Below are 539,216 nucleotides of genomic sequence, written 5' to 3'. Positions count from 1 at the left end.
AGAATTGCTTGAACCCAGGAGGCGGAGGTTATAGTGAGCTGAGATCATGCCACCGTACTCCAGCCTAGGCAATAGAGCAAGACTCCATCTCAAAAATAAATAAATAAATAAATAAATAAATAAATAAATAAATCTGATAAACTGGTTGGGCACGGTGGCTCACGCCTGTAATGCTAGTACTTTGGGAGACTGAGGCGGGAGGATCACTTGAGCCCAGGAGTTTGAGACCAGCCTGGGCAATATGGCGAAACACTGGCTCTACAAAAAATACAAAATTAGTCTAGTGTGGTGGGATGCGCCTCTAGTCCCAGCTACTCGAGAGGCTGAAGTGTGGCTGGGCGCGGTGGCTCACACCTGTAATCCCAGCACTTTGGGAGGCCGAGGTGGGCAGATCATGAGGTCAGGAGTTTGAGACCAGCCTGGCCAACACGGTGAAACCTCGTCTCTACTAAAAATACAAAAAAATTAGCCAGGCGTGGTGGTGGGTGCCTGTAGTCCCAGCTACTTGGGAGGCTGAGGCAGGAGAATTGCTTGAACCAGGGAGGCGGAGGTTGCAGTGAGCCAAGATTGCACCACTGCACTCCAGCCTGGGCAACAGAGCCAGACTCTGTCTCAAAAAAAAAAAAAAGAGAAAGAAAAGAGAGAGGCTGAAGTGGGAGGATCACCTGAGACCAGGGAGGTTGAGGCTGTTGTGAGCTATGATTGCACCACAGCACTCAAGCTTGAGTGACAGAGTGAGACTCTGTGTAAAAAAAAAAACAAAAAAACAAAAAAACAAAAACCACCACACTGATAAATCATAATATTATTTCATATTATGATGATAAGTACCAGAAAAAAACAGCTAGGCCTAGCAAGGTGGCTCATGCCTATAATCCCAGCACTTTGGGAGGCTGAGAAGAGAGGATCACTTGAGCCCAGGAGTTTGAAATCAGCCTAGTCAGCACGACCCCCATCTCTACAAACAAACAAACAAATAAATAAAAATAGCTAAAAGAAGTGAAAGTCTCTGATTCTGGGAAGCTAGTCTAGAGGGTAGGCTGGGGTGAAGAAGAGGATTGCTGTTTTTGTCACATAACTTTCTCTTCATTTTGATTTGATTTAATACAAAGTAAAGGTAATTTAGAAACAAATCTTCAAGTTTCCCACTCCACTTTTAAAAATTAAGAAATGATAAACATGCCATACAATTCACTCATTTAGTATACAATCAAATGGTTTTTAGTATATTCATGAGGTCGTGCAACCATCACCACTACCTAATGTCAAAAAATTTAAAAAGTTATTTATTTTTAAATTTTTAAATAAAAATTACATATATTGATGGTATACATGATGTTTTAAAATATGTATACATTGTAGAATGACTAAAATAAACTAATTAAAGAATTCATTACCTCACATACTTTTCATTTTTTCTGATAGGAACACTTAAAATCTACTCAGCAATTTTCAAGTATACAATACATTGTTATTAGCTATAGTCACTGTGTTGTACAATAGACACTTGAACTTATTCCCAAGTCTAACCAAAACTTTGTATCCTTGGACCAATGTCTTTTTTTTTTTGAGACAGAGTCTCAATCTGTCACCCAGGCTGGAGTGCAGTGGTGCGATCTTAGCTCACTGCAACCTCTGCTTCCCGGGTTTAAGTGATTCTCCTGCCTCAGTCTCCTGAGCAGCTGGAACTACAGGCGTGTGCCACCACGCCTGGCTAATTTTTTGTATTTTTAGTAGAGACGGGCTTTCACCATGTTAGCCATGATGGTCTAGATCTCCTGACCTCGTGATCAGCCCGCCTCAGCCTCCTAAAGTGCTGGGATTATAGATGTGAGCCACCGTGCCCAGCCCAGGCCCTTTGACCAATATCTTACCAAACCTGCCCCCGCCCTCCACTTCCAGAACATTTTCCTTACCCCAAAAGAAACCCCTTACAAGTCATTCCCCCTTTTCAACCACTTATCCCATCCCCAGGTACTTTTTTTTTCTTCTTTGTTGAGATGAAATCTTGCTTTGTTGCCCACTGCAACTTCTACCCCCAAGGTTCAAGTGATTCTCCTGCCTCAGCCTCCTGAGTAACTGAGATTACAGGCACACACCACCATGTCCAGCTAATTTTTGTATTTTTAGTAGGGACAGGGTTTCGCCATGTTGACCAGGCTGGTCTTGAACTCCTGACCTCAAGTGATCTGACTGTCTTGGCCTCCCAAAGTGCTGGGATTACAGCCATGAGCCAATGTGTCCGGCCAATTAATCTATTTCCTTTCTCTTTCTTTTTTTTTTTTTTTTTTTTGAGACTGAGTCTCACTCCGTCGCCCAGCTAGAATGCAAAGGTGCAATCTTGGCTCACTGCAACTTCTGTCTCCTGGGTTCAAGCAATTCTCCTGCCTCCTGCCTCAGCCTCCCAAGTAGCTAGTATTACAGGCACGAGCCACCATGCCCAGTTAATTTTTGTATTTTTAGTAGAGACTGGGTTTTGCCATGTTGGCCAGGCTGGTCTCGAACTCCTGACCTCAAGTGATCCGCCCACCTCTGCCTCTCACAGTGTTGGGATTACAGGCTGCATCTCTGAATTTGTCTATTTGGACATTTCATATAGATGGAACAATATTCCAGTCTTTTGTGACTGGCTTCTTTCATTTAGCATAATGTTTTCAAGGTTTATCCATGTTGTTGCATATGTTAGTAGTACTTCAGTTTTGGGGTTTTTTTGCTTGTCTTAAGAAATGGGGTCTTTCTCTGTCACTCAGGCTGGAATGCAGTGGTACCATCACAGCTCACTGCAGCCTCAAATTCCTAGGCTCAAGCAATCCTGTCTCAGCCTCCCAAGTAGCTGGGACTATGAGTACAAACTACCATGCCCAGCTAATTTATTTTTTGTAGAAACAGGGTCTTGCTAGGTTTTCCAGTCTGTTCTCTAACTCCTAGGTTCAAATGATTCTCCTTGCCTCAGCTTCCTGAGTTGCTGAGATTACCGGTGTGAGCCACTGGGCCTGTCCTACGATGGCCTCTATCACTGCTGCAATTTAATTTAGTATGGAAATACTCAATGCTATTTAAAAAAAATAGATATGAGGAATGAAAGCGAAGAGATCAAACTGTGATTATTTACAGATAATTTGATTGTCATTGACTAAAACAGACAGGAATTTTTTTTTTTTTTAGACGGAGTCTCACTCTGTCCCCCAGGCTGGAGTGCAATGACATGATCTAGGCTCACTGCAACCTCCGCCTCCCGGGTTCAAGTGATTCCCCTGCCTCAGCCTCCCGAGTAGCTGGGACTACAGGTGCGTGCCACCACGCCCGATTAATTTTTTGTATTTTAGTAGAGACAGGGTTTCACCATGTTGGTCAGGCTGGTCTCCAACTCCTGACCTCGTGATCTGCCCACCTCGGACTTCCAAAGTGCTGGGATTACAAGCGTGAGCCACCGTGCCCAGTCCAGATAGGAATCTTTTTTTTTTTTGTCTCCTTTTGTATTTAATATTATTGAAGACTCTATTAATGTCTTAAAAAACACAAAAAGTTCTTGAACATACATTTATTATCTGGAGGAATGAATGCACTCCAAATGCTTATTATCAGAACTCTGGAAAAAGACATATAAATTCTCTCCAGTATTTTAAAAATTGGTATCTAAATTTCATTTTGAACTAGGTTAGTTACCTAAGCTATCTTCATTCAGCTTTTAAAACTGAAAAAAAATTTAAGTTTCAAATATAATAAAGACTTAAGTACATATTCAACATTTATTTTCTATTACACTTTTCTGGCCAAAAGGAGTTGAAGAGTTTTTTTCCTTATCTTACTTATGACAAACGTTGTCAGATTTAAAAAAAAAAAAACAAAATATAACAGAATAGTAGTTGTGAAGACTAACTCTATATGAATGGTTTTAATCATAATGCAGTTAAAATAACATTTAATATAGATTCATTTCACTGGATGATGTCACCTTTTAAAACACCAGTATTTCTCATATCATTTCTGTATGGTCTTGACACATTCTTATATCTTCTTCAACATGACTTCTTCACTTTTTTCTCTAGAGTTTTCTTGAATTAAAATAATGGCTTGAAGAAGATCATATGAGATTTAGTGGCCCTGTGATATTTCTTAAATGCTGGGCAAAGCTGGTTGATAATGTAACTCATTAAAATGAGCTGTATTTTCAGTGCCCCAGGCTGGCCGGGCAGTCTGATAGAAGGCCTTAGTTCCTCTTGCAGATAAAGACTAGAGTCCATTCTTCCACTAGTCCAGGGCAGTGGCCTAAAAAATACAGAAGGCCCGGTGCGGTGGCTCACACCTATAATCCCAGCACTTTGGGAGGCTGAGCCGGGCGGATCATGAGGTCAGGAGTTCAAGACCAGCCTGACCAACATGGTGAAACCCTGTCTCTACTAAAAATACAAAAAAATTAGCCAGGCGTGGTGGTGCACGCCTGTAATCCCAGCTACTCAGGAGGCTGAGGCAGGAGAATCACTTGAACCAGGGAGGCGGAGGTTGCAGTGAGCCAAGATTGCACCACTGCACTCCAGCCTGAGCTCCGTCTAAAAAAAAAAAAAAAAAAAAATGTCCAGGAAAGGCATTACACGGAATGCCATTGTTTAGAAGAGATTTGGATTTAATGGTGTTGTTATAGGTAAAGTATTTCCGGAGCAAAAATCTCATTCATTCAGTGTTTGGGGGAAGGTTAAACTTTATAATCACAGTTGCCTTTCTCTGGGGAAAAGATTTATTTTTATTTTTATTTATTTTACTTTAAGTTTTGGGAGAAAAAGGTTTCTTTAATTTGCTATGATCACTTCCTCTCAATTTCTTTTTCTTACAGTCATGCATACTCTGTAATCTAAATTTCTTAAGTTTATTTAAAAATCAGAGGAAAAAAACCTAAGGAGATAAAAACGAGCACAAAGTAAACAAAGAAACAAATAATTTTGCCATTATACTTTCTCCTGGATAACTGCAGATATTTCTTGTCATTTCCATTCTGTTTCAACACTACAGAACAATATACTCATGGCCCAATGGTGAAGCAATGTGCACATGAGTGACAAAACATGGGAACTAGAAAAGGAATATAAATGTAAATCAAGCTTTTAAAATCCCAGTAATGCAACAACTTCTTTCCTTATTTATTGGATCAAAGTCCATTCCACATGAATTCACATTTTGGTTCCAGGAGGCCATGCACCATAAGCCCTAATAACAAAGACCACTATTTGTAGAGCCTGTGACCAGTATCTACTGGTGGCAAGCTTGCAAAAGTCTTCTGGAAGACTCATAAGATTATGTTGTACTTGTTTTCTGGATTCGGGGGACCATGGAAATAGAAAATGATAGAAACGAGGCATGCTTTTGAGGTTTCTTGGGCTGGGTAGTAGAAAAATAGGTGTTTTCCTGTGGGATTTTTTTGCAGCTGAGAATACTTCGTCATTTTCCTCAGTCTTTAAGGGAGTGGTAGGCTTTGACAGTCCAGCTGTTGACAAAATCTGTCTTCTTAAACTGAGCCTTCTTGTAGGCATGATGGAGTTCCGTGTGTGCCTACAGAGAATACAGGAGGATGGAAGCAGCTTTACTTGCTTTGTTGGAGGCATAGGCATCGCCTGCACTGATGGTCATAATTTTCTGGATGCCCCCGGTATTCGGAAGGCGCTGTGCATTCTGGTAACTGTTTTGGATTACGTTGTTCAACATGTAACAGGCAGAGGCTGTAGTTTCAATGAGAAGGTCAGTACTCGGGACTGTATCAGGAATGATGGAGACCAAACTGGGGAGAGTTTCTTTGGCAATTTTATTCTGCAGAGAAAGATTCTGGGACAGATTCCTCAGCAGCAAGTTGGCTGTCTTTTTCACACTTGGGTCACTGACATGCACCATCTTTCGGGTGTGCTGCAGGCCATTTTCCTTCTGGACGACTGTCTGAGCCACTGATGTCGGCATTGGTCCACTTCCGGCTGTGAGGTTCTGGAGAGCGCCTAAGGAGGCTTCCTGTGTGTAGTTTGGGACACTCTTGGCGATCAAGGACAGATACATCCTTATCACAATGGAGTGTCACAGCCACTCCACGCCCTTGGGGTTGCTCTTTTCCTCTGGCATCGGCATGTCCTAGTATTGCTCTTTTAGTTTCCTGCTTCGACTGCCAAAACATCCAATACTTTTGTTGTTAGTCTGGACATTTGGGTTTTGAATATAGATATTCTGGGAATATTTCTCTGGGAGCTCTACCTCCAGCTGGTAGGAGAGGTTATGAAGAATGTGCACACAATTCTCCGTGGCCTTGTCATCTGGCTGGTAATCCGCAATGGTTCCTCTGACATAATGGACCAGTGAGTCAATGAGTCGGTCACATCTTCTCATTGCTTTTCTCCTATCAGGGCCAGCAGCACTCATGTTTCTTAGACATCCAGTGGGTTGTAGACTGTGTCAAAATCGAGCAAACCATTCGCTTTTGGGTAGTCTCCTTCAGGCCATCCAGAAAAGGAGATGATTATATTCTCGGTCAGCATAAGCAATGCTTCTGTTATCATGAGATTCTTGAGTTTGTCATTAGATGACAAATTCCACAGCAAACCTGTTAGTTGTTTTTTAGTCTCCAAGACTCTGGTTTGCTTCAGCACCTGGAGCAGCCGAGTTACCCCATTTAGTTCAGCCACCTCCAATTTGTTGTCATTGTCTTCAAATAGTAAGTTTCTCAAGGCCCCCCACACAGCTCGCTGAACATCTTCATTCTGAACTTTTAGGAGCTGCAGAAGCTTGGGGATGCCACAAAACTGGTTAACCCTCTTCCCAGCTTCAGATTTCTGGAAGCACTCGTGCTGTATGAAAGTGGCTGCGGCAGAAATCCTGGACGGCGGCATCTGGTCTGCATCGAGCATACTCCCTGCTCGCTCCAGAGTCATCTCCATGTCTGCATTCCCCAGCTGGGAGTCAGTGCTTCTCTGGGTGAGAAGATTCCCACTTCCCCCTGCCGCTGCCTGGCCGACGGTCAAGTGCGCTCTCCTCCCGCTGGAATCCACGGCAACACTGGGCCCAGCTTTCCTCGGTGTGCGGGTGCTGTGGAAGGAGCTCCGGTGCCAGGAGGACCTGGAAGCCCTGTTCTGAGTGAGGGGCCGCAGGGGCACCAGCGGCCTGACCTGGCCGACGGTGAGCCCTGCCCTCAGGTAGTTCTCTTTCTCCAAGAGGTTGCCCATGCTGCGGCTGGTCCCTGGCCTGGGGTACGTGAGCAGGGCCGGGTTGGCAGGGATGCTGTCAAAAACGGTGTCACTAACAGAGCCACGCTGGTACTGCCTGTGGTGTCAAAGTGGTGCTGCCTGCTTGTGGTGCCAGTACGGCGGACCCCCGCGATCTCAGAACGATCATATCTCGGTGGCACCAGGAAGGCGGCCCGCCTGCTTTCTTGGTGGTGCAGGGTGTGCCCAGCCTGGCTTCTCTGGCTGTACTGGTAATCGCTGTGCGTGTAGTGAGCCCTCTCCGGGCTGCTGTCAGGAGAAATCTCCAGTCTCCTCAGAGGATGCCTCAAATACCTTTCTTCCACGGACTTCTGGGAGCTGTACTGTGCTGTTCCTCTTCCCCAGCGACCTTCATAAGTGGCAGTTGTGCCAGCCTTTAGCATGTAATAGGTTTTAGGAACAGGGGAACGGCCTCCAACAAAATCATTTTCAACCAAGTGTAGGTTGTAGACATACTCAGGAACACTGCTGGTTCGGTGAAGATTTCCGTTGCCCACGGAGCTGCGGCCCTTCCGGGCGAGGATCTGCTGCACCTGCTCCTGGATCCGCAGGCTCTTGACTGGCTGCCGCGGCCGCTGCTCCCAGCCAGCTTCAGCTTGGCCTCAGAGGGCAGCGCCAGGCTGGAGCTGTCCAGTTGTCCCAGGATCTGCTGGCCCAAGATGGTCCGGATGTAGCCGTACTCAGCTGGGGCCCCGGGGGCTGCCATGGGGCCGGTGGGGGCGACCCAGCCGCTCGCTTGCCTTGGGACTCGCGGGTGAAGCCGCCGCAGAGCTGGGGGCTCTCCAGATAGGAATCTTAAAAAATACAGAAGGCCAGGCATGGTGGTTCACGCCTGTAATCCCAGCACTTTGGGAGGCCAAGGCAGTCGAATCACGAGGTCAAGAGATCCAGACTATCCTGGCCAACACGGTGAAACCCCGTCTCTACTAAAAATACAAAAAATTAGCTGGGCGTGGTGGCGCACGCCTGTAGTCCCAGCTACTTGGTCGGCTGAGGCAGGAGAATCGCTTGAACCTGGGAGGCAGAGGTTGCAGTGAGCCGAGATTGCATGACTGCACTCCAGCCTGGCGACAGAGCAAGACTCTGTCTCAAAAAAAAAAAAAAAAAAATCAGATGCGCATATTTGTAGGGGTCTATTTCTGCATTCTCTCATCGGTGCCATCGATCTATGTGTCTGTCCTCCCACCAATACCACACTGTCTTGATTACTGCAACTATATAGTAGTAAGCATGAGATAGTTATTCCTCCTATTTTATTCTTCTTTGTTCTTCTATAGATAAAATCTATTTATGAGTTGGCCTGAGAGTAAAGACTATTTAAACACGAAAAACTAAGTGAAAGCCAGTAACCAGGGAAGTTGCTGAGTCCCAAAGACTATTTTGCTCTGAGGGTATTTGCTATAAAGTTTAATATGAGCGTAGCAGCCTCACAGGCTACCACTGTGGCACAGGAAATAAAGCCCAGGGCTTACCCAAGGTTGGAAATCTAATAGAAAGTCCTTACCATAAAGTCAGAACCCCAAAGGACTATATCCTCATCTAAGAATGAATTACGAATATACTAGAACCCAAACTGCCCCAGAGCACTCCGTGGAATGTTGTTTGTCTGGAACCCAGGTGCCTGCTGGAGTTCTTTTATTTTTTTCTTTTAAGTATTTGCAGAGAATGTATAACCACAGGCTGTGGTGTTTCTGCCTGAACTCTTTGTTGATCCTAAAAAGAAAATGGCAAGAATTTAAAGTGGTTTTGGATTGACAGTACCACCAAGAACCCAGCAGAAGCAATGCAGATCCTTTCTGGATGAACTCATCTTTAATCTAGGCCTCGGGGAATTTCCACAGATACAGTTCCAAGAAAAATAAATTGTGGTCAAAAATTCCAAACAAATAAGGAACAAGGCACCAAGAACAAGAACCAGCAGAGATGGAGACAGGAAATAAGAAAGATAATTAGAAAATTAAGCCAAATAGTCCAATATCTAATTAATAGTCCGATGTCTAAAAAGAGAAAACAGGATATGTGAGGGAGAGGGAGAAAAAAGGGTGTGTGTGAGATTGATTTTAAAAGAAATACAAGACTCGCGCCTGTAATCCCGCACTTTGGGAGGCTGAGGCTGGCAGATCATCTGAGGTCAGGAGTTCGAGATCAGCCTGGCCAATATGGTGAAACCCCGTCTCTACTAAAAATACAAAAATTAGCCAGGCATGGTGGCAGGCGCCCGTAGTACCAGCTACTCAGAAGGCCTCGCGAGGTGCCGGGATTGCAGACCAAGTCTTGTTCACTCAGTGCTCAATGTTGCCCAGGCTGGAGTGCAGTGGCATGATCTCGGCTAGCTACAACCTCCACCTCCCAGCCGCCTGCCTTGGCCTCCCAAAGTGCCGAGATTGCAGCCTCTGCCCAGCCGCCACCCCGTCTGGGAAGTGAGGAGCGTCTCCGCCTGGCCGCCCATCGTCTGGGATGTGAGGAGCCCCTCTGCCCGGCTGCCCAGTCTGGGAAGTGAGGAGCACCTCTTCCCGGCCGCCATCCCGTCTAGGAAGTGAGGAGCGTCTCTGCCCGGCCGCCCATCGTCTGAGATTTGGGGAGCGCCTCTGCCTGGCCGTGACCCCGTCTAGGAGGTGAGGAGCGTCTCTGCCTGGCTGCCCCGTCTGAGAAGTGAGGAGCCCCTCCGCCCGGCAGCTGCCCCATCTGAGAAGTGAGGAGCCCCTCCGCCCGGCAGCCACCCTGTCTGAGAAGTGAGGAGCGTCTCCGCCTGGCCGCCCATCATCTGGGATGTGAGGAGCCCCTCTGCCCGGCTGCCCAGTCTGGGAAGTGAGGAGCACCTCTTCCCGGCCGCCATCCCGTCTAGGAAGTGAGGAGCGTCTCTGCCCGGCCGCCCATCGTCTGAGATGTGGGGAGCGCCTCTGCCCGCCCGTGACCCCGTCTAGGAGGTGAGGAGCGTCTCTGCCTGGCAGCCACCCCGTCCGGGAGGGAGGTGGGGGGTCAGCCCCCGCCCGGCCAGCCGCCCCGTCCGGGAGGGAGGTGGGGGTCGCCTCTGCCCGGCCACCCCTTCTGGGAAGTGAGGAGCCCCTCTACCCGGCCACCACCCCGTCTGGGAGGTGTACCCAACAACTCATTGAGAACGGGCCATTATGACGATGGCGGTTTTGTGGAATAGAAAAGGGGGAAAGGTGGGGAAAAGATAGAGAAATCAGATTGTTGCTGTGTCTGTGTAGAAAGAAGTAGACTTGGGAGACTTCATTTTGTTCTGTACTGGGAGGGGTTCTTCTGCCTTGGGATGCTGTTGAGCTGTGACCTTGCCCCCAGCCCTGTGCTCTCTGCGGCCTGTGCTGTGTCCACTCAGGGTTAAATGGATTAAGGGCGGTGCAAGATGTGCTTTGTTAAACAGATGCTTGAAGGCAGCATGCTCCTTAAGAGTCATCACCACTTCCTAATCTCAAGTACCCAGGGACACAAACACTGCGGAAGGCCGCAGGGTCCTCTGCCTAGGAAAACCAGAGACCTTTGTTCACTTGTTTATCTGCTGACCTTCCCTCCACTATTGTCCTATGACCCTGCCAAATTCCCCTCTGCGAGAAACACCCAAGAATGATCAATAAAAAAAAAAAGAAAATGGCCAAAAGACATGAACCAACATTTCATCAAATAGGATAATATATACAAGGCAAACACTTTAAAAGATATTTGATATCATTAGCCATCAGTGAAATAAGAATTAAAACCACAATGATAGCACTGAACACATATTAGAATGGTTAAAATAAGAAAAATACAGCTGGGCATGATGCCTATAGTCCTAGCTACTTGGGAAGCTGAAGTGGGAGAATTGCTTGAGCTCAGGAGTTTAAGACCAGCCTGGGCAACACAGGCAAAGGCAGTTTCTTATAAAACTAGAGATGCAATTACCTTACTGCCCAAGCATTGCACTCAGGCATTTATCCCAGAGAAATGAGAATTTATGTTCACACAAAACCTGTATGAAAGTTCACAGCAACTTTATTTGTAATAGCCCAGTGCTGAAATCACTCCAAATGTCCTTCAGCAGGTAAATGGTTAAATGTACCACGGAATATTAATCAGTGGTGAAAACTAATGATACACACAATAACTTGGATGGTTGAAAAAGTAATGATACACACAATAACTTGGATGAATGAAAAAAGCCAATCTTGAAAGGTTACGTGATATAGAAAAAAGCATGACTACATTTACATAAGGCTCTTGAAATAAAGTTACAGAGATGGAGAACAAATTAGTGTTGCTAAGGTTTAGGGATGGCGGTGGGTTGGAATATAAAGGGGTAGCACATGGGAGCCTTGCAGTAATGTGAAAATGCTGTATCCTAACTGTGGTTGTGGTTACACAAATCTACACATGATACAATTGCATAAAACCACTCAAACACACACGAACACAAAAAGAAGTGTTTGGTGGTACATGCCAGTTTGGAAAATCGGTGAAATTTGAATAAACTCTGGATTTTGCTAATGATAATTTCCTGGTTTTAATATTTTAATAATTTTAAACTGTATTTATACAAGATGTTACTGTTGGGGGAACTGGGTAAAGGGGTTTAGGGGAACCTCCCTGTATTGTATTTTTTTTTTTTGGCCACCTTATATGAATCTATAATTACTTTAAAATAAAAAGTTTAAGGCCGGGCGCGGTGGCTCACGCCTGTAATCCCAGCACTTTGGGAAGCCGAGGCGGGTGGATCATGAGGTCAGGAGATCGAGACCATCCTGGCTAACACTGTGAAACCCTGTCTCTACTAAAAATACAAAAAATTAGCCGGGCGTGGTGGCGGGTGCCTGTAGTCCCAGCTACTCAGGAGGCTGAGGCAGGAGAATGGCGTGAACCCAGGAGGTGGGGCTTGCAGTGAACCGAGATAGCGCCACTGCACTCCAGCGTGGGCGACAGAGGGAGACTCCGTCTCAAAAAAAAAAAAAAAAAGTTTAAAAAATGCCACCCCCTCAACCCCGTTTTTTTGAGACAGGGTCTCACTCTGTTGCCCAGGTTGGAGTGCAATGGTGTGATCATGGCTCACTGCTTTCTTGACCTCCTCAGGCTCAGGTAATCCTCCCACCTCAGCCTCCCAAGTAGTTGGAACTACAGGTGTGTGCCACAATACCCAGCTATATTTTTTTGTATCTATTTCTTGTAGAGACAGGATTTCACCATGTTGTCCAGGCTAGTCTTGAACTCCTGGGCTCAAGTGATCCTCCTGCTTTGGCCTCCCAAAATGCTGGGATTATAGGCGTGAGTCACCATTCAATGATTTTAAGTTTTTTTTCAGGGGAAAGTTGGTGGGAATAAATAGGCATTCATGCTGCCAGAAATATTTCCTCCCATTCTTTTTTCTTTTCTTTTTCTTTCTTTCTTTCTTTTTTTTTTTTTTTTTGAGACAGTCTCATTCTGTTGCCCAGGTTGGAGTGCAGTGGCAAGATCTCGGCTTACTGCAGCCTCCGCCTCCCGGGTTCAAGTGATCCTCCTGCCTCAGTCTCCCGAGTAGCTGGGACTACAGGCGTCCATGCCCAGCTAATTTTTGTATTTTTAGTAGAGACGGGATTTTGCTGCGTTAGCCAGGTTGGTCTTGAACTCCTGGCTTCAAGTGATCCGCCCTCCTTGGCCTCCCACATTGCTGGGATTACAGGTGTGAGTTACTGCGCCTGGCCCTTTTTCTTTTCTTTTGGAGATAGGGTCTCATTTTGTCACCCAGGTGGGAGTGCAGTGGCGTGATCTCGGCTCACTGCAACCGGAACATCTGGGCTCAAGCTGTCCTTCCGCCTCAGCCCCCCAAATAGCTGGGACTACGGGAGTGAGCCACCACGCCCGGCCCCATTCTTTTTGTCTTTGGGGGCTTATAATTTTTTGCAAATTTTCCCAAATTGTCATTTTTCCCCCTAACTTGCCATTTTGATGTGGTTTCAGGAGGAGAATGGGATAAACACATATGATGAATGCATTATGTTTCCAAGTGCAATTGTTTCCTTAAGAAGACTTGTGACATTTGGATAGATAACTTTGGTGGACTTTTTAGAGAATAGATGTAAAGGATGGCAAGACTGGAAGCAGAATGATGTATCATTGATCTTAGGAGGCACTTGGGTTTTTTGTGTGTGCTTGTTTGTTTGTTTTTTTGCATTTCAATATCTTCTAATTGGGATGTTTCACTTTAGCTATTAGTCAGACAGCAGTCAAACTATATTTGTCATACCTGCTCATGAGCATCAAAGCTTGCCAAATGGGTGTCTGAGGCTTGGAAGAAAACTCTAGAGCCTGGAGAGGAACACTCTTAGGAAATGCTGCATCACCAAAGCCCTTATGAAATGCACAGAGGACTACATTGCGTGGAAATTAGTGGACATCCAAGACTGAGTCAAAAAAGTGAATCATTAACAATCAGTCTCTGTGAAGTTTTAGGGATAGTTACCATGTTATTGTTTTCTATTTCCCTTTTTATGCATGCACAAGAGTGAAATATAGAAATCGGTATGTATATAAACCCATATTTTCAATACATGTAAAACAAAAATGCTAAGTGGTAAGGAAAGCATTTGTCACAGATAATTTGCAACCTTTTTTCTTTTTTTTTTTGAAACAGGGTCTTGCTCTGTTGCCCAGGCTGGAGTGCAGTGGCGTGATCTCGGCTCACTGCAACCGTCGGCTCCCGGCTTCAAGCGATTCTCTTATCTCAGCCTCACGAGTAGCTGGGATTACAGGCGCCCGCCACCATGCCTGGCTGTTTTGTATTTTTAGTAGAGACAGAGGTTTCGCCATGTTGGCCAGGCTGGTCTCGAACTCCTGATCTCAGGTAATCTGCCTGACTCGGCCTCCCAAAGTGCTGGGATTACAGGTGTGAGCCACTGCGCCCGGCCTTGTAACCTTTTTTCTTAGCGGGACATAAAATAATGGTGAATTTTCCAACTGATGGAGTCCAGGAAAGGGATAATAGTGAGCAGAGGGGAGATAATCACTGGAATGCCAAGAAGGAAAAATCAACTCGATTTGGCAGATTACTGGGGGAGAGGTAAAGGTGAAGGGGAGGAAATCTAGGATGGTTTCCACGTTTCTGGTCTGGGCAACTGAGTCGATGTGGTAACCTCGACTGGAGCAGGTTTGGGAGGGAGTTCAATTTAGGAAGGCTATGTTGAAAGAAACGAATGAACGAAAGCTTCGTGCTTGCTTTGGTGGGACGGAACCCCGCATCCGGTATCTGGCACCAGGAGCTTGTGGCTGTGTCTCGAGGCTCCTGCACCCTCTCAGAGCGTTAGTTAGAGGCGGGGCGGTGGTGCGGAGCGAGGGCCAGAGCAGGGCACCAGGGCTGGGCGCGCACCAGGAAGCCGCCGCCTCCAGCTGAATGCGCGAGTCCCGGCGCGGGGTGGGGCAGGGGCGGGCACGGTCTTCAGTAACTGCCTAGCGATTGGTTGGGAGGCACCACAAATGCCTAACAAACTGCTGAAGCGCCCTCCGAAGGGACAGACCTCATCTCCACCCCGCCCCGTCCCTCCGCCAGACTGGAGCGCAAACTATGGTCGCATTGATCACTGAAGGATCCTCACAGCAACCGCTCCTTTCCGGAGTCGGATGAGAGGAGAGTTGTGACTGGCAATTGGCAGGGGCGGGGCGGGCTAGGCCTGTAGCGCTGGGCGACCGTCCTGGGCATGGATTGGGCCGCGGGGTTGTCACCGTTATCCGGGAGGCGTGGTCAGCACTAATAAAGGCGGAGGCCGGCGCGGCAGCTGCAGTAAGTTCCAGCGCAGCTAGACCGCGGGGTAGTCGGCGCGAGGCGGAGCTTGGCAGTTCCGTCCACTTCAGCCGCAGCGTCCCTCACCGGGTGTCTCGCCGCAGCCTCCGGAGAGGAACAGACCCTCACTCTCTCTGTCAGAAAAATGTGAGTTGACTCTGGTGTGGGGGCTCGGCACCTCCTTGACAACTCTCGCCCCAAGCTCCCGATTCTGCGGGACGGAAAATGGCGCAATGCAGCAGCTGCAGCAACGCGGGGAACTACCACCGCGCGCCGCTTCCGGACCGGGCCACCCCCAGGGAGGGGGGCCAGCACCCCATTCTCGCACCAGCCACAGCTAGCACCCCACGGGCGGGGCAGGGGCGCAGGGGTCCCACAATCATTGCACCCTCTCCTCTCGTCTGAGTGGCGCCTCATTCTGGTTTTGGTATAGTGGAGACTCGGAGAGGGCGGGGGCTGGGGGTGGTGGATGGAGACAACTGGGCAGGGGACTCGAAAGGTATTTCTGTCATCTGGCTAAATCACTACTCAGCGCCTCAGGAAAGACAGTCATGGGTGCAACTGCCAGTTGGTAACTTATGTTGCCCTACAATCTCTGGATTTGTTTACCCCTCACCCAAAGTGTGATGTCTAGCCCCCCTCATGGCAGTGAGCAAAGCTGCAGAAACTTATCTGCCAGTTCTCTGGCACCAGGTGAGCAGCTCAGAAAGACTCAAGGGGTAGTGGGATAGTGGCCTGTCATCCCAAGCGGCTGTTCATACCAAGGCCATTCGTATAGGAGATGTTTTTCTATCACCGAGTCTTACCAAATAGTTGGAGGAGAAATAGGGAGAGCTGAGCTTTCCCCCTTTCCTCCAACACACACAGTTTAGTCTCCAGCAGTCTTCAACATCACCCCCTTCGCATGATCTTGAGGGAAAACTACGGCTAAACAAACGAAGTACTTCTCTGTCAAGACCTCAATATGTCTAATACAGATTTTTCTTTCTGATTACTACCCTGGCCTGGTCCTAGATGTATTTATGTTGCTTCTCTAAGTGACAAAAAAGGGAAAGATTTACTTGTGTTACATAAGGGTTGTAATTATCCCTAGATATTTTACTGTTGAGTGTTTCCAACTCCCAACAAGTAGTAAGTGAAATTGGCCTTGCAAATACTTCATAGCCATTTCACTTTTTCTTTTTGATTTCTATGGTTTTAACCAGATATGAGTGTTCTATGCATTTTGGGCAAGCCGTAGAATTCCAGTTGTTTTCATTTTGGGGAGGGGGCTTCCAGATAGTATCTACGTGGGATGAACAGAAGGCAACAGAAAAATCGTGGTGGCTAGCGGGGCATCACGAGGTCTCTGACCTTAATCTTGTCATTGGTGCTACCATCCTGGACTGCTTCCAACACTGGCTGCTACCTACTCATTGAATTTTCTGCCTTAAGTCGAGAGCTAGATTGCTTAGCTAGCTCAGTGGCAGGACAAGAGTCTTGTGGCTCCCATGACTTTGTGTCTATCTTTGCTTTACCTCCTTTGCACCTTAGAGGGAAATGGAAAAGTGATTCTTCAAATGGGGAATGAGTCAGGTGTAATCTGCTACCATAGCCTCTCTGAGGAGTTATTCTCTATCTTTTTAGACTAAAAGAAATTCACTTAATCAAGGAGAATGAGCTTCTGGGTATTAGTTCTATTGTAATTAGTCAAATAATTTCCTTTTAGGTGACTTTGTGGTTTCATTTTTGTTGCATTTACTCTTGGACTGCTCCTGTGAAGTATGTTTGGTGAGATTCTGCTTCTGTTTGAGGAGTTCTTACTGTAATTTCTATTCTCCATCAAATTTGAGAGATCTCCCCCCTGCCTGTGGGTGCTTCCTTGGCCGAGAACATCTCATGACTTAGGTTATACTTCTGGGAATTCTTTAGGAGGTGAGTTTAGCCTCCATGTTTTGGGACATGGAGAGGAGTTTGTCTTGAAGACCACACACTAACTTTGAGTGGTACAGAATGAGAGAACATTCTCTGTGTGTATAGTACAGTAAACCAAGATCTCTCTTTGGGATGTAAGTAACCAAGGGAGTCATCTGAGACTGTCAAATCCAGAAAAGGAAGGGACAGAATGTCTATAATGCATGCACATTGAGGACAATTTCTAGCATTTTTGCTTCCTGTCTATGCTCTTGGAACAGTTTCCATAACTAATGTAATTGCTTTGGGCCCCAGATTCTATCTAAGTGAAACCCCCATTTTCTCTGCCAAAAACAAAGCAAACAAACAGTCCTGACTCACTCCACCTACATAGACTTTGCCTTTGGTGATTTTCCAAGCTGCCCTTATGGCAGCCCTGATTTCCTCATCTTGTGTGAAGCATAACCAATAACTGGGCATATAAACCAATAACCATAACCAATAACTTGAATATAAAAAGGGGTGAGCTGACAGACATTACAGTGTACAGCCTCCCTCCTGGCTCCCTTCACGGACTGGCATTGAGTGTCTGTGGCTTTTCCAGGCGCACGGTGCAAGCTACCAGTGGATCTACCATTCTGGGGTCTGGAGAATGGTGACCTTTTTCTCATAGCTCCACTAGGCAGTGTTCCAGTGGGGACTCTGTGTGGGGGCTCCAACCCCACATGTCCCTTCTGTACTACACTAGCAGAGGTTCTCCATGAGGGCCCTGCCCTTGCAGCAAACTTTTGCCTGGACATCCAGGCGTTTCCATACATCTTCTGAAGTCTAGACGGAGGTTCCCGAACCTCAGTTCTTGCCTTCTGTGCATCTGCAGGCTCAACACCATGTGGAAGCTGCCAAGGCTTGGGGCTTCCACCCTCTGAAGCCACGGCCCGAGCCCTGCATTGGCCCCTCTCAGCCACAGTGGGAGCGGCTGGGACACAGGGCACTAAGTCCCTAGGCTGCACACAGCATGGGGACCCTGGGCCTGGCCCACAAAATAACTTTTTCCTCCTGGGCCTCCAGGCCTGTGATGGGAGGGGCTGCTATGAAGGCTTCTGACATGGCCTGGAGACATTTTCCCCATGGTCTTAGGGGCTAACACTAGGTTCCTTGCTACTTATGCAAATTTCTGCAGCTGCCTTGAATTTCTTCTCAAAAAAATGGTTTTTTTCTTTAGTACTGCGTCTTTTCTTCTGCCAGATACCCTAAATTATCTCTCTCAAGTTCAAAGTTCCACAAATTTCTAGGGCAGGGGCAAAATGCTGCCAGTCTTTTTGCCAAAACATAACAAGAGTCACCTTTGCTTCAGTTCCCAACAAGTTCCTCATCTCCATCTGAGACCACCTCAGCCTGGACCTTATTGTTCATATCACTAACAGCATTTTTGTCAAAGCCATTCAACAAGTCTCTAGGAGGTTCCAAACTTTCCCGCATTTTCCTGTCTTCTTCTGAGCCCTCCAAACTGTTCCATCCTCTCCCTGTTAACCCAGTTCCAAAGTCGCTTCCACATTTTTGGGTATCTTTTCAGCAACACCCCACTCTACTGGTACCAATTTACTGTATTAGTCTGTTTTCATGCTGCTGATAAAGACATACCCAAGACTGGGAAGAAAAAGAGGTTTAATTGGACTTACAGTTCCACATGGCTGGGAAGGCCTCAGAATCATGGCGGCAGGTGAAAGGCACTTCTTACATGGCAGCAGCAAGAGAAAATGTGGAAGAAGCAAAAGCAGAAACCACTGATAAACCCATCAGATCTCATGAGACTTCGTCACTATCACCAGAATAGCACCGGAAAGATGGGCCCCATGATTCAGTTACCTCCCCTGAGTCCCTCCCACAACATGTGGGAATTCTGGGTGATACAATTGAAGTTGAGATTTGGGTGGGGACACAGCCAAACCATATCAGCGGGGAAATGCCATTTAGGACAAGGCTAGGCCATATGTCCCTGTAGCCATCATGGCAGAGGACTTGTTTGAGTTGAGTCAAAGGATAGCCCCAGATGAGATGTCTTGATGCCATCCTGGATGTCCCTGAACCCCATCCAAATGTTGTTGCAGAGTCTTTCATCTTTTACTTCTTGCCTCTATGGTTTGTCTCCCTACTTCAGATTGCCAAGGAGCAAGAATCCATTCTAGTTTTGTATAGCCTAATCATAATTGTTTAAGTGGTTTGGGGTGAGGATGCATGTGAGTCCTTTCTTTTTGTCTGTTTTTTTAGAGATGGGGTCTCGCTATGATGCCCAGGCTGGCCTCGAACTCCTGGGCTCAAGCGCTCCTCCCACTTCAGCCTCTTGAGTAGCTGGGACTACAGGTGTGTGCTACCACGCCCAGCTCCTTTCTTGTCTTGGTCACTTTGTGTACTCTGCACATGTCTTTCCACAGGTCTGCTCCAGCTCAGCCACCTGCTGAAGGGACAGAAGGGACTGCCCCAGGTGGGGGTCCCCCTGGCCCTCCTCCTAACATGACCAGTAACAGACGACTACAGCAAACCCAGGCACAAGTGGAGGAGGTAGGTAGATAGCTGTTTCTCTGAAAGTTTCCAAATCTAGGAGTTTGGAAACAAAAGGGAACTTCTTATCTTTTCTCCTTTTTTCGTAGGAGAATAGTCAAAGGCCCTGAGAGGCAAAGCACCCTTTAGAGTTGCACAGGGCCAGACTTGTGATTCTCTGGTTGTTGTCCTTTCCTCTGTCTCTGGCAGGAAGCTTAGCTGCTTTGTTTCTGTGCCCTCCTCAGGTGGTGGACATCATACGTGTGAACGTGGACAAGGTCCTGGAGAGGGACCAGAAGCTGTCAGAGCTGGATGACCGAGCTGATGCCTTGCAGGCAGGAGCATCACAATTTGAGAGCAGTGCTGCCAAGCTAAAGAGGAAGTATTGGTGGAAAAACTGCAAGGTGAATTTTCTTGTCCCCTCCTCCATCTTTTCCTGGGCTTCCACTGGTAGAAGGCAAGAAAACCCTCAGCTTCTACATTTCTTCCCTCTAATGGTGCAGGATCTCTCTGACCAGCATAACGCTTGGGAGGAAATCTGGAAAGCCTCCTCTTGAGATTGCATTACCCAGAATTGGCCACCAGGGTAGGCTAGAGTATTTAGAACCGCTATCAGGGAAAAAGTGATACCCTGAGGAGTTTGGAATGGTTAGTTAAGGAGCTTTACCCCAAAGGAGTTGCCTGCAAAAAATTTCACCTGTCTCATCCTCAGACACACCCAACATCAGCACAATGGCTCAGGCATATATACATACACACACACACACACACACACACACTATATATACACATATGTATATATACATATATATACATTTATATATATATATACATATATATACATTTATATATATATATACATATATATACATTTATATATATATATACTTTTTTCTTTTTCTTTTAAATCAGCTTTCTCAGATTGAAATATATATTTTTAAATAACTGCAACTTTTGAGAATGAGCTGAACACTTCACAGTGAAAATTGAACTAATTGGTTAAATATCCAGAGTCTGTATCTCTATTGGAATGCCTTCTAAAGCCCCAAGACACCAGGAACTAAGCAAAAAGGAGCTCAATGCAGGTCCTGTGATGAATCTGAAAAGCTACAGACATACTGTGGTTATGATCCCCTGGGAAGCAGAAGGGTAGGGCCTCTCTAAGAGGCCTGCAGGTCTCCTGGGTGATGGGTGGTTTTTTCCATTGTCCCAAGGATGGAAGGAATTCTGTTTCCCACTAGAGATGTGGCTCTTTTCCTCATTCCTGAAATCCAAGGGCTCATTTTTTGTCCATGTTTCCTCAGATGATGATCATGCTGGGAGCCATCTGTGCCATCATCGTGGTAGTTATTGTAAGTAAGTATCGCTGAAGTTGCTGGTGGGGTGAAGAGGTGGGAAGGTCCTGGAGTCTTCTCCCTGCCTGCCTGCCTGCCTGGGGAGTGGGGCTGCTCTGACTGAGGTATGGAGACCGCTGCTATGGGATCGTCACCTGGTTCGGGACGGGGGAAGGGCAGAGACAAGGGATTTCTTTGATGGACAAGCCTTCCCCCTGCAACGCATTGCAGGGAGATGGCGCCTCCTGTTCTGAGGAAGTGGGGCTATGCTGTGTGTCACTGGCTTGGGTTGGAGGGAGACCATGGGGATGGGGCACTTAACAATGGAGAGACCTGAATGTCTGGTAACTTGGTGTAATTCACCCTCTTGTTTTCTCCTGTCTCTTTCTCTTTTCCGTCTGGGACTTCCTGATTCCTGTGTCCAGTCTACTTTTTTACTTGAGAATGTACCACCCCTTCCCTGTTGTCCATTGCCATCCACATTCATGTCCTCTGCCCTCTGTTTGCTCTCTCAACACACTTCCCCACCCACCGTCCTCCATTCCAGCCCAGGCTTCTCCATCACCCATTCCTCCTTTTTCGTTGCGTTCATTTGCACTCTGTCCCTCAACACTAGAAATGCTGCTCGTGGCACAATCTAAGTCATTACCCGAAGAGCAACAGCTGGCGCCTCCTCCCTGCCTGCTTTTTCTGTACTCTCAAGTTCCCCCAAAGCCCCAAAGAGTTGGAGGCCAAGGGAAGGGGCAGGGAGGGGAGTGGCTGAGGCGAAGTACCCATGAAGCTGCCCAGACTTGGGAGGAGAAGAGTATCGGTGCCCATGGTGACTTCTAGAAAACCTGGCCACTGGTAGGAGCTAGGGAGGGGCTGGGAAGATGGCAGCTCACTCAGTACTGCCTGGTCATGTGGAGCTTTCCTTCCTGGACCAGGCCTGAAGAGGGTCCTGGGGGTGGACCAAAGTCCAACTTGGTTTCAGTGCAGTACCCTTTTCGAAAGTAAAAACTTGTTTTTTGTAGTTATTTCTAATCTGTTCGTCCAGGATTTTCCGTGTCTTTGGGGATCTTACAACTTTACTTTGTTCTCCAGAGGCCTGGAGAACACTTAGGGATTGTGAAAATAGCAGGACTTGTTTCCATCCTAGAAGCAGTCCCATGTGCTTCTAGCTGGAAGGAGCTTTCTCTTCTTTACATTTTCTACAGCATTCTGTATGAGGGCACCAAATAAATCCATCTAGCTGGTAGTTTTATCTAGCCAAATAATTTAACCTAGCTCCCAGTTAATTGTTGGCATAAAGAGAGAGATTGCCTGTTAGTTATAGAGAAACAGTGAGTCAAGTGCTTAATTTGAAAGTAACAAGCTCAGAGGAAGCCACTCCTTGCCCTCGTTAAAGAGGGTCCTGTTCCTCTCTTCCTGTTGATGAAGGAGCGTGAGGGTGTTAGCAGTGTGAGATCTTTGGACACCCATGGAATCCTTTCCTCCACACCACCCGTGCACTTGCCAAAGACAGGGATGAGGCAAGTGGTTCTTCCTGGGGCCCGGCCGATCCTCAGGATGCAGAGAAGTCATGTAGACCCACCAGCCCCACCTTGGGGGGAGGCGTGCCAGCCTGTGTCAGGTGTGCTTGTGTATTGCTGTGCTGTCATGGGGCCCTCTCCTTGAGAGCCGCCTCTCTGTTCTTCCTGTAGTATATTCCCCTTTGAACCACCCTTTCCTGTCTGAATTCTACTTTGCCTCCTTTCTCTTCCTCCTCTTTGCATGGTTTGTGTGTATAGACAGTGGAACCTGAGGATGGGATCTGCTCAGCCTATCTTCGGGGCAATTGCTGAGCTTCAGGATGGGCTATTAATGTGGGATAAGCCCAGGTGCAAGGGGAGGAGGGCAGGCTGGGAACAGAGCGGAGAATGCCCATGGCCCTTTATTCCTTCTTCCCTCGGTCCACGAACAGGAAGAGGCTGAGGCCATGCTGGGCAGGGTCTGGATGCCCACTTTCCATGCAGCAGCATTTCATTGCTCAAAACCATCCTTCCTTTCCTTTCGCCCTTGTTTCCCACATTCCCTTCGTCCTGCCCAAGGGCGGGACTGAAGAGCTGGAAGAAAGCAGTCAGTACCCTCCCAACGGCCCCCCTCGAAGGTCTCCACTCTCCTCTGGGCTCCTCCTTGCCTAATGCAGGGGGTCACCGCTGGAGAAGAACCACCACTGTCCTCGATGTGTCCCAAGCCTGGAGCGAATCCGTCCTCTTGGCTCTCCCAGCCCTATCACAGGAATCATTCCTGGGTTTCTGTCCCTCTGAGGCTCACCAGGTGTAGTTGGCCTTGTTCTTTGGGGGTATTAGCCCTTCTACTTTCTTTCTCACCCACCCTGTACCCTCTTCTGTGTGTCTCTGCTATCCCCCTTTCCTCCCACCACCCATGTGCATGAGCAAATGTGCAACAAAACCCTGGGACTTTGCAGTCAAATGAAGCTGAGCTTCCCACATCCCGTTCTTCGGTTTGCCATGAGACGATGTGGGGTTTCCACTGTGTGTCTGTCATCACCTCTTTGTCTTTTTTTCCTAACCCTGATCTCATACTTGTATAGAGTAATAACAACAGTTGTACTTCCACCAAAGGCATGTGGCATATTTACCAATGTCATGTATTCTGAACAAAGGCAAAAAATACAAATTCCTACCATTAAACTGGCTTGGTTGTTGTTTGGGTTGGAGTAGCTGTGGGGGCTTGGGGAAGGGTGTCGTTTCTTTCTAGTAGTCTCATGTCGCTTTAGGTCAGCTGGGCTGGCTTACACGCGCTGTGCGGTCTTCATGGAGATGGGAGCTCTGTGTGTCAGCACAGGAAGTGGTCTCCCAGCGTTCAGCCTGAAGCAGCCCAAGTCCTGTAGGTGCTGGTAAGAGGAAGTGAAGACAGGAAGTTGCGTGGGCATCTCACACTGGCAAACAAGCACAGGTTCCCTCAGGCCTCTTCCATCTGCCTCCTGTGCTCCTTCCTAGGTCCTTGGCCTGCTTGTCCTGTCCCAGGGGATGTGCCCAGATAAGGCTGTCAGTGAACACCCCCTTACCCCCTTTTCCCCATCATCCTCACGTACAGTTTTGGTATGCTGAGTTCCACCGTATTGATTAGGCACATTTTAGAAACGAATAAAAAGGAGAAGTCTCTCCTTGCAGCTGAGGGAGTGAGGCATTTGCAGGTATCCTGAACCTCCCAGCAGTCACCCGAGGGAGCAGAACCCTAATTGCAGCTGAGGTGCAACTGAGATGGAGCCACGGGGGTGCCTCTGAGGGCCTTTGTTTCATACTTAAACACTTTGCAAGTTGGAGCCGCTAGGCTTGGTGACAGGGCTCAGTTGGGACCAGTGTGGAGAAAGACAGGAAAGTGGAAAAGCTTGGTCGCAGCAGACACAAGGGCCTTTTATTTTGACAGAGCTGAGTTTGGGAGGGGTAGCCCAGCCCCAACCCATGCCTCATTGTCCCTCACTTGTTCCTTCTCCATTTCCTCCAGCTTTGTTTTCCTACCGTCACACCACCAACCTGGCTCTTTGGTCTTATCCTCCATCTGGACATTCTGCCTTCTTCTTGTCCCCTCACTTCTTCCTGTTCTCTGCCTTGGTGCATGAGCCCAGGGTGCACAGTGAAGGAAGGCAGAGGCCTCTGCAGAGCCAGGCCCAGTGCCCCATGAGCTGGTGCCACCTTCATGTATTTTTAGCTCTGTGACTTGACTTAGAGTCCTTCTGGGAGCACGTGACTACTCTTTCTTTCTACTCTGAGGCAGGAGAGTGACAGACTTTAGTGAGGTAGCTAGGAGAAAACGAGGGAACACGACTGGTTTCATTTTCATTTAGGGCAAACTCAAAAGCAGGAGGCTGTGATGGGTGGGTGGCTGGAGCTTGGGGCATCTGGGCTTCCACCCTGGTCTGGGCGGGGGGGTGGTTAGAGTGGGTGAGGTGGGCCAGGGCCAGAGCCAAGGGCACCCAGGCTCTTACCTTGCCGTCTCTGAAGCCCCAGGAACATCAGTGCAAGAAGGAAGAGACTGCTGGCAAAGATGACTCCCAAGGCTGTTCTCCGCTCTGTAGGTGAGAGCAACGTGGGCGGGGATCATCGTGCGCAGGAATCATGAGCTGAGCCCTCACCTGCAGTGTCCACCCCAGGGAGGAGGAGCTAAGGATTGTGTGTGTGAGTCCCTGGTTGAGGAGCCTGGAACAAGGCACTCAGCAGCATTTGTTCTTATTCAAGGTTGCTGGATACTTGTGAGTTACTCCACACAGAATTCTCTACCTCTTCCCACCTAAGGACAAGGTTTTAAAAATTGCTTTGCAAGTGAGATTTAGGTGGGTTTATTTGTTAGCACTTAACTTGCCTGGACACAGTGGCTCATGCCTGTAATCCCAGAACTTTGGGAGGCTGAGGTAGGTGGATCACCTGAGGTCAGGAGTTCGAGACCAGCCTGGGCAACATGGTGAAACCCTGTCTGTACAAAAAATACAAAAAATTAACTGGGCATGTTGGTGTGCGCCTGTGGTCCCAGGTACTTGGGAGGCTGAGGTGGGAGAATCACTTGAGCCTGGGAGGCAGAGTTTGCAGTGAGCTGAGATCGTGCCACTGCACTCCAGCCTGGGCGACAGAGTGAGACCCTATCTCAAAACAAAACAAAATAAAACAAAGCAAAACAAAAAACCACCAGTTAACTGGGATTTTGTAAATAGTTGGGGAATGATGTGAGCTGAAGTGAAACCTCAGTTTTGGGGAAGTTCACAGTCTAATGAGCAACCAAATAATGCCCAGTGCTCCTGGATGTTTCCACTTCAAGTTGCGGGTTCTTTCCTGTCCCTTTCCTGCTTAAAACCTCTCGACAGGCAGGGTGCGGTGGCTCATATCTGTAATCCCAGCACTTTGGGAAGCCGAGGCGGACAGATCACCTGAGGTCAGGAGTTTGAGACCAGCCTGGCCATCATGGCGAAACCCCATCTCTACTAAAAACGCAAAATTAGCCAGGCGTGGTGGTGCGCGCCTGTAATCCCAGCTACTTGGGAGGCTGAGGCAAGAGGATGGCTTGAACCCAGGATATGGAGGTTGCAGTGAGCTGAGATCATACCACTGCACTCCAGCCTGGGGAACAGAGCAAGATTCTGTATCGAAAAAAAGTAAAATAAAATAAAATAAATAAATAAATAAATAAATAAATAAATAAATAAATAAAACCTTTCAACAGCATGCTATGGCTCTCAGGAAGTTCCAGCTTGAAGGCCCAGTGAGATCTACAGGGTTTAATTAAGCCCGTAAGGGGAATCCGGTTGCCTGTTTTTCACATTCTCTCTTTACCATTGATTGATAGGTGACCTTGGGCAAATTCATTGACATCTGCAAGTGCCAGTTTACTCACCTGTAAAATGGGAGTCATGATCCATGAAATCATACATTTAAGTGCTTTCTACACTGCTTGATTCATGTAAATGCTCAATAAATAGAATTACCTCCGAAGCTTCAGAGCCACTTTCCCTTTTTCCCATATACCCTAAGCTCTAGCTGTGCTGAATTACTTGCAATTCTCCAAATTCTCTTTAGGCTGTTTTATGATTTGGCTTTCATATATGCTATTGTTTCTATCTTGAGTGTTCCCTTCCCTCTAAGCTAGTTAACTTGGCTCAAATGCCATCTTCTCTGTCTACTTAGTCTTGTCTCTATTACTGGACTAAGCTCCTGGAGGGCATGATCAGGAATTATTCATCTGTGATCTCCAGCCTTAAGCACATTGCCTGACACCCTGGAGGCTGGAGTATAATGAAGTCTCAGGGGATGTGTGGTAGAAGCTGTGGCAGCTGCCGCCTTGGGAAAATAGTCAGGAGCAGAGGCAGGAGCATGAAGCCAGGGCTGCGAACAAAGTGGATGGGCAGCAGAACAAGGCCATAGATGAGCTGGGGCAGGAGAGCCATGAGCCCTAGTGTGGAGGTGGGGAAAAGGAGGACACTCCCAGTACCTGGTGGGACAACCTGGGTGCTGGCCCCAAGGGGCTCCTCCAGAGAGATGTGTGTGACCTGGCAGGTGTAAGTGGCACCTGCAGAGCCAGGTTCTGCGGTGAGAGAGGAGGAGATGCTGTAGGTGCCTGCCACGCTTTGCCTGAGGCTGGAGAAGGAGGCACCAGAGACTTGGGCTGGGGATCCACCCAGCTCCTCTCGGGTCCACGTCACCACCACATCCAGAGGGTAATAGCCAGCAATGTCGCAGATGAGGGTGGGCAGCAGAGCTTCGTTTGCCAAGCTCAGTCGTACTTTAGGGGAAGCTGGAGAAAGAATGAGGAATAAGATTACACATGGATCTAACTGGGGACAGCGGAGGAGCCTGAAGCCTTTTCTTCCTGCCAAGATGAGAGTAGATTGTGGAGGCTACAGTGTCCCTTGGTGGTGTACCAAGGCGGGGGTGTGTGAGGGGCCCACCTGGATGCAGGCCGTAAGGGGGCAGGGTTACATTTTCCAGAAAACAGATAGTAAAGCCAACTAAAGATTGGCTGGCTTCTTACTGTCATTCTAAGCCAGTTTTTTTTTTTTTTTTAAGATGGTGTCTTGCTCTGTCGCCCAAGCTGGAGTGCAGTGGCATGATCTTGGCTCACCGCAACCTCCACCTCCGGGGTTCAAGCGATTCTTCTGCCTCAGCCTCCTGAGTAGCTGGGACTACAGGCGCGCACCACCATGCCTAGCTATTTTTTGTATTTTTAGTAGAGACGGAGTTTCACCGTATTGGCCAGGCTGGTCTTGAACTCCTGACCTCGTGATCCGCCTCCCAAAGTGCTGGGATTATAGGTGTGAGCCACCGCGCCCGGCCTCTAAGCCAGAGATTTTAAAGGATAGCAGTGATAATGGTCAGAACCGCTTCCACTGCTCTGCCTTGGTTTGCTGCTGCTGCTCCTCAGGATGTGGTCCAAAAGGACTGGGGTGATGGAGACAGCCAGCCACAGCAGGGCAGCAGGATCCTGGGCTGGAAATCTCTTGGTGGAATTATCCTGGAGTCCAACGGGACTCCTTATCTGATGCCATCTGTGCTTCCATGGTGAAGATGGCATTTAAGTTGTGGGATTGAAGCCTGCTTCTCAGGAAATCATTCTTGCATTTGGGTCCCAATCTGGAAACGCTCCCAGTAGACATGTTATATCCCCTTCCCTGGGATAACCATGTCCTGGCCTCACCTTGGATGTTGAGCTGGATGATCTGCTGAGCTCGGTACAGAGAGGTGGTGATCTGGCAAATGTAGGTCCCCTCGTCCTGTATAGTGAGGCCGGGCAGGGTGAGGGAGGCATCCCTGGCCATGCCCAGTTGTGCAGGCTCCAGGGTAGCGCCCTTCCGCACAGCCTGCCCCTGCCCTGCGGTCCAGCTGTACACCAACTGACCCCTGCCCTTGTGCTGCAGTCGCCACTCCACACTGATGAGGTCCAAGCCCGGTGCCATGGAGAAGCCACAGTCCAAGGAGGCTGAGGACCCCAGCAGGAAGCTCAGGGATTGGGTCTGTGTCATCACCTGGAACTCCACTGTGAAGAGGAAAAGAGGGGTGATTTGTGGGCTACTTCCTCCTTGAGGTCACCTGATCTCCAAGCTGTGGGCATGTTGTGGGCATACACCTGCCTCTTCCTCGCCTGACAGGCCGGTTGAGCTTATTTTCCATCACATGGAACCACAAAGAAATGGGGCTCTGGAAAGGTAGCATGGTACACATGATGGCCATCACCATTTTGGGATCACTTACTCTAGGATAATTTAGTGAAAGCTATGGATCTCCCACCAGGAAAAATACACATGCAAAATTAAGAGTTACCATCAATCTTCAGGTAAGAACTACTAGAGTAGCAGAAAAAGCTCTGAAACCCTGGTTGTTCCACTTACTGGCTCCGTGACCTTTGACAAGTCACTTGGTGTTACCAAGCTCACCTGCTTAAGCAAGGATGCTGTGAAGACTAGAAACAATAGTTTAAAAAGTACGTGGTGGCTGGGTGCGGTGGCTCATGCCGGTAATCCCAGCACTTTGGGGGGCCGAGGTGGGTGGATCACCTGAGGTCAGGAGTTTGAGACCAGCCTGGCCAACATGGTAAAACCCTGTCTCTACTAAAAACACAAAAATTAGCCGGGCATGGTGGCAGGTGCCTGTAATTCCAGCTACTTGGGAGGCTGAGACAGGAGAATTGCTTGAATCCGGGAGGTGGAGGTTGCAGTGAGCCAAGATCGCGCCATTGCACTCCAGTCTGGGCGACGAGTGAAACTCCGTCTCAAAAAAAATGTAAAAAACAAAACAAAACAAAAAAACACACGTGGTATTGGGAAGCCCAGGCGGGTGGATCACCTGAGGTTGGGAGTTTGAGACCAGCCTGACCAACATGGAGAAACCCCGTCTCTACTAAAAATACAAAAATTAGCTGGGTGTCGTGGCGCATGCCTGTAATCCCAGCTACTTGGGAGGCTCAGGTGGAGAATCACTTGAACCCAGGAGGCGGAGGTTGTGGTGAGCCAAGATCGAGCCATTGCACTCCAGCCTGGGCAATAAGAGTAAAACTCCATATCGAAAAAAAAAAAAAAAAGCATGTGATAGTAGTATCTGTGCCAAACATGCTTAACCTAAATCCAGTCATGAGGAAATGAGGAAAACAATCAGACAAATCTAAATGTTGGGATACTCTACAAGACCACTAGCCTGGACCCTTCAAAAATGTCAATTCTATGAAACATGTTCTAGATTAAAACAAGGAACAGCACAACTAAATGCACTGCATGATTCTTGTTTGAATTGTGTACTTAGAAAAAGCAGTAAAAAAAAAAATATTGGGACAAGTGGAGAAATTTGAATTTGGAGACATTTAATTATTTTTTAAAGAGAAGGGTCTTAGGTTGGGCACAGTGGCTCACGCCTGTAATCCCAACACTTTGGGAGGCCGAGATGGGTGGATCACCTGAGGTCAGGAGTTCAAGACCAGCCTGGCCAATATGGTGAAACCCCATCTCTACTAAAAATACAAAAATTAGCTGGTGTGGTGGCGGGCGTCTATAATCCCAGCTACTTGGGAGACTGAGGCACAAGAATCACTTGAACCTGGGAGGCAGAGGTTGCAGTGAGCCAAGATCATGCCACTGCACTCCAGCCTGGGAGACAGAATGAGACTGTTAAAAAAAAAAAAAAAAAAAGAGGGTCTCGCTCTCTATGTTGCCCAGACAGGACTCAAACTCCTGGGCTCAAGCAATCCTCCTGCCTCAGTCTCCTGAGTAGCTGGACTACAGGTGTGCACCACCATGCCCTGGACTTTATAGTTGAGACTATTATCATATCAATTAAAAAATATCTAAAAGTATGAAGATCTGTGGCATACTAGGCAGTCGTGTGGGGAGATAGGGACAGTCTGCCCTAGCAGAGAGGAGTATTTTATCACTGATAATATTCAGAATTGCCAGTGTCGGGAGATGGTGAGACTATAAAGCCATCTGACTTTTAGCTGATTTTATTTTTGTTCTGAAATATTTTACAGTCTGCACTCCCTTATTGCCTGCGCTACGGGTAGACTACTTCCCCACTTTGGTTTGTTTCTGACATGATGGCTTTGTAACTATGAAGGATTACATCCTTGTCCTTCATTGTAAACTAATACATGCTATGGATGTATTTGGGGTTTAAACATGCGTTTCGGGGTTCAAACATGCGTTTGGGGTTCAAGTGTTATCTTCTGCAACTTACTCTCAGTTCAGAGGAAAATACACACGTACACATATACACACATGAGGAGTCGGGGGAGAGAGAATGTGGCAAATTGTTAACAACTGGTGGATCTAGGTGTAGGGTATATAGGTGTTCATTATATTATTATTTCACCTTTTTTTGTAGGTTTGGAATAAAAAGAGAGAAATACCTACGCATGCCAGGAGTATGGTAGACACTGGACAGACATGAAGACCTTTTTCTAATGGGTCAGGATAGATTTAGGTTGGACCACAGAGAGGTTAGAGTGTTCTGGGGTTTTCCAAGGATAGGACGGTTGCCCCTAATTTTCTCTGGACTTGGCTGTTTCTTCTTGGAGACTCAAAGAAGCAGGGCACAGAGTATTGGATTAATGGGCTCTGGGGAACCCTGTCATCATGTTCTCAATTTCTTGTGCCCTCGAGGATGTGCTGAGCTGGAGAGGGCAAGTACTGGGTTTACTAATAAGATCATGAACAAATGATGCATCCCTGAGCTTTACCCCTGAAGCACCAGAGCAGCCTAGCATTTCACTGGGAGAAAACCGGGTTTTGGCTCGATAAGACTACAGTGGACAGCACCCATGTACAGAATAGCATCATGTGTCTTATTTCCTCATGGCAGCCCAGTGAGATGAGAACGATCTCCATTTTGGAAATAACACAGGTTGTCTGTGTGCCTGGGGACGTTCAGGTAGGGGCTGCGAAGCATTCTCTTGTGGACTCAGGGTTTTTGTTGTTGTTGTTGTTTTTGAGACGGTGTCTCACTCAGCTGCCCAGGCTGGAGTGCAGTGGCGCAATCTCGGCTCACTGCAACCACCGTCTCTCAGGTTCAAGTGATTCTCCCGTCTCAGTCTCCTGAGTAGCTGGGATTACAGGCACCTGCCATCATGCCCGGCTAATTTCTGTATTTTAGTAGAGAGGGGGTTTCACCATGTTGGCCAGGCTGGTCTTGAACTCCTGACCTCAGGTGATCCACCTGCCTTGGCCTCCCAAAGTGCTGGGATTACAGGCATGGGCCTTCGCACCTGGCCTGACTCAGGGGTTTTTAGGAAGAAAGGACCAAGGCCTAGGGGTGCCCTGAGGTGACCAGTGTGGATGGAGGTGGATTTGTTCCCTTTCTTCTTCTGTGCCCCATATCTTACCACTTTAGAAAAGCAAAACTTTCTGTGACTTGCTTTTCTTTTCTTTTCTTTTTTTTTTTTGAGATGGAGTTTCGCTCTTGTTGCCCAGGCTGAAGTGCCATGGTGTGATCTCGGCTCACCGCAACCTCTGCCTTCCGGGTTCAAGCGATTCTCCTGCCTCAGCCTCCCTCGTAGCTGGGATTACAGGCACCCGCCACCATGCCCGGCTAATTTTGGTATTAGTAGAGACGGGGTTTCACCGTGTTGACCAGGCTGATCTCAAACTCCTGACCTCAGGTGATCCACCGACCTCGGTATCCCAAAATTCTGGAATTACAGGCGTGAGCCACCACACCTGGCCTTGCTTTTCATTTTCTTACCTGCAGTTCGCACAGTCCCCTGGGGGCTCAGTGGCAAGTTCAGCGTCGGGTGCCAGAGCGCCTCATTCTTGGTGACCCTGGGAGTCTTCATCACCAAGGAGATGCTAGGTCCCCCTCCAGAGACCTGCATGTTGGCCATGAACCAAGCTGCTGTCTTAACAGTGGTCTCTGTCATCTGGAGAAAGTAGCGGGAGATCTCACAGGTCACCTCCTTCCCACTGCAGTCAGCATGGAGCAAGGCCTCGGCCTGGGGAATCTGGACCAGGTCCACTGGGGAGAAGCAGGGCACACACAGAGGGCAAATTAGCGTGAGAACACCAGGGCCAACGGGAGGCAGTATGTGTGGCTGTAATCGGGACCTGGGCTGTCCTGGTGGAGGGAGCCCGGGAGGACCAAGGACACAGGTGGAAGGCTTTTACCTGAGGCCTCAAAGATAATAGGTGGGTCATCTTGGGCCAGTGTGCCCCCTTGGAAATCGGTGAAGTCCTCCAGGGAGCCATCGTCCAGCACTGGCACCTGCTTCAGCACAAGGGAGGCCCTTGCCCTGTCCTCACTGCTGGCGAGAGCTCCACGGTGCGCACCGTCCTTCGCCAGGAAGCAGTCTAGGACCACGTCCACTGCCCGCCACTGCCCCTCTGCTGGGTGGGGCTCTGCAGACAAAGGCTGGGGTGAGCACCGCCTTCCCCAGAAAGCTACTCCACACTTGCTTCCTGCCCCCGCCCTCAAGCTGTGGAGTCATCAAAGGGTAAAAGTTGCCATCCAAGATCCTAGCTGTTTCTGTGTCCCTCTATTCTCCCGTCATCCCCAAACCAGCTTTCTGGAGAGCACCTGCTAGTCCAGGCAAATACTTCTTGGTGAGAGTTAAAGTCCTGGATTTGCCTTGCTCAGAGGAGTTTATGCTTGCATTTCCAACTGTTGAATAAAAGACTATCTTTTCAGTCAAAGGAATTCTCAGAAAACAAGCAAGTGCCACCGCAGAGAGAGGAGACTGGACAGTTACTGTTGCTGGGGCACTGACAGCCTGCACTGCTTTCTCCCATTTCGGGTAGCCTTCCCCTCCCCCGCCTTCAAGGTCACCTTCCAAGTGATTTCCTCACCTGGGGAGTCCTTTCCTCTTCTGAAGTGTCAGCTCCCAGGCCAGTGCCCTCTCTGTAGGACAGTGGCTCCTGACCACAGCCACAGAGGCAGCCCCTCTTTAGCATTTTCCCTGTGGAGTCCCCACCCTCCCTCCACACACACTATTGGTTCCTTCCTTTGCCAGCCGCTGAGCCTTTCCCCTGTTGGGCTTAGAAGGCGATGGGGTCATCCCCGGCCCCTTTGCTCTTCTGGAATCTCGGGGAGGGTGGCACCCTGGGGCTTCAGTAGCTCTTCTCCCAGCCAGCTCTCCCCGACTCCCAGACTCACTGGTTTCTGCTGCTCCAGATAGAGCCAGGCAGAGCAGCAGGCACCAGCCCTCCTGTGTGCCCATGGAGGCTGCTCTCGAGTTCCCTCCTTGCCCACCGCCCTTCTCCACAGTCCTACGCTGCTTGCGAGGCCCGGCGGAAGAAGGGGGCTCTCCAAGCACACCTGGCAGCCTGCAGCCTTTAGGTTTCTTCCCTGTTCCCTCTGCTGCCGACTTTTCTTTCACTTTCACTTAGAGCAAGATGGCAGCCCGCGTCCCTGTGTGAAGCCGTCTGCAGCAGCTGCCAGAGCCCTGCTTGCTGTTTCCTTTCTCACCACCCACCTCACCCGGAAATCCCCTGGTGATTTCAAGACCTGACCTCTGCACCCTTTTGCTCCCCACCTGTCCCAAAAAAGTGGAGCTATAACTGTGGGAAAAGGGGATCTGAAGTCAGACACAGGATCCACAGTAGCCTGGGGACCTTTCTCACCCCCGCCCTTAAGCAGGCCCCAACATAACCGGCTGAGAAACCTCCTCTGCCAGATCCTGACCTGAGCCAGGAGGCGGCCAGGAAACTGGATTTTGGGACTGGGATTTCAGAGAGGAAGCTGGAGAGCTGCAGGGTGGTCATCTGTCACTTTATTTTGCCCGTCTTGTAGCATGTGGGTCTTTCGCAGCAGGAAGTGTGTTTTACAACCAGAGCCCCCGCCCTCCTGCAGCGCAGGCGCAGCTGGCTGGGCTCCTGCTTCCCACTCTCCACCTCATCCATATTTGTCCTCGTCCCTGCCAGTCTCGAAAAGGCACTCTGTCACGTGTACACAGGAAAGGGCCCTGACAAGAGGATGGGACTGCAGTTGTGGCTGCCAGGTCTCACTCTCCCTTGGATGGTCGGCGGGGTGGGGGTGGAGGCCAGGGCTGTAGTGCAGCTCCCGCAGGTGCTGGCTCAGGGGGAGCAGGCAGGCTCCGGTTTTCGGTAATCCTCCTGGATGGGGATGGTGCTGCCCTCCTCCTCCCTGGGGCAGCTGTAATGACAAGGCTCTGCAGGCTCCACAGGACTTTCTCCTTTGTCTGCAGAAGGAGATCCGATGAGTCTTGGCCAGCAGTGGGGGCAGGGGGAGACGGGAGAAGGAGATGGGTAGAGGCGGGTGCGCTTGGGGGAGGGGTGTCAGGAGCACGCCAGCTAAGGGGAGAGAAGGGGTAGGACCAAGGCTGGTGAAGTGGAGCTGGTGGGTTTCAGTGAGATTCCAGGCGTGGGCAGTGGGGTTGAGCCAGTGGGGTGTGGTGCAGGGGCAGGACCGGAGGCCTGTGTTCTGTCTCTTACTTGATCTATATTTCCTTCGTTGATGGAGGAACAGGGCCCCGGCCAGGGTGAAAACAAGGAACATTCCAGAGAAGATCACAAGGATGCGAATAAAATCGGAGCTGCACAGGGATCTTTGGGCTGTAATAGGAGGGGACACACAGGGGTTAGGGGAGGGTCTAGCCCTTGGCTCCCTCAGCCCAGCCCTCCTGTCACCTTGCCTCTCCCCTTTCCCCCACCTTATTCTATCCCACCCGCCACCGTTGGCCAACTCCTCTCCTAAACAGTGGACTCTGCTTTTTCCCCTCCTCTTATCCCTAATCCTAGGAGCTTTCTGTCTGGCTTCCCTCCTGGCCCCTCGTGTATGCATTCTCTCTAGCGGTGGGGATTAAGGAGAAAACTCACGTGGCCAGTGGGTAGAGAGAGTCCGGGCAGGCAGCTGCCTGAAGTCAGCCAGAGTCTGCATGTGCCCAGCTGTCCTGGCCTCCAGCATCTCTGGAAAAACAGAGACAGAATGAGTAGCAGCAGGGGACCCCATAGGGCACATCTGAAGGCCTGAGAGGTGCTGGATGGGATGGGAAGGCAGAAACAGGCTGACCTTATCTAGGGGTAGGAGTGGGGAGTACTGGTTGGGGTATCACCGCTACCCCACGTGATGGCACAGAGAGTTGCCTGGAACTTACCACTGACATAAGGTAAGTGGGTGGGCTGAGGGTGTGGGCTCAGGGCCTGAGACGACCGAGCGGTCAGCGAAGGGTTTGGAAGAGGATCACACTCGGTGCACTCCTTGTCCCTGCACTGCCAGCCATTGCGACAGGCACACTCAGCATTGGCAGTGATGGTGCAGTTGCGAACGAGAAGACCTGGGGGAAGAGAGGCCCAGGGAGCATAGGACACTCAGACCTGTGGAGACCTTCAAGGTCCACTTGCTTCATCCCCCAACCCCCATCCCAGGCCCACCTCTAGGGACGTGCTTCCCTTTCCATTCCCACCCCTGCAAAGGCCTGCCCTTTGCTCACGGTCCCCCAATGCCTTTGCCATTATTATTGTTATTAAAGAAGAAAGTTGGACCTTTCAGAAGGAAGATTCATGGGTTCAGACATAGAAACCATGAAAAGTAGAAAGAGCTTATATGACTTTCTCTTGTACTCCCTGATACATTTTTTATTTTTTATTTATTTTTTTGAGATGGAGTCTCGCTCTTGTTGCCGAGGCTGGAGTGCAATGGCGTGACCTTGGCTCGTTGCAACCTCTGCCTCCCGGGTTCAAGCAATTCTCCTGCCTCAGCCTCCCAAGTAGCTGGGATTACAGGTGTGTGCCACCACACCCGGCTAATTTTTTGTATTTTTAGTAGAGACGGGGTTTTACTGTATTGGCCAGGCTGGTATTAAACTCCTGACCTCAGGTGATGCACCAGCCTCAGCCTCCCAAAGTGTTGGGATTACAGGCGTGAGCCACTGTGCTCGGCCCCAATACTTTAATAACTTTTAATTAAAGTATAATATACGTACAGAGAGGCACGCATGATTGTAAAGCTTAAGAATTTGTACAAATTTGGCTCACAGGCATAACCAGCAGCAGATCAACAAATATAAAATAGCCGGGTGAGGCAGGGAATTGCTTGAACCCGGGAGGTGGAAGTTGCAGTGAGCCGAGATCACGCCACTGCACTCCAGCCTGGGCAACAGAGTGAAACTCCGTCTCAAAAAAAAAAAAAAAAGAAAAGAAAGAAAGAAAATAGCCAGGTGCAGTGGCTTACGCCTGTAATCCCAGCACTTTGGGAGGTTGAGGTGGGTGGATTGCTTGAGCTCAGGAGTTTGAGACCAGCCTGGCCAACATGGTGAAACCCCGTCTCTACAAAAAATACAAAAATTAGCTGGGTGTGGTGGTGCACACCTGTAGGCCCAAGCTACTGGGGAGGCTGAGGTGGGAGGATCGCTTGAGCCCGGGAGGTGGAGGTTACAGTGAGCTGAGATCATGATACTGCGCTCCAGCCTGGGTGACAGAGTGAGATCCTGTCTCAAACACCACCAACAAAAAACAAAACAAAGTATATTAGGGATTCCCAGGGGCTGGGGCTGGGGCTGGGGTTGGTTGGGGGGAAGAAATGGGGAGTCATTGCTAAGGGGTACAAGTTTCTCTGGGGTAACGAAAATGTTATAGAATTAGATAGTGTTGATGGCTGCACAACCTGTGGATACACTAAAATAAATAAATAATAAATAGTTACTTGATTACAGTTACTTAGCCTTTATTTTGTTTGTTTGTTTTTTGACAGAGTCTTGCTTTGTCGCCCAGGTTGGAGTGCAGTGGCACGATCTCGGCTCAGTGCAACCTCCGCCTCCTGAGTTCAAGTGATTCTCCTGCCTCAGCCTCCCTAGTAGCTGGGATTACAGGTGTGTGCCACCACACCTGGCTAATTTTTTGTATTTTTAGTAGAGACGGGGTTTCACCGTGTTAGCCAGGATGGTCTCAATCTCCTGACCTCGTGATCCGCCCGCCTTGGCCTCCCAAAGTGCTGGGATTACAGGCGTGAGAATTTGCCTTTAAAATATACATTTTGCTCAAGTGTAGAGGTCCGATGCTGGGTGGCTGGGTGTTAATTATCCTGGGGGCGGGTGTGGTAGGGCACTAGCTGGGCTGGGCTGGGCTCGCTGGCGGCTGGTTTGAGAGGAGGGTGATTCAGAGGAAGGCAGTGACACCCAGATGTGGGACAGGCTGCAAGAAAGCCTGGTGGGCCTTAGGGCAGACACTTGTGGGGACCCGGGGAGCCCTAGGTGCCCTGACAGGTGGAAGAGGGGTGCAGAAAGGGAGGATGTCAAAGAGAGAATGTCAAAGGTCATAACCAAACCTAACAATTTTCTTCTACTTATGCCTTTTGTCAGGACAAGGAGAGGGACAAATTCCTTCTTGGCATCCTTATGGCCCTGTGACCTGCTAATGAATGCTGACTCTGAGTTGCTACTAGAATTTGGTTTCCTTGTGGCTTCCCAGGAATTGTGAGCCATGTTGGATAAGGACCTGCAAGGGAAGAATGAGGAAGCCTGGGACAGTGCAGGAGGGGAGAGCACTGGTGGTAGAGAGGAGTGATGACAAGGGTCTCCGCCAAAAGGGAAATGGAGGGGTTAAAGAAGCTGCTGGGGAGGGTTAAAAACAATGTGTTCTCACTCGTAGGTGGGAATTGAACAATGAGAACACTTGGACACAGGAAGGGGAACATCACACACTGGGGCCTGTCGTGGGGTGTGGGGAGGGAGGAGGGATAGCATTAGGAGATATACCTAATGTAAATGATGAGTTAATGGGTGCAGCACACCAACATGGCACATGTATACCTATGTAACAAACCTGCACATTGTGTACATGTACCCTAGAACTTAAAGTATAATTAAAAAACAAAACAAAACAAAACAAAAACAATGAGGTGCTATTGTTTTAGTGGTGAGTATCCGGAGACCTGGGAGTTCTATTTACCAGGTATAACCTGGGCTCAAAATTCCAGGCTGACTTCAGGCATGTCCTCATCTCATAGATGCCAGCACTAAGGCCCAGAGAGGGCCGAGCTCATTCAGCCCACCCATCTTCTCACCCCTGACTGCATTTCCCGGGGGTCCTTCTGCAGCCAGGTGCTGCTGTGGTACTTTGGGATCTATTGGCTGAGCTCCCAGAGAAGGGTCATGGATTGGGCTAGTTTGGAACAAGTGAAGGGACTGAAGATGGGCTCAGTATGGGGCGAAGACCTTCAGGAAGGGTCTGCAGAGTGAGTAGGGGGGTTTTGACTAGGAAAAGTTCCAACCCTGCCGGGGCCGCTGTCAAGAGAAAAGCATCTATTACAGTTACATTTTTAAGTTAAGTAGACTGAAGAATATTTCTTGTGTATTAAAGACGTTCCTTTTTGGTTGATTTGCAATGGAAAAGCTTTTGTTTTCTTTTTTTTTTTGGAAACAGGGTCTCACTCTGCTCACTCTGTCTCCCAAGCTGGAGTGCAGTGGTACAGTCACGGCTCACTGCAGCCTCCACTTCCTGGACTCAAGTGATCTTCTCACTTCAGCCTTCTGAGTAGCTGGGACTACAGGTTCGTGCCACCACGCCTGGCTAACTTTTTGTATTTTTAGTAGAGACAGGGTTTTGCCATGTTGCCCAGGGTGTTCTTAAACTCCTGGGCTCAAGGGATCCGCCTGCCTTGGCCTCCTAAAGTGCTGGGATTACAAGTGTGAGCCACTGCTCTGGCTTTTTGTGTGTGTGTGTGTGTGTGTGTGAAAAAGGGTTTTGCTCTGTTACCCAGGCTGGAGTGCAGTGATGTGAGCAGCCTGGACCTCTTGGGGACCTCTTGGGCTCAAGTGATCTTCCCATCTCAGCCTCCCAAGTAGCTGGGACTGCAGGTGCACTACCATGACCAGCCAATTTTTTTAGAGACAAGGTCTCACTATGTTGCCCAGCTGGTCTCAAGCTCCTGGGCTCAAGTCTCTACAAAATATGCAAATACCCTTCTGCCTTGGCCTCCCAAGTGCTGGGATTATAGGCATGAGCCACCACATCTGGTGTTGGTTTTTGTTTTTGTTTTTACGGGACCAGGCACTACAGCTCACACCTGTAATCCTGGCACTTTCAGAGGCTGAGACTAGAAGATTGCTTGAGCCCAGGAGTTCAAGGCTGTGGGGAGCTATGATTGCACCACTGCACTCCAGCCTGGGTGACAGAGCTAGACCTTGTCTCTAAACTAAACAAAACAAAACCCAGTACCAAGAGACCCAGTGACACCAAACACGTTTTGCAAGTAGGTAGTTTAATAGTTACAGTTACCTGGTTCTAAAAAGTGTCTTGCTAGAGAACATTTGTTCAAAGGGGCCACTTTAAAGCCTGCTATTCTAGTGTATACTGGCCGTAGTTTCTGAAATTGTAGCGAAGATGGAGAAATAATAACAGCATTCATAAGCACAACTGCAGATATTATACTTCTTAGTTTAAAAAAAACCTTTTTTTTTGGAACTATAAAATAAAAACACAGGCTACATACATACTCATTTTCTCAAATTGGCTTTTGTGCAAAAAAAGGTTGTTACCTATTGGGTTGCTTTGTTATTTCCTTAGAAAGATGTATTCCAAATTCCCAATGGCCAACCTGCACATGTGCACTCTGGGAACACAGTCAGTTTATTGGTTGGGGGTTGCTTGCCCGAAATCTGGGGTCATAGAGCCACTTCTCTCATTTTATTGTCTTGATCCTATCCATAGACCCGTTCTCACCAATCCCTCAAATTCTATTTATCCCTTTCCTGGAATACTAGATGTCTGCCCACGTTAATTCATGCCCCACCTAGGGTGCCGCATTTCCCAGCATTGGCTCCACTTGCTGTGAGCCTTGAAGAAGGCCAAAGCTTTGGCCCCGTCATCCTCCTTGCACCCCCAAACCCGTCACCAGCCTTGCTCCCCCAGATGCTTGTCCATCGTCCCCACCTACACACCCTTGCCCACCTCACCAGAGTTACAGTGCCGACAGCTCTCACAGTGGGGCCGGGTGTGGTGGTCAGGAGAGAAGGAGACCCCCGGTATGCAAGGATCACACTGAGCAGCCTTTCTATGCTGGTCACAGTCCTTCACGAGGAATGTTCCTGGGAGGAGAGGGTAAGGGATCAAGGCCTGAGAAGGGCTGGTTCTCTGCCCTCTTCAAGGTGGTGCCTCCCCACAGCTGCAGGATTTCCCTCCTTGCTTGAGCTCAGTCTCACCCTGCGCCTATTTACTGTATTAACCCCAGTCCTCTCTCTTTCGCCACTCACCTGGCCCTTACCAAGGCCCCCTCTTACCTGGCTCACACATCTGGCAGCACAGCTTTCCCTGAGCCCAGTAGTGCCTCTCTGGGCAGCTCTTGGGGGCTGGAGTAGCTGAGAGCCCCACCAGGGTCCCCAGAACGCACAGCCACCAGGGATGTGGCCGTGCCATGGTCCCTGCCCAGGCGGCTCCTTTCTGTGCCCAGTTGCTGATGCTGGCCTCTGGAGTTAGCACCTCCAAGCTGGGCGCTGCTGTCTCTTCTTTGCACCCCCTGGGCAGTGGCTGCTTCAGGTGGCAAGCCAACCTTTGAAGGCAGAATCTCTATTGTGGCTGTTTTTTTTTTCTCTCTCATAGCAGCAACCTCCACCCCCTTCCCCTTCCGTGTGCTGGGGAGAGTATTAAAGAGCAAACTCTGTGAGACCTGCTGCTCTTCAAACATGCTTCCTCCAACACATGAGCCTTCCTTAGTTTCCGCCTCTCCTGCTCATGAAGCACGTAGCCCACTGACTCCTGCTTCTTTGACAAAAAGGTGATGGACACACAGTTGCTCACCCCTCCTATTCATGCACTTGTGCACAAAGGTGCCCACGTTACCCCCCCCCACCCACCCCCCCGTCCACAGTTTACAGACGAATTCGCAGGACTCCTGTCTCCCATACCTGCATCCCTCCTTTCACAGACAACAGTTGAAAGAAGGAAGGAGAACCAGAATTGAGCACAGGTCCACAAGCTCTTATCTGAAACTTTGGGGGTCAGATAAGTTTTGGAATTCAGAATTTTTCAGGTTTATACAGAAACCAGCACCACAAAACACCCTTGGGGAGTTGGGGTAGTCTCATAATCAAACGCAACATTTCTGCAGCAAAACTATTGAATATTTACACCAACTGGGAGGAAGCTTAAATAGCCTTGTCTCAATTGAGGTCTGGTTTGATGGCCAAACGAGTTTGCTACAGAATGCTCAGAATTGCAAGCAAGGGGTGTAGAGCTGCCTCTCTTCTGTCACACTCTGACCGATCACCTATGCTCTCCTTTAATCCTCATGTCAGTCTCTGATGTGGGTGCCACCTACTGCCCACATGGCCTTCCCTCTCAGACCCTTGCTCACTCCTCACTTTTGTGCCATCTTTATCCTCCCCTTTCCCACCTCTGGCTGTGTCAGTCACTGGTGTCCTGGATCGCCTGGAGCATCTTCTCTCCTAGCCTTGGGCACTTGGGATTAAAGGTAGCTTCCTACGGGGGTCATCTCTTTTTTATTTTCCCAGTTCTCCCAGCAAGACTGATTTCGGGATATTGGAAACAGCTAGACTTTTCCCTCTTTGAGTCATGGGGACACACACGGGTCAACAGCCTCCTCCACTCTTTCCTCAGCAACCGATATGTGGAGTGGCTTATTTCCCCAGGAAGTTTTTAATTTAGGGGCTTTGCCGTTGTTTCCACACTGTTCATAAATGTCACACTGCTGTGGTCACACCTGTCAGATCTGTTCTCTATCTCACTCTGTAGTTTCCTTTCTCCTCATTTTCTCCATTCTCTTGTCTTTTCCCAGCCCCCTCTGCAGCTCTTCATGGGGGTCCACTCAAGTCAGAAGCCACATTTGGGTGTGATTCAGAGAGCTGTTTATGCAAAACCAGCTTTGTCACCATCAGGCAAGGCACCTGAATTCCCACCGCAGAGAGTGTTGTGGCCGTGAGGACTTTTCTGTCACCAGCCATTTCCAGGTTGTGGTAAATGTGTTCACTGCAGGCATGGGGCAGTGGGGTGGCTAGCTGACTGCAGGCCCTGGGAGGGTGGATGAGACCCTCAGAAGAATCATGAGGAACTGGGGACCTTTAGGAAGAAACTTGTCGAACAGGGACTTGCAGTTCGCTGAGCCTAGCAACCTTGAACCGACTGGGAACTGCTCACTAGCCTAACGCTGCTGTCCTCTGGGCCAAAGCCCATCTCCTCTTTTCTACATATCACTTCTCCAGGGGGTCAGAGCAGGAGCAGGGTCTGCCTGGCTTTCCTGGAGGGCCTCGGCCAAGAGGAGGAAGGCCAGGTTTCTGGACGTTTTTCTTTCCTAGGCAAATAGAATGAGCTCATCTCCAGCACTCTTTGCATCCACTTCTGGTGAGCCTTCCCCATCCTAGGCTGGCTCCCTGGACGGGACCTTCCTTTTTTTTTTTTTTCCTCCCTCCATTTCACTCTGTCACCCAGGCTAGAGTGCAATGATGCAATCTCAGCTCACTGCAACCTCTGTCTCCCAGGCTCAAGCCATTCTCACGCCTCAGCCTCCTGAGTAACTGGGATGACAGGTGCGTGCCACCACGCTCAGCTAATTTTTGTATTTTTAGTAGAGATGGAGTTTTGCCACGTTGGTCAGGCTGGCCTCAAGTTGATCCGCCCACCTTGGCTGGGATTACAGGGGAGAGCCACCGCGCCCAGCTTATTTTTTGTATTTTTAGTAGAGATGGGGTTTTGTCATGTTGGCCAGGCTGGACCAGAACACCTAGCCTCAGGTGATCTGCCTGCCTCGGCCTCCCAAAGTGCTGGGATTACAGGCACGAGCCACCATGCCTGGCTGGGCCCTTCCTTTTGTCTAGAGGCCCTGGGATGCAGCCCGCTGACATCTTCCTTGAAATCTCACACAACCACTTTCTCTTTTGGGGTCAGCCTCTCCCCCATGCCTGGCTGGGGCATAAAAACATATGGTATTTTCTCAACAGCTCCCTGCTTTTCTTTCCTTTCCAGAAACAGGCCCACAGCAGCCCTTCTTGAGAACTCTGAGGACTCTCATGACTTTTTTTGGTTCTTTTTTTTTTTTTTTTTTTTGAGAAAGGGTCTCTCACTGTTGCCCAGGCTGGAGTGCAGTGGCATGATCTCAGCTCACTGCAACCTTTGCCTCCCAGGTTCAAGCGATTCTTATACATCAGCCTCCCAAGTAGCTGGGATTATAGGCACCGGCCACCATACCCGGCTAATTTTTTGTATTTTTAGTAGAGACGGGGTTTCACTATGTTGGCCAGGCTGGTCTCAAACTCCTGGCCTCAAGTGATCTGCCCTCCTCGGCCTCCCAAAGTGTTGGGATTACAAGCGTGAGCCACTGTGCCTGGCCTCTCATGACTTTTGAGAGGGCCTGACCAACCCTCCACCTGGCCCAGTGACTGTAGCCTAGATGTCAGCCAGGGGCACCCTGCTCCTTAAAATCTAGATAAGATGCTCTTTGCTTCCCACTCAGGGCAAGTCCTGGGCAGGCTGTCCACCTGCATGAGTTCCAGTAGGTTGGGTGTTCTTGTGGCTGCCTCTGGCTCTGATTTCTCTTTCAGCTAAAGTCTTGTTCTTGCCTCCGTGTCTCCTGTCTGTTCCCTTACCTGTACCCTGCCTCAGGCCCAAATTGTTGGACACAAGACTTGCTTAAAGTTTCCTCTAAACCAGCTCTAAACAGAAGGCTGTTAGGTGTGGCAGACTTTGTCTTTTTTCTCCAATTTTTATGAATCAATAACCTGTTAAAGCGCTCAGCAGGACCAGTCTCTGCAAGACCTTTCCTTAGGAGGAAGTTCTGTTATGGGACAAAGATGTCCGCAATCACTGTTCCTGACTTAGGCTTCCTGAGTCTCATCACCTGAAGCTCTGAGTTTGTCTGGCCCTCTTTGTCCCCTGCTCCCCATTGCTTCCTCCCCGACTCCCACTTTCTTCGATGACCACCACCAGCACTGCTGCCCCCACCACCTTAAAGCCTCCTTCCCAGCAAGGCTTTGAGAGGCCACCTGGTCAGGACAGTGAGTTAAGCTCATTAATGAGGTTCTGGGTCCTCGCAGCTCTGTAATTTTCATTTCTGCACCTCCCCAGTCTGGGTGACACAGGAGACTGACCAACTATGGGTATTTCCAGCCTCTGCCCACTCCTCAGAAGCCCAGCACAGCTCCCAGTGTCTCCTAGCACGTAAGGCACTGGCTAAACATTGGATGGTCCAGCTCAGCTTTGTGCTGTAGCGGCTCTGTCCACAATTATAAAATGGAAACGTCAGAGGGCTCAAGGCCCCTTAGACCTCCTCATTCATTTGACAAGCGTTTTTTGCACATTCATTTTGTGTTAGGAACCAGCCAAGTAATGGGGCACAAAGATGAAAAACAAACAGACAAATATGTGGTTTCTGCCCTGACGGAGTTGACACACCAGTGTGAGAGTCAGACATCGATCATATAATCTCAAAGACAAATGTAAAATTGGCCAGGTGAGGCGGCTCACACCTGGAATCCCAGTCACGTTGGGAGGCCGAGGCGGAAGGATTGCTTGAGCCTAGGAGTTTAAGACCAGCCTGGGCAACAGAGTGACACCCCGTCTCTACACATAATAAAAATAAATTAACTGGGTGTGGTGGCACGTGCCTGTGGTCCCAGCCACTCGGAAGGCTGAGGTGGGAGGATCACTTGAGCCCAGGGGGTCGAGGTTGCAGTGAGCCATGATCATGCCAGTGCACTCAAGCCTGGGAGATAGAGCAAGACCTCATCTCACAAAACCCAAAAAACAAAACAAAATTAAAATTAGTTAGTAATGGTCATTATTGCTATGAAGGAGAGAGTTGGGGTGCAATATAGGTGTCTATACCCCTAATAGGGGGATTTAAGGGGTAGGGAGTGCCTCATCCAGGAAGCAAAGTTTAACAGAGATATGTGGGATCTGGCAGCTCTCCACCTACATGAGAATTATTACTTCCCTTGGTTTCTGTGACACGATTCTATTTTCCTTGCTTTGACCACTTGTTTTTTAAGTGCTATTTTTTATTTTTTTATATACAGATTATATACAATAGGGATAATCTGTTCCTTGAAAGCCTGGTAGAACTTGATTTGCTTGTGTGTAGCTGTTTCACTGTTATTATTATTATTTTTTTTAGGCTGTCTTGCTCTGTTGCCCAGGCTGGAGTGCAGTGGCATGATCTTGGCTCACTGCAACCTCCTCCTCCTGAGGTCAAGTGATTCTCCTGCCTCAGCCTCCTTAGTAGCTGGGATTACAGGTGTGCGCCACCACACCTGGCTAATTTTTGTATTGTTAGTAGAGACGTGGTTTCACCATGTTGGTCAGGCTTGTCTCGAACTCTTGAGCTCAAGTGATCCACCTACCTTGGCCTCTCAAAGTGCTGGGATTACAGATGTGAGCCACTGCACCCGGCATACTTTGCCATTCTTTTTCTAATGTATTGGATGCTTAATTAATTTAGAAATTTCTTATTTTCTAATATATGCATTTAAGGCTATAAACTTCCCTTGAAGATCTACTTTAGCTACATCTCATCAGCTTTGCTATATTGTTTTTTTCATTATTGTTGATTTGCTTTTCCCGTTATTATTTATTTTTACCTATATTTCATTTATAAATGCATTACAAATTTTCCAGATCTGTGGGGCTTAACTTTTTGTTGTTTATTATTTTAATTTTAAATTTATTGTGGCCCGAGCACTCTGTCTGTGTAGCATGGCAGGCAGCACGTTGGTCCCCCGAGGACATCTGCGCCCCTGAACTGCATGTTAATATGGCAAAGGGGAGTTAAGGCTGCAGATGGAATCAAGGTTGGCCTTGCAATGGGTGATTATTCTGCATTATCCAGGTAGACCCAGTGTAATCACAAGCATCCTTGTAAGTGGCAAAGAGGCAGAGGAGACAGCGCCAGAGAGGCAGCTGCATGAGAAGGATCAAGATGTTGCTGACTTTGAAGTTGGAAGAAGAAGGCCATGAGCCTCAGTATGTGGGCGGCTTCTAGAAGCTGGAAGGGGCAAGGAGATGGATTTGACCCTTCAGCCTCCAGGGGCAGCTGTACCTGCCATCACTGATTGTAGCCTGGTGAGGCCTGTTTTAGACTTCTGACCTGTAGAGCTGTAACATAATACATTTGGGTTGTTTTCAACCACTAAGTTTGTGGTAATTTGTTGTAGCAGCTGTAGAAAATGAATACATATGAATCCTCTGGCATTTGTTTGAGATTTGCTCTATGGCCTAGTATGTGGTTGTAAATGTTCCATCTGTGCCTGAAAAAATGTATATTTCTAATTCAGTAGTCTCTGCTTTTTTTTTTTATTTTGTACCCCATCAATAAAATGATTTTCAGCATGTATCCCCAAATAAACAATATTTTATTTATTGATTGATTGATAAACAGACATGTTTAATGATAGCTTGCTTTTCACAGAGGTGACTTCGGAGACTTCTAATCTATAATCCAGGAGTATATAACCATGCAGCACAGACCAATTAGTCACATGTAAAATAAACTAGATTCTTACCACAACTACCCTGTAAACATGGCAACTATTCTTTCCAAGAGGACCCTAATCTTATGTGAAAACACCTACTGTGGGGGAACCAGAAACCTAGCTATGTGGCCAAAAGTAAAAACCAAAGGAAAAAATAGCAATTCAGTGGTTAATTGGTGAAAGCAGGGAATTTGTGCCCTTTACTGTGCTGCTGCTTTGGTCTTTTTCCTTTTGCTCTTTTTGTCCCTCTTCTCAGCCCGTCCATGTTAGCTCTCAGTAGGTTTGAATAAGCCATCTGAAACTTACTCACTTCCTTGGAGTTCACCACAGTGCTCATCTTCTTTTTCCCATCGATAGCTCTTAACAGACACTTGTTGTCTGAGGGCTCAAAGCCCTCCACAGAACCTTTCTTTGGAATGGGTTTGGTTCGACCATCATACTTCTTCAAGGTGATATAGACGCTGCCCAACGTCCGGCACTTCTGGTAGAGTCTGGTCAGCTCCGTCAGGAATTGCTTGCTCTCCAACGACATCACTGCGGCGACGCTGGCTCGACTCCCCACAATATTTTAAATAAATTAATCATATATTATATACTCAAATAGGTTCTATGTAAGTATATGTAGACATTCTAAAGTTCTAAAGGATGAGATCGAATTACATAGTCACATACAGAAACATAAAAAGGATGAGATTGGCTAGATGCAGTGGCTCATGCCTGTAATCCCAGCACTTTGGGAAGCTGAGGTGGGAGGATCGATGAGCTCAGGAGTTTGAGACCAGTGTGGGCAACAACAACAAAATAATAAAAGTAAAATAAAAACAATGAGATAAGGATAGGAAAAACAATTTTTAAAGATATCACATTTACTTATTTGCAACATAAAAGATCTAGTTGCTCTCATTAAAATATTAATAGGTAACAAAATTTTCCACAATATAATAAAACATTAACAGTAATATATTTAGTAAGAGCAATATGATTTAATGTGTTTTGTTATTAAAAAACTTTCCTCAACACTTTATATAGATTGATCTGAGTCTAAGCACAAATATTTGATTTTTATGACTGACTTAGATGAAAAAGTTTCTCTAGGTCAGACTGTTTCAGGTGTGTTTTCTAATTTTGAATCAAAAGTGCATCTTCAAGCCCATCACAGTGGCTCACACCATAATCTCAGCACTTGGGGAGGCTGAGGCAGGAGGATGGCTTGAGGCCAGGAGTTTGAGACCAGCCTGGGCAACACAGTGAGACCCCACTGTACTCCAGTGCCGGTGACGGAGTGTGACCCCATCTCCATTAAAGAGAGAGAGAGAGGGAAAGAAAGTGCATATTCAACAGGCTTTTTCTGTGGGCCACCTTGGTGGTTGGGTTGAGTACATGTCCCTTCAGTGTTTTTGCAGTTGCTTTTGTCAGACGCCCCAGGGATGTCACTGGCTTGAGACCAGTTTTCATGTTCTTTTCTTGGGGATAAAGGAGGTTTCCCAACCACGTGGGTAATATAAATTTTACCCCCATACCTGGCCGAGCACAGACCTATAGTTATGTTTTTGTTGTTGTTGTTGTTTTTTTTTTGAGACGGAGTCTCGCTCTGTCACCCAGGCTGGAGTGCAGTGGCGCGATCTCGGCTCACTGCAAGCTCCGCCTCCTGGGTTCAGGCCATTCTCTCGCCTCAGCCTCCCAAGTAGATGGGACTACAGGCGCCCGCCACCACGCCCGGCTAATATTTTTGTATTTTTAGTAGAGACAGGGTTTCACCGTGTTCATCAGGATGGTCTCAATCTCCTGACCTCGTGATCCGCCTGCCTCGGCCTCCCAAAGTGCTGGGATTATAGGCGTGAGCCACCATGCCCAGCCTCTTTTTTTGTTTGTTTGTTTGTTTGAGACAGGGTCTCCCTCTGTTGCCTAGGTTGGAGTGCAGTGGCAACACAGCTCAATACAGCCTCAATCTCCTGGGCTCAAGCAATCCTCTTGCCTCAGCCTCTCGAGTAGCTGGGACCACACCTGGCTAATTTTTTTTTTTATTTGTTATCTTTTTGTAGAGACAAAGTCTTGCTATGTAGCCCAGGCTGGCCTTAAATTCCTGGGCTCAAGCAATCCTCCCACCTTTGCCTCCCGAAGTGCTGGGATTACAAGGCGTGAGCCTGGTCACACTTTCTTTTTTGGGACTTGTCACACTTGTGATTTTACGTGATCTGTGATTTATAGGATTAATTTTGATCTGAGGTAAAGCTAATTTCTGAAATCAGATATTATGTAAATTGTTAGGTGTAAGGTTTGAGTGCTGACTACTGAGGTTTTCTGACTCTCAGTCTATGTAGCCAGGGAAGGGCAAGACCTATAAAAGGAATTTCTCAGATACCAGGCAAGGGGAGAAACAGTGAGGGAAAGATGTCGCTATGAAGGGAGCAGTCTTGACCTGGAACTGAAGGGTGGTTCCAGGGCCCAAACCCACTGAGACAGGAGGATCCTGGGATAGGTGGAGAGAGCTTGACTTTCACAACCAGACAGGTTGGTGGTCCAAATGCCTCTCTGCCGGCTACTACCCGCATCATGTCCAGCATGTCCCACAACCTCTTGACTGAGTCCTCATCTGCTTGAGGATAGTGTCGTGCACTTTGCAGCATGTTGGGACAATTAAGGGTAACAATAGAAATGAAATGTCTGGTCTTGTCTTGTTTGGGTACTCAATAAATATTCATTCCTCCTCTCTCTTCCTTGGTATTTGAGGCTGCAAGTCCCAAGAAATGGGGTTGAGGGAACAGCTAGTTAACCTGGGAACGAAACCAAAGGAGTGTGAAAGAGACAGAACGACTCACTAAATTGAACAAGCTGTGCATAGGCGATATGTCTGCTCTGTATGTATTATTCATACTCGGTTCTTCATCACGCAGAATCATGATTTCACAAGGCGACGGGACGTTTCCTCTCACAGTAGGCTCCTGGGCCCCTGGCATTTTTTTTCTTTCTTTTTTTGAGATGGAGTCTCACTCTGTCACCGAGGCTGGAGTGCAGTGGCAAGATCTTGGCTCACTGCAACCTCCACCTCCCAGGTTCAAGCAATTCTCCTGTCTCAGCCTCCCAAGTAGCTGGGATCACAGGCATGCGCTACCACTCCTGGCTAATTTTTGTATTCTTAGTAGAGACGGGGTTTCACCATGTTGACCAGGCTGGTCTGAACTCCTGACCTCAGGTGATCCACCCGCCTTGGCCTCCCAAAGTGCTAGGATTAGAGGCGTAAGCCACTGTGCCCAACTGCCCCTGGCATTTTCTACTCGCTTTTTTTTTTTTTTTTTGAAACAGGGTCTTGCTCTGTCACCCAGGCTGGAGTGCAGTGGCACCATCTCGGCTCACTGTAGCCTCGACCTTCTGAACTCAAGCAATCCTCCTGCTTCAGCCCCCCAAAATATCTGTGACTATAGGCATGCGCCACCAAGCCCAGATAATTAATTAATTTATTTTTTTTGAGATGGAGTTCCGCTCTTGCTGCCTAGGCTGGAGTGCAATGGCGCGATCTCTGCTCACTGCAACCTCTCCCTCCTGGGTTCAAGCGATTCTCCCGCCTCAGCCTCCAGAGTAGCTAGGATTACAGGCATGCGCCACCACGCCCAGCTAATTTTGTATTTTTAGTAGAGACAGGGTTTCTCCATGTTGTTCAGGCTGGTCTCAAACTCCCGATGTCAGGTGATCCGCCAGCCTTGGCCTCCCAAAGTGCTGGGATTACAAGCGTGAGCCACCGTGCCCTGCAAGCCCAGCTAATTTTTGTATTTTTTGTAGAGATGGAGTTTCACCATGTTCCCCAGGCTGGTCTCGAACTCTTGAGCTCAAGTGATCTGCCCACCTTTGCCTCCTAAAATGCTGGGATTACAGGTGTGAGCCACCGTGCTGGGTGGCTGGGCCATTCTTGCTCTTCTGAGTGACTTCCCTTGCTCACCAGATGAGGGAAATGGCTCATGGAGCCAGTCTGGTGATCCTCCCTGTGGCGGGGAGGGAGGCACGCCCCACTTTCCCCAGCTGTTTCTGAGCCTCATGACTGTGAGCCCTGAGAGGGACCTAAGACCTTTGTTTCCCCTGCTAGTCCGTGGTGCGGTGTCTGAGCCTGAGCTCTTAGGGCAGCTTCCTTCCTAGGGCCGTGCTGGAGCCTGCTAGTACTGCCTAGCCAAAGCCCGATCCTTACATTTTCAGGAATTTTGTGAGGTTACTCGTTGGTAGCTTGAAATTGGCCAGCTGGCCATAGTAGGAATACTTACAACCACATACATCAGCAAACGCCATAGATCAAGGGCTTCCCACTCCGAGAGCTGGCTGTTAACCACCGCACCACCACTACTGACTTACTGGGGTGAGGCCCAGTCATTACTTTTAGTCATTTTTTGGGTCTTGGAGAGACAGAGTTCTTTCCTATCTGGGCTCCTGTCCCCTCCTCCTGGCTTCTAGGTAGAAGGTCCTGTGGGCCTATGGGGAGCCCCCATCTTACTGCTCCAGCCAGCTTAGGATTTCAAGCCAGCAGGGCTGGAAAATGATTCCAACCTTCGGCTTTACCCTCTCACTCTACAGCTATCAGAACCGTGGGGTGCAGAGGTGAAATGACTTTCCCTGTGTGGCAGAGCTGGGAGAGAACCCAGGTCTCCTGAACCCCAGTCTACTGTTGACGAGCCCCTACAGAGTGGACGCCTCAAAGGTGCTCATTTCCTGTGCCGATCTGACTGTGTACTCACAGTACCTTCCATGCTCAGCCTGCAGGCATGGCTCAGCCGCCCTTCCTGCCTGTCTTCTTCTGGTCTCATAGACCGTTCCCTGCCCTTTCACTCTATGAGCCCATCCCAACTGCTTTCTCTTCTTTTTTAAAATTGAAATTTAATTATAAAAGCAATATTCATATCACCTCCTTATAAAAAATTAAACCAGCAAAATCCATCATTTTCATCAGTAGGTAAATGCACTAAGAGTGCTTGTACCTGTGCCCCAGGAGACATATGCAAAAATATTCAAGCACTACTGTTTGTAATTCCAAAAGAAAAAGCAAGCAAGCAAGCAAGCTGCTGTGGTGTCTCACACCTGTAATCCCAGCACTTTGAGAGATGGAGGCGGGCAGATGGCTTGAGCCCAGGAGTTTGAGACCAGCTTGGGCTACACGGCAAACCCCCATCTCTACTAAAAATACAAAAATTAGCCGGGCGTGGTGGCACATGCCTGTAGTCCCAGCTACTCTGGAGGCTGAGGCATAAGAATAGCTTGAACCTGAGAGGCGGAGGTTGCAATGAGCCGAGATCGCGCCACTGCAAAAGAAAGGAAGAAAAGAAAGGAGAAGGGAGGAAGGGAGGAAGGAAGGAAGGAAGGAAGGAAAAAGAAAGAGAAAGAAAGAAAGAAAGGAAGAAAGAAAGAAAGAGAAAGAAAGAAAGGAGGAAAAGAAGGGAGGGAAGGAGGGAGGAAGGAAGGAGAGAACGGTAGTTGGATAATAAATTGTTGTATATTCACCCAATGGAATGCTTTAGAGGAATGAATATGAACCACCTGCATGTAGCCATGTAGATTAATTTGCATGAATGTCAAAAATATAATATTGTACATCGTGAATGTACTTCATGCCCCCTGAATTATACATTTAAAAATAGTTTAAATGGTAAATTTTATGTATATTTTACCACAATATAAATAAATAAATAGATAGAAAAACATGTTAAGTGATAGTGCACAAACACACAGAAGCAAGGCATAGAAAAGTACATACGATTCCATTTATAAAGTTCAAAAACAGGCAAAATGAAGCAGTTTGCTGTTCAGGGTGCACACAGATGGTAGAACTAGAAAGGAAAGTGAGGAAGTGATAGACACAAGCCAGAGCTGCTTCCCCCGGTGAGGAGGGAAGGTGTGATCAGGGCGCTTCGAAGGTTCTACTAATCTTCTGATCTGAACGTGGGTTTTCAATGTGTTATTTTTATGTACTATTTTACATATCTTAGTTCACAATAAAAAGTACAAATTATATTTTAAAAATTGGAGGTGAAAATGAAAAAAAATGGAAAATTATAGAGAAGACTCAGGTTCCCTTTGATCAATCTCCTCCCCCAATCCCTGGTCCTCTCCCTACCTCCTTAGTGTAGGCACTGTTTTCAGATTATTGAGTATTCTTCCAGAACTTTCCTAGACAAAAAAGTTATGTGTGTTGTTGTGGGTGTTTTTTGTTTTTTGTTTTTGTTTTTGTTTTTTGACAGAGTCTCTGTTGCCAAGGCTGGAGTGCAGTGGCACATTCTCAGCTCACTGCAGTCTCCACCTCCTGGGTTCAAGTGATTCTCCTGCCTCAGCCACCCAAGCAGCTGGGACCACAGGTGTGCACACCCGGCTAATTTTTGTATTTTTAGTAGAGATGGGGTTTCACCATGTTGGCCAGGCTGGTCTTGAACTCCTGACCTCAATTGATCCAGCTGTCTCAGCCTCCCACAGTGCTGAGATTACAGGCATGAGCCACTGTGGTAGGCATATGTTTATGTTTTTAAAAATTATTTTCTTTCCTTCTTATTTTTTGAGGTGGAGTCTCGCTCTTGTTGTCCAGGCTGGAGTGCAATGGCATGATCTCGGCTCACTGCAACCTTCACCTCCTGGGTTCAAGCAATTCTCCCATCTCAGCCTCCCGAGTAGCTGAGATTATAGGCGCCCCCCACCACATCTGGCTAATTTTTATATTTTAGTAGACATAGGGTTTCACCATGTTGGTCAGGCTGGTCTTGAACTCCTGACCTCAGGTGATCCGCCCATCTCGGCCTCCTGAAGTGCTGGGATTATAGGCGTAAGCCACTATGCCCGGCCTGTTTGTTTGTTTGTTTGTTTTTGTTTTTGTTTTGAGACAGAGTCTCGCTCTGTCACCAGGTTGGAGTGCAATAGCATGATCTTGCCTCACCGCAACCTCCGCCTCCCAGGTTCAAGCGATTCTCCTGCATCAACCTCCCGAGTAGCTGGAATTACAGGTGCATGCCACCATGCCCAGCTAATTTTTGTATTTTTAGTAGAGATGGGGTTTTGCTATGTTGGCCAGGATGGTCTCGATCTCCTGACCTCGTGATCCACCTGCCTCAGCCTCCCAAAGTGCTGGGATTACAGGCGTGAGCCACCACGCCCGGCCAGCCTGTTTTAAAAAATTATTTTATTTTCTACTTAAAATGTTATTAAGCAATAATCAAATATTTCTTACTCTGATTTCTTGGCCCCACTCCTCCTGAGGATTCTCTGCTTGAATTTTTCAGAGCAAGGGCGACCCCTGTCTTAGGAGAGGTAGGAGAGTGCCTCATGGACAGCATCTGGTTGTTCCTTCTCCCTGGCAAGGGGCCTGCCTCTCTTTTTCATACCTGAGATGACCGACAGCAGTAACATCTGACTTTGTCTTTTCCTTTCTTATTTGGGGCATCGCAGGCTACCTATATTTGCTGAAGGAAATCTTACACAAAGCTGCGATAATTCTAGCACAGAGCAAGAAATAGAGCCTAAGGAACAAACCACCCATTTTCTCTCCACTCGGTAAAAAATTATCTCTGGGAAATGAAATAGCCCAAGTCTGGCAGTTCCATGTTCTTCTTCTTTTTGTGTTTTAGAGACAGCCTTGCTTACTCACCCAGGCTGGAGTGCAGTGGCACAATCATGGCTCACTGTAGCCTCGAATTCCTGGGCTCAAGAGATCTTTCTACCTCAGCCTCCAGAGTATCTAGGACCAGAGGTGCACACTACCACGCCTGACTGATTTTTAATTTTATGTAGAGACTGGGTCTCTTTATGTTTCTCAGGCTGGTCTCAAATTCCTGGCCTCAAGAAATCCTTCCACCCCAGCCTCTCAAAGTGCTGAGATTACAGGCATGAACCACTGCCCCTGGTCCATGTTCTTCTTATATTGCTTTTCTAAAGTACTTCTTTTTGCAGATAGAGAAAGGCTTGTTAACTGGCCTCATGACTCAGCCTGCCAGGCACAATTGTCCATCGGCCCCAGCACAGTTGTATTTTTGTGTTTGTTTTGTTCTTTCCATAAATGATATACAGTATGTATCCTACGATTTGCTTTTCGTGCTTTTAATCCAGTTATATGTCTTGGAGATCATTTCATTTTATACTTCTAGAACTACTCGTTTCGTTAAATAGAGAATGGATGTGCAGAGGCTTTTTAGCCATTCTCCTGGTTCCCGAATACTTAGGTTGTTCCCAACAATGCACTATCGTAAGTGGTGTTGCATAAACATCTCATACTTCGCTGTGCATGTGGGAGTGTCTCTCTAGAATAAGTGCGGGGCATCGGAATCGCTGAGTCACAGGGTGTGCACATTTTTCACTTTAACAGATGCTGGCGAGTTGCCCTCCAGAGTGGCCCTACCAATTCACACTCCCACCAGCAGTGGAATGATAGCACATATTTCCTCACGTCCTGCCAGGCTTTCGTATTAGCAAACTGTTTTTGAGCATCTCATTGGAGGAAAGTGCTGTCTCATTGTTTCAGTGTGCACTCTTCCCATTCCCGGGGAGGCTGAGCGTCTTTCCATGATCGCGCTGTTTGTGTTTCCTCTTTTGTGACCAAGGCCTTTTTACCCTTATGTCACCACCAGTGTTCTGAAGTCCACCCTTGGCTCTCCCCCACAGCAATCTTGTCCTCCAGACCCAACCTGCATTGCCTCTGCCAATCACAGGGGTGCCAAACATGGTATACACTTGCCATCTGCCCTGGGGGCTGAAAAAAGCCTCGTGGTGACAGGGGAGATCTCTGCTGTCCCTCCCTTACTAATGTCAGGGGACTTCAGACCTCCACAGAGGGTGTGTCCTTTACCTCACTTGTCACACGGCAGCTGGGACTTGCGTGACCCCTAAACTCCTTCTGCTTCAGCATTTGATGACCCCCCAAACTGCACTGACCTCCAGCCCAAACTGAAGGGATCCCTGGTGCCTGTTGACTTTTACTGAGATGAAATGAATCATTTTAATAATTTAAAAATGTACAATTCAGTGGCTAGACTTTTACTGAGATAAAATGAATCATTTTCATCATTTAAAAATGTGCAATTCAGTGCTTTTACTATATTCACAAAGATGTGCAAATATCACAGATACATTTCTATTTTTGAAAAAGTTATAACTACCCTAGTTGGTGTGAAGTGGTATCTTATTGTGGTTTTGATTTGTATTTCACTAAGACTAATGATGTTGAGAATCTTCTTATGTGCTCATCGCCATTTGTATATTTTCTTTGGAGAAATGTCTGTTCAAGTCCTTTGCCCGTGTTTAAATTAAATTATTTGTGTCTTTTGTTGCTGAGTTGCAAGAGTTTTTTTTTTTTTCTTTTTGATATTATGAATTCTAGACCTTACTAGATAAGTGATTTGAAAATATTTTCTCTGGCCCGGGGCGGGGGCTCACACCTGTAATTCCAGCACTTTGGGAGGCCGAGGCGGGCAGATCACGAGGTCAGGAGATCGAGACCATCCTGGCTAACACAGTGAAACCCCGTCTCTACTAAAAATTAAAAAAAAAAAAAAAAAAAATTTAGCCAGGCGTTGTGGCGGGCGCCTGTAGTCCCAGCTACTCGGGAGGCTGAGGCAGGAGCATGGTGTGGAACCCGGGAGGCAGAGTTTGCAGTGAGCCGAGATCGCACAACTGAACTCCAGCCTGGGCGATAGAGCGAGACTCCGTCTCAGAAAAAAAAAAAAAAAAATTTATCCCATACTGTGGGTTGTCTTTTTACCTTCTTAATAGTGCCCTTTGATGCATAAAAATTTCACATTTTGGGCCGGGCATGGTGGCTCATGCCTGTAATCCCAGCACTTTGGGAGGCCAAGGCGGGCGGATCACGAAGTCAGGAGATGGAGACCAGCCTGGCCAATATGCTGAAACCCCGTCTCTTAAAAATACAAAAAATTAGCCGGGCGTGGTGGCGGGCGCCTGTAGTCCCAGCTACTCGGGAGGCTGAGGCAGGAGAATGGCGTGAACCCAGGAGGCGGAGCTTGCAGTGAGCAGAGATCACGCCACTGCACTCCAGCCTGGGAGACAGAGCGAGACTCCGTCTCAAAAAAAAAAAAAAAAGTTTCACATTTTGATGAAGTCCAGTTTATCTACTGTTTCTTTTGTTGCCTGTGCTTTTGGCATCATATTTGAGAAACTGTTGCCGAATCCAAACTCATACAGATTTTCACTTATATTTCCCTCTAAGAGTTTTATAGTTTTAACTCTTAAATTTAGTTCTTTGATTTATTTTGAGTTAAATTTTTTATCTGGTTTTAGGTAGGGGTCCAACTTCATTCTTTTACTTGTGGATATGCAGTTGTCCTAGCACTGCTTCTTGAAAAGACTATTCTTTTCACACAGAATGGTCTTGGCACCCTTGCTGAAATTAATTGACAATAGATGTATGGGTTGATTTCTGGACTCTAAATTGTATTCCATTGATCTGTATGTCTGTCTTTAGGTCAATACCATGGTTTTGATTACTGTAGCTTTATAGTAAGTTTCGAAATTGGGACTTCAACTTCGTTCTTCTTTTTCAAAATTATTTTGGCTACTCTGTGTCCCTTGCATTTGCATGTGAATTTTAAGATCAGCTTGTCCATTTATGCAAAAAAGAAGGCAGTTAGAATTTCGATGGGGATTGCATAGAGTCTGTAGATGAAATTGGGAAATATTGTTACCTTCAGTCCATGAACACAGATGTCTTTCCATTTATTTAGGATTTCTTTAATGTCTTTCAACAATGTTTTCTAGTTTTCAGTGTATGAGTCTTGCACTTTCTTTGTTAAATGTATACCAAGTTTTTTTTTTTTTTTCTCGAGACAGAGTCTCACTCTGTTGTCCAGGCTGGAGTGCAGCGGCCCAATCTCAGCTCACTGCAGCCTCTGCTTCCCAGGTTCAAGCGATTCTGCAGCCTCAGCCTCCCGAGTAGCTGGGATTATAGGTGCCTGCCACCACGCCTGGCTAATTTTTTGTATTTTTAGTAGAGACAGGGTTTTATCATGTCGGCCAGTCTGGTCTCGAACTCTTGACCTCAGGTGATCCGCCTGCCTTGGCCTCCCAAAATGTGGGAATTACAGATGTGAGCCACCGCACCTGGCCAATGTATGCCTAAGTATTTATTCTTTTTGATGCTATTGTAAATTGAGTTGTTTTTCCTAATTTCATTTTTTTTTTTTTTTGAGATGGAGTTTCGCTCTTGTTGCCCAGGCTGGAGTGCAATGGCGCAGTCTCGGCTCATTGCAATCTCCACCTCCTGGGTTCAAGTGATTCTCCTGCCTCAGCCTCCTGAATAGCTGGGATTACAGGCATGCGCCACACATGCCCAGCTAATTTTGTGTTTTTAGTAGAGACTGGGTTTTACCATCATGGTTAGGCTGGTCTCAAACTCCTGACCTCAGGTGATCCCGCCTGCCTCGGCCTCCCAAAGTGCTAGGATTACAAGCATGAGCCACTGTGCCCGGCCCCTAATTTCAATTTCATTTTCTTTCTTTCTTTTTTTCTTCTTCTTTTTTTTTTTTTAGACAGTGTCTCGCTCTGTCACCCAGACTGAGTGGGGAGTGCAGTGGTGCAACCTCGGCTCACTGCAGCCTGCACTTCCCGGGTTCAAGTGATCCTCCCACTTCAGCCTCCCGAGTAGCTGGGACTACAGGTGCATGCCATCATGCCTGTCTACTTTTTGTATTTTTTTGAAGACATGTGGTTTTGCCATGTTGCCCAGGCTGGTCTGGAACTCCTGGGCTCAAGTGATCCACCCGCCTTGGACTCTCAAAATGATTACAGGTGTGAGCCACTGCGCCCAGCCCCGAATTTCATTTTCAAGTTGCTCTTTGCCCATGTAGCAGTTGACATTTGAAGAAGGCAGTTGTTTTCTCCAGAGTTGGAAGGTGGCACCTTGAGGTGTAGGCGTGTTGCTATGACACCCTGTGGGCCGTTGCTGGGGCTCTCTTGTGACTTTTCTGAAGTCACGGATGGAGAGTTTGACTCTGTGACACAAAGGGAAACATGTCTGACTAATCTTTCCCACACTCCCTTTGCCTCTGATGGCTCCCTCGGCTAGGAGAGGAGAGGAAGAGAGTGGGTTGGTGGGGCCTCACCCTTTATTACAGGTGCTTCCTCTGACCCTTCTCTTCTGCAGGATTTTTGGGGCAGCTACTGAAGGGACAGGCACTCCCAAAGGGCAAGGGCTGTGGCAGCCTTCTCTTTTACCCATAAGTTGGCCAGAATTGATGCTGTCTACTTGTTTTTTTTGTTTGTTTGTTTTGTTTTGTTTTTTGGGAGATGGAGCCTCCCTCTGTCACCCAGGCTGGAGTTCTCTCACCCAGGCTGGAGTGCAGTGGCGCGATCTTGGCTCACTGCAACTTCTGCCTCAGCCTTGGGTTCGGGTTCAAACAATTCTCATGCCTCAGCCTCCCAAGTAGCTGGGACCCCAGGCACACACCATCATCCCTGCTTAATTGTTTTGTATTTTTAGTAGAGATGGGGTTTCGCCGTGTTGGCCAGGCTGGTCTTGAACTCCTGGTCTCAAGTTATCTGCCCACCTCGGTCTTTCATTGTGCTAGGATTACAGGTGTGAGCCACCGCACCCGGCCTGATGCTCCCTACTTTGATGTGCATAGAGGAATGTTGCAGGCCACAGGCATAGGCAGGGTCCTGGTGGCTGGTGATGTCAGAGAAGCCTGGGGGGGAAGTCCAAGGATCAATCAGCTGGTGAAAATCTGAAGGAGCGGAGGATGATTCGAGTAAATCTGTGCTGCTTGGCCTGCGTCCAAGGCCGTCTCTCTGCTCAGTCACTTGCTGGCTGCCCAGTTGCTCAGGCTCCGTGGGTTTGTTTCCACTGTCACATGGGGATGCAGATGCTGGCCTCGGAGGGCGGGTGTGAGCAGCCATGTTTGGTAACTCGGGTGAATGCCCTGCTAGGACTTGATGCAGAAGAGGTGCCAGTCAGTGTTCACTGGAGTATGACTTGATCACCAGCAACTTCCTTCTTGACTGGGATAGGGCAACATGAGAGCTGAGAGTTCCTTAAGTGGGGCCGTGCTCAGAATGGAAGGGAAAGAGTGAAGAAATCTACTAGGAAGAGGTGTATGGGAGGCGTATGCGACAAATCTCACCTTTATGAGAGCTCAGCTAGTCAGTGGGAGCTTTAGGTTGAACGGTGTGGGTGCTTCTAGGGCTGAGGAGACCCCATCATATTTTCACGCCAAAGGAATGGGGTGGGCCGGATGGGGAGAGCTGCAAGAAGCAGGATGTTGCAAGTTTGTGTGGTTTGTTTGTTTCTTTTGTTTTGTGAGACAGGGTCTGGCTCTGTTGCCCAGGCTAGAGTGTAGTGGTGTGATCACGGCTCACTGTAGCCTCGAACTCCTCGCCTCAAGCAGTCCTCCCACCTCAGCCTCCCGAGTAGCTGGAACTACAGGCGCACGCCATGAAGCCCAGCTAGTTTTTGCATTTTTACTAGGGACAGGGTTTCACCAGGTTGTCCAGGCTGGTCTTGAACTCCTGGGCTCAAAGCGATCTGCCCGCCTCAGTCTTCCAAAGTGCTAGGATTACAGGCATGAGCCACCATGCCCGGCAATTATACATTTTAAATATTAATATAATAATGAGGCTAATCTATAATACTTCTATGTCAAATTGTTTAAAATTTTTTTAATTTTTTTTTCTGTAGTTTCATGCATTTCCTATTTAAGTATTAATATATGTCAGATTCTTTTAAGCATTACAAAAACTTTAAGTACCAAATGCATGCAGTGGTTAAAACCTGTTTGAAACTTAGCATGAGTTTGATTTGCTTCATCACTTTTGATTTTTATCAGTTAAGGTTTGACCAGAGAGTCAAAACCACTATGAGTGTTATGGAATAAGGAACTTATTTTAGAGATTAGACCTTAATCAATCATGGCAGCTGGGGAAGGAGTCTTTGGAGGCCTCCGTATCTGTGGTGGACCTGAGGTCACTATGGGTCAGTTGGGAGAAGCACTGGATGTGAAGTGGGGGCAGGGCAAAGGCCATCCGGAGCCTGCGTCTGTGCCTCACCACCACCCACCCCGATGGTATGGGTGTCTGCAGAAGGACCTAGCACTCCTTGCCACGGAGTTGCACTTGTGTGGCCAAGAATTAGAGAAGCTGAAGGAGGCGATCTGACGGGAGCTGGAAGAGCTGCCAGTCTGGCTGCCATCCGTGCAGACAAGGTGAGCCAGCAGATGACTGTCACCCCATGCTGGCCTCAGAGCACGACGGCCGCTCCTATTCTGTTTTCCTACCTCTCAAATCTTACATTTCTCTTGTGGCCAACCCTCACCCAGAACCATACAGGGATTAATTTCCAAGAAATATGGTTTCGTCTTAGCTAAGTTGAGAGGGTAAAAGCCATCATAAAGATTGATTCCAAACCTTCTTGGGGTTAAAAGAACACTCGTCCCCAAGGGGAACGGTTTTACTCAAGTGGGCAGTGTATGACCGTGATCTGTGATTACCGTCTCAGGAAGGCTAACCTTATTTATTTGCCAGATTTGAGGCTAGGAAGCCAGACTTGGGCCTGCGTACATCTATATAGTTCTCAGTTTAGTACAATGTTCCCTTAAATGTTTCAAACTACATTATAAATTTAATAGTTCTGAGTTTGTCTAAGTCTATACCCTTTTTAAAAATTAAAAAAATTTTTTCGCATTGACAACTAATCAAAAGAAGAGTCCATATGCTTCTGATGGGTTTAGATTTGCAACCTGCCTCCTGGGTCCAAATCGTACCCCCACTAGAGTATCTGGAAGTCTGGAATCTCCACCCTCAAGCTGCAGCCCTTCTTGGTGCCTCTTCCTTTTGGCCTGGCTACTGGATCCTTTCCTTATTCTTTCTGTCCGAGTAGGTCACCACTCCATAGCCATATGCATACCTCTGCAGGGCTCTGCTCACAACCCTGAAGTCATGCTCATGCCTGTGAGCACTGGACAGGATCCTGCACGGCCTCAGGAGGAACTCCAGGGAGTGGAGAACAGAAGCGCATGCCACGTTCACGCAGGGTCAGGATCTTACCCATCCAGGGCAGAGATTTTCCCCAGGGAGGAGGGATTACAGGTGCATATGCTGGCACCTGTAATCCCAGCTACTCAGGGTCACCTCTACGGGAGGGACTGAAGCCAGCAAGAACCATACACAAACTCTGTCCTAAAAGGAGCTGGTGAAGTCCCCTGGGGAAGGGGTAGAAGGGCCTTGGGGCCAGTTGCATAACTGGGACCTTCAAGCTGTGGCTCCCTGCCCAAGGAGCCTCTGCTATCCAGTCATGCGCTTGATTCCAATGGAGGCAGGAAGCGCGTCGTCCCATCTGTCTGGGCTTTGGGTGCCCTCTTGTGGCAGAATAGTGATTTCGCTCTTCACACTGTCTCACGTGGCCCTCTCAGGAGCCCAATTAGGGCTTCAAGGCTGTTATTTTGAAGATACGTTTATCGCAGCACTGTTTACAAGAGCAGGGATATGGAATCAACCTAGGGGCCCACCAATGGATGATTGTATAAAGAAAATGTGGCATATTTATACCATGGAATACTACTCAGCCATTAAAAAGAATGAAATTACATCTTTTGCAGCAATGTGGATGGAACCCTTAGAGGCCATTACCTTAAGTGAAATAATTCAGAGACAGAGTCAAATACTGCATGTTCTCATTTATAAGTGGGAGCTAAATAATGTGTGCACATGGACACAGAGAGTGCAATAGTAGACATTGGAGATTTGGAAAGGTGGGAGGGTGGGAGGTGGGTGAGGGATGAGAAATTTCCCAATGGGTACAATGTACACTATTCGGATCGTGGTTATACTAAAAGCCCAGACTCCACCACTACTCAATATATCCATGTAACAAAACTGCACTGTACTCCCTACATCTATAAAAAGAAAACAAAATGGGATTCTAACAGAAAAAAAAGGGACATAAGGGCAGAGGTGCCAGGCGTCGGGTATCCTCCCAGGGCTTCTCTTGTGTCAGCACAGCAGGCTGGGTTTCAGCAAGTTCAAAGAATTTGAGGAACCCCCTAAGGGAGGGCCACTGGTGGGGGCAGAGGGGTGATCCCAAGTACTCCTATCTGTGACTTGAAGAATCTATCTTTAACATAACCTAAAAGAATATACCAAAGGCTGGGCGTGGTGGCTCACGCCTGTAATCCCAATACTTTGGGAGGCTGAGGCTGGCGGATCACGAGGTCAAGAGATTGAGACCATCCTAGCCAACATGGTGAAACCCCATCTTTACTAAAAATACAAAAATTAGCTGGGCATGGTGGCAAGTGCCTATAGTCCCAGCTACTCGGGAGGCTGAGGCAGGAGAATCGCTTGAACCCGGAAGGCAGAGGTTGCAGTGAGCCGAGATTGCAGCACTGCACTCCAGCTTGGGTGATAGAGCGAGACTCCATCTCAAATAAAAAAAAAAAGAAAGAAAGAAAAAAAGAATGCACCAAAGTATGACCTGATCTTGTTTTCTTTTTAAAATTAAAATAGGGGCCGGGTGCGGTGGCTCACACCTGTAATCCCAGCACTTTGGGAGGCCGAGGCATGCGGATCACGAGGTCAGGAGATCGAGACCATCCTGGTCAACATGGTGAAACCTGTCTCTACTAAAAATACAAAAATTAGCTGGATGCGTTGGCACGTGCCTGTAATCCCAGCTACTTGGCAGGCTGAGGCAGGAGAATCGCTTAAACCCGGGAGGCAGAGGTTGCAGTGAGCTGAGATCATGGCATTGCACTCCAGCATGGGCAACAGAGCAAGAATCTGTCTCAAAATAAATAAATAAATAAATAAATAAAATTAAAAAATTAAAATAGGGACAGAGTCTTGCTATGTTGCCCATGCTGGTTCCAACTCCCCTGGCCTCAAGCAATCTTCCCACTTCAGCCTCCCAAAGTTCTAGGGTTACATGAGTGAGCCACCACGCCTGGTTATGATCTGAACATAAAAGCTCCTGTGGCTGGGTGCGGTGGCTCACGCCTGTATTCCCAGCACTTTGGGAGGCCAAGGTGAGTGGATTACCTGAGGTCAGGAGTTCAAGACCAGTCTGGCCAACATGGTGAAATCTTGTCTCTATTAAAAATTAGCTGGGCGTGGTGGCGGGCGCCTATAGTCCCAGCTACTCGGGAGGCTGAGGCAGGAGAATGGTGTGAACCCGGGAGGCGGAGTTTGCAGTGAGCCAAGATCACGCCACTGCACTCCAGCCTGAGCGACAGAGCGAGACTCCGTCTCAAAAAAAAAAAAAAAAAAAAAAAAAAAAAAAAAAATTAGCCAGGTGTAGTGGCAGGCGCCTGTGATTCCAGCTACTCGGGAGGCTGAGACAGGAGAATCGCTTGAACCTGGGAGGCAGAGGTTGCAGTGAGTCAAGATCGCGCCACCGCACTCCAGCCTGGGTGACAGAGTAAGACTCCATCTCAAAAAAAAGAAAGAAAGAAAGAAAGAAAGAAGGAAGGAAGGAAGGAAGGAGGGAAGGAAAATGCACATGCAGGCTGGGTGTGGTGGCTCACACCTGTAATCCCAGCACTTTGGGAGGCTGAGGCAGGCGGATCACTTGAGGCCATGAGTTCGAGACCAGCCTGGCCAACATGGCAAAAACCCATCTCTACTAAAAGTACAAAAATAAGCCGGGCATGGTGGCAAGCACCTGTAATCCCAGATACTGGGGAGGCTGAGGCAGGAGAATCGCTTGAACCCAGGAGGCAGAGGTTGCGGTGAGCAGAGATCACACCACTGCACTCCAGCCTGGGCGACAGAGCAAGACTCCATCTCAAACAAACAAACAAACAAACAACAACAACAAAAAAAATAGTGCACGCATGCATACGATATTGTGAATAGAATTTTAAGGAGTTTGTGAACTTTGGGGATGCATGAGCCCATATGGTTTGTAAAAGTTCCACTTCTAGATCTCTGGTCCTATTAGTTTCTCAGGGGCTTGAAGCCCTCAAACAGAATTGCTACTCTCTGAGGAGGTTGACAATGTCCACTTAAGGACAGCCTCTCTGGAGAGGAAGAAAGGACACAGGGTAAAATTTCTTCTCATCAGAGAAGTAACGTTAGCGTTAGCCTCAAAGATGCGTAAAGAGTTGCCTTGTGTCAAGAAACAGACGTTTCTTTTTTGAAAATATCCGAGAAAGACAAATAACAGAGATGGGTAATTTACATAATTTCAAGACAGAGATTGTCTCCAAATTGCCTAATTTGAGGAATCTGAATGAGATGAAAGACAAGACACTCTTTGGAAGGATTTCCTAAAGCAATTCTTCTTAAACTCTATTTTTGGCTGATCTCAGATGGTCTCTGAAAGTTTCCAGAGGCAAGGCAAAACATTTAAGAGCTTCCAAAAACTCATACCAAACTGCTTCTAGAAGAAAACTCAAACAAATTGATTCATGTTCTTTCAAGACACACCTTTAAAGGGATTTTCTTTTGGTGGGTATTGCTTATTTACTTAACTAATATTTACTTAATGCATACTGGAAAAGAGTATTTTAGAGTTGGCAGGAACTTCAGGCATCTTGTTCTGATTCCTTTATTCTCAGACAAGCAACATGAAAGCTAGAGAGGAAAACTGTCCCTCATTCTTTCAACAAGTTTATCAATCACTTCCTATGTGTTAGGAACTGGGCTTTGTATAAGAAATAAAAGAGGGCCGGGCGCAGTGGCCCACGCCTGTAATCCCAGCACTTTGGGAGGCCGAGGCAGGCGGATCACAAGGTCAGGAGTTGGAGACCAGCCTGACCAACACGGTGAAACCCCGTCTCTACTAAAAATACAAACATTAGCCGGGCGTGGTGGTGCATGCCTGTAATCCCAGCTACTCAGGAGACTGAGGCAGGAGAATCCCTTGAACCCGGGAGACGGAGGTTGCAGTGAGCCGAGATTGCGCCACTGCACTCCAGCCTGGGCAACAGAGTGAGACTGTCTCAAAAAAAAAAAAAAAAAAAAGGAAAAGAAATAAAAGATGAAAATACATTGAGGATAATCTCATGAGGTAAGGAGATATGTAGGGGAAACCACAATTCCTTTTTTTTTTTTTTTTTTGAGATGGGGGTCTCATTCTGTCACCAAGGCTGGAGAGCAGTGGCAAGATCTTGGCTCACTGCATCCTCTGCCTCTTGGGCTCAAGCGATCCTCCCACTTCAGCCTTCTGAGTAGCTGGGACCAAGTGCACCACCACGCCTGGCTAATTTTTTGTATTTTTGGTAGAGATGGCGTTCTGCCATGTTGCCCAGGCTGGTCTCGAACTCCTGGGCTCAAGTGATCTGCCCGTCCCAACCTCCCAAAGTGCTGGGATCACAAGCATGAGCCACGCACCTGGCCAAAAGCCACGATTCGAAAAAGATAATTGTTTTAATGGAGGCTGTTTAAAAAGCAGTGGAAGCTTAGCAGAGAAACCAGCGAAACCTGTGAGGGTATCTGAAGATGACTTCACGGAGGCGGTAGCAGCTGAGCTGTGGCTTGATGGATGAGGAGGGGTTTGCTGGGTGGACCAGCGTGTTTGCTCCAGGCTATGTTGAAATAGTATGCAGGTTGGTCAGGGCAGTATGGTGCCAGTCAAGGGATGAGTGGGGTCTGGAATCTAGCCTCACGAGGGGGATGTGGCACCTTTTCCTAATTTCCACAAAGGCACAATATGGGCTACCAGTCTTGAGAAGTGGGTGAGGGCATGCAAATGTAAAAAAGTAAGGTGTGTTCTGGGATCTACTAGTTCTTGAGAAGCACAAGTTCAGAACTGCTGAAGAACAGAGTGAGAGGTGATGAGTTTGCCCAGGTAATGGGGCCAGGTCATGAGAGGCTTTTCTATGACCGTGTGTAGTGGGCAGGTTGGGAATGGAACCTGGATGCCTTCCTTCCTGGCCGTTACTCTTCCTGTAGCACCAACTGCCCCTGGCCTGGACGCTGAGCTCTGTGCTGGGTGCTGGGCAGGATGCGGGGATGAATATGCATAGGCCTTGCCCTCAGGGGTTTATAACTAGGGGTTTATAATATGCAAGACCCATGGATTAATAGTGATAATAAAGTAGAATGTGATAAGTAGCCAAATAGAGGGACAAGGAGGAGTACTGGGCACACGCACAGTACCCGGAAGTGGTGGGCTCAAGGCCACACGCCATAAGCCAGGAATTCAAGGTCAGGTCTGTCTAGCCTCAAAGCCAACGTTCTCATAGGTTTCAAAGGCTTTAAAAGTGCTCACACTCTTTGACTTAGCATTTCCACTTCTAGGAGTCTATCCTAAGGAAATAAAATGTGTGCAAAGATTTAGTTACAAGGATGGTCTGTGAATTATTTTTCTTTTTTTTTTTTTTGAGACAGTCTCACTTTGTTACCCAGGCTTGAGTGCAGTAGCGTGATCTCAGCTCACTGCAAATTCTGCCTCCCAGGCTCAAGGGATCCTCCTGCCTCAGCTCCTTACAGGGATCCTAAGGGATCCCTGCCTTACAGGTGTCTGCCACTATGCCCAGCTAATTTTTTGTATTTTTAGTAGAGATGGGGTTTCACCATGTTGGCCAGGCTGGTCTTGAACTCCTGACCTCCAGTGATCTGCCTGCCTTGGCCTCCCAAAGTGCTGGGGTTATAGGCTTGAGCCACCACGCCCAGCCGTGGCTTATTTTTATCTAACTTCTTTTGCCCAACATAATGTTTTGAGATTCAGCCATGTCATTGTGTGTACCTGTGTGTTACTACAGCGGAATATAGTAGGTCACTATTGTATGAATAGACCACAATTAATTTATCCAGTCACCTGTTGATGGACATTTGGGTTGTTTCCAGTTTTTGACTATTATAAATAAAATCTGCTGTGAACATTCTTATACAAGTATTTTGGATATTTGTTTTTCTGTCTCTTGGATAAATACCTAGGAGTAGAATAGCTTGGTCATAGAGTAAGTGTATATTTAGCTTTATAAGCAATCCTAAAGAGTTTTCCAAAGTAGCTGTAACATTTTAAACTTGCTGCGGTGTTATGATGTATATTGGATATCATCCACGGTTCCTGGCTCATAACCCCAAAAGCCCCTGTTACAGTCTTTTGTTATAATGTTGGGTGCGTTGGGCCTCAGGGGCAGGCCTCTGACCTCCTGCCCTCTTTTTACCTGTTCCAAGGCAGGACTCTAATGTTCCCCCTCCTTTCTGATTGTGGGTCTAAATACCTTCCAGTGAGAGGGTCCCACCCTATACCCTGGGAGAAGGAATGCTGATGTCTTGAAGCGTCCATAAAAACCCAAGATGACTGGGTGCAGAGAGCTTCTGGGTAGCTGAGCATGTGGAGGCTCCTGGAGGGTGATGCCCCCGGGGAGGGCATGGAAGCTCCATGCCCGTTTTCCCATACTTCACCCTGTGCATCTCTTCACCTGTATCCTCTGCAATATCCTTTATAATAAACCTATAAACATAAGTAAGTTCCCTGAGTTCTGTGAGCTGCTTCAGCAAATTAGTCGAACCCAAAGAGGGGGTCATGGGAACCCCAACTTGAAGCCAGTTGATCAGAAGTTCCAGAGGCTTGGGCTTGTGACTGGTGTGACAGGGGGCAGTCTTGCGGACTAAGCCCTCAAGCTGTGGGAGACAGCGTCGGGAAGACAGTGTGGGAACTGAATTAGAGGACAGCCAGCTGGTGTCTGCCACTTGGTGTGTAGGGAACCCCCTGCAACACATTTGGCTATAGAAGTCTTCTTCTATGTTGAATGTTGCAGTGTGAGAGTAGAGGAAAAACACAGTTAGAGGGAGTTTCCCCCACACACTTGCACCAGCAATTTATGAGAGTTCCAGTTGCTCCATATCTTTGCTCATATTTGGTATTGTCAACAACTGGACCTCTGTCATTGTAAAGGAGGATGTTGAGTTTTTTGGTGAAGATGGGTTCCATGTCATCTGTTGACAGCAAGAGCATGATGAGGTAGCATCTGGAAATTTGCATAGAGGAGGTGTGAGCACTCATTGCATGGAGGGAAGGAGCAGGTTGGTCACTGGGATGTAGCAGGATCGCCAGGCAGTGTTAAGGCCCTGGTGGGACCGTAAACTTGAAGTCACAACATGTGAGACTGTCCGTGGTACTCAGAGATTCACTGCAAATGTGAAGAAGGAAATAGTTCAGTTCATCCAGAAGCGGGATGTTTCCATAAAGGTGTGATTAAAGTTCAGAAAAGCAAGGGACTTTATAGTATCAACAAAAGTGACAAAAACAGTGGACTATAGGATGTAAGATGGACAGAAAGGGAAGTGAAAATGGAAGGAGCTGATGCCTGCAAACCAAGCAGAGGAGGCAGAGGACTGGCAGTCCTGAGCGAGGGGCTGAGGCATAGTGGGAATGGTTGAGCAAGAATTGAAGGTTGTGGTCAAAGAGTTTCCACATCTGAAAAGTGGAGGAAATGGCGAGTTGTAATGAGGATTAAAAGTGATAGAACTTGTGCTTCATATGCTGTTACACATTGTATCAATGTTTGTTTGTTTCAATAGTCTACAAGCTTCTTGAAGGTAGGAATCATGTCGCAGACATTCCTGTCCCTAGCATGGCACCTGATGCCAGCAGGTGCTTAGTGAACCTATGAGTGAATCTCTTAGAAGGATGAAGGAAAGAACTGATTTCCCTATAAGACTTTAGTGCTGTGAGAATTTTCTGGACTCTCTCGTTTTAATTTTCTGGACTCTCTAATTTTATTTTTATTTTTATTTTTTATGTTTTTGAGACAGAGTCTCTCTGTGCTGTCCAGGCTGGAGTGCAGTGGCACGATCTTGGCTCAGCACAACCTCTGCCTCCCAGGTTCAAGTGATTCTCCCCTCTCAGCCTCCCAAGTAGCTGGAATTACAGGTGTGCACCACCACACCCAGCTAATTTTTTGTATTTTTAGTAAAGACGGGGTTTCGCCATGTTGCCCAGGCTGGTCTTGAATGCCTGAGCTCAGGCAGTCTGCCTGCCTTGGCCTCCCAAAGTGCTATGATTACAGGTGTGAACCACCATGCCTGGCCAATTTTTTTTTTTTTTTTAATTTTTAGTAGAGACAGGGTTTCACCATGTTGGCCAGGCTGGTCTTTAACTCCTGACCTCAAATGATTCACTCGCCTCGACCTCCCAAAGTGCTGGGATTACAGGAGTGAGCCACTGCACCCGGCCTTTCTTGATCTTAATTGATCTAACAGGCAATAGTTTGTTCAAAATAATAATAGCATCGTGTATTTGGTCATATATATATATGTTACACATAAGTAAAATGAATGATGGTAGTAATACAAAGGATGGGGGAAGTAATTAGGATTATTTTGTTATTATAAGGTACTTGCACTACATGTGAAGTAGTATGGTGTTATTTGAAAGCAGACTTGGATTAGTTTTAACTGTATATTGTAAACTCCAGAGCAATCACTAAAATAAAAGAAATGGAAAAAAAACAAGTATAGCTGATATGCTAAGAGCAAGGAGAGAAAATGGAATAATACAAATGCTCACTTAAAATTACAAAAGCCAGAAAAAGAGCGGAAGATAAAAGTAGGAACAAACAAGAGCAACAATGAGAAAACAGTAACAAATATGATAGGTATGAATCCAACTATGTCAATAATCACCTCGAATGTCAGTGGGGTCTGAATGCATCAATTAAAAGACAGAGACTGTCAGAATGAATTTTTAAAAAGCCCCAACTATATGTTGTCTACAATAAACCCATTTTAAATATAAAGGCACATACAGACCAAAAGTGAGTGGATGGAGAAAGATATAGTTAGCATTAATTAAAACATAGTGGGGCTGGGTGCAGTGGCTCACATCTGTAATCCCAACACTTTGGGAGGCTGAGGCGGGTGGATCATGAGGTCAGGAGTTCGAGACCAGCCTGCCCAACATGGTGAAACCCCATCTCTGCTAAAAATACAAAAATTAGCCAGGGCTGGTGGCGTGTGCCTGTAATCCCAGCTTCTTGGGAGGCTGAGGCAGGAGAATTACTTGAATCCGGGAGGCAGAGGTTGCAGTGAGCTGAGATTGCGCCATTGCACTCCAGCTCTGGGAGACAGAGCAAGACTCCATCTTGAAAAAAAAAAAAAAGGAAAAAAAAACAACAGTGGGCGTAGCTATATTAATTTCAGATGGAGCAAATTTCAGAGTAAGCAAAATTATCAGGCAGAAAGAGGGGCATTAGTTTCAGATGGAGCAAACTTCAGAGTAAGCAAAATTATCAGGCAGAAAGAGGGGCATTACATAATGATAAGGGGGTCAATTCTGCAAGAAGACATAATCCTTGCTGTGTTGCACCTAATAACAGAGCATCAAAAATACATGAGGCAAAAATTGTTACAATTGCAAGGAGAAATGATGAATCCACTATTAGAGATGGAGACTTCAACATCCTTCTTCCAGAAATGGACAGATCCAGCAGGCAGAAAATCATTAAGGATGTAGTTGAAATCAGCAACACCATAAATAACTGGATATAATGAACATCTGTAGACTGCTTCACTCAGCAATGCATTCTTCTTACAGTCACATGGAACATTCACCAAGATAGACCACACTGTGGACCATAAAGCACACCTTAACAAATTTAAAAGAGTAGAAATTATGCAATGCCTGCTCTCAAACTACAATGAATTAAAGTAGAAATCAATAACAGAAAGATAGCTGAAAAATCTCAAAATACTTAGAAATTAAACAATGTGATTCAAACAACCCGTGGGTCAAAGAAGAAATCGCAAGAGAAATTTTAAAATATTTTGAACTAATGAAAATGAAAACACAACTTATCAAAATTTGTGGGATACAGCGAAAGTAGTGCTTAGAGGGAAATTTATAGCATTGCATGCATTATAGTAGGAAAGAAGAAAGATTTATTATACAATCAACTACCTTAGAAACTAGAAAAAAAAGAGTAAACTAAATCCAAAGCAAGCAGAAGAGAAGAAATATAACGATTAGAACAGAAAGCAATAAAATTGAGAACAGGAAATGAGTAGAGAAAATCAACAAAACCAACAACTGGTTCTTTGAAAAGCTTAATAAAATTGGTAAGCCTCTAGTGAGACTAACCAAGAAAAAAATCAAGACAGAAATTACTAATGTCAGAAGTGAAAGAGGGGACATCACCACAGAGCCCATAGAAATTAAAAGGAGAGGACCGGGCACGGTGGCTCATGCCTGTAATCCCAGCACTTTGGGAGGCCGAGGCTGGTCGATCACTTGAAGTCAGGAGTTGAGACCAGCCTGGCTAACATGCTGAAACCCCATTTCTACTAAAAATACAAAAAATTAGCCGGGCATCTTGGTGCGCACCTGTAATCTCAGCTACTCGGGAGGCTGAGGCAGGAGAATCCCTTGAACCTGGGAGGCGGAGGTTGCAGTGAGACGAAATCACACCATTGCACTCCAGCTTGGGCAACAAAAGCGAAACTCCATCTCAAAAAAAAGGAGAATAAAGACCAACTTTGTGTCCACAGATTTGATAACCTAGATGAAATGGATCAATTCCTTTAGGATACAATCTGCCAAAACTCACACAAGAAGAAATTGACAATCTGAATAGGCCTATATCTATAAAGAAATTCAATAAATAATAACCTTCCAAGACAAAAAGCATCATGCCCAGATGGGTTCACTGGTAATTCTATCAAACATTTAGTGAATAAATTATACCAATTTTCTACAGTCTCTTCCAGAAGACAGACACAGAGGAAATATCCTAAATCATTCTATGGGTCCAGCATTACCCTACTACAAAAACCAGACAAAGACATTACAAGGAAATACAACTACAGACTAATACATATATATTTTTGAAGCAGAGTCTTGCCTCTGTCGCTCAGGCTGGAGTGCAGTGGCACGATCTCCACTCACTGCAACCTCCGCCTCCCTGGTTCAAGCGATTCTCCTACTTTGGCCTCCTGAGTAACTGGGATTACAGGCACCCACCACCACGCCTGGCTAATTTTTGTGTTTGTAGTAGAGACGGGGTTTCATCACATTGGCCAGGCTTGTCTTGAACTCCTGACCTCAGGGGATCCCCCTGCCTCAGCCTCCCAAAGTGCTGGGATTACAGGGCTTGGTCCACCACGCTCAGCCCCAGTAGACAATTATGGCAAGTTTTCAGGATACAAGGTTAATACACAAAGGTCAATTGCTTTCCTAGATATCATCAATGAACAAATAGACTTTGAAATTAAATACACAATACCAAGTATATTAGAAGCCTCCCCCAAAAGAAACACTTAGGTATAACAAAATATGTACAAGATCCACATGGGGGATGGGTACAGTGGTTGACTCCTGTAATCCCAGCACTTTGGGTGGCCAAGGTGGATGGATCACCTGAGGTTAGGAGTTCTAGACCAGCCTGACCAATATGGTGAAACTCCACCTATACTAAAAATACAAAAAATAGCCGGGCGTGGTGGCAGGCGCCTGTAATCCCAGCTACTCGGGAGGCTGAGACAGGAGAATTGCTTGAACCCAGGAGGCTGAGCTTGTAGTGAGCAGAGATCGTGCCACCACACTCCAGCCTGGGAGACAGAGTGAGACTCCATCTCAAAAAAAAAAAAAAAATCATCTATATGAGGAAAACTACAAAATTCTGATGAAAGAAATCAAAGAAAATAAATGGAAGGATATTCCATGTTCCTGGAGAAGAAGACTCAATATTGTCAAGATGTCAGTTCTTTCCAACTTGATCTATAGATTCAATGCAATCCCAGTAAAACTCTTAGCAAGCTATTTTATGGATATTGCCAAACTGATTATAGAGTTTATATGGAGAAGCAAAAGATCCAGAATAGCCAACACAATATTGAAGAAGTTCAAGACTAGCCTGGCCAACATATAGTGAAACCCAGTCTCTACTAAAAATACAAAATTAGCCAGGCGTGGTGGTGCACGCCTGTAATCCCAGCTACTTGGGAGGCTGAGGCAGGTGAATCACTTGAACCTGGGAGGCGGAGATTGCCGTGAGCCGAGATCGAGGCATTGCACTCCAGCATGGGCAACAGAGCGAGACTCCATCTTAAAAAAAAAAAAAACATATCTGAACATTTCCTTTCCCTGCTTAAAGTCCTTTAGTGGACTTCTGGTCCAAACTGAAACGATGGCAAGAGTGTTGCTCCCAGCTATGCAACAAGAAAAGAGCTGGAAAAGCTGCACATGAATGACTTTTCTGGATCTCCTAAGAGAATTGAGGTCACAGGGCAGACAACCTGAAACCGAGAGAGAGACAGGTACCTACAGGGGGAAACAGTACCTGAGCATTCCTTACTTAAGTAAGAAAATTAAGCTGGACATTTTTAACAATTAATAGTGGCCTACTGTTGGTGATTAAGAGAGTATGAAGTCCCTGGAAGCTGCAGACAAAGGGAGTCTTGCGCTTTCTTTCAGGCTTTTCTTTCAGGACCCCCATCAATCACCCACAGGAAGATAGGTGAAATGGGAGAATTCTGACACCCTCTGCTCCATGGTGCTTGCTGGGGGTGGGGAACGGAACAGCAGCTATGGCCAAGACTCCATTCCTTTAGGACAAGACTTCATCTGCAAGGGGAAGGTCATAAAAACTTACAGGCAGGCCGGATGCTGTGGCTCATGCCTATAATCCCAGCACTTTGGGAGGCTGAGGTGGGTGGGTCACTTGAAGTCAGGAGTTTGAGACCAGCCTGGCCAACGTGGCGAAACCCCATCTCTACTAAAAATACAAAAATTAGCCAGGTGGTGGGCACCTGTAATCCCAGCTACTTAGGAGGCTGAGGCAGGAGAATCGCTTCAACCCATCACGCAGAGGTTGTAGTGAGCCAACATCGCACCACTGCACTTCAGCCTGGGGGACAGAGTGAGACTCTGTCTCAAAAAAACAGAAAACACAAAACTTATGGGCAGAGGGCATTGGTGGAAACCCACTGAAATTAGGGGAAGGGAACAGGGGAAAAAAGAAGAAGTTCTTCCTTTTAGTGAGGACCGGAATAATTGCCAGGCCAACCATTATACCTGGAGGAAGGGCAATTATGAAGGCCACACTCCCAAGATCCAGGTTCATAGTGCCTACCTAAGGCTGAGCCTCAATCATAACACAAGGGAACACATAACCTCCTTCATAGCCTACCACCACATGACAGGCCTCCAGTGAAAAATAATACAAGAATGTATCTGGGAGAACTTGCAAGAGACAGACTTTATTTAGGGAACAGTGCAAAAGGAAGATACAAATCCAAGAGACAAAAACAAGGCACCACTAGAGGAATTTTAAGCCCCTGATGCACTGAGGATAATAATATATGTTGGTGCAAAAGCAAACTTCAAACCCAGCCCTCCTGACTACATTAATGGAAATCTCTATACTAGAGAAGTAGCAGAAAGAAATGAATGCTTATCTTCAAGAATACAAAATATTTATGTCAGTATCTGTTGTGTTATACAGCATATCCAGCTTTCAATGAAAACCACAAGGTATACAAAAAGGAAAGAAAAAACACAATCTGGACTGGGCATGGTGGCTCACACCTGTAGTCTCAGTACTTAGGGAGGCCAAGGCAGGCGGATGACGAGGTCAGGAGTTCAAGATCAGCCTGGCCAGTATGGTGAAACCCCTCTCTACAAATACAAAAATTAGCTAGGCATGGTAGCGCATGCCTGTCAACCCAGCTACTGGGGAGGCTGAGGCAGGAGAATTGCTTGAACCCAGGAAGCAGAGGTTGCAATGAACAGAGATCATGCCACTGCACTCCAACCTGGGTGACAGAGCAATACTCCGTTTCAAAAAAAAGAAAAAGACACAATCTAAAAAGACAAAAAAAAAAAATCAGAACCAGACTCAGATATGACATCAGACATGGAATTTAAAGTAACATGATTATGTTAAAGGATTTAATGGAAAAGGTAGACAACATGCCAAAAGAAGATGGATAAATTCAGCAGAGGAAACCATAAGAATAAAATGGAAATGCTTGAAATAAAATCGTGGTGACAGAAATGAAGAACACCTTTGACTGGTTCATCAGTAGACTCAGTATAGCTGAGAAAAGAATCAGTGACCTTGGGTGTAGAGGTCAATAGAAATTTCCCAAACTCCCTTTCCAACTTGGACATGGCAGAATGGCTCCCACAAAGAAGGGTGGCGAGAAGAAAAAGGGCCGTTCTGCCATCAACGAAGTGGTGACCCGAGAATACACCATCAACATTCACAAGCGCATTTGTGGAGTAGGCTTCAAGAAGCGTGCCCCTCGGGCACTCAAAGAGATTCGGAAATTTGCCATGAAGGAGATGGAAACTCCAGATGTGCGCATTGATACCAGGCTCAACAAAGCTGTCTGGGCCAAAGGAATAAGGAATGTCCGACACCGAATCCATGTGCGGCTGTCCAGAAAACGTAATGAGGATGAAGATTCACAAATAAGCTCTATACTTTGGTTACCTATGTATTTGCTACCACTTTCAAAAATCTACAGACAGTCAATGTGGATGAGAACTAATCGCTGATAGTCAAATACATCAAATAAAGTTATAAAATTGCAAAAAAATAAAGAGGAATTACCCAAACTGAAGTGCAAAAAAAGAGTGGGTAAAAAACAAAACAGAACAACAACAAAAAAGAAAGAAAGAAGACACCATCCAAGAATACCAAATGAGTTAACATGCCCATAATTGGAATTCCAGAAGGAGAAGAAAGACTTGGACAGGATTTGTCTAATCAGACTTAGTTAAACAAACAAACAAACGAACAAAAAGAATAAGACAGGAGAAACATTTGAAGAGATAATGGCTTAGAATTATCCAAAATTAGTAACAGACAGAAAAGCACAGATCAAGGAAGCTCAGAGAACACCAAGCAGGATAAATACCAAAACAACACAGCCCCTCACCAAACCCATGCATCTAGGCATATCATATTAAAACTGCTGAAAACCAAAGAGAAAGAAAATCTGGAAGTCAGCCAAGGGGGAAAAAACATAATATCTTACCGAGGAGCGAGGATAAGAATTACAGCAGACTGCTAGTCAGAAACAATAAAAGCAAAATGAAATGGAGTAATATCTTTTTTTTTTTTTTTTTTGAGATGGAGTCTCGCTCCATCACTCAGGCTGGAGTGCAGTGGCATGATCTTGGCTCACTGCAACCTCCGCCTCCCGGGTTCAAGTGATTCTCCTGCCTCAGCTAGGTGCCTGCCATCATACCCAGCTAATTTTTGTATTTTTAGTAGAGACGGGTTTTCGCCATGTTGGCCAGGCTAGTCTCAAACTCCTGACTTCAGGTGATCCACCAACCTTGGCCTCCCAAAGTGCTAGGATTACAGGCGTGAGCCACTGTGCCTGGCCCAAATTAAGAGTTTTCTATTTTTATTTTTATTTTTTTAGAGACGGGGTCTCACTACGTTTCCCAGGATGGTCTGAAACTCCTGGACTCCAGTGATCCTCCCACCTCAGCCTCCCAAAATGCTGGGATTACAAGCATTAGCAACTACACCAGGCCAAAATTAAAAGTTTATCAGACAAACAGAAACTGAGGAAGTTGATTGCCAGCAGACCTACTTTATAATAAATGTCAAAGCAAGTTCTCTAAGAAGAAGAGGCTGGGTGTGGTGGCTCACGCCTGTAATCCCAGCACTTTGGGGGGCCAAGGCGGGTGATCACTTGAGGTCAGGAGTTTGAGACCAGCCTGGCCAACATGGTGAAACCCTGTCTCTACTAAAAACACAAAAATTATCTGGGCGTGGTGGTGGGCGCCTGTAGTCCCAGCTACTCAAGTGGCTGAGGCAGGAGAATTGCTTGAACCCGGGAGGCGGAGGTCGCAGGGAGCCGAGATTGTGTCAGCCTGGGTTGAACAGAGTGAAACTTCGTCTCAAAAAAGAAAGAAGAAGAAGAAATATAATCAAAATCTTGGATCTATACAAAGAAACAACGTACTGTAGTTTATAGAATACCATTTACAATAGCAGCCCCCATGAAGTTTTTAGGTATAAATATAACAAAATACGTGGGAGATATGTGTGCTAAAAACTACAAAATACTGACGAAAGAAATCAACATGGGGCCGGGCATGGTGGCTCCTGCCTGTAATCCCAGCACTTTGGGAGGCCGAGGCGGGCGGATCACTTGCGGTCAGGAGTTCAAGACCAGTCTGGCCAACATGGTGAAACCCCGTCTCTACTAAAAATACAAAAATTAGCCCAGTGTGTTGGCACACGCCTGTAATCCCAGCTACTTGGGAGGCTGAAGCAAGAGAATTGCTTGACCCCAGGAGGCGGAGGAGGCGGTGAGCCAAGACTGCACCACTGCACTCCAGCCTGGGCGATGGAGATTCCGTCTCAAGAAATAAATAAATAAATAAATAAATAAATAAATAAATAAAAGAGAAAGAAAGAAAAGAAAAACTGAATGCTACAAGTTCAGCCCATTACTAACCAGTTCCAGACAAATTGGCTTTTTTCTTTTTTCTTCTTATTTTCCTCTGGCTTTTCCCCTCATTTTAAAAATGGAGAGGTAATCGTGCCTCTCATGAGCGAATAGTTTTAGTATGCTTAGAACACTGTCCTGTACATAGTAAGCATTCAACATATGTTGGCTAATACTACTGAAGCCAATTGTAACAGTAGTATTAGAAGCCGTAATAATATTACCCCAGTCAAATATGTCCATAATTGGCAATAGGGAAAGAATTGCTGCCACTCAGCAGTATTTGGAGTATTGAATGTCATTGTTTACTTTTTCTGGAAGGAGCGTGACCTAAGACACTGATCTAAACTGAATGTGCATGGCTAATGGTGTGGATAGACAGAGATTTTAAGTGGGCAAAAGTGAAGGTTGTGTTGACAAGAAGTTTCAGGAAACAGTGATGTGGATGAATTTCCCAGAACGGTCCCAGAATATGAGAATAATGTCCCACGTGAATGCTAATCGAAATTCCCACTCTTCAGAGGAGGCTATCAGCAATCAGGTACACATCAACCATATGGCTGTCATGTAGTCTCTTCGTATCACCCCACTTACTGCCCAAGTGATTTATTTGTAAACAATGTGGCCAGCGTGGTGGCTCACGCCTATAATGCCAGCACTTTGGGAGGCCGAGGTGGGTGGATCATCTGAGGTCAGGAGTTTGAGACCAGCCTGGCCAACATGGTGAAACCCCATCTCTACTAAGAATACAAATATTAGCCGGGCCTGGTGGCGGGTGACTGCAATCCCAGCTACTCGGGAGGCTGAGGCAGGAGAATCACTTGAACCTGGGAGGTGGAGGTTGTAGTGAGCTGAGATCACGCCATTGCACTCCAGCCTGGGTGACGGAGTGAGACTCTATCTCAAAAAAAAAAAAAAAAAATGTGACTAGGGTGGCAGGCAGTGGTAGAGGTTATACTTGAGCTCTATAGTATAGACTTAGCTCACCAAGGCTGACCTCTGGATGCTGATGCTGCTAAGTGTCCCATATGTCAGGGGAAGTATTCTTGTATTCTTGCAAGTATTTTGTCATGGATGGGGCAGGGATTTGTCTTCACTGAGATAAACACTTACTCTAGATTTGGATATGCTTCACTTACATGCTATTGCTAGCAGGACCATCAATGAACTTACTGAACACTTCATACCTCATATCTCACAACGTCTTTTTGGACCCATTTCTATAAGTTATACAAAAAGGGTAAGGTAATGCATGGATGACCATGGGACTCAGTAGTTCTAATGTGTACCACATTCCTTATAAGTAGAAATCTCAATTTTTGGAAGCCTCAGTTAAAGTGGCATGTAGTCATTTTGCACCCTCTTGGAGTACTGTTCAATTTTCGACATTGTATATGTGCTTAATAGTGACTAAGAATAGGCATAATTTCTTCTGTAGCCAAAATGCATTGGTTAAAGAAAGGAGAGGTAGGAGTGGAGTGGTGCCTCTCCTATTACACTTAACAGCCAACTCGAGAAAGTTATGCTTTTCATGTTTGCAACTCAGGGCTCTCTGCTGCCTTGAGTTGTTTTAGAACTCCTTGTTTTAGAAAAGGAGGAGTACATGCTGCCACCAGTCGTCACGGAGATGCCTCTGTTTATCGATTTACTAAAAAGGATTTATTTTTGTATGACGTTTAAAGCAGTTTAAATTACATTCATTTGCTGACTTAGAGAACTGTGGGAAGTCTTGACTTATGGGAGTTGGGCTTTTGGACTTCTCCTCTGTTTGCCAGTTTTCTTTTTGTTTCTGTCTCCCCTTTTCTTTCCCCCGTCTGTCTTGGGCTATCTCTTTTTAGGCGCATAGGCAAGGAGCTGTGACCGACAATTTGAATGTTTTTAAAAATACTCTCATAAAAAACACACCTTTGGCCGGGCGCGGTGGCTCACGCCTGTAATCCCAGCACTTTGGCAGGCTGAGGCAGGCGGATCACAGGAGGTCAGGAGTTTGAGACCAGCCTGGCCAACATGGTGAAACCCGGTCTTTACTAAAAATACAAAAATTAGCAGGGCGTGGTGGAGCGCGCCTGTAGTCCCAGCTACTCGGGAGGCTGGGGCAGGAGAATTGCTTGAATCTGGGAGGTGGAGGATGCAGTGAGCCGAGATTGCGCCATTGCACTCCAGCCTGGGAGACAGAGTGAGACTCTGTCTCAAAAAAAAAGAAAACAAAACATTTTTTTCTGCAATACTTTTCAAAGAATGGTTTAAAAGCAATGACAATCCATGATCAGTGAGAATTTTCACTCAGATTATGGTCTCTCAATTCCTTTTTCAAAGAGCAGACAGGCTACTTGGAGACTTGGGTAAATTTATGGATTATAATAGATTTAAGAGGAACAGCCATCAGATGCCATATTTGGAGCTGGTGGGACCTCATTCAGACAAAATCAGTATAAAAAATATTTCAGACAATTCAGGATTTCCTTTCTTTAAGGGCTAGGTATTGGATAATGTTATAAGTCATTTTTAAAATTTTCTTAGGTGTGAAATCTTAGTGTATTTTCTCTATATTCATATCTGTTAGGATGTTTGTGAAAATATTCATGATTAAAATCACATTTTTGAGATTTCATGTTTGGGATATTTTTTAGACTCCCTCATCCACCATTGTGGGTGCAGATAATGAAACAAAATGGCAAGTTGTTGGTAATTTTTGAAGCACGTGTGACGAGCCCTGGGAAGTGCAGTATTCTCTATATTTTTGTGTCTACTTCAGTATGTCCATGACCACTCCCTTTCCCCTCCAAAAAAAAGTTAAAATTTAAAAAAAGCTGGCTAAATTAAAAAAAAGAAAAGAAAAAGGAAATCAACAAAGATATAAATAAATGATTAGGTGTAGGCTGGGTGGGGGCTGGGTGTGGGCTGGGTGTGGGCTGGGTGCACCTGTAATCCCAGTGCTTTGGGAGGTTGAGGCAGGGGGATCACTTGAGGCCAGAAGTTCGAGACCAGCTTGGACGACACAGAAAGACGCAGTCTCTACACAAAATAAAAAATTACTCAGGCATGGTGGCATGTGCCTGTACTCTCGGCTACTTAGGAGACTGAGGTGGGAAGATCACTTGAGCACAGGAGTTCAAGGTTGCAGTGAGCTATGATTGCACCACTGCACTCTAGCCTGCACTCTAGTCTGGGTGACAGAGTGATACCTCGCCTCAAAAAAAAAAAAAAAAAGGTATAAATAAATAGAAAGATATACTGTATTCATAGATTAGAAAATTCAATATTGTAAATATGTTAATTCTCCCCAGTTTGATCTATAGATTCAATGCATTATCAATCAAAATCATAGGAAGCTTTTTTTTGATAGAAATTGACAAACTGATTCTAAAATTTATATGAAAAGGGAAAGAAATGAAAAGGAACTAAAAAAATAGTAGGAGAAATTACTCTACCACTTATTAGACTTATTAGAAAGCAATTAGTGTGGTATTAGCGAAAGAGTAGACAACTTAGGTGAATAGAGCCAATAGAGAGACCAGAAATAAACCCACACAAATAATGTCAACTGATTTTTGACAAAGATGCAAAGGCAATCCAGTGGTGAAAGAACAGTCTTTTCAACAAACAGTGCTGGAAAAATTAGACATTCATATGTAAAAACAAAACCAAAAAACCTCAACACGTACCTCACACTTACACCAAAAAATGGCTCATAAACTTAAATGTAGAAAGTAAGACATCTAGAAAAAAGCACAGGAGACCCTGTGTGTGTGTAACCTTAGGTTTGGTGATAAGTTTTCTGGTACTGGAAACACAATTCATAAAGAAAAAAATGATGAATTGTACCTTATCACAAATAAAAACTTTTGTTCTGTGAAAGATAGGTTGAGAAAATGAATAGACAATCCACAGCCTGGGAGAAAATATTTGCAAATAATGTATCTGATAAAGGACTTCTATCCAGAATAAATAATTCTTCTTTTTCTTTCTTTCTTTCTTTCTTTTTTTTTTTTTTTGAGACAGAATCTCACTCTGTCACCCAAGCTGGAGTGCAGTGGCGTGATCTTGGCTTACGGCAACCTCTGCCTCCCGTGTTCAAGCGATTCTCCTGCCTCAGCCTCCTGAGTAGCTGGGATTATTACAGGCACGTGCCACCACACCTGGCTAATTTTTGTATTTTGCGTTTTTTTTTTTTTTTTTGAGATGGAGTTTTGCTCTTGTTGCCAAGGCTGGATTGCAATGGCACGATCTCGGCTCACCACAACATGTGCCTCCCCGGTTAAAGTGATTCTCCTGCCTCAGCCTCCCGAGTAGCTGGGATTACAAGCATGCTCCACCATGCCCGGTTAATTTTGTATTTTTAGTAGAGACGGGCTTTCTCCATGTTGGTCAGGCTGGTCTTGAACTCCTGACCTCAGATGATCCGCCCACCTCGGCCTCCCAAAGTGCTGGGATTACAGGCGTGAGCCACCATGCCCGGCCTAATGTTTGTATTTTTAGTAGAGATGGGGTTTCGCCATGTTGGTCACACTGGTCTCGAACTCCTGACCTCAAGCGATTCAGCCGCCTAGGGCTTCCAAAGTGCTGAGATTATAGGCGTGAGCCACTGCACACTGCCGAATGATCCAATTTAATAACAAGCAAAATATCTAAAGAGACACTTCAGAAAATAAAATACCTGGATGGCAAATAAGCATATGAAAGTTGGTTAACAGCATTTGTCATTAGAGAAATGAAAATTAAAACCACAATGAGGTACCACTGCTCACCTACTACAATTTCTAAAACACTGCCACCAACCACCAAATGCTGGTCTTACTAGAATTTCTAAAACACTGCCACCAACCACCAAATGCTGGTCTTACTAGAATTTCTAACACACTGCCACCAACCACCAAATGCTAGTCGTGCTACAATTTCTAAAACACTGCCACCAACCACCAAATGCTGGTCTTACTACAATTTCTAAAACACTGCCACCAACCACCAAATACTGGTCTTACCAGAATTTCTAAAACACTGCCACCATCATCACGAGGTCAGGAGATTGAGACCATCCTGGCTAACATGGTTAAACCCCACCTCTATTAAAAATAAAAAAAATTAGCTGGGTGTGGTGATGGGCGCCTATAGTCCCAGCTACTCAGGAGGCTGAGGCAGGAGAATGGCGTGAACCCGGGAGGCGGAGCTTGCAGTGAGCCGAGATCGCGCCACTGCACTCCAGCCTGGGTGACAGAGCAAGACTCCGTCTCAAAAAAATAAATAAATAAAATAAATAAAAATAAAAAATAAAAAAAAACACTGCCACCATCACCAAATGCTGGTCCTACTAGAATTTCTAAAACACTGCCACCAACCACCAAATGCTGGTCTTACTAGAATTTCTAAAACTGCCACCAACCACCAAATGCTGGTCTTACTAGAATTTCTAAAACACTGCCACCATCACCAAATGCTGGTCTTACTAGAATTTCTAAAACACTGCCACCATCACCAAATGCGGGTGAAGATGTGCAACAGGAACTCTCATTCATTGCTTTTGGGAATGCAAAATGATATAGTCACTTTGGAGACAGGTTGGCAGTTGCTTTTTCCTTTTTCTTTTCTTTTTTTTTTTCACTTTGTGAGACAGTCTCGCTCTGTCTCCCAGGCTGGAGTGCAGGGTGGGATCACATCTCACTGCAGCCTCGACCTCCCGGGCTCTAGAAATCCTTTCACCTCAGCCCCTCAAGTAGGTGGGACTAGAAGCACACATCAGCACACCAGGCTAATTTTTGTATTTTTTTTTGTGAGACAGGGTTTAGCCATGTTGCCTAGGCTAGTCTCGAGCTTGTGGACTTAAGCGATCTGCCTGTCTCAGCATAAGGAAAGACAGAAACTGTCACAGATCAGAGAAGACTAAATATTAAGGGATCATAATCACTAAGTGCAATGTGGTATCCTGGATTGGATTCTGGAACAGAAAAAGGATTTAAGGAAAAAAACTGGTGAAATCTAAATAAAATCTGTAGTTTAGTTGATATGTTAATTTCTTAATTAGTTTTGACAAATGTATCATGGCTATGTGAGATATTAACATTAAGGGCAGCTGGGTGAAAGGTATACCAAAACCCTCTGTACTATCTTTGCAACTTTTCTGTAATTCTAAAATTTTTCCAAACTAAAAACTCATTAAGAAAAAAAACCCAAATGAGCCAGGCGTGATGGTTCATGTCTGTAATCCCAGCACTTCGGGAGGCCGAAATGGGCAGATGGCTTGAGGCCAGGAGTTCAAGGCCAGCTTGGCCAACATGGCGAAACCCCGTCGCTACTAAAAATACAAAAATTAGCCAGGTGAGTGGGCGCCTGTAATCCCAGCTACTCGGGAGGCTGAGGCAGGAGAATCGCTTGAACCTGGGAGGCAGAGGTTGCAGTGAGCCAGGATAGCACCGCTGCACTCCAGCCTGAGCGACAAGAGGGAGACTCCATCTTAAAAACAAACAAACAAACAAATACTAACTGATGGGGATATAAGTCAAAATAGGAAAGTGGATATCTCTGGGATGTCATATGTCTGCCAGAATATAAACTGGAACTCAAGCAGTAAGCATGACTGAGTGGAAAGTGGCATGAAGTTATCTTCTAAGGAAGTAAAATGTTGCATATCTTCTGTGATGGTAACATGGGTATATACCTATGTAACACTTCTTCAGGCTATACACTTAAGATTAATATACTTTATATACTTTACAGGCCGGGTGAAGTGGCTCATGACTGTAATCCAAGTACTTTGGGAGGCCAAGGCAGGTGGATCACTTGAGGTCAGGAGTTCGAGACCAGCCTGGCCAACATGGTGAAACCCCATCACTACTAATAATACAAAAATTAGCCAGGTGTGGTGGTGCACGCCTGTAGTCCCAGCTACTAGGGAAGCTGAGACAGGAGAATCTCTTGAACCTGGGAGGCAGAGGTTGCAGTGAGCCGAGATTATGCCACTGCACTTCAGCCTGGGCAACAGAGTGAAAAAAAAAATATATATACACACACACACACACACACACACACACATATTTTATATATATGTGTGTATATATACACTATATACACATATTTTATATGTATGTGTGTATATATACACACACACACACATATAACATATATATTTATATATATATACTTTACTACACTGGAAAAAAATTTTACTGGTTTCCTATTGCTCTTAGGGTAAAGTTCAAAATTGCTGTAGTCTGTAAGTCTGAATGACGTGTTACCCGCCTACTTCTCTAGCTTCATCTCTCTATTCCCAAGTTCCAGCCAAACTATTCTTCCTATCACAGGGCCTTTGCACGTACCATTTAACCCACCAGCAGAGCTCTCCTCTCCAACACCCCTTCAATTTGGCTAGCCCTTATTTATTCTTCAGGTTGTATCTTAAATTTCCTCAGGGAGGAATTTCCTCATCTCCAGACCTAGAATCGGTCACTGGTTATATGTTGTGCTTCTCTTTTGTAGCACTTGTCTACAAAAGCAATAATTGTGATTATTTTACAAGCTCCAGAAGTTTATGTATCAGGTCTGTCTCGTTGGCTGTTGTATCTTAAGATGACTAGTACATAGTAAATTCTCACTTAATGTTTACCAAATGTTAATTTGAATGTGAGGCTCAGATTAAACAAACTAATACCCAAGGCCATAAAATATGAGCTGGGACCCACGCCCACCAATAAATCCTGTTGACTCTATCTCTAAGGCATATCTCCAACCTTCCACCTTTCTCCATCTCCCTATTGCAGTAGCCTTTGATCTGGTCTTTCCGTTTCTATTATTTATTCATTATCCATTGGATTATTATGAAATAATAAGATATGGATACTTCCTTAGCATAATAAAATAAATATACGTATTTCAACTGCTGCTTAATGAGAAAATACTGGAAGTATTGCCCTTAAAATCAGGATTGAGACAGAGCTGTCCATTACTATTTACTATTGTTCTGGAGGTACTATGAGATGCATTTAGATGAGATTTAAAAATATTAGGGCCAGGCGCGGTGGCTCACGCCTGTAATCCCAGCACTTTGGGAGGCCAAGGTGGGCAGATTGCTTGAGCCTAGGAGTTCAATACCAGCCTGGGCAACATGGCAATAACTTGTTTCTAGAAAAATTATTATGAAATTAGCATTATTTGTAGGTGATAACCTAAGAAAATTAATTGAAAAACTGTTATAGGCCAGGTGCGGTGGCTCACACCTGTAATCCCAGCACTTTGGGAGGCCAAGGTGGGCAGATTGCTTGAGCCTAGGAGTTCGGTACCAGCCTGGGCAACATGGCAATAACTTGTTTCTAGAAAAATTACTATGAAATTAGCATTATTTGTAGGTGATAACCTAAGAAAATTAATTGAAAAACTGTTATAGGCCAGGTGTGGTGGCTCACACCTGTAATCCCAGCACTTTGGGAGGCCAAGGTGGGCAGATTGCTTGAGCCTAGGAGTTCGGTACCAGCCTGGGCAACATGGCAATAACTTGTTTCTAGAAAAATTATTACAAAATTAGCATTATTTGTAGGTGATAACCTAAGAAAATTAATTGAAAAACTGTTATAGGCCAGGCGCGGTGGCTCACGCCTGTAATCCCAGCACTTTGGGAGGTCGAGGTGGGCAGATCATAAGGTCAGGAGATCGAGACTATCCTGGCTAACACGGTGAAACCCCGTCTGTACTAAAAATACAAAAAATTAGGCGGGCGTGGTGGCGGGCGCCTGTAGTCTCAGCTACTAGGGAGGGTGAGGCAGGAGAATGGCGTGAACCCGGGAGGCGGAGCTTGCAGTGAGCTGAGATCACACCACTGCACTCCAGCCTGGGTGACAGAGTGAGACTCTGTCTCAGAAAAGAAACAAAAACAAAACAAAACAAAAAAACTATTATAGATCATGAGGGAATTCAGTAGGTGGCTGGGGAAAAAGAAAGAAAACAAAACTAAAAAATCCCATTTTTATAGCACTTATAAAGGTAAAACACCAAGGAATGACTATAATGAGAAATGCCCATATTAAGGAAACATTAAAATGCTACTGAGGACACAAAGAGGAGGGTATCAACAAATAGAAGGGTATATCATGTTCTTGAAAAGAAGACCCGGCCCGGCACGGTAGCTCATGCCTGTAATCCCAGCACTTTGGAAGGCTGAGGCAGGTGGATCACTTGAGGTCAGGAGTTCGAGACCAGCTTGGCCAATATGGTGAAACCCCATCTCTACTAAAAATACAAAAATTAGTCGGGCATGGTAGCATGCACCTGTAATCCCAGCTACTCAGGAGGCTGAGGCAGGAGAATCGCTTGAACCCGGGAGGCGGAGGTTGCAGTGAGCCGAGATCGCACCACTGCACTCCAGCCTGGGTGACAGAGCGAAACTCTGTCTCAAATTAAAAACAAACAAACAAACCCAACACACTAATTGATTTGTAAATTCAATACAATCTCAAAACACATCCTCAAAGGAGCCTTTCTTTTGGAGGGGGAGTGAACTAAATAAACAGGTCCTAAAATTCATGTGGAAAAGGAAGAAAATATAGTTAGAAAAATTCTTAAAAACAGAGAATAAAAGGAGCTACTGGCCCTAATAGATATTAAAATATAAAGCTAAAACAATTGAAAGACTGTAATGTTGGCAAATTGAAAAGACGGATCAATGAGAGAGAATTGAAAATCCAGAAGTAAATTCAAACTTGCACAAAAACTTGGCTTATCATAACAGTAGTTTTAAATTAGTGAAGAAAAAATTATTGTTCAATAGATGACTGGAGATAAAAAGATAACATTTGAAAACTAATAGAAATATAGGAGGCCAAGTGTGATGGCTCACACCTGTAATCCCAGCACTTTGAAGACTGAGGCAGAAGGAGCTCAGGAGTTTGAGACCAGCCTGGGCAACATGGTGAAACCTCATCTCTACAAAAAATTTAAAAAGTAACCTGGCGTGGTGGTGTGTGTCTGTAGTCCCAGCTACTGGAGAGAGGCTGAGGTGGGAGAATCACTTGAGCCTGGGAGGTGGAGGCTGCAGAGAGTTGTGATTGGGCCACTGCACTCCAGCCTGGGTGACAGAGCAAGACCCTGTCAAAAAAAAAAAAAAAAAGAAAAATAGAGATATGAACAGTCAGTAGAAAATAAATTACAACTGGCTCTTTAACATATGAAATGTTCACTCATATGAAATGAAATACTCATTCACAGTGAAGTGAAAAACTTCACTCGCAATAAGAAATCCAAATAAAAATTACACTGAGATAACTTTTTTTTTTCTATCTTTCAGTTTGGCAAAGATCAAAATATTTGATAACACATCAAAGTTGGTGTTTATGTAAGGAAATGGACACTTAAAAATTTCCGATGTTCGGCCGGGCACGGTGGCTCATGCCTGTAATCCCAGCACTTTGGGAGGCCGAGACGGGCGGATCACAAGGTCAGGAGATCAACACCATCCTGGCTAACACGGTGAAACCCTATCTCTACTAAAAATACAAAAAAATTAGCCGGGTGTGGTGGCAGGCGCCTGTAGTCCCAGCTACTCAGGAGACTGAGGCAGGAGAATGGCGTGAACCCGGGAGGCGGAGCTTGCAGTGAGCCCAGATTGCGCCACTGCACTCCAGCCTGGGTGACAGAGTGAGACTCCATCTCAAAAAAAAAAAAATTCCGATATTCCATCTCTATGGAAGACAAATTAGCAACATTTATCAAAACGAAATGTATGTACCTTTTAACCAGGAAATTTTATTTCCAGCAATTTTTTTTGTAGCAGTACTTCCACATGTGCAAAATGACATAGGTTATTACTGTAGTGTTGTCTGTAATAGTAAAGGTTGGAGATGAATTAAAAATTCTCAAAAGGGATCCAGTTAAATGGTACAGCCAGGTGATAGAATACCACACAGATAGAAAAATGAATGAGAACTTTTTTTGGTACTAATATGGTATTATGGCCAAGCTCTTTTAATAAATGAAAAAGGCAAGGGGAAGAACTTACAGAACATCGTGTACAGTAGTCCACCCTCCTCCAAGGGGGATACATTCCAAGGCCCCCAGTGGATGCCTGAAACCGTGGATAGCACTGAACCCGATTGCTGTCAGTCAAAACACGTTTCTGTTCATGTCTTCCACCCAGAAATTTGATGCCTTTTCCAACTTAACTAAGCACTTATCATGCACCATGACTTTTGCAGTTTAAGGTGTGACAGCAAAACTAGTTTGAATTTCTTTTTTTCTGCTTCACAACTTCATGAATAGAAGGTGCATTGTTATGCAGATCTTAGCAAAGTCATCAAAGGAAGCATATTATGGCTTCTCTTTGGCATATCTGAATGACCAGTATCACCACTCTTGCACTTTGAGGCCATTATGAAGTAAAATAAGGGTGACTTGAACACAAGCATGCAATATCTCAACAGTTGGTCTGATCACTGGGAAGGCTTGTAAGTGACTAAGGGGTAGGGAGCGTCTGCAGGGAGGAGATGCTGGACAAAGGGAGAATTCATGTCTTGAAGGGACAGGAGTAGTGTTACCAACCACAGGGCCTTGGGGGTTGTTAATGCAATAGAAGTTAACATGAGGCCAAAAGAGTTTTCCCAGACAAGGCTTTATTAGAGCTTATGCAGGGCATAAGGGAGGCAGCACGAGAGAGAGAATTCTCTGGCTGGCTCCTGGAAGAGACTCAAGAGAACTAAAGGAACTAAAGGAGAATTAAAGGAACTAAAGTGGGAAGGGAGTGAGTTTGAGCAGGTAGAGATGAGGAAATTTTGGCACCTGTTCAGTTTGATAACATGCTTCTTTATGCATCGTGTGTCTCATTAGCATGTTAAGTCTCCACCCCGGTGTGATTTTTAGTATTATAATGAAGATAAGGCAAAGGAGCGCTCATTCTTCTGGTCCTGTGGTATACATACGGGAGATAGGGTTAACTCCTTTGAGTAAGATTCAAGGTGGGAGCTGCTTATTTTAATTTCTACAACTAGTGGGTTTGGCACCTGGAGTAAGATTTATGGTGGGACGTTGTTCATCTTAGTCTCTCTAAGGGTCTGCGATGAGTGGGTATAGTACCTTGAGCAAGATTCATGGTGCAAGGTCTGGACAGTCTGGTTGGGGTCCTCACTGGCCACACACCCCCACCCCAGCTTACAATAGAGGTTCTTGGTAGGGCACGAGTGGGGCCCGAGTCCCATCCCTACTCTGTCTCAGTAGGACAGCTTGAGGTTTCATCATGCTGTTCAGAACAGTGCACAATTTAAAACAGATGAATTGTTTCTTTCCGGAATTTTCCATTTAATATTTTTGGACCACAGTTGACAGCAGATAACTGAAACCATGGAAAGCAAAATCACAAACAAGAAAAAAAAATAACAAACAAGGGGGGACTACTGTAGTACCATCTGTAGAAATAAAAAAGCAAAGGAATCTATTTATATATATTTGTTTGAATATGCATAAATTACCTCTGGAAAAGCATCAGAAACAGTAACATTGGTTGCTTCCAGAGCAGGGACCTTGGTGGTTGGGGGATAGGAGTGAAAGAGAGACATTTCACTGTTTACTCTTTGATACTTTTTGAATTTTGACCCATGTGAATAAATCAACCATCCGAAAGAGAGGAAATAAATACAATTAAAACTAAAAAAGAAAAGGAACACCAAACACTATGATTTACACAAATGGGAACTTTTTTTTTCTCTCATAAAAAGAAGCCCAGGAGTAGGTGCTGTGCTTACTTACTGTTGATTTGGGTCTCAGTGATGCCTTGGGAGCCAGGTTCTGTCCTTTCTTCCAGGTCCTCAGAGGACTGGCTTTTTATCCCCGTGGCGGTTTCCTCATGATGGTAAGATGGCTGCCACAGCTCAGGAGTGATGTTGTCACACGCAAAATCCCCAAAACAAAAAATAAGGGCCAAGGCAAACCAAAAACTTTCTCCTAATGGTGCTTTATACCCTGGAAAGGAAGACTTCCCTGTGCATGTCATTGTACAATTGCAAAGAAGAATGAGTTTATTGGCTCCTGGGATTGGGGGAAGGGCCTCTTCTCCTGATGTCACGGAATCTCTGCTCTAGTACAAAAATGCGGTTCTGTCCTTAGGAAATGTGCAGAAGTCTGTTGGACAGGCAGCAGAAAGAGTCCACCACAGCTGTCTATGTGAACCGCTTTATCTTTTGAAAAGGGAAGTTCTTACTGACCCTTGTTGGGCTGACCCTGCCGGTACTCACAGTGCTTCCTGCGGGAAAAGACTAGAGTGAGTCTCCTGTGAAGTCTCAGACTGGTGGGGAAGCCGAACGCCCACCTCCCATCCACTGTGTCCACTGGAGAAACCGAGCATCCAGGGACTCCTCTGCGTGTGGCACTGTGCGGGCTTGGGGAGGAGTGGCGTGGTCAGAAAGCAGCCATCCCCTTACCGTCCTCATGGTTTTTCTTGGCTCTGCCATCCCAGGGGATGCAAAGCTTCACTCCAAGTTCTGGGATATTCAGGGTGGTAAACTTGCCACAGGATTGTTGCTAGTTGAAATTCTGTTGGGGAGGAGAGAAGCCGGAGAACTCCTACTTTGACATTGTGTTGATGCCACTCTCAAAAAGGGAAATTCTGAATTACCCCATCCTCCCCCATCTCCCTGTGCTACTGCTCTGTCCCCAGTTCCATCCACCTTTCTTCTGGACTACAGCCTTGGCCCCCTAACGGGTGTCCCACCCCCGTGTTGATGTGGGTTGGACTTGGTGTTAGCTTTCTCCTCCCTGTGGTAGAGGATTAGGGTTCTCACAACCAACAGTTACCCCATTGTCAACTGCCATTGCATCCTGTTGCATCTTTTGAAGACCACCATCAAGAGGCTGTCTTTGTTGGTTTTCTGCCAGCTTTTCCTTGTAGACAGGAGCTCCCCTCTACGTGGCCTGTGCTCTGTGGATGTGTCCTGGAGCCTGTACTGACTCCACACTGGCAAAATAGACATGGGTAATGCTGTGGGTGGAACTGTGTCTCCCTCCAAAATCCACGTGCTGAAGCCCTAACTCCCAGGACCTCAGAATGGGGCCTTATTTGGAGACAGGGGCTTTAAAGAGGTGACTAAGTTAAAATGAGGTCATCAGGATGGGCCCTAATCCACTAAGAGAAGATTAGGACACACTCATGCACAAAGGCAAGACCATGTGAAGACATAGGTGGCAGGAAGGCCACCATTAGCAGGCCAAGGACAGAGGCCTCAGAGGACACCAACCTTGCCAACACGTTGACCTCTGACTTCCAGCCTCCAGAGCTGTGAGAAGATAAATCTCTGCAGCTTAAGCTATCGAGTCTGCAGTACTTTGTTATGGCGGCCCTAGAAAATTAATTTAGGCAGCCCAGGTGCAGTGGCTCATGCCTGCAATCTCAGCTCTTTGGGAGGCTGAGGTGGGAGGATCACTTGATCCCAGGAGTTTGAGACCAGCCTGGACAACATAGCAAGACCCCACTTCTTAAAAAAGAAATTAAAAAAAAATTAGCCAGGTGTGGTGGCACGCATCTGTAGCTCTAGCTACGTGGGAGGCTGAGGTAGGAAGATCATTTGAGTCTAGGAGCTGAGGCTATATGAGCCACGATTATACCACTGCACTCAAGCCAGGGCGACACAGTAAGACCCTGTCTCTAAAAAAATACAGGCAGGTATAATTATAAATTTGAATGGTGTCACAAAGGGCTGTGCTTCAGCATCATTTCTTTCAAAATATTTTCCTCCTTTTATTTTGTTGAAAAAAATGTATAAAATTTGTTTTTTATCTAAACACATTAGAACAATTATTAAGAATTCATGAGGTCTGGCCCCAGCATATTGCAGGGGCAGGAGGATTTAACTTTATTTAAAGATACAGCTCACCATTATTTACTTTTCAAAAAAGGAAGTTGGATGTGATATTTTCACAGTCAACCTTAAATGACCCATCCACTCCATTGGATCAGACGCCTTCTGAGGTGTGTGTTTTGCAGCCGCCCCACCCTGATGAGCTCCAGCGACAGAGTTCCTCATATCAGACCCATGAGAGTGGCCTTTTATGGAAGGAGCAGCCGGCTGGCAGCAGCTCCCTAACAATCCTGCAAGCTAAGATCCTCTCGACCGAGCACAGGAGAGAATTCAGGGGCAGGGAGGGGCAAACATTTACTAATAAGAGGGCTTGAGAAGATTTAAAGTCCTTTTTGGGGGTAAAAATAAAAGAAGACAAAAAGAAACCAAAAAAGTAAAAATCATAAATACTCTTTCTGAACCAAAAGGAGGCCAGCCTAGATTTCTGTTCACCAACAAAATGTGAACTTGGCCTCTCTCATTTTATGTCTAAAGTGCACACCTCAGGTCAGGCACGGTGGCTCTCACGCCTGTAATCACTGCATGTTCAGAGGCCAAGGCAGGAGGATTGCTTGAGCCCAGGAGTTCGAGACCAGCCTGGGCAACACAGGGAGACCTGATCTCTACTAAAAATACAAAAAATTAGCTGGGCGTCGTGGCACACACCTATAGCCCCAGCTACTTGGGAGGCTGAGGTGGGCGGATCCCTTGAGCCAGGAGTTCAAGGTTGCCATGAGCCATAATAGTGCCACTGCACAACAGCCTGAGTGACAGAATTAGATCCTGTCTCAAAAAAAAAAAAAAAAATTGCACACATTTCCCTTCAATCAACCTTGGAGAACATTTTTCACTTCGCGTGTGGCTAGATGTTTGAGAGTTGACTGAAAAGTAACACCTGCGGAACATGCAAGAGATCTGATTATTTGAGAAGGCCAGACCATTCTACCCGTTCAAAGAAATTCTGGAAGGGCGTGGTATATGAAGGCTTTTTTTTCCCCAAGAGGCCTCTAAAAGCCAGACGAACTAGGTGCAAATCCCAGCTTTGTCATTTGCAGCTGAATTGGGAAAGTTACCGCTCTGTGCCTCAGTTTCCTCATTTGTTAAATGGGAATCATATCTACCTTAGGGAGTTATTGTGAAGATTAAGTAAGTTAGTACTGTAAAGCATTGAGAACACTGCCTGGCACGTTGTCAGCCATCACTGACGAGACTGTTATTACCTGGACTATACTCACCAGCTCCTCACTGAAATATCTTTATGGGATTATATTTTAGTGTCTTGACCTTTGTCTTTGAGATTGTCTCCATGGAATAGTGTTTCTGTATAAATCCCAAGAAAATAAATTATCTAGGTCCCATTCTTTTTATTTGCATGTGGTTACAATATAAATACACTTGCCATTTTCCTCCCCTTCCAAAACTCTTCCCCATACCTAGGAATCCTACCCAACCCCCTAGTTGTTAATGACTCCCTTTCCTCTCCTCTAGGAGGGGAGGGAAGGAGCGTCCTCCCTATAATTTCATCTTCATGCAGGGTCTACCTCAGTCCACGTGAAGTGTGGAACCCCAAAGGGTCTCTGAAGCTTGGGGATGAGCACCACGAATCCTTTAGAGGGGCCCGTGACGTCCTTGCAGGTGACCGTGTGGCGGCTCCCTCGGTGCCGTGCTCCGGTGCGGCGTGCCGTAGTGGGCAGCAGTTGGTATCATGTGCCCTGTCCGTGCCTGAGGCTGAGCAGCCCCAGGGGGTGGGTGGGTCTGCCGGGAGGCCTCAGGTTTGCTCAGGCAGTAGGGAGAGTCCTGTGGAGGGCACCGTACCCAGCCAGTGCCCACCTGCTCTCAGAGGTGTCTGAGCCTTAATCCCTTAGGGCTCTGCTTCCCCGGGCCCTACTCAGGCCCCTGTGAATCCCACGTGGGCAGGGCAGCCTCAAGGGAGAAGGTGCCCTTGTGCCCCCCTTCTTCTGCCTTTTCTCAGACTCAGTCAGTCATGGGTGATAAATTGGTTCCTTGGGCCCCTGTTAGAGGGTGTGGCACCACAGTGCTCTGTCTCCGCTAGGTGCCAAGCCTTGCCATCTTCCTGGTGGGGTGTAGAGAGCCCGGGAGGGCCAGGGTCCCCCTCTTCGGGAATGGGGTATGGAGGTTCGGGGGTAGCTGGGAGGTCTCCAGGACCCGGTGGTCCCCCCAGTACTGGTCCATTGTAGATGTAGATGTTGCCAGTGATAGTCATAGACCCGCCGGTGACATGAATGCCATTGGTACCTGTAGGAAGGGAGGCAGAGTGTTGAGGAAGGAAGGCCCCCAGTTCAGGCCCGCTGCTTCTTGAATTCTTGCCTTCTTCTCGCCTTTCCCCTGGCCCCGCCCCTCTCCTGCTTGCTGCTGGTTTATTGAGCTTCTGTGTTCATTTCTCTGCTTCTGGGTTTTCCAGTCTCTTCCCTCTTCTCTAGTTGTGACACTGACTGGCAGCGGAGTCTCTGTCTGCCTCTGTTTTGGTCTTTTTATTTCATCTGGCCCACAGTCTCTCCCTGCCAGCCATCCCTCCCTCCCCATCCTTCCTCTCTTCTCCCTGCCCCAGGCTCACCGTGGGCCACCTGGCTCTGCTCCCCGGGTTCCAACTGCGGCTCCCTGGTCAGGTCCAGAGGACTCTGCTGTTGCGGCACCCCTGCCTCCAAAACTGGGGCTGCGGGGAGCCCAGTGGATACTGGGGAAACATCTCCAGAAATGGGTAGCAGTGGCTGTACCAAGTCAGGGAAGTATGGATGGGCCTTCGGAGGCTCCCAGCTTCCAGCTACAGGATTGGGTCCCTCTCCCTGCAGGAAAGAGATGGAGACCCAAACAATGATGAGGGCCCCAGACCCTTTTTTCTCTCTCCCTCCCTCCCTCTTCTTTCTCTCTTTCTCTTTCTTTCTTTCCTTCCTTCCTTTCTCTCTCTCTCTCTCTTTCTCTCTCTCTCTTTCTTTCTTTCCAGACAGGGTCAGGGTCTGTCACCCAGGCTACAGTGCAGTGGTGCAATCATAGCTCACTGCAGGCTCATGAACTCTTGGACTCAAGTGATCCTCTAGCCTCAGCCTCCTGAGTAGCTGGGACTGTCTGGCTAACTTTTTTTTTTTTTTTTTTTTGAGACAGAGTCTCACTCTGTCACCCAGGCTGGAGTGCAGTGGCATAATCTCAGTTCAACTGCAACTTCCGCCTCCACGGTTCAAGCAATTCTCCTGCCTCAGCCTCCTGAGTAGCTGGGATTACAGGTGCCTGCCACCACGCCCAGCTAATTTTTGTATTTTTAGTAGAGATGGGGTTTTGCCATGTTGGCCGGGCTGGTCTCAAACCCCTGACCTCAGGTGATCCACCCGCCTTGGCCTCCCAAAGTACTGGGATTACATGTATCATGGATCGGCATGTTTGGGGGTGGTGCGGGTGCCCTCCTGTTCAGAGACCAGGATTGGGCAGGCTTGTGCGTGCAGGATGGGAGCTTGGGCGTGAGCCACTGCACCTGGCCCTGCCTGGCTAACTTGGAACAACATTTTGGGTAGAGATGGGGTCTGGCTGTGTTGCCCAGGCTGGCTCATCTTTCTTTAGTTCCCACACCCCACCGCATGCTTTGGCAACTCACCACTTGCCTCTGCTCCTCCCCATGCCCCCTGCCTCAGGGTCTTTGCACTGGTTGCTCCCTCTTCCTGGAGCACTTTCTCCCCAGATAACCCCATGGCTGGCTCCTTGCTTCTTCAGCTCTCCGCTCAAATATCAGGTTCTCAGAGAGGCCTTCACTCTCCACTCTGTCTAAAATACCCCCATCCTTTGCCACTGTCACTCATTGACCCCTTCCCTGCTTTGTTTAGCAATTATACCACCTGATATATAGTTTAACTTATTCTTGCTCCATGGGCATGTGAACTCCAGGAAATGAGGTACTGTGTTTTGCTCACTGCTGTACGCCCAGTGCCTAGGACAGTGCCTGGTACGTGGCATGTTCAGTAAATCATCAGTTGAATGAATGAATGAGTGTGGAGTCAGCCTGCATACTCTCTTCCTGTCTGCTCCACCTTGTACCCTCATCACCTCTTCCCCTTCTTGCTGCCTTCTCAGCCCCCGCCATTACCTGCGGACGCCTCTTGAGCAGCGATCCTGCAATGGAGAATGAAATGGGTGTAGGCTCCCCGGCAGGCCTCAGACCTAGCCTTTCAGCCTCCACATCCCAGCACAATGTGTAGCAACTTGACCACCCGGGGGCCCAGAGGAACAAGCCACTGTCACTCTCATCTCCAGCCTCAGAATAAGCAGCTGGATGAAGATAAGGATGTCTATGTTGGGGGTAGGCATTGGGAGTCTTGAGGGTGTGGAGGGTTGCACCGGGGAAGTTGAATATTCCTCCCTCCGGCTCCCATTGCCAACCATCCACTGCATCCAACCCTTTCCTACCCAGTTTCCTGCAGAGAGAAGGGTGGCTCTTCCAGATGCAGGAGAAGACGGTGGCAAGGAGCAGAAAGAAGGCCAGTGGCAGCAGAACGGCCAGCATCAGCATGGTTCCTGCCAGGACAGCAGACAGGAGGGTGATCACAGCCCCAAGAAGGGCAGAGGGGAGGAGGAGAAGGAAGAGCTTTCCAGATCCCTGGGCAACCCAGACAGAGAAAAGGGAGCAGCTTTTTTCCTTCTAGACACAATGCAGCTCCTAAAGGCAGAATGAGAGAAACTTCCCTTGGGTTATAGAGAAGGGGAACTAAGTTGGACTTGAGGACCTCTTGGCAGCCAGGAGAGACTGTATCATGGATGGGCATGTTTGGGGGTGGTGTGGGTGCCCTCCTGCTCAGAGACCAGGATTGGGCAGGCTTGTGTGTGCAGGATGGGAGCTTAGGCAGTTGATTTTCAAGGTCTGGAAGTGGGATTGGGAGACAGTAGGGAAGGGTGGGACTTGGAGTTGTAAACAGACACAGGCTAGAGCCACATTTCTGTGGCCTCAGCCATTGTACAGAGGGGCTGCTGTAGAGGAGCTAGGGTTGCCCTGCTGTACCTGTACCTGTGGGGGTGTTTACAGGGGTGAGAGAGTAGGGAAACTTGCTTCGGAACTGCCTGTGGCCGCCTGGTAGAGCAGGGCTTGCAAGTTCTCCACCCCCTTGCTCAGGGCAGGTTCTAGGAGGGGAAGAGAAAGAGAGGCTGGAGTTCGGCTTCTCCAGCTGTGATCTGTAGCAGTGGGTAATTTCTCTTTCTCTGGGTACCAGTGCTGCCAGCAATAGCATGGAGCCTCCAGTGTCCGTCAGCTACGCCTGGGGAAGGGCGGGAGGACTCCCGCATTTCTATGCTGGGCATTTTGCCTCTTCTCATTCATGTAAATCTGTAGCCTAAGGGAATATGGGATGGGAGGCCTGGGGAGAAACTGGACTGGGAGTCTGGGCCACGGTTTCCTGCCCGGCTGTGTGACTTTTAAGTCATTTCACTTCTTTGGGCATCAGTTTTTCATATATAGGATGAGGTTAGCTTACATACTCTCTAAAATTCCAGCTCTAAAATGCCAGTTGTATTTGATACATAGTTAAAAATTAACAGGGCACAGAAAAATACTTAGATTGTGGAATGAAAAAATCAGGTTACGAAATATTAAAATTACTTCACTTTTAGTAAACAACAACAAAACCCAGTATGTATAAACATGCATAGAAAATGTCCGGGAGGATATATACCACAATGTAACGAGTGGATATTCTAGGTAGTGGCTCTGTGGGTGAGTTTTTAGTTTTGCTTATCTGAAGTCTCTAATTTTCTATAGTGCATGCATTATGACATGGGCTCTGGAGTAAGAAAACCTGAGTACAGGTTCTAATAACACCAGTGACCACCTGTGTGGGTGATCTTGAGTATATCACTTAACCTCTTTGAGCCTCGGTTTCTTCCTTCAGTCCATGAGGATGATAATAGAATCTACTTCATAGCATCATTAAGAAGATTAAATGAGTTAGTAAATGTAAAGTGGTTACAGAGTGCCCAACACACACAGTGAACCTTCTGCCAATTAGTGATGTTACAGTCATTAGAAACAATAGTCATCTACTAGGCTAGCAAGCCAATCAGTCCACAGGAAACAGTCAAGAAAGAGTCAAATGGGAATCTTCTGTCTAATAATAAAAGTATATAGTCTAATAAAGAGGTGTTTGGTCTAGTTAATGGATTGTGTGAAAAAAAAAAACGGATTGTGTAATGTTGGTAAGCCCAAAATGATGACAATAGTAGTTATCATTACATCTCAGTGTGGGATGTGTTCCTTGACATAGTATTACAGTATATATAATTTTAAAAGTGTGTGTGTGTGTGTGTGTGTGTGTGTGTGTAAACTAGCCTAGAGATACTCCAATTTTTTCTGTAAGGAACTTTCTTCTTGCCCAATTCTGGGAGGGAAGTGTTCATCTTTTCCCCATTTTTTTTAAGATGTGGAGCATTAAGGCATTTTCAGAGGCGCCCCCCCCGTGTCCCTCAGCCCTGGTCCCTCACCTGACATCTCTGGGGGCAGTGGCTCTAATGGATTTTTGCAGGTTGTGTCGGACTGGGCAGTGCCTGGAGCTGCCTCCACCAGACCTTGGTTCTCACACCTGCAGAGGAAAAAAAGATGATGACCTTTTCACGCCCTGGCCCACCAGTGTCCCGACTCCACTGGGCAGGCGGGGAGGCTGAAAGTGGTGAGTCGAGTCCGTGGTGTCAAGGATAGGCGCTGGGGGTTGTTAGCAGCTGAGGCTTCTCAGAGGGTGGAAGGAGCTTGGGTGGGGCTGCACTCACCTGGTGTGGGGCTGGCAGCGGGCGCTGGGGGAGGAGGTATTCTGGAAGTGCCCGGCCTTGCAGGGGACGCAGTGGTTGTTACCCTTCCCAACTTCATCTGGCAAGAGAAAGGCAGGCCAGCCAGGGTGAATGGGCAAAAGGGAGGGGCCCTTTGCCGGCCTGTGAGTTTCCTTTAAGCCTCAGGATGCCCATCCACCCCATTGCGTAGCTCTCACCTTTCCCAAGCTCTGCTTTGCTGCCTTTTTTTTTTTTTTTTTTGAGACGGAGTCTTGCTCTGTCGCCCAGGCTGGAGTGCAGTGGCGCGATCTCGGCTCACTGCAAGCTCCGCCTCCCAAGTTCACGCCATTCTCCTGCCTCAGCCTCCCGAGTAGCTGGGATACAGGCGCCCACCACCACGCCCGGCTAATTTTTTGTATTTTTAGTAGAGACGGGGTTTCACTGTGTTAGCCAGGATGGTCTCGATCTCCTGACCTCGTGATCCGCCCACCTCGGCCTCCCAAAGTGCTGGGATTACAGGCGTGGGCCACCACACCCGGCCTACTGCCTACCATTTTGCCCAAGCTTCCCAGTACTGAGAAGAACCACCTCCTGTGTCCCCTGCACCTGTCCCAGTTCCATGTCCCTCCAGAACCCTTCTGTGAGCCTCTGCATGGAATGAGAAGAGGAATTTTAAGCCAAGGATCTGGGGGGTCGCCGTGGACACAGTACCATATTCCCTGCTCCCACTTGAGATCCCTGGCACCCAGCCTCCTTTTCACATCCAGCCCCTCAGGGACCTCTGACCTTTGAGCTCGGCTTCAGTGCCAGGCGGGCAGTCAGAAAGTAGCTCGCAGTGTGTACACTCGAGGGCCCAGGCAGCACAGAACATTCCCGGCTGGCAGCGGCACTGGGTCTTCCGTTTGCTTGTGCAGGGGGCAATCTCCTCGAGGCCCATCACTGGCGGGGAGACGGGAGGGCTCAGGGAGGGGCCAAGCTCCAGGGGATCCAGCCCCCCCGCAGGCACATCCCCACTCACCTGGGTCACAGGGGCGGCACAGCTGGCAGATGGTCAGGTAGTTCCAGTGCTCGTTGTAGGAATTCTCGGCACATGTGGCACAAACTGTGTCCCGGATGCGGCTACATTTAGCTGAGACATAGGTGCCTAGAACGTGAGTGGAGCAGTAGAGCCTCAGGAGACGAGGCTCCACCCTCACCTCCGCTGCCTGTAGTGTGACCCTGGCCTTTCCCTCGGTCTCTCTGGCCCCCCATCATCCTGCCAGTGGCCCTCCGGCTCCCTCTCAGTGAGGTAAGGAAAGAGGAGGCCCAGTGGGGAGGGCCAGTCCCATCTCCTCCACGTGATGTCCAGGGTTTCCCACGCTCGTCTCCAGCAGCCAGTTTTCCTGGGGGACAGTGCCCACCTTCCCTCTGAGGCCGCGAGGGGGCTGGAGCCCCCGTGACCCACTTCCGAGGCCCAGGTTCGTCCTGCCATTGCCTCTCACCTGGCGGGCAGCGGGAGCAGCAGATGCGGTGCTGGGGCTCATAGTATTCCTTTTCCTGGTCCCTGCAGGTCTGGTTCTCCGACGCATATGGAGGCACCTTCAAAGGGAGATGGAGAAGAGGAGAGAAGAATTAGTCAGGGGTCAGCTTGGGAGGGCAGAGGGAATGGAGCGACGGCTGCCCAGATCCCTCTTGCCCACCCTCGCCCACTCCTACCAGGCCCCTTCCTCACCGCCTGGGGCTGCGATGCTGCCAGGAGCCCGAAGAGGCCCAGCACCAGAGGCCCCCAGGCCAGGCCGGGGGCAGAGGTGGCCCAAGGCAGGAGCATGGCGGCCACTCGGCCAGGCGGCCAGCAACGTGGGGGCCTGGGAGGAAGGCAGGAGGCCCGACGTCCTGGGCAGCGGTGGCGGCGGCTGCCCGAGCCCAGAGCCTGGGACGGGACTCAGGGCCGATGTGCACCCCAGGGCCGGGAGCGGCCAGGCCGGGCCTCCAGGGCTCCCATGGCGGAGCTCAGGAAGTGGGAGTGGAGCGAGCTGGCCGCGGGGCGGGGACAGGGAGCGCTGGGAGCCAGGCCGGCCTGTCGCAATCGCAGCCCAGGGAAGAGGAACAGGCTTGTCTGCCTCGATGCGGGGCGGGAGGGGCGGCCGGGAAAGCACGTGAGGGCCGCGGGGCCGGAACCGGCCTCCTCCCTTCTTCGGAAGCCCGATCGGGAGAGCGGACTGCGGACAGCCCTGGCCCAGCCGAGGGAAGGGCGGCGGGCCCGGGGTCAGCCCTTGGACAAGCCTCGCAGGGAGAGCAGAGGGAGTTCCAGAGAGCGCAAGGGACAGCTGGGTGCGGGATCTGGAAAGCGAGGGGCCCAGGACGGGCAGTCATGGAGAGGGCAGGGCGCGGGGACTGCAAGGCCGCAGAAGCAGCTCTGAGACCGAGGAGAACCGGCTGGCAGATGCCCGGGTTCCTCCCCCGTTGTCCTGCCCTACTGTGGGAGTTTTTCAGACAAATTACAAGGGACTAGCAAATCAGCCAGCCCCCCACGCTACCAACCCAGCCCAATCCGCACAGGAGTGGGCACAGGTCACCTAGGAGACCCTTGAGAGCTGTGCAGCTTGCCCTGCTCCCTGTCCTCAGGGAACCTCCCTCCCAAAGAGAGGGGGAGGATATGCGGAGGGGAGTCCTGGGGCCAGCAGGCTGGACCTGGGCACTCAGTCCCTCTGCTCTGGCTTCTTTGCCCATGAACCTTCAAACCCCTTAGAACTGGAGAAAGCTGAGAGCCCACGCAGTCCAGCCCCCTCACCTTAAGCATGGAGAGGGAGGCTAAGGGTGATACATAAGGGAACCGGGATTCCAGGGTGGCCTGGTCTCGTTCCTGCCCTGTTTCATCCTCCCATCTCCCTCAACCCAACACCCCACCCACCCGTGGAGTTACTTGCAGCTGCCCCCTTTTACACGTGGTTCTCTGGTCCCCAAGTTTCCGTCTTCCTAACTCCCACCTGTCCTTGAGGCTTCACTGAGGCTCTGGAAGGCAACCTCTGCCCTAGGTTGCACAGTCCCCGTGAAGACTGCCCTCTGTACCTGGCTGTCTTGTTTGCTTCCCACCAGGCTGTGAGTGCCACCATGGCCCAGGCTGAATCTTCAAGTCTGTGTTCCCCATGCTTAGCAGAGTCTGGCACATACCATGTGCCCAATAGGTATTTATGGAATAAATGAGTGATGGCCACATCACAGAGCCAGTCCACCGCAGAGCCAGCTACAATCTGGGTCTCCTGATGTCTAGGTCCCAACTCATTCCAGCAGTCCTGCCAACTCCTTGTGGCTCAGGGATGTCTCCCTTGGGATGAGGGGCTAACCTCTCTTGAGATAGGTCACTTGGGCACTATCCCCCTCCCTGAAGGACTCTGTTCAGCACTCGTCCTTACACTGGTCTGTCTAACTTCAGGTCTGATGTCTGGACAGGTGCAGGTGATGGGAAGTGTGCATGGGGAGGAGAGGTCACAAAAGGGGGAAAGGACCTGCCTAGGCTGTAGGCATTTCACTCTGTGAGGCTCTCTCCCCTCACCTGGTGCAGGCAGCTCACCGTACAGATGGGCCAAAGATGGCTGGAAAGGGCAGAAGTATCAGAACAGCATGCACTGCGCGGGGCTGCTGAGCCTTCCAGGGCCCTAGCGCTGGGGGCTGGGATGAGAGTCCCTGCTGAGCTCTTAAACGCGTAAAGGAATGTGTGTGTAGCGACCCTAGGTCCTTTTTTCTCTCTCTTCTTTTTACTTTTTACTGTGGAAATTCCACATGCAAGATAATATACCAAAAGAGAAAAAGTAATATTGGGAGTCTCCCATATACTCCTTACCCAGCTTCAACTCACTGTCAGTTTCATTTATTCTGTATACCCCCTCCCCCACCAACGCACACACTCTTCAAATCCCTCATTATTATTTTGAAGTAAATCCCAGACATCATATCATTTCATTTGAAAATATTTCAGGATTTTACCCTAAAAGACAGGGACTCTTTCTCTATTCTATTTTTCTTTTTTTCCCCACCCTGTCTTATGCTGCTGAGACCCTTTCTTTTAATAGAGGTGTAACATATAATACAATGAAACCGTAAGGTACACTGATCTTACAGATACAGCTCAGAGAGTCTTCACTTTTGTGTATTCTTGCATATCCCCCAACTGGTCCAGAACACCTCTTCTCTTCTCTTCTTTTCTCTTTTCCTTTCCATACAGAGTCTCGCTTTGTCGCCCAGGCTGGAGTGCAGTGGTGCAATCTCGGCTCACTACAACCTCTGCCTCCCAGGTTCAAACAATTCTCTGCCTCAACCTCCCGAGTAGCTGGGATTACGGGCGCCTGCCACCATGCCTGGCTGATTTTTGTATTTTTAGTAGAGATGGGGTTTCGCCATGTTGACCAGGCTGGTCTTGAACTCCTGATGTTGTGATCCACCCGCCTTGGCCTCCCAAAGTGCTGGGATTACAGGCGTGAGCCACGGCACCCGGCCCCAGAATGTTCCTTGCACTACAAATGTTTGCTACATGCCCTTCCCAGTCAAAGCTTCCTGCTTCACAGGTAACCACTATGTCCAGACCCCTTTTAACCCCAGCTGGCTGGACTGTATGTTTCTTTCTGCTGCCAGCCGTAAGCTGGCGCTTCAGCCCTCATGGACTCTCTACACCCTAAGGAACGAGCCCTGAGATCTGGGTTTTGATCCTGGCCCCATCACTTTATCTCTGTGTGCCTCTTTATTGTGTCAGTCAGCTACTGGTTTGCTTGCAGGTCTGTGGGATGGAGGTGGGATGGGAGGAGTGAAGCAGCCAGGCTATTTCTCTCCTCTCTGCTTTCTGGCTTCACCTGCAGTTGGTTGTCTTCCTTCCTTCCCCACTTCCATAATCCCATCTCCTACCAGTAGTCCACACTATTTAGTTCCTGCCAAATGGCTCTGGAGGCTTCTTGGTCTTTGATGCTACATCACCCTGCCATCTTTCCAGGCCTAGAGATGGTAGCTGCTTCCCGCTCTGCTGTTTTCTGAGCTGCCTCCCATTGTCTTCTCAGCTCCTCCATCACCCATGTACCAGTTAGTTCTCTGTGTTAAACTTCTTCTGTTTGAAAGACTTAGAGTGTTTCTTGTTTCCCAGCTGGATCACGAAAGACAAATCTTACCAATAAATGGCTACTATAATGCCCAGCCATCCCCAGGAGGATAAAGGGAGACTCCAGGGGTGAGAAATCCACAGGTTCACCGCGGGCAGGGCATTGTCTTTACTCCTGTCCTTTTGTGTTTTTCACCAGAGCCTCCTGAGACTGATTTCCACTGGGCAACACCAGACCCAGACCGAGCACCCCAGGACGCCTAGAAGGTGTGTGAGGGTGGGACTCTTCTCCCAGGCCTTCTTCCGAAGGAGCTGCTGAGAGAGCCTTCTTTCCACAGGCCCATTAGGCATCCAGAAAGGGGGCTGATGGAAATGGATTCTTCTTCTTCTTCTTCTTCTTTTTTTTTTTTTTTTGAGACAGAGTCTCAGTCTGTCGCCCAGGCTGGAGTGCAATGGTGCAATCTCAGCTCACTGCAACCTCCGCCTCCCAGGTTCAAGTGATTTTCCTGGCCTCAGCCTCCCAAGTTGAGTAGCTGGGACTACAGGCATGCGCCAACAGGCCCGGCTAATTTTTGTATTTTTAGTAGAGATGGTGTTTTGCCATGTTGGCCACAGGCTGGTTTTGAATTCCTGGTCTCAAGTCATTTCGCCCACCTTAGCCTCCCAAAGTACTGGGATTACAGGCACGAGCCACTGTACCCGGCCAGGAATGGATTCTTCTAAATACTTTTTCTTTCTCTCTTCTTCTCCACTCTGCTCTTAGCTGACTAGTGCTCTTGGAAATGGTCTGGCAAACACCCAGAAGTGCATAACAGATGAGGGTTGTCCTTTTCCAGAGTATTTGCATTTTCAGTGGTGACAATGCCTTAACCCAGTCTTTTCAACGGGGGTGACTTTGCCCCCCAGAAGTCATTTGGCAATATTTGGAGATGTTTTGGTCACAATGACTCAGGAGGTGCTACTAGCATCTAATAGATGGAAGCCAGGGATGCTGCTGAACATCCTGCACAGGATTGTAGATAGGACAGAATCATCCTGTCCCACCACAAAGAATGATACAGCCGAAAATGTCAATAGTGCCAAGGTTGATAAACCCTGTCTTCAATCAAAGTGATAAACTTCTAGTAGTGAACTTCTTTTTTTGTTTTTTTTTTTGTTTTTTTTTTTTTTGAGACAGAGTCTTGCTTTGTCTCCCAGGCTGGAGTGCAGTGGCACGATCTTGGCTCACTCCAAGCTCCACCTCCCCGGTTTTATGCCATTCTCCTGCCTCAGCCTCCCGAGTAGCTGGGACTACAGGCGTGCACCACTTATGCCCAGCTAATTTTTTTTGTAATTTTAGTAGAGACGGGGTTTCACCATGTTAGCCAGGATGGCCTCGATCCCCTGACCTCATGATCCACCCGCCTCGGCCTCCCAAAGTGCTGGGATTACAGGCGTGAGCCACCATGCCCGGCCAACTTCTAGTAGTGAACTTCTAAGTAAACTGCCAGGGGACTAGATGAAGAGTGGCATTTTTCTGGTCCATCATTTTAAATGAAAGAGAAATCTGTACCACATAAGGGCAGCTGAAAGGACTGTTGTCTTCCACAGTGGGCAGCCCCCAGTGTGAAGTGGCTAATTAGCTCCAAGTAGTAAGAATAAAGAGTTGCATTTAACTAAGTAACTGATTCTTATCCTGGAAAGGATAGAAGTGAACAGGGAAAAGTGAAGAAAATTTAGATAAATTAATAGACCACAAATAAATGGGTTGTCAGAGGAAGTTAGGATGTTTGAAGTTTTGCAGATGCTTTTTCGTAGCATATCCCGCTCTGTCAAAGATAAACTAGGAAAGACGCCAGTTCTGCTGTCTTCTGCAGACTGGGTCAGCAAACAGTGACCGCTAGACACTGAGGTCACCAAGATGAATACGCCTGGTCTCTGTCCTTGTGTTGCGGGAAGTCAGGGACCCCAAACGGATGTATACGTACAAACACACATACATCAGGATAATAGTAAATAATAATAATAAATAATAGTAAACAGTGGTAAGTGCAGAGATAGGCTCTCCCTAGGAGGGTGGAGTGATTACTTCCGTCATCTCCTGTCCGCGGAGAACAAGAGGCAGGAAGACCCTTTGCACTCATAACCCTCATCCCATGGCAGCCCCTCTGGTTTCACTTCTCTCCCTGCAGCCGTGCATATTTTATGGCCACACCACAGGGTTAGAGGATAGCTGGTGTTGGGAGGGGAAGGCAGCCCTGGGTTGGCGGGAAGGGCTGGGGCTCTGGGGGAGTCTGGGGGTAGTCCTGGGAAGGCAGGGGGTCCTTCCAAGACAGAGTCTACAAAGCTCTTGACTTCTTATAGAACAAAACTGTACTTCTCTCAAAGTCAGAGAAGGAGAACTGGGCTTGGAAAGGAGTGGCCTGGTTTTCAGTCTGACCCCACCCCTAACTCCTGGGTGACTGTGGCCAAGTCACTTTGCTTCTGTGGGCCTCAGTCCCCTCATGCATGAAGCAGGGGGCTAGATGCAAGGTCAGCTGGAAAAAGTCTTTGTCCATCTGGGTTGCCTTACCCACCCCTTCTTGCCCTTTCATTTTCTCAGGTAAGATCACCGGGGCCCATAGAGGTCAAGTGCCTTTCTCAAAGTCACATAGTTTAAAAGCAAAAATAGGGGCTGAGTATGGTGGCTCACACTTGTAATCCCAGCACTTTGGGAGGCTGAGGCAGGAGGACTGCTTGAGCCTAGGAGTTGGAGGCTGCAGTGAGCCATGATCATGCTGCTGTACTCCAGCCTAGAGGATAGTGCATGATCCTGTCTCTAAGATAAATAAGAAAATAAAAGCAAAAATGGAAGTTGTAGAAACATACCTATAGCATGGTCTCTGTCATAAAAAAGAACTATATATTTTGTTTTTTAAAAATACATGTAAGTTTATAAAGGCACACAAAAAGATATAGACAGATATACAAATTATGGTGGCTCCCCTTTGGGGAGGGAAAGGAAGGGGACTAAGGGAAGCTCTATATACTTCTGTATTGCTGAAAAATTGTACTGTGACAAAAACATATTTGTGTATTATTTGTACACTTTAAAAGATCATCTTTAAAATGGACTTCTGACCAAAGTCCAGGTCTCAGATTTCTATTTTCCTCACAACACCAAGCCTGTTCTAGCCCGCTCCAGGTCTAGAATGCTGCAGCACTAGGCTCGCATTGCCACTCCCATACCCGGCAGGACGTGGCAGGGTCACCACCCTTTGGCTCAGCCCAGACCAGGCATTGCAATTCTTCTCACAGAGCCCTTGATATGAAAACTATTTGCCATGCTGCCTTAAGCTAGTGGTTGGATTTCAGGCATGAGCTGGCAAATAGAAAAGGCAGGGAGGTGCTTTTCAGAACCTTTGAGATCAAACAGCCAGGGTGCTGAGCACCTTATTGCAGGGAGGACCATGCCCAATGTAAGGACCTGGCTCAAGGGAGACTGGAGTTTCTAGGGGTCTCTGGGATATGTGGGGCAGTGGGGACAGTGCAGAGACCTTTTCACAGAGCCAAGGAGATAACCCAGCACCCAGAGAGCAGACGAATCCACGGGCTCTGTGTGGGAGTGAGGGAGGCCTTCCCGGCTTTCACATCCAGGTGCACCTGAGCCCCGATCCCCCATGAGTCTGTCTCAGGAAGTAAATGGCAAAAGCGCTAAGTAGATAGCCCCAGAGGAGGAGGAGAATTCTGAATTCTGTTTATAGCTCTGCTCCTATTTTGTTTTCTAACCTCAGAAAACTGATTTATCCTTGGGAAGGGTCAGTTTCTTCATTAGGACAATGAAGAAAAATCCAGCTGTCCCTTCCAAGGGGAGGTATCATGAGCAGTATCAAGGTAAGCAAGGGAACCTGGTTTGGAATCCTGGTTGACACCGGCTTTCACTTTAAGAAGTCGCAAGAGACTGCCGCAAGAGAGGAAGCCACAGACCAGGTTGGACCCTGAGCCTGGAGTACTGCCTTTTCTCTTCTTTGCCTGCTAAACTCCTTGCTTGTCAAGATTCAGCAGAGATGACACCTTCTCTGGGAAGGCTTCCTGAGTCTCCTGCAGTGAGCCCCTAGGCTCCCCTAGCCCTTGGCTCTTATGTCTTATCTCTGAGAAATCTGAGATCTGCACTTTTGTTAGAAGTCCGTTTTAAAGACAATCTTTTAAAGTGTACAAATAGAAACCTTATCTTATTGTATTGCAGGCCTATCTCCTCCCCCGGTGTGTATCAATGCTCAGGCTGGGCCTTTGTCTGCTGGCTTGTGGAGGGAGGCAGGACAAGCCAGTGACCACATTCCTGCACTCTGGGCTGCCTCCTGTGGGGCCCGTGAGGAAGCGGCAGCCTTCCCTGCCGCGTGCAGGGCCTGGGTTGTGTGGGTGGCTCTCCCGAGTCTCCTCCAGCCCTTTTTGGGTCTGATTCTCTGACCCTCCTCTCTCTCCTTGCTCACCACTTGGCACTCCACTCCTTATCCTTTTGCTGCATTAAGTTTGGAAAGAGATTTTGGAGAAAATATAGCCCATCAACGAATTTCTCCTCCTCCCAGGGCCTGTCTAGGCGTGTGCCATGCCCACCCTCTTCCTTTCCAGCGCTGGCCACATCCTCCCTGCACCTTCAGTGCCTGCTTTCCCTGCCTCTTCCTGGGCTCCGGGTCTGTGTCCACAGTGTCCTGCGTGGCCCTCGCGCTGCCTCTGGTTGCCCACATTCCTGCAACTCTGTGACCACAGCAGGGGCGATTACACATTCCTGGCCTGGCAGCCAACAGTGTAAAAAAGAACAGAATGTCCTAGGGCCCCGCCTAGCCCCCAGCTTCACCTGGGCCCCTCCCGGGTCTGGACAAGGTTGGAGGGGGTGGCGAGGAATCAGCAGGAAAGAGGAGGGACCAGGAGGAGGCAGACGCATCCCACCTGAGTGCGCTGCTCCCACTTAGTGAGCGGGGAGGAGACCTGCAGAGACCTCTTCTCTCTTCTCTGCAGGGCCTGAGGGTGAGGCTGACCTGTGGGTGCCCTTGGAGGGCTGCCCACTTGCTGAGCCTCTAGCTCCTGGAAGCACACTTGGGACTCCCCCCTTGCTCTCCTTCCTGGAGACAGACTCCCTTTGGTGCTGGCTCCTTCTATTTGCCCCCACCACTGCCCCCCACCTGCCTCTACTCACTCAGTGCCCCTCCTCCATCCCTATCTCTCTGTCCTTCGCTGTCCCTCTCTATTGTCTCCCTCTTTCTGCCCTCCTGTCCTCCCGGTTCCCCACCCAGGCCCTCTCAGCCTGGCTGGCCCCTTCTCCTTGTGTTGCCCTCCTAGCTGTGGGCTCAGGATCCTTCTACTTGTTCAGATCTTTGCCCCTCACCTGCCATCCTGTCCCCCAGCCTCCTTGCCTGTCTGCGTCTAAAGCCCCTGCCCAGAGTCCGCCTTCTCAGGTCCAGTACTCCCAGTTCACCTGCCCTCGGGAGCCCTCCTTCCTTCGGAAAACTCCCGGCTCTGACTCCTCCTCAGCCCCTCCCCCCGCCCTGCTCACCTTTAATTGAGATGCTAATGAGATTCCTGTCGCTTCCATCCCTGGCCGGCCAGCGGGCGGGCTCCCCAGCCAGGCCGCTGCACCTGTCAGGTGAGGGGGAGGAGAGGTTTGGCTGCCAGATTCAACTGGAAAGGAACCAGTCCCAGTCCAGCCGCAACCTGGGAGTGGGAAGCTGGAGGCAGCCCAGACCTCCTGGAGCCCTGCAGTCCTGGGGCAGAGACAGAATCAGGACACAGCTCGAGGTCAGGGCCAGAGGCTGGAGCTGAGGGCCTAGAGTGAGAGGGGGCAAGGCAAGGGGGGGAGAGGAAGAGAGGCAGGATTAGAGAGAGGAGGCAGGCCAGAAAGAGGAGAGCAGGAGAGACCCAAAGAGAAACAGAAGGCAGATAGAGAGGGAGTGAGAGGCAGGAGCTGAGACACAGATCCTGGAGGAAGAAGACCAAAGGAAGGGGGCAGAGACAGAAAGGGAGGTGCTAGGACAAAACTCGAAAGGTGGCCCTATCAGGGAAGCAGAGGAGAGGCCGTTCTAGGGAAGCCCAGCTCCGGCACTTTTGGCCCCAACTCCCGCAGGTCTGCTGGCTCCAGGAAAGGTGGAGGAGGGAGGGAGGAGTGGGAGAATGTGGGCGCAGGGTGGGACATGGGCATGGCCAGGGGCAGCCTCACTCGGGTTCCAGGGGTGATGGGAGAGGGCACTCAGGGCCCAGAGCTCAGCCTTGACCCTGACCCTTGCTCTCCCCAATCCACTCCGGGGCTCATGAAGGGGAACAAGCTGGAGGAGCAGGACCCTAGACCTCTGCAGCCCATACCAGGTCTCATGGAGGGGAACAAGCTGGAGGAGCAGGACTCTAGCCCTCCACAGTCCACTCCAGGGCTCATGAAGGGGAACAAGCGTGAGGAGCAGGGGCTGGGCCCCGAACCTGCGGCGCCCCAGCAGCCCACGGCGGAGGAGGAGGCCCTGATCGAGTTCCACCGCTCCTACCGAGAGCTCTTCGAGTTCTTCTGCAACAACACCACCATCCACGGCGCCATCCGCCTGGTGTGCTCCCAGCACAACCGCATGAAGACGGCCTTCTGGGCAGTGCTGTGGCTCTGCACCTTTGGCATGATGTACTGGCAATTCGGCCTGCTTTTCGGAGAGTACTTCAGCTACCCCGTCAGCCTCAACATCAACCTCAACTCGGACAAGCTCGTCTTCCCCGCAGTGACCATCTGCACCCTCAATCCCTACAGGTCGGTTAGTCCCTCTGCCCCTTCCCTGGTGCCTGCGCCTGGAAGGGTGGTCCAGGGTGCTGAGGTGCTCACTGGGCAGGCAGAGCCTCAGACCTGAGGGTGGGAACTGACACCCCTGTCCCAGGTAGAGCTCACTGCTGGCAAAATGAGGAGCCTCCAGCTTACTGGACTGGCGTCCCTGCCCAGTGGAGCCATCCTAGCACCCCAGGCTCACCCAGAGTGTGGTTGTTGGAGCAGCATTGCCCTCCCCTGCCCTCTCTTCTCCTTCCCTCCCATTCCCTTCTCCCTCCTGCAAGTGGGAGGGAGTGCTTGCAAAAGGGCAGGGGTGTGCTCAGCTGCATCCCTTTTCTGGAGCAAGATGCCAGCAAAGTATAAGACCTCGTCCACCTCAGCAGGAGAGTCTGATGGAGGGGTGAGGCTAGGTGAGGGGAGGCGAGACCGTGCAGGTGCTGTGGAGGTGGTGCTGTCAGTCTTTGTTTAGAAGGGGAATTTATTATGGAGAAAGCAAAGAGGGGGATCGTGGAGGTTAGGGCTGCAAGTGAGCCCAAAGGCTGGGGGCAGGGGCCTTACAGAACAAGGAGAATGGGTCAGGCTAGAGAGCAGCTCCTTGTGAAGCTCTTCCCCCAAAAGACCCAGGCTAAAATGCTGCACTGTTGACCTGCCCAGGTGCCTGACCTTTACGTGCTTGGGTGTGTCCTGAACTTTTGGGTTTCATCGGTGCTCTTTGCCAATGTTGGGTCTGGAAACCGGAGCAGGTGGTAAGCGTGGAGAAGAGAGGAGGGCAGGGCTGAGTGCTTTTGTATACCTTTTATTTGTATTCACTCAGCCATGCCACACCTTGGGAACACCTGCTTCAAGCCAGACACAGGGCTAGGCACCTGGCAAAATGGATTCATGAATAATTCATAAGCCCTTTATTGAAGGCCAGGTAGTTTGCTGTGTTGTGGAGACAGATAAAATAAGATAGCAGAGACAGGCATATAAGCCAGTAACTGTGGCACACTGGGATAAGTATGATAAAAATGGTGAGTTAGTGTACCTTCAAGGAGTGCAAAATCTTTATGGGTGTGGGTGTGAGTGTGTGTGTGCACATATTGGTATGTGTGCGATTTTGGATGCTGGGGATTGGTCATGCTGTGGGTGGAGGCCCCTTCGTATATTCCATCATGTCCAAAGGTGCGTTACGGACTAAGAAAGGGTGGGACGTCCTGTCCTGGAGAGAGAGAGAAAAAAAAAAGCCAGGTCATTTCGTTGATTAACGTCTGTATAATGTCCCAGGTAGGGACCATTTCCTTAGGAAGCTGCCGTGTGCACAGACGCTGCGAAGGTGTCTTGGGTATCTCATTTCATTCTCACATCTTACAAGCCCGGTGCTATTGTTATCCCTATTTTACACTTGAGGAAACTAAGGCAAAGAGAGGCAAGTCACAACATCACAGAGAGAGTGACTGAGCTGTGACTCATCCTGTTTACGCCTAATCCCAAAACTCTGCCTCTTTTTAATACCCAAGATGTGGGGCTTTGAGTGAATGAAACTTCCAGTCAGATGTGGCTTCCGCCTCATTTCAGAGCTCTCTTGGGTCCTTCCTCTTAGCCTCATTTTTCTCCCCCTGCTGCCTGCAGACATCTTCACCCCTTTAGGCCTTGGTGGAGGGGAGGGACCCAGCAGGAAGGGGAAGGACAGCAGGCGGGGCAGTGGGCACTCAATAAATATTTGTGGTTGAAAATATGTCAGTGAGAGATGGAAAGGGAGGGCAGGGGTGAATCGGGTGAGGCCTGCACAGTTCTTAGGTTCTGCTGGATGCGGGGCCCTAGACAGTCCAGGAAAAAGCCGGGGAAAGGAAGCCATAAGCCCTGCCTCTGGGGCCTGCAGGCTGGGAGGCAGCCATCTGCCCAGAAAGAATCCCTCCTTCTTGAAGGGCTGCTGTGGGAGTCGGGAGGGAGAGAACACCTAGGAGAGGAGAGGAGTCGGGGAAGGGCTCCCCAGCACAGCGGGAGGAGATGCAACACCCACCAAGCACTACACACTTGACCTTGTAGTCACATTATGTGCTACACCCTAAAGCTGGGTGCTTTATAGACACTCTCTCATTTAATACTGACAAGTCCAGGGAGGTGGGCAGTATTATTCCCATTTTTTTAGATGAGGAAATTAAGGCTTGGCAAGAGGAAATAATTTGAGCAAGGGAACATACATTATTTATTTATTAAATTAAAAAATAACCGCTGGGCATGGTGCCTCACGCCTGTAATCCCAGCACTTTGGGAGGCCAAGGCAGGCATTGAGGGATCTGGGATGGAGCTCAAACAAGGTTGTTTAAAAGAGCCCCTCACTTGAGGCCAGGAGTTCGAGACCAGCCTGGCCATCATGGTGAAACCCCCGTCTCTACTAAAAATACAAAAATCAGCCAGGTGTGGTGGCGCACGCCTGTAGTCCCAGCTACTTGGGAGGCTGAGGCAGGAGAATCACCTCAGGAGGCCGAGGCTGCAGTGAGCCGAGATCACGCCACTGCATTCCAGCCTGAGCCACAGAGTGAGACACAGTCTCAAAGGAAAAAAAAACAATAATAATGTTTGTATATATTTATGGGCCAGACTTTTTACAAATGAATCTAAATCAAATGATTCTGCTTTAAATTATTTAATTCTCACAACACACCTTGGAAGTAGGTCTCATGATGACTCTTATTTTATGGATGAGGAAACTGAGTCCCAGAGAGTTAAGTAACTGCCTCAACTTCAGACAGACAACAAGTGGTGAAACTGGGACTCAAAAATCATCCCCCGCCCCCCGCCCCACCCCCACCCCCACCGTCCACCCTCACCCCCACCCCCCGCCCCCCCGCCACGCTCCAATGGAAAGCCAGGGCATCTCAGGTTAGCAGCTGAGTCACAAACCTAGTGTGTTTGATTTCAAAGCTCTTTTACCCATTACACTTTAAGTAGGGATCAGGCAAAGACCTCCCAGGGTCGGGGGCAGCTGGTGGGAGCCCAGCGGGCAGAGCAGCAGTCATTGGAGGACAATTTGTCAGGCGTGCAGGAGGGAGGGATCCAGGGCCACTCCTACTCAGGAGAGTGGCAGGGAGGTAAACAGGTTAATGAGCCCCTGTGAGTGAATCACCGGGAGCGCAGTGAATGACTCCTACCGAGGAGATCGGTTGATGAGCTAGAGGAACTGGAGTGAGGCAGAGCTGCCCAGGGCTGCCTACCTGCTGAGGGTCGCCACCAGCAGAGGGAGAGGAGGAAAGTGGACATGCAGGACTCTGTGCTGCTTTCTAACTTCAAGGAAAGGGGACAAAGCACTGAAGACCTTTCAGACTAAGCAAGGAAGTGCTGAGTCCGAAGGGAAGGGTTGGCCACTGCAGCCCCTTTCTCTCTGGTCAACAAAGGGCTTCTTCACTGAAAGGAGAGGGCCAGTCATACCTACAGTCATGGAAAACAGAGCCCACAGACATATTTTTCATCCAGTCCCAGGAACGGTTTAGGCTGGACCCAAGAACTTGGGGTTCTTGAACAATGAAGGAGGTCATGGTAGCTTCTTTCCTGGAAATGGCACAGCAGGAGGCCAGGAGTGGGTGAAGCAAGGGGCAGTTTCCCAGAGAGAGCTCCTGTGGGGAGGATGGGAAAGCCCTGAGCTAGGGAGGCCGTCCCTGCCTGTGGTCCCCAGACGTGGCGGGCAGACCCTGCATTCCCTGGGCAGTCTGGACACCAGGCTGTGCTCAGCAGGGCTGGCAGGAAAAAAAGCCTGGACTGTTGAGAGTTGACATCCCTCTAACCCTGCCATGGTGGTTGGATCCTTCTCATCCCAGGTGGGATGGGGCCTAGGCGGCTCCCACGGCTGTTAGGATGAGCATGGGCTCTTCTGTGAGAGGAGGCCACCGGGGTAAGAGGGAGGGAAGAGGAGGAGAGAGCAGAGTGTCAGCCTCCAAGTCTCCCAGGGTCCTTGCACCCTGCTGCTCCGTCCTGGACACGGAAGAGGGGCTAGAGGGGAGAGGGCCAGCTGCAGGGAAAGGAGATTTTGCTGCCTGATCCCAGATGCTTCAGAGCTGGGAGGCAGACACAGTGGAAAAAGCAGGGGCCGTGGAGTGAACAGGCCTGGGTTCACATCTTGGCTCCAGTCCTTCCTGGCTGAGTGACCCTGGGGAATTTGCCTAGTTGATAGGCCTCAGTTTCCTCAACTGTAAAATGGGGATAATAATGCCTGCCCGATGGAATTGTGTAAGGGTTGACTCACCCTCCAATGTAGGGCTGCCTGCCAGAGCAGATGGGAGTGAGGGCAGTGAGCATGACCTGAGGAGGAGGTCAAGGCCAGAAGGGCTGGACTGTCTGGAAGAACCCACTGTGGGCATTCTTTATCCCTTCCCTCCAGCCGCTGGTCTCCTCAAAACAAGATCGGATGTCTTCAATGTGCTTTCTGTTTAGTGGTCAATTCTCTTAGCTCTAGGTGTCAACTCAAAGGCTCTGCCTCCTGCTATAGGAATTTCTAGTATCACGGGGTCATGGAGGGAGAGATTTTTTTTTTTTTTTTTTTTTTGAGACAGAGTCTTGCACTGTTGCCCAGGCTGGAGTGCAGTGGTGGGATCTTGGCTCACTGCAAGCTCCGCCTCCCGGGTTCATGCCATTCTCCTGCCTCAGCCTCCAGAGTAGCTGGGACTACAGGCGCCCACCACCATGCCCGGCTAATTTATCATACTTTTTTAGTAGAGACGGGGTTTCGCCGTGTTAGCCAGGATGGTCTCAATCTCCTGACCTCGTGATCCACCATCCTCGGCCTCCCAAAGTGCTGGGATTATAGGCGTGAGCCACCGCGCCCGGCCATTCCGTCTTATCTTATGCCAAAAAAGAGGAGCAGTAGACCTTTTGGGAGAGTGAAGGTGGGGCCCTATGGAACCCAGCCTCCTCTGGAGGCCTTGTCACAGGTTTGTGTGTGTGGGATCAAGGGCTGGGAGCCCAGGCTGTGCTCAGTGGGGGGGCTCATCAGTGAGGCCAGGCAGGAGGGAGGCGCGTAGGGTGGCAGGAGGGAGGTGCGTAGGGTGGCAGGAGGGAGGTGCGTAGGGTGGCAGGAGGGAGGTGAGTAGGGTGGCAGGAGGGAGGCGTGTAGGGTGGCAGCATGGAGGAGGAAGCCGGGCACAGAGATGGCATGGGGGCTCCCCAGGGGAGAGGAGTGTGGCCAGAGAAGTGACAACCAGATTGAAGTTGGTGATGAGAGAGAGGGAGGGGCAGGAGGCAGAAGGGACTTGAGCCAGCCTGGGGAAGGAGTGGAAAGGGAGGCCCAGCCAGGATGTGGTGGAAATAACTCCAGGCAAGTGGGGGATCTGGATTCTTCCTGTGTGACCTTGAGAAAGGCAAATTCGCTTTCCTGGGCTCCTGGCTCCTCTGTGTCTTCCTGATAGTCGATGGTCTCTTCACTTTGTGTCACTGAGTATTTTCTCACTTAACCCCCCAAGAGCTTCATGCGGTAGGCAGATCTAGTGTTATGCCCATTTTACAGATAAGGAACTCAGACTGAGAGTCAGAAAGGCTGGGTCACTTACCCCGAGTTACACAGACAGAAAGTGTGTGGCTGGAACACCAGGCCCTACATCTCAGAGAGGTTCTGGCTTGGGTGCTCTTTCTGGGGCACCATGTGGCCCTCCTAAAATAGCCAGAGGTAGCAGGGACGGACCAGAGGGCAGTGTGGTGGTTGGAGTGCTGTCTGACCCATTTGCTAGCTGTGCCAACTGGAATAAGTCATCATGCCTCAGGTTTTTCACCTGGAAAAGGGAATGACAATTGTGTTAGCTAACAGTGGCTAACGGTATACTGTGTTACACTGAAGATTAAATCATGTTAAATAAGTTTTAGCCTAAAGTTGCCTCTTTACATTTTTAAAGTTTGTCCTAAAGGTTTCTTCATGCATAGTGAACTGCCACCTAACTAGATATGTAAACACACTATAACCTACCTTTATAGCAATCACAGAGTTTTGGCCAATGAAAGGCAGCCCACTTGTCAAACCTTGTCCAAATAAGGCAAACGCCGGGGGTGTAACCAATCCGGGTGTTTCTGTACCTTACTTCCGTTTTCTGTGGGTCACTTTCCTTTTCCTGTCCACGAATATTATCGAATCATGCAGCAGCCCCCAGAGTCACTGTGAATCTATTCTGGTTGGGGGCGGGGGGCACTCGATTCGAGGTTCATTGTTTGCTCAGTGAAACTCAAGTTAAATTTAATTTGTTTAAAGTTTTTCTTTTAACAATTAAATAATGTACATTCTAATACCACAGTGCCTGGCTCATAATAAGTGCTCGATAAACGCTAGCTATGCTTGCCATTCTTTTAATTATAAATAACGAGCAAGTCTCTTAGAATGCCAAACACACCTTCAACCAGAGCTACATTTTCTCCTGTGAGAAGTTCAGGGGCTGCCAGAGCTGATGCCTAAGGCCCAGCCAGCTAGACTTTTCTGGTAGAGATGGAAATAGAGCTGAATGGAAGAGGAAGTGAAGATCTGGACTAGACGGTGGTTAATGTAGCTGCACGTTAGGACCACGTGGGGGCTCTTTCAAACAACCTTGTTCTGGCTCCAGCCCAGACCCATTAAATCTGAATCTGGCAAGTAAGACCCTGCACTGGTATTTTTTTCTTTAAGTGAGGCATAATTGATGTACAATAAAATGAACAAATCTTGAGTGCCCACTCAGGTTTGACAGTCGAGATGTTGAACACTCCCATTACCCGGTGCCCCCTTTCCATCAATTCCTCTTCCTCTCCCACTGTCATTTTCTGAATGCTATCTCTATCAACTGGTTTTGTCTGTTCATAGAATTCGTATAAATGGGATCATACAGTATGTATTTTCTTGTATGTGTGTCTGACTTATTTTGCTTAATGTTTCTGGAATTCTTCCCTGTGTTTTTTGCACGTATCAGTTCCTTTTTATTGCTGAGTGGTTTTGATGAGCCTATTCTGGTTGAGGGGCTGCCTGATTTGAGCATCGTTCTTTGCTCAAGTCAACTCTGTTAAATTTAATTTTGCCTAACGTTCTTCTTTTAACAATTAAATAATGCACATTCTAATACCATAGTTCCTGGCTCATAGTAAGTGCTCAATAAATGCTAGCTATGATTGCCATTCTTTTTTATTTTTTTAAGACAGGGTCTTGCTCTGTTGCCCAGGCTGGAGTGTAGTCACACGATCACGGCTCACTGTAGCCTCAAACTCCCAGGATCAGGCAATTCTTCTGCCTCAGTCTTCTGAGTAGCTGGGACTACAGGTGTGCACCACCACATCTGGCTAATTTTTGTATTTTTTGTAGATACAAGGTTTCGTCGTGTTGCCCAGGCTGGTCTCAAACTTCTGAGCTCAAGTGATCCACCCACTTGGCCTTCCAAAATTCTGGAATTACAGGTGTGAGCCACCATGCCCCGCAGATTACCATTCTTTTAATTAGCAGTAATGAGCAAGTTTTCTAGAATGCCAAACACACACCTTCAACACACCTTTGAGTTGCTTCAGGCTTTTTGGCTATTATAAATAAAATGGCTATGAACATTCATGTACAAATCTTTTTCTTTTTTTTTTTTTTGAGATGGAGTTTCGCTCTGGTTGCCCAGGCTGGAGTGCAATGGCGAGATCTTGGCTCCCTGCAACCTCCGCCTCCCGGGTTCAAGCGATTCTCCTGCCTCAGCCTCCCGAGTAGCTGGGATTACAGGCATGTGCCACCACGCCCGGCTAATTTTGCATTTTTAGTAGAGACAGGGTTTCTCCATGTTGGTCAGTCTGGTCTCGAACTCTTGACCTCAGGTGATCCACCCACCTTGCCCTCCCAAAGTGCCGGGATTACAGGTGTGAGCCACTGCACCCAGCCTCATGTACAAATCTTTATGTTCTAATGTGTTTCGGGTGCGGCCTAAACACCGTAAATTAAACACAGCTCACTGTAAATCCCTACATTCCTTCTTAATATGTTCATCAATTGATGGACATTTGGGTTATTTCTACTTTTTGGCTATTAGAAATAATACTGGTATGAACATTTGTGCACATTTGTGTGTGTATGTTGTGGGGGCATATGCTTTCATTTCTCTTAGGAGTGGAATGGATGGGTTATATGGTAACTCTATATCTAACTTTTTGAGGAACTTCCAGATTGTTTTCCAAAATGATCGTATCATTTTATATTCTCACTAGCTGTGTACAGGGTCAGAATCTTTTAAAAATGTAGGTCTGTTCGGCTGGGCGTGGTGGCTCACGACTGTAATCCCAACACATTGGGAGGCCGAGACGGGCGGATCACGAAGTCAGGAGATCGAGACCATCCTGGCTAACATGGTGAAACCCCGTCTCTACTAAAAATACAAAAAATTAGCCGGGCGTGGTGGCACGCACCTGTAGTCCCAGCTACTAGGGAGGCTGAGGCAGGAGAATGGCGTGAACCCGGAGGCGGAGCTTGTGAGCCGAGATCACGGCACTGCACTCCAGCCTGGGCAATTGAGACTCCGTCTCAAAAAAAAAAATGTAGGTCTGTTCATAAAGTGCCTACTACATACGGTTGTTCTAGGGATTATTTGTTAGATATTTTTCTTACAAGAGAATTTTGCCTACCCCAAGGTCAGGAAGATATCTTCCATCTTCTAGAGTGTTTATGGTTCTGAATTTCATGTTTACGTTATGATCCATCTTGAATTAATTTTTGCCTGTATAGCATAAGGTAGAGATTGAGGGTCATTTTTTTTCCAATACAGTATTCAGTTGTTCTAGCAGAACCTGCTAACAAATTTTATTTTCTACACTGAATTGAATTGGTGTTTTGGCCAAAAATCAGTTGACCATCTATGCATGAGTTTATTTCTGGACTCTATTCTATTCCATTGATCTATTGTCTCTCCTTACCAAGAACCGCATTGTTTTGATTACTGTGGCTTTATAGTAAATACTAAAGTCAGGAGGAATACATTTTCCAACTTGGCTCTTCTTTTCTAAAATTTTCTAGCTATTCTAGATTGTTTGCATTTCCAGATAAGTCTTAGAAGCAGTATGTCAATTTCTTTAAAAATACCTGCTGGGGCCGGGTGCAGTGAGTGGCTCACGCCTGCAATCCCAGCACTTTAGGAGGCTGAGGCTGGTGATTGCTTGGGCTCAGGAGTTGGAGTCCAGCCTGGGCAACGTGGTGAAACCCCCTCTCTACAAAAAATATAAAAATTAGCTTGGTGTGGTGGCACACTTTTGGTCCCAGCTACTAGGGAGGCTGAGGCGGGAGGATTGCTTGAGCCCAGGAGGAGGCTGCAGTGAGCGGCGATTGTGTCACTGCACCCCAGCTTGGGTGACAGAGCAAGATCCTGTCCAAAAAAAAAAAAAAAGCTGGAATTTTGATAGGGATTGTGTTGAATCCATATATATATATATCTCCACTTATTCTGATCTTTGATTTATTTCAGCAGGGATTTCAATATATTTTTCAGTCTTGCACATCTTTTGTTACATTTATTTCTATGTATTTGATGTTGTTTATGTTATTTAATATTGCTGTTGTATTTCTGGTTTTCCAATTTTCTGTTGCCAGCATGTAGAAATGCAATTAATTTCTTTTTGAGACGGAAATGCAATTAATTTTTTTTTTTTTTTGAGACGGAGTCTCGCTCTGTCTCCCAGGCTGGAGTGTAGTGGCGCGATCTCGGCTCACTGCAAGCTCTGTCTCCCGGGTTCACACCATTCTCCTGCCTCAGCCTCCCGAGTAGCTGGGACTACAGGCGCCCGCCACCAAGCCCGGCTAATTTTTTGTATTTTTTTTTTTTAGTAAAGACGGGGTTTCACCGTGTTAGCCAGGGTGGTCTCGATACCCTGACCCCGTGATCTGCCCACCTCGGCCTCCCAAAATGCTGGGATTACAGGCGTGAGCCACCACACCCGGCCTAAATGCAATTAATTTTTTTTGTGTATTTGTTGTGTACCCTGCAACCTTGTTCAGTTTGTTAGTTCTATATTTGTTTTGTTTTGGTAGATGACATCCCTCAGGCCCTGCTACTCTGGACTTTCATGATGGAGATGGTAATAGGAATTGTATTAAGAAGGAATGTAGGGATTTACAGTGAGCTGTGTTTAATTTACGGTGTTTAGGCCGCACCCGAAACACATTAGAACAGTCTTTGGAGGAGGGAGGCGGGGTGGGTGGGGCATCCTGTATTTTTAGAGTTGGAGATTCTAAAAGTTCAGTTGTGAACTCTTGATTTCGGTGCCAAGCGGCACTCAAGCCGAAAGGCCACCGACACTCGCCTGCGGGGATCAGGGCGGGATGACCTGGGTACCGCGGTCACGCCAAGGCCGAGGCCCTCACCCTTCCCCTCTTTGGGAAAGGGCAGACAAGTTCCGGGTTCCCTTCTAGGTCCGGGCGAGGGGGAGAGCGCCCCACAGACGACAGGCGCCTCCTGCCTCTCTCCTTCAATAAACAGTCCACAGTGTCCCGGCTGGGCTCGCCGTGGCCTCCGCCTTCCCGGCGGACACACCTGTTTACCCTTCACCGCCGGACGGCCAGGAGGCGCCACGACGACCCCAGCCCCGCCCAGGCTTCTCCGGGATGGACCGGCCTCCCGGGGCACAGATGAGGACCCTGACCCCGGAGGGGCCAGACACTCGCTCCAGGGCCCCTGGCCTGACCCTCTTCCCCTCGCCCCTTCAGGTACCCGGAAATTAAAGAGGAGCTGGAGGAGCTGGACCGCATCACAGAGCAGACGCTCTTTGACCTGTACAAATACAGCTCCTTCACCACTCTCGTGGCCGGCTCCCGCAGCCGTCGCGACCTGCGGGGGACTCTGCCGCACCCCTTGCAGCGCCTGAGGGTCCCGCCCCCGCCTCACGGGGCCCGTCGAGCCCGTAGCGTGGCCTCCAGCTTGCGGGACAACAACCCCCAGGTGGACTGGAAGGACTGGAAGATCGGCTTCCAGCTGGTGAGGCCCGCAGCGCCGAGGGGCCCGCCCCGCCCCTCGCCGGCCCCTGGCCCCGCCCACCCATGGGCTCCGCTCCTTTCCTGACCCGCCCGCGCAGCCCAGTGACACCACGCGGGGCCTCGTGGGCTCGCGGGCAAAAAAAAAAGTAAATAAATACAAATAATAACTAGATAATTAAAATAACACCTCTTGGTGCCCAAGCTTTTGGGGCCTCCTCCCTGGGGTCCTATGTAGAAGCATTTCAGGGGTAGGAAGTCAAATTTATTATGGAAAATGAACTTTTATTATTATTATTATTATTATTGTTTTACTGTTTCTGGTCCTTGATTCAGGAAGGAAAATGCAACTTTCTGAATTCCAGTGCCCACTAGTGGGACTCAGTTAGGACCCTCCAGCGTGATGGAGAACTGGGCTAACAGCCCAAGATAGAGAATAAGGAGACAGTAAAAAAAGGAAACTTAGCTGGGGGCGGTGGCTCATGCCTGTAATCCCAGCACTTTGGGAGGCCTAGGCGTGCAGATCACCTGAGCCCAGGAGTTTTAGACCAGCCTGGTCAACATAGTGAAACCCCATCTCTACAAAAAAAAAATACAAAAATTAGCCCATGTGGTGGCACAAGCCTGTAGTTCCAGCTACTTAGGAGGCTGAGATGGGAGAATTGCTTGAACTCGGGAGATGGAGACTGCTGTGAGCCTTGATCACACCACTGTACTCCAGCCTGAGTGACAGAGTGAGCTCGTCTGCCAAAAAAAAAGAAAGAAAGGAGCAAGGGAAAATGAGGGAGGAGCCAAGGAAAGGAGACAGGGAAGTTCCCATTAGTAAGAGTGGGCTGGGGACTGGAGTCCTAGTCCCAGCTCTTGCTGGGACAAATCTCTTGATCCCTCAGTCTTCCCATCAGTGAAATGGGAGGGAAAGTCTTGCTCCTTCCACCCTAGGCAGGGGAGGTATAAATGAACCAAAACCGTGTGTGTGCAGCTACTGGTCTCCTTTCCTGGCCTGCAACTCCCTTAATCCCATGCTCCCCTGGTCCATGCTCCTAGGGACTTCTGCTTCTCTTCCACTTCTGTCTTTCCCCACTCCTGGCTTCCGACTCCTGTCCGTCAGTCCTCAGAACCCCAGATCACTCATTCTTTGCCCTTGGCCCTGCCAAGGGGCTTATCCCCGGCTGCGTGTCCCCTCTGACTCTAGTCTCTGTGTCCAGTGCAACCAGAACAAATCGGACTGCTTCTACCAGACATACTCATCAGGGGTGGATGCGGTGAGGGAGTGGTACCGCTTCCACTACATCAACATCCTGTCGAGGCTGCCAGAGACTCTGCCATCCCTGGAGGAGGACACGCTGGGCAACTTCATCTTCGCCTGCCGCTTCAACCAGGTCTCCTGCAACCAGGCGTGAGTCAGTCCTGCCTGGCTCCTTGCTCTCCGCGGGGTCCGCTTCCCTGGGTCAGCCTCACGCCCTGCATGGGCAGGGCCCAGGAAATGCTTGTTGACTAAAAAAATGCCAGTGCCAGCAGGCCAGGGGGAAGCACTGGCTTTGGGCCCACACCCTGCCCCAGAGAGCGCCCTACGAACTCCTGCTGCTCCCTGCACTGCTGGATCTGAGGGAAGTGGCCTCACAGGATGCCTTGGGAAGACTGGGGCTTTGAGAAACCAAAGGCTGGAAGCATGGATCTTGGTCTTTTTTGTTTTTCTTTTTTTTGAGATGGAGTTTTGCTCTTGTTGCTCAGGCTGGAGTGCAATGGCGCGATCTCGGCTGTCTGCAACCTTCACCTCCTGGGGTCAAGCAATTCTCCTGCCTCAGCCTCCTGAGTAGCTGGGATTACAGTCATGCGCCACCACGCCTGGCTAATTTTTTTATTTTTAGTAGAGACGTTGGTCAACGTCCATGTTGGTCAGGCTGGTCTCCAACTCCTGACCTCAGGTGATCTGCCTGCCTTGGCCTCCCAAAGTGCTGGGATTACAGGCGTGAGCCACCATGCCTGGCCAGGGTCTTGGTCTTTCTAAGGCCCCTTTCTCCCTAGCATCAAAGCTCAAAAGGGCCTAGGAGATCATCTGTCTCATACTCTGTTCCCTGAGCTGAGGCTGGCAGTAGTAGTGAGGTGGAGTGGCATGGGTTGAGGGACTAAACCTAAGTTCCCACTCTAGCTCTGTCACTTCCTGGCCAGGTGACTCTGGATGTATCACATCATCCTTCAGAGCCTATTTCTTAGATTGTAAAATGGAAGTAAAACAAAAAATGAGATTCATTCAGTGTTCGTTCAACAAATAGTTTTGACTATCTGGGCTATGTGCCAGTCACTGTTCTAGGCATTTGGACTACATCAAAGGAAAAACTATATAATCCATGCTCCTTTGGCACTTTTACTCAAGTGACGAAGATGATGACGATAACACTCATCTCAAGAGCTGTACCAAGTGTGTGAGATACAAACGTGAGGGCACTTTATAGACCACAGTAAATGATGGGTTTCATTACTCTTGTACTCAAACAGGTGAAGTGACTTGCCCTTGGGAATGGGCCGGCCCTGGCTAAGGATTCTTCCCACCCCACTACCCCTCGGGTATTCATTCTGTGAGGACCCCTGTTATAATGTCCTTGCAAGCAGCTCATAGCAGCTGCAGGTTCTCTGAGGGCTGGGAGAGGCTGAGGCGAGGGGGGGGTCCCCTTCTGTAACCTCTGGCCCCCTCCTCCCCTGCCTTCTCCTCCTGCTCGTTTATTTTCCGGAGCCATCTCCCTGCCTCTGCCTGGCTCCACTCTACAGGGGGCATTCCCTCCCCTGTTGCTGAAGAATGGCCACAGGGCAAGGTGTCACTTCTTACCCTTCACACACACTCTGCCCAGTACACGATTTTGTTCTGTTTTTAGTCTTTGCATTTGTTTGAGGACAGAAACTACCAGCTGGGAAGTAAGATGGTAGCAACACCTAAGCCTGAGTCCGCCCACACCTGTCACCAAGTTCCTCTAACTGTCACCTGGACACCTGTGCTTTCCCTATGCCCTCACCCGATGCCTCCCTTTGCTCTGTGTGCCTGCCTCCCCATCAACAGAAAGTCCATGGACACCTGTGCTTTCCCTATGCCCTCACCCGATGCCCTCCCTTTGCTCTGTGTGCCTGCCTCCCCCTCAACAGAAAGTCCATGGTTCATCTTTATCTTGGCACTTAGGCGCTTAGGTCAGCTCAGAGCCTCATTGCTCGCCTGGGTTGTTATACCCACCACTCCACCCTACTGCGTTCTTTTGCCTCCAAATCCTCCCTTCCTTCTGCAACTACAGGAACCTTTGTACTTCAACCTTACTTCACGTCACCACATGTAACTATTCCAGTTAGTCCTGTGTGTTAGTCCATTTTGTGTTGCTATAAAGGAATATCTCACCGGGCACGGTGGCTCATGCCTGTAATCCCAGCACTTTGGGAGACCGAGATGGGCGGATCACCTGAGGTCAGGAGTTAGAGATCAGCCTGGCCAACATGGCGAAACCCCATCTCTACTGGAAATATAAAAATTAGCCGGGTGTGGTGGCACACATCTGTGGCCCCAGCTACTCAGGAGGCTGAGGCAGGAGGATTGCTTGAACCCAAGAGGTGGAGGTTGCAGTGAGCCGAGATCGCACCACTGCACTCCAGCCTGGGCGACAGAGCAAGACTCCATCTGAAAAAAAAAAAAAAAAAAAAAAAAGGAATATCTGAGTCTGGGTAATTTATAAAGGAAAGAGGTTTAATTGGCTCAGGGTTCTGCAGATTGTACAAGCATGGCACCAGCATCTGCTCAGCTTCTGGGGAGGCCTCAGGAAACTTTTACTCATGGTAGAAGGGGAGGAGAGGGGGCAAGAGAGAGAGAGACCAGGCACTTTTAAACAACCAGCTATCGGGTGAACTAATTAATAGTGTGAGGATTCACTCATTACTGTGAGGAGGGCACCAAGCCATTCAAGAGGGACCCACCCCTGTGACCCAAACACCTCCCAGCTAGGATCACCTCCAACATGGGGGATCACATTTCAACATGAGACTTGGAGGGGACAAACATCCAAACTGTATCCTCCTGTTTAAAATCGTTCAGTGTCTCTCACGGCCTCCAGCATCAAGTTGGTACTCCTTAGCATGGCTTTCTCACCCCTTTCCTCCCCGATAACTACACCCTTTTCCCCCACCCTATAATCTTTTTTTAATAACACTTTTATTGAGATATAATTTACAAACCATAAATGTATTCTTTTAATATGTATAATTTAGTGATTTTTAATATATTTGGAGTTGTGTAACCATTACCACTACCTGTTTTTAGAATATTTTCCTTACCCCAAAAAGAAACCCTGTACCCATTAGCAGTTCTTCCCCATTTTCTCCCCTCCTCCAAGCCCTGAGAGCCACTCTTCTGCTTTCTGTCTCTATGGATTGCCTGTGGTGGACATTTCACATAAGTGGAATCATACAATATGTGGTCTTTTGTGAGTGGCCTCTTTCATTTAGCATAACGTTTTCAAAGCTTATCCATGTTGTAGCATGGATCAGAACTTCATTTTTATGGCTGAATACTATGATATTGTGTAGATACACCACCTTTTTTTTTTTTTTTTTTTTGAGACAGGTTCTCACTCTGTTACCCAGGCTGGAGTACAGTGGCACAATCAGACCTCACTGTAGCTTTGATTTCCTGGGCTGAAACGATCCTCCTGATTCAGCCTCCCAAGTAGCTGGGACTACAGGCTCATGCCACCATGCCCAGCTAATTTTTTTTAATTTTAGTAGAGACTAGGTCTCACTATGGTGCCCAGGCTGATCTCGAACTCCTGAGCTCAAGCCATCCTCCTGCCTCGGCCTCCCAAAGTGCTGGGATTATAGGTGTAAGCCACCACGCCCGGCCCACATTTTTGCTTATCCATTCTCAGTTGATGGACATTTGGATTGTTTCTACTTTTTGGCTGTTATGATTAATGCTGCTATGAACATTCCTGTACATGTTTTTGTGGATCCTGTACATGGATCTATGTTTTTATTTCTCTTGGGTGTTTACCTATGAGTGGAACTGCTGGGTCATGTGGTAACTCTATATTTAACATTTTGAGGAGCTACCAGACTTTTCCAAATGGTCACACCATTTAACATTCCCAACAGCAATGTATGAAGGTTCTAAATTCTCTACCTCCTCCTCATGCTGTTGTCTGTCTTTTTGACTTTAGCCATCTTAATGAATCCCTGTAATCGTACTAGTGAGCTAATACAGCTCTTACTAAGGCTAGACACCATTCTAAGCATAATTTCATGCTCAACACCCCTGTGAGGTTGATATTTTTATTATCCCCATTTTACAGCTGAGGAAACTGAGGTACAGAGAGATTAAGTAAGTAACTTGTTTGGTCCCACATCTAATACTTGTTAGAGCCCCAGGATTCAAATACAAGGAATTTAATTCTGGAGTCTGTGCTCTTTTTTTTTCTTTTGGAGACGGAGTTTCACTCTTACTGGCCAGGCTGGAGTGCAATGGCGCAATCTCAGCTCATGACAACCTCCACCTCCCAGGTTCAAGTGATTCTCCTGCCTCAGCTTCCTGAGTAGCTGGGATTACAGGCATGTGCCGCCGTGCCCGGCTAATTTTGTATTTTTAGTAGAGATGGGGTTTCACCATGTTGGCCAGGCTGGTCTCAAACTCCTGACCTCAGGTGACCCCACCCGCCTCGGCCTCCCAAAGTGCTGGGATTACAGGCGTCAGCCACTGCGCCTGGCTGAGTCTGTGCTCTTAACCATCACATTATACTGATTCTCATAGGCCACTATAGTAATGTGCTTAGTGTGTATCTCTATGTGTTTTTGCAAAATCTGTATTTAATTTATATAAATGGTATTGTGTTATAGATCTCATTTCACCTCTTACTATTTTTTTTTTTGAGACAGAGTCTCGCTGTAGTGTGCAGTGGTGCAATCTCAGCTCACTGCAACCTCCCAAGTTCAAGCGATTCTTCTGCCTCAGCCTCCCGACTAGCTGAGATAATAGGTGCCCACCACCACGCCTGGCGAATTTTTGTATTTTTGGTAGAGACGGGGTTTCACCATGTTGGCCAGGCTGGTCTCAAACTTCTGACTTCAACTGATCCACCTGTCTCAGCCTCCCAAAGTGTTGGGATTACAGGCGTGAGCCACTGTGCCCCACCACTTTTTTTTTTCGAAGCTCTATGTTTTAAAACCCATCCGTGTTTCTCCACCGCTGATGGAACTTGTGCCTGCTTTCCATGGGGGCAGCACCCACCATTATACTTGTCCCCTCTCTGTGTGCGAAGGGCTCACCAGCCTTCAGGACTGGCCACCTCTGTAGCCTCTCCTTCAGTCCTTCCCTGCATCTAGCCTGGGCTCTAGAAGTGCTGACTTCCCAGTACATCCTAGAATGTGCACCAGTATGTCACGCCTCTGTGCCTTTGTTCTTCAAGGCCAGTGGAATATCCCGGATCACCTAGTTCCAATCTCCTCATTTTACAGAATCATCCTACATTTTACAGAGGAGGAGAATAAGCTTAGAAACAATGACCTGCTTGAGACCGTACAACCAGAACCCCACCCTTTATCTCTGGCCAGCCTCTTCTCCCTCTTCTCTTTAGTCCTCCTCTGCTGCTCACTGGCCGAAGTCCCCTTTCCGTCTTTGCCTGGCTCCCGTCGCTAGCTCCAAGATGGCAGGGTAGCAGAACACAGATCCTCTCTGTGCCGTGTGGCACATGTGCTGTGCTACAACCCACACAGCCTCCCTGTTCTGGAACCTGTGATTTGCTGTGAAATTGCAGTCCTACTGCAGCTGTGTTGCCTCTGTGATTGCTTTCTCTCTGTCCCCACACCTGTCACAGATGAGTTTTGGACCTACCATTCTGAGACATACTGATGCAAGAGGCTCCCAGGAAACACTTGGTACTGATCTTCCTCCCCTCAGCTCCGTGCTCACCACTGGTCACACTTTCTCCTTTAACCCTGCTCCCCTCCTCCCCTTCATTCATTCATTCATTCATTCATTCATTCATTCCTCACTCAACAACTATTTATTAATCATCTCCTCTATCTCCTAGATGACAGGATCTATGCAACTAACCCAGAGATGACACAGAGATGAATGAGATGTGGCTCCTGTCATCAAGGAGCTCATGATTCAATGGGGAACTAACACTTAGATGCATGGGCAGTTAGGGACATGCAAGAATCTTTGTAATGCAACAAGAGAGAAGTTACAAGGCAGCACGGAAGTCAATGCCGGTGAACCCAGATGGCCTGGTGAGAGGAGCCTGGACTAGAAGGTAGATGTGTGACCTTGGGCCAGCTGTTTGAGCTCTCTGAGCCTTAGCTTCCTCCTCTGTGATATGAGGATGAGACTCTCACAGGCTGTTGGTTGGAGTGACTGAGGGAGTGTGAGTAAAGCTCTCAGCATTGTGCCAGCACATAGTAGGTGATCAGGAAACAAATGGCTCTGAAAGGCACAAGTCCTGTAGGAGTTTAAGAGAGTGGACATTTCTCTCTGCCTCATCTCCCTATTCCCTGCACCACCTACACTTTCCTCTCTGACCCTACTCTCTCTTTCCTGATAAGGAATTACTCTCACTTCCACCACCCGATGTATGGAAACTGCTATACTTTCAATGACAAGAACAACTCCAACCTCTGGATGTCTTCCATGCCTGGAATCAACAACGGTGAGAAGCTCCCTGCTTGCTCCATGGCGCCCTCTGCTTCAGCCACTCACCTGTACTTACCTTGAGCTCACCTCCTAGAGCTGCTGGGAGGGGTCCTGCCTGCTGTCTCTCCCCAATAGGTGCCACATAGTCCGTTCCAGGCATGAGAGGAATCCCGTCCCAGGTCTTCCTCCTGCCTCCAGATTCCAGCTCAGGGGTTGCCAGGTCCCTTTGCGGGTCTTCCTGAACTTGCTTCTCTTGCAGCTTTAGAGACTGGGCAAGGAAGGGAGAGTGGATTTCCATCTCCTAACTCTTTTCTAGGATTCCCGCCTCTGCCAACTCTGCTCTCTCTGCACCCCTAGGTCTGTCCCTGATGCTGCGCGCAGAGCAGAATGACTTCATTCCCCTGCTGTCCACAGTGACTGGGGCCCGGGTAATGGTGCACGGGCAGGATGAACCTGCCTTTATGGATGATGGTGGCTTTAACTTGCGGCCTGGCGTGGAGACCTCCATCAGCATGAGGAAGGCAAGGATGCTGACTGGGAGGCCTGGAAGGAGCGCCTCAGATTGCAGAGGGGCAGCGGGGAGGCATGGGAGGCTGGAGAGGGAGAGCATGTGGGGTGGGCCTTGAGCATGTGGAGGTCTTCAGGAGCAGGAATGAGGGGCAGAGGGGCTGGCACTGGGAAGTAAAGCCCTGCAGGGTGGACCCTGGGGGACAAGTGCTGAGAAGGCATTCAAGGCATGCTTAGGGTTTCTGGGGATGCTCTGGGCCTAGTGGCCTTGAAATGAGCAGTGGGTGGGCATGGGGGTGGCTGGAAGCATGTATTGAGAGGGCGAGGCCAGTAGGAGGGGCTGGCAGGTGTGAGATACAACCTGGAACTGAGGGAAGGCAGAGAACCCAGAGGCACTTGCTCTGTCCTCTGATCTCTTGGTGTATGTGGGTTCATAGGAAACCCTGGACAGACTTGGGGGCGATTATGGCGACTGCACCAAGAATGGCAGTGATGTTCCTGTTGAGAACCTTTACCCTTCAAAGTACACACAGCAGGTGAGGCCCAACCTGATTCCGTGGCAGCCACTCCCAGCCACTGCCCTGGCTGGCCCTGCAAAGCTGGAGGGGTTGTGTATGTGAGAGAGAGAGAGGGAAACTGGGGGGTGGTGGAAAGAGGATGGAGGCTCTGTGCAGAGAACTGCTGAGTTCAGGCCTGAACCCCCTCTCCTCTCCACCCTCCTCCCTTCCAGGTGTGTATTCACTCCTGCTTCCAGGAGAGCATGATCAAGGAGTGTGGCTGTGCCTACATCTTCTATCCGCGGCCCCAGAACGTGGAGTACTGTGACTACAGAAAGCACAGTTCCTGGGGTGAGACTCCAGGGAGCCCCCACCCTGCCCCACTGACCCCAGTACTCACTGAGGCACTTTTTCCTCTCAGTCCCCTGTTTGTGGGGATGACTTCTGGCTCCCACCTGCTGGGATGAATCCTTCCTTGCTCTTGTTTTTCAGCCTTTAGTCTCTGCCTCTGTCAGTTTCCCTCTCCCTCAGTCTCTCTCTCTTTTTTTCTATTTTTTTGAAATGGAGTCTCGCTCTGTCACCCAGGCTGGAGAGCAGTGGCGCGATCTCGGCTCACTGCAAGCTCCACCTCCCGGGTTCCCACCATTCTCCTGCCTCAGCCTCCTGAATAGCTGGGACTACAGGCACCCGCCACCACGCCCAGCTAATTTTTTGGTATTTTTAGTAGAGACGGGGTTTCACCCTGTTAGCCAGGATGGTCTCAATCTCCTGACCTCATGATCCACCCGCCTCGGCCTCCCTCTCTCTTCTATCTCTGTTCCTCCCTCTCAGTGTTGCAGTCTCTCTGTTTTGGCCTTTGTGTGTTTGTCAAGGAATTGTCCCATTTAAAAACAACCTGCAGGCCGGGCGCGGTGGCTCACGCCTGTAATCCCAGCACTTTGGGAGGCCACGGCGGGCGGATCACGAGGTCAGGAGATGGAGACCATCCTGGCTAACACGGTGAAACCCCGTCTCTACTAAAAATACAAAAAATTAGCCGGGCGAGGTGGCGGGCGCCTGTAGTCCCAGCTACGTGGGAGGCTGAGGCAGGAGAATGGTGTGGACCCGGGAGGCGGAGCCTGCAGTGAGCTGAGATCACGCCATTGCACTCCAGCCTGGGTGACAGCGAGACTCGGTCTCAAAAAAAAATAAATAAATAAAATAAATAAATAAAAATAAAAATAAAAACAACCTGCAGCAGAAGGAAGGAAGAGCACGTGAGAAAACCTCCAGCGGTTCCTCAATGGCTCCTAAGGTTTCAGTGCATGCTCTGCCCACAGCTTCCCTGCTCAGTGCCCAGGGCGCTTAGCTGGGCAGGCTCTGGAGGGGCTGGGTGGGGTACACAACACTTCCCTGGGGAGCAGGAAGAAAATATTAGAAGATACATGGGTCTGTCTCATTCCTTCACATTTTCCATCTTATGTGCTTTAGAATGGACATACTGTATCCATTCAATAGTAGAGGTATATAATTTATAAATCAAATACATGTATTGGACCTGTTTAAGATTTTTTTTTTAACTGAACAAGGGCACAATCAGTAAAGTTTGGAGCACCTTGGAATCTCCTCCTTATCCTGGTATAGGACTAGACAAATCTCTTTCCTTTTGACTACAGTTGAGTTGTTTGGCAGGGAAGTCGTGTGCCAGGAAGCTGAGAGAGAAAGAAAATCACAAAAAGAAAATATGTAAGCTGCAAGGGTTTGCATTCCTGGAGTTCATGCTCTTCCCTGGCACAGCTGGCCTGTTCCCCCTGCAGTTCCTCCTCCCAGGGCTCTCCCCTGGGCCCAGCTGTCCCACAGGGTGGGCGGAGGGCCATCACGGGAGGGGACATGGTAGTGGGCACTGGAGACACAGAGGCCCTCAAAGGCAGCGGATTGTCTCACCCCAGAGTTCAGCGTCCATCCCTACCTTGTTCCTGTCTGTGGTGACTTTTCCACTTCTGTCCTTCCCTGGGCTGGCTCCGCAGTTCTCTTCTGCCTGGACTTTCCAGTCGTGGCCTCCTGGTTCCTGTCTCTCTGACCTTAGAGGATTGTAGCACATCAGAACTGGGGGAAACCCAAAGGCCATCTGGCCTCATCTCCTGTCTCAGATGAGCAAATTAAGGTCCAGGGGGAGGATGTGACACGTCCCAGGGTATACAGAACTGGGATGGAGGAGATGCCACCTGTGATTTCTCCCTCCCCTCAAATAATTATTTCTACTTTGTGGGTTTGCACATCTGTGAGTGAAAAATAACAATATTGATTGCTGAGAAGTTGTGAGGATGAGAGAGGAAGTAAGGCTAAAAGCACAGTCTGTTGCATTTCCTAGGGCTTACTTCCCCGGAGAAGAGGGCCAGCTGCTTCCCCTTCTTCCTAAAGATCTCCAGCCCTGGTAGGGATTTGGGTCAGAAATGAAGAAGGACTTCAGACTGAGGAACTAAAAGTAGCAATAATGACAAAATAACCTTACTTAGAATTTGGGAAATAGGGGAGGAGGTGAATCTACAGTTCCATTATTATTATTATTATTTTGGTAATAGCTTTATTGAGATAATTTATATCCCATACATTTCACTCATTTAAAGCATACAGCTTCATTTTAGTCAAATTTTAGTTTTAATTTTACGTTTTAAGTATAGTCCCAGAGTTGTGCAATCATCATATAATCAGTTTTGGAATATTTTTAGTGTTCCCAAAAGAAACCCTGTACTCACTCAAGCCAGGCACAGTGGTTCATGCCTGTAATCGCAGCACTTTGAGAGGCCAAGGTGGGCAGATCACTTGAGCCCAGGATTTCGACACCAGCCTGGGCAACGTGGCGAAACCCTGTCTTTACAAAAATTAGCTGGGCATGGTGGTGCACACCTGCAGACCCAGCCACTTGGGAGGCTGAGCTGGGAGAATCACCTGAGCCCAGGAGGTCAAGGCTGCAGTGAGCCATGATCAGGCCACTGCACTCCAGCCTGGGCAATGGAGTGAGACCCTGTCTCAGATAAATAAATAAATAAACCTTGTACTCATTAGCAAGTCCCAAGCTTCCCTCCCCTCCTCCACCACTGCCAGCCCTTGGGCAACCACGATTCTTTCTTTCTCTCTCTATGGATTTGCCTATTCTGAATCTTTTTTTTTTTTTTTCTTCTGGAGACAGAATCTCCCTCTGTCGCCCAGACTGGAGTGCAGTGGCGCGATCTTGGCTCACTGCTACCTCTGCCTCTCAGGTTCAAGCAATTCTCCTGTCTCAGCTTCCCGAGTACCTGGGACTACATACAGGCGCATGCTGCCAAGCCCAGCTAATTTTTGTATTTTTTAGTAGAGATGGGGTTTCACCATATTGGTCAGGCTGGTCTCAAACTCCTGACCTCAGGTGATCCGCCCACCTCAGCCCCCAAGTGCTGGGATTACAGGCATGAGCCACTGCGCCCGGCTATTCTGAATCTTTCATATAGATGGAATCTTAGAGTGTGTGACCCTCGTGTCTGCCTTATTTCACTTAGCATAATATTTTCAAGGTTCATCCGTATGGTAGCAATAGCAGTGCCTCATTCCTTTATATGGCTGAATAACAACACTCCCTTGTATGGATAGACCACACTTTGTTTACCCATTTATCAGTTAGTGGACATTTGTGTTGTTGCCACTTTTTGGTTATTGTGAATAATGCTGCTGTGAGCATTTGTGTACAAGTTTTTGTGTGGACGCATGTTTTCCATTTTCTTGGGTATATACCTAGGAATGGAATTGCTAGGTCATATGGTAATCTATGTTTAACCTTTTTTGAGGAGCTGCCAGGCTGTTTTCCGAAGTGACATCACCATTGTACATCCCTAGCAGCAGTATAAGAGGTTTTCAGTTTCTCCACATCCTGCCAGTTCTTGTTATTGTCTTTTTAAATTTTTATTTATTTATTTATTTATTTATTTATTATTTATTTTGAGAAGACTCTCACTCTGTTGCCCAGGCTGGAGTGCAGTGGCACGATCTTGGCAAACTACAACCTCCACCTCCTAGGTTCAAGCAATTATCCTGCCTCAGCCTCCCAAGTAGCTGGGATTACAGGTGTGCACCACCACACCCGACTAATTTTTGTATTTTCAGTAGAGACTGGATTTCACCATGTTGGCCAGGCTGGTCTCGAATTCCTGACCTCAGGTAATCCACCTGCCTCAGCCTCCCAAAGTGTTGGTATTACAGGCGTGAGCCACCGCACCCAGCCTATTGTCTTTTTTTAAATAACACACATCTTAATGGGTGTGAAGTGGTATCTTATTGTGGCTTAATTCCCTTATTCTTATACAATTATTGTTCCCATTTTTCTTTTCTTTTTTTTTTTTTTTGAGACGGAGTCTCGCTCAGTCGCCCAGGCTAGAGTGTGCAATGGCGCGATCTCGGCTCACTGCAAGCTCCGCCTCCCGGGTTCACGCCATTCTCCTGCCTCAGCCTCCCGAGTAGCTGGGACTACAGGCGCCCGCCACCACGCCCGGCTAATTTTTTGTATTTTTAGTAGAGACGGGGTTTCACCGTGTTAGCCAGGATGGTCTCGATCTCTTGACCTCGTGATCCACCCGCCTCGGCCTCCCAAAGTGCTGGGATTACAGGCGTGAGCCACCACGCCCGGCCTGTTCCCATTTTTCTTTATGGCGTTTATGTTTTTGTCCATAGCATATATTTCCTTACACTGGTGTATCCTGTTTTGTTTTTCGCCTGACTTAGCTTATTTTCTTTCTTTATTAATTTATTTTTTAGGCCAGGTGCGGTCGCTCACACCTGTAATCCCAGCACTTTGGGAGGCCGAGGCGGGCAGATCACGAGGTCAGGAGATCGAGACCATCTTGGCTAACACAGAGAAACCCCATCTCTACTAAAAATACGAAAAATTAGCCGGGCGTGGTGGCGGGCGCCTGTAGTCCCAGCTACTCCGGAGGCTGATGCAGGAGAATGGTATGAACCCGGGAGGCGGAGCTTGCAGTGAGCCAAGATTGCGCCACTGCACTCTAGCGTGGGCAACAGAGCGAAACTCCGTCTAAAAAAAAAATTAATTTATTAAAAATTTTTTTTTTTAGAGACAAGGTCTCACTCTGTTGCCAGAGTTGGAGTACAAAGGCACACTCATAGCTCACTTGCAACCTTGAACTCCTGGCCTCAAACGACCCTCCCACCTCGGCCTCCCAAAGTGCTGAGCCACTGTCCCTGGCTTAGCTTAATTTCTTAAACGCTTCTTGGTACTGCCACTCATAAGGCATCATTATAATGCTAAATAATGCTCTTGTAAAGTGGGTACCCAGGGATCTTGGGAGACCTCTTGGGTGTGGGGTAGAGAAAGCTGAGGTGCCCTAGGAGAACAGGCATCTCTCTGTACCCACAGGGTACTGCTACTATAAGCTCCAGGTTGACTTCTCCTCAGACCACCTGGGCTGTTTCACCAAGTGCCGGAAGCCATGCAGGTTAGTGTCCCCTTCCCCGGGTACAGGTTGGGTAGAATACAGGTTACCGAGCCAAGCATTTGGGAGAGCTCTGCCCCAACACTGAGCACCTTTCTCCATCCCCAGCGTGACCAGCTACCAGCTCTCTGCTGGTTACTCACGATGGCCCTCGGTGACATCCCAGGTAGAGTGTGGGGAAGGGATGGGTGGGGGATGTGTGTGCCCATGTAATGCTGTGGCCTTCTCTGGGTATTATGTGTATGAGTGTGTTTGACACAACCCTATCCCTGTAAGCCTGAAGCATATGGGAGTGACCTTGATGACACCCCCATTCTTTCCTAGGAATGGGTCTTCCAGATGCTATCGCGACAGAACAATTACACCGTCAACAACAAGAGGTCAGTCCTGCCCTGGTCCCAGCCACAAGAAGGGAATCTTTGGGAGGGAAAATAGACCTAAGAAGAGGGATCGATATGGTTGATTAGAGGAAGGTCCAGGAAATTCATCCTCTACCATTTCTTCCCACCCTCTGCCCCACACCTAAGAAATGGAGTGGCCAAAGTCAACATCTTCTTCAAGGAGCTGAACTACAAAACCAATTCTGAGTCTCCCTCTGTCACGGTAGGTCGTGCCTGGATGGAGCCTGTGATGCTCTGGGGGTCTTACTTAGCAGGGCGGCTGTCGGGGAAAACCAAAAGGTTGTCTCTGTGGGCCAGAAGGCTCTGAGTCTCAAAGGCAGGGGACCAAAGAAGAGGGTCAAGGGAGAGGTTGGGAGGGTTGGAAGAAGGAGCTCGGCCGGGGCATAAGGTCTCTGGGGGTGGTGGGAGGGACAGGCATGCTAGATGCTGGGGTGAAGGCGCTTGACCCATGCCCCCATTTCAGCTGCCCCTAACTGTGGGCCAGTTATCAGTTTTCTCTGGGTGACACTGGCCAGGAGCAGAGACAAAGAGCCCAGGGGGCTGCTGAGAGGCTGAGAGGACTCGGGGGTCTTCAGGGATGAAGGGAGACAGCTTGGTGAGGAGGGAAGGGGGCTCCTCTGCCAGAGTCCATCCAGAACCCTCTGTCCCATCGTCAATGTACCTCTCCTCTCACAGATGGTCACCCTCCTGTCCAACCTGGGCAGCCAGTGGAGCCTGTGGTTCGGCTCCTCGGTGTTGTCTGTGGTGGAGATGGCTGAGCTCGTCTTTGACCTGCTGGTCATCATGTTCCTCATGCTGCTCCGAAGGTTCCGAAGCCGATACTGGTCTCCAGGCCGAGGGGGCAGGGGTGCTCAGGAGGTAGCCTCCACCCTGGCATCCTCCCCTCCTTCCCACTTCTGCCCCCACCCCATGTCTCTGTCCTTGTCCCAGCCAGGCCCTGCTCCCTCTCCAGCCTTGACAGCCCCTCCCCCTGCCTATGCCACCCTGGGCCCCCGCCCATCTCCAGGGGGCTCTGCAGGGGCCAGTTCCTCCACCTGTCCTCTGGGGGGGCCCTGAGAGGGAAGGAGAGGTTTCTCACACCAAGGCAGATGCTCCTCTGGTGGGAGGGTGCTGGCCCTGGCAAGATTGAAGGATGTGCAGGGCTTCCTCTCAGAGCCGCCCAAACTGCCGTTGATGTGTGGAGGGGAAGCAAGATGGGTAAGGGCTCAGGAAGTTGCTCCAAGAACAGTAGCTGATGAAGCTGCCCAGAAGTGCCTTGGCTCCAGCCCTGTACCCCTTGGTACTGCCTCTGAACACTCTGGTTTCCCCACCCAACTGCGGCTAAGTCTCTTTTTCCCTTGGATCAGCCAAGCGAAACTTGGAGCTTTGACAAGGAACTTTCCTAAGAAACCGCTGATAACCAGGACAAAACACAACCAAGGGTACACGCAGGCATGCACGGGTTTCCTGCCCAGCGACGGCTTAAGCCAGCCCCCGACTGGCCTGGCCACACTGCTCTCCAGTAGCACAGATGTCTGCTCCTCCTCTTGAACTTGGGTGGGAAACCCCACCCAAAAGCCCCCTTTGTTACTTAGGCAATTCCCCTTCCCTGACTCCCGAGGGCTAGGGCTAGAGCAGACCCGGGTAAGTAAAGGCAGACCCAGGGCTCCTCTAGCCTCATACCCGTGCCCTCACAGAGCCATGCCCCGGCACCTCTGCCCTGTGTCTTTCATACCTCTACATGTCTGCTTGAGATATTTCCTCAGCCTGAAAGTTTCCCCAACCATCTGCCAGAGAACTCCTATGCATCCCTTAGAACCCTGCTCAGACACCATTACTTTTGTGAACGCTTCTGCCACATCTTGTCTTCCCCAAAATTGATCACTCCGCCTTCTCCTGGGCTCCCGTAGCACACTATAACATCTGCTGGAGTGTTGCTGTTGCACCATACTTTCTTGTACATTTGTGTCTCCCTTCCCAACTAGACTGTAAGTGCCTTGCGGTCAGGGACTGAATCTTGCCCGTTTATGTATGCTCCATGTCTAGCCCATCATCCTGCTTGGAGCAAGTAGGCAGGAGCTCAATAAATGTTTGTTGCATGAAGGAATGTCTGGAGAGCTGGATGGGGCATCATGAAGAGGGTAGGGGGTGGATACAAGTCATCACCCAAGCTTCTGGGAGGTCCTGGGGCTGGGAGAGGGTACAGACTCCCATGCCCCTTGGCTGCACCATGGAAGTGACCATTCTTCACGGGGTCTTAAGAGGGACAAACGTTCTGGTGAATTCCTCCATGGGTGTTGCTGAGCGTCTGCTATGTGCCCATGGCCATGTTAGGGTGGAAGGGGGAAGACATGATGCCACCCCTTCAGGGGACCTACCTCACAGTGTTTGGGGAGACTTGCCCTCTCCACTGTCTGAACCTCCTTTTCCTTCTCTGCTTTAGTCACCATCATCACTAACCTCCCCATCCCCCACTCCACTTGCTGAGTCCCACTTACCACCTGGCGGCAATGAACCCTCATCTGCCTGCCTCCCATCAGCTGTCTGGTGGTGGTGGAGGATGATGAGGCTCAGGCCAGTTTCTCCTGGAAATGCAAAGCCTTATATGGTCTTATTGGTACATGATTGCAGAGAGGGGCACAGGGAATCCTCCCAGCTTTAGTAAAGGAGAGACTGAGGTCCAGGGAGGGGCTGAAGGATGTGCGAGTGGAACTCCAGCTCTCCGATCCTTGTTTCTCCCCCACTCCAGCATAAGACCTGGAATCCAGAAGTGACCCTTTCTCACCATCTTTGGGGATTCTGTCCCTGCCACCTTAGTCTTATTCATCTTAATTGCAGTCTCCCTGTTCTGAGGAGCCAAAGGAGGAAGAGACTTTCGGGGAAAGAGGAGAAGGAGCTGGTGACAGGGGTAGGAAGGTAGACAGGGTCATGACCTGAAACGGTGTGACGACTGCTGACTTCCCTTTCCTGGACTTGAGCTGATGAAGGGGAAATGGTGTTGCAGTCTCCTCTGTCAGAGCCCTCAGGTGCAGACGGCACTTGTCTGCCCCCTCAGCCTCAGCCTTGGCCCACCTGGTCCCCAGTGCCCTCTCCTCTGGCTGGGGCAGGAGGACCTGCCGGACATAGCCAGATGTATTACGGATGACTGCAGTCAGCTCCCCCAGGCTCCTGCTTCTCTTGCCTCCTGCTTTTTTCCCCAGAGCTGTCTCCTTATCTCCATTCACTTGTCTATGGGTTACTCCTGGACCCTGGGGTTAGGAGTTGGAATCAGGCTGTTAGCGATAAAAGGGTTCAAGTTGACTCATTTTCCTTATCAGGCTTAGTAGTTGAAGTGACTTGCTGAGCTTCATAATTCTTAGAGAACCTGCCATGAACCCAGCTCCCTTTCTATGACTCACCCTGCCACCCTGTGACACATAGAGTCTGAATGGCAGGTCTGGGGCTAGAACCCACGTCATCTGGACTTGGAGTCCAGTGACCCTTTGGGTTAAGCATGTGTGTGTGTGTGTGTGTGCCATGATGCGGGAGGAAGGTCCCTGCTCTCTGTAGCTGTTTTCTTCATCCTTTGCTCTACAAGCCCTAACAGCCGATTCTGTCATCCCTAGTCTGCCCCTCTCCTGTTTCTCCATCTCCTCTGACCATGATTTTTTTCTGTCCCTGGAGGGATGATGGTCTCATTCTCACCTCCTCCACGAAACGTGTTAGCTTTTCATATTCCTAGATCCACTCACTTCTCATCATCTTTTTTTTTAAACAAAATTTTATTGAAAAATGTAATATGACGTGTCAAAGTTGTAAAGTTATTGAGTAAATAAGCATGTATCCTAAATATTGAAAAATATTCTCCTTTTGTACCAGGCTATGTGTCACGGCTTTGGCGCTTTGCACAGACTATTAGAAATACCTTATAACATTAAAAATAGGACATTGAGGCCGGGCGTGGTGGCTCATGCCTGTAATCCCAGCACTTTGGGAGGCCAGGGTGGGTGGATCACCTGAAGTCAGGAGTTTGAGACCAGCCTGGCTAACACGGTGAAACCCCGTCTCTACTAAATACAAAAAATTAGCCGGGCATGATGGCACATGCCTATAATCCTAGCTACTCGGGAGGCTGAGGCAGGAGAATTGCTTGAATCCGGGAGTCAGAGGTTGCAGTGAGCCGAGATTGTGCCACTGCACTTCAGCCTGGGCAACAAGAGTGAAACTCTATCAAAAAAAAAAATAGGACATTGAAGTTGGTTTCTTTTTTTGATACAGAGTCTCGCTCTGTCACCCAGGCTGGAGTGCACTGGCAGGATCTCGGCTCACTGCAACCTCTGCCTCCTGGGTTCAAGCAATTCTCCTGCCTCAGCCTCCTGAGTAGCTGGGATTACAGGCACGCGCCACCACGCCTGGCTAATTTTGTATATTTAGTAGAGACAGGGTTTCACCATGTTGGTCAGGTTGGTCTCGAACTCCTGACCTTGTGATCCGCCCACCTCAGCCTCCCAAAGTGCTGGGATTGCAGGCGTGAGCCACCGCACTCTGCTTTTTTTTTTTTTTTTTGCCGCCCTCTCACATACCATACTCCCCTGTATCACTTATCCTTCTGAAGTTGTTATTAATCATTAATACAACTAGCTGGGCATAGTGGTGTGCGATGGTAGTCTTAGCCACTCGGAAGGCTGATGTGGGAGGCTAGCTTGAGGCCAGTAGTTCTAGGTTAGGTGAGCTATGATTGCACCATTGCACTTTAGCCTGGGTGAGAGCAAGCTCCTGTTTCAAAAAAAAAATTAATTGCTACCACTTACTAAATGCTTAATATATGGCAAACACTTGCCAAACACTTTATATGCTTGATTTAAGCATCAAGCTAGCTCTGTGAAGGGTACCAGCAGGTTTCCCATTTTTTAGATGAGCAGACCGAGGTTCTTCTCGCTGCTTCATACTGGAAACTTGCACTTGATTCTGAGGCTCCTGCTTCTTCAAGAACACTGCTTTGGGTTCGCTTCTCCTGTCCCTGGGGTCTCCCTTTGTGATGGTGGTGAGCTGCTTCCTTTCTGAATCCAGCTTCAACCCTACAGTTCTCCAGAAGCTGGACGATGGGGTGGAGTAAAGTCAGCTCCCCCCGCAGTGAGGGACACTGAAGCTCCATTCTCATCTGCGGATCACAGAGGGGAAGCCAGGAAGAGCCAGGGGACGGTGGACTTGGGGCTGGGAGGTCATCTCAGAGGGATAAGGGGTGAGGAGCTCTGGTTTCAAGTTCCAAAGCCCTAGGACCTCCCTCTTCTCTGTCTGCCTGCATTTCTAGCAGCCTCAGCAGCTGCAGGCCCTTGGGCGGGGCTGGATGTAGGGAAGGTCATTGTACCAAGAAGATAGTTGGGTAAATGTGGTACCTTTGTTGTAGGATTCTCTTGGGAGATGTCTGCATCAATGAGGATGGCATAAAGTAACCAGAGTCAGGATGTGGGGTCTGACTCAGTGACAGAAAAAGTGGCAGTGTGTCTCTCATAGCCAAAGGGGCCCTTGGACCGGCAGTCGGGAGTCTGGGGTTCTCTGTTGGCTCTGCCTCCTGGCACATTGGGTTTCTGGACCTCAGTTTTCTCCTCTATAAAACCGGGCAGTTGGGTGGGCACGGTGGCTCACACCTGTAATCCTAGCACTTTAGGAGGCTGAGGTGGGCAGATCATTTGGGCCCAGGAGTTCAAGACCTGCCTGTGTAACATGGTGAGACCCTGTCTCTACAAAAAATACAAAAATTACCCAGGCGTGGTGGTATGCACCTATAGTCCCAGCTGCTTGGGAGGCTGAGGTGGGAGGATTACTTGAACCTGGGAGGTCGAGGCTGCAGTGAGCTGCGATGGTACCACTGCACTCCAGCCTGGGAAACGGAGCGGACCCTCAAAACAAAAACAAAAATGAAAAACAAGCAAACGAAGAAATAAAAAAACCTAGGGGGTTGTAGTCGATGATCTGTAAGGTGAGTTATAATTGATGTATTGGAATATTTAGGAAAAGGGCACTGGGAATATGCTAGGAACACCTGATGGAGGTATCTTTATTTCCACGGCAGCTTCGTGGATACGTCTCATTGATTCTCATGGCATCACTTTCCCCATGTAGGTGGGCAGACATTGTTACCCCTGTTTAATAAACAAGGAACCAACAGAGGCTTAGGAGAGGAGTTGCCTGATGTCGCATGATTGGTGGCAGAGCCAGGATCAACAGTGGGGCAGGGTGGGGGGACCTGGCCAGGCAGAGACTGGATGAGACCTGGGGTGAGGAATGGCAGGCACCCAGTCAGGGCAGAAAACGAGGGTTGGGACTTACTTTGAGTTTTGGATTGGATCAGTAAATTCCCAAGAAAGAGGGAGACTAGGAGGCTAGTGAAGAACTCTGGAGTAAAGGGGAGGATTACTAAGGGACATGGAGTACCTATCATGTGTCGGACGCTTATCTATATCTCTCCCATCTGAACAAATCCTTACAGGAACCCCAGGAGACAGGTTATCTCCACTCTGCAAATTGGAAAACAGATCCAGACAGTTTCAGTTATGTGTCTGAGAAGTTCATTTATGTGTCCAAGACACATTCTTAGCTAAAAAGCTAAGCATTCTGAATTGGAACCCAGAGAATTTGACTCCCAGACTCTGGATCTTTTCACTGCTGTGATCCATCTGGGAAAGGCTAGTGATGTGGGCAAGGGGCTTATTGCCCCTTGGTGTTTGGTTGGGAGTGGTCGGATTGGTGGGTTGGGGGCACAAGGCAGCCAGATCTGGGACTCCTGTGCTTGTGACTGGACTACAAAGAGTTAAAGAACGTTGGGCCTCCTCCTCCCGCCTCCTGTGGCCTCCTCCTCCAGCTCTTCCTGTCCCGCTGTTGCAACACTGCCTCACTCTTCCCCTCCCACCTTCTCTCCCCTCCTCTCTGCTTTAATTTTCTCAGAATTCTCTGGACTGAGGCTCCAGTTCTGGCCTTTGGGGTTCAAGATCACTGGGACCAGGCCGTGATCTCTATGCCCGAGTCTCAACCCTCAACTGTCACCCCAAGGCACTTGGGACGTCCTGGACAGACCGAGTCCCGGGAAGCCCCAGCACTGCCGCTGCCACACTGCCCTGAGCCCAAATGGGGGAGTGAGAGGCCATAGCTGTCTGGCATGGGCCTCTCCACCGTGCCTGACCTGCTGCTGCCACTGGTGAGACCAGGGACAAAGGGAAGAGTGGGCTGGTGGGCGAGGCACCTTCCGGCTGGCGTGGGCCCTCTCCGGGAGGGGGCCGAGCCTCTCCTGCCCGGGCCTGGTCCTGGCGCCAGCCTCAGGCCTGCAGGTCCTAACCTCAGCCACTGCCAGTGTGGGGTTCCCCATTCATCCGCCTTTTGGAGTAGGGGCTGCGCTGAGGCAGGGGAATGGGAGAAGTTTGAAAGGGAGAGAGTAAAAGGAAGCCCTGGCCCCTGACAGCGGTGGAAGTTTGTGGGCGGCCAAGGGAATGTGGGCAGGAGATAGGCCCAGGGTGGGGCAGATTTGGCGGGGAAAAGAAGGGAGTGGGAGTAGGAAGATTAGTGCTCGGGGAGTCCAGACGGTTCTGAATTCTGTCCCTCCGGTCAGCTGGCTGGCCTGGAGGGTGTTGGGCCGTGGGGAGGCGAGGCTGCCTGTGGAACTTGGTGGAGCACACCCTGTAGGGCAGGATTTTGGCGGCTGGTGAAGTGGGGGAGTGAGTTGAGGAGTGGGGATGGGCTGGTGTGGTGGGTTTGGGATGCTCATGGTGGGAGGTATTTGAGAATGGGCTGGGACACTGGATGGGGCAGGGCAACCCAGTGGACAGTGTCCCCAGTGCCCTGGCCAAGCCCCGGCCTCTCACCTGGGGACATTCTTTACCCTTTTGCCTGCTGCTAGGCAGGTAGCCGCTGTGGGACTGAGCCTTCCCAGGGAGCTAGTCCTACCCCCACCTGGTCAGTGTCCCTGGGCCTGTCCTCCAGCTTCCCCTCCCCGCTGCTTCTCACAGACCTAAACAACAATCCCTTGGTTTCTTATTCTACAGTTCAGTTTGGGGAAGTTGGTAGAAAGTTGTTTTCGTCACTGGAAAATGTCCCTTTCTCTGGCCTCAGCCTTGTTTCAATGTATCCTTGATCGTCCTCCACGTCTTGGTCCGGGAATCATCCTGTTCAGATGTCCTGGGCCCATCTAGTCAGGCAGATTTTCCCTGCCCTGCCCGGCCTCTGAAGGCTGCGCCTACCTCCCCTCTCTTTAGTGCCTTATACTCTTCCTCTCCTACCATTCCTTTCTTCCAGCAATCTCCCCAGACTCTCCTCAGACTTCTCAGAGCCTCTTTTTTTGAAATCTTTTCTCGCTAATCCTCCTTCCCCTCCTCTCTGCTCCGCTCTGGTCCCGGCCCCAGGTCCCCAGGCAGCACGTCTCTGGTCAGGGTCTCACTCTTCTTCTTCTGCCTCCTCCTGCCTCCTTAGTCCCACCCGCTCTTCCCTTCTTCCCACTGTCCTTCCCCCACGGTCTCCCCACCAGCCAGCTGCCCTGACATCCTGCTTCTGTTTTCTGTTTGGGGGCGGCCCCTGGCTCCCTCACATACCTCCTGCATGAACAAGAGCAGCTTATATAACCTAACCTTCCATGCCTTCGTTTCTTTATCTCCAAAATGGGTGTCACAGTCTTGACCTCATACTGTTGTTTTGAAGATTGAATAGACTGATACATGTTAAGTGTTCATTTGATTTATTAAGTGTGCGCTCTGGGCTAGACACTGTGATAGGTGCTGGGATTACAGCAGAGAACAAAATCCCTGCCCACAGCTTTGACAGTCCATCAGGGGAATAGGTTGTAGCAAATAGAAAGCACTCAATAAAGTTTTTATATTGCTGTGACTAGTAGTAATTACTGGGTGGCTACCTGTGTTGGGAAAACAGAGGGTAAAGGTAGCCTGAACAGGTAAAGGGAAGTGCCTGCGTCCTGGGGTGCTTCAGCCCAGGTGGGATTATGTCTCCTAAGGGACAGAAGCCTGGCCTGGAGCTGGAGGAAAGGGAAAACAAAGGGAATGCAACATCCTTCTGAATTTCTCACCATTCAGTGGGCAATGCAGAGCTCACAGTGTGTGTGTGTGTGTGTGTGTGTGTGTGTGTGTGAGAGAGAGAGAGAGAGAGAGAGAGAAGTGGGGTAGGGGAGTAGGGAAGAATGATACAGGAGAGACTGTGGCAAAGCAAACAGGATTTTGCTGCTCTCAAAGAGCTTACAGCCTAGTAACCAAGATGGCTTACAGTGAAAAATGATTTCAGAGCAATCCCGAGGAAAATATCCACAAATGCATTGTGATGTGGTGTCCTGGAGCACCAGTTGGGAGGAGGAGGAACTGGGGAAGGAGGTGAGCCTTAGTCCACTGCCTTTCCTTGCTTAGCAGGTCTCAGCTCCTGCGCTCAGCTCCAGAAAATTCAGGAGCTTCCCCACGCTGCTTCAGTGTCCTTCACTGTGCAACTGCAGCACTCCCTGTATAGATCTCAGTGCCTACAACTGACTGTCTTTGACTCAAGTGAGAGCTCTTGAGAGCACGAGCTGTGTATTATCCACCTCAGCATCCCTAGCACCCATACGGGACCTGTCACATTAACTGTGCCCCTTAACTATTTGCTGAAGGAATTAAGGAACAAGAGATGTGTCAGATGGGATGGCGGAGGGAAAGCCTCATAGAAAAGTGGATGTGGAGCTGACATCTGAAGTCACTGCCTGTCAGGGTAGCTATAAAGGAGGGAAGCAGAGTTGGATACTGATGTGAGGAAGAGGAGAGGAATGGAGAGATGGGATTTTGTGTTGATGGGCAGGGTGGCAGGAAGCCAGACACCTTGGTTCGGGAGTGGAAAAACCATGTTGAGAAACACTAAGAAATGTGAATGGGAGAATTAGAGGGAGTGGGGGAGAGGATGGAGGAAGAGTGTTGAATATGGTTCCAGGTGGAGGAATTCATTCATTCGTTTATTCAGAAGCTGTTCTCCTAGGGCACATTCTGTGCCCAGACTGTGATTAGAAGTGAGGTGAGGCATCTCAGATGGGTGCTGTGGTTCATGCCTGTAATTCCAGCACTTCAGGAGGCCGAGGTGTGTGGATTGCTTGAGTCCAGGAGTTCGAGACCAGCCTGGGCAACACAGCAAAACCCTGTCTCTACAAAAAATACAAAGATTAGCGGGGCATGGTGGGGCGTGCTTGTCATCCCAGCTATTCGGGAGACTGAGCTCGGGAGGACGGCTTGGGCCCAGGAGGTGGAGGTTGTAGTGAGCCCTGACCACACCACTACATTCCGTCCTGGTGGTGAAGGTTGCAGTGAGCTATGATTGTGCCACTGCACTTCACCCTGGGTGACAGAGTGAGACCCTGTTTCAAAAAAAAAAAAAAAAAAGTAGTGAGGCATCTGTGGAAGTCTTCAGATCATTTCCATGACCATGGAAATGCTGTTTGGAGCCAGGCCCTGGAGATGGAGAGGAAGGTTCACACACTTGTGCGTGCAAGTTAAAGCCTGAATGAAGATTTAAAAAGTGTGTAGGACGGATGGGAGCAGGAGAGAGGCTAGAAGACACTTGCAATAACCCAGGTGTGAGGCAACCCAGGAATGCGGAGAGGACCGAGAGATCACAGGGGGAGGCCTCGCAAGATGAACTGACACATGGGATGGCGGCAGGGATAGGGATGGGGCCCTGGGGAGAGAGCGTGGCAAGTTCTCAGCATTCGTCCGGGAAGTCGATGGTGTGTCATTTGTCTAGGTGAGGAGATGGATGAATTCCGTCTGGGGCATGTTAAGGGTCAGGGAAATGGTCATGTGGAAGGGTGCGCCTACCAAGCTGGAGGAGAGGTGCTGCAACTTCTTTCTGCCTTTGTATCATTCAGACACACTGTGTTCACTCATCAGTGGTTCTCAAAAGGAGAGGAGCACACCAGACTCTTAAGTAAGGGTGTGTGTGCTTGTGTGTGGGGAGGTGGGGGGATGGTCTGAAAACTCTCCCCCGGAGATAAATATATTCCTACCAGGGGTGCTGTCTCCTCACCTCCCTCTTTGGGAATCACTGGCTTCTACTAGAGTGGAAGACAGATGTATCATTAGATCGATCAGTTGATCCATATTTATCTGCTCCCAGTCTGGAGGTCTGGTTCTGGGAGCTGAGAGGACACCAGGGGAGGATAAGACACTTTCTGACCAAGACATTTTTTGATCTCTCATCTTATAAGGTTCGTGGTCACTTTGGGGAGATCATATCTGTCACCCAACATAACCATATTATGATAAGAGCCAAAAGTAGATAGGGTCAGTTCACGTGCTTCGAGTTCACAGGGACTATGGGTCTAAGGAGCCGGGGTGGAGGAAACAGACATCGTCAATGGTGGCTTCACGGGAGGGAGATGGGATCTCAACTGGGCCCTTGGAGGAGAAGCTGCCACGACCTCCCCCAACACCTTGACATTAAATGAACAGACACATGAATGAGGGGGAAAGGAAGACTAATTGGGTCCCTGCAAGGTGGCTGGATCGGGGTCAGACCACAAGGCCGATCTCAGCGTCGCCTCCCCACTCTGCAGCCCCAGCACAGGAAGTCACACTTTAAAGCCTCCTCTGGCGGAAATTGTGGGGGAGTTGGAGGGGTGTTGGGCCACCCCCTCAACTGTCTCTCCACAGGCACCCCAGCTTCCTGCCCTTCTGCTCCAGGCTGGAGTCTGGGCCTAAAGAGCTCACCTCCTGTTTCTCCTGTTTTGCTTCATTTACGCAACTGCTGAGGACTGGGCTTACTGGGGCCAGCTGGTGCCAGCAGTGGTGCCCAGTGGTGGGGAGTCTGAGGGCCCTGGCTCCTAGGGATCAGAGAGGGCTGACCTGGAGCATTCTGGGGGCCAGGGGAAGCCTAGGAAGCAGGGCTGGTTCTTCCATCCGGCATCCCTTCTTGCCTGCTCCCTCGTTCCTGGAAGTGGGTGTTCAGGGCTCTGGAGGCTTTCCTGTATTGCCAGTGGGCTTGGGGAGGGTCTGTGGAGACTCAGAACTGGCCTTGTTTCCTAAGGATTGTCTGGGGACCCCAGGGAGGCCCCCAAACCCAGCACAACTGGTCAGAACCAGCCAGGCTGTGGGAATGCGGTGAACCCAGGGTGGGAGGGCAGCCTTGGCTTGCTTCCTGCTGGGACTGGGGAGTGTTGGGGGATGGAGTGAGAGCTCACGGAATGGGTTTAGCTGTTGGAGACTTGTTGAACTGGGAGGAGGAGCTGGGGCGGGGCCTCAGCTAAAGGCCGCTGAGGGGCTAGGAGGAGCCAAGTGGCCCTCAGGGAAGGGAGGGCACAGACCTGATGGGCGGAAGCCAGGGTCGAGGGAGACTTCCCTTCGGGATGGAATGGGGAGAGGGAGGCATTTCCCGGAACATGTGGGCCAAGTGGGACAAGGGTCTGTGGCCTGGCTCTTTGCATGGGGAGGGGATGGATGGGGGTTGAGTGGGGATGGGAAGGAGGGACTTGGCCATAGGAAGAAGGGATTAGATGGAGTCCCACTTGCATGCAGGCTGGTGCCTTCTGCCTTTCTGCTGACTCATGACCCTTGAGGAGCTGGGGAAGCTGCTAGTTCCCTCTCCCCTCCCTAGGTCTCCCTCCCTCTGGCCTGAGTCACTGGGGCGGAGTTGCTGGGAAAAGATTTCCCTTTCCCGGATCTGACTTAACCCCCAGAGTGCTGGAAAGAGAAGGGAACACGTGGCCTGAGAAAGCCTCTCTCCCTCCCTCCCTCCAGGGAGGCTCATCCCCCACTGGCCAGAGGTCCCTGAAAAGCTCCCTTTAAGGCTGTCTGGGGCTGGCGTCCCCCAGTTCTTCATCATGACTCTGCCTCAAGCCCCCTGGATGGGATTCAAAGTACCAGTGACCTTAGGTGCTCCAGTGGCTTCTTCGGGGAAAGGAACCACACTTTCAGGACTGGGAAGTTCTTCCCATCACCACCCCAAACCCTTCCTGTTGCCCTGGAAGCCCCAGTCCTGTTCTCAGCAGAGGTGGCACGGTGTTGGCTGGTGCGGGCAGGGGAAGGTTGTTGTCCTCTGAGCAGGGGCACACGCCTCCACCTGCGGGGGCTGCTGTTGTGTTTCTGTGTGTGGCTTCCCCTGTTTGCGGCTGAGGCTTGAACTTCCGGGCCTGCACAGCTTACAGCTGCAGCGTCTCCCCGTGGCTGACTCAGGGTGACTGGCCTCCTGCTCCGAAATGTGGAGTTGGTGAGGCTGGGTGGCTGTGGGCTGCCTGACCCTCCTTCCCTGCCCTAGGGTTTCTGTGATCTGGTGAGTCAGTTGCTCCCCAGTGTTTAACAGACATTGAGGACACCCTCTTATCTTTACACAAAGTGTCTCTTATAGTAGAAAAAAAAAATGAAGCCCAGGGAAAACCAGAAATGAAGCTGGCAGAGATCAAAGTCCAAGTTAGAGCTAAATATTCACTCCTGGCTTTGCTTTCCTGGCACTGATGCCGGAACAGGACAAGCCATTTAGCTGCTGTGGGGTTGGCCTGAGACTGCAAAGCACACCTTCCAGAATGCCATGGTGTGCAGGGGGCTCCAGGACTCCCCAGCACGCCCTCAGCTCTGACCTGACAGTCATCCAAGCTGGGTCGCTAGCCTTGGCCAGCTCTATTTGCCTATGTCCTGCACACCTTTGCCCACTCCTGCCCCCGTCTCAACTTTGTCCCCCGTCTACCCATGCAGGATCCCCAACCTTTCCCTTTTACTCTCCTCCCCATTTGTCCTTGCCAACCCCGGGTGTTTGTAAATTTTGAGGTGGAGGGGATGGGCCAGGGAATGTGAGGGCGGAGGCAGATTGAGGTTTGATACAAACATGTAAATAAACTTCCTTCTTCTGTCCACTCCCCAGGAGTGGTGCTCACGGGAACATCACTCGCCCCCACCGCCAGCTGACTTTTTCAGAAAGCTTTTCATGGTGTAACATATTCCTGGGATGTGCATAGATCCTCATTGTTTACCTCTGTGAATGTTCGCAAAGCGATCACACGGTGAACCCAGCACCCAGATGGAGAAACACCGCCCCAATCTTTAGGGCTGCTTGTTGGAAGAAGGGGCCATCACTGAAGTAACCTGCCAATTCCCAATCAAAAACACATCCTTTCAACATCTGCCCTGTGTCCAGCACTGTTAGCTGCTGTGGGGGATTTCACAGTAAGGATAAAATACAGGGCTGGGCTCACGCCTGTAATCCTAGCACTTTGGGAAGCCAAGGTGGGAGGATCACTTGAGCCCAGGATTTTGAGACCAGTCTGAGCAACGTAACAAGACCCTGCCTCTACTAAAAATAAAAAAAAATTAGCTGGGCATGGTGGTTCACGGCCGTAGTCCCAGCTATTCAGGAGGCTAAGGTGGGAGGACTGCTTGAGCGTGGGTGGTGGAGGGTGCAGTGATTGCATCACTGCACTCCAGCCTGGACAACAGAGCAAGATCCTGCCTAAAAAAAAAAAAATACAGCTTAGATCTGGGGCCTACTAGCTTTGAGTTGAGGGAACAAAAATGAACACACAGGACAACTAGAGAACAATTAAGCATCAGATTGTATGGCCCCAACTGTCTAAGTTTCAAGGAAGAACTCTAAACTTAGTGAGTGGCGTGGCCTGGGCGGAATGTTTCACTGAGGAAGGACTTGAGCCAGGGAAGTTTTAGATCTGCTACCCCTAAGCTTCCCATCCCTCCCTCTCTTGATGGTGTCTCCTCTATCTGATTCTTCCCCAGGTGCTCCTGGAGCTGTTGGTGGGAATATACCCCTCAGGGGTTATTGGACTGGTCCCTCACCTAGGGGACAGGGAGAAGAGAGATAGTGTGTGTCCCCAAGGAAAATATATCCACCCTCAAAATAATTCGATTTGCTGTACCAAGTGCCACAAAGGTAGGGGCAAGTGGAAACGGTGAATGCCCTCAGGTCTGGGGTGCTGCTTCTTTCTCTGCTTCTTCCAGTTGTTCTTCCCTAACTTTGCTGTCTCTCCTGGGCTGGGATTTTCTCCCTCCCTCCTCTCCTAGAGACTTCAGGGAATCGGCCCTGGCTGTTGTCCCTAGCATGGGGCTCCTTCCTTGTGTTCTCACCCGCAGCCTAACTCTGCGGCCCCATTCACAGGAACCTACTTGTACAATGACTGTCCAGGCCCGGGGCAGGATACGGACTGCAGGGAGTGTGAGAGCGGCTCCTTCACCGCTTCAGAAAACCACCTCAGACACTGCCTCAGCTGCTCCAAATGCCGAAAGGGTGAGTGTGCACAGGCAGGAGAGTCAGGCGGGTCTTGAGTGGTGTGTGGGTGCCTGTCTATGTGCAGGCTGGTGGGTGTGGGCAGGAAGGTGTGTGTTTTGGTGGGACACTGCATGGATGTGAGTGTGTATTACAGAGACACACACTTAGGGGTATGTCAGGAAGGGGATGCAGGGACAGGAGGATGCAGGACTCATACCCCATCTTCTCCCCTCACCAGAAATGGGTCAGGTGGAGATCTCTTCTTGCACAGTGGACCGGGACACCGTGTGTGGCTGCAGGAAGAACCAGTACCGGCATTATTGGAGTGAAAACCTTTTCCAGTGCTTCAATTGCAGCCTCTGCCTCAATGGGACCGTGCACCTCTCCTGTGAGCGCAGCTCTCCTGAGGCCAAGCCCTCTCCCCACCCCAGGGGTTGGCCCCTTCCCCATGCGGTGGCACTTCCTTTCCTTCCCCCTCCTGTATTCTGTGGGTCTGACAACCAACTCCTCTCTGGCCGCCCCCACCCTGTCCCTCGTCACTTCCTCTGTCCTGTGGGGTGGGGGTGCAGGCGCTTCTCCTTTAGCTGTGCCGCACTTCTCCCTACAGGCCAGGAGAAACAGAACACCGTGTGCACCTGCCATGCAGGTTTCTTTCTAAGAGAAAACGAGTGTGTCTCCTGTAGTAAGTGAGTATCTCTGAGAGCTGCTGGGCACTGGATGGTGGCATGGGTTGGGACGGGTGACTGGTGGGAACCATTAGCTGGGCAACAGATGCCAGGATGCCCCAGAGTGCTCAGGGTCCTACTGGCTGAGTAGGAGACACTTCGTTAAGACACCAGGCAGTCCTTCCCCTTGCTCTTCAAATCTGAAGAAGTCTTTGAGGATGGAAGATCATGCCCCAAGGGCTGGCAGCCCTTCCAACTCAGATATGTAGATTCTTGGATCTACGATAGCTCATTGGTTCTAGGACATACACTCTTATAGCTCTGAAATCAAACCTCCTATAACTGGTGACTCATCATGGTTGAATTGGCAGCTCTGTTTGCGTCTGGGTAGTAATGTAAAGAAAAGTGCCTTTTATTCTTGATGGCGTCTTAGGTTTGATGCAATATGGTATTTCCTCATTAGTCACTGTCCAGGCCTCCTTACTCCTGGCTCCACAGAGGCTGTTCTTGTCACTCACTTGCAAAGAATAAACTCTGAGGGCTCTCAGAGTTTGAACCCCAGCATAGCCACTTACTGGCTATGTGACGTTGGGCAAGTTTCTTAACATCTCTGAGCCTGACTTTTCTTTTGGTGTTTTTTTTTTTTTTTTTTTTTTGAGACAGGGTTTCACTCTGTCACCCAGGCTGGAGTGCAGTGGTGCAACCGTGGCTCAGCCTCCACCTCCAGGGCTCAAGCCATCCTCTTGCCTTAGCCTCCTGAGTAGCTGGGATTAGAGGCACACACCACTACACCCAGCTAATGTTTTACTTTTTGTAGAGACAGGGTCCTACTATATTGCCCAGGCTGGCCTCGGACTCCTGGGCTCAAGCGATCTTCCGCCTCAGCCTCCCAAAGTGCTAGGATTACGGGCATGAGCCACCACGCCTGGCCTGGGCCTTAGATTTCTTATATTTAAAGTAAGCATAATGACATTCATTTGGTGAATTTGTGAGAACCAAAAACAAAGAAACAAACAAAACCTACAACACGTCTGACACAAAACTATTTATTTTCCATTAATCTTCTTTTTTTTTTTTTTTTTTTTTTTTGACACAGAGTCCTGCTCTGTCGCCCAGGCTGGAATGCAGTGGCGCGATCTCGGCTCACTGCAACCTCTGCCTCCCAGATTCAAGCAATTCTCCTGCTTCAGCCTCCCAAGTAGCTGGGATTACAGGCACGTGCCACCATGCCTGGCTAATTTTTGTATTTTTAGTAGAGATGGGGTTTCACCATCTTGGTCAGGCTGGTCTCAAACTCCTGGTGATCCACCTGCCTCTGCCTCCCAAAGTGCTGGGATTACAGCCGTGAGCCACTGCACCCAGCCGGCTTCATCTCTTCTTGAAATCACTTTTATACCATTCTATGTGGTTCTCACCATGAGCTTGAGTGGTGGGCTAAAGTGCCTCTCCCTGCTTTCAGCTTCCTGCTGGGAACTCACTCTCTCAAGTTCCTTCCAGCACCACCCCATAGAGTTCCCATCACTCCACACTGTCCAGTGACAACTCCCAACATGGAAGATCTGCTAGTTCTACAGGGTGCTCTCTGGCTGCCCCAGTAACATGTGTTTTTAAATTTTTCACATGCATGTTTGACCCCGACTCCCCGAAGTCAGGTACTGTAACTAGCAGTGTCATTTAAGAAAAAGCCCTTTAACCTCTCTTTGCCAAAGGATTCTTATCAGCAAAACAGTGATGAAACAACAATCCCATAACAGCTAGCTGGCTACCTTCTCAAGCACTTATTAAATGAGGCATAATGATTTTGCTTAATCCTCAATCCTGAGAGGTGGGCGATCCCTGTGGTGATGAGGAAACCGAGGCTTGGGGGTTAATGGCTTGCCTAGATTCACACTGCTAGCCAAGGAATGAACTGGAATTTACACCCTGACCCTGACTGCTTTTCACATTTTCTACACAGCCTTTTCAAGATCCCTGCCAATTCTAAAATTAAATGATTCTATGATTAACTGTGTTTCATTCTTCTGCATCAGTTCCCAAAACAAATTATATCAAGAGACAGCAAAAATATTTGTAAAGAAAGGATGTCCAACAATCTGTGTGGTTGTTTTTCTGTGTTCCTCCAATGGTAGGGCCTCTGTTCACCAGTGCCGTCTCTTCTTTTAGCTGTAAGAAAAGCCTGGAGTGCACGAAGTTGTGCCTACCCCAGATTGAGAATGTTAAGGGCACTGAGGACTCAGGTGAGGAGAAGTGACCTGGTGCCCATGCTCACCTGCCCTCTCCCTCTTCTTGCCCCCACCCGTCCATCCATCCCACCCATCCATCTATCCCTGCGGCCCCCCTCTGCCCGCTCCTCTGACCAACACCTGCTTTGTCTGCAGGCACCACAGTGCTGTTGCCCCTGGTCATTTTCTTTGGTCTTTGCCTTTTATCCCTCCTCTTCATTGGTTTAATGTATCGCTACCAACGGTGGAAGTCCAAGCTCTACTCCATTGGTGAGTGGGGGCTTTGGGAGGGAGAGGGAGCTGGTGGGGGTGAGGGAGGACATGGGTGGGTGCGATGGACATGTGTGGAGGGAGGTGAGGAGTGTCCCCTCAGTTCATACCGCTGGGGACTCTGGGCAGAAGGTGGCCCTGGATGGCTGGGGAGATGTCGAGCTGCATCAGTAGCTCTCTCGTCCCTGGGGCCACATAGGCCCTGAGGCATGTCACCACAAGTCCCCACTGCCAGCTGAGTCCAGGGTGCCAGGGCTGAGAGAGGAAGTGAAATTTATGATGCTTTCTTTCTTTTTCCTCAGTTTGTGGGAAATCGACACCTGAAAAAGAGGTGAGATGAAATGAGAGAGTTACTCCCAAATGTCCCTGACCATTCCTTATAATTGCCTAATGCTCAGATCCCCTGGAATCATCCTTCACTTTCCGGGGGCTCGCCTCATTCCCTCTAAGTCCCAACCCCCACGTAGAATAAAGAGGGCCGGGGCTGGTTTTCGCTGCCGCACTAATGCTGCGCCACCTTCTCTCTTTCAGGGGGAGCTTGAAGGAACTACTACTAAGCCCCTGGCCCCAAACCCAAGCTTCAGTCCCACTCCAGGCTTCACCCCCACCCTGGGCTTCAGTCCCGTGCCCAGTTCCACCTTCACCTCCAGCTCCACCTATACCCCCGGTGACTGTCCCAACTTTGCGGCTCCCCGCAGAGAGGTGGCACCACCCTATCAGGGGGCTGACCCCATCCTTGCGACAGCCCTCGCCTCCGACCCCATCCCCAACCCCCTTCAGAAGTGGGAGGACAGCGCCCACAAGCCACAGAGCCTAGACAGTGAGTTTCTCCCGCGGCTGGAGACGAGGAGGCTGGGGGAGGGCCGGGGGAGCGCGGGAGGCGCTCCCAGAGGGGACCACGAGAGGCGGAGGGCGCGGGATGCGGGGCGGGGCCTGGGGTTGCCGCCCGAGGCTCACCGGCCCGCGTCCCCGCAGCTGATGACCCCGCGACGCTGTACGCCGTGGTGGAGAACGTGCCCCCGTTGCGCTGGAAGGAATTCGTGCGGCGCCTAGGGCTGAGCGACCACGAGATCGATCGGCTGGAGCTGCAGAACGGGCGCTGCCTGCGCGAGGCGCAATACAGCATGCTGGCGACCTGGAGGCGGCGCACGCCGCGGCGCGAGGCCACGCTGGAGCTGCTGGGACGCGTGCTCCGCGACATGGACCTGCTGGGCTGCCTGGAGGACATCGAGGAGGCGCTTTGCGGCCCCGCCGCCCTCCCGCCCGCGCCCAGTCTTCTCAGATGAGGCTGCGCCCCTGCGGGCAGCTCTAAGGACCGTCCTGCGAGATCGCCTTCCAACCCCACTTTTTTCTGGAAAGGAGGGGTCCTGCAGGGGCAAGCAGGAGCTAGCAGCCGCCTACTTGGTGCTAACCCCTCGATGTACATAGCTTTTCTCAGCTGCCTGCGCGCCGCCGACAGTCAGCGCTGTGCGCGCGGAGAGAGGTGCGCCGTGGGCTCAAGAGCCTGAGTGGGTGGTTTGCGAGGATGAGGGACGCTATGCCTCATGCCCGTTTTGGGTGTCCTCACCAGCAAGGCTGCTCGGGGGCCCCTGGTTCGTCCCTGAGCCTTTTTCACAGTGCATAAGCAGTTTTTTTTGTTTTTGTTTTGTTTTGTTTTGTTTTTAAATCAATCATGTTACACTAATAGAAACTTGGCACTCCTGTGCCCTCTGCCTGGACAAGCACATAGCAAGCTGAACTGTCCTAAGGCAGGGGCGAGCACGGAACAATGGGGCCTTCAGCTGGAGCTGTGGACTTTTGTACATACACTAAAATTCTGAAGTTAAAGCTCTGCTCTTGGAGACAGTGGTCTGTCGGGATGGGAGGTGGGGGCAGAGGCCCAGATCCTGAGGGGTGAGATGGGAAAAGCCCTGCACTAGGGCCAGGTAGCCCATCACCATCACGCCAAGTGACAGAGGAGTAGCAGGTTCTTGTTCTGAACACCGTCATCTGTTGCCCAAGCTGGAGTGCGCTCACTGCAGCCTCCAACCCTTGGGCTCATGGGGTCCTCCCGCCTCAGCCTCCGGACACAGGCACACCACCACACCTGGGTAATTTTTAAAATTTTTTTTTGTAAAGACAGGGTTTCCCTATATTGCCCAGGCTGGTCTGGAACTCCTGGGCTCAAGGGATCCTCCCACCTCAGCCTCCCAAAGTGCTGGGATTACAGGCAGCCATGCCCAGCCAGGGCAGTCATTTTTATGCACAACTTTCTGTGGGGCTCAGGTGCACCTATGATACATAAATTTACAGTTCTTGATCCCCAAACAGAGCAGGAGGCAGGGTGCCTGGGCCAGGCTTCCTTTGGGAAATGTGGTCCTTGAGGTAGAGTCACAGATGCCGGAGGGTGACCAGCACTACTGGGGAGAGATCTCCTCTGGGAGAGATGCATGCCAAAGGTCCTCTGCATTCCTCATACCTCTCTGAAAAGACAGGAGGGGGTGTTAGGCGACATTCAGTGGCAACGGGTGAGGGTCAGGTGAAGAGTGAGGCGGAGAGCCCTTCCTGCCTCAGCCCCTGTTCCTGCTTTGCCCTCTTTCTATACTACACCCCACCACCATACAGACATCCCCGTCTGCCCCCTCCCAGGCCAGCTTCCCTCCAGCACTTACGATGCGGACAGAGGGGTGTCCAGCTGAATGATGTGGGGCCCCCGCATCCTCTGCAGCTGGGCCCGAGTCAGCTTCCGTGGCCTGCTGTCCCGGGGCTCCTCGGCCCCCTCAATCCTTTGGCTGGCCAGCTCCTCCCGGATCTCTCTGAGCATGTCCTCAGCCCGCATTGGGCGCAGGGATGTGTGGCCAGCTTTCAGGAACAGAGGCCCCTCTTCTTCCTCCTCCCCTGAGGACTCCCAGGGGCTTTCCCCGGCAGAGTCAGCATGGGTTGGGGAGGAGGGAAGCTGGCCCCGAAGCCGGGCCCTGTGGAGTGTTTCCACCACCACATTCCCTCGCTCGGAGGCCCCATCTTCTTCCTCAGACCAGGTTGGTGGGTCTTCCTGGGGAAGACTGCCTCCTTTTAGGATTCCTTCCGGCAGTTCGGGGGCGCTTCGGCGTTGAGGAGCTTGGGGGTCGGGAGGGTGGGGACGCAGAGGGATGTCCCGGAGTTCCAGGGTGGAGAAGGTGAGGCGAGGGTCCCGCCGAAGGGCTCTTTGGCGTAGACGGCTCAGTGGGGAGCGGGACCCCGTGGGGGTGCCTGGGATCAAAGTGCCGTAGCCAGAGTCTGAGGTATCATCTGGCACAAGGGGAGCATCTTCATCTGTGTCTTCTGTCACCACCAGGTGGGGGATAATGGTCGAGAACTCAGGAGTCCTACAGTTAATGGCAAAGAGTCAGATGCGTAGGGGTCAAGTTCAAGTCCAGGGAGTTTCCCTTGATCACTACATCCAGAAATGGCCCCTCCTCCAAACTTATTTTGGTATCATCTTTCCATCGCACTGTGATTGTTTTTCTCATCTGGCTGGCTAGATTTTAAGCTCCTAAGAGAGTACGGGCTGCCTCTATACTGTTTTATCCATAGCATCTGGTCCAGGATCTTGTATCGAGTGGGTAGTCAGGTTTTTGCTGAGTGGTTCCTGAACTTACCTGATATTATCCTCAATGATCGATTCTTCTTTTCTCCTTAAGCTGCTGCCAAGCAGTGGTGCTATCCTAGACGAACCTCACACTCCCCGGGGATTTGGCAGCTCTAATATTCTGCAGATCCACACCTACCTTCACTCTCGAGCTTGCTCCTCTCACAGTGCTCCTGTGTGACTCTAGGCAGGCTAACTCTGTAGGCTGTCTGTGCCCTATCCCCCACCTCCAACCCAACACGGCTGGTACCAACCTTCCGACCCAACACAGCTGGTACCGAGCTTCCCTACCCTGCCCTACGCCTGCGTTCCTCTATCTATTCCCAATTCCACCAAAAATGTGCAGTAATGCCATTTCTCAGCCTTATGGCTCCCTCCTCCTGCTCGGGGAGACCTTGTAGTCCGTGTGAGCCTTACCTCCCCTCTGCGCTGCTCTGAGAGCCCTCCAGGGAAGGCGTGGAGGGCCTGGTGCTGGGGGACTCCCTGTCCTGGTCCCGATAGAGGGTCAGGAGCTCCCTCTTCTGTTGAACATACTCCTCTGCCTTCAGCTTCTGTAGGGCGGCCTGGGACAGGACACTTTCGTTATTAAGAGCTCTCATTTATTGAGCACTTGCTGTTTGCCAGGCACCCTGCTAAGTGCGTTACATATATTACCTTATTTTATTTTATTATTATTATTATTTTTTGAGACTGAGTCTTGCTCTGTCACCCAGACTAGAGTGCAGTGCCACAATCTTGGCTCACTGCAACCTCCACCTCCTGGGTTCAAGCGATTCTCCTGCCTCAGCCTCCTTAGTAGCTGGGATTACAGGCGCCCGCCAACGTGCCCGGCTAATTTTTGTATTTTTAGTAGAGATGGGGTTTCACCATCTTGGCCAGGCTGGTCTCAAACTCCTGACCTTGTGATCCACCCCCCTTGGCCTCCCAAAGTGCTGGAATTAGACGTGTAAGCCACCGTGCCCGGCCTACATTACCTTATTTAATCTTTACAAAAACCCCATGAACCAGATATTTTTACCCCACCTTACTACTGAGACATGGAGACTCTAAGGTTAAGTAACTGTCTGAGGGGGTACTTCTTACCATAAGAAAGTGGGGTGGTGCCGGGATTTGGTGGCACCAAACTCTGGAGCTAGTGTTGGGGGTGAGTGGGGTGAACAGAATGGCCCTTTTCCTACCTGTACAGGTCTTCCTGCTTCTCATGTCCCATTGGCAGACCTGTTATCAGGTCTTCCCCCTCCTTCAGGAAGCCCTCCCTGGTTGGTGGTGATGGTAGAATAAGTGTTCTGAATTGGTACTGGTTGCTCCTTCAAGAGCATCCCTCTCCTACCACCTGGGCCTCTGCCCTGAAGCTGGGAGGAGCAGGAGGGCAGAACGTGGGCAGAGGTGGGCTTTGTCCCAGGCTGAGGACTCTGCTGTCCTTCAGAGGGAGGAAAGTTCCTAGAAGGCTGAGGAGAGGACGCATTATATTATCTGCCTTCTCCCTCCCTCAGCGATTTCATACAGGTACCATCAAAAGGAAATAGCGCCACCTGAGAAAAAATTTTCAAAGCACTTTTGCACATGTGGTCATTTGATACACATCATTGCCCTGTGGTGTGGAGAACATGAATGTTAGCCCATTTTACAGACAAGAAACCTAGACCTAGAGAGGTGAAGTGACTTGCTCAAGGTGCCACAGGTATGGAGAAGCAGAGCTGGGACAGGGCCTTGCTCTTTGAGTCCTAGTTCAGTCACTGCAACACTTTCAAGGACAGCCTTGAAGGGTAAAGAGTTACAGAAGGTCGGTTGTTGGCTTGGGGAGGGGGAGGGGGAGGGAGAGGGAAGAGAAGGTGGCAGAGCTGAGGTTGGAGGCGGAGGCAAGCCTTGGCAAAAGGGAGGTACTGGTGGCTGCTGTGGGCAGCACTGATATCAGGACTTGCTGGTATGGCCATATCCTTGTTAAAATATTGAAGTCTTCCATGCTGGTAAGGGAATGGCTGCTGCCTGGGCCTCAACCACTTCCCCCATCCCCATGATCTAGCAACTAAGGGAGATAACCTCTGGCACAGCAGAGGACCTCTAGTGCAGCGCTCCTTTCTGATTGGTTGATGCCCATGCTATACTAATTGTTAAATATTTCCACTATCTCCCCAGCTTGAAGTATATGAGCCAGCAACTCCTGGGCACCTGGACTTTCCCAAAGCCTCTCAAGAAACCCGGGGAGCAGCTGGGTCAGGACAAGAGACGAAATGGATGAACAGGGATAGGAAAATGACACCAGGCTTATAGTTCCCATTCTGCTTTTTCTGGCTCTCCAGTCACTTATTCCCAAGGCTGACAGCATTCTCATAAGATGTGGTCTGTTGGCCGGAGCAGGGGAGGGTACCTGGGGGTAGGAAACCTGCCAGGGCCGGGACCTGGGGCAGGACTCCCTCTTTCCCAGGCCTCATCTCCCAACTCCATGTGAAGGGAGGGAAGAAGTGAGAAAAGAGAGGGTGGAGGCGCTGGGCCGATCTGCTTGTCCTGCTGGGGTGCCCTTTTGCCCCACAGGACCCAAATTCAGGTTTGTGTTTCGGGTGCCAAGGAAGGGATGTTACGGGAAAGAAGAACTGGAAGGAAGCAGGGTTTCTGTAAGGGACGTTCAATGCCATCATCTCTGCTAAACTTGCCCCTTGCCCGACCCCAGGAAGAGGCTGGAGGAGGCGGCGGGGGGGGGAGGGGGGCGAGGGGGAGCCCCGAGTACGGGGTAGGGGGTCGGGGGAATGGGCGGGATGGGGCTCTTGGAGGTGCCTCCCAGCGAGCCCAAAGCCTCTCCAGCAACCCTGGGAGAATTTTCTCGGCTTGGTTAAGAGGAGAGACACATGGGGGCAGAGGGGACGGGAAAGGAAAAGGAAATTGGCGCTTAAGCCAGAATGTGACCCCCCTACAAAACTGAGAAGAGGAAGGGAGGGCCCCTAGCAGGATTCTTCTTCCTTTGTACCCATGGAGAGGAAATGCCTCCTTTCCCTGCTGTCTCTGGGGTGGCTCCTAGATTCACCCACTCTCCTCCCAGAACTCCCCAGTGCCGGACTAAAACCGAACTCTGAAACGTGCCCACTGACTTCCTGAGCAACAGATGCGGATGCGTTTCCCCAGTCAGCAGCAGGCCCTACCCAGGCCCCAAAGACCACCCCTTTCTTCTAATGATGACAACGGCAAACATTTATGGAGTGCCCATACAGTGCTGGGCCTTGTGCCTGGCCACTTGCGGACTGTCTGTCCTGCGTGCACTGCAACTCCCCAAGAGGTGAAGTAACTCCCTGACAGCTGCTCGGGCCTCTCCTTCAGACCCTGGCTCTTAGCCTCGGCTGCCTCCTTCAGTCTCCCTGCTTTAATTTCTTGGTCGCCATCTCTGACGGCTCTTTCTGTTCCTGTCTCTGTTCCTTTTCCTCTTCTCAGTCCCTGGGCATTCCCCAAGATTCAGTCTCTTCTCCCTGGAGAAGCTTACTTTCTCTAAAAGTGTGAGTCATCACAGCTAGACCCGCTAGGAATAAATCTGCAAGTCAACGTTTCTGCCAGGGTGAGAAAACAATAGTCTGCCCCCTGGGGATTGCTCTATGAAAGGGACCAACAGAGTTTCTACTGCCCTCTTCAGTGTATAAAGACTGATGGCTCTAGAGAGGATTCCCTAATAATCTGGTGTGAGACAATAGCAGGAAAAGTCATTTCAAAGTTTCAGTTTTCTTTGTTTTGCTAAGGAAGGCCAGGGAGCCTTGGTGCATATCTTGGTTATAGATCTTGACAGATCTTTCCTGTTAGCCTGGAGTGAGACTACCAGGGGACTGAGTTGTTTTGCATAGTAAAATACCCGTAATTTTCAGTAGCTCTTGGGATTCTGAAAGGGAGAAGGTGAGAGTCTGGCTGTTGTTCTGTGACTAAAAACCAAAAAAAAGAGGAGAAAGTTCTGAAGGTGGAGGTGGCAGTTCCGAAGGAAAAAAGGCAGCCTGCCATTCACTGCCAGCCCCACTGGCTATCCTGGGGAGTTGGGGCTCTAGGGACACCGATGCCACTAGCTTGCGCTTTTGTCCCTGGGCTCCCCCTTGAGCCTCTAGCCTTCAGGAAAATGTTTTATTTAACTTTTTTTTTTTTTAGACAAGGTCTCACCCTGTTGTCTGGGTTGTAGTGCAGTGGTGGGAACATAGCTCACCGCAGGCTCTATCTCCCGGGTTCAAGTGATCCTCCCACCTCAGCCTCCCGAGTAGCTGGGACTACAGGCATGCGCCACCAGGCCCAGCTAATTTTTGTATTTTTTGTAAAGATGGGGTTTTGCCATGTTGGCCAGGCTGGGTCTTGAACTTCTGGTCTCAAGCCATCTGCCTGCCTCAGCCTCTCAAAGTGCTGGGATTAGAGGAGGTGAGCCACTACGCCTGGCCAAGAAAATTTGATTAACCACCAGAATGATGTCACTTGCCAGTCAGTCCAGCCTAGTGGAAAGTGTGTTTAGGCTTAGGTGGAAGTGGTGGAGAGAAGTCCCTGCCATGCAGAGGGGACAGTGAACCGAGCCGGAAGCAGGGGACAGGGCAGATGGGAGACCACTGTCATCACAAAACCCACCTGCCTCCCCTTGGGGTGTGTTTTTTGTCCTCCTCTTTCACTTGAATTCCAGGTCTTTGTTTCTGTTTCTTTTGTTCCCAAAGCCCCTAAGATATCTCCACTAGGTTATATCTTGGCTGCCTCAATTTCAAAGCGCTGCTGTTTAAATATTCCTACAGTAAAGCCACCTCACTGAGGAAGCAATAACTAAACAAACACATTTCCCTTTCCCTTTCTAATGACTGCATTTCTGTCTGGGGTCCCATTGCCAATGCAGTGTTCCAAACTGAAGCTTCGGGAGGCCAACTGTGCTCTTTGCCGCTGGGTATCTGGAGTTCCTGAGCCTGTGCCCAGTGCTGGCCCCAGGCTGTGTGCCTAAGCCGAATGACAGCTTTGAATCTCCCTAGGAAGCAGGTAGTCATTGTGTATATCTGTTTTGCAGATGACGAAATTGAAGTTGAGGGAGGTCATATAACTTACCCAAGGTCACATGGCTAGGACCTGGTAGGACCGGTGTCTGAACCTGGATTTTTCTGAATTCAGTATAGACTTTAACCAAAGTATCCCTAAGGCTCCCCCTTCTCTTCCCTCTTCTTTTTTTTTTTTTTTTAAGACAGAGTCTCGCTCTGTCGCCCAGGCTGGAGTGCAGTGGCGCGATCTCGGCTCACTGCAAGCTCCGCCTCCCGGGTTCACGCCATTCTCCTGCCTCAGCCTCCCGAGTAGCTGGGACTACAGGTGCCCGCCACCGCGCCCGGCTAATTTTTTGTCTTTTTTAGTAGAGATGGGGTTTCACCGTGGTCTCAATCTCCTGACCTCGTGATCGGCCCGCCTCGGCCTCCCAAAGTGCTGGGATTACAGGCGTGAGCCACCGCGCCCGGCCTCTTCCCTCTTCTTTAGGTCCTTTCTTCTCCTTTGTTTTTTGTCCCTTTTTGCAATGTCTCCCTAAGGCTGTGGCACTAAACCTTCCATGTTTCACACCCAAACTAGTACAATAAACCTCCTGTCACCAATTTCTCCCTCCTCCAGCCCACCCAGCACACTGCTACCTGATTTCCTGAAAACCTAATTCAAGAGGAAACACACTGATTTCACCCTTGCTCAAGAATTCATGGCAGGGCTATGCACGGTGGCTCACGCCTGTAATCTCAGCACTTTGGGAGGCCGAGATATGCAGATTGCTTAAGCTCAGGAGTTCAAGACCAGCCTGGACAACATGGAAAGACCCTGTCTCCACAAAAAGATGCAAAAAATTAGCCAGGTGTGGTGGTACACACCTGCAGTCCCAGCTACTTGGGAGGCTAAGCTGGGAGACTCACTTGAGCCCAGGAAGTTGAGGCGGCAGTGAGCTGTGATCATGCCACTGCACTCTAGCCTGGGTGATGGAGTAAGACTCTGTCTCAAAAGAAAAAAAAAAAGAATTCACGGTGGCTGTCTCTTGTTGACCCTATTTAACTCAAGCGCATCCAGGCCACAGGGTTCTGCAGCTCTGAGATTCTGCAGAATCTGGCCTCTTACCACGCACTCACACAAACACTGTGCTCCATACTTAGGCAGATATGGCCGTCATTCCAGAAATATATCCAGCCCAGCTGGTCCTCTGATTCTGCTGCTCATGGTCTTCCTATCCTTAAAAGTCTAACTCAAATCTTCACTTCTCTTTGGCCATTCCGTTCCTGTGGTGGGTTGAATAGTGGCCCCCCCAAAAGATAGATATATCTAAGTCCTACCCTCTGGAACCTGTGAATGTGACCTGATTTCGAAAAAGAGTCTTCGCAGATTTGCAGAGATCCTAAGAGCTCAAGATGAGTTCTCCCTGGATTTAGGGTGGGCTCGAAATCTAATACTCACATCTTTGTAAGAGAAAGGAGGGGGAAATTTGGACACAGAGACATACAGAGAGGAAGGCCATGGGAAGACAGAGAAAGAGTTTGGAATTTTGTTACCACAAGCCACGGAACGCCTGGGGCAACCAGGAGCTGGAAGAGGCAAGGATGGATTCTCCTCTAGAGCCTCCAGAGGAAACTCAGCTCTGCCAACACCTTGATTTGAAACTTCTGGCCTCCAGAACTGTGAGAGAGTAAGCTTCTGATGCATTTTAGGCCACCAAGTTTGTGGGACCTAATACAGCTCCATTTGCATCTCTCTTCTTTTGAACTCCTCCTGCTTTTTATCTGCTCACATCACTCCCCTGCCCGACTCCTTCACTGGCCCTCTGTCATCCAAAGGACAAAGCTCATCTATAGGATGCTTTATCATGACATGCAGAGATGGGCATGACCTGGTGGCACCTACCCCCTAGCCTCTCCCTGCTGCGTCTACTCTTGTACTTGATACTGTAGCAATACCAATGGGGGCAGTTCTCTCAACACACACAACTGTTTCACAGTTCCCGCCTTTGCACGTTCTGCTCCTCCATGTGGAATGCCCTTCCCTTCCACCCTGACTCCCTGACATACTCCTAGGTATCCTCCCAAATGGTGCTCAGACATCAGCTCCTCTGTGTCCCTTCCAAACAGACCCAGCAGACAATGCCTTGCTCCCTTCTCTGTCCCAGCTTCATTCTACATAACTTCTCTCTATTGTTTGTATACTAATTACTCAACCAGGCTGCAGCACCTAGGCCTTGAGGGCAGGAATGGTGGTTTACTCTTTTCTGATTCCCTAGCACCTAGCTCTAGTGCCTGCCGTACTCAGCAAGTGCCCTGTAAATGTCTGCGAATGGAAGATGACTTCTAGAAGTTAATCATTTCAGGCTGTACAAACCTTCAGGGGATGCTGTATCTTGGGCTCTCCCAGTGGCTGGCACAGTAGCTGGCCAAAGGCTTTTTCTGTCTTCTGATGGATGGTGGAGGCTCTGCCTCCCTCTCTGGGGCACATCAGATTGTCCAGTCTGAAACTGAATCCACCCCAGCCTCTCTCCTCCTCCCCTCTGCGCTCCCATGTTCATTCGTTCCTTCCTTCCTTCCTACATTCTTTTTTTTTTCCTTCTTCTTCAGGGTCTCACTCTGTCACCCAGGCTAGAGTGCAGTGGCACGATCTCAGGTCACTGCAACCTCCACTTCCCGGGCTCAAGTGATTCTCCTGCCTCAGCCTCCCAAGTAATGGGGACTACAGGCACACACCACCACGCCCGGCTAATTTTTGTATTTTTAGTAGAGACGGGGTTTCACCATGTTGGCCAGGCTGGTCTCAAACTCCTGACCTCAGGTGATCCACCTGCCTCAGCCTCCCAAAGTGCTGAGATTACAGGTGTGATCCACCACTGTGCTCCCATTTCTGAGCTCCGGGGACCCCTGCCCATGCCTCCCCGTTGCTGGCTTTCCCATACCTGGGCCTGCTGGGTCTTCTCCAGCCACTGGGCACGGTCTGTAGGACTGGGACAGTGCACAAGGAGGGCGCTGGAGACACACTGGAATTCAGTGAGGTGGATCAGCAGGAAGCTGTCTGGATGGAGGAGACAACCTTCAAGAGGCCAGCCTTTATTTGATCTCCGTCCCAGCTCCTCCTTCCCCTCGCTGAGAAGAGGGAGAAGAAAAGACTCCCTGAAGGAAGGACGTACTGGGGTCTCGCAGGGGTTGGCACACGAGCTTCTCCAGCATGAGAGGGGGTCGGATGACCTTGGCTTTGTCCGCCTTGCGCTGGGGCTTGGTCACAAGGAGCACATCAGAGAAGAGGAACAGGTACACGTCCAGCTGGGGGTGGGGGCGTAGGGGAAAGAGACAGGGTCAGCTGGAGCCAGGGGCAGGGCTGGTCCGGGAGGAGGCTCAGGCATGGTGCGCAGGCACACAGGGACACACGCAGAGCCCAAATGCGGGAGTGGCCAGGGGCGTCGCTTTGGTCACATCTCTCACTTTACAGGCAGGCAAAGTGGCTGGCTCAGGGTCACACAAATGACTGGGGCTTAGCCAGAACCACATCCTCTTCCCCAAACCCCTCTTCTCCCACTTCCGGCGTTTCTGCCTCTTACCTTCTCCCACCGTGCCCCATCCCCTCCACTCTGTCCGCAGCACCCTCACCTTCCCTTCTCGTCCCTCCTTCACTCGCACAGGCCCCTCCAGCAGCAGCTGTCTGGTGTGCTCAGATGCAACCCCCAGCATGGGGGACGTCAGGTCCAGGGTGGAGAATGGGCGCAGGTTCTGAGGGACACAGAGGGGAGGGGTCAGGGCGCTCGGCAGTCTGCCTGGACTTCCTGGCCAAGGGCGGCTCCTGGTTCTGCCACCAACACCTTTCTGTTTGTATCCTTCCCCCATGGGCTAGAGAAAGCCTCCCAGGGCCTCCTTTTTGCTCTTCTGACCTGTACCCCTTGGACTGTCACCACCAGGTAGGAATGATGGACACCCTTGTAGCACCCAAGTACGGGGTGTTCTGGCCTTGCAGCCCTCCCCTTCACCAGTATCCCTGGGACCTTGCTTTTCCTGGGTCCCTTCCCTTTGCCCTCTCACCTTCTCCACCTCATCACTGGGTGGCTCCAGCACCTCGTAGGGCCCGATGCGTTGTGCTGCAGCCGCCAAGCTCTCTTGCTCTTCGCCCTGGCGGACCTGCCCATTGATGTGTCGCAGGAATGACTCCACGGCTTCAATCTAGGTGGGGTTGGGGGTGTGGGAGGAGGGACGGCTCAGCCGTCCCCTCCCAACCAATGCCAGCCACAGCACAGCGCCACACTGTCACAGACACACTAAGAAAGAGACCCCCCTCCCAGTCCCCGATTCACCAGAGTCCCAGCCCCACTGGGGCACCTACCATGGCATTCAGGGCCTCTTGGGCTCGTGCCTCGGGGCTCCTCTTGAGCACAGCATGGAGCAGCAGTGGGTACTTGGTGATGCGCTGGTGGGGCTTGATAAGCAAGTCACAGAGCATCTGCCTCCCAGAGCGCTTGTGCTTCTCACACCACTGCAGGGAAGGTGGGTGGGGCTCAGGGTTTGCTCCCTCCTGCCCTGCCTAGTGGTGAACTCAGCCTCAGGCTCAGCTGGAGACCGGCCGGCTAAGATGCACCCGTCCCCCTCCCCAGCACCCCTTCTCCCACCTGCACGAAGGCATGGAAGAGAGGGTTAGTTTCTTGCTGTTCTCGGGCGTAAGCCATGGTCTGCTTCACTCGGAGGCAGTACTGGACATAGGGGTGGAACCGCTGGCCAAACTGGAGAGACAGATACGGGAGGTGGGGAGCAGGCATGGGGAGAAGGCCATGAATACAGGCTCTAGCTGCAGGACCCAGGAGCAGGTGAAGAGAGCCTCGCAGGGGCCCTTAGCCCAGCTCCTGACAGTCCCTCCCTCCCAGGATCCTCCCAGGAATGCTCTCGAGGCTACGCCCCTTTCTCTGGATTCCACGAAGGAGCCTGAGGTCCCGACACTGACCCAGAGCTCTCTGAGCTCCCTCTATCCACAGTGCTACTGGGGCCTGCTGCTCTGGACTTACTCTCCCACCATCGATAATTCAGCTGGACCGTTGTCAGGACATTGCAGATCCCATTTCACCCTGGGGGTGGGGTGGCGACCTAAGAGTTGGCTCAGAAGCCTTGCTCCTATGGAGGGGGTACCTAAGGCTCCCAGGGGCAGTACGCCTACCTCTCTACCCCACTGCAACTTTTTCCTGCAGGGCCCACATTTTCCTGGCTAGGTAACATTGTAGAAGAAAGTCGGATCCTAGGCCCTCTTGCTTTCTCTTGTCACTCTTCTCCGTGCCCCGGGTGCCTCCTGTGGCCTTTTACACCCACCCAGGTCCTCCTAAGGGTCCCCTCACTTAGGCCTCATTTGCTGCACCCAGCTTTTGTAGTTGATGGGAGCCAAGGTGTGACCCTTCTCTGAGACAGCTGCATTTTCATTTCATAAAGGCCTCCAGAAGAACAAGGAGCCTGTGGCACAGAGGTCAGACTTGTGGCATGAAGGGAGGAGGTGAGGTGATATTAGGGGTAGGGGCTGTGTCCTGCGGCCCCTCAAATCACAGAGATTTGCATACTGTGGGCATGCCCTACACACAGGACCCCCGAGGGCTCCGAGTCCTGCCCCATCCAGACACAGCCCTTCACAGGCCTCACCGTCAGGAAGCCACTTTGCAGACCAATGGGGTCCAGAGGCTGGCCCGAGGCCCGAGTCTCCTCCAGGGTGGGCCCCAGCACCTCATCCCAAAAGCTCCGGTGGGTTCGAATCAGGCTGGGGACATTTCCAAACAGGGTCTCAGCTGACACCTGGAGGAGGGAGCAGAGCTGAGCAGCACACTTTTGGAAGGTCCCCAGGGGTGGCACTGGCTGAGGAAAGGTGAGGACCTTAAGCTTGGACAGCAGGGGCGGGGGTGAAGAAGGATGAACTGGGCACTGGGCCTGGAAGATCTCAAGGATGTCAGTCTGAGAAATGGGGGGCCTGTGGCCTGCTTGGAGTCCCCAGTAACAGGGAAGTAGGGAGGGCAAGGCATCCCAAAAAACGGGGCAGTGGGAATTCAGACAGGGATGGCTGGAGGGCCCACCCTCATCCCCAGGCTCAGAGGTCGGGCTGTGCCAGGGTCCCCTCCTGAGCACCCACTCACTTCCATCAGCAGTCCCACTCGCTGCAGGTTCAGCAGGCCGGCGGCTAGCAGCTGCAGGGAGGGAGACGAGGGTCTCAGGACCCAGCGCAGCCCTTCAGTGTCGTCACCTCCCACCCCCCACCAACTTCAGTACTGCTGACCTATCTCCCTGCATCCCAGACTGGCCTGAAATCCTGCCCCTCCCTCCCCCAGTGACCTGCCTTCCAGTCTGGGAGGATGGGGGCTCATGCAGGGAAGATGGGGCCGGGGCTGGGGCTGAGGGGGGCTCACATCAGTCATGATCTTGAGCTTTCTCACGTAGATCAGCTCGGTGGTCAGGAGCTCCCACAGGGCCTCCTGTTGGTGGCAGAGCTCCTGGCTCATCTCCTGGGGTGGGGAGAATGCTGGTTCAGTTGGGGAATGATAATTAGAATGGCAAGTACCAGCTGTTAAGTGCGACCGGATCCACTTCATAGGTTCTAGGCACTTTGTGCATGACCATGACCTTTTAATCCTCAAACCAGTGCTCTGATGTGTAGGTGGTATTATCCCCACTTTACATATGTGGCAACTGAGGCCCAGAGAACTTTACTGTCTTGACCAAGGTCTGACTAGTAAGTGGCAGAGCTGGGATCTGAACCCAGATCAACGCGTTTCCAGATGTTTTTTCCACATGACCCCACTTCCCAAGGCCTTTCCCTCCTCTAGAGCAGAATCTGTGTGTGCATTCACGCCGTGGGGACAGACTCACCTTGTGAGTTTCAGGCTCACCTTGTGCCCAGGCACCAGCTCCCTCCAGGACTTCTCGATGGTCAGGCCACTGTCGCCACCCTCTCCTATCTCCCAGTGCCGCCGGTCCTCAGGGGGCAGCCGGGGCATCCCAAACATGCTGAAAGTGTGCAGCCTCACCTCCAGCTCATGGGCCTTGGTGAGTTCCTGGGGGAGCCGAGAAGGGCATCAGCTCTGGTCACATCCTTGGCACCCAGCCACAGGGCCCCGGGAGGGCTGTGTGTGTGTGCATGTGTGTTAAAGTGTGTGCGTGTGTCTGTGTCTGGAATGGGAGATGGCAAGCAGCACTGAGTATGAGTGGGGACATGGAGGCCTAGAGAACAGGGGTCGGCCCCAGCTGGAATTCCAGGGAAAAAGGCATTGCTGGAATGTGGGTGAAGAGGCACCCTGGTCTGTGGAAAGGTCCCTGGAGAGGGGTCTGATCTAGGCTCCCTGACAGGAAAGAGGCCTTCCATGGGTCTCCTGAATCAGAATGAGGTGGGGGAGGGACAGAAACAGACACTTCAGAGGGACCTTCAAGTGAATCAGAACAAGACTTAGAGAACCAGTGGTCTCAGGCACCACTTTGACATTTGCCTATAAAATGGCATTTTTTATGAAGCAGCATGGCTTACATTTTACAGGTTTCTTTTTTTTTTCCTTTTGAGACAGAGTTTTGCTCTTGTCACCCAGGCTGGAGTGCAGTGGCGCAATCTCGGCTCACTGCAACCTCCACCTACCGGGTTCAAGCGATTCTCCTGCTTCAGCCTCCTTAATAGCTGGGACTACAGGTGCCCGCCATGACACCCAGCTAATTTTTTTTTACATTTTTAGCAGAGACGGGGTTTCACCATGTTGGCCAGGCTGGTTTCGAACTCCTGACCTCAGGTGATCCGCCCGTCTTGGCCTCCCAAAGTGCTGGGATTACAGGTGTGAGCCACCACGCCCGGCCCATTTTACAGGTTTCTTTGGTACCAAGAATGTGAGCAATAGACACTCCTGACCCTCACTCACTCCATCTGGATGTGGCTTGGGAGGAGAGGTGAGGCTCACAGTGGCAGTGAAGGATGATGTGGCACTGAGGATAGAGAGAGCATACCTGACTCTCAGCAACTTGGTAATTTGACTTGGTAGTTTTCAAAAACTGAAAGCTCAATATCAATCGTTTATCCACATTTAATCAAAGTGTCTCAAGTCAAAGTCCCTGGTTGCCATGCATGGACCAAAGAGAGATATATCCCTGAGAGGTCCTAGGCAGAGCCATGTCTGACTGGCAGGCAGCAGCCTCCTGGACCTGTGTTCTCAGCTCCCGGAGCTTGCTGGTCATCTGCGGAGCCATCACAATTGGGGCCGTATGTGTGGGGATGGGAGGAGAGGGACCCCCTTACCTTGAGTTTGGGGGAGTGAAGCAGGCCAGCCCCCACATGGCCCCCGTGCCTCTTCTCGGGCTCTGGATCTCGCAGTCTCATGGGTGACAGGCCTCGGGCCTGGCCAGAACCCCTGGCAAAGGGGACATACTGCTGGAGGCGTCGGCGACTGGGATCCTGGGAGAGGAGCAGGGGAAGTTCTGGGGGTGCCTCCCTTTCCCCAGAAACCCCAGAGAGGTAGTAGGGGGGCAGGCTTGGCTCTAGATGTTGTTCCCCCACCCTGGTAAGTCGGGCTGGCTCACTTCTCCCTGCAAACCAGTTTGGTGTGGACTGCTCCTGCCCTGAGTCACAGCGGCCACTGCCGGCAAGGCTAAGCTGAGTGGGCAGAGGCAAGACAGCCTGGCTCCCTGAGTGGGCCTGGGGAAGAAGTGGGGCCTCCTGCCGAGCAGGTGCACAGCACACACATGCCTGGGCTCTGGTGTGTGTGCCCCCACTGCCTCCTGCTCTCCGTACCATGGGGGGTGCATGGACAAGGCGTGGTGCACACAGCATTCTGGTCTCTCGTAACTCTCCTTGTCTATGACCAGCCTCCCTCACACATGGGGACGAGGGCACTCACATGTGCAGCCTTCTCCCCAGGGGCGTGCAGCCTGCATCCCATCCAGCTGGGAGTGGCTGCCCTTCTGTGTGAAAGGCTGAAGCCACAGCCACACAGCTCCTCCCAGGGCAGGCCTGGTCACATTCCTTCATTTGCCTGTGGCCTGAATTACCCCACATACTTTCTAGTCTCCCTTCTCACCCACAGCCTAGGAAAGTCCCATCTCCAAAGGCAAAATTATCGTGCATTGAGGCAGGGGATGTCCCAGCCACAAGCAGAACTGTCCTCAAGGTGGAGGGGAAACCTGCAGGCTGAGGGACAGACCTGGCTTCCACACCCCTCTGCTTGGTTAGGACTGGAGGAGAGCCAGGCAGGTGGAGCCAGGGGTGGAGCCAAGGCAGGCACCCTCCTGTCCCTACCCACCACTGGAGGAGTAGGGACACCCTGAACCTTTGCTCATCTTCATCCTGACTCAGGGAGAGGCAGATCTCAGGAAGGCCTCAAACTCCTGCCAAGCAGAGGCGGGAGCCTGGGAGGCGCCAGCTCTGGGGTTTGATGACCTTACCCGCAGCTCTTTGTCTGAGACCTGTCTAACAGCACTCCTCGGAGGGCCTGGCTTCTCCTGGCTCCGCCTCTCCTGCCCAGCTGCTGGGACTGGGGTGTGATATCCCTGGAGCCTGGCCCTGTCACTGCCCTCCTCTTTCCCGCAACCCAGGAAAGAAGAGTAGGGTAAGGGGCAGGAATAGCTCAACCTCTGAACCTGTAAGGGGACAGAGACTCCACAGCCTAGGTGTCTTCCCTCCTGCCCCACCAGGTCACTTTTGGGGCACAGCCTGGACTCACCAGCACAGGGTATCCTCGGGGATAGAGTCTGCCAGCAGTGCTCTGAGCAGAGGCTCGATGCCGGCCCCCATAAGTCTCAATGCGGGAGGCCACGAGTCCTTGGAGGGGGCCCTCATGTGGAGGACCAAAGGCCTTCATCCCTTCTCTCCTGGGTCACCTCCAAAGGGCCATATCTTCAATGTCCAGGAGAAAGAGGTCCCCTAGGGCTGCAAGAGAGAAAAGAGGAATGGAAGGGCCATCCCCAATCAGTGAATGGCACCAGGCGGGAGACCAAGGCTGGTAGGGGGCCTGGGAGGGAGGGTATAGTGGGGGAGGAGAGGGCCAAGGGCTTGGTCACTTGTTGGGGGGAACATGGCTGCCTCATCTATGACTTGGTGGGAGTAGGGTAGGTCCAGGTACATATTGGGTAGGAAGCCCCTTGGAGATGTACCTCCTCTCTCACATGTGTGCATATTTGGGGTACAAGCTCCTGCACTGGTCTCAAATGGGAACAAGGGTCACAGACAGGTCTCGGGCTTTCTGGATACACCCAGGTGGGAGGGTTCTCCTTGCACCTAGATATAACCCCATCCCCTTCCCCATATAAAGCTTGGGAAAAAGCTGGAGGGAGGCCATGGTGGGTGGGGTGGGCTGGGAGTGGGGGTGGCTGGAGACAGCCCAGTCTGCCACCAGTTTTTGTACAGCCTGTAAGCCTTTACATATTTACATAGTTGAAACAACTGCTGCCCCCCCTGCAAAAAAGCCACCAATATTTTGGGACAAGTAAATATTACATGATATTCAAATTCAGTGTCCATAAACACAGTTTTGTTGGAATCCATCCTCTTCTGCTGGTCTCCTAATAACCTGTGACTGCTTCTTGCTAGTTGGGACAGACGGTGTAGGCCGCGAAGTCTCTAATCTTTACTGTCTGGCCTTTACTGAAAGGCTTGCCCATCTCCTACCTGAACCCTCCTGACCACAGACAGGGAGGTGAGTGGGGCCAGCTGTCCGGCCACTGCCCTTAGAGACCAGCCAAATAGAATTAGAGTTTCTCCAGTTTCGGGCTATATATTTGGTCCTCCCCAGACTCTGGGAATACCACCATGGAGCTGGGGGCCAGGCGTGGGGCTCCATCCCTCCCCCCTAAACCTGGAGGGAGGGCCCGCCCTCGAGTGGGCAGGGCCTGGAAGAGGAGAGGCCTCCTAAGGGGCGGTGGGCTCAAGAAGGCTGCGCAGGTGTTTGTGCCCCGACCGGGTGGGCCTGAGGTCCTGCCTCAGCCCTCCCTTACCTTCCTCCGATTCAGGAGCAGAGGAGGAAACGTTCGCTGTCCCTCCTGCCGCCTCCCAATAGTCCTCCCTCTGAGGGCGCTGTCTCCCTCGCACTGCTCCCTACCCAGGGTCCTGTCTCAGCCCAGCCCCCGGCTCCCCTCCTCCCGCCTTCGGGAGGCCAGGCCTTCCTTCCCCTTCGCCCCGGCTTCCAGGCCCCGGGTCCCGGCCGCCCCGCCCCCGGGCCGCGTAGCCCTCCCGCCGCTCACCTGTGCCCACAGGTGTCACCGCACCCGCTGCCCTGCGCCGCCCTCCCCGCCCGCGGGGCTCCCCGTCGCCGTCGGCTCCCCGGCGATGCCAGCCAGCCCCGATGCCCAGCCTGGGACTGGGATCGAGCGGCCCGCGGGAGCCGGGCAGCGCGGGTCCGGGCGAGGAGGGCGGGGACCGGGCTGGCCCCTCCCTACCGCCAGCACCGCTCGGGGCAGAGGGGCAGAGGGGCGGGGCCCTGGGGACCGAGCAGCCCCCGCCCTCACGCAGCCACCGCCTTCCCCGGAGAGGACAGCTCACGTGGCGGTGCCCTCCTTTCCCCTTTTCGGTCGCACCTGAACTCGACACCCGCCGGCCGAGCGGGAGGGCTGGGACCGCGCGCCCTCCACTCCGGGCCAGACCCCCGCGAGGCGCTGCAGTAATGAGGGCTGAGTAAGGGGCGGGGCGCCGCCGGGGGAGGCGGCGAGGGTGACAACCTGTGGCAGGCACCCCTCTCTCCTGCTGGTCGCGGCGAGTGGCCGGCCGTCCGGTCCTCCCCCTGCCTCGGCCTAGACCCCTAAGCAGGCAGGGAGCCCGCCTGCCAGCTGGAGGGGCAGGGGGCCCCGTCGCTGTGTGGAGTCCAAAGTGTGAGCCTTATCTCTCAGAGGACCGGCTGGCCTGCCTGGTGGAAGGTGATACTGGAAGGCTATCCTGGACTTTGCCTTTGCTCCAGGGATAGGCAGCTGAGGCCTGACCCGCACTTCTCCTATGACCTAAGACTCAGGTGGGGGCACCCTCCCAGTTCACCTGCAAATAAGCCCACTCCCGGCTACACCAGGGTCACCCAGCCCTTGCGGTGGCTGCTAAAATAGATGCTGTGGGGCCAGGCGCGATGGCTCACGCCTGTAATCCCAACACTTTGGGAGGCCGAGGCGGGCGGATCACAAGGTCGGGAGATGGAGACCAGCCTGGCCAATATGGTGAAACCCCGACTCTACTAAAAATACAAAAATTAGCTGGGCATGGTGACGGGCGCCTGTAGTCCCAGCTACTTGGGAGGCTGAGGCGGGAGAATCGCTTGAACCTGGGAGGTGGAGGTTGCAGTGAGCCAAGACAGCACTACTGCACTCCAGCCTGGGCAACAGAGTGAAACTCCATCTCAAAAAAAAAAAAAAAAAAAAAGAAAGAAAAAGAAAAAGATGCTGTGGAAGGACTGACACATGCTGGGCATTGCATGAAAGGACCATACTTTATTTTCTTTATTTTTAAAATTTATTTTTTAAAAAGAAAATAGAGACAATATCTTGCTGTGTGGCCCAGGATGGACTCCAACTCCTGGGTTCAAGCGATCCTCCTGCTTCGGTTTCCCCACCTTTTCACTTCTCCAAATCATGGCACCTCGTCTGACAGAAGCACTGGATATTTGAGATAGAAGTGTCCTGTGGATGTGTGGTCATTATAATCTCACAACCATGAAACCCAAGACCCTGTAGTTGGCAGGTGGCAGGTCTGAGGCTCCCAGCCCCTCACCCTGACTGTGGTCTATTTCCTGCCAATGAACTCAACAGTGATTGATACGGCTCCTTACTTCTTCAGAGCATCCTGAAGTTCAGGAAACACTTTCAGAAGCAGAATCTCCTTGAGTTGCCAGGGGAAAAGGCCTCTATTCCCTTTTCCCATCTAGGCTATGAAACGCATACATGATCAGAGTGTTCTAGTCCTCACTCGGACTCTGGTGACTCTATTTTGTTTGGAGGAGGAATCTATATCTTTGGGCAGTTTCTAATTTTGTATTCCCTGTGTCCATCCTCAAATCTGCCCTCTGGGATTCTCTTTCTCTGAGCTTGCTGTTGTGTGATTGCTCTGCTGGTTCAGAAGTGTCCTCTGTTCCTCCAGCTCCTTGAACCAGCCTGTCTCCTGCTCCTGGCCCAGCTGGTGGTGGGACTAGTTTTCGGGGGTGAAGTCAGGTGGGAAAGGAACTGCAGTGGCAAGAAACCAGAGTGTGCCTAGTTCCTAGCCCTTCCCTCTTCCCATTCACTGTGTGTGTGTGTGTGTGTGTGTGTGTGTGTGTGTGTGTGTGTGTGTGTGTGTGTGGTGAGAGCTAGACAGAGATAGAGAGATGTCCAGGGATGACAAGAGTAGCCATGAGGGAAAGAGTTAATAAGCCAGGAGAGGAGGTGGTGATTACGGACAGTATTAAATGACACCCCAGAGACAGCTGGTGCCAATGGCCCCTAGCTTCTCCTCCCAGTGTCTCCCAGAAGGAGTGGGAAGGAGGAATAAGAGGGAAGATGAAATTGAGAGAGCACCAAAGACAAGCCTGGGCTTACAGTGCTCTGGGGTGAGCTGGCTAGAGGGGCCCAGTGGCAGGTGGTGGTGGGTGGCGGGGTGGTTAACCCTTTCACTTCCCTCTAGGCGTTGAGGTCCAGTCTCCACCCACTACTGCCCCAGGGCCTGTCTTCAGCCTCCCTGGGAGGAGAGGTTCCCAGGGCAAGCTGGAGTCTAGAAGCCAGAGGTGTGGCCGGGCACAGGTGTGTGGCCTAGGAGGCAGGCCTCCATGTTCTGTTTCTTCTCTTCTGTCACTCTCACAGTCTCCACTTCCATGACTCCTCTGTGCTGCGGAGAGCACACTCCTATGGCAGGCTGAGGGGAGCATTCTCAGGGAGCTGAATGAAATGTAAAGAATTGGGAGGCTGGAGGCTTGGCCTCTGCCAAGTGAGGCTAGGGGCCATCTGGTCCTTGGACCAGAGTATGCCATCTGGATACTTCTCTTTATTCCTGGTTATCCTAGCCTTTCCTCACATGTCTAGCTTGAGTCATATGCCTCACTTTCTCCCAGGTAAGATGCTCCTCATTAGGCCCCTGGATTGACCCCATAACTGATGGTAAAGTGTGTGTCCACGGTCAGAGCTCTGAGGATCAAATGCTTCTGTCCAATAGCAGCCTGAGGATAACTGCCTGGGGTTGGCATAAGGGGCTCACCAGGCAGGAAGGTCAGGGAAACTCATTTGTGCCTCGACCTCTGCTGAGCCCATATCTCTCAGGGCAGAAGTGGGGACCATCTGGGCTAATGAGGGGCTGGCAGGCACTAGCAACAGGAGGCAGCTAATGGGAGCTGTGTCCTCCCTGCCCAGAGCGAGGCAGAAACTGAGGGTTCAAGCTAGGAGGCGCCAGGTCATGTGAGGCAGATGAATACCAGGAGGACAGGCCACAGGGCAAAGCCTCTGGTGCCTCAGGCCAGAACTGGTGCTTCCCGTTTCTTCTTTCGTCCCCTCCCCCTTCCTTCCACATTTACTGGCAATGTGTAAGACAGTAGGAATATAGAAAAGAATAAGAGGCCCTGACTTCTAGGGGCTTACAGACTAGTGGGGAGGCAGATGGGCGAAAAGAACATTGATATTTAAGTTAGACCAAGAACGACTAAGTCAGGAGCTGTGGGAACACTTTGGAGGGACCGGTTACTACATAGGGGAGCCAGGGATGGCTTCTAGAGGAGGCGAGCTTTGTGTTGGGACTCGAAGGATGAGTAGCAGTCAGCTGGGCTGAGAAGGAGGAAAGGACATTTCTGGAGGAGGGAAGAGCATGTTTAAAAAGAAACTGGGGAAGGGCAGACTTCCCTAAAGGCCTCCTGAGGGTCTACCCTGTTGGCTCCCTGGGAATATCCCAGCTTCCGAGCCGAGGGTCTCTGGGTGGTGGCTTAGGAGGACGAACCTTCTTTGTGGCCTTCCAGGACCTCCGCAGTTTGACCTCAGTTATACTTCCCTACTCAATCCCTAGATGTGTCCCCATTCCCTGGGTCGGCCTCGACTTTCCTGACTCCATGCCTTTGCTCAAGCTGTTCCCCTCAGCTGGGTGCCTTGTCCTCCGACTCCACTTACCTCCTTCGAGGTCTTTCCTAGGACTGCCTCCTTCACGAAGCCTTTCCTAATAATCCCGCAGCCAGGCTGATCACTTTCCTCCCTGCTTGCAGCTGCCTTGACCGCTATGTTTCTTTAAAAGGCACCACTCTTGTTCTCCCTACTAAGTTGATATTAGCATGTGCCACCTATGCCTGAGGGCAGAGACCAGCCTAACACAAGACTGGCATGGTGTTTGGGAATTGAACTGGATTGACTTGCTAGAGGACCCAGACAGAATGACTTGCAGATAGACTGGCCTGTACTGTTCTGTCCCTACCCAAAGGAACCACATTTGCTTTTTAGATACCTGGAATTCTTCCATAATTTCAGTTTCCTTTCCTGCTTGATTACTGTAGCATCAGGACATCTGTGATGCACCTAAATGTTCCTCTCCATTAGGGCAAACATACCATGTAAGTTTACCTTGCAGGCCAATTCTTTTCTCTTTTTCTTTTTTTAAAATTCCAGATTCTCTCAGATCCTGAATTGCGGGCTAATTCTGATAGGTGGTGGGTTCCTGGAACATTAACTTAAGAAGGATTCTGTGGCTGGCTCAGCAGAAAGAATGCTAAGATGGCTTAGCAATGTCTGCCCCAGGGGAAAGAGGGCTCTTTCTGCCTTAGCGTGAGGTTTATCAGTCACTTGTCTTGCACTGAGCCAAGACTGGGACACTGAGAATGTAAGGCCTTTGCCTCTGTTGGAAGCTGATGGCGAAGGTGACTAGAAGACAATCGGGTGGATCTACCTTCTTGGGATTTACGGTGGCATATCTTCCAGTCAGATGTCTGGATGTCCAGGTCTGTGCTCCGAGGCACCCTTTTGACATGCGGCCCCAGAGAGGCTGTGGAATTTTTTTTCTTTTTTTGAGACAGGGTCTCACTCTGTCAACCAGACTGGAGTGCAGTAGCGCCATCACAGCTCTCTGCAGCCCAGACCTCCGAGGCTCCAGTGATCCTCGCATCTCAGCCTCCCGAGTAGCTGGGACCACAGGCACATGCCAACATGCCCTGTAGTGAACAGAACACTGGATGAACAGATGGGTGAACAGAATATTGATATGGAAGTTAGACATAGAAGGGATAAACTGGGAGCTGCAGGAACACTTTGGAAGGACCAGTTACTACATAGGGGAGCTAGGGATGGCTTCTAGAGGAGGCAAGCTTTGTGCTGGGACTTGAGGGATGAGTAGTAGTCGGCTGGGTAGAGAAGGAGGAAAAGGTGCTGGACCAAGAGCTGTGGAATCTTTTTTTTTTTCTTTTTCTTTTTGTTTGTTTGTTTGTTTTTGAGATGGAGTCTTGCTCTGTCGCCAGGCTGGAGTGTAGTGGTGGCGCAATCTCGGCTCACTGCAACCTCTGCCTCCCGGGTTCAAGCGATTCTCCTGCCTCAGCCTCCCAAGTAGCTGGAACTACAGTAGCGTGCCACCATGCCCAGCTAATTTTTGTGTTTTTAGTAGAGACGGGGTTTCACCATGTTGGCCAGGATGGTCTCGATCTCCTGACCTCGTGATTGGCCTGCCTCCGCCTCCCAAAGTGCTGGGATTACAGGCATGAGCCACTGTGCCCAGCCCATTTTGTGTCGGTTTCTACCTTAATTTTGCATTAATCATTTCTGCCTGCCTAAATGACGGATCTCTGCCTCCCTTACTGCTCCTGCACTTGTTGGTTTGTTGTTTTTAGAATACAAATGCACTGTGCAGGGCTCAGAGGCTTGGAGCCATCTCTGTCTCATGCCAGGGTCTTGGTTCATAGGGAAGCCCTTCATCGGGCTTTGGGGGCAGCTGGATTTGATTTGTCTATATCTCCATCCTTGTATGTAAAATGAGGATAAAGTAACTAAATTTTGGAATCATTGGATCATTACAATAATAACAATAGCTAACTTTAATTAATTAATTAATTAATTTTTTAAGAGACAGCATCTTGCTCTGTCATCCAGGCTGGGAGTACAGTAGTGCGATCATGGCTCACTGCAGCCTCAACCTCCTAGGCTCAAGTGATCCTCCCACCTCAGCCTCCCAAGTAGCTGAGACCACAGGTGTGTGCCACCAAACCTGGCTAATTTTTAATTTTTTGTAGAGAAGGGGGTCTCCCTCTCTGCCCAGGTTTGTCTTGAATTCCTGGCCTCAAGGGATCCTCCTGAGTTGGCCTCCCAAAGTGCTCAGATTACAGGCGTGAGCCACTGCGCCCAGCCAGAGCTAGCTTATTAAAGCAATAACTATGTGCAAGGCACATAGTTTATATGTTTTATTTTATTTAATCCTCACAAAAATCCTATGAGGTAGATACTATCATACTCCTATCACAGGGGAGGAAACAGGCTCAGAGAGGTTCCATGACATGTTCAAGATGACAAATTTAGCAAGAAAAAAAGTCAGGATTTGAACTCAATTGCCTCATTCCCAAGCTGGCACCTTTAACTACTATCCAATAGGCAAATAAACAAGTTGCTCTAGGTAAGCCTAGTGTATGGAAAGGAAACCAGATAAAACTGACTGCCTTGTTTCAGCCCTAAATGTCATCTCAGCATTTGAAGACACAAGAAATCTAACTCCTAAAGCTTTGAGAAGTATTTACTGAAGGCTGCTGGCCAGGGCTGGTCTTTACTGAGGGCTGTTGGCTGGAGCCCGAGCCCAGGGCTCTGTTGCTTATTACACGGCATCGTTTCCTAATAAGCATCTTCACTCCGCTCTCCCCAAAATATTCTTCCTCATAGTATCTATTCAGTCCTCTCCTCTCCTGCTCCCTCTTCTGTCTCCTTCCAACCCCTCTTCCTGATCTTCCCCCTCCCATGGCTCCATTCCCTTTCCTTTATGGAGCCATCTACTCTTGTCCTCCCTTTGGTAATCTCGTCTGCCCTTCTGCTCAGTAAAACAAAGATGTTTCGCCCACGTCCTCAAAAGGAGGATAGTAAATCCATGTAACAATGAAATATGGTTGTCCTCGGCATGCTGGGCTGTCAATGCATGGCCAAGGCAGATAAAAGGAAACCCTAAGGGGCTGAGGAGACAACAGAGAGGGGATTTAGAAAACTGCTTTCCTCAGGCTGGGCGCGGTGGCTCATGCCTGTAATCCCAGCACTTTGGGAGGCTGAGGCAGGCAGATCACGAGGTCAGGAGATCGAAACCATCCTGGCTAACACGGTGAAACCCTGTCACTCCTAAAAATACAAAAAATCAGCCAGGCATAGTGGCACGCACCTGTAGTCTCAGCTACTCAGGAGGCTGAGGCAGGAGAATCACTTGAACCCGGGAGGTGGAGGTTGCAGTGAGCTGAGATTGCACCACTGCACTCCAGCCTCGGTGACTCAGAGCAAGACTCCGTCTCAAAAAATTAAAAAAAAAAGAAAAGAAAAGAAAAGAAAGAAAGAAAACTACTATCTTCACAGGCCCTGCATTCTGTCTCTTTTCCTTCCCTTCCCTCCATCAGTACCAGGGGGAGGAGGAGGAGGAGGTGCGGGTATGAATCCCTCCTTACCATCTGACTCAAGTCTGCACATTCTCCAAGACCTGTATTAATCCCTGCCCAGACCCTCCTGGACCAACGTGGTCCACAGTACCTCCTCTGCCCCTGATTCCTGCTACATATGCCCCTCTTACATTTGCCTTACCTTTCTTGTTACCAAACTTTCATGGTGGGTGTCTCCTCTCCTTATCTAGGCCGTAAACTCCTTAACAGCAGGACCTTGCTCTTTCACAGTGCCAGGCTAGGTGGAACTTGACATAGATACTAATTAAAGATTTGCTTGGGAGATGACTGTGGAGTAAGACCTCTAGGAGTGAGGTCTCTGGAGTTTGTATTCGGGCTCCATCACTATGGTTGCTTGTCCCTGATTTTTCACATCTCTGAGTGTCTATGCTATTTGGTAAGATCCTTCCGCACTGACTCTGCGCTTGGCCTTGTGATTTGCTTTGGCCAATAGAATGTGATAGAAGTGATGATGGACTCGTTCTAGTCTTGGAGCTCCAAAGGCTTTGTCCACATTCATTGTCTGGGAAGCTTCCCACCATGATGAGGAACAAGCTCAGGAGGACAAGAGACCACGTGCAGGAGAGTAAGTCATCCTAGCTAAGGCCATCCTAGACCAGGCAGAGGAAAGCTGACCCATAGCCACAAACGTACGAGGGAGCCCAGCTGAGATCTGACTAACTTGGACCAAATCAGCAGAATGACTTAGCCAACCTGGTTGATTCATGTGCAAAAGTACATTTTTATTATTAGCCTGTTAGTAGTTTTGGGTGCTTGTTATGCAGCACTAATGTGGTGTTGGAGAATGGATACAACCATTTACCAGCTCTGTGATCTTGGGAAAGTTATTTAATTGCTATACTCTTTTTTTTTTTTTTTTTTTTTTTTTTTTTTTGAGACAGGGTCTTGCTTTGTTTCCCAGGATGGAGTGCAGTGGCGTGATCTCGGTTCACTGCAATGTCGGTCTCCCAGGCTCAGGTGACCCTTCTGCTGCAGTCCCCCGAGCTGCTGGGAGTACAGGCGCGTGCCCCCACGCCTGGTTAATTTTTGTATTTTTAGTAGAGACAGAATTTCACATTGTTGGCCAGGCTGGCCTTGAACTCTTGACCTCAAGTGATCCACCCACCTTGGCCTCCCAAAGTGCTGGGATTACAGGCGTGAGCCACCACACACAGCTGATTGCTATATACCTCAACTTCCTTGTCTGTAAAATGGGAATGTGGTGGATACTGTTGACAGCTTCAGCTGTGTCTCCTCTCCCAGCAATTGCTTCAGCTGAAGAACTGCTTCACCCAAGGTTCTGCTCCTTTTCCTGGGGCTGCCTGTATCCACTGGCTGGCTGATGTGGAAGTATTAAAGTCTGGGCCCCTTGTTCCAGCTGGGGGCAACTCTGCAGGGCCATCCTAGCTGCAGAGCTGCCTGTGGCTGCTGCATCATTCGCCTACCGCCTAATCCCTCTTCATTTCTCCACAAGGGTCAAATTCAAGAGACTTCCAAATCAACCTCTTACCTTCATATCCCCATCTTAGAATTTGATTTCCTGGAACTATCCTGTGGGGAGTGGATACAAGTGACTACGTAGCAAGATCTGGCCAATGAGATAAAAGCAGGTATGTTCCTTAAAACTGCCTGTGGCCAGTGGCTCACGCCTGTAATCCTAGCACTTTGGGAGGCCGAGGCAGGTGGATTGCCTGAGCTCAGGAGTTCATAACCAGCCTGGGCAACACAGTGAAACCCCGTCTCTACTAAAATACAAAAAATTAGCTGGGCGTGGTGGTGTGCACCTGTAATCCCAGTTACCCTGGAGGGTGAGACAGGAGAATCGCTTGAACCTGGGAGGCAGAGGTTGCAGTGAGTGCAGATCACACCACTGCACTCCAGCCGGGGTGATAGAGCGAGACTCCATCTCAAAAAAAAAAAAAAAGACTGTTTTGCCTGCAAACTTTGGATCTATTACTACTATCAATAGCATTTTGAAAAGCTGCATACATCTGTGTATATTTTTGAATCTAAAATCTTTTTTTATATTTTAAAATGTAACGTTTACCATATTATTAATGTTAACATTTAAGATGAAATAATTCCCTTTAACTTTTTATTTAAAAAATTCAAAGTTTTAGAAATTTGCAAGAACAATGTAATGACCTTTTGTATACCCTTTACCTACGATTACTGATATTTTGCCCCATTTGGTCTCTCACATTCTCTCTGCGTATCACTAGAATTATTGATATATAATTAAAACAGAAATTTTATATATATATATATATATATGTTTTTTTTTTTTTTTTGAGACAGGGTCTTGCTCTGTTGCCCAGGCTGGAATGCAGTGGTGTGATCATGGCTCACTGTAGCCTTGACCTCCCTGGACTCAAGTGATCCTCTCACCTCAGCCTCCCAGGTACCTGGGACCACAGGCACCTGCCACTGCACCTGGCTAATTTTTGTATTTTTTGTAGAGATAAAGTTTCACTGTGCTGTCCAGGATGGCAGAAATATATCTTAAATATATATTCAACTTAAAAAGAAAAAGTTAATTGAGATTGTACTCTTCCCCAGTGAGATGGACAGAGCTACCTCTGTACCCCCAAATTTTTTCAAAGAGAGGCAATATGTGCGGGGGTTTGGCTCATGTGTGGATTTAGGCAGCCTTGGTCTGAATCTTGGTTTTGCTGCTTATGGGCTGTGTGGTCTTAGACAGGTTATTTAACCTCTTTGTGCCACAGAATCTTCATAATATTTGTGTCTACATCATATGGTTGTGGTGAGGACCAAATGAGTTAATATATAAAGTACTTAGTTAGAACATTACCTGATATATTGTAAGTATGGTTTATGTTTATGATATAATCGAGTGTATCAGTGGATGAATAATTATTTATTGCTAGAATAATTAGGGTGCAGAGCAAATTAACAAGAAGATATATCACCAGTAAGTCGGAGGTTTCCAAAAGATGTATTCATGATCATTGTTCAATGCATTACTTACAGTAGAATCATTTCTCAGTGGTAAGTTAATCTAAGAACATGGTAGGAATAAATAAATGAGCAGAGACGTGATTGATAAATGATAGCAAATTGGAGACGTGTAAAAAAAATGTTTTTTAATGACTGAGGTAGGCTCCGTGGCTCACGCTTGTAATCCCAGCACTTTGGGAGACCGAGGCAGGTGGATCACTTGAAGCCAGGAGTTCGAGACCAGCCTGGACAACATGGTGAAAACCCTCTATAAAAAAACAAAAATTAGCCGGGTGTGATGGCTCCTGCCTGTAGTCCCAGCTACCTGGGGGGCAGAGGTGGAAGGATCACTTGAGCCTGGGAGGTGGAGGTTGCACTGAGTCATCATCCAGCCCCCTACACTCCAGCCTGGGTGACAGAGTCAGACCCTGTCTCAAAAAAAAAAAAAAAAAAAAAAGTGACTTTCCATTATTCAATAATTGGGAGCAAAAGGGAAAGAAGATTTTTTTCCTACAAGTCTTAGTAAATATAGAACACTAAAGTGCCTTTGATATATGTTTGTTTAACTGGAGGAGGCAATGTTCATCTATTGAAAGTAAATGTGAAACTTTTCACTTCCCCCTTCTTTTTTTTTTTGGAGACAGAGTCTCGCTCTGTTGCCCAGGCTGGAGTGCAGTAGGTGTGATCTCGGCTCACTGCAACCTCCACCTCCTGGGTTCAAGCGATTTTCCTGCCTCAGCCTTCTGACTAGCTGGGATTACAGGTGCCCGCTGCCCACGCCCGACTAATTTTTGTATTTTTAGTAGACATGGGGTTTTACCGTGTTGGTCAGGCTGCTCTCGAACTCCTGACCTTGTGATCCGCCTGCCTCAGCCTCCCAAAGTGCTGGGATTACAGGCGTGAGCACCACACCTGGCCTCACTTCCCTCTTCTTGAAATTGTGCAAAATATTCAGAGAAGAGCAGTCCCGCCAGGGTGGCAGACAGCCTGGCCCTGGGCTCTGTGTGAGCTTCACAGGAGATCGGCCTTGTCTGGGTGCTTTTAAGAATCATGATGATCTTTAAGATAGATAAGGCATGGAGCTCTGCCTCGAGCTTATCACATACATGACTTAAGGTGCTATCACTATCAGTGTTTACTACCTGACTCTCCCTTAGCACTCAAGTATTCCTGGGGAGCTTTAGGGATATGGAAAGTAATACTGTCCCTACTCCTGCTTCACCCTATCTGAGCCCACAACATCCCAACACATCTTCTTAACTTCACATTTTGCCCTTTACAAAAATATATATAGGACAGAGAAGACACGAAGACCTACAAGAGGTTTGTGGTGATTTCATTAAACGAAGACTTGCCCACACTGATATTATTATTTATTTTTTAAAATTTTATTTCAGTAGATTTTGGGGAACAGGTGGTGTTTGGTTACCTGGATAAGTTCTTTAGTGGTAGTTTCTGAGATTTTGGTATACTCATCACCTGAGCAGTGTACACTGTACACTTTTATCCCTCACCCTCTCCCACCCTTCCCCCTGAGTCCCCAAAGTCCATCATATCATTCTTATGCCTTTGCACCCTCATAGCTTAGCTCCCACTTATAAGTGAGAACATACGATGTTTGGTTTTCCATTCCTGAGTTACTTCACTTAGAATCATGGTCTCCAACTCCATAATATATATCACATTTTCTTTATCCACTCGGTTCAACTCAAACCGATGTTATGAAGCATCCTTTCTTCGGGGCCATGAAGCTTTTACGCTCCAAGCATTCTATCTTAAAATTTGGGAAAGTTGAGAGGTCGTGTGGTGCCTGAAGTGTTCTATGTGGCATGGGTTATTATTATGATTGTTCTTAAGAGAGCCACCTGCCTGGCCTCCCATAGTGCTGGGATTACAGGCATGAGCCGCCACGCCTGACCAGCGTGGATTATTTCTTAACGCACCCCCTTCCTCTACAAAAGTTATTTTCAGCAATAATCATGAATTGAAGTTTTCATATTGGCCCTCATAAAACAAAAATATTACAACTTGTAATTTGCCTTCTATCTCACTGCTTTTTTTTTTTTTTGATCACTGAAACCTCCGCCTCCTGGGTTCAAGTAGGTCTCATGCCTCAGCCTCCCGAGTAGCTGGGATTACATGCGTGCGCCACCATGCCCAGCTAATTTTTGTATTTTTAGTACAGACAGGGTTTCGCCATGTGGGCCAGGCAGGTCTTGAACTCTTGGCCTCAAGTGATCCTCCCACCGTGGCCTCCCAAAGTGCTGGGATTACAGGTGTGAGCCACCACACCCGGCCTCCTTTTCACTGTTTTGAATTTTTAACACAAATACAAAGTCCAAGTAGATAAGAGAAAAATAACTCAAGTTATTCCTTTGTCTTTGCAATCAGGGCACTATCATTGTGTCTTTTGAATCTACCTTTGAAAGGCAGAGATAACGTGGTTCTGTTAGTGGAAAAAAGGGTCTTGATCCAGAGCCCAGAGGGTTCTTGGATCTCGTGCAGGAAATAACTCAAGGCGAGTCACAGAGTGCAGTAAGAAGAAAGTTTATTGAAAGCTATCCTGTTACACAGGAGGGCGTCCTCAGAAAGCCAGCAGAGGACTGCCCCGGCTTTGTTTTAAGTTTTTCTCGTATAGGGGTCTTGTCGATGTAAAGGTTAAACTAAGCTGTTTCTACATGTGGGTGAGCAGACTGCATGAGAGAGTTTATTACTCTGTTGATTTAAAGAAAACTGTCCTTGACGTTTTAGTGTGTAAGTATTAATACATCAAGGTGTAACTATGATTATCTTCAGAGCATATGTTGATACGAGTATCGGGACATGTGGACTCTCCATTGTTGTCGGAGGGTGTCTTTGTAGGCATCTTTAGACTGTTTCCTCAACTGTAAACACACCATGACTATAGGCTGTGACCAGCAAGGAGTGTGCCTTTCTAGCTTTTTGTGTGTGTGTGCCTTTCTAGTTTTAAGATGGGAGTTGATTGGCCAGGTGCTGTGGCTCATACCTATAATCTCAGCACTTTGGGAGGCCGAGTCGGGAGGATTACTTAAGACCAGGAGTTGAGACCAGCCGGGCAACACGGGGAGACCCTATCTCTAAATTAAAAAACAAAACAAAACAAAAAGATGGAGTTGAGTGTAAAATGGTGTCACTCTGGCTCTCCCAAGCTCCTGCTTCCATAGCAGCTCCACACGAACGGAGGCACTGACCAGCCAGAAGTAAGAAACACATGGAGCTGAGTCTGCGGGTGTCGGGGGCCCACTGAATAACGAGTTTTCAGCTTTCATTTCTGCATAGGAGATAATGTTATTTATCTTTTTTTTTTTTTTTTTTTTTTTGAGACTGAGTCTCACTCTGTCGCCCAGGCTGGAGTGCAGTGGCGCGATCTCGGCTCACTGCAAGCTCCGCCTCCCGGGTTCACGCCATTCTCCTGCCTCAGCCTCCCGAGTAGCTGGGATTACAGGCGCCCGCCACCACGCCCGGCTAATTTTTTGTATTTTTAGTAGAGATGGGGTTTCACCGTGTTAGGATGGTCTCCATCTCCTGACCTCATGATCCACCTGCCTCGGCCTCCCAGAGTGCTGGGATTACAAGCGTGAGCCACCTTGCCCGGCCGATAATGTTATTTAAATGCTAAGTTATAAAAACAAGTTAAATTGAAGTTCACATTTTATTTATTTATTTATTTATTTTTGAGATGGAGTCTCACTCTGTCACCCAGGCTGGAGTGCAGTGGCCTAATCTCGGCTCACTGAAACCTCTGCCTCCTAGGTTCAAGTGATTCTCCTGCCTCAGCCTCCTGAGTAGCTGAGATTACAGGCGTGCACTACCATGCCTGGCTAATTTTTGTATTTTTAGTAGAGATGGGGTTTCACCATGTTGGCCAGGCTGGTCTCGAACTCTTAACCTCGGGTGATCCACCTGCCTTGGCCTCCCAAAGTGCTGGGATTACAGGCGTGAGCCACTGTGCCCGGCCGAAGTTCACATATAATTAAAACTCAGTGGTAATGACAGCATTTATTTAGATTTAGAACTTAGACCAATAAAATACTTTTTCAGGGAGGAATGTTTTATCACTGACATTGTTTAGGATTGCTGGCCCAGGGGATAACAAAGAACTTTCGGTTGCTTACTCATTTACAATTCTCTAAGGACAATGCAGCCTCTATTCCCTGCCTTGGCGGTGGTGGGGAAACGGTTTTCACTACCCTGCTATTGCCTACCACTGATAAGAGGCCTACCTTTTTTTATAAAGTGGCGGAAGGGTGACTCGTGTCAAAAGGCTGGCGGGATGCCAGCATGAGTCCTTGGCCCCTCTCCTACTTCGTTCCTATCCTGTCCTGTTCTCCATCTTGCTGTTTGGACAGATGTTGCCATCCTGGACCTTGAGGCTGAGAGACTTGTCCGAGGGGTGGCACACCAGAAGGAGCCTAGGACCCTGGCACTTCATCAGCACTCCATGGAAAGTGCTCCGTCTTCAGACTATGTGAGGGAGAAATAAGATCTCATCTTTTCTGGGGTCTCACTCTCCCACCCAGGCTGAAGTGCGGTGGTGAGATCTCGGCTCACTGTAACCTCCGCCTCCTGGGTTCAAGCAATTCTCCTGCCTCAGCCTCCCGAGTGGCTGGGATTACAGGCGCCTGCCACCACGCCCAGCTAATTTTTGTATTTTTAGTAGAGACAGGGTTTCACCATGTTGGCCAGGCTGGTCTTGAACTCCTGACCTCAAGTTATCCACCCACCTCAGCCTCCCGAAGTGGTGGGATTACAGGCATGAGCCACCATGTCTGGCCCTCTTTTCTGAGGTTTCTGACACTTTCAGGGATCAGGGACATTTATGCCGGAGTCCTGACCTTTAAGCCGAGGTCTGAAGAATGAATAGGTATTTTGTGAGTAAGAAGAGGGAAGAGAATTTCAAGGAGTTGGGGGCTTGGGTAGGAAAGCTAAGAGCCAAGAGACCACATGGTGAGTTTGAGGAACGGAAAGAAGCTTTGGATGGGGGAGCTCAGAGTGCCAGAGTGTCTGGAATAGGAACCCCAGAAGGACTTACTTGTGCAGATGATTGATCTGTGCTCATTGGCATTACCTAACATTCTGTCTGGGAGTTCTGGGGTGCTAGGAGGTTCTCAGAGGCCAGACCAGGAAATCCAGGGCCTCACCTTCCCAGGGTTGCCCCAGGCAACCTCTGTTTGTAAAGAATCCTGTTTATTATCTACTGACTCATGGTCATCTGTGGTTGCTATGGTTCCCACCAACAATGAAGCATAAATCCATTCCTAGAGGGTGGGGTCTGCAAGGTGGGGCTGTCCTCTTCCTTTTCTGGCTCCCAGCTCCTCGCAGCTTCCCAGCCTACAGCAGCAGGGTTGGGGGGTGGGGGGGTTGGGGGAGTGTCTTTGTCTATGGAATCTCAGATGTGGGGCTCCTTGGAAGGGTGGGACAAGGAGCTCAGTGGAGTGAAGGGACAGATCTCTGCAGTCAGGGCTGGGACCACGTCCACTGAGTGAGAGAGAACCGGGCAGCTCTAAGCTGATCAGAAGCCCTGTTCCCTCTGCATAACTAGAGGAGGAGCCCAGGAGATGGAGAGAGAGAGACTCCAGGAAGAGTTAGAGCAGGATTAGGAGACCTGGCCCCTTTCTCCACCAGGGACAAGCAGAGTTTGTTCCCCAAAGTGGTGGCAGATACATAAATGTGAAGCTGGGAGAGGCAGTTGTTTGGCAACAGGCAGAGATGTATATATGTTGTATAAAGGAACCAAGAGAAAGGGAAGCTAGAGGGACAGGTGGACTTTGGAAAGATTATTTCATTTCACACATTTGCACAAAGTCTTATAGGTTACAAAGCATTTGTGCATCTATTTTCTCATTTGCTTGTCACAGAAGCCCTGTGAGGAAGCCAGGGCAAGAAATATCAATCCATTTGAAAATGAGTAAACACTGGCTTATAAAGGTTGCTTAACACAGCCAAGGTCAAAAACAGGACTAGAATTTAGAGCTCCTGGCTCATAGTTCAGTGCTTTCTTTAAACTTTTTTTTTTTTTTTTTTTTTTTTAACAGAGATGGGTCTCTCTGTGTTGCCCAGGCTTGTCTTTAACTCTTAGACTCAAGCAATTCTCCTGCCTTGGCTTTCCAAAGTGTTGGGATTACAGGCTTGAGCCACCACACCTGGCCCAGTGCTCACTCTTTCTTTTCTCTCTTTCTCTCTCTCTCTCTTTCTTTTTTGACAGAGTCTTGAGTCACCACACGTGGCCCAGTGCTCGGTCGCTCCTTCCTTCCTTCCTTCCCTCCCTCCTTCCCTCCCTCCTTCCCTCCTTCCTTCCCTCCTTCTTTCCTTTCTTCCTTCCTTCCCTCCTTCTTTCCTTCCTTTCTCTCTCTCTCTCTCTCTCTCTCTTTCTTTCTTTCTTTTTTTCAGAGTCTTGCTCTGTCACCCAGACTGGAGTGCAATGGCAGGATCTCGGCTCACTGCAACCTCCACCTTCTGGGTTCAAGCAATTCTCCTGCCTCAGCCTCCCAAGTGGCTGGGATTACAGGCACCTGCCACCACGCCCAGCTAATTTTTTTGTATTTTTAGTAGAGATAGGGTTTCACCATGTTGGCCAGACTGGTCTCGAACTCCTAACCTCAGGTGATCCACCCGTCTCGGCCTCCCAAAGTGCTGGGATTACAGGTGTGAGCCACCACGCCTGGCCACCCAGTGCTCTTTCTATCAAATAAATGTCTCAAACTTGGGCTTTCGTGGGTCATTTTAATGGGTGTTTAATACACACAAAGTGCCAAAATTTTGGGTCAACTTAAAAAATTGTCAGCTAGGCGCCACCAGTGGGTCATGCCTGTAATCTGTGTGCTTTGGGAGGCCAAGGTAGGCAGACCACTTGAGGTCAGGAGTTCGTGACCAGCCTGGCCAATATGGCAAAACCCCATCTCTACTAAAAATACAAAAATTAGCCGGGCATTGTGGTGGGCGCCTGTAATCCCAGCCACTTGAGAGGCTGAGGTGGGAGAACCACTTGAACCCGGGAGGCGAAGGTTGCAGTGAGCCAAGATCATGCCACTGCACTCCAGCTTGGGTGATAGAGTGAGATCCTGTCTTGGAAAAAAAAAAAAAATTGTCACTGCTGGTGTGGTGGTGCACCACCTGTGGTCCCAGTTGCCTGCAGAGGCTGAGGTGGTCGGATTGCTTGAGCCTGGGAGGTCAAGGCTGCAGTAAGCTATGATGACACCACTGCACTCCAGCCTGGGCATCAGAACAAGACCCTGTCTCAGAAGAAATTTTGTCTCAAATTTTAAAATAATGTATTAAAACACGAAAAAAGTAACAACAGTGTCTCTGTTTTAAATCAAGGAGAAGGACATTGTCATCTTCATTAGATTGTTTATATTCAGCTTGGTGTCAGACTACTGTGGTGGACATTCTTGGGGAAGGTGATTTGCCACACCACCAGGAACTACATCTGTAAGTACACTACATTCAAAATTTGGAAGATTGTTTTAACCCTGGGTGATGGTGGAAAATAGATTTCTTATCCAACCTTTGGCTTCGTTGGAAAGTACTTCATGTTCTGATGTTGAATTTCAACTGTTTTTTTATTGTGGTAAAATATACATAACATGAAGTTTACCTTTTAATCTCAGTGGTTTTAAAATATACTCAATAATATGTTTTTGATTTCTTTCTAAAAAAAAATCCAATGTTGGGAAATAGTAAAGCGTTGATGTTGCAACTGTGCCAGAGTTCTAAGTTCAAGAAATCCTGGTATTTTATTTCTAACATTAAGGTTGTAAAATGCTGGTCCTGAGTCATAGGTTCTGGTGTGTCACTAAGATACACTACTTGAACAAACCCTTTGCAATTAGATGAATGCTCTTCGTTAGCATATCAATGTCACAAAGTGTCATCCTGCATTTAGAAAAACTTGTGTGATGGAAAGGAAAAAGTAAAACTATCTCTGTTTGCAAATGACGTGATATTATATATAGAAAACCCTAAGGAATCTACAAAAATAATTAGAATCTACAAAAAATAATTAGAGCTATAAAACAGTTCAGCAGAGTTGCAGGATACAAGATCACTTACATTACTAGTTCCGGGCTCTTCTATGTACAAAAATCAGTTGCATTTCTATGCACTAGCAATGAATAACCTGAAAATGAAATTAAGAAGACCGTCTGCTTAGAATAGTATCAAAATGAATAGAATACTTAGGAATAAGCGTTTTTTTTTTTTTTTTTTTTTTTTTTTCTGGAGACGGAGTCTCACTCTTTCGCCCAGGCTGGAGTGCAGTGGAACCATCTCGGCTCACTGCAAACTCTGCCTCCCGGGTTCACGCCATTCTCCTGCTTCAGCCTCCCAAGTAGCTGGGACTGCAGGTGCCCGCCACCACGCCTGGCTAATTTTTTGTATTTTTAGTAGAGATAGGGTTTCACTGTGTTACCCACAATGGTCTCAATCTCCTGACCTCGTGATCCACCCGCCTCAGCCTCCCAAAGTGCTGGGATTACAGGCGTGAGCCACTGCGCCCTGCCAGGAATAAATTTAACCAAAGAAATGCAATAATTGTACACTGAAAAATATTGTTGAAAGAAATTAAACAAGGTCTAAATAAAATCAAAGGACAGCCTATGTTTATTGTCTAAAAACTTAATATTGTTAAGATGTTGATACCAAATTTATCTACAGATTCAATGCAATCTCTATAGAAACTGTCCCCCCAAACCCCAGAAATGGACACGCTGATCCTAAAATTCATACAGAATTGCATGGGACCTAAAATAAACAAAACAAACTTGAAAAAGAACACAGTTAAAGGATTCATACTTCCTAATTTTCAAAACTTACTACAAAGCTACTGTAATCAAGACGATGTGATATTGGCATAAGGATAGATAAACAGACGGATGGAACAGAATCCAGTCCACACACCGACAGAACAGAATCCAGTCCACACACGGACGGGAATAGAATCCAGTCCACACACGGACGGGAATAGAATCCAGTCCACACACCGACGGAACAGGATCCAGTCCACGCGCCGACGGAAGAGGATCTAGTCCACACGCCAACGGGAATAGAATCCCGTCCACACACCGACGGAACAGAATCCAGTCCATGCACCGACGGAACAGGATTCAGTCCACGCACCGACGGGAATAGAATCCAGTCCACACACCGACAGAACAGAATCCAGTCCACACACGGACGGGAATAGAATCCAGTCCACACACCGACGGAACAGGATCCAGTCCACACACCGACGGAACAGGATCCAGTCCACGCGCCGACGGAAGAGGATCTAGTCCACACGCCAACGGGAATAGAATCCCGTCCACACACCGACGGAACAGAATCCAGTCCATGCACCGACGGAACAGGATCCAGTCCACGCACCGACGGGAATAGAATCCAGTCCACACACCGACAGAACAGAATCCAGTCCACACACGGACGGGAATAGAATCCAGTCCACACACCGACGGAACAGGATCCAGTCCACACACCGACGGAACAGGATCCAGTCCACACGCCGACGGAAGAGGATCCAGTCCACACACCGACGGAACAGGATCCAGTCCACGCGCCGACGGAAGAGGATCCAGTCCACACGCCGACAGAACAGAATCCAGTCCACACACGGACGGGAATAGAATCCAGTCCACACACGGACGGGAATAGAATCCAGTCCACACACCGACGGAACAGGATCCAGTCCACGCGCCGACGGAAGAGGATCTAGTCCACACACCAACGGGAATAGAATCCCGTCCACACACCGACGGAACAGAATCCAGTCCATGCACCGACGGAACAGGATCCAGCCCACGCACCGACGGAAGAGGATCCAGTCCACACACCGACGGGAATAGAATCCAGTCCACACACCGACGGGACAGGATCCAGTCCACACACCGACGGGAATAGAATCCAGTCCACACACCGACGGAACAGGATCCAGTCCACACACCGACGGAACAGGATCCAGTCCACACGCCGACGGAAGAGGATCCAGTCCACACACCGACGGAACAGGATCCAGTCCACGCGCCGACGGAAGAGGATCCAGTCCACACGCCGACAGAACAGAATCCAGTCCACACACGGACGGGAATAGAATCCAGTCCACACACGGACGGGAATAGAATCCAGTCCACACACCGACGGAACAGGATCCAGTCCACGCGCCGACGGAAGAGGATCTAGTCCACACACCAACGGGAATAGAATCCCGTCCACACACCGACGGAACAGAATCCAGTCCATGCACCGACGGAACAGGATCCAGCCCACGCACCGACGGAAGAGGATCCAGTCCACACACCGACGGGAATAGAATCCAGTCCACACACCGACGGGACAGGATCCAGTCCACACACCGACGGGAATAGAATCCAGTCCACACACCGACGGAACAGGATCCAGTCCACGCGCCGACGGAAGAGGATCCAGTCCACGCGCCGACGGAACAGGATCCAGTCCACACACGGATGGAATAGAATCCAGTCCATGCACCAACGGAACAGAATCCAGTCCACTCATCTATGGTCGATTGACTTCTACCAACATTACCAAAACCATTCAGTGGGGGAAAGAATAGCCTTTTCAACAAATGATGCTGAAACAAATCGATGTCCACATGCAAAAGAATGAATTTGAACTCATATCATACCATACGTAAAACTTAACTCAAAATATATCAAAGATCTAAATGTGAGAGCTAAAACTATAAAAATCTGAGAAGGAAATATAGGTGGAGACTGGGCAACATAGTGAGACCCTGTCTCTACAAAATATAAAACAAAATTTGCCAGGCATGATGGTGTGCTTCTTGGGAGGCTGAGGTGGGAGGAGCACTTGAGCCTGGGAGGTTGAGGCTGCAGTGAGCCGACGTCGCACCACTGTACTCCAGCCTGGGCAGCGGAAGGAGACCCTGTCTCAAAAAAACAAAAAACAAAAAACGGAGAAACAGGTGAAAATCTCTATGATTTTGAATTAGGAAATGGTTTCTTAGAAATAAGCACAAGAATCAAAGAAAAAATAAGATAAATCAAACTTTACTAAAATTAAAAACATTGTAGGTTAAAGGATACCAACAAGATAGTGAAAAGACAATCCACAGAATGGAAGACTATATTTGCAAAATATCTACCTGATAAGGGCCTAACATCCAGAATACGCAAACAACTCTTTTTTTTTTTTTTTTTTTGAGATGGAATCTCGCTCTGTCTCTCAGGCTGGAGTGCAATGGCGCAATTTCGGCTCACTGCAACCTCCACCTCCTGGGTTCCAGTGATTCTCCTGCCTCAGCCTCTCGAGCAGCTGAGACTGCAGGTGCCCGCCACCACGCCCGGCTATTTTTTGTTGTTGTCGTTGTTGTTGTTATTTTAGTAGAGACAGGGTTTCACCATATTGGTCAGGCTGGTCTTGAACTCCTGAACTCAGGTGATCCACCCGCCTTGGCCTCCCAAAGTGCTGGGATTACAGGCGTGAGCCACCGTGCCCGGCCTATACAAAGAACTCTTACAACTCAACAGTCAAGACAACCCAATTTGAAAAATGAGCAAAGCATCTGAATAGTCTTCAAAGAAGATATAGAAATGGCTAATGAACACATGAGAGGATGGTCAACTTCATTAGTTATTAGGGAAATGGAAATCAAAACCACAATGAGATATCCCTTCACATCCACTAGGATAGCTATACAATAAAAAAAAGGAAAACAGGCGGGCGCGGTGGCTCACGCCTGTAATCCCAGCACTTTCGGAAGCCGAGGCGGGCAGATCACGAGGTCAGGAGAACGAGACCATTCCTGGCTAACACACAGGGAAACTCCATCTCTACTAAAAATACAAAAAAATTAGCCAGGGCGTGGTGGTGGGCACCTGTCGTCCCAGCTACTTGGGAGGCTGATGCAGGAGAATGGCATGAACCCGGGAGGTGGAGCTTGCAGTGTTGCAGTGAGCCGAGATGGCACCCCTGCAGTCCAGCCTGGGTGACAGAGCGAGACTCAATCTCAAAAAAAAAAAAAAAGAACCAAAAAACCAGTGTTGGTGTGATTATAGAGAAATCGGAGCCCGCATATACTGGTGGTGGGAATGTAAAGTGATTCAGCTGCTGTGGAATACAGTCTGGCAGCTCCTCAAAAAGTTAAATATAGAATCACCATATAACTCAGCAATTGCACTTGTTGGTATATATCTGAGAGAAGAGAAAACATGTTCACACAAAGACTTGTACATACATGTTCACAGCAGCATTATTCATAATACCAAAAAGTAGTAACAACCCCAACATCCATCAAGCAATGTGATGAATGAATGAACTAAATGTGGCATGTGTAGTCCCAGCTATTTGAGAGGCTGAGGCGGGAGGATCTCTTGAGCCTGGTAGGTTGAGGCTGCAGTGAGCCAAGATCACGCCACTACACTCCAGGCTGAGCAACAGAGTGAGAACCTTTCTTAAAAAAAAAAAAAAATTAGCCAAGGTAATTCAAATGTCCATCCAGTGATGTGATTAATGAATGAACAAAATGTGGCATAACCATACAATGGAATGTTATTCAGCCGTAAAGAGGAATGAAGTTCTGTTGCATACTACCACATGCATGAAGCTTGAAAACATTTTGTTAAGAAGCCAGTCAGATATTGTGTGATTCCATTTATATAAAATGTCCAGAATAGGCAAATCCATAGTGACAGAAAATAGATTAGCAGTTGCCAGGGGACAGCATAGGGAGAGAATTCGGACTAACTTTTTTTTTGTTTTTTAAATACGGTCTCACTTTTTCGCTCAAGCTGGAGTACAGTGGCACAATCAGAGCTCACTGCAGCCTCAACCTCCCAGGCTCAAGTGATCCTCCCACCTCAGGTGCACACCACCACACCGGGCTAATTATTTTATTTTTTGTAGAGATGGAGCTTGGGCATGTTGTCCAGGCTGATCTCAAACCCCTGAGCTCAAGCGATCTGCCTGCCTTGTTCTCCCAAAGTGTTGGTATTACAGGTGTGAGCCATTGTACCTGGTCTTTAAAATGGTGACTTTTTTTTTTTTTTTTTTTGAGATGGAGTCTTGCTCTGTCGCCCAGGCTGGACTGCAGTGGTGCGCTCTCGGCTCACTGCAACACTGCAAGCTCCGCCTCCCGGGTTCACGCCATTCTCCTGCTTCAGCCTCCCAAGTAGCTGGGACTACAAGGTGCCCACCACCATGCCTGGCTAATTTTTTGTATTTTTAGTAGAGACGGGGTTTCACCGTGTTAGCCAGGATGGTCTCCAACTCCTGACCTCATGATCCGCCCACCTCGGCCTCCCAAAGAGCTGGGATTACAGGCATGAGTCACCACGCCTGGCCTAAAATGGTGACTTTTAAATTATGTGAATTGTATCTCAATTAAAATGCCAAATTAAAACAAAACGCAGTTCACCTTTGCTCTCTAGGGTCAGAGTAGCTCATGGTGTGTGTGTGGGGTGGGGCGTTGGAGTGATGGGGAAGCATTCCCTTGTACATGCTGCCTGTTTCCACAAGACCATGTTGAAAGGAATGTGTCCTTCATGACTGCAGCCTGAGTCACACAAAAGCCATTTCAGTCTGTACATCAGGAGTTTTGCAGCCATAAAGAGGACTCTCGCTGGGCGCGGTGGCTCACGCCTGTAATCCCAGCACTTTGGGAGGCCGAGGTGGGCGGATCATGAGGTCAGGAGTTCAAGACCAGCCTGGCCAACATGGTGAAACCCCATCTCTACTAAAAATACAAAAAAAAAAAAAAATAGCCAAGCATGGTGGCACGCGCCTGTAATCCCAGCTACTCAGGAGGCTGAGGCAGGAGAATCACTTGGAGGTTGCAGTGAGCTGAGATCATACCACTGCACTCCAGCCTGGGCAACAGAGCGAGACTCCGTCTCAAAAAAAAAAAAAAAAAAAGGACTCTGCTAGTACATACACATCATGGTGATTGCTCTTGTGTGCTGGTTGCCATGGTTATGTGACATGCAACAGTGGCATTTGATAAAACTGCTTCTCTGTAAGTATTAATGTCATTAACCTCCCAGCTGGTTTGTCTGACTTCTTTGCCATCCAGTGACTTGCAGCTGTAAGAGTGAGGGCAGTTTTGAAGGATATGCTATATTCTTGCACAAAATTAAATTTTTATTCTGGGAAATGTTGCTTTCTGCTTATTCTGGAAAAAAAAATAAATCAGTAGACTCTGATTGTGACTGATACAAAAGATCTGATGACTTCGAGCCAAGATCTGACATTTCATAGCAGATAATTCACTGAGGACAAGGAGTGAATAGCCAGTAAAACCCAGTTTCTAGATACTCTCTGAGGTAGCTCTTCTCTACAGTTTCTCTTTGCTGCTTGGGCTAAATAATCATTTACATTTTTCCTTCTTCCTAGCACATACAGCTATTTTATATTCCCAGTGAAATCCTGTTCACTGTTTATGTGGATGACATTATTCTGAGCTGTCAGATGTATATTTTCATTTTCATTGCTACTCTGATGAGTCAGTGAAGCACTTTTGAGCCATTTAATAACTTTTGTAATTTGCAGATATTGCACAAGCATATGAATGCATAAAGCATATTTTAAAATATAAACAACAACATGCATAGGATGGAAAATAAGATTAGCCCAGGTGGCTGGGCACAGTGGCTCATGCCTGTAATCCCAGCACTTTGAGAGGCTGAGGTAGGAGGATTGCTTGAGCCCAGGAGTTGGAGACCAGCCTGGGAAACATAGTGAGACCTTGTCCCCACAAAAAATAAAATTAGCCAGGCATGGTGGTACATGCCTGTGGTCCCAGCTACTTGGGAGGCTGAGGTGGGAGGATCTCTTGAGCCCCGGAGGTTGAGGCTGCAGTGAGCTGAGACTGAGCCTCTGCACTCCAGCCTGGGCAACAGAGTAAGACCCTGTTTCAAAAAACAAACAAGCCAACAAAAGGATTAGTCAAGGTAATTCAAGCAGTCCTGGAAACCCCTTGTGCCAATTTTAAGATTGTAATAATTATTAAAAACATAATCATTATTAGAACGTAATGATATTTCTGTCACAGCCATAATCGCTGTCATTTTTCAGATCTGTGAAAAGTAGAGGAACAAAATTGTTGATCACTTTGTCCTCTGAAACTATCTGTCTACCTGAGGACCTGTTGAGTAAACTGTCCTTGGGCCTCACTCTGAGAAACATTTCACTGCCTTAAGAGATATCAAATTCCTAAGAGATGGGCTGTGGGGAAGATGACTGAAGGACAGATGGGTGTACAAATCTGGAGGCTTGAGGGGAGACAGAGTGGACTCCGGCATTTTCCGAGTCCTACATTTCTTCCTCTGGCCTGGGAGTACGCAGCAATGATTATGATCTACCACCAGAGGGCACTGTGGCACTAGGGACGCCAGCCTTGGACCCCCCTGGGTCTGGCGTTCCTATTCTTCTCCACGTATTCTTGACGGCTACCCAAAGAGCTTTCAGCTCTTTAACCACATTAATTTCGTTTCTTTCCTTACATTCAGGGTTCTTAACCTGGCAACCATGGTAGGACTTTTTATGGTCAGTGAACCTCAGAATTTATATATATATGTCTGAGTAAGTGTATATACCTCTATCTAGAGGTAGTTTATAGTTGTAATCAAGTTCTCAAAGGTGTATGTGACCGTCTTCTCCCACCAAAAGTCAAGAATTATTGCCTAAGTAGTAGTATCCCCTTGAAGGGGTAGAATACAGTGATGTTAGGGACCAGTTGGTTGACCAGGGGAAAACACTTTTTATAGGTTATTTAATACAAGCCTCAAACTACCTTGCAAGATGTCTCCATTTTACCAATGAAGAGCCTGAAGTTCAAAGAGGCTAAAGATTGCCCGGGTCACACAGCTAGGAAGTGGTGAGGCTGGGGTTCAGTTCCTGGAGTGTCCAGCTCTGCGCTGTTGCTGCACTGAGAGAGAGCCTCACCCATTCATCAGCAAAGATGTGGAAGGCACCAAGGACATGTCCAGAGCTGTGCTGGGTGCTGAGGACAGTCTGGCGACCAAGCAGCGTTGGTTCCTGCCTTCGGGGGGCTTCATGCCTGGAGGAGGTGGTGACGGCGGTCGTGGGGGTTGGAGATAGACACTAAACACACAAGCGTGTAGCTACACACTGGGAACTGTGCTCCAAAGAAATGAACAGGGCACAGCAGAGACGGTGGGGAAACCTGCAGGTACACTGGCTAGGGGAGGCCTGTCCGAGGAAACAGCATATTAGCTCAAGGTGAAGCCGGGACTGTCTTCAGGGAGGGAGAGCCCGGCCTGGCTGGGCAGGGGGTGCAGTCAGCAGGGCTTTCTAGGCCAGGTCAGTAATTCAGACTTTATTCTAAGGGAAACAGTACACCATCGTGGAGTTTAAAACAAGGGAGAGGCTGGGCCAGTGGCTCACGCCTGTAATCTCAGCACTTTGGGAGGCCAAGGCAGGTGGATCACCTGAGGTCAGGAGCTCGAGACCAGCCTGACCGACATGGTGAAAGCTGAGGCGGGAGAATCACTTGAACCCGGGAGGCAGAGTGAGCCGAAATCACGCCATTGCACTGCAGCCTGGGCGACAGAGCAAGACTTCCTCTCAAAGAACCAAAAAGTAAAAGCAAGGGAGAAAGAAACTTGAGCTAATTTATGGGTTTTTCTTTTTAATAATGGCAAAAAAAAACAACATAAAATGTACCATCCTAACGTTTTTTTTTTTTTTTTTTTTTGACGGACTTTCGCTCTTGTTGCTCAGGTTGGAGTGCAATGGCGTGATCTCCGCTCACCACAACCTCCGCCTCCTGGGTTCGAGTGATTCTCCTGCCTCAGCCTCCTGAGTAGCTGGGATTACAGGCATGCGCCACCATGCCCAGCTAATTTTGTATTTTTAGTAGAGATGGGGTTTCTCCAGGTTGGTCAGGCTGGCCTCAAACTCCTGACTTCAGGTGATCCACCCGCCTCAGCCTCCCAAAGTGCTAGGATTACAGGCGTGAGCCACTATGCCTGGCCCCATCTTAACCATTTTTAAGGGTACATTTCAGTTGTGCTAAATGCGTTCACACTGCAGTGCAACCTATTTCCAGAACTCTTTGCACCTTGCCAAGCTGAAAGTCTGAACCCATTAAACAATAACCCCCCATTCTCCTCTCCCCCGGGCAACCGCCATTCTACTTCTGTCTCTGTGATCTTGACGATGCTAAGTGGAATCATACAGTGCTTGTCCTTGGCTTATTTCACTTTGCATAATGTCCTCACTGTTCATTCATGTTATAGCATGTGTCAGAATTTCCTTCCTTTTTAAGGCTGAATAATATTCCACTGTATGTAGCATTTTGTTTATCCACTCATCTGCTGATGGACACTGGGAAGATTCCTTTTTTTGTTTTTTTGTTTTGTTTTGTTTTGTTTTTGCAGCAGAGTCTCACTCTGTTGCCCAGGCTGGAGTGCCGTGGCACAAACATAGCTCACTGCATCCTCAACCTCCTGGGCTCAAGTGATCCTCCTGCGTCAGCCTCCCGAGTAGCTGGGACTACAGGCAAGCACCACCACACCAAGCTAATTTTTTAAATTAAAAAAAAAAAATTTTGTACAGACAGAGCCTTGCCATGTTGCCCAGGCTGGTCTTGAACTCCTGGGCTCAAGTGATCCTCCTGCCTTGGCCTCCCAAAGTGCTGGGATTATGGGTGTGAGCCACTGTACCCTGGCAGATTCCATCTTTTGGCTGCTGCAAATAACGCTGCTATAAACCTGGGTGTACAGGTATCTCTTTGATACCCTGCTTTCAAGTTTTTTTTTATTTTTAATTAATGTTTTAGAAATTATAAAATACATGAACATGGTACAAATTCCAGAATCACTCTGGCTGGGGTGGAGGAGAGATTGGGCGCAGTGAAAAGTGCAAGGGTGTTCTGTGGTGTGGGTCACAGTGGGGCTGGCCTGTCATGTGGTGTGGGCCTGCTGATGGGACGGGTGGACAGTGAGGCTCTGTTTTAAGGTCCTGGAGGCTTTCAAGTGGTGAGGTCAAGTAGGCAGTCAGGTATGAGTCTTGAGCTGAATGGAAGTCTGTGCCGGAGAGAGACTTTGGGAGTCAAGGTGCTGGGGATGGTATCTAAGGTAAGCGATGGCCTAGGCCTAGGCAGATTGCAAATGGAGAGGAAGGGGGCCGAGACCAGCCCCTGATGCTTAGAGTTGGGTGGAGGAGGCACAGAGTGGGAGGAAAAGCAGGAGGCTCAGTGCCAGGAGCTGACTGAGCAGGGAGCGGCCTACAATGGAGGCGACCACTGTGAAGGACGATGGGGAGAGGACGAGGCACCCACTGTGCTCGGCAGGCAGCGCAGAGGCTGTTGGTGACTTGGACAAGAGCAGTTTCAGCCCAGCCGGGAGGGAGTGGCAGAGGCCAGAGGGAGTGCAGCCTCGTGAGCAGGCAGCTCCGGAGAAGCTGGGCTCTGAAAGACAGCAGAGAAACGGGGCGCAGTCGTGAGTGAGGGGGAGGTGGAAAGGAGGGAGCTTTGGGTGATCGTTTTGGCTTTTTAAGATGCCCGTGTTACCAAATGCATGTTTTTTGTTTGTTTTGTTTTGTTTTGAGACAGTCTCACTCCTTCACCCAGACTGGAGTGCAGCAGCACGATCTCGGCTCACTGCAAACTCTATCTCCTGGGTTCAAGCGATTTTCCCGCCTCAGCCCCCAGAGTAGGTGGGATTACAGGCGAGCGCCACCACGCCCGGCTAATTTTTGTATTTTTAGTAGAGATGATTTCCCCCCGTTGGCCAGGCTGGTCTCGAACGTCTAACCTCAGGTGGTCTGCCCGCCTTGGCCTCCCAAAGTGCTGGGATGACAGGTGTGAGCCACCGCACCCAGCCCCCAAATGCATGTTTTGATGCTGAAGGGAAGATCTGGCAGGGAGAGGGTAAAGATGCAGTCAGCAGAGTGGGGACACATGAGAGGACAGAGTCCAGAGTGCCTGTGGACAGCTGGCTTTTGGGGGCCCCTCTTTTGTGCTATCAGGAAAGAAATAGGAGGCGGGGTCTCATGTAAGTGGTGAATTTGGCCTTAGGAAGTTAAGAAAGTTCTTGTCTGATGACTCTACATCCCCCACGAAGGGAGCAGTGTGTCAGCTGAAATAGGGGGCGTGGTTGGGGGAGAAGAGTTCTAGGCCACTGGAGACTGTGCATGGTGGCCACAGCGGAGAGTGGGCGAGAACCAACTTCACAAACATCTTAGGTCTGTTGGTGCCACTGGGAGCCCACTGGAGGGTGACGACAAGAAGTGACAGTGCCCTCATCTGCTCTGGTGGTTGTGTTTCCTCCACCAATGCTGGGCGCTGTTGGTGTGGCCTGGAGCGGTTCATCTGGGGCAAGGCTTTGTCAGGAGAGTATGACGGGAGGGAGAGAGAGGGAAGGGAATGGGGGACTTCTGCAAAGGAGTGGCTCTCATGAGGAACCCTTGTCTCTCTACTGGTTGAAGTGAGAGGAGAAACCAGAGGAGGGATGGCCTTGGGGGACAGGTGGACAGAGAGGGGGATGGAGACAGGGCCTCGGAGGTAGGTCAGTTTCAGGTAAAGGACAAGGTCAGGATGTGCCCCAGGAGTGGGAGGCTGGGGTGGAGGAAGTGGTCAGCAGAGCAGAAGAGGACAAGGAACAAGGAGGCCCTGGTGGCAGACAGGTCCCCCGCGCGGATGAGGAGGCTGCCTAGAATAATGAGAGGAGTGGGTGCAGAGCAAGACGGGAGCCAGGGGCCGAGCAGGAGGCCAGAGGAAGACAGCGACGAGGAGAGAGCGCTGGAATGGGATGCCCTGAAAGGATGTTCATGAGGGGGTGCGGTGGGGGTGGGGGTGGGGCGTAACTTCTGGAAGCAGCCATGTGGAGCCTGGAGGACACCAACCTCATTTCCTGCCCCTAAGGTGTGTGGGGAATGTGAGAATAAGATCAAGGCTAGATTTGAGGAAGAATTTTCTGACCCCATAGGATATGAGGCATGAAGACTGGCCACTAAAGGAACGCTAGGAAGTATCTCTTTTCTTTCCGGGGAGGTTTAGGACCAGAACTGACTCCCACCCCCACTCCTTCACTTCCTTCTCCTCCAGTCTTTTGGAGGTCTGTTAGGCACTGCCTGGCATCCTTTGGTCTAGGTTTCGTTCACTGAACAAACCTATTGAGCCCCAGGAGCTGGCCATTCTAGGAACTGGAGACACAGCAGGAACAAAACAGAAGGAGGAGTTCACCTCCCAGCAGAGGGTTTGTTTAGGTTTGTTCTTGGTGCAAAGCTATCCAAAGGGAGAGTTACTCATGGGTGCTGGAATTGGGATGTGGAGTGAGTTCAGAGAGTGAGTCACTCTTGCTGCCTAGGGGTGGGGAAAGGTGGAGTGGCAGTGGCCGGAAATGGAAAAAGGCCAGAACTTGGTGTTTGAGGACTGGGGCTGTGTGGCCTTGAGCAAATCATTTGTTTTTCCTGTTGCTGACCTGGAAAGCAGGGAAGAGTCCCTCATTCCCCACATTGCTGTGGAATTAAATGAATGTGTTGCTCAAATAACTAAGAGCTATGCAAATGATCCTTATGCCATTCCTTAAGTCTTCACTCCCTTCTCCTAGTATGGGCACAACAATAGCAGCCCCCTCCCGCCCACGGTAGGTGTATTAAATACAAAACTATGCACAAAGGCTCAGCACAATGGTAGGTGGCACCGGGTAAGTGCTGGTCACCCTCGTTAGTCCAGTCTCTGTTCAACGCCAGTGAATTTGCCACCATCTCAGGACCCAGCTCCACCGGGAAGGAGAAATGGGTAACTGTCCCAGGCAGAGGGCTGTGAGTCAGGGTGCTGGGGCCAGGCATGGATCTGCTGGGCACTCACATTCAGGACCTTAGTCCCTTGCGGATGACAGTGGAGGAGGAAGCCCCCCGATGAGGAAGGCTTTTCTGCCTGCTTCCTTCTCCCTTGCACCCCAGAGCCCCTCATCCATCCATTCATTTCGTACATTGTGGGACTATGCGGGCAAACGGGGCTTACAAGTCAGGATCGGGTGGAGAGCAAGACAGAGGAGGCCACTGCTCTCAAGGGCCTGCCGACCAGGCGCAGGATCAGGTCACTCGCCATCTCCCTGGAAGCTAAGGGCTATTTCTGGTCTCTCCTCTGCAGGCTGGGTGGGTAGTTGGGCTGTTCCAGCTTCCAGTTCCCACTTGGCCTTGGCTTGGGGTACCAGGAGAGGGCCCTGAAACTCATTTTTTAGAAGCAGAAGTGGGCGCGGGGGCAGTGGCTCATGCCTATAATCCCAGCGCTTTGGGAGCCGAGACCGAAGGATGGGCTGAGGCCAGAAGTTCCAGACCAGCCTGGACAACACCGCAATACCCGGCCTCTACAAAAAACGAAACAATTAGTCGGGTGTGGCGGCGCGCCCCTGTGGTCCCAGCTACCCAGGAGGCAGAGGCGGGAGGATCGCTTGAGCCTGGGACGTGGAGGTTGCAGTGAGCCGACATCGCGCCACTGCGCTCCAGCCTGGGCGACAGAGCGAGACCTCATTATCTACAAGAAAATGGAAAAATACTCCAATGCACCCCATATGTCCTTGGATTCCCGGGTTGCCGCCGATTGGCGCTTTCTCGCCAGAGCTCAAAGCCAGCTCGGCGCTCCGAGGAGGGCGCGGACGGGGCGGGGCGGGGCACCCCGGCTGCGCTTCCGCGCGTGGCCGCGAGGGGGCGCGGCAGGACGGGGCTGCCAGGGCGGCCGCGGGTGAGTCAGGGCGGCGCCAGGATGAGTCAGCCCTCCGTGGGCTTACCGCGCCCCCTCCGCCCCTGGCTTCCCCGCCCGGCCGCGCCCTGGCCGCCGGCTCGCCCTGACCCTCGGGGATCCCAGGCTCTGCGCCGCCCTGCGCCCTCCCGGGACTCCCCTGCCGCCAGGAGACCGCGCCTCCCGGGAACACAGGGCAGGGCGCGCGGGCCTGGGCCAGGCCGTTCCCGCGGGCCCTCCCGTCGCTCCTTTCCTGGGGCCGGGCGTGGCTTCCCTCCCAGAGCGGGTTTCGGGGCCGGCCCCGGCTCGGCCCGGATTCGAGGGACAGCTCTGCCAAGGCCCGGCCATGGGCGGCCGCCGCGGGGGAAATGTGCCCCCTGGCTAACACGTGGGGAGAAAGCCCTCTCCGTTCTTGGGTGTACCCCGGTGTTTCGGCCTCTTCTCAGAGCAAATCAGGAAAAAATAGGAACTCCTGGGTGGGTCCCCGCTTGGCAGGTTGAAGAAGGTGTCCTGACAGGATCTGGCTCAGAAGCCGAGTGTGTTAAAGCTGCAGAAAACTTGCCAAACCTGGGCCACCGGCCTCACCTTGGAGATCCCGCCCACGGACGGACGCAGGGACTCTCCAAAAGTCCCAGAACTCACAAGTCAGCTCTGCTGGGCCTCCCACTCACAAGGTGCATGCAAAGTGCCTAAAATAGTGCCTGGCGTATAGTCAGCGCTCCACTAAGATTGCATTTTACAGATACAGGTGACCCTGAGCAACAGGGCGTTCAACTGCGAGAGTACGTTTATTCGAGAATTTTCTGCTGTCTCTGGGACAGCAAGACCAACCCTCCTCTCCCTCCTCCCCCTCTTCCTCAGCTTTTATGCCTGATCTACTTCCATTTATGAATAGTAAATACACTTTCTCTTTCTTATGATTTTCCTAATAATATTTTCTCTACCTTCCTTTATTGTAAGAGTGCAATATATAATACATATAACATCAAATACGTGTTTACCTACTGTTTATGTTATCTGCAAGGCTTCTAAGTCAACAGTAGGCTATTGGTAGTTAAATTTTAGGGGAGCCAAAAGTTATACTCAGGTGTGGGAGCCTGTAGTCCCAGCTACTCAGAAGGCTGAGGTTGGGGGATTGCTTGAGTACCCGAGTCCAAGACCAGACTGGGCAAAAGCGAGAACGCTGTCATTGAAAAAAAAAATTATGTTTGACTGCTTGAGGATTGATGCCCCAATGCTTGCATGTGCTGTTCAAGGATCAACTGTATTTTATGTGTATAATTTGAGGTATATAATTATATTTATAGATGCATATTTATATAAACACATATGGATATTTATATATCTATGCCTACTAGCTGATCTTTATGTGTGCCAGGTACTGTTCCAAGTGCTCCTCAGGCATCAATGATCTCATTTGATTTCACAACCACACAAGGACATAAGGTGCTATTATTTATCTGCATATGGTAGCTGAGGAAACAGAAGCTCAGAGAAGCGAGGTAACTTTCTCAAGAGCACACAGCTAGGAAATATAGTGCAGGAGTTCCCCCGACTCCCTAACTTTAGAGGCCGTGTTCAGATATTGGTGGAGTCTGGTAACATACTTACTATCAAGGGTTCAGCCCTTCACAGTGTCTGAAGAGCAAAGTGTTAAACCCAGCCCTGGGAGGAGGAGCCGCTTTCCTTATGGAAATCTGCTGCCCTTGCTTGCTCTGCTCCTGCCACCAGAGGACCAAGCTCTCTGGTTGTTCCCAGGTGCCAAAGGGCCAGAAGAGACTCACTTGCCACTCTTTTCTCCTTGTTAGCTCTCCATATGGCCCCAGGACCTGGTCTCTGGCGCCCGCCATTCCCTTTGCTGGTTTGTTTTTTTGTTTGAGATGGAGTCTCGCTCTGTTGCCCAGGCTGGAGTGCAGTGGTGAGATCTCGGCTCACTGCAACCTCCGCCTCCCAGGTTCAAGCAATTCTCCTGCCTCAGCCTCTCCAGTAGCTGGGATTATAGACGCGCACCACCGTGCCCAGCTAATTTTTTGTATTTGTAGTAGAGATGGGGTTTCACCATGTTGGCCAGGCTGGTCTTGAACTCCTGACCTTGTGATCTGCCTGTCTTGGCCTCTCAAAGTGCTGGGATTACAGGCTTGAGCCACCGCACCCGCCCCCTTGCTGGTTTTGTAGACGACACTTGATGATTTGGGATGAGTTATCTTTAGCAAGGTTTCCCATTTACCTGTGAGCAGAGCAGGGCTGACCTGGGGTTCATTAGAATCTCTTGAGACACGTTCAACACACGGATTCCCCCGGCCTTTTGAAAGCAGTGGTTCTCAACCTTGATTGTACAATGATACAGTGGACTTAAAGGGAATGCTCGTGCTTGAGCCCTCCCAAGAGATTCCGATTGAGTAAATCTGTGCTTCTCCCTGGGCATCAGGATTTCCACAAGCTAGGCTGAGGTAGCCCTAGGAATCTATACTTCGAAGAAACAATTCCTGTGATTTTCCTGTGCAGCTATGTTTGCAAACTTCAGGGTGGACTCCCTTTCTTCTCACTGGTAGAGTGTCCAGGATTTTCCCACTAGGGTGGTTTTGGAATAGAGGTTAGAGGTGAGTGCTGCTTTTGGAGTCCTGTCCCTTCTCAGCCTCTTCTGGCCCCTGCCTCAGTTTACTGGATTTCTCTCCTTACCAGGCACCAGTATTCTCCCCCTCCCAGTGGCGTTCATTCCCTCAGAGGTTCTGGGCAGAGTAGACCCTCCTCTGAGCTTTTCACCTGGGGTTGGACCCTTGAACTCTGAGGGCTTAGAGCGGCCATGCTGGCAGCCCGGGAACTGTCATGAGCTCTCACATCTGTCTGCTTCTCCATGCGTGTGTCTGCTTCCCTGTGTGAGCTGGAGGGAGGGATTGCATCTCCCCTCTTCTGGGGCAAGTTGTTTCTCCCTCTCTTTCAGTATTGCTTTCCACCCTGGAGTAATGTTGGGTCTGGTATCTGCCAGCTTCATAGCATTTATTTTTTTTTGAGACGGAGTCTTGCCCTGTCGGCCGGGCTGGAGTGTGGTGGCGCGACCTCGGCTCACTGCGACCTCGGCTCACTGCAACCTCTGCCTCCCAGGTTCAAGTGATTCTCGTGCCTCAGCCTCCTGAGTAGCTGGGATTACAGGCATGTGTCTCCATGTCCGGGTAATTTTTTTTCATTTTTGGTAGAAATGGGGTTTCACCAAGTTAGCCAGGCTGGTTTCGAACTCCTGGCCTCAAGTGATCCACCTGCCTCGGCCTCCCAAAGTGCTGGGAGTACAGGCGTGAGCCCCCGCGCCTGGCTTGATAGCCTTTTTTGTTCTTCTTTGGATAGCAGGTATTTTTCCTGGGTTCCAAGTGTTAAGCTAGGTGTCTAGGGACCTGTGTTCTAGACTCACTCTGTACCCTGGGACATACCGTTTAACCTCTTTGACCCTCAATTTCCTCACCTGTTAAATGGGTACCTCACAAGATTGCAATGTGGTTCAAATAAGATAGTCTGCAAAGACGTGCTTTGGTGACTGTGAGTGACACCAATGTGATCCTGATGGAGCTTTCTCTTGCCTCGTTGGCAGAGTGAGGGGTAATTGCCCTTTTTAGGGAACCCCCAAGATGTCAGCAGCTGATATTAAAGTCTCTGACAATGGGAGGTCCTAGAATCTTGCCTCTGCTCCTCATTGAATCCGAGTGTATGCACTGAGTGCCTGCTGTATGCACCCAGCATGGAGGTGGGTTTGAGGCAATTCTGGGCTGTTTGTAGGGCAGTAAGGCAATCCACATAGGAAGGTAACTGCATCATGCTGGGTGAGAACTGCGTGCTCTAAGCAGTGAATGTGTTGGAATTTCACTGGGGTAGTGCAGCCTATGTAGCCAGCGATCGAAGACTTTATGCAGAGGAGGAATCTGAACTAAATGAGCTCAGGGGGGCAGGTTGGAATTAGGAGGGCGGAGAGGAGGATTAGAGCAAAGTGGCCCTGAGAGGGGCTGCAGAGCAGGGCTGAGGGGAGGCCTGTGGGAGAGGAGAGTGGCTTGGCAGGCCGCCCTCGCCCTGCTTCCTGGGGTAACCCCGCCCAGCAGGACTGACCAGCATCAAAAGCCTGTGTCACAATGAAGTCCCCTGAGTGAGGCTATGGCCCCCTCCCTTCCCACCTTTGCCTTTCTAAGCAAAAAGGAACATCCTTCTTCTAGGAGTCCCTCCTGGAGGGAGACCTGGTGCCCTGTCTGTCTAGAATCTGCAGCTCCCTGGTAACCATTTTTGGTGCATTTACAAGGAGGGAATACTAAAATCCCCTCCCATCCTGGGCCTTGCTCCTTGTCCCACTGGCAGGGGCAGGGGCAGGACAGAGTTTGGTATGCTGTGGTGTCACCACACCAATGAAAGCTGCTTGCTGACCACAGGCTGAATGTTCTAGGTGGCAGGTCACCCCTCCTGGACAGCGGCCATCTGCCGCAATCCTCCCTCCTTCGCTCTGGGTTATCTGGTACCCCCTGTGCCATCTCCCTCTGTAACTTCTTCCCCTCTATTTTCCTCCCCCCACAACATGGTATGCCAGCCCGAGCTTATCACCCTACCCTGAGCCAGCAGCATCCATTGTTCTCATGCTTGGGAATGGAGCAACAGGGGAAGTCACTCTGTTTGGGGCCAAGGAGGAAGGAAAGAGGGATGGGACTGAATGGGTAGGTGATGGAAAAAGTGACTTCCAGCCATTCCCTGGCCTGACCTAGATGGCAGCTTAGCGTGGTTGCCATGGTGATAGCCAGACAAACACCCACACCCCTCCCCACCAGCCCCAAACTGCATAATGGTGGTTGTGCCTTTTCCCAGCTCGAACCCCTCAGGCTTCTGCCTGGTGTGAAGTTCAGATTCCTCAGGCTGAGCTGCTCTTGCCTCAGTTTCCCAGCCTGACCAAAGGAAGCAGGTGGGGCCTCTGGGATAAAGAGCGTGTGCTGGCCCTTCCCTGTGTGCCCCGCAGACACACACTCCACCCCACTCCCCATGCCCCAGGGCCCACCAGGCTGACTTCTCCGCTGCTTCTGACGGGCTCCCTTGCCCTCTGGGTTCCAGTCAGCCAGCAGGAGGCACCAGCAGGAATCGGAGGGTGAGAGGGGAGTAGATGGGACACCCACTCCCTGCTGGGCTGCTGGTGGGCAGTGGCTACCTCCCTCTCCTGAAGGCCATAGCTCCTGTCAGCAGCTCCCACTGAAGCTCCAGGTCTCCTGGCTCGGGTTCCCTGCTCCTTCCCCTGCTCCCCAGCCCTGGAGGGGAGGGGCCTCGGCTCTTGCTGGCTGCAGTGGGCCTCACTGTCCCTTGTTCCTTGTGGACTTCCCTCAACCCTGCCCACCTCTCCACAATAAGCTCTTCTGTTGAATTCTCCTTGGTCACCCCTTTTGGATACATTCTGTTTGCTGCTGAGACCCTGACTGCTACTGAGAATGTCTCAACAATGAAGGGGGAGGCTGGATGCGGTGGCTTATGCCTGTAATTCCAGCACTTGGGGTGGGCAAGGTGGGCAGATTGCCTGAGCCCAGGAGTTTGAGACCACATGGCGAGACCCTGTCTCTACAAAAACTACACACACACACACACACACACACACACACACACAATTTAGCCGGGCGTGATGATGCATGCCTGTAGTCCCAGCTACTCAGAAGGCTGAGGTGGAAAATCACCTGAGCCCTGGAAGCCAAGCCGAGCTGAGCAGTGCTGAGCTGAGCAGTGAGCTGAGGTCACGTCACTGCACTCCAGCTTGGGCGATGGAGTTTGTCTCAAAAAAAAAAGGAAGGCGGGCGGCTGTCTCAGGACACCTTTTTTTGTGGTCAGGGCTCTGGCAGGCTGAATGTGTGGGTGGGGTGGCCTCCCAGGTGTAATCTGAGATGCACCCAGAAGGCTGCCCTGCCTGGAAATAGCCAGGCTGAAACCTGAAGTTTAGAGGGCCATTCTTGTGGTCTAAAAACTTTCGGGAAAGATTCCACATTCCCCAGGAAGGGGGGCGTCATAGCCAATCATTCATTTCTCTACCTGCCTTAGTTTCGTCAGATAAGAAGCTTGACTGCAAACTTCAGAAATGCAAAGACTGTGTCTGTCTTCACTGTGTAGACATGGGGCCTGGTGCCAAGTAGGTTGAAATAAACATCTGTTGAATAAACTTATTTACCACTCAACAATGAGTGGTGAGTGCCTACTGTGTTCCCCTATGTTCCAGCTGGAGTCATTGGGAAGCAGGATTTTTCACTCTGCTGAGGTTGCTGGGGAATATGGAGTTGGGTGGGGAGCTGTTGCTGCATGTCTCAACACTGCACCTTTCCAGGTGCACAGAGCCAAACCCCTTGCAGCTACCTTTGACTCTGTCTCACACCAACACTCAATCCATTAGGAAATCCTGCAAGGCAGATCCGAACCCAGCCACTCCTCACCCCGTCCACGGCTGCCAGCTGGCTCTCCCACCTGGAATCCTGCTTGACCTCCTCCCTCCTCACTAGTTTCCTAACTCCCACCTTCCCCACCTCCCACAGTCTATGCTCAACACGAGTCAGAATGACATTTATTTATTTATTTATTTATTTAAGACCGAGTCTCACTCTGTCGCCCAGGCTGGAGTGCAGTGGCGTGATCCTGGATCACTGCAACCTTCCCCTCCCGGGTTCAAGTGATTCTCCTGCCTCAGCCTCCAGAGTAGGTGGGATTACAGGCACCTGCCACCATGCCCGGCTAATTTTTTTTTTTTTTTTGTATGTTTAGTAGAGACAGGGTTTCACCATGTTAGCCAGGATGGTCTCGATCTCCTGACCTCGTGTTCTGCCCGCCTCCACCTCCCAAAGTGTTGGGATTACAGGCGTGAGCCACTGCCCTCGGTCTCAGAATGACCTTTAAAAATAAGTTGGGCTGGGTACTGTGGATCACACCTGTAATCCCAGCGCTTTGGGAGGCCGAGGTGGGTGGATCACGGAGTCAGGAGATCGAGACCATTCTGGCCAACATGGTGAAACTCCATCTCTACTAAAAATACAAAAATTAGCTGGGCGTGGTGGCGCGTGCCTGTAATCCCAGCTACTCAGGAGGCTGAGGCAGGAGAATCACTTGAGCCCGGGAGGTGGAAGTTGCAGTGAGCCGAGATCGTGCCACGGCACTCCAGCCTGGCAACAGAGCGAGACTCCATCTCAAAAAAAAAAAGTAAAGACATAAGTTGGATTATGCTATATTTTTACTCAAAACCCCATAATAGCTTCCCAGGACACTTAGAGTGAAACTAAAGTTCTTGCACTGGCCCCTGAGGTAGGCAGCCTCAGGTGATCCCTGCCTCGTGGTGGTCACGCCCTTGTGTAATCCCCTCCCCTGAGCGTGGGCTAAATCTGGTGACTTACTTCTAACCTACAGGATACTGCAAAACTGGGGGGCAGGTGGCTTGCGCTTGTAAATCTCGATATTTTGGGAGGCTGAGATGGGGGATTGCTTGAGCCCAGGAGCTTGCGATCACGCTGGGCAACATAGTGAGACCTAGTCTCTACAAAACATACAAAAATTAGCCAGATGTGGTGGTGCACGTCTGTAGTCCCAGCTACTCGGGAGGCTGAGGTGGGAGGATCGTTTGAGCCTGGGAGGTTAAAGCTGTAGTGAGCCGTGACTGCACCACTGGACTCTAGCCTGGGCAACGGAATGAGACCCTCTCTTAAAAAAATAAAAATAGGCTGGGCGCGGTGGCTCACTCCTGTAATCCCAGCACTTTGGGAGGCCGAGGCGGGTGGATCACGAGGTCAGGAGATCGAGACCATCCTGGCTAACACGGTGAAACCCTGTCTCTCCTAAAAATACAAAAAATTAGCCTGGCGCGGTGGCGGGCGCCTGTAGTCCCAGCTACTCGGGAGGCTGAGGCAGGAGAATGGCGTGAACCTGGGAGGCGGAGTTCACAGTGAGCCGAGATCATGCCACTGCACTCCAGCCTGGGCGATAAGGAAGACTCTGTCTCAAAAAAATAAATAAATAAAAAATAAATAAAAAAGACTATGTGGTAAAAGCAGTGGATATTGCTCCTGAGATTGGGTTATGAAAACCTGTGACTGCTGTCTTGCAGCCTCTCTGTCTCTCTCCTTCTTGGCTTGCTTACTTTGATTCATCAAACTGTCATGTTGGAGAAACTGTGCGAGGCCTCTGGGCAATAGCCAACAAGGAACTGAGACCCTCCGTCTAGCACCTGGTGAAGAACTGAACCTATCAAAGCCCCGTGAATAAGCGTGGAAGTAAGTGGCTCGTTCCTTCTCCAGTTGAGCCTTGAGATGACAGCAGCCCTGGCCAGCACCTTGCAGCCCATGAGGAATCTTTTTTTTTTTTTTTTTTTTGAGACGGAGTTTTGCTCTTGTTGCCCAGTCTCAAAAAAAAAAAAAAGAAAAGAAAAGAAAGAAAAAGACACCACGACTCCAAGATGGCGTCAGTCATACCAGTGAAGGACAAGAAACTTCTGGAGGTCAAACTGGGGGAGTTGCCAAGCTGGATCTTGACGCGGGACTTCAGCCCTAGTGGCATTTTCGGAGCATTTCGAAGAAGTTACTACCGGTACTACAACAAGTACATCAATGTGAAGAAGGGGAGCATCTCGGGGGTTACCATGGTGCTGGCATGCTACGTGATCTTCAGCTACTGCCTCTCCTACAAGCATCTCAAGCACGAGCGGCTCCGCAAATGCTACTGAAGAGGACACGCTCTGCACCCCGTACCCCACGACCTTCTAGGCCTGAGCCCCTCCGTGAGGAACACAATCTCGATCGCTGCTGAATCCTTTCATATCCTAATGGGAATTAACCCCCAAATAAAAGATGACTGGTAAAAAAAATTAAAAAACATAAAATAAAAATAAAATAAATAAAAAAGAAAAGAAAAGAAATATTTGATAAATGAATGAAGGAAGAATACACCTGAAAATGAGGGAAGCAGAGCTGGTAAATGTCCAAAGCCAGACCAACCCCTGGTGGTACCGTGTGTACCCTGGAGCCCAGTGTGCCTGGATGGTTCAGGTCCACAAAGCCAAAGACTTTCCTTTCACTCATTGGCCAGTCTGAATAAGGTTTACCGTCACTTGCAAGCAAGAGTCCTGAGTAATATATGGGATTAATGAGGAATATAGTGTGGCTGCGATGCTGAAGGAGGACAGGAAAGGAAAATGTAGGGGGCCGGGCGTGGTGGCTCACGCCTGTAATCCCAGCACTTTGGGAGGCCAAGGCAGGCAGATCACAAGGTCAGGAGATCAAGACCATCCTGGCTAACATGGTGAAACCCCGTCTCTACTAAAAAATACAAAAAAAATTAGCCAGGTGTGGTGGTGGGTGCCTGTAGCCCCAGCTACTCGGGAGGCTGAGGCAGGAGAATGGCGTGAACCCGGGAGGCAGAGCTTGCAGTGAGCAGAGATGATGCCACTTCACTCCAGCCTGGGCGACAGAGTGAGACTCTGTCTCAAAAAAAAAAAAAAAGAAAGAAAATGTAAGGAGAAAGGGAATGGTGGGGCAGCCATTTGTGAGCCTGTACTGTGTGCCCCGTAGTGGGCTGGCTTTGTCATGTATATCTTCGCTTTTCATTCTCCTGACAACCTTGTGAATTAGGTGTTGTCCCTCCCACTTCACAGGTGAAGAAACTGAGTGAGGTTAAGTGCCTGATCTAAGATCATAAAGCTAGCGAGTGGCAGAGGTAGAAGGAAATCCAGGTCTTTCTGATTTTAAAATCCCATGCTTTCTTGGTGGTTTATTTTGCTCTTTTTTTTTTTTTTTTTTTTTTTTGCTTCGTGGGTTGGCCAAAATCTCCAAATATTTTCACTACTGCTGGAGCCCTGGCAAAGGCAGCAAGTGGGGTGGCTGCCAGAGGCTGGGGCCGAGGAGGGAAGGGAGGAGGGGTACATGTGAGGGCCCTTTGTAGGCAGGTATTTATAAAGCTGGGGCTTCTCCCTTGTAACAAATATCAGTGATATTTCTCCTGGCTCTTAGATGGGGGAAGGTATCTTCGCCTCTGTTCGCAAGTACACATCCAGGGAAGGCAGTGCCTGGAGGTCAGGTGAGGCCAGGCTGGCCTGGAGAGGTGAACTAAGGCTGCTGGACTGAAGGCGTCCTGGAGGTTTTTTGTCCACCACATGAATGCCCCGCCTACAGCCCCCTCTGAGAGAAACTGAGCTTCTCCCGGCTCCCTGCTGCGCGTTCCTAGGGTGGGCATTTCCTGTCCTGACCCACATGGCCCTGTCCCCTCTGACCTCAGCTGACTGGCCCAGCATTGGGCACCCTGCCCAAGGGCAGCCCCACCACAGCTGACCAGGGGTCACTGGGGGGCTTTGGTGTCTGAGCGATGTGATGAGCTGGGCCTCCTGGTAGAGGGGGCAGAAGCAGGAAGACACATTGAAAAAGCAGAAAAAGAGGTAGCCCACCAGAGGGATGACCATTTCGGGCCTGGCATGGGTGCCTGAGCGCTGTCTGCTCTCTGAATTAAGAGGCCTGCTGCATGGCTGCTCCTGGGGCCTGGAACGCTTCAGTCCCTTTGTGTTGTCAATTCTGGACAAGAATCCCGTGCTGTTTTAAAAATTTTTTTATTACTTTTAAATTAATTTATTATTATTTTATCTTATTTTTAAAAATATTAACTTCCCATACTACACTGATGTGTATTTTTGAGTTTATACTCTTTTGTTTTTTTGAGACAGGATCTTGCTCTGTTACTCAGGCTGAAGTGCAGTGGTGCCATCTCAGCTCACTGAACTCCTGGGCTCAAGCAGTCCTCCTGCCTTGGCCTCCCCGGTAGCTGGGACCACACCTGTGCTCCACTGCCCTATTTTTATTTATTTATTTATTTGAGATGAAGTTTCGCTCCTGTCACCCAAGCTGGAGTACAATGGCACAATCTCGGCTCACTGTAACCTCTGCCTCCCGGGTTCAAGCAGTTCTCCCTGTCTCAGCCTCCCGAGTAGCTGGGATTACAGGCATCCACCACCACGCCTGGCTAATTTTTGTATTTTTTAGTAGAGATGAGGTTTCACCATGTTGGCCAGGCTGGTCTTGAACTCCTGACCTCAGGTGATCCACCCACCTCGGCCTCCCAAAGTGCTGGGATTATAGGCATGAGCCACGGCTCCTGGTCTCCCCTCTTTTCCAGTCTAGCTTGAGTGGGTGCGATTGTGGTCACCCAAAGAGGCAGACAGGACAGTCTAGGCTGCAGAGCCTGATGTGGTCTGCCCCCCCTCATTCACAAGGATCATGACGCTCGGGCCTGTGGCCTCCCACAACTGGAACCGTGGGGAGGGAAAGGAGGGGCCAGGGGGGAACATGGTTTTCAGTCATGACATGACAACATACCTCAGTCGTGGGTGTGTTTTAAGTAATCTGTTATTCATCATAACCAAAGCACTTGCGTGTATTTTAAAGCACATATTTGCTTCTGTAACCACATCAAATTTCCAAAGGCCCAGAAGGGTACACGCTGAAAAGTCCCCTTCCTTCCCTCTGGGCAGCTCCCTCCCTTGAGGCAGCCATCCTTACCAGAATTTGGGCATCCTTCCAGAAACATTTTGTGCACCTATCAGCAAACACTCTTGTACACATTCCTCCTTTCCCTTATTTAGTACCCAAATGTTAGCATATTATTCCCATTACCCTGTACCTTGTTTTTTTCATTTGTGAATAATTAACTAACTTTCCCCCCAGTGAGAGCAGGTTTGAGATCATCCCCACAACAAAGTCACTTCTGCCACTTGCCTTCCAGGGCACCTTTCCGAGCGGGAGAGGGGGTTAGTGAGCAGGGCCCGGGACCCTTTGGGAGGGTGTGTGTGTATTCATGTGTGTATGTGTGTGCGTGTGTGTGCGTGTGCATGTGAGACCTGCAGGACAGCCTCACTTGGAAGACCTGGTTTTAGGTCTAAGACCCCACGAACAAGCCCAGGGCCTTAATCCCCCTCCGGTTCAGTTTCCCTCCCACAAAGAGGAATGACAAGCCTGTTCCCTGGGGCTGTTGAGGTTGGAATAAGGACGTGTTAAGAAACTGTCTTGTGAATTGTCTAGTCCTAGGCGGTGAGCGGTTATTGTCAGCCAGACAGATTCAAAAGCTTCTCATCCATTTTCCCTTAAGGATGTGTCTGGCCTTCTCTGCTTACTCCCAGCCACCTCCCTATTCCCAGCTGAAGGCATCATCTCCTCTTGGAGCTTCCCTCCCACATGGACCTGCCTGTTTATGGGCATCTGCTCTCCACCTCACCTGCCTTCCGCCACCTGCTCTTGGGCACCTGAAACCACTTCTGCTGGAGTGCAGCGGTGCAAATACAGGTCACTACTGGCCTTTTTTTTTTTTTTTTTTGAGATGGAGTTACGCTGTGTCACCCAGGCTGGAGTGCAGTGGCGTGATCTCCGCTCACTGCAACCTCTGCCTCCCGGGTTCAAGTGATTCTTGTGCTTCAGCCTCCCCAGTAGCTGGGATTGCAGGCATGAGCCACCAAGCCCAGCTTTTTTTGGTATTCTTTTGTAGAGACAAGGTTTCCCTATGTTGCCCAGGCTGGTCTTGAACTCCTGGGCTCAAACGATCCACCCACCTCAGCCTCCTAAAAGTGTTGGGATTATAGGTGTGAGCCACTATGCCTGGCCCCTTCATATGTGCTTGCTTTTTTTTTTTTTTTCAAGACAGTATTTCACTCTTGTTGCCCAGGCTGGAGTGCAATGGCACAGTCTTGTCTTACTGGAACCTCTGCCTCCCAGGTTTAAGCAATTCTCCTGCCTCAGTCTGCTGAGTAGCTGGGATTATAGGCATGCACCACCACGCCTGGCTAATTTTATGTTTTTAGTAGAGATGGGGTTTCACCATGTTGGCCAGGCTGGTTTCAAACTCCTAACCTTAGGTAATCCGCCCACCTTGGCCTCCCAAAGTGCTGAGATTAGAGGCGTGAGCCACCGCACCTAGCCTCTTCGTATATATATGTATATATATATATATATATATATTTTTTTTTTTTTTTTTTTTTGAGACGGAGTCTTGCTCTGTTGCCCAGGCCGGAGGGCAGTGGTGCAATCTTGGCTCACTGCAACCTCCGCCTCCCAGGTTTAAGGAATTCTGTGCTTCAGCCTTCCGAATAGCTGGGATTACAGGCGCATGCCACCACGCCCAGCTAATTTTTTTGTATTTTTAGTAGAGATGAAGTTTCACCATCTTGGCCAGGCTGGTCTTGAACTCCTGACCTCATGATCCACCCGCCTCAGCCTCCCAAAGTGCTGGGATTACAGGCGTGAGCCACCACGCCCGGCCGCTTCTTCATATATTTTAATTGAACATTTAAGGAACCTTTTGTGTCAGTTGTTGTTCTAAGCACTTGGATGTGTTAACTCAATTTTCCCAACTACAACCCAAAGAGGCAGGTACTATTACTATCCATTTTGTTGTGTTTTGTTTTGTCTATTTCTTTTTTGGAGATGGGGTCTCCCTATGTTGTCCAGGCTGGTCTTGAACTCCTGGACTCAAGTCATCCTCCTGCCTCAGTCTCCCAAAGTGCTGGGATTACAGGAATGAGCAGGCTTACTAGCCATTTTACGATGAGGAAACTGAGGCTGGAGAAGTTAAGTGCAGCTGCACTGAGTGCATCAGGCACAGGCAGGCAGTGCTGGTGCTGGTTTCAAAACCAGGCCGCCTGCTCTAGAGCCTGTGTGGATGGCCCTCCCTCACCCCCTGTCTTCCTTCCTTAGGTAACTCCTTTGTAGTATTAATACCTTGGTCTCAGCTTAAATGTCACTTTCTCAGGGAAGTATTTCCTAAGGCCCCTCCTGCAGTGTAAGTGGCCTTCTGAGGGCTCTTGGGTCCTCTTATGTATCTCTTGATCACTTCTTGTTTTGTACTGTAATTGCTTATTTATTTGTCTGTGCTCAGTAGTCCCCTGGGTTTGGGTATGTTTGTTTGCCCTTAGATCTGATCTGCCTTGCATACAGAAAGCATGTCATGAATGTGAGCTGAGTGACCTTTCCATGATGCAGCGCTGCCTGGAGCTGTAGGAAGAAAAGAGTCCCCAGTGGTGGTTTGGCCCAGGAGGGAGGAACGTGAAACTGGAAACAGACCGGGAGACGTAGCCGTGCCGATACATGTGTGTGTTTGGGTGTCTCAAGCGGTGGTAAAGAGAGCATGGGTTTCAAAGTGTGGTGAACCTGGTTCAAATCCCCACTTCAGCACCTGCTGCAGTATGATCTAGAGAAAGTTCTGGAACCTGTTTGTTTCTCATTGACCTAAGTTACCTGAAAGGGCTGGCACGACGCCAGTGGGCCCTGCTTCTGCTGCTGCTGCCAATGTCCTTATGCAAATGGCCTCCGCCTTGTGCACTTCTGTTCCCATCTGCAAAACAGGAGCCTTGGCCAGGGCATTTCTAAGGCCACTTCCCTGTTTAAGCCACTTTAGCTTGATGGAAGCGTCTCAGGTTTTATACTCTGGAACATTTGGATATAGCTGGGAATTTCTCTCCTGGAGGAAGCAGAGGGTGATGTTTCAGCCAGCAATCCTGCACCCACAAGAAAGCCTGCCCCTGGTCAGCAGAACAGCAATCAGAGAAGCTGCTTATGAAGATGGAGTGGCCTGTACCACAGAGGTACCTTTCTAAAGCTGCTTGGGAATCAGATTACAGTGCTTCCCTCCTGCTAGCAGGGAGGCTGGGAGTGCTGATAAGACCTCACATGTTTCTGTGCAAAACTGATCTCCATTCAGCTTCACAACAGCCCTGGAGACAGTGACCTTGACTAACCACCGGCCCATGCTGGCCACAGTGAGGGGCTGTGTTAGTCAGGGTTCTCCAGGGAACAGCCAATAAGATACGCGTGTGCATGTGTGTAGACATATATATGTATATATTCAGAGATTTACTTTAAGGAATTGGCTCGTGGGTTATGGAGTCTTGGTGAGGTCCCAGTCTGCAGGGTAGGCTGTCAGGTGGGAGACCCAGGGAAGACCCCCTCTTGCAGTTCACCACAGAATTCTCTCCTGCTGTGGGGGGGTCAGTCTCTCGTTCTCTTCACGCCTTTGACGAGTTGGATGAGGCCCATCCACATCATAGAGGACAATCTGCTTTACTCAAAGTCCATCACTGAAATCTTTTTTTTTTTTTTTTTTTTTTTTTGCTTGTCTTGCTCTGTCACCCAGGCTGGAGTGCAATGGCACGATCCAGGCTCACTGCAACCACTGCCTCCTGGGTTCAAGCGATTCTCCTGCCTCAGCATTGCGAGTAGCTGGGACTACAGGCGCCCGCCACTGCACCCGGCTAATTTTTGTATTTTTTTTTTTTCAGTGGAGACAGGGTTTCACCATGTTGGCCAGGCTGGTCTCAAACTCCTGACCTCAAGTGATCTGCCTGCCTCAGCCTCCCAAAGTGCTGGGAATACAGGCGTGAGCTACTGCGCCCAGCCTTAAATCTTATCATCCAAAATCACCTTCAGGGAAACATCCAGAATGTCGGACTAAATATCTGGTCACTGTGGCCCAGGCAAGTTGACACATAAAAGTAATCATCATGGGGGCTTCCTGTTTAATCCCTAAGACCTGGGAGTAGGTGCCAGATTCCCGTTTCCGATGAGGAAACTGAGGCTCCAAGGAGTGGAGAGGTATCTCAGGGCACGGAGTTGCGGTGCCATGCCATCAGAAGGCAGGGCATGAGAGTGCTGCCTGCGTGTCACCTGGGTGACCAGAGAAGAGGCGTGTGAGTTCACCCACCAGAACCAGGTGGAAGTATGACTGTGCATGGAAAGGGGATGATGGGCAGCTGGGGTCTCCCCACCCCTCAAGATCTGAACAAGAGTGGCTCAAATCTTCATCCCCCACTTGGCAAGTCTAATGTCTTCCTAAGGTGCTTAAGTTGTCTGGGATATGCTGAAATGTGTTTTCTTGGTCATTCTGGCCCCTGAGTTCCTGCCTCTGCCCAGAGAGCGATCTTAGCCCATTTGTCCACCCAGCAACCTTCTTCCTTTATTTCAAACTCCACCCACTCCTTGCCCCATCACGTTGCACCTGTGTTTGTGGCAAGCTTTGCTGATGGTCTGGAGAGATGAAGGGAAATTACAGAGCAGCAATGACAGCTGCAAATGAGATAGTAGACAATGTGCTCCTGTAAAACCAGCCTCTCTTGAACATTTGCACAGCTCTGGTGCCCTGTTACTTGGTGCTCCACCCCTTTCTTCTTCCTTTCTCTGCCCTCTCTTATTGTTACCCTCTTCCTCTCAGAAATGCAGTCAAATTCCTCCCATTTTCCTTTGCAGTGAAGTTCTACCTTCTCTCGTCCAGAGTCCTTATCTTGGCTCCAGGCTCCCGCTGGGTGTCCTGGGGGTGGGAAGGTGTTCTATGAGAGTTCTTTACACCAAGAAGCAGGCCTCCTCCTCCCTAGGTGCCCTTTTGAGGGTGGAGTCTGGTTCCTTCTCCCACAGGAGTGGGAATGGGGCAGTGTCTGAGGCCAACTGCAGCATTGCCCTTCCCAGGACTGGCCAGGTGAGGCCCTCTCCACCTGTCTGGCCTGAGGCAGGTGCCTGTGTTGTGGGGACAGATCTCAGTCACCTCAGCAGCAGACTCCAGGCTCTGATCCCAAATAGCCCTGCGATTCATCCTGCTCTGTGACTTGTCCACAGGGAGTGGATGCCCTGGCCAGGGGCAGGAGGGTCTGGTCTGGAAATTGTACTTGACGCTGGTGTGTCTCAGTCTCTGAGCTCAGGTGCACTCTGACACCCATCCTGGAGTCCACAGTGTGGCCCTCCACTCGGGATGCTTTGGGTTCTTGGATTCTCAGCCCCTCCTATTAAAAAAAAAAAAAGATCATTTATCCCTCTGCTCAAAACCTGGGATGGTGCTTTGTCATAGTGGCCTGAACCAAGACAATGATTATTAACTCCTTGTGGACCTGATTTGCATTTCCTGATTGCTAATAATAATTTTGGGTGCCTGTAATCCCAGCTACTTAGGAGGCTGAAGCAGGAGAATCGCTTGAACCCAGGAGACGGAGGTTGCAGTGAGCCGAGGTCGTGCCACTGCACTCCAGCCTGGGTGACAAGAGCAAGACTCTGTCTCAAAAAAAAAAAAAAAAAAAAAAGAGTAAGCATCTCTGGCTTGTGCCTGTAATCCCAGCACTTTGGGAGGCTGAGGCCGGCAGATCACTTGAGGTCAGGACTTTGAGACTAGCCTGGCCAACATGGTGAAACCTCATCTCTACTAAAAATACAAAAATTAGCCAGGTGTGGTGGTGTGTGCCTGTAATCCCAGCTACTCAGGAGGCTGAGGCAGGAGAATCGCTTGAACCAGGGAGGCGGATGTTGCAGTGAGCTGAGATCGCACCACTGCACTCCAGCCTGGGCGACAAGAGTGAAAGTCTGTCTCAAAAAAAAAAAGAAGAAAAAAAAAGATTCAGATTAATCTCCATCCTCATTGGACTTGACCCCATCCACAGCATTTGACCTGGGTCCTCACTCTTGCATTTGGGAAACCCTTTCTTGCATCTCTGGAGCTTTCACTCCTAATTCTCTGCTCACCCCAGTGACTACTCTCTATTGGTCTCCTTTGACCTCTCAGCTCCATCCTTGGACCTCTTTCTCCTGTTTCACTTGTTCTTTAGGTCTTTCATCCAGTCTCATGGCTTTACTATCAAGCATATGCTAATATCTTCCATTTTATAGCTCCTTCACCGAAGCCTCTGCCTGAACGTCATATATTGAACTTCTGATTCCATATTTCTCTACTTGGATAGCTAACTTGATATGGCTAAAATTCAACTCCTGAGTCCCTCACCCCCAAACCTCCTCCTGAAGTCTCCCCATATCCATAAAAGGCAACTCCATGCTTTCTGCTGCTCAGGCCCCAAACCTTGAAATAATCCTTAAGTCTGTCCCATCAGTAAGTCCCACTAGCTTTGTCTTAAAAATTTCATCCAGCCAGGCACAGTGGCTCACACCTGTAATCCCAGCACTTTGGGAGGCCAAGGCGGGCAGATCATGAGGTCAGGAGATCGAGACCATCCTGGCTACACTGTGAAACCCCGTCTCTACTAAAAATACAAAAAAATTAGCCTGGCGTGGTGGCAGGCGCCTGTAGTCCCAGCTACTCGGGAGGCTGAGGCAGGAGAATGGCGTGAACCCGGGAGGCGGAGCTTGCAGTGAGCCGAGATAGTGCGACTGCACTCCAGCCTGGGCAACAGAGCAAGACTCCATCTCAAAAAAAAAAAAAAAAGTTTCACCCAGAATCATACCACTTCCTATTCCTCCTCCCCTGCTAGCTTGGTCCAAGCCACTATCATATCATCTCTCATCTTGATTAATCCAACAGTATCTTAACTGATGTCCTCCTCTGTGACCTTACAATGTACTCTCCAGACAGAGAGCCTTTTAAGACATAAACAAGATCAAGACACTCCTTCTGTTCAAACCCTGCAATGAATGACTGCCCATCTCCTTCAGAGCAAAACCCAAAGTTCTTGGAATGACTTATGAGATGATCTTGCCTGTCACTTCCCTTCTGATCTCCTCTCGATTATTCTCTCTCTTTTATATGTGTATATATATATGCACACACACACACATACATACATATATATACATATATATATATGTCTCTGTGTGTGTGTGTGTGTGTGTGTATTTTTTTTTTCTTTTTTTTTTTTTGTGATAGAGTCTCACTCTGTCACCCAGGCTAGAGTGCAATGGCATGATCATGGCTCACTGTAGCCTCGTCTTCCTGGGCTCAAGCAGTCTTCCCACCTCAGTGTCCCGAGTACCTGGGACTACAGGTGAGAGCCACCACAGCCAAGTAATTTTAAATTTTTTATAGAGACGGGGTCTCACTATGTTGCCCAGGCTGGTCTTGAATTCCTGGCCTCAAGTCATCCTCCTGCCTCAGCCTCCCAAAGTGCTGGGATTACAGGCGTGAGCACCGTGTCTGGCCTACTCTTCCTCCTGCTCACTCTGTTTCAGCCTATTTGGTTTCTGTGCTGTGCCTGGGACCTGCAGGCACCCTCGTGCCTCAGGCCTTTGCATTGGCTGTTATGAGCACACCTCATTTTATTGTGCTTTGCTTTATTGCACTTTGCAGATATTACTTTTTTTAAAATTTTTTTTGAGAAGGAGTCTCGCTCTGTCACCCAGACTGGAGTGCAGTGGAGCAATCTCGGTTCACTGCAAGCTCCGCCTTCCAGGTTCACACCATTCTCCTGCCTCAGCCTCCCGAGTAGCTGGGACTACAGGCACCCGCCACCGCGCCTGGCTAATTTTTTTGTATTTTTAGTAGAGACGGGATTTCACTGTGTTAGCCAGGATGGTCTCGATCTCCTGACCTCATGATCCACCTGCCTCGGCCTCCCAAAGTGCTGGGATTGCAGGCGTGAGCCACTGCGCCCAGCATTTTTTTTTAATTGAAGGTTTGTGGCAATCTCGTGTCCAACAAGTCTATTGGCACAATTTTTCCAATAGCCTGTGCTCACTTCATGTCTCTGTCACATTTTGGTAATTCTTGCCATATTTCAAACTTTTTCATTATTAATATATCTGTTATGGTGACCCATGATTAGTGATCTTTGATGTTACTATTCTGATTGTTTTAGGGCACCACGAATGGTGCCCAGATAAGATGGTGAACTTAATCAATAAATGTTGTGTGCGTTCTGACTGCTCCACTGACCTGACCCTCCATTTCCCTATCTCTCTTCCTCTCCTCTGGCCTCCCTAGCCCCTAAAACACAACAATATTGAAATGAAGCCCATTAATAACCCTACAGTGGCCTCTCAGTGTTCAAGTGAAAGGAAGAGTCACACGTTTCACACTTTAAATCAAAAGCCAGAAACGATTAAGCTTAGCGAAGAAGGCTGAAAGCTAGGCCTGTTGTGCCAAACAGCCAATTAGTGTATTAAAAATAAAAGTTCTTGAGGGAAATTAAATGTGCTACTCCAGTAAATACACAGATGATAAGAAAGCAACACAACCTATTGCTGATAAGGAGAAAGTTTGAGTGGTCTGGATAGAAGATCAAATCAGCTACATTTCCTTAAACCAAAGCCTAATCCATACAAGGCTCCAACTCTCTTTGATTAAATTCAGTGAGGCTGAGTAAGGTAAGGAAGCTGCAGAAAAGTTAGAAGCTAGCAGAGTTTGGTTCATGAAGTTTAAGGAAATAAGCCATCTCTGTAACCTAAAAATACAACATAAAGTAACAAGTACTGATGTAGAAGCTGCAAGTTATCCAGAAGATCTTGCTAAGATAACTGATGAGGTGGCAACACTAAACAACAGGTTTTAAATGTAAACAAAACAGGTATCTACTGGGAGAAGATGCCATCTAGGACTTTCTTGGCTAGAGAGGAGAAGTCAACACCTGGCTTCAAAACTTCAAAGGAAAGGATGACTCTCTTGCTAAGGGCTAAGGCAGCTGGTGACTTTAAGTTGAAACCAATGCTCATTGACAATTCCTAAAATTACAGGGCCCTTAAGAATTGTGCTAAATCTACTCTGCTGTGCTCTATAAATGGAACAATGAATCCTGGATAACAGCATGTCTGTTAACCATTATACTATGGTTTACTGAACATTTTAAGCCTTCTGTTGAGACCTACTGCTTAGAAAAAAATATTTATTTCAAAATATTATTGCTCATGGACAGGCACTTTGTCACCCAAGAGATGTGATGAAGACATACAAGGAGATTAATGCTGTTTTCATGCCTGCTAACACATTGATTCTGCAGCCCATGGATCAAGGAGTAATTTTGACTTTGAAGTCTTATTATTTAAGAAATACATCTTACAAAGCTATAGCTGCCATAGATAGTGATTTCTGTGATGAATCTGGGCAAAGTAAACTGAAAACCTTCTGGAAAGGATTCACCATCCTAGATGCCATTAAGAACATTCGTGATTCATGGGGGGAGGTCAAAATAGCAACATTAACAGAAGTTTGGAAGAAGTTGACTCCAACCCTCATAGATGTCTTTGAGGGGTTCGAGACTTCAGTGGAGGAAGAAACTGTAGATGTATTGGAAATAGCAAGAGAACTAGAATTAGAAGTGAAGCCTGAATATGTGACTGAATTGCTGCAATCTCATGAGAAAACTTTAATATTAATATTTAGTAAACCATTCAAAGTAATGGCAAAACCACAATTACTTTTGCACTAAACTAATAGATGAGGAGTTGCTTCCTATGGATGAGCAAAGAAAGTGGTTTCTTGAGACGGAATCTACTTCTGTGAAAATGACAACAAAGAATTTAGCATATGACACAAACTTAGTTGATAAAACAGTGGCAGGGTTTGAAAGGACTGACTCCAATTTTGAAAGAAGTTCTATTATGGGTAAAATGCTACCAAATACCATTGCAGGCTACAAAGAAATATTTTATGAAAGGAAGAGTCAATCAATGCAGAAAACTTCATGTTGCCTTATTTGAAGAAATTGCCATAGCCACCCCAAACTTCAGCAACCATCATTCCGGTCAGTCAGCAGCCATCCATTAAGGCAGAAAGATATGACTTGCTGAAGGATCAGATGATTGTTAGCATAATTTTTTTTAGCAATAAAGTATTTTTAAATTAAGATATGTACATATTTTTTAGACATAATGCCATTGCACATTTAATAGACTACTGTGTAGTATAAACATAATTTTTATATGCACTGGGAAACCAAAACTTTGTGTGACTCACTTTATTGCAATATTTATTTTAATGCAGTGATCTGGAACCGAACCTGCAATGTTCTCTGAGGTATGCCTGTACGCTGAAATAGTTTAAATGTTCTTGTTTATTTTCCTTTTTTCCTTCTTCATTTTTTTTTTTTTTTGAGACGGAGTTTTGCTCTTGTTGCCCAGGCTGGAGTACAATGGCGCGATCTCGGCTCACCGCAACCTCCAGCTCCTGGGTTTAAGCAATTCTTCTGCCTCAGCCTCCCGAGTAGCTGAGATTACAGGCATGCACCACCACACCCGGCTACTTTTGTGTTTTTAGTAGAGACGGAGTTTCTCCATGTTGGTCAGGCTGGTCTCAAACTCCCGACCTCAGGTGATCTGACCGCCTTGGCCTCCCAAAGTGCTGGGATTACAAGCGTGAGCCACTGCGCCTGGCCCTTGTTTATTTTCTTATTGTCTGTTTCCCCCCAATAAAAACATGTTCACAGGCCAGTCTTTTGTTTTGTTCACTCCTGTATCTTCAGTACCTTAGAACAGTGCTTGGCACAGAGTGAGCCCTCAGTAACTATTTTTTTTGTTTGTTTTTTGAGACAGAGTTTCACTCTATCACCCAGGCTGGAATGCAATGGCGCGATCACCGCTCACTGCAACCTCCACCTCCCGGGTTCAAGCGATTCTCCTACCCCAGCCTCCCTAGTAGCTGAGATTACAGGCGCCCACCACCACACCCAGCTAATTTTTTTGTACTTTTAGTAGAGACGGGGTTTCGCCATGTTGGCCAGGCTGGTCTTGAACTCCTGACCTCATGCGATCCGTCCACCTTGGTCTCCCAAAGTGCTGGGATTATAGGCGTGAGCCACCGCACCTGGCCAGTAACTATTTATTAAACAAATCAAGTAATGGATTGTTATTATTATTATTATTATTATTATTATTATTATTATTATTTGAGATGAAGTCTTGCTCTTGTCCCCCAGGCTGGAGTGCAGTGGCACGATCTTGGCTCACTGCAACCTCGGCCTCCCGGGTTCAAGCGATTCTCCTGCCTCAGCCTCCTGAATAGCTGGGATTACAGACGCCTGCCACCAAGCCCAGCTAATTTTTGTAGTTTTAGTAGAGACAGAGTTTCACCATGTTGGCCAGGCTGGTCTAGAACTCCTGATCTCAGGTGATCCACCAGCCTTGGCCTCCCAAAGTGCTAGGATTATAGGCGTGAGCCACCGCACCCAGCCCAAGTAATAGATTATTATGCCCTATGTAATCTAAATCAGATAAAGGGGAAGTGACATCAGGAGGATGTGAGAGACAAGGAGAAGGTGGTAAGGTCAGTGGATGAGAGGTTTTGGGTAGGGTAGGACTGGAGTGAGTTCGAATGACAGAAAGGGATTGGAGACTGTGATGCTTGGATTGAGCTAATGAAGGGTCTCTTTTTTCTACTTTATTGGCTACTTCATCTCAGTCTTCATTGCTGGTTTCTCCTCAACATTTAAAAAATTTAAAAAGTTTAAATGTAGAGATGGGGTCTCAAACCCCTGGGTTCAAGTGGCCCTCCTGCCTCAGCCTCCTGAGGGTCTGGGACTACAGGTGCACCTTTGTAGTGTACACCAGTGCACCTGGCTCCCATCAACATCTCAATCTCTAAAACTGGAGTGAAGTAGTAAAAAAAAAAGTCTGGGACAGTGTTTTTCAAATTGAGAGACACAGCCCATTAGTGGATCATAAAATTAAGTTAGTGGGTTAAAACCAGCATCTATAAAAATGAAATAGAATAGAATAGAATAGAAAATAGCAGAGCACATTGCATGCAGCAAGGATATGTATCATATCATAAAACTTTCATTTCAATTTTATATATGTAGATGTGGATTTTTTGTTTTTGTTTTTGTTTGTTTGTTTTGTTTTTTGGAAATGGAGTCTTGCTCTGTCGTTCAGGCTGGAGTGCAGTGGCACGATCTCAGCTTACTGCAGCCTCCGCTTCCCAGGTTCAAGCGATTCTCTTGCCTCAGCCTCCCGAGTAGCTGCGACTACAGGCACCCGCCACCACGCCCGGCTAATATTTTTGTATTTTTAGTAGAGACAGGGTTTCACTGTGTTAGCCAGGATGGTCTCGATCTCCTGACCTCATGATCCACCCACCTCAGCCTCCTAAAGTGCTGGGATTATAGGCATGAACCACCGTGCCCAGCCAGATGTGTGTATTTCTATATGGTGCCTGTGTGTACTGAGTCACACATATGGTTGGGTCATGGACAAACAAGTTTGAAAGCCTTTGGCCACAGGAGTGAGTGAGGAGGTCAAAAAACTGAGAGGCCAGGTCATTGGAAAGATTTTATCGTAAATCCTGAAATTACCAAGACTTTCTAGGGGTAGTGCTCAAATACAGAAATTTTACCGGGCTTGAAAATCTTCAAGACATGTCCCAGTGAGTCTGTAGATGGTTGCAACGGCCGGTGCTTAGTCCTTTCTCCAAGATCTCTAATTGTACCCTTTCCTGCCCATTCCTGGACTTTGGCCTGCTGCCAGCTCTTTCCTCACTAGTGCACCCCAAACTGCCTTAGTAGCCTGAGCAACCCGCCTCCAACACTCTGGGTCCAGCCCCAGTGCCGAGTTTCCTCATTCATACCTCCTGCTGTCTCCAAGGGCACCTCGTGATCATAGCAGCATAATGACAAGGCTGGCCATCATTTACCGGGTCTCTCCATATGCTCTGTTTGGTAGGAATTGCCCCTCATTTTATTTTATTTATTTATTTATTTTTTGAGATGGAGTTTCGCTCTTGTCGCCCAGGCTGGAGTGCAATGGCACAATCTTGGCTCACTGCAACCTCCGCCTCCCAGGTTCAAGTGATTCTCCTGCCTCAGCCTCCCAAGAAGCTGTGATTACAGGTGGCTGCCACCATGCCTGGCTAATTTTGTATTTTTAGTAGAGTTGGGGTTTCACCATGGGGTCAGGCTGGTCTCGAACTCCTGACCTCAAGTGATCCACCCGCCTCGGCTTCCCAGTGCTGGGATTACAGGCGTGAGCCACTGTGCCCAGCCTGCCCTTCATTTTATAGAGGAGAGCCAGGAGTTTAGAGGTTAAGTGATTTGTCCAAGATCACTCAGTAAGTGTCAGAGCCAGGATTTGATCTCAAGTCTGTCTCCCTCCCTACAAGGCCTTTGCAATGTACCCCACAGCCTCCCTCACCAGTTATCTGAGTCACTCTTGCAGATTCTCACAGCATGAAATTCAGATTTCACGCTTCGATAACAGCTACGAATCACTCCATTTCATGAAGAATGGGGTCTCTCACAGAGTTGAAAATGTTAAAATTCTTTTTTTTTTCCCCCAAGATGGAGTCTTGCTCTGTTGCCCAGGCTGGAGTGTAGTGACACGATCTCGGCCCACTGCAACCTCCACCTTCTGGGTTCAAGCAATTCTCCTGCCTCAGCCTCCCGAATTAGCTGGGATTATGCCCAGCTAATTTTTGTATTTTCTTAGTAGAGACGGGGTTTCACCACGTTGGCCAGACTGGTCTCGAATTCTTGACCGCATGATCTGCCTGCCTCGGCCTCCCAAAGTGTTGGGATCATGGGCATGAGCCACTGTACCCGGCCTGAAAATGTTAAAATTCTTGAATGGCTACTGTCCACACTGCATGTCAACCCTGCCCCCAGAGCTGTGTTGGGGACATAGAGAGAAAGTGAAGACCTGAAGACCCAGCTCCTGGCCTCAGGAGATTACAACCAGAGTACTGGAGACCTTAGAGATTAGACAGGTTATCTGCATTTCACAAATGCCAGCACGGAGGCCTGCGTCACAAAGCAGGAAAGAACAGACGTCTTGGAGCACGAAGTAAGAATCACCTTGTTGCAATTATTTACTGACTCCTGGGTCACTCCCCATCATTTCTTGAAGGTTTTAGTGTCTGGTAAAATATCACTCTCTCTCCAACCCTCTCCCTATAAAATCTTCAAAATACAGATCTCCTGCCCAGCAGTTTATACCTTTCACAGGTTGAGATGATGAAAGTACAATGTGGGGGATAGATGAGTCTGGCTCACAGTGTTAGGGCCACTAAATTGCTGTGTCCCACTTGACTCCGGGTGTCTGGAGGCCACGTGCTCCAGGTGAGGCAGGACCCTCCCAACCCTGGGTGTTGGGGAATGAGTACTGCTTTGCCTGACCTGCCGTGGTAATTCCTCCCACCCTACTTGCCTGGTTTAAGAATGGGCATGTGATCATATCTGGCCAACAGGATGTAAGATGTCTTCTGTGGGAATTCTTTTCTTTCATATTCTTTTCTTTTTTTTGAGAGGGAGTCTCACTCTGTCGCCCAGGCTGGAGTGCAATGGCGTGATCTCAGCTCACTGCAACCTTTGCCTCCCAGGTTCAAGCCATTCTCCCGCCTCAGCCTCCCAAAATGCTGGGATTACAGGAATGAGCCACCGCGCCCGGCTCATGTTCTTAAAAAAGAGACACACTGAAGCTTTTAGACATAGATATCATGATGACATGAAGGCTTGAGTTGTGGTAGCCACCTTGTGTCTTTGAAAGGATAAACACAAAGTCAAAAACCGATGTGCTAAGGATGGTCAACCATGGAACTCCCCCTCCTCGGACCTTCCTGTATGTGACAGAAGTTCCTTATTGCTCAAAAATGTTTGGGTTGGGTGCGGTGGCTCATGCCAGTAATCCCAGCACTTTGGAAGGCCCAGGTGGGTGGATCACTTGAGCCCAAGAGTTCAAGACGAGCCTGGGCAACACGGTGAAACTGTCTCTACAAAAAAATACCCATACACAAGAAAAGTACCCGGGCTTGGTGGGACACGCCTGTAGTCCCAGCTACTCAGGAGGGTGAAGTGGGAGGATCGCTTGAGCCTGGGAGGAGGAGGCTGCAGTGAGCTGTGATTTCGCCACTGCACTCCAGCCTGAGTGACAGAGCAAGACTGTGTCTCAAAAAAAAGTTTGACTTTGGGCTTCTGATGCTTGTCACCCAAAACATCCTCATGTAACGTGCAGCATCAGATGGCCATAGAAGGCCAAGCAAAGTAGCAATGGGTTGCAACGAGGGGTGCAATGCCGGCTGCCGGAGCAGACAAGCCCAGGATTCCTAGTGTTTAGTACAAGATATCCTGACCGGGCGCGGTGGCTCATGCCTGTAATCCCAGCACTTTGGGAGGCTGAGGCGGGCGGATCACGAGGTCAGGAGATCGAGACCATCCTGGCTAACATGGTGAAACCCTATCTCTACTAAAAATACAAAAAATTAGCCAGGCGTGGTGGCAGGTGCCTGTAGTCCCAGCTACTCAGGAGGCTGAGGCAGGAGAATGGCTTGAACCCAGGAGGTGGAGGTTGCAGTGAGCCGAGATCATGCCACTGCATTCCAGACTGGGTGACAGCACGAGACTCCATCTCAAAAAAAAAAAAAAAAAAAAAAGATACCCCTCCCTGCATCCCCGCCAGTGCACAAGCAGTCTTGCTGAGGTGCCTTTCATAAGGCCATTCAGGGATCCAAGATCATTTCTTCCTTCCTCTAGATTCCTCCATTGATCTGTTAGAGGAGAAAGAGCCGAGAAGACACACCTGCTTCTGTGCTGGAAGTTACGCTCACCACTTCCACTTTTATTCCACCAGCAAGAAGTGGTCCCATTATCCCTTGCAGATGCAGGGAGACTGGCTGGGCAGCCCCTTCCAGCACTGACTGCACCCTCCATAAAGGGGGCAGGGCCTCTGACGATCAGCAAGAGGTCTCTGCCACAAGGTCTGATGATGGGTTGAGGAGGCTCTGAGCTGGGCCTTGGAGGGAAGGAAGGACCTCATGAGGAAGAGAGGGAGGGACTCTAGGTGGGTGGTGGTGGGCACAGTATGTGTTAAGGTAAAGAGCTGATTCAGGCCTGGCTCAGTGGCTCACGCATGTAATCCCAGCACTTTGAGAGGCTGAGGCGGGTAGATCACCTGAAGTCAGGAGTTCAAGACCAGCCTGGCCAACGTGGCGAAACCCTGTCTCTACTAAAAATACAAAAATTAGCCAGATGTCATGGCAGGCGCCTGTAATTCCAGCTACTTGGGAGGCTGAGGCACAAGAATTGCTTGAACCTGGGAGGCGGAGGTTTCGGTAAGTCGAGATCGCGCCACTGCACTCCAGCCTGGGTTACAGGGCGAGACTCTATCTCGAAAAAAAAAAAGCTGATTCAAAGGAGATCCAGTTGGGGTAGGGTCTGCATTTGGTGTGAAGAGGTCTATAAATTTGGGTAGAAAGAGAAGACCCAAATATAGGGGCCCTGTGTGTCTGAGTCAATCTACCCTTGTCACGTGTTCCCTGGAGTTAACTTGGAACCGTTGTGCAAGACGGGCTCTATCTGGGTCCCCACCTGTAAAGCATCAGGGATGAGGATGAATCCCACGATGTCCAATGGCATGGGTAAAAGAAGACCTTTTATTTATTTCCGAGGAGGTGGAGTAAGAGAAGGGAAAATTTACAGGTCCAGCAAGGCTCGGCAAGACAGAGTTGTCATGTTCCAGAGAAGGGACCCTGGCATTTATTTGCAGGGCAAATAATGAAAGTAGCCTTATTAAGGGAAGGACCCACAGACTGCTTGGGGCCAGGCAGTCTGGATTTAAGTGCTAACTGGTGACAGCTGCCGGAACAAGCCCAGGCCCCGGAGACTCCTGGACCAGGGAATGCTGCAATTCCCTGTTAAGCTACTAGTTGTGGGAAGCTGAGCTTGGGGTGGCTCCTCCCACTCAGAGAAGGGGAATCCTGGATCCCAATGAGCTCTCCGTGCATGCAACCCAGCTCAGAGTCACTTTCGGACAACCCTGCTCCTGGCACAACTGGAACCCGAGGATTTTGTAATCTTTTGGTGAGGTGGAGTTCAACACTCTTACATTTCAGTCAATAGGATTCCATAGGAAAAATGCCGTGTATTTTGTGTTTCCTATGTGCCAAGCATGTTGTATTTGCATCTGGTAGGTGGAACAAGCAGGGTTTGTGGGTTGCGATCTTAAAGCACCTTTCTTCTGTCTCACGTTTTTCCTAAATTGTGGTCAGTAGGGGTAGTTGTTCCCTGGCTCAAGATAGATATGTGACCAGTCTCAGACTTTCTTGATCCCTTTTAGGGTGAAGTCCCATAGTGACTTCAAGCTGCAAAACACAGTCTTAATTCTAGAATGATGATGCTCAATTGTAGGTAACTGTCAAAGATTCCGATTATATTCAAGTTATGACAGCTTTCCCTCTGCTGGGAGAAGCCAGGCTGTGGGGAAGAGGAGGTGGCCAGCTTTTCCTTTCTTGCTTGCTCACCTCAGGAAAGTTTTAAGAGTCGCCTCTCCACAGCCCCCAGAGTCACCAGCAACAGCTGGGACATGCCCCCTCCTCAAGGTCTGAGCCCCAACTCTGCAGAGCCCCTCCTCTGGGCTTCTAGAATCTGATAATCCCATCTCTTCCTTCTGTTCCGCAGCCCTAGGGCTGCCAGCTGTTTTCCCTGGCTATGATTTCTGCATTACTTCTTTGTTCTCTTAGTGGTTTTTCAATACTTGCTTAACCAGTTTCCTATATTAAATTCTCTCTGATGAATTACCTGTTTTGGATTCTGTTTTCTTGGCTAGACTGTGTTTATACATTGGTTATTCAACAATTTCCAACCTACTACAATTGTAAGGAGATATAAATTATACTAGATATAATAGCTAACTCTTATTATAGAGAAAATGATGAAACATTTGCTTGTGTCAGCCAGGGCCGAAAACATACTCCTCTCCTTGGGAGAGAGAGATTTGAAATAACTGAAGTGCTATTACCCTCCTCCTCTGTATTTGCTTTAAACCCAGAGAGTGGTCAAGATGTCATTCGTGACCAAACGCCTATTACACCTTCCAACACTTTGGTATCTGCAGGAGGATCTGGGAACATGGGAGGTGATGGGGGACTCCGTGCTGGTCCAGAAGGAAATGAAGGGCAGCCTGATATAAAATGGTGGTGGCCACTGAATTTGGGTCTAGGTTTTTCTAGGTCTGGCTGGGGCAGGGTGCATGGCAGAAGAGTTAGAAGTTCCCCTGAGTCTCTTTCAACATCAGGGGATTGTGATGGAGAGGTATCCATGCCAGTGAGGGCTCCCGGAGAAGCTAGAGATAAAGTGTTGCTGATTCCAGCACTGATGGGGACTTGAACTCCTATGTGCTTTCCATCTCCAAGAGCTTAGAGAAATGTGGATCTCCAAGCAAATACTCAGGAAACCAGCTCTCTTGTTTCCAAGAGATTCAGGGGATTCCTAACTTTAATTTGCTGAATACTGTCTTTGCATTTCATCTTCATTCTCCTGCTCATTTTCTTCATCACTGATAACTCTTTTAAGAAAAGATTAAGAAAAGTGGATCAGGGTCGAGTGCAGTGGCTTATATCTATAATACCAGCACTTTGGGCTGAGGTGGGTGGATCACTTGAGGTCAGGAGTTCGAGACAAGCCTGGTCAACATGGCAAAACCGTGTCTCTACTAAAAATACAAAAAATTAGCCGGGCGTAGTGGCGCATGACTGTAATCCCAGCTACTCAGGAGACTGAGGCAGGAGAATTGCTTGAACCCGGGAGGCAGAGGTTGTGGTGAGCCAAGATTGTGCCACTGCACTCCAGGGTGACAGAGTGAGACTCCATCTCAAAAAAATAAATAAATAAATAAAAATTTAAAAAAATGTTGGGATTACAGGTGTGAGCCGCTGTGCCCGGCTCTAATGCTTCTTAACCTTAACTGACTTTCTTTTATGTGCTCCACATTTTTGGTCAGAAGCTTCGGAAATGTCATCAGTTTTAGTGCAGTCTTAAACAAAGCTGTGACTTTACCATAAACCTTAATCAAAGTTGTATCATCTCATGTCAGCATCGTGACTCTGGCCCGCATCCCACTGAGCAACCCCAACTCCTCATGGGAGTTCATGGAAGCCACGGCCACCCAGCATTGCCACAGCAAGAAGGCTCAGGAGGTGCATAACTGATCTGCAGATGAACCCAGCACCTACTCAGGTATATGATCTCTACTGTCTCTCTTTTTTTTTTTTTTTTTTTTTTTCTGGGACAGAGTCTCACTCTGTTGCCCAGGCTGGAGTGTAGTGGTATAATCTCAGCTCACCACAACTTCCACCTCCTGGGTTCAAGTGATTCTCCTGCCTCAGCCTCCCAAGTAGCTGGGACTACAGGCACCCACCATCATGCCCAGATAATTTTGTGTATTTTTAGTAGAGACAGGGTTTCACCATATTAGCCAGGATGGTCTCGATCTCCTGACCTCGTGATCCACCTGCCTTGGCCTCCCAAAGTGCTGGGATTACAGGCGTGAGCCACCACGCCTGGCTCTGGCCTGATATGTTTTATTAGCTCCAATTTATATGAGGAAACTGAGGCCGAAGACACGCTAGTCGAGTGTCTGAGACATAAGTTGTACATAGGTCTATTTCCCATGTCTCTGTGCTTTCTACTGTAACCATGCTCTTCTCCAGGCTGGCTGGAGCTTTGTGGTCCCGGCATCAGTGACCCTTTTCTTTGGCCCTGTTTCTCCATATGTTAAGAATAGAGAATGATCCCCATGCCTCCCCAGCTCCCAGTGTGGTACAGAGGATCAGTTGTTCAGCCCAAACTATGCTGAGGTCTATGAGCACCGCTGCCTGTCCTTGCCGGGTGTGTTAGCCTCACTGGGTCACACACTGCCTTGCTTGGCCAGGTCAGCTCTGGGTCCTCGACTCCTTGCAGAGTAGTGGAGATTCTATACTGGAATAAGAGCTGATCCTCACCAGGCATGGTGGCTCACGCCTGTAATCCTAGCACTTTGGGAGGCCGAGGCGGGTGGATTGCCTGAGCTCGGGAGCTTGAGACCAGCCTGGGGAACACGGTGAAAACCTGTCTCTACTAAAAATACAAAAAATTAGACGGGTGTGGTGGCATGCGTCTGTAATCTCAGCTGCTCAGGAGGCTGAGGCAGGAGAATGGCTTGAACCTAGGAGGCAGAGGTTGCAGTGAGCTGAGATCATGCTACTGCACTCCAGCCTGGGCGACAGAGCAAGACTCCGTCTGAAAAAAAAAAAAAAAAAAAAAAAGCTGATCCTGCCTGCATTTCCACAGTGGAAGCAGATGGTTTGGGGAAATCTAATTTAAAAGGAAAGAAATCAAATTAGCTCTCCAGGGGTCTGATGGCCAAGACTTGAGTGAAGACAATTACATTAGATGCTGAGGCCTCACCAAAGCGGCCTAAAGACTGAAGGTGGGTAGGGTGGAAGCCACCCCGGGGTCCCTTATCCCTGGGTGGGTTCAAATCATGGCTGAAGGGGACAGGAGAGAGCTCAGATTGGTGGAATAAAGTCCTTAGACTCTAATGATGCCTGGCTTGGGAATGGTGAACCTGTAGCTGACTCTGCCACTTGACTTTCTATGGCTCACAGACCCTCTTGGTAACCTCTCTTTCTCAAAAAGCCCCACACACAGTCTTACCTCTTTTGGAGTGTGGTCAATTTAAGGAGAATGATTAAGAAAAACAGCTCTCATCAGGTGCTGTTTGACAAGAATGTCAGGGCTATTTACTCTGAGACACCAAAGCCCCTTGGGGTATCAAAACTACCATGTGGGGCTGGCGCAGTGGCTCACGCCTGTAATCCCAGCACTTTGGGAGGCCGAGGCGGGTGGATCATGAGGTCAGGAGATCAAGGCCATCCTGGCTAACATGGTGAAACCCCATCTCTACTAAAAATACAAAAAATTAGCCAGGCGTGGTGGTGGGCATCTGTAGTCCCAGCTACTCTGGAGGCTGAGGCAGGAGAATGGCGTGAACCCGGGAGGCGGAGCTTGCAGTGAGCCGAGATAGCGCCACTGCACTCCAGCCTGCTCAACAGAGCGAGACTCCGTCTGAAAACAAAAACAAAAACAAAAAACAGGCCGGGTGCGGTGGCTCACACTTGTAATCCCAGCACTTTGGGAGGCCAAGGTAGGTGGATCACCTGAGGTCAGGAGTTCAAGACCAGCCTGACCAACATGGAGAAACCCCGTATCTATTAAAAATACAAAATTAGCCGAGTGTGGTGACAGATGCCTGTAATCCCAGCTACTCCAGAGGCTGAGGCAGGAGAATCGCTTGAACCCGGGAGGTGGAGGTTGCGACGAGCCAAGATCCTGCCATTGCACTCCAGCCTGGGCAACAAGAGCAAAACTCTGTCTCAAAACAAACAAACAAACACTACCTTGTGAGCTCAGTCAGAATGGCCGTCCCAGGCAGTACTTGAGCCCGTCAGCTTGAACCAGAAATGTGTCCCAGGGTGTTGGGAACAAGCCCTCCAAAATCTGGCCATAAACTGTCCCCAAAACTGGCCATAAACAAAATCTCTGCAGCACTGTGACATGTTCATGATGGCCATAACGCCCATGCTGGAAGGTTGTGGGTTTACCAGAATAAGGGCAAGGAACACCTGGCCTGCCCAGGGTGGAAAACCGCTTAAAGGTGTTCCTTACACCACAAACAATAGCATGAGCGATCTGTGCCTTAAGGACATGCTCCTGCTGCAGTTAATTAGCCCAACCTATTCCTTTAATTCGGCCCATCCCTTGGTTTCCCATAAGGGATACTTTTAGTTAATTTAATATCTATAGAAACAATGCTAATGACTGGCTTGCTGTTAATAAATACGTGGGTAAATCTCTGTTCGTGGCTGTCAGCTCTGAAGGCTGTGAGACCCCTGATTTCCCGTTTCACACCTCTATATTTCTGTGTATGTGTCTTTAATTCCTCTAGTGCCACTGGGTTAGGGTCTCCCCAACCGAGCTGGTCTCGGCACCAGGGCGTTCTTTCTGCCTACATTTTTGTGCTTGGAAGGCTGTGGAGCATCCCGAACATCAGTGCTGTTCCCTGGCCACAGGCAATTGGACCAGGGATTGGTAGTGTTCTGCCAAGGGGTGCCAATAAGGCTGCGTCTTATTGGTTGGAGACAAACTACCTACTTAGATCCTTCCTGCTAAAGGAGCTTGCCTGTGAGATGCAAAGAGAAGTGGAGATGCTGGGGCAGATGCCATATGCAGGACTCCCATGAACTACTGTCTCGGGTCTCTGCAGAATTCAGCTTAGAAAGTGCAGAAACTCCTGAGTGGTGGTATAGCTGTTGAGATGATGAATATCCTTCCACCAAGCTCATTTAAGGCTTTGAATGCTCTCTTCCTTGCATCTTAAAGAGCCCAACCATGGCATCGAATATTAAAAAAAAAAAAGCAACAATTTCAGAGATAAAATATTATTTTGAAATATTTTGGGGTTTCCCATAAAAATGTTCACTGTTCCTATTACTTAATTTTTACTAGCGGTCCTTCCCTCACGCCCACCCCGTAAATGAATATAGAGGGGGAGAGAGCTGCTTTTCCTGGGTATTTGCTTGCAGACTCACATTTTTATAAGCTCCTAGAGATGGAGGGCATCAAGTTCCCATGGGTGCAGGAATCAGCAACATCTTCTCTGTAGCTTTTCCTGGAGTCCCCTCTATGTCCTGGGGCCCTCCACTCATGGGGAGCATTTTCTCTGCTGGACAGCCCTGGTTTAAAGGGGTTTCCTTTATGTTCAGCCAAAATCTTACCGGAGAGTTCTGCCCATCAGTTCTCATTCTGGCCTCTGGGACAACATACATTCTGGTTCATCTTACAGCCCTTAAGATATTTGAAAACGAAGACAGTTGTGTTGTTGGATGACCCCTCCCCCAGGCTACAATCCCCTGGTGCTTCACTCTCCTCTTGGGTGACAAGGTTTTTAGGCAGGCCGCCTACCCTCCCAAAAAAGTTCTGTCCTCTCCAGGTGTCTGTAGATGGTCAACTTTCTTCTTGAGGAATCGCCCCAGAACAGAGCACCATATTCCCCTAGGGCTGACTATCACATCTGTGGCTCAGTTGTCTCCATCTGGACACTTCTCTGGATGCATCCTCTCTTCAGTTTTGGCTTCTATTAAGTTTGTGGCAAGCTAAATTTCCACATCTTTTTCAAATGAAATTTTTTCTTCATCCTGCATTTATGTAATGGGTTCTTCCACTCAAAAGATGTTCCAGGATGTCCCTGTCAAGTTTCCTCCTGTGATATTAATCCTGGAAGGCAGCACTGTGCGAAATATGCAGTGAAACTGGGAGAAAGATAGTCCTGGATTCAAACCTGTATCCAGCCTATTAACTATACGATATTGGGGCAAATATTTAACTTCTCTCAACCCTATGTTTTCTCCAAATGTGAAATGGAATACGATACCTTTAACTCACTTGTCGTTTTCCAAACTTCACTATAGACTGAAAAGAAATCTAAATGCTCATATTTTCCGTCTCCCTTATAGCTATGAGTAGCCATGTGACAGATTTCTAGTCAATGATGTACAAATGTGAGTTGACTTCCAGCTTGCCAGGGGAAGCTTTTGCATTTGAGATAGAAGAGATCATTGCGGCTAGCAGTTGTTCTTTTTTTTATTTGGAGATGGAGTCTCACTCAGTAGCCCAGGCTGGAGTGCAGTGGCATGATCTCGGCTCACTGCAAGCTCTGCCTCTTAGGTTCATGCCATTCTCCTGCCTCAGCCTCCCAAGTAGCTGGAACTATAGGCGGCCGCCACTATGCCCAGCTAATTTTTTTGTATTTTTATTAGAGACAGGGTTTCACCACGTTGGCCAGGATGATCTCGATCTCCTGACCTCGTGATCCACCCGCCTCGGCCTCCCAAAGTGCCGGGATTACAGGCATGAGCCACCGCGCCCGGCCTTAGCAGTCGTTCTTCCCCTACCTCTACCTGTGAATGTAGGAATGGCTGGAGCCGCAGCAGCTACCTTATGACCGTGGGATACAAGCCAAGAGAATCACAGAGATGCCATCTTCCACAGAGCAGAGCTGCTAAATCAACACTTCTAATTCCCTCCAGACTTAACATATGAGAATTCGGCTGTTACCCAACCAGCCAAATGTATGCTTGCCCGGCTAACTTAAAGTGCTGTGGTAAGGACGAAGGGCTGCTAAACGTATTGTATGGATTGCTTGATTTTGTTTACTTATTCCTGTTGAGATATATCCTTTGGGTGTCATATTCTATTATTCCAGTCTCTGAGATCTCTTTGAACTATACGTCTGTTACTCAAAGTACTGGGTATTTCTCAGAGCCTTGTGAAATATGCATATAATAATACAGTATTTAGTAAAAGTCTTTTTTTTTTCCTTTTTGAGACCTAGTCTCACTGTTGCCAGGCTAGAGTGCAGTGGCGCGATCTCAGCTCACTGCAACCTCCGACTCCCTGGTTTTAAGCGATTCTCCTGCCTCAGCCTCCTGAGTAGCTGGGATTCCAGACACGCACCACCACGCTCAGGTAATTTTTGTATTTTTAATAGAGATGGGGTTTCACCATGTTGGCCAGGATGGTCTCCATCTCCTGACCTCATGATCCGCTTGCCTCGGCCTCCCAAAGTGCTGGGATTACAGGCATGAGCCACTGTGCCCCGCCTGTTTTTTTGTTTTGTTTTTGAGACAGAGTCTCACTCTGTTGCCCACGCTGGAGTACAGTGGTGGTGCGATCTTGGCTCTGTGCAACCTCCACCTCCCGGGTACAAGCGATTCTCCTGCCTCAGCCTCCCGAGTAGCTGGGATTACAGGTGCCTGCCACTATGCCTGGCTAATTTTTTGTATTTTTAGTAGAGATGGGGTTTCACTATGTTGGCCAGGCTGGTCTTGAACTCCTGACCTCAAGTGATCCACCCACCTCAGCCTCCCAAAGTGCTGGGATTACAGGCGTGAGCCACTGCGCCCGGCTGTATTTAGTAGTATTCCAAGTTATCATTTAAAACATTGACCAGGAAAGAACATGGCAGGACTGCACAGGCCACTGGTAGAGACCTCTCCCCCTTGTATGGTTGTGTTCACCCAACCACGATATGCCTAATTGTGCTGGAATTCCACCCATACCACTCCAACTTGTGCCCAAGAAGCTTATGAGATATCCTGGCCTGTCTGTCAGTGAAACAATTCCCTGTACACCTGGAGGACTCTAGGAAATGAGAGCATCATGGAATGAGCCCCTGGATCTATGTGGAGTCTTGGCCCCACCCTTGGCCACTCAACTCCCTCTGGAGGACGTGGTTTTGGAGAGTAGGGCCTTGGGAGGAGAGTCCGGGGGGTTTATGGATATTAAAGCACTTTCAGTCCTTGAGGGCACTGGGTAAAGTAATAGCCTTTTACTAAATCCAGCTGCTTTGATTCAAATTTGTTGCCCCTGGGCTGCTTTTCACAGTTGAGCCAAGAGGCCAACACCTCCATACAACTGCTTCTCTTATGCTCAAGGAGATTCTTTCTGGACCCAAAGCAGTTGTTGCTTTTGGCAGTGTCTGTTGCCTTTTTGTGACCTAAAACTTCCTAAAGGCCTTTGCTCCAAGGCCCTTCAGGACCCGAGAGCAGCAGGCTGTCCTGGTTCTCCCTAAACTGCAGAGCTACACCTGGCCCTGTCCGCCAAGAGTCAAGGGAGGCTCGTTTCGGCCTGATTGTGGACAGCCAGCTCCTTTTGGGATGTCTGCCAGCTTTCAATGATCCCTTGTCTTCTGGCGCTGGGCCCAATCAGCAGGTCACAGAGGGTGGCTGAGTGTTTCCTCCACGCACCCCTCCCTGCCCGCTGCTAGCTGAAGGAACAGAGGTAGACATTTGACTCAAACTGGGTCAAAATTTTCTCTCCTAAAACTTCAAGTGGGGCTAATGGAGGTTGCCTCTGTGTAAGCTTGGGAGCTGGGGGGCAGCCGGTCGGGAAGCGGCTGAGTAACAAAGTTGGTCTCCTCGAAGAGCAAAATATAGTAGCGCAGAAATGGAGAGCTGTAGGAGTTCTTGGTCCATGTTTCTGGAATCTTCCTAAGGCTCAACCATTTTCATTCTTGCGTTAATTGCTCACTTTTGCTTAAGCTAGCCCATTTGTCCTTACATTATTAACAACAAACAGAAAGGCAGGATATAGATAGCCCCGAGGTGTTCCAGGATTTAAGTAGCTGCAGTCTGTTCCACGCTAACCTACCCTTCAGCAAAGCTGCAGCATGGAATGTGCTCGTAGCCTCTGAGACCTGCTTTCTCTAGAAGGAGCTGGAGGTTACACGCAGGGGTCTCCTCCATTCCTATATAAAATGAATGGTTGGCCAGGCGTGGTGGCTCACGCCTGTAATCCCAGCACTTTGGGAGGCCAAGGCGGGTGGATCACCTGAGGTCAGGAGTTCAAGACCAGCCTGGCCAACATGGCAAAACCCTTCTCTACTAAAAATACAAAAATTAGCTGGGCATAGTGGTGGGTGCCTGTAGTCCGACCTACTCGGGAGGCTGAGGCACGAGAATGGCTTGACCCTGGGAGGCGGAGGTTGCAGTGAGCCGAGATCATGCCACTGCACTCCAGCCTGGGAGACAAAGCGAGACGACATCTCCCAAAAATAATAAAATAAAATAAAATTAATGGTTGACCTGTTACTTCCACAACGGGAACAGTCGTCAGCCGTCAGATTAATAAGGGACCTAGGGCCACAGAGCAGCAAGGACACTCAATAATGCCAAACCAGCTATTTTTTTGTGTGTGTTTAGTAAAATATAATACACAATTTACCACTTTGACCCTTTTTTTGTTCTTTTTTTTAGACAGCGTCTTGCTCTGTTGCTTCGGCTGGAGTGCAATGGTGAGATCCTGGTTCACTGTAGCCCTGACCTCCCAGGCTCAGGTGATCCTCCCAACTCAGCATCCCAAGTAACTGGGACCACAGGTGTGCACCACCATGCCCAGCCAGTTTTTTTTGTTGTAGAGTTGCAGTCTCACTATGTTGCCCAGGTTGGTCTTGGACTGGGCTCAAGCAATCCTCCCACCTCAACCTCCCAAAGTGCTGGGATTACAGGTGTGAGCCGCTGTGCTCAGCCCATTTTAACAATTTTTAAGCATATAATGTAGTGGCACTAAGTATATTCACAAAGTTTTGCAACAATCACCACCATCTATTTCCAGAACTTCTTCATTATCCCAAACAGAAACTCTGTACTCATTATACCATAACTCCCTATTTTCCCTTCTCCCTAGCCTCTGGTTACTTTTAATCTACTTTCTTTATAAATTTACCAATTCTAGGTACCTCCTATCAAGGGAATTGTAGAATATTTGTTCTTTTGTGTCTGGCTTATTTCAATGAACATAACGTACTCAAGATTCATCCATGTTGCAGCATTTAAGGTGGAATTCTAGCCCATCATATGGATAGGCCACGTATTGTTTATCCATTTATCTGTTGAAGGACACTTGAGTTTGCACCTTTTGGCTGTTGTGAATAATGCTGCTATCAACTTTGGTGTTCTGATGTTTGAATGTAATGGCATTCAGGGACATTTTGATCCTTCTTTCCTGGTTTTCTTTTTGTAATGTTAAGGAGGAACCCAAATGGAATCAAGGAGTGGAACATAAAAATCGGTTTCTTATGCCTCTGCACTTCACCTTTCTCCTGTTCATCCCACTCTGCCATCATTGCCTGCTTGCCTCCGAATTGCCCACGACAGTGCAGTCTGGGCACGGATCACACCTCCCATGCAGCGGTGGCTTTGTGATCTGTCCACCTGGGTAAGCTGAACCACACTTCCCAGAATTCCCTTCCCGTGTGTTTCCGGTTAGAGTGGAGCACAGAGGAGAAACTTGTGGAAGGTTTGGAGGTGGGAAGTGAAGCAGCAGTCATTTTACAGCTCACACGAATTGTGGCTTCTCTGCTGGCTCACCTCAGCAGAGGCAGGAACTGACATGGGGCCGGGTGCAGTGGCTCACGCCTGTAATCCCAACACTTTGGAGAGGCCAAGGCAGGTGGATTGCTTGAGACCGGGAGTTCAAGACCAGCCTGGGCAACATGGCAAAACCCTTCTCTACAAAAAATACAAACATTAGCCAGGTGTGGTGGCTCATGCCTGTAGTCCTAGCTACTTGGGAGGCTGAGTTGGGAGGATTTGCTTGAGACCAGGAAGGTCAAGGCTGCAGGGAGCTGAGATTGGGCCATGACACTCCAGCCTGGGCAACAGAGTGAGACCCTGTCTCAAAAAAACAAAAAAGAACTGACACAGACGGATGTGTCTGCCTTCAAGGGCTTCCACTTGGGCTTGTCCTCCCTTACTTTATATCCGTCTGTCCTTCCCGATTGTCTGCAGAGCCTGCTTAAGCAGCCCCAGTGCCAGTGACTGTGTAAGGTCAAATTCCCACAACAAATCTCTTCAAACAAGTACCTCTTAGTGGTTCTGCTTTTCTGATGAAACCCTGATGGGTACACACTCATTTATTCATTCAACCAAAAAATATTAACTGATAAAAAATACTGAACACTACCATGCACCAGATACTAGGTGCTAGGTAGTGAATAAAACAAAGTTCCTGCCACCATGGTGTGAGGTGTACTGTCATATCCCCAAGATATACCCCACTGCTGAATGAGCGTCTGAGGACCAGGTGCTGGTGCTGACTCCTCTGTTGACACCTGTGTGACTTTGGATCAGAATCCTTTAATCTCTCCACATCTAGATTTCTTCATTAGTAAACTGGGGTGAGCAACCTCCCAATCTACTTCTCATATAAATGCAGGTGGGGCCGGGCACGGTGGCTCACGCCTGTAATCCCAGCACTTTGGGAGGCTGAGGCGGGCGGATCAACTGAGGTTGGGAGTTCGAGACCAGCCTGACCAACACGGAGAAACCCCGTCTCTACTAAAAATACAAAATTAGCCGGGTGTGGTGGTGCATGCCTGTAATCCCAGCTACTCAGGAAGCTGAGGCAGGAGAATTGTTTGAACCCAGGAGGTGGAGGCTGTGGTGAGCCAAGATCGGGCCATTGCACTCCAGCCTGGGCAACAAGAGCGAAACTCCGTCTTAAAAAAAAAAAAAAATGCAGGTGGAGTTAATAGGAGTTGAAAGACATTTGCAAACCAAATAGCTCTCAAAATAATTAAACAAAACAAAAACCAGTCCAGGACATTGTCATAATTTTTTATTATGTATCAAATTGTCTTCAATATAAGTTACAACTTGATTAAAGTTGATAGACATTTGTATCTATTTAAAGACAAAAAAATTCTTTTATGTACAATATCTTGTCTAGAGTCTAGCAAATATAGTACCTTTCATTGCAGGATTTCTGCTTAATATAACAAGCAAAAACAAACAACTGAAAAAATATAAACCAAAGCAAACCAAACCCCCCGCTCAACTACAAATGTCAATATTGAATGAAGCATTAAAAGACAAACATAAAGTAACTTCAGCTTTTATCTAGCAATGCAGAATGAATACTAAAATTAGTGGCAAAAAAACAAACAACAAACAACAAACAAAACAAAACAAACAAACAAAAAATCCCACCAATCTTCATGGGTAAACTTTCCTGCTCAGGGATGTAAGCTGACTCTAGACCATCTCGCGGTTCCTGCGGATAGCACAGCACAAGATCATACTGAAGATCATGCCAAATATCTAGGAGATAGGAAGAAACATGAGGATCAGGGTGGTTTGATCTGAAGGAAGGCTGAGGGAAAGGGAGAGACATGGGTCACCCAGTCCAAGAAAAATGACAAGGAGAATGGCATCCAGGAGGCCAAACGAGTCAGAAGGTGCTGAAGCAGGAGAGATGCAGGCCAGATAATGAGAAGGGTGCGGGACGTGAGGAATCTGGGGGGGTTGGCAGTCAGCTGCACAAGCATTTTCCTTGGAGAACTTTCAGGGTGGGAAAGTAAGCTCAGAGCCAAATTTAATGCTCAAATTCCAGGTTTTCCTATAGTCCTAGTCCATACAGGTTAGTACTTTTGCATTTGTCTTTGTGTGTATGTTATTTAATACTCTTTTTTTTTTCTTTTGAGATGGAGTCTTGCTCTGTTGCTTAGGCTAGAGTGCTGTGGTGCGATCCGCCTGCCTCGGCCTCCCAAAATGTTAATATTCTATTTTAAAACGTATTGTTATATCTTGGCTGGGCACAGTGGCTCACGCCTGTAATCCCAGCACTTTGGGAGGCCAAGGCAGGCAGATTACCTGAGGTCAGGAGTTCGAGACCAGCCTGACCAACATGGTGAAACCCCATCTCTACTAAAAATAATCAGCTGGGCATGGTGGCACACGCCTGTAGTCCCAGCTACTCGGGAGGCTGAGGCTGGATAATTGCTTGAACCCAGAGAGGCGGAGGTTGCAGTGAGTCGAGATCACACCACTGCACTCCAGCCTGGGCGACAAGAGTGAAACTTCGTCTCAAAAAAAGAAAAAAAGAAAAAAAAGAAGGTATTGTCGTATATTTTGCTGAAAGGTGCTTCATGCCTTTCTTAAGATGCCGGTGAAGGGTGCAAATAACCACTAAGAAAGGAGGCGATTCTCTCTTTGGGGGCAGTCTGGCAAGAGGGCAGAGGCAGGCGGGGGTGGGGGAAGACTCAGTGAGCCAAGGCCATCCCAGCGAGGACCATGTTCCGTCTGGGGCTGTCCCTCATGGGAAGAGAGGACATGACCCCAAGGAACCTGGTTGGCCCTTGTTGGTTTCTAGGGGCTGATTAGCGAGAGACCTCCTTCTGGCTGCCCATGTTCAGATGCACTTCAGGAAATGGAACAATTCCCACGCCGGTAGCCTCTAGTGAACGACTTTCTTAGGGAGAAGAACAGCAGGTGCGTGAGGAGACATGCTCCGAGGACTAGCAGTGCCAGCACTGCCACCCATGTGCCCTGAACCTTAACGGCTAAGAGAGTCGACTCTTTAGAAGCCCAGGGGGAGCCTCAGATACTCCACTCAGGAGGTGAGAGGCTTTGATCAGAACATCGGCCTCTCTGTCTCTCCATTCCCTAGTGGTAAAATGGAAATACTAAGGGCACGAGGACAAAGTGAGTTGACAAATGCACAGAGTGCGGCGGTGTCTGGGTAGAGCATGGGCTGAATCAATGTGAACTCCTCAGTCCCCCTCCTGGGACGACGTCCTGCCACTCACCATGACCACGGCAATGCCGATGCCCACTGCGCCGATGATGTGGAATTTATTGTCGAAGACCTCTTTGATGGCATCAGGACAGGACTTGGGGAGACAAACCAAGACCTGGGTCACACACAATCCTTCCTCCCAGGGCACCTCCTCCCTCCCATGGCCCCCGTCTCACCCGGGAGAACTGGTGGGCAGAGGGTGGGCTGGGGACAGGAGTGTTCGGGGATAAGAGAAGTTCTGGCTGGTGGATGGAAAGGGGAACAAAGGGATGGCTATGCTAGTGGATCCCTAAAATCTGGGCAGGACGTCAGGGAAGGAGGAGGGACAGGCCCTGCTTGGGGGTCTATTTCTGACATGGTTGTAAGGTCACCTTTTACTATTCTGGAGTTGGACATTAACTCTGGCTTACAGACAGGAGCCACTGACAAAGTCAGAGTGGGAGTCCAAGACTCAGAAGCACGCCTGCCCTTGAGAGCTTCCGGGCTGGCAGCAGTGGGCGGTGCCAGAACACTTGTCATTCCCCTGGTCCGGCCTTTGTTTTATTGCCCTTGAGTAAACAGAGGGCCCAAAGTGGGAGAGAAAGAGATGGGTGCCCTGGGGCCCTTTCACAGGCAGAACGGGTCTTGCTGAAGCAGCACTTGGCTGCTGTCACTTTCATGCTTGCAGGGTTTGTCCAGAGCAATGGGGGCAGGGACACCAGGATCCTGGTCTGAGTTTACCTTCACGGTGAAGGTTTCGAGTACGTCCTTCTTGGGGCAGATGTCTGAGATAAACTGTTCCACGCCCCCAGCCAAACCACAGCAGTTCAACTACAGCGAGAAGGCAGGGATGGGGATGAGAGAAACAAATTGTAAGAAGACGATTAGAATGTTTGCACTGGTCTGGTGCAGTCAGCACCCTGTGTGCAGACACAATCCGGAGAAAGCGCAGGAGGGTGTCTTTGCCAAGGCGACATACCGCATAGTGGATGGCTTTCAGCGTTTCCCGCTGGGGCTCATCCTTGGTTTTCAGCTTGTTGTAGGTGTCCTTGTAAAACTCCTGGACTTCCTTAATCACCTACAATGGGCAGACGAGAGAGGGGCAGAGACGGCATTTTCACATCTTCCTCCACGAACAAATGTTATGCGTTCCATCTTGTTCTCTCTAAGCTCTCAGCCACCAGATGCCTGTGCTTGGACAACGTCACTGGGCAGATGGCAGCTGCTAGCACTGCCTTCTCTCAGGGCCTTTGGGCACTTCCCATCTCCTCCCACATCCTCCAGAAACCCACTCGGGCTGTTTCTCCCTGTCCCTTACACTTTGGTCAGTCCTTCAGCTCTACTTGGCTCCTAACTTGGCTCCTAAATTGAATCTCTATGATCTAGAGGATGATAATAATTGAAATACTACTCCTGACCTGACTATTTTCTCAGGCTTCCATCTTGTTTTTCTCTTCACTTAGGTATGAGTTTTGGCAAATTACTAAGCCTCTCTGTATGGAGTTTCCACATTTGTCCCTACAGCTCATAGATTATTTGTGAGAATTTAAATGAAATATTGCATGTTAAGCCTTTACCACTATGTCCAGTACAGAGTAAATCTGGAGCACGTGCCAGCTATTGTATCATAATATAGGGGATGTATTATTATGTGCCTGCGCCTGGCGCATCCCAATTTAATGTCTGTCTGCCCCTTTGATGCTCACCACATCCAGTTAACAGACCAACAGCCAGCATTTTTCCTTCAGCATCTGTCTGACATTTTTCACAATGATCCCCTCCTATTTCTATGGCTGTAGCTGTTATTGCTTACAGACATGTTTTTTTTTTTTTTTTAAACAGAGTTCCCTTGGCTGGGCTAAAAGTAGTGAGTTATCTCAATGGATTGCTCACGTCAGTTACAGATGGAAGTCCTTGTTCTACTCTTCCCTGTTTCTCACTACCGCGCTTGACTAGTCTCAAGAACAAAACAAAACAATAGGGTTCCTGCCTCCAGCATCTCAGCATCTCTCTTCCTTCCCCCTTCCTGCTGAACATGACAAGGCAGCCCTTCCAAAAACACTACTCTGATATGGCCCATCCTGGTCCAAAACTCTGCAGGGCTCCCCACGTAAGCCCAAGCTCAGCCATGCTCAGCCCCTTTGACTGGAAGTCCCCTGCCTCCACTAACTTTCCTCCTGAACGCATCTCTCATTCAAGGTTTAGGTCACGGCTCCCTTCTCTATGAAGCCAAAAGAGATTCCCTTCCCAGCCCCACCTTTTCAAATCCCATAGTACTTTGGATATAAATCACCTCTATGACCCTTATCAATTTCATGTCTTTTCCCCATACTAGATGGCCAAGTCTCCGGATGTGGGGCCCATAGTTCAAACATCTGTGGACCCTGCACAGGCTTGGGGGCAGCACTTGGCTCATGGGGGCAGCACTTGAACATGTTATTTATAGATCAGAGGAGGAGGCAAGGGTGTCCAGCCCACAGAAAGCCTGTATTTCCTGAGTAATCTTTCTAAAAGTTGTGGGGAAGGGCTGCTGAGGTGTGAGATGGACAGACAGACACACGCACAGGCCCAATGGGTAGTTTCTGAACATCTACTATGAGTCAACACCATGGCTGGCACAATCTCGGACAGGACAGTAAGCGCACTGACATTCCCTGCCCCGAGGAGGGCACATTCGCTGGCACACAGGGACGCGATGAGATAAGAGGCCTGGTCAACAGCTGAAAGCTGAACAAAGTGCCCAGCCAGGACTTGCCCCCTGCTTCACTGTCCCCCATCCCCCAACTCCCAAACCCAAGAGATCTCATGGGAAAAACCTACCTCATCCTTGTGGGAATATCCCCAGATGGCCGCAGCTATTTCAATGGCGAATATCACCAAGAGGAAGCCGAAGAACTGGAAGGCAACGAGGGGACGGGGTGAGAACAGTCCCAGCCAACCAGCCAGGAAAATCAAAGGGTATTTTGGGACAAGGAAGAAGGACAACTCCCTGGGAACAGGCATCTGGTGACACAAATGAATAGCCTAGCAGGGGCAGGGAAGAAGTTCACAGAACAGGCAGTTAACCAAGCCCAGGACAGAGGCCACAGTGAGGCAAGGTGCCCGGACATGAGGAAAGAGCTGAGCACAGCTGAGCCCAGAACTAGCATTTACAAGGCGTTAGTTAAGAGTCAGTGAGCAGGCAACTACTATTGTTCACAAAAGACAAGAGATTTGGGCAAGTAAAGGGAGCGAATCCACTCCGTGGAGTTCGGAAAAGACCAAAACAGATTTTGAAACAAGAAGGAGAAGGCAAAGGTACCTGTGGATTCAGGGAAAAAAAGCAAACGTGGTCCTCGAGAAAAGGGGGAAACATAGTCCTTTTAGTTGCCTAGGGGAAGCGATAAGACAGGCTCCAGAAAGGAAGAGGGGCGACGCCTCACATCGGGGAGGGGCCCAGGCTGAGGACAGCTCATGCCCTTTGGGTACCTTCCTGACCCCATCCCCCTCCATCTGTTCTGTGGTCTGGGTCTGGGCCTGCTGAGGTTTTTGTTGGTGGGAGTCAGGGTGGCTGTGGGGATGCCGAGGGGATACTCACCAGTCCCAGCATGCACTGGGACTCCTGCACAGCCCCGCAGCAGCCCAGGAAGCCCACCAGCATCATGAGGGCGCCGGCTCCGATCAGAATATAGACTCCTGCGGGAGGACAGAGGAAGCACACACGCGTGGAGACATCAGTTCAGAGGCCCAGGCATCTCCGGCAATTCCTGTTTCCCTCTGCCTAACTCCTGCCTCCCCACCTCCTTATTCCCCTCATCTCAGGGAAGAAGTTCCCTTTCCTTAAAATACAGCCTCCTCTTCCACCTCTGCCCCAGGTCTCCTTCCCACCAGCCTCTCTTGCATGACTCTGCTTCATCAAGCTCACGCTCCTACCTTACCCTCAGCCCTTCTGGAAGGTGCCCATTAGCCCTCAATCCAGGACAGAGAATATCCACGGGAATCCCTACATTCGGAATGCAAACTGGTCCAGTCTGTCAGCTCTTTCCAGCAAGATGAATCCACTCAAGCTAGTTAGCATATACCTTCCACACTCTGGCTAACTTCTGGGACCCTGCCTTACAGAGGACGCTGTCAGAGCAGATTTCCAGCAGGAAGGGGCCGTGCACACCTAGGCACCCCCCTACCCAGGGGTGGGGGGAACCAACTCTGCCTGTTCCCAGAAGGCGGGCCTCTTTGCCCTGTTGCTGGGTGGTGGTTAGGCACATACAGTTAGGAACACCCAAAGGCACCTCTTGGCAAAGGTCCAATACCTGACTCTAGTGCAAAGGACACAGATCTGGGTGTCAGAAGACCCTTCTTTTGGCCCTAACACTGATGCTAATTGCTGTGTGACCTGGGGTAAGACATTTTCCCTCTCTGGGCCTCAATTTCCTTACTAGTAAAATTAAAGAGGTATGTTCCTGGAAATTTCAAAAGATCTCTATAGCATGCTAACAAGATCTTAACAGTCATAACTCAGTTATTGCAGGTTAAGGGTGAAGAGGCTCCTCCTTGCTAAGGAGAGGATGAGTGACACCATTACTAAGCCCTTGATCTGAGTGGCTCATGGAAAGGAGGTGAGAGAAGGGCAGCAACTTCTATAACTTTTGCCCAAACCCAGAACAATGCAAATTCCTGGGACACAAACAGTAGAGCAGCACTGGCCCCATTCGTTCCACAACCCACCAAAGGAATGCCCAGAGGGGCCACCCCACAGTTCTATTCTTGAGAAGCCACAGCTGTCCTGCAGGGACTATTCCCTTAATCAGCACCCCAGCCCTACATGGGTCCCAAAGGAAAACCAGCAGCAAAGTCTCTGTGCCTCCCTGTCTTGCAGGCATGTTCTATCTAGCCTTGGGAGAGGCTACTGTCACATGTCGAGAGCACCAGATCTGTGACTCTGGGGAAGCCACTTAACCTCTCTGTGCAACAGTTTTCTATCTGTAAAACAGGAGTAGCAATAATGCCCACTTCCAGGATTGCTGTGAGGATTAAGTGATATAATCCACATGTGCACAACAAATGCTAGCTGTTGTTAATCTCAATTATACCAAGCATGAGTAACAATCATTAATAATCACCATGGTGAATTTTAACCTGCTGCTGTATCCCTACTGTCCTTTCACTGGGACCAGAGAGATATCCTTGATGTAGGGGCTGAAAACACGCACGCGAGAGAGAAAGTCTGTGATGTTTCCCCACAATACACAGCAGGACACTCGATGAGAACCCTCGGCAGGTGACACGCTGACTTCACTGTCCCACATCTGCACCCCGAGCAGGGGTGAGACTTTGCAGGCAACAAACCATGCAGTCTGCCCGCAGCTGAGGCTCACGGGCAGCACAGAGCAGAATGCACACAGAGAGCGTTTGTTCCTCCCCCTTCTCCCCCACATCCGTCGTGAGGTCAAGTCACGTGGGGTTACTGGCAAACCCCATGTTGCAAGAATATGGGTATTGTTCTTGTGCATGCCTGGCCCACACTGGGCAAGGGGACAAATGTAGCTTGTCCTCAAGTCAGGTCGCATCTTCCTGGGCAGTCAAACGCTGTTGAGGCCACAAGCTGGGCTTGGGGAGGCTGTGCAGCCCCATGCATGGAGCACTGGGTAAGAGGGCAGCCTCCTTTGGTTCTCTCACATGGGGACAGTAGAAAGGCCCCAGTTTCTCCCCATCTAATGGGGGCAAGTCAAGGAAGGATGAGGTCACTCCTTTGAGCTCCATAGCAGGGGCTGAATAAACAGGAGGTATTAAGAGATCAAAAGGATTTACAAACACATGAAATACCGTGGAGTGGGAACGAACAGGCAGACATGTTTTCTCTAAGTCCAGATCCCAGTTCTTGAACCTGGCGGTCCTGGCAGAGGCCAAGGGAATTGGATTAGCTGCAAGTGAGCTACTAAAGAGAAAGTATTTCCCACGCAGAGAAAGAGAACATGCTCCTAATGGGGCTTGTGGTTAATATTAAATATTCATGCTAGGGCTCAGCAGAGGAAGATTTTAGGATCACGGGTTTTGTGGGCTTTAAATCTTGCGTGGATGGCTACGGATCTGCAGTGCCTAGCTTTAGCCCTCTCTAGTCACGGGAAAAGGGAAGCGATCCCCTGGCAGCTGTGTTCGGGGACTCAGCAGCAGCCGGCAAGCTACAGGACAGCTCATCTGGAAGCAGGCCCCATGGAAGTCACGGAACCACTGCAGGGCTCGGGCTGGTTTTTACAAGGGCTATTCAGTGCTTCCCTTTGGAGAAGCTACTCATCGCTTACACCCCAAGCTTGTTAGCCAAGGCTGCTGTTGATAAATGACAAAGTGTTCCCCTTTATAAAACAAGCGAATGTTAGCTTGCTGTCTGACTCATGGAAAAAGTTATCCATCACAGAGCCTTCTCTAGGATTACGGTATTAATTTGCTTAAGGGTTGTTTATTCTGCTTTTTTCAGGCTGACATTACAGGCCCAGAAAAAAAAAAAAAAAAGAAAGGCTGGTGTAGCAGCAGTAGCATATGCCAGCGTGTCCTTTACACAAGAAATGGAACAGTGTTTTTCACTGTTCACCAGGGCTCTCAGTTTAGCCCAGGGAGAGGACACAGCAGGCTCCCGTCCCTACACCAGCTCTGTCCTGCAAACAGCACTCACCACGCCCGTTTGTGTGAAGGAGAACAAAATCCGGTAGGGCCTCTGGCCTGCAATAAAAGTTTATTATATCCAAATAACTCCACCAGGTGTTCAAAGGAGCCCTACCTCTGCCCCGACTGGTTTCGTCTTGGTTCCCGCCCTCCCGAGTTCACGGGAATAAGTGCCACAATGGAATTCCATTTGCCACACGCTGTACTTCTTTGCCCCAGAGGGGAGTGGGTGTGTAAGCTGTGCTGTGGTTGTGTAAGCTGTGCTGGTTTCAGGAGGGAGAAAAATGAAGCCCAGAGCAATAAAATGAACTGCCCCAGGTCACAAGCCAGGATGGGGATGCCAGCTTACTAAGGCCAAGTGTCGCGTGTCCTGAAAATCACCAGGCACCTCATCATGGATAGGGGGCTGGCCGAGGAAGGGGGGGCATTCACGGCCTCTGGCTGGAGCCCCCCTAGATGCCCTCATTCAGCAGCCATGGTTCTGGAGGGACACCAGGGAGCTGGGAAAGGCTGCTGGCCTAGGACCAAGAAAATGAAGTTCCCCAACAAGTTTGCAGCCTGGGATTAGGGATCTTGCTGACGGGCTGAATCTCCAGGCCTGGATTGGAGAGAAGGCCCATATAAGGCTGTCAGCTGCTCTGGACTTACCATAGACTGTTCTGAATGTTGGAAAGGTTTTCACTTGCTTTTCTGCCTGGTTATATACTCTTTCTCTACTTGGTAAGCTGTGGCCCCACTGGAGAAAAGACACCCCTGGGCTGTTCAGGTTTCCTGAAAAGTCAGCTGCATGGTCAGGCTGGCCTGTGGGTTGCTCTGCAGACAGTTGGTGGCCCAGTGCAAGGGGCGGTCACCCCATGACTATTCCTTGGAAAAGTAGCCAGGGTGTGGCTGGCACTCCAAGCTCATCTGCTAGGAGAAGGGCTCTGGGCCAGTACAGAAGGCTGGTCTCACAGCCTCGTGGGGAAGGGGACACAGAGCGACGCCTCCTTGGCCCTTTGCCCATGGACGACAATTATTATTTCCTAAAGCGTTCAGTGACGTTCAGGGCATAGCTCAGACCTAAGCAGTGCTCAGAGTGCTGTGCTGCTGTTTTTTTTTTTTTTTTTTTTTTTGAGATGGAGTCCCGCTCTGTCTCCCAGGCTGGAGACAGAGCCTCAGTGGTGTGATCTCAGCTCTCTGCAACCTCTGCCTCCCAGGTTCAAGAGATTCTTGTGCCTCAGCCTCCCGAGTAGCTGGGATTATAGGTGCACGCCACTACGCCCAGCTAATTTTTGTATTTTTAGTAGAAGTGGGGTTTTGCCATGTTGGCCAGGCTGGTGTCGAACTCCTGACCTCGGGTGATCTGCCTGCCTCGGCCTCCCAAAGTGCTAGAGGCTGAGGCGGACGGATCACCTGAGATCAGGGCTGATCACTGTGCCCAGACACAGTGCTGCTGTTCTAACTTTACCGTGCATCATCCCCCTTGCCGGCGCTTCTGCAGGCAGAACGAAGTCTTCAAAGCTCCGCTCTCTTCCCCGAATGGGGTGTCGCTGCAAAGGATCTGTATTTCCCTGGCAGAGCTAAGTGGACAGTGGCCCTTAGACCCCAACTAGGGGATCTGTGTCTCTTTGGGGTTGTGCCTTCAAATCACCCTCCTGGTCACTTCAGGTAGGACCACCGGCCACCAGCAGGGCCCTGCAATGACCTGCAGGATCTGAATCCTGTGAGGTTCCCAGAGGTGAGCCCCAGCTCCTCTAATGGCACTCACCATTCTCCTGCCACCCTGCAGCTTTCCCACCTGTCAGCTGCTGGCTGGGCCACCGACGCAGGGGTTTCTCTCCCTGACTGCAATTTGGGTGAAGTAAAAGGGCCAAGACAGCGCCACCCCATCCCTGCCAATGGGGCACATTCAGCCAGTACAGACCTCTTCCATTCCTACAGAGGGAGACCCCACAACCTGGCAATGACAACCCGAGAAGCAGCTCTTTTAGGCCTGGGTTCAAAACCTGGCCCTGCCTCTTGAGGGAATATAAGCTTAGACAAGTTATTTCAGCTCTCTAGGCCTCGGTTTCTGCACTTGTGAGATGAGAATCACTCCACACTCCTCGTAGAGCTAAGGGGATTAAATTATATAATACACACAAGACAATGAATGACACACAAAGAAGGGGGCTCAAAAATGTTAGTGTCTTCCAGCCGGGCGAGGTGGCTCACGCCTGTCATCCCATCACTTCGGGAAGCCAAGACGGGAGGATCACCTGAGGTCGGGAGTTGGAGACGAGCCTGACCAACATGGAGAAACCCCGTCTGTACTAAAAATACAAAATCAGCTGGGCATGGTGGCACATGCCTGTAATCCCAGCTACTCAGGAGGCTGAGGCAGGAGAATCGCTTGAACCTGGGAGGCAGAGGTTGCGGTGAGCCGAGATTGTGTCATTGCACTCCAGCCTGGGCAACAAGATTGAAACTTCGTCTCAAAAAAAAAATAAAAAAAATAAAAAATAAAAATGTTAGTGTCTTCCTCCCAGTTCCATCCTCTTACCCATGAGATTCTTAACTCCCACATCTAAAAATATAAAGAATCAGCCATAGAGGCTTTGGGTAACAGAAAAGAAAAAGTGGGTTGTTAGAAGCAGCCAGGACAAGGGAGGACTGAGTCTCTCTTTGGAGACACACGCGCCGGCCACAGGGCTTTTGCTTAGGAAAGCAGGCCTGACTGTGCCTGCTCCTGCCGGCAGACCTGCTCCCCCAGCACAGGGCTCCCTTCTGGAACACGGCGTGGAGTGTGGAGAGTCTTCCCCAGCACCCGCACCCGGCTCCTCCCTCCTGCTCTGCAGGACAGCATTCTAAGCCTGTCACAGACTCCCAAAAAATGGTCTGTTGCCAAAACAAGTCAGGGCGCTATAGAAACCTGTTCCCCAAAAACTCTGTGTGTATGTGTAGTTTTTTTTCTAAACATACATTGTGCTTTCTCTCACTTTCTTTCCGATAATAGAGAGACACACCCCAAAAAACCCCAGCTAACAATAAAAAGCAGTAAACCCAGCAAAACTATCCACAGGGCTCAAATGTTACGCAACCAAAGGAGCTGTTTTTAAAGACTCTCCCTACCCAGTTCAAGAGGTGGGAAAGGGAAGGTCTACGTGGCTGGCCAGCCTTGCTTCTCCCTGAGGGACTGGGAGATAACTGTTTTCTCCCTCGTTTGTAAAAATAACTTTTTTGGTGGGTGGGAAGGAAGTGACCAAACTTACATTTTGAGCCTGACAACATGTCAGCGTCATCCTAAAAATAGGAGGTTTCCTTTGTTCCTCACAAATGAAAAGTTTCCTACCTCCAAGCCAGGCAGAGTACAGCCGCAGAGTCTGAATTCACGCAGACGCGGGCAACTGCACTTGGCAGGCACCAGGCTCCCCCTCCTCTGAAGGGAGCTTTGACGTGGTGATACGGCAACGAGAGGGATAGAATGGTCTAGCAAGGCTGCCAAGAAGCCTGAGTGTAGAAAGAAACCTGCCAAGTCTGTTCATGTTCAGAGGATCCCAGGCAGGTTTAAACTGGAAGCCTCTCTCCCAAAGCAAAAGTCGTGTCAAATACAAACAAATAAAACTAAACACTACAGCATTTACCCCAGTACCAGGGGTCCAAAGGACTGGGCAGAGTCCATTCTAGTCTCTCCTATTGTTGCTGTGTTTTCCAGGAGGCTGATGTTTTTCCCAGTCTCAGAGTCCCTATCTGAACAGTGAAGAGGAAAGCTGTCTATATCTTCTTCCAGCACTGCAGATCCCCAGGACAAAGCTTTTTGAATTAAGGAAATGATGCAGGATAAGAAGACAATCAGGAGAGAGCATCAGAGATGAGAACAGAGGTTCGTAAACCCTCAAGAATGAGTACAACTTTGGCAGAGGCTACATCACATCAGAGAACCATCAACATGCCTGACTTGGCCATCAGGAAAAGAAACCACATCAGTTAAACGCAAATTCCCAGGCACAACGACACACACAAAAACTGCACAACTTGAAAGGGACACGACTGGCCAGCGTGGCTAGAGCAAAAGTCTTTCCCAAGCCCAAGTCCCTGGGTCAACATGGGGCCTCCAAAGTTGCAGGAACTTTGTTGGAGCCAGGGTCTGAATTCACTGAGCCTTCCCCGTCCCTCACCTGTGTAGAAGCTGGAATTATTATTATTAGTTTCTTGCTCGAAGATGCTCTTGGTCTGAGAGTCGAATCGGAGCCATAGTCCAATGGCAAGGACAGCAATCCCGGCAAGCTGCAAGACATACAGGACATCAGCATTAATTCTGGCTGCCAGCAACAACACAGTCCCCACGCGCTTAAGGGTGAGACTTGCAAAGGACTTTGTGACCACCCTTGGTCTCTGCCCCTCATATACGCCTGGTAGTTGTAGATGCCATTACGGGGTGTGTTTGATTCATGCAGGTACTAAAAATACCAGCAAGCGAGGAATAAACAGTGACCTACCTGCCGCCCATTGGCTGAAGGGGTATTTTATAGGCAACAGAACACTATACAGCAGTGAAAACGAGTAACTCTAGCTACACGCAACACCATGAGTGCATCTCACAATGCTAAACCAAGAAGCCAGAGCCACAGGCACACACACAATATGATTCCATGTAGTTAAAAACGCTATGCTGTTTAGGGATGCACACAGAGCTAGACGCTTACATGTGCCTATAAATGATAAAGGAAAAGCATTGTTATCAGGTGAGTGGTGATGTTTAGGTGGAGGAGGAAATTATGCTCAGGGAGGTGCCATGTGGCTGGGGGTGTCGTATTCTAACTGTTGACTTGGGTGATGGTTACACAGTTCCGGACACACATGCACCAGGGAGGGCAGCTGCAATGTCCCTGGAGACCTGCTGCTCAGTAAATGACATGCCAGGGCCTCCCCTCGCTGGCACTGCTGAACTAGATGCTGTGCAGGAGGCCTCCTGCCAAGTCCCCCCAGTGCCAGCTGAGCTCCCTCGTCGTCACCCGTACCAGGGCTTGCCGGGGGAGTGACTCACAGGCCTCCAGTGTGGTAGCCGGCTGGACGCAGGAGTGGGTGGGCCCAGGTTTTGCTGGTCCACCCTCCTCAACAGAGGCACTCTTATGTCAGAGCCCGCTCATCAGGGACCTTGGTTCTCGGCTCCAGGAGCTATTGATAGCCCATGGTGTGGACAGGCCTCTCTTTCCTTCCTCCTTTCCTCCTCTCCTTTCCCTTACGATATGGCAGTGAGTGTGGGCATGTTGGGTGGACAGCAGATGTGGCAATAGTGGGAAGGGCCACCCAGACCTCCGCCTGCAGCAGTCACAAACTCACCTACCCCCCAGGAGCATAAGGGGATTTGCTCCTGCCAGGGAGGTGTGCTTCCACCACGAGGGGCTGCAGAGTCTAGCTTCATATTCTATTGCTTCAGTGTTCCCATCTGTAAAGCAGGGATTGTGAGATGCGGCCCTTCCCTGCCTTTTAGGTATGGCTAAAGAATAAAGAAGATAATATCAGAAGTGCATCTGAAGAGGAAGGTACCAAATGGGCTCTGGGAGAACCACCTCACTTTACCAGCATGAAGCCCCACCAGCCCTGCACTCCCAGCCTGTGGACTGTCACTCAGCATCTTCTCAGCCTCTCAGCCGCACCTTAGGGCAGGCAGCTCCAAACATTGGTAAGGACTGTACGACGCCACATGCCCCGCGGCTGGACAAGGCAGAGGAGAAAAACTCACACAGGCACAAGAATTTGAGAGTTCAAATGAACTTGAGAGTTCTGAGTTCAAAGACGAGTCTGATTTTCTTTCTTAATAAAAGGCCAGTGAGGGAGGGTCTCCTGGCCTAATCCAAAGGCAGCAAGCAGATCACTGTTTGGTTGGGGAGAAGCGTGAGTCTCCACCGTCCTGGACCCAGCAGGGTACTCGCATTCAGACCATGGGTTCCCCGACCAAGAGCACTGCAGTTAGCTTAGGCGGGGAGGCGGGCCCTGCTGGGAGCGTGCTGGGCTAGAAGAGTTATGTGGCTTGAATTCACGTACACAAGGGACTAGACAAGCACACACTGGGCGGTCTTGACTCTGTACATGGCAAGTCCTGGCCTGGGTCCCCCCCCAGGTCCCTGAGCATTAAAAGTACAAAGGTGGGCTGGGTGCAGTGGCTCACGCCTGTAATCCCAGCTCTTTGGAAGGCTGAGGCGGGTGGATCACGAGGTCAGGAGATCGAGACCATCCTGGCTAACACAGTGAAACCCCGTCTCCACTAAAAATACAAAAAATTCTCCAGGCGTGGTGGCGGGCGCCTGTAGTCCCAGCTACTCCAGAGGCTGAGGCAGGAGAATGGCGTGAGCCCGGGAGGCGGAGCTTGCAGTGAGCGGAGATTGCGCCACTGCACTCCAGCCTGGGCGACAGAGCGAGACTCCCTCTCAAAAAAAAAAAAAAAAAAGTACAAAGGTGATACCTTCCCTCCTTCCACCCCAACCCCAGGGAGGCCCAGTCAGTCCCCTGGGAATGGAAGACTGAAGCTGCTGGCCTCCTGGACATAAAAGCGTTAACCTGAAAACTGTAGGCCGGTGCTCAATTTTGGTCCACGTTTAGCCACAACCTGTTTCTCACCCTGGTCCTCCCTCTCGCCCTGGTCTTGTGATGCTCTTGCGCGCATAGGGAGATAGCGAGACAGTGCTCATTACTGTCCTTTTTGCTCTAGGCTTGTGCTTATCAAGCAATTATCTCCCAAGTCATCTTACTTCCCCTGATGAGTGAAGTTATGACCCCACCCCTTATCTGCTGGGAAAACTGAGTCGCAGAAAAGAACGAAAACAATCCCAGGTCTGCCAAGGAACTAAGCTGTAAGATGAGGTAAAGCTACGCTCTGCACAGCAGCCTCTCACGAGCAGGAGCTGCGTCTCTCTGGGAATGTTCCACGCTCAGATAATGACAGGGTACCCCAGTGGAACCTCCAGGGGTAAGGCCCCTTCCATCTTATAGAGAGCCCCAATGTCGAGGACCCTGAGCCAATATGTTAAGTCCAGTCATTGATCCGGTCTCTGTGCACAGGTGGTAAGAAGGATGCTGGGCTGGAGAACTGGAACCACGAGGGAAAAGGAAGCATCTCAGGTCTCTTATCTTGGCCAAGGGCCAGGCCAAGCCCGGAGTCGGGAGTCCCCCGCATTCGGACCCCACCTTAAACCTTACATCATGCGGCTTGGTTGTCAAAGCTACAACATTTCACTACAACCAGGAAGGAAAAGCAGCTGGCTCTGGAGAAATGGGAAAAGCTGCCATAGGTCTCGGTCTCACAGGCTTAACAACTCACAATAAGAGAGGAGAAAGGTTCAAGTAACCCAGAGAAAAGGGAGGGCCAGGGGCATGACTGGGAACACTTGGACAAAAATCAGGAGTGAACCCTGCTGCCTTTTCTGACAGAATGACTGAGTTCACCGGCCGGGGGGGATGCTATGTGAACCATCAGCTGCCCCATTTTCTGTAACGCTGTTGGAGACATTGCTCCAGTTGGCTGAGTCACAATGGCTTGGGGTCACAGGGTCACAAAACTTGTATAACCAGTGCCACCCAATAATGCCTTTCATGGTTGTCAGGCAGCGCTATCTAAGGCGCTCTGAAGTATTTTCTAGGAGAACTCACTTTCTGGTGTGGCATAGAGGGGCTCCCCTGTCCCCATCCGGCTTTCACCCCAGCTGCTTTATTTTTTGAGACAGGGTCTTGCTCTCGTCACCCAGGCTGGAGTGCAGTGGTGCAATCATAGCTCACTGTAGCCTTGGACTCCTGGGCTCAAGCCATTCTTCCACCTCAGCCTCCTGAGTAGCTGGGATTACAGGTGCATGCCGCTAATCCTGGCTAATATTTTAAACCCTTTTTTTTTTTTTTTTTTTTGTAGAGCCAGGGGTCTCGCTATGTTGCTCAGGCTGGTCTTAAATTCCTGGCCTCAAGCAATCCTCCTGCCTCAGCCTCCCAAAGCACTTGGATTACAGGTGTGAGCCACTGCGCCCAGCTTCAGCTACTTTAATAATAGGAGAAACTAAATGGGAGGGGCCAGGAGCAAGAAAAAAAGAGAGCTTTAACCCTTAAAAGAGGGTGCCAAGTCAATTATTCAGGGACTCCATAAATGAGAATATAGGAGTCCGGGAGGCCAAGGGGTCGATGGCTTCCACCCAGGTTAATTAACAGACATATGGCGGCATGCTGACCATGTAATTTCTTCGATGGCTGCCCCACCCCAGCCTATCATCCCAGGAGCAGAGCAGGTTTGATGCGGATGCTGAATGAGACAGTGCCCTGTTCCCAGGGCTCTGGAGAGAGGATGGCAACCTGTAGTATGCCCAGCTGGTCGGGCGGGGATGCGGGGATGCAGGAGAGAGCCCATAGCTTCTACTCCCAGCTCGCGGCCCTGCCCATGGTTTCCTCTTTTGTTTCCAAGAAAAGCCAAATGGAAACATTCTGGTTTTGCTGGGAAAAGCTCCTTTGCTATCTGGCCAAAAAATGGTTCCATCCCTTTGAGAGGGCCGAGAGGAAAAGGGTCATTTTTTCCCATTGTTTTACTGGAAATTTCTTCGTTTCTTCACTGGTGCTAGGCCCTGAGAAAAACATGAGCCAAACCTCAACTGAGCACAGTCTACAAAATACTTGCCTAGCACTTCTCTCCAAACTGTCAAGGTCATGGAAAACAAGGAAAGACAGAAACTGTCACAGCCCAGAGAAGACTGAGGGGGCATGACAACTGTCCTGTGGTGTCCTGGATAGGACCCTGGAACAGAAATAGGACGTTACATGAAAAACTAGTGAAATCCGACTAAGTCCAGAGCTCAGTTAACAGAATGTACCAACGGTGGTTTCCTAGTTGTGACAAATGAAACACAGTAATATGAGATGGTACAATAGGGGAAACTGGGGAGGAGGATGAGGGAATTCTCTACACTATCTCTGCAACTTTTCTGTAGATCTAAAATTATTCTAAAACAAAGTGTATAAAACAATAATAAAGAAGCAGGGGTCTCTCTCTTTCAAAGCTTCCTGTCTCCTTCAAGAACCTGCTCCACTAATTAACCTCTTTCCTGACTATGCAGGTCTGCCTCTGCCACTTTTTTGACCTTTGCGAAGACACAGACAGGTCTCCCTAACCTAAAAATCCAAACAGAAGAAAACCAGAAATAGAACCCTTTTTTTCTTCAACCTCGCAGCTCCTTCAGGGTGCTCTCTGCTTTCCTTTCACCCCTGAGCTGGCGTCTTAACCACCTCCAAGTCCTCACTGGCTCGTCACTGCATCTCTCCCAACCCGAAAGGGGTGGTGAGTCTTAAGACTTTTGCTGAATCCTTATGTCTTGGGATCCCACAGCAGCTGACACCACTGAACCCTGCCTCCTCCTTGTCTGCTCCTTAGATGCAATCTCTCCAAGTTTCCCGAGTTCAGCCTCGTGCATTGTGCCTCTGCTAGTACAAGTCCCTCTTAGAATGCTGTCGTGATCGCCTAAGCCAAGCCTGCTGCTTCCCCACCCATTTCCTCCCATTCCTCCCATGCAAATGGCAAATGCAACCCCTGAGCAAGCCAAGCACGTGAGCAGGCCAGTGTCGCATCCATCCTGTCCTCTCCAGCATCCATGCTCCACACTCTCTGCCCTTCCTCTATCTGGGGTTTGCCTCCCATCTCAGCAGAGCACAAGCTCCTTGAGGTCCAGGGGACCTCTGAGTCATTCTTTTATCTCCTTTGCCCCATCCATGCTTTGGACGGATGGTCATTAGTAAGTAATTACTCCATAAATGAATGACTACTTCAGTGAAAAAGTATTTGAAATCCACCCAGATCTCCTCTCCTGTGTCCTCTTCATTTGGACCAGCTTCCTTTCCCATCAGGCCTTTTATCCAGATCCATCTTCAAATGTCTCACAAGAGTCAGAAACCACAAAGAGGCCAGGCGCAGTGGCTCTTGCCTGTCATCCCAGCACTTTGGGAGGCCGAGGCGGGCGGATCATGAGGTCAGGAGATGGAGACCATCCTGGCTAACATGATGAAACCCTGTCTCTACTAAAAATACAAAAAATTAGCCGGGCGTGGTGGCGGGTGCCTGTAGTACCAGCTACTTGGGAGGCTGAGGCAGGAGAATGGAGTGAACCCGGGAGGCGGAGCTTGCAGTGAGCCGAGATCACGCCACTGTACTCCAGCCTGGGCGACAGAGCAAGACTCCATCTCAAAAGAAAAAAAAAAGAAACCACAAAGAACAATTATTTGCCCAGAGTAAATACTAAGGAAGCCCCATTAAGGTTGGTTGGGGAATATTTGGGGAATGACAACAATTTCCCTTTCTGTTGGTGAAGCATGTCCCAATGTGACTTACAGGCAAATCCTTATACAGACTTTGGAAAACCAAGTTTACAAAAAGCCCATGCAGGCCGGGTGCGGTGGCTCATGCCTGTAATCCCAGCACTTTGGGAGGCCAAGGCAGGCGGATCACTTGAGGTCAGGAGTTTGAGACCAGCCTGGCCAACATGGTGAAACCCCGTCTCTACTAAAACTACAAAAATTAGCCGGGCGTGGTGGTGTGTGCCTGTAGTCCCAATTACTTGGGAGGCTGAGGCAGGAGAATCACTTGAACCCGGGAGCCAGAGGTTGCAATGAGCGGAGATTGAGCCACTGCACTCCAGCCTGGGTGACACAGCGAGACTCCATCTCCAAAAATAAAAACAACAAAAAAACAACCCATGCATTGCTGTCCTCGGTCTTTATCTGCAACTCTGCCAGCACCCCCATCCCTCAAAGAAGTCCAGTCAAACACTCTTATGTTTGACGAACACAGGTAAGCTGGTCACCTGGGGCTTATGTGAGCCTCAGGAGACATGAGAACCCAAGAGTGCCCCAAACTCAGGCCCACAATGAATGGTGTCCTGGTCATCCCTTGCCACACCCACTCACCACTGAGAGCACAATTCACCCAAGGCTCCCACGCAAAGATGAGAATTTCAGTGACTCACACTGCAAAATCTTGCTGCAGGGACAGGTTCAGAAATCTTACACTGAAACACACACCTGGAGTTACAGGAAACATTTCCAATTTCAAAGGAGGATTAAACAAAAAACATCAAAGTGTAACGGAGCTTAGGGGCACCTGGCTGCTCTGGGGACTCTATGCCAAGTGTGCAAAACCAGTTCCAGTTAGAACCTGGGGAGGTTCGTATGTACAGCCTGGCCTCCTGATGGAAATTCTTGAAGTAGGTGTGCTGAAAAAGAGGAGGTAACCCAGAGGAAGAGGAAAAGAGCAGTGGGTTGAACGTGGTTTCAGTGTGGGGGAGGGCATACTGCATGCCACTCCCCGGGTGGGAGAAGCCAAGTTTGCCTATGGGACAAATCCTACTGCAAAGAAAAATCCTTTGTGGTCAAACAAACTGGGTGCTCTTGGCGTGGGCCCCCTTTTCCTCCAGGTCCCATCTTCTGTAATATGTACTGACTGGCCATACACTTTTTTTTTTTTGAGACAGGGTCTCACTCTGTCACCCAGGCTGGAGTGCAGTGGTATGACCATGGCTCACTGCAGCCTCGACCTCTCTAGGCTCAGATGATCCTCCCACCTCAGCCTCCTGAGTAGCTGGGACTACAGGTGTGCACCACCACGCCCAGCTAATTTTTAAAAATTATTTGTAGAGATGAAGTTTCCCCATGTTGTCCAGGCTGGTCTCGAACTCCTGGGCTCAGGAGATCCACCCAGCTTGGCCTCTCAAAGTGCTGGGATTACAAGCATGAGCCACTGTACCCAGCCCATTTTTTAAAAAGGACAAAATATTTGTTATGCTTCCTCTATTCAGCTGCCTTGGAAAGCCCAGAAAGTGGAGAGCAGATCATTGCTCACAGTGATTTCTTGCTGAGGATGCCTTGGCCTTGAGGTGGCCATATCTACCACTTTGGGAGGGGTTGGAGGTGGGCAGTGGTGAGTGGATGGAGTCCAGGAAGGAGGGAGAACTTTCTTCCCAACTTCCCATTGTCCTCCTGGAAAAGCAATGGCTACTTGGTTACTCTGCTGAGCCCATGGTCAAAATGATACACAATTTTCAACAAGGGACAGGTGGCTTAATAGAAAGAATAGTGAGCTGCTGCCTGCACAGCTGTGCCACCTAGGGCCTGCTTCTTTATGGGGTGGGCATCAGAATCATCTGGGAAAATACTTGTTTTTTTGAGACAGGTCTCAATCTGTCACCCAGGCTGGAGTACAGTGGCACAATCTTGGCTCACTGCAACCTCTGCTTCCCGGGCTCAAGCGATCCTCCTACTTCAGTCTCTCAAGTAGCTGGCACCACAGGTGGAAGCCACCATACATGGCTAATTTTTTTTTTTCTTATTTTTTTTGTAGAGACAGGGTTTCACCGTGTTGCTCAGGCTGGTCTTGAACTCCTGAGCTCAAGCAATCCACCCACCTTGGCCTCCCAAAGCTTGGGATTACAGGTGTGAGCCATGGCACCCAGCCTACCTGGGGGATTTCTAAACATGCACCTGCCTCAGCAATCCCAGGGGACTCTTTGTGCTCCCAGGGATTCTATTGCACGCCTCTGTTGAGAATGACTGGACTGTGATGGATATAAACTTGGGCTCTAATTCTGGCACTGCTACCTAGGAGCTCTCTGACACTACACACTTTCCTCAGCTTCTCTGAACGTTACAGTCCTCGTTTGTGGAAAAAAAACAGTATGATACCTGTCCTGCCTTCAACGTAGGTTGAAGGAGAGGATTAAATAAAGTGATGCATGTAAAACATTCTGAAAACTGTGAAGTGTTACAGCCAGCCGGATTCCATAGGGAAAAAAAATGACAATAATAATAAACCCTGAGAAAGACGTGAGGTGACACTGGGTCAATTCATGGGCCCTCTGTGGACGGCTGTTGTGTCCTCCTGTGATCGGAGAAGGCGGCTGGGTGGCAGCGGGGGAATTTAGGACACTGGGGTTCTGTTTCCTGGTTTGTGTGGGAGTCTGTGTGAGCGCTGGGTAGTGGAGGAAAATGGATAAACTTATCTGCTTCACACCTGCAAACTGCCATCCAGAGCTCCACTAAGACTGGATGGGAATGGCCAAAGGAAAGTGGGGAAGGAAGGCTAAAGGGAGACTGTTGGCTCAGATTTTAGGCTTCTGTCCTTCCTTGGATCACAAACTGCTTCCGTGGGCAAATTAACCCTGCTGAAAGGAGTTATTACAGCAGCAGATAACAGAGAGAGAGGGGATTTTCCTGGGTTGGGCAGGAGAGGAAACCTTGGCCTCTTTATCACCCTCCTTCAATAAGATGCTTGTCAGCCCTGGTTTTTGTTTTTGTCATCTACTAAACTTGGGAGAGCATTAGTCATAGTTGTCCATAGCACCCAGGAAGTAAGCAACACACCAAATACTGGGGATGCAAGTTTCCCACACCAGCAGTTTTCCAGGCCCCAAAATACCAGTCACGCTTTAAGAAAGCCACAGAAGTGGAGATAGGCCCTCCCTCTTCGCACAGACTTCAACATTTAAAAACAAGTCAGGCCACCCAGACCTGTGGGCTCTGGGCCTCGCCCATCTCCATGGCAACCCTTGGCTCACTACTGCATGCCAAGCCTTGGATGGGCTGATTCACTCCTCAGGAAGCCGGGCCAGGCAGTGCCAGCAAGAACAAACAGGATCCCGATGCCCACAGCCTCCTCCAACCCTCTCTGTGTCCTCCTCTCCCACCTCCAAATGAAGGCTGGGGCTGTTGTCTTTGGAAGGGCAAAGCCACTTGGGCAGGACTAGAGGCTTTGGGGTGCTCCCTTATCCAGCTCCACCACACAGTAAACACCGGGAACAAGAAAACCAAAACTCCGCTGTAATCAGCAGAAGAAATTGCCACGACTTGCTCTCCTTAAGCGTCCCAACTAAACTACTGTAATAGCTCATGGCGGAATTTCTAGATGACAACAGGGCATATTACTAACTTTAGTTTTACTACAGCCAAGTTGAAAAGCCCCAGAGATCACAGCCCTAGAGAACCAGAACTCCCTTTTGTAGGTATGACTGGTTGGTCAGGCGCATCCTGGGGGCCATCTCTCCTCTCCAGACAACTTCTGCTCTTGGGACTTCTACCGAGCCACTGTCTGAAGGCAGTGCTCAAACCTTCAGAAATTCTTATCTTCAAAGGCAACCCAGGAAACTCTTCTCTATGCCAGTCCAGCAGCTCTCGAAATGACCCCAGACCAGCAGCAGGATGACCCAGGAACCTGGACATGCAAATTCGCAGTTCCCTCCTAGACTCACTCAGTGAAACTGGAGTGGGACTGGGCCGGCACTCTGTTTTCCAACACCTCCCCAGGTGACTCTCATCACGCTCAAGTTTAAGAACCACTACTCTAGGCCTTCATTTACACACCAATAATCAGGAAGGACAGAGAAAAGCTCTCTCTGGGGGTTCTGAATCCAGAGAATAGCTTTCTAAATGCCAGTGCCGAAAAGCCTGAAGGCATGGATGGGAGGTGTGAGCTTCCTCTGAGCTGGAGGTGCTTTGTGTGTGTTAGGGAGAGCTCACTGCCCAGCCCCACGAGGGAGCAGGACTGGCACCTACTACTTTACACTCCGATCTGGAGAGTGGGGCATTTGGGGGCTCAAATGCTTTGACCAGCACTGTGAGCCACGGGGAGGGAACCTGGGGTCACCCTGGAAATGCGGCATTGTGACCATTAAGGGTGAGGATGCAGAGAGGTGGGAAGGCAGGAAGAGGTAAGAAAGGAGAGAGAACGGCTGGACAACTCTGTGCTGAACCCACTGAGCCAGGAAGTCATGGTAAAGGGCTCAAGTTGGAACCTGCGTTTGGCTCCCAAATGCACATCCACCACCCAGGCCCTGCCTGCGTGAACTCTCCTCTGGTAACAGGCCCTGGTGACTCAGTGGGCCCGTGAGAGGCTCCCACAACCTGCAGCAGGGCACTCCTGGTAAGAACCTCCCCCCTGAATTCTGCAGCCGGCTGTGCTCCCTAGGCCAGCTCGCTGTTATGCATGAGACTGGACTTCTCCTCAAACCTCCCCGAACTCTAGAAAAACAATTTTTTAAAAGAATACACTCAGAGGCTGATGGTCAGGCCTCTGACCTGACCTAGCACTTTGGGAGGCTGAGAGGGGGGCGGAATGCTTGAGCTCAGGAGTTGGAGACCAGCCTGGGCAATATGGTAAAACCCAGTCTCTACTAAAAAATACAAAAACTTAGCTGGGAATGGTGGCACACGCCTGTAGTTCCAGCTACTTGGGGGGCTGAGGAAGGAGGATGGCTTAAATCCAGGAGGTCAAGGCTGCAGTGAGTTGACACTGCGCCACTGCACTCCAGCCTGGGTGACAGAGACCCCATCTCAAAAAAAAAAAAAAAAAAAAAAAAGAGGCTAATGGTCAAGTTGCAGGTTGTCTAGCTTAGGGAAAATAACACCACAGTAGCAATTTAACAGTAGAAGTTACTATGTACAAGGACCCACGCCCCCGACACATTACAGGAGGTGGTTTATGTACAGTCTCTCACTGAATCCTCTCATCACCCTCATTTTATGGATGAATCAGGCTCAGAGATTTTAAGCAACTGACTCAAAAAGACACAGCCAGGAAGAGGCAGAGCTCAGATGGAACCAGCTCCACATAGACGACTCAAAGCTATGCTCTTCTCGATGCACGGTGCTTCCTCACTGGCCAGGGGGTGACTGGGAAAGATGTGAATCCCTGAGAAATTTTCTTGGGGGACAAGTGGGAGGCTTGGACGTGTTGAATTTGGCAAAATGCTCTGACTTAAGCCTTAACCTGGTGACAGGGTTTCCCTGCCTGCTGCAGCTTGACAACAGATGCTTTCAATTTGGGGTGTTGACCCTAGCCCTGGTGGGGGCCAAGAGGGAGGGAGGGAAGATGCTGGCCCGTAGCTTCTCCCTTGGGTTTGTTCTCTCCCGCCATTGAGGCTGGGAGAGGTGGTGGTCCCTGGGAAGCTGCACCCTCAGGCGCTACCTTCCTTCCACTTCCTACCCCTGGTGTCTACACAAGCAATGGTGACCGTGGCTCTGCATCTCTCTGGGACCTGGTTTCTGGGTGTAGGTGTTCTAGGTGTCCAGAAAATTCTACATACGAAGAATCAACTTCCTTTTGGAAGGCACAAGGAGTGAACTGAAGGAGAGGCATTGAGGCCACCCTTCTTGGTGTGGACATGAAGTAGATTTTCCTTCAATTTCCATTGTAAATTAATTTCCAAGTTGAGCTCCACAAAGCGAGTCTCTGCCAATGGGGCATTCTTACAGGCGCTTCCAGCAAAGTGCAAAACTGATTCCCTTCTTTATCCGTCTTCCCCAAACTGGGGAAGTCTCAGAAATGAGTGTTTTATAGACAGGTGGAAAGATACGTCCTCCAATTCGTGTTCGAGAGGGAGAAAGACTGGAGGTAAATTTCAGCATTGACTGATCTTGTGTGATGTGGTTTCATGAACTGAAGTGAGAAGATATGGATGAATGTGAACACTTAGACAACCTCAATCTGTGAAAAATGTTAAGGAGAGGTACCAGTAGCAGCAACTACAGCAACAGCAGCAGAAGCTAACACAGAAGCTCTGCCTGTGAGCCAGGCCCATATAATAGCTTTACATTAAATATCCCCTTAGTCCCAGTAACAATCGTAAGACGCTGGTTGTGTTATTACCTTCATTACACAGATAAGGAAAGTAAGGCTTAAGGAGAGTGACTAATTTGCTGTCTCCCCACGGGAATCAGCGTTTCTATCAAGACAACTCCTTGCCCGCTCCTGGCCCACTCCCCCCAACCCCAGCAATGTCCCTGGGTCATAAATGGCCCCTGCTATTATATGTCACTCTTTTATACCATAAGGGCAGGCTGGGGAGAGGGGTCCACACATACACTTAAACCCAACATTCCATGACAAGCTGGGTCCCTGGGGAGGCCAACTTCTGCCTTCTGTGGCCATTTAGTGCTCTAGACACTGAGATGATTATGGTACCTACCCCACAACCCATACAATTCAACATAAAAAAAGTTGAACTTGTAAGATAAAGCTCAAAAAAAGTGCCTATTTCCCTGGATTCCTTGAGCTGCCTGCATTGTTGGTGCCCTAAGCACATGCTTAGCCTGCCTACTGACTCTGTGGCCTCCCTTTCCAGGGGTGCTAGTGCAGCTGGGGGGCTCCTGGGTGGAAGGGTGAAGGTGGCCCTAGACAGCTACAGCCTGGGGGTGCCACCACCTTGCTATGCCTGGCTCGTTGTGTGTAAATGTTCGAGCCTGGCCTCAGGCTGGTGCAGGCCATTACTTTACAAGAGAACATTCCCTGTGGGAGCAACAGTAATGCAATGCATGAGAGGTTTCCCAGGGAGGAGACTAGAATTACACTACAAGGCCCTGCTGCCCCTTCTGATTCTTAGTGGGCTGCCTTAGAGCCTGAGAGCTAGTTAGAATCATCCCTGTGAGAGATGAAGAAACAGGCTCCGAGAGGTAAAGCGACTTGCCCGTGGTCACAGAGCAGGCATGAGTGACCCAGCTGTCAGCACTCTTCCTCTGACGGTGCACAGCACATGCCATGCAGAGATCGGTTACTTGCTGACCTGTCTCCTCCCTGATAGAAGGGAGACAGCTTGGTCCCCTCTCCAGGGTGTGGCAGAGGATGAGGAACTCCGTAAGCTTTTTCTCAGCATATCTTTCTGGAAATTAGGCAGCTACCTGGTCTGAACAAGTTCGAGTTGAGAAATCTTCCCTCCTTTCAAGGACAAAGTCAGCATCATTTAAAAACCTGGAGCCCTTCCTCTGCCCTGGAGAGGAGAAAAGCTTCAGTGAAGTGTACTGGCGTTAGGATGTTGGGGCTGATTGGGAGGGAGGCCCCAGCCCAAGGTAACCTCTTTCTAAACAAGAAATCCCATTTCAAGTTTCCACTGCCTGCTTGCCAGACGCGTAGCATACACTGGCCAGCCCATAAATCCCTTTTCCACTGAAAGCAGGCATTCTGATCTTAACCAAAATCATCTGATGTGGGGGATTGTTTTGGATGTTTTGCTTTAAATTCCAGAATACCACACATTTGTTTTCCGTTGTGTATGCCTCGCCGAGCTGTCTGGCGATGACTGCACACACTCTTGCTGACACACTCTAGCCACTTGCAGCAGCTTGCTCTCATTCCATCTGCAGAGTTGGCCGCCACGTGCGTGCGTGGCCCTGAGTGGTGGGAGATGCTCCTTCCTTGACAGTTTTCAAGCAATGCCAGGTGGTGCCTGGAGTGGCAGGGTCGGCTAAAAGCACTTCCGGCACCGCTTGGTGGAACGGCCCTCCTGCTCCAACATGGGATCTTGCAAACCCCAAGCCAGCAAGGGAGGCCAAGATCCCCAAACTCTTGTCTAACCTATCAACCTGCCCTACCCCTCTGCCAGGAGCTCCTTCTTCATATTAGGTCACCTAATTACTAGCAGCAAGTACTCAAATATTTGCTATCTATGTTCCACAACCCCACCCTAAGCACTTCTCCAGAACTATTTAGTTTTCAGAATAGGCCCACCAAAGAGGTAATATTGTCTTCTATTTTTTAGATGAAAAAACTGGGGCACAAAAGTTAAGTTGCTCGGGCCGGGCACGGTGGCTCAAGCCTGTAATCCCAGCACTTTGGGAGGCCAAGGCGGGAGGATCACAAGGTCAGGAGTTCAAGACCAGCCTGGCCAACATGGTGAAACCCCATCTCTACTAAAAATATAAAAAAATAGCCAGGCATGGTGGTGCGTGCCTGTAATCCCAGCTACTTGGGAGGCTGAGGCTGTTCAATCGCTTGAACCCAGGAGGCAGAGGTTGCAGTGACCCAAGACCACGCCACTGCACTCCAGCCTGGCAACAGAGCGAGACTCCTTCTCAAAAAAAAAAAAAAAAAAAAGTTGCTCAACTGAGATCACAGGGCAAGTAAGTGGCAGAGTTAGAACTTGAACCCAGAATGGTCTGACTGCAGAGCCCCAATTCTCAATTATTTTGTTAAGCTGTTTGTGTTTTTGATCCATTTCTTCTATTCTGAAGCCAGAATTTTTTCCCTTTTGCCTGTTTCCCCCCCATTCATATCTAATCCCATTTCAAAGTGGTGTTTTCGATCTTTAAAGGCCACAAGGGAGCCCATCTGCACCGGAAGGAAGGCAGCTTGCAGACGCGCCTCCTCCCTGACAGCAGGGCAGCTGCATGGCCACCTGGGCTGGAGATGCCACCTACACCTGGCCTCGCTTGGGGGCAGTGGGGGTAGTGGGTGCTCGAAGAGAGTCTAAAAAAAACAGCCGGTGCTTCCTCTCCCTGGCCTTTGTCCTGAGAGCTTCAGCCACACCCTTGGTTCCACTGGTCATATAGTCAGGGTGGACAGAGGCGGCGCTCTGGGAAGGGACTCTCCAGGGCAACTCGCACATCCTCCTTTCCCCTTGGCTGCACTGTTGCAGCTGCCCATTGGCATTGTGTCCATAGACGGGACCGCAGCCCGTTCAGTGGCCATGGTCCTTCCATCCCCCGTGAAAACAGCCCCAGAGTGGGACCCGGAGCCTCTGCCCTTCCCCAGAACCACCCTGCCAGCAAAGGGCAGAACAAGATGACATCAGCACAGGCCTCTCTGTGTTATAGCCCTGGGCACGAGCTCTCAAGACACACCCCAGGGTCCTAGAGGAGAGTGCCAGCCTCCCATGACAAAGAAGGCCAAAGTGTCCCTCCTCATCCTAGAAGATAATCTAATTTCTATTTGAAATGAGCAGTCCCAGCTGGGCGCGGTGACTCACGCCTGTAATCCCAGCACTTTGGAAGGCCGAGGTGGGCGTATCACCTGAGGTCAGCAGTTCGAGACCAGCCTGGTCAACGTGGCAAAACCCCATCTCTACTAAAAACACAAAAATTAGCCGGGCATGGTGGTACATGCCTGTAATCCCAGCTACTCAAGAGGCTGAGGCATGAGAATCGCTTGAACCCAGGAGGCAGAGGTTGCAGTGAGCCGAGATTGTGCCACTACACTCCAGCCTGGGCAACAGAATGAGACTCCATCTCAGAAAAAAAAAAAAAAAAAAAAAGAAATTTGCAGTCTGGGTCTCTAAAGGGTTGTGTCTTAGGGAGCCAGGGCTACAATTTGACTAGAGAGGAGGAAAGGAGAGTATGAAGAGATTTTCTCAGGCTTGTAGACAGGAAGCTTTAAAACATCTGAGCTTAGCAATAATAAATTTAAATCCACAGTCCCACATTGTGAGAAAGAAGATGTTTACATTGCACCATGGAGAGCAGGAGGAATATGTCTTAGTGGGAAGGGCCTCCCGTCTCTAGGAACGGGGCCGCTGAGGGAGGTATGGATGACTCCCCACCCAGAAAACATCCAGTGGAGTTGGGCATAAATCTGGGGTGTGCATGCACACTACACACTGCAACTGCCCACCTACAAGGGAAGACATGATGTGGATTCAAACACCAGATTTCTATTGACTTGAAAAGCTACGACGAGCCCGGTGCGGTGGCTCACGCCTATAATCCCAGCACTTTGGGAGGCAGAGGTGGGTGGATCACCTGAGGTGAGACCAGCCTGGCCAACATGATGAAATCCCATCTCTACTAAAAATACAAAAATTAGCTGGGCGTGGTGGCATGTGCCTGTAGTCGCAGCTACTCAGGAGGCTGAGGCGGGAGAATCACTTGAACCTGGGAGGCAGAGGTTGCAGTATGCCAAGATTGCGCCACTGCACTCCAGCCTGGGTGACAGAGCGAGACTCTGTCTCAAAACAAACAACAAAAAAAGCAATGATGAGTTCACAAATAGTATGATTTTGCTGATCATTTCATTTAGAGTTTTAATAAATCAGTACACTGTATTATCATACTACATTCAATCAACTTAGGTTTAAAAGACATTAAACTACACACCTGTAATCCCAGCACTTTGGGAGGCTGAGGCGGGTGGATCACCTGAGGTCAGGAGTTCAAGACCGGCCTGATCAACATGGAGAAACCCCGTCTCTACTAAAAATTAGCCGGGCATGGTGGCACACCCCTGTAATCCCAACTACTCAGGAGGCTGAGGCAGGAGAATGGCTTGAACTCAGGAGGCGGAGGTTGCGGTGAGCTGCGATCGCACCATTACACTCCAGCCTGGGCAACAAGAGTGAAACTCCACCTCAAAAAAAAAAGAACAAAAACAAACAAACAAACAAAAAAAACTAAAATCCTTGAATAGGTTTTGAATTAATAAATTCATAATTAATAAAACTGCCTGATTAACTTTATGGTATTTTTAGCCTCAGTCGAGGTTCTTCTCCTATGACCCATGTATTGTGTTGTTTCTGAACTTGGAGACTAACACACAGCTTAGACTGGGAGTGTCAGCAAGGGACTGGCACCTGAAGCTGTGAAGCTCAGTTCCGAGGAGAGGGCTTGGCAGGAGCCACCAGCTGCTTAGCCTGCTCAGAGGTGTCACTGGAAACTTGGATGTGCATTGGGTAAGCTGTGAAGGGTTACTTTTCTTTTCTTTTTTTTTTTTTTTTGAGATGGAGTTTCACTCTTGTCGCCCAGGCTGGAGTGCAATGGCACGATTTCAGCTCACTGCAACCGCCGCCTCCCAGGTTCAAGCAATTCTCCTGCCTCAGCCTCCCAAGTAGCTGGGATTACAGGCACCTGCCACCATGACTGGCTAATTTTGCATTTTTAGTAGAGAGGGGGTTTTTCCATGTTGGCCAGGCTGGTCTCAAACTCCCAACCTCAGGTGATCCGCCTGTCTCGGCCTCCCAAAATGCTGGGATTATAGGCGTGAGCCACCGCGCCTGGCCTGAAGGGTTACTTTTCTAGCAGAGCTCATAAGAGCCACTATTTCTTCCCTCAGGCACAATGCCTGGCTTAAGGATTGAAGAGGAAGGGCTCTTAAGACCCGGGTTTCTGATTTTTCTCCAAGTCAGTAGTCCCCAAACTTCTCTCTACCGGGACCTCCTCTGGAATCACATTAATCCGGGCCCCTCTCCAAGTCAGGCTGCTTTGCCTTTCCCAGTTACTCAACCAGGCTGCTTCTCAACTCCTTGGGAGTGCAGCTCCCCAAATGATCCCTCCTGAGACATTCCTCCTTTCTGCAAGTCCTCAGAGGACGAGACTTTCCGTCTGCATTTGGAGGGAAGGAGAAGAGAGACAGACCTCCTTTCTTCCTGAACAAAGATGAAGCACCAAGCTCTGGGAAAAGCTAAGCCAAGAGGCCCAACCTGGCTGGAAGATCATACAGTTGCATTTTTCGTGTGTACTAGAAATACAGAGCACTCATTAAATTAACCGAGTGAAAACCACTCCTTAGGCAATGATTAAGCTGAGAGTCAGAGGGATGGGTGGGAGGCCAGCTGTCCCATCTGAGCTGCACTTGATCACTAGGGAATTTATCATTTCTAATGCCTTTCACAAAGTCCCCTGTGATGCCCCCATTGCAGCCCCCGGGGAACGGTGAGGCAACCTGCTTCTTATGGCAGAAATATGGGACTCAGGACAGAGCAGGGGTTGTCTGGAAACTGAGGGAGAAAAACCAATATGGGGCATTTATAGCGTGAGCTCAGGCTGGGCGTGGTGGCTCACATTTATGATCCCAGTGCTTTGGGAGTCCGAGGCTGAAGGACTGCTTGAGCCCAGGAGTTCAAGACCAGCTTGGGCGACATAGAGAGACCCTCTCTGTACAAAAAAATTAGCCGGGTATAGTGGTGTGTGCTGTAGTCCCAGCTACTTGAGAGGCTGAGGCCAGGATTGTGTAAAGCCCAGGAGTTTGAGGCTGCAGTGAACTATGATGGTGCCACTATACTGCAGCCTGGGCAATGGAGAAAAAGGCAAAAAAAAAAAAAATGTCTATGGGCCTCCAGAAACAGACATAACATTTTTCTGGAGGCAGGTCGTACTGATTCCAAGGAATTCCCTAAAAAGGAATTTCCCTAAAAACGTTAAGATGTATTAGTCTAGGATGACAGGATATAGCACTTAAAACTATCCACAACTAAGTATTTTTGGAGAGGCGGGGGGAGGAAATTACCAGATAGATACAATTATTATAAAATTATCACAAAAAAATTATCTCATCTGGGGACAGGATGTTGCTTTCTACGGCTGCATGCCATCACTTGATGGAAAATGAGAATGTCCCTGGACCAGCATGACTTTTTCCATGGAATAAAACAGGCAAGTAATCTGTAGTCAGGCCTTAAAACATAAATTTAAGAAATGTAGGCCAGGCGCGGTGGCTCATTCCTGTAATCCTAGCATTTTGGGAGGCCAAGGTTGGCAGATCGCTTGAGCCTAGGAGTTTGAGACCAGCCTGGGCAACATAGTGAGATCCTGTCTCTACAAAAAAATTAAAAGGTTAGCTGGGTGTAGTGGCACATGCCTGTAGTCCCAGTTACTCAGGAGGCTGAGGTGTGAGGATCGCCTGAGCTGGGAGGTTGAGTTTGCAGTGAGCCATGAGCCATGATTGTTAACACTGCACTCCAGCCTGGGTGACAGAGTGAGCACCGTCTCCAAAAAAAAAAAGAAAGAAAGAAATGTATAAAGACTAGCCCCCGCCCCCTATTCCCCTGCATTTTTTTTTTTTTTTGTCTTCTGAATTTCCTTCCCAGTTGCAAAGGATTTTTCCTGCTCTCTGAGGCCATGGGTCTGACAGGCTCTCACCCAGATTTTCAGACTCTTAACAAGGAAGTCGTTGCTCTTCTGTGTGTATGGGGTAAAGCCTGTTTCTGCAAGGCTTTGGTTGAAAAGACCTGTGGTGGATCCAAATAAAGTCCCGCTGACCCCAACCTGGGGGAGGGAGGAACACAAAACATAAACATGCAGCTTCCTCAAACTTCTCCACTCTCCTTTCCCCAGCTCCACACAGGTCTGTCTAGAACATGCTGCCAGTAGGACCACAGAAGCTGTGGTTGGGGTGACCTCAGGCCCCCTACCCTCACAGCCAGGCTCACCCAGGTGAGAACCACACCCAGGCAAGAACCATCAAGGTTTGTGTTCTTTAGAAGAAAAGGCGCCTTTGTCAATCCAAGGTATTATTAAGTTCCAAACCCAACCCTGCAACCAAGTCCAAAAGCTATGCCTCCTTATAAAATTGAACAGAACAGGAAAACAAAAACAAACAAACAAACAAAAGCAGACAAAACAAACACAGGATCTATGTGTGTAAGGGGGAGATTCTCATCCAACACTGCTCCTGGAGGAAGGGGTGAGAAGGCTGATTTGTGAGCCCAGCAGCCGCAGAGGGCTCATCTAGAGTCAGTACTGGCAGGGCCCCAGAGAGGGCTGCATATCAAAGCACTCCCAAATTCGGGCTGGAGCCAGCAGCTGCTTCCTCTGAGCACAATAGAGCAGGGTCTGGAATCGTGCTGTGGGCCACGTTGAAAAGAAGGGGGTAGAGAACGTGAGTGTGAGCGTGTGCAGAGGAATCCTCACCACCATCAAAAGATTGGGTCTTTGTTGTTCACACCCACTGTGGGTGTAGGGGAGAGACCATCAAAATCCTGGGCAAAGGAAGCAGATACCTGGCCTCAGCTCACCTCTCCCCAAGCCTGCCAGCTTCAGTGCACGTGTAGCCAGCTTCACCCCAGCGCAGGCTGTCTGGGCACTGGAGGTGGGAGCCATTTTATGCAACAGTCCCAGCAACTTGCTTCTGGGGGAAAAGGCAGACCATGGGGAGGGGCTTTTGCCACTGCCACCCAACTTGTCCATGCCCTGCCCAGATCCGGAATCCTGATCCTTAGGGTTTCTCTGACAGGCAATTTTATTTTCAGAAGCGGGGCCTTCCCGCAGCCAAATGAGCAGTAGCAACCCATGAAATGGAGTCAGGGTTTTGATGCACAGGACAAAGTTGGCACTGATACAGGAAGGGGCAGGGAGGCCAGTGTGTGGATTGGGAGGGTCCTCCTGGCCACATCTGCGGTTTAGACTTCCACACTTCTTAGAGAACTGCTCTCACCCTCCCCAGGGCCTCATTCTACTCTCCACTAGTGAATAACAATAGCTACTGTTGGAAGATATGTCTGGTGCAATCTACTATGCTAAGTGCACTACACATACTCCCCATTTAACTCTCACAGCACCATGTGGGGTGGTCACCAGCCCCATCTGGTGATGAGACATGGAACCCAGGACTGGTGCTTTGATCACTAGGCCAAGTACTAAGGTATACGGGCAATGAACACCCCTGAGAGAGACCCCACCCAGGGTGAGGAGAGGGAACTGAGAAGCAACAGCAAAGAAAAGCACCAGCTGGGCTCTTGCTCCAGAGGTAAAGGCCAAGAAAAGCTAAGTTCTGAGGACTCAAGCCTTGGTATCCATCTCCCATTTCCAATTCAGGGCTTGTATTTTGTTTATTATATTATTATTTATAGATTTAGGGGACACGAATGTAGTTTTGTTACACATGGTGAAGTCTGGGCTTTTAATGTGACCATCACCAACATAGTATACATCGTACCCAATATTGGTTCCTATTTTGGGTTGTGTAGGAGAGTTCTATTGTTGTATGTGGTATGTGTAGGGGTGTTGGGTTCATAGACTGAGCTTGAAAGGACCTTTTGAGACCATTTGTTCCAAGCTATTGTTTTACAGATGAGGAAACTGAGGCTTAGAGCACAGAAGTGACCAACCCAAGGTTTCAAAGTGAGTTGAGGACAGAGCTGGGCTCACATCCAGGTCTCTGAATTCCCAGTGTAGGTCTCTGTGTTTCGCACCAGCCTCCCCTAGGTCTAGGGGATATGGTTTCTTGGGAAAGAGACCTCCCAGCCCCACACTGCTGTTTCCATCAGTGAGCGAGGCATGAGAGACAGTAAGCAAAGGGGCTGAGGGAGGTGGGGAGGGGATTGGGCTCTGTCAGTATAGCCAAACCTTTCCCTCTTTTGCCCTAAGGAGTTCCTCCCCTTCTCTGACCAGAAAGAGGGCAGACATGCATGTGTCAGACTGGACTGGCCCTAACCCTGGTTCCCCATTTCAGCTGGAGAAATACTTGTGTGTCTACCACATGGACATCAGCAAGATGTTTTCCCTCTCAACTGTTTTTTGGGGGGTGGGCAGGCGGGCAGGGAGGTCTGAAGGAAATGTAGAAACAATCAAAATAGAGCTAGGAGGGCCGGTTCTGGAGGTGGTGGAAGAACAGACTGATTTGCTGGTTTGGCTGTGGCCATCAGGGAGTGACCCACAGGGATGAGATCAGGCCAGGGAAGAGGCACAGCCCCCCAATAACCATCCTACTCCACTGAGGTTGGCCTCTCTCTGGATGCCTGTTGGACACCCCCTCTCAGCAGCCTCTGTGCAAAGTGCTGCTGGGCACTGGCCTCACAATTCCTGCTTTTCAAGGCCCACATCAGGTTCCGAATGCCAAGTTTATAAATGTCTGGTCTCAAGAGAGAAACGGACGTGGTGACAACATAATCACCCAAGCAGTTCCCTTAGGTTACACCTTTCCTTAAGGGAGTCTTGGGAGCTTCTTCCCACCCTTCTCCCATTCCCACTCAGCAGCCAAAACCAGTTGGGTAAAGTAACCTAGTTCTGAGACCACCCTGCCGCATCACCTTGGATAAGTCACCTAACCTCTCTGGGAAATGGTTTCCTGATCATCAGTACAGTGGGGACAATGCTTCCTGCTCTTGGCTACATCATGGGACTAGAACAAGAAAGGCTCTAAAGACTAACACTCTGCACAAGTGGACCGACCACAGTCTTCCTTTTCATTACATCATCTCCTAGGGATGAGGGCTTCATCTCCACAGGGACCCAGATACAGGACAAATGAACAGTAATTCAGGAAAACATAGCTACTGCCCATCTTCCTGCCTCTGATGAAGATGGAAGAGGACAGAAGTAAAGTAGGGGCCCCAGGAATTGTAATACTGGCTCTGTCTCTGCGATCCTGGGTAAATCACCCCATCTCTCTTCCTCTGCTGCCTCACTATGAATAAGAGAGCTGGACTGCATGATCTTCAAAAGTCATTCCAAACATTTCCAGTGTGAGTGATTTCTGTTTCAGACTACATAGGTCATCAGCTGCACCTAGGCTGGGGCCAGGCATAGGGGGTTCTGAATACGAGTGGGGTGGCAGGCTGAGGACAGTACGGACAGATTGCAGGCCAGCAGGCCACAGACAGAGTAGATACCAGTGGCCCTGTGAGCCTCGCATCAGCTTCCTGCATATGCCATGGGGCAGATGGGGGTAGGGAGGCACACTGTGGCAGTCTGTGTTTCCCTGCAGTCCCAAACCTGGATGCAGTCTAGGCAGACAGCTGAGGACTAACCAACACACCAGCCGGGAGAGACTGTACCTGGGAGGGGAGAGGAAAACTCCCAAAGTTCAAGGGTGGGTGAGGCCAGCTGCCTTCCCGCATACTTTTCTGCTGCCAGGGATTGGTGAAAGAAAGAAGCTAAGCGTGGCAGCTGGGTGGTTGCTGGGGTGGGTGGCAACACAGGAGGAGGGGTGCCCACGGCCAGCAGGGTCTTTTTAAAGCAAGTCAAGGGTTGGGAAGGAGCACACCTATATGCCGTCCTCACTGGGGTGTGTGTTATGGTGACTGATGCACTGGGGGAAGTCAGTCTCTGCAAATTGGAAAAACTGTTCAACCACCCCTTCAGCTCTGGGGAGGAGTGAATCTTAGAAGATTTCCCTAAGGAGGCTTGTGGGGACCTCAGTGACCAGCTCCAGGGGGAATAAGTGCATTTGTTTCTTTTCTACTTTTTTTGAGACAGGGCTCACTAGGTCACCCAGGCTAAGTGCAGTGGTGCAATCATGACTCACCGCAGCCTTGACCTCCCAGGCTCATGCCATCCTCTCATCTCAGCCTCCTGAGTAGCTGCGATCACAGGTGCATGCCAACACGCCCAGCTAATTTTTTATTTTTTTGTGGAGATGGGGGTCTCACTATGTTACCCAGGCTGGTCTTGAACCTGGATGAAAGCGATCCTCCTGCCTCAGCCTCCCAAAGTGCTGGGATTACAGGCATGAGCCACTGTGCCTGGCCAAGTGCACTTTTTTGTTACAAGACTCTGGTGGCATGCACCTGTTTCTACATCCATCTATCTTGAGAGTGGCATAGAGACTCTCTTCCTGCCTGCAGAGCGGCAAGTATTGTCATGTGTGTGCAGGGAATGTGGCTATAGAAACAAGGACACAAGGGTTTCCTATTCCTTGCTTCTGTCGCCTCTCAGCCTTCCCATTTGTAGAGGCTGAGTGGCCTGCAGCAGGTGTCTCTGGAGCTCCTGGCCCCGCTGGCCTCTCCAGATGAACGTCCGCTCTGCGCCCTGCCTGGCCTTGGGTGGGCCGCCTGGGCTGGCGGGGAGGGGAGAGGGCAAGGCCAAGGCTCTCCTGGGCGGGCAGCTGGCTGGCACCTGATCTCTCCCGGAAATGCACACACAGGACTCATCCCACTAGAGGCGCAGATAGGTATCTGCCCCCTCCTCTCCCGAACTCTGAGTTCTCTCCAGTGAAGATACTTATCGTCCTTGAAAGAAATCAAGACAAGCTAGTCTTTCAGGGAGCTACCAGGGAGTTCGGCGCTCTCACGGTGGCTCAGAATCAAAGTCTGAGGGAACGGGGGCCTGCGAGGTTCCTCCTCAAGGGTGGAGGGGCCCCCGACTCTCAGGGACTGGGTCCCGGGGCCGGACCCGCGGCCGAGGCACCCCTGCCGCTCCTGCGTAAAAGTGAGAGCCGCTCTTGGCTGAGCTCTCGCCGTGCCCGCACCCTCCCTTCCTGGCGCCCCCTACTACCTGGGAGACCCCACCCGGTCACAAGCCATACTGCTCACCACAGTCCTCCTTGGCCTTGGCCCAAAGAGGGGTGCTCCGCTTCTCCCTGCCTTCCTCTCTGGCACTCGGAGGGACTTGAGCTGGGAGCAGACACACACCCCAGCTCAAATCCTAGGCGAGCTAAAGTGCTCAGGACCCTCCCGCACGCCTCATCTCAAGAGGGCCCGGCTCCCCACGCCGGCTGGGCGGTGATGAGCCCCCACCCGAATGCGCCCGTCGCGGCCGTCCCGCCCGGCTCTGGACCCGGCCTTGGAGCCAGCTGGCAGCCGCAGGGCGCTCTCTCTTCCCGCCCGGTGCCTGCCCGGTGCGGGCAGTGCCAGCTGCCGGCACTCGCGGCCGCGGCCAGTGTCCGGGGCCCGCGAACAGGTGGGCCCTGAGAGGAGCGCGCGGCAGTCGCGCTCACTCACCCAGAAGATGAAGTTAAATCCGAACAGCAGGTATTTGATGCACTTGGTGCCTCCTTTGACCGGCATGGTGAGGGCTAACTTAGCCTGGGCCGAACGGGTGCGGGACTGGGGGGCGCGCGCAGCTGGGACTGGCGGGACCTGGCGCTGGATACAGATGCAGGCGGCTGTAGGCTGGTCTCCGGCTGCACTTTTAAAAAGTGCCACTCCTTAGGGCGCGCGACCCGCTGCGGTGCGCATGTGCCGGGAAAAGCCGCCCCCACTCCCCCCGCCGGCCACGCCTCCCGCCCCACCGGCCCCGCCCGGGCCGCACCCCCCCCGCCCCCCGCCCCCGCCCAGGTCGGCGAGCCCCGGCCCCAGCTGCCCCGCGGAGCCCGACCCTCTCCCTGTTTCCCCGCCTAGTCGCCCTAACCCCCACCCGCCACCCACTCCTTCTTCAAGCCGTCTTGGGGTCTTTGCAGGCAGCCACTCCCTGCCACTTTTACCGCGGACTTACGTGGAGGCCTCGCCCTTCCGGTTCCCCCGCGTTTGGTCTGGGCGCCGGACCGGGCGTTCTGCTTTGGGAGACTCTTCCCCGGGTCGTCAGGGCTAAAGGCCCCTTGGCCAAGGCCTGCTGCCAGAGTGAGGGGCCCTTCTGCTTTGCGAGGATTTAAAGGGAAGCCGCCTGGCTTAATTTCGCCCTCGTCTGTCTCCTTGCAAACCTTCGCTCGCTGACCATACTTTTCATTGGGCACAGCATGTGGGGTAGGAGGAATTAGAAGCGCGCAGTCTGGGTGGGATGACAGATGGGAGGCTTTTGGAAGTAATTAGCAAATACCTATCACCGAATAATAACACAGCTGAGGGCTGGGCAGTCCCCAAGCGCTTCCTGCACTTGAGGTTTAGTTGCCCCAGAGGGAAAAAGGGTCTGTAGACGGCTTCTGTTTTCTCTCTACTCCTCCACCCCACCCTCCCTCCTGCGTCTTTGGACTTGCTCGCTGCTGCCTTGAACTGCTCCAGATGCCGAGCTCGGAGCGCTTCTCCTGAGCTCACAAACTTTCTGTAGCTCTCCAGATTCAAGGACCTAAGTCGAAATTCCTCGTCTTGCCCTCAAGGCCCTGTACAGAGCACTGATCTGACTTCTCCCGGACCCAGAGCCCACCCCACTCGCTGGCCGGCATGCGCCCTGGCTGGCTGGCCCCCCCCCAACGTCACTTGTAGGAATTCTGTGGGTCTTTAAACACTCCTTTCCTGATTCTCTGGAGTGGACGAGGAGAGTCACCTTCTTTTGAAGTCCCCGAATCCCTTTGTATTATTTTCAAAATGAAGTTTCCTTTACTGTCCTTTATGATTACAAAAGCAAGATACAGTCATTACAGAAACAACCGAAATACCAAGAAGTGAAAGGAACAGACCTCAAAATTCTGCTCACCAGAAACAGCCACTGTTAGCACATTGCTGTTATTTGCCTGTTTATTATCAGTAGACTTGTCTCATTGGTTCAAAAACATTTTTCAGTATCTATTAGGGTATTTCATTAGGGGTAGGAGCTGAAAAACATGGATTAGTCCTTGTTTCTGCTCAGGGACCAGTGTGGGAGGAGACAGGCAGCCAGACAATGGTTTGAGGGTGATAGGTGCAGTTACGGGGAGAGGCTTGGGGGCTAAGAGGCTAAGGAGAGGCCTCTGACCCAGACTGGGAGATGATGCTGCAGAACCACAGGGAAAGTTGCCGCCAAGGGAGAATCCTGGGCAAAGGCTGGGGCAGGGGCTGTCCGGGCTCTGGGCTGGAGCCTGGAGTCACGGGGTAGTTTGTGGGAAGGTGAGAAAGAGCCTTGTGCTCCTGGACTTTGCACTCTGAGCATTAGGGGCCACCGAAAGGTTCAAGCAGGGGAATGGTTGGATCTGCTGTGTTTTCAGAGGTTCTCTGCCTGTGTTTTAGGTAGTTGGGTGGGGGAAGGCCGGAGGGGCAGGTAGGAAGCCCCTTGAGGACCAGGACCATTGTTGGCATCTCCAGTCCTTGGCTCAGTGCTTTACGGGATTGCATGGAACATGGAGATGTTGTATTTGGGGAGACGCAATCAGGTAATATGAGGGGAGCAGTGGTAGATGAAAGTTGAGCTGAGGACCAGGTGCAAATCTGCTAGGAGGCTGTGGAGTAGTTCAGGTGAGAGAAGAATGAATGAAGGCGGGGCAATGGGATAAAGCCTAGAGAAGGCAGGGCAAAACCCCATGAGGTGTCAGGCCGGGAAGGGGAGGGAGAGATCAGAGGCAGAGCAGCAGAAGCTAGTAACAAGTAGGGGCACAGGGCACATCCCCACGTCAATCTGAGTCCGAGAGGCTCCCCAGAGCAGGGGACATTGCAGCAGCTGACTTGACTTGGGAAGGTGGAGTCAGTAGTCAATGCGGAGGAGGGAATTCCAAGAGGGAACTGGATATGCAAAGACACAGAAGCGGGCAGCTGGCTGCACTGGGGAAACAACCGATAGTGGTACATGGGGAGGAAGGAGGACAAGGAAGGAGAGGCAGGGCCTAAACTGAGCCTAATGCCAAGAGGACAAGCAGAGGAATTTTGGTGATGCTTGACTTTACACATCCTAACCAGTGTCCAGGATGATTCCAGCACAGGGGAGGAGTGTGAAGCACCCTGGAGGGTGGGAAGGAGGCCGGAAAACAGTCAGTGTTCCATTGTGCCCTTTTGGGCCTGCGTCCATCTATCTTGGGAGACAGGTCTTAGGAAAAGAAAGATTTTATTGCATCTCCCCCTTCTCCCAAGTTAACAAGTACTGGTGGGAGGAGTTCAGTAAATATTTAAGTTTATAATAGAAATTACTTATTAGGGTAAACGTGAGTGTTGACAGAGGAAATCCACAGGGAGGCCTTAGAACCTGCCTGCCACAGAAGCGCTGCAGAAACGCTGCCTGTTGCTCCTATTCCTATTATTGTTTACACTGAAGAAAGAATTGGGGTCAGCCTATATAGTTCAGTGCCACATTCGTATAATCAAGGCATCCTTTTTATGTGATGAGAGCATTGGGCCTGAAGTGAGGGGGTCTGAGTTCTACTCTTGGTTCTGACCCTTTGGTCTATGTTAGGCAGGCAGCCTCCTCTCTGGGCCTCAGTCTCCTCACCTGTACAAGAGTATTGTGAAAGGAAAATAAATCTTAGGACCCCAAAATCAATAAGCCAAAGGAAAAAATCAAGCTGGGAACTGCCACAGGCAAACCTGCCTCCCATTCCTAAATAAGATAGCTACAAAGATTTTTTAAAAAGCTATGCACTTCTCGGCCGGGCGCAGTGGCTCACGCCTGTAATCCCAGCACTTTGGGAGGCCAAGGTGGGCGGATCACGAGGTGAGGAGATCGAGACCATCCTGGCCAACATAGTGAAACCGCATCTCTACTAAAAATACAAAAATTAGCCAGGCATGGTGGCGCATACCTATAATCCCAGCTACTCGGGAGGCAGAGGCAGGAGAATCCCTTGAACCAGGGAGTTGGAGGTTGCAGTGAGCCGAGATCGCGCCACAGCACTCTAGCCTGGCGACAGAGTGAGACTCCGTCTCAAAAAGAAAAAACAAAAAAAGCTATGCACTTCTTGTTGGGCGCTGTGACTCACACCTGTGATCCAAGCACTTTAGGAGGCCGACGCGGGAGGATCATGAGGTCAGGAGATCAAGACCATCCTGGCTAACACGGTGAAACCTCGTCTCTACTAAAAATACAAAAAAATTAGCCGGGCGTGGCGGCGGGCGCCTGTAGTCCCAGCTACTCAGGAGGCTGAGGCAGGAGAATGGCGTGAACCCGGGAGGCAGAGCTTGCAGTGAGCCGAGATCGCGCCACTGCCCTCCAGCCTGGGGGACACAGCCAGACTCCGTCTCAAAAAAAAAAAAAAAAAAAAAAGCAGCTATGCACTTCTTTCACAATTTGCCCATGAGGAAATTTCTGGTGGACCCTATGATATTTGCCCTAAAACAGTTCTGTTGAATTTCACCATGACAATGTAAATTGATAGCATATCTTCACAGGTACAGAAAAAAGGACAGAACTCAAAGTCATCCCTCTGCTCACCTGAGACAAATGCATATCTGATTGCTTCCTCCAATGTAAAAATGAAGATTCGCTGTGCTAGACAAGGCATAAGTGACTTATTTCTCTACCCTCCTCTGCCATGTAAATTGTGCATTCAGTGAGAGGATGATCAGTGACTCAAAAGAATGCAACCGTTTGTTTCTTACCTACCCACACCTTAAAAAAACTTTCTTCCTCTTTCCCCACCAGCCGCCTTTTAAATATTGAAGCCCTCAAAATCATCTTTGCAGAAGGCACAGATCTGCCTCCTGGGCGCCCATCTGTAACCTTGGCAAAATAAACTTTCTAAATTGATTGAGACCTGTCTCAGATACTTTTTGGTTCACAGCATTTTGGATCAGGAGGTGTCTTTCATTCCTCCTGACATTCTGTGTCACAATAAACCCCTGGGCCAAAGTGCATTTGTTACAGACAGTTAGTGCTACAGGCAACCAGGAAGGTGAGCGATGGAAAAATTATGTTTTGCCTTAACCGGAAGAGGAAAATATGGGTAAGCCCCTGAGTCAGAAATCACATGGAAGCAGCCAGGCCTTCCAGGCTTTGTGGTGCTGGAGTGGGAAAGCTTTTCCTCCCTTCCCTCAAGGCGTCCTGTCTCTGGGAAAGAAACCCCAGCTCAGGCTCAGGGTCCACTTTGGCTCTTGTGCCCCCCCTGGTGGTAAGATTTGAACACGCAGAGGCCAGGTGACCTAATGAGCCGTCACACCCATGCCCCAGGTCCCTCCAGCTGTGGGCAATGGCTTTGTAAGGCAACAGGTAGGACCCTCGCTCTCACAGGCCACCAAGGCCCTTCCAGCCACCACACCAGTGGCCATCTTGATTCACCTCCTTCACTTCTAGAAGCTTCTCTCCTGTTCCTCTTTCTAAGCTCAAATACACCACCTTATGAAGCCTTCCTGGAGCACTCCAGTCTTTTTCTCCGTGGATTACCTTGAGTCTCGCATGTGTGATTCTCTGGTCATCATCATCTTCCTTTATGTGTCCACTTCTTGGTAGTGAGCTCCTCGAGGGTGCACTTGCATTTGATTAATTTCTGTGCTCTCCCTAGCTCCCGGTCCCTTCCTGGCCCAGAGCAGGCCCTCTGCAAACATCTGCAGAATGACGGCTGGGCGTGGGGCTTTCTCAGGCCCCTGCCCTTCTCTCTCAGACCTCTCCTGGAGCACTCATCCCCTTTTGTGCCTTCCACCATTTTCTCTGTTTAACTCATCTCTCTGTAAATGCAAGTCCTGATATCCAAGAGCCTGCAGATTTTTTTTTTTTGAGACCAAGTCTCGCTCTGTTGCCCAGGCTGGAGTGCAGTGGCTCAATCTCGGCTCACTACAACCTCCATCCCTGGGCTCAAGAGACTCTCTTGCCTCAGCCTCCCAAGCAGATTGAATTACAGGTGTGCGCTGCCATGCCCGGCTAATAATTTTTTTTTTTTTAGACGGAGTCTCGCTTTGTCACCCAGGCTGGAGTGCAGTGGCACGATCTTGGCTCACTGCAACCTCTGCCTCCCGGGTTCAAGTGATTCTTCTGCCTCAGCCTCCCAAGTAGCTGGGACTACAGGCGCACACCACCATGCCCAGCTAATTTTTGTATTTTTAGTAGAGACGGGGTTTCACCATATTGGCCAGGCTGGTCTTGAACTCCTGAATTCGTTATCTACCCACCTCAGCCTCCCAAAGTGCTGGGATTACAGGCGTAAGCCACCGTGTTTTTTATATTTTTTATATTTTTTATATTTTTAGTAGAGATGGGGTTTCCTCCTGTTGGTCAGGCTGGTCTTGAACTCCTGGCCCCAGGTGATCCGCCCACCTCAGCCTCCCAAAGTGCTGGGATTACAGGCGTGCGCCACCGTGCCTGGCCCGTTTCCACTTCTAACGGCCCTCCAAATAGGCCCACGTTCCAATCCCCAAAACTGTGAATGTGTTACTTTCCATGGCATAGCCTGGACCATCCCAGTGGGCCCAGTGGAATCCAAAGGGTTCTTATAAGAGACAGGTGGAAGTGTCAAAGCCAGGGAAGGAGATGTGACGACAGAAGCAGAGGTCGCAGTGATGCACAGCTGTGTGTTGGGGAACAAGGACAGCCTCTAGAAGCTGGAGAAGGCGAAGAAACGAATTCTCCCCTGCAGCTGCCAGAGGGATCCAACACAGCCCTGCCCACCCATTTTAGATTTCAGACCTCTAGAATTGTGAAATAGTAAATATGTGTTACTTTAAGCCACTAAATTTGTGGTTGTTACCGAAGCAATAGGAAATATAGTAATCTCAATGTAAACATCAAGATCAGAATTCATAATCTCCAAGGGCTTTCTAGGCTCGCAGCTGACTTTCTCCTCAGCCCTCCCTGTCTCTAATCAGTCAGCACCAACACCTCCCATCACCTGGGGCTCCTCCTTCCCCCAGCCTCACAGCTGCTTAGTGAATGTGATTCCTGTTTCTTAGCTGTTCTTACGTCATTGCTGGGAGGCACCAGGGCTAAGGCGGGTTGTAGTGATTGAGTGGCAGAGCACAGATCAGACCTCAGAGCTTCTGGTTTCAGTCCAGGGTTGGATCCTGATCTTTTGTTCCCCCTGATGCCCTGCCATCCGCAAGGGGGCTGCATCCTGGAAGCTCATCTGCAGCCCAAACGGCTGTTCTACCCTTGCCCTGCCTCGCTGCTGTTCACCTGCCCAGGATGGACACAACATTGGACCCAGAGAGTCTTGCTGCGTGCGTCCTTGGGGGTGGGCTGCCCTCCTCTCACCCATCACTTCTTTTCCTTGCATTAAGCACACACACACTCAACCTGGAAACTGCCTATGTCCAGTGTGGATTTTATGAAGGTTTCACGGATAGGTGGATGAGGGGTTCCCTCTCATATGCCAGAGAGAACCATTCTAAGAATCCCTCTGGATAGCTCTTCTCAAACGTCCAATCTGTGGCAGCCACCCCTATCATCTGCCCCCCAGCCCAGCCTCAGCCAGCCCCCTGCCCTGTGGATGTCCTCTGCATATGTCTGTGTGGAGCAATTTAGCTCTAAACTTGGCATTTTCCGTTTGTGTCCCCACCTCCCCTCACCCTGCTCAGCAAAACAAATCATGGCTCTCAGGGTCTGTCCTCCTTAGTATATGGGGGTTGGGGGCAGGCGGGGAGCAATTCTAAACAAGCAATATTTAATATCATCCTTTCATCAGACTCCTGAAGCTCAGCTTTACTCTTTCCTGCTCAAAGATCTCCCAACTCCCCTTACCCCTGTTCTACTTCCAAACAATGCTCCCATAGCATTTACCTTCTCACAGAGTGGAATGTTTCCTTGGTATGTGCATTGCTATTTACCTGTCTCCTCCAGCTAGAATGCAAAATCCGCATGGCTGTTCTGTTCTCTATGTATCCCAAGGGCTTTGAACAGTGCCTGACATACAGTAGGTGCACAATATTTATTGAATGTATGGAAAGCCGATGTCTCAATTGTAAGATCATCATACAGGCCCTCTGCTCTCTCGCCTTAACCTCTGTTTGCAAATCTGTTCACTCTTTTGGAATACCACATGCATCCCCAGCTCTATGCCTGGGTCCCCACCTCTTCTTTCCGAAGCCCAAGCTCTTGGCACTTCCTCCTTTCTGCCCTTCAAGCAGCCTGCACCATCTCTGAGGCCAGCCCAGCCCCTGCCTTCCCCAGCACCCTCAGTCATCTTAGTCTGCTCTGATCCTCTTTCTCAGGACACTCCTGTAGCAACTTCTTTCTGAATCATCCACTAGACTCTTACAAGATTTGTCCTGGGTGATAATTTCAGGTTTCATGCATCTGTTTAAAAGAGTTGGCTGGGCGGCCGGGCGCGGTGGCTCACGCCTATCATCTCAGCACTGTGGGAGGCTGAGGCGGGCGGATCACGAGGTCAGGAGATCGAGATCATCCTGGCTAACACAGTGAAACCCTGTCTCTACTAAAAATACAAAAAATTAGCCAGGCGTGGTGGCGGGCGCCTGTAGTCCCAGCTACTAGGGAGGCTGAGGCAGGAGAATGGCGTGAACCCGGGAGGCAGAGCTTGCAGTGAGCTGAGATCACACCGCTGCACTCCAGCCTGGGCGACAGAGCGAGACTCCGTCTCAGAAAAAAAAAAAAAAAAAAGATTAGCTGAGCGTGGTGGCAGGTGCCTGTAATCCCAGCTACTCAGGAGGCTGAGGCAGGAGAATCGCCTGAACCCAGGAAGCGGAGGTTGCAGTGAGCTGAGACTGCGCCACTGCACTCCAGCCTGGTGAGAGTGAGACTCCGTCTAAAAAAAAAAAGATTAGCTGGGCATGATGGCGGGTGTGGGGAAAAGAGAGATCAGATTGTTACTGTGTCTATGTAGAAAGAAGTAGACATAGGAGACTCCATTTTGTTCTGTACTAAGAAAAATTCTTCTGCCTTGAGATGCTGTTAATCTCAATGTCAAACTCAGGGTTAAATGGATTAAGGGCGGTGCAAGATGTGCTTTGTTAAACAGATGCTTGAAGGCAGCATGCTCCTTAAGAGTCATCACCACTCCCTAATCTCAAGTACCCAGGGACACAAACACTGCGGAAGGCCACAGGGACCTCTGCCTAGGAAAGCCAGGTGTTGTCCAAGGTTTCTCCCCATGTGACAGTCTGAAATATGGCCTCGTGGGAAGGGAAAGACCTGACTGTCCCCCAGCCCGACACCCGTAAAGGGTCTGTGCTGAGGAGGATTAGTAAAAGAGGAAGGAACACCTTTCTGCAGTTGAGACAAGAGGAAGGTGGGCAATGGAATGTCTCGGTGTAAAACCCGATTGTATATTCCATCTACTGAGATAGGGGAAAACCGCCTTAGGGCTGGAGGTGGGACATGCGGGCAGCAATACTGCTCTGTAAGGCATTGAGATGTTTATGTGTATGCATATCTAAAGCACAGCACTTAATTCTTTACCTTGTTCATGATGCAGAGACCTTTGTTCACGTGTTTATCTGCTGACCTTCTCTCCACTATTATCCTATGACCCTGACACATCCCCCTCTCCGAGAAACACCCAAGAATGATCAATAAATACTAAGGGAACTCAGAGGCTGGCGGGATCCTCCGTATGCTGAACGCTGGTCCCCTTGAGAGGTGACAGCGTGCTGGCAGTCCTCACAGCCCTCGCTCACTCTGGGGGCCTCCTCTGCCTGGGCTCCCACTTTGGCGGCATTTGAGGAGCCCTTCAGCCCGCCGCTGCACTATGGGAGCCCCTTTCTGGGCTGGCCAAGGCCGGAGCCGGCTCCTTCAGCTTGCAGGGAGGTGTGGAGGGAGAGGCGCGAGCGGGAACCGGGGCTGTGAGCGGCGCTTGCGGGCCAGCTGGAGTTCCAGGTGGGCGTGGGCTTGGCGGGCCCCGCACTCAGAGCAGCCGGCCCGCCCTGCGGGCCCCGGGCAATGAGGGGCTTAGCACCCGGGCCGGCGGCTGCGGAGGGTGTACTGGGTCTCCCAGCAGTGCTGGCCCACCCGCGCTGCGCTCGATTTCTTACTGGGCCTTAGCTGCCTTCTCGCGGCGCAGGGCTCGGGACCTGCAGCCCACCATGCCTGAGCCTCCCACCCACTCCGTGGGCTCCTGTGCGGCCGAGCCTCCCCGATGAGCGCCGCCCCCTGCTCCACGGTGCCAAGTCCCATCAACCACCCAAGGGCTGAGGAGTGTGGGCGCAGGGCGCGGCACTGGCAGGTAGCTCCACCTGCAGCGCTGGTGCGGGATCCACTGGGTGAAGCCAGCTGGGGTCCTGAGTCTGGTGGGGATGTGGAGAACCTTTATGTCTAGCTCAGGGATTGTAAATACACCAATCGGTACTCTGTATCTGGCTCAAGGTTTGTAAACACACCAATCAGCACCCTGTGTCTAGCTCAGGATTTGTGAATGCACCAATTGACACTCTGTATCTAGCTGCTCTGGTGGGGCCTTGGAGAACCTTTGTGTCGATACTCTGTATCTAACTAATCTGGTGGGGAGGAGGAGAACCTTTGTGTCTAGCTCAGGGATTGTAAACGCACCAATCAGCGCCCTGTCAAAACAGACCACTGGGCTCTACCAATCAGCAGGACGTGGGTGGGGCCAGATAAGAGAATAAAAGCAGGCTGCGTGAGCCAGCAGTAGCAACCCGCTCGGGTCTCCTTTCACGTGGTGGAAGCTTTGTTCTTTCACGCTTTGGGTCTGCACTGCTTTTATGAGCAGTAACACTCACCACGAAGGTCTGCAGCTTCACTCCTGAAGCCAGTGAGACTATGAGCCCACTGGGAGAAACGAATAACTCCTAGACTTGCTGCCTTAAGAGCTGTAACACTCAACGCGAAGGTCTGCAGTTTCACTCCTTAAGCCAGCAAGACCACAAACCCACCAGAAGGAAGAAACTCCAAACACATCTGAACGTCAGAAAAAACAAACTTCAGACGCGCCACCTTAAGAGTTGTAACACTCACCTCACCGCGAGGGTCCGTGGCTTCATTCTTGAAGTCAGTGAGACCAAGGACCTACCAATTCCAGACACACCCTGGGCCCCCTTTTTTTCTTTCTCTACACTTTGTCTCTGTGTCTCTTTTCCAAGTCTCGTTCCACCTAATGAGAAGTGCCCACAGGTGTGGAGGAGCAACCCATCCCTTCAGGCAGGTGCCTGTAATCCCAGCTACTCAGGAGGCTGACGCAGGAGAATTGCCTAAACCCAGGAAGCGGAGGTTGCAGTGAGCTGAGATGGTGCTATTGCATTCCAGCCTGGGCGACACAGCAAGACTCCTTCCCCATAAATAAATACTCTCCAGCTAGATTACCAGCTCCTGTTGTACCCACAGTAGGTACCTTCCAGACACTTAATGTAGTAGGTCTGAAGAACTAACACTTGCATGGGTACATAAGATGTAACTAATGCTGTTCTAACTGCTGTATATAAACTCAATCCACAAACAACCCTTTGAGGTTGATAGTTTTACAAATGGGGAAGCCAAGTCACAGGCGGTTCATGCTCTTGTTAGGAAGCAGCAGAGCCGGGATGTAAACCCAGGTGGCCTGGTTCCAGAGCCCAGGTGCTAAGCTGCTGCTTCCTGTGGTAGGTAAATGTGGACTGGCACTACACTGCCGTTTTTGCCCTTTGACTGTAGAGGTGGGTGAAGGGGCTGCAGATGACTCCTCAGCAGTTGTGCCATCTTGAAGGTGCCTCCCTGCAAGGCGACTCTGAGTCTTAGGGCTGCTGACAGGTGGTGAGCCTGCAATTGGGTCCTGCCTTTGCTGGTGCTTGTCTGTTCCTCTGAGGCTCGCTTTCCACAGCTGCAGAGCGAGGATGATTACTGCTCTTTCTCCACCATGAGGGGTGGGGATGGGCGGGTATGTGCCCAGGCAGCCTGCCCCTGGCTCAGTGGTAGGCAATGCCAGCCCATGGGTAGCAGCTGCAGCTTCTCTTCACTCTGTGGCTGCTGGCTTCTGTTCTGGTTGGTGGTTCTGGCTTCAGGTGGAGGAGCAGGGACTCTGGGGGCTATGTATTTGTGGTATTTCCTGCGTAAGAGGGTAGAGAAGCTGTAGGCAATTAGCATGGGGCTTGAAATTAGAAGTCACAGGTGCAAGCCCTACTGCATACTTACCTGGGAGCAGAGATGACCTGAGCAAGTCTCTGCTTTTCTGAGACTCCATTTCGTTATCCACAAAATGGGCTTAGTAAAAACTCCTACTTTGCTGTTGTAAGAGAGTCAGATGAAATCCTGGATGTGTAAGTGCTTTGTAAACTATAAGGGTGCTTATAAACTTGATTTTCAATTTTAATCTCAGTACAGGAGTAGTGGACTTGGTTGTTATAAAATGCTAAATAGCCCCAAGGCTTGGAGTCTTGGAGAATGTTGGCAAGATGAGCATTTTCAGCTCTGTCTTCTGAGTGTCTTTGCCCAGCATGCTAGGTCCTGTTCACCCCACATTTACTGAGCACCTGAGTGCTAGGCTGTGGGAGGTGCCCAGGATAAGCCACGCCCTAGTTTTGCTCATGAGAAACTCACCTCCTAACTGGTGATATAGGATGTGGTGGACGCCAATCATTAGATGGTAACAAGGCGAGGAAGAGTTAGGGAAGTGAGGAGTTGCAGGGGTCCAGATATCTGAGAGCAGGACTGACCAGGCAGCCGTAGCAAGACACAGGTGGGGACAGGGCAGTGCTGGGGGCCACTGGGCTCAGCTCTATGCCTGCTTCCCATTTCCACACAGCTTAGCCTAAGCTGGTCCTGAGAAGGTTTTATTCATATCAAAGGGCAAACGAAGTTGCTGAATCTATCTTGCTGACAGTTTCTTTGTGTCTCATATAATGTTTGGCTGATGCTCCTGAAACTATAAGCACCCAGAGGCAGGGTCGCTGTCTCTCCCAGCTGTATCTGGGGTGGGTTGGACAAAGGTCCCCCTAGAGGGCCAGTGTGTGTGTGCACACGTGTCTGCATGTGTGTCTGTGTATAAGAGATGGGACTTTCGTCTGTAGGTTCAGGTAGATATGGGCAGGTAAAATACAGTGAAGGTAAGAAGCTGTCACTAATGTCTACCTGTGGCCTGTGGGAAGGGTTTAGAGAGAGGGAGAATATGGCCATGGAGTCACTGCCTAAAGACAAAGGAAGTCTGAACCTCATTGTGTGGCACGGGCCTTTGTAAACCAGCCTCTGCTGACGTCCAGCACCTGATTTCCCACTCTGGCACCTTATATGCTCTAGCTGGTTTTATTTGTTTATTTTTGAGACAGGGTCTCACTGTGTCACCTAGGCTGGAGTGCAGTGGTGAGATCATGGCTCACTGCAGCCTCGATCTCACAGACTCAAACGAGACTCCCATTTCAACCTCCCAAGTATCTGGGACTACAGGTGCACGCCACCACCCCCAGCCAATTTTTGTATATTTTGTAGAGATGGGGTTTTACCATGTTGCCCAGGCTGGTCTCCAACTCCTGGACTCAAGGGATCTGTCCGCCTTGGCCTCCTGAAGTGTTGGGATTGTAGGTGTGAGCCACTATGCCTGGCCTGCTCTAGCTTTTAACAGCTCTACTTCCCTAAATACCTCGAACTCTCTTTCTTTCCCTCCCTCCCTCCTTTCCTTCCTTCCTTCCTTCTTCTTCCTTTCTTCCTTTCTCTTTTCCTCTTTCTTTCCTTTCTTTCCTCTCCCTCTGTCACCCAGGCTGGAGTGCAGTGGCATGATCTCAGTTCACTGCAATCTCCACCTCTTGCCAACCCTCTTTCTTAATAAACTTTTAATTTTGGAATAATTTCAGTTTAAAAAAAGTTGCAAAGATAGTGCAGCTTCCTTCTAATGTTAACGTCTTATATAATCGTGGTATATTTGTCAAAACTGAGAAATCAACATTGGTACAATACTGTTAACTAGACTGCAGACTTTATTTAGATTTCATCAGTTTTTCCACTGATGTCCTTTTTCTGTTCCAGAATCCAATCCAAGTTTCCACATTGCATTTTGTATTTTGCATTTTTTTTTTTTTTGGACATAGAGTCTCGCTGTCGCCCAGGCTGGAGTGCACAGTGACACGATCTTGGCTCACTGCAACCTCTGCCTCCCAGGTTCAAGTGATTGTCCTGCCTCAGCCTCCTGAGTAGCTGGGATTACAGGCACCTGCCACCAGGCCTAGCTAGTTTTTGTATTTTTAGTAGAGACCGGTTTCACCATGTTCGTCAGGTTGGTCTCGAACTCCTGACCTCAGGCAATCTGCCCGCCTCAGCCTCCCAAAGTGCTGGGATTACAGGTGTGAGCCAATGCGCCCGCCCTGTATTTTGCATTTTTTTAAATTCTCTGGACTCACTGGGCTCATTTCCTATTTCTCTGTTTTTGACCCTGTCATTCTCTTTCTCTACAATAACTTTCTTGTTTCCAGCAAACTCCTATTCATCCTGCAGAACTCCTCTCTTAAATTAGGGATAATGTTGGGAACTTGGTAGGATTGGGGTTTTGGGATCTGGCTGTTAACAATATTAATTGACACTCCCTTTTCCATACCCAGGATCTCATTTGATGCTGCTTCGGTTTTTATTGTGCCCTTCTTTATGCAAATACAAGCAAACACTAATAGATGTTATTCGCCATTCCACCTCTCCCAGCCGTGGTTACTAGAGGGAATGTGTTTAGAGGTGGCTCTCACAGGACTGTGCAGGTGGCTGGTGGCAGAGCTAGAGTAGGACTTGGACCTCCCGACTTCCAGTTTAGCCAACCCCTCCCCCGTCCTGCACATTCTGCGCATCTCCATTTTTCCCGGTTGTCCAATCTGGGCACGCTTTGGTTTAACACCTGGGTCTAGGAGTGTGATATGGCTCTGATGGAGGGATGGTGGGTTTCCTGTGGCTCTCCCACCCTACCCACATAGAGTGACTGCAGCACTCTTGACTTTGGGGACTTTCCTCAGGGCTAAATTGTATCGCTGGCATTCCCACCACTTCCCCACCCACCTCCAAGCAGGCCAGGAAGCCAGAATGTCAGAGCCTAGACTCCCCAAGTCTGTTCACCACGTGTAGCTTTGGTGGGGCCTTCTGCCTCCCATCCGCTCCAGCCCAGAGCTCCACTGAGGCTTCCCCTCACCCACCACTTTTTGGGACCCCTTGGGAGCCTTATCTCCATGAAGCATTAGATTTTTATTTTAAATTTCATTTAAAAATAGATCATTTGTTTATATAACTGAAAAATAAAGATACAAGAGAGGGAAACGTGTTTCTCCTGGAAACTGTTAATCTGTAACAGAGATTTAGGAGTTCTGTCCACCAAGGGCAACGTGTGGGCCTGATTCTTGAATCCTGATGCAGACAGACCAGTTATTAAAAAAAAGGTTTTGTAGGCAGTTAGGGAAATTTAAATATGGACTAAGGACTAGATGATGTTAAGGAAATATTGTTAACTTTCTTACGTGTGATGATGGCATTGTGGTTATGTGTTTTTTGTTTTTGTTTTTTTTTCTCTCTGAGACGGAGTCTCGCTCTGTCGCCCAGGCTGGAGTGCAGTGGCGCGATCTCGGCACACTGCAAGCTCCGCCTCCCGGGTTCACGCCATTCTCCTGCCTCAGCCTCCCCAGTAGCTGGGACTACAGGCGCCCGCCACTACGCCCAGCTAATTTTTTTGTATTTTTAGTAGAGACAGGGTTTCACCGTGTTAGCCAGGATGGTCTCGATCTCCTGACCTCGTGATCCGCCCGCCTCGGCCCCCCAAAGTGCTGGGATTACAGGCATGAGCCACTGCGCCCGGCCATGGTTATGTTTCTGAGAAAACCGTATCTCTTAGAGATACACGCTGCAGTTTTTATGGGTAGAATGATATGATGTCTGGGATTTGCTTTAAATTGTTCAGTCCCCTTCCCAAAAAGTGGAGAGATAAAATGCAATAAGAATGCAAAATCGTTGATGCTGAGCGATGAGTATATGGGATTCATTATACTGTTCTCTCTACTTTTGCGTGTGTTTGAACACTTGCATAACGACAGCAAAAATCTCCATCCAGTCTTGTCCCCATCAGGCTAGCTCTTCCCCAATACTGGTTCCTTAATGTATCCTTCATTATGCAAATACTAGTATATATTGTTATTCTCCCCATTTAAGAATTTTTTAACACCAGAAGAAGCACCTTGCTACTGATTCGGCACCTTGCTCTTTTCTCTCTCTCTCTCTTTTTTTTTTTTTTTTTAGTAGAGTTTTGTTTGTTTGTTTTTAGTAGAGACGGGGTTTCACTGTGTTAACCAGGATGGTCTCGATCTCCTGACCTTGTGATCCACCCGCCTTGGCCTCCCAAAGTGCTGGGATTACAGGCGTGAGCCACCACACCCAGCCAATTTTTTTGTATTTTTAGTAGAGATGGGGTTTTGCCATGTTGGCCAGGCTGGTCTTGAACTCCTGACCTCAGGTGATCCGCCCGCCTCAGCCTTCCAAAGTGCTGAGATTACAGGTGTGAGCCACCGCGCCTGGCCTCTTTTCTCTCCTTTTTATATGGCTGGCAGGATAATGGCCCCCACAAAGGTGACCACACCTTAATCCCTGCCAGGTGTGCATGTTACCTTACTTGGCAAAAAGAACTTTGCAGATGTGATTAAGGACTTTGAGATGGGGAGAGTATCCTGAATTATCCAAGTGGGCTCAATCTAATCCTATGGATCCTTAAAGTCAGATAATCTTTCCTGGCTGTGGTCAGAGGGAACTGGGACAAAGGGTTAGAGAGACATGACAATGGTGGCTTTGCAGACAGAGGAGGGGCCAGGAGCCAAGGAATGCAGGCAGCCTCTAGAAGCTGGGAAAGGCAAGGAAAGGGATTCTCCCCTGCAGCCTCCAGAGGGGAACACAGCCCTGCCCACACTGAGATTTTAGCCCAGTGAGACCCACATGTCAGACTGCTGACCTCCAGAAGTGTGCAATAAATATGTGTTAAACTTGTGATAATATGCTATAGCAACAATAGAAAACAACGGCATGATATCTCGGAGAGATTTCCGTATCAGTGCAGAAATTGAAGCAGCATCAGTTCCTTATGGTTCTACACGGGGTCTGGAGTCCAACAGATCTGGGCTTGAGTCCAGGCTCTGCCACACACTAGTTATATAATTCTGGGCAAGTTACATCACCTCTCTGAGCCTGCCTCCTCATCTGTAAAAGGGGAATACTAAGAGCTCCTGCTTCATAGTGTTGTTCTAGGATTAAATCATACAGTGCATACAAAACACTTAGCCTGGCACATAGAGAATGCTCACGAAAGAACAGCTGGTAATATGAGTTACATAACTGTGATGATTACAACAAGGAGTGTTCCCTGAGTTCTCCTGGCCTCACTGTCCTCTCTTCTGACTCCTTGCAGACTGAGAACGCAGCACATAAATGAGCCCTTGGTTTCTGCGGTACACACCCTCTCTCGTCTTGTGTGCTTGGTTCCGTCTGTGTGCAGCCCTGTCTCCTAGACTGTGGTCAGCAGGACCCTGTTTCCAATGTCCTGGGGCTGGTCATTAGGATTGCACACCGCCCGAGGGGTTGCTCTATTAACAGACGGCTTCTGGGAGTGGCTGGACATCACTGTGCCCTCACTCTTTCCAAAGTTGAGGTTCCCTGCTTCCCACGCTAAAGGCACGTCATGGGTCCAGTGGACCCTGGCATCCTCCCACACAGCATTGATTCAGAGTGGTGGTGACCTTCAGAGTCCCTCCCAATGTCCCCAACAGCCAGCTTTTGCATGAGCTTACCCCTCCTGAGGCAGGCCACTCCACTCTTGTGCAGTCTGGTTATTGGAAAGTTTCCCTCCCTTCCCATAACCTTTGTCCATGTCCTGCCCTCTGAAGCCACATGGGATGAGTCTGCCACCCCTTCCTAGTAGCAGCCCTTTGGCCTTCCAGAGGAGACTTGCAGGGGCCTGTCCCAGCCCTGCCTCTTTGTGGCTGGGTGGCCCCAGGGTTACAAGAGTTTTTGGTTTGTTGGTTGGTTTGTTTTTGAGACAGAGTTTCACTCTTATTGACCAGGCTGGAGTGCAGTGGCGCAATCTCGGCTCACTGCAACCTCTGCCTTCCGGTTTCAAGCGATTCTCCTGCCTCAGCCTCCTGAGTAGCTGGGATTACAGGTGCCCACCATCACGTCCGGCTAATTTTTGTATTTTTAGTAGAGACAGGGTTTCATCATGTTGGCCAGGTTGGTCTTCAACTCCTGGCCTTGTGATCTGCCTGCCTTGGCCTCCCAAAGTGCTGGGATTACAGGCGTGATCCACCGCGCCCGGCCCATGAGTCTTTTTTGAACGCTGTTTTCACAATCTGCAAAAAGGGAAGGAAAACGCCTACCTGTCTGGATCATCATGGGAGCCCGGAGAAGGCATCCTGCACTTGTGAATGCCCCACACATGTTGCTTCCCTTCTCTCTGCTCCAGGCCACGCCCTCTGGATCCCTTAACTGCTCCTTATAGGGGAGGTTTGGAGGCTGCCCCAATGCTCTGTGCTGTTTCAGATATGCAGGAGGACCCACATCTGGCCTCACGAGATGGGCAGCCCGTGACCGCCTGGAGGCTTTTTCTGCTGCGAGTTGGGATGGCCTTCGCCCTCAGTCCTTCCCCCGCCCATCCTGGGGCCTCCCACCCAGGCCTGGCCTTCCCTCCTACTGTTCTGGTCACACTGCGCCTGGTTCAGCTGAAACCACACTCTTCCCACCACGCAAACCCCACAGATGCTAGCGCTCTTGCTGGGCACAGAAATACTGTGTTATTTTTAGTTCTGGACCTGGTCCAGCACACGGCACCCCTCCCTACGTAAACATGCCTGGATCTGCAAGTTGTTTTCCCAAATCCTTAGAGCCGCGAGAGCGCACTCACTCACGACAATTGCATGAGCTCTGCTCACATTTCTCCCCGCAGCCACCCTGTTGCCTCTGTGACTCGTGTGCCAGCCTGTACACACGTGTTTCTGCCACACTCTCTGAAGGGTCTCCCCAACTCCTCCTCCATCCCCTGTCCCCATCCCCTGTCCCTTCCTCCAGCGGAGGAACTGTCCCAGGAAAACCAAGCTGCGGGGAAGCTGGCAGAAGGAAGACATTATCTGCTTCTTGGCCTGTGAGGCCAGCTGGGGAAGATGTGTTTCTGCACCTCACAACACACACCCTGCCAGGCCAGCCTGCCTTCTGAGGCAAAAGCCGTTAACCTCTCTCAATTTAAACTTAAGATGAACAAGCAAACAAGCGACTCCTTCTGGGACAAAGAGTCTTCAACCAACCCAGACAGAAAACCAGGTTTCTCGACTGGGACCTGCTGGCTTCCCCATGCCCTGCAAAGCACCTCTGTCTCTCCAGGCCAGCTGGGTTCACGCGTCTTCCGCGTGAATTCACTGTCAAGATGGCTCCTTCCTGGGACTGCCCCACTTCTAATCCTGGACTAGACGTTCCTTGAGGGCATGGGATGTTTTGCTTTTATTCCCTCTTTTACCCCCAGTTTCTTGGGGGTAAAACCCAAACTCATTAAAGCCTAAAACCCAGTGTCTCCACCATATAGTGCACCTGCCACTGCCATTTCCCAACACACACACACACACACACACACACACACACACAGACACACAGACACATATATAGATACACACACACGTACAGACACACACACATAGAGACACATAGACACATCATACAGACACATGCACATACAGACACATACACATATAGATACACACACACACACATATAGGTACACACATACAGACACACACCCAGGAACATAGACACACACACAGACACACACACATAAAGACACACAGACATCATACAGACACATACACATACAGACACACACATACACACATAGATACACACAGACACACACATAAAGACACACAGACATCATACAGACACATACACATACAGACACACACATATAGATACACAGACACACACACATAAAGACACACAGACATCATACAGACACATACTCATACAGACACACACATATAGATACACACACACACACACACACACACACACACACACACACAGACCCTGGACTCGTGGGTGTTTCTTGGAAAGGATGGGGGCACTCCCGCTCTCGCCTGAGCCCTTGCTGCTTCCTCAGCCTGGATCCTCTCCCCCAGGATCCACATGGCTGGTTCTGTCCAATCCTTTGGGCCTCTGCTCCCAGGCACCCTTGTCAGAGGTGGCTCACGCAGCCCAGCCCACCGGGGCCTTCCCTATCCCCTCCCCTGCTGCTGTGCCTCCTTGGCCCTCATCGCCATCTGACAGTGTGCACTCGACTGTTGTGGCCTTTCGTCTGCCTCCTTCACTTGAATGGGAGCCTCCTGGGGCAGGGGCTGCTCCTTTTGCTGCTGTTGCATCTCCAGGCCTGCAGCCAGGCCTGCCCCGCAGTGGGTGTCAACACGCTCTGTGGAACGAGGGACGGAATGAGGGACGTGAGTGATCTGTGTGGATGGAGGAGTGACTTGCAATGGAAGCCTGCCAGCCAAGACAGCTGGGCCCCTGGGTAAGTGGGCACGGTCAGGGGAGGGTGGGGCATACGTGGCTGCCCATCAGCCAGGCAGGACACACCGAGTGGTGCCGGGAGGGCTGGTGTGCGGGGGCTCCCCAGGAGGCTGTGCCAGGCCCGGCCAGAGGTGAGGGTCCCTGGCTCATCGGCCTGAATTCCTGCCCTTCCTTTTCCTGTCCAGTGAGTCAGCCGGGCTGGGGAAGCACGCCAGGGAAGTGGCTCCTGTAGGGAGTACAGAGGGGTTAAGGGTCAACAAAACAAGAACTTGCTCATCACCCCTCCCATGCTGCCTGTCAGGGTGGCTTTTTCTGTTCCTCCCATCTCTGTCTCGGTCACGGCACACCTGTTGTGTTGTGTCCCCCCAGATTCCTATGTTGAGGTCCTCATCCCCGGTGCCTCAGAATGTGAACTTAGTTGGTGATAGGGTTGCTGCAGAGGGAATTAGTTAAATTAAAATGAGGTTGGACTAGAGGAGAGTGGGCCCCTAGCCCTCTATGATTGGGATCCTTTATAAAATAGTGCCATGTGAACATGGATGAAAACGGAAGGCATTGTGCTCAGTGAAATAAGCCAGTCACATCAGGACAAACTGTGTGATTCCATGAAGGAGCTGCCTAGAATAGTGAAATTCATAAACAGATGGTAGAATAGATGTGAGCAGGGGCTGGGAAATGGGGTATGGAGAGTCAGTGTTGAATGGATGTGGAGTTTCCGTTTGGGATGATGAGAAAGTTCTGGAGATGGAACGTGACACAACATTGTGGATACACTCAAGGCCACTGAACTACTTAAAAATGGTAACTTTTAACACACACGTGAATGCCATGTGTAGAGGGACACATACAAAGGGAAGCTGATTGAAGACAGGGAGAATGCCATCCACAAGCCAGGAATGCCAAAGACTGCAGCAAACCCCTAGATGCCAGCGGAGAGGCATGGGACGGACCCCCTCACAGTGCTCAGAAGGAGCCTGGAGGCTTCTGGCTTCCAGAGCTGTGAGACAGTACATTTCTGCTGTGTAAGCCCCCTAGTCTGTGGCATTCTGTTACTGCAGCCCCAGAAAATGAATACAATGCATCTCTGTGGCTCATTGGTGCCTCCTCTCCAGGCCCTCTGGTTTCTGGAATGCAGGGAAGAGTGGGGAGGGGCTGGCCTGTGACGCCTCTTTCTGCTTTTGCCTTTTTCCCTTCGTTTGTTCTTGGTTGCTCCTTCCCTCCATGGCCTCCTTTTCCTTCTGTCTTCCCTATAGCCTCGTCACACTTGTTATTACTTGCTCAATGTGTCTCTCCTGCTGGACTGGAAGTCCGGGAAGCCAGTCCTGGGCCCTTGGGAGCACTCAATACCTACGGGTAAATGAATGGATGGGGAAGGAAGGAGGAGGGAAGGAGTGGCTGGCCCTGGGGCCTGCTCAGAGACGTTTTGACAAATTGCCTGTTCTTGGAATAGCCAGGGGCAGTTGCAGCCTCTGACCAGCCTCTGACCAGGATGAGCAGTGTGGCGTCTCCTGGATGAGACGGCTCCCACTGCAGAAAGTCTGGCTGGGGCTGCTTCAGGCAACCCTGGTTCTGTGGGGTCAGGGCAGGCATTCTGGGGGATAAAGCCTTTTCCTCAGGTCCCCTGAGTCAAACCTGGTACCGTCCAGCAATAGAAAGGCCAAGGAGAAAGGTTCCCTTGTTGTATAAGGCAGAGCCTGGAACTGGATGGGGAGAGGAGAGTATGGAGTGAATATGGGGCACACATTCCTCTTTCTCTTTATTCCTGCCCCATGACGCTTCTCCATTGTGAGAGTGGGGGAAAAAAGGAATGGGAAACAAAGACACAAAAGTCTTCTCTTTTATTCATTGGTTGATTCAATAAATATTTATGGGCTGACTATGTGTCTAGTACCATTAGGCCGAGGATGGAGAGATGAATAGACCCAGTCTCAGACCTCAGGGAGCTTGCGGTACGGACAGGGAGACAGACAAGTGAACAGCCTTAGAACAAGGCCATGGCTGCTCCGATGAGGCCTGTGTAGACGGCTGTGGGAACAGAGGAGATACTCTAAGTGCAGAACTTGGTGAAGGCTGAATGAAGGAGATGCCATCAGAAAAAAGCCTTGAAGGGTGAATAGGAGGTTGACATGTGAAGAAGGGGAGAGGGTGGAATAGGGAAGGTGTGATACAAGCAGAGGGAATAGGGTCTGGCAAGGTGGGAAGTTGTGAGAGGGCTATGCAGGTCTGGGGGTAACTGTCACTTGGGCATGGGGATGGTGGGAGGCCACTAGCAGGAACCAAGGTCGTAGGGAGAGAGTGTGTCGGCTCATGCGTGCCTGGTATGCCATGCCGGAGAACCTGGGCTTGCTCCTGAGAGCATGGGGAGTGAATAGTGGCCTTAAGTGGGTGTGCTGGCTATTTAGTTTGCCCTGTCTCCCCTAGCCCCTCCATTCTCTATCCTCCTCTGACATCTCTACAGACTGCTCCAGCCAGGCTCCTTTGCCCACTGGTTGGCGGGCAGGAAGAGAAAGAGACAGGGATGTCTGTCTCCCACTGCCTTGTCCCATTTCTGACGGCAGCTGCCTTCCTCTGCGACCACAGCTCCTGTCGGGCTCCCCCTCCCCTGGCTCCAGGTGGCATTGACTCTGGTGATAGATACCAGGCAGGCGTAGGTGGTAAAGGCTTCAGCTGTGGCTGGTCCTTGGGTGCTTCACCACTTCTACCCCCATCACTGTAAATCATCCCTGATTTAAGCTCTCTTTAGAAAACCCCTTTGGGTGTTTCACTTCTCTCTGGAATCCTGCTTGATGCAGTAGGAGTATGGCTTAGTCAGCATTTGGTGGGGAAAATCATCCTGGTGATGGTGGAGACTGGAGCTGGGGAGAGATGGAGGCAGCAATGCTAGCAAAGACACTGTTAAAAGTGCAGGTCAGGGCTGGGCACGGTGGCTCACACCTGTAACCCCAGCACTTTGGGAGGCCGAGGCAGGCGGATCCTGAGGTCAGGAGTTCAAGACCAGCCTGGCCAACATAGTGAAACCTTGTCTCTACTGAAAATACAAAAAAAAACAAAGTGCGGGTCAGGGCTGGTGGGCCGTCATCGAGGCAGTGGCAGTCGGGCTGGAGAGCAGGGTCAGAGCTGGGAGGAGTTCTGAATTAGAGCTGTAGAGCTCTGGTGATTTATTGGGTAGATGGGGGAGTGAGCGGTAGGGGAAGATGAATCCCTTCGATCGTAAAAGACCGATGGTATCGGTCCACAATTGCTACATAACTAACCATAAAATCTGATATTTCCAATTCAAACTCAAGACTATGAAGTTCTTACTTAACCTCTTCTATCTCACACCTGTGTCCCCTTTGTCTCATGTCAAGAATTTCAGTCTTAAGTACCCTAAGGATGATAGAACATACGCAGGCCTTTGCTTTATCCCGCAGTACATACTCGGCAGTTCCGGAATGACAATACCAGCATTATCTTCAATGATATGATCATTGAAAACACTTACAATTTTCCCCATGTCTTCTCTTCCTTGAGATAGAATGCACTAGGGATGTACAGTTGAATTTTGTACTTTCAAGTCACTTGGAGTACTGCTTCTCTAGTCACCAAGAAGATTACAGTTAAGTTTATTTGTTTTATTTTTAATTTCAGAGCTTGCTTTTTATTATTTTACTTTTTTTTTTTTTAGACAAAGTCTTGCTCAATTCCTCAGGTTGCAGTAGAATGGCATGAACAGGACTCACTGCAGCCTCGACATCCTGGGCTCAAGTGATCCTCCTGCCTCAGCTTCCTGTGTAGCTGGTACCACAGGTGAGTGCCACCACATCTGGCTAATTTTTTTTTTTGAGATGGAGTCTCGCTCTGTCGCCCGGGCTGGAGTGCAGTGGCGTGATCTTGGCTCACTGCAAGCTCCGCCTCCTGGGTTCACGCCATTCTCCTGTCTCAGCCTCCCTAGTAGCTGGGACTACAGGCGCCCACCACCACGCCTGGCTATTTTTTGTTGTTGTTGTTGTATTTTTAGTAGAAACGGGGTTTCACCGTGTTAGCCAGGATGGTCTTGATCTCCTGACCTCGTGATCCACCCGCCTCGGCCTCCCAAAGTGCTGGGATTACAGGCATGAGCCACCGCGCCCGGCCACACCTGGCTAATTTTTAAAATTTTTGTAGAGATGGGGTCTCAGTATGTTGCCCAGGCTGGTCTTGAACTCCTGGGCTCAATCCTCCCGCCTTGGCCTCCCAAAGTGCTGGGATTACAAGTGTGAGCCCCCACACTTGGCCCCGAGCTTGTTTCTTAAAAAAAACCTATAAGATACTTAATGATTCCAGAGTGAAATCTACAAAATGAAGTATTAATGCATTGATTAAAATATTAGCTTCTGTCTTGGTGTCTCTTCTCCCTTGCTTCCTTCATCTCCTTCAATTTAGTTTATGGTTTATTATTTTATTATCTGTTTTATGAAATGTAAGATATCTATCTATATCTATATCTATATCTATTTTTTTTTTTTTGAGATAGAGTCTCGCTTTGTTGCCCAGGCTGGAGTGCAGTGTCTCGCTCTGTTGCCCAGGCTGGAGTGCAGTGGCGCGATCTCGGCTTACTGCAAGCTCCGCCTCCCGGACTGACACCATTCTCCTGCCTCAGCCTCCCGAGCAGCTGGGACTACAGGCGCCCACCACCATGCCCGGCTAATTTTTTGTATTTTTAGTAGAGACCGGGTTTCACTATGTTAGCCAGGATGGGTCTCGATCTCCTGACCTTGTGATCCGCCCGTCTCAGCCTCCCAAAGTGCTGGGATTACAGGTATGAGCCACTGTGCCCAGCCCATATCTATATATTTTTTACCCCTCTTTTCGTGGATAAGTGGAAACATTTTGCACACATCTTTCTCCATCTTGCTTTTTTCACGTAGGGATGAAGGCAGCCCTCATTTCTCTACTTCTTTATTCAGTTGCGTGGTATTCTACTGCTTAGTTGATTTAACAGTTCCTTACCAATGGATATTTGGGTTATTTCCTGTCTTTTGCTATTACAAACCTGTTCATATGTTTTTCTGTTTTTTAATACACAGTATCTATGGGATAAATGCCCAGATAAATTCTGAATCAATGGTTAAATGCATATATAATTTTGCTACACATTGCCAAATTCCTGTAATGGTTATACCATTTTGTATTTCCTCTAGCAACATATGAAAGGGCTAATCTCCCTGTAGCCAAAAGAGTATAGTGTCAAACTTTTAGATTTTTGACAATCTAAAAGTTATCTTAGTGTAGTTTTTTTTTTTTTTTTTTTGAGACGGACTCTCATGTCTCGCACTGTCACCCAGGCTGGAGTGCAGTGGCGGGATCTCAGCTCACTGCAGCCACCACCTCCCAGGTTCATGCCATTCTCCTGCCTCAGCCTCCTGAGTAGCTGAGATTACAGGCACCTGCCACCATGCCTGGCTGGGTTTTTTTTGTATTTTTAGTAGAGATGGGGTTTCACCGTGTTGGTCAGGCTGGTCTTGAGCTCCTGACCTCGTGATCTGCCCGCCTTGGCCTCCCAAAGTACTGGGATTATAGCCGTGAGCCACCGCGCCTGGCCATCTTAGTGTAGTTTTAATTTTTCATTTCTTGTATTATGAGCAAGGTTGAACATTTTTTTCATAAAATTGAGAGCAGTTGTTCATTTTGCCAGCCCATTTATTTCTACAGGGTTACTGGTTCTTTTCTTTTTTTTGAGACAGAGTCTCACCCTGTCACCCAGGCTGGAGTGCAGTGGTGTGATCTCAGCTCACTGCAACCTCTGCCTCCGAGGTTCAAGCAATTCTCCTGCTTCAGCCTCCTGAGTAGCTGGGATTACAGGCACACACCACCATGCTGGCCAATTTTTGTATTTTTAGTAGAGATGGCGTTTCACCATGTTGGTCAGGCTGCTCTCGAACTCTTGACCTCAAGTGATCTGCCTGCCTCAACTTCCCAAAGTGCTGATATTACAGGCGTGAGCCACTGTGCTTGGCCTCTTTATTTTTAAAAGTCCTTTAATATTTGGGACAATGACCCATTCTCTATGAACTTGGTTGCAACTGTTTTCTCCATTATTTTCTTTTTCTACTTTGTGTATGGTATCTTTGGCTATATTACATATATATATATATGTAATTAAATTTATTTACGTTTTCTCACAGAGAAATTTACCTATCCTTTCTTTTTGTTGTTGGTTTTTAAAACTCAAACAACATGGGTTGAATACCCATCCTTTCTTCTAACACTTGTATCATTTCATTTTTTTATATTTAGATTCATGATCCATTTGGAACTTATTCTGGTATATGGTGTGAGGAATGGATCAAATTTTGCATTTTTTTCCATATGGCTGTCCAGGCATCTGGCTCTTATAGTTGCCTTCTGAGGTTGTGGTGTATATACTAATAAGGTGAAATTATCCAATGAGAGCAGGTTCAGGGAATCACAGACAAAGCCACTGAATCCACTTGAGGCAGATTACAGTGTTTAATTCATTTTTACATATTTTATTACCTTTTCTTACAGGTAGCCTACTTAGTTTTTATTCATTTTGCTGATAAATCAATTGGTAAATGAAAATAAATTTATTAACCAACTACTACGCATTGTTGCAGTGGATGGCTACACATGTGCATAGTTGGGCCATTTAGCATCTGTTCACCCTCTGGGTAAAAGAGTACCCAAATTTCCCTTAATAACCTATCTGGTCCCACCCTCCGCCCTTGTGGTTTAGGGGGATTGATCTAGCACTGTGAGTTGGCCTCAATTAACCAAAGCCATATTCCGCCTTCACAGTAACAGTAAGGGGTTCCTGGAGGGGCTTGGGCTTCTACTGGAACCCAGGGGACTGGAGCTGAGCCTTCTGAGAGGGAGGCAGGGTTCTTCCCCGTGGACTTGAACCTGGAAGCATTGAAGCCGGAACCACTATCTCCATTCTGTCATCACCTGTGGGCTGAGAAGATCTCAGCTCCAGGAGACCATGAAAGCTGAGCGGAGAACAGGAGAGAAATCAGGTCTTTGTTGTGTATGAACCCCAGACAGGATGCGCAGATGGTGGTCCAGCCTGATGCTGGGCTTCTCAGCTAAAAACCCAATACTTGGTTTCTATGTCTTTGTACTTGCAGCTGAGAGGGCCCTAAATGAAACAGTAGTCATCATTAGGTTTTCCTGATGTCCTAGTGTTTTAGGGACGATGCCTCAGGTAGAAAGTGTAGTGGGATGCCAGCAGAATATCATTTCTCCCAGGTAGCCTAGCTCCTTCCATCGGAGGTCCTCGTTTGTGAAACAGCGTCAATAACACTGCCTATCATTTTGAAGAAAAAGTGAGAGAAGGTGTATTAGTCTGTTCTCATGCTGCTATAAAGACACACCTGAGACTGGGTAATTTACAAAGAAGACAGTTTTAATTGAGTCACAGCTCTGCCTGGTTGGGGAGGCCCTCAGGAAACTTACAATCATGGCGGAAGGCGAAGGGAAAGCAAGCACCTTCTTCACAAGGAGGCAGGAAAGAGAGTGTGAGGGGGGAATTGCAAAACACTTTAAACCATCAGATCTTGTGAGAACTCCTTCACTGTCACAAGAACATGTGGGAAACCGCCCCCATAATCCAATCACCTCCCATCAGGTCCCTCCCTCAACACGTGGGGATTACAATTCAAGATGAGATTTGAGTGGGCACACAGAGCCAAACCATATCAGAAGTAAAGGTGAACTGTAAAGAGATCTTCAAATTTTAGTGACTGTCATTATATGATAGGCTCCTTGAGGGCAGGGACAGTGGGCTTTTGTGTGTGTACCCCTGAGGTGGCTAAAGTGTCTCACACAAAGCAGGTGCAGTGCTTCAGTTTGAATCAAATTGAATGCTTCTCATGCTTATTCTTTCCATAGACAGCTAAAGAAAACAGAGTCACAGAGAGATGAGAGATGAAGCCACTGGCCAGGAGCACACTCAGGGATTCTGTCCCCTGCCTCAGGCTGAGTCCCGCAGTCAAACTCTGTCCCTCTGTGAGGCTGAAAGACATGGGAGGAGGAGGCTCGTCCAAGGGCCAGCTTTGTCACTCACCTGCTGGGTGACTTTGAGCAAATCCCTTCCTCCCTCTGGAACTTCAGGAATCACTTCCTTGTCATTCACACAGGGTCAATCTTCACCTTATAAGTACCCGCGGGTTCTATATACCGTCATTTGAAGAGTAGAACATGCCTTGCAAGTGTGTTTGCTGCATCACACGGGTAGAGGCCAAGCTGCAGGCTGCCTTGCAGGCCTGCTTAGACGCTCCTGTGGGTAACCAGGGGCGGTGATTCAGGGCGTACCAAGTACCTGCGTCAACGTGATTCGCTTTGATTTTCCCAGGCCGTGAGATACTTCAGACAGACACAATTTCTCCCAGCGACAGGGGAGGAAGCCGAGGCCTTGAGAAGGTGAGTGACTTACTCAAGGCCATCCGGCTCATTAGAGAAGGAGGCAGAACTCACACCCGTGTTTTATGACTTCCAGTTCAGGCCCATCACAGACCTCCATCCATCTGCAGGAAAGCAAGCGGCCCTCAGGGACTTGCTCATGGAGAATGCTCCATATATGCCGAGGGGATGGGCTCCGAGGAAGCCAGATTGTCCCAGGGCAATGCTGGCCTGGCCACTCTGGATGGCCGTACTGGGGCCCAGCTGGCGGGGGCACTGGAGGCCCGTGTTACCCTGCACTCTGTTTGTGGGGTGGTATGCCCAGCATTCCTGGCAAAGGTTGCGATGCCTCAGCAGGGTTGGGTGAGCAGCTGTCTGGGGCGGCGAGGGGAAGCGGACAGGCACGCCGTCTGTTTTGCTGGGCCGTGCGTGGCTTTTCCGGGCATTGTGCTCACCAGCGTGCCCCGGTCATGAACACTGAGACCAGGATGTCTTTGTAGCGATCACAGCAACACCCTGTACTTCCCCAACATTCCAAGGAGGCCCCAGGCATGGCACTTACAGGAGGTATCCCAGACGCCGCCTTCCTCCTCCTCCTCCTCAACTCCATCCTCCCCAGGAGGAGGCAGCCATCTTCATGGCGTGATGTGTGGGACCTGGAGGGCATCCGGCCAACAGAGCTCTCCCGTAAGGCAGTCCTCCTCCCACAGGTTCTTATCTCTGAGCCATGTGTTCTTAACCCCTATATTCTGACTTGGACACTGCACTAAGAGTTTTAATTACGTTCTTGATAGTTCTGTGACATAAATGCTATTGTTATCACCTGCCCCCCCTCCCCCCCCCCCCATTAATATAAAGGAGACGGAAGCTTTGAGGGGTCTATATCAGCAGTAAGTGGCAGAGTCAGGACTCAAACCTCACGGGCCAGAGGCTGGCATCTGTGCTTCTTTTTTTTTTTTTTTGATATGGAGTCTTGCTCTGTCACCCAGACTGGAGTGCAGTGGCGTGATCTCGGCTCACTGCAAGCTCCGCCTCCCGGGTTCACGCCATTCTCCTGCCTCAGCCTTCCGAGTAGCTGGGACTACAGGCGCCCGCCACCACGCCCGGCTAATTTTTTGTATTTTTAGTAGAGACGGGGTTTGCACCGTGTTAGCCAGGATGGTCTCGATCTCCTGACCTCGTGATCCGCCCGCCTTGGCCTCCCAAAGTGCTGGGATTACAGGTGTGAGCCACCACGCCTGGCCGTGTCTGTGCTTTTGACTTCGCTGCTGCACTGCCCTGTTATGTAAACCTGGTGGGTTGTGCTTTGGAGATGGGTAGGGATGGAACACAGCCATTCATTCAAGAGTATTTTCTAAAATAATAACTTTCTTACTTTAGAACAATTTTAGAGTTATAGAATTATAGTGCAGGGAATTCCTGTATACCCTGTGCCCAGTGTCCCTATTATTATTAATTTTTTAAATGTTTTCCTTTTTTTTTGGAGATGGTCTCGCTCTGTCACCCAGGCTAGAGTGCAATGGCTTGATCTCTGCTAACTGCAACTTCCTTCTCTTGGGTTCAAGCGATTCTCCCACCTCAGCCTCCCAAGTAGCTGGGATTACAGGCACCTGCCATCATGCCCAGCTAATTTTCGTATTTTTAGTAGAGACGGGGTTTCACCATGTTGGCCAGGCTGGTCTTGAACTCCTGACCTCAGGTGATCTGCCTGCCTCGGCCTCCCAAAGTGCTGGGATTACAGGCGTGAGCCACTGCGCCCAGCTCTATTTTTCTATTTCTTTTTCATCCCTTTTCACCATTCCTAATGTCCCCTGTCATTAACATCTTACATTAGTGTGGTACATATGTCACTGTTAATGAACTAATATTATTAACTAAAGTGCACACTTTATTCAGCTTTCTTTTTTTTTTAACCTATTGCCCCCATTCTGTCCCAGGATCCCACCAGGATTCTATATTACATTTAGTCATCATGTCTCTGTAGGCTCCTCTTGGCTGTGACAGTTTCACAGACTTCCCTTGTTTTTGGTGATCTGGACTATTTTGAGAGGTGCTGGTCAGGATTTTGCAGAATGTCCTTTAACTGGGATGTGTCTCATGTTTTCCTCTTGAGTAGACTGGCGTTTGGGTTTTGGAGAGGGAGACCACAGAGGTAAGTGTCATTCTCATCCCATGATATCAAGGGCACTATCAACGTGACTTATGGCTGTTGGTGTTCACCTTGGTCACCTGTTTCTTTAGTGTAAAGCTATTCTTTTCTTTGCTCCCTTTCCATGATGTTCTGAAGAATCATTTTTTGAGCACCAAAAGAAGAAACTGGTGGCGGGGCGCAGTGGCTCACACCTGTAATCCCAGCACTTTGGGAGGCCGAGGCGGGCGGATCACCTGAGATCAGGCATTCGAGACCAACCTGGCCAACATGGTGAAACCCCATCTCTACTAAAAATACAAAAATTAGCCGGGCATGGTGGTGCATGCCTGAAATCCCAGCTACTCAGGAGGTTGAGGAGGGAGAATTGCTTGAACCTGGGGGGCGGAGGTTGCAGTCAGCCGAGATTGCACCACTGCCCTCCAGCCTGGGTGACAGTGAGACTCCATCTCAAAAAAAAAAAAAAAAAAAAAAAGAAGAAGAAGAAGAAGAAACTGGCAACTCTGGCAACTCTCCTAAGAGGGAGGAAGAGAGGAGAAAGGACAGGGCAGGGCGGTGACAAGTGTCCTGGAACGGAAAAAGAAAAAAGAAGAAAAAAATTGCACCTGTGTAGGAGGAGATGCTGGTGGCCCTTGGAGTGCCCATGTGAGAGAAGAGCCAGTTCCAGGATTCCAGTGAGAGCAGCCAGCTCAGCGTGGCTCAGCAGCGGGGGACAGCCGTCTAGGAATCCCTGCGGAGCACCCCAGAGAAGGAGCTTCACCTCGGGACCTGGGTCTCATTTTCAGGGACTTCATCTCCCTGAAAAGCAATGCTGCATCAGACACAGAGACGCCCCGACAGAACGGAAAACAATATGCACTGTTCAACATGAAACTCCCATTCATCTCACTGCTGCATGACTTTGCCTAAGAGTTCAGGATAAAGTAATGTTTGCAAATACATCCTGAAATTGCTTTTGTGGGTTAGCATCATTAGATTGCATTATGCTTTGGGATTAAAAGCGTTAACTTTGCCATGTAGCTATTTCAAATAGATCACAAGCTCTTTTTTTTTTTTTTTTGATGATCACCACTATACTAACGAGGATCAAATAGACCACAAGTTCTGCAACCCTGTTTAGATGTTTCTTCATTTCATAAAGTATAGGTACCAAGAATCTCAGTACCTCCTCCTCTCCCCCCAGACTTTCTCTTGTTATTCTGGGATCAAAGGGGCCTCATGTCCCCTCTGAGGGACCTTACCCCTATCAAGCAGGCTGGCAAGCGGGAGAACGGAGGCCTGAGAAGCTGCAACACAGCTACACTGAACTCCCCAGCCAAGCCATGTGCTTGCATCTGCCCGTCTACTCCAGAGTGTGAGCCAAACATCTGAGACTGTGAGAATTCGGAGAGCTGACCCCAGACGTTGGTTCCAGTGTTGGGAGGAACCTGGGAAAATCAAGGGATGCTTTGGTCCTGTCATTGTGACTGACAAGCAATTAGAGGTGAATATCTGTGAATATTTGGGGGTTTAGAATGTACCTGTTGAAATGAAATGCCCCTGGGATATGAAATAACTTTAGCTGTTGGCATCTAAGACAACAGAGGCAGCTGGACGTGGTGACTCACGCCTGTAATCCCAGCACTTTGGGAGGCCGAGGCGGGTGGATCACCTGAGATCACGAGTTTGAGACCAGCCTGACCAACATGGTGAAACCCCATCTCTACTAAATACAAAAAATTAGCCGGGCGTAGTGGCGCATGCCTGTAATTCCAGCTACTTGGGAGGCTGAGGCAGGAGAATTGCTTGAATCCGGGAGGCGGAGGTTACAGTGAGCCAAGATTGCACCATTGCACTCCAGCCTGGGCAACAAGAGTGAAACTCCATCTCCCCCCCCACCCCGCAAAAAAAGACAACAGAGGCGTTCAATCAGTCGGCCGCGGTGAGCAATGTCCCGTGAGAATGGGGCCCAAGACAGAAGTCTAGGAAAGGGTGTATGTGGGCGAGGTAGACACAGATAGGGGCTGTGGACGGAAGGACTCTAGGACCTGCTTGCAGTCTGTCATGAGTCTTTGGACTATTTATAGCTGGTGACCTCAGATGAGTCACCCCCATGATTCAGTTTCCCCATTTCTCTGAGATATGGAGACAGCAGCTGGTCAGGAAGGGACCCTTTCCCTCCTCTCCGCCTCTCCACCGCCACCACTGCCGTCACCGGCACCCATGTTCTGCCCACACAGTAGCCCAGGATGCCAAGGGCTAAAGGCTTGACATAGACGACACCTAATGTAATCTCACAGCCCTGGGACACAGCTCTTGTTATTGCCTCCACTTTGCAGAAGGGAAAAGTGAGCCTTATAGAGGCTGAATAACATGCCTGATGTCTACACTGGGGATGGGTGGATGTGGGCTGGTGTTCGGGCCACCCTGACTCACACTTGGTTGGCCAGGGCTTCCACTGCTAAATCCATCTGGGTCAGGGGCTGGCAACATTTTCTTCATCAGGTAAATATTCTAGGCTTTGTGGGGCATATGATCTCTCTTCCTCTCACCCCAGATTTTCTCCTGTTACTCAACACTTTAAAAATGTAAAAACCATTCTTAGCTAGTGAGCTGCACATAGGAGTCTGCTGGCTGGATTTGGCCTGAAGGCCAGAGTTTAGTCACCTCTGATAACAGGAAAGCAAAAAATGCAAATTGCTGTGGGCTGTCATATCTCCCCAGATTTCAGAGGCGTTCTAAAACTCACTCAAAGAATCCTGGGCCCTGGAGGGTGGCAGGGCTACCTGTGCGGCCCAGGTGGATGTTAGTTTTACTGAGGACCTACTGGGGTGTGGGCACCACGGTGTCTCTCCCATGGCCACTATTCCTACGGGCAGTTACTGCCCCTCACACTTGTCCCTCTGTGTCCTACCCTCTGTGGGGGCTCACTGGGGGCCCAGCTTCTCCACCCTGTCACCATCCTGGCCTCACTTTCCTTTCTCCTGGGACTTCGGTTCTTGGTCAAGTGAGGCTGGACAGGCCCAGCTGTGGCCCCTGGCTGAGCTGCAGAGGAAGCTGAGAGGACCTGCTATCAGCTCCTTTTGGCCAGGCTGCCTCAGTGGCCAGCGTGGGGTGGGAGATGCTGAGGCAGAAATGGGGGAGAAGAGGTGGGAGCTCTGCAGCCGGAGGGAGGAGTTCCGTGGCCTGGGCAGGAAGCTGGGAAACCTCTGTTTCTTTCTTTCTTTGTTTTGTTTTTTTTTTTGAGACGGAGTCTCGCTCTATTGCCCAGGCTGGAGTGCAGTGGCACGATCTCAGCTCACTTCAAGCTCCGCCTCCCGAGTTCATGCCATTCTCCTGCCTCAGCCTCCCAAGTAGCTGGGACTACAGGCACCCGCCACCACGCCTGGCCAATTTTTTGTATTTTTTAGTAGAGACAGGGTTTCACTGTGTTAGCTGGGATGGTCTTGATTTCCTGACCTCGTGATCCACCTGCCTCGGCCTCCCAAAGTGCTGGGATTACAGGCGTGAGCCACCACGCTCGGCCACCTCTCTGTTTCTAAGGCTCCTCAGAGTTAAGGAGGTTTGTGAAAGGAGTAAACACAGGAATTCTGCTTGTGTGTGGGGCCTGCCTGTGCGTGTGTATCACATACAACCCATGCCTGTGTTCCTGTGGAGAGGGAGCATGGAAGGGGCCCGTGTTCTAGGCAATGCACAAAATAGTTAAACCAGGTCTGAAACTGGGATCAAGTCCCAACACCACCACTGACCAACCATGGGAACCAGGTCCAGGTCTTTAACCTCTTGGACACTCACTTTCCTCATCTGTAAAATGGAAATAGCAATATCTCAGCAGATTGCTGTAAAGCTTACAAAGTAACACGATTTATCGAATGCTTCCTACTGGGCAGGCACTATTCTAGGGGCTTTCTATATTCAGTTGATCCTCATCACTCATACATTCTGTATTTAAAGATTTGTCTACTCTGGCCGGGTGTGGTGGCTCATGCCTGTAATCCCAGAACTTTGGGAGGCCGAGGTGGGTGGATCACGAGGTCAGGAGATCAAGACTACCCTGGCTAACATGGTGAAACCCCGTCTCTACTAAAAATACAAAAAAAATTAGCCGGGCGTGTTGGCGGGCGCCTGTAGTCCCAGCTACTCGGGAGGCTGAGGCAGGAGAATGGTGTGAACATGGGAGGTGGAGCTTGCAGTGAGCCGAGATAGCACCGCTGCACTCCAGCCTGGGCAACTGAGCAAGACTCCATCTCAAAAAAATAAAAATAAAAAAATAAAAATTTGTCTACTCCATACAATTTACTTGTATTGCCAAAATCAATACTCACAGTGCTTGCATGGCCATCCATGAACACAGAGCAGAGAAAAATTTGGCAGGATGTGCACATTCCCAGCAGAGGGTGAACAAGGTGACAGTCTGCCTTCTTGTTTCAGCTCATACCACAAGCAAGTGTCCTTTTCAAGGTCTACTTGGTACCATGTGTTTTGCATTTTTCTGCTGCGTGTTGGTGATTCCACTGTTTAAAATGGTCCCAGCATCATGCTGAAGTGCTGTCCAGAGTTCCTAAGTGAGAGAAAGCTGTGATGTGTCATGTGGAGAAAATATGTCTAGTAGTTAAGCTTCGTGCAGGCATGAGTTATAGTGCTGTTGGCTATGAGTTCAATGTGAATTATTCAGCAATATATATTGAATAAGGTGTCGTTAGACAGAAACACACATAAGAAAAAGTTATGCATTGATTTGTTGATGAAAATGTGACCAGAGGCTCACAGGAACCTCCCCTTGTATCTCCCCTAGGAGCACTGGTTTGGCATTCACTAATTCAGTGTTTGCAGTGACTCCATAAAACACAGCCACTATGAATAATGAGAATTGACTGTATTGGCCAGGCACAGTAGCTCACACCTGTAATCCCAGCACTTTGGGAGGCCAAGGTAAGCAGATCACTTGAGGTCAGGAGTTTCAGACCAGCCTGGCCAACATGGTGAAACCCTGTCTCTACTAAAAATACAAAAAATTAGCTGGGTGTGGTGGTGGGCACCTGTAATCCCAGCTACTCGGGAGGTCGCAGTGAGCCGAGATTGCACCACTGCCCTCCAGCCTGGGCAACAAGAGCAAAAGTCCGTCTCCAAAAAAAAAAAAAAAAAAAAAAGAAGAAGAAGAAGAAGAAGAAAAGAAGACAAGAATTTACTGTATTAACTCATCTTTTGAAAATTTTATTTACTTATTTTTATTTTTTATTGTTTTGAGACAGAGTCTCGCTCTGTTGCTAGGCTGGAGTGCAGTGGTGCGATCTGGGCTTACTGCAACCTCTGCCTCCCGGGTTCAAGCGATTCTCCTGCCTCAGCCTTCTGAGTAGCTGGGACTACAGGCGCCTGCCACCACACTTGGCTCATTTTTTGTATTTTTAGTAGAGACGGGGTTTCACCATGTTGGCCAGGATGGTCTCGAACTCCAGACCTCGTGATCCACCCGCCTCGGCCTCTCAAAGTGCTGGGATTACAGGCGTGAGCCCATGCCCGGCCTATTTATTTACTTTGAGACAGAGTCTCACTATGTCACCCACGCTTGAGTGCAGTGGCACGATCTCAGCTCTTTGCAACCTCCGTCTCTCAGGTTCAAGCGATTCTCCTGCCTCAGCCTCCAGAGTAGCTGGGCCTACAGGCGCATGCCACCATGCCCGGCTAATTTTTTATATTTTAGTAGAGACAGGGTTTCACTGTGTTAGCCAGGATGGTCTTGATCTCCTGACCTCGTGATCTGCCCGCCTCAGCCTCCCAAAGAAAATTTTATTTTTAATTAATTAATTATTATTATTATTTTGGGTGGAAACAGAGTCTTGATATGTTGCACAGGCTGATCTCGAACTGGACTCAAGCAGTCCTCCCGTCTCGGCCTACCAAAGTGCTGGGATTACAGGCATGAGCCACCATACCCGGCCGTATTAACTCATCTATTCACCACAACCACCATACTGGGTGGGTGCTCCGCTGTCATTATTGTCTAGATTTTACTGAGGCACTGAGGCACAGAGAAGCTGCCTAATTTGTCTGAGGCCATATGGATGGCAGAGCTGGGATCAACGCCAGGCAGTGGGGCCTCGAGGGTCCCCTAGCTACTCCTGAATTAGACAGGGCAACACGCAGAAAGCCTGAGGGCAGCCCCCTCTGTGTCATGCACATTCATCAAGGCTCTGCCACTCGGGGGCCCCATGGCCGTGGGATTAGACAGTCTCTGAAGTTCCTTCCACTTGGATATTCTAAGGCCCTGCAATTTCTGCCCGCTCTCCCAAGCTGCTGTGCACTTAGGAGTGGGCTGCAGCCTACTCCTACTCCTCCTACTCCAGGAGTGGTCTGCAGGCCTGCAGTGGGGAGCTGCAGCTACAGGACTGGAAATTGGGATGGATGAGCTGTGGGTATGGCAGGGAGGCTGTTGAGGTGGATGATGCCAAGGGCTCAGGAGGACCTTTGATGTCACCTCTTTTGGTTGTGCTGGTGTGCTTCGAGCTGGGGGTGGCTGGGAGGGGAAGGTTTGCTTCTTCTTTTTTGTACATGTGGAACTGAAGCTCAGAGAGCTTTCTCAACACAACAGGACACTATGGGACCCACCAGGAACAGATTCACCAGGGATGATATTAAAAATATTAAACAGGCCGGGCACAGTGGCTCATGCCTGTAATCTCAGCACTTTGGGAGGCTGAAGCGGGAGGATCACGAGGGCAGGAGATTGAGACCATCCTGGCTAACACGGTGAAACCCCGTCTCTACTAAAAATATAAAAAATTAGCTGGGCATGGCGGTGGGCGCCTGTAGTCCCAGCTACTCAGGAGGCTGAGGCAGGAGAATGGCGTGAACCTGGGAGGCGGAGTTTGCAGGAAGCTGAGATAGCACCACTGCACTCCAGCCCGGGCGACAGAGGGAGACTCTGTCTCAAAAAAAAAAAAAAAAAATTAAACATTGGTGTGGCACAGACACAAGCTGATCATCACAGATGCAGTTTTGGACATGGAGGCTGTCTGTACGGGGGGATGTTGGCTGAGTCAGGCCTGGTCCCAGGCCTGGTCCTGGCTGCTCTGCCCTGTGCCTTTCCCTCCATATCACGCTGATTTGCAGGGTTGGAGCAGATTTTTCTGTGTCTGTGAGAGTGATGGGATTGTGCTCTATCAAGTCACACCTATCTTTAGCTGCTGTCTTTCCTGAAAGCTTCTGGTGGTGGTGGTATAAGTGGTAGAAATCCACTCACCCTCACATTCACAATAACCCCATTACTCCCTGCTAGTGAGGGGTGAGAGCAAATATTCTGGAGAGAAGGTCTGAGTTCAAATCCCAGCATTCATCAGCCTGTGGCCCTGTGCTAATCGCCTCACCTTGCTAAACCCTGCTTTTCTTATGGGTAAAATTGAATTAAACTACCTACCTCATGGCATATTGTGAAGACCAAGTACAATTATGTGGGTGACAATGCTTTATATGCTGGAAAAGTCTGTGCGTAAAATGAAGGGGATTAACCCATTTATGCCGGATGTTGCAATTTTTTTGAATTGCAGACGTGTGAAAAATCAGACCTTGGCAATGACATAGAGCAGTGGGATATAAATAACTCCCGCATGCTTAGCGTTCCAATAATGGAACACTAGGCATAAAATTAAGCTGGGCTCCATCCTGAGAGGCTCACACAGGGAGTAGGAACCTAACACTAAGGTCAAATGCAACTGCGTTGGACATCCCTGTGCCAGAGCAGCTAGCAGTCTCCCTAATTTTTTTTTTTTTCTGGACAGGTTCTCACTCTGTCATTCAGGCTGCAATGCAGTAGTGTGATCTCGGCTCACTGTAGCCTTGACCTTCCAGGCTCAAAGTGATCCTCTCACCTCAGCCTCTCTAGTAGCTGGGACTATGGGCACATGCTACCACACCCAGCTATTTATTTTTTATTTTTTGTAGTGACGGGGTCTTACTATGTTGCCCAGGCTGGTTTTGAGATCCTGGACTCCAGTGATCCTCTCTCCTTAGCTTCCCAAACTGCTGGGATTACAGGTGTTAGCCACCATGACTGGCCCCAAATTCGCCTTTCCTTCTACCATAGTCATTGATTTAGTTGAAGACATGACTCCCCAGAATAAAATCTCTATTTCCCAGGCTCCTTTACACCCAGGGTAGCCACAGGGACAAGTTCTGGCCAATAGGATGTGAGTAGAAGGGGCGGAGGCAACCTCTGGGCATGTCCTTAAGCGGCAGGGGCCTCCCTCCTTCATTCCCCGGACCCGCAGCTCCATCCCCGCACGCCCCTGACCCAGCTTCCTCCTTCTGGCCGTCCAGAGGGCAGATGTGGTGATGGGCTGTCTGAGCCCATGAGATGAGGCCAGCCTCCCAGGGTGGAACAGCTGGGGCTGGCTCTCTGCCCTGTGGAGCTGCTGAGCAGCCCTGGACTACTTACGTTCAGAGAATTCCATGAGGGAGAAATGCATCCTAGCTCATTTCCTCCCGGGTGTTTGGGGCTGTTGCAGCAGTCAAGTTCATAGCCTGACCATGTGATAGTGAATCCCACAGTGACCTATGTTACTTCTCAACCAGCAGGTTACTAACGTGCTGCTTTTGTTCAAGGATGGGAGTTGAAGCTGGGAAGTGTGGAGGGGAGGTGGGTGCAAGAATTCCCTTGAGAAGGGTCAGGAAGTCATCACTCGTCAGATTAGTCCCACAGACTTCGTGGGGGAGGCAGGACTTTAGGAATGTTCACAGTGTAGATATTCCTTCTTCCCCTACCGGTTCCCCCATGTCGTCTTTTTGTCCTTGCTCCCCTCCTCTCTCCCTGATCATCGTCCTGGCCCGGCACCCACTCCACATTCCTGAGGATATGGTGAGGAAGAACGAGACCCATTTTTGCCTTGCAGGCTGGTTATGATACAGACTCAGGCCTCTCAGGTCCAAAACCTGGGCCATCCTCCACCCTTCTCTCTCTCCCACCCCATGTAGACTTCGTCAGCAGATCCTGCCAGAGCTATTTCAAAATATGACCGGATCACCCCTTTCCATCCCTCCTCTCCTGCTCTAAGCCCCCATCATCTTTGGCCTAAACTTTGCTTTAGCCCCCTAATGACTCTCCATGCTTCCACCCTCATCCCCACCCCCGCTAACGCAGTCTGTTCCCAACAGAGCACCCAGAACGATTTCCTTAGAACGTAAATCAGACCATGTCACTTTTCTGCGCAATTTTCCAGTGGTCCCCATCTCTCTCAGAGGACACTCCAAATTCTTTTCGTGGCCCCCAGGGCCCTAACTGATGCTCCCACCTTGCCCCTCAGCATTTCACTTGGGTGTGCCTAGAGCACAGCAGGCGTGTTCCTGCCTCACGGTGCTGGCGTGCAGCCCTCTTTGTCTAGATTCTCCATGGCTTGTCTGTCACACTGTGTCTGGAATTGGTGGGTTCTTGGTCTCACTGACTAAGAATGAAGCCGCGGACCCTCGCGGTGAGTGCTACAGTTCTTAAAGGCGGCGTGTCTGGAGTTTGTTCCTTCTGATGTTAAGATGTGTTCGGAGTTTCTTCCTTCTGGTGGGTTCGTGGTCTCACTGGCTCAGGACTGAAGCTACAGACCTTCGTGGTGAGTGTTACAAGCTCTTAAAGCGGCGTGTCTGGAGTTGTTCATTCCTCCTGGTGGGCTCATGGTCTCTGTGGGCTTAGGAGGGAAGCTGCAGATCTTCGCAGTGAGCGTTACAGCTCATAAAAGCAGCGTGCACCCAAAGAGAGAAAGAACAAAACTTCCACATTGGGGAAGCCAACTCCAGCGGGTTGCCACTGCTGGCTCGGGCAGCCTGCTTTTATTCTCTTATCTGCCCCCACCCACATCCTGCTGATTGGTAGAGCCGAGTGGCCTGTTTTGACGGGGTGCTGATTGGTGCGTTTACAATCCCTGAGCTAGACCCAAAGGTTCTCCTCCTCCCCACCAGATTAGCTAGATACAGAGTGTCCACACAAGGTTCTCCAAGGCCCCACCAGAGCAGCTAGATACAGAGTGTCCATTGGTGCATTCACAAACCCTGAGCTAGACACAGGGTGCTGATTGGTGTGTTTACAAACCTTGAGCTAGATACAGAGTGCCGATTGGTGTATTTACAATCCTGAGCTAGACATAAAGGTTCTCCAAGGTCCCACCAGAGTCAGGAGCCCAGCTGGTTTCACCCAGTGGATCCCGCACCTGGGCTGCAGGTGGAGCTGCCTGCCAGTCCCGCGCTGTGTGCCCGCACTCCTCAGCCCTTGGGTGGTCGATGGGACTAGGTGCCAGTGGAGCAGCGGGCGGTGCTCGTCGGGGAGGGTCCGGCCGCACAGGAGCCCACGGAAGAGGGGGGTCTCAGGCATGGCGGGCTGCAGGTCCTGAGCCCTGCCCCGCGGGGAGGCAGCTAAGACCCGGCGAGAAATCGAGCGCAGCGCCGGTGGGCCGGCACTGCTTAGGGACCCAGTACACCCTCCGCAGCTGCAGGCCCAGGTGTAAGCCCCTCGTTGCCCGGGGCCGGCAGGGCTGGCCGGCTGCTCCGAGTGCAGGGCCCGCCAAGCCCACGCCCACCCTGAACTCCAGCTGGCCCGCAAGCTCTGCGCGCAGCCCCGGTTCCCGCTCGCGCCACTCCCTCCACACCTCCCTGCAAGCTGAAGGAGCCGGCTCCGGCCTTCGCCGGCCCAGAAAGGGGCTCCCACAGTGCAGCGGTGGGCTGAAGGCCTCAAGTGCCGCCAAAGTGGGAGCCCAGGCAGAGGAGGCGCCGAGAGCGAGCAAGGGCTGTGAGGACTGCCAGCACGCTGTCACCTCTCAATATCAGGTCTCTTCTCAAGTGGCACCTGTCGCAGAGGCCCTCCGGGGCTATTCTGCATAAATACCACCCACTCTTGTCACTTGCTGTCCCCCTTACATTACTTTATTCTCTTGCTAGCCCTTATCACCATCTGATTTATATTTGCTTTCTTGTTTTTTGGCTTTTTCCCTCCATTAAGTGTAAGCTCTTTGTGTGTCTTGTCTGGCAATCTGTACCTCCACTTTCGACAGCAATGCCAGCAAGCACACAGCCGGGGCTCAGTAGACGCTTATAGGACGCTGAGTGGCGTGTGCTGGATGTGCTGCTGTGCAGAGCCCAGAAGCCAAGCTGCCCCTGCATGGCGTTCAGAGGAGGGATGGCTGGACCTGATACTCGGAGAGTGACGGGGAGGGAGTGCTTGGCCTGGGTCTGCTCAGATGGCCGCCGGGCCAGCCAGGCCATTGCTCTGACCTCAGTTCTGGAGAGTTCGGATTGGTGGCAAGGGAAAGGGCAGGAGCTGAGGAATGGATGGTTCCATTAATCATGGAACTTTGCCCAGAGGGGTCAGAGGAGTAAGGCAGGGGATAGAGGGAGAGATAGCATTAGACAGAAGGTTCTGGTGGCAGGGGAGGGGCTGGGGGGGAGAAAAGGGATCGGGGTGTGGGTTCTGGCTCAGCCTTTTCCAGACTTTGTGGCTGCTGCTGCAGTCCCAGAGTCTACTGGGGCCCCGCTGTCTGCTTCCTGGCCTGGCTGTTTGTTTATTTGGCCAGTAGTTTGGGCAGCCGTGGGCCTCTCTTGCTGACCTCCAGGGGAGGAGTTAAGTACATACTGCCTCTCAGGTGCAGCAACTAAAACCGTACAGGAAATGTTGAGGTGCCAGTCAGCAAGAGGGCCAGTCCTGGGCTTCCCCTGCCAGGGCCCCCTAGGAGCAGATACCCACCCCCACTCTTTCTCATCCCCAGCTCCTGTGGGAGTGAAGTGGGCTTCCTGTGCTTTCCAACGGAAACTTTACTTGGTTCTCTTCACAGCCAGCATTGATTCATTCTCTTAGTTGGCAAATACTTGTTAAGTACTCCATGCTACCAACGAGCTAGGAATACAGACAATCTTGGTGTAGAAAAATTCATCTTTAATGTTCATAGCCTTCCTGGTCAGCACCCATTCCTCCTCTCACTCATAGAACCTTTCCCCACATTGGGGAGAGGCTGGTTAATGGATACAAAGTTACAGCTGGCTAAGCTGAGGGGAATAAGCATTAGTGTCCTGTACCACTGTAGGGTGAAAGTAGTTAACAATAGTTTCAAGTATAGTTTCAAAAAGCTGCAAGGTAGGATTTTAAGTGTTCCCAGCACAAAGAAGTGATCGGTGTTCAAGATGTTAGATATGCTAATTACCCTGATTTGATCAATATACATCATATGCATGTATCAGAATACCACTTTGAATCCCATAAAAAATGGACAATTATCGTCAACAAAAAATAAAAGGGAAAAAACACCAAATATCTTTCCCCACATCAATTTCGTGTCCTAGGCTGGTGCTGTGTGCCTGGGAGCAGTGGTGTGTTGATCAATGTTTAACAAGTGACTCTTTGGAAGAAAAGCCATGATCTGTAGTGTCTGCCAATTTCTGTGGTGTAACTATTTCCAGCGTGTCAGATTCCATGCCACCCATGTGATGTTACTCAATGGAAAACTGGGAAGACTTCACAGTAACACACCATTATGTGTCATTTCCATCACACAGATACAGACATTGGTATGTATAACCTCAAGGGTATAGATAATAGTAAAATATAAAATAATTAGGAAGTATGAGTTTTGAGTCGTTATCTCTGTCTTAAATGTAACTTGTTTTACGATGATTATATATACTTTAGTATTTAATAATGAATGTATTTAACAACAGAGCCACAAAATTCCTGAAAATGTAAAAACTGGCTCTGCAAGCCAGGATCACTGCCTGTGAGCTTGTTGGAAATGCAGATTCTTAGGCCCCACCAGCTCTACTGAATCAGGATCTGAATTTTAACATTTTTAACAATACCCTCAGGTAATCCATATACATTATACATTTAAAAAGCATGCCCTAGGGGAAATAACTGTTTATTATTTCATTGATATCTTTTCAGAACTTTTCCACAACACAGATGTGTGTATTTTTAAAAATTTTGTTTTTAACAAAAATAAGATCACGCTGTAAATGTTTTGCAAGGTTTTGTTTTGTTTTCAACTTAGTAACATGTCTGATATCCTTCCATGTCAGTCTGTAGAGATCGCGTTATTTTTAATGTCTCTGTAGTATTTTAGGACATGAGTAAATCATGATAAAAAAAAATCATCTCTTGCTGGGCACAGTAGCTCATGCTTGTAATCCCAGCACTTTGGGAGGTTGAGATGGGTGGATCAATTGAGACAAGGAGTTTGAGACCAGCCTGTGTGACATATCAAAACCCTGTCTCTACAAAAAATACAAAAAAATAGTTGGGTGAGGTGGCTTGTGCCTGTAGTCGCAGCTGCTTGGGAGGCTTAGGGGGGAGGATCGCTTGAGTCTGAGGAGGTCTAGGCTGCCGTGAACCGTGATACTGCCACTACACTCCAGCCTGGGTGACAGTGAGACCCTGTCTCCTCCCCGCTCAAAAAACCTTCTCTGAACAAACACATATTGTTTTCCCCTTTTGCTTCAAGAAACTTTATAATTAAAAAGAAAGTTTCCTTGAACTGTCTTTGAATTTCCTTAACAAAATATACCTCAAAAAAACTTCTGAAAGCTAATTTATACCAAAGGGTTAGTGGCTGGCAATAATAGTTTTACAGCGTTTTCCTTCTTCCCCAGATTTAAACAGTTTACATTTTATCAATATTGAGATATTTTATGCATAATATTCTGAATAAGCTGCTAGGGAATAAAAAGAAGTTAGACGGGCTGGGCGTGGTGGCTCAGGCTTGTAATCTCAGCACTTCCGGAGGCTGAGGCGGGTGGATCACCTGAGGTCAGGAGTTCAAGACCAGCCTTGCCAACATGGCGAAACTCTAGTCTCTACTAAAAATGCAAAAAAATTAGCCAGGCGTGGTGGTGGGCGCCTGTAATCCCAGCTACTCGGGATGCTGAGGCAGGAGAATCGCTTGAACCCGGGAGGCGGAGGTTGCAGTGAGCCGAGATCGAGCCACTGCACTGCAGCTGGGTGATGAGCGAAACTCCGTCTCAAAAAAAAAAAAAAAAAAAGAAGTTAGACATGGGCCTGACTTTCACACGCTGACAGCCCTCCAAAGGGAATGCAATAATCATGAAATGAGGCAAATAATCATAAAATGAGGCACGACATATAGATACAGAACTGTTCCCAGCATCTGTAGTGCCATAAGAACATCGGAGAAGGGAGGGTAGAAAAACCTAAACTAGACACTGGGTGCTACCGATGACATTAGAGAAATTGATGGATAAGTGGGAAGGTGTCTGTCCTGTCCTCAAACCGCAGCAGGCAGCCTTAGGCTAAGGGCTGGTGGATGTAGGATAGGATAAAAAGAGAGCCCCAAGGGCAGTATTTCTACAGGGTGAACCTGGTACCCTTTTCTTCACAACCACCCTAAAGGGAAATTTTTCCCCCCACCCTTTTTTTTTTTTTTTTTTTGAGACGGAATCTCGCTCTTGTCACCAGGCTGGAGTGCAGTGGTGCGATCTAGGTTCACTGCAACCTCCGCCTCCCAGGTTCAAGCGATTCTCCTGCCTCAGCCTCCCGAGTAGCTGGCATTACAGGCGTGCGCCCACCACGCCCAGCTAATTTTTGTATTTTTAGTAGAGACGGAGTTTCACCAGGTTGGCCAGGATGGTCTCGATCTCTTGACCTAGTGATCCGCCCGCCTCAGCCTCCCAAAGTGTGGGAATTACAGGCATGAGCCACAGCACCCGGCCCCCACCCTTTTTTTCTCTAGCCCTAACATCTGGTTCCTTAATCTTCAGGAACCCTGATCCGCAAAGATGATAGCAGTTCTGCTTGGTTCCTGTCTGAGCCTGGATCTGGATCTGGGAGGTGCTGGCGGGGTCCTGTTCTTCCGCTCTGGTGGGAATCTGATTGTGATCAGCATTGGGCCGCATGCCAGAGACGGCTGCAGTCCTGTGCCTGGCCTGGCCGGCCTCGGTGCTACCCGCCACCCCTCACGTCTTCCCTTCTGGCTCCTTGTACGTCACTGGTCAGTCCGCGAACCCTGACTCTCCATCAGTGAGCTGTGTGGCACTGGGCAAGCCTCTGCCCTTCTCTACTTCCCAGGGTACAGAGTGAGCTTCCACCTTTTGGCTTGATTCTCCTTCACATCTTGCCCACCCAGGCTTCTGACCGAATCTAGCAGCTCAAGTCAAATTCAGCTGGAAATTGGCTGCTGAAGAAGCTGTCTTTCACCCTCTATAACTGAGGACTTACTGTTCCTAACTGTTGCTAAGTGGGGGCTGTTTTCTTTGAGGGAGTTTTTTCTTCTTTAGCAATTTTATATATAAAATAACAAATGCAAAGTATGTATTATGAGACATGCTAACAAAATGAACATCTGTGAACCCACTACCCCATCTAAGAATTAGAACATTATCAACAGGGTTGTATGTGCCTATGTGTTCTTTCCTGTTCTGTATGCCTGTCTCCCTTGAAGAGATAGCTATTACCCTGAGTTTTGGTGTTTGTTATTTCCTTGCTTTAAAAAAGTAGCTTCATCGGCCGGGCGTGATCCCAGCGCTTTGGGAGGCTGAGGCGGGTGGATCACCTGAGGTCAGGAGTTTGAGACCAGCCTGACCAACATGGTGAAACCCCATCTCTACTAAAAATACAAAATTAGCTGGGTGTGGTGGCATGCGCCTGTAATCCCAGCTACTGAGGAGGCTGAGGCAGGAGAATCACCTGAACCCGGGAGGCGGAGTTTGCAGTGAGCCAAGATCACGCCATTGTATTCTAGCCTGGGCGACAAGAGTGAAACTCTGTCTCAAAAAAAAAAAAAAAAAAAAGCTTCATCACATATGTTTGTATCTACAAACTTTACTTGTTTACTTTTGCTTGTTTTTGAGCTTTGTAAAAATGGTGTCATATTGTATATAGTTTTTTTTTGGTTGTGATAAACGGTAATGCTGTGAGTATTCTTGCATAAATCTCTGTATGCAGCAGTTCCCATGCACCAGCGTTTCTTCTAGAGAAGTGCAATCGATGAATTCTAGGGCATGTAAATGCTCAAGTTCACAGATTGTTTTGCCAATTTCCAATCCCACCAGCAGTATATGTAAGAGTATATGCTAGAATAATCATCGTTTATTGAACAGCCCAACTTTTTCCAATTGACCTACAATTGATCTCTGTTATCTAAAAAATTTCTATATATCTGTGGGTCTGCTTTTTGGCTTTTAACCTAATTCATTGATCAAGTTGTCTAAACCTGCACTAATATTATTCAGTCTAAAATGCTATGGATTTATAAGAAGTCCTGATGTTGGGTAAGTCCTGCCATCTCACTGTTTTCCTTGAAGAGTAAATTGACTATTTCTGGCCCATTGCATTTTGGCCTGTTGCATATATCAGAATCAACTTGTAATTTTGATTGGCATTGTATTGAGTCTATATCTCAGTTTGGACAGTGCTGACATTGTTGTGATATTGAGTCTAAATATCCATGGTATAACTCTCATATTAGTTAGGTTTTAATTAATGCCTTCTAATAAATATTGTATTTTTTCTTATGTATCCTGAGCATCTTTTTTTTTAGATCTGTTATTATGTAACTTATAGTTTTGTTGTGTGTTACATGAGTTTTTTTTACAATTTTTTACAATTATATTTCTGTTGCTGGTATATAGAAATGTAGTGGATTTTCAAATATTCATCTTATATCTGATGTTGCCAAAATGTCTACTGATTTCCAATATTTTATGTGTAGATTCTTTTGGGACAATGATATTGTATGTCATTAATGAGAGTTGTTTAGTTCTGGTCTTTTTTTTTTTTTTGAGACGGAGTCTCTGGAGTGCAGTGGTGTGATCTCGGCTCACTGCAAGCTCTGCCTCCTGGGTTCACAGCATTCTCCTGCCTCAGCCTCCTGAGTAGCTGGGGCTACAGGCGCCTGCCACCACGCCCAGCTAATTTTTTTTGTATTTTTAGTAGAGACAGGGTTTCACCGTGTTAGCCAGGATGGTCTTGATCTCCTGCCCTCATGATCCGCCCGCCTCAGCCTCCCAAAGTGCTGGGATTATAGGCATGAGCCACCGCGCCCGGCCCTAGTTCTGATCTTTATGATTTTCATTTATTTTTCTTCTCTTGTTTCATTGCCCAGAATTTCCAATGTAGCTTGAATGGAAGTGGCAAGAGTTGGCATCTTTGTCTTTTTTTTTATTTTTAAGGGAACTGATCTTCTATTTCTTACATTTCCTTATTAGAATGATGAGTCACACGTTTTGTTAATTAGGTTAATTTTTTTTTTTAATTCCTAGTTTACTAAGAGTTTTTATGATGAATAAGTAAATCTGGCAAATGCTTTTTCTGCAGCTATGGAGATGCCTATATTTTTACCCCTTAATTTGTTAATGTAGTATATGATTATGATACAATTTTAAATGTGAAAACCACCCTAAATTTCTGGAATAAATAAAACTTGGTCATAACGCACTCTCTTTTTTAATAAAACGGTTGGATTCACTTGCGAGTATTTTGTTTAGGACTTTTGCACCTATGTTCATGAGTAAGTTTTGCCAGGGATTTTCTTTTTCTTATACTGCTCATGTCTGGTTTTGGAGTCAAAATTGTATTGGAGACATCATCTGAATTAAAGCTAATTTTCTTTGTGGCAGAGTCCACTGATGGTTCTCTAATGGTTATTCTGGCCTTCTAACTTTTAACAACAAAACCCCAGTTTTTAGCTGGATACAAAACTGAAGATTATATTTCCCAGCCTCCCTCATAGGTAGATATGGCCATGTGATTAAGTTTTGACCAGTATCCCTTCATCAGCACCATCGTCAGTCAATTCTTTGTAGTTTTGAGTCCTGAGATTTACGATTCCAGCTTTGAGAAATAGGTCTTTGAGGGCATTTGTTTCTAATAGTGATTAATTTCATTAAAACTAAAAACATAGGCAGGGCGGGGTGGCTCACGCCTGTAATCCCAGCACTTTGGATTGCTGAGGAGGGCAGATCACGAGGTCAGGAGTTCGAGACCAGCATGGCCAACATGGTGAAACCCCATCTTTACTAAAGAAAAAAAATTAGCTGGACATGGTGGCGGGCACCTGTAATCCCAGCTACTTGGGAGGCTGAGGCAGGAGAATTCCTTGAACCTGGGAGGTGGAGATTGTAGTGAGCTGAGATTGCACCATATCGCTCCAGCCTGGGCCACGGGACGAGACTCCATCTCAAACAAACAAACAAAACTAAAAACATGATCTAGTAACTAGATTTCTTGATTTTTTAATACATCAGGGTAAAACAGAAATACCTTCATTGCTTCTTGACCTATATTTGAAGCTTCTGTAGATACCTTCACATAGTAGGAAGTCTAGCAGTTCTCAAGGCCCTACACCAGCCATTATATGCATGAAAGAAGATCAACTGTGAAAAATTTTTGGCTTTTAAAAATGTATTTACCAGGCGTGGTGGCTCACGTCTGTAATCCCAGCACTTTAGGAGGCTGAGGTGGGTGGATCATGAGGTCAGGATATCAAGATCATCCTGGCTAACACGGTGAAACCCCATCTCTACTAAAAATACAAAAAATTAGCCGGGCGTGGTGGCGAGCGCCTGTAGTCCCAGCTACTCGGGAGGCTGAGGCAGGAGAATGGTGTGAACCCGGGAGGCGGAGCTTGCAGTGAGCCAAGATCACGCCACTGCACTCCAGCCTGGGCGACAGAGCGAAACTCCGTCTCAAAAAAAAAATGTTTTTAAAGGTTTCTTCAATTATCAGAAAGTTTGCACCTATGTATTAGTTCATAATAGGAACTAATATGACTTTCATATTAAACTGATAATATTCTGCATTTTATATGCATTATAGCAGAATAGACTGAATTTTACATTTTTCATGATGATTTCTTCTTTGACCATGAATTGGAAATATATTTAGAAGTTTCTAGCCATATGGGAATAAAACATAATTATATTTTGTTATTTGCTTCTAATTAAATGTATTATGCAGGGAAACACATTGATACTGATTCTTTGAAATCTGTTGAGAATTGCTTTGTGGTTTAGTACTTAGGCAGTTTTTTTTTGTTTATTTTTGTTTTGTTTTGTTTTGTTTTAGACAGTCTCACTCTGTCGCCCAGGATGGAGTGCAGTGGCGTGATCTCGGCTCACTGCAAGCTCCACCTCCTGGGTTCATGCCATTCTCCTGCCTCAGCCTTCTGAGTAGCTGGGACTACAGTCGCCTGTCACCATGCCCGGCTAATTTTTTTGTATTTTTAGTAGAGACGGGGTTTCACCGCGTTAGCCAGGATGGTCTCGATCTCCTGACCTCGTGATCCACCTGCCTTGGCCTCCCAAAGTGCTGGGATTAGAGGCGTGAGCCACCGCGCCCGGCCTGGTCAGTTTTTATATATGTTCCAAATGTGTCATCCCTAATTGCTGGGTAGAGAATTCTATCTATGCCCAATAAATCAAGCTGATTAATTGTATTGTGCAAATTTTCTGTCTTTTCTAATTTTTTGTCTCTTTGATCTAACAGTAACGGAGAGAGGTGTGTTGACATCTCCCACTATGATGGCAAATATGGCAACTTCTCCCTGGGTTCTTTTAATTTTTATAATTTATATATTTTAAACCTATTTTATTAAGCTTATTTTTTAGTTTTATAATCATATCTTCTTATTTTACTAGGTTTATAATAATCTTAGTAGATTGTATTTTTTGTCATTATTTAATGTCATTCTCTAGCCATAATAATGCTTTATTTCCCCAAAGTCTATTTTGTCCCATATTACTAACAACTACTCCAGCTTTGCTTCAAACACTTTCATGTCCTTATATTTTAGGTATGTCGTTTATAAACGTCATGGAATTATGTGGTATCCACCTTTCAAGATAGCCCTCCAGTGAATCTTATTTCACCAGTCCCACCCTTGTGTAGTCTGATGTTGAGTAGGGCTGACTTGTATAACCAATAGGATATTGTGGAAATAAGACTCCTGAGGCCAGATCATAAAAAAACCTTGTATCTTTCATTTTTCTCTCTCTTGGACTCTTGCTCTGGGAAAATCTGGTCACCCAGTGCAGCAGGGAATCCAGGCCTCCTGCCAGCTACAGCACCAGCTGGGCAGCACCGTGCATGAGCCGTCTTGGAAGTGGATCTTCCAGTCCCAGTCGTGCTGGCGCCTTTGGCTGACTGGGCCTTAGCCAACCTCTGCGGGATCCTGAAGCCGAACCACTGAGGAAGCCAACCAATTGCAGAGGAATATTCTTCAGCTTCTACAAAGAATCCGGCCTCTTATTTTTCTTGAAACTTACAGCTGTCTTGGTGTGTCTTATTTTTTTCCCCTCTTGATAGAGAAGTGCTACAAAGAAATGTTTTTGTACTTCAATAAAAAGACGAAGTAAGTAAAAAGATAAATGACAACTGGTTTGGACCTCATGTTGGAGATGTGATAGGGTGTAGAAGGGACTGGAAACTGGAGAGAACATGCCCATCCCAAGAGAGAAGACCCGCCTTTCCAACAACTTCCAGTCTTCCAAGTGAAGCTGGAAATCCACATTTAAAAACACAGATAAGAATTACACACACACGACTGGATGCGGTGGCTCACGCCTGTAATCCCAGCACTTTGGGAGGCCGAAGTGGGCGGATCACGAGGTCAGGAGATCTAGACCATCCTGGCTAACACGGTGAAACCCCGTCTCCCCTAAACAAAATACAAAAAATTAGCCGGGCATGGTGGCGGGCGCCTGTAGTCGTAGCTACTTGGGAGGCTGAGGCAGGAGAATGGCAGGAACCCAGAAGGCGGAGCTTGCAGTGAGCCGAGATCTCGCCACTACACTCCAGCCTGGGCGACAGTGTGAGACTCCGTCTCAAAAAAAAAAAAAAAAAAAAAAAAATTACAAACCACACACACCCTGGCTACTTTGGGTAAAAGAGTGCCAGAGAGGGTCAGTCACTTTCTCAAGATGGAGGAGGAAGCAGATAGAGCCTCAGACCTCCAGGACTCTATCTGAGACTTTTTTTTTTCTTTTTTCTTTTTTGAGATGGAGTCTTGCTCTGCCGCGCAGGCTAGAGTGCAATGGCGCAATCTCCACTCACTGCAACCTCCGCCTCCTGGGTTCAAGCAGTTCTTCTGCCTCAGCCTCCTGAGTAGCTGGGATTACAGACGCCAGCCACCACGCCCAGCTAATTTTCGTATTTTTAGTAGAGACAGGGTTTCACCATGTTGGCCGGGCTGGTCTCAAACTTCTGACCTCAGGTGATCGCGCGCCTCGGCCTCCCCACGTGCTGGGATTACAGGCATGAGCCACTGCGCCCAGCCCAAGACTTCTGTCATTTCCAAGATTTGTGATAAAATATATACGCTATTAGTTCAAGTCAAGAGTGTGATTATGTCTCACTGTTTGCTTGCTACAGGTCAGTATCTTAAACACTTTGGCTTTCTTCTTTGAGCAAGAGGTTCCATCCTTGGTGAATGGCTTGAAGGTGCTTGAAGGTGGCAGCTTGCTCAAGGCCCACAGTGGGGGATGCATTACATTTTCTGTGCAAATTATAGCAGGTAATTCAGTTTCACAGAGAGAAGCCAAAAATTTAGAACAACAGAAAACTTTGTCCTGTAGTATTTGAGGAAGAGGAATAAGATAAGTGTATTTTCCTTAAATCAACTCACCATCTGTAGTATGAAAGTCCATTTTAAATAGTTAATGATACTTATGTTTCAGGAAGGCACAGAGACAAGGAGAAAGTTCTCACGGCGTGTGAATGTGTGAGTAAAAGCCTCCTGTGAGAGGATGTGGCCTGGTTCACAAGAGAAATTTTCTGTGTCTCAAAGTAGAAGCCTGGAACTGTGGACTAATGAAATTATAGGCAGGGATTGCTTGGTCCAGCTCACATCATCCCAAGGCCTTTCCCCACCAATCAAGTCTGAACTAAAAGGATTTTGCTTGTATCTTAGAGTAAATCAGGAAGAGCTCAGCCAGAGACCCTGGGGTCCTTCAGTTTTGCAAGATGCAAATTGGGAGAATCCTAGAAGAGGTGTCCTTCCCTAAAGTCCTTTCCAACTGTGAGACCTGATGCCTTCACTTTGGGATTTGGGAGCTGAACCATAAGGAAGACTGAACAGGATCAGGAATAGGCAGTGGGAGCAGAGAGCACTGGGCCAGGAGTTGGAGGGCAAGGAGTAAGCATAGGCTGTTTGACTCCCTCGCTGCGTGGCCTCTGGCAAGTCACTTTGTTACAGGACTCCACCATTTACCCAAAGGTAGCCGTTGGGTCAGGGTTTCTGTACTATAGTGCCTTCTGTGTTCGCCAGAAATATGTTACAGGAAAGGGGGTCCCGATCCAGACCCCAAGAGAGGGTTCTTGGATCTCGAGCAAGGAAGAATTCAGGGTGAGTCCGCAGTGCAAAGGCAAAGCAAGTTTATTAAGGAAGTAAAGTGGTGAAAGAACATCCACTCCATAGACACAGTAGGACGTTCCCGAAAGTAAGAGGAGGAACGCATCCAACCTACGTACAATGCTTGTATATATGGGGAGATGTGCTCTGCTACAAGGTTTGTGATAAAGGATTAATTTTCTTAATTACTATATTTTGCAGGAATTGATATTATTATCTTTAAAGCAAAATTAGGAATACCTTTGTTCAGCTGGGCACAGTGGCTCACGCCTGTAATCCCAGCACTTTAGGAGGTTGAGGTGGGTGGATCATGAGGTCAGGAGTTCAATACCAGCCTGGCCAACATGGCGAAACCCTGTCTCTACTAAAAATACAAAAATTAGCCGGGTGTGGTGGTGGGCGCCTGTAATCCCAGCTACTTGGAAGGCTGGGGCAGGGAATTGCTTGAATCTGGGAGGCAGAGTTTGCAGTGAGCCGACATCGTGCCACTGCACTCCTGCCTGGTCAACAGAGTAAGACTCCGTCTCAAAAAAAAAAAAAAAAAAGGAATACCTTTGTACCAGGTTATCTGGACACTCCCAAGTCTGGGCCTGTTCAGTAAACACGATTAATTTGTTCCCTTAACTGTAAACATGCAGAGGCTAATAATGCCTAACTTTCTGAGAATGCAGCCCAGCAAGTCTCAGCCTCATTTTCCTAGTCCTCACTCAAAATGGAGTCATTCTGGTTCGAATGCCTCTGACAACTTTGCTGAGCATTCACTTCTTCATGTGCAAATTGGGAACAATACTGCCTGCTCTTGCTAACTCATGGTGGTAGCGTAAGGCTCTAATGAAGTCTGGTCTGGGAAATTGCCCTGAAAACCAAAATGCATCGCAGAAAGGAGTAACGTTTCATCTGACCCCTTCCTACCTCTCCAGCCCTGTCGTCCACCATGCTTCCCCTGATCTGTGTTGCAGCCACAGACTGTCTTTCAGTGTCTTGGTAGGTAGCCTCCTCCTGCAGCTGGGCCTTTGCACGTGCTATTCCCATGGCCTGAAGTGTGCCCACCAACCTTTGCCTGGCTTTACTCCTACTCATCCCATAGAACTCAGTTCAGTTGTACCTCTTCAGGGAGGACTTCTCTGCCCACACCCCCCGGCCCTCTCAGTTTGGGTGGGAATCTATTACTTGTATGCCTCCCTGGCACCACGTGTCTTACTCTCATCACTGTTTGTAGTTATAATTTGTTTGGATTAATGTCGGTCCTGTCAACAGATCATAAGCTCCATGAGGGCAGAGAATGGTGTGTTTTTTCACTCACCTTCATATCCCAAGAGCCTAGCCCAGATACCAAATAAATACTAGCGGTTGTAGAGTAGGTCCGGGAAATCTAGGTAGCAGGGATTCTGAATTTAGGTTTCTGGATGAGGGTGCTGGGAATGAGACACCCAGCAAGAGAAGTCTCCTCTCTGAATTAGCCTGGTGTTTGCACCTTTTTTCCCCTCCCTTTAGGCAAAGCTGTGCTACACTATGTAATGTCATGCTGGTGTCTGTCTGTCTGTATGTATTTATTTGAGAGTGAGTCTCTTTCTGTTGCCCAGGCTGGAGTGCGGTGGCGTGACCTCGCTTCACCGCAACTTCTGCCTCCCGGGTTCCAGCAATTCTCCTGCCTCAGCCTCCTGAGTAGCTGGGATTATAGGCATCTCCACCATGCCCGGCTAATTTTGTATTTTTAGTAGAGACGAGGTTTCTCCATGATGGTCAGGCTGGTCTCGAACTCCTGACCTCAGGTGATCTGCCTGCCTCAGCCTCCCAAAGTGTTGGGATTAGAGGCATGAGCCGCTGCACCTGGCCAGAAAAAAATCTTTAATCCTGCAGCTGAGGAGTGGAGATGGGAGCCCAGTCTCAAACCCATCTCCCTGACCTACAAAAAGTAAGGGTTTATGTAGCAGGGAAGAAATGTAACAATGCCTACGAAAACAGGAACTAGGGAGGGGCAAGGAAACAATCATGATGAATGAGGGGTCTGGGCATTTCCTTGTCTGGATGTGGTGATCTGGTGAGTTTCAGTTCTTTGATACTTTTTTTTAGAGGCCTGAAGGTCTTTTCCTGAGGAGGGAACTCAGATAAAACAAATTAAGTTTTTCAAGCTTTAAGACTAGAAAAAAGGCCGGGCGTGGTGGCTTTAAGACTAGAAAAAAGGCCGGGCGCGGTGGCTCACGCCTGTAATCCCAGCACTTTGGGAGGCCGAGGCAGGAGGATCACGAGGTCAGGGATCGAGACCACCCTGGCAAAGACGGTGAAACCCCATCTCTACTAAAAATACAAACAATTACCCGGGCGTGGTGGCAGGCGCCTGTAATCCCAGCTACTCGGGAGGCTGAGGCAGGAGAATGGCGTGAACCCGGGAGGCGGAGCTTGCAGTGAGCTGAGATCGCGCCTCTGCCCTCCAGCCTGGGCGACAGAGCGAGACTCCGTCTCAAAAAAAGAAAAAAAAAAAAAAAAAAAGACTAGAAAACAAAGACTAGAAAAGTCAATTTCGATGCTTATCCAAAAAAAAAAAAAAAACCTATCTATGGGATGATTGGGTCGGTTTCATTATAAACACAACCACACTCCTCTCATAGTCCCTCAGCCTCTCCCCTGTCCCTAGCCCTAATCTGTTCTCCATTTCTGTAATTTATATAAATGAAATTATACAGGATATAACCTTTGGGGATTGGCTGTTTTTCACTCAGCATAATTCCCTGGAGATTCATCCACGTTGCGTGTATCAGTAATTTGTTCTCTTTTTTTTTTTTTGAGACGGAGTCTCCGTCTGTCGCCCAGGCTGGAGTGCAGTGACGCGATCTCGGCTCACTGCAAGCTCCGCCTCCCGGGTTCACGCCATTCTCCTGCCTCAGCCTCCCGAGTAGCTGGGACTACAGGCGCCCGCCACCACGCCCAGCTAATTTTTTATAGTTTTAGTAGAGACGGGGTTTCACCGTGTTAGCCAGAATGGTCTGGATTTCCTGACCTCGTGACCCGCCCGCCTCGGCCTCCCAAAGTGCTGGGATTACAAGCATGAGCCACCGCGCCCAGCCTCTTCCAGTTTTTGTCATTGCAAATAAAGCTTCTGTGAACATTTGGCCGGGCGCGGTGGCTCACGCCTGTAATCCCAACACTTTGAGAGGCCGAGGCGGGCGGATCACGAGGCTAGGAGATCGAGACCATCCTGGCTAACACGGTGAAAACCCGTGTCTACTAAAAATACAAAAAATTAGCCGGGCATGGTGGTGGCGGGTGCCTGTAGTCCCAGCTACGCAGGAGGCTGAGGCAGGAGAATGGCATGAACCGAGATCGCGCCACTGCACTCCAGCCTGGGTGACAGAGCGAGATTCTCTCTCAAAAAAAAAAAAAAAAACCTTCTGTGAACATTCACGTACAATATTTAACATGAAACTATTTAGATTTCTCTGGCATAAATGCCCAAAAATGCAATAATAGGGTTTAACCATTGTTTTTTGTTTTTGTTTGAGACAGAGTCTCACTCAGTCACCCGTTCTGGAGTGTAGTGGCACTATCTTGGCTCACTGCAACCTCCGCCTCCCAGGTTCAAGCAGTTCTCCTTCCTCAGCCTCCCAAGTAGCTGGGATTACAGGTGCACGCCAAAATGCCTAGCTAATTTTTTTTTTTTTGTATTTTTAGTAGAGATGGGGTTTTACCATGTTGGCCAGGCTTGTCTCGAACTCCTGACCTCAAGTGATCCGCCCACCTCGGCCTGCCAAAGTGCTGGGATTACAGGTGTGAGCCACCGGGCCAGCCCGTTTGTTTGCTTTTTGAGACAGGGTCTTACTCTGTTGTCCAGGCTGGAATGCAGTGGTGCTGAGGTAGGAGGCAGGATCTTACTCTGGACCAGATTGAAGATTGGCTGAAACAGGGAAGAGGCGGGGAAAACACCTCTCCATGACATGCCCACCAGTTGGCTGGGCATGGTGGCTCCCGCCTGTAATCGTAGCACTTTGGGAGGTAGAGGTGGGCGGACCACTTGAGGTCAAGAGTTTGAGACCAGCCTGGCCAACATGGTGAAACCCCATCTCTACTAAAAATACAAAAATTAGTAGGGCGTGGTGGTGGGCACCTGTAATCCCAGCTACTCAGGAGGCCGAGGCCAGAGAATCACTTGAACCTGGGAGACAGATGTTGCAGTGAGCTGAGATTGCACCATTGCACTCTAGCCTATGAGACAGAGCAAGACTCCAGCTGGGGGGGGGGGGGGGGGGGAAAGACCTGACAACCAATTCCATGTCAGTTTACCATTGCCATGGCAACACACAGAAGTTACCACCTCTTTTCATGGCAACCACGTGAAAGTTACCACCATTTTTCTAGAAATTTCTGAATAACCCATACTGCGTCTGGAATTGGTGGGTTCTTGGTCTCACTGACTTCAAGAATGAAGCCACAGACCCTCGTAGTTAACAGCTCTTAAAGTGGCACATCTGGAGTCTGTGTCTTCTGACTTTCAGATGTGTTCAGAGTTTCTTCCTTCTGGTGGGTTCATGATCTCCCTGGCTCAGGATTGAAGCTGCAGACCTTTGCGGTGGGCGTTACCACTCTTAAGGCAGTGCATCTGGAGTTGTTCGTTCCTCCCGGTGGGCTCGTGGTTTTGCTGGCCTCAGGAGTGAAGCTGCAGATCTTCACGGTGAGAGTTACAGATCTTAAAAGCAGTGTGCACCCAGAGTGAGCAATAGCAAGATTTATTGCAAAGAGCAAAAGAACGAAGCCTTCACACTGTGGAAGGGGACCGGAGCGGGTTGCCAATGCTGGCTCCGGCAGCCTGCTTTTATTCTCTTATCTGGCCCCACCCACATGCTGCTGATTGGTAGAGCCGAGTGGCCTGTTTTAACAGGGCGCTGATTGGTGCGTTTACAATCCTTGAGCTAGATACAAAGGTTCTCCACGTCCCCATCAGATTAGTTAGATACAGAGTTTCCACACAGAGGTTGTCCAAGGCCCCAGCAGAGCAGCTAGATACAGAGTGTCGATTGGTGCACTCACAAATCTTGAGCTAGACACAGGGTGCTGATTGGTGTGTTTACAATCCCTGAGCTAGATATAAAAACTCTCCACGTCCCCACCAGACTCAGGAGCCCAGCTGGCTTCACCTAGTGGATCCCGCACCTGGGGCTGCAGGTGGAGCTGCCTGCCAGTCCCGCGCTGTGCGCTCTCATTCCTCAGCTCTTGGGTGGTCGATGGGACTGGGCGCCGTGGAGCAGGGGGTGGTGCTCGTCGGGGAGGCTTGGGCCACACGGGAGCCCATGGAGTGGGTGGGAGGCTCAGGCATGGCAGGCTGCAGGTCCCGAGCCCTGCCCCGCGGGAAGGCAGCTAAGGCCCGGCGAGAAATCGAGCGCAGCGCCGGTGGGCCAGCACTGCTGGGGGACCCAGTACACCCTCCACAGCTGCTGGCCCGGGTGCTAAGTCCCTCATTGCCCGGGGCCAGCAGGGCTGGCCGGCTGCTCTGAGTGTGGGGCCCGCCAAGCCCACGCCCACCCGGAACTCCAGCTGACTCGCAAGCGCGGCACGCAGCCCTGCTTCCTGCTCGCGCCTCTCCCTCCACACCTCCCTGCAAGCTGAGGGAGCGGGCTCCAGCCTTGGCCAGCCCAGAAAGTGGCTCCCACAGTGCAGTGGGGGGCTGAAGGGCTCCTCAAATGCCGCCAAAGTGGGAGCCCAGGCAGGGGAGGTGCTGAGAGCAAGCAAGGGCTCTGAGGACTGCCAGCACGCTGTCACCTCTCAATACCTTAACTTGCAAGTAATTGAAAGTGGGTATATGTATGACTGTTGACCTGCCCCTGAGCTGGTGCTCTCAACACATTGCCTAGGGGTTAGCCCTGCTCTGCAGGAGTAGTCATAAAGTTGTCACACTGCTGCCTCCATAAAGCTGTTTTCTTCTACCACCAGCTGGCTCTTGAATTCTTTCCTGAGCAAAGCCAAGAATCTTCCAGGGCTAAGTCCCAATTTGGGAGCTTACTTGCCCTGCATCAGTGCAATCATAGCTCACTGCAGCCTGGAACTTCGGGGCTCAAGCAATCCTCCTGCCTGAGCCTCCTGAATAGCTAAGATGACAGATGTGTGCCACTACACCTGGCTAATTTTTTCTTTTTTTTGTAGACATGAGGTCTCACTTTGTTGCCTAGGCTGATCATTGTTTTTAAAATTTCTATCTTTACTGATTTTTATCTGCCTGACCTATGGATAATTGAGAAAGCCTTTTTGAAGTCAATTGTCAATTTATGTATTTTGAAGCTATTTTGTAAGATGCATATAAATTTGAGTTGCTGTAACTTTCTGCCTCTCAAATTAGAACCCCAGGTCTTGAGATAGTGATTCTGGGGTCAGGAATCCTGCTGTGCTACTACTGGGGCCAGGAATGCCACCAGATGTAATGGTCTGAGTTCTCTGTAGCTCGATAGCAGCAATAATGTGGTGTCATTGTTCCTGAGAACCAGGGAAGATGAGTCTGAAGCTGCACCATTCTTCTGACATTGTAGCGTGGGTGGGTCCTCTCTATTTTGATGATTGTGAAGGAAGTGAGCATGTTATTCTTGCACAAGATGTTTGTCTTTAGAAGAGAGGAAGTAGAGGAGGACAGCTTCCTCTCCGCTGGGGGCTACAGCTTTATGCTGGGAGCTGGTCGTCTGGCCTAAGAAATACTGCTGTGTTTATTTATTTGGCGCATACTGCCAAGAAAATTCTCTTTCCTGCAGAATTTACGTAAGAGAGATGCTACAAATATACAAAGAAAAGACAAAGATGGGTCCTCCTAGAAAACCTTTCCTCCCCTGAGGTTCTTTTGCTTTTGTACTAGTTACCTGGAGAACTTACTCCTCAGACAGGCAGAGGTCAATTTACCCATCCCCCTGCCTCTGAGCAGCCCTGCCCCATGCGCCCCCAGAGGTCACGCACCCTTCCCATTTGTACTTAATGCTGTTTACATCAGCCCAAGTTCTAATGGCTCTCATACTGTGGTCCTCAGGGATCCTTCTTCCTTGAGCCTCACAGCACTAATTGTCCTCTAACTTATTTGGCAAAGCTGCCTTGGGACACCCTCCATGAGGGCAAGGGAGCAGGTTGTGTGGCATGATATCTTGGCCTATATTAGTTTTCTATTGCTGCAGTGACAAATGACCACAAGCTTAGTGGCCTGAAACAACACAAATTTATCTTACAATTCGTAATTGTAAGAAGCTCGAATTGGATCAAAATCAAGGTGTGTTGGAAGAGCTGGATTCCTTCTGTAGGTTCTATGGGAGAACCTGTTCTTCGCCTCTATCCACTTCCAGGGGCACACATTCCTTGCCTCGTGGCCCCGCGTTGCATGACCTCTGCTCGCATCATCACATCTCCTTCCCTGATGCTGACCCTCCTGCTCCTCTTATAAAAACTCTTGTGATTATATCGGCCCAGCAGGATACTCTGGGGTAAGCCAGGATCATCTCCCCATCTCAAGACCCTTAACTTGCTCACATCTGCAAAATCCCTTTTGCCATGTAAGGTAGCATTCAGAGGTTTGAGATGGGATGTAGACATCTTTGGCTGTTCTTCTGCTACCGTAATGTGTTACGTGGTTGGCTGTATCTGCTCTTCTCTTGTCAAACCCATGGTCTCCTCCAGGCCCTCGTCTTCCCTGTCCGGGAAGGTTCCACCAACCACTAATGGATCTCCCTTTCTCCATCTGACCTCTCACAATACATGCCACTGCTGCCAGAGGGCCTCATCTGGTGTCACAGGATGAACATAAACCCCTACACTGGTTGAAGGTCCCTGAGGACTTGCCTCTTATTCCTCTCTTTGGTCTCTTTTCCTGTGAGTCTCCTTTATAGGCTGTAACAACTGGCTTATTCACCTACTTACTGATTTAGCATCTCAGAGCTTGCCTGCTTCTAAGCTTTTACTTCCTTCCTTGCAGCTGATGTGCCTTTGCCCTCATTTTCACCTGGCAAAATCCTACTCAGCAAATGGGTAATTAAACCATTGCAACCATTATAAACCATTGCAATTTTTCAGGGGGGCCATTTGGCCTTATTGTCAAAGGCCTCACTGAAAATGTGGACGGTGGCTGACCCAGTGCTCCACATGTAGGATTTCATCCTGTGGGAGTAATCCTGAGGGTTGTGCATGGATATAGCTTCAAAGATGTTCACTGCAGCATTGTTAATTAAAAAAAAAAAAAAGTAGGCCGGGAGTGGTGGCTCACGCCTGTAATCCCAGCACTTTGGGAGGCAGAGGCGGGCGGATCACGAGGTCAGGAGATTGAGGCCATCCTGGTTAACGCGGTGAAACCCTGTCTCTACTAAAAATACAAAAAATTAGCCGGGTGTAGTGGCGGGTGCCTGTAGTCCCAGCTACTCGGGAGGCTGAGGCAGGAGAATGGCATGAACCCAGGAGGTGGAGCTTGCAGTGAGCCGAGATTGCGCCACTGCACTCCAGCCTGGGTGACAGAGCGAGACTGCATCTCAAAAAAAAAAAAAAAAAAAAAAAAGTAGCACTAACCTAAATAAATATCCCATAATATGGAACTGGTTACATAAATTGTGGAATATCAGTAAGTGAACTATTCCAGCCAAGTGTGTTATACTCTGATAAAACAGACACTTGAGTGTTATTTAGAAATAGTGCCAGAGTGTCATATGAGTTACAGGCGCAGAATACCACATGGGAACGTGACCCCAGTCTGATGTCCCTGCCCCCTTGCAGAGCCATCCTGTGACTTTCACCGTGCAATTTCCCCAACCACAGTGACGAGTGCTATCTTCTGTGCTGATGATTTGGAGAGCAGGCAACAACTTCCTTGGGTATTAAGCAATTTTTTTTATCTGCAGTTTCAGTTCTGTAGCTACATTTTAATATTATATGCTAATTAACCCACATCATTGTTCTACTAGCAGGGAGTTCAACAGACATTTATGGAGCACTTACCATGTGCTATGCTCCAGACAGAGCACTTTGGAAGATACAGAGATGAGTAAGGCAAGGTCTTGTTCTAAGGAGAGCTCAGACTGGAGGAGATAAGACAAACAAAAATGCATGAAAAGGCTGGGAGCGGTGGCTCATGCCCATAATCCTAACACTTTGGGAGGACGAGGCGGGCAGATCACGAGGTCAGGAGATCAAGACCATCCTGGTAACACGGTGAAACCTCGTCTCTACTAAAAATATAAAAACAAAAAATTAGCTGAGTGTGGCGGTGGGCGTCTGTAGTCCCAGCTACTCGGGAGGCTGAGGTGGGAGAATGGCGTGAACCAGGGAGGCAGAGGTTGCAGTGAACCAAGATCGCGCCATTGCACTCCAGCCTGGGCAACAGAGCGAGACTCCGTCTCAAAAAAAAGAAAAATGCATGAAAAGATGAGAGGGCCACAGAAGCACCCAGAGGTGGTTCAAAGGCAGGAAAAGCGGGGGTGAAGGGTGGGAGGAAAGGAGAAAAGGCTTATGGAAGAGTTATAGGTATAGTGGAGAAAACACGGACTTTGTAATCAGGTAGATTCAGATGCTGGCTGCCTTTGGTAGCAGTGTGATCCTAGGCAAGGCCCTTACCCTGTCTGAGCCTCAGCATCCTCAACTATAAAATGAGAGTAACGCTCTCTTTCCCTCAAACGGTTGTTAGAAGGTACAGTGGATTGAATGGTGACCCCCAAAAGACATGTCCACATTCTAACTCCTGGACCCTGTGAATGTGACCTTACTTGGAAAAAGGCTTTTTGCAGATGTAATTAAGGATGTCAAGATAGATCACCCTAGATTACTAGATCCTTAGGCGGGGTGTGGTGGCTCACGCCTGTAATCCCAGCACTTTGGGAGGCCGAAGTGGGCAGATCACTTGAGGCCAGGAGTTTGAGACCAGACTGGCTAACATGGCAAAACCCTGTCTACTAAAAATACCAAAAAAAAAAAAAAAAAAAAAAAAGGCTGGGTGTGGTGGTGGTGCCTGTAATCCCAGCTACTCGGGAGGCTGAGGCAGGAGAATCACTTGAACCTCGGAGGTGAAGGCTGCAGTGAGTCAAGATTGTGCCACTGCAATCCAGCCTGGGTGATAGAGTGAGACTCCACCTTGACAAAAACAAAGAGGCTGGGTGCGGTGGCTCTCGCCTGTAATCCCAGCACTTTGGGAGGCTGAGGCGGGTGGATCACCTGAGGTCAGGAGTTCAAGACCAGTCTGGGCAACATGGTGAAACCCTGTCTCTACTAAAAATACAAAAATCCGCTGGGTGTGTTGGCACGTACCTGTAATCCTGGTTACCTGGAAGGCTGAGGCAAGAGAATCACTTGAGCCAGGTAGGCAGAGGTTGCAGTGAGCTGAGATTGCACCATTGCACTCCAGCCTGGGTGACAGTGAGACTCCGACTCAAACAAACAAAAAAACCAAAAAAAGATTACTAGGTCCTTCCAGATTACTTAGATTCAATGTCAGGTGTTCTTATAAGAAATATACAGTGGGAGACACACAGGGAGATGAGGAGAGAGCCATGTGAAGACAGAGGCTGAGATTAGAGTGATGCTGCCACAAGCCAAGGAAAGTCTGAAGCCACCAGAAGCTGGAAGAGGTGAGGAAGGTCTCTCCCTTACAGCCTTTGTGGACACCTTGATTTCAGACTTCTTCCTTTCAAAACTGTGGGAGAAGACATTTGTGCTGTTCTAAGCCACTCGGTTTGTGGTGATTTGTTACGGCAGCACTGGGACACTCACAGAGGAGGATGAAGTAACACAGTGTTCACAAGCAGCTAGCAGAGTATCTGGTACTTGCAAGGTGTTCACCAAATGACAAATTCTCCCTCTGCAGGAGGGGGACATGGAAGGATGAACAGGAGAGAGGAGGAGTGGGGAGGAGGCAGGACATTTGGATGGTGGAACAGTGTGAGCTGAACACAAGAGGTGTCTGGGAAGCAATGCCTCCGGGGACCAATCAGACATTCTGGGGTGCAGGGTGTGGGGTCAGGGTGGACGTGGGCGTGTGCTCAGCAAGGGTGCAGGAGGAAGGCACGTGTGCTGACTGTTGGATGGGAGGTTGGAGAAGAAGGGCCCACCGAAAGGGAAAGAGGCAGGCTGCTGGGGCTCCTCCTCGCCCTGGGGCCTTCCACCTGGGCTGCTCCTGCCTGGCCTCTAGTGCCTTGGTGCTCCTGGTGGAGCTGAAGCAGTGCTTGAGGCCATGCCAGAGGAAAGTCGCTGGGCTGCTGGTCATTAAAGGAGTCATAATGGGCTTGGGAAGAAGGAAGCAGCAAGTGGGATGGAGTGAAGATTTCAGATCCTTGAGTTTGTTTACTGAGCACCTGGTAACCCCCTGGATTCTTCTGTCAACCTGGCTATGAACATGTAATCAAGGATGGCAAGATAGATCATCCTAGATTACTAGATCCTTAGGTCAGGCATGGTGGCTCACACCTGTAATCCCAGCACTTTGGGAGGCCGAGGTGGGCGGATCACCTGAGATCAGGAGTTTGAGACCAGCTTGACCAACATAGTAAAACCCAGTCTTTATTAAAAAGTACAAAAGTTAGCTGGGTGTGGTGGCACATGCCTGTAATCTCAGCCACCTGGGAGGCTGAGGCAGGAGAATGGCGTGAACCTGGGAGGCGGAGCTTGCAGTGAGCCGAGATCTCGCCACCGCACTCCAGACTGGGTGACAGAGCAAGACTCCATATCAAAAAAAAAAAAAAAAAAAAGAAAAAGAAAAAGAACATGAGATGATTCCTCAAACTCCTGTACATCAAAAAACAAACAACAAAAAAAACCCTCATCAATATATATTAAAGTGAAGAACTGAAAAAAAAAATCCTCATATCAATGTGAGAAAACACTAACATTTTTAATCTTTAAAGAGCTTTTATAGATCAATATAGATAAGCATCTCAGTTAAAAATGAGCTAAAGACATGAACAAGAAATTCACAAAAGAAGAAATACACATCGACAATGTTAGAAAATGTTCTCCCAATAATGAAAGGAATGAGTATTAAAGTAACAATCTTTTTTTTTTTTTAAGACGGAGTCTTGCTCTGTCGCCCAGGCTGGAGTGCAGTGGCGTGATCTCAGCTCTCTGCAAGCTCCGCCTCCCGGGTTCACGCCATTCTCCTGCCTCAGCCTCCCGAGTAGCTGGGACTACAGGCGCCCGCCACCGTGCCCCGCTAATTTTTTTTGTATTTTTAGTAGAGACGGGGTTTCACCGTGGTCTCCATCTTCTGACCTCGTGATCCACCCACCTCAGCCTCCCAAAGTGCTGGGATTACAGGCGTGAACCATGGCGCCTGGCCTAAAGTAATAATCTTATAATAGTTTTTGCCACTTACATTACCAAATCTGTAATAAAAAATAATAATGCTATAGAAGGGTAAATTGGTAAAGTTCTTGGGAGGATATATAAAAGGCTTAATTTTTGTGCCCTTTGACCGAGCAATTTCTTTTACTTCTAGGAATTTGTTTCAAGGAAATGGGCTGTGTGTGTGAGGATTTATGTACAGGATGTTGGTCACCCTGCTATTTGTAAGGCAAAGCCAATATTTCCACGTCACTTGGCTTCAGAGCTTTATCTTTTAAGTGAAACTTTCAACCACAGAGAAAACTAAAGAGGATAATGCAGAAACACCCATGTTCTAGCCAGCTTGCTGCATGTTAACATTTTGCCATATTTGCTTTATACTTTTGAAATAATTAACAAAATATTTACAGAGAGGTATGGCCCCCTAGGTCCCACTCTCTGGATTCCATCTTCTCTTTTCTTCCCTAGAGGTAACTAGTATCCCGAATTTACAGGTTATCACTCCACCTGCATGTTTTACTGTAAGTAAACGTATTTATTTATTCATTTATTTTTTGAGACAGAGTCTCAATCTGTTGCCCAGACTGTTGTGCAATGGCATGATTACGGCTCACTGCAGCCTCGAACTCCCGGGCTCAAGTGATCCTCTTACCTTAGCCTCCCGAGTAGCTGGGACTAGAGATGCACACCATCATACCCGGCTAGTTGTTTTTTTTTTTCCCCATAAAAATGAGGTTGCTGTATGTTACCCAGGCTGATCTTGAACTCCTGGCCTCAAGCAATCCTCCTGCCTTGGCTTCCCAAAGTGCTGGGATTACAGGTGTAAGCCACCATGATTAGCCAATTAAACATATTTGTAAGCAATAATATATAGTTTTATTTTACATGGTTTTTACCTTTATGTAAATGGTACGTATCCTCTGATCCTTGCTTTTGTTTTTTGTTCACCATTATTTTGGGGGGTTTTCCATGTTAATACATGTAGCCTAGATTATTTTTAATTGCTATTTGTTATTTCACTGGATGAACATACAATTTATTAATTCTTCTATTGAAGTATATTTAGCCTGGTTGTTTACACATCTCTGACTGCAGACTCTGCTGCAGTAAACATTCTGTGCATGCTGGTTGGTGCACATGCGTGAAAGTTTCTCTAGGGGATACGCCTATGCATGCAGTCACAAGACTGTGGGGAAGAGCATCTTTACATTTTATAGATATATTTCCACACTTTCTCCAAAGTGCTTTACCTGTTGTCCTCAGCAACATATAGGAATTTCAGGAGCCCCTCCTTGCCATTCTGAGAAGTGGGTAACTAATTGTGGTTTTATTTTAGATTTCCCTCATGACCAGCAAAGTTGAACAGGTTTTGGGTTTTTTTTTTTTTTTTAAAGATGGTGATTTGCTCTTGCTCTTGTGCCCAGGCTGGAGTGCAATGCTGTGATGTTGGCTCGCTGTGACCTCTGCCTCGCGAGTTCAAGTGATTCTCCTGCCTCAGCCTCCCGAGTAGCTGAGTCTGTGTCTGGAATTCGTGGGTTCTCGGTCTGGCTGACTTCGAGAATAAAGACGCAGACCCTCGCGGTGTTTGTTACAGTTCTTAATGGCGGCGTGTCCCGAGTTTGTCCCTTCTGATGTTCCAATGTGTTGGGAGTTTTTCCTTTTTGGTGGGTTCGCAGTCTTGCTGACTCAGCAATAAAGCTGCAGACCTTCGCTGTTGAGTGTTGCAGCTCTTAAGACAGCGCATCCAGAGTTCTTCGTTTCTCCTGGTGGGTTCATGTTTTCCGTAGCTTCAGGACTAAAGCTGTATATCTTTGCAGTGAGCGTCACAGCTTATAAAGGCAGTGTGATCCCAAAGAATAACCAGCACTAAAATTTATTACAAAGAACAAAGCACCTAAAAGGTGGAAAAGAATCCAAACGGGTTACCAGGGCTGGAGCTGGCAGCCTGCTTTTATTCTCTTATCTGGCCCCACCTACATCCTGCTGATTGGTCCATTTTACAGAGAGCCGATTGGTCTGTTTTACAGAGAGCTGATTGGTCAGTTTTGACAGGGTGCTGATTGGTGCGTTTACAATCCCTGAGGTAGACACAAAAGTTCTCCATGTCCCCACTAGATTAGCTAGATACAGAGTGTGGATTGGTGTATTTACAAACCCTGAGCTAGATACAGAGTGCTGATTGGTGCTTTTACAAACCTTGAGCTAGATACAGAGTGCTGATTGGTGCATTCATAATCCCTTAGCTAGACATAAAGATTCTCTAAGGCCCCACCAGATTAACTAGATACCGAGTGCCGATTGGTGCATTCACAAACCCTGAGCTAGACACAGGGTGCTTATTGGTGTGTTTACAAACTTTGAGCTAGATACAAAGTGCTGATTGGTGTATTTACAATCCCTTAGCTAGCCATAAAGGTACTCCAAGTCCCCACCAGATCAGCTAGACACAGAGTGCTGATTGGTGCATTCACAAACCTTGAGCTAGACAGAGTGCTGATTGGTGTATTCTCAATCCCTTAGCTAGACAAAAAGGTTTTTCAAGTCCCCACCACACTCAGGAGCCCAGCTGGCTTCACCCAGTGGGTCCCGCACTGGGGCCGCAGGTGGAGCTGCCTGCCAGTCCCGCGCAGTGCGCCGGCACTACTCAGCTCTAGGGCGGTCGATGGGACCTGGCGCCCTGGAGCAGGGGGCGGCGCTCCAGGGAGGCAGCTAAGGCCTGGCGAGAAATCGAGCACAGCACCTGCTGGCCCAGGTGCTAAGCCCCTCACTGCCCGCGGCTGGCCGGCCGCTCCGAGTGGGGGGCCCGCTGAGCCCACGCCCATCCGGAACTCGCGCTGGCCCGCAAGCGCCGCTGCGCAGCCCCGGTTCCCGCCCGCGCCTCTCCCTCCACACCTCCCTGCAAGCTGAGGGAGCCGGCTCCAGCCTTGGCCAGCCCAGAAAGGGGCTTCCACAGCGCAGCAGCGGGCTGAAGGGGGGCTCCTCAAGTGCGGCCAGAGTGGGCGCCAAGGCCAAGGAGGCGCCCAGAGCCAGCGAGGGCTGGGAGGGCTGCCAGCAGGCTGTCACCTCTCAGGACTACAGGTGCGCCACCACGCCTCGTTAATTTTTGTATTTTTACTAGGTGTTTCACCGTGTTGTTCAGGCTGGTCTCGAACTCCTGACCTCCGGTGATCCTGCCGCTTAAGCCTCCCAAAGTGCTGGGATTACCAGGCGTGAGCCATCACGCCCGACCTGGTTTTGGTATGTTTACTGGCCAACTGCGTTTCCTCCTTTTCTGTAGATTGTCTTTCCATATCACTCTCTATTGCCACTGGGTTGTTTGTCCATTTCTTTTTCTATTTTTTTTTTTGATACGGAGTCTTGCTCTGTCGCCCAGGCTGGAGTGCAGTGGCACAATCTGGGCTGACTGCAATCTCCGCCTCCCGGGTTCACACCCTTCTCCTGCCTCAGCCTCCTGAGTAGCTGGGACTACAGGCGCCCACCACCACACCCGGATAATTTTTTATATTTTTAGTAGAGACAGGGTTTCACCGTGTTAGGATGGTCTCAATCTCCTGACCTTGTGATCCGCCCGCCTTGGCCTCCCAAAGTGCTGGGATTACAGGCGTGAGCCACCGTACCTGGCCATTTTTTTTTTAGACGGAGTTTCGGTCTTGTTGCCCAGCCTGGAGTGCAATGGTGGGATCTCGCCTCACCCCAATCTCTGCCTCCCTGTTCAAGCCATTCTCCTGTCTCAGCCTCCTGAGTAGCTGGGATTACAGGCATGCACCACCACGTCCGGCTAATTTTGTATTGTTAGTAGAGACAGGCTTTCTCCATGTTGATCAGGCTGGTCTTGAACTCCTGACCTCAGGTGATCTGCCCTCCTTGGCCTCCCAAAGTGCTGGGATTACAGGCGTGAGCCACCGCGCCCGGCCACATTTGAAATTGTTTTTAACTATTCTTTTTTTTTTTGTTTTTGAGACAAGAGTCTCGCTCTGTCGCCCAGGCTGGAGTGCAGTGGCGCAATCTTGGCTCACTGCAAGCTCCGCCTCCCGGGTTCACGCCATTCTCCTGCCTTAGTCTCCCGAGTAGCTGGAACTACAGGCGTTTTTAACTATTCTTGATATTTTGCTTCCCATATGGAGTTTAGGATCAGCTTGTCTAATTATATGAAAAACCCTGTTGGATTGAAATTGTATTTAATTTATTGATTAATCTGAGGATATTTGGCATCTTTACAATATTGTGACTTAGTAAATATGAACACAGCATGTCTCTTCATTGGGTTTTCTTTTATGTCTTGGGACAAGATTTATGATTTTCTCTGTAATATTGGACAGTTTTTTTTTTGTTTTTGTTTTTTTGTTTTTTTTTTTTTGAGACAGAGTCTTGCTTTGTTGTCCAGGCATGATCTAGGCTCACTGCAACCTCTGCCTCTCTGGTTCAAACGATTCTCCTGCCTCAGTCTCCCCAATAGATGGGATTACAGGCATGCGCCACCACACCTGGCTAATTTTTTGTATTTTTAGTAGAGACGGGGTTTCACCATGTTGGCAAGGCTGGTCACAAACTCCCGACCTCAAGTGATCCGCCCACCTCGGCCTCCCAAAATGCTGGGATTATATGTGTGAGCCACCACGCCCGGCCTATTCTATTTATTCTTAAGTATCTGCAGTAATTGCTACTTTACTAATAGGGCCACTTCAAAGATTGTATTTTATAACTATATGGGAACATAATAGATTTTAAAAAGGAATCTTGCGGCAAACTTCTAAACTCTTAGGTAGATTCTTTTGAATTTTTCTATGTACACATTCATATCTTCAAATAATAACTATTTTGCTTTTTCCTAAGCTCCATACCTCATATTTTCTCTTCTTCTCTTACTTTGCTGGCCTGGGCATCTGATCCAATATTGACTAGCAGTGATGACATTGAACATGCTTGTCGGCCGGGTGCGGTGGCCAACGCCTGTAATCCCAGCACTTTGGAAGGCTGAGGCGGGTGGATCACGAGGTCAGGAGATCGAGACCATCCTGGCTAACACGGTGAAACCCCGTCTCTACTAAAAATACAAAAAAATTAGCCGGGCGTAGTGGCAGGCACCTGTAGTCCCAGCTACTCAGGAGGCTGAGGCAGGAGAATGGCATGAACCTGGGAGACGGAAATTGCAGTGAGCCGAGATCGCACCACTGCACTCCAGCCTGGCTACAGAGCGAGACTCAGTCTCAAAAAAAAAAAAAAAAAAAAAAAAAAAAGAACATGCTTGCATGTTCAAGTAATTATCCTGCGTCACCCTCCCTAGAAGCTGGGACTACAGGCGCGCGCCAGCGGCATGCCCAGCTAATTTTTGTATTTTTAGTAGAGACGGGGTTTCACCATGTTGGCCAGGATGGTCTAAATCTCTTGACCTCGTGATCCACAGGCCTCGGCCTCCCAAAACGCTGGGATTACAGGCGTGAGCCACCGCGCCCGGCCTTGTTCTGGTTTTTAAAGGGAAAGTGGCTTCCATTTTACCATAAGTATGAAATATGCTCTGTGTCTCAGGCCAAGGACCTTCCCTTCTTTTTATAGGTTACTTAAGTGTTTTGTTTACTTGTTTTCCATAACTGGGTGTTGTTGACTTTTACAAAACTGAAAGCTTTTCTGCTTTATAATTTAATCGTTTTTAAAAATAAATTTTAAGCTTATATTATGAAGTGCACATAAATCTATAGATTCCATCTTCCTGGTGCATTGATCTTTGTATCACCTTTTTCTACTCTTTGGTGCTAATGATGACTTTGATCTTAAGGTCCACTGTGTGTGATAGTGGTATAAAACGCTTTTCCTTGGCCATCACTTGCCTCTCCTTTCTTTTCCTTACGGTCTTTGTGTGTTTATATTTTAGGACTGTCTCTTGAACATTGCTGGATTGTGTGCCTTTTTAAAGAAATCCAATTTGATAATCTCTACCTTTTTATTATTGATTATTGATCTGTTTGAATTTTTTGTACTGTTGCATTTACATTTTATACTATTTGTCTTGCTTTTTCCATTTTTCTCCTAGATCAATCTAGTTTTTAAAAATTTCTTGTTTTTTTTCGATAGGTTTGGAAAACATACATTCAATTCTATTCTTTCAGTAGCCTCCCTTAAAATCTTACTATGCAGTATAGCCTTAACTAAGTCTAAAGTGATCATGACCTGTTTCTTCCTTCTGAGCCATGCAAGGACCTTAATACACTTTCACTCCTGTCTTACATGTCATTGCTATCTGGTATTTTGGTTCTAATTTTTAATAACTCTCCAACTTATCATTACCATTGTTATTGTTTTATATAATGACTGCCTGCTCATATTTACCCCCAGATTTACTATTTTATTTATTTACCTTTTCTTGGCATCCTGTTTCTAGGCTGAATTTTCTTCTTCCTGGCAGGGCGAGGTGGCTCACACCTGTAATCCCAGCACTTTGAGAGGCCGAAGCAGGAAGACTGCTTGAGCCCAGGAGCTCTAGGAGTTTGAGACCAGCCTAGGTAACATGGCAAAACCCTGTCTCTACAAAAAAATACAAAAATTAGCCAGGTATGGTGGTACATGCCCATAGTCCCAGCTACTAGGGAGGCTGAGGTGGGAGGATCGCTTGAGCCCAGAAGGTTTAGGCTGCAGTGAGTTGTGACTGTGTCACTGCGCTCCACCCTGGGTGACAGAGACCCTGTCTCAGAAACAATAACAAAAAATGTTTTTTCTCCCTGAAATTCCTTCTTTAGTAGTTTCTTCAGAAAGGACTGTTAATGTTAAGCCCACTCTGTTTTTCCAAAAAAAAAAAAAAAAAAAAAGTCTATGTTTCCTCAACTCTGAACAATAATTTACAGGTAGACCAGATGTTACAGTCCCTCTGCCACGGCCCTCTAACCCCATCTCTCCGTTTCTTCTAGACTACCAGTGTCTGCTCCTCCGTGCCTGAGGGCCAGAAGTGTTGAGGGCTGAATGCCTCCTGAAGCAGCCTTGACAATAACTGACAGGAAGGAGTAAGTGTAGAAACTCTCCTGCTCCCTGACCCAAGAGTGGGAAGATTCAGAGGCATGGATCTTACATTTTCCCAGACTTCCCTCCAGAAGGAAGCTTTCTTGTCCACTTGGTGGCTGGCATAATAAACATCTTTTATTGACTGCTTTCCCTGCCCCGTATCACATTCCCACTTCCCTGCCGATGCTTCCTGTCCTCCCAAATCAATTATCTACACTAAAATACTCAGGGTCTGCTTCTGGGACTTCAAACTAAGACACTGCATATAGAATTCTCCACAAATGGACTTCTTCTCTCAGCACTTCTCTTTGGATCTTCTAATTCTATCATGTTTCTTAATTCTGCCTCCATTTTTTTTTTTTTTTTTTTTTTTTTTTGAGATGGAGTCTCACTCTGTCACCCAGGCCAAAGTGCAGTGGTGTGATCTTGGCTCACTGCAACCTCTGCCTCCTGGGTTCAAGCAATCCTCCTGCCCCAGCCTCTTGAATAGCTGGAATTACAGGCATGCACCACCATGCAAGGCTAATAGTTGTATTTTTAGTAGAGATGGGATTTCAACACGTTGGCCAGGCTGGTCTCGAACTCCTGACCACAAGTGATCTGCCTTACTTGGGCTCCCAAAGTGCTGGGATTACAGGCATAAGCCACTGTGCCTGGCTGCTCTTCCATTTTTTCATCTCTATATTTGAGTGATTTCTTTAGAACCATTTTTCAGCTTTTTTTTTCCCAAAAATATCTGGTGTTTTTGAATTTTTCAATTAATTTACTATATACATTTCTTAAAGTTCTTTTTTTTTTTTTTTGGGACAGTATCTCACTCTATTGGCTAGGCTGGAGTGCGCGATTATGGCTCACTGCAACCTCAACCTCCTGGGCTCAAGGGGTCCTCCCTCCTACCTCAGCCTCCTGAGTAGCTGTGACCACAGGCATGCACCGCCAGGCCCAGCTAATTTTTTATTTTTATTTTTTGTAGAGATGGGGTCTTGCTGTGTTGTGTAGGCTAGTCTCAAATTACTGAGCACAGACAATCCTCTTGCCTCTGCCTCCCAAAGTGTTAGGATTACAGGTGTGAGCCTCCACGTCTGGCCTTAAAGTTCTTTTTCAAGTTTTCCTCCTGTTCTTTCTTTTTTTTTTTTTTTTAACGGACTCTCACTCGGTCACCAGGCTGGAGTGCTGTGGCATGATCTTGGCTCACTGCAGCCTCCGCTTCCCGGGTTCAAGCGATTCTCCTGCCTCAGCCTCCAGAGTAGCTGGGACTACAGGTGCGTGCCACCATGCCCAGCTGATTTTTGTATTTTTAGTAGAGATGGGGTTTCACCATATTGGCCAGGATGGTCTTGATCTGTTGACCTTGTGATCCACCCACCGTGAGCCACCGTGCCCTGCCTTGAAAAAAGTTTATTCTTTGTAAAGACAGGGTCTTGCTGTGTTGCCCAGGCTGGTCTTGAACTCCTGGTCTCAAGCGATTATCCCATCTCAGCCTCCCAAAGTGCCAGGATTATAGACATGAACCACCGTGCCTAGCCTCTATTATAATTTTAAACACTCATTTTTTTCTTTTTATCTTTCTCTGATGATTTTATTATCTGAAATTCTTAGGGATTTAATTCTTGCTCATGGTAGATTGTTTTCTCAAGTGTTGAAAAATTTGTGATTTTGAATTCATCGTCAAGAGAGCTTTATTTGCATGAGTGCAAAGGATGAAAATTCTAGACTGGGCGTGGTGGCTCACGCCTGTAATCCCAGCACTTTGGGAGACCGAGGTGGGCAGATCACGAGGTCAGGAGTTTGAGACCAGCCTGGCTAACATAGTGGAACCCCATCTCTACTAAAAATACAAAAAATTAGCTGGGTGTAGTGGTGTGTGCATGTAATCCCAGCTACTTGGGAGGCTGAGGCAGGAGAATTGCTTGAAGCCGGGAGGCAGAGGTTGCAGTGAGCCATGATTGCATCACTGCACTCCAGCCCAGCGGACAGTGCGAGACTCCATCTCAAAAAAAAAAAAAGAAAGAAAAGAATATTCTAAAAAAAGACTTAATTCCCCCCGCCACCCCACCCCAAAACAAGTGGAGACAGGCAAACTTCCTTATCTTCTAGGTTGGGGGATGGATTTTTTTCCTGGTCCACTGTTTGGAAGATGTTTCCCTTCAAACTTTCAGCTTTTGCAGGGATCTCCGTTCTAGTTCTCCCTCTGGGTCAGGCCCGTAGCTGCACTGCCCATTCTTGTAATGTGCGGCCTCCAGTCTGGAGGGTTCCCAGACTGGCCTACGCTAGGCCACCCATGGGCCTACCCTGCCTCATGCTCATTTAGGCTCCTCTTCCTCATTGACCCTTTAAGATATTCCTTACTTTCCTCCCAGATCAACTGTGGATTTAAAGAACATTTGTTGTATTTAGCACAGCATTTAAAGATATTTTGTAATGAAAGGGTTTTCAGATTAGTTATTTAGTTTTTTTAAATAAGAGCTGGAAGTGGAAATCCCGATGGCCTTTTCTTTTCTTTTCTTTTTTTTCTTGAGACGGAGTCTTGCTCTGTCACCCAGGCTGGAGTGCAGTGGCTCGATCTCAGCTCACTGCAAGCTCCGCCTCCCGGGTTCACGCCATTCTCCTGCCTCAGCCTCCCGAGTAGCTGGGACTACAGGCGCCCGCCACCACGCCTGGCTAATTTTTTGTGTTTTTAGTAGAGACGGGGTTTCACTATGTTAGCCAGGATGGTCTTGATCCCTTGACCTCGTGATCCGCCCACCTCGGCCTCCCAAAGTGCTGGGATTACAGGCGTGAACCACCGTGCCCGGCCCCCCAATGGCCTTTTCTACTGTCTCATGCTGATTCTGCCTCTGGTGCCATTTTTCTTCCTTGGGAGTGTGCATCTTCCTCTCCTGGGGCGGTAAAGGGAGTAGCAGAGTGCGAGGTATGTGGGAAGGGAGGAGGTTGGAACCTAGTGGTTTCTCAAAGTCTTAGGGCAGGAGGTATCATGGAGAAGCAGTGAGGAGGTCTTCCATACCCAGACATGCCTCAGGGTGCTTGTCTCAGTGCCTGGAATCCCAGCACGAGAGTCATCTTCCCCCCACCGCTGCCCATTGCATCAGTTACTTATTTTAGTAGGAATTAGTTTAGCAGATGGTGTTGAGAATTAGGCTTTTGGGAATGGGAGGCTGGGAAGAAGAATTGTGTGTGTGTGTGTGTGTGTGTGTGTGTGTGTGTGTGTGTAAGATCAGGGTACCAGAAGTGGGTGGAAATGTCCTTGAGAATTAGAATTATTAGAATGTAGCAACAGTAGAAGTATTAGACTCAAACCATCACTCCCCACCTTCACCATTTTACAAAGGCTTAGGCTTGTGGCCAAGACCTTCATCTTTAGCCGATCCATTCAACCCTGGCCAGGATCCAAATGGACTGTTTTTGTCAGGGCCAGGACCGGATCCTTCATACCTGGGGTGCATAGGAAGTGTTAGTACTCCCCTTCCTCCAAACACAGCAGCAAAATTGGCTCAGGTTGAGGTGTTTTTCTCAACTTCCCTGGAGTCCAGCCCTGGAAGCTGGATCAGGAAGCTGTGTTGTTCTACTGTGATTCCCCCTGGCCTGTATCAGCTTGCCCTGAAACAACCAGCATTCCTGGTTATCCCACACAGGTGGGGCACTCTAGGAAGACCAGGGATCAAGTGTGGGGGTGTAGGGATAGGGGGTGTTTGGGGAGGGCAAGGCAGTTAATTAAGGCAGCTGCCAGGAGGTCTCCCTCCAAACTCTACAAAGCTTTATCAGCTTGGAGGTACTTCTAATACCATTTCCTTTCATTGTTTCCTTTTGGTAATTAAAAGGAGGCCAATCCCCTGTTGTGGCAGCTCACAGCTATTGTGGTGGGAAAGGGAGGGTGGTTGGTGGATGTCACAGCTTGGGCTTTATCTCCCCCAGCAGTGGGGACTCCACAGCCCCTGGGCTACATAACAGCAAGACAGTCCGGAGCTGTAGCAGACCTGATTGAGCCTTTGCAGCAGCTGAGAGCATGGCCTAGGGTGGGCGGCACCATTGTCCAGCAGCTGAGTTTCCCAGGGACCTTGGAGATAGCCGCAGCCCTCATTTGCAGGGGAAGGTATGGCCTTTGGAAGGAGAGCTGGCTCAGTTGTGGGAGGAAGATGCAGGACTGACTGATCCCTGCTCCTGGGGAGCTGGAGTTCTCTGTCGCTGGACTAGAAGGGCTTTGTTTGGAGGGGCAATTCAATTCAGCCAGGGATGATCCTAATACTCCCTCCTCCACTTGCCTCTGAGGGTCCTGGGGCTGCTTTTCTTCATGCAGTGGGTTTTACTGTTTGATAGTACTTCACTCAAATGAGTTGGAATGAAGTTTGCCCTCACCTCTGAGAACCTGGGAGCAGCTGAATGTACCTGCGTGTTAGGACTGGGAGGGGACACCTGCTTGGAGACCGAGACCTGGCAGTATCTGACATCTCAGTGTTCCTTCCACAGATGTATCACAGATTGGCTTGATTTCACCTTTGGCTGGATGGGACCTTAGGTAGGAAGGGAGTCACCCCCAGTGAATCTCAGGCAGCAGATTCTGCACTTCATTTAACAACTTTTCCCGAGGAGAGGGGCTACAGCAGGGGCTCTAAGTGACTTGGGGTACGCTCTGCCAGCCAGGATGAATTGTCCCTCTCTTGGGGGTCACACAGTGGGGAAGTCTGCCTGCATCCAGGGCCGCTGGACTCCTGTCCATTTTTTCAGATGAACTCAGCAAACATTTGCTGGGCATCTCCTGGGTGCTAAGCATCTTGCCAGGTGCTGGGGTTGGAGGCAAGGGAGACAGCCTTTGCTCTTGTGAAGGCACTTGTGGTACAGAGTCAGGGGCCAACAAGCAAACCGTCAAGTTGGTGGTTCCTGAGCATTCTCTATGTCTGGGCTGCTGTGGTGGGCACACAAGTGTAAGACGGTTCCTACTCGCCAGTTTGGATGCAGAGGCAGGAAGGAATGAGGTGTGTGTTAGCTCCCAGCTGCTTCAGGAGGCAGGGATGTGAGGCCCAGCGGGCCTGGAGGGAAGGCAGCGTTTTCCTCCTGTCTTGGGCCTGGGACTGCTGTCTGTGGAAAGGTGCCCACAGGTCCCAGCTCACAGCGATTGTTACCCTTGGGCCTGGCACTGGCCAGGGGTTTTTTCGGGGGCCAGAAGTCCATGTTCAAAGGGGAAAAGGGGGTCACGAGGATCAATCTTTTCTCCTGCTTTAAAGAAATGTTTTTGCTACTGCATGCCCTGATAGTCGCCACACCAGCAGCCGCCTACCTGGGCAGCAATGACCAGCTCACGTCTCTTGCTTCTTTGCAGATGATTCCTGCCAGATTTGCCGGGGTGCTGCTTGCTCTGGCCCTCATTTTGCCAGGTAGGTACAAAAGGGCCTCCATTTCTCATTCCTGCCCCAGGGCCATCTGGAGTGACACCTTTCCGGGAATCAGCAGGTGTGTCTGGAGCTCACCTGTGTGCCCAGCCCTAACTTAGGCTGTTGGTTGCCTCCTGTGAAGGTTCTGCGGAGTTCCCACCCTTGACTTGTATTCCAGAGACCAGGTGCCTGCAAATGCCATCTCCTGTTGGGGAATTAAGAAGCATAAAGGTGGCACAGAACTGTCCTATATTATGGGGGCACAGGATGAGGAGGAAGGAATCCAAGACTTGGATGGATTATTAGTTTTCGATAAGATTGTGGAGGTCACCTTGTTGAACCTCCCATGGTACAATGAAGAGACTGAGGGTCAGAGAGGAGAAATGACTGCTCCAAAGTCTCCTAGAGCCAAAATCAGAGGTCAGTCTTCCTGGGTTCCAGGCCAACACCCTTTCCACTGCACTGCATCATACTGCTGCCCTTCCCTTGCTAAGATTCTGGGTCTGCAAATGGCGGGAGGGGACTTTTGACCTTGGGCGCTTTCCACTTAGATCTCTCAGGTCAGCAGCATCCAGCTACTGCCCACAGGTGAGTCTGGGAAAAAAAATACACATTTGTCACACTCTCTGCATCTTCCTACTAGGTGGGTCTTTTGCCGGGGAACCCAGAACACTTAGAGATTTACTGCTGTATTTCCCCACCTGCCGACACACACACACCCATAGTCAGTGAAGGAGTTAGCCTGTGACGCCGGAGGAGTTCACACTTCAGAGAGTCTATGTGTCAGGCACACAGTCTGATCTGTTTAAAATTTAACATGCCCAAGACATGCTAGTAGATTTATGTACAAAGATGCTCACTGCAATCTATCTATAATATTAAAACATGGAAAAATGCTAGAAACCTAACAATAGAGGGCTATACTATAGACATTCAGATGCAAAATATAATGCAGCCACTAAAAACCGCATATTGGAAGTATATACACTAGCACGACAAATTGTTTACAATCTATTGAGAAATAAACAGAGGTTATAGGTAGTTTGCACAAGTTGGTCACCAATTTATAAAAAACCCACAGCTGTATATATGCTATACAACAAAATGGAAAGATGAACATTGAAATGTTAACTCTAATCATCGCTGAATGTTGGGTTACAGATGGTTTTAACTTCTTTGTCTTTTCTTTTCTTTTTCTTTTTCTTTTTTTTTTCGAGACAGAGTCTCACTCTGTCGCCCAGTCTAGAGTGCAGTGGTATGATGTTGGCTCCCTGCAACCTCTGCCTCCTGGGCTCAAGTGATTCTCCTGCCTCAGCCTCACCAGTAGCTGGGATTACAGGCGCCCACCACTACACCCGGCTAGTTTTTGTATTTTTAGTAGAGACAGGGTTTCGCCATGTTGGGCAGGCTGGTCTTGAATTCCTGACCTCAGGTGATCTGCCCACCTCGGCCTCCCAAAGTGCTGGGATTATAGGCGTGAGCCACTGTGCCCGGCCAGCTTCTTTGTTTTCTTCTGTATGCCCCAAATTTTTAATAATGGACATGATGACATTTTAAATCAGTAAGTAAATGTCATTGAAACTAATGGATTTCCTGAAAAACTGTTCCTTAGTTATTGCTGTGAGTCTGGGGTCATATCTGGGAGCTGAAAGCAACAGCTTTAGTCTCATTTAGGATGGAAAATACCTCCCCACAGCCCAGTTTCTATCAGAGGCAGTCTAATTTCTACGAGGCCAGAGAGGTTTGAGCTGATGGTCCCAGTTGTGCCCTGAGATCACCAGCCCAACCTGTGGCCTCTCCCTCCAGGGACCCTTTGTGCAGAAGGAACTCGCGGCAGGTCATCCACGGCCCGATGCAGCCTTTTCGGAAGTGACTTCGTCAACACCTTTGATGGGAGCATGTACAGCTTTGCGGGATACTGCAGTTACCTCCTGGCAGGGGGCTGCCAGAAACGCTCCTTCTCGATTATTGGTGAGTTCTGGGCACTGCAGGGAGGACTTCAGAGGGAGGGCTGGCTGAGCTTAGCCCTGGTGTGGGGGAGGATTCCTGCTCTCAGGACAGTGTCTGAGCGGAAAGGTCACTGCTGAGAACAAGGAGAGGAACAGCCTTTCTGTGACACGTAGCCCCTCTTGGCTTTCCCCGGGTCTCTCCCCACGGGAGCCGGGTGGGATGGATGAAGAGAGTCTTCATCTTTGGTAGTCCACTGTGTCCGTTGCTCTGGGGCCCGGCGATGCCCTGGGAACTCCACAGCATCAAGGCAAATGATGAACTAGAGAAGGTGCTTTGGAACGTGTAAAACTCCTTGCCAGAGAGAAGACTCGTTGTTGTTTTCTTGGTGGCCTGTGGATCAGAACATCAGCTTATGCTGAGGACTTCCTGTATTCCTGCAGAAGGGCTGGTACTGTCCCTGCCATGTCCCTGCATCCCCACAACAGCCCTGGGATGTAGCTGTAGTCATCCCAGTTTTACCAATGGAGAACCAAGGCTCATGAAGGTTGCATGATCCTTCCAAGGCCTGACAGACAATAAAAGGTGGAGCTGAGGCCGGGCACGGTGGCTCATGCCTGTAATCCCAGTACTTTGGGAGGCCAAGGTGGGTGGATCACCTGAGGTCAAGAGTTTGAGACCAGCCTGGCCAACATGGTGAAACCCCATCTCTACTAAAAATACAAAAATTAGCCGGGTGTGGTGGTGTGTGTCTATAATCCCAGCTACTTGGGAGGCTGAGGCAGGAGAATCGCTTGAACCTGGTTGCAATAAGCTGAGATACACTCCAGCCTGGGCAACAGAGCGAGACTCCATCTCAAAAAAAAAAACAACCCACAAAAAACAAAAAAACTGGACTAAGCAGGCCAAGGACAGAGCCCAAGGCCAAGGCTTAATCTAGAAGAGGGCTCAGAAGTGCCCCACTCAAGTTTGGTCAAGGAGGGAGTCTTTGGCAACACCTGGACACTTACCTGAGATCTGGGCTGTAGGGCTCCTGGGGTCATTGCTCCATCAGTCAGCGGGGACTGACACAGGGTCCTCCATGTGCCCAGCACTGGGCTAGGCTCTGTCTAGCACCTGGCTATAGCTATGAGCTCCCCGCATTCCTGCTTTCTCCCTGAGGCCATCTTTGCTACCTGCCCTGACTCTGCTGGGAAACTTATCACATATGACTTCTGGGCACTGCCATCCTTCCCACTCCTCCATGAGCTCCTCAGGGACAAGGAGCATGTCTCACTCATCTGTGTTTCCTGGTGCTTAGCTCACCGAGTTCTCTGTTGTGCTGAAGATTATGTATTTATTTATTTATTTTTGAGACGGAGTCTTGCTCTGTTGCCCAGGCTGGAGTGCAGTGAGTGGTGCGATCTTGGCTCACTGCAACCTCCGCCTCCTGGGTTCAAGCAATTCTCCTGCCTCAGCCTCCCAAGTAGCTGGGCTTACAGGTGCCACCATGCTTGGCTAATTTTTGTATTTTTAGTAGAGACAGGGTTTCACCATATTGGCCAGGCTGGTCTCGAACTCCTGACCTCAGGTGATCCACCCGCCTCAGCCTCCCAAAGTGCTGGGATTACAGGCATGAGCCACCATGCCTGGTCTGAAGATGTTTACAGAGTGTGTGTGAGGAGCCCTAGGGAAGGAGCTTTGATTGGCCAGAGAAGACAGGGGAGGGTGCTGCATGTGGTGGGGACAGCATGAGAAGTGGGGAGGCTGGAAGGGGCATGTACTCCTGACATGGAGCCCTGGGGAGGTCAGTGTGGCTGGAGCAGCAGTTGCCAAACTCCAGGCTGCATCAGGACCACCCGGAGAGCTGTGACAAACAGATCACTGGGCCCTGCCCCTGGAGTTCTGACTCAGTAGAAATGGAAGGGGGCCTGAAAATTTCCCAACTGCTGCTGCTGCTCTTAGGGTGGGTAACCAGACTTTGAGGGTGCGGGACTGGAGGAGAGTAGGCTGGGAGGCTGTACCATCGGGTGAAGCTGCAGTGTAGGGTCTTGGAGTCTGATGGGGACTTTGAGTCGATTCCGCAGGCTGTGAGGAACTAGTATAGGGTCTTGTGCAGCAGGGAAGTGGTGAGAGGAAACTGGTTCTTTGCCAAGATGGTCCTGAAAAGGAGAGAGGTAGGAGGCGGAATGGCCTTGGCCGTGGTAACCAGGGAGGTAGTGAAAAGGCCAGAGGCGCCCCAGGGCATGACAAATAAGAAAGTCATCCTCAACACTGACCGTGAGGGTCCCAACTTGCTTCAGAGGCTGCAGCTGGGGAGGAGCTGGAAGAGCAGCTGGAGAGAACCCCTGAACCCCTGCCCCTGGGAAGCTGAAGGCTCATGCCCTCCCTACCTTGGTGACCCCAGATTTTATTTAAAGTGGATTTTCCCATTTTATAAATCACGGCAGAGCTGATACAGACCACTACCTGTGATGGCTCTGGGGTTGTCAGTGGGAATGGAGGGTTAGAAGTGACCGGAAGAGGCCGGGTGCACGGGTGCAATGGCTCATGCTTGCAGTCCCAGCACTTTGGGAGGCCGAGGGGGGCGGATCACCTGAGGTTGGGAGATCGAGACCAGCCTGGCCAACATGGTGAAACCCCGTCACTACTAAAAATACAAAAATTAGCCAGGCGTTGTGGTGGGTGCCTGTATCCCAGCTGCTCGGGAGGTTGAGGCACAAGAATCACTTGAACTTGGGAGGTGGAGGTTGCTGTGAGCCGAGATTGCGCCATTGCACTCCAGCCTGGGCACAGAGTGAGACTCTGTCTCAAAAAAAAAAAAAAAAAAAAAAAAAAAAAAGTGACCAGAGGAAGATTTTGATGGAGACACTGCAGTGCCCGGGGTGGGGGCGGGTGGATTGCTGTCTGGACTCCATAATCTCTGTTAGTTCAGCTCTGCTCTGGACTCCCTGCCCCGAGACGGGCTGGTAAACAACACATACTAATACCTTAGTCCCAGGCACAGAGTTCATGTTCTGGGCTCAGAGAGCCAAGTCAGCATGTTGAAAAAGCTCCCTTCCCCTATTTGAGCCCAACTCCAGACCTCTCCCCAAGTCAGGGTAGCCCTACCAGGTGGGGACATGTAGCGTGTGCTGGTGCCTCTGGGCTGTCTCGGTCACCTCCTTCAGGAAGCCCTCTTGCCCATTCCACCCGTCCAGCACTGGGCTCATCAACTCGTGCTCACTGGTCGGTTTCCGTCCCACAGAACTGGGTGGCTCTGCCCCCAGCAGGAAATGGAAGCACAGACAGAGCCAGAGTTGCAGTCGGAAAACCCGTGTTCTCCTCTGCTCTCCCTCTTCACTGAGTGTTCCGAGGGCAGTTGTGCTGTCTTAGCCTCCAATTCCTCATCTTTTGAAATGGAATCTCGCTCGTGTTGTCCAGGCTGGAAGGCTGGATTGCAGTGGTGCGATCTCGGCTCACTGCAACCTCCCCCTCCCAGGTTCAAGCGATTCTCCTGCCTCAGCCTCCCGAGTAGCTGGGATTACAGGCGTGCGCCACCACACCCTGCTAATTTTGTGTTTTTAGTAGAGACGGGGTTTCTCCATGTTGGTCAGGCTGGTCTCGAACTCCCGACCTCAGGTGATCCGCCCGCCTCGGCCTTGGTTCCTCATCTTTAAAATGGAGATACTGTGAGCATCAAGGGAGACAGGTTATCTGAAAATGTGACTGCTTAGCCAAGCTGAGTTATTGAAAGCAGCCAGCTTAACATGGGGTGTTCACTTGGAATCGCCATGCAGAGACAGGGGCTGCTGGGCCCCCAGGCATTTCCACGAGGTCAGGGTCACTTGAGTTTCAACTCCCCCTCATAATCCACACAGGTTTGTGCTAGAGGTCTGGCCTCTCGGGCCACCGTTTTCTGGGTTTCAGTGGTCACAGAGGAATTTGAAGGGCCATGGAAGGCCTGTCTACCTCAAAACCCCTTGGTGGGATTCCCCACCAGGTCATTATTCTTTTCTTATAAGCTGTTTGCCCTTGTGAAGTGTCCATTTTCTGGGAGATTGTTTGCCTAAACAAGGTTATGGATCAAACACACTTTAATGTAAATTGATTTCATTTTCACCAAAACCGTGCTGCTAACATCATAGAGAATGGGTGGCTGCTTTGCCTCTTGTTGGTGGTGGTGGCAGGTTTGGGGTGTGTGGGAGAAGAGGAAGAATTAGAGGGGGGTGGGCTGGCATTGGTGCATCAGGGCAGCCAGGGGCACTGGGTCAGGGGAGGGAGCCCAGGACTTGGGCCCTGCAGTTTCAGTTTCCGTGCACATGCCTACCTTCTTTTCCATTGTTCTGCAATGACATCCTGTCTCCTTGACCGTAAATCGCACATCCACATTCCTCCCGAGTGCCTGTGGACCTTATTCATATCCTGGGAAAAGTGTTTATGTACGCACACGAAGGGCCACCTGGTGCCAAGGCGAGGCCCCTGTCCTTGATTCTGTCTCCTGGTGAGGCAGGCTCCAGGGTTCGAGGCCAAGGCGACACGGCTGTTTGCCAGACAGCACAGAGGCCAGAGAGAGACTATGGGAGTCCTGGTTCCTGCTCCTCCGTAGAGACTGCTCTTCCTAAGCTACGGCTGCAGGATCTGGCTCTCATACCTGCCAAGAGAGAGCCATCAACAACCAACAGCCTGCTGAGTCACTTCCCCCGGGGAGCCTTAGTTTCCGTGGCATGGTCAGACCAGACCCCTGTTCTCAGTTTGGAGGGAGGGTCACCTGCACCAGAATCACGGGCATAGAAGGTAGAGTGTTTAGTGGAAATGCAGATGAGTGAGTTCCACACTAAAGCCTAAGAGAGCGCCCAGGTCTGACGGTAGTTCCAGCTCCTGGCCTGCTTCTGAAGGTCCCAGGATTCCTCTCACTCTAATATGTGGGCTAGGAGCTTACTCCTCACTCAGCGCCTTAATCACTGCGTTCAGCAGGCCTGGTGGGAGCCTCTGGGAGAGCTTCGCTGGCTTGTCTTGCCTCTTTGGGGTGACAGCCAGCCTCTCTTTTCCTAAGAGTTATAGAAAGTGCTAACCTGGAGGTCTGTGGAGTGCAGGGGTCTCTCCTGGGCTCACCGGCGATTTCTAATGGCTCGTTTTCCTAATGGCTGCACATCATCTGATGCCCCTGAGTTCTGCATGGAGGGAATGAGGGAAATAAAATGCAAGGCTGGTCTGGAGTTCTCCCTGCATTAGTGATTAGTGCAATCCTAGAACACTCCGATGCCCTGTTACGCAGCTTTGTGTTGCAAAAAGGGGATTTGGACAGTCAAAAAAGCCTGAGTGTAGGCTCTGCTCCATTTCCACAGTGGAAACCAGGGGTTCTCAGTCGGGGTGGTTTTCCCCCTGAGGACATTTTGCAGTGTCTGGAGACATTTTGGGTTGTCACAACTGTGGAGTGGGTGCTGCTGGCATCTAGTGGGTAGAGACCAGGAGGCTGCTGGTTCTCCCACCATGCACAGGGAAGTGTCTGGCGCTGAATGCAATAGTAATGCAGTGGAGAAATCCTGCTGTAAACCTAGGCCTTCGTTTCTCCGTCTGTAAAATGAAGTCAGCCTAGATCATTGTTTTCTGAACTGAGTCATGGGCCATGGGTCCTAAAATGAGTTGAGTGGTTATAACTAGCATTTAAAAAGACAGAAAAGGTTAGAAAACATCAGAAAATATCAGAGTGCATGGCACACGGCAAGGGTAAATATGATATGAAACGTGTGTGTGTGTGTCCTGAGTCATAAAGTTGTGTTTTTACTGTGCTTTCTGAGCAAAAGAGTTTAAGAGCCGCTTATTTAGATTCTTCCTGCTGCCATAGTATGTTTTTCTGAATTATAGGCCTAGATCACACTTTGAAAAATCTCATTGCCAGGCTGGACACAGTTACTCATGCCTATAATCCCAATGCTTTGGGAGGCTGAAGCGGGAGGATTGCTTGAGCCCAGGAGTTCGATGCCAGCCTGGGCAACATAGCGAGACCCCCATCTGTACAAAAATATACAAAAATTAGCTGGGCATGGTGGCACACACCTGTAGTTCCAGCTATTTGGGAAGTTGTGACAATAGGATTGCTTGAGCCCAGGAGTTCGAGGGTGAAGTGAGCTGTGATCATATCACTACATGTCATCCTGAGCGATAGAGCAAGACCTCAAAACAAAAGAAAACAAAACCCCAAATTCCCTTGCCACTCCCCTGCTCCGGCTGTGGACTGACTGCTCTTCAAGCCCCCTCAGCCATCCAGGGCCAGGAATTCTCCTTGCCATGCAGTTCAATCCTCACTGAAGGGCACGATGCAGCCCCACTCCTGCCCCTAGACTCCTGTTTTTGGTTTGTCTCTGGGTGGATGGGGGCTGGTTACCAGAACCTGAATCATCCCCTTCAGGAGCCCCAGTTCCTGCGGTAGGTGAAGCTCCAAGGGCAGCCAGCCCCACGTCCCCTGGCTGCCTGGAGCTGCCTCACACAGGCTCAGCCCTGGGCTGCCCCTTGGACTTCCTGATGCTGGTCTCTCCTTGGGCTGCCCAGAGCAAGCCCTTGACATACTTAAAACAGCACTCGCTTGAGTCCCAGCTCTTCATCACTGACTAGCTCTGTGATGATAGGCAAGTTACCCCAGGGTCTGCCGCCTGGCCAGCCCCGAGCCCCGCAGCCTGTGTGGACAGGTTCCTCTGTTATTTACTCTAGGAGGGCTGGGGCTCTCCTTCTCTCCCATACACTTCTCCTGGTTCTCTCCTGTTTGATTTTTCTGCTTCTGCTGAATTCTTGGTTTATTCAGCCTTGCAGGCCTTACTTTACAAACTTATAGCCATAGCGACCTCCGGGCTCCCCTGTGGCACCCGCTCAGCTCTGCCTCCTGTGGAACGAGTACCTTGCTTAAGTGATTTTGCATCTTTGGAAGCCTCTAAGAGCTGTAGATCAGCAGCCACAGGGCCATGCCAACCCCAAGCTGCCTGGCTGCCTCTGAAGCGTTCCCTACCCATTCTCCAGCCACAGTCCCTGGGAGACTTGGTCCCACCCACCCTTTCTGCATCCCCAGGAGAAGGAGAAACACCAAGGAGGGGCTCACGGGGGTTCCTTTCCCATTTCCAGGAGGGAGATGCCTTTGGCTCGGAGGTGACATATTGGTTGAGTTACCCAGTGAAGCCGAGGCAGAACTCCCTGTGAGATGGGATGAAAGGAGGATTCACTGATGGGGAGACAGGCTCAGTGGTAATAGGGACACAGACCCCTGAGCCCAGACCTCGTGGGCTCATTTGTCTGCCATCTGGCAGGTGGAGGCTTCTGCTCTGGCAGGTCTCCAGTGAGGAGTGTGAAGTGGGTCCCTGCCCTGTCACATGGGCTCACTCTGGGCTGTGTGTAGTGTTCAGAGCTCCAGCCCCAGAAAAGGCCGAGGGAGGGATTTGGTCTTGGGCCCAGTGCAAATGCCTAGGGCCCTGGAAGGGAGAGGGTGCAAACTGGAGGTTGTTACCTGGTTGTCCCATTTGTTTGGTTTTTCGACATTTTCTTATGGAAATTTTGAAACATACAGAAAAGTTGAAAGACTTCAAGATCCATATACTCCTCACTCAGATTCTACCATTACTGGTAAATACATTACTGAAAAAAAGAAAAAGTTACTTTGCAGGGCACGGTGGCTCACGCCTGTAATCCTAGCACTTTGGGAGGCCCAGGCAGGCAGATCATGAGGTCAGGAGATCGAGACCATCCTGGCTATGGTGAAACCCCATCTGTACTAAAAATACAACAAATTAGCTGGGCATGGTGGCGGGCACCTGTAGTCCCAGCTACTCGGGAGGCTGAGGCAGGAGAATGGCGTGAACCCGGGAGGCGGAGCTTGCAGTGAGCCGAGATCGCGCCACTGCACTCCAGCCTGGGCGACAGAGCGAGACTCTGTCTCAAAAAAAAAAAAAAAAAAGTTTCTCTACGCAATCACTTTTCCAGTTGTTTCTTTTTCTTTGGCCAATTTCTTGCTGTCAGTAAGTTTGTTCAGCTTCTAAAGGTTTGCTTGCTGTAAAAACTGTTCTAGGTGGGAATGCAGAGCAAGGGAGACACCTCAGCTCAAACAGGACAAGTCCCCTTTCATTTGGCAGGCATCTCCATTTTCTCCCAGTTGTGTTGATCTGGAGCTCCGCAGAATGTGGTTTATGGACTGTGAGTGGTCTGTGTGTCTTTCCTGGTGGCTGCTGCTGCTGGCATATCATTAAAACTATTCCTAGAATAGACTTATTATTTACGTGGGAGAGCCCTCACTGAATTTCCACCAGAAACAAGTCTATTCTGTAGCTCATTCGGGTTGGTTTGGAGTGTTTGTGTGTTCCAGGGTGCATGCTTATGTGTGTGCATGGTGTGTGTGCGTGTGGTGTGTGTGTGTGTGTGTGTGTGTGTCTGTGTGTCTGTGTGTGTGGTTGTCCTCCTGCAGCCTCAGTTCAGCCCAGAGCCCTGCTGGGGACTCTTCCTCTCCTGGCTAGGAGTGAGGAGACCTCTGCCCCAGCTCCTCTGGCCATGACAGCAACACCTTGAGTCAACAGACCTGCCAGGTCTTCTGGGCTTCGTTCCACGGACATCTTAGCCTCTTCTTGCCAAGAAGAAGCCCACACTCCCCTATCCCTTCTAGGAGAAGAGAGATTTGCTCATTTTTAAGACCAACTTTACCCCTGAGTCCTATGCCCCATTCCTTCAGGACCTCAAGGCATTGTGCCCCACACGTCAGCTCTTTGTTTTCTCTGGCTGCCCCTATCTTTCCTATTTCCATTAATTTCTCAGTCTCCAAGGCTTGAGACCAGACTCTCTATTTTCCCTTCTGGGTCTTTTGATTCTTATGACCAATTAGTTATCTTTGAATATCAAAGACCCACCACGAGTAGCAGTTCTTAGAAACTAGGTGAGGTTTGCTAAGCTTTGGTCACGCTGTGAAAAATGTCTTGCCTGTGTTTCCTCTTTCATGCTGGCCACCGTCCCATCACCCTTGTCACCCTGTTCAGCCCTCACAACCACACCATTCTCAGAGCCTATTTTATCATGTGTCTGGATCTTCAGACATTTCCATTGTCAACCATTTAGTGTGTCCTTATTAATTCCATGTGCTGTGTAAGGCGTTTGACCCACACGATCTGTAAACTCCTGGATAATCAAATTCAGCAAACTTAGGTGGAGCTCATGAATCTCCATTTTAAACAAACAGCCCAGGGATTCTGACTTGGGCTGTCCTAAGATACCATTTTATTTATTTATTTATTTTTATTTTTTATTTTTTTTGAGACAGAGTCTTGCTCTGTCACCCAGGCTGGAGTGCAGTGGCGCGATCTCCGCTCACTGCAAGCTCCGCCTCCTGGGTTCACGCCGTTCTTCTGCCTCAGCCTCCCAAAGAACTGGGACCACAGACGCCAGCCACCTCGCCTGGCTAATTTTTTTTTTCTTCATATTTTTAGTAGAGACGGGGTTTCACCGTGTTAGCCAGGATGGTCTCGATCTCCTGACCTCGTGATCCACCCGCCTCAGCCTCCCAAAGTGCTGGGATTACAGGCGTGAGCCACCGCACTCGACCGATACCATTTTAAATAGCACTGCTAGGCCAGAGCGGGGTGGCTCATGCCTGTAATTACTCGCACCAAGGAGCTCAAGACCAGCCTGGGCGACACGGTGAGATCTTGTCTCTACAAAAAGAAAAAAAAAATTAGCTGGATGTGGTGGTACATACTTGTGATCCCAGTTACCCTGGAGGCTGAGGTGGGAGGATAACCTGGGCCCAGGAGGCAGAAACTGCAGCGAGCCATGTTCACATCACTGCACCCCAACCTGGGCAACAGAGCACAACCCTGTCTCAATAAGTGAATGAATGAATGAATAAATAACACTCTCCTAGAGCACCTGTTACCAGTAACTCACAGTGTTGCCTTTTTGTTTGCTGCCTTACAATATACTCAATTGTCGCATGTTTGTCTTCTATTTATACGCAGGTTGTAAACTCCCAGAAGCAAAAGATCATGCTTTTAGATTTTTCTTTTGTGATGTTTGAGAGCCTACCTGAGGGCAATGTATCCAGAAGTCACTCAATAATTATTTTTAGATGAATGGAAAAATGGGTGAGAAAATGAGATTTTTAGGGAGATTTTTGTTGCTCGCTTGTAAAGACTTTTTGGGGCGTTTTCTGCTGAGAAAAGGTTACGTAGATAATGATTCTTAATCAATGTATTCATTTTTTGAGAGGAGTAATAATCACTACTATTGACTTTTTTCTCTTTCAGGGGACTTCCAGAATGGCAAGAGAGTGAGCCTCTCCGTGTATCTTGGGGAATTTTTTGACATCCATTTGTTTGTCAATGGTACCGTGACACAGGGGGACCAAAGGTAAGCCAACAATGTCTGAGTTAGAAAGGACCCTAGGGATCCCCTGACACAACCCCCTCATTTTTAGATGAGGAAGCTGGGGCCCAGAGAATGGAAGCAAATGTTCCAAGGAAGTGAGTAGCAGGGCTGGGTGAGAGCCAGCTCTCCCGATTGCTGATCTAGGTCCTCAGCCACTTTGCACCATGTTCTGAACCCTACAACATGGGGTTGGGGTTAGAAGGTGGGAGAGACATCCAGAAAATGCACAAGAAGCCCACTTCTGAACTTAGCCTTTGCCCTCCAGAGTCTCCATGCCCTATGCCTCCAAAGGGCTGTATCTAGAAACTGAGGCTGGGTACTACAAGCTGTCCGGTGAGGCCTATGGCTTTGTGGCCAGGATCGATGGCAGCGGCAACTTTCAAGTCCTGCTGTCAGACAGATACTTCAACAAGACCTGCGGGCTGTGTGGCAACTTTAACATCTTTGCTGAAGATGACTTTATGACCCAAGAAGGTAAGATGTTCTGGGATACCATTTCCCTAAAGTGTGGCCATGCTTTTTATTTCCTTGCTCATAAACCTTCACTAACATGCCTTCCCTGGCATTCAAGCCTCACTGTGACCTCACCTCAATTTATGTTGCCAACCTTATCTCTTTGCATTCCATTCCAATGCCTAGACCTCTAGTGAAACCAGGTCTTAGAGCTCCTCAAAGCTGACTTCGTTCAACTTTGAATTCTCTGTAGCAACTTGCACGTGGCAGATGGTTGGTCAATGCTGGGTAGTTTGAGTCGATCCTCCTCAGCCCACTACAGTGGAGTGGATAAAATCTATGGAGTGGTCGGTCCTCCACACCATCCAAAAAGGCCAGTTTATGTGTGTGTGCATGTGTGTGTTCACGAGCAATAGAAAGTAATATGGATAATGTGAAAACACTAGGCTGGGCGCAGTGGCTTACCCCTGTAATCCCAGCATTTTGGGAGGCCGAGGCAGGCGGATCATGAGGTCAGGAGATTGAGACCATCCTGGCTAACATGGTGAAACCATGTCTCTACTAAAAATACAGAAAATTAGCCAGGCGTGGTGGCGGGTGCCTGTAGTTCCAGCTACTTGGGAGGCTGAGACAGGAGAATGGCGTGAACCCGGGAGGGAGAACTTGCAGTGAGCAGTGATCGTGCCGCTTCACTCCAGCCTGGGCGACAGAGCGAGACTCCGTCTCAAAAAAAAAAGAAAACACTAAAGATGAATATTTCAATCTTCTTTAATTTCAATTACATAAACATTCAATTAGTGATGTTCCCTTGCCAAAGCTAAACACTTACATATGTTATCTTTCTTCCTTATGACCCAACCACTTTCTGATTAGAGAGTAAACATGCAGAGAAACAATTGACTCTTCCTTTCATTGGAATGTACCATATTGGAAAATAGCATGATAGTTTATTTTTTGGTTTTCTCCAGCACTGATTTTATTGTCTGATATGTACATTTAGGGCTATAAATTTCCCTCTAAATATCACTTTAGTTGCACTCTATATATGTGTGTGTGTTTGTGTAAATATGTATATATACTGTATATGTGTGTATATATGTAATTATATATGTGTGTGTATATATATGTATATATATACACGTGTGTGTGTGTGTCTGTGTGTCTCTGTGTGTGTGTATTTAGAGATAAGGTCTTGCTAAGTTGCCCAAACTGATCTTGAACTCTTGGGCTCAAGGAATCCTCTTGCCTCAGCCTTCCTAGTGGAATTATAGGTGTGTGTTACTGTGCCCAGCTGTACCAATTTTGATATGTAACATATTTCATGTTTTAAATTTTCTAACTTCCATTTTGAGCTCTTTCTGAACCTATATACATTTACAAATTCAAAAGTTTGAATTTTTTTTTTTTTTTTTTTGAGACGGAGTCTCGCTCTGTCACCCAGGCTGGAGTGCAGTGGCGCGATCTCGGCTCACTGCAAGCTCTGCCTCCTGGGTTCACGCCATTCTCCTGCCTCAGCCTTCCGAGTAGCTGGGACTACAGGCACCCGCCACCATGCCTGGCTAATTTTTTGTATTTTTAGTAGAGACAGGGTTTCACTGTGTTAGCCAGGGTGGTCTCCAACTCCTGACCTCGTGATCTGCCCCCCTCGGCCTCCCAAAGTGCTGGGCTTACAGGTGTGAGCCACTGTACCTGGCCTGAAGTTTTTAAAGTTACCTATTTGTAACTAAATTGATTTCTAAATTTGGTTAAAAAATTGTGGCCTAGTTAAAAAATTGTAGACTTGTTTGCAGCCTTTTTTTTTTTTTTTACAAGTGTTCTATGTATGCCCAAAAATAATGTATTCTCTGATTGGTGCAGGACTCTACCTATACTTCTTGAATTAAGCTTTTTAATTGTGTTTTCCAGATCTTCTGTATGTGTACTACTTCTTGTCTGCTTATTAATGACCCATTACTAAAAGAGCTAAATTTTTCTATAATGGTGGTGAATTTGTCACTTTCTTCATGTAATTCTGTCAAATTTTGCTTTGTGTGTGTGTGTGTGTGTGTGTGTGTGTGTGTATATATTTCTTTCTTTCTTTCTTTCTTTTTTTTTTTTTTTAAAGACAGAGTCTTGCTCTGTCACCCAGGCCGGATTGCAGTGGTGAGATCTCAGCTCACTACAGCCTCCACCTCCCAGATTCAAGCGATTCTTCTACCTCAGCCTCCTGAGTAGCTGGGACTACATCCAGGTGTCACCACGCCTGGCTAATTTTTGTATTTTTAGTAGAGATGAGGTTTCAGCATGTTGGCCAGGCTAGTCTTGAACTCCTGACCTCAAGTGATCTCTCCGCCTCTGCCTCCCAAAGTGCTGGGATTACAGGCGTGAGTCACCGTGCCTGGCCTGCTTTGTATATCTTGAGCCTTTGTTATTAGTGTTTAGAAATACTGAATCTTTCGGCTGGGTGCGGTGGCTCAAGCCTGTCATCCCAGCACTTTGGGAGGCCGAAGTGGGCGGATCATGAGGTCAGGAGATGGAGACTATCCTGGCTACCACGGTGAAACCCCGTCTCTACTAAAAATACAAAAAATGAGCCAGGTGTGGTGGCAGGTGCCTGTAGTCCCAGCTACTCGGGAAGCTGAGGCAGGAGAATGGCATGAACCTTGGAGGCGGAGCTTGCAGTGAGCTGAAATCGCACCACTGCACTCCAGCCTGGGCGACAGAGTGAGACTCCGTCTCAAAAAATATATATATATATATATTGAATCTTTCTAGGGAATTGTTCCTTTAATGTAATGACTCTCATTTTTACCAGTGCTTTTTGCCTTCAATCTGTCTGATATTAGTATAGCTATTCCACCTTTCTTTTGGTTAGTGTTTGTTTGATGTATCTTTTTCCATTCTTTCAACCTTTCTATGTGATTTTGTTTCAGATGTGTGTCATGGAAGCACCACATGGCTCTATTTTATTATTGTTCTTTCAAAAGTCAGATTTATTGAGGTTAATTTACAGACAGTAAAATTCACCCTTTCACATACAGTTCTCTGAGTTTTCGCAAAAGCGTAGAGTCATGTAACCACCACAATCAAACTATAGAACAGTTTTGTCACCCTCAAAATCACCATGCTCCTTTGTAGTCAAATCTTCCCCCAACTCCTAGCTCCTGGTGGCCACTGATCTTTTATCTGTTTCTGTAGTCTTGATATTTCCAAAATTCATATGACTGTAATCATACCCTATTTGCAGTATTTAGTCTTGTAAGTCTGGCTTCTTTCATTTAACATGGTCCGTGAGAGGTTAATCCATATTGGTGCATGTATCAGTAGTTTGTTCCTATTTATTGCTAAGGAGTAGTTACCACAATTTGTTTACCCATTCACCAGTTGAAGGATGCTTTGTTGTTTCCAATTATGGAAAATTATGAACAAAGCCAGTGTAAACATTTGTGTATAGATTTCTACACCCCGCCGCATTTTTTATTGTGCTATGATACATGTAACATAAAATTTACTATCTTTTTTTTTTTTTTTTTTTTTTTTGAGTCGGAGTTTCACTCTTGTTGCCCAGGCTGCAGTGCAATGGTGTGATCTCAGCTCACTCCAACCTCCGCCTCCCGGGCTGAAGCAATTCTCCAGTCTCAGCTTCCCTAGTAGCTGGGATTACAGGTGTCCGCTACTATGTCCAGCTAATTTTTGTATTTTTAGTAGAGACGGGGTTTCACCATGTTGGCCAGGCTGCTCTTGAACTCCTGACCTCAGGTGATCCGCCTCCGCTTAGCCTCCCAAAGTGCTGGGATTACAGGCGTGAGCCACCGCGCCTGGCCAAAATTTATTATCTTAACCATTTTTATGTATATAGTTCAGTGGTATCAGGTACATTCATGTAGTTGTACAACCATCACCACCATCCATCTCCAGAACTCTTTTCATCTTGCAGAACTGAAACTTTATATTCATTACACAATAACTTCCCATTCTTCCCTCTGGGCTCCTGGAAACCATCATTTTACTTTCTGTCTATGATTTTGACTACTCTAAGTATCTCATATAAGTGGAATCATACAGCATTTGTCTTTTTGTGGCTGGCTTATTTCACTTTGCATAATGTCCTCAAGGTTCATTCATGTTGTGGTGTATGTCAGAATTTTCTTCCTTTTTAAGGATGAATAATATTCCATTGTATCAGAGGAATTTGAGGAAAAGAAAAAAAATTTCATTGTGCATACAGACCGTACGTACTTTGCTTATCCATTTATCCATCAGTAGACACTTAGATTGCTTCCACGTTTTGCCTATAGTGAATAAAGCTGCTATGAGTATAGGTGTACAAATAACTCTTTAAAACCCTGCTTTCAATTCTTCTTTATTTTTTTTGAGATGGAGTTTCCCTCTGTCGCCAGGCTGAAGTGCAGTGGCCTGATCTCGGCTTACTGCAACCTCCACCTCCCGGGTTCAAGTGATTCTCCTGCCTCAGCCTCCTGAGTAGCTGGGACTACAGGCGCATGCCACCACGCACAGCTAATTTTTTTTTTTTTGTATTTTTAGTAGAGATGGGGTTTCACCATGTTGGCCAGGAGGGTCTCCATCTCTTGACCTCTTGATCTGCCCACCTTGGCCTCCCAGAGTGCTGGGATTACAGGCATGAACCACCGCGTCCGGCTCAATTCTTTTGAGTATATTCCCAGAGGCAGAATTCCTGGATGATTTCTAATGGCAATTCTATTTTCTTCATATATTTCATGATTTATTTTTCAGGTATGTGAAATTTTAAAATATTCCTTTTACAATATCTATTTCTCTTTACTTAAAAGGAGAAAAATTTGATATGCAATTTCTTCTTAAACATTTTTTAAATTTTTTCTTTTTAAAAATTTGTATAAGGCCGGGCGTGGTGGCCCACGCCTGTAATCCTGTAATCCCAGCACTTCAGGAGGCCGAGGTGGATGGATCATTTGAGGTCAGAAGTTCAAGACCAGCCTGGCCAACATGTGAAACCCCATCTCTACTAAAAATATAAAAATTAGCTGGGGGTGGTAGCACATGCCTGTAATCCTAGCTACTAGGGAGGCTGAGGCAGGAGAGTTGCTTGAACCCAGGGGACGGAGGTTGCAATGAGCCGAGATCGCCCCACTGCACTCTAGCCTGGGTGACAAAGCGAGACTCTGTCTCAAAAAAAAAATTGTATAAATTTATGGGGTACAAGCGCAATTTTGTTACATGCACAGATTGTGTAGTGGTCAAGTCAGGACTTTTAGGGTACAATATACTTTGTACCCATTAAGTAATTTCTCATCATCTGCCCCACTCCCACTCTCTCTCACCTTTCTGAGTCTCCAATATCTATCATTCTACTCTTTCTGTCTGTGTGTACACATCTTTTAGTAACCACTTTTTGGTGAGAACATGTCATATTTGACTTTATGTGGTTTGTTTCACTTAACATAATGACCTCCAATCCCACCCATGTTGCTGCAAAAGATGCGATTTCATTCTTATGGCCAAATAGTCTTCCATTGTGTATATGTACCACATTTTCTTCATCTAATCATCTGTTGATGGGCATTTAGGTTCATACCATGTCTTTGCTATTGTGAATAATGCACAATAAATATACTAGTGCAGGTATATTTTTGATATATTGATTTCTTTTCCTTTGGGTAGATATCCAGTAGTGGGATTGCTGGATTGAATGGTAGTCCTATATATTTTTTTTTTTTCCGAGACAGAGTCTCACTCTGTTGCCCAGGCTGGAGTGCAGTGGCCTGATCTCAGCTCACTGCAACCTCCAGTTCCCGGGTTCAAGCAATTCTCCTGCCTCAGACTCCTGAGTAGCTGGGACTACAGGCGCATGTCACCACGTCCGGCTCATTTTTTTTTCTTTTGTATTTTTTTAGTAGAGGCGGGGTTTCACCATGTTGGCCAGGCTGGTCTCAAACTCCTGACCTCGTGATACGCCCGCCTCAGCCTCCCAAAGTGCTGGGATTACAGGTGTGAGCCACCGCGCCTGGCAGTCCTATTTTTTTTTTTTTTAAAGTTCTTTGAAAAATCTGCATACTGTTTTCCATAGAGGTTGTACTCATTTACATTCCCACCAACAGTGTGTAAGAGTTCCCCTTTTTCCTCATCCTTGCCAACATCTGTTATTTTCTGTCTTTTTAATAATAACCGTTGTGACTAGGGTAAGATGATATCTCATTGTGGTTTTAATTTGCATTTCTCTCATGACAAGTTATGTTGACCATTTTTTTCACATTCCTGTCAGATATTTGTATGTCTTCCTTTGAAAAATGTCTACTCATGTCCTTTGCCCACTTCTTGCTGATATTATTTGTTATTTTTCATTGTTGTTGAGTTGTTTGAGTTCCTTGTGTATTCTGGATACTAGTCTCTTGCTGGATGAAAAAGTTTGCAAATATTTTCTTCCATTCTGCAAGCTGTCTCTTCACTCTGTTGATGATTTCTTTTGCTGTGCAGAAGATTTTTAGTTTAATGAAGTCTCATTTATCTATTTTTGTTTTTGTTGCCTGTGTTTTTGAAGTCTTAGTCAGAAATTCCTTGCCTAGGCCAATGTCCAGTACAGTTTTCCCAAGGTTTTTTTCTAGGATTTTTATAGTTTCAGACCTTACATTCAAGTCTTTAATACATCTTGAGTTGATTTTTTTTTGTATATGGTGAGAGATAGGGGTCCAGTTTCATTCTTCTGCATATGGCAATCCAGTTTTCCCAGCAACATTTGTTGAAGAGGGTGTCCTTTCCCTAGTATATATTCTTGTCAGCTTTGTCAAATATCAACTGGCTCTATCTCTGGGTGTCTATTCTATTCCATTGATCTGTGTGTGTGTGTGTGTGTGTGTGTGTGTGTGTGTGTGTATACATATATGTGTATATACACATATGTGTGTATATATATACGTGTGTGTATACACATATATGTATATACACACATATGTGTATATACACATATATGTGTATGTATATACACACGTGTGTATACACACACGTGTGTATACACACACGTGTATACACACACGTGTATACACACACACACATATATATGTATATATACACACATATATATATATATTTTTTGAGACGGAGTCTCGCTCTGTTGCCCAGGCTGGAGTGCAGTGGCGTGGATTGGCTCACTGCAAGCTCCGCCTCCTGGGTTCATGCCATTCTCCTGCCTCAGCCTCCCTAGTAGCTGGGACTACAGGTGCCCACCACCACACCCGGCTAATTTTTTGTATTTTTAGTAGAGATGGGGTTTCACCGTGTTAGCCAGGGATGGTCTCAATCTCCTGACCTTGTGATCCACCCACCTTGGCCTCCCAAAGTGCTGGGATTACAGGCATGAGCCACCACGCCTGGCCGATCTATGTGTATATTTTTATACCAGTACCATACTGTTTGATTACTATATTCTTGTAATATATTTTGAAGTCACATATTGTGATGCCTCCAGCTTTGTTCTTTTTGTTCAGGATTGCTTTGGCTATTCGGTCTGTTTTTCAGTTCCATATGAATTTTAAGATTGCATTTTCTAATTCTGTGAAAAATGACATTGGTACTTTGATAAGGATTACATTGAATCTGTAGATTGCTTTGGGCAGTATGGTCATTTTAACAATATGAATTCTGATCCATTAGCATGGCAATTCTATTTTTAATTTTTTTTTTTTTTTGAGACGGAGTCTCGCTCAGTCACCCAGGCTGGGTGCAGTGGCACAATCTCGGCTCACTGCAAGGTCCACCTCCCAGGTTCATGCCATTCTCCTGCCTCAGCCTCCTGAGTAGCTGGGACTACAGGCGCCTGCCACCACGCCTGGCTAATTTTTGTATTTTTAGTAGAGACGGGGTTTCACCGTGTTGGCCAGGATGGTCTGGATCTCTTGACCTCGTGATCCGCCTGCCTCGGCCTCCCACAGTGCTGGGATTACAGGTGTGAGCCAACGTGCTCTGCCTGTTTTTGTTTTTTTGAGACAGTCTTACTGTGTAGCCCAGTCTGGAGTGCAGCAGAGCAATCTCGGCTCACTGCAACCTCCACCTCCCAGGTTCAAGCTATTCTCCTGCCTCAGCCTCTGGAGTAGCTGGGATTACAGGCACACATCACCATGCGCAGCTAATTTTTGTATGTTTATTAGAGACAGGGTTTCACCATGTTGACCAAGCTGGTCTCAAACTCCTGACCTCAAGTGGTCCGCCCACCTCGGCCTCCCGAAGTGCTGGGATTACAGGTGTGAGCCACCTTGCCCAGCTGACTGTAATGGTTTTGAACATTTTTAATGCAGCTGCTGTTCAATAAATATTTGTTGATTGAATAAAAGAATCAGCCCTTCCCTTTCTGAGCACATGCAGAATCTGTGCCTTCTTCTGGTTTTTAACTAACACCTAGTTTTAAGAGAGAAAATTCCGCCCTCCCCCATAAATGTCATGTTCTGTCTGTCATTTGGACATGACCCAAAAGCTTAATTTTCTAAAAAGCCAAAGTGCTGGGATTACAGGCATGAGCCACCACGCCTGGCCCTGATGCTTCCTATCTTTCATCAGATTTAGAACATTTTCAGTCATTTTTTTCTCCTTTGGGAACTGTGAGAAATATGTTGGATTACTTTATTTTTATTATTATTATTTTTTTCTTTTTGAGATGGAGTCTCACTCTGTCGCCTAGGCTGGAGTGCAGCGGCGTGTCTCGGCTCACAGCAACCTCCGCCTGCCGGGTTCAAGCAATTGTCCTGCCTCAGCCTCCTGAATAACTGGGACTACAGGCGCCCGCCACCATGCCTGGCTAATTTTTTGTATTTTTAATAGAGACGGGGTTTCACCATATCGGCCAGGCTGGTCTCAATCTCCTGACGTCGTGATCTGCCCTCCTCGGCCTCCCAAAATGCTGAGATTACAGGCGTGAGCCACCGCGCCTGGCCTGGATATTTTTATTTCATCCCTTTTTTAATCTTTACCTTACTTCCATTTTTTTTTTTTAAGCTCTTTATCCCTCTGTGTTGCTTTTTTAGGTCGTTTGCTTGGCTCAAGTGTTGTGCTCATGCTGGTTGGTGAGAATTGATTGTGTGTATCTCTTCCCAGCTCCACATTCACTGATATCACATTGGTAGCTTGAAACTGGCCATGGTAGGAGTATTTACACGATGGAAACCAGCAAATGCTACAAATCAGAGCTTTGCTTTTTTCCTGGAGAAGGGGATTATCAGCTCATCTCTACTTAGATCTATCTTCTAATCCACTAATTCTCTCTCAACTGTGTCTAATCGGCAGGTGATGTCTAACCACCATCAATAGAGGTTTCTGTTCATTTCATTAACTATATTTGTAATTTTAGAAGGTAAACCTGGCTCTTTTTCTACTCTATTATTTTTCTTATTATCTTGTTCTTTTATGAAATTTCCATTTCTTCTTTACAACAATAATTTTAAATATGTTTGTTTTATAACCTTTATATAGAAATTTTATTATCTGAAGTTTTTGAAGCTCTACTCTTGCTATTTCTGTGTCTTTCTTTATTATTATTATTATGCTTTAAGTTTTAGGGTACATGTGCACAATGTGCAGGTTAGTTACATATGTATACATGTGCCATGCTGGTGTGCTGCACCCATTAACTCGTCATTTAGCATTAGGTATATCTCCTAATGCTATCCCTCCCCACTCTCCCAACCCCACAACAGTCCCCAGAGTGTGATGTTCCCCTTCCTGTGTCCATGTGTTCTCATTGCTCAATTCCCATCTATGAGTGAGAACATGCGGTGTTTGGTTTTTTGTCCTTGCAATAGTTTACTGAGAATGATGATTTCCAATTTCATCCATGTCCCTACAAAGGACATGAACTCATCCTTTTTTATGGCTGCATAGTATTCCATGGTGTATATGTGCCACATTTTCTTAATCCAGTCTATCATTGTTGGACATTTGGGTTGGTTCCAAGTCTTTGCTATTGTGAATAGTGCCGCAATAAACACACGTGTGCATGTGTCTTTATAGCAGCATGATTTGTAGTACTTTGGGTATATACCCAGTAATGGGATGGCTGGGTCAAATGGTATTTCTAGTTCTAGATCCCTGAGGAATCACCACACTGACTTCCACAATGGTTGAACTAGTTTACAGTCCCACCAACAGTGTAAAAGTGTTCCTATTTCTCCACATCCTCTCCAGCACCTGTTGTTTCCTGACTTTTTAATGATTGCCATTCTAACTGGTGTGAGATGGTATCTCATGTGGTTTTGATTTGCATTTCTCTGATGGCCAGTGATGATGAGCATTTTTTCATGTGTTTTTTGGCTGCATAAATGTCTTCTTTTGAGAAGTGTCTGCTCATGTCCTTCACCCACTTTTTGACGGGGTTGTTTGTTTTTTTCTTGTAAATTTGTTTGAGTTCATTGTAGATTCTGGATATTAGCCCTTTGTCAGATGAGTAGGTTGTGAAAATTTTCTCCCATTTTGTAGGTTGCCTGTTCACTCTGATGGTAGTTTCTTTTGCTGTGCAGAAGCTCTTTAGTTTAATTAGATCCCATTTGTCAATTTTGGCTTTCGTTGCCATTGCTTTTGGTGTTTTAGACATGAAGTTCTTGCCCATGCCTATGTCCTGAATGGTAATGCCTAGGTTTTCTTCTAGGGTTTTTATGGTTTTAGGTCTAACGTTTAAGTCTTTAATCCATCTTGAATTAATTTTTGTATAAGGTGTAAGGAAGGGATCCAGTTTCAGCTTTCTACATATGGCTAGCCAGTTTTCCCAGCACCATTTATTAAATAGGGAATCCCTTCCCCATTGCTTATTTTTCTCAGGTTTGTCAAAGATCAGATAGTTGTAGATTATTTCTGTGTCTTTTGACTCTTGCTTAGAGTGGACTGTTTCATCATGTTTCATAATTTTCGATTGTGAACTCATCTTTGAAGGGTTTTGTGTTAATATTTCAATATGGAGTTACTAAATCTTATAAGAAGTATAAATAGGAATCTCAAATCCATATGAGGGCTTTCCCACAAGTACAGATATTGAGGGAGACGTTTTTCCTCACTTATCCAGAACTTAGACTAGGTTAACAAACTTTTGCTTCCTTGGTTTTTTTTTTTTTTTTTTTTTTTGAGATAGAGTCTTGCTCTGTCCCCCAGGCTGGAGTGCAGTGGCGCGATCGGGGCTCACTGCAACCTCCTCTGCCCAGTTCAAGTGGTTCTTCTGCCTCAGCCTCCTGAGTAGCTGGGATTACAGGCATCCACCCCCACGCCTGGCTAATTTTTGTAGTTTTAGTAGAAACAGGGTTTCACCATGTTGGACAGGCTGATCTTGAACTCTTGACCTCAAGTGATCCACCTGCCTCGGCCTCCCAAAGTGCAAGAATTATAGATGTGAGCCACTGTGGCCAGCCCATTGTTTCTTAGAGTAGATTTTTTTTCTTGTGAACTTTCTCATGGAGGGTGTTGTCATCCTTTAAGGGTCCCAGCTTCACAATGGGGGTCTCAGGATCTCCTTCCTACATCATGGAGATCCAAAGCTGTTAAACCCACACCCCTTCGTTGGCAAGATTGCCACCCTTGCCCCGACTTCAACACTCACCAGGTCTGTTTTTCCTTTTTCTCTCCTTATCCTTTCCCCCTCTTTCTTTTTGTCTTTTGAAATTTCTTTTTTTTTGAGATGGTGTCTCTGTTGCCCATGCTGGAGTGCAGTGGTGCCATCTTGGCTCACTGCAAGGTCCGCCTCCCAGGTTCACACCATTCTCCTGCCTCAGCCTCCCGAGTAGCTGGGACTACAGGTGCCTGCCACCACACCTGGCTAATTTTTGTTTATTTTTAGTAGAGATGGGGTTTCACCATGTTAGCCAGGATGGTCTCGATCTCCCGACCTCGTGATCCGCCCGCCTCGGCCTCCCAAAGTGCTGGGATTACAAGCATGAACCACTGCGCCAGGCTTGTCTTTTGAAATTTCTTATACTTTTTTGTGAGATTAGTCATGAATTCAATAGGGCATTTGTTCATTGTAGTGGCACGTGTTTCAGTGTTTTCTAATCTGTCATGTTGCTAGAAATGGAAGTCCCAGCCCTAAAATATCTTTCATATTCCCAGGCTTTAAGGTTTAAAAACTGAAAATGAAGTCTATACTGTGTTGGTGTTTGTTGGTAAAAATTCAGGACTCTGGTAATATTTCAGAAACCATCCTCAAAGGACTGGGGGTTTAGTTGTCTTTGGTTGTTAAAGACTCAACAATGTTTGTCCCCAAACAGTTAACTTTCCTTCCTGACTTCTAGGAATCTGCTCAGCTTGGCTTTTACTTAGGCTTTCAGAGAGTTTTCTCTAAGCAAGAATATTTGTAATTCCATCTCTTGGACAGTGTATGTCTCGTTTCAGATCTAGCCTGTAAAGTTTCACTTCATAGATGGTCAGGGCTAAAAACGACCCTAGAAGTCATCTAGTCTAACTCCTTATTTGCACATAAGGAATTGGGATCAGCCCAGATCACACAGGGTCACAGAGGGGCTTTGCCCAGGCAACAACATGAAGCCTCCTCTATGTCCCTTCCTTAATGTGGTTTATTAGAAAGTGTCAAAACCTGTGTGATATGGAGTGACTGAGTACCCAGAGAGTACCTGTCACAATGTCTGGCACACAGTCAACATGCCACAAATTTAAGTTCTCTTGCCTTTGGCTTCTCCCATGTATCAGTTTCCTGTGGCTACCAACACATTACCACAAACTCGGTGGCTTGAAACAACTGAAATTTATTCTTTCATGGTTCTGGAGGTCAGAAGTTTGCAATCAAGGTGTTGGGAGGGCCAAAACTCCCTCCAGAAGCTCTCGGGAAGCATCTGTTCCTGGCCTCTTCTACCATCTGCAGTCATACCTGACTCATGGCTACATCATTCCAGTCTCTGCCTCTGTCTTCACATTGCTTTCTCCTGTGTGTGTGTCTTTGCCCGTCTCCCTCTGCCCATGTCTTTTTTTGTTTTGTTTTGTTTTGTTTTGTCTTTTGTTTTGGGATGGAGTCATGCTCTGTCACCAGGCTGGAGTGCAGTGGTGCATTCTCGGCTCACTGTAGTCTTCGCCTTCCAGGTTCAAGCAATTCTCCTGCCTCAGCCTCCCGAGTAACTGGGATTACAGGCACGTGCCACCATGCCTGGCTAATTTTTTTGTATTTTTAGTAGAGACGGGGTTTCACCATCTTGGCCAGGATGGTCTTGATCTCCTGACCTCGTGATCCACCCTCCTTGGCCTCCCAAAGTGCTGGATTACAGGTGTCAGCCACCGTGCCCGGCCTCTACCCATCTCTTATAAGGATACAGGTGATTGCATTTAGGCTTACCCAAGTAATCCAAGAGAAACTCTTCCTCTCAAGATCCCTAACTCAAGCACATCTTTTGCCATATGAGATAATATTTACATGCTCCAGGGATTAGGAAGTGAATATATCTTTGGTGTGGGGGGGATCTTTTTCTGCCTATCAAACCCCCACATACCAACTGACTATATTCCAAGGTCTCATTTATATTTTCCTTCCCTGGGGACAGTTTATTTACTATTTGCAAATGCATTACTTGACCTTGAGACCTACTTCTCTCTTCCAGGCCTGGCTATGCAGAAAACTGCTCATCCCAATACTGCAAAGGTAGTAGTCTCATACTGCCTTTGTAATACAGATTACGCAATTACTTTGCACTAGGCCATGTAGGTCCACGAGGCCCTCACAGTCTATTGTGAGTAGCTGACAGTAGCATGAGCACTATAAGTACTAAAGCACAGATGCTGTGAGAGCCTGGAGTATGCAGTGACTTGGGGACTGGGCTTAGGTTCCATGTCATATTCTTACCTTCATTCTGCAAAAATATTTTGAGCATTCGTAATCCACTGTATAAGAATTTAGAGATAAGAGACACAGCCCATACCCTTAAGTAAGGAGCTCACAGTTGAATGGGAGATGAATATGAGCAAAAAGAATACAAACCAAAGGTGATGAGTGTTTTGGTAGAGGGATGCCCAGGTGCCATGGGGCACAGGGAAGGTGACACCCATACAGGCTGGGGTGCGAAATGGGAGTAGAGCTGTTCAGAAAGGACCATTCACTCACCAGGACCACACCTGGAGGCAGTGGTTCTTGAGCTGCATCTTGAAGAAGGAATGGAGATAGTTAAGGCAATAAGGGGGAGGAGAACATTCCACATGGAGGGAGAAAGGCACATGAAGGCATGGAGAAGTGACAGGGAAAGGGCATTTCCTCATCATCTTTCACCTCATCTCCCTCATCGTAATTGTAACCGTCCATCCATCCATCCATCCATCCATCCATCCATCCATCCATCCATCCATCTATCCATCCATCCTTCTTCAGTCTCCAAGCGTCTGCTGAGCTCTGATGCCCATGCCCTGTGGTGTTAGGTTGAGCACTGTATGCATGCTTATTGTTTAATTTAATACAAGTTTGATTCAGGTAAAAACAGACCTAGAGCCTGGTGTGGTGGCCCACACCTGCATTCCCAGCTACTGGGGAGGCTGATGGGGGAGGATTGCTTGAGCCCAGGTGTTCTGGGCTGCAGAGCACTATGCATCAATATGGGGGCCTCCTGGGGAGTGGGGGACAACTGGGTTGCCTGAGGAGGGGTGAACCAGCCAAGCCAGAGATGGGTCAAGTCAAAACTCCTGTGCTGCTCAGTAGTGGGATTGCACTTGTGAATAGCCGCTGCACTCCAGCCTGGGAAACATAGCCAGACCCTGTCTCTTTATAAAAAATTAAAACAAAACACACAAAACCACCAGCAGACCTAGAATTTTCACCCAGAAGTTCTGGGACAGGCATAACTGAAGCATTACTTTCCTGAAACTTTCCTCCACAGGGACCTTGACCTCGGACCCTTATGACTTTGCCAACTCATGGGCTCTGAGCAGTGGAGAACAGTGGTGTGAACGGGCATCTCCTCCCAGCAGCTCATGCAACATCTCCTCTGGGGAAATGCAGAAGGTGGGTGTGGACTGGCCTGGGTGCACCTGGATGGTGTGTGATTTCTGGATCTAAAAGACAGAAGGACTCAGTCTCATATCCTTCCATCTGGGGGAGGAATGGACTTACGCAGGGCCATTTCCTCCAAAACTAACTGTGGCTAGAGTCTAATTCTAATACATCTCGAGCCTGAAGCTCTAAAAATGAGTCTGGGCTAATGACTTGGTGTAGTGTCTCAGTCCATTTGTGCTGCTATAACAAATGCCTGAGACTGGGTAATTTTAAGGAACATAAATTATCTTTTATAGTTCTGGAGGCTAGGCAGCCCAAAATCAAGGTACCAGCATTCAGTGTCTTGCAAGGACCTTCTTGCTGTGACCTGAAGCCGGGTCCTGTGGCTCATTCCTGTAATCCCAGCACTTTGGGAGGCCAAGGTGGGTGGATCACGAGATCAGGAGATCGAAACCATCTGGGCGCCTGTAGTCCCAGCTACTCGGGAGACTGAGGCAGGAGAATGACGTGAACCCAGGAGGCGGAGCTTAGCACTCCAGCCTGGGCGACAGAGTGAGACTCTGTCTCAAAAAAAAAAAAAAAAAAAAAATTAGCTGGGCATGGTGGCATGTGCCTATAATCCCAGCTACTCAGGAGGCTGAGGCAGGAGAATTGCTTGAACCTGGGAGGTGGAGGTTTCAGTGAACTGAGATCGTGCCACTGCACTCCATCCTGGGTGACAGAGCCAGACTCTGTCTCAATTAAAAAAAAAGAAAAAAAGTACACTGAAGTGCTCTCATCTGCCTCTTTTATCAGAGCACTAATCCATTCACGAAGGCAGAGCCCTCAGGACTTCATCACTTCCTAAAAGGCGCCACCTTTTAATAGCGTCACTTTGGGGTTTAGGTTCCAACACATGGATTTTGGAGGACGTAGACAGTTGAACCATAGCAATAAGTAACTATGCTTTTCTGTTTTAGACTCCAGTGCCCTCTTTTGTCCCCAAATATCTCCATCATCACCTGCTAGGTGTCTGAAATTTTACCGATAGAAAAAAGCCACTTCTTTCTTAAGTGGCTGTTGTAAACTAGAAATAGGAGGGAAAGCCTCCTCTTATACCAGCTCAGCTGGAAGGAAAACTACTTTATAGTTGCAGACACTGAAGGGAGTCTGAGTGAGAGGCTGTGCCTGAAGTGACATAGCTTGGATGTCAGGATGGCTTCCTGAAGCTGCTGTAACAAATTATCTCATACTCAATGGCTTAAAACAGTAGGCATTTATTTTCTCCCAGTTCTGGAGGCTGGAGGTCCAAATTTAGTTTCCCTGGGCTGAGATCAAGGTGTTGGCTGGCTTTGCTCCTTCCAGAGGCTCTAGGTCCTTGCTTCCGTCATTTTTGGGTGGCAGCGGCATTCCCTGTCTTTGGGCTCATGACTTCAATTTCTGCCTCTGTGGTCACATGGCCTTCTCCTCTCCTGTGTGTGCTAATGCCTGCCAACCCTGACAAGGCTGGGAGGACTGCCCCACCCCTTCCACAGAGCCCTGTTGCCACTTACAAGGTAGCCTTGTAGCAGCTCTGTCTGCATCAGAGTTGCCATTCATGATCTCACTCACCAGGACCTCACACTGGAGAGAAGGGGAGGTGGGGAGGGGTGGCCAGACCACACTCTGCCTTCACCTGCCACAGGTAAAGATGGTCTTTGTGCCTCTCTGTGTGTGGGTGTTTGGGGCAAGAATGCTTTATGTGGGGCAAGACCTCACTCAATGGGTAATTCCCTCCCCACTGTGGAACAGGCTGACTTGGGCTGAGGAGGTAGGTGCAGCTGTGAAGCTGGACTCCTGTGGGGAACAGGGGTTGTTGCCCTTTTGGGATTGTGCTCAGAGACTCATCATCTGAGGAGCAAGGTTCCTTGGTGGTGCTGTGAGTCAGCCTCCCTGGGCGGGACGTTTGTATGCAGGAGGTTTACTGGGGAGCTCTCGAGCAGCCTTGGTTAGGAAGTGAGAGAAGCAGAGTTGGGCAGTGGGAGAAGTTGAACTGCTTGTGATAGCACTGATAGAGCTTCAGCGGGGCCTCAGCTGATCCTTCAAGGAGCTCTGGAAGGTGGAGTGGCCCCTGTTGGTCACTGGATGTGGGCTGCCCTGGGTAAGGAGGTGGAACTCCCTTGGGCTGAGGGCCATTCCTGAGGAATGACTCAGTGGTGAGCCCTTGGCAGCCAACACTGGACAGCTGGTGGATGAGTCCTCGGGCTCTGAATGGGCACCTACGCTGTGCCCCGACACCTACGCTGTGCCCCGACACCCTCTACAAAGCTGCTCTGCTTGACAGCACCACCTTCCTGCCCTTATCCAGAGAGCAACCACACTGTCAAAAATGTCAACTGAAGAATCACAAGGTTCATAAACTTAGAGAGGAGAGCTTTTCTTATTCAGAGTTGTGGCCTGCAGGCTGGCCATCCTGCAGGCTGGGAAGTGTAGCCTCTGGTAGAAACTGAAAGCAGGCACTTCAAGGGAGAAAGGGGTGGAATAGAAACTTATTCCAAAAGGGTTGGCTCAGTGTACATATTTAACAGGTTATGGGAGGAGCTATGAATATTCATAATGGGAGGAGGCATTTGCATATACAGTAAGCAAACATACATGTTACATATGTCCCACATTCATTTTGGGATGGAGACTTAACATTTAAATGCATTAAAATTAGCCTCTATAGGTCAAAAGGTGAAATGGAGGACACAGAGGCATCTTGTGCACAGCCTCTGTAAATCAGCCAGAACCATTCCGTGGTTGGTGGTCTCTTACCAGGAAGGAATGCTGGTCAGCACACACACACACACACACACACACACACACACACACACACACACACACACACACTCTCACTCACTCACTAACTAGCTGGGCATGGTGGCATGCACGCACGCACACACACTAGCTGGGCATGGTGGCACACGCGCGTGCACACACACACACACAGACAAACACATACTAGCTGGGCATGGTGGTGCACCAGTAATCCCAGCTAATGGGAGGGCTGAGGTGGGAAGATGGCTTGAACCTGGGAGGCAGAAGCTGCAGTGAGTTGAGATTGCATCACTACACTCCAGCCTGGGTGAAAATGTGAGACCCTGTCTCAAAAGAAAAAAAAAAACCCGCAAAAAGGGAAGGGAGTCCCTGCTGGGCCAGTTCTGTTTAACTCTTAGGAAAGAAAGTCTAATGGTGGTTAGCGAGGGAGAGGGTATAAGGAGGGGTGTTCAACCTCCCATCCTATCATGGCCAGGAACTCAGTTTTAATATTTCTCTGGGGTCCCTTTGGCCAAGGGGGAGTCCGTTTAGTCGGTAGGGGGGCTTAGGATTTTATTTTTTTCTGAAAACCTACAAACATGCACAAAGAGGGTGGCCCCTGCCTATACCCAGGACCATGGTCATGATGGACGCGACAGGCCACAGTTGCCTTTGTCTGGGCATGGGCCACTCTGCAGAGCGTGAGTGCATGCTGCAGTCACCCGAGTGCGCAGCCCATCAGCAGAGCAGTAGGGCAGGTGCTCTGTGATTTTGTTCATCCCATGAGAAAACAAGCCATAGGAGGTTAAGTAGCTGCCCCAAGTCGCCAGCTAGCAAGGTGCAGAGCCAGGACTCATGCCCTGCCTGGCTCCCTCCCTTTCCTGTTCGGGTCACATTGGTTCAGGCTACTCAAGTTATTTCTACCAGTGGGCCCTTGTGTTTCTCTTGGGGAGTTGGGCTTTGCAGGTTCTTAAGGTTTCTTTAAGTTCTAAAACCCTTTATTAGCCTGGTGCGGTGGCTCATACCTGTAGACCCAGCTGCTCAGGAGGCTGAGTCAGGAGGATCACTTGAGCCCAGGAGGTAGAGGCTGCAGTGAGCTACAATTGCACCACTGCACTCCAGCCTGGGCAACAGAGTGAGACCCTGTCTATAAAACAAAACCAAAACCAAAACTCTTTCATTATGTGTTTCTGTGGATTGGGCTATAGAGACAGTATATAATAGGTCTTAATAAATATTGGATGGGTGGATGAATGGAAATTGGTGGTGTAATTTATCTAGGGATTGTGACCTCCACAATAATCCAGACTCCTTTACTTGTAGAAATCTGATTTATCTAAGTAAGTACATAAGTAGAGAAACCCAGCCCTCTCCTATTCCAGAAACAAAATAAAACACACCCACATCTCCCTCCTCCCACCCACCCCCCATCACGGTAACACGAGGAAGCTTCGTTTTAGCTGGTTATTAATTCAGTGAGTCTTCATCTTCATGGAACAATTTGACCTCTGACCAAGGAGAATGTCAGACCCAGAAAAATATTCTGAGTTGATGCTAAATCCAGCTGCCTAAATTGTGAACAGACAATCTCCACCTTATAAACAAGTACATTCCAAAAGACTTTTTCCCTTGGACTTTGGTGGTGCTAGGTCCTCTGGTTAGTCCATCAAAGTCTGCATCACCTGGATCCTAGCCCAGTACCGGCACTAACAAAGGCGGACTGAGTTCTAGCACGTGAGGGGAGGGTGCTGTCTTGTGGAAGGGAGGAGTTTCCTCTTCTTTGCAGTCAAAGTTCTAAATGCCTGAACCATACCCTTGATAGCCCCTTGAGTGTCTCTCACCCTGGGCCTCGGCGTGAGCGTGGTGCTAAGGGTGTGGGTTTGAGTCAGCTCACTTACTGGCTTTGTGAATCTGGGCAAGACAAGTGCCTTTGCAGAGCCTCAGTTTCCACATTTGTAAAGCAGAAATAGTACCTGCTGGGTCACTGAAAAGGTAAGAGAGGGATAATATGTATAGAGTTTAGCCCAGTGGGGCTCAACTGTTAAGAGCCATGATGATGATGAGGAGGAGGAGGAGGACGAGAAGGAGGAGGAGGAGGAGGAGGAGGAGTTGTTGTTAGCTGGCTCCCCATATTCTCCCACTGTCCCGTGTTTTCCGCTGGAGTGCCCCTGCCTTGAGAATGGGAGCCGGCAGAAGCAGGACAAGCACACGCCGGGCTTTAAGCACAAGTTTCAACACGCATTCTTTTTCTCCTTCCCCCTCGCAACTATAACCCATTCCTTTTGGGTAGCCGAGCACAGCTTGAGGTTAGAAGGAAAACAAGGTGCCCAGATATCTCCACACCTCCAAGTGGGTAAGTGACAGGAACCAGCCTTCCTTCTAGAGCGGTTTGTGAACCCAGATGGATTTCAAATTGAGTGCACTCGAGGTATTGTGTAAGAGAGGACAGATTTTCGGCCGGGCACGGTGGCTCACGCCTGTAATCCCAGCACTTTGGGAGGCTGAGGTGGGTGGATCACGAGGTCAGGAGATTGAGACCATCCTGGCTAACATGGTGAAACCCCGTCTCTACTAAAAATACAAAAAATTAGCCAGGTGTGGTGGCAGGTGCCTGTAGTCCCAGCTACTCGGGAGGCTGAGGCAGGAGAATGGCATGAACCTGGGAGGCAGAGCTTGCAGTGAGCCGAGATTGCACTACTGCACTCCAGCCTGGGTGACACAGCGAGACTCCATCTCAAACAAAAAAAAAGAAAAAAGAGGACAGATTTTCATAATTTCTTTCTTTTTTTCCCAAACATACAGTTGTGCTGTTGGCAGGTGGGTCACCCTCGGCTGCCCTTCAGTGTTCTCCAGGCAGATGAAGGGGAGGTGGTGGGTGCTTCAGTGGGTGAGGTGGGGTCAGGGTGGCTGTGGAGGTACCTCTAATACTGAAACATGGCTTCAAAGATTTATTATTTTTGGTCTCATTTTATTTTGCAAACATAGCCCAGTGCAGAGTAAGTACTTGACAAATGTTCCCTACCCTCGGAATACAAAGGAATGATCTCATTTATCCATACTGAGTGGGAGGTAAAGACAGGATTCTCAAGTGGAGAACCTGATCCTGAGGTCGGGTTGAGGAGGGAGACTGGGAGGTTTGTCTCCTGGAGACAAAGGGGAGGGAGAATGCAAGAGAAGCCTTGTTTGCCTCCCGGGGCACCTTTCTGAGGCTCCAGCTGTACCCTAGCTACTCGCTTTGTCTCCTGGGTGCATTAAAGTCCTTACTAACCAGTGTCCTGGGAACAGCTGAAAAAACTGGGTACCAGGTTCTTCGTGTTGGGCTGAGGCCACAAACACGTGAGACCTCCCAGAGGCACAAGCTCCTCCCAGCTCAGAACTCCCGGTTTCAGGTTGTTTACCTGAGAAGAGAAGACTGCTTTGTCCTCAGCCAATCAGATAGTGTTTGCCCACAACCGAGGTTTTTTCACTGGCTCGGAAGCACAATGACTCGTCTCCCAAGAGGTGATTAATATGGCCTTTTGAATTGTTCACAGCCTGTGTAGTCCCGCAGGGCCCCCAGGTTCAGAAGTCCGGTCTGGTAAATGCCGCATCATTTATGAGTGTCTGCTGTTGTGGCTCCAAGGGCCGTTCGGGGTGGCAGAGTGTTTTGTGTGGGAGTTCACACTGACCTTGAAACTTTCCTTGACAGCCTCCAGAATCTACTTCCCCAACCCTCTGGTGCTTTCTGTCTTTCTAGGGCATAGCAAGGAGTCAGCTCATTCTGAGAGCCAGGTCATATTACTTGTTAGTTATACCTAGGGAATGAATGTTTCCTTGTTATGCCAACAAAACCCAATGCCTGTCTCCACTGGGACTGATAATGGCCTTGTTTGATTGCATGCAAATTTGCAGTTTTTTCAGCTTTTCAAACTGAAGGCAAGATGGTTGGAGTTTGGAGCCCCAAGCTATGAACATTCAGATAATTGATGTTCATCTGCAGGTAACTATCACAAAGTGTACCTTTGAGAAAGAAAGACCCTTAGATCACTTTAAAAAAATTCGATCAGACTGGGGAAGGCCAGCAAGGACTGAACCTTACAAAGGGATCTTGGCTTTGTCCTGTAGTCCTGTCTGCAACAGGAAGCCCAAGGCTCCGGGGGGCTGGGCTTGGGCTGCATCCAGCTCATAGCATGCTTTTGCTAATTAGAAAAAGGCACCCCTTTCTCTCTCTCTCTCTCGCTTTTTTTTTTTTTTTAGACAGAGTCTCGCTCTGTCGCCCAGGCTGGAGTGCAGTAGTGCGATCTTGGCTCACTGCAAGCTCCGCCTCCCGGGTTCACGCCATTCTCCCGCCTCAGCCTCCCGAGTAGCTGGGACTACATGCGCCTGTCACCACGCCCAGTTAATTCTTTATATTTTTTAGTAGAGACGGGTTTTCACCGTGTTAGCCAGGATGGTCTCGATCTCCTGATCTCATGATCTGCCCGCCTCGGCCTCCGAAAGTGTTGGGATTACAGGCGTGAGCCACCGCGCCCGGCCAAAGGCACCCCTTTCTCAAGAAACTTCACCACCACCTGCCGGGAAACGGCCAAGATAAACATAATAACTGAACATATAATGTACATGTATATACCTCTACAATGTCTACCATATGAACAGTAGTCACTTGGTGTGTTGCCACTGTGTGGACTGTGTGGCTTGCATCATGACATGTGATGGTGTTGGCCTGGCTTCCTCAGGGAGGCACAGTCTCTGTGACCATCATCTCCTCGCTCAGGATCACCTCCTCAAGGCGATCAGTCTCTATTGAGAAACTGAGTGCACCAGTTACCACTCTACCTACCGTAGAGTGGTGAATCATTCAGCAGCAGCAGCAACCTCCGACAGCTGTCTGAAGTGGAAGAAATTTCTTTTCATCAATGTTAGGAATCTTAGGCTCATAAGAACTCAGAGTTGGTTGAGAATCTAGCAGATATCTACTTCAACCCCCTACCTGCCGCATGAATGCTCTCCACAAACTGTGTCTGGGTAGACAGGTTATGCTGTGACCTTGACTGTAAGAGTTAAATCTTGGCCAGGCGCGGGGGCTCAGCCTGTAATCCCGGCACTTTGGGAGGCCGAGGCGGGCGGATCACGAGGTCAGGAGGTCGAGACCATCCTGGCTAACACAGTGAAGCCCCGTCTCTACTAACAATACAAAAAAAAAAAAATTAGCCGGGCGTGGTGGCGGGCGCCTGTAGTCCCAGCTACTCGGGAGGCTGAAGCAGGAGAATGGCGTGAACCCGGGAGGCGAAGCTTGCAGTGAGCCGAGATCGCACCACTGCACTCCAGCCTGGGCGACAGGGTGAGACTCTGTCTCAAAAAAAAAAAAAAAAAAAAAAGAGTTAAGTCTTTGAGACACCCTTGCTGGGCGCTTCCCAGCCATCTTGCAGACCTCAGCCCTAGGCAGCCCTCCTTTACTCCCTGGTAAATTCCTTCTTTCATTGTATGCCCGTTCGAAGCTAAAGCCCTGTCCTTCCGTGTCCCTGAATACTGGAGAAGCAGGTGCTTTGGGTCTGGTTTCTCCTGGTCTGGCTCAGGAGCTCACATCAATTGCAGTCCTGTCAGTCACTGAATAGCCTCAGATTTCCTGTTTTCCACTGGTCTCTGAATTTGGTGTTTATTAGGTGAACACAAGCCTTATTTTCTTTGGCCATTCATGTCTTCACATTCTCTCGCGTCCTCCATTATCTTGTAGAACTCTTTCCGCCTCCTCTGAAACAGCATGCAGTTCACCTGTGATTCCTCTTCCTCCCAGAAAATCACCTGTCCTGCTTGAGCTAACATTTTAAACAGTCATGTTGACTTTGAATAATCACAGCATGCCTCCTCAGTAGCCCAAAGAGGCACAGAAAATACCCATTCCGTTAGAGACAAAGCAGTTCACTCTTCATGTTCTCATTAAATATTGCTCAAGCCTTTTATTTGCAAAGGACCTACCAGCCCTTTCTGCTATTTCTGCTCATGGTGACTCTGAAAGGGAAATTCACAGGCATGGAGGGAGGCAATGTAAGCCCAGCGGACTTGGGTCTCACTGTCTAGGCCCACTTCTGCCTTCCCTCCTTCTTCTCCTTGCCTCTTCCATTCACTTAATTGGCAGTTTTGGTCTGGAATGGACTTTTCTTGGAGACTGGGAAGAATTTTGTTACATTTGTTTGCTTGGTAGCATAGTTGTGATTCATAGAGTACAGTTGTCAGGGGAGAGCCTGGCCCAGAGAAGGTCAGTAGATCTCAAGGAAGGACCCTTGGAATGCAGGATCCCAGAGAAGTTAGTTGTCAGATGATGGCCCTGGTTTTAGAGTTGGGGTGCCCACCCACTATGCCCCAGTGACACCAAGCTCAGAGCTGGGGTTTGCAATAAGTACACACGTGTCTTTCCCCGTTTTGATGAGAACTGCTCTCTCAAGTCTCTCTTTCTTGAGTCATTGATAGGCTAAGGAATGAGGACTTATTTCAAGTGCTTTAGTGAGGTCCAAGAATCCAGGGGGCAGTCCCTGGTTTGGCCCAATTCTCTGCATGTCCTCGTGTAAGTTACTTTCCTACTCTGCCTCTCAGTCTTCCCTCTCTGAGGTAAACAGAGCTCCACGGAACCCCCCATGGATAGGCACCCTTTCTTTACAGCAGACTGGCTCACCTGAGTGCAGGATGGGAGAAGGGCAGGGAGCCAATGGTTGTGGTGAAACAGTGGTGACCTTGGCCACTGTTCCCTTGGGGGTCTAGCCTCATGGCAGAGGTCAGTGGCTACCATGGGGTTTTGCAGATTTCCCTTGAACTTGGCCTTTAAAAATTTTTTTTTAAAATTTTACTTTAAGTTCTGGGATACATGTGCTGAACGTGCAGGTTTGTTACATAGGCATACATGTGCCATGGTAGTTTGCTGCACCTATCAACCCATCATTTAGGTTTTAAGCCCCACATGCATTAGGTGTTTGTCCTAATGCTCGCTCTCTCCTTGCCCCCGCCCCCCGCGCCCCCCCTCCCCGCCCACAGGCCGTGGTGTGTGATGTTCCCCTCCCTGTGTCCATGTGTTCTCATTGGAACTTGGCTTTTTATGTTGCTCATTTGACAAGCCCTTGAGGAGAGTTGGATAAGGACCTAGCACCCAAGCATTCAATTCAAAGGCCTCCCTAACATAATGTTCCCAAAATCCTTTAACGAACTATTTCTCAGGTGGGTTCCTTTCCCTTTTCCTTTTCCCTGGTGAGCAACAGAATGGACAAGAATCTGATGGTGCCCATAAGTGCATATTCACTGAGATGTTTCATATGGCTTGCGTGATACAACGTAGACTAAGGGACAAGACACGTAAGAGAAATTAAACCATGAAAGACTGTCTGGGGTTAGTAAATGACAAATCGCCAAGTGAATGGTAAGTGATAGCGCAGCTTAGGGGAATTAGCTCCTGTCACAGAGCTGATGCTTTTTTCTTGCTGGGAGCAGGATGGGTGAGTGATTCAGAAAGGGCTGCTTTCCATCCCCAGAGCTTGGTAGGCCCTAGACTGGGAACCAGGGAATGGTGCCCCGTCCTTGTCCATCCAGCCAGCATGCCCTAATCCCTAGAAGCTGCTCAGATGCCTCCAGGAGCCCCAAGGAGAAGGTGAGGAGGGTCCCTTAGAGAGGTCCATGGCCAAGTCTCCTACTTCTCATGAGCACTGGACCCCAGCTATCTTAGAGAGAGGAATGTCAAGCTCTGCAGAAACCATCCATTTGGTGGAAATCTATCAACAGGTTTCACCAGGTCCTTGTGAGTCAGAATCTTGGAATGCGGGTGGGAATCTTGGGCCGGCCAGAAGTTATAAATAGAATCAGCTACCCTCCCCCACCCATCATTACAGCTGACCAATGAGAAAGTATTCCCTGCTGCAGGGTGAATTCTTGAACCCACTACTTTGGAGCAGCTCAGACTCCAGGCGCCTCCATACCTACCAGGGGCTGCTGCAGGGCACCCATCCCAGAGCTAGAAAGATCAGGGCTTGTGGAACAATATTGCACTCTATGTATTAGACTTTCCTTTCTTTGTTCACTCAGTCCTAGGAATGTCCCCCTCCCTTCTCCTTTGTCAGCTGCTTGGGAGCAAACACAATAGCTAAGCTTCAGATCTCTGGCTCTGCTTTCTCTCCTCCTGCTGCCTGCCACTGAGATGTGCTTGCTTTCCCTCCTCCTCCCCTGCACCCGCCTGATGTCTCCAGGGAAGATGCCTGGTCTTCTTTAATGAACTGGAAATGTGATTAAGATGGGCCACAATTGGGCCTGCACACCAACCCAGGCATGGTGAGGTCATGGCTGGATGGGCTGGGGCAGCTGCTCTCCCGCAGCTCCTGGCACGGCCGACAGGAGTTGAAAGAAGACAGGAGTAGCTGATGCAGGGCCTTGGAGCCAGGGAGATGCTGGAAGTGTGCAAATTAGCTGGCCCTTGTTTTGCATCCCTGCCAGAATGGTTTAGCAGAGAACTGAGGAGCCAGTACCGATTGCAGGCAAATGAGAATAGTTATAAGCATTTGATTTCCTGGTGTCATCTCATTTGATTTCATTTTGCAGAAACCATCTAGGGTAGGTCCAAGTACTGCTGTCTGTGTCAGTTAGGAGTAGGTTCAGCTGTGAGTGACAGGACTTATACAATCTAAGTTTATTTATCTCTCATGTAAAGAAGTTTGGGGTAGGATGTCCAGGGCCATGCAAGATCTCATGGTGTTGGGATCCAGGGTCCCTCTGTCTTATTTCTCTGTTGTCCCCAGTGGGGGCTTCTACCTTGTGCACCAAAACGCCGGCTCAAGCTTCAGGCATCACAACTACATTCCCGCAGTAGAAAGAGAAGGGACTAAGGAAGAAGCAGTCCCTTATTTTGAGGACACTTGGTGGAGGTTGCACAAGACCCCTCTGCTTATAGCCTACTGGGTATTGCTTAGTCATATGGCTGCCCCCAGCTGCAAGGGAGGCTGAGAAATGGAATCTTATTCCTAGCAGCTCTGTGCCCCGTGGGGGTGGGAAATTGAAAACTGAGGATTCTGTGACTAAGAAGGGGAGAATAGCTCCTGGACAACTTTCAACCTCTTCCACTTTTCCCCTCTTTCACAGGTAGGGAAATGAGGATGCAGAGAGGCAAGATAATTTTCCTTTTCTTTTTTGTTTTTTGCGACGGAGTCTCGCTCTCTTGCCCAGGCTGGAGTGCCGTGGTGCAATCTTGGCTCACTGCAACCTCTGCCTCCCAGGCTCAAGTGATCCTCCCACCTCAGCCTCTCTAGTAGCTGAGACTACAGGCACGTGCCACCACGCCTGGCTAATTTTGGATATTTTTGTAGAGATAAGGTTTTGCCATATTGCTGGTCTCAAACTCCTGGACTCAAGTGATCTGCCCACTTTGGCCTCCAAAAGTGCTGGGATCAGGCCGGTTGCGGTGGCTCACGCCTGTAATCCCAGTACTTTGGGAGGCCGAGGTGGGTGGATCATGAGGTCAGAAGTTTGAGACTACCCTTCCAACATGGCAAAACCCCATCTCTACTAAAAATACAAGAGTGCTGGGATTACAGGTGTGAGCCACTGCACTTGGCCAAGATCATTTTCTTAAAGTCACACGCTTTGAAAGTGATGGGTTGCGAGAGGCAGAGGTTGCATTGAGCTGAGATCACGCCATTGCACTCCAGCCTGGGCAACAAGAGCGAGACTTCATCTAAAAAAAGAAAGTGATGGGTTGAGATTCTAGCCCAACCATGCTTCTAAAACCTGAGCTACAGCCACTGTATGACCCTGTCTTCTAATCTGATTGCTAGGAAACAGGAGTGGGAGGGCAGGATGGAAAACTGTAATTTGTGGTTTGGAATGGACTCAGGCACTCAGGGTTTGCACCCCATCACTAGTGTTAAAAGAAAAACCTGAGACAAATTAAATTTAACAGGGTTTACTTGAGCAAAGAATGATGCATGAACCAGGCAGCCCCCGAATCAGAACAGGCTCAGAGAGACTCTGGCCTGCCTCATGGTCAAAGAAGATTTATGGACAGAAAAAGACAAGTGACTTACAGAAACTGGAAGTGAGGTAGAGAAACAGTTGGATTGGCTACAGCGCAACATTTGCCTTATTAGAACGTAGTTTGAACAGTGGGCTGCCCCAAGAGGAGGTTACAGTGTGTTTACATCTCCAGTTAGGTTACAGTTCATTATGTAGGGAGAAACCTTTAGGCCTAACTTAAAATATGTAAGGAGGCAGCTTTCGGCTAAACTTAAAATTTAACGATTGTATAGCAGTTCTCCAACTGTTTAATCGCAGGGCCCCTGTATACTCTTAAAAAATAATGAAGGACTTTAAAGAGATTTTGTTTATGTGGGTCATAACTCTTGATACTTACCATATTAGATATTAAAACAAATTTAAAACATTTTTTGATTCATTTTAAAATAACAAGCTCATCATATTTAATGTAAAGAACATATTTTTAGGCCAGGCGCGGTGGCTCACGCCTGCAATCCCAGCACTTTGGGAGGCCTAGGCGGGCAGATCATGAGGTCAGGAGTTCGAGACCAGCCTGACCAACATGGTGGAACCCAGTCTCTACTAAAAATACAAAAATTAGCCGGGCGTGGTGGTGTGCACCTGTAATATCAGCTACTCAGGAGGCTGAGGCAAGAGAATTGCTTGAACCCTAGAGGCAGAGGTTGCAGTGAGCCGAGATTGTGCCACTGCACTCCAGCCTGGGCGACAGAGCGAGACTGCGTTTCAAAAAAAAAAACACCATATTTTTAAATAAAAAGAACGATAAATTCCAAGCCAAAAAATAATTTAGGGGAAAAATGACACTGTTTTACAGTTTTGCAAATCTCCTTGCTGTCTGGCTTCAGATACATCATCTGGACTCTCATATCTGCGTCTGCATTTAAATCTGTTGGGATATCTCATGTCTCATAGCCTCGGAAAACTGCACTGCACTCTGGTGAAAGAGTGAGAGAAAAAATTGCAAATAGCATCTTAGTATTATTATAAAAACAGTTTTGACCTCGTGCACTGCTGAAAGGATCTTGGGAGTCCTAGGCGATCCCTGGACCTCACCTTAAGAACCACTGACTTAGGCCAGGTGCCGTGGCTCACTCCTGTAATCCCAGAGCTTTGGGAGGCAAAGGCGGGTGGATCACGAGGTCAGGAGATCGAGGCCATCCTGGCCAACATGGTGAAACTCCGTCTGTACTAAAAATACAAAAATTAGCTGGGCATGGTTGCGCGTACCTGTAATCCCAGCTACTTGGGAGGCTGAGGCAGGAGAATCCCTTGAACCAGGAAGTCGGAGGTTGCAGTGAGCTGAGATCGTGCCACTATACTCCAGCCTGGTGACAGAGCGAGACTCTGTCTCAAAACAAAACAAAACAAAACAAAAAACACCACTGGCCTAGTAAATTCTTTACCCACTCCATGCTTCAGTTTCTAAATCTGAAAGGCTGTCTGTATCAGCCTTTGTCTGAGGAGAGCTGTGTTCTTTGGAGGTGTCTTCAGGCCTCTGAAGGGCCCATTTGTGGCATGGGTGATGAGATGGTCTCTGAAAGTACTTTAGGTGGGCTAGGAGAGAGGTCAGCTGTGGAGAAGGAGGTGAGGTTTGCCTCAGCCTTTCCTGAACGCAGGAGGATGGGCGGAGAATCTGTGGAGGGCCTTCTGGGCAGGGAGCTCTATGAGCCAATAGCCCCCCGTGACTGAGTGGATGGTAAGAGCCAGAGATGCCTGGCCTAGGCATCCCGCCTGGCTCCTGCTGCCCACCCCACCCACTGGTGTGCATGATTGTGCCAATTCCCACAGGAAAAGAGGGCACACGGAGCCGTTTCTAAGCCATGGAGGGCATAACCTAGGGGGAGTGAGAGAAAGGGGTCTATGAGAACTTCGCGCAGGCAGGAACACACGCGGAAGGGTCTGAGGGCGTGGGAACAGGCGGAAAGTAGACACCTACTCAAGGAGAGCTTGGTTGGGTTTGGATTATGATGGGGCCGTAACTACCTGCTAAGAGAAGCTGAGGCCACAGACTTGGAACAGCCTCTCAGCGGGCAGCTGTGCCTTTCCTGGGGAATCTGTCGGCAAGACTGGGCTGGAGTCTTAGTGCTCGGCTCAGCCGTGGTGACTCTGTTTCTTCTCCTGCCTGAGCTTATGCCATTGGCTTCACCTGACATGGCCTCCCTCCTGCCCTGCAGCCTAAGTCCTATGTTGCATCCAGGGCCCTGTGCAGACTGCCTTCTGTTAGGCAGCCTTCCCTGATGTCTCAGCTGCAGGTTTCTTGCTGCTGCCATTGGCTGCACCATTGGGAAGACACCTCTAGGTGAGAACCAAGTCTTCAGGCTGTTAGGCAAACATCCCCATGGAAACACCCGGTTCAGGTAGATTGAATGCCAGTTAAGAGCTGGAGGGCATGAAAGGCATGACTTACTCCTGTCTGCGTTCATCACTGTTAGGTTTGATTCAGCATATCCTTATTCCCTGCCATGAGTGCCCTGGGAATACAGCTCCTGTCTTTGAAAAGCTTGCAGAGAAATGGAGGAGACGGCCACAGAAATGGACCATTTCAGTACAAGAATAGAGGCCCCCAGAGGGCTGTGAGAACACCTAACTCGGCAGAGTGGGGAGAAGGACCTGTCAGAGAAGCCTTCCTGGAAAAGGAGGCTCTTGATCTGAAGTGTGGGGTGGGAGTTAGTGGGGGCCAAAGAAGGGGGAAATGCAGGAGGGCAGATGGGATGGGTAGAGGGCAGATTTCCCTGCTGGGCTTTATGAGGGGGATCTGTTTGCTTTCTATTGCATTCCTTGAGCCTGGCACAGTGTGTGAGGTGGGGAGCAGGGAGGGTGAGGCTGGAGAGCCAGGCTGGGGTCAGATCATGAAGGCTGAGCTTCCTGGCTTTGCTGTGTCCTAATGAGCTAGAGCTTTGCCCTGTCAGCCAGGGTGGGACATACATAGTTAGACTTGCATTTTATATGGGCTTGGACACCCTGCTGGAGACCCAGAGGCCACACTGCTAATGCTTGTTGAGTGAATGTTTTGGTCACTACCTGCATCCCAGTGTCTCTGCCACGAGCCTGAGAGTACAAGACGCCAACTCCTCTTTGGACCTATTTTTTTTTTTTTTTCGAGACAGAGTCTCACTCTGTCGCCCAGGCTAGAGTGCAGTGGTGCGATCTCAGCTCACTGCAAGCGTTGCCTCCCGGCTTCATGCCATTCTCCTGCCTCAGCCTCCCGAATAGCTGGGACTACAGGTGCCCGCCACCATGCCCGGCTAATTTTTTTTTTGTATTTTTAGTAGAGATGGGGTTTCACCGTGTTAGCCAGGATGGTCTTGATCTCCTGACCTCTTGATCCGCCCGCCTTGGCCTCCAAAAGTGCTGGGATTACAGGTGTGAGCCACCGCGCCTGGCCCTTGGACCTGTTTCTGTGTCCTGTCTCAGGACCTGGTCTGGTCTGGCAGGGCTACCTGTGGCAGAACAGGGAAGCTGGGAGCAGCAGAGATAGCCACCTAAACATGCCATGTGGTATGGCTGCAGGTGAGTGCGGATCCAGCTGCAAGTCCTGCCTGGCTCTCAGCTGTGCCCACTCAGGTGGACCAAGTTCAGGCCAAGCCTGACCAGAGGAAGACTGAAGGACAAAATGGGAGGACAGACTTTATCTTTTGTTTCTGCTAAGAAAGAAACCCTAGGCAGATTTCAGAAGTTTGTACAGTGGAGGCCAAAGGAATTGTTCTAAGAAGGGAGGTGGCTGTTTCTGCAGAAATCCACTCCCATCCTGCAGGCAAATCATCAGAAACACCCTTCTTGCTAAGGCTTTCTATAAGCCATTTAATGCCTCCAGGGACCTCCCAGGAAATGTGCTGGAGTACTGTTCCCATTATCCCTCTGAGTGGGAAAAGAGTGATTTGGAAATGCTGGAGATGGGCCATGCTGGGCTCTGTCTGGTCACGGCTCTGAGAGGGGAGGGTGCCTGGATTCCTGGGTCTCTTCTTTCCCTTGGCTGGTACTGTGTCCTGCTGGTGAGAATCCCTGGTTCCTTGTCCCTGTGCCTGCAGGAATCAGTCCTGTGGTGCAGGGACTGCTCCGAGCCACTCTGCTACAGCCCAGGTGATGGCAGCAGTCATAGCAATGACCAGGAAAACCCCAGGGAGTGCATTTTTGAGGTTTTCTCTAGTTTCAAATTGTGGGTGGGGAAAAGGCTAGACAATAGCCTGAGCACATGACCCTCTCTGGGACACCCTCATCTGCACTCTGAGTTCAGTGACGTAATTCTCTGAATGACATTTTTGATGGGGTAGGCAGCATGGCAGAATGGAGGGAAAGACACAGGCCTCAGTCTCCTTCCCTGAGCCCCAACTTGGCAGTGAGGATGGGAAGTTCTGCCTATTGCAAAGAAGAGAGGTTCCCTCCCTGCTACTAGAAACTCACTTTGTTCTGGAGAAGTGTGAACTTCCCAAATGAAAGATGAATACAAGCAGCCCCTCTGTTCCCTAAGGAGCACGCAAGATACTAGGAAGTGATAATGCTCGGCAACCATTCATCTCAGTATAGCCCAGGGTGATGGAGATAAGGGGAAAAGGAGAAAGGTGTCCTTCTGTCCTGCTGGGGACCTGCTCACTATTCTAGAGGGTAAGCCTAGTGGCCGGAGGGATCTCTCTGGAGGCCAGGAGATGATGAAGATGATGATGATGATGATAGGGGTCATCATTTATTAAGGTAAGTCTTCCGCGTGCATATTCCATTCAGTCTTCACTAGTCTTGTCCCAGAGGAACTGTTACTATTCTCCCCTGTTTTGCAGAGGAGGGGTTGAGTAAACAGCTTAGCTCACACGCTAGCATGGGGAAGACGCTGGGCTGAATCTGGGGCTGTGGAAGTCATGATGAGGCCAAGGCAGGCCTGCCCACCTCTGTCAGTCTCCCTCGTCATTGCTTTCAGAAGCCTCAGGTTCCCCTTGTGTAAAATGCTCAGGGTGACCAATGGAAGGCTGCATGTAACCACCTGAGACCTAAGTGGTCCCGGGACCCACAACAGTGGCCTGCATTCATGGCTGGCCTACGTGGTGCTGGCATTGTGGCATCTTCACGTGGCCCCAACAGGCCGTCTGGGACTGGTCATTTCCACAGGTCATTCTCACTCTGGGACACTCTTCTCTGACCAGGTGAGCTGATTTGCCTAAGTCCCCACCGCCAGTAAGTGGCAGAGCTGGGCTTTAAGGCCTAGGCTTGTCATAGCCATGCCGTGGGTGCCCGCCCGGCAGAAGGGGATTGGGCAAGGCAGGGCCGTGGAGGGGCTGCTGTTGGCCCCGAGACGCAGAGCAGCTGATGGCTGTCCCCATGAGCCTACCTGCTGCACTTCTGCAGTTGAGCAGCCCATGCCGGTGGGTGCTTTCCTAAGGTGCAGAGAGAACCCGGCTTGTTTTTTGAGACAGGGTCTCGCTCTGTCACCCAGGCTGAAGTGCAGTGGCACAATCTCAGCTCACTTTAACCTCCACCCCTGCCCCGCCGTTCAAGCAATTCTCTTGCCCCAGCCTCCCGAGTAGCTGGGATTACAAGCATGCGCCACCACGCCCCACTAAGTTTTATATTTTCAGTAGAGATGGGGTCTCACCATATTGGCCAGGCTGGTTTCAAATTCCTGATCTCAAGTGATCCGCCCGACTTGGCCTCCCAAAGTGCTGGGATTACAAGTGTGGGCATCTTTTCCAGGCCTGCCTGCTTGGCTTTGATGGTGAAGTGGGTGGAGGCCTAGCAAGCGGCAGGGCCCTAGCACCAGGCATTGGGGCTAGAACACTGATTTCCTTAGGACCAACGTCCCTGTGCTGCCGGACTGGATTTCGAGAACGGTGAGCAGATGGGGTCAGGTTTCTATTCCTGTGGGCTTTCTGTGGCGCCGCAAAACAGGAGGCCCACAGGCCTGGCCCCTGGCCCCGACTGTAGATTTATACAGGCTTGCTCTGGAGACCCTTGGTACAATTCAAGCTGATTGAATTTCCCTCTCCTCAAAACGGGTCGTTTCTTTCCTCTTTTTTGCTGTCCCCTTTCCCAAATACCAACTGGCTCCAGTTTACCCTTCAGGACCCAGTCCTTCCATTGAGATATTCTTGCACTTTTTTCTTTTTAGCTGAAGATCATAAGTTTTTTCATGAACTTGCAGCTTTGTCAGTCAGAGAGTATTGCATTATGCATCCAAGAAGTTATGCAAGAAAGAAATCATGGGGATCATATATATCCATGACTCTGTGTTGTGCCAAAGCTAAGAAAGACATCATGGATTCTAAGACACACCATTGTTCTGTGTATCGCTCAGAAACAAAAGCCTACCAATTCAAATATGATAGCCATCCTAAGACGCAATCCAACTTCAGAGATGTTACACTGTGGGAAAAAGGTGTATTTAGAGTCATTAACATACAGAATGGAGAGATGTTTCTAGGTAAAACGTAGGGTCGTTGATACTCGTGAGTGAGCAGAAGTAGGAAATGATGACAATTCCAAAGCTGCCTGTGTTATCAGGTTGAGGGCATCAGCAAAGTGGTAGAACCAAGAATACTCGTGCTTGCTGCAGTGTGTCTGGGACATTCCACAGAATCAGCGCATGCTGTTGCTGATGGGAACTGGTCCCGTCTGGCCCCAGCAATCACCTGGGGAGTGTTTAAAAAAAAAAAAATCTTGCTGATCCCCATCCCAAACTACTGCATTCAGATCTCCTAGGGTGAGACCCAGAAATCTCTATAAAGCCCCTTGTCCCATCCCCCTCATTCATAGTGAAGAAGATCAAGGTCAGGGAGGGGAGCTGAACAGGTCAGTGCAGAACCGATGCTGACAGCATTCCTGGACTCTGCAGCCACCCAGGCCAACTCCAGGGCGCATGCTCTTTGTGCTTCTCTCCATCCTCTGTCCGTTCCTAGGACACTGCCCACCATGGCAATCCAGGGCCTTGGACTCTGCATTTCCAGGACTCAGTCTAGGATGTAACCTTAGCCTTGGTCTACTTCACATTGCACGGGTCCAGCATCTTTTCCTTGGTCGATGGGCTGGTGCATTGAACACATGCATGTGCTTGGTGCCAGCCTGTCCCAGGTGCTGAGGGAGCTGCCTTGGTTTCCCTAGCAGGGCTAAGTCTCAGTGCCACACTCAGGGAGACACTAACGGAGCATACCGCTGAGGCGGCCCCTCTTCCTGCAGGGCCTGTGGGAGCAGTGCCAGCTTCTGAAGAGCACCTCGGTGTTTGCCCGCTGCCACCCTCTGGTGGACCCCGAGCCTTTTGTGGCCCTGTGTGAGAAGACTTTGTGTGAGTGTGCTGGGGGGCTGGAGTGCGCCTGCCCTGCCCTCCTGGAGTACGCCCGGACCTGTGCCCAGGAGGGAATGGTGCTGTACGGCTGGACCGACCACAGCGCGTGCAGTAAGTCGGCCCCCTGCCCCGTCCTGCCCTGCCGGGGATGAACGGTCTGTCCTGGGTGGTGTCCCTTAGGGTGCTTCGGGGCTGTGTCACGTATGTGCGGCTTTACCACACCCAGCCAGCCAGTGACTACAAAGCCACGTGTCCCGGACCCATTTCCTGAATGGCTCCTGCCCTCTGTCAAACGGGCTTCCCAAAGCCCCGTGTCCTGCCCCTGCCTCCGTCCCGCCCCCACGCCTCCCCTGGCGCCCCCTGACTTCCCTCAGGAAATCCGACCCCTGCACTCACACAGTGTTCTCTGCTTCCCACCAAGATCTTGGCAGTTGCGGTTTTGGTTTTTGTCTTCACCGCCTGCCCGCCCGAATTGATGAGGAGCAGGACGCTGACCTGGCTGTCCGTGTGTGGTGATCTTTGAGAGAGCAGAAAGCATTCATTAAGTTCTTCTCTTTTATTAAATCTCTCTCCTCCAGGCTAATGACCGCTATCCCTCCTGCCTTACTCGTGCTGTGTGTTTCATCTTCCAGTCTCAATGGGTGCCTAGTTATGGTCACTGTCCCCAAATTATCAGGATTAAGTGGGGACTTCTGAGGTCACCTTGCAAGAAGTCTCCTCTTTCCCCAGCCCTTCCAGTGATTAAAAGCCATGCAGACGGATAAGCAGTCTGTGATGGTTCCACAGATGAGCTGAGCCGGCCACATCTTTACACTGCACACGTGTGTCTCAGTGTGTGGCAAATAGCTGCTGAATTCAAACTTTCTGCCTGTGGTGGGGGTGTGAGGAAGGAGGATGCTAGCAGCTGGTTTCTTCTCTGTAAAGCCGAGTGGCTGTTTTTTTTTTTTTTTTTTTTTTTAGGTCTGTGAATGTAGGGTAGGGGAGATAACCTGATGTATCTTGGAGAAGGGTTAAGGGGCAATAGTTTGGTGTCAGAAAGCCCAGAAAAGAGTGCTTATGTGTTTCGGTCTTTCAGTCAGCCTGAATGTCGCTCAGCTACAGGGTAGAGAGAGGAAGGAGGAGAGCCTGTCCTTGCAGTGAGGAGCTGGTTCCATTGGGAAGAACAGAGAGTGCTTAGGTGATATCTGTGAAGGCAGCCTTGTGGCAGAGTGGAAATAAATATGGAATGAGTGTCACCATGCAGGCAAATGTGCCCTGTGCTGGGTGGGGCATTTGATTGGGGCCAATTTCATGGGGAAAAGGAGGAGGGATGGGATGGAGGGCACCATGGCTCCTTGCTTTGTCGTAGGACTCCACTTGTTTTGAGCCTAGAGGAGTTTGGTGTCACTCTGAAAGGGTTTTAGGTGAAGGGGAGGAAAGAATGCCAAGTTATACATGGAGAGCAGGCGACCAAGGGGAAGGGTGGGGGTCCTGGGTGCCCCCGATGGGTCTTGGTAAGGGCCTCACAAGATGGAAGATGTTCATCTAAGGGAGGGGTGGCCTCAGGGGGGCACGTGGCTCACTGGGGGTGAGAAGGACCTGGAAGCCTGAAGACAGAGGGGAGCAGTCAGAGTGGGCACGAGAGGCTCAGGCTGTGGCATGGCTGGTGAGATGATGCACCGGTGGGACCTGCCCTGGGTAGACCCCTTTGATGTTCCTTTTCAGGCCCAGTGTGCCCTGCTGGTATGGAGTATAGGCAGTGTGTGTCCCCTTGCGCCAGGACCTGCCAGAGCCTGCACATCAATGAAATGTGTCAGGAGCGATGCGTGGATGGCTGCAGCTGCCCTGGTAATGAACTTCCCACTTTATTTACAGATCAGAGACCTTGCCAGCACCCTTGGCTTTGGGAAGTGAGATGAAGGCCACTTGTGTTTGCTCCCCGTTGCTGAAATCAGAAGCCTTTTATTAAGTTTTTAAATGTCTTTGTCCAGCGTGATCAGGATTGAGCTGGTCTTTATTTTTAATGTACGTTGTCCTGTTGTACTGTATCCATGAACGCACTTGTGTTGAGGGAAATTGGAGGGTGGCCTGGGCCCCAACAGTAACTTTGTTTGGGGAACTCGTGGCCCATCTGAGCTGAGCTGTTTTCTCAATTAGGTGTGTCAGGGAACCGATCTGGGAAAAAGATCTCCTGGGTTTGTCATGTGAGCTCAGCTGAAAAAGGGCTCTGCACTAGAAAGTCTTTTCAGGGGAGGCTTGGTGGGCTTTGGGGAAAACCCCTGTTTAATTACTGAGAGCAAGGCTGGGTGCGGTGGCTCATGCCTGTAATCCCAGCACTTTTGGAAGCCGAGATGGGCGGATCACTTGAGTTCAGGAGTTTGAGACCAGCCTGGCCAACCTGGTGAAATCCCGTCTCCACTAAAAATACAAAAATTAGCTGGGGGTGGTGGTGCACACCTATAATCCCAGCTACTTGGGAAACTGAGGCAGGAGAATCACTTGAACCCAGGCGGCGGAAGTTGCAGTGAACCGAGATCGCACCACTGCACTCCATCCTGGGTGACAGAACGAGACTCGGTCTCAAAAAAAAAAAAAAGTTATTGAGAGTGAGTCCTGTGTGTTTCAACTCATGACTTCTCTACTGGAAGAACTTGAACAAAACTCTTGACTCCCTTCATCTGTGGAATGGTAATGAGTAGTCTTCTCCCTCTCACGTTGCATTAATGTGTAAGGGAAGCAGCACACACATTCTTGAGCTTCCTGGAAGAAGCCCTAAGCCCAGACTTGTGCCTCCCCTACTGGATGACCTGGAACAAAATTCTTTTGCTCATGTCTTCATCTGTAGTAATGGAGATGAGGAATTTCCCTTCCTTATATTGCATTATGTGAAAGATAAACACCACAGAACAAGTTCTTTGAGCTTCCTGGAAGAAACCCAACCATTGTCCCTGGGGATTCTATAGTTGTGGGATGAGTGACGCAATGACAATGTTGAGGCCTTTGTCTTGATGCCCTTGACCCCAGAGGGACAGCTCCTGGATGAAGGCCTCTGCGTGGAGAGCACCGAGTGTCCCTGCGTGCATTCCGGAAAGCGCTACCCTCCCGGCACCTCCCTCTCTCGAGACTGCAACACCTGGTAATGGGGGCTGCGCAGCGTGCTCTGGGAGACCTGCCTGGGGGACTGGGGAGGGAAGCTGGGTCAGCAGGGGTGGTGGCAGGTGGAAAAGAACCTGGACCGTGCCAAGAAAGAAGAGACTGAGTTGGAGGCTACTGGTGGGGGCTAGGGACAGGTGTGGCAGGCAATGATGGGGAGCAAAGAGTATATTACAGATAAATAAGCCTTGAAGATGGGGAGGTCAGGAAGGGCAGGATCCTTCACGTGCAGACATCATCTCTAGCTGTCCCTCCAAACTATGCTTTCATAAATGATCCTTTCCCCCTGGAGGAGGGCTGTATCACTAAGCAGTACGTAGGTCCTTCTCTCCTTGAAATCTCTCATCTGCTAGGTGGTAGGAAGTTGCAGTGGCCAGTGGAAACTCACACCAGTCTGCCCTCCCTTGGTCCCTGCAGTAGGCCAGGCCCAGCCTGGCTTCTGTCATCTCAAGAAGCACCCCTGGATGTCACCTCTGGCTGGCTTTGCCAGTCTCCTGCACAGCAGGGACAACTCGTTTGGTCCCCAGGCCTCCTCCCTTTGCTATCTTAGCAGCCTTCTGTGTGCACTGAGCCCCCAGGTTCTCAGTCGGCCACCGCCCACCACACTTCTGGGCTGGGAGCTACCCATTTCCATATCGCTCTCTTGCTCTCTGCCACTCACTGTGTGTGGGGTAGGAATTTGACTTCTTGGTATCTGAGTAGATTTTCAGGGGGATCAGGTAGTTTTTTTTTCTTTCTTCTTTTTCTCTGTTGGGGTTTCTTCCCCTGGGTAATATCTCTAAGATTCCTTTGTGGCCAAAGCTCTGTCCTGTACAATTTTAACCCTATGAAGATTCTGCTAGCACCAGCTCTTTTCTTTTCCCACATCCCTTCGTTTGGGGACTGTGATAACTACCATGAGCTCTAAATCCATTTGCATACCCTTGTGTTTGCAGAACCACCAATGACCTGTGCTTTTTCCCTCCAACAGCATTTGCCGAAACAGCCAGTGGATCTGCAGCAATGAAGAATGTCCAGGTAGGCGACCTGCCGCTCATTCTCTTCCTCCTTCCCTGAATCGGGGAGGCGTCTCCTCCTCTCTTACCAGACAGGGAGGGCCACAACTCAAGGCAGCGAGAAGTTGCCCTCTCTGCACAGGTTGGCTGCAACCACGTGACCCCAGCTCTGGTTTCAGGTACCAGCTATGCTAACCCATTCACAGGCCAGAGGTGGGAGCCCTGCAACAGCTGAAAGCGGAGAATGCACCTGCGTTCAGATGTTATTGTCTGTCCTTATTACCTGTTTGCTGAAAGGATTAAGGTTGATGAGCTGTAAGGCCTGTATGGTCATGATTGACTAAACAAAGAGGATACACATTCTTTGGAAAATTAAGAGGTAGAAGGGCCTGGTAATTCTTTAGGCTTGAAGGGACAGTTCTAATGGAACTTTCCAGAATGCCTAATATGAAGACCATGGCGTGGTCCAAGAGCTCGGAAAACCAGGTCACCAAATGATTCCTCCCATCCTGTCCCTGCCCTGGAAAATCTGCTTAGGAAAAATTATTGAGCAATCTCTGCCATTTGCTTTCTCCTCTGTTTGGCCCCAACTCTATTCTATTTACTGCAAACCTTGCCCATTCAAAGCTCCCTTCTGCCCCACCTTCCAATGACCTCAGACCTTGCCCTCTGTGCTCACTCACGTGGTGTTTTCTATGTGCTGGCCACTGTGCTAAACACTTTCCGGTTACAACCTGTGAGGCAGGTGCAATTTATTCTCATTTTAGGAAAGCAGAAACAGACCTAGAGAGGTTAAATGACTTGCCCAAAGTCACACAGCTGCTACGAGGCAGAGCCAGGGCTTGAACTCACAACTGCCTGACTTCTTACTTTTTCCCTTCCCTTTCTTCTCCTTCCCAGTACTAACCTTTGGTGGCCTGAAGTGGGTTGAGCTTGGATACCTGGGACTGTATTTAGGGTCTGTGAGTTAAAGACTTTAGGATGACTCAGGACCTCATCCAGTGTCCTCTACACTGGGAAAATTCTGGAACTAGATGTGGGCTAGATCAGTTAGTCTTGCAAAGAGATGGTCACCCAGCCAGGTTATCTTTTGTGTAACCCTTAAAGAAGGCACGAAGGAGAAAAGATTGCTCTTGAAAGGGATATCTGTGCTCCACTGAACGTAATTACACCATGTCCAAGACTAAAGGAGCTCTTTGGAAGACATATGAGTTGCTGCAATTAACCTGTGAAAACACTTTTAACATTTAAATAATAAGCACTCATTGTATGAGATCTGTGAGCCACAGTGGATGGAATTAGGAATTCAGTTTATTGTGTGTGTTTTTTTAGACGTTTGTAACCACCAGATTAGGAAGTTTTAACAAGTACTTACTATAGGGTGAATCTTCCGTCCATCATCCTTCCAACTGTCCATTCATCCAAGTACTATTTGAACACCAACTATGTACATGATGGACTGTTTTCTGGGGCAGACAATACAGTCCTCTGGTCTTCAATTCAAAATCTAGAAGATGACTTTGCTGAGGATGTAAGACATTCTCTTGATGTCTTGATGAAAAGATAAACAGTGTCAATTCTGTCTACTAAGTGGTTTGATATTTTGCCAACAAAACCACTACGCTCTTCTCTGCATTCTCAAAGCCCTGGCTCTGACCATCTTTTTCTAGTTTGGGAGTTTTGTTGATCATCGCCTCCCGGTCCATTTGCACCCACGCACACAAGCATATTTCCACACCCTGCCATGACTCAGCAGGCAGTGGGGCTGTCTGATGCTCCCAGTGTGATGACTGCAGATAGAGCTTCTGATGGGAAGAATAGGCGGTATGGTTCTGGAGGGGATATGCTTGGCTCTGCTTGTAAAGTGAGGAGCAGGCCGGAGCTTCTCTGCAGCCCCTGGAGGAGGATTAGAATGACATCAGCCATGTGAGAAATGGTAGGAGCCAACCCGGGAGGCAGTTTTAGGTGGCATCAAGGGCTCTGGGCTCTGCAGCTGGACAGACCTGCCCGTATTCAGATCCCTGTTCAGTTTCTTTGGGAACTTGGATGAGTTGAACTTCTCTATGCTTCAGTTTCCTCATCTGTAAACTGGGGATAATAATGAGCACTTCATAGGAGCAATCAATGAGATGGTTTCCATGGAGCACTTGGAAATGTATCTTATGCCAGGCATGGTGGCTCACGCCTGTAATCCCAGCTTTTTGGGAGGCTCAGTGGGCAGAGCGCTTGAGCCCAGGGGTTGGAGACCAGCCTGGGCAACATGGTGAAACCCCATGGCTACAAAAAATACAAACATTAGCCAGGCATAGTGGTGTGTGCCTGTAGTCCCAGGTACTTGGGAGGCTGAGATGGGGGGATCGCTTGAGCCTGGGAGATTAAGGCTGCAGTGAGCTGTGATGGCATCACTGCACTCCAGCCTGCTGGGTGACAGAGATCCTATCACACACACATACACACACACACACACACACACACACACACACGCAAAAAAAAAAAAAAAAGGAAGAAAAAGAAAAAAAAATGCATCTTGGGCCAGGCGCGGCAGCTCATGCCTGTAATCCCAGCACTTTGGGAGGCCAAGGCAGGTGGATCATTTGAGGTCAGGAGTTTGAGACCAACCTGGCCAATGGTGAAACCCTGTCTATACTAAAAACAAAAACAAAAACAAAAAACCCACAGAAATTAGCTGGGCATGGTGGCACATGCCTGTAATCTCAGCTACTCGGGAAGCTGAGGCAGGAGAATTGTGAGAGCCCCGGAGATAGAGTCTTCAGTGAGCCGAGATGGCGCCACTGCACTCCACGCCGGGCAACAGAGCGAGACTGTCTCAGGAAAAAAAAAAAGAAATGCATCTTGCACATTTGGTAGAGATTATGTTGCAGGCTTTGGTGACAATTTGCATCTGGTGGAAGTCTGAGTTGCTTTGCTAAAGGCCTGTGGGTTGGGCATTTCTGCAGGGAAGGCTTTGGGAGGTAGAGGGTTGTGGGGCTGGGGAAACAAATGGTCTGGAGCAGGGCAGCCGCGTCCAGGGCTCACTACTGCAAACCAAAGGGTTTGTTTAGAAGAGGTAATGTGCTTCCATTAGGTGAGAGGTTCCGTTTTGTTTTTTTTCATGAGGCAGGATCTTTATTCACATAGAAATGGATCTGCTTTAACTTCTGGATTTTTTTTTTTTTTTTTTTTTGAGACAGAGTTTCACTCAGTCGCCCAGGCTGGGGTGCAGTGGCGTGATCTCAGCTCACTGCAACCTCTGCCTCCTGGGTTCAAGCAATTCTCCTGCCTCAGCCTCCCGAGTAGCTGGGATTACAGGCACCTGCCACCACACCCGGCTAATTTTTTGTATTTTTAGTAGAGACGGGGTTTCACCATGTTGGCCAGGCTGGTCTCGAACTCCTGACCTTGGGTGCTCCGCCTGTCTCAGCCTCCCAAAGTGCTGGGATTATAGGCATGAGCCATGACGGCCCGGCCTGGATGCTCTTTTTTTTTTAAATGCAGTTTTAGGAATCACCTGCCTTTCATTCATTCCCCAAACTTCCAGTGCCCATCTCCATCTAGTGGTGGGCCCGCTGTTCGTCAGGAGCTGCCTGTTGCTGACTGATGGGGAATATCCTAGTGTCCCATCCTGGGTGGAGGATGGGTGAGCGTGTTCGCATGGCCCATAGTTCTGGCTGACGTTCTAGCTCCCGTGGCTAACGGCTACCTGGCAGCTCACCCACCCATTTTCCTGTGTTTGTGGCTCTGTTGCTCAGTTGTACCGAGGAGATAAGCTCATATAATATTTAGACTTCTGATTTGCGAGAAACTTGGGAACACAAGTCAGTGAAGGTCAGAGAAGGAAATCAGATGAGACGATTAGATGCTGGCCCTGAAAGTTTTCCTTTCGAATATTTGCACATTTCTCGTTGACCCTTCTTTTCCTGGGTATTGTTAAAGAAGACAGAAGTCCATTTTCTTGCTTAGATAAGAGTGCTCTGAGAAAACACAGAAAGGCAGGGGGAAGAATTCCCACCCATTTTTACTGCCCTGGGGTCAAGACATTTGACACAAATGACCATATTACTGTGTTTGTAGAATGATGATAATTTCTGAAAAATGGTCAGTTCAAAAAGGCTTTCCTGAGACCTCACTGGACTTGAAATTACAGCACATCCAGAATGGGCTGGGACGATCCTGGCCCCTATCTTGTGGCCTGCTCTGTCCTCCACGAACAGTCACTCCTCACTCCCGCTCTTCTAGAGGGGGCAGCGGAGAAGGTGGGCCATGCTGATGGGAGTGATCTGGGGCCTTTCCACTTTCTCCTAATTTCCTCTGGGCTGGATGTGCCCTCCTGACCCATGCTGTCCTGGAAGGGATCCACTGTCCTGGGGACCAGGCAGAGGGATGTGTACATCCCTGAGGCACCTCATCCTTAATCCTGCCTTCATACACATCTCAAAGGCAGGCCCACACCTGGGTCCAGTACTGCACAGTCTAGCCTGGCCCCTGGCTGGGCCTGTCAGGGCACATGCGAGCATGAAGTGCCAGACAGTGAGGGCCTGTGGAGCTTGTCCTTGACAAGCTAGAATCTCTCTGTGCCTTTTGGGGACCCCTTGGCTGTGTGACAGGGCTAGCATTAGCCCCTGGAGCTGGGCCCACATAGGATGGTCTGTAGGACCCTCTTACATTTGTCTTTCCAACGTTGGTCTAGCATCTGTTCCCCAAAGGGGGAACTTCAGGTGGAGGCTGAGGTAGCGCTGTAGACAGCCAAGCTTCCGCTGTTTGGAGGGTCTCAGGGGAAGCCCTGTGCACTCTATGTGTCCTCATCTTTGCTTTGATCCTTAGAGAAAGGAACTCACACATGCACCGTAGAGTGACTGGGTGGGAAAAGTCTTCCTCCTTCACCAAATGGCAATGGTGTCTCTCTCTATATATATTTCTTTTTCTGTAGAGTAGATAGCAAAGATGAGAGCAGGTGGAGGAAATATATAGGGCAGGTTGGGAAGGGATCCAGATGCCCTTTTCAGCTTTGATGGGTCCATGTTTGGCCCTGAAGATGGGATTGCCTCAAGCCAGGCAGGTTGATGGAGAATCACTGGAGACATTGGCAGAGGCCTCCCCCTGCCAGGACACCTTCCAGGATGTGTGATCTCAGTTTGGAGGTGCATTGGGCCACAAGTATGGGGCCTAGGCTGGGGCGTGGGGGAGATGGTGTGGGAATTAGGGTGGGGACAAGCTGAGGGCTTTGGGTTGCAGGGTGATGAAGGGGAGTCCTAGTCCCCACCCACAGATGTGTCAGCCTGGGCTGGGAAGCTGGCGCTGCCGAGGTCAGCACTGCCTGGGTGGTGGTGAGATCATGGGCAGATGGCCTCCTGGTTCCCCATTGGCCCTGGCTGGAGTCACAGCGTGGGCTTGCCCCTCTGAGGACGCAGAAAGCAATGGCCTTAGAGTTGCCCCTCTGCTGGTGAGGAGGATGGAGTCCCCATTTTCACTGCTGAGCTCCAAGACTGTCCTGCCTCACCCTCCCACCTCATCCTGCCTCTGGGCTGCCTACTCTGCCCCCTGGCCTCCAGGGACTCTCCAGGGGTGACACTGTTTCCCAGAGCCTCTCCACACTCAGGTTCAGAGAACCCTGTGCTATTGGGCAGCCTCCCCCTGGCCAGGCATTCCGCTGGCACCAGTCTGAGGCTGGTGTGGCCCTGATGCCAGCAGGTAGCGTGGGACATGGCAGTGAGCTGTGAGGGAGGAGGGGAGGCTGCAGGGAGCCTGGAAGCAGGAGCGTGGGTTCCTGCGTGGTTCCACCACTGACTGAGTGTGGCTCTGTCACCTTCCTTAGTTGCCCCATCTGTAAAATGAGGCCTTGACCTGAATGACCCAGCTCTGACATCTTGCAGTTTTAGGAGCAGGAACCGAATTTTCTCGTAGAACTTGTTTTTAGACTGGTTTGGGCAAAGGACGTCCATGCAGTTTTGGGGAAGGGCACCCTGCTTGCATATGCATTCCACCTTGGCCACCCCAGGGGAAGTGCCCTCACCTCCCATTCTTCTCCCTTCCTCTGTGTCTCTCCAGGGGAGTGCCTTGTCACAGGTCAATCACACTTCAAGAGCTTTGACAACAGATACTTCACCTTCAGTGGGATCTGCCAGTACCTGCTGGCCCGGGATTGCCAGGACCACTCCTTCTCCATTGTCATTGAGACTGTCCAGGTGAGCTTTGCCAGCCCGGCTGCTGGTCGGGTGGTAGCCCAAGGTGCTGCATAGCTGCTAGGCTGAATGGGCAGTCCCTGGAAGGCGTGGGGCATTGCTTTCTGTGCATGAGGGAGGTCTCTTCCAGACTTCAGTTAGCTCCTCATTCATCCAGAAACCCAGCCCATCCCCTCTCTCCCTAGATGCTGGCGGAAGGCATCCTGCCCTGACAATAATGCCTCCTCAGGGCTGGCTCAGCTCCCCACCCAGTGGACGCATCCTGCTTGGGTCTAGCCTGTTGCCCCCATAACTAACCCTCTGATGTTTGGAGCTGGGGATGGCTGGGGTGGGGGCAAAGAGGGCTGGTCTTCTCTTCTGAACTCTGTGGTACATGTGTGGCTTCCTTTCTGTAGGGATGGAAGCAAAGATGAGGACGAAGAGAATGCACAGGGCTTTCCTTGAGGATCAAAGTCTTTGATTCTCTTTGGAACAGTAGGTCCAAGGAACACGATGAAGCAGAGGCCCATGGTTCTTTATAAGAGACTGGGCCAGGCTGGGAGAAGGCGTGTGCAAGGATGCACTTAGCAAGCCTTCTTGCTGCACAACTCTAGGGGGCCCCATTCACATGGAGTATTCTGGGAGAATGGAGTTGTAGGTTATGAGAAGGCCAGAGGCTCTCGGGTTGAGGCCTTTCTCTGATTAAGAGGGTCCTGGGCTGGGGAGCTGGATAGGCAGGGGGTGCAGCAAAGTCACCCTGTGTTCCCTCTTGGCAGTGTGCTGATGACCGCGACGCTGTGTGCACCCGCTCCGTCACCGTCCGGCTGCCTGGCCTGCACAACAGCCTTGTGAAACTGAAGCATGGGGCAGGAGTTGCCATGGATGGCCAGGACGTCCAGCTCCCCCTCCTGAAAGGTATGCTTCGTCCTGCTCCATCAGGCCTGGGGCTGGCACAGCCCATCCCTTAGCACCCTCCTTCTCAACCCTGGCCACTGTCCTTAAGGACCTGCATGCCTCTTCCATGGGAATGTGATGGAGAGTTATTTTTGGAGGGCAGGGTGGGGTGCTTGGCATGCATCCCTCCAAGAAAGGAAGGCTTCCTGGAGGAGGAAGACTAGAGAAGGAAGCCTATAGATGAAGAGGTTGCTCTAGACCTGGGACAGAGTGTAGATGGGAAAAGGGAACCGAGAGGATTTTTATTTGGCTTGAACCAAAGGGGCGAGTTGAGTCTTGGGCAGGTGGTTCTGGTTTGCTCTGGGGTGGGACAGGGGCAGAGGCTGATGCTGAGAGATCGGGGGTGGCTGGTGATGTCACACCAGAGGATGCCACTTGGGGCGAGGCCAGGTGACCCTCTGGCCTGTCTAGAGGTAGCAAAAAACCTACCTGTCCAGTATCTTCACCTGGGTTGCACTGTGCCGGTCAAAGCAAACCTGCTTTTGCATGGTAAAGCTCCCAAACTTCACACTCAAAGTGGCTCTCAGACTCTTCCTTCTTCTCCACAACTGCTGGCCACTTTGTCGCCCATTATCCTAGCATTGCACACAGCGGATGAACTTGGGCTAGTGGGTACCCAGCACGTCCATGGGTGTTATGCTGTGTGTCTCCTTATAAGATATGTTTGTTCCCCCAGGGCAAGGGGTGTGCTCCTATCTGTCGCCACCTTCCCACAGAAGCAACAATTGCTGTATTCAGTGTCGTACACAGCATCGCTCAGACATGAGGTGGTGTGCAGTGGCAGAGTGTCCCAGGCACATTCAGATGTCGTGGTGTCAATGCTAAAGAGATCCCCCTCTGCTCCAGGGCACCTGCCTACAGCCCAGGATGCAGGAGCCTCTGCCTCCCTCCTGTGGCAGTAGGGGGAATGGCAGGTCATAGCGGGGGGTGCAGAGGCTTCTTCCTGGGGGACCCTATTTGCGCTCTGTCCACCTTGATCACCCTTCCTCCTGACACCCCCTTAAACCTCATGGCCACCCCATCTGCCCCTAAGTCATTGCTCTTCAGTGCTACCATCCTTTTGAGACACCCCATTTCCTCCCAAATACATCTGCCTGCCACCACCCTGTCCTCTCCCCACCTCTGCCTGAGTCCTGTCCTGCTGGGTTCCAGGTGACCTCCGCATCCAGCATACAGTGACGGCCTCCGTGCGCCTCAGCTACGGGGAGGACCTGCAGATGGACTGGGATGGCCGCGGGAGGCTGCTGGTGAAGGTAGGTGCCCTCACGGGGTACTGGCTCCCTGCGGCCCGACCCTTACAAAGTACCCCTTGTGCTCTGGGTAGAATGGCTTTGTGTGGTGGGAGAAGAATTCCTTTCTCCTCATGGCCTACACCCCCAGAGCGAGAAACAGGCCTCTCTTGTTTATGAGGCTGGTGTTTGTTTTCTGGATGCCCCTTCTTGGCCCTGGGGATTCTTCCTGCTGGGCTCTGCTATCCCAAGGGCCTCTAGACTGGGGTGGGCTCTTGTGGGGCTGGGGAAGGAGCAGGTTTGCTGTCCAATCTCCCGGCTGAAACAAGGCCCGGGAGCAGGGGTGTCTCCCTGGGTGCCCACTGTGGGCAGTAAGGGAAGAGCCAGATTGGCACTCTCAGCTAAGAGAAAGCCTGCCCGGGAAAGGTTGCTCAGGAAACCACCAGATTCTTCCCCTGGACACTGGGACTCTGCATGTGTGGGCCACTTCCTCTTGTTCTTGGTGGTCCTGGAATCACACTGGATAGCAATCCATACTTTTCACTGTTTCTCTGGAAATGACCCTGGCAGGTGGACAGTGCAAATATTACTGCCATTTTATAAATGAGGCAACCAGGGCACAGGAAGTGGAGGGATGGTGCAGCACTCCAGAACTTCCAGGGCTAGGATAGACTCCTCTGATCAGAGGACTGATCCCACTCTGACCCCCACCAACCGTGTCATGGCAGAGCGAGGATTAGTTCTCTGCCTCATGCCTTTCCCATCAGAACAAAAAGTGGTTCTCGCTTTTTGGTCTTGAATGCCTTTACACTCTTAAAAATTATTGAGGACCTCAAGATCTTGTAGGAGGATTATATTTATTGGTATTTATCAGATTGAAAATTAAATTAGAGACATTTAAAATATGTATTTATTAACTCATTCAAAAATTATAATAATAAACCCACTACACATTAATATAAACATCACTGTTTTGGGGAAAAGTAACTGTTTGCCAGAACAAAAATAAGCAACAAGAATAATACCACTGCTGCACATTTCTGCAAATTTCTTTAATGGCTGGCTTAATAGGAGACAGCTGGGTTCTCATATCTACTGCTGCATTCAATCTTTTGCAATATTGCATGTCATGTGGCCTCTGGAAAATTCCACTCTATACTTGTAAGAGAATGAGGAGGGAAAAGGCAAATAGCGTCTTCATAGTATTATGAAAGTAGTTTTGGTCTCGCAGACCCCTTGAAAGTCTCAGGGACCCCTATGGGTCTCAAGACCACACTTTGAGAACCACTGCGCTAGATTATGCCTGGGATCCCTGGAGAGCCTCCTCCTGCCTCCTGGGGTCCTGTATTCCACAGGGTCCTTGCTATAATCCTGGGTGGCAGGGGCAGGGTGGCAGGTTTCACCCAGGAGATCCTGGCGTCCTCCATCCTCGTGTGGCTATGTTCTTTCTCCTGTCTTAGAGCTCCTGAGGGAATTTCAAACTAACTCCTTTTTTTTTTTTTTTTTCCTTTTATGAAAATAAACCTGCAACCACAGACCATAAAGCAGGAAGGTCTGGGAGATCCTCTTGTCAACCTCCCTTTTCCAGTAGGAAATAAAGAGCCATTATTTCTGGAGCAGGAGTAACTTGCCCTAGGCCTCATGGTCGTTTAGTTACCGGGCAAGGACCAGAACTCGGGTCTCCTGGTTCCTGACCAGTCTTGCCTCCTGCACCCCGGTCTTCAAGGGGGTGCTTCACGTTAGCCAGTTCACTTTCTTTTTGTTTGTTTTGTTTTTTGAGAGAGGGTCTCACTCTGTTGCCCAGGCTGGAGGGCAGTGGCACGATCTTGGCTCACCACAACCTCCGCCTTCCAGGCTGAAGCGATTCTCCTGCCTCAACCTCCCGAGTAGCTGAGATTACAGGTGCCCACCATCATGCCCAGCTAATTTTTGTATTTTTAATAGAGATGGGGTTTCACCATGTTGGCCAGGCTGGTCTTGAACTCCTGACCTCAAATGATCCACCCTCCTCAGCCTCCCAAAGTGCTGGGATTACGGGCATGAGCCACCACGCCCGGCCAGCCAGTCCACTTTCTCAGCATCTTCCCACCTCACAGAGAGGGTGCTCTCCACCCATGCACTTTCTCCCCTTGATCAGCAGGGCCGTAACTTCTCATCCTGGGCAGCTGCCCTTCCTCCCCTCAGGTTTCTTTGGTCTTTGTCTCTCCCCTGAGGAGAAGAGAAGCCAACTTCTTTCTGTGGGAGGGGATGTAGGGTTATCTTTGGGGTGGGTTTGTGTCAGTTTAGCTAACAAGAAGACGTTTCCTTGGCCAAGGTTCAGGACAGGGTCAGATGACCCCATGGCCTATAGAACTGTCTTTTTATATATATTTTTCTTTTTTCTTTTTCTTTACACAGATTCCTGGGGCTCATGGAAAGGGACTATCTTGTGGGTTTTATTATGAAGCAGGAAAGGGGGTGTTTGAGTTGGGGCAGGAGGTGGGGAGCCTCAGAATACTGACACCAGGGCTTTTGGGGATGGAAGTGTGGAGGCGAGAGCTGGAGGGAGGCCAGCTGGGGCAGAGGCGGTGCAAGAGGAGGTGCAGCTAGGGGCCCCCCGGTCTCCTTCCCCTGGGTGTGTTATGTACGCTTTGTCCCCGTGGGGCTGGCGGTCCAGGCAGCAAGGCTCCAGCCAGCAGAAATCACATCCTCTGTGTGCTGCTTCCCTGCCCTGCTGGCTGCCCTGCAGGGCCCAGCTCTGCCTTAGGCATAGCAGTGTGGAAAAGATCCTTGCACAGGCTTCATTTAGTCAGAACTGTCACTGACCAGAGGTTTATTTCAAATAGTGAGTGTCGCTAAGTGACACTAAGAGAGTCTCTAAGTGTCGCCCCCACTCTCCTAACCCTGGCCGAGCTGACCTCCGAGACAAGCCAAGGGGATGGGAGAAGACCTGGTTTTAGAGTGGGACATGGGAGTGATGGCTGGCTTGGTGGGGGTGAATGAAAACGCCTTTGGGGAGCATCAAACTCTGAGAAAGGAGAGAGAAAAGATGCTGAGAGGCGGGAAGGGAGTGGAGGTGCACCACCAGTTATGCCGCCTTGCCCAGGGTGCCCTGACTGCGGGCATTGCATTCCAGCACATCAGGAGGAGAACCTAGTCATTCACTTACTTATTCATTCATTTGTTCAACGATTCATTCATTCAACAAACACTTACTGAGTGTCTGCTGGCACTGCTGTGGACTGAATGTCTGTGTCCTCCCCAAATTTATATGTTGAAATCCTAACCCCCAAGGTGATGGTGTTACGAGGTGGGGCCTTTGGGAGATGATGAAGAATGAGATTTGTGCCCTTTTAAAAGACCTCAGAGAGCTTGCTAGCCCCTTCCACCATGTGAGGACACAGCTAGAAGGCACCATCTATGAACCGGAAAGCAGGGTCCTCACCAGACACCAAATCTGCTGATGCCTTCATCTTGGACTTCCCAGATTCCAGAACTGTGGGCAATCAATATCAGTTGTCTATAAGCCACGCAGTCTGTGGTATTTTGTTATAGCAGCCTGGAAGGGCTAAGACAGGCACCATTCTGGATGCTGAGATTACAGCAGTGAGACAAAACAGACAAAAATCCTTGCCTCATTTAGCTTAAGTTCTAATGGAGAGAGACAGACAATAAACAAAGCAAACAAGTAAATTATATTATAGATCGGAAAGTGATAGATCCTGGGGGAAATAAAGCAGAGAAAGGGGCAGGATGTGCCAGGATTGGGGGGATTTAAATTTTAAATAAGGAGGTGGGAGAAGGCCTAATGTGACAACATTTGGTATTTGTCAAGCAAACAAGGAAACATTACTCTGTCCCCTTTCTTAACAGTGTTTACTTGGGTTCGATTTCTATGGGCCTGGGACCTTCTACTGGATTGTTAACCCTGCATTTTGTTAGGTTGGAGCTGGAAGCTGAAAAGGGGCTCTAAGAGCTGACCCTAGCCCCTGAGGGATTCAGAACGCAGGGAGGTCATCCCACCTTGGTAATGACATGCGGAGAGGGAGTCAGGACTCCTGGGTCCCAGCCCCCGCTCCACCTTCAAATCGGGGTCCTCTCCGTAGAAACCAGCAGATGCCCCCAGCTGTGTGGGGGAAGGGCGGGCTCCACTCTGCTGGTTGTTCCCGAATGTGCACTTTGGGCTCAGAACTTTGTTCAGTTCTGAGAATGGACAGTAAACCACATGCTCATGGCCTGGAGTTTGAACTGTGCCGCTGCTTTGCTGCTGTCACCCTGGCAGGCTGCCTCAGAGCCTCTGCAGACTCCTACTCCTATCCATCATCACCCTCAGAGTCTTCTGTGGCTCGTGGCCCTTTCTCTTCAGTGATGCCCAGGGCCTGAGTGGCAGGCAGCAGGTTGTGGGGAGGTGTTTCTTGTCATTAACCGTGAGCTCCCGGAGGGCTTGGACCACACCTGGCAGCCTGCTGGGCCCACACCGAGTGACCAACGCGAAGTCTTTCTATATAGAGGGGCCTTGAGTTTGCACGTAACTCTGGGTGGGGGGGTCAGGCCCACTGGTGTGGATGGCACAGAGGGCAGAGTGCTTCGGGCTGGGCTCAACCTGCCTACTCACCCTAGCTCCGCCACTACCTCCCTGACCTTAGGCAAGTCACTTTGCCTCTTTGGGCCTCCCTTCTCCATCCTTAGATGATCTGATAATTTCTAAAATCTCTTGTGGCAGTACAGGGCTCTGATGATTTGGGAACAGGGATGGAGCTGGTAAATTTACACTGCAGTTCACTTTCCCCCGCCCCCCCTTTTGCAGCCTAGGGCTTAGCTGCCTTTTATTACATTCATATTTATGTTTCACCCGGGGAACTTTTTTTTTTTTATTAAAACCATCTCATTAGCTAAACAACTATGCCGCTGCTTTCGCGGCAGCGGCTCCAGAGTGGCCTGGTCTCTCCTGCAGCTGTCCCCCGTCTATGCCGGGAAGACCTGCGGCCTGTGTGGGAATTACAATGGCAACCAGGGCGACGACTTCCTTACCCCCTCTGGGCTGGCGGAGCCCCGGGTGGAGGACTTCGGGAACGCCTGGAAGCTGCACGGGGACTGCCAGGACCTGCAGAAGCAGCACAGCGATCCCTGCGCCCTCAACCCGCGCATGAGTATGTGAACCCGGGGGCAAGGCAGGGACCTCGCAGAATCTCGAGGTCTCCACATTAGTGCAGTGCGTTCCGGAGGCAGTGCTCCCACCGCGGAGGGCGGGGGCGGGGAGCGAGGAAAGGGGTCGGGCTTTGTTTTTACCGTCAGCACTTGATCATCTGAACTGGGCCATTTGCTCTTCAAAGTCCCTTTATTGGGCGCCCGCCACAGGCCAACCCCCGGGAAAGAAAAAAAAAAAAAAAGTCTACCGAGGCGGGAGGATCGCTTGAGGGCAGGAGTTCGAGACCAGTCTGGGCAACGTAGGGAGCCCCCATTTCTATTAAAATAATAATAATAATAATAATAATAATAATAATAATAATAATAATAAATTTGCCGGGCGTGGTGGGGCGCGCCTGTAATCCCAACTACTTGGGAGCTACGTGGGACGGTTGCATGAACCCAGGAAGGCAAGGCCGCAGTGAGCCAAGATCGCATTTCTGCACTCCAGCCCGGGCGACAGAGCAAGACCGTGTCTCTCCAAAAAAAAAAAAAAAAAATTCCATAGTCCCCGTCCTTCGACCTTCCCAGTCTACTGCAGCAGCAGCTTACAAACTCAGCGTTAGATGATTGTAAGATAAATGGACTTGGGGGTGGGGGTGGCATTTGCAGATTTCTCTGCGTGACCTTGCAGCCCTCTATTAGCAGCACTGGGCTATTTCCAGGGGAGTGTTGACCGGGAGGGCGTGGCCCCCACTCCTCCCCACCACATCCCAGGCTCGCTCCTCTCGCCCCACAGCCAGGTTCTCCGAGGAGGCGTGCGCGGTCCTGACGTCCCCCACATTCGAGGCCTGCCATCGTGCCGTCAGCCCGCTGCCCTACCTGCGGAACTGCCGCTACGACGTGTGCTCCTGCTCGGACGGCCGCGAGTGCCTGTGCGGCGCCCTGGCCAGCTATGCCGCGGCCTGCGCGGGGAGAGGCGTGCGCGTCGCGTGGCGCGAGCCAGGCCGCTGTGGTGCGTGCCCTCCCTGCCCGCAGCCCTCCGGGCCGCCCCCCAAATCCGTCCACGTGTGCTTTTCGAAGCCCTTTCTCTGCGTTGTTTCCTGTGGAAAGAGGGCGTAGGGCATTGTGACAAACACGGGTGGGGAGGACGGTTCATTTGCACCCACTTTTCCCTTCCACCTCCCAGCAGGACAGGCGGTGGGGACCGGCTGATGATTCGGGCCTGTTCCAGGAAGACAGGTTGGCTCCTCCTACCTGGAGGCCTAGAACGTGGGGGTCCCTGCAAAGCTTGGGTTTCCCGTGGCCGCTGCCACCTAGTGTTCGTTCAGCACAGAAGGTCAGGCTGTGGAGCGAATGGGTCCCAGATCCCACTGGGTCTCCGCCTCCCTTAAGAGTCCGATGAAGGCAAGGGAAATTCACATACAAACCCTTTGCTTGTAACTCCAGGCAAACCACCGATGGACAAAACCTCTGGCGTTGTATAAAGTTACCTAAAGGTGAATTACATCACTGTCCCCAGTTGGCTTTAGATTCTCACTCTGCACTGTTGGATTCCTGGCACCAGAGGTGGTATCTATTGTGCTCACTTTTTTGTTTTTGTTATTGCTCTGGGGACATTTGCTGCATGCCCAGTGTGGTCGGGCAACAGTGATGATGTGGAACTCCAAACTTACTGTTAGAGTCACAGATGGAAATGGCCGCCCTACTAGATACCTATCCTACTAAGTGAAAGGATGAGTAGATTCAGGGCAGGGAAAACCAAGGAAGGCTTTCTGGAGGACGTGTACTTGGCTAGGGTTTTAAAAAGCTGCTTTCTTGGCAGAGAAGACTTGTTTCCAATGGTAGAATCATAGTAGGCATAGAAGTGACGAGTATATTCTGTTAAGAATAAGGCATAGTGGATATTCTGTTTTTTAGGGTAAAGTAGATGTGTTTAGAAATTAAAATGTAGGTGTAGTCCCAGCTACTTGGGAGGTTGAGGCAAGAGGATTGCTTGAGTCTAGGAATTTAAGGCTGCAGTGAGTTATGATCGCACCACTGCACTCTGACCTGGCCAACAGAGAAAGACCCTGTGTGTGTGTGTGTGTGTGTGTGTGTGTGTGTGTGTATACATATATATATATATAAAGTAGATGGTCCTGTTGGAAGAGGAGTTATGAGAAACAGTGAAAGGAATTAGCATCTATATTTCAGGAGCAGTGTAGGCATGGGGACCCTAGAAGTGCTACTATTTTGGGTCCAATGAGCCAACTCATGTTTTGAGTTGTAGAAATGTCATATGAAAGAGGAGCAGAGACAACAGTAAGGACGAAAGGGACGAGCACATAATGCAGCCGTTGTGCCCTCCCCATTCCTCCAGCTCTGGGATGTCTTGGGGAGCCACAGGCTAGGGGCTGGGACAACTGGGTCTGGGTCCTTACTGGCAACTTTCCCGTGAGGTACCAGTTATGGGACCTTGAACCCTTCACGTAACCCCTTTGCACTTCAGTTTCTTCCTTAGCATTTGCTATTTAGAAATTGGGGAAAGTAATGAGGAGTGAATGAGATGCTGCTTGTGAATATTCTTTGCTTGTCCACCAGTGTTAGAAATGATGCATTATCAGTATGTGGCAGCATCCGCAGGATTTCTTAATTTAGGACATTCTCCTGGAATGCTAAGGGCCCACTGAAATATTCTTTAATCTGTCATGAACAGCCATTCTTAACCTCCACTGAACAGAACAGGGGAAATGGGCTGATGCTTCAGTAGTGGGGATAAGATTCAGTTAAAGAATGTCTTGACTCCTGAGGCATTACGATAGGGTAGAAAGGGTGGTAGGAAGGAGCTTTCCCTGGAGACTGTTAAGGACAAGAGGGGTCTGTCTCTGTGGGTTTATGTGACAAGAGACTGGGCTGACCAGATGGCCTTGGGCTGTCCCTTTGTACCCAAGGCAGTTGGGTAAGTCTCCTGGGTTCTTGCCCCAATCTTTTCTTGACTTGGAGAAGAGCTCAGGCTCAGCTGTCCCCTCTACCCACTTCCACTTTCTCTTCCAGAGAAATGAACAGAGCTCCCTAAACCAGTGAATCTATTCGTAAGAAGAGGTCACATCAATTGGAGACACTCAGGGAGCACAGACTTACCATGTAGCTACTTTGTGGGATGGTGTGAGGAGATTGATGAGAAGCACACACATTTTTTTTCCTCTTGCAAATTGGTTGTGCTCCCTTTGGGAAGACAGGACCACAGGCTTTCTGAAGGCAAGGACCAGGGCTGGCCATCTCTGCCTCCCTGGGCCTAGCATAGCCCCTGGCATGCAGTGGATACACAAGAAGTGTCTGCTAAACTGAGATGTGCATTGTTTCTTTGGGGAAGAAGGCTAAAGGAGAAATTTAATAAGGCTCCAAGCCAGCCCTAGAGATAGCCTATCAGAACAAAGAAAGTTCTCAAGTCTAGCTGCTTTTTAATGGGTAAAATGTGCCCTTGTCATTGTAGGCTCAGGTGGTTGAAAGACATCTCCATCTTTATTGTCTAACACATCCTGTCTTAACCTACACTCCCTCAGTATTCATCCAATAATCCAACCTTTCCATTCTTGCAGAGAAAAATCAATGTCTAATAGGATTAAAGAGGCCCTCCCTTCCCAGCTACCTTCAAACACCAAGTTCAGGGTGGTTGTAGGAGCGGGAGGCTGCAGGGTCTCTCCAGAGGCTCCCCACTCCATTGTTCAGGCTCACGGCCAAGGCTTACTTTTATAACATCTGTGAAATGCCCTGCCAGTAGGTTTCTGCTGGAGCAATGGATTTGAACAGAGAGGGGAAGGATTGTGATGGTCTCAGAAGAAGCATGCCCAGGGTGAGGTTCTCATTTCTTGGGCAGCAGCTGGTCTGCACAGGGAAGGCATTTTGAAAGGGCAGAATGCTCCCCACACCTTCCCTGTCCTCTACCCTGCCCATAAGGAATTTTGTCACCAGAATGCCAGAGCTTCTGAGGCCTAGGCCTTTCTCTGGAACACTCCTTCCTTCTTGGGACCGCTGAGCTGGGGCTGTTTCCTTAGCAATAAGAATAATAATTATTATCAGTGAACATTATTAGCAGTGAACATTCTCCACATGCCAGACATTCTTCTAAATGTGTTAGCTCATTCAACCTTCACAAAGACTGGGTGGATACTGTTATTCCATCCAGTGAGGATACTGCCCAAGATCACACAGCCAGCTAGTGGTGGACCTGGGCGTGAACCCAGGTATTTGGGATACAGAGCCCGTTCCCTTAGCTGCGTTGCCACTTTGCTACACTTCCTTCTGGCTTGTGTCTCTTGCAGTATTTTTCTGTGGGAGGCTAGGGAGGGTGAGGGCTGTGGGCAGATGGGTGCAGCCCATTTCGCTGTGGTAGGCATGAGTGTCCCTCCTCTTTGGGACCAGCATGTCCTCAAAGGGACTGTTTTCTTTCTAGAGAGTAAGGGTTATGAGCATGAGCTTTAGGGCTGCAGAGAGCTGAGTTCAAATCCTTCCTCTGCTTCTTCCTGTGAGGTATACCCCTAACAAGTCACTCAGCCTAAGTTTCTTGAAAGGGGGTGATGAGAGCTAACTCGGCATGAGGCATAGAGCCCACGTAAGAGCAAGGCATTCAGTAGGTGCTCCATAAATGGTACTCATTGTTGTCACGGGGTATGCCCTTGCCCGTCATTCCCAGTACTTTTTAATATTCACAGCTTCAAAACCTGCCAGGATTTCTACTACATCCTAGGCTTTGAGAATTCAGAGATGACTAATGCACATTCCCTGTGGTTGAGGAAAGGAGAAAATGTGTGCCCCCATAATTATAATACATATCTGCATGCTGAAAAATACACATTTGCTCATAGTGGGAAAGGAAGTTGATGACCATACAGATATAATTGGGGGTCACTTGGGGAAAACTGGGTAAAGGGTACATGGGATCTTTCTGCATTACTTCTTGTAATTGCAAGCAAGTCTACAATTATCTCAATAAAAATTTTAATTAAATAATTGGGGGTCACAGCTACAAGGGGTGGCAAGTCCTAGAACCACAGTCCTTGCTGTCCAACATTCCCGCTGAGGCCTTACTTCTCCTCTCTCTTCTAGAGCTGAACTGCCCGAAAGGCCAGGTGTACCTGCAGTGCGGGACCCCCTGCAACCTGACCTGCCGCTCTCTCTCTTACCCGGATGAGGAATGCAATGAGGCCTGCCTGGAGGGCTGCTTCTGCCCCCCAGGGCTCTACATGGATGAGAGGGGGGACTGCGTGCCCAAGGCCCAGTGCCCCTGTTACTATGACGGTGAGATCTTCCAGCCAGAAGACATCTTCTCAGACCATCACACCATGTGGTAAGTGCAGGCAGCAGTGTCAGGGACCTCTAAAACAGCAGAGCTGGGGAGGAAAACGGGACCCCCAAGTCCTTTACTTCATGGATGGGTAAACTGGGGCCCAAGGAAGGAAGTGACTTGTCCAGAACTGTACAGCAAGTCAGAAGCGGAGCTGGGATTTGGTCCAGGTCTTCTGACTTCCTTACTACACAGGGAACTGGGATTCCTGGCTGGCAGTAGGAGTTCTTGAGTTTTATTGCCAACTGTTATGTGTTGGCCCCCATTTCTGGGCTTTAGGTCTCAGTTTTCCTTTTCTGGAACAGGAAAAGGGAGATCTGCCTGTCACCCTCCTTTCCAGCCTGCTTTCAGTATTCTCAAGCTGAAGCATTTGAGCAGGAAGAACATGGACCACTGCAGCGCTGCCTCCATGGGGCATTGCTACCCTGACCTGCTTCATGCACTTCCCCAAAATAGCTCCAAATCATGCTTGCTTCCTGCAGCTCTTTGCCTAGGCCTTCTGTGACAGTCGGTTTCAACAGGGTTGCCATGAGCGTGGAAGAAATTTACAACAGGACATTTGTTGAGCAAACACTTACCTGTCACCTGTTCTGTCTTAGTTCTGGCTAAGAATTGGTGGTCTAAAGATGAGCCAGGCTGGGGCAGTGGCTCACATCTGTAATCCCCAGCACTTTGGGAGGTGGAAGTGGGAGGAATGCTTGAGCCTGGGAGTTTGAGAGCAGCCTGGGCAACATAGTGAGGCCCTGTCCCTAAATACAAAGAAAAAAAAATAGTTGGCCATGGTGGTGCATACCTGTAGACCCAGCCACTTGAAATACTGAGGTGGGAAGATTGCTTGAGCCCAGGAAGCCAAGGCTGCAGTGAACTGTGATCGCGCCACTGCATTCTAGCCCGGGCGACAGAGGGAAATCCAGTCACCAGACACAGTACCTGATAGTCTACTAGGGAAGACCAGTTAGAAACATCCTGATTGGCCAGGCACAGTGGCTCACGCCTGTAATCCCAACACTTAGGGAGGCCGAGGTGGGCGGATCACGAGGTCAGTAGATCGAGACCATCCTGGCTAACACGGTGAAAATACAAAAAATTAGCTGGGTGTGGTAGCGGGTGCCTGTAGTCCCAGCTATTTGGGAGGCTGAGGCAGGAGAATTGCTTGAACCCAGGAGGCGGAGGTTGCAGTGAGCTGAGATCTTGCCACTGCACTCCAGCCTGGGTGACAGAGCGAGACTCTATCTCAAAAAAAAAAAAAAAAAAAAAAAGAAAAAAAGAAGTCCTGATTATGGAAAATTTCAGACAGACATTAAAGTAGAGAGAATAGTATAAGGAGCCCCAACGTATCCATTCCCAGCTTCAATGATTATCAGCACTTTACCATTCTTATTTTGTCTATTGACTCCTCTGCTGTGTGGCTGGAATAGTTTTTTAAAAAAGCTGTAAATATTACATCATTTCACCTGCAAACACTTCAGTATGTATTTCAATAAATAAACGATTAAAAAAGTAAAGGTACCATTATTAACCTGAACATGAACAATAATTCCTTAATAACGTCTAACATTCAATCCATGTTCACTTCTTTTTTTTTTTTTTGAGACTGAATTTTGCTCTTGTTGCCCAGGCTGGAGTGCAGTGGCACAATCTCGGCTCGCTGCAACCTCCACCTCTGGGGTTCAAGCGATTCTCTTGCCTCATCCTCCCGAGTAGCTGGGATTACAGGCACCTGCCACCACGCCCCGCTAATTTTTGTATTTTAGTAGAGACGGGGTTTCGCCATGTCAGGCTGGTCTCGAACTCCTGACCTCAAATGATCTGCCCGCCTCGGCCTCCCAGAGTGCTGGGATTATAGGCATGAGCCACCACGCCCAGCCTGGAGGATTGTTTTGAGGTGGAGCAGAAGTCTAGGGACTAAACGCACAAGGTGTACTCCACAATCCCCAAGGTAAGTCCTCTGGCATGAACGCATGCTATATGAAGGAAGACTAAGACTGGAGGGAAGTTGGGATGAGGTTCAGGGGTCTTCAGAAGTGAGGGGGTGAGCACTGATGCTGGAGCAGTAGGAATGGGGCCCCTGGAAGGTTCTTAGCAGGGAGCAAATAGGATCCAAGAGTAACTTCAGGGGGTGGGTTTTGGGAGCTGCATGAGGTATGATGGCAGGGAGAGCATCTGCAGGAAAATGTTGACGTTGACCGATAAGAAGGTAGCGAGGCCTTGGATCAAGCGATAGCAGTAGAAATGGAGAGTGGAAGCCAGAAGCCAGAGACGCTGGGAAAGCAGATGGACTAGTGGGATGTTTGAGAGGAGGAGGGGCTGTTGCAGATGGCCCTGGAGTTCTGAACTTGAATGCCTGTGAGGACAGTGACGCAAGAACAGCAAGAGGGCCCTCTGGAGGTAGAGGGCAAGTGATGGCTTTGGTTTTGGCCTTAATGACTTTGAGTTACCATCTTGGTGAACAAATGGAATCAACAGCTTGAAATGGGTCTGGAAGGTGAGTGAGAGGTTGGGGTGGAGAGAAAGACGTACATGGAGGTGACAGTTTCAGCCATGAGAGTAGCGAGGATCCCTAAGGGGAGTGGGCCAGAGGGCAGAAAAGAGGACTGAGTCAGAACTTGGGGGAATGTTCAGAGGGCAAGAGGAAGAAAAAGAGGATTGCATGAGAGAGGCCAAAGGTCAAAGGCCAGTAAAAAGGGCAGAACCAGAGCAGTGCCATATCATGGAAATGAAGGGCAGAAGGGAGTAAGGACCTCCTCTGCAGGACTGCTGACTTGGCCTTAGCCCAGTGCTGTTTTACTACAGTTGTCTGGCTATAGTTTGCCAGGAGTTTCTCTCTGGGACCTTAAAACAACACTGTTGGGCAGGCATGACTTGCTTTTTTAGTAAAGAATTTGAGGCTTAGAGAGACTATCACTTTCCTAAATCAGCCAGCAAGTGACTAGAGCCCAGGGATTCTTGAACTCTCCTTATTACAGTGAGAATAGACGGTTGAATTTGGGGATCAGAAGGTCATGGTGGCCTCTGTGTTTCAGTGGTAAGGATAGAGGCTAGACTATAGGAAGTTGGTATGACTTGGGAGGGCAGCAACTGTTGCTGGCTATTTCACTAAAACAGAGAAGGTGGGAGAAGGTGCGCCTTGGCCCCTGGGTGAACAGGGTTGGGGAGTGACCCTGGCTTTGGGCTCTTTTTAGGGTTTGACATCAGCGACCTCTCCATGTCTGCGTCCTCCTTGTCTCTCTTTTAGGCACCAGGGCTGAAAGCTATTCAGCAGCTTGTCTTTCCACTTCATTTAGAAAATTGGGTTTCACGGAGAAGGTGTGTTGGAAGGACCTCGGGGCCTGTGTGCCGCTGTTTATTTTTATTCTTTAGACAACACACTGGAGAATGAGCCTCGCTGGAGCAGGTGCTAGTGGTGGTCGTGAAAAGGTGGCAGGAGGGTGAAATGCTGTGGCCTGGAGGTTCTGCAGACCGCGTGCTTGGTCATCCCAGCGGCCATCACAATGGAGTATTTCTTCTTCTGCAGACCAGGCTCAGGGCCAGGAGTTGATTTTAAACCTATCTTTGAGGCTTTTTAGAAAATTAAGCTTTTGGGTCATGTCCAAATGACAGATTGAACATGACATTTACGGGGGCGGGTGGAATTTTCTCCCTTAAAACTAGGTATTAGTTAAAAACCAGAAGAAGGCACGGGTTCTGCACGTGCTCAGAAAGGGAAGGGCTGATTCTCTTGTTTATTCAACAGATATTTATTGAACAGCAGCTGCATTAAAAATGTTCAAAATCATTACAGTCAGCTGGGCAAGGTGGCTCACGCCTGTAATCCCAGCACTTTGGGAGGCCGAGGTGGGCGGATCACTTGAGGTCAGGAGTTTGAGACCAGCCTGGTCAACATGGTGAAACCCTGTCTCCACTAAACATACAAAAATTAGCTGGGCATGGTGATGTGTGCCTGTAATCCCAGCTACTCTGGAGGCTGAGGCCGGAGAATTGCTTGAACCCGGGAAGTGGAGGTTGCAGTGAGCTGAGATCATGCCGCTGCACTCCAGCCTGGGCGACAGAGTAAGACTCTGTCTCAAAAAAACAAAAACAGGCAGGGCACGTTGGCTCACGCCTGTAATCCCAGCACTGTAGGAGGCTGAGGCGGGTAGATCACAAGGTCAGGAGATCGAGATCATCCTGGCCAACATGGGGAAACCCCGTCTCTACTAAAAATACAAAAATTAGCTGGGTGTGGTGGCACATGCCTGTAATCCCAGCTACTCGGGAGGCTGAGGCAGGAGAATCGCTTGAACCAGGGAGTAGGAGGTTGCAGTGAGCCGAGATCGAACCACTGCACTCCAGCCTGGTGACAGAGTGAGACTTGGTCTCCAAACAAAACAAAGCAAAACAAAACTGAATAAAATTATTACAGTCTGAGAAATGCAAATTAAAGCAATGAGTATGACTTCATACTAGACTGGAAAAATTAGACATCTGGATAATGCAGAGCTGAGGGGCATGGGGGCCTCATCTGCTTTTGTAAGGCATAGACTGGTTGAGTCATCTAGGAGAGTACTTGGCACATCATGTGCAGGTCAGGTATTCACACCTGCTATCCCCGCCCTTCTGCCTCTGTGCAGATAGACTAAAATCCTTATACACATTCATTAGGACACATGTCTGCAGATGTTCAGCACAGCTTTGTTTGTGGTGGTAAGGAGCAGGTGACAACCTATGTCAATCACTGGGACACTGAGTGGGTAAAAGGTGTATTGTGCAACAGAAGTCACAGACAAGTGGTCCGTGTCTTCACAGGGATGAATCTTACAAACACGGTGCTCGATGGGAAAAGCAAAACACAGCATGCTATGTGATATCATTTATACAAACTAAACATACATACAAAGCAACCACAGACGTTTTATAAAAATATGCAGTCAGTTAGGAGACTTTTACATAGTCCAGGCAAGAGGTCATAGTGTCTTGTCTCATGACAGTGGAGATAAAGTGGATATGAATTTCAGTGGTATGTTGGAGGCCAAGTCCAAGGGCTTGATGATGAATCAGATACAGAGGATGAGGGAGAAGACAGTGGCAGGGATGATCTTGGGTTTCTGGTTGCGAAGCCAGATGGATGGCGTCACCATTCAGTGAATCAGCCCTGGAGGAGAATTGGCTTTGGTCGGGGGATCATGAGTTTAGTTTTGAATATACTGAGTTTGAGGTGTGTTTGAGACTCACTACATTAGTGAGACCATGTAGGCGTTTGAGTATATGGGTCTGGGGTTCAAAGGAGCGGTCCGAGCTGCTGATGTAGATTTATGAGTCATGTCTGTGATTGGAACTGGGGATGGCAGCAGAGTGTGAGAAGAGGAGCGAGCCTAGGACAGAGCCTGGGGAAGGCCGATATTGAAAGGCCAGGCAGTGGGGGCACATGAAAGCTGAGGCTGAGAAGGAGGAACCAAGGAAGTGGGAGGAAAACCTGGAGAGAGAAATATTTTTTTTCTAGAAGAGTGGAGTGTTCAACAGTGATGAATAATGTTGAATGGGATCAATTAAGCAAATAACTGAAAAAAGTCCCATGGGATTTAGTGACGTGGGGATCATCCATTGGTAACGTTAGCAAGCTGTGCTTCAGGAGGGGTTATGGGACTGGGACCTGGTTGGAAGGGGCAGAGAGTGAGTGGGAGGTGAAGATGTGGAGGCAGCGAGTATAGACGAGTCTCGTGAAGCTCGGCTATGATTTTCTTCTCTGCAGCTACTGTGAGGATGGCTTCATGCACTGTACCATGAGTGGAGTCCCCGGAAGCTTGCTGCCTGACGCTGTCCTCAGCAGTCCCCTGTCTCATCGCAGTGAGTACTGTCCCCCTGGAAGGCCCATTGACTCCATCCTGCCCAGATTCCTCACGTGTGGAATGGCGGGAGAGAGCTGGGTGACACCGTCAGATGTGCGTGTGCACCCAGGCATGGGTCTGGCTTCGCCCAGGATCGCCTTCATTTCTGGGTTTGTGTGAGTGACTTTCAGGCCAAGGCATGTCTTTGCATGTGTCAATCCCGACCATTGAGGCAAGGAGTATTTGATTTCGTGTAAGGGGAAAGACCTGCAGATAAATTCTATGAGACCCCTATTTTGCCCGTGGAGACCTTAACCCAGTGGATAGCTGTGAGTTGGTGGCCTTGATTGTGATGACAGTCACCCTTCTTTGATGGCCTCTTGTTTCCTATGGACATGCTGATGAAGACAGCTCTTCCTTGAGAAAGCTTCTTGGATGGGTTTGAAAGAGAGAAAGAGAAGGGTTGGGTCCGTTGCTCTCCATTCGAAGGTCCTAACGGTGGCTGCACTGTCTTTTTTTTTTGAGAGTCTCACTCTGTCACCCAGGTTGGAGTGCAGTGGTGCAATCTCAGCTCACTGCAACCTCTGCCTCCTGGGTTCAAGCAATTCTCGTGCCTCAGCCTCCCAAGTAGCTGGAATTACAGGCATGCGCCACCACACCTGGCTAATTTTTTGTATTTTTAGTAGAGACGGGGTTTTGCCATGTTGGCCAGGCTGGTCTTGAACTCCTGACCTCAAGTGATCTGCCTGCCTCGGCCTCCCAAAGTGCTGGGATTACAGGCATGAGCCACCACGCCTGGCCTGTTGTACTGTTTAAGGACCAGGCATGGAAGGGAGAAGGGGCTGACCTGGTACTGGGGGTTTCACATTTACATTTATGGATTGCAGCACCCTTATTTGCTTCCAGAAGGCTTATCCTTGCTTAGAAAGGACTCTTCCAGTGGGAGAGAGATAAATGGCTATCTTCAATCTCCAGCTTGACTGCTTCCCTCTCTGCCTCTCACTTTCCACAAGGCTCCTTCTGTCCAAGGGACCCAGTTCTGTGCCATGGTGTTTGCTTCCTGGCTTGCCCTGCGTGACAGGTCTGGCTCCTGGCGTGACCGACTGGAGAGCGTCTCTCAGCCTAGAGCTGGGGCAAGATCCCGAGGGCATGGGTGGCTCAAAGGTTGAGACCAGAACTTGTGACCTCAAGATCACTCCATCCTTCTGTGTCTTCTTCTGTCCCTCTCAGAGAGTTTTCCCCACACCCACTCTCTGTTGCATTCTGCCTCTCAGACCTACCTTCCGTGCTTCTGCTCAGAATCTTCTAGTCTGGTCACTGGAAAATGTAATATTTTTCAAAGTCAGGAAACTCCTGGGATTCTGTGCAGATTGGGAAAAGCCGTTTAGCCTTTTGGAGTTTCAGTTTTCTAACAAGAGTTTCCATATAAAAATAAGGCTAGAAATTTTGACTGTTTTGCCCAGAGGAGCGAGTATGTGATACAAATGCTATTAAGTGCACCTGGGCTTTGGAAAGAAAGGTGCTGTATCAGTCATCTGCTGTCAGTATTACCCAATTAGCCATTGATACCTACTAATTGCCACGAAGTAGGATATGTCAATGCGCAAAGTAGATAGAAATCCCTGGCTTCATGGAACATGCGTTCTAGTGGGCCCAGTGGCTTGGGGAGGACAGTAAACAAGTAAGTGAGATGTGTAGTATATCAGATGGTGAGAAGAACATATATAGGATATCAGAGGGGAAGCAGCAGGGAGGGGAGATTGGAGTGTCCAGGGATGGAGTGTTGCGGGTGTTGCAAATTCGCATGGAGTGGCTGGGCAGGGGCTGACGCGAGCAGAGATCTCTTTTAAAGCCATTGTGGTCAGATGGCCTTCTCTCCCCACATTAGTTGTAACCATTTAGGAATGATTCTGTTGGGTCCATTAAAACTCCTTTTTAGCACCCAAACTCAGGTCTTTTCAAGCCTGGGTCTGGAAATTTCTGCAATGCATCCTGATTCAATGTAACCTGCTATAGCAAGGTTAAGGGTGATGACAAGTATGGGACATTAGATGAGAGCTGGGGTCAGAAGAGCTGCCACCAATGTAAGCCAGAGGTCAGAAGCCCAGGTGAGAAGATGCCCTCCCAGTCCCACACAGGGACCCTGGCTCAGGCAGCTGCTGGTCCCCGTGAGTGGGCAACTCTGAGTCTCTTGAATTTAGTCACAGACTCTAGGGGACCAAAGGACAGTGTGGAAGGTAGGTCCATTCTCTCCTTCACTAATCATCTCTTTGCTTTTCCTACCTTCGAGGCAAAAGGAGCCTATCCTGTCGGCCCCCCATGGTCAAGCTGGTGTGTCCCGCTGACAACCTGCGGGCTGAAGGGCTCGAGTGTACCAAAACGTGCCAGAACTATGACCTGGAGTGCATGAGCATGGGCTGTGTCTCTGGCTGCCTCTGCCCCCCGGGCATGGTGAGTCACCAGGCACAGAGCTGGTGCCTGCCCTTCAGTTTTCTTGTAGGCAGGGATGAGTGAGGGGGCTGTGCAGCCAGAGAGAGGAAGAAACAAGGGCTAAACACGGATAGCAATGGAGGTGGTGCTGGTAATGGGGGCATGGAGGAGGGGAGGCTCTTCTGTCTCCTCCCTGCCAAAGTCAGGGAGGGAGTTGTTAGGAAAATGCCTGGGGTTGATCCTCACAGGATCTGACAAAAATATAAGAACTTAGCTTACAGGAGTGCCATAGGAAGCAAAGAATTTCCAGAAAATACGTACTAGTAAAAACAAGCATTCCCACTAGAATTTTCCCAGGGGCCGCCTTCCATGCTATGAAAATGGAGGGACACATATATATTTGCATATGATTGACGTATATGCATATAATTTTCTATTTCAAAAAAAGACATTGATGGCCCTGCCGTGTCACTAGCAAGCCATGGGCCCAACAAGTCTCTTCCCCACAATGAAACTTGTTTTCCTCATCTGTAATGTGAGTCGTGAGGTCTTGGCCAGCCCTTAACATTCCATGACTCCGGTGCTGTGCCTGAAACAGGCATGGAGGCCGTGCATCCAAGGCCGTGCTGGTTTGCGACTCCTGGCTCCTATGTGGATGTTCTGCTGCTGGTGGCAATGATCTGAGCATGCCTACTCCTCCTTATCTCCCTCCCAAGTCTAATCTTAGCCAGCGTTGTATTAAATAGATTACGCATACATCCTGAAGGATGCAACTTCCAGATGTTTCTCTTTCAAAATGCATCCTGTCTTCTTGTTTTCCCCAACTCCAATTCCTTATACCCAAAGTGAATGGTGAGGAGTTGGGGCAGAGGCTGTGGAGGCCAGAATGGGAGAGGGTGGCTCTCAGATGGCTTTGGAGGGGACTTAGTGTTGCCCAGGACTCTGCTTGAGGGGAAGTGTCCTGGACTGTGGGACCTGTCAATATTCTGTAGAGGGAATGTGGACTCAATTACCAGTGTCTCTCAGGAAGGCTGGGATTGCAGTGTGTGAAGGACAGATGCTTACTTTTCTACTTCCCCTTCAACTCTTTCTTCTCCCAAACAGAGAGACCAACTCTTGTTAATTCTCTCCTCCTCTGTCTTAGCCTCTGAGGGTTTTGGAACTGTCTTTTCTGATGAGGAGAGCTAGCGATTGGCCAATGAGCACCTTTGAACTGGAAGGGTTGTTTGGTGCCTTAGCAGAAGGTGGATATCACGAAGGGTCTCTAAGGTGGGGAATCTCAGACCTGGGTAGGAACAAAAAATAGGAGAGGGCAGGGGAATCTTCCTTATTGCTCTTCTTTATCCCTGGGGCCTCTTAGGTAGAGTGTCTCAGAGCTTTGGTGTGGGGAAAGCATAGATCATTGTCTCTTCATCATACTCAGCAGGAAAAGGAACATCACTCAGAGGACTATGTCAGCATCGGATATGCTTTGAAACAAACTTTTTTGTCATGAAGGAAAAAATACAGATAGCCTTAAATATTAGTAACCACAATAATTATATTATGACCCCAAATCCAAAAAAGAGGACAGCGGGACCTCAAATACAGGCTGTGGCTATCCTGTTAGGCGCTCATTTCATTCCTGAAGCACTGGGCATGCATTCTGAGGACAGCACTTGGATACCTGTCACGTGACGAGGTGACTCGCACTTCAGCCACAGGGGATTCTAACTTGCAGGTTCATATTGTAAGAGATTCGGTTATTTTCACAACTGCTTCCTTACGATGCCGGCGAGTGTGCAAATTATTGCGGCCAGATTCGAGAGAGCAGAGAAGTCCGTGTAATTTATTAAGGGTGCGCAGCGTGCCGCCTGCAGCACGGGACACGTGTTCTTGGCCATAACACAAAGAAAATGGAGCTGGGCCTGGAAACACCCTGTTTGGGCCCATCTGATGGTGCAGACATCATCCCTCGGGGTGTTCCTCTGTCCAGTCTGTCCCTTGTGAAGGGGCAGGGTTGTGGGATGTCACTAAGGGCTTGGGGAAGGGGTCACGGATTCTGCATTCTTCTGAGGACTTGACAGGGGAAAGGGAAGTGGCTTTTTCCCGGGGGCAGATCTGCGGGGGGCAGAAAGAGCAGGAATGGGGTGCAGAGGGCAGACCCGTCAGGCCAGGCTTCCCTGCTTTCCCACTCCATGCTCTTGTGCAATCCTTCAGTCTTTACCGGAAGCCCAGTCACCTCATGTGTTACGTAGACACCGAATTCCTGTTCTGCCTCCATGATGCATGGCTGTGGGCCCCAAGGAGATGTGTGTGAAAGCACTTTAAAGCCAGAGAGTTCTACAGAAGTGTAGGAATAGCTTTCATTGTTGTTTCTGTAACTATCCAAGGCTGTCTCAGAGGCTGCACCCATCAGTTCTTCCTGCTGTCCATAGGAGAGACCTGTAAAGGATGCTTTTTCTTAGATTTCCAGCCTGCTGTGGACCCATGCTTTTGTAAATACAATAAAAATGAATTCTCATAAAAATAAAACAAAAGCAATGACAAAAATAATATGATCCCACCCAACTAAAAAATATTTTCAGCTGGGCGCAGTGGCTCACGCCTGTAATCCCAGCACTTTGGGAGGCTGAGGCGGGCGGATTACGAGGTCAGGAGATCGAGACCATCCCGGTAACACGGTGAAACGCTGTCTCTACTAAAAATACAAAAAATTAGCTGGGCGTGGTGGCGGGCGCCTGTAGTCCCAGCTACTTGGGAGGCTGAGGCAGGAGAATGCCGTGAACCCAGGAGGCGGAGGTTGCAGTGAGCTGAGATTGCACCACTGCACTCCAGCCTGAGCGACAGAGCGAGACTCCGTCTCAAAAAAAAAAATTTCTTTTTTTTTTAAAAATTTTTTTGAGACGGAGTTTTGCTCTGTCACCCAGGCTGCAGTGCAGTGGCATGGTCTCGGCTCACTGCAACCCCCACCTCCCAGGTTCTAGTGATTCTCCTGCCTCAGCCTTCTGAGTAGCTGGGATTACAGGCGCACACGACCACACCCAGCTGATTTTTGTATTTTTAGTAGAGATGGGGTTTTGCCGTGTTGGCCAGGCTGGTCTCGAACTCCTGACCTTAGGTGGTCTGCCTACCTCTGTCTCCCAAAGTGCTGGGATTACAGGTGTGAGCCACCATGCCCGGCCTTAAAAAATGTTTTCTTTCCTTTTTTTCATGATCCCTAAATCTAAACTCTTACTTCCCACTTTTTATGACATATAACAGACATAACATGACTCTGCCAAATTTCCCTAAGATTTTCTAAACACTTTCTCTTAGTTTCTGTGCTTGCGTCCTCACAGGCTGGCCCTGGCCCAGGGAATGCACTTTGAGCAGCCCTGTTCTCAGCCGAAGATTGTCTCTCCTCCTCTAAGGTGCCTCTCAGTGTCCACCGTATGCCCAGAAGCACCTGTTTGAAAATATTGGCGGGGGCAGAGAAAGAACCCCTCTCTTTCTGGTTTGTCCCAGGCCTGGCACCTGCTTAGAGCAGAGGTTTTCTGGTTGACCCCACAAGCTGCAGGCTGTATCTGCTCCTGCCATCGTGCAAAGGTCTCCTGGCATGGGAATGAGGAGGATGGGGGTCCCTTTGCTAAGTGGTCCGCACCGTGATAAATGAAGGGCAGAGAAACCGCCTGGAAACGGCATGGTATCGGAACCTCACACTTCCAGGTTTGAATCCTGCCTCCTAACATCTACTTAAGTGAGTGGCAAGTCACTTAACATCTTGGCGTCTTAATTTTCTTATCTGTAAAACTGGCTTGCAGGCTGTTGGGAAGACTGGAGATGAGAGCAGCGAGCACATGGGAGGTGCTTAGTGAGTGGTGGTTTAATGACCACTAACTATTACAGTAAGTTCGTGGTGGGAAACGGTGAATCCTGCCATGAACAGAGATGCTGCAGGGAATTAGCACACACAGGAGCATCTTTTTAGATCCCAGTGTTCACTTTCTGAGACCTGCCGGATCGATAAAATGAGGGGGTTGTGCTGGAAGATCTCCCAGGTATTTTTCTCTAGTTCAGAAATTCTTGGAGCCATGCTTGCCTGAAGCATCCATCTCTTTAAGTTAGAATATTACCTGCTACCACCACTAGGTGACAGCAAAGCACAACTCACTGCCCTGCTCACCCTTCCTGAGTCCGGCGGCAAGGGTAACTCTGGGAGCATCGTAGAGGGCAGAGAAGAAGAAACCCTGAGGTCCCATTATGTCAGCCCCTTCTATCACACGGGAGGAGACTGAGGACAGAAAGGGAACAGAGCCGGGTCAAGCCTTCATAGTTGTATAGTGGAAATTCTGGTCTCCTGACTCTGAGACCAGGGCTCCTGTAATCTGAAACACTTAGGCCTCTGTCTGGGAGATGCTGACTTCCCGTTTGAAACCTAGCAGCTACATCTCCCAAACTGCTGGTATTAGGAGCCTCTTGGTGGCGAGAAGTGTGGTTATGTCCCTGATCCCAGGATGTCCAGTTTCCTCACTGGCCCCATGTGAAGACTGAAGGAGTTGGGCACCACTTCTTAAAGTTCAGAGCTTGGGTTCAAGGGCCCATCCAGAGGCGGCCTCACATGTGGGCGTTGCACATTTTAAAAGATCCAAAGAAGGGCCTGTTTCAGAAATATCTCCTACATGGTCCATGATTTGTCACTCAGTCGGGCTTACTGAAATATAATAAGCAAAAATTCATTTTGGTTAACAAGCGAGAGGTTTAAAAAAAGCGGAACCTCATAAGTCTTCATAGGAGGAGTCATCACGCTCAGCAGGAGTGCTTTAATCAGATCACTCTCCTCCTCGCAAGCTTCTGGCTGAGTTCAGCTGCTTTGGCCTGAAAGTACTGATGGGGTAGGAGAATGAACGAGAGGCAGTTGGAAGGTAAAAAAGATTCTGGAGAGTGGGTCACGATGGTGTTCATGTATGGAGAGTTGGGGACAATGGGGCCTTTTCAGAGAAAGGTAACAAGACCAGTATTTTCCTACTTTATAATTTTCTTGGAGTGGACCAACACGTAGGACCACGTTCTCAGCCTGACCCCTTTCGGACTGAAGATGTCATGAGTTGGTGAGTGATGGGACGAGTATTTTTGCCAGGCTTTCTTCTGAAGTCTTCAGGGGACATTCATAGACTTTATCTTAGTAGCCTTTTGATGTCCCGAAGGGACAAACACTAGACGGAGGTGGTTCTCTTCATTTTAACTGTGAGGTTTAAGTGACTTGCCACAAAATTTGGCCAGGGACTGTTGTGCTGGCCTGCCCCGCCTCTCTGCACAGCTCCCCTCTGGGTCCAATCCATCCCCTAAATTACCCCTTTATTTCCAGGCCTATCTACCTCCATGAATTTCCACCTCCCTGAATGTCTTTGCCACTTTGGGATTCTCTGGGTGTTTTTAGCTGGGCTATTGTTACCTGCTCTTCTCTCCCAAGTCAGGAAGTCTCATGCTGTGTCCTGGAAACCCTTTCCTCTCATTGAAGATTATGTTTTGTCTCCTCTCCAGCTCTCTTATGACCTAACTCCACACCACTGTGGCCTTCATAGCAGTCCTCACTTAATATCAAGGTCCTATTATAATATTGCTGTCCATGAATTAATAACCTCCTCTTGCTAACACGAGTCGGCAGAGAGCAGCCACGTGGTTTGCAGTGGGTGCTCAGAAGGAGGAGGAGGTGGCGGCTGCAGTCATGGCATTGTTATCTCACACCTGAGCTGGGACTGGAGTGTTCTGTCCGCTGGAGGAGGGCTGGGCTTCCATAGACCCACACCTGGGTGACAGGAGGCATGGTGGGTTGTCCCATGGGTTGAATATCATGGCGAGAGGTAAAAACATGCAGCATGCAGACCAAGAGGCCTGGGAGCCCCCAGCCCGGCCTGCCCAAGGGTGAGGGGCAACATGTGCTGCTGAGGTAAGGGGAGCCTGGCTCTGTTTCCTGGAGTCCGTCCCTGCACTTCTGTCCCACATGGTATTTGCCACAAGGAGGCGTATTATCTGGTTTCCGTTGACTGTAAGGCATCCGTGGGATACCTCAGTCATTCTTATAGCAGCCACTAGGTGGTGGGCCTCAGGCTTAAGTCAGAGCTGACACTGGACGGGGCGATGTGGACATGAACCCTAATTGTGACAGAGGCTTTGAATGCTCTGCTAGAGAGAGGTTTTTCAGCCCTGCCAGCTCCTACCAAGGTGCCATCTTCCCTACTGGGTGCTTAAGCTCATTCCCTCCCAAGAACAGTGGTTCCGGGAGGTAAGAGCTACCAAGAGTGGGGTCAACCTGCATCTTATGCCCTGCACTGTCATCCTGACCCATCAGCTGGGCTTCCAGAGATGCGGGAACACCTCCTGAGGTTGGGTGAAGATGACATTAAGCAGTGGAGGATTCTTCCTATTTCCCTCCCCCCAACCGCCCCAACACACACATGCTCACATACGATTCTAGCCTGGGTCCTTGAAAGCCCTTTGTTCAGCCCAAGATTGCCCTGTTCCCAGGGATTTGTCCAGCTCCAGGCCTGGGAGCTCAGACTTGTCTGGGGAGTGACTGGGTCACGTGGAGCTGGAACTGTTCAGACCAGGAGCTTCTCGCCCTGCAGGGAGCTCTGGAGCCAAGGTGCCACAGTCCTTCACCTGGGGGTGACCCAGGCCTCTTTGAGAACCCCCAAGGCTAGGCCACACCAGGACAGGCACCCAGGGCTGCCCCTTGGAGTCGGGACAGAAGCGTGTCTGCATGTTGAGCTCAGAGTGGGTTTGGCTGACTCTTCTGGGGCTGGTAGTTCTTAGTTCTTTTATTTTCTCAGCCCCAACAGACCGGAGGAATACAACATGCTCACGAAAGTAGTTTCCCGAGGGGTGACGACGGGGAAGTAGAGCATACCCCATGGAGAGTGAACCGGGATACGGGAGACTGGGCAGGAGGGGGCCTGTGGCTTGGACCAGCCCCCAGACTCTAGTTCTGATCGATTTCTACTTATGCCCAATATTTGGCCCTCACCTCCAGAGTGTTAAGTACATATTAATTTTATTCAATATAGTGTTCATTTTCTTTAATTATAAACATAATACATGCTCATTGAAGAACACTTGGAAAAAAATTTTAAAACTGAAAAAGAAAATAAAATCCTCCCACTCGCCTATCCCAGCTCACCACCTGGAGGCAGATTCTGTATTTCCTTCTAGTCTTTTGTGAAATATATATACATTTGGAACCATATGTATATACAGTTTTTCTTCCTGTGTTAAAAATTAACAGCATAAGTATTTCTCACTTCATTTAAGATTCTTCCAAAGGACCATTGTAATAGCACCATAGGATACTGGCGCCTGGTGATTCCTCAATGGATTTAGTCATTTTCCTATTAAGTGTTTCCAATTTTTTTTTGCAATGATAAATAATTCTCCATCAATCTTTGTCCATAATTCTATTTCCCTCAGAGAAATCCTTTCCTTGGGATGGCTAGGTGTAAGAATATGTGCATTTCAAGGCCTCTGGACATGATTTTTTGAAGTACCTTTGCAAAAATGTCCAGGTTACAGTGCCCCAGCAGGGCACGAGAGGGCAGAGGGCAGTCAGTGTCTTTAGTTGACAGGGAGGAGCCATGTAGATGGGAACCCATGTTTGCCAAGCCCTGGCCTGGGCATAGGATCCCTGTCCTGGCTTGGCCTGCAGTGGAAGCTGTCCCCCTGGCTCAGCCCTGGTCCTGGTGCCAGTCCCAGTGCTGGGCTTACCCGTAGGCTCAAGTCTCAGACAACACTTCCTGGAGCGGGCTGGAGGAGGGCTTTAGATCAGTCACTGTGGCCCTGAGGACTTTTGGATTCTTTTCTCTTAGGTCCGGCATGAGAACAGATGTGTGGCCCTGGAAAGGTGTCCCTGCTTCCATCAGGGCAAGGAGTATGCCCCTGGAGAAACAGTGAAGATTGGCTGCAACACTTGGTGAGGCTCAGTGAGGGGCTGCGCCGGGGACCCAGGCCCTGCGGGTGGAGTGAGGGTGCACGCGGCCACAGGACCTTCCGCACTTGCCTCCAGCCCCCTGTGGGAACCTGGTTACTCTCTGCCTTTCCTCCGTGCCTGTGTTTCTCCATCTGTAAAATGGGGAGAATCTTTTTCATCACCTGTGTCCATCCTGCATAGACACTATTCAACAGGTTAGTACAGTAGCCCTTATCCGAAATGCTTGGGACCACAACTGTTTTGGATTTTGGATTATTTTGGACTTTGAAATATTTGCATATACATAATGAGGTGTCTTAGGGATGGGACCTAAATCTAAACATGACATTTATTTATGGTTCATATATACCTTATACACGTTGCCTGAGGGTAAGTTTATACAACATTTTAAATATGTATTTAATGTGTATTTAGTATTTTTAATGTTTGTGCATGAAACAAAGTTTTGTGTACATTGAACCATCAGAAAGTAAAGGTGTCACCCTCTCAGCCACCCATGTGGTGTCATGTTGGTGCTCAAAGTTTTGGGTTTCAGAACATTTTGGACTTCAGAGTTTTGGATTAGGAATGCTCAGCTTGTATTTCTGTTCAGGGAGATGGGCCCCAGGGAAGACAGGGACCTCGCCCCACCAGTCATTGCATTTGGGCCAAGCTGCCAGTGGGCACGGGGTCTGGAGGGTCCTTTCGTTGCAGGCCTTACACTGCCCATGAGCACTTCGTGAGTGTGCTTGCAGTGGCGTGGTTTGAGGTGAGGGTGGCTGGTTGCCTTCTCCCTTTTCCTTGGCCATCCTGCACGTAACCCCTCACCCTGCTCATTCACCCTGCCTTTGACTTGGTGGCTGTGCACAGCCTTGGAAAGAGGCCTACTGGACAGAGGTAGAGAGGGCTGTCTCTTGGGCTTGAGGTCTGAGCTTACCACCTCTGACGCACAAGTGGGCTTCTTGATGTCAGCTCTGGTTACGGGTGGTGGCAGGGAGGGACACGTGGCAGTGGGCAGATCACTATAGATTTTAACATGTAGCTACATACATCTTAACGTGTAGCTATGCACACAGGACTGCTCCTGGCAGAAGTGCGTACTTCATCACTCTTTTCTATACTCTGGGCTTTCCCACTGTTCTGTCTTGTTTTTCCCATTAGCCTCAGGCTTTCAACATCAGTGTGTCTGTTTTACAGACACCCTGTGGCCAATCTCAGGTAGATGTGGCTTTCAGGGTGAGGCTGAGCGAATTCATAACAGGAGGCCTAAAGAGCATCCGGGCCTCCTCCCTGGCTGCCTGGCTCACTTTGGACAACCCCTTCCCTTCTTTGCCTCAGTTTCCCCCTTTTAGGGACAGCCACTAGGCTTCCCTGTCTCCTGCTGGGCACCATACTGGGCCTATGAAGTCCACACTCCACGCTACAGGTCCTCAACTTCCTTGGGCTTCCTGGAGGGTTGGGAGGCACCCAGAGTATTCTGTGTTCCTTCATTGCCTCCATGGCCCAGATGGGCCCCTCAAACCCAAGGTGCCCAACTTGTCATCTCTGCCATGACTGCTCCTAGTGTCTGTCAGGACCGGAAGTGGAACTGCACAGACCATGTGTGTGATGCCACGTGCTCCACGATCGGCATGGCCCACTACCTCACCTTCGACGGGCTCAAATACCTGTTCCCCGGGGAGTGCCAGTACGTTCTGGTGCAGGTGAGAGGTGGGGAGATGGGGAGAGGGTGCTGTTTCTTTCTAGGAGGGGTGGGAGGTGTGGCCTCAGGTTGGGTTCTGTGGATCTGTCTGCAGAAACAACTCTGGGGTCTGGTTTCTACTGGAGTACTTCCCAGTCCTTCACAGAAGTGCCTGAAGCGGTAGGGGATTTGAAGCTCAAAGTGGTTGTCCATTTTCCCTCTGCTCACCTGGGGACTTATAAAACGAGACAGAAGCTTGTTTGTTGTTGAGGATTGGTGTGGGAGAAAGGCTACTGCTAGTCCACATTAGCACAGATGTGGAATTAGAAAAAGTCATCTGTTCCTTCTGGTAGACACAGCCTCAGTCAGGGTGCATAGCTTAGGGAGTGGGTTGGGCTGGGAAGTCAGTCCCGCTCAGCCTCCCTTCCAGCACCCTGGGCAGTGCACAGTCTGCAGGTGTTGTGCAGTGGCCCTGGACAGGGGGATGGTTGAAATGACCCCTGGAGTTTGCTTCCCACGATATGGCTTTGTGGAATTCTCCGCCATTTTAATGTCTAACTTGGTACAATTCAGAATGGGAGGAGTGGGAGGATGGGACACAGGAAAGTCATCCTGCCCAGCAGATGAGAGCGATCCAGGAATCCTCACGGTGAGTGTGGGCAGCAGCCCCTCTGCCTCCCACTCCCCACTGCGTGGATTCTTGTAAGTTTCTCTTTCTGGTTGACATCAACTGTGTAAGCAAGGAAGTATGAGTGCTTTTCTCACCAGAGCTGAGGCACTGTACTCTGTGAAGCTTTGAACAAATATGGTCCCTCTGTCTCCATTCCCAGGAGGAGGAGGGGCGGGAGCTTGGTGTGGTCTGAATGGAAGACCACAAACCCATAGGAGCCCCAGCCCCAGAGGCTGAGTTGCAGGAGCTGGTGAGTCAGGCAGCGTGGGTGACTGTGGACCGACCACTCGTGTAGAGCATGCTGGGCATGGGGCGGAGCCAACAGCAGCCTCCTCAGTCCCCACCTCACACCCGGGCTGGCCCAGAGAGGCAGGCAGTGTGCTGGGGACACAGGGCATGCAGACCAGGCAGGGAACCTATGATCCGGGGGGATATGCGCCCCTTTAGAGCTTTCCCAGAGATTCTATATGGAAGTTTCCCAGCCTCAGCAGCAAAAGAGAGGGCGACACCAGCTTTGCAGAACAACTGCCCAGCCCATTTCAAATCTGAACATCCAGGAAAAAATTAATTCAGTGCAGCAAGGACCAGACAGCTGGTCAGCATCTGCTGCTCCCAGCCCTTCCCTGCCCAGGCCAGCTTTCCCAAGTGGACCAGTTTTAAAGACTCCCCCTCCAAACGGTGCCCCTTGTGTGTGGCTTGTTTTCCTTTCCTACAGCTGGTTCTGTTGTCTTCTGATGCATTGTCCTGGGGCCCCTCCCCTTTCTGCCATCCTCCTTTGGGGAGTATCATCAAGACCTAACTCCCTCTTTCAGAAATCTCAGCTGAAGATAAGGACAAATAAAACACCTACACCCTTGTTTCCTCTTTTAACCTTCGCCATGCATCGACCTAACACAAAGCCATTTAACCTGACAATTCCATTAAGTTGAATGGAATCTTAGAGGTCAGATTGTGTGTGTTGTATGGACATATGTATGCATGTATGTGTGCATGTGTGTATGCATGAGCATGTCTGTGTGGGTGTATGCATGTGCGTGTGTGTGGGTGTATGCATGTGCGTGTGTGTGACTGTGTATGAGTACATGGGTGTATGTGTGTGTATGCGTGAGCGCGTGTGTGTGTATGGCTACGTGTGTGTATGTATGTGTATGCGTGTGTGTGTGTATGAGTACATGGGTGTATGTGTGTGCATCTGTGTATGTGTGAGCACGTGTGTGAGTGTGTGTATGAGTACATAGATGTATGTATATGTGTGTTTGAGTGTATGCATGTGCCTGTGTGTATTTGGGTGTATGTGTGTGTGTGGGTGTGTGTGTCAGAAAGGTAAGTGGTTTGCTCAGTGTTACCAATAAGTGGCAGAATCAAGATTCACACCTTGTTTTTATTTTTTCTTTTTTTTTTTGAGACAGAGTCTCGCTCTGTCACCCAGGCTGGAGTGCAGTGGTGCGATCTCGGCTCACTGCAAGCTCCGCCTCCTCGATTCATGCCATTCTCCTGCCTCGGCCTCCCTAGTAGCTGGGACTACAGGCGCCCGCCACCACGCCCGGCTAATTTTTTGTATTTTAGTAGAGACGGGGTTTCACCGTGTTAACCAGGCTGGTCTCGATCTCCTGACCTCGTGATCCGCCCGCCTCAGCCTCCCAAAGTGCTGGGATTACAGGCGTGGGCCACCATGCCCGGCCTCTTTTTTCTTTTCTTTTCTTTTTTTTTTTTGAGATGGAGTCTCGCTCTGTCACCAGGCTGGAGTGCAGTGGTGCGATCTCGGCTCACTGCAGCCTCCGCCTCCCGGGTTCAAGCGACACACTCTGTTTTTCTAAGTTGAACATTTTATCTTTCTTTTTCATCACATCACAATAATAGCCACCATGGGGGAGGCATTTGCCAGGAATGTGTCCCCTTTTGCTTAATTTTCTATGCAATTGACCAACAAGGACCAGAGCTCCTTATCCTCTCTACTCATCTCGACTTGGTAGCTCAGGACCCATGGAGCTGTGTCAAACCATCTTTGGTTCCATTTCTGGGCCAGCAGTGCAGAGGGATTCAACCAGAATTCAGAGCCACAAAGTGCCCTGTGGTCAAACTGTCCCAGTTACCTGGGTGGGACTCTAGGCAAGGCTCCAGTGGGACTCTAATGGGCTCTAGGCAAGGCCTTTGAGCCTGATGCATCCATCGAAGCAGGCCACATGTCACCTTCCTTCCCTCCCCCTCCTTCCCCACCCCCACCCCACTCACTGCAGGCACCTGGCTCATCTGTCGTGGGCGAGGTTGACACACCTGAGGGCATTCACCTGGGCATATCCCCCGTCCCCCAGACACACACAGAGGCACATATGCGCAGCCATGGACGTGGCAAGATCCTGTGACACGTACTCAAAGGCCTGTGATGAAGAGATGCCAATCTTCTGGTCTGGTGAGAGCCAGTGGGGATAATGGTCTTCTCCTGGCACTCCTCTTTCCCCAGGATTACTGCGGCAGTAACCCTGGGACCTTTCGGATCCTAGTGGGGAATAAGGGATGCAGCCACCCCTCAGTGAAATGCAAGAAACGGGTCACCATCCTGGTGGAGGGAGGAGAGATTGAGCTGTTTGACGGGGAGGTAAGTGCAGCCTCATCTCCACCCTCATGTCCCGCTTTGTGCTTCTGCCACTTAATAGGAACATTTTCCAAGCATTCATTTAGAGCTCGTGTGAATGGAATAACGCACAGCCATTAAAGAGGATGAGGCAGAGCTATTGCAACTGACCGTGACGTATTATTTTATGAGAAGAACAAGTGGCAGAACAATAGGGATGACACAATCCCATTTTAGCGACAGTGCAGAGTGTGTGTGAAGGATGTGCACATGTGTCTGCACAAACGTGGGAAGAACCAGTGCTCACCTCTAGAGTAGGGTGGGGACTGGAGGGTAGCCGGGTTTCTTTGTGTGTGTGTGTGTGTATGAAGTGATGATGTTATGGGATATGTTTCATATGTTTTTCTGTTCTTTTCAGATAAATACTTTATTTTTTTGAGATGGAGTCTCGCTCTTTTGCCTAGGCTGGAGTGTAGTGGTGTGATCTCTCTGCTCACTGCAACCTCCACCTCTAGGGTTCAAACGATTCTCCTGCATCAGCCTCCTTAGTAGCTGGGACTACAGGTGTACACCACCGTGCCCGGCTAATTTCTTGTATTTTTAGTAGAGATAGGATTTCGCCATGTTGGCCAGGCTGGTCTCGAACTCCAGACCCCAGGTGATCTACCTGCCTTGGCCTCCCAAAGTGCTGAGATTACAGGCATGAGCCACCATGCCTGGCCAGAAAGGAGCTCAAAAGAGGAGTAAACTAATTCAGTCCCCTGTGTACTAAGAACTTAAAAAGTAGTTCTCATAAGTGTACACAAGACTCCCTTAGGAGATCTTGTTTAAAATGTGGCTCCTAGAACTCCATGCTGAGATTCTGACTCAGTAGGTCTGGGTGGGGCCCAGGAACCTGTGTTTAAAGTTGCAGGTCATCCCCAGGCCACAGTTTTGGATCCGCTGCTTTGACTATGTGGAGTGCTGTGGAGACCCAGGCTCTGGGCACAAACTTGTCCTGGTATCTTCATTTTCTCCCATGGCCTCAGCCTGCAGCTCTGCCTTCTTCCAAATACCCACCATTGACAGCAGGGGATGGGAGGTGAATTCTTCACCATTATGGAAGAAAACTGCTTAGCAAGCATAACGTATTAACTGTGAGTCAGCAGTGTCAACTGCATTTCAAAGAACAGCTCTATTTAGGGCAGAGTGGCGGTGATGATGCTGAACAGGAGGTGTGCAGACATGTGAGGGATAGATTTGCACATGTGATTAGCTCTGCACTGCATGTGATATGTTACTAATGAGAGGACCTCTGCAAAGGGATGATGGCAGTTCTCAGCCTCAGCCTCAGTCTGATGAATTGGAGAGTCCGCCACACATGCTGAAATGGTCCTCCAGGGTACAGCACTGGCAGGGATTGGGCTAAGTCAGAGGCTCAGGTCAGAGCCCTTCTTGAACCTGCAGTGTGTGATTCCCAGCACTAGCACTGAGCACCTCAGTTTCCTTTTTCTTCAGCTCTGTCTCCTGATGACAGTGGCTCTGGGGAGGGGGAGGTGGTGGGATACAAGAAAGGTGAGAGTCTACTGCTTATTTTTATAGAGGAATAGATTTTTAAACAATCAACTAGAGATGCTTAAAATCATTGCCATGTTGAAAACCTATCTAGGAGACCACTATATTTAATGACTAATTGTCAATAAAATACCTGCTCATTGGTTTCATAGTACTTTAATTTCATAATCATGATTTTGCTGCTACCTCTGTTACCGTCTCTTGGTCATGGATGCCTGGAGAGTGGTGGTGGTGAGATGGTCACAGACATGTCCTGGCGTGGGGCTGGCCCTGCAGGGGTGCAGTGGCAGGTGGGGTCCTGGAGGGGTGGCAGTGCCTGCACTCGTGGGCACTGAAGACAGATGGGCAGGTGTAGAGTGGAGGGAGGATCTGGCTGTCGAGCCTGCCCTTCATCCTCCTGGATTTCTTGCTTTGTCTTCCTCCAGGTGAATGTGAAGAGGCCCATGAAGGATGAGACTCACTTTGAGGTGGTGGAGTCTGGCCGGTACATCATTCTGCTGCTGGGCAAAGCCCTCTCCGTGGTCTGGGACCGCCACCTGAGCATCTCCGTGGTCCTGAAGCAGACATACCAGGTCAGTGGCTTTCTTGCTTCATCTTGTTGGGGACTTGGCCTTTGGAGTGTTTTCTGCTCCCTGATCGTAGGTCTCTAAGGACTTGCTTTATGAATCCAGGTGCTCCTGTGTTGGGTGCATATATATTTAGGATAGTTAGCTCTTCTTGTTGAATTGATCCCTTTACCATTATGTAATGGCCTTCTTTTGATCTTTGTTGGTTCAAAGACTGTTTTATCAGATACTAGGATTGCAACCCCTGCTTTTTTTTTTTTGCCTTCCATTTGCTTGGTAGACCTTCCTCCCTCCCTTTATTTTGAGCCTATGTATGTCTCTGCACGTGAGATGGGTCTCCTGAATACAGCACACTGATGGGTCTTGACTCTTTATCCAATTGGCCAGTCTGTGCCTTTTAATTGGGGCATTTAGCCCATTTACATTTAAGGTTAATATTGTCATGTGTGAATTTGATCCTGTCATTATGATGTTCGCTGGTTATTTTGCCCATTAATTGATACCGTTTCTTCGTAGCATCGATGGTCTTTACAATTTGGCATGTTTTTGCAGTGGCTGGTACTGGTTGTTTCTTTCCATGTTTAGTGCTTCCTTCAGGAGCTCTTGTAAGGCAGGCCTGGTGGTGACAAAATCTCTCAGCATTTGCTTGTCTGTAAAGGATTTTATTTCTCTTTCACTTATGAAGCTTAGTTTGGGTGGATATGAAATTCTAAGTTGAAAATTCTTTTCTTTAAGAATGTTGAATATTGGTCCCCCCCTCTCTTCTGGCTTGTAGGGTTTCTGCCAAGAGATCTGCTATTAGTCTGATGGGCTTCCCTTTGTGAGTAACTCGACATTTCTCTCTGGCTGCCCTTAACACTTTTTCCTTCATTTCAACCTGGTAAATCTGACAATTATGTGTCTTGGGGTTGCTCTTCTTGAGGAGTATCTTTGTGGTGTTCTCTGTATTTCTTGAATCTGAATGACAATATCAACTTTTCTTTAGGTTTCTTAACCTACAGCAGCAAACCAATCATGCACAATATTAGTATAACACTGCAGACTATTCTAGGGTGTTTCCTTATCATTGAGTCATGGGCCAGCATGTTTTGAGAGCTATTTGTAAAATTGCTAATAACCAACTTTTGAGAACGGTTCCACTATTTAGGGTCCAACAGTTTGTTGGAACTTGCATGATTTCTTTAAGTGGCATGTATGTGACAAGTGGCTCTGGCTACTCTAGCCACTGGTTTAGTCAGGCAGGAATGGCCTCCACAGCATCCCTGATAACACCATCCATTTTCAGCTTGTACAAGCCAGTGAGGCAGCACTGCCCTCACTTCTCTGTGGCAGCCCATCTCAGTCCCAGAAAGCATTAACAATTCATTCATTCATTTATTCAACAAATACTGAGTTCCTGTATGTGTCAAACGTGGTCCTAGGCGCTGTGGATACAGCAGGGGAAAAAAGTTTTTTTGTTTAGGGGTGTGTGTGTGTGTGTGTGTGTGTGTGTGTGTGTATGTGTCTTCCATGTATTTGTTTTTTTATTGCTGCTATAACAAATCACCAAAAACTTGATAGCTTAAAACAACACATTTATTATCATATGGTTCTAGAGGTTGGAAAGCTAAAATTGGTGGGCAGGGCTGCATTCATCTTAGAGGCTCTGAGAGAGGTCCCTTTTCTTGCCTTTTTTACATTCCGGAGGCTGCCTGCATTCTTGGCTTGTGGCCCCATCCTCCATATTCAACGCTGGCAATGTAGCATCTTCTACTTTTTTTCTCCTTTTCTGCTTCTGTCTGTCACAGCACCTTTTGAACTCTGACCCTCCTGCCTCCCTCTGATCAGACCCTGTGATGACATTCAGCCCACACAGATAATCCAGGTTAAACTCTTCATCCCATGGGAGCCACTGTTTTGCCTTCCATAATCCTGGTGCAGATTATATCCTAGCAGGAATGTTACTATAGATAGTTTGGGCTGATGAGCCCTGTGAAGAGGGGATGTAAGAGCAGAATCTTTGGGGAAGGGAGGGAATGAGTCATGCCAGTATCTAGGGGAGAGAGTTTAGGCAGACGGAACAAGCACGTGCCGAGGCCTTAAGGTGGTAGGTGTCTGCAGCCGTTGTACAAGGAGGTCAGTGTGGCTACAGAGGAGGGACTTGGGGGTAATGGTAGTTCACGAGGGCAGGGAGGGGCAGTAGCCATACCATGGGGGCTACTAGGCCATGGGAAGATCGTTGGCCTTTTGCCCAACAGTGAGAACATTCTTCCTCTATGTTTCCTGGTGACTTACACCCCTTGTACCAAGCTGAATGCAGCTTATTGAAGCAAGATAGAATACATTTTTTCTCTTTGTCTCAACATCAGGGCTCTAAGTATATTGTAAAAGTATAGCACCTTTTCTTCTCCAGGCCAAATATTTCCAGTTTTTTCTGTAGTTTTTTTGTTTTATTATTATTTTTAGTTGACATTTAACTGTATGTATTTACTGGTGACAGTGTGATATTTCAGTACATGTATACAGTGTGTAGTGATCAAATCAGGGTAGTTACTATATCTGTTCCCTCAAACATTTACCATTTCTTTGTGTTGGGAACATTCAAAGTCTGCTCTTCCAGCTACTTGAAAATATACAATAAACTGTTGATAATTATAGTCACCCTGTGGTGCTACCGAACACTAGAACTTATCCCTCCTCTTTGTGTAGTTTTCACTTGTTTCTCACTCATTCGTAACTACTTTTTCAGAACTTGTTGCATGTTGCACTCCATGATGGGTGAACATGGAGACAGGTGAGACATATCTTCCTGATTACATTTATGAGAGAGCAGAATTCTGCCCAGCCTACTCTGAACAGGCTGCACTTCTCCAGGCAAGGGGACTCACCTTCCCAGAGGCAGGCAGTTCTATAACTTTCCCTCCTTGGACCCCTACACCTCCATTGGTGGAGCAGTGTACCTGGCTCCTCTCTCTGCTTCTATGCTTGTTGGGGACAGTGATAGTTCCCACCAGTGATCTCAGGGCCAAGGCTGCCTGATTCCCACCTCTGCCCTTGGCTGACTATGTGACATGGGCATGTTGCCTCTCTGTTTCCATAGCTTTAAATAAAATGGGGCCAGCAAGGAAGCTCAGGAATGGGTCTTGGCAATGGCAAGGCTTTGCTGCTCACCTCGGGCCTCCTCTGAGTCTCTGTCCCGCTCCTCCTCCTCTTCCTCGAATGCCCTCTGCCTCCATTGCCGCCAGGAATGTTCCCCTTTCCCCTGAGCCGGAGAGCATGCTCCTGGGCTTGACGGTGCTCATCCCTCAACTTGTCTCTCAAGGAGAAAGTGTGTGGCCTGTGTGGGAATTTTGATGGCATCCAGAACAATGACCTCACCAGCAGCAACCTCCAAGTGGAGGAAGACCCTGTGGACTTTGGGAACTCCTGGAAAGTGAGCTCGCAGTGTGCTGACACCAGAAAAGTACGTCTGGGTCTCTGTGTGGACAGAGCCCTAGAGCTTGCTTCCTGGAATGTCCCTCTGTCCCCATTGTCATGGGGGCTGGAAGGGGGGTTGTGGGTGGTATGACCTCCAGGTGGCTGCAGGGTGGGAAGGAGGGTCTCTTGGATCCTTCTGGGCTGAATAACCCCAGTTTGACCAGCTGACGGCTGGCCTATCTCTTGCCTGGTTCCCAGGTGCCTCTGGACTCATCCCCTGCCACCTGCCATAACAACATCATGAAGCAGACGATGGTGGATTCCTCCTGTAGAATCCTTACCAGTGACGTCTTCCAGGACTGCAACAAGCTGGTGAGGACCTTGAGGGTAGTGGGAAGCAGACGGTCCCAAGGCTTGGCCTGGTGGTATGGACACAGAGTGTGACCTTCTAACGTGGACACTACCCTCGTGTCTTGACATGATCTGCACCAAGACACCACTTCGGCTTTTTTTCTTGGCTTTCAATCTGGGAAACAAAAAGTAAAATCAACAGTTTCTAGGGGAAGCAATGCCTGGCAAAACATTTCCTTCTGCATGAGAAGTAACTCCCCTTGGCATGTGCCAATGCTTCTCTTTCAGCCCCAGTCTTAGGATTTGTTCTCTTATTGAAGTATCTTGTTTTCAACACCAGAGCCAGAGATTTCCTTTTCCTGTCACTGCTGCATTTGTCCAGACCAAAAGACCTTCCTCTCCCACCCCCTAAAACCCCTTGGTGCCCATTTCTTGTCTCACAGAAATTCTTTTCTGGCCTTAATTTTGGTGATTTTGAGTCCTCGTATTATGACTTATTTTTGTGTCTTCATCTCTAATGACAAGGAGGAATTCCGCAAGGTTAAGTGCAGTTGTCTCTCTCTTTTTTTTTTTTTTTTGAGACAGAGTCTCGCTCTGTCACCCAGGCTGGAGTGCAATGGCATGATCTTGGCTTAGTGCAGCCTCTGCCTCCTGGGCTCAAGCGATTCTCCTGCCTCAACCTCCCGAGTACCTGGGATTACAGGCACCTGCCACCACGCCCAGCTAATTTTTGTATTTTTAGTAGAGTCAAGGTTTCACCATGTTGGTCAGGCTGGCCTTGAACTCCTGACTCAGGTGATCTACCCACCTCGGCCTCCCAAAGTGCTGGGATTACAGGTGTGAGCCACCATGCCCGACCATAGTGCAGTTGTCTCTTATCTGCTGCATGTATGTGTGTACACACATGTGGACATGGGCTTGTACATGGACATATGTGACTACAGAAGTCTGTGTACACACACAGCCATGCACACATACATGCTGCTGTGTAACACCACCAATGTGGGAGAGACTGGTTGAAAACATGGATCTCAATTCTCTTTCTATCTATGCAGTGATTTTCGGTCTCTGAGGACTCCAAAGGATACTTACATTCCCTGGTTTGGTGGAAATCCTGGGCATCTGAGTTGGAAGAGTGAGGACAGGGGAGGAGTTGGGGACATTGAGACTGTTGGAACGTCTTGGAAACAATGACCCACTCAGTGTCTGAATTCATTTTCTGTCATAACTGCCCTGAAAAAGTCCAGTGTGTTTAGAGGCGTGTTTTGGGGATGAGGAAGGGTTGGAACTGGTTGAACTGGATTTGGAATCAGAGTCTAGGCCCTATTGTCCTGCATACCTGCCCCATAGCACTGCAGTGAGGCAGCTGCAGGGCCTGATGTATTTCCCCATTCTCTTTGCTGAATTGAGGCAAAGAAAGACAGTGACCAGCACATATGTGTGTTTGTGTTTTTGTAAAAGCACCCACATGCTCATGAGGCTAAGAGTGGGTTGTGAGGACAGATGGGTGGCTGAGCAGGGAGGTAGGCAGAGGGACAGAGGGAATGTTCTTCTGGAAAATCCTCAGGCTCATTGTGTTCTGCAGAAGGCCAGCAGCACTGCATTATTCAACTCTTCTTGCTGGAATGCAGATTAGAAACTAAGAATCTTGCCTTCCCACTCATTCCCTCTTTGAGACCATTGAGCTACATTTCTCCTTCTACCTGGACCCCCTTATCCTTAAATTGACCATCAGAACATTTGCACCCAGACTAAGAGCCAGAGTTCCTGACACCTGGCCATAGGCCTGGGCCACCTGAGGCTGCCTTTGCAGGTGGACCCCGAGCCATATCTGGATGTCTGCATTTACGACACCTGCTCCTGTGAGTCCATTGGGGACTGCGCCTGCTTCTGCGACACCATTGCTGCCTATGCCCACGTGTGTGCCCAGCATGGCAAGGTGGTGACCTGGAGGACGGCCACATTGTGCCGTGAGTACTGACGCCCTCATGTTCTCAGATGCCCTCCCTTCTTCCCATGTGTCTATGCTTGAAGACCTTGTGAGTGCAGGGGGATATCTTCATGGGCGAGAGAAGACAGAGTGTTAGTAGGGACTGGATGGCCAAGGGCTAAGGAGGGTTAAGACATTGGCTGTGTAAGAAGTTTATATTACGGGTGAGGTGGGACATGGATTCAAGGCATGAACATGTGGAGACTTTTCTTCTGGAGAGATTCTGGCAGGGGAGAAGAGGGAATACTGATGAAAAGAAGGAAGTCGATTTATGTCTTTAATTAGGCGTGATTATATTTGCCAATATGAGTGATCAACTCATACATTCATGTCTATAGAATCTTGCTTCTTTGGACAGAAGCAACTTAATGTTTTTATGTAGAAAACTGGGCCGGGCACAGTGACTCATACCTGTAATCCCTGTGTTTTGGGAGGCTGAGGCCAGAGGATTCCTTGAGCCCAGGAGTTCAAGACCAGCCTGGGCAACATAGCAAGACCCCATCTGTACAAAAATTAAAAAAAGAAATGAATTCAGAACCAATAGATTCTGGTTTAGGTGCTTCAACAATCCAGAAGTCTCTAATATTGGTGACGCCCATAGTCCCCTAGTTCCCCAACATTATCTCCAGATGGCGCAGGCCATCACCACATGGGTCTGCAGTCCTGGAGGCTTTGCCTGTTGTGGCCACAGCCTTGTCTCCTGTCTACACAGCCCAGAGCTGCGAGGAGAGGAATCTCCGGGAGAACGGGTATGAGTGTGAGTGGCGCTATAACAGCTGTGCACCTGCCTGTCAAGTCACGTGTCAGCACCCTGAGCCACTGGCCTGCCCTGTGCAGTGTGTGGAGGGCTGCCATGCCCACTGCCCTCCAGGTGAGGCCTCTATCCCTGGGGGTCAGGCTGGTGGGATGGGATAGGGATGGATGGAAAGGTGCTTCTAGGTCTTGCTTCATCTCAGCCTCCACCTGCCACGTCCTATCTCTGACCTGCAAGGCTGCTGCAGGTTCCGTGGGTTCTTTCATCAGAGTCAGGACAGTCGTGATTTTTCTCAAGTCGAGCTCCTCCAAAATGCTTTTCTGTGCCTATTTATGGGATTCTCACCTAAAGCAGCCCCTGCCGATAGAACTTTCTGCAGTGGGGGAATGTTGTATTGAATGTAACTGTGACGAGTGTGTCTGAGGAACTGAAGTTTTGAATTTTATTGAATTTTACTTAATTTAACGTAAATAGCCACACGCAGTTTGTGACGATCCTATGGTACAGCACAGCTCTAGAGTTACTGAAGGTGTTATTCAGAAGAGCAGAAAGAGCCCCGGAGATAAGATTTCATTTGTCCTGAGGCTTGGGGAGGTGAGGTAGGGTGAAGGAATCCCCGCTCCCAGTTTTGCAGAGGGATCAATCAAGGCACAAGCAGGAGAGATGCTCCTTGAGTGATGGGGTGACCCCTGGGAGTGCAGGCAGGAGGAGTTGGCTTCTAGGGCAGGAGGAGGAGTTGGCTCCTCCCTTTTAGTTAAAAATGAGGCTTCCTCGTGGGAAAGGGGAGCGTTTTGGTTCCTAATGAGAGCTTTCTTTTGCAGGGAAAATCCTGGATGAGCTTTTGCAGACCTGCGTTGACCCTGAAGACTGTCCAGTGTGTGAGGTGGCTGGCCGGCGTTTTGCCTCAGGAAAGAAAGTCACCTTGAATCCCAGTGACCCTGAGCACTGCCAGATTTGGTAAAACAGATTCCTGGGTTGTTTGAAGTGATGAATCTTATTGCTTCTCCAGGGGCCAGCTTAGAGACTAGGTTTTGGGTAAAAAGTCCTAGCCACATGAGTTGAGAGACTGAGTTTATTTTATTTGTTTATTTATTTAATTCATTATTTAATGTAGTTTATTGTTTTGTTTGTTCCTAGGGTTTGCTTCTTTTTCTTTAGGGATGGACTAGACTGCTTCCTCCACATATATTCCTCCACAGTGTTTTTGCTCTTAATAGGTTTTTAAGTCCTAACAGGTTTTTGCTTTTCTCACTGAAGGTGGGGGTATGGTCACTTATTGTCCTTGTAGGTCATGACTAGTCTGAGCACAGGTGTCCATATACTGGAGGTGGGGACTCAGGAGAGGAAAGTGAGATGGAACCCAGGGCCCTCAGGTAACATGAACGTCGTGGGGGCCATAGTCAAGGTGGCAGGGTGTGGCTGTCATAATGGGGAGGGAAGGTGCTCGTTGCTCTCACCCTGGCTTCTCACTGGACTTGCCTCTGGGAAACTGGCCTTTGGGGAGGTGAGAAGGAGTCCTCAGGGTGAGCTCTGAGCCCTCTGAAGTCCTGCTCATAAGTAGGGAGCATTTATTAAAATCCAGATCTATTCAACACCACTCCCTGACACTAATCAAGCCTTCTGGGAGCTTAAACTTGAGAACGTAAATTCGCTGGGGAGGGGCTATGGTCACAGCTGCTAGAGTCAGATCCTGCCGCCACCATCTGTACAAACAAGAATGAACACTGCCTGGGGTGAGTTTTCTAGCAAACACAGGAAACTAGAAAGTATGTCACTCATGCACTGTTAACCAAGGATTGAAGCAATAAATCTTGTGGATCACGGGAAGGAGGAATTAACTTCCTAGTAAGACTCTACCTGCGCACACTCTTTATGCTGAAACAGAGACTGTAGGGAGCAAAGGACTGGGTGATTCTGATGCTGGCTTGGGGTTCTGTGCCAAAAGGGCATGAGAGCTTCGAGCCCTCTCCCCACCTCCTTTGCTGGCACACGGGCAGGGGCAGCTGCCACGGTGCACGCTGAAGCTGCAAGCAGTGTGTGGACAGAAGTCCCACAGCAGGCTGGTGGCATCACCTGGTATCAAGCCGCAGGGGGACACTTCCCAGGCTCAGGGCGCTGCCGCCTTGTCAGCTTTACTGGGAGTGCTGAAGGCCAGGTGCCTCCAAGGCTGAGAGTCCAAAGAGGAGATGGTCCTGGCCCATATTGGTCTCCACCACACGGTCACTTGATTTCACCTGTGGGCTGGCAGGCCGTGCCACTTTCCGGGACACTGGCAAAAAGGTGATGTTACCAGCAGAGCCTGGAAATTTGGCATGGTAGTGTAGGAATTTGTGTGTGGGGGGCCACTGCTCTACTACAGACTTGTGGTGTGTGCTTGGGGCTGGGCACAGAGCCTGGCCAGTACCTGGCACATGAGAGGTGCTCACCCTATGTCTGCTGGAGGAATGAGTGAATGTCTTTTCCTAGGCCTGACACCGTGGAGACCCCTGTCTGCTACTCCCAAATAATTTGTTCTGCTAGATAAAGCTGGGGTTTTGAATCTTTATTCATCTTTCTACAATGTTTTTGCTCCAATTTTTTCTCTCTTCGTTAGGGCCCAACATATCAAACATGTTTTAAAACTCATGCAATTTACATTCTGTTAGAATATGTACTGTAAAGCATTTATCTTCAACAGAACATGTACAAACACAGGTTAGCGTCTACATTTTAGTAACATTTGTTCTTGGAGACACTTGTAAGAAGGCTTGGATTATAATTAAGTATTCATGTTGCTAAAGATGTAGGTTGAAAAGAAATCAGCTTTGAGTGGTTGTGTGGATGGCCTAGAACAACGAGTATATTTTTTCATATCCTAGGATGGGCTAAAGCTTTGGTTTCTAGAATCAAAGGAAGTCGGCTATGTGTGTGTTTTGAAGGTGGGGGGCATGCTATTTGGGGACAGATGTTAAACAATGACATCTCACTTGGATGTGGAATGGTCCATGGGATCTCAAGTTCAGGTGGAACAGAGGAGATTCTGTGGGAATATGGAAGTCATTGTACACTGTAGGGCTCAGAAGTGTCCACAGGTTCTTCCTGAACCATTTTAATTTCTTCGCTCTTTTCTGCAGCCACTGTGATGTTGTCAACCTCACCTGTGAAGCCTGCCAGGAGCCGGGAGGCCTGGTGGTGCCTCCCACAGATGCCCCGGTGAGCCCCACCACTCTGTATGTGGAGGACATCTCGGAACCGCCGTTGCACGATTTCTACTGCAGCAGGCTACTGGACCTGGTCTTCCTGCTGGATGGCTCCTCCAGGCTGTCCGAGGCTGAGTTTGAAGTGCTGAAGGCCTTTGTGGTGGACATGATGGAGCGGCTGCGCATCTCCCAGAAGTGGGTCCGCGTGGCCGTGGTGGAGTACCACGACGGCTCCCACGCCTACATCGGGCTCAAGGACCGGAAGCGACCGTCAGAGCTGCGGCGCATTGCCAGCCAGGTGAAGTATGCGGGCAGCCAGGTGGCCTCCACCAGCGAGGTCTTGAAATACACACTGTTCCAAATCTTCAGCAAGATCGACCGCCCTGAAGCCTCCCGCATCACCCTGCTCCTGATGGCCAGCCAGGAGCCCCAACGGATGTCCCGGAACTTTGTCCGCTACGTCCAGGGCCTGAAGAAGAAGAAGGTCATTGTGATCCCGGTGGGCATTGGGCCCCATGCCAACCTCAAGCAGATCCGCCTCATCGAGAAGCAGGCCCCTGAGAACAAGGCCTTCGTGCTGAGCAGTGTGGATGAGCTGGAGCAGCAAAGGGACGAGATCGTTAGCTACCTCTGTGACCTTGCCCCTGAAGCCCCTCCTCCTACTCTGCCCCCCGACATGGCACAAGTCACTGTGGGCCCGGGGCTCTTGGGGGTTTCGACCCTGGGGCCCAAGAGGAACTCCATGGTTCTGGATGTGGCGTTCGTCCTGGAAGGATCGGACAAAATTGGTGAAGCCGACTTCAACAGGAGCAAGGAGTTCATGGAGGAGGTGATTCAGCGGATGGATGTGGGCCAGGACAGCATCCACGTCACGGTGCTGCAGTACTCCTACATGGTGACTGTGGAGTACCCCTTCAGCGAGGCACAGTCCAAAGGGGACATCCTGCAGCGGGTGCGAGAGATCCGCTACCAGGGCGGCAACAGGACCAACACTGGGCTGGCCCTGCGGTACCTCTCTGACCACAGCTTCTTGGTCAGCCAGGGTGACCGGGAGCAGGCGCCCAACCTGGTCTACATGGTCACCGGAAATCCTGCCTCTGATGAGATCAAGAGGCTGCCTGGAGACATCCAGGTGGTGCCCATTGGAGTGGGCCCTAATGCCAACGTGCAGGAGCTGGAGAGGATTGGCTGGCCCAATGCCCCTATCCTCATCCAGGACTTTGAGACGCTCCCCCGAGAGGCTCCTGACCTGGTGCTGCAGAGGTGCTGCTCCGGAGAGGGGCTGCAGATCCCCACCCTCTCCCCTGCACCTGGTATGCTGGCACCTTGTGTGCAGGTGGGAGGGCTGGGCGAGGGCTGGCATGGCCTTGGTGCTACATGCATCTGCCAAGATACGACTCGGGTTCTAATCCTGGCTTCCCTGGTCTGTGTGGCCTTGGTTGAAACTTGCCTTCAAAGGGCCTGTGTTTCCTCACCTCCCTGGCAGGGAGACAAACTGTGATCCTTTTTCGGGGGAAGATCTTTTCTTATTGTGTGTGCTTCTATAAATTCAAAGGTAATGGAAGCCTATTGTTAACATTTAAACAATGCCAATAAGGAGTAAAAAAAAAAAAAAAATGCAAGTCTTACTTTATCACACAGCCTCTTCCCCACCCAATTCCACCCTCTGCCTTCAAGGTAACCTCTGTTAAAGGTGGTGATGATAAGCTTCATTTTGACCACACTGGGTGGGTGAAATTATTCCGAGTAGCTGACATTCTTCAGGGCAAGACCAGGATGTCAGGTGTCAGGTAGCAGGTGCAGTCTTCAGACACTGGAGTCAGACTGCCTTAGTTTGAATCTTATCTCTGCTACTTGCTAGCTGGGTAATTTTGGGCAAATACTTAACCTCTTTGTATATCGTCTATACAAAGGATGAGGCAAATACTTAACCTCTTTGTATATCATCTATACAAAGGATACACATCTTTGTGTATCCTCATCTATAAAATGGGGATAATAATAGCACCTACTTGCTTAAAATAGTATCTGGCACATGACAAGTGCTCAAAAAAAAATGCTTGCTCCCACTGCTGTTACTACTACCTTTTACTGACACTGGCGTCTAATCCATTCCTAGTTCCTGAACATCTTTATTCGGTGTGTTTGGGACCATCCCAGAATAATAAGCCTTCTTTTAGTATCTTTTGAGTCACACACTTGTCAGTACTTTTGTTTCTTTGTTTTTGTTTTTATTCACGGCCATAGATTTATTTAAATTCTTGTAATATTTCTGCTGAGGAAAACAACAATTACATCATTTCATCAAATCTCAGATGTGCTCAGACACTAACAGGAGCACTAGGCATTTATAGCTGGAAGAATCACAGTATGTTCACCTGCCCTGCAAGATCTGAGGACACAGCAGCTCATTGTCCAGGGAGGGGCTGCCGCTCCATTTCCTTTTGCAGTCTCCTTGTATTGCCAGGCCAGTATTTTACTCATTTCTAGAAGAATGGTGGCCCCTTCTTACCGAGGAAGCCTATGCCTGCTGCTTTTATTTGTAGACATTTAAACTTCCTTTGGGTAGAATTGGAGTCTTCTCAGTGTCTCTAAATCTGAGGTAGTCCGGACCCAGGAACTCCATCTCCCCATCCCCTCCTCCCTGGCCCACATTGCCCTTGTACTCACGAAGGCACCCCCCGCCCCCCTTGGTGGTGCCACGTGGTCAGCACGCCCTGCAGATCCTATTGGATGTCAGGTTGTAGGCCTGGTGGCCATTGTCCCTGCTGGCACCTGTGTGCTCACCTTCCTGGTTGTCTTTGCAGACTGCAGCCAGCCCCTGGACGTGATCCTTCTCCTGGATGGCTCCTCCAGTTTCCCAGCTTCTTATTTTGATGAAATGAAGAGTTTCGCCAAGGCTTTCATTTCAAAAGCCAATATAGGTGGGTGAGCGAGGCACCTGAAGCAGCAGGTGACGAAGAGGCTCTTTTTGTGGCTCTACTTGATTCAAAATAATCCGCATTTTCTCGTTCCGTTTAGGGCCTCGTCTCACTCAGGTGTCAGTGCTGCAGTATGGAAGCATCACCACCATTGACGTGCCATGGAACGTGGTCCCGGAGAAAGCCCATTTGCTGAGCCTTGTGGACGTCATGCAGCGGGAGGGAGGCCCCAGCCAAATCGGTAACGTTGGTGCCACAGGCTGGATGCAGAAGCTGCATTCTGGTTCTTATTTTTGGCATAAGTGACTGTGTGACCTCGGCCAGTCACTTTGCTCCTTGGCCTTAGTTTCTTCTCCTGGAAAGTGAGGGGCTAGATGCTCTTCCACGTCTCTCCAGATCTCAACTGGGTGTTCCTTGGAGTTTCTGAATCATTCAGCTTTTAAGTGACTTAAGGATCCACCGTTAAGACAGGGTGTCGAGCCGCAGTCAGTACTGACTTGGCGTGATCTGTTCTCCATCCTCAGGGGATGCCTTGGGCTTTGCTGTGCGATACTTGACTTCAGAAATGCATGGTGCCAGGCCGGGAGCCTCAAAGGCGGTGGTCATCCTGGTCACGGACGTCTCTGTGGATTCAGTGGATGCAGCAGCTGATGCCGCCAGGTCCAACAGTAAGAATCTGGTGTACAGTCCTCAATTCAGGAGAGCGAGACTTCAGAAATGATAGAGGATTAAAAGTGGGCTGGGGTTACTTTTGGATGTTGTGGCTGATATTAAATATGCTCAATACCAACCTCTGTCCTGGTTTCAAACAGCAGGAAATTATCCAACCACGATGTGATTAGGAAACCAAACAATAAAAAGTGTGTATTGATCCTATATCTTTATAACTAATTATAATCTTTAATTTCTCCACATTTTCCCTTTGTGTCCAGGAGTGATCATACCTCTATGCCCTTTCTTTCTAAAGTAGGATTCGTGGTCTCTTACTAAAATGTCATGTCTGAGGCCAGAGTGATTCATTGTAGGGCCTTGAGAACCAATGGGGGCTTTCATGTATTTAGAGTCCTTTCCTGGTACCAGGTAATGGGCTTGGCAGGGTTGATGGATGAGAGACAAAGGATCATGCTGTAGGAAAGGGAAGGATCCAGATGTCCAGCCTTGTGCTCCATAAGAACATGTGCTTATCATGTTCTTAATATCAACAGGATGTGAGCTGGGACAGGTGGTAGAGTCTAGGGACCACCTCCCAGCTGAAGAAGGTCTGGGTGAGTGGAGTGACATTGAGTCCCCTCGTGGCCACCTGGAGAACTGTTCATCTTTCAGAACCCTGCCTAGGAGTGCTGTCAGAACCCTGTCTTTTCTCTGCTGTCTTCCTGATGTTCTTCCTGAGGAAGTTATTTGCTCCGTTCTCTATGTCACATATGAGCTACTCAAAATGTGCAAATCGTATTGTATTGTATTGTATTTGTAACATATCTATTCCTTGCAAAAAACTGGGAGTTCTTTGAAGGCAAGGGAAGATCTTGCTTATTTTTGTATCATCTGTGTATGATGCACAAAATAGGTGACCATTTAACGTTTGTTGAGTGAATGAATGTGACATGTTTATGAAATCTATGATTTTAGGGTAAAGGACACTAAAAGGGAAAGGATATATATTTGGATAATATAACGAACTTACAAGAGCTGAAAAGCTGCTAATAGAAAATCCGTTCCAACCTGAAGCACATTGCAAATTCCTAGAACTTTCTGGAGAGCTGAATTGAGGAATTTCAGGATGGAGATTTTTTCTCCTTCAGTATCAAGAATCCAAAGAAAGATTTTCACTGGGAAAGAAAGCAGTTGTGGTCTTGAAGCAGATATGATCCAGAGCAAGTCATTTAACCGTCCAAAGCCTCGGTTTCTCATGTGTAAATGAGCATGCACATTCTCTGGGCTCAGCCCTGTGATATTTTCTCTTCTCTTCTTACATATACCCCCTTGGTGGTCTAGTTCAGTGTCATGGGTCTAAATACATTTATACATCTTTGACTTTGAAATTCGTATCTCCAGCCTCACCTCAACTCAGTTTGCATGCTCTAATAGGCAAAACTAAACTCCTGATTTTCACATCTGTCTTTCTTATCTTAGAAAATGGCAATTCCAACCTTCCAGTTGTTCAGTTCAAAAAGCTCAGCATCCTTGATTCTTCTTCCTTTTCCCTGATACCTCCATGCAAGCCACGAACAAACTATAGCTCCATCTTCAAAATACTTCGAGAGTCACACCTCCCCACACCATGTCCACTAGGGTCACCTCAATCCGAGTCCCCATCATCTCTCACCTGGACTATTGAAATAGCTGTCTAACTGGAACCCCAGCTTCCACCTTTGTCCCCTGCAGATCATTCTCAGCACAGCAGCTGCAGTGGCCCTTTAATATCAAAATCAGCTCCTGTCCCTCTGCTCTGTAGTCTTGGCTGGCTTTGTTTCATTCACAGAACATGGTGAGCCCTTACTGTGGCCAATGGAGCATTGCCTGATCCATGCCCTTTCCCTCTCTTGCTTGTCCCTCTCTCCCCAGCCCCCGGGAGCATGCAGTCACATTTCTGCTCTGGGGCCTTTGCACTCACTCTTCTCTCTGCTTGGGATGTCCCTCCCTCAGACATCCTCTTGGCTCCTTCCATCCTTACATCAGGTTTCTGCTCAGATGCCATCTTTTCACCAAATGCTTCTCCAACTGCCATATATGCAACGATAACCCACACCTCAGCCCTGGGCATTCTCATCCCCCTTATCTCATTTTGTTTTTTTCCTAAGCATTTATCCACATCTGAAATTCTATATATTTACTTTGTTTGTGTGTTTGTTGTCTATCTCTCCATGAGGACGGGGGACAGGGAGGGACTTTATGTGCTTGGTTCACTGCTGTACCCCTATTGCTTACAATAGTACCTGACACAGAGTAGCAGCTCATTAATATCTGTTGACTGAACATCTTCCTCATAGGGCTGATGTATGTGACCAGCCTGGAAAACATGAGGCTGTATTCAGATGCTGGATATAACGTCAGGCCAGTCCATTTTGAGCCTTCTTGCCCACAGATCCTTTCTTGTCTCTTTGCTAACTCTAGGAGTGACAGTGTTCCCTATTGGAATTGGAGATCGCTACGATGCAGCCCAGCTACGGATCTTGGCAGGCCCAGCAGGCGACTCCAACGTGGTGAAGCTCCAGCGAATCGAAGACCTCCCTACCATGGTCACCTTGGGCAATTCCTTCCTCCACAAACTGTGCTCTGGTGAGTCTTATAATACCTTTCTTACTTCCCTCAAAAAAAAGTTCCAAAATAAACCCGCCAAAGAAACAAAAATAGTATTCAAGAGACCCCAGGGTGCCCATGCATAAGATTTGGCCTTGAATGAAGATTATTATATAGACCAGGACCTTTAAGTTTCTGTTCATGGGAGGTGTATACCACAAGCCCCCATGGGGCCAGCAGAAAGCTTTCTGTGTATGGTCCTATTTCCACTCTAATTGTCCATGTGAACTTGGCAGAGAGAGCCTAAGCTTATTTGTGTAGAGGGATCTTGGACAAAAGAATCAGAAGACATAAGCAAGGAACCCCAGCGTTCCGTAGGTATAGTCTTCTTCCCCATGGGCCTAGACTAACTCTCAACATGGGTATAAAGGGCTTTAGAAATACGATAACACGGAGACTCATATCAAAGTACCATAGTTTAAGTTGATTTTAGGTTAGAAACTTAAAAAATATGCTTTTGGCCAGGTGCAGTGGCTCACGTCTGTAATCCCAGCACTTTGGGAGGCCGAGGCGGGCGGATCATGAGGTCAGGAGATCGAGACCATCTTGGCTAACACAGTGAAACCCTGTCTCTACTAAAAATACAAAAAATTAGCCGGGCGTGGTGGCGGGCACCTGTAGTACCAGCTACTTGGGAGGCTGAGGCAGGAGAATGGTGTGAACCCGGGAGGCAGAGCTTGCAGTGAGCCGAGATCGCGCCACTGTACTCCAGCCTGGGCAACAGAGTGAGACTCCATCTCAAAAAAAAAAAAAAAATACACACACACACACACACACGCTTTTTTTGTGGCGGGGGCCTGGGTTTGTATATTTTCCCGTTACTAGATGTAAGTCAAAACCTGCATAAAGCTACTGTCCTTCGGGGGAATAAGTCAATGCAAGTTTGCCCTTAAAGGGCAATAACTCTATGCAAGTTTTGACTTATAGCTAATAACATTAGCTGTACAGAGAGATGGCAGCTCTCCTGGTAGGAATCTTCAAGTAGATCTCTTTCAGGTTTCCAGGATCTTGCTTCATCTCCCCACCTTCCCCATCCCTGGCGTGATCTACATGTGAACCAAGATAATGACAGCGTAAGCTGTAGTTATTGCCATATTATCGCTGTTGTTGGCATCATAATTATTAATAACTGCAGAGCATGTCTGAAGAACCACAGGATGACCACCTCAGCCTCATGTCCCTATGTCTCCACTGTTAACCTTGTTCAGATTCTTTTCAGAGTTGAGTTGACTTCAAAAACTAGACCAGGTTGCTTAAGCAGACATTGTGAATGGTTCAGAATTTCTGGGTGAAAGATGGGAACTAAGGTCTTATTTGTGTCTGTTGCAGGATTTGTTAGGATTTGCATGGATGAGGATGGGAATGAGAAGAGGGTAAGTTCCTTTCTGTTGACTTTGAAAGAAAGGTTAGAGATGTGTTTGGGGCTCTTGTTCCCACTGGTTAATTTTTCCTCCTTTGGTCTTAGTCCAGTGCTTCCTTTTACTATTATCTTGTTTTTGCGGGTCCATCTGTACATCTTGTGTTTTGCTTCCTGTCTCATGTACAGGGGGCCTCCTTGCTGTGTAGGCCTGTGTTCAATTCTAGGGGTCAGTTGTCTGGCAGATGGGCTTAGAGTTGGAGTACCTCATCTTATTCCCTGCCTGAATCTGCTGTTTTCTTCTGCAGCCCGGGGACGTCTGGACCTTGCCAGACCAGTGCCACACCGTGACTTGCCAGCCAGATGGCCAGACCTTGCTGAAGAGTCATCGGGTCAACTGTGACCGGGGGCTGAGGCCTTCGTGCCCTAACAGCCAGTCCCCTGTTAAAGTGGAAGAGACCTGTGGCTGCCGCTGGACCTGCCCCTGTGAGTCCTTTGCTTCTCCAGCCAGGGCAGCGTCAAAGGGGCAGTGCTTTTAGCTTGGCTGTGCAGAAAAGTAGAGCAGGCACCCACCAGCCCAGAAGTACCCTTTCCCTCATCACCACATGCACAGTGCTACCTTCACTCACCTTCCTTTCCTCCTGTGCTCTTTGGACATGCATGCAGCCAGTCTCAGGGATCACTGCCCTCTTTCTCTGTCTTTGGAAGGCACTTCCCCAGATTATGCATAACTGGAAGGAAGAATTGCTTTTCTGAGGTCAATGCTCAGCTTGGCTGTTGGCAAGTCAACCTTTAGGAATCTGTGTATTCAGGGTATAGCAGTGGAAGTATAGCAGTGAGAGAGACGCTTCCAGAAAACTCTCCAACCACACCTATAGCAACAGTACATCACCAAGGCGGCCTGGATTAAGAGGAGGAAATATTTAAAGTCCATCTCATGTACACTTGTGGAGAGCATGTCATCCATGGGCTGGGTTAGCCTTCTGTCTCATGTTTGGGAGCAATGACTGCTTATGGTGACCATGACTCAGCAGTGGATTGTAACCTTTATGCTGAACAGGCATAACTGGTGGGATGCAATCAAAACTGTATTTATAGCTCATTCCCCCTTTAGAATTTATTTAGTGAGATAAATTTCCCTCTTGGTCTAGGTGAAAACTCCACCAGACTTTAGGTTTCTTCTGTTTATTCATAAAGAATTCTATAGTTACTTTGTCAGAAGACAAAGTCTCAGTTGATAACTAGATACCCACTCTTGCGTAATAATCAAAACTTTGAATTTGATTAGAGTTAAAACACCTCCCAGTTCCAATTTAGGCTGCCTGCCTCTGGGAAGGAGGGTATGGTCAGCTTTCCTCTGTACAAAGAGCTTTGCCTTTTGTGATTAAAAGCATATCCTGGAAATTACTCGATGTCATTTCAAAGAGAGCTTCCTAATACTTCACTGTGTACCATAGGTTACCCAACTGTTCTTCTATGGATGTGCGTTTAGGCTGTTTCCAGTGTTTTGTAATGACAAGCAATGCTGCAATGAGTAAACCTGAACATACGAACGAATTTTCATATGGTTGGAGGTGTGTCTTCAGGGTAGATTCCTAGAAGTGAGATTCTTGGGTCAAAAGATAAGTGCATATGAAGTTCCCCTTAGACATTCCCAGATTCTCCTCTAACAGGTGAGATGTGGTTGTGCAAAACTGGAATGTCCATCAGTTTGGTTTTCGATCAGCGAGGTATGAGAGTGCATGCATCTCCACGGCCTTGCTGAGTGTGTTGTTACAGTTTTTATTTATTTTTTTTGCAAATTTCTTACTTTTCAGGAAAGAAATAGTATCTCAGTGTACTTGAAATTCATTTCTCTAATGATGAGTGAGGTTAAACATTTTATCATATGTTTAATTGCCATTTTTTGGTCTAATTTTGTGAATTTTCTGCTCATGCCTTTCCCCATTTTCCCATTAGAAAAGTTGTGATAAGAAACACATGAGATCTACCCTATTAATAAATTTTCCAGTGTACAATACCATATTGTTAGCTATTTGCAAGTTGTTGTACAGCAGATCTCTAGAAGTTTTTGTTTTGTGTGACTGAAACTATGCCCACTGAACAGCAACTTCCCATTTTCCCCTTCCCCTAGCCCCCGCAACCACCATTCTGCTTTTTGCTTCTATGAATTTGACGATTTTAGATACCTCCTGTAAGTGGATTCATGCAGTAGTTATCCTTCTGTGACTGGCTCATTTCACTTAGCTTAACATCCTCCAAGTTCATCTATGTTGTGGCATATGAAAGGATTTCCTTCTTTCTAAAGACTGAATAGTATTCCATTGCATGTATATACCACATTTTCTTTATCCATTTGTCCACTGATGTGCATTTGGATTATTTCTAACTCTTGGCTATTGTGAATAATGTTGCAGTGAATGTGGAAGTGTATAAGTACCTTTTTGAGATCCTGATTTCAATGCTTTTGGATGAATACCCAGAAGTGGGATTACTGGGTCATATGCTAATACTAGTTTTAATTTTTTGAGGAACCTTCTTACTGTTTTCTGTAGTCGCGACACCACTTTACATTCCTACCATCAATGCACAAGGGTTTCAATTTCTTCACATTCTTGTTAACACGTGGTATTTCCTGGTGTGTGTGTGTGTGTGTGTGTGTGTGTGTGTGTGTGTTTGATAATGGCCATTCTAGCACGTATGAGGTGATACCTCATTATGGTTTTGATTTGCATTTCCCTGATGATCAGTAATGTTGGATATTTTTTCATATAATTGAGTTTTTGGATGTCTCTTTGGAGGAATGTCTTTTCAAGTCCTTTGCTCATTTTTAAATTGGGTTATTTGCATTTTTTTTTTTTTTGCTATTGAGTTGTATGAGTTCCTAATATATTTTGGATATTAACCCTTTATCAAATGTACGGTTTGCAAATATTTTCTTCCATTCTGTAGGCTGCCTTTTTATTCTGTTGATTGTTTCTTTGGCTGCACAGAAGCTTTTTGGTTTGCTGTAGTCCCACTTGTCTATTTTTGCTTTTGTTGCCTTGTTTTTGGCAATGATATCCAAGAAATCGTCGCCAAGACCAATGTTGCAAAGTTCTTGTGTTTTCTTTTAGGAGTTTTATAATTTCAGGTTTTACGTATCAGTGTTTAAGTTTGATTTTGGGTTAACTTTGTGTATGATATAAGGTAAGGGTCCAATTTCATTCTTTTTCATGTGGACAGGTTCATTGTTAGTGTATTGAAACAAATGGTTTTGTATGTTGATTTTGTATTCTGCAACTGAATTTGTTTTAACTTCGCTGAATTTGCTAACAAATTTTTGGTGAAATCTTTAGAGTTTTCTATGCATATGATCATGTCATCTGCAAATGGAGATAATTTTACTTCTTTTTTGATTTGGGTGATGTTCATATCTTCTTGATTCATTGCTCTAGCTAAGACTTCTCGTACTATGTTGAATAGAAGTGGTGAGAGTGGGCATCTTTGCCGTCTTCCTGATTAGAGGAAAAGCTTTTAGTTTTGCACTATTCGGTGTGATGTTAGCTGTGGTATTTTCATTAATGGCCTTTATTTTGTTGAGGTAATTTTCTTCTATTCTTAGTTTGTTGAATGTTTTAATCATGAAATGGTGTTTGAATTATGACAAATGCTTTATCTGTATCTGTTGACATGATAGTATGATTTTTATCCTTTGTTCTGTTAATGCTATGTATCACCTTTATTGATTTTTAGACGTTGAGCCATTCTCCTATCTGAGGGATAAATCCCACTCCGTCAGAGTGTATTATCCTTTGATTGTGCTGTTTAATTCAGTTTGCTGTCATTTTGTTGAGAATTTTTGCATCTGTGTTCATCAGGAATATTGACTTGTAGTTTTTTTTAATGTAAAGTCTTTGACTTTGGTATCAGGGTAATTCTGGCTTCATAAAGTAGGTTTCCCACTTCAGTGTTTTGGAAGAGTGTGAGAAAGATTGGCATTAATTCTTCTTTAAATCTTTGGTAGAATTATCCAGTGAAAGCATCTGAGCTCTTATTTATTGAGAGATTATGATTACTAATTTCATCTCCTTACTAATGATGGGGCTGTTCAGATTTTCTGTTTATTCATCATTCAGGCTTGGTAGGTTGTATGTTTCAGGGATTTATTCATTTCTTTAGGTTATCCAATTTGTTAGTGTGTAGTTGTTCATAGTAGTCTCTTACTAACCTTTTTATTTCTGCGCTATCAATTGTAATGTAAGCTCTTCTATTTCTGATTTTATTTATTTGAGTCTTCTCTTTTTGTCTTGGTTAATCTAGCTAAAGCTTTGTTAATTTTGTTGACCTTTAAAAAACCAATTCTAAGTTTTATTGATATTTTGTATTCTATATTTCATTTATTTTTCCTCAAATCTTTATTATTTCCTTCCTTCTGCTAACTTACGGCTTAGTTTATTCATTTTCTAGTTCTTACATTGTAAAATTAGGTTATTTGTTTGAGATCTTTCTTACTGTAGACATTTACTGCTGTAAACTTTCCTTTTATTGCTTTTGCTGTTTCCCATAAGCTTTGCTATGTTGTGCTTTAGTTTTTGTTTTTCTCAAAATATTTTCTGATTTTTCTTTTGATTTCTTCTTTGACTCATTGGTTGTTCAAGAGTGTTTTTTAATTTCCACATATTTGAGAACTTTCTGAAATTATTTCTCTTAGCAATGTCTCATTTTATTCTGTTGTCAGAAAAGATACTTGGTATGATTTTAGCCTCCTTAAATTTGTTAAGATTTGTTTCGTGGGCTAGCATGTGAGCTATTCTGGAGACTGTTCTATGTGTGTTTGAGAAGAATGTATAATTTGCTGTTGTTGGGTAGAATGTTCTGTATTTGTTTGATAGGTCCACTTGGGCCATAGTGTTGTTTGAGTTCTCTGTTTCCTTATTGATCTTCTATCTGGATTTTTTATCCATTATTGAAAGTGAGATATTAAAATCTCTCACTATTATGTTGTTCTATATTTATCATCACTTCTGTCAATATTTGCTTCTTATATTTGTGTGCTTTAATGTTGGGTGCAATGTACTTATATCTTCCTGGTGAATTGATGCATTTATCACTATATAATGTCCGTTTTTTTGTCTCTTGTGACCATCTTTGACTTGAAGTTTAATTTCTCTAAGTATGGCTACCTGTGCTGTCTTTTAGTTAACATTGGCATGAAATATCTTTTTCCATCTTCTCACTTTAAACCTATGTGCATTCTTAAATCTAAAGTGAGTCTCTCTCTTGTAGACAGCACATAGTTGGATCTTGTTTTATATTTTATTTATTTATTTACTTAATTTATTTAGATGGAGTCTTGCTCTGTTGCCCAGGCTGGAGTGCAATGGCTCGATCTCGGCTCACTGCAACCTCTGCCTCCCGGGTTCAAGTGATTCTCCTCCCTCAGCCTCCTAAGTAGCTGGAACTACAAGCACGTGCCACCATGCCTGGCTAATTTTTTGTATTTTTAGTAGAGACGGGGTTTCACCATGTTAGCCAGGATGGTCTCGATCTCCTGATCTCTCATGATCTGCCTACCTCAGCCTCCCAAAGTGCTGGGATCACAGACATGAGCCACCGCACCTGGCTGTTTTATTTTATTTTTAAAAATTCATTTCAGCCACTTCATAGCTTTTGATTGGAGAGTTTATTCTACTTATACTTAAAGTAACTATGGATAGGGAAGGACTTACTGTTGCCATTTTGTAATTATTTTCAGTCAGTCTTGTAGCTTTTTTGTCCCTCTTTTCTACTCTTACTGCCCTTCTTTGTGTTTCATTGATTTTTTTGGGTAATGATGAGATTTGACTCCTTCCTCATTTCCTTTTGTGTATCTTCTATAGATATTTTCTTTGTGGTTACCATGAAGCTTACATAAAACAGCCTATACTTATAACAGTCTATTCTAAGCTTATAACAACTTAATTTCAATTGCTCACGAAAACTCTACTCTTTTACTGCCTCTCCCCCACTTTACATTATTGATGTCACAAATTATATTTTTTAATGTTGTGTATTCATTAACTGATTTTTATAGTGATAGTTATTTTTATAAGTTTGTCTTTTAAGTACTATACCAGAATTCAAAGATTTACACATTGTCATTATAGTATTAAAATATTCTATATTTGTTTATATATTTACCTTTACCAGGAATTTTACCTTTCATATGTTTTCATGTTGCTGCCTAGCATTCTTTTATTTCAACATGATGGACTCCCTTTAGCATTTCTTATAAGGCAGGTATAGTGGTGATGAACTCTTTCAGCTTTTGTGCACATGAGAAAGTCTTTATTTCCCCTCTATTTTTGAAAGACAGTTTTGCTAGACAGAGTATTCTTGGCTGCCCGTTGTTTTCTTTTGAATAGATCATCCATCTCCCTTCTGGCCTGCAAGGTTTCTGCTGAGAAATTTGTTGATAGTCTCATTGTGGCCCCCTTTTATATGAAAAGTTGCTTTTCTCTTGCTGCTTTCAAAATTCTGTTTTTGTCTTTGACTTTTGACAAATTGATTATAATATATGTTGTAGCGGACTTCTTTAAATTCATTCTAGTTGGAGTCTTTTGGGCTTCTTGAAGCTGGATGTCTATTTTCTTCCCTAAATTTATTCATTATTTCTACTTTCCATTGGGTTTTAATCTTATTCGTTATTTTAAATATTTGAACTATTAGCTCATTATCTGTGATATAGGTTGCAGTACTATTTATTGACATGTTAATATTTGCCCCAGTGGTGTGAGATAAGAATAATAATCATAAACCAAATTTTCATATGTGCATGGGCTTATTTCTGAACTTTTTTTCTGATTCCACTTGTTGTAAGCTATTCATATACCAAAACCACATTGTCTTAATTACCACACTGTCTTAATTAAGAGGAAATACCTCTAATATTTTGTCATTAAAGGCTTTATGGTATGTTTTATTGTCTGGTAGCACTAGTACCTCCACATAGCTTTATTCTAAAGTGTTTTCCTGGCTATTCTTTTATGTTTGTTTTTTCTGTATAGACTTTAGTGTCAACTTGTTTACCTCCATAAAAAGTTTGTTGGTATTTTTATTGGAATTGCATTAAATTTATACATTAACTTTGGGAGAACTGGCATTTTTATGATGTTAAATCATCCTATCCAAGAACAAGTTTGTCCACTTATTCAAGCTGACTTGTCTGTCTTCTAGAAGTGTTTTCAGGTTTATTCATTTGGGTTTTGCATATTTCTTGCTAAGTTTATTCCAAGTATTGAATCTTCCTTGTTGCAATTGTAAATGAGACTTTTTTCTTCTCCATTATGTTCTTTAACTACTTATTATTTGTGTATATAAAGGGTATTGATATCAATATATATAACATCTATATATCTATATATAACCTATATATATCTGTATATGTTAATTCCATATCCTATAGCTTTACTGAATTCTTTTATTATTGAGTTAGTTTTATCATGGATTCTCTAGGGTTTTCTGGGTATGATGGTTTGTCATTTGCAAATAGAATTGTTTTTCTTTTTTGTCAATTTTTGTGCCTCCAATTAATTTCTCTTGTATAATTCCATTAATAAACTTTTTAGTACAATGTTGAATAGCAGTGGAGTATCTTGCACACACACACACGCACACACACACGTGCACACACATATCATGTATTTTATATTATGAAAGTATCCCTCAATTCTCATTTTTGAGTGTTTTTTTGTCAAGAGTGATTGTGGAATTTTGGTGTTGGTGAAGGCTTTTTCAGCATCTATGGAGATAATCTCTTGATTTTTTTTCTTTAAATATATTGATATGGTATATTATTTGAAGAAATTTCCTAATGTTGATCCCACTTGGCTATGCTTTGTTATTTTCATAATGTGGTGTTGGATTCTGTTTGGTAATATTTTATTTAGTACGTTGGTTTTGACATTCATAAGTATTTTTGGTCAGCAATTTTAACACTACTTATTTAAATTTTCAGTAATATACATATAACATAAAATTTATCCTTTTAACTATTTTTAAGTATATATCCAGTGACATTATCATGAATGAGGTCAGGAGATTGAGACCAGCCTGGCTAACACACGGTGAAACCCCGTCTCTACTAAAAATACAAAAAATTAGCCGGGCGTGGTGGCGGGCGCCTGTAGTTCCAGTTACTCGGGAGGCTGAGGCAGGAGAATGGCGTGAACCCGGGAGGTGGAGCTTGTAGTGAGCCGAGATCTTGCCACTGCACTCCAGCCTGGGCAACAGAGCGAGACTCCGTCTCAAAAAAAAAAAAAAAAAAAGAGAGAGAAAGAAAATCCACATTGTTGTGCAACCATCACCACCATCCATTGCCAGAACTTCTTTCATCTTGTGAAACTGAAATGCTTTATTCATTAGACAATGATACCCCATTTCCCCCTTCCTCCAGCCCCTGGCAACAACCATTTTGCTTTCTGTCTCTCTGAATGAGACTACTCTAAGCACCTCTTTTGAGTGGAATTATGCATTTTTCCTATTGCGACTGGCTTATTCTGCTTAGCATAATGTCTTCAAGGTTCATCCATGTTGTCATCCTTTGTGTTTGGTTGATTTTTTTTTTTTTGTAGTGAAACATTTTAACTCCCGTTTCCTTTCTTTTGTGTATATTCTATAACTATTTTCTTTATGGTTACCATGGGGATTACATTTAACATCCTAAAGTTATAATGCTGTACTTTGAATTTATACCAGCTCAACTTTGGTAACAGACAAAACTCTGCTCTTATACAGCTCTATCCCCACACTCTTTCAGTTATTGATGTCATAAACATTACATCTTTATACACTGTGTGTTCAAAAACATAGACGTATATAAATTTTAATGCATTAGCCTCTTAAATCATGTAGAAAACAAAAAGTGAAGTCACAAACTAAGATTACAATAATATCCAGAACTTTTTTGGTTCCTTTTTATGATTTCAATTTCTTTATTGAAATTTCCATTCGGTTCATACATCATTTTCTTGATTTTGTCTACATCTTCTTTTAGCTCTTTGATAATTTTTAAGACAGTTGTTTTAAAGTCTTTCTTTAGTGAGTCTACCATCTGGTCTTTCTCAGGGATAGTTTCTGTTGATTTACTACATGAGACAGATTCTGCCAATGCTATTGTTGTCTAGGTGGGGAGACAGATATTTGGTGCTTCTTACTCCACCATCTTCCCCGTCTCCCACCCTGTAGGTTTTTTGTTTTTTTTTTGTGGTGGGGGAATACTGTCTTGATCTGGTTTAGATATTGGTGTTAAAACTGGTTTCATTAAAAGCTTTAAGAAGTTTTCTCTCCTTTTCAGTACTCTGGAACAATTTATGGAGCATCGGACTATCAGGTCTTTGGAAGTTTAGGAAAATTTCCTTGTGAAATCATTTGGGGTTGGTATTTTGTTTTTTGTTTCTTTTTTTTGGTGGAGTAACTTTCTTTAATTCCTACTAACTTACTCTAATTCTTCCATGTAAATTGGTGTGCTTAAGATTTGTCTTTTATCTACAGGAGTTAATTTTGTTAATCTCCATTTTCCTAGAAATTTATCCATTTCATCTAGATTTTCACATTTATTGTATAGAGGTCTTGAAAGTAGTCTTTTTTTTAAACTAAAATTTTGTTTATTGTTTGTATATACTCTAGGGTACAAGTAAAATTTTCACAGTAATCTTTTATAATATCAAAAATTCTTTTTAAATAGCGATTTTCTTTTGTCATTTGTTAATTTATATACATGTTTATTATCTTTTTTCTTGATCAAATTAACTCATGATTTGTCTTTCTGGATTTTTTTAAAAATCAAGATTTCAATTTATTTATTATGTTTACTGTTTTTATATTCTCTACTTTATGGATTTCTGCTTTTATCCTTGCTATTTTATGACTTCTTTCCTTGAATTTTCTTTTAGTTTACCTTTTGTGCTTTTCTATTTAATTGGAACTGGGAATTTCATTCATTTTCATTGTTTTATTTTTATTGACAGAAATGTTTACTGTTATGAATTTTCCTAGGATCACTTTATATGTATCCCAATGAGTCTGATATGTAGTGTATTTATTATCATTATTTTCTAAAGAAATTCTGTACTATCTGTTTTTATTGTCCCTTTCACCCAGGATTTATATCATAAATTAAAAAAATTTCCAAGTGTAAAGATCTTTTTAAACAATAATTAAAAAATTTTTAATTTTACTATACTCTGACGAGAGTATCTGTAATAGTTCTACTTTGTGGAAGTTACCGTTATTTTCTTCGTGATCTAATACATGATCAGTTTTTGTGAAGGTGTATTCTCTATTATCAGGGTGTAGAGTATGAGATCCCTCGCTCTCTTCCTGTCACCCCTCCATGAGAACTACATATTTTGATTTTAATGTTTGTCTTCTATAGTCTTACTTACCTTTTCCCCATTTTATCTATCTGGTTCTGAAAGGGATGTCTAAAAGTATCCTGTTATTAGTTTGTCTACCAATGTCTCCTTGCTTCTCCTATAGTTTTTGCTCTATGAAGATGTTGTCTGGTGCATAGATATTCACAGCTGTTATGGCTTCATTGTGAATTATACTGTTCAGAATGCTCTTATTAGTCACATTTAATCTTTTTTTTGGCTAGAATTTTACTTTGTCTGATATCAAAATCTCCATCCCTGTTTTCTTATTGTTTGATATCCTTTGTCTGTCCCTTTACTTTAGCCTTTCTGAATTTTAGTTATATAGCAATAGTTGGGTCTTGCCTTTGAGCCGAATTGAAAACCTTTTTGTTTTAGTAGACAAGTTAAGCCCATTCTCATTTATTGCCATCTTGTGTTTGATCTTCTTTCGTCATTATATTTTATAATTGTTTGTTATATATTTTTCATTTATAAATGTGGTGATACGTTAAGGTGTCTAGGAAGGTTTATGCTTTTGTTCCTGTCATTACCTTTGAAGTTATACCTTTCTAAAATGCCTTCAGGCCCATATTTTTAAATTTAAGCATTCATTAATCAGTTTTTCAGTTTTTAATAGCATTCTTTAACTTCTACCTGTGGCTATCCAACAATCAATGAGGTTATTCTAACTTTTCTTGTTCCCTCCCCTCTCCTCCCATTGTCGAGTTCTATTATTTCTACTGTCACAGCATATAACATTTGCACATTAGTCTTCCATTCTTCGTTTTAGTTTTAGATCTATGACTATATAAATAAAAATGCTCACTTTAGTTGTTTTGTTAACATTTCCTAGTCATCTCTTAGTTGGAGGAAATGTTCTCTAGTAGATTTCTTTTTTTTTTTTTTTTTTTTTTTGAGACAGAGTCTCGCTCTGTGGCTCAGGCTGGAGTGCAGAGGCGCGATCTCGGCTCACTGCAAGCTCCGCCTCCCAGGTTCACGCCATTCTCCTGCCTCAGCCTCCCGAGTAGCTGGGACTACAGGCGCCCGCCACCACGCCTGGCTAATTTTTCGTATTTTTTTTTTTGTAGAGACGGGGTTTCACCGTGTTAGCCGGGATGGTCTCCATCACCTGACCTCGTGATCCGCCTGCCTCGGCCTCCCAAAGTTCTGGGATTCCAGGCGTGAGCCACCGCGCCTGGGTCTCTAGTAGATATCTTAAGAAGGGCTTATGTGTACAGAATTCCATTAATTCCTATGTATTTAAAACTGTTTTTCTATAGCATTGATGCTAGAAGGGCACCTTGGCTGAATACAGAATTCTTGATTCACATTTTCTTTCACTAAATTTCTGAAAAATGCTGCTCCATTGTTGCCTTGCTTTGTATATTGCTTTTGAAAATTCTGATACCAATATAATTCTTTTGTCCTTGTAAATTATTTGATCTTTTTGCCTGAAGGCCTGGAAAATTTTTTCTTTATGTTTGAAGTCTAATAGTGTACTGTAATATGTCTCAGAGTTGACTGTTTTGGGTTAATTTTTCCGGACATCTGGCACATGACTCCCATACATAGATTTGGTTCTTTTTTGATTTCCAGAATGTTTTCATGAGTTATATTCTTTAAGTGTTAGTTCTGTTCCATTGTTTTGTTTTCTCTTTTAAGAGTCCATTTTTTCTCCTGTCTTACATTTTCATTACTGTCTCTTTGACCTTTATACTTTCTTCATTAACTCATTTTCATTCTCTTGATTGGTTTTTTTTTGCTTTTCTCTGATGCTCTTTATTAAATTCTTATTTTGATGTCATCTTCCTTGGGTACTTATAATTTAGTCTTTATTTCAGAGTTGACTTTGCACTTTTATTACCCACCCCCACCAAGTTCACTGAGTTCTATTTTTATTTATTCTTGTCTTTGTTCATTTCTCTTCTTAGTTTTTGAAATTCTGATTCAAGGTGGTTTTCATTTGTGCAGATGTTTGAGTATATTTAATTCAGTTTGAGTATTGTCTCATAGTTTTCTTCTATGTCATAACATTTTGTTTTTTGTTTTTTCCTTTTTGTGGAATTTTCATTAGATGAGGAGTGTTGGTTCTCATTTTCTGATCTTTTGAAGAAGCTTTTATGGACTTGCTTAATCTGTTCATTTTGTGAATTTTGGGTTTTACAAGATTTCTGGTTCAGTGACCCTCCTTTCTATTAGTATAGAAAAGTCATTTCCTTAGTGGTGTGTGTGTGTGTGTGTGTGTGTGTGTGTGTATGTGTGTACATGTGGATCCTGAAGGATTGTGTGGCCTCTGATTTTTCAGGTTTTTCTGGACCCTGACTTTCCCGTTTGCTTTATTTTTATGTCTCCAGTCACTTTCCAAGCACCTTTCCATTTCTTTTTGCTCCCAGTCCCCTTGAAACTATGCTTTTCAGGTTGTCACCAAATATTGCGTGTGTTTTTAGCACCTGCTCTGGTCTGTTGGGATACTTCAAAATATTTTTGCCCTTAGGATAGGCTTTTCTTTCTGGTGGTAGTGGTGGTTATAGAGAAATTTTAGGCTTGCTGCCCACTCTCTTCTCTCTTCTTTTCAGTTCTCCTTGGATTGTCCTTGCTCATGACAAAGGCTAACAGTTAGAGGATGAGGGATTTTTGCTGGGTGGGATTTGGTGTTTTTTCTCTTTTACTTTATTTACGGCTATTTTAAAGTTTGGATGTTTTTGGCTGGGTGCAGTGGCTCACGCCTGTAATCCCAGCACTTTGGGAGGTCAAGGCAGATCACGAGGTCAGGAGTTCGAGACCAGCCTGGCCAACATGGTGAAACTCTGTCTCCACTAAAAATACAAAAGTTAGCCAGGTGTGGTGGCGCATGCCTGTAATCCTAGCTACTTGGGAGGCTGAGGCAGGAGAATCGCCTGAACCCGGGGAGGCGGAGGTTGCAGTGAGCCAAGATCGCGCCATTGCGCTCTGGCCTTGGTGACAAGAGTGACACTTCTCTTGGAAAAAAAATAAAAATAAAAATAAAAATAAATAAAATTTGGGTATTTTCTTGTTTTCTACTTATGCTGAAAGCATGCTTTTTTCATAGTAATTTAATTTGTTCTTATTGTTCTTCACTGTGTTCAGAGGATATATATCTCCCTACATATTTATTTGCCTTGTAGTTTATTTTATTCTCATGACCGTTGGGGCTGGCTCCTTGACTTGACCATATATATATATATATATATATATATATATATATATTTTTTTTTTTTTTTTTTTTTTTTTTTTTTTTTTGACGGAGTCTCGGAATCTCGGCTCACTGCAAGCTCTGCCTCCCGAGTTCACGCCAGTCTCCTGCCTCAGCCTCCCGAGTAGCTGGGACTACAGGTGCCCGCCACCATGCCTGGCTAATTTTTTGTATTTTTAGTAGAGTTGGGGTTTCACCATGTTAGCCAGGATGGTCTCGATCTCCTGACCTTGTGATCCGCCCGCCTCGGCCTTCCAAAGTGCTGAGATTACAGGTATGAGCCACTGTGCCCGGCCAACTTGACAATATTAATAGCTGAAGTATTAGGGCCCACTTTGGCTACCTGGACGTCTTTTTGAACATTTGTGTTTTGCTAACAATTCACTTTAGTATCTGATATCATTACATTTTGACAATCAGCCAAAAGTTTTAATATAATATTCAATCACAAATATTTGTATTGTCACTTGGAAAGATAATGAGTAAGAAGATGTTGAAGAAAAGGAGAGAGATGAGATAAAATGATTTCAGGAGATATTTATGAGTGATATACTTTACTCTGTGATAATATTTTATAACTGTGCAGTAACATTTTGTTATATAACTCTAATGTATTAATTTTTAATTGGTTCGGCCTAACTTTCTCTATGTCCTGAACATTGGAATGTGTTAATATATATGGCTCATTAAAACTAATCACTAAACTGGAGTATAATGTGATGGTTTGTTGGGAGGTAATTTGGTATTCTGGAGATGGAAGGACCTCAAGTTTTACTATACCTACAATACAGCAATTTACAAACTATTGAATTTATTTTGTGTCTTATTCATAAAGATTTGGAGATCTGTTTGTTAAACATGCACATGTGAGTCATGCACTATTAGGTAGGCATTTCATCTATATTGCAACTAATTCTCACAAGAATACTAAAAGGTATCGATTATAGGCCTATTATGCAGAGGAGATAGGAGAGGATCAGTAAAGTTAAGTAACTGATCCAAGGTCACAGTGCAAGCAAGTGAAACAGAAACCAACCCCTAGTTTCTCTGGCTGTAAAGTACCCATTACACAGTCACAGTTCATCTTAGGGTGGGCAGAGCCATTCTCACTAACTTGCCTTGTGTGAGCTAAGACCATTTCTTTGCCTTGTGATTTATTCCATCCTTATGGCAGTTGGGCTGACTCCTTGACGTGACAATATCAACAGCTGCGTGTTGGGGATCACTTGCAGCATGGATGTTAGTAAGCCAGTAGTATTCAGTACTGTCACTTGGAAATGACTGACTGCTCAAGGACATAGGGGATTTTTAGTAGAACTTCTGGGGAGGCTGCTTAGCTCTGATGGTGCTTCCAGACCCATCATTTGTCAGTGGTTGTGCTGCTTGACAGTAACCCCCATAGGGAGAGGTTGGCTCAGGCTTGGCTATGAGTGAGGGATGTTAGTGGGGCCTCCCTGCTCCACCGAATCTGTGTCTCAGCTCTTGGGCATGTATTCACCTGCCATTGTAGATGTGGTCGTGGTTTGTCTGGAAAGCTTATCTCCAACTTTACTTAGGTCCAAGATTAGCTTTCAAATCATTTATGGTGGTGGTGCCTTCAATGTGAGGATTTTTACCAAATCATCTTATGTAGGTGCAAAATGATCAGTATTCACCAATAATGTTTTAATAGGAATCTTGAGAATTTGCCAATTATGTGAATGACTCAGGGTCAAATGAGGGAGCATTGAGACTCAACCATTTTTTTTTTTTTTTTTTTTTTGGCTCTGGAAATATTTCTCCTGTGCGATCTCTTAAGGGATTAAGTCAACATGGTCACTTGTACCATTACCTTAGTCACTTGGCAGCTGAAAGGACACGTGTCTTTAGGTGAATTTTCTTTACAATGAGATCATGAGCTCATAGCTTGCTTAGCTTTTCTTAATTTCCACGAGTCATAACACCCCTGGAACTTAACTTTGTTTTCTGGGCCAAGGCATCCCTGTAGAATGGATTATTCACACTGTACATTTAAATTTTTTAGAAGTGTGGTTCTATAATTTGCCACATTTTATGTAACAGGAAAATATTTAATGGCCAAGTGTTACTTACCTAAACCTCTCTACCTCTCAGAGCCCCAGTTTCCTAATCTGTAAAAAAAGGAGGAAATTGTTCTATATGACCTCAAAGGGCCTGTTCCATTCTCTACTGTATTTATCTGTGTGCAACTTGGTCACACCTGCCTGTCTGCATGTAGTAGGCATGGGGGTTTGGATAACGTCGCATCCATCCTCTGCTTCTCTCTGTCCAGGCGTGTGCACAGGCAGCTCCACTCGGCACATCGTGACCTTTGATGGGCAGAATTTCAAGCTGACTGGCAGCTGTTCTTATGTCCTATTTCAAAACAAGGAGCAGGACCTGGAGGTGATTCTCCATAATGGTGCCTGCAGCCCTGGAGCAAGGCAGGGCTGCATGAAATCCATCGAGGTGAAGCACAGTGCCCTCTCCGTCGAGCTGCACAGTGACATGGAGGTGAGAAGTACTTTCTGTGGATCCGTGGTAAGGCAATAGAATGTCAGGAAAACCACCTGGACCTGGTGGCAGTTGCTTTTAGTTGATGCTCTTGTTAGGAGCTCTGCCTTCTGCTTAAGTGGAGGAGAGGAGTACCACTTTCTTAGAGGGGTTTATTGCCATCCCCTTGTCTTGGCGTGATTTCATGTTGTTCCGGGCTCAGATTTGCAAGATGGAATCACTTTTAGATAGCATAAAATTGTGAATTTAGTGCCAGTTTCTGGCACTGGTGGAGAATTGGGATTGGCATCAGGATTGTTCACTCGGAAGGTATTATGAGTCCAATGCCTAAACCCTGTAAGCTTTCCAAAGGGAAACATTTATGGCCTAAATTAGGTCTTTTGAAAATATTTAAGGCCTACATAAAACGTCAGGCTCCAAAATTTGAAAAGAAAACTGCAAAACTGATATATATATATATAAATGATTGATTAAATGCTTACAAAAGGTTACACTATGCCAACTTCTTTACTTGTTCGTGTAGAAATCATAAATATTTCATTGTGTGAAAACAACTTGTAAGCTAGATTTTCTCACTTCGCAAGAATTCCTGAATTTGAACAATAATTGCAGAAAAATCTTAGTCATATATCAAGTGAGTAACTCATAGCCAAAAATTAAAAAATCAAAATGATAAAAAATCCTTCCAAAAATTTTACAGCAAAATTATATTCATTGTGGAATGTGAGTACATTTTAATGTGTTTGATATGATATATGGTGGGGCTGCCCAAGAAAGAGCGTCTAGTGGCACACATACACACAAAGAAGACTTAAAGTGGTCCCATTAAAACACCAGTGTCCAACCTTTTGGCTTCCCTGGGCCACACTGGAAGAGGAATTGTCTTGGGCCACACATACAATGCATTAACACTAACGATAGCTGATGAGCTAAAAAAAAGGTCTGGGCATAATTTTCTGATATCCACCACCACAGAGAAGCAAAAATGTCCTTGCATTCAAAGGGTTGGACACAGCTGCTAGATGCTCTTGGAGACACTGCTCTGATGAGTTGGCAATAAGGCGACTTTCCCAGCCTGTCTTAAAGGCATTGCCCTTCCCTGTTGAGTCACATAGACTCAAGGTTCCTTTTAATCTCCAGGCTTTTAGGTTCTTGGTGCATGGCCACCCGTACAGTATTACAACAGCCTGTTTTCTGGTCAAGCTCTGTAAAGTCAAGCTCTGTTTTCTAGTCAAGCTCTTCTTTATCTTAGAAGAGCTGCCGACAAATATCAAGGTTTGTGGCTGATGTTGCAGTTGAGTGTGATGAATGTGCAGGAACTCTCGGTAACTTCCCTAAAAACCTAGGATTCCTCATTGCTAGGACTACGGATGAGCTCTTTCTTCTTTGTGCAGGTGACGGTGAATGGGAGACTGGTCTCTGTTCCTTACGTGGGTGGGAACATGGAAGTCAACGTTTATGGTGCCATCATGCATGAGGTCAGATTCAATCACCTTGGTCACATCTTCACATTCACTCCACAAAACAATGAGTTCCAACTGCAGCTCAGCCCCAAGACTTTTGCTTCAAAGACGTATGGTCTGTGTGGTAAGAACATTTTCTCAACTCCTCTTCTCCCCCTGCTATACATTTATAAACCTTACTTGCTCTACTCTGAGGCTCTTGGATGCTTATATTTCAGGGTCTAGTAGCGAGGGTCAGATTCTGGTGAGGATCAAGAATGGCCTGTCTCTGGCATCAATGTTTTTGTACCCAGGGCCACTCAGTTTATCTTTTTTTTGTTTGTTTGTTTCTCTAGGGATCTGTGATGAGAACGGAGCCAATGACTTCATGCTGAGGGATGGCACAGTCACCACAGACTGGAAAACACTTGTTCAGGAATGGACTGTGCAGCGGCCAGGGCAGACGTGCCAGCCCATCCTGGAGGAGCAGTGTCTTGTCCCCGACAGCTCCCACTGCCAGGTCCTCCTCTTACCACTGTTTGCTGAATGCCACAAGGTCCTGGCTCCAGCCACATTCTATGCCATCTGCCAGCAGGACAGTTGCCACCAGGAGCAAGTGTGTGAGGTGATCGCCTCTTATGCCCACCTCTGTCGGACCAACGGGGTCTGCGTTGACTGGAGGACACCTGATTTCTGTGGTGAGTCTCCAAGTTACCTCTGAAAATCCTGGAGACCAGCTAACTGGGCTTGCTCAGCCTCTCTGTGCCCCAGATTCTTTATCTGGCTAATAAGGATGAAAATCCCTGTATTTCGTATGACCTGGGATTCCAGTTAGGATCAAATAAGATGGAAGATATATATATACATATACATATATGTATATGTGTGTGTGTGTATATATATATATATACACACACACACACACATATATATGTATATATATACACACATACACTCTGCACGTAGAATTTTTATGTAAATTAATGCATGGTCCTTTCCATTAGTATTTCTATAGTTCAGACAAATGCGATTTTAATGTGTTAGACACATATAGGCATCTGTAAAGGGCTGTGTAACCAGTCACATTGAATTTGAAATTCCACCAAGCTTTAGCACACACTTACAGTGTAGTCCATGCCTGAGCAGGATTTTGAAGTGCAAGTAGAATCATTGGTTGCCAAGAGTCTTCTCAGTTATAAACACTGCAGGATTGCTAGTGCAGACAGCCCCTCCCCAAGGTCAGCTTCCCTACCTGGACTTGGCATTTATTTAAAGTACAGGGGAAACTGAAATGAATCAGATATGGCTCCTGTCCCTCAGGGGTGCTGGAGTGAAAAGAATACTGAACTTGAAACCCTCAGTCATCAAATATAATCCTCGACTATTTTTTTGAGGGAAATCAATATGTACATGCCTGTTAGAGCCTCAGAGTTTATCATCATGGAACTGTCAGCAGCTCTGAGCTGGGTCTGGAGGACTTGGGCATCCTAGTCCCAGCTCAGCTGGTGGATGGACTGTTCTCTTAGTCTTTCTGGACCTCAGTTTCTGCATCCTAGAATGAGATAGTTGGCCTAGATAACCTGTAGGTTCCTTAGGGCTCTGATTTTCTGAGGCCATGTGGATGATACTGCCTCCTCCCAATCAGCCTGCAAATCAAGGGGCAAATGTTAGTTTCTAAGTTACTGGAAGCACTTTCTCTGCATACTGATTTCTTTGTGTACCTCCTGGTTATTTACTGTGCACACAGAGGGAAATCTTTGGTGCTCCAAATCCTTGGAAACTTCGTCCATCACCTGCCTGCCTTGGTGCCTTGAGGATGTGAGGAAGTTGTTGAGCGAATCAGAACGAGGGAAATGAATCACCTTGTAGCTTCTCTCCCAAGGCAGTTCTAAGCTGTGTATTCCTAATTTAAAGATGCTTTTCAAGCATAAAAGACATATGTATTCAAAAAAGGACAACAAAACCTACTAAGGACACACAGGTTCACAACATTTGTTAGGACTAGATTTGGCTGCTAGTAGCAGAGAATTAAAATTTTCTGTCATACAACTGATCGGAGGCGGTGGCTCCAGCTGATTCTGGGCCTCAAACTGGATTCTAGTTCCTTGCTCTGCCCTCAGTTGGGTGTGGTCTTTTTCTTCATGGTCTAAGATGGAGTTCTAGCCATCACATTCATGCTCCAAGGAGGAAGCTGAGGGAAGGAGGGAAGAGGGACAAGGAGCATGCATAGCTGTCTTTTAAAATGGACTCCTGGAAGCTGCCATGGGATACTATACTTTCTTTTACAGTTCATTGGGCAGAACTAGTCATGTGACTACACTTAGCTGCAAGAAAGGTTGGGAAATATAGTCCTCATTCTGGTGGTCATATGCCCAGCCTAAAGTTCTGTTTCTATGGAAGGTGGGGAGGATGAAGATTGGTGGAAAATAGCCGTCTCTGCCCTGGCAAGTTTGTCTGATGATTAACCATGTTGAATCAGCTGTGCCCATTTCACTCTGGCTGGTGTGGGCCTTTGCAAGTGACCTCCTTCTCTGTCTACAGCTATGTCATGCCCACCATCTCTGGTCTACAACCACTGTGAGCATGGCTGTCCCCGGCACTGTGATGGCAACGTGAGCTCCTGTGGGGACCATCCCTCCGAAGGCTGTTTCTGCCCTCCAGATAAAGTCATGTTGGAAGGCAGCTGTGTCCCTGAAGAGGCCTGCACTCAGTGCATTGGTGAGGATGGAGTCCAGCACCAGGTAGGAGCCTGGGCCTTTCACTTCCCATGGGGCTGCTTCCCTCTTGGGTCAAAAGGGAGATATGTTCACCAGTGATTGGCCTCTTCCAACTGTGGCAGCAGGGTTGACTCTTACGGGGATCATTAGGGATAGGGAGGCAGTATTGTGTAATGGCCTTGCATTCAGATAGCTCTTGGTTCAAATCCTGCGTCTGTCATGTATTATCTGTGGGATTAAACATCAAAGTGTTGTTACCACATTATTATTATGATTGTTATTACTATTGTCTTTATGATTATAGTCATTTAAGCAGAATGATACAGAAATCCAGGAGGGAAAGGGAAAAGAATATTTTGTGTCATAATGTCTGCCATTGTTAAGAGAGATTATGTACCTTGATTGTGCTAAACCCAATATATTCATTATCTTAGTGTTTTTCAAAGGTGTATTTTGCAGGGTATTAACAGTTACTTGTGGTCAAGTGAGTTTAAAGAACACCAGCTAACCATAGTTAAACAGGTTTCTTTATTGCAGAACTCTTTAGTCTTTTTAATATACTACTGTACCTTGCAGATATTTAAGAGAGTTTTTGTTTCTCAAACTTATTTGATCATGGAGCGTGTGTGTGCATGCGTGTGTGTGTGTGTGTGTGTGTGTGTGTGTGTGTGTGTGAGAATCCCTTGGGACTGGGATTCCACAGAATACATTATTGTATCCTGTGTCACTCATAAATACAAAAATCCTATGAAGAAACTAAGACCTAAAGAGCTCAGTAAGTTACCCATGGAAACAATTTATAAGTAATGGAGTTGATCTCAGAATTTGAAGCTCTATGTGACTCCAAAGATCTGGCTCTTTCCACTATATGAAATGGCCCTTTTGCTGCATCTTTTTTGGGCTGATTTGCTTGGGAGTCACTGAGTCATCAAAATTTTTTTTTTTTTTTTTTTTTTTTTTTTTTTTTTTTTTTTAGCTCTATGGGAGTTATTGAGTGTATTTTGAAAGCATATTTACCAGACTCCTCCGTCTTGGCCTAAAATGGCTGTCATCTCTCTTCAAAGTTGACCCCGTGTATATTTGTAGGATCTGGGGCAGTGTGTGTCTGTGCACATGTGAACGTGTACATGTGAATGTGTGCAGTGGCCCTGTCCTTCATGCTTGACAGTGATACTACAGACCGTGGTAGAGATAGAAGCATATTTGGCTTCTAGGAAAGGAGAATGTGTTTTGTGATCATGGACTGCACTCAAGACCTAATGTCTTCATCGCCAAGGAGGACCATTCTTGCTAAGTGGACCAAGTAGAGTGACTTACCACTATGTTCAACCACGAATAGGAGAACTCATGGTAAATGTAGCTAACCAGCCTGCAGAATAGTGAAAACAACATTTCAGTAACTACACTATTCTGTCCCTGATGTTATAAGCCAGGATAGGGACCATTTTATATGATTCTCCCCAAAGCTCTATAGGGTCATAATCGCACATCCTATTGAATGGATGAGACTGAGGCTCAATGGCATGAGGTGATAAAGCTGGGATTTATATTCATAACATCAGTCATCCTATAGTGTCCTAGCCCTGCCATTGACCTCACTGGAACTGTGAGCTGAACTCTGGGCTAACTCATGTTCATTGGAGCATGGGTATCCATTAGGGCTATTACTTATAGTCACTTATAGTGATCTCATCTGCTCTAGTTTAGTTGTTGGGCTTTGTCCTAGTGGATCCAATTTGTCCTCACCGTGGAATAGATGAGCTAAAGTCCTACTCTACTGCCATATTTCAACTTGCCAAGTTAAGTAATTGCCTGTTCTGTGATATTCCCTAAATGAGTTGACAAAACCTTATATTCCTCTCCTTGATTTGTATAGCTCCTGAGCTCCTGCAGGGCTTGAATGATGTGGACCAATTTACATATGGGGCTAGAAACCTGTGGTAATTTCAGACCGGTTTTACTAGTAGTGGCAAAATGCTTGCTCTCAGAAGGAGACAGAAATGATCTTTTCCTTGGCGTTCTGTGATGAGAAGTGAGCTCAAGTTTGCAGCATTTCTGGCTCATGAGTGTCAAATGTCTGCAAGGTCCTGAGAGCAGGAAGACTGTGAACTTTATCTTAGTGTCTCCAAACCCCTATCCTTTGCTTCTCCTTTCTGGTGCTATTTTCCCCTTTCACTGCCCGCCTCATCTTCAGTCCAACACATTAGAATATGCATTCAAGTTGTATAAAGTTTCCATCCAAATATTTTGGATGTAGAAACCGTCTTATAAATATATTTTAAAATCAGGTAAAATAAAATTAGTTAATTGAAAACTTTGAAAACAACACAGCCACTTTTAGTGATTTCAGAAAATACAGTTTAAATGAATGAAAACAAACATCATATCCAGCCACGTGCATTTTCAACTTTGACTTTCAAAGCAGAGAAAGAATAAAAACCTAATGTGAAGAACATTTCCATTAAAGAAACTTTTTTTTTTAAACTGAAAAATAAAGCCCAGAAAACCTTTTATTAAGGGAAATAAACTAGGGTATAAAACTATTGTAGTAATTTCAGAAGAGCAAAATATTCACTAGTTTTCATAGCTCTTGTTTATTTTACAAAACAGAGTCTAAAGAGGTGAGTCTTTGGAGTAGGATCAGAAGGGACCAAGAGCCTGCACAGGCTGTCCCTGGCTCAGTGGAGCTGCTGGTGGTGGTGGGTGCTGTAGTGACAGGCACAAGTTTAGCAGGAACCTTGTCCATGGCCCAGAAGCTCTGGCCCGTAGCCTCCTTCCCTCTCCCTTAGTCTCTGCTGTCCCTAGCTGGGCTCAGTGTTTGCATTTCATTTGCATCCCCCATCACATTGGCTGGTGGTGGGTGGTGCATGATGAATTGCTTGTGTCCTTCTTTGACCTTGGGCCTTGAAAATGTCAGTTTTCCCACCTTATTCTCTGCAGGCCGATCTTTTGTCACCTTCATTCAGACTTTAACTCCTGCTGGCTCTCATACCGGTTCTGGCCTGGTGATAGTCACGCCTGGGCCCTGGAACCTGGCGATTGCGACTGCCTGCCTGCAGTTGGCCTGGGCTTGTGCAGCAGTGCCATCTGCCGGCCGCGTTGCTGCATAGCCTGGCCAGGCCTGGAGAGCCACTACGGTTGCTTTTAGAAGCTTGGCCTTAGCTTGTTTTTTAAATTTTTAATTTTTATTCTTTTCCCTGCCTTGGGCAGGCCTTAAGCTTCCTGGGAAATGAAAATCCCCAGCGGAGGAGGTTGGACACCTGCTTTTGGTCATCTGTTGTGTGTTACCCATTCTCAGGATAGTTGGAAAATTGTGTGATTTATTCTTGAGTTTAAATATCTGAGGTCTGCGTTTAAAAGGAGAGAAAAAAGAACACTGAAACATATACAGAACATGACTCTCTCCTTCCGCATCCCCTCATGTCTGCCAATTCGACCCCCTGCCCCAGCCCTCCGAGGCCAGCGCCCTGGGCCCCTCCCTCCACCTTCCCAGCTGGAGTGGCAGCCGCTGTGTCTTTTCTGGTTTTTATTCCTAGTCCTTCCCTTTTCCGTCCTGCATGCTGTCGCCAGGGTTGTCTTTATTTAGCTCTTCTCTGTGAGGCAGGGCCTCCTCCATTGTCTTCAGCCACCTGCCTCACCTGTGATGCCGGGCACTGCGGGAGTGTTCCTTCGTCTGTGCCTTTGTTAGCTGTTTCCCACCTGGAATTCCTCCTCCTTTCCCCTTTGCCCAAGTCTTCCTGTGCTTCATAGGTGCACCCTTGTGAGACTCTCTGGAGTGCCCAATCTTAGTGGACTCTCCTTTTGCACTCTTACTGCTCTTTTATTTTTTATTTTTACAAATAGCTTTATTGAGATATAATTTACATGCCACAAACAGCACATATTTAAAGTGTACAATTTGATAGGTTTTGACATATGTACACACCTATAAAACCATTGACATAACCAAGATAATGAATTTCCATCCCCCAAAGGTTAGCTTATGCCCTTTTAAATATATCCCTCAACCCTAGACAACTACTGGTCTGCTTTCTGTCACTATAGATTCGTTTACATTTTCTGGAATTTCACATAAATGGAATCATGCCTACGCACTTCTTTTCTGCCTGGCTTCCTTCACCCAGCATAACGCTTTTGGGATTCATCCATGATGCTGTCTGTTTTGATAGTTTTCTCCTTCTCATTGCTAGGTGGTATTCCACGGTGTGTGTGTATCACAATTTATTTTTCTCATTCAGATTTTCACGAATGAGTCTTATTTCCTCAACCTGACTGTCAGCCATTCGAGGGCTAGGATGGTGTGTTCAGACCTGCCCACGATGGGCACTGTGTCTGTTGATGAGAAGCAGTTGTGCTGCAAGAGGCTAGGCCTGTGGTGTCTGGGGCCAGAATGCTAAGTTCGAAGCCTGGATGTGCCACTTGGTCAAATTTCTTAACTTCTTGGTGTCTCAGTTTCATTATTTGTAAATATAGATACTACTACTTATCTGGTAGTGTTATTATTAGGAAAATAAAGTACATAAATGTAAAACTCTTAGAAAAATATCTTGAACATATTTATTATTAGTTACCTGTGGGAGGCAGCAGAGCATGGTGGTTTAAAACCATGGATTTGGGCCGGGCATAGTGGCTCACACCTGTAATCCCAGCACTTTGGGAGGCTGAGGCAGGTGGATCACTTGAGGTCAGGAATTCGAGACCCAGCCTGGCCAACATGGTGAAATCCTGTCTCTACTAAAATACAAAAATTAGCTGGGTATGGTGGCACATGCCTATAGTCCCAACTATTTGGGAGGCTGAGGCAGGAGAATCACTTAAACTCGGGAGGCAGAGGTTGCAATGAGCCGAGATCATGCCACTGCACTGCAGTCTAGGCGAGAGAGTGCGACTCTGTCTCAAAACAAACAAACAAACAAACAAACAAAAACCAAAACATAAAATAACAAAGAAACAAACCATGGATTTGGATTCAAATCCTCACTCTGTCGCTGTGCCTGTGGGAACCTAGCAGGTGCCTTAGCTTTCTCATTGGAAAAGTGAGGGCAGTGGTAAAACATATCCTCACCGTAGGACTGCAGTGAGGATTACATGAGTGATTTAAATAAAGTCCTCAACACAGTGGCACACAGCAGGTGGCATCTGAATGTTAGCTGCTATCATTTATTGAGTGAGTGAAAGGTGTCAAGGGCAGGACCAGAGGGGTTAATCCTGAAGGAGGGCAGGGCACTTTGGGGGAAGGGGGCCTTACTTGTGGGTATTTGATCTTCCTTCTTAGCTGACTGATTGCTGACTGTGGAAGTAATAAGTAAGACCTTCTTGACCTGGGAACTTCTTAGAGGCCTTTGAGCTACTGGATAAGAATGTGTTTCTTCAGGGGCAATTTCACTTGAATTTAATTTTAAGTTTAAATTTAACTTTATGGCTGAATCCAGAGGGAGACTGAGTCCTGGCTCTGCTTCTTATTAGTGGAGCTCTTTGCTGTGTACCCTGTGCTAATCACAGTTTCTCACTCCTTACAACAGTCCTGCAAGGCAGGCTTGAGTACGCTCATTTTACAGGTGAGGAAACTGAGGCACAGCGGAATGCAGCCTTTGTTAGAGTTCAGGAGTTCCTGACTTCAAAGCCTTGTGCTGTGGGGCTGTGTGTACCTTCGAGAAGGCTGCTCTCTGCCCTGGGCCGTCTCCCATTTGAAAAATCAGAGAACTGCACTCAGGCCTCTAAAGTCACTGCGGGCATCAAGAATGTGATGCTTTCAAGAGTTTTGCTGTCCTCCCCACCGCTCTTCCTACCCTATTGTCTGAAGTCAATTTCAGAAATAAATGGATTTTTTTCCCCAAGCAACAACCCAATTTCTCCTTTGGCTTGAGAAATGACTAGCAGTGCGATCCAAGAACTCTCATTTTTCTTTCTTTGCTTGGTTTTAGCACTGCCAACAGAGAAGGCTGTAGTGAAAATTTCCGCATGTTAGTTTACAAAGCAATGTGGCAACCACCTTTCTGAAAGCCATTAGAACCTCACAACCTCCTTTCAGCCTGCTTTTGTTTGCCTGTGAGGCTCTGTCAGAGGGCTGGGTCAGGGACTGGCCCTTGCCGGAGGCAGGGAGAGCTGACCTCTGTGAATTCTGGGCTTCGTACCTAGAATGTCCTGTGCCCTTTCTGAACCTCGCTTTGCCCTCAGTTCCTGGAAGCCTGGGTCCCGGACCACCAGCCCTGTCAGATCTGCACATGCCTCAGCGGGCGGAAGGTCAACTGCACAACGCAGCCCTGCCCCACGGCCAAAGGTGAGAGTCCTCCCCTCCCTGGTGCCTTCATGGAGGAACAAGGGCCCCTGCAAGGCCCCCCAGCCACCCATCTTCACCTCTGGCAGAGCAGACTCAAACACTGGCACCTAGAGTCCTAGAGTGGGTGGGCTTCCTTGCCCAGCCTGCATTTCCCATCACTGGGCCTGGGAGCCCCATTCTGCACCTGGGGTCGACATTCTCAGATTAACCCTCGCCTCTGGTCCCCAGCAACGGTCAGACTTAAGAGTCCCCTGGAGGGTAAATGTGAGGGTGTCAACAGGAACATGGGGACACTCATCTGTCAGAGGTCCCGTGGCCTGGATCCTTGTGGGATGACCGTACAGAACTCCTACTAGTTTTCAGTGAGCAAGAACATTTCAAATCCCTCTGAGGCTGTCCCACCACTAATTTCTCTGACTTTTGTGGCCGTTCCTCTCCTCTAGCTCCCACGTGTGGCCTGTGTGAAGTAGCCCGCCTCCGCCAGAATGCAGACCAGTGCTGCCCCGAGTATGAGTGTGGTATGTGTCCCACCAGGGGGATGTCTCCAGGGCCCAACCCTAGCCCCAGGGGGCACCACGTTGAAGGTGCTGAAAGGTGTCTCTGTTCTCAGGCACAGGGTGTGTGAAAGGAGGTGGGTAAGGACCGACTGGATACTCCAAAAAAGTGGAAAGGGTTACCTCTGGAGAATAGGATTTGCTTCCTAGAAGAATCTACTGTAAATTACTAAACACAGGTTTGACAGGATTAATACAAGAATGGGGTGATTACTGGGGACTATGGAGATATACTGAAGAAAAGGTCATGCCAAAGCAACCCATTTTCATTTTCAATAAGATTTTGAGGCTGCTAGATATAGAGAAGACCACACACTGGGCACCTTGAGTTCAGCAGGTTGTTTGCTAGAGGTTTTCATGCTAGCCTTGCAGGCTGCTCTGTGAATAGTGGGCTGAATAATGGTATAAGTCCGTGAATTCAGAGCTGATGGAATTACGGTTAGCATGGCAGGAAATCATTAGTGCCTTTGTCCCAGTCCTGTCCAGTGTGTTTATTGCTTGTACAGATGAAGACCTAAAGCACAGGCTTGTACAATTTGCAGTGATGCAGATATTGAAGGGAGAGCAGATAGATCAGGGGACAGTCCAAGGAACTAAAAGAAAATCATATAATCGGAGAAACTTATTTGTACTCATGAAATTGATCAGAAATAAATAGAAGTCCTGTAGGGGAGGGAGATGTGGCTTGAGAACAATTAATGTAAAGGAGGTCTTAGAATGTTAGCAGTAGAGAGAACTAGAGGGATCATTTACTTCAAGCCCCTCATTTTATAGACATTACTAGTCTCCTACAATGTGCCGGGCACTTTGCCCTTATTATTTTGTGAACTCCTCAGACTGATCCTATAAGGTAGAGTTCCCACCTTCCAGAAGAAGAAACAGGTCTAGAGGATCCAAGTTGACTTGGCTGAGATGTGAAAGCCCTAGTGGATGATAAGAATAATCAGTATGTGACTTGGATTGATCTATCTGTCTGTCTGTCTGTCTGTCTATCTATCTATCTATCTATCTATCTATCTATCTATCTATCTATCCATCTATCCATCCATCCTATGTATTTATCATCTGTCCTATCTCTATCTAACCTATGTATCTATTTATCATCTATCCTGTCTCTATCTATCCTATGTATCTATCATCTATCCTATCTCTATCTAAGCTATATATCTATTTATCATCTATCCTCTATCATCTATCTATCTATCTATCTATCTCTATTGTATCTAGTTATCTATCCTATATCTATGTATGTATCTATCTGTCTGTCTAATCTATCTAACCTGTGTATCTATTTATAATCTATCCTATCTCTATCTAACCTATGTATCTATCATCTATCCTATCTCTGTCTAACATATGTATCTATCATCTATTCTATATCTATCTGTCTATCTACCCTATGTTTTATCATCTATCCTATCTCTCTCTAAGCTGTGTATCTATCATCTATCCTCTATCTATCATCCATCTATCTATCTATCTATCTAATGTACCTAGTTATCTATCCTGTATGTATGTATGTATGTATGTATCTATCTATCTATCAAATCTATCTCATGTATCTAGTTATCATTCTATCTATCTATCTATCTATCTATCTATCTATCCTAACCCATGTAATCTCTGTCTCCATCATCATCACTTACCTAAAACAGTAGAAGTCTGCATGAATAGGAATGTAGCATCCCACTCACAGGTAATAAAAGAGTAACCTTTCTGAACTCTGCATGGACGTCTCTCTTTCTGGCCCTCAGTGTGTGACCCAGTGAGCTGTGACCTGCCCCCAGTGCCTCACTGTGAACGTGGCCTCCAGCCCACACTGACCAACCCTGGCGAGTGCAGACCCAACTTCACCTGCGGTAAGGCCTCTGTGGATGAGGAGGGGTGGTGTGGCCTCTCTCTGCTGGTGTGAGGGAGGCCATCCTCCTCAGGGACCTCTTCCAAGATCACGTCATTTCCTGTTTTCTACCTAGCTGAATCTGGGTTGGGAGTACATCTGGAACAGAGGGGTTAGGGTCACACCTGCACGGAATCCTTCCGGCTGCACGCTGCTGAAGGATACCAGGTGTGGGCACAGCCACAGGCACCTCCGTCTTGGGTTTATGAAGAAGCAGCTGGGGCTGAGATGAGGAGGCCTCCGAATCTAATCTTTATTTCTGCCCATCCTCCTGTATGTCATCAAGGGGAGGGAATGTTTCCTTGACTTCCCCTCATCATTGGATCTTATTCCCAAACAAATTTATAGTTTTTCGCCTCTGAAGGTGTATATATGTAATCACTATATACTGTAACTTAAACATAGCGATGGACTAAAATAAGACACGACAAGAAACCAAATTCTGTATTTACCTCCCGAGAATCCCCACTCTAACTCCGTTGGCGTTCTTGTCCTGCTGATGTGGACACTCACCCGACTTCCTAGATGTGAGACTTCAAGGTGGGAGGAGAGCACATTGTGTTTGAAGGGAGCTGGAAACAGGCAAAGGACACAGGGACAGGATTTGGTCTTTTAAAAGTGACATTGTGGCTTTGACAAGATTGCTGGCAATCTTTCATTCCACACTGATTGCTGGCGGACCTAAAGTGTAGGGTATTGTTCTAGGTACTGAGGTGGGGATAGGATCACAGAAGCTCCTGGCATAGAACAGTGCTTAGCAGGGCGTGGTGTACCCAGACCTACTGGACTTAGAGATTCTACATCTGACACCTCTGAGAATGAAGGAACCCGCCCCTTCCAGATGTATGTGGGAAAGTGATAGAGCAGGGATTGAGCAGCCTTCACTTCTCCTCCATTAGAGTTCCTAGCTTCACATTTCCCTTTTTGATTAATGTTCATATTTTTCTGCAGATGGACTGCTTTTGGTAACATTGAATAACTCCCAGCCCGTGAGCTTGGCCCTCACACATTTCTGACTTAATCTTCTGAGTCTAAAGCTCCCTGGCACCCTATAGCATAGCTGAATACTTACGAGCCCTGGCTGGGCGCAGTGCTCAGTGTGGCCTTGTCCTACCCTCAGCCTGCAGGAAGGAGGAGTGCAAAAGAGTGTCCCCACCCTCCTGCCCCCCGCACCGTTTGCCCACCCTTCGGAAGACCCAGTGCTGTGATGAGTATGAGTGTGCCTGCAACTGTGTCAACTCCACAGTGAGCTGTCCCCTTGGGTACTTGGCCTCAACTGCCACCAATGACTGTGGCTGTACCACAACCACCTGCCTTCCCGACAAGGTAAGGACTGCTTGGCTATTAACTATCAGTTAATAGTTTACTCATTTATTTATTGCTGTCAGTTTATCCTTCTATCCACCCATCCATTCATCCATCCACCTACCCATCCAATATTTGCTAAGCAACATGTGCTCCTCATGGAAGATTTGCATCCTACCCAGCATTCCCTTCTTGCCCAAACCAAGTGCTACAAGGCTTGGTTGGGGGGCAGTCAGCATTCCAGCTCAGCCTGAGTGGAAATTTAGTTAACTCAGGAGGCATTTCTTGTGAGCCTACTATGTACTAAGCATGGCTAGGTGCTGAGGTTACAAATAATGTGCAGGACATGGTCTTTACCTTTATAAGCTTATTTTAGGTTAGCTAAGGAAATAACATGATTGCATGGATTATTTAGAGATCAGTTAATAGTTATACATACATGTTGAGATGAGGTCTTGCTATGTTGCCTAGGCTGGTCTTGGACTCCTGGGCTCAAGTGATCCTCCCACCTCTGCCTCACGAGTAGGTGAGATTACAAGTGCACACCACCACACCTGGCTACGAGCAGTTAATAGTTTACTCATTTATTTATTGCTGTCAGTTTATCCATCTATCCACCCATCCATTCATCCATCCATCTGCCCATCCAATATTTACTAAGCAACTACTATGTTCTAACAGAATTGGCACTGTGCTAGGTGCTATGGGAGAAATGTTAAGATGAAGTTCCTATGTATGCCCTTGTTAGTATATATGACAATAGTCTATAAACTGAATATAATAAAGTGTCAACGAATGGTACAGATTTTCATTACAAACAGCAGTCTTATAGGTGAAAGAGCCACCAAGATTAGCTATCATTAAAGATTTAATTGATGGAGTGGGAAAGTGAAGGGCGCGAAAGTGGCGGAGTGAGAACTGAAATGAGCCAGAACTGCAGCAGGAAGACCTGAGCATAGTTATAGCTGCTGCATTGAGGGGAGTCCTGACATGAATGACAGACAAGCTGCAGTCATCTCTCCTTGGAGCCTGTTAGGGCTGGAACAGATCTTTATTTGTCTGGAATGCTTAAGACCTCTCTTCCCCTCTGGACGCTCTTCCAGCTCAGGGATTCTAAGCACGCAGTTTTGGAGAAGCGGGAACAAGTCTAGGAGGCTACAGTTGCTGCTGCTGCTTTCTTATATCTCTGTTCTCCTTCTCGTCTTCCTGCCCACCCCTCCTGCCTTGCTGTTTTTCTATTAATGTTTCTTGTGTGTCTTTAATCTATAGTAATGCCACTCCCCATTTTTATGCCTTTGATTTGTTGGGGAAGCTGGGTCATTTGTCCTGTAGAATGTCATGAATTCTGGATTTGACTAGCAGCCACCTTATGGTATTGCATAATGTGTTCCTCTATCCCCTGTATTTCCAGTAGACTAGAAGTTAGACCCAGGGGATTCATTACATTCAAGGTCAATGCAGTAGGGAGGCAAGAATACCTGATCAAGGGTGCCATGTGCATCACACCCAGAGGCACATAATGTCCAGCTGTCCTCCTCCCTCCCTCCCTACGTCACTTCCTTCCTTCCCTCCCTCCCTCCCTCCCTCCCTCCCTACCTACCTACGTCACTTCCTTCCTTCCCTCCCTCCCTCCCTCCCTCCCTCCCTCACTCCCTCCCTCACTCCTTTCTTCCTTCCTTCCTTCCTTCCTTCCTTCCTTCCTTCCTTCCTTCCTTTCTTTCTTTTCTTTCTTTCTTTCTTTTCATTCGTTCTTCTTTTTTTTTTTTGAGATGGAGTCTCGCTCTGTCGCCCAGGCTGGAGTGCAGTGGCGCAGTCTCGGCTCACTGCAAGCTCCACCTCCCGGGTTCACACCATTCTCCTACCTCAGCCTCCCGAGTAGCTGGGACTACAGGCGCCCGCCACCACGCCCGGCTAATTTTTTGTATTTTTAGTAGAGACACGGTTTCACTGTGTTAGCCAGGATGGTCTCGATCTCCTGACCTTGTGATCCACCCGCCTCTGCCTCCCAAGGTGCTGGGATTACTGGCATGAACCACCGTGCCTGGCCTCGTTTTTCTTTTTTTTTTGAGTCGCTCTGTGGCCAGGTTGGAGTGCAGTGGCACGATCTTGGCTGATTGTAGCCTCGTACTCCCTGGTTCAAGCGATTCTCTTGCCTCAGCCTCCTGAGTAGCTGGGATTGCAGGCGCACACCACCACACCCAGCTAATTTTTGTATTATTAGTAGAGACGGGATTTCACCATGTTGGCCAGGATGGTCTCAATCTCTTGACCTTGTGATCCACCCGCCTCGACCTCCCAAAGTGCTGGGATTACAGGCGTCAGCCACCATGCCTGGCCCAGCTATCCCACTTTGAGAGATAGGACTGATTATGTGTTCAGATGAAGCAACCTATTTCTGCATTGTGAAGTTTACCCCATCAACAATTTATAGTTTTACTATTTATAAGTGTTTGTTGTCTAAGATTTATTATGTCATTAGGAGTTTCAAAATTGTGACTTTTCTCTACTTCTATCATACTGATTGCATTTATTAACTGGAATTCTCCCGTAAGAAAGAACTTTCTCCCAACTGCTTTCAGTTACCCTGAAATAAAATTACTTTAGACAAAGTAGAATAAGTGCTTGATTTTTTCTTTTCCAGTTTTCATAGCCATGAGTTGATGCTCTAGCAACTGTCAAGGACAGCGAAAGAGGTTTTTTGTTTTTAGCTTCATTATGAACTCATGGATTCTTATGTGTTTGATGTGTGTTGATTCATTGTAAACTTTATTTTTTTTTGATATTCAAGTTGTCCTCCCTGGGGTAAATGGGGGCTCTTTTAAGTTGGCTCTGGAGCCTGTTGGCATGGCCTCATGAGTCTTTCGTAGCTTTCTTGCTTTCTGAAACAATAAGGCGTGCTGGGCTCACCCTGGGCATTTCCTGCCCTAGTCCTTGGATCTGCCATTTTGACAAAAGTCCCCCTACCTTTTAGTGAAAGTGGTATTTAGGCGGTATGATCTGGGTGCCAAGAATATTTATGGCTCTGGGTTGCCATTGCCTTCAGACCTTTTTGGTGAACAGAGCTTAGAAATGCATATTTTAAGAGAGGATAAAAACTCGTAAATTTGTAGTGGTATTTCTGATTCAAATGAAATTACAGGACTTTACTTCCTTGATTTTTTGCTTGTATCATTTCTCTTCTAAGTTGAAAATTCTGGTTTCCTAACATAATTAACTACTTATTTGCTTTATCTTGCAATATACCTGTAATAGTTTCAAAACTAACCTGTAATCCTAGCACTTTGGGAGGCCAAGGTGGGCGGGTTACCTGAAGTTGGGAGTTCAAGACCAGCTGGCCAACATGGTGAAACCCCATCTCTACTAAAAAATACAAAAAATTAGTTGGGTGTGGTGGTGTGCACCTGTAATTCCAGCTACTCTGTAGGCTGAAGCAGGAGAATCACTTGAATCCGGGAGGTGGAGGTTGCAGTGAGCCGAGATTGTGCCATTGCACTCTGGCCTGGGCTACAGAGTGAGACTTTGTCTCAAAAAATAAATAAATACATAAAATTTCCTTTCAGTTCTTCTAGTCCTAAAAAAAAAACCTCATTGGGGGATATTTGTGTAAATACTAGGTTTTGAAGTCATTTGAAATAACTATTATAATTATATTATGATGTAATATATCATATAATTATTATAAATAATAATTATGTGCCACTGACGATATCTAGTTAATATTTCAATTTGTTTTCCATTTTTAGGGATTGCTTTTTATTTCTTTTAAATTTTAAAATTACTATGGTGTAAAACACTTAAATGATTTTAAACCCCAAATTATAAAACAAGACATATTCCCAGGAGTCTTACTCTGTGTTTTCTCTACCTTATTCCTTCCTCCACCCTATAATTTATATATGTGAATATATATAATATATAATATATATATATAGAGAGAGAGATAGGGTCTTGCTCTGTCACCCAGGCACAAGTGCAGTTATGCGACCTCAACTAACTTCAGCCTCCACCCCCTAGGCTCAGACGATCCTCCCCCTCAGCCTCCTGAGTAGCTGGAACTACAGACATATGCCACCACATCCGGCTAATTTTTGTATGTTTTTGTAGAGACAAGGTTTCATCATGTTACCCATGCCGGTCTGGAGCTTCTGAACTCAACCAATCTGCCCGCCTCAGCCTCCCAAAGTGCTGAGATTACAGACATCAGCCACCGTGCCCAGCCTTTATAATTTTTATTAGTTTTTCTCTTTTTGAAAATATAACTGAATTTTATACATGTATATTTCTTCCCATTTCTCATAGAAAGGAAGCATATTATGAATTATATTTTAAATTGTTCTTTCTCATTTAACAATATTTGATGGAGATTATTCTGTATCAGTGTGTAGAGATCTGCCTTATTCTTTCTTATAGCTGCATAGTACTCCATTGCATGGCAGCACCATAGTTTTGTTTCAACAAGTCCCTTATTGGTGGACATTTGAGTTGCTTCAGCCTTTTGCTATTACAAATTGCAGTAACAAACAGCCGTGTGCATCTGTCATTTTGTGGTCTTGCCAGTGTGTCTTTGGGATAGATTCCTGGAAGTGAGATTCTGGGTCAAATTATAAATACACATTTACTTTTGCTAAGTATTGCTAAACAATTCTTCTCCATAGGGATGGTAACATTTTCCTGCAGGCCTTTTAATAGAACAAGGGGTCTCATTCAATAAGTTCATTATACAGAAGCTAGAAGACTGAGAAGATAAATGATAATGGTTTCAAAATGTTTGAACTGCTATTATGACATTCACAGGGTGGAGACCCGTTTTGCATAACTTTGGAGGGCATACTTGGGATTAATTTCAAAACTGTCATTAAGTCCCGTGATCAAACAGCTTCCTTAGCTCCTCATTCCAACAAAAGGATGTCCGAGCATTGTCTGTGGCGTGCATCCCAGACTTTCCACGTTTCCCTTTCAACCAGCCTTTTTCATCTGTTTTCCCACATCTCTACCAGAGCCTATTGTTCTTCCCAATAGGATCCCTTGTCTCTCAAACATATCCCCTGCTCTGTGTCCCAGAGTCTTTACTTGTTATGTTCCTAGTCACTCGTGGGCAAGGGGACATGCATTCATAGCCCCTGCCCAATTTGCTCGTAAGTGGGCAGAGGGCTCGATGAGGATGGGCTCCAAGTCCAAGGACATTACTGGGTCTGGGCATGTGGGTACAGCTTCTCGGTGACATAGGAAGGAGTGAAGTGCAGTTAAGGCAGGAAGAAGGGAGACCAAGGCAGCCAGTGTGTTGTATTCAAGTCTGTGGGACCATGAAGGCCTCACGAGGGGCCACCCCTGAGAGACTGGTCATAGCTTTTCTAAGGCTGGTGGGCAGGGAAAGGAGGAGGACGAAATCTGCTTTATAAGCAGCCCTGCATATGGGCGGAGACCACATTTGGTTTTATTTATTGCCACATTCTCAGCACTTAGAGCGGCTTCTGTGTAGTAGGTGCTAACTCACCGCTTGTTTCAATGAAACAAATGAGTTCACTCACGAAAACTTATGTCTACAGGTGTGTGTCCACCGAAGCACCATCTACCCTGTGGGCCAGTTCTGGGAGGAGGGCTGCGATGTGTGCACCTGCACCGACATGGAGGATGCCGTGATGGGCCTCCGCGTGGCCCAGTGCTCCCAGAAGCCCTGTGAGGACAGCTGTCGGTCGGTGAGTGGGGCAGGGGCTGGGCATGCCTGCAGCTATCAGAGCGGGAAAGTAGAGGAGGGCATCTTAGGAAGGGTAAGAAAGGTTCTTTTTTTTTTGAAATGGAGACTCGCTCTGTCGCCCAGGCTGGAGTGCAGTGGCACAATCTCGGCTCACTGCAAGCTCTGCCTCCCGGGTTCACGAGGAAGGGCAAGAAAGGTTCTTTAGTGACCTCTGGTTCAAGGCTAGGGGTGAGGAAGAGGGAGGGGGTTAGGGCTGGGTAAGAAGAAAAAGCATGAGCAAAGGATTTCTGCGTCATCCTTCTGCAGTTCAGTCCTTGGCTAATGGTCACGTCTGTTGTATGGCCTTAAGTCTAAAGTACTGGTGGAGTAGGTTTGAGCAGAGACATGGGGAGGACTAAATGCCTAGAAAAGAGAACTTGAAGTTTTCCTTTTTCTTCCACCCTCATGTATCACCTTCGCCTGTCCCTAGAACAAATGTATGCTCTGAATTTTCTAGGATCGTCCTTGTTTCAGTTTACTCTGGTGTTTCCACATAGACTGTTGATTTTCAGACCATGTTTATAACTTGAGGTACGGAAAACATGATCCCTGTTTCCCAAATCCAGTTCGTGGTGGCTGCCCCTGAGGCTCCTGTGTGTGCTGGGGTGCCCTATTCTTGCATGTTTAGGATGGATCAGACTGGAGAAAAAGGGAGCAACAATCTGCAGGGAGGACTGTGGGTAAAATTCTGCTTGCTGGTTTAATGCGATTATTATTACTACATTATTATCAGCAGATAATGATGTTAAGAGAAGAGGTGCCAGGGCAGGCGAGCACATCCATCTTGTGGTTGCTTTTGCAAATGTCAATGGCAGTGAAGGCAGAGTTCCTGAAGGTGTTTTCGAGGTGAATGGTTTGACGGAGGAGGGCCTGAGGGCAAATCCCGAAACCCAGGCCCTTCACCTGCTATTCTACTTGCATTTGGGTACTGAGAGTGAGCGGAGGTGCTCAGTACCTTTGGGAGAGGATGACGCTGTGGTATCCAGGTGTTCCTGTGGGAAACACTAAGTTTTGGAAACCCTTTGGTTTTCTTCTCCTCTCACAGGCCATCTGAGGCCAGGGAAATAACTTGCTGTCAAATAAAGAGAGTGCTGCTTAGAGGTCATTTTTAGAAAATTGACAACCAATATATTTCGTGTTTCAGTGGGGAGTTTTGCTTGCAAAGAATAGAACCCATTCAGGCTAGCTACAATAAAAGGGGATTTGTAGAAAAGATACAGGAGGATCTTTCAGACAGGAAGTGCAGGATTTGTAGGTGGGCACCGTGGTCCTACAGCATGTCTCTCCATTTGTCCTAAGAGCCGGTATTTCTGTCCGTCTGCTCCAGCTCCTCACTGCAGGCCAGCTTCCTCTGTGCAGAAGTTTTGCTTTCTCACACATTTTGTTTACACACAGCTTTGTTAAATCTCACTTCAACTCCACACAGCTTTTCAGATCCGTGGTTCATCCCTGTCCAGTCTGACTTAGTTGGTCTTTGTGTTTCATGGATCAACTTCTCAAGAGGAAAGTTGACAGGCCCAGCTCAGCCCTTGGATCGGGTCCGCTGTCCAGTTCATGCTCTGGTCCAGTCAACTATTGGGGGAGCTGCAGGTCCTGGGGTATAATCCTGGCTGCGTAGAAAAGCTGGGGGAAGTTTCAAAAAGAAGATGAGTAGGGAGGTCAGGGCAGGAGTGGAGGAGGAACCATGTCTAGAACTCTTGACCGTGTGATTGCTCTAGGGAATCGAGTGCCCTGTCTTAGAGGCTGAATGTTCACATCTTCTGGGGAGGAGAAGGGAGCCTCATGGTTTAAAATCTCAGGGGACGTGGGAGGCTGGGCTTCGATCTGTACTGTGTTGAGTGAGGTGGGAGCTTAAGTAAGTTACAGATGGTCTCAGACTTCATTCTGCAAAGAGGGTAGTATTGTTAGCATTATTAGCTCTGGTCCGACCTCAGAGGCACTTGGGCTCATATATGCCGGTCCATGTGTTGTCTAGGTTGTGACAGAAAAGAAAGAACAACACTACCATCATCACCCTGAAGCCACAGTCTGCAGAAACACACTTTCCCCAAGCTCCTCCATAGTTCTCTGCTCTTCGTGTCAGAGGAATGGTGGCAGGCAAGCAGGGGCATTGGCGGCTTCTCAGGAATGTTCTAAGCGGGCCTCAGGCGATGGCCTTGCTTCCATGTCCATAGTGAGAGGAGGCCTGCACCTCTGTACAAGCCTTTGAGGGGATTTTCCATGAAGCCTGATGGCCATCTGACTCCTCACCCGTAGGCTCCTGAATGAGGCTCAGTCAAGGTGTAGGAACTGTATTCTGAGAAGCCAAAGGAAGTCCATTAGATATTATTTACTCTGTGATACTCCTCAGGAAGAAGAAGAGGGAGGGCTGTTCTTCTCAGTATCAGACAGGAAACAGGGCCACCCCAGGGAATGGGGTTGGCCAGAACCTCTGTAGCTTATATGAAGCCTGTGGACACTGGAGGGTCCTGACCCGAGCCCAGAGCTCGTCCTGTTAGGCTGGTACAACCCGCAACTCCAGTGTTGCAAGGGCCAGTCTGACCCAGGAAGTCAGCTTTTCAAACTGTGCTCCTCAGATTGCCTCAGAGGGGACAAGTGACCAGAGCTTGGCATCTACCACCTCCATTTCAGTTATAGCAATTGTGCTTAAAGGATTGTGCTGCTAGATACATTCATAATTTATTTTTCAGTGCATATGTTTTCAGGTTGGGTGGCTAGTAGACCTACTTAGTTTCATTCTTATTTGGGAAACCAATGAAAACAGGGTGGAGAAGAGAGCCAGGAGAAGGGCCTGGGATGTGTATTTTGATACAAGATATCAAATGTCGATATAAGCGAGGGAATTTGTTGGAGGAAGGGAAAATAAAGAATTGAAAAATATAGGTTGGACCCTGGTTGTGCAGCCAGAAAACAGGGTTGCTGTGGGGTATGGAGGGGAATCTTAGAAAGATGGAAATTTGGAGGGATGGCTAAAAGTGTCTGGGTTTGAGAAGCTAGTGGGGCTGTGGGAACAGACATCTGGCCTGGGAGCCATCCGTAATATTGACACTGTTTGCCCATGGTGAGAGGCAACAGGAAACAAAAATAATATGCGAATCTCGATCATTCAGCCTTCTAGAGAGGCGTACGAGAATGACAGCAGATCCCTAAAGGTATTAATTACTGTCTTCTGTGTTCTTTGAGTCTTTGTTTCTGACCCCCTGAGACCTTGTTTTTTTTCTTTAATGGCATTTTGAATGTTCTGCTGTATCTTGGAGGGTGTGTACACAGATTGAGGCATCCTAATTTGTTGTCTCCTCCGTAGTACCTAGTACATCATAGGTGCACAGTAAATGACTAGAATCTTGGCTGATAAAAGCCTGGAGACAGCTCACTGCACACTGCTGGGAGGTGGGCGGTGATATCAGTAGGTCTCGTGGAGACTGGGTGGGGTTGAGCCAAGTCTCAGGAGTGTTGAGACCGTCCAGAGAGAGGCACACGTGTTGTGCATCTTCAGATTCGGCCCTGCTGGGGAGAGTGCTTGGGGAGCAGAGCAGGCTGCCATCCACACCCGTCCTGAACAGCTGTGGTTACTCTTTCTCTCTTAAGGACACAGCTCCAAGATGGAACGTAGTCCTGGGTTCTTTTCTCTTGGCTCCTGGGACAAACACACTGTCATTGCTTTGACTATTCTTTCTATAGACTTTTCAGAGGAGGGTTTCAGTCCATGTTCATGATGCTTTAGCCAGATTGGAGGACCTTCTAGAGGCAAGATGGGCTGACAAACTTCCAGGATGCTGGTCTCCCTGGCATGCTTTCTGGGGAAGCTTTGTCTGTTGCTCTCTCATCTCACTTTTCTTTTGTAAAGAACACCGTACCCTATAAATTACTAGGTAAATGTCAAGTAACCTCTTGGGGAAGCCCAAATCTGCACGTTGGTGAGCAGTATTGGGATCGAGTGTTCGTCTTGTATGGGAGGCTAGCCCTGCGAGAGTGGAGACTGGATCCCAGTCATCCTGAGTGTGCCTCCCGGTCAGTGAGGGTCCCTAGAGTTGGCCATGATAAGGGCCAGATTAGTAAGCTGCTGCTAAGGGAACTCTGGGCTGTCTTTAATGCTCCTATGGACTGGATCATGGTCTCTCTCAAAGTGGGATCTTTCAGGGGGCAGAATTATATCTCTGCAGCTGATGTAAGACTTCGTTTAGTGACCTGGTGGTTGCTGCTTCTTGGCATGGCCCTGAGGCTGGTTGACAACAAAGATGAAAATGCCCAGACCAGTGATCACTTGGCACAACCCCAGGGCTCAGTACGCAGGAGGCGTAGGTAAGAGCCCCTGTGTCTTTGCTGCTGGCCTGTCCTTACTCTGTTTTTTCTGCTTTTCCAGGGCTTCACTTACGTTCTGCATGAAGGCGAGTGCTGTGGAAGGTGCCTGCCATCTGCCTGTGAGGTGGTGACTGGCTCACCGCGGGGGGACTCCCAGTCTTCCTGGAAGAGTGTAGGTCCAGGCCCCCGGGACGGGGAGGAGGGCAGATTGGGGCCACTCCAGGGACCAGCGTTGACCTTGGTTTCATCTCATTCCCTGCCCTTTGCTTTCCCCACTGGGCATTTCACCCAGCTGTTGGTGTTATCCAGATGCCAGCTGGGATGACCTGCCCCTTAGGAACCAGTTAAGACGGCCTCAGCCTTCCCATTTTGTAGATTTTGGGAGAAGCCCAGGGCCCTCCCAGGGGGATTCATGCTCTCTCATTCACCTGTGAATCTGAGGTGCTGTGGCTGAGGGGCTGGTTTTGGGATGGCCTCACCACCCCTCCAAAGTGCCACAGGCTGCAAGTACTGTTCTGGACCACATCAACCCAGGCAGGGTCCTCAGACCTTTTCACTGATTTCTACTGAAACCTCCTTGGTGGTTTTAGGGAGGTGGAAACCTTTACAACCCAGAAAAGGAACAGTATTTCCCACAGTCCCTCTGCTATTTCTGCAGGTCTGGCTGGGGCATCTTGCCAGCCCCCCATTGCCCCACTCTTGTCCTCTCCTGGCTGGCTCACCCCCGCCAGTCCCTTCTTCTAACACAGAGCAGTTCAGCTGTCCCCCATGTGCTGCCAGGTTCTCTCTTAGACTCTGATGCTCATCAAGCCATTTTCTTAAACACAGAGGATTCCGTCTTTGGCGGTTTTAGTCCAGATGCTAGGAGAATCACAGTTCTTTCAGTCTGGTCAGAAGGATAAGGTGGGTGGTGCCAAGTCCTGGCAGCCTTGGGAGCTGGTGCTGGGAACAGGTGAACTGCCCATATGGGCCTTGCCTCTGTCTTCCCCAGCAAGACCAATGCGCTTCCCTTCGAGAGGAAGGCCAAAGGTCTGCTATCTTGTCCTGAGCCTTTCCCATCTCCTACCCAGGCCCATTGCCTTTCTCCTCCCCAGTGATAACAGAATGACTCACTGGGCTTTTTCAGGTGAGTTTCCACCTCCCCCTCTAGTCCGAGTTGCCTATGGGTTCTCTTCCCTGTGTTCTCCCCTCCCCACCTTTTAGTGCTTCTGCTCCCATGTGCCCTGGATGGAGGCAGGTTTTGTTTCTTCTCCCCAGGGTCAAGGTCCAGCTCAGATCAGGGGCTGCCCCATCCTGGTGGGGCTGAGAGCTGGTCCCTTTGCGCTCAGTATTCCTGCCCCTTTCCCCATCTCTCATCTCCCTTCAAGGCCTACCCCACCCTGCCCCTCATCAGTGTTTGCAAAGCATAAGGTGACCTGGGCTTCTCTCCTCTACCTCAAGTCTCCATCTTACCTAAAAGACTTGGGTGTTGGCAATGGCTTTGCTGCTGAACCATGTCAGGGGTCAGCGGGGGGTGGTGGCAATGGGTCCTCTTAATGAGCCAGTGGCCAAGGCTCAGTGAGTGAGTAATCAGAGGAGGGAGAAGTCTGGAGGGTGGAATCAGGCCTGCAGTGGGAAGATTTGGCCACAGGGAGTCAGGAGTGGGGGGTGAAGAGAATGGCTGCAAGTGTTTGGCATTTTCTACACCTCATCTGGAAGGAGAAGAAATAAGCAGGCACCAGGAGAAGTAGGTCAGGGCCTGAGATGGCGGCAGAGGGCACCTAGTTACATATCTGGGTGCTGGCCGACACAGAGGGCACTCGGAGTGACATTTTCTGGGGAAGATCCTCCTGGTGACTTTTCTGAACCATGGTCTTGGGCCCTTTCAGCTTCTTGCCCGTGGTGACAACCCTTGGGGTCAGGCTACCCATGTGCAGTCTTCGTGGACAGATTGCAGGGCTGCAGGGGTCCCAGGCCAGCCTTCCCGGGCTTCTGCCAGCTCCCTGTCTCCCCTTACCATGGGAAGTGGCACCAGCCTGGGAAATGGGTTGAGCTTCCCGGCTGCACCTTCCCACTGATGGCCCACAGTGCTGCTTCTTGGCCGGAGTATCTGAGCTCAGCTCAAACCAATGCTGAGGAAGGGAGGGTGAGTCCCCTGGCTTCTCCAAGGTGCTTGCCTGGGTGCCTCAGTCAGGTGATTTTGACCCAAACTGTTTGAGTGGTGCTCACTGAGACGAGCCCCACTCATCCCCTCCGTGGGCCCTACCCTGTGGTGGGACTTACATGTTAAGCCAGGCTTCACGTCTAGAAACCACCTTCCTGAGAGAAGAGCACATTCCCAATGGGACCCTGGGCTCCAGCCCTGCCCCAGCTTGTTGGACTAACTCTGGTGCCCTGCAGGTCGGCTCCCAGTGGGCCTCCCCGGAGAACCCCTGCCTCATCAATGAGTGTGTCCGAGTGAAGGAGGAGGTCTTTATACAACAAAGGAACGTCTCCTGCCCCCAGCTGGAGGTCCCTGTCTGCCCCTCGGGCTTTCAGCTGAGCTGTAAGACCTCAGCGTGCTGCCCAAGCTGTCGCTGTGGTAAGGCATGCAGGCTGGGGCTGGGCTGGACCGGGCACCACCTTTAAGCCTCTCTTTCCACTTTTGGCTCCTGAATTCTTTGCCTTTTTAGCAACTTAGGGAAATGGATAGGACCGAAATCTTCCCATCTGCTCCTACTGCTTTTATGAGAAAGCAAATTAAATGGGAAAACCATAGGAATTTCCTGAAGATCACTACATGGCAAGACTGGGATTCGGCCCTAGGCTTCTCTGATTTGGAGACCACCTTTGAAATGCTGTGACGTTTCACCCAGGGGAAGGCGTTCAACTTGCCACCCCAACGCTGCCAACAAACAGAAAAATGGCAACAACAACAAAAACTAGTTCTTTCTACCATATCCTGCTCTGAATTTTATTTATTTGTTTGTTTGTTTGTTTGAGGCAGATTCTCACTCTGGAGTGACTGGCGCTATCTCTGGATAGGCTAGAGTGCAGTGGCACTATTTTGGCTCACTGCAACCTTGGCCTCCTGGGTTCAAGCACTTTTCCTGCCTCAGCCTCCAAGTAGCTGGGATTACAGGCGTGCGCCACCACACTCGGCTAATTTTTGTATTTCTAGTAGAGATGTGGTTTTGCTATGTTGGCTGGGCTGGTCTTGAACTCCTGACCTCAAGTGATCTGCCCACCTCGGCCTCCCAGAGTGCTGGGATTACAGGCATGAGCCACTGTGCCTGGCCACTGAATTCTTGAAACTGAAATTTTCAAGAGTAGCGTTTCATTGTTTCATAAACCCAAACATCCTCCCATTCATCCCATCTCTTAAATGTAAATTCACATAAGCAAGCGCTGTCACTTGGAGAACGTACGGGGCTCTTCTCATTGTGGGCTGCATGGGGAAGGGAGGCCGCTGTGGGCTCCAGCAGTAGGACCCCCAGCGCTGGGTTGTGGGGTGGGGGGAAAGGGCCGACCGATACAGGAGGGAGGCCCAGACACGGAGGAGGAGCCCCAAAGAGAGCAGCCTGCTCGCCGGTCTCACCAGGGTGTGTTTTGCCCACTCTCACTCTGCACTTTTCTCTCCCCCAGAGCGCATGGAGGCCTGCATGCTCAATGGCACTGTCATTGGGGTGAGCCGCTGTCCTCTTCTCCAGAGCAAGTGGTGGGGACAGGGAAGGGGGTACTGTGGGAAGGGGAGCAGGCAAGTCATTGTAAAGCAGAAATGAAGGAAACCAGAGAGACCCAACCCCAGCTTTCCACTGCCTGTGGGACGTGCCTGGCATCATGGAGCCCAGGCTAGGACCATCTTCCTGACTCTCCGGGCCTGTCTCACACTCACTTCCTGGCCCCCACCTCAGGCACCTGTGCATTTCTTCTGTGTGCAGAGAAGCACTCTGAAGTCATTGTGCACGTTTTAGTTTGTCCCCTCTGCCACTACCTGGGCTGCCTCTTTGGCATGAAAGTTCTCACTCTTACCATCTTGATACTGGAGGTGGGAGGACGGGAAGGCAGTGGGCCATAGGAGACAGGAGGAGCAGCAGAGCGATGGCTCATGGGAGCTATGGGTGGGTGGGCAGGAGACAGGGTATGAGAGTGAGGTGAGTGGGGGGTTGGGGGATGCTGGGGGGCCTGACCCTGGTGCCTCTGCTTCCAGCCCGGGAAGACTGTGATGATCGATGTGTGCACGACCTGCCGCTGCATGGTGCAGGTGGGGGTCATCTCTGGATTCAAGCTGGAGTGCAGGAAGACCACCTGCAACCCCTGCCCCCTGGTAAGAGAGGCTCAATGGGGACCGAGGGCATGGACTGGACGCGTGTGGGACCCAGGCAGTGGGACCTCACTGCGGTCTTTAAATAAATAAATCTCTCATTATTTTCTGATTATAAACAATAATTGACAATAATAAAGAAGAGACTAAAAATCACCCACCCAAACTGCATGCCTCAGAAATAATTATAATTTTAGTTTTATAAGTTGCAAACATTTTCTTCCTGAGTTTTCAGAATAAACACAGTATTTGCCAGGCTTATGATACTATGTTTACAATTCTGTATCCCTTTATGTATTTTAAGAAACAGCACCACCGTTCTTTGAAAATATTAAAAATTAGTCAACAAATATTTATCAGACACCTCCTATGTGCAAGGCTCTACACAACATTCCTTTGAATGGATGTGCCTCGTGTATACAACCAAGCTATTATTGCGGGACATTTGGATGGTTTCAAATATTTCACCCTGTTTTTGCCAGGCCATGCTGACGATGCTTGTTCTGAATACTTCCTTGAGGTGGTTCTGAGAGGTGGACTCCTCGTTCCTAGTTTGGGAGATGAAACTGGCATTCCGTGGGTTTCAGCTGTGACTTTTAGTAACACCTCACTGGGAAGTTTTGAGCCCATGGCGGCAGGGCAGGGCCTGCAAGCTCAGGAGGGGCCTTGGCTTCTTCCTCAAGCTCCCTTCTGGATGTGGGGCTTCTGCTGTTTTAGAAAATGCCATTGGTCAGAGGAGTCTCTTGTGAGCTAGATGCATGAACTATGGCGATGGCTTTCTCAGAGGGTACAGGGAAGTGCTTGTCTCCCTCAGCTCGGTGAGACAGTCGGGGCTGCAGCAAGGTGGAGAGGAGCCTCTTATAAGCAGGCAGCACAGTGGCCAGAGGGGAGGGGGTGGGGGCCAAGAGGTCGTGCAGGTGCGTTTTACACTGTTGAGGACAAGGGACAGGTAGATGTTCTACATCTGTGTTCTTCATGGCAATTAGAGGTATCATGCTCAAAGTATGGGCTTAATAAAAGAAGTATGGAGCGGATGGGTCTGTAGGAGACACAGCTGTTTCTGAGAGAATGATTCAGAGAGAGCATTCCTTAATTAGGAAGAAGGTAAGTATGTGGTTTTCCTTTTGCTTATTTTTTAAAAATCCCAGTTGATGTTTTAGGATTTGGGGCCCAGTTGTGTGCACACGTGTGTGTGTGCGTGTGTGTGTGTGTATTGTGTAACAACCCTCCTAGAACACATCTGGGCTTCCATATGGAACGAAACAATGCTGCCTGGAGTCGTGTGGCATCCCTTTTTCCTGGGATGTCCACTGAAGTCCAATCAGGGCAGTCAGGAGACAGCAGGCCGCCCACCTCAATGCCAGCCTGTGGAGACGGCACTGCAGCCTGCTCTCTGGAGGGCAGGCCCGCTCACTCCCTGCAGTGCCCTCTGGTGTTCAGAGGGAGCCACAGCCGCTTCCTCCGTATCTGGAGAAATCCACCTTTAGAATCCAGTCTCAGATGTAGGTTTCCAAATACTCAAAAATCCATGGCCCCATTTGGCCTGTGTATTCTTCTTCTTTTTCTCCAGAATTCTGGTATCTCCCAGGGGAGTGCAAGCCACCTCCTCTCTCTTGAGATCCCTTAGATTCGCCCTCCCTCTATGCATCTCTCAAGCCTTGCTGAATCCGGCCTCTGCTGATCCCGTTCTAGCTCAGCGTCCTCCGCTAGTCTTACTACGTCTTCTGCCACGAAGGGTCTCTGGGACACCTCCTGGGTTGGGGGTAGCTGTGGTGAATTAGGTCTAGGTAGGTCGGCTTGAACTGCCCACGTTGGGCTGAAGTGCCAGTGTTGCCCGAGATGTGAGTCTTCCGTTGCCTCCCAGGGAAGCCAGTGCTCTTACCTAAAGGGAGAGCAGCAGGAGGCAGTTTGTGCTGACAAGTGGTTGAGATGAGGCTTGACAGCTGACTGCTCAAAGAAAGCATGAGGAAGAGAGGTCACTCTGCTGTGGAACCCTGGAAAGGCGTCCCGGAGGAGGGCAACCCTGAGTGGACCTTGAGCAATGAATGGGTTGAATGTCGAATAGACCTTCCAGGGAAGGGCATGGTGAATGAATAACCGGCAGCCAGAAGCCGGGGTGAGAAAAGGGAAACACGGGGAGATGGATGGAAGGGCTGCGAGCCGTCGATGAAATACATGGAAAGGGGCCCTGAGGGGTGTGCAAGGCAGTTTTAGGAGGACAACTGTGTGAGGAAAGCAGGACTAATTGGCTGCTCAGACCTAAACAAGTGAACTCTGGGGCTGGCTGGGAACTTGCTCAGCAGGAGGAGGAAGAGGCTGCTCCTGAGAAGGATGTTTCCTGCGGTGATCAAATGTTCTGGGGAAAACCCAAAGGGCAGCTCTGCCCTCCCCTTGAACGGGGAAATGTGGAACACATACCCCCAGCCAGCAGCAGCCAGGAAATCCAGCAGTGCCCAAACAAGTCCTGTCCATCGTGTGCAGCTGTGGTCTGGCCCTGCCGGGTAGGAGACATGCTGCAGAGCAGGCTGTTCCCTCCATTCACTTCCATGCTCTCTCCTCCCTCCCTTGCTTCTTCCAAGCCCCTGCCACACCCTTAACACTGTTGCCCCCTTCGGCTTATTTTCTGCCTCCTTTCCCTTTTCTTCCAAATCTTTCTTCTCGCATAACTGCCCTCCACCTTTCCTTTTCTTGGCCTAACTTTGCCCTCTGCCTCCTGCTGTGGGGATTTTGCCTCCCTGACTGCCCTGTCCTCACTGGCTTTTCCTTCTGCCTGCTCCTGAAGACACGCCAAGTTCATGGCTTGATTTATGAGAGCAAATGGTTTAAATTAATCTCTGAGCAAGCTTACTGACTCCTAACCTTGACCTTGGGACAGGTCGTCTGTCTGGGTGCTCCAAATTGACTTGGTGATTCATAATAGAAAAGCCTCAGGACCCCAATGAATGGATCTCTGAATGGTGATCACTAAATGTGGCAAAATGAGAAAAAGAATGACAACAGAGTTGGTTTCTCACAAAGCTAAATTGATTCTTTAAAAAATTCTGGGATTATGTGATTACGTTCTTTCTGTTTTTTGGGGGTACGAAGGTGGAAAGGGTCAAAAGAACTATAATTTGTTTTTCTTCTGAAAGCAAAGCTAATAATTTTTAGGGAATGATGAGACAGTAGATGGTAGCTTGGTAGCTTTTTGTATGTATGTATGCATGTATGTATGCATGTATGTATGTATGTATGTATGCATGTATGTATGTATGTATGTATGTATGTATTTTTAGACAGAGTCTCTCTCTGTCGCCCAGGCTGGAGTGCAGTGGTGAGATCTCGGCTCACTGCAAGCCCCGCCTCCCAGGTTCACGCCATTCTCCTGCCTCAGCCTCCTGAGTAGCTGGGACTACAGGCGCCCACCGCCATGCCCAGCTAATTTTTTTCTTTTTTTTGTATTTTTAGTAGAGACGGGGTTTCACCGTGTTAACCAGAATGGTCTCAATCTCCTGACCTCGTGATCTGCCCACCTTGGCCTCCCAAAGTGCTGGGATTACAGGCGTGAGCCACTGCGCCTGGCTGCTTTTTGGTTTTTATTTTATTAAAATTGTTTAAAACACTCTTACTTTGCAAAATAAAAAGTTGCCAGCCCTGTTTTTCTCCCAGTCCTGTGTCTCGAAGCTGCTTCTTTGTCCGATGCAGATATAAATAAGGCGCTCTTACCTTATGCCGCTTCAACAAGTCCCTAGCTGCGCTGAGCTATGATTGCACCACTTGCCCTCCAGCCTGGGTGACAGAGCGAGACCTTGTCTCAAAAACGAAACAAAACAAACAGGAAAACAAGTTCCTAGCTGAACTTACCTCCTCTGTGAGTGTAGGGGTGCCAAGTAGGGGCCAGATGCTGGGGATACAAGAGAACAGCAGAGACACAATTTGCAACTTACCATGCTTCTCAGGGAGAAGTTTTTTCCAGCATTCTATGGGAGTTCCAGTTACTTCCTCACCAATGCTTGGTATTGTCATGCTTTTCAATTTTAGCCATTGTGAAGTGATATCTTCTAGCATTTTTTCCTTACTGCTTCTCTAATTTCAGAATCTTCTAGTATTTTAAATTTGCATTTCTCTGTTGGCTAATGATGTGGAGCATCTTACATACTTATTGGCCATATCATCTTTTGTGATGTGTTTGTTCAAGCTTTTGGCCATTTTTAAATTGGGTTGTTTGCCCTTTAATGATTGATTATGAGTTTTTTTCTGTATTTTGGATACTAGTCCTTTATAAGGTATCTAATGAAATATTTTCTTTCAGCCAGTGGCTCAGCTTTTATTTTTCTTAATTGTGTCTTTTGAAGATCAGAAGTTTAATTTCGATAAAATTCAGTTTATAGATGTTTTTCTTTTATGGTTAGTGCTTTTTATGTCCTGTTTAAGAAGTTTTTGTCCATTCTAAGGTCATGAAGATAGTATCCTATGTTTTCTTTTAGAAGCATTATAGTTTAGTTTTACTTTTAGGTCTATGATCCATGAGGAATAAATTTTAAATGTGGTATAAAGTAGGGGTCTCCCATGTGGCTATCCAGTGGGTCCAGCACCATTTGTTGAAAGATGATCCTTTCCTCATTAAATTATGTCGGTGCCTTTGTAAAAAATGAATTGCTGGCCGGGCGTGCTGGCTCACGCCTGTAATCCCAGCACTTTGGGAGGCTGAGGCAGGTGGATCACCAGGTCAAGAGATCAAGACCATCGTGGCTAACATGGTGAAACCCCTTCTCTACTAAAAATACAAAAATTAGCTGGGGGTGGTGGCAGGTGCCTGTAATCCCAGCTACTCAGGAGGCTGAGGCAGGAGAATCACTTGAACACTTGAACCCAGGGGGCAGAGGTTGCAGTGAGCCGAGATTGTACCACTGCACTCCAGCCTGGTGACAGAGCGAGACTCTGTCTCAAAAAAAAAAAAAAAAAAAAAAAGAATTGCCTGTGTATGTATGGACCAATCGCTAGGCTCCTTTTTTTCTGATCCTTTGTCTATCCTTATGGTCTCACCACTGTCTTGATTACTGTAACTTTATGGTTAGCCTTGAAATTAGATAATTTAAGTTTTTCAACTTTGCTGTTTTTCAAGATTGTTTTGGGTATTTAATGTCCTTTCAATTTCTATATAAATTTAGAGTCATCCTGTTAATTTTTATTAAAAAAATGTTTAAAGTGTGCCGGATTATATTGAATCTATAGGTTAATCTGGAGAGAAGGGATGTCTAGACAAGGTTGAGTTTTTCAATTTATGAACATAGTATATCTCTTCGATTATTTAGGTCTTGCTCTCAGTCTGTGCTGCTGTAACACAATACCTGAGACTGGGTAATTTGTAAAGAACAGAAATTAATTTTTTCACTGTTCTGGAGGTTCAAGATTGAGGTACCAGCAGATTTGATGTCTGATGATGGCCTGTTCCTCATAGGCAGTGCTTTCTCATGGCATCCACATGTGGCAGAAGGTGGAAAGGCAAAAGGCACTAGGGCATTCCCTTTGACTTTTTTTTTTTTTAAATAACAGCACAAATTCACTCAGGAGAGTGGAGCCCTCATGACTTAAATCACTTAGGCCCCATCTCTTAATATCATCAGTTGGGAGTTTAAATCCCAACATAGGAATTTTGTAGGGACACACACATTCACATCTTAGCAGTCTCCTTTAATTTTTCTCTGCAATGATTTTTTTTGTGTAGATGCACAAATTTTGTTACACTTATTACCTAGTATTTAAAGTTTTTGGACGATATTGCAAATGGAAGTTTTTTTTAAATTTTATGTTTTGTTTGTTGCTTTTATAAAATCAGTTTTTATATTTTGATCTTGTATTCTTCAGCCTTGCTAAATTCACTTATTAGTTGTAGTAATAGTGTTTTTTTTTTTTTTTTGAGGGGGCAGATTCCTAAGGATTTTCTTCATAAGCAGTTATGACACCTTCAAATAAAGACAGCTTTTACTTCTTCCTTTGAAATCTTTATACATTCTGTTTTGTTTTTCTTGTTATCAAACTGGCTAATATAATCAGTACAATATTGAATAGAACTGATGGGAATATTTTCTTTCTGATCTTAGAGGGAATTAATTCATTAAGTATGATATAGTTGTGTGTTCAACAGCAGCAGTGCCCAACCTTTTTGGCACCAGGGACCAGTTTCGTGGAAGACAGTTTTTCCATCGACTAGGGTCAGGGGGATTGTTTTGGGATGAGTCAGATGCATTATGTTTATTATGCACCTTATTTCTATTATTATTGTATTGTAATATATAATGAAATAATTATATAACTCCCATAAGGTAGAATCAGTGGGAGCCCTGAGCTTGTTTTCCTGCAGCTAGATAGTCCCATCTAGGGGCGATGGGAGACAGTGACAGATCATCAGGCATTAGATTCCCATAAGGAGCACGCAACCTGGATCCCTCACATGTGCAGTTCACGGTAGGGTTTGGGCTCCTGTGAGAATCTAATGCTGGCTGCTGATCTGACAGGAGGCAGAGCTCAGTTGGTAATGTGAGTGATGGGGAGTGGCTGTAGATACAGATGAAGCTTCACTCATTGGCCCACTGCTCACCTCCTGCTGTGCAGCCCAGTTCCTAACAGGCCACTGACCGGACTGGTACTGGGGCCCCCTGTCCTATAGCATATTGAAGAAGTTCTCATCTATTTTTTTAGTGCTGAGAGTTTCTACAATGAATTGGTTTAAATTTTGTCAGACAGTTTTGCTGTATATTTTAAGATGACCATATGGTTCCCCCTTAATTCTGTTAACATGAGGAATTGCATGGATTGATTTCAAATGGTGAGCCAACCTTTCATTCGTTTGATGAATCCCCTTTCTTCATGACGTGTTATCCTGTTTCACATCCAGTGCTAGATCTATTTGCTCATATTTTGTTAAAGATTTTAATGTTTATGTTAAGAGTGTTAGGTTTCTAATTTTCTTCTCTTTAATGCTTTTGTTAGATTTTGATGTCAGGGTTATGCTAGATCCAACAAAATATGGTGGTGTTTTCTAAAGAGCTTATATAAAATTGGTATTATTTCTTCCTAAAATGTTTGGCAGATTTCATCAGTGAAGCTTACTAGACTTGAAGCTTTTCATGTGGAAAAGATTTATATATAAAATTCAACTTTTAAAATAAAAAAACGGATTTTCTATTTCTTCTTGAATTAGTTTGGTAAATCAGTTTTTCATGGAACTTATCCGTGTATTTAAGTTGGTCAAATTTAGTTACACAAAGTTGTTTATAACATTTCCTTATTATACTTTTAATATCTGTGGAATCTGTAGTTGTAAACCTTCTATTATTTCTAATATTGATAATTTGTTTCTTTTTATTTTCTTGATTAATCTAGCTAGAGATTTTCTTATTTTGACTAATTTGTCTATTATATATTAATTATTATTATATTATATATTATTATATTATTAATCTTTCAAAGATCCAACTTTTGCCTTTGTTGTTTTACTTTTTATATTTTTCTTTTCTATTTTATTGATTTCTGCCCTTATTTTTATTATGTCTTGTCATTTAATGACTGGGTCTAATTTGCTCTTCTTTTACTAGCATCTTAATATGGAAGCTTAGCTCATGATTTTCTAATACAAAATTTAAAATATAAATTTTCCTTCAAGAACTGTTTTTGCTGTACTCCTCAGATTTTGATATATTGTTTTTTATTACCGCTAGTTAAAAATATTTATTTTTTGATCCATGGGTTATTTAAAAGTATTTTATTTAATTTCCAAATATGGTGGTGTGTTTTTCAATACTTTATTGTTGCTAATTTCAATATAATTTCATTATATTGAAATTGGTCATAGAATATAATCTCTAAGATTTCAAAATCTTGACATTTATTTACTTTTTTATCCAGTCTCTGTTTATCCATGTTTACATTTTTATGGCCCACAATTTGGTCTGTCTTTGTGAATATTCTGTGTGCATTTGAGAAGAATGTATGCTCTGCAGTTCTGGAATGTAATAGTTTATTATTTCCAACTAGGTCATATTGGTTCTTACAGTTTTCCAAATCCTCTATATCTTCATTTGTCTTTTTCCTACTTGTTTTTATCAATTACTGAGAGAACATAAAAATCACTGACTAAGATTGTGGATTAGCCTATTTCTCCCTTTAGTTCTATCCATTTTTGCTTCATATATTATGAAGTTCTGTAGATGCATCCCTCTTAAGCATTCTTATGTCTTGATGAATCTATTCTTTTGTCATTATCAAATAACCTCCTTTATTTTTTATTTATTTATTTTTTGAGATAGGATCTCACTGTGTCGCCCAGGCCTGGAGTGAAGTGGCACAATCATGGCTCACTACAGCCTTGGCCTCCTAGGCTCAGGTGATTCTCCCACCTCAGCCTCCCACCTAGCTGAGACTAGAGGTGTGTGCCACCATGTCCAACTAATTTTTGTGGAGATGGAGTTTTGCTATGTTGCCCAGGCTGGTCATGAATTCCTGGGCTCAAGCGATCCTCCCACCTCAGCCTCCCAAAATGCTGGGATTACAGGTGTGAGCCACCGCACCCAGCCACCTCCTTTATTTTTGGTAACATTCCTCATCTTAGGCTGTCTCTAGTCCTATCTAAGCTTGGCAACAATGGACCAAGATAACAAACTAAGAATTACAGTCAGTTATTCACTCATTCAACATATATGGTATCTACTATCATTTATCCAAGCAGAGGGATCAAATTAGTGAAAGAAAACAGGTAAAAATCCTTTCCCTGCTTCCCCTAAGTGAAGAGTAATCTTTTATGTTTATTTATTTATTTTTTGAGACAGGGTCTCACTCTGTCTTCCAGGCTGGAGTGCAGCGGTATGATCATGGCTCATTGCAGCCTTGACTTCCTGGGCTCAGGTGATCCTCCCATCTCAGCCTTCCAGGTAGCTGAGACTACAGTTGTGCACCACCATGCCTAACTGATTTTTTGTATTTTTTGTAGAGATGGGGTTTTGCCATGTTTCACAGGCTGGTCACAAACTCTTGGGCTCAAGCGATCTTCCTATCTGGGCTTCCCAAAGTGCTGATATTACGGGCATGAAGCCACCTCACTGGCCTTGTTTGGTATTAATACACCTATATCAACTTTCTTATTTTGACTAATTTGTCTATTACATCTTTCTTCTCAACCTATCTATCTAAATTAAAAGTGCGTCTCTTGAAAACAACATACTAATTGAATTTTGCTTTTTAAAATCTAAAGGTGACAATCTCCATTTAATGTAATTATTGATATGGTTGGGGTTAAAGCTATTCTTCTGTTATTCATTTTATCTGCTGTCTTCTTTGTTACTTGTTCTGTTGTTAATTCTTTTTTGTCTTTTGGTTCAACTGAGTTTTTCTTTTTTTTCTTTTTTTTAGTACTATATCTCTTTATTGGCCTTTTCACTGTATTTCTTCATATTACTATTTTAGTGGTTGCTCTAGACTTATCACAGTACACTTTGATTGAATAATATAACATTTCATGTACAACGTACTTTTTCCATAATTTGTACATTTGTTGTCATACAGTTTACTTCTACATAAGAAGAGAGAAATTCCACAAGGTATTGCTATTATTTTTGCTTTAAACAGTCATTTGTCTTATATGGAATTTAAAAAGTGAACTGAAAGTGGTGATTTATATTTACCTACATATTTATAATTTTCAGTGCTCTTCCTTCTTATATATCTGAATTTCCATATTATATCATTTCCCTTCAGCCTAAAGAACTTCTTTTAGTGCAGGGCTGGATGACAACACATTTCTAAGATTTCATTTATCTGAAAATGTCTCTATTCTGCCTTCATTTACTGAATATAGAATTCTAGGTTGACGGGTTTGTTTTTAAATTTCATCACTTTAAGTATGTTTCTTAGTCTTTGGCTTGTGTTATTTCTGATGACCAGTCAGCCGCCATTTTTATTGTTGTTTTCCTGTATGCATTTCCCCCCTTCTATTGGATGCTTTAACAGTTTTTCTTTAGTTTTCAGAAGCTTGAGTATATGCTTTTGTGTAATTTTCTTCCTACCTTTTCTATTTTGGATTCATAGTTTCCTGGATTTGTGGGTTGATTTTCTGATCAAATTGAGAAAAATTTCAGTTATTATTTCCTTAATTTTTTTCTGTTTCATTTTGTTTTACTGTCTTTCTGAAACTCTAATTACACGTACATTCACGTGTTGCTTAACAATGGGGATATGTTCTAAGAAATGCATCGTTAGGTGATTTTTGTTGTGCAAAGATCGTGGAGTGCACATACGCAAATCCAGATGGTATGGTCTACTATACAACTAGGTTATGTGGTATAACCTGTTACTCCCAGGTGACAAACCTGTATGGCATGTTACTGTGCTGAATACTGTAGGCAACTGTAACACAATGATTAGCATTTGTATATCTAAACACATGTAAACATAGAAAAGGTACAGTAAAAAATATATAAAGGATAAAAATGACATACTGTATAGGGCACTTACCAAGAATGGAGCTTATAGGACTGGAAGTTGCTCTTGGTGAGTCAGAGAGTGAGTGGTGGGTCAATGCGAAGACCTAGGACATTGCTATAGTCTATAAACATTGTACACTTAGGCTACCCTAAATTTACTACAAAATATTTTTCTTTCTTCAATAATAAATTAACTTTAGCTCACTGTAACTTTTTTACTTATAAAGTTTTAAAATTTTAAAAGCTTTTTGATTCTTGTAATAACACTTAGCTTAAAACACAAACACATTGTACAGCTGTACAAAAATATTTTTTCTTTATATCCTCATTCTAAAAGCTTTTTCCTATTTTTGAAATTTTTAATTTGTTTAACTTCTTTTTTTTTTTTTTCGAGACAGGGTCTCATTCGTCACCCAGGCTGGAGTGCAGAGGCATTATCATAGCTCATTGCAGCTTAAACTCCTGGGATCAACTGATCCTCCTGCCTCAGCCTCCCAAACAGGTGGAACTATAGGCATTTTTTTATCTTTAAACTTTTTTGTTAAAAATGAAAACTCAGCACGCACAGTAGTCTAGGCCTACGCAGGGCTGGAATAATCAATATCAGTCTTCTGCCTCCACATCTTGTTCCACTGGAAAGTCTTCAGGGGAAATAACACTCATGGAGATGTCGTCTTCTGTGATAACAATGCCTTCTTCTGGAATACTCCTGCAGGACCTACCCGAGGCTGTTTTACAGTTAACTTTTTATATTTTTAATAAGTAGAAGGAGTATCTCTAAAGTATTCATAAACCAGTAACATACATTATCATCAAGTACATAATTGCATGTGCTATACTTTTACATGACTGGCAGCACAGTAGGTTTGTTTACACCTGCATCACCACAAACATGGGAGTAATGTGTTGTGCTATGAAGTCACCAGGTGATAGGAATTTTTCTGTTCCATTATAATTTTATGGGACTGTTGTCATACATGCAGTCTGTTGTTGACTGAAACATTGTTTTTTGGCCCATGACTGTTTATTATTAAACCATTGATACTGTTCCACTGGTCCCTGGGGCTCCCTATTTATATTTTTTACATCTTTATTCCTCTCTATGCTTCAGTTTGGGTAATTTCTATTGATCTGTCTTAAAATTCAAGGATCTTTTCTTTTCTTGTGTCCTGTCTGCAGTTAATCCAATCCAGTGAGTTTTTGATTTAGAGTATTGTGTTTTCTAGTTCTAAGATTTCCATTTGATTTTTTTCCTAAAGTTTCCAGATTGTTCCTAAAATTCCCTGTCTATTTTTCCATTATATCTGTCATTTCCTCTAGACTCTTTAACATATTTATCATAGTTATTTTAAAGTTCCTGCCTGCTACACTAGTCACAATAGCAAAGACTTGGAACCAACCCATATGTCCAACAATGATAGACTGGATTAAGAAAATGTGGCACATATACACCATGGAATACTATGCAGCCATAAAAAATGATGAGTTCTTGTCCTTTGTAGGGACATGGATGAAACTGGAAATCATCATTCTCAGTAAACTATCGCAAGGACAAAAAACCAAACACCGCATGTTCTCACTCATAGATGGGAATTGAACAATGAGAACACATGGACACAGGAAGGGGAACATCACACTCTGGGGACTGGTGTGGGGTGGGGGGAGTGGGGAGGGATAGCATTAGGAGATATACGTAATGCTAAATGACGAGTTAATGGGTGCAGCACACCAGCATGGCACATGTATACATACGTAACTAACCTGCACATTGTGCACATGTACCCTAAAACTTAAAGTATAATAAAAAAAAAATTCCTGCCTGCTAATTGCAATACTGGGGCCATTTCTGTGTCTGTTTATATTAAGTGATAATTCTCTTGGTATAGATCAAATTTTTCTATTTCTTTGCATGAAATTTTTTTTTACTGTGTATTAGACATTGGTGGAAGATATGTTGAAGAGACTCTTAATTCTGTTGTTTCTTTATAATAAAGGTTAAGTTTGGTTCTAGAATGTGGTTAGATTATTGGTGGTTCATTTTGAACTATAGAAGTCTTGATTTTTAAACTACATTAGGGAAGGTCTATTTCAGCATTTTTCTTAGCCCTAGGCTGAATATTTTAGTCCTGAGACACAGTGTTTACTGTGAAGGCTTGTCCCTTATGAAGTTCCAGTAGAAACCCAGGTGTTTACCCAGCCCCTCCAACTCGTTAGAATTCAGACAGCAAACTCTCTCCCGTGTGGTGTGTGGTAACTGAAATTTCTGCTCAGGTGTTTGAGCTTTCCAGCTGTCGTTTTGTCTCTGGGCTCCTTGTAGGCTCTCCTATAGATGTATAATTAAGGGATCAACCAAAGAGTTCAGAGGAGTTTATTTGCAGATTTAGGGGCTTCTTGTTTCTGACTTCCTCTTTTCTGACATTTTCCCTTTAGTTTCCAGCTATTCTAGCAGTTCCAAACTGTCTGCTGAGTCCTCAGGCAGATACAACTACAGTTTTCTGCTTGAGTTCTGGCTGTCCAGTGCCATACAGACGGCCCTCATGGGAAAAGCCATTTAAACATGAATCTTGTCCATTATGGTTCCTTTTTTCAAGGATCAAATAATCTAGACTTTATTCTTGATTTTGGTCTTCTTCCAGTGCTTTTGAACAGTTGGCTTTAAATATTTCGTTAATTGTTTATAATCATCATCTGCAGGAAGGTTAGTCCAATACAAGCCACTGTGCCGTAACTACAGCCAGAACCTCATCAAAAGTTTCTAAGCTGAGGAGTCACAAGAGTAGACGTAGGCTTTAAGAAGGTCATTCTGGCAGATGTGTGGTAACCTGTAGCAGGGGAGCAAGAATGAAGGTAGGAAGACAAAATAAGACTATTACCAGAGTCCCTGGTAGATGATGGTTATTTAGACTCAATGATGAAAGAGGAGACTGGTCATGACAAGCAATGGATGAGTTTGAGATACATTTTTGGCAAGATTTGGTGATAAGCAGGGGATGAGAAAAAAGGGGAAGTCAAGGATAACTCTCAGATTTCTTGTTTGAAAGACTGGGTGATTAACGCCACTTACCAAAATAGGGAATACCAGAGAAAGATGAGATTTGGGACAAAAATCAAATTTCCTTTTGGATGCAAGTCTCAAGATGACAATAGAATAATTGTCCAGTAAACAATTGAATTTGTAAGTCTGAAGCTCAGGGAAAAGGTCTCATTTAATAGGACTGGCTGCTACAACTTGAGTGAGATGTGCACATGCAGAGTGAAGGAATGCTACCTAGGGGACTGAGAACTGACAAAAGCTGGTTGGAGTTGGATGTTGACTTTCCGAATTCTAGGTGAAACTACTGGATGAGAGAGATGAGAGGCCAGCAAAATCAGCCTACTTACAATTGGGATGTTTTAAGGAGGTTAACTATGGCTGCTTTTTCCCCCTCTGGATGCAGGGTTACAAGGAAGAAAATAACACAGGTGAATGTTGTGGGAGATGTTTGCCTACGGCTTGCACCATTCAGCTAAGAGGAGGACAGATCATGACACTGAAGGTAGGAGCAAGCTGAATGCAGGGCTCCCTCACATATCACCATCTTGCTTCCTTTTTTGGAAATTTTTCTTCAAGGAAGAGGGGCTAAGTTTGGTTCAGTATTGGCTTCTTTTTCTATTTCTTTCTGATTATATAAAGAAAAGATAGATGACTTATTGCAGGCACAGAATTTTCTCTTTTATTTAGTTATTTTGTTGCTCTTCTTGACAAGAGTGTACTTGGTGTAGGGCCTCACAATTTGGAGTTGATTGATCTTTTTTTTTTCTTTCTTGAGATGGAGTCTTGCTCTGTTGCCAGGCTGGAGTGCAATGTCACGATCTCGGCTCACTGCAACCTCCGCCTCCTGGGTTCAAGCGATTTCCCTGTCTCAGCCTCCCGAGTAGCTGGGACTGCAGGCACGTGCCACCACACCCAGCTAATTTTTGTAGTTTTAGTAGAGATGGGATTTCATCATGTTGGCCAGGATGGTCTCGATCTCTTGACCTCGTGATCCGCCCACCTCGGCCTCCCAAAGTGCTGGGATTACAGGTGTGAGCCACCGTGCCTGGCCTGGAGGTGGTTGATCTTTAAGATTTTCTCTACCCTTGGGCGTCTGTAAGACTGGACAGGCCATCAGCGTGAAACAAACTCTGGTCTATGAAGTCCGGACTAGCTGGTGGGGCTGGGAGGTAGTTCCCTTCGTTCATCTCTAGTTCAGTTATCAGCTAGCCAGTTTACTGTTGCTATATCTCAATCCTTCAAGCATTTAACTGGTCGGAAGAGTCTACATAGCAGCCCTGTTCATAGGATACAAGCTGTAAAACTGGGACTCCACTTCTGGTCTGTGTTCTGGGTGTGGGGGCTTTATTATACACTGTCTTCTTGTTTCATGGTTCTGCAGATTGTTTCGTCATCTCCATGGAGTCAAGCTCATGGTTTGAAGTGGCTTTGTGAACCAAACACTGTCTCTGACTTTACCCACTCCTCTTTCCTTCCAGCGTGATGAGACGCTCCAGGATGGCTGTGATACTCACTTCTGCAAGGTCAATGAGAGAGGAGAGTACTTCTGGGAGAAGAGGGTCACAGGCTGCCCACCCTTTGATGAACACAAGTGTCTGGCTGAGGGAGTGAGTACTCATTCTGCTTTCCTCTTTACTGTCTCAATCTCTAAGAACAAGATTCTTCTGAATAGTGTGCATCCCAGCTCCGGCATAATTTCTCAGTGTCTGAGGCACATCTCTGGCCTAGTTGAAGAATCAGTGAGATTACGAAATCAAAGCCTACGGAGAGATAAAATTCTCTGCAATATAGGATGTTTTAAAAAAATATTTTCCTTAAGGGAGGCTGAGTGTGTGATTCTTGAATAAAATGTGAGATCAAACTGATTTTTAGTCTCCCTGGGAATGAAGATCCTGATGACTCAACTGGAAGAGAATTCAGAATCATCAAAATTGTTTCAGCCTGGTCAGGTAGGGTGGTCAAGCTGCTCACATTTATGATAGGAAAGCATAGTTTACATCTGGGCACTTAAGCACAGGGCTGTGAGTTCGGAGCTAAAAATTGGCCCGGAGTGACCTGAAAGCTGTCTACTCTGTACTGTTTGTGCCTAACCTGAAATTTTGCTGTTTTCTTAGGGTAAAATTATGAAAATTCCAGGCACCTGCTGTGACACATGTGAGTGCGTTACTAATATCTTGTCCCTTGAAACCCATCAGAGCAAGTCCAGGGGCTCTTTGCAGCTTGCTCCTTGAAACCCATTAGCAAGCCGCATGACTGTTCTTTGGAGTAAGCTTTATTTCAGAAAGATATTTCGTGACCACTGGTCAGTCATTATGTTCAGTCTTGCAGGGAGCAGCCTCCCCTCCTTGGATGTCATCAGACTGCCCTCTTGAACTCCCTTTTAGATCCCATGGAGCAATCTCTTTCCCCTTTTCCTGCAAACTCCCTCCTGTCTCCAGCTTCTTATGTGCCTTTTCCCTCATAGGATCTTTGATTGCTCATAGTCCTATCCTGGGACGATATGTTCCCTCTCTAACCAAAGCTTCTTGAAGACAGGCACCTTGGATCTATGATCCTGACAGAGTAGACTCTCAACACATATCTATTCATGAGTGTGCTAAAGCTATCTCAAAGAGAAAGCGAAGCCACCAGCTGGCTGACAACAGCCCACATGTGCTGTGGGGGCTGGTCTAAGTTTATCACCCCCTCTTCTTCACTCTGAGCTCCTCTTTACCTCGTAGTTATGTCCTACTGATTGGTTCTCATTGCTCACAGCAGCAGCTTTGGAGACGAGACACAAATCTGCACATCAGACAGTGTTCTTCCCATACATGCTTGTGTTTGTGAGCACAAATAACTTTCAGGATCCCAATGCTAATGCCATAATTTCTGAATATAGAATTACTTGCCTGGACTAAGATTTTTTGTTTTAGATTAGGGTATTTCTTTTCTGCCCTGGGTTCACAGGTCCATGCTTGTTTACAGATAGAGAAAGGAAGAGTGAAAACATGAATACTTTCAGTGTTCAATCATTCATTCTTGACAGCCCCTGCAATTGCTGTAACCAAATCTCAGATCGAGGAAGCACTCTGAAAGCATGTCTTTCTATGATTCCCATTTGAATGGTTTAAGAATGTGAAGTCAGGAAACCATCAGAGAAGAAGAATTCTCTCTAGGCACACTGCACGTGGAATTTGATTAGGAGACTGTTACCTACAAAACCACCACAAAGGGTCTTTGTTGGTCAACTCATTCAAGAGGCTTCGAGATCTTTAATAAGGACAATAAGCCAGGCTCAGGGCCTTAAATCCACAGCAACATAGTATAGTATGCTGGTCTAAATGTTTTTTTTTTTTAATTCATCCTCTTAATGTAATTGGCAGGCTTTCCCTTTACAATGAAATTATCTAGAAATTAGGAGGCAGACTAATATGTAGTTAGGGTTGATTTAGATTTCGAGCCATCTAAGGACAGAAAACTCCCAGTGTTCAGACTGGAATGGTGAGCTGGGATTAAATTTTTGAATTCCCAGTGGGCCAAGTAGAGATTCAGATCTGAATGCCACTAACCCCTGTGTGAAAGGAAACCCCCATGTCAGCAACCTGGAGTCAGCAGTACCCGAAGAGAGGCCTTCACAAAGGTGCCTAGGGATCTTCTCGGTCCCCAGAGAGGCAGGGTATGCCCTTACATCACCATGACTTCGCCTTTCCTCTTACCCCAAGGCAGGAATGAAGAGATAGTAATTATACTTATTGACTACTTCATTGCCCATTAGCTTCTGAATGTAGTTACAAGCACAAGAGGGTTGCTTTAGCCATGTGGTTTTTAGAGTCTACAATGATACAAAGGCAAGTCTTCCTCATTTTACATCACCATAGCACAGTGAATTTAGGCTCTTCCTGCAATTAAAATTGTACCATTAAGTGAGTTAAGTCCAGCAATAACTATATCTCTGCATATTTCGGGCCAGGAACAGCTGAGGTGAACCAGGATAACTGAATTCCCTCCCTGTGGCTGGCTTTATTTGGTTACTGTGAAAGGGACCTATTTCCAGCCCAGTGAGGGCACTGGGGCTGAAGAGTGTTCTCTAGAACCCCAGCCAGTCCTCAAGTTTCATCTCTCACCTGTCCTGTAGGTGAGGAGCCTGAGTGCAACGACATCACTGCCAGGCTGCAGTATGTCAAGGTGGGAAGCTGTAAGTCTGAAGTAGAGGTGGATATCCACTACTGCCAGGTAAGGGCTCTGCTTCAATAAGGGCTGGGTGTGGAGGGCTGAGCCTCCGTGTTCGGATACCTATCCTTAGTTACATTCTAGAAGGATCTGGAAAATTCGCAGGGAAGAGAAGGGAAATAAACTGGAAGCATTTTTTTTTAAGCAAATGTTTTATTGAAGTAACTGGAAATTTTTGACTCCAGGAAAAAAACAAAAATGGAGGAAAGACTCAGCAAATCCTTTACAGAAAATGGAGAGTTATTTATGCAAGATGGGGGCCACAATTCTTGAAGATCAGTCAAACATATATAAAATTTTCCTGCATAAAACATGCATAATCAGGCATAAAACATTTTATGCATTAACATGCATAAAAATTGCAGCTAGAGGGGTGTGGGTATGATATTATTACCATAGAGAAGAGGACATGTCAGACCTATGATCTTCCTTTACAAATTGCCTAGCTGTCCTGGGTGCTTCTGGGTGAGATCAGACCTGCCTTGCTTGGAGGGGGTCAGGGAGAAAGCAGGCTGCCCCAGAGCCCTGCCTAAGCCAGGACTTCCCACCATTGTGAAGCTCCCATCTTCCTCTGCTTTCTTGCAGGGCAAATGTGCCAGCAAAGCCATGTACTCCATTGACATCAACGATGTGCAGGACCAGTGCTCCTGCTGCTCTCCGACACGGACGGAGCCCATGCAGGTGGCCCTGCACTGCACCAATGGCTCTGTTGTGTACCATGAGGTTCTCAATGCCATGGAGTGCAAATGCTCCCCCAGGAAGTGCAGCAAGTGAGGCTGCTGCAGCTGCATGGGTGCCTGCTGCTGCCTGCCTTGGCCTGATGGCCAGGCCAGAGTGCTGCCAGTCCTCTGCATGTTCTGCTCTTGTGCCCTTCTGAGCCCACAATAAAGGCTGAGCTCTTATCTTGCAAAAGGCTGCTGGTGCACTGTGTCGTAGGGCTGAGATGGCAACGGTGGGCAGGGGCTGAGTTCTGAGACCGGTTCTGAGGAAGGAAGCACAGGCCCCATCTGCAAGCCTCAGTGTCAGTGTGAGATACTGCCAACTTCTGGGGAAGAGTGATGTCTTTGCCTCCAGGGGTGGGAAAGGCATAGCATGGGGTAGGCCTCTTCTGAAACTCAGCACAAAGTAAAAGGGATTTTCCCAGCAACACTGGATTCTCCAGTCTCTGAATGGAGGGGCTTCTGAACATAGCAGAGGGGTGGGTCCTGGAGCCAGGCTCCTGCTGAGATAGATACTATTGTTGTCACATGGCTGGCAGTGTGGAGAAGGTGTCTGACCAGGTGTGCAAGGATTTCTCTGAGCCCGTGGCTCACAGGGTTCCTGTGTACCCATAGTGGCCCCTGTGGGAGGGAGAGGTGCTGACGACTGATGGGGACCTGGAAACAGGGTGCTGGCAGGTGCAGTAGTGTGGTCACCCAACTCAGCCTGAGGCCATGAGCCCCAGATTTGGAGGCAGACCTGGGCTCCACACATGGCCCTCGCTCAGCTGTGTGGCCTCAAACAAGCCCCTTGGTGGTTCTCAGACTCAGTTTCCTCATCTGGAAAACAGGAGTGTTGTTCTCACTCATAAGGTGGTAAGGATAAACAACCTCAGCCTAAAATAGGGCCTGCAAGTCCTTAGGTAACTGTAAATTGCTCTGTAATCATGTAAGAAGTGGCGAGAATAACAATGGGGAGATCAAGGCTTTCGGTAGGGAATAAGAGACTCTAATGTTAACAGCAGAGCATTAGAGATTTCCTTTGTGGTGAGGGCTGGACCGGCTGGGTTTCTATCAGGCTTTATGCTTGATGCCAAGGTCCTACATACTCCAGACATCCTTCAGTGGAAGAGGAAGTGGTGTAGATAACACCAAACATCATCCAGTCCCCAAATCACTAACTGGTACTGTCACTTGCAGTTAGAGATGGTCCTTCCTTAAAATGTATGGAAGAATTTTCATGTACATGCTGGCAAGATGGTGGGGACTCTTGCTGGGGAGAATACCCATGAGAAAGAAGGGGATGTCCTGGATTACAAGAATTTGATGAAGAATTGATTTTCATTCCAAATACTTTTGACACAGGAGAGACTCAGCTCATTGAAAGTACTGGATAATGGAATCAAAAGGGACTTAGACATCATCTAGTCCACTGTCCCTCCTCCACTCCTTTACAAGTGATGAAAGCAGCTCAGAGAATTCAAGTGACTTGCCAAAGGTCATAACTGCTGGGTGGCAGGGCCAGGTTCAGAACCCAGGTGACTTGACACCTGCATAAGAACTCCCAGGCCACCCCATCAGAGCCACACCATCCCTGTTGCTTACACTCCTCCCGTGCTGACATGGGGACCAGTGACTGCTGCACCCTTAAGTTCCCACCACTTCTGTTACTGCCTGAGCTTAACCTTAAGAGAAGCCACATTACAGGAAAATGGCATAGATTATGCTGAGTAGGCTTGGTGGGGAGTTTAGTGGGGCAGAAGGAAGGAAGAATGGATAGAAGTTTTATGTAACTACTCAGTAATTCAAAGGTTACTGTCTCTCCATCCATCACCCCACTCCCAACTTTGGGTAGCCTCTAAGGTCTCTCTTGGTAGGAAACCAGATCCAGGGACAGGGAATTAACTGTCACTCTTCTGACTGATCGCCTAACACTCTAGCTGGGGACAAGGTGTTATTGGAGGCATCAGCTCTGGAGAAATTCAGCAGGAAGGCTAGGCTACCACTGCAGCATAGGTGGTTGATTTTCCAACTGCCTGTGTCTTGCTAGCTTGAACTTCTCATGTTTACTGATATGTCATTTTACCGTCAAGAAAAAAGCTGAATCGGAAAACTGCATGTTTTGATTATTTTAAAAAAACCCAAAACGATGGAAGAGAGCTGGGTAAAAAGGATGCAAGAAGAGAAACTTGTGGGGCTAGTGTGTGCGGAGCGGTGTCTCGGCAGTCTTCTTTTATTTACAGGTATTCCAAAGGCACTATCTGTACCTGGTTTCAGGGACCCTCTTTTTTACTCACCCTCAGACCAGGCAAGACAGAGTGCCCCAAAGTGGATGTTTTAAGGGGAGTCTCAAGGAAGGAGTATATAGACACTAAGAAACTGCTGGAGGGAAAGAAGAAAGGGAATGAATGAAAGAGCAATGGTGACCATTTTTCAATCGTTTGGGGATTGAAAAGACATGATAACGGTCCCTGGAAGTAGACAGGGAGAAAGGGGTTGTTAGGGACAGAAAGGAGCAGAATAGCAGAGTGTTATGCCACAGACTCCAGGGCAGGCTGCCTGCTTTGGAATCCTAGGATCCTCTTAGAGGCAAGTTACTTGCCATTTAACACTGCAGTTCTCTCATCTGTAAAATGGGCACACTGCAGTGATTG

The 539,216-nt window shown here is 48.4% G+C and overlaps 9 protein-coding genes, 8 long non-coding RNA genes, 1 other non-coding gene and 6 pseudogenes across 99 annotated transcripts, besides 98 other annotated features; 12 read left to right on the top strand and 12 right to left on the bottom strand.

Annotated features, from left to right (window-relative positions):
* Nucleotides 3,473-7,984, bottom strand: PKP2P1 (plakophilin 2 pseudogene 1; annotated as a pseudogene).
* TAPBPL (TAP binding protein like) lies at nt 13,647-34,004 on the bottom strand. 8 transcript variants are annotated; one of them, XR_001748777.3, is made up of 9 exons: nt 33,341-33,611; nt 32,356-32,586; nt 31,937-32,206; nt 27,909-28,247; nt 26,706-27,008; nt 24,715-24,798; nt 23,410-23,619; nt 18,549-18,602; nt 13,647-15,187 (listed from the first exon to the last, which is right to left on the bottom strand). XR_001748777.3 is itself a non-coding variant. In NM_001351355.2 (8 exons), the coding sequence occupies exons 4-8, from the start codon at nt 32,109-32,111 to the stop codon at nt 23,504-23,506; spliced, it is 1,017 nt and encodes a 338-aa protein (NP_001338284.1). In that variant the 5' UTR covers nt 32,112-32,206; nt 32,356-32,586; nt 33,034-33,102; nt 33,341-33,611; the 3' UTR covers nt 23,337-23,503. The 8 variants fall into 8 exon arrangements, 2 of the variants coding, with proteins under 2 accessions (NP_001338284.1, NP_060479.3); XR_001748778.3 differs by having other exon boundaries at nt 18,549-18,599; NR_147127.2 differs by lacking the exons at nt 13,647-15,187; nt 18,549-18,602 and adding an exon at nt 24,263-24,494 and having other exon boundaries at nt 23,337-23,619; nt 27,909-27,984; nt 28,110-28,247.
* Nucleotides 14,425-14,684: a silencer, noted in NCBI's record as "silent region_4165". NCBI's record gives its function as "represses an Ori minimal core promoter by ATAC-STARR-seq in GM12878 lymphoblastoid cells {active_cell/tissue: GM12878}" and the evidence as "EXISTENCE:reporter gene assay evidence [ECO:0000049][PMID:35858748]".
* Nucleotides 14,895-14,944: a silencer, noted in NCBI's record as "silent region_4164". NCBI's record gives its function as "represses an Ori minimal core promoter by ATAC-STARR-seq in GM12878 lymphoblastoid cells {active_cell/tissue: GM12878}" and the evidence as "EXISTENCE:reporter gene assay evidence [ECO:0000049][PMID:35858748]".
* Nucleotides 14,976-23,416, top strand: VAMP1 (vesicle associated membrane protein 1). Of its 5 annotated transcripts, none has more exons than NM_016830.4 (5): nt 14,976-15,123; nt 19,302-19,428; nt 19,653-19,811; nt 20,712-20,763; nt 22,811-23,416. In NM_016830.4, coding segments are annotated over exons 1-5 (351 nt in total). In that variant the 5' UTR covers nt 14,976-15,121; the 3' UTR covers nt 22,822-23,416. The 5 variants fall into 5 exon arrangements, 4 of the variants coding, with proteins under 4 accessions (NP_058439.1, NP_001284367.1, NP_055046.1 ...); NM_001297438.2 differs by having other exon boundaries at nt 22,684-23,416; NM_014231.5 differs by having other exon boundaries at nt 21,167-23,416.
* Nucleotides 15,445-15,494: a silencer, noted in NCBI's record as "silent region_4163". NCBI's record gives its function as "represses an Ori minimal core promoter by ATAC-STARR-seq in GM12878 lymphoblastoid cells {active_cell/tissue: GM12878}" and the evidence as "EXISTENCE:reporter gene assay evidence [ECO:0000049][PMID:35858748]".
* Nucleotides 33,312-33,911: an enhancer, noted in NCBI's record as "active region_5861". NCBI's record gives its function as "activates an Ori minimal core promoter by ATAC-STARR-seq in GM12878 lymphoblastoid cells {active_cell/tissue: GM12878}" and the evidence as "EXISTENCE:reporter gene assay evidence [ECO:0000049][PMID:35858748]".
* CD27 (CD27 molecule) lies at nt 33,940-41,761 on the bottom strand. Of its 14 annotated transcripts, none has more exons than NR_182127.1 (7): nt 40,528-40,698; nt 40,093-40,229; nt 39,421-39,508; nt 35,301-35,480; nt 35,023-35,112; nt 34,639-34,758; nt 33,940-34,385 (listed from the first exon to the last, which is right to left on the bottom strand). NR_182127.1 is itself a non-coding variant. In NM_001413267.1 (7 exons), the coding sequence occupies exons 5-7, from the start codon at nt 35,108-35,110 to the stop codon at nt 34,261-34,263; spliced, it is 333 nt and encodes a 110-aa protein (NP_001400196.1). In that variant the 5' UTR covers nt 35,111-35,112; nt 35,301-35,480; nt 39,421-39,508; nt 40,098-40,229; nt 41,534-41,761; the 3' UTR covers nt 33,940-34,260. The 14 variants fall into 14 exon arrangements, 10 of the variants coding, with proteins under 10 accessions (NP_001400196.1, NP_001400192.1, NP_001400195.1 ...); NM_001413267.1 differs by lacking the exon at nt 40,528-40,698 and adding an exon at nt 41,534-41,761 and having other exon boundaries at nt 40,098-40,229; NM_001413263.1 differs by having other exon boundaries at nt 40,422-40,698.
* On the top strand, nt 34,136-46,652 carry CD27-AS1 (CD27 antisense RNA 1). The gene is made up of 6 exons (NR_015382.2): nt 34,136-35,312; nt 36,916-37,013; nt 37,503-37,616; nt 38,566-38,692; nt 41,936-42,107; nt 45,977-46,652. It is a non-coding gene; the product is annotated as a CD27 antisense RNA 1 (long non-coding RNA).
* Nucleotides 34,342-34,501: an enhancer, noted in NCBI's record as "active region_5860". NCBI's record gives its function as "activates an Ori minimal core promoter by ATAC-STARR-seq in GM12878 lymphoblastoid cells {active_cell/tissue: GM12878}" and the evidence as "EXISTENCE:reporter gene assay evidence [ECO:0000049][PMID:35858748]".
* Nucleotides 34,592-34,801: an enhancer, noted in NCBI's record as "active region_5859". NCBI's record gives its function as "activates an Ori minimal core promoter by ATAC-STARR-seq in GM12878 lymphoblastoid cells {active_cell/tissue: GM12878}" and the evidence as "EXISTENCE:reporter gene assay evidence [ECO:0000049][PMID:35858748]".
* Nucleotides 39,418-39,537: an enhancer, noted in NCBI's record as "active region_5858". NCBI's record gives its function as "activates an Ori minimal core promoter by ATAC-STARR-seq in GM12878 lymphoblastoid cells {active_cell/tissue: GM12878}" and the evidence as "EXISTENCE:reporter gene assay evidence [ECO:0000049][PMID:35858748]".
* Nucleotides 40,061-40,562: an enhancer, noted in NCBI's record as "H3K4me1 hESC enhancer chr12:6554257-6554758 (GRCh37/hg19 assembly coordinates)". NCBI's record gives its function as "activates a minimal SCP1, AML or CMV promoter by ChIP-STARR-seq in primed H9 embryonic stem cells {active_cell/tissue: H9 hESC(primed)}" and the evidence as "EXISTENCE:reporter gene assay evidence [ECO:0000049][PMID:30033119]".
* Nucleotides 40,247-40,426: an enhancer, noted in NCBI's record as "active region_5857". NCBI's record gives its function as "activates an Ori minimal core promoter by ATAC-STARR-seq in GM12878 lymphoblastoid cells {active_cell/tissue: GM12878}" and the evidence as "EXISTENCE:reporter gene assay evidence [ECO:0000049][PMID:35858748]".
* Nucleotides 40,457-40,516: an enhancer, noted in NCBI's record as "active region_5856". NCBI's record gives its function as "activates an Ori minimal core promoter by ATAC-STARR-seq in GM12878 lymphoblastoid cells {active_cell/tissue: GM12878}" and the evidence as "EXISTENCE:reporter gene assay evidence [ECO:0000049][PMID:35858748]".
* Nucleotides 41,467-41,516: an enhancer, noted in NCBI's record as "active region_5855". NCBI's record gives its function as "activates an Ori minimal core promoter by ATAC-STARR-seq in GM12878 lymphoblastoid cells {active_cell/tissue: GM12878}" and the evidence as "EXISTENCE:reporter gene assay evidence [ECO:0000049][PMID:35858748]".
* Nucleotides 41,537-41,606: an enhancer, noted in NCBI's record as "active region_5854". NCBI's record gives its function as "activates an Ori minimal core promoter by ATAC-STARR-seq in GM12878 lymphoblastoid cells {active_cell/tissue: GM12878}" and the evidence as "EXISTENCE:reporter gene assay evidence [ECO:0000049][PMID:35858748]".
* Nucleotides 42,597-42,676: a silencer, noted in NCBI's record as "silent region_4162". NCBI's record gives its function as "represses an Ori minimal core promoter by ATAC-STARR-seq in GM12878 lymphoblastoid cells {active_cell/tissue: GM12878}" and the evidence as "EXISTENCE:reporter gene assay evidence [ECO:0000049][PMID:35858748]".
* Nucleotides 42,777-42,916: a silencer, noted in NCBI's record as "silent region_4161". NCBI's record gives its function as "represses an Ori minimal core promoter by ATAC-STARR-seq in GM12878 lymphoblastoid cells {active_cell/tissue: GM12878}" and the evidence as "EXISTENCE:reporter gene assay evidence [ECO:0000049][PMID:35858748]".
* On the bottom strand, nt 46,516-47,178 carry SRP14P1 (SRP14 pseudogene 1; annotated as a pseudogene).
* Nucleotides 50,745-51,245: an enhancer, noted in NCBI's record as "H3K27ac hESC enhancer chr12:6543574-6544074 (GRCh37/hg19 assembly coordinates)". NCBI's record gives its function as "activates a minimal SCP1, AML or CMV promoter by ChIP-STARR-seq in naive H9 embryonic stem cells {active_cell/tissue: H9 hESC(naive)}" and the evidence as "EXISTENCE:reporter gene assay evidence [ECO:0000049][PMID:30033119]".
* Nucleotides 58,436-58,675: an enhancer, noted in NCBI's record as "active region_5853". NCBI's record gives its function as "activates an Ori minimal core promoter by ATAC-STARR-seq in GM12878 lymphoblastoid cells {active_cell/tissue: GM12878}" and the evidence as "EXISTENCE:reporter gene assay evidence [ECO:0000049][PMID:35858748]".
* Nucleotides 58,716-58,825: an enhancer, noted in NCBI's record as "active region_5852". NCBI's record gives its function as "activates an Ori minimal core promoter by ATAC-STARR-seq in GM12878 lymphoblastoid cells {active_cell/tissue: GM12878}" and the evidence as "EXISTENCE:reporter gene assay evidence [ECO:0000049][PMID:35858748]".
* Nucleotides 62,137-62,186: an enhancer, noted in NCBI's record as "active region_5851". NCBI's record gives its function as "activates an Ori minimal core promoter by ATAC-STARR-seq in GM12878 lymphoblastoid cells {active_cell/tissue: GM12878}" and the evidence as "EXISTENCE:reporter gene assay evidence [ECO:0000049][PMID:35858748]".
* On the top strand, nt 75,613-76,057 carry RPL31P10 (ribosomal protein L31 pseudogene 10; annotated as a pseudogene).
* Nucleotides 94,087-110,493, bottom strand: LTBR (lymphotoxin beta receptor). Of its 16 annotated transcripts, none has more exons than NR_182271.1 (11): nt 101,199-101,491; nt 100,969-101,065; nt 100,506-100,631; nt 100,274-100,426; nt 99,491-99,587; nt 99,209-99,306; nt 97,743-97,855; nt 97,148-97,255; nt 96,828-96,853; nt 95,313-95,541; nt 94,087-94,993 (listed from the first exon to the last, which is right to left on the bottom strand). NR_182271.1 is itself a non-coding variant. In NM_001414305.1 (11 exons), the coding sequence occupies exons 1-11, from the start codon at nt 101,292-101,294 to the stop codon at nt 94,716-94,718; spliced, it is 1,368 nt and encodes a 455-aa protein (NP_001401234.1). In that variant the 5' UTR covers nt 101,295-101,491; the 3' UTR covers nt 94,087-94,715. The 16 variants fall into 16 exon arrangements, 12 of the variants coding, with proteins under 12 accessions (NP_001401234.1, NP_001401235.1, NP_001257916.1 ...); NR_182273.1 differs by having other exon boundaries at nt 97,785-97,855; NM_001414305.1 differs by lacking the exon at nt 97,743-97,855 and adding an exon at nt 100,076-100,135.
* Nucleotides 94,180-94,992: an enhancer, noted in NCBI's record as "H3K4me1 hESC enhancer chr12:6499827-6500639 (GRCh37/hg19 assembly coordinates)". NCBI's record gives its function as "activates a minimal SCP1, AML or CMV promoter by ChIP-STARR-seq in naive H9 embryonic stem cells {active_cell/tissue: H9 hESC(naive)}" and the evidence as "EXISTENCE:reporter gene assay evidence [ECO:0000049][PMID:30033119]".
* Nucleotides 101,573-102,438: an enhancer, noted in NCBI's record as "H3K27ac-H3K4me1 hESC enhancer chr12:6492381-6493246 (GRCh37/hg19 assembly coordinates)". NCBI's record gives its function as "activates a minimal SCP1, AML or CMV promoter by ChIP-STARR-seq in naive H9 embryonic stem cells {active_cell/tissue: H9 hESC(naive)}" and the evidence as "EXISTENCE:reporter gene assay evidence [ECO:0000049][PMID:30033119]".
* Nucleotides 108,294-138,806, top strand: SCNN1A (sodium channel epithelial 1 subunit alpha). Of its 3 annotated transcripts, none has more exons than NM_001159575.2 (13): nt 108,294-108,401; nt 110,816-111,285; nt 121,943-122,210; nt 123,412-123,602; nt 129,773-129,876; nt 130,218-130,381; nt 130,805-130,903; nt 131,098-131,215; nt 136,248-136,326; nt 136,432-136,489; nt 136,648-136,703; nt 136,851-136,926; nt 137,400-138,806. In NM_001159575.2, the coding sequence occupies exons 1-13, from the start codon at nt 108,387-108,389 to the stop codon at nt 137,778-137,780; spliced, it is 2,079 nt and encodes a 692-aa protein (NP_001153047.1). In that variant the 5' UTR covers nt 108,294-108,386; the 3' UTR covers nt 137,781-138,806. The 3 variants fall into 3 exon arrangements, with proteins under 3 accessions (NP_001153047.1, NP_001029.1, NP_001153048.1); NM_001038.6 differs by lacking the exon at nt 108,294-108,401 and adding an exon at nt 110,090-110,148; NM_001159576.2 differs by lacking the exon at nt 108,294-108,401 and having other exon boundaries at nt 110,203-111,285.
* Nucleotides 108,658-109,262: an enhancer, noted in NCBI's record as "NANOG-H3K27ac-H3K4me1 hESC enhancer chr12:6485557-6486161 (GRCh37/hg19 assembly coordinates)". NCBI's record gives its function as "activates a minimal SCP1, AML or CMV promoter by ChIP-STARR-seq in naive and primed H9 embryonic stem cells {active_cell/tissue: H9 hESC(naive and primed)}" and the evidence as "EXISTENCE:reporter gene assay evidence [ECO:0000049][PMID:30033119]".
* Nucleotides 111,079-111,683: an enhancer, noted in NCBI's record as "H3K27ac-H3K4me1 hESC enhancer chr12:6483136-6483740 (GRCh37/hg19 assembly coordinates)". NCBI's record gives its function as "activates a minimal SCP1, AML or CMV promoter by ChIP-STARR-seq in naive H9 embryonic stem cells {active_cell/tissue: H9 hESC(naive)}" and the evidence as "EXISTENCE:reporter gene assay evidence [ECO:0000049][PMID:30033119]".
* On the bottom strand, nt 112,078-120,340 carry LOC105369626 (uncharacterized). Of its 3 annotated transcripts, XR_931591.3 has the most exons (4): nt 119,872-120,340; nt 116,820-117,038; nt 114,709-114,893; nt 112,078-112,498 (listed from the first exon to the last, which is right to left on the bottom strand). It is a non-coding gene; the product is annotated as an uncharacterized LOC105369626 (long non-coding RNA). The 3 variants fall into 3 exon arrangements; XR_931590.3 differs by lacking the exon at nt 119,872-120,340 and having other exon boundaries at nt 116,820-117,214; XR_931592.3 differs by lacking the exons at nt 114,709-114,893; nt 119,872-120,340 and having other exon boundaries at nt 116,820-117,214.
* Nucleotides 121,783-122,376: an enhancer, noted in NCBI's record as "H3K27ac-H3K4me1 hESC enhancer chr12:6472443-6473036 (GRCh37/hg19 assembly coordinates)". NCBI's record gives its function as "activates a minimal SCP1, AML or CMV promoter by ChIP-STARR-seq in naive H9 embryonic stem cells {active_cell/tissue: H9 hESC(naive)}" and the evidence as "EXISTENCE:reporter gene assay evidence [ECO:0000049][PMID:30033119]".
* Nucleotides 121,919-122,318: a silencer, noted in NCBI's record as "silent region_4160". NCBI's record gives its function as "represses an Ori minimal core promoter by ATAC-STARR-seq in GM12878 lymphoblastoid cells {active_cell/tissue: GM12878}" and the evidence as "EXISTENCE:reporter gene assay evidence [ECO:0000049][PMID:35858748]".
* Nucleotides 122,869-123,552: an enhancer, noted in NCBI's record as "H3K27ac-H3K4me1 hESC enhancer chr12:6471267-6471950 (GRCh37/hg19 assembly coordinates)". NCBI's record gives its function as "activates a minimal SCP1, AML or CMV promoter by ChIP-STARR-seq in naive H9 embryonic stem cells {active_cell/tissue: H9 hESC(naive)}" and the evidence as "EXISTENCE:reporter gene assay evidence [ECO:0000049][PMID:30033119]".
* Nucleotides 129,874-137,472, bottom strand: LOC107984500 (uncharacterized). The gene is made up of 4 exons (XR_007063191.1): nt 137,386-137,472; nt 132,813-132,924; nt 132,459-132,555; nt 129,874-130,128 (listed from the first exon to the last, which is right to left on the bottom strand). It is a non-coding gene; the product is annotated as an uncharacterized LOC107984500 (long non-coding RNA).
* On the bottom strand, nt 138,575-139,849 carry LOC112268088 (uncharacterized). Its single transcript, XR_002957396.2, has 2 exons — nt 139,637-139,849; nt 138,575-139,288 (listed from the first exon to the last, which is right to left on the bottom strand). It is a non-coding gene; the product is annotated as an uncharacterized LOC112268088 (long non-coding RNA).
* Nucleotides 139,276-139,776: an enhancer, noted in NCBI's record as "H3K4me1 hESC enhancer chr12:6455043-6455543 (GRCh37/hg19 assembly coordinates)". NCBI's record gives its function as "activates a minimal SCP1, AML or CMV promoter by ChIP-STARR-seq in naive H9 embryonic stem cells {active_cell/tissue: H9 hESC(naive)}" and the evidence as "EXISTENCE:reporter gene assay evidence [ECO:0000049][PMID:30033119]".
* Nucleotides 140,816-141,099, bottom strand: RN7SL391P (RNA, 7SL, cytoplasmic 391, pseudogene; annotated as a pseudogene).
* On the top strand, nt 143,577-156,882 carry TNFRSF1A (TNF receptor superfamily member 1A). 4 transcript variants are annotated; one of them, NM_001346092.2, is made up of 11 exons: nt 143,577-143,877; nt 151,409-151,562; nt 151,788-151,916; nt 152,137-152,286; nt 152,506-152,584; nt 153,660-153,777; nt 154,727-154,800; nt 154,942-155,055; nt 155,358-155,386; nt 155,587-155,875; nt 156,031-156,882. In NM_001346092.2, the coding sequence occupies exons 6-11, from the start codon at nt 153,686-153,688 to the stop codon at nt 156,339-156,341; spliced, it is 909 nt and encodes a 302-aa protein (NP_001333021.1). In that variant the 5' UTR covers nt 143,577-143,877; nt 151,409-151,562; nt 151,788-151,916; nt 152,137-152,286; nt 152,506-152,584; nt 153,660-153,685; the 3' UTR covers nt 156,342-156,882. The 4 variants fall into 4 exon arrangements, 3 of the variants coding, with proteins under 3 accessions (NP_001333021.1, NP_001056.1, NP_001333020.1); NM_001065.4 differs by lacking the exon at nt 153,660-153,777; NR_144351.2 differs by lacking the exons at nt 153,660-153,777; nt 154,727-154,800.
* Nucleotides 143,675-143,774: an enhancer, noted in NCBI's record as "active region_5850". NCBI's record gives its function as "activates an Ori minimal core promoter by ATAC-STARR-seq in GM12878 lymphoblastoid cells {active_cell/tissue: GM12878}" and the evidence as "EXISTENCE:reporter gene assay evidence [ECO:0000049][PMID:35858748]".
* Nucleotides 147,849-148,718: an enhancer, noted in NCBI's record as "H3K27ac-H3K4me1 hESC enhancer chr12:6446101-6446970 (GRCh37/hg19 assembly coordinates)". NCBI's record gives its function as "activates a minimal SCP1, AML or CMV promoter by ChIP-STARR-seq in primed H9 embryonic stem cells {active_cell/tissue: H9 hESC(primed)}" and the evidence as "EXISTENCE:reporter gene assay evidence [ECO:0000049][PMID:30033119]".
* Nucleotides 148,156-148,450: an enhancer, noted in NCBI's record as "tiled region #11848; K562 Activating DNase matched - State 1:Tss". NCBI's record gives its function as "activates a minimal TATA promoter and a strong SV40 promoter by Sharpr-MPRA in K562 cells {active_cell/tissue: K562}" and the evidence as "EXISTENCE:reporter gene assay evidence [ECO:0000049][PMID:27701403]".
* Nucleotides 148,333-148,382: an enhancer, noted in NCBI's record as "active region_5849". NCBI's record gives its function as "activates an Ori minimal core promoter by ATAC-STARR-seq in GM12878 lymphoblastoid cells {active_cell/tissue: GM12878}" and the evidence as "EXISTENCE:reporter gene assay evidence [ECO:0000049][PMID:35858748]".
* Nucleotides 148,443-148,532: an enhancer, noted in NCBI's record as "active region_5848". NCBI's record gives its function as "activates an Ori minimal core promoter by ATAC-STARR-seq in GM12878 lymphoblastoid cells {active_cell/tissue: GM12878}" and the evidence as "EXISTENCE:reporter gene assay evidence [ECO:0000049][PMID:35858748]".
* Nucleotides 150,461-151,331: an enhancer, noted in NCBI's record as "H3K27ac-H3K4me1 hESC enhancer chr12:6443488-6444358 (GRCh37/hg19 assembly coordinates)". NCBI's record gives its function as "activates a minimal SCP1, AML or CMV promoter by ChIP-STARR-seq in primed H9 embryonic stem cells {active_cell/tissue: H9 hESC(primed)}" and the evidence as "EXISTENCE:reporter gene assay evidence [ECO:0000049][PMID:30033119]".
* Nucleotides 155,286-155,415: an enhancer, noted in NCBI's record as "active region_5847". NCBI's record gives its function as "activates an Ori minimal core promoter by ATAC-STARR-seq in GM12878 lymphoblastoid cells {active_cell/tissue: GM12878}" and the evidence as "EXISTENCE:reporter gene assay evidence [ECO:0000049][PMID:35858748]".
* PLEKHG6 (pleckstrin homology and RhoGEF domain containing G6) lies at nt 157,147-175,321 on the bottom strand. 17 transcript variants are annotated; one of them, NR_169278.1, is made up of 17 exons: nt 174,805-174,971; nt 173,289-173,494; nt 171,869-172,024; nt 170,484-170,648; nt 170,004-170,099; nt 169,734-169,784; nt 169,249-169,398; nt 168,240-168,350; nt 167,957-168,106; nt 167,659-167,796; nt 167,233-167,352; nt 166,776-166,908; nt 166,545-166,660; nt 165,980-166,082; nt 159,080-159,225; nt 157,707-158,399; nt 157,147-157,517 (listed from the first exon to the last, which is right to left on the bottom strand). NR_169278.1 is itself a non-coding variant. In NM_018173.4 (16 exons), exons 2-16 carry the CDS (start codon nt 173,424-173,426, stop codon nt 157,508-157,510), a joined length of 2,373 nt encoding a protein of 790 aa, NP_060643.2. In that variant the 5' UTR covers nt 173,427-173,494; nt 175,138-175,321; the 3' UTR covers nt 157,147-157,507. The 17 variants fall into 17 exon arrangements, 15 of the variants coding, with proteins under 15 accessions (NP_060643.2, XP_047285025.1, XP_047285026.1 ...); NR_169277.1 differs by having other exon boundaries at nt 171,869-171,980; NM_018173.4 differs by lacking the exons at nt 165,980-166,082; nt 174,805-174,971 and adding an exon at nt 175,138-175,321.
* Nucleotides 160,557-161,096: an enhancer, noted in NCBI's record as "H3K27ac-H3K4me1 hESC enhancer chr12:6433723-6434262 (GRCh37/hg19 assembly coordinates)". NCBI's record gives its function as "activates a minimal SCP1, AML or CMV promoter by ChIP-STARR-seq in primed H9 embryonic stem cells {active_cell/tissue: H9 hESC(primed)}" and the evidence as "EXISTENCE:reporter gene assay evidence [ECO:0000049][PMID:30033119]".
* Nucleotides 161,097-161,638: an enhancer, noted in NCBI's record as "H3K27ac-H3K4me1 hESC enhancer chr12:6433181-6433722 (GRCh37/hg19 assembly coordinates)". NCBI's record gives its function as "activates a minimal SCP1, AML or CMV promoter by ChIP-STARR-seq in primed H9 embryonic stem cells {active_cell/tissue: H9 hESC(primed)}" and the evidence as "EXISTENCE:reporter gene assay evidence [ECO:0000049][PMID:30033119]".
* Nucleotides 162,082-162,171: an enhancer, noted in NCBI's record as "active region_5846". NCBI's record gives its function as "activates an Ori minimal core promoter by ATAC-STARR-seq in GM12878 lymphoblastoid cells {active_cell/tissue: GM12878}" and the evidence as "EXISTENCE:reporter gene assay evidence [ECO:0000049][PMID:35858748]".
* Nucleotides 162,180-162,721: an enhancer, noted in NCBI's record as "NANOG-H3K27ac-H3K4me1 hESC enhancer chr12:6432098-6432639 (GRCh37/hg19 assembly coordinates)". NCBI's record gives its function as "activates a minimal SCP1, AML or CMV promoter by ChIP-STARR-seq in primed H9 embryonic stem cells {active_cell/tissue: H9 hESC(primed)}" and the evidence as "EXISTENCE:reporter gene assay evidence [ECO:0000049][PMID:30033119]".
* Nucleotides 162,222-162,291: an enhancer, noted in NCBI's record as "active region_5845". NCBI's record gives its function as "activates an Ori minimal core promoter by ATAC-STARR-seq in GM12878 lymphoblastoid cells {active_cell/tissue: GM12878}" and the evidence as "EXISTENCE:reporter gene assay evidence [ECO:0000049][PMID:35858748]".
* Nucleotides 166,363-166,982: an enhancer, noted in NCBI's record as "H3K4me1 hESC enhancer chr12:6427837-6428456 (GRCh37/hg19 assembly coordinates)". NCBI's record gives its function as "activates a minimal SCP1, AML or CMV promoter by ChIP-STARR-seq in naive H9 embryonic stem cells {active_cell/tissue: H9 hESC(naive)}" and the evidence as "EXISTENCE:reporter gene assay evidence [ECO:0000049][PMID:30033119]".
* Nucleotides 172,506-172,815: an enhancer, noted in NCBI's record as "active region_5844". NCBI's record gives its function as "activates an Ori minimal core promoter by ATAC-STARR-seq in GM12878 lymphoblastoid cells {active_cell/tissue: GM12878}" and the evidence as "EXISTENCE:reporter gene assay evidence [ECO:0000049][PMID:35858748]".
* Nucleotides 175,025-175,074: a silencer, noted in NCBI's record as "silent region_4159". NCBI's record gives its function as "represses an Ori minimal core promoter by ATAC-STARR-seq in GM12878 lymphoblastoid cells {active_cell/tissue: GM12878}" and the evidence as "EXISTENCE:reporter gene assay evidence [ECO:0000049][PMID:35858748]".
* Nucleotides 175,437-176,157: an enhancer, noted in NCBI's record as "H3K27ac-H3K4me1 hESC enhancer chr12:6418662-6419382 (GRCh37/hg19 assembly coordinates)". NCBI's record gives its function as "activates a minimal SCP1, AML or CMV promoter by ChIP-STARR-seq in naive H9 embryonic stem cells {active_cell/tissue: H9 hESC(naive)}" and the evidence as "EXISTENCE:reporter gene assay evidence [ECO:0000049][PMID:30033119]".
* Nucleotides 189,500-190,000: an enhancer, noted in NCBI's record as "H3K27ac hESC enhancer chr12:6404819-6405319 (GRCh37/hg19 assembly coordinates)". NCBI's record gives its function as "activates a minimal SCP1, AML or CMV promoter by ChIP-STARR-seq in naive H9 embryonic stem cells {active_cell/tissue: H9 hESC(naive)}" and the evidence as "EXISTENCE:reporter gene assay evidence [ECO:0000049][PMID:30033119]".
* Nucleotides 190,246-261,684, top strand: LOC105369625 (uncharacterized). 4 transcript variants are annotated; one of them, XR_001748979.2, is made up of 5 exons: nt 190,246-190,402; nt 192,444-192,554; nt 237,288-237,430; nt 245,820-246,007; nt 261,435-261,684. It is a non-coding gene; the product is annotated as an uncharacterized LOC105369625 (long non-coding RNA). The 4 variants fall into 4 exon arrangements; XR_001748978.2 differs by lacking the exon at nt 245,820-246,007; XR_001748976.2 differs by lacking the exon at nt 261,435-261,684 and having other exon boundaries at nt 245,820-246,805.
* Nucleotides 192,054-192,264: a silencer, noted in NCBI's record as "fragment chr12:6402555-6402765 (GRCh37/hg19 assembly coordinates)". NCBI's record gives its function as "represses an EF-1alpha promoter that drives an FKBP-Casp9 reporter gene in an ReSE screen in HepG2 liver carcinoma cells and K562 erythroleukemia cells {active_cell/tissue: HepG2 | K562}" and the evidence as "EXISTENCE:reporter gene assay evidence [ECO:0000049][PMID:32094911]".
* Nucleotides 204,025-204,524: an enhancer, noted in NCBI's record as "H3K4me1 hESC enhancer chr12:6390295-6390794 (GRCh37/hg19 assembly coordinates)". NCBI's record gives its function as "activates a minimal SCP1, AML or CMV promoter by ChIP-STARR-seq in naive H9 embryonic stem cells {active_cell/tissue: H9 hESC(naive)}" and the evidence as "EXISTENCE:reporter gene assay evidence [ECO:0000049][PMID:30033119]".
* Nucleotides 205,356-205,650: an enhancer, noted in NCBI's record as "tiled region #10601; HepG2 Activating DNase matched - State 5:Enh". NCBI's record gives its function as "activates a minimal TATA promoter and a strong SV40 promoter by Sharpr-MPRA in HepG2 cells {active_cell/tissue: HepG2}" and the evidence as "EXISTENCE:reporter gene assay evidence [ECO:0000049][PMID:27701403]".
* Nucleotides 206,660-207,139: a silencer, noted in NCBI's record as "silent region_4158". NCBI's record gives its function as "represses an Ori minimal core promoter by ATAC-STARR-seq in GM12878 lymphoblastoid cells {active_cell/tissue: GM12878}" and the evidence as "EXISTENCE:reporter gene assay evidence [ECO:0000049][PMID:35858748]".
* Nucleotides 215,211-215,628, top strand: ATP5MFP5 (ATP synthase membrane subunit f pseudogene 5; annotated as a pseudogene).
* Nucleotides 216,073-216,818: an enhancer, noted in NCBI's record as "OCT4-NANOG-H3K27ac-H3K4me1 hESC enhancer chr12:6378001-6378746 (GRCh37/hg19 assembly coordinates)". NCBI's record gives its function as "activates a minimal SCP1, AML or CMV promoter by ChIP-STARR-seq in naive and primed H9 embryonic stem cells {active_cell/tissue: H9 hESC(naive and primed)}" and the evidence as "EXISTENCE:reporter gene assay evidence [ECO:0000049][PMID:30033119]".
* Nucleotides 221,135-221,821: a transcriptional cis regulatory region, noted in NCBI's record as "candidate enhancer chr12.283 targeted for multiplex CRISPR interference". NCBI's record gives its function as "positively regulates CD9 gene expression with high confidence in K562 cells {active_cell/tissue: K562}" and the evidence as "EXISTENCE:mutant phenotype evidence [ECO:0000015][PMID:30612741]".
* Nucleotides 243,430-243,930: an enhancer, noted in NCBI's record as "H3K4me1 hESC enhancer chr12:6350889-6351389 (GRCh37/hg19 assembly coordinates)". NCBI's record gives its function as "activates a minimal SCP1, AML or CMV promoter by ChIP-STARR-seq in primed H9 embryonic stem cells {active_cell/tissue: H9 hESC(primed)}" and the evidence as "EXISTENCE:reporter gene assay evidence [ECO:0000049][PMID:30033119]".
* Nucleotides 243,931-244,431: an enhancer, noted in NCBI's record as "H3K4me1 hESC enhancer chr12:6350388-6350888 (GRCh37/hg19 assembly coordinates)". NCBI's record gives its function as "activates a minimal SCP1, AML or CMV promoter by ChIP-STARR-seq in primed H9 embryonic stem cells {active_cell/tissue: H9 hESC(primed)}" and the evidence as "EXISTENCE:reporter gene assay evidence [ECO:0000049][PMID:30033119]".
* On the bottom strand, nt 247,387-285,707 carry CD9 (CD9 molecule). 15 transcript variants are annotated; one of them, NM_001413243.1, is made up of 9 exons: nt 285,581-285,707; nt 285,088-285,231; nt 260,119-260,227; nt 252,924-253,021; nt 252,167-252,241; nt 250,326-250,424; nt 250,088-250,177; nt 249,378-249,461; nt 247,387-247,890 (listed from the first exon to the last, which is right to left on the bottom strand). In NM_001413243.1, the coding sequence occupies exons 2-9, from the start codon at nt 285,151-285,153 to the stop codon at nt 247,825-247,827; spliced, it is 687 nt and encodes a 228-aa protein (NP_001400172.1). In that variant the 5' UTR covers nt 285,154-285,231; nt 285,581-285,707; the 3' UTR covers nt 247,387-247,824. The 15 variants fall into 15 exon arrangements, with proteins under 15 accessions (NP_001400172.1, NP_001400170.1, NP_001400178.1 ...); NM_001413241.1 differs by lacking the exon at nt 285,581-285,707 and adding an exon at nt 284,680-284,760 and having other exon boundaries at nt 285,088-285,253; NM_001413249.1 differs by lacking the exon at nt 285,581-285,707 and adding an exon at nt 261,284-261,389 and having other exon boundaries at nt 285,088-285,253.
* Nucleotides 254,525-254,734: an enhancer, noted in NCBI's record as "active region_5843". NCBI's record gives its function as "activates an Ori minimal core promoter by ATAC-STARR-seq in GM12878 lymphoblastoid cells {active_cell/tissue: GM12878}" and the evidence as "EXISTENCE:reporter gene assay evidence [ECO:0000049][PMID:35858748]".
* Nucleotides 254,525-254,870: a biological region, named in NCBI's record as "Sharpr-MPRA regulatory region 10655".
* Nucleotides 254,576-254,870: an enhancer, noted in NCBI's record as "tiled region #10655; HepG2 Activating DNase matched - State 5:Enh, and K562 Activating non-DNase unmatched - State 20:ReprD". NCBI's record gives its function as "activates a minimal TATA promoter and a strong SV40 promoter by Sharpr-MPRA in HepG2 and K562 cells {active_cell/tissue: HepG2 | K562}" and the evidence as "EXISTENCE:reporter gene assay evidence [ECO:0000049][PMID:27701403]".
* Nucleotides 261,103-261,656: an enhancer, noted in NCBI's record as "H3K4me1 hESC enhancer chr12:6333163-6333716 (GRCh37/hg19 assembly coordinates)". NCBI's record gives its function as "activates a minimal SCP1, AML or CMV promoter by ChIP-STARR-seq in naive H9 embryonic stem cells {active_cell/tissue: H9 hESC(naive)}" and the evidence as "EXISTENCE:reporter gene assay evidence [ECO:0000049][PMID:30033119]".
* Nucleotides 261,657-262,208: an enhancer, noted in NCBI's record as "H3K4me1 hESC enhancer chr12:6332611-6333162 (GRCh37/hg19 assembly coordinates)". NCBI's record gives its function as "activates a minimal SCP1, AML or CMV promoter by ChIP-STARR-seq in primed H9 embryonic stem cells {active_cell/tissue: H9 hESC(primed)}" and the evidence as "EXISTENCE:reporter gene assay evidence [ECO:0000049][PMID:30033119]".
* Nucleotides 262,209-262,762: an enhancer, noted in NCBI's record as "H3K4me1 hESC enhancer chr12:6332057-6332610 (GRCh37/hg19 assembly coordinates)". NCBI's record gives its function as "activates a minimal SCP1, AML or CMV promoter by ChIP-STARR-seq in naive H9 embryonic stem cells {active_cell/tissue: H9 hESC(naive)}" and the evidence as "EXISTENCE:reporter gene assay evidence [ECO:0000049][PMID:30033119]".
* Nucleotides 266,096-266,390: a silencer, noted in NCBI's record as "tiled region #3368; HepG2 Repressive DNase matched - State 9:DNaseU". NCBI's record gives its function as "represses a minimal TATA promoter and a strong SV40 promoter by Sharpr-MPRA in HepG2 cells {active_cell/tissue: HepG2}" and the evidence as "EXISTENCE:reporter gene assay evidence [ECO:0000049][PMID:27701403]".
* Nucleotides 266,402-267,274: an enhancer, noted in NCBI's record as "H3K27ac hESC enhancer chr12:6327545-6328417 (GRCh37/hg19 assembly coordinates)". NCBI's record gives its function as "activates a minimal SCP1, AML or CMV promoter by ChIP-STARR-seq in primed H9 embryonic stem cells {active_cell/tissue: H9 hESC(primed)}" and the evidence as "EXISTENCE:reporter gene assay evidence [ECO:0000049][PMID:30033119]".
* Nucleotides 266,402-267,704: a biological region, named in NCBI's record as "CDK7 strongly-dependent group 2 enhancer GRCh37_chr12:6327115-6328314".
* Nucleotides 266,505-267,704: an enhancer, noted in NCBI's record as "CDK7 strongly-dependent group 2 enhancer chr12:6327115-6328314 (GRCh37/hg19 assembly coordinates)". NCBI's record gives its function as "activates an origin of replication core promoter dependent on BRD2, BRD4, P300/CBP, MED14 and CDK7 cofactors, with strong dependence on CDK7, by STARR-seq in HCT116 cells {active_cell/tissue: HCT116}" and the evidence as "EXISTENCE:reporter gene assay evidence [ECO:0000049][PMID:35650434]".
* Nucleotides 269,795-270,298: an enhancer, noted in NCBI's record as "OCT4-NANOG-H3K27ac-H3K4me1 hESC enhancer chr12:6324521-6325024 (GRCh37/hg19 assembly coordinates)". NCBI's record gives its function as "activates a minimal SCP1, AML or CMV promoter by ChIP-STARR-seq in naive and primed H9 embryonic stem cells {active_cell/tissue: H9 hESC(naive and primed)}" and the evidence as "EXISTENCE:reporter gene assay evidence [ECO:0000049][PMID:30033119]".
* Nucleotides 269,795-270,800: a biological region, named in NCBI's record as "OCT4-NANOG-H3K27ac-H3K4me1 hESC enhancers GRCh37_chr12:6324019-6324520 and GRCh37_chr12:6324521-6325024".
* Nucleotides 270,176-270,470: a silencer, noted in NCBI's record as "tiled region #8477; K562 Repressive non-DNase unmatched - State 22:ReprW". NCBI's record gives its function as "represses a minimal TATA promoter and a strong SV40 promoter by Sharpr-MPRA in K562 cells {active_cell/tissue: K562}" and the evidence as "EXISTENCE:reporter gene assay evidence [ECO:0000049][PMID:27701403]".
* Nucleotides 270,299-270,800: an enhancer, noted in NCBI's record as "OCT4-NANOG-H3K27ac-H3K4me1 hESC enhancer chr12:6324019-6324520 (GRCh37/hg19 assembly coordinates)". NCBI's record gives its function as "activates a minimal SCP1, AML or CMV promoter by ChIP-STARR-seq in naive and primed H9 embryonic stem cells {active_cell/tissue: H9 hESC(naive and primed)}" and the evidence as "EXISTENCE:reporter gene assay evidence [ECO:0000049][PMID:30033119]".
* Nucleotides 270,801-271,304: an enhancer, noted in NCBI's record as "H3K27ac-H3K4me1 hESC enhancer chr12:6323515-6324018 (GRCh37/hg19 assembly coordinates)". NCBI's record gives its function as "activates a minimal SCP1, AML or CMV promoter by ChIP-STARR-seq in primed H9 embryonic stem cells {active_cell/tissue: H9 hESC(primed)}" and the evidence as "EXISTENCE:reporter gene assay evidence [ECO:0000049][PMID:30033119]".
* Nucleotides 274,142-274,643: an enhancer, noted in NCBI's record as "H3K4me1 hESC enhancer chr12:6320176-6320677 (GRCh37/hg19 assembly coordinates)". NCBI's record gives its function as "activates a minimal SCP1, AML or CMV promoter by ChIP-STARR-seq in naive H9 embryonic stem cells {active_cell/tissue: H9 hESC(naive)}" and the evidence as "EXISTENCE:reporter gene assay evidence [ECO:0000049][PMID:30033119]".
* Nucleotides 274,674-275,297: an enhancer, noted in NCBI's record as "H3K4me1 hESC enhancer chr12:6319522-6320145 (GRCh37/hg19 assembly coordinates)". NCBI's record gives its function as "activates a minimal SCP1, AML or CMV promoter by ChIP-STARR-seq in naive H9 embryonic stem cells {active_cell/tissue: H9 hESC(naive)}" and the evidence as "EXISTENCE:reporter gene assay evidence [ECO:0000049][PMID:30033119]".
* Nucleotides 282,706-283,317: an enhancer, noted in NCBI's record as "H3K4me1 hESC enhancer chr12:6311502-6312113 (GRCh37/hg19 assembly coordinates)". NCBI's record gives its function as "activates a minimal SCP1, AML or CMV promoter by ChIP-STARR-seq in naive H9 embryonic stem cells {active_cell/tissue: H9 hESC(naive)}" and the evidence as "EXISTENCE:reporter gene assay evidence [ECO:0000049][PMID:30033119]".
* Nucleotides 283,318-283,930: an enhancer, noted in NCBI's record as "H3K4me1 hESC enhancer chr12:6310889-6311501 (GRCh37/hg19 assembly coordinates)". NCBI's record gives its function as "activates a minimal SCP1, AML or CMV promoter by ChIP-STARR-seq in naive H9 embryonic stem cells {active_cell/tissue: H9 hESC(naive)}" and the evidence as "EXISTENCE:reporter gene assay evidence [ECO:0000049][PMID:30033119]".
* Nucleotides 285,157-285,768: an enhancer, noted in NCBI's record as "H3K27ac-H3K4me1 hESC enhancer chr12:6309051-6309662 (GRCh37/hg19 assembly coordinates)". NCBI's record gives its function as "activates a minimal SCP1, AML or CMV promoter by ChIP-STARR-seq in naive H9 embryonic stem cells {active_cell/tissue: H9 hESC(naive)}" and the evidence as "EXISTENCE:reporter gene assay evidence [ECO:0000049][PMID:30033119]".
* Nucleotides 285,769-286,381: an enhancer, noted in NCBI's record as "H3K27ac-H3K4me1 hESC enhancer chr12:6308438-6309050 (GRCh37/hg19 assembly coordinates)". NCBI's record gives its function as "activates a minimal SCP1, AML or CMV promoter by ChIP-STARR-seq in naive H9 embryonic stem cells {active_cell/tissue: H9 hESC(naive)}" and the evidence as "EXISTENCE:reporter gene assay evidence [ECO:0000049][PMID:30033119]".
* Nucleotides 291,508-291,557: a silencer, noted in NCBI's record as "silent region_4157". NCBI's record gives its function as "represses an Ori minimal core promoter by ATAC-STARR-seq in GM12878 lymphoblastoid cells {active_cell/tissue: GM12878}" and the evidence as "EXISTENCE:reporter gene assay evidence [ECO:0000049][PMID:35858748]".
* Nucleotides 293,885-294,570: an enhancer, noted in NCBI's record as "NANOG-H3K27ac-H3K4me1 hESC enhancer chr12:6300249-6300934 (GRCh37/hg19 assembly coordinates)". NCBI's record gives its function as "activates a minimal SCP1, AML or CMV promoter by ChIP-STARR-seq in primed H9 embryonic stem cells {active_cell/tissue: H9 hESC(primed)}" and the evidence as "EXISTENCE:reporter gene assay evidence [ECO:0000049][PMID:30033119]".
* Nucleotides 294,571-295,256: an enhancer, noted in NCBI's record as "H3K27ac-H3K4me1 hESC enhancer chr12:6299563-6300248 (GRCh37/hg19 assembly coordinates)". NCBI's record gives its function as "activates a minimal SCP1, AML or CMV promoter by ChIP-STARR-seq in primed H9 embryonic stem cells {active_cell/tissue: H9 hESC(primed)}" and the evidence as "EXISTENCE:reporter gene assay evidence [ECO:0000049][PMID:30033119]".
* Nucleotides 302,317-302,496: an enhancer, noted in NCBI's record as "active region_5842". NCBI's record gives its function as "activates an Ori minimal core promoter by ATAC-STARR-seq in GM12878 lymphoblastoid cells {active_cell/tissue: GM12878}" and the evidence as "EXISTENCE:reporter gene assay evidence [ECO:0000049][PMID:35858748]".
* LOC105369623 (uncharacterized) lies at nt 304,622-315,819 on the top strand. Its single transcript, XR_931588.3, has 3 exons — nt 304,622-305,054; nt 313,389-313,456; nt 315,723-315,819. It is a non-coding gene; the product is annotated as an uncharacterized LOC105369623 (long non-coding RNA).
* Nucleotides 304,955-305,525: an enhancer, noted in NCBI's record as "H3K27ac-H3K4me1 hESC enhancer chr12:6289294-6289864 (GRCh37/hg19 assembly coordinates)". NCBI's record gives its function as "activates a minimal SCP1, AML or CMV promoter by ChIP-STARR-seq in primed H9 embryonic stem cells {active_cell/tissue: H9 hESC(primed)}" and the evidence as "EXISTENCE:reporter gene assay evidence [ECO:0000049][PMID:30033119]".
* Nucleotides 311,627-314,081, bottom strand: LOC105369622 (uncharacterized). The gene is made up of 3 exons (XR_931587.3): nt 313,998-314,081; nt 313,101-313,313; nt 311,627-312,341 (listed from the first exon to the last, which is right to left on the bottom strand). It is a non-coding gene; the product is annotated as an uncharacterized LOC105369622 (long non-coding RNA).
* A 222-nt stretch (nt 315,820-316,041) lies between the features above and the next one.
* LOC124902866 (uncharacterized) lies at nt 316,042-335,901 on the top strand. Of its 2 annotated transcripts, none has more exons than XR_007063189.1 (2): nt 316,042-317,505; nt 335,568-335,901. It is a non-coding gene; the product is annotated as an uncharacterized LOC124902866 (long non-coding RNA). The 2 variants fall into 2 exon arrangements; XR_007063190.1 differs by lacking the exon at nt 335,568-335,901 and adding an exon at nt 330,297-332,052 and having other exon boundaries at nt 317,238-317,505.
* Nucleotides 317,536-317,830: an enhancer, noted in NCBI's record as "tiled region #14257; HepG2 Activating DNase unmatched - State 20:ReprD, and K562 Activating DNase unmatched - State 5:Enh". NCBI's record gives its function as "activates a minimal TATA promoter and a strong SV40 promoter by Sharpr-MPRA in HepG2 and K562 cells {active_cell/tissue: HepG2 | K562}" and the evidence as "EXISTENCE:reporter gene assay evidence [ECO:0000049][PMID:27701403]".
* Nucleotides 317,536-317,842: a biological region, named in NCBI's record as "Sharpr-MPRA regulatory region 14257".
* Nucleotides 317,563-317,842: an enhancer, noted in NCBI's record as "active region_5841". NCBI's record gives its function as "activates an Ori minimal core promoter by ATAC-STARR-seq in GM12878 lymphoblastoid cells {active_cell/tissue: GM12878}" and the evidence as "EXISTENCE:reporter gene assay evidence [ECO:0000049][PMID:35858748]".
* Nucleotides 326,063-326,636: an enhancer, noted in NCBI's record as "H3K27ac-H3K4me1 hESC enhancer chr12:6268183-6268756 (GRCh37/hg19 assembly coordinates)". NCBI's record gives its function as "activates a minimal SCP1, AML or CMV promoter by ChIP-STARR-seq in naive H9 embryonic stem cells {active_cell/tissue: H9 hESC(naive)}" and the evidence as "EXISTENCE:reporter gene assay evidence [ECO:0000049][PMID:30033119]".
* Nucleotides 342,749-343,306: an enhancer, noted in NCBI's record as "H3K27ac-H3K4me1 hESC enhancer chr12:6251513-6252070 (GRCh37/hg19 assembly coordinates)". NCBI's record gives its function as "activates a minimal SCP1, AML or CMV promoter by ChIP-STARR-seq in naive H9 embryonic stem cells {active_cell/tissue: H9 hESC(naive)}" and the evidence as "EXISTENCE:reporter gene assay evidence [ECO:0000049][PMID:30033119]".
* VWF (von Willebrand factor) lies at nt 360,983-536,776 on the top strand. Of its 2 annotated transcripts, none has more exons than NM_000552.5 (52): nt 360,983-361,232; nt 362,457-362,511; nt 364,315-364,479; nt 374,685-374,787; nt 375,071-375,279; nt 390,069-390,193; nt 410,102-410,318; nt 411,912-412,034; nt 413,211-413,322; nt 414,310-414,356; nt 420,380-420,516; nt 421,269-421,407; nt 422,599-422,699; nt 427,609-427,804; nt 428,581-428,796; nt 432,870-433,110; nt 438,836-438,930; nt 441,202-441,362; nt 449,162-449,265; nt 450,827-450,965; nt 454,075-454,209; nt 456,165-456,311; nt 459,607-459,747; nt 459,960-460,073; nt 461,866-462,022; nt 462,755-462,913; nt 463,618-463,753; nt 465,910-467,288; nt 468,783-468,899; nt 468,997-469,137; nt 469,421-469,564; nt 472,008-472,172; nt 473,523-473,566; nt 473,859-474,036; nt 489,431-489,651; nt 491,046-491,238; nt 491,450-491,791; nt 493,635-493,834; nt 499,988-500,090; nt 500,534-500,608; nt 502,399-502,503; nt 503,662-503,867; nt 509,393-509,542; nt 513,944-514,054; nt 516,262-516,442; nt 517,486-517,526; nt 518,051-518,167; nt 532,059-532,157; nt 533,134-533,262; nt 533,770-533,809; nt 535,770-535,867; nt 536,450-536,776. In NM_000552.5, exons 2-52 carry the CDS (start codon nt 362,457-362,459, stop codon nt 536,636-536,638), a joined length of 8,442 nt encoding a protein of 2,813 aa, NP_000543.3. In that variant the 5' UTR covers nt 360,983-361,232; the 3' UTR covers nt 536,639-536,776. The 2 variants fall into 2 exon arrangements, with proteins under 2 accessions (NP_000543.3, XP_047285457.1); XM_047429501.1 differs by lacking the exon at nt 360,983-361,232 and adding an exon at nt 361,252-361,655.
* Nucleotides 366,456-366,750: a silencer, noted in NCBI's record as "tiled region #6202; K562 Repressive non-DNase unmatched - State 21:Repr". NCBI's record gives its function as "represses a minimal TATA promoter and a strong SV40 promoter by Sharpr-MPRA in K562 cells {active_cell/tissue: K562}" and the evidence as "EXISTENCE:reporter gene assay evidence [ECO:0000049][PMID:27701403]".
* Nucleotides 368,391-368,892: an enhancer, noted in NCBI's record as "H3K4me1 hESC enhancer chr12:6225927-6226428 (GRCh37/hg19 assembly coordinates)". NCBI's record gives its function as "activates a minimal SCP1, AML or CMV promoter by ChIP-STARR-seq in naive H9 embryonic stem cells {active_cell/tissue: H9 hESC(naive)}" and the evidence as "EXISTENCE:reporter gene assay evidence [ECO:0000049][PMID:30033119]".
* Nucleotides 368,893-369,396: an enhancer, noted in NCBI's record as "H3K4me1 hESC enhancer chr12:6225423-6225926 (GRCh37/hg19 assembly coordinates)". NCBI's record gives its function as "activates a minimal SCP1, AML or CMV promoter by ChIP-STARR-seq in naive H9 embryonic stem cells {active_cell/tissue: H9 hESC(naive)}" and the evidence as "EXISTENCE:reporter gene assay evidence [ECO:0000049][PMID:30033119]".
* Nucleotides 389,683-389,954, top strand: RN7SL69P (RNA, 7SL, cytoplasmic 69, pseudogene; annotated as a pseudogene).
* Nucleotides 391,219-391,814: an enhancer, noted in NCBI's record as "H3K27ac-H3K4me1 hESC enhancer chr12:6203005-6203600 (GRCh37/hg19 assembly coordinates)". NCBI's record gives its function as "activates a minimal SCP1, AML or CMV promoter by ChIP-STARR-seq in primed H9 embryonic stem cells {active_cell/tissue: H9 hESC(primed)}" and the evidence as "EXISTENCE:reporter gene assay evidence [ECO:0000049][PMID:30033119]".
* Nucleotides 391,815-392,411: an enhancer, noted in NCBI's record as "H3K27ac-H3K4me1 hESC enhancer chr12:6202408-6203004 (GRCh37/hg19 assembly coordinates)". NCBI's record gives its function as "activates a minimal SCP1, AML or CMV promoter by ChIP-STARR-seq in primed H9 embryonic stem cells {active_cell/tissue: H9 hESC(primed)}" and the evidence as "EXISTENCE:reporter gene assay evidence [ECO:0000049][PMID:30033119]".
* Nucleotides 401,320-402,064: an enhancer, noted in NCBI's record as "H3K27ac-H3K4me1 hESC enhancer chr12:6192755-6193499 (GRCh37/hg19 assembly coordinates)". NCBI's record gives its function as "activates a minimal SCP1, AML or CMV promoter by ChIP-STARR-seq in naive H9 embryonic stem cells {active_cell/tissue: H9 hESC(naive)}" and the evidence as "EXISTENCE:reporter gene assay evidence [ECO:0000049][PMID:30033119]".
* Nucleotides 402,065-402,811: an enhancer, noted in NCBI's record as "H3K27ac-H3K4me1 hESC enhancer chr12:6192008-6192754 (GRCh37/hg19 assembly coordinates)". NCBI's record gives its function as "activates a minimal SCP1, AML or CMV promoter by ChIP-STARR-seq in naive H9 embryonic stem cells {active_cell/tissue: H9 hESC(naive)}" and the evidence as "EXISTENCE:reporter gene assay evidence [ECO:0000049][PMID:30033119]".
* Nucleotides 410,352-410,401: a silencer, noted in NCBI's record as "silent region_4156". NCBI's record gives its function as "represses an Ori minimal core promoter by ATAC-STARR-seq in GM12878 lymphoblastoid cells {active_cell/tissue: GM12878}" and the evidence as "EXISTENCE:reporter gene assay evidence [ECO:0000049][PMID:35858748]".
* Nucleotides 414,836-415,130: an enhancer, noted in NCBI's record as "tiled region #3083; HepG2 Activating DNase matched - State 8:EnhW". NCBI's record gives its function as "activates a minimal TATA promoter and a strong SV40 promoter by Sharpr-MPRA in HepG2 cells {active_cell/tissue: HepG2}" and the evidence as "EXISTENCE:reporter gene assay evidence [ECO:0000049][PMID:27701403]".
* Nucleotides 426,537-427,044: an enhancer, noted in NCBI's record as "H3K4me1 hESC enhancer chr12:6167775-6168282 (GRCh37/hg19 assembly coordinates)". NCBI's record gives its function as "activates a minimal SCP1, AML or CMV promoter by ChIP-STARR-seq in naive H9 embryonic stem cells {active_cell/tissue: H9 hESC(naive)}" and the evidence as "EXISTENCE:reporter gene assay evidence [ECO:0000049][PMID:30033119]".
* Nucleotides 427,045-427,552: an enhancer, noted in NCBI's record as "H3K4me1 hESC enhancer chr12:6167267-6167774 (GRCh37/hg19 assembly coordinates)". NCBI's record gives its function as "activates a minimal SCP1, AML or CMV promoter by ChIP-STARR-seq in naive H9 embryonic stem cells {active_cell/tissue: H9 hESC(naive)}" and the evidence as "EXISTENCE:reporter gene assay evidence [ECO:0000049][PMID:30033119]".
* On the top strand, nt 445,470-445,616 carry SNORA120 (small nucleolar RNA, H/ACA box 120). The gene has a single exon (NR_145989.1). It is a non-coding gene; the product is annotated as a small nucleolar RNA, H/ACA box 120 (small nucleolar RNA).
* Nucleotides 466,605-467,104: an enhancer, noted in NCBI's record as "H3K4me1 hESC enhancer chr12:6127715-6128214 (GRCh37/hg19 assembly coordinates)". NCBI's record gives its function as "activates a minimal SCP1, AML or CMV promoter by ChIP-STARR-seq in naive and primed H9 embryonic stem cells {active_cell/tissue: H9 hESC(naive and primed)}" and the evidence as "EXISTENCE:reporter gene assay evidence [ECO:0000049][PMID:30033119]".
* Nucleotides 488,896-489,190: a silencer, noted in NCBI's record as "tiled region #15487; HepG2 Repressive non-DNase unmatched - State 23:Low, and K562 Repressive non-DNase unmatched - State 24:Quies". NCBI's record gives its function as "represses a minimal TATA promoter and a strong SV40 promoter by Sharpr-MPRA in HepG2 and K562 cells {active_cell/tissue: HepG2 | K562}" and the evidence as "EXISTENCE:reporter gene assay evidence [ECO:0000049][PMID:27701403]".
* Nucleotides 515,473-516,086: an enhancer, noted in NCBI's record as "NANOG-H3K27ac-H3K4me1 hESC enhancer chr12:6078733-6079346 (GRCh37/hg19 assembly coordinates)". NCBI's record gives its function as "activates a minimal SCP1, AML or CMV promoter by ChIP-STARR-seq in primed H9 embryonic stem cells {active_cell/tissue: H9 hESC(primed)}" and the evidence as "EXISTENCE:reporter gene assay evidence [ECO:0000049][PMID:30033119]".
* Nucleotides 517,359-517,860: an enhancer, noted in NCBI's record as "H3K4me1 hESC enhancer chr12:6076959-6077460 (GRCh37/hg19 assembly coordinates)". NCBI's record gives its function as "activates a minimal SCP1, AML or CMV promoter by ChIP-STARR-seq in naive H9 embryonic stem cells {active_cell/tissue: H9 hESC(naive)}" and the evidence as "EXISTENCE:reporter gene assay evidence [ECO:0000049][PMID:30033119]".
* Nucleotides 519,466-519,652: a silencer, noted in NCBI's record as "fragment chr12:6075167-6075353 (GRCh37/hg19 assembly coordinates)". NCBI's record gives its function as "represses an EF-1alpha promoter that drives an FKBP-Casp9 reporter gene in an ReSE screen in phorbol 12-myristate 13-acetate-treated (for megakaryocytic differentiation) K562 erythroleukemia cells {active_cell/tissue: K562(+PMA)}" and the evidence as "EXISTENCE:reporter gene assay evidence [ECO:0000049][PMID:32094911]".

The sequence above is a fragment of the Homo sapiens genome, chromosome 12 (genome assembly GCF_000001405.40).
Source record: "Homo sapiens chromosome 12, GRCh38.p14 Primary Assembly".
Classification (NCBI taxonomy): Eukaryota; Metazoa; Chordata; class Mammalia; order Primates; family Hominidae; genus Homo; species Homo sapiens.
This window is presented reverse-complemented; position numbering and strand designations above follow the sequence as displayed.

What these genes read in the sequence shown, in the direction of transcription:
- VAMP1 (NM_014231.5), top strand. An exon ending in CCCAGGCACAAGTGGAGGAG is followed by an intron (nt 19,429 to 19,652) that starts GTAGGTAGATAG and finishes TGCCCTCCTCAG; the next exon opens with GTGGTGGACATCATACGTGT. An exon ending in ATTGGTGGAAAAACTGCAAG is followed by an intron (nt 19,812 to 20,711) that starts GTGAATTTTCTT and finishes ATGTTTCCTCAG; the next exon opens with ATGATGATCATGCTGGGAGC.
- TAPBPL (NM_018009.5), bottom strand. Translation starts at nt 33,404, where the DNA reads ATGGGCACACAGGAGGGCTGGTGCCTGCTGCTCTGCCTGGCTCTATCT. An exon ending in GGGGACTGTGCGAACTGCAG is followed by an intron (nt 28,248 to 31,936) that starts GTAAGAAAATGA and finishes TCCTCTTCACAG; the next exon opens with TGGAGTTCCAGGTGATGACA. An exon ending in CACCCAGGTTGTCCCACCAG is followed by an intron (nt 24,799 to 26,705) that starts GTACTGGGAGTG and finishes TCTCACCTACAG; the next exon opens with AGCGGAGAACAGCCTTGGGA.
- CD27 (XM_017020234.2), bottom strand. Translation starts at nt 40,557, where the DNA reads ATGGCACGGCCACATCCCTGGTGGCTGTGCGTTCTGGGGACCCTGGTG. An exon ending in CTGTCGGCACTGTAACTCTG is followed by an intron (nt 35,481 to 40,097) that starts GTGAGGTGGGCA and finishes CTCTTCCCCCAG; the next exon opens with GTCTTCTCGTTCGCAACTGC. An exon ending in CCACTTACCTTATGTCAGTG is followed by an intron (nt 35,113 to 35,300) that starts GTAAGTTCCAGG and finishes CTGTTTTTCCAG; the next exon opens with AGATGCTGGAGGCCAGGACA.
- LTBR (NM_001414303.1), bottom strand. Translation starts at nt 101,294, where the DNA reads ATGCTCCTGCCTTGGGCCACCTCTGCCCCCGGCCTGGCCTGGGGGCCT. An exon ending in GTGCCGCCCCTGTGACCCAG is followed by an intron (nt 100,427 to 100,505) that starts GTGAGTGGGGAT and finishes TCTCCCCGCCAG; the next exon opens with TGATGGGCCTCGAGGAGATT. An exon ending in CGCTGCCAGCCCCACACCAG is followed by an intron (nt 99,307 to 99,490) that starts GTGAGTGCAGCC and finishes TTTCCTCTGCAG; the next exon opens with GTGTGAGAACCAAGGTCTGG.
- SCNN1A (NM_001159576.2), top strand. Translation starts at nt 110,693, where the DNA reads ATGGGCATGGCCAGGGGCAGCCTCACTCGGGTTCCAGGGGTGATGGGA. An exon ending in CTTCAAAGTACACACAGCAG is followed by an intron (nt 130,904 to 131,097) that starts GTGAGGCCCAAC and finishes CCTCCCTTCCAG; the next exon opens with GTGTGTATTCACTCCTGCTT. An exon ending in TACACCGTCAACAACAAGAG is followed by an intron (nt 136,704 to 136,850) that starts GTCAGTCCTGCC and finishes CCCACACCTAAG; the next exon opens with AAATGGAGTGGCCAAAGTCA.
- TNFRSF1A (NM_001065.4), top strand. Translation starts at nt 143,839, where the DNA reads ATGGGCCTCTCCACCGTGCCTGACCTGCTGCTGCCACTG. An exon ending in CTGCTCCAAATGCCGAAAGG is followed by an intron (nt 151,917 to 152,136) that starts GTGAGTGTGCAC and finishes TCCCCTCACCAG; the next exon opens with AAATGGGTCAGGTGGAGATC. An exon ending in GTCCAAGCTCTACTCCATTG is followed by an intron (nt 155,056 to 155,357) that starts GTGAGTGGGGGC and finishes CTTTTTCCTCAG; the next exon opens with TTTGTGGGAAATCGACACCT.
- PLEKHG6 (NM_001384604.1), bottom strand. Translation starts at nt 173,426, where the DNA reads ATGAAGGCCTTTGGTCCTCCACATGAGGGCCCCCTCCAAGGACTCGTG. An exon ending in CCAGTGATGAGGTGGAGAAG is followed by an intron (nt 167,353 to 167,658) that starts GTGAGAGGGCAA and finishes TGTGTCCCTCAG; the next exon opens with AACCTGCGCCCATTCTCCAC. An exon ending in CAGAGCAGCGCAGAGGGGAG is followed by an intron (nt 158,400 to 159,079) that starts GTAAGGCTCACA and finishes CATTAACTGTAG; the next exon opens with GACTCCTGAGTTCTCGACCA.
- CD9 (NM_001413241.1), bottom strand. Translation starts at nt 285,153, where the DNA reads ATGCCGGTCAAAGGAGGCACCAAGTGCATCAAATACCTGCTGTTCGGA. An exon ending in GATTTAACTTCATCTTCTGG is followed by an intron (nt 284,761 to 285,087) that starts GTGAGTGAGCGC and finishes GTCTGCTCCCAG; the next exon opens with CTCAAGTCCCTCCGAGTGCC. An exon ending in GATATTCCCACAAGGATGAG is followed by an intron (nt 250,425 to 252,166) that starts GTAGGTTTTTCC and finishes TGCCCATTGTAG; the next exon opens with GTGATTAAGGAAGTCCAGGA.
- VWF (NM_000552.5), top strand. Translation starts at nt 362,457, where the DNA reads ATGATTCCTGCCAGATTTGCCGGGGTGCTGCTTGCTCTGGCCCTCATT. An exon ending in ACGCTCCTTCTCGATTATTG is followed by an intron (nt 364,480 to 374,684) that starts GTGAGTTCTGGG and finishes TTTCTCTTTCAG; the next exon opens with GGGACTTCCAGAATGGCAAG. An exon ending in AGCTGCACAGTGACATGGAG is followed by an intron (nt 489,652 to 491,045) that starts GTGAGAAGTACT and finishes TTCTTTGTGCAG; the next exon opens with GTGACGGTGAATGGGAGACT.